Source organism: Mesoplodon mirus, assembly GCF_964341445.2.
Source record: "Mesoplodon mirus genome assembly, chromosome: 7".
Classification (NCBI taxonomy): Eukaryota; Metazoa; Chordata; class Mammalia; order Artiodactyla; family Ziphiidae; genus Mesoplodon; species Mesoplodon mirus.
Genome location: NC_138983.1, coordinates 123,788,516 through 124,365,231, shown reverse-complemented (window position 1 = coordinate 124,365,231; position 576,716 = coordinate 123,788,516). Strand labels below are relative to the sequence as shown.

Here is a 576,716-nt window from a genome sequence, read left to right as displayed (position 1 = left end):
ACAGAAGTGGAAAGCTGGACAGTGGCTCTCAAGATGAAAGAGGGGACAAAATTGAAAGTCCCACCAACAAGGCTTTATGTCTATTTTCCTCAAGCAGGAGGCAGGTAGGCAGCTCAGGTGGGAGTCCAGGGTAGGTGTCCTTAAGATGGCTCTTGTCTCTTCCTAAGACCCTCACATGAAGCGCCGAGTGAAGCTGGAACCCTCTTCCTCAACGCAAGCTCTCTCTCCAAGAAGGCATCTCAGGATTTGCTGACTTGGGGAGGGGGTGGGAGAATGATGATGAGGAGGTGCTTTGTGGTTTTGTTTCTGGATTTGGGAGGCTTGAGAGCTCTTTCTCCTGACTCATCTTCGAGGAAGGGCCACGGAGAACAAAAGCAAAGACCCAGAGAGGGTCAAATCTTTCTCACCGCCTTCCTTTCTCACCTTCCCATGCATCCCTCTGGATTGCGTCTCATGCACACCTGAGATCTGACTGAAAGAAAGAAAAGATTTGGGGAAAGGCAGAGAACTTAACAGTATTGTTGCCACTGTCTTTATAGAATTCATGGTCTAGCTAGCCTCTTGACTTTTCTCAGAATTCCCAAGCTGCCTCTGGGTGGGGGGGGAGGGGAGCGTGGAAGGGCAAAGAGCCGTGTACCATATGGGAGGGGCCTATTCAAAATGTAGCCCCAGCAATCAGAAGACTTGGGGTCAACTCCACTGTGTCACGTGTAAGTGACGTAGCTGTTGGCTGATACCTGTACTGAGGCTCAATTTTCTCATCTGTAAAGTGGGTGGTAATTACATCTGCCCTACTTACCTTATGGGGATCAAAGAAGGCATGTTACAAACGCTATAAATCCTCCTATGTGTATAAAGTATTCGTAATACAAAGAAGACACCGATGTATCTGATCTTTGGGACTGGCCTGAGCTATTCGCTATTTGGCCCAAAGTAGAGGAGAGAGAAGCAGCCACGTGACTGTTGCTGGGTAACTCAGTGGCAGAAAGGCTCTGAGAGGAGGCCTACTTAACTATTCTATTGTAGGTTCACTGGTTCAAATCCAGCCCTAGGCCAACAATTACAGTAATCATTGGGTTTGGAATTCAGAGAGTCTGACTTTCAGAAGACCTTTTGCTTATCTATTACCCACTGAGTTTTCACGGGACGCTTATGCATGAGGTCACGAAGGAGGCTGGAGAACCTGACTCATGGCCCTAAACATGCATCCGCCCACCCTCCCCTCCGCAGATCAAGCTTCTCCTTCTAGATTATCTTAAAAGGCGGTCCAGTGACAAGGGGCACGCGCGTGTCCTCTGGGTTTGGAAATCCACATCAGCATGCCAGCCGGACCTGCGGCCGCCCGAGGGTCCCCCTCCTACCTTGATCCTCCCTTCACGTCTGAAAAAGCAGGAAAATCTCCCTTTCCACACATCACTTAAGATAGATCCTCTCCAACTCTTTAAGTCACACCACATCTGATTAGGAAAAAGGAGAATCTATGCAGAAAGCAGCAGAGAGAAGGCCCACCCAGGCTAACGTAGCTAGTTACTCACAGGCCCGGAGGGCACCAGACCTCTGCAGGGGTTTTGCGGGCTTTCTGCCTGGGTGGCCCCGGGGTCTGCAGTTGCCCTGCCACCCCCAGGGTGACAGACAGTGTGATTGTGTGTGAGCTGCTCACTCCATGGCTTCTCCGATCCCCATGTTGTGCTGTTATTTTCATGCTCTGGGTTATATTTAACTCAAGTCATAATATTTGGGGTGGGGGGGGTGGGTTGGAAGCCTGCTGTTTCACCAAGAAAGGCATTTGAATATTCTCAGTTCCAGAGAATTCCAAGGGCTCCGGGAAGAGAGTGAGACGGTTGCCCCAGATTTGTCTGACACATTGCGGTCACGTGGACTCCATTAGCGGATGACTGAGGCAGTGAGCAGGCAGCCTAAAGGAATGTTGTAGACACGATGAAGAGGAGCTAGGGAGTGATGTCAGCAGCAGGCTGATGCCTCTGGGGGTCCCAGGGCACTCGCCCCACACATCCCCAAAGGGAGGGAATCTCTAATTGGCAATATGGCCCGCCTTGTTACCTCCCCACCTCTTACGGCTGGTGTCAGTCTGATGGGGAGGCAGAACTCGAGTCCCATGTGACGTGAGAGGCACGTGCAGCTCATCCCCCCCAGAAGTTCTCATTCCCGATGCCTCTGATAAGAAAAGAAAAGCATCCAAAGGGAGCCCATCCTCATCCCGGGAGTCAGTGTTTCCCCAAAAAAAGCCCTGGCAAGGCTAGCACGGGGCAAAATCCAGAGCTGTCCAAAAAAATGTGGAAACACAGATAATTCTATTTTGTTCCTTACAGGATAAAGATATCCTTGAGGACACAGATTCACCTGTTTCCAGATTGTATGGACACTCTGTATGTACTTTTAAATTCTGAATCTCTATTTTCCAAAAGTTCTTTCTATGTTACATTATACAACACATTTCTCTGGGAGACTCCAACTTTTTTCTTTTCTTTTCTTTTCTTTTTTTTTTTGGCATCACTTCCCTGAGCCCGGAAGGGCAGTTCAGGCAGAATCCCAAATGCACGGATGTGGCGTCTCTGAGTAGATGGAGAGTGAGGACAGGCAGGCTCGCCATGTGTTTCTCATTATTGTGTCTAGACACAGGCAGGTCTCAAAGCTGCAGGAGAGGAAAGGTGTCACGTCCCAGGGCACCAAACACTTTCCAGTCTGAGCAGATACCAATCCCCTCACCAGTGAGGGCAGCTGGCAGGAGACCCACAGCATATTCCAGGAGGACAGGTCCTACTCACGTCTGTGAGTCGAGGGGTCCAGGAGTCAGTGACTCAGAGGGCGGAAATTAAGGAGGCCCTTGCAGTCAGAGGCTATCCTGGTCCCCAGCCGTGGAGAACACCATCTCATCTCCAGTTGGAACTAAAGCACTAAAACCAGCATTTGCTTCACATTCATGGGAACTGACATATGGTATAATTTTTTTTTTACATCTTCCAAGTTCCCTAGGCAGCTTTGACGTGAATATTAATACTAGCATAATTTCATGATGATTAGAGAACACAATTAGGGGCTATTAATAATGACACAAATAATGACATTTAAGGCCTCATTTTTAATTTGAGTAATATTCTGTCTGGTGGTATTTAAACAGTCCTGTCTGGCGCAATTAGGGCAGTGTTAGGGTGCAGTCACTGCTCACAGAATCTGTCAGACCCACCTCCCCCACCCATCTGCATGGCAGAGGAGATAGATGGGGAACGTTGCCCCAGACCTGAGATGCTCTAGCCGAGGCCCCTTGGACAGAGGGCCTTGTGAGCGGATTGCAACAGAAGAGTCCAGCTCGAGGAAGATGGCTGGTGGCTGGATTGGAGTCCACTGAGAAGCTGGTTGTTTCCATCCTTAGGTATCACTCTCCTCCTCAGAGTTGGAGGGACGGTGCAGGTTTCAATGTTCCCATATCAATCATACTTGAGCTGCAGAATGTAGCTCCCATTCCACCCCAGAAAGAAGCCTCTCCAACCCTTTTTCCATCACATTATCCTACTCCTATCATAGCGTCTAGTACATTCGATTCTAATTATCTGTTTACTCATCCACCCCCCCCCCCAGCAGACTGCTCATTTGTTGAAGGGCTGGGCTGTCTATTTGCCTTTAAACCCTCAGTTCCCAGGCACATAGTAGGCTCTCCGTGAGTGTTTGTTGAATGACTTAATGACCAAATAACAATGTTCTACCTTCCATCCACGGGGTGCATGTTGGAAGCTGAAATCCCATCACAGCATTATACCCTCAGGAGCTCTAAACTGCATCTTTGGGGCATTTCTGACCAACAGCAAACGTGTGGAACATGACTGGGCTGGTCGAGGGGGTACAGAAAGAGGAAATGTCCGTGAAATACAAAACTTCAGGGGCTCAATGGGTAGAAGCCAGGGATGGTTAGGACTTAACCTAAAGACCTTGACTTTGGTTAAATGGCATTAACCCATTGGGGAAAGCATACTCTGGTTTCATAATATATTTTGGTGTTGTAGACTCAGTTCTGTCTGAAGAGAATTGATAGATAAGCCTGGACTAGAAACTAGGTTTTCTCTCGATCCAGGATTCCATAGCAGAAAGGAGGAACAAAACCAACAAACTTCCTGATAAGTGAGGATCTTAAATGAATAAGTAGGAAGAGGAGGAGGCCAAGAGGAGGAGGGGAAGGGGGGGGGAAGGAGGGGGGAGGAGAAAGAGGTGAGGGCGCAGGGAGGAAGGAAAGAATATTGGTGAGCATTTACCCTGGGCAGGCATCTCAGGCACTTCACACCATCTTCTCTGATCCTCACGATAATCCTATGAGATATATATTATTATTATTTTCACTTCACAGATGGTGGAACTGTAGTTTAAAGAAGTTAAATCAACGCGCCAGGTCCCACAGCGGTACGTGGCTGATCCCGGCTTCAAACCCATGTCTGTCCGACTGCAGAGCCCAGATCAGTCACCACCCACTGAACTCGGACAGGTGACCGAAGAGGAGGACATGTAGGATGCTGATGCCTCACAAGAGGGACAGGAGAGCCCCTTGATGCCCCTCCCACCTAAGGATCCTGCGGGGTCTGCAGGGGGACCAATGGAAATCCTCTGGCCAAGATCCAGAGCAGGCAGCCCAGGAGCCAATGAGGGCAGGAGGCTAGACTCCTGGATCCGGTGGCCCTGGAAATGTCCGAGGACACAGCTGGCAGGGAGCCGGCTCCAGTGCAGGCCGACGGTGCTTTGGCCGAGGCCAGCGAGGCTGCAGAGGCCGGGGCAGGGTCTGCAAACAGCAGGGGAAGTTAAGTGGAACCTTTCTGGGTAATTGACTTTGCCTGTCCACAGGACCCCTGCCAGGCCCAGGCAGGCCTGGGCCTGACACACTGCAACCTGTCTGGCGTCTGTTCTGTGGGGCAGGGCGCCTGGTTGACAGCAGCCTGGTAATTTCGTTATAAGACTCCCCCTTCCGTTGCAAGCCTCCTTTTGTTTGAATCCCTGATGCCCACAGGCATGATGGGATTGAATGGAGGATGGGGGACTGGGGATGGGGGGTCCAGGCCGAGCCCCCGTACTCACCAGAGGCCCTCCAGCCTCCCTCAGCATCCCTTCCAGCTGGTGAGCTGGCACCCACACCCCTCCCAATGCCACGTGCACACTACCAGACAGGCGTGGGGAATTCAGAAGGGCACTGGGTCCCCATCAAGGGATTCTTGTAGCAGCAGGAAGCCCCTGAAAGCCCCCAAAGCTGGTCACTCACCAATTTTCTCCTCCTAGGGCAGAATACTTATTTCCTGCTGCTACTCACCACCATCCCCCAAGTCCTTCCCTCTCCCTCCTGATCCGCACAGCCTGGCCATTCTGCTCACCCATCCCTCACAGCCAGGCTTCCCGAAGCAACAGCAGGAGATGTGATCTGCTTTGACAGGGACCCAGGGTCCCTGTGCCCTGACCATTTGGGGAAGCAGCTGCAGAGGGCATGTGGGGGACTCAGGAAGGGCTCAGAGGAGACGGGAGCACAGGAATGAAAGGTAGCGTGAGGACAGAGCTTCCCAGGACCCAGGTCGGGGGACGAAGAAGCAGAACGCCCCTAGCCAGGGGCAGGGCTAGACCACCTCCTCCCCGATCCCAGCTCCTCTTTTGGCTCTGGGGTTGCTTCTCACTCTAGTTTCACATGGGTTTAAACCAACCTTCTCGTCTTCCCCTACTCACCTGCAGCTTCTCCCAGTGCCGAGGTCTAGGACTGACACTGCCATTCTCACAGCTGCGAGTTACCTTGGGGGGCTCCTGAGTGCACCTCCACAGCCAATCAGAAGCAGAGTAACAATGATTCCCCCTCCCGGTTTTTCACTACATTCCATGGGTACCGGTCAAGGTGAAGCCATTAGACCCTCTTGCCCAGACTGTTACAACCGCCTCCTAGCTAACCTCTGGGCCTTCTATCTCTCCCCACGTCACCCCCTGCTATATATACCATTATCAGAATTAAATTCCTGAGGGGTAAAAGTTACATCCAACATTTACAAAGACCTTACGGTGTGTCAGGCATTATTCTAAGCACTCCACAGACATTACTCATTTGATCCTTACAACGGCTCCATGGGGTAAGTACTGTTTATCATTCCCATTTTACAGATGAAAGAACTGAGGCACAGAGAGATTAAATAATCTGCCCAAAGTTGCATAGCGAGGCAGCGACAGGGCCAGGAATCAAAATCTCCACTCTTTGTCCTATGAGTAGCAATGCTCACATCAGACTCCCTCTTTCTTCAAAAATGTTGAGTGTTTTCTCACTTTGTATCCCCACCCCAATCCACCTCAGTAGCTTCCTCGCCTTCAAAACCCTGTCCTAACCTAGCTTCCTAGTCTCATTCTCAACCCCCGCTTTCCAGCCTGAGCTGCTACGTTCTCTTCCCCCAGAGCTACTGAGCCTGGGAAACTTCGTTCTCGGTGTACCTTCTATCGCCCCATTTCTGCCTGCCCAAATCCCTTCCTTCTCATCCCCTAGCCCAGCCAAAAGTCAGTCTTTGCCCTATTTTTTTTTTTTTTTTTTTTGTGGTACGCGGGCCTCTCACTGTTGTGGCCTCTCCCGTTGCGGAGCACAAGCTCCGGACACGCAGGCTCAGCGGCCATGGCTCACGGGCCCAGCCGCTCCGCAGTACGTGGGATCTTCCCGGACGGGGCACGAACCCGTGTCCCCTGCATCGGCAGGCGGACTCTCAACCACTGCGCCACCAGGGAAGCCCAGTCTTTGCCCTTTTTGAACTCTTCTTAGGAAAGCAGATTGTTACAGTGGCAAGAGAATTGGCCTGGGACATACTGGGTTAAAATACTTATTCTTAAGTACCTATTCTAAAATACTTATTAATGGCTCTGTCGCCTTGAGAAAGCAAATTCACCTCTCTGAAAATCAGTTTCCTTGTCTATAAAAAGGAGGTGATGATAATAGTACTTATGTTCCAGAGTTGCTGTAACAATTAAGAGATGTGATTTGGGGAAATTACTACACGGCTCCTAATGGGTCCTCAGTCAAGGCTAACATCCCCACCCGGCCCCACCCCGCAGCTTCCTGCTCTCACAGCATTTACCACGTCTCCCTGGCATTTTAGCTGTTCAAGTCCTCAGGAAACTGTAAGTTACTTAAGGGCAGGGGTGACCTATCAGTCTCTGAATTCCCCTGCACAACTTGCCAAGTGTCAGACATTGCTGGTGCTCCATCAATGAATGAATAAATGTATGAATCCATCTAAATGCTTGACCAGGGCCAATTCAAATGTTAGAGAAGGGACCCACCTACCAAAGAAAGTAGATCCAGACGATCTCTGAGTCCCCTTCAACCTTGAGAGTCCATAACTGGAACAATCTCCTTCCTAGAGAGAACTTGCGCAAAACACAGAATTCTCTCCCTATCTCACTAACGACATCAGTGTGAGGTCACATTGACTCTTCAAATCCGTTTCCAGCCCACTCATTTTTCTCCTCCGAATTCTTTTTTCCGGGGGTCTGGCATTTCCAGTCCATACTAGGAGGCTGAGGTTCTCTGGCGGCCCCAAAGCACGGCGGCCCCTGGCGGAAAAGTCAAACCAGCAAATAGAAACGTCACTCAATCATCTCCCCGTGCTTTCCTCCCATTGGCCTTCTCCACCGCATATAATGAGAACTGCTTTTTGCCCAAATATTGTTTGAATTTCAAATACACAATTTCCCCGGGGGTGACCAGATGAAAAGAGAACTCGCGTTTGCAGCGTAAGACCTCTCTGAGGAAGTTGCCGTGAATGAACACCAAAACGAAATTTTTATTGAGTTCCTTGAAATGACAGAAGCACATCAAGGCAACCGGGCTCCGTTCCCACTGTGGTGTGCTAAAATTATTTAAAATGAACACCAAGGAAGCACCCCTCAAGGGGTGAGGGAAGAAGGAAAAGATTTTAAACGCGGTGGGCCAAATGATATATCCGTTCATTGTGTCTACCCCATCCCTACAAGCACCCCAGCAGGTGCCTTCCTACGTGCCTCTCTGTACAGGCATTGACTGTCCACAGCTGGGGTCCTTAATCAGAGTGGGGAGGAGAGTCTAAGGGGCCCTAGGGCAATGGTTCTCAATCTTGGCTGCATTAGAATCTCCTGGAGTGTTTCAGAAAAAATACTGATGCCCAGATGCCACCCTGGACTGTTTCAATCAGAGTCTATGTGTGTAAGGCCTAGACCTCAGAATTTTATCAGAGCTCCCAGCTGATTCAAATGTGCAGCCAGGGTGGGATGTATACATAGATTCAGAGGGTGTAACCCCCCAGAAATAGCAGCTAAACTTTTGTATGCATGAGAATATGTGTGTTTCTGGGGTGAGGGGTCATAACTTTCAGACAATTCTTTAAAATATCTGCAACTCCAAATGGGTTTTAAAAATAGACCTATTTCGGGGCTTCCCTGGTGGCGCAGTGGTTGAGAGTCCGCCTGCCGATTCAGGGGACACGGGTTCGTGCCCCGGTCCGGGAAGATCCCACATGCCGCGGAGCGGCTGGGCCCGTGAGCCACGGCCGCTGAGCCTTCGCATCCGGAGCCTGTGCTCCGCAACGGGAGAGGCCACAGCAGTGAGAGGCCCGCGTACCGCAAAAAAAAAAAAAAAAAAAGAGACCTATTTTTAGGTCTACAGCTTGTGTCTTGGGTTCCTTCCAGCTGGAAAATGATATGAACCTAAGATGTTGTTGAGGGTTAAGTGCTAATCAGCAAACAAAAGTTCTCTGGTTCCTCAAGGGGTGAGCTTGTTGATCAAGATCCCACAGGGCAAGAAGCTGTCAGTGAGGGGCCCAGGGACACTGACGGGTGGTGGGGGGAAGACCCACTGAAAAACAGAGGGAAGCATTCTTGCAGGCAAAAACTGGGCACTGGGCACTCGGTGTAATTTACTATTTCGGCAGCCCTGCCTGTGGCTCAGCTGACAGCTGTGCCCAGCTTGGCCTCCGAATCTGGACATCAGAAGCCAAAACCATAGAGAGGGTCGAATGCCCAGGATCTCTTATTTTGGGAGCTCCAATATCTCTGGCTGACCAGTGCATTCCGTAAAACTGTCCTGGGAGCCAGCTGGTAAGTGTGTGTTGGGGGCTGGAGAGAGGCAGATGTGGGTGGAGCCCCTGAACAGCATCCCCAAAACCAAAGAGGTCCCTTGGAGCCTACAGTACCATCAGAACATGATTTCAATAAATCCGGGAAGGGGGCAGGGGAAAAGCTGTGCAAGGAGGGAGGGTGCTGGGCTCATCAACAACCCAGGAGTCCTCCATCAAGCCCTGGAGGCCGTCCTGTTATCAACACCACTCACCCCCCCTCCTCCTGTCCCACCCCCACCCCCATCCCCCAGGGCCTGGTGGGGCCTCAGAATTTGGGCTCTGCCAGGGTACAGCCAGGCCTGCCTGCAGCTCTGCCACTGCCAAAAGACAAGAGGGCCAGGCTCAGGGGCTTCCCAGCTCCAAGTCAGCTGCCTCAGTGCTCAGCCCTGCTCATGAAAGGGCCCCCTCTTCCTCTCTTCTCAGCCCTGTGCTCTAATTTATCCTCCCCTTTGATAACCAACTCCAAACACATTCAGTCAAGGCCAGGCCATCAGCGCACAAAGGCCTGTGCTCTCCCAGCTGAATGCGACACTTCACTCTTGGGGGGATTTCTATAGAAGGCAAAATCCACCAAACAAGCTATTACACTTAAATCAGACAATGCCCGAGGTGAGGAGACCAGCGTTAATGACTCAGCTAGCAGCGGGCTCCTCTATTTGGAAGCTCTACCACAGCATGGGACAGCAACCCGCTGCCCTCCCAGCCTCACGGCCAGATGCCTCTCCTGCTCCCGGACTAGAAAGTTGACCCTCTGTGTCCGCTGGTTCTCTGAATCCTGAGGGTTGCTTTTCCCCAGGCCTGCACAGACTGACTCTTGATTCCCTTTTTGCCTAGGAAAAAGAACCGAGAAATGAAGTCTATCTGCCCCCTTCTCTCTCCTTCATTCTGAAGATGAGGAAACCATGGGAATTGTTGAAAGTCACACAGGCAGCCAGAGGCAGAGCCAGGATTAGAATCCCTTGTTCTCACCTCATTCAATTCATACAGGAACTAATATAAATTAGGTGATGCACAGAATGCACTTTGCATAGTTTCCGGGCAGAGGAAAACACTCAATAAATACCAGTTGTTTTTTTGTTGTAGTGGGTAGCAGCATTCTTATGTGTCATTCAACTACTCAGGCAGTGCTTGTCATGAGCCAGACAGTCTTCGGGGGGGTGAACATGACACAGCGCTGCCCTCCTGGAGCTCACATTCTAATGGAAGATTCGAATTGGTCAACAGACAATTGCAATACAGAGTGGTTAAGTGATAGCACAGGGGAAGTAAAGGATGCCTTAGGAGTCCACAGGAAGTGCACCATATCCAGACTGTGGGGCTTGGTGAAGAGAATCTGGTGTTTTAGCTGAGACTGAAGGAGGAGTTGGATCTAGCCAGGTGAAGGGGGGTAGGAAGGAGGGGACAGGTTGGGGAAGATAGAGATTTCTAGGAGGAGGGTATAATTGAATGTGCAAAGGCAAATGAGGTATGTAAAGGTGAATGAGCGTAAGATGCAACGGGATAACTGGGTCTGATGGGGTGAAGACAGGGCTGTGCAGGGTGGAAGGGCAATGGTTGTGAGATGTGTGGCTGGAGAAATAGGCACAAGTCATCTCATGAATCACATGATAAGCCATAGAAAGGAACCTGGGCTGTATGCAGAGGAGTGAGGGGATGACAGGATCCATGGGCGTGGTAGAGATCTCAGGATGTATTGGGGGAAATGGGCTGCGGGGGAGCAGGGCAGGGAGAACACTTAGCAGGTCAAGCCCCAGTTTAGCACTTGTTCCAAATTCCATTTCAACCCATTACGTGGTTCTAATCTTGAGTCACCAAATAAGGCCCACCATTAACATGACTCACGGAAGTGGGAGTAAGCTGAAAGTAGAGAGCTTTGGCCCCAGGAACAGAGAAATCGAACGACAGGTTTCACTGGCCACTTGGCCCATGATCCAAAGCCTGGAGCGCTGTATAGTGAGAGCAAGTTCTTCCCCACCAAACAGATATGTGACCTTGGGCCACCTCCATTTCCCCATCTGTACAATAAGAACATTTACTAAGTAAGTGGCATGCTGCCTTGCAGTTCTCCCATTCTGTTGTTCTATTACTTGAAATATATATCATATATTTTTATTCTAAGAAGCATTGCTTTGCATTTTAATGTTTATAAAAACAAGACAAAATGGTTTGCATATTATAATAGAGGAAACACAGCTCATCAAAATCAAGCACCCTGCATAACCATCCGACATTTCCTCTTCTGGGTCCAAGAGAGGCCCAGATTTGACACGGACCAGGAAAAGCTGGTTGGGAGCTATGGTCCTGAGTTGTCCCAGCTTCTCCTTGCAGCCTGTGAAACCCTCTTTCCCAGGCCCATTGCCCTGAGCACTGAGGTTCTACAGAAGGCCACAGCACTCTCTCGTCCAATAGCTCTGGCAGCTGCTAAGGTAGAGGCCAAAGCTCCAAGGATTCTGGGCAGGTAAACAAAACAACAAATTCAGGCTGGGGTGAGAAAAGAAAAAACCACATTAGAGCTGTTTTTGGCTGGAAAGTTGCTTTCCATCCCGTAGCTTTAGGACGCAAGCAGCATAGTGTCCAGAGGCACACAGCTATATAGAACAATTCAAAAATTGCCTTGTTGGACTACAACGTGCCAATTTTTCCAATCTAGAGCCATTTTCACTATTACAGTCTGTGCTGTCTAAGCCGGGAGAATTTTCTTCTGGGAGGGAAAATTGATTCTGAGGTTCCCATTAACCCCCATTAGCACAGCACGCCCCATTCCCAAACTATTCTTGGGAACCAAGGGGGCCAGAGGAAGCTCTAGAGGCCCCTGGCGAGGTTGGTGTCCAACATCCCGGGAGCTAACAGCGAAAGTCCATTAGCCCCATGTCTCAGGGGGGCAAGAGAGTGAGTGAGATGGAGAGAGGCGGGTGAGAGGAGTACAGAAGAATCTGGGAATGCGTTTTTCCAGGAATTCCTAGGCTTTGGAAGTTTGCTGGCACAGCTCCCTTCATCTGGGTGGATTGGGAACTTACATGAGCTAAATAGCAGGAACCAAAGCTAAACTGTGCAGAGACCCTCTTTATTTTGACCTGTAGCTCTCACCTGTGACTGCCCTCTCTAAAGGGGGCCAGAGCCCGGCAGGGGAGTGATCTCCAGGAGCTGGTTTGGAGGTGCCCATCCCATTCCCATGCCTTGTACCCAGCTGCTCAGGGCCCAGGTCTTTGCCAGATAACACAGCTATAAGGCAACTGGCTTTGTCTTCCCAGGTGCTCTATATGGAAAATCACTCCAAGCCATTCTAAGCACAGTCAAGAGCCAGCAGCCTTGATCATGGGGTGTCCTGTGACCTCCATCTTCCCAAACATAGAGCAAACACCCACCAGCCCAGCAGAGAAGGCAGTGGTGACAGCGGCTGTTACAAAACAAGTAGAGAAAGACGACTGTGGGAACAAAAGGAAACAGCAGGCAACCGAGGAAAGCAGCACATCCACTGACCTCTCAAGCGTTATTTTTTGCGTGCCTATGACAGAGCAGTCGGCACTGGTCTTGGATCCAGCAAGCCGGACTCTGAATTCTGGCTCTGCCACGTGACTTTGAATAAGTTACTTAATCTTTCCCAGCCTCTGTTTCTTCTCCCCTAGCCTGGAAGTAAAAATAACCACCTGGCAAAGTTGAAGTCAACATTACATAAGATAATATAGCAAAGGAGTGATTATATACTAGTTTGCTCAGCAAATCTATATGTATGTGTGTATACAAACAACTAAGGAAGCCCACCATCCACTCTAACATGTCTCTTTATTGTTTATAGAACGACATAGTTTCATTCTTCTTGCCAGAGTTTGCTTCAGTGTCTGAGATTGTGGCCATGTGGATGACCCGCTCTGAACTGGTCAGAGAGCTTAGAAAGGAGGCCTCCTTAGTGCTGGGGGTTCTGGAGAGAGGAAAGCGCTCCAACACAGCATGTCTTCCTTCCGTAAACATTTAGAGCATCTGCTACATGCTGGGTCCTGTACTAGGCACTGGGGCTCCCCAGTGAGCCGTATTTGGTCTAGTTCCAGCACCCTAGGTGTTGGGGAAGCCAAGGCACCAGACCCATAAATACAGCTCATTACAACCCTACACGGTGAGAGCAGGGCAGGCTCACTGATGGGGGGCGGGTCATGGGACGGGATGGAAGGCGCGAGGAGGGCCTCCCAGGGGTGGGTCTTGGTATAGCGGTTGCTTCCGTCCCTGCAGAAACTGGGAAGTTGACCTCTCTTAGTCATCGGGTGATTTGTGTGGGAGGGGAGGGGAGCGCGCAGGGCTAAGTGCTGACGGGACGTCCCTGTCAACACAATGTTCCGCCTGGCCGGGCCTTCATATATAAAGATATTTAATGAATTAGTTAATTAATGAGAGGAGTTTGATTGATAGATCATATGGCGTTCGCAGCAGGGTGAGTCTGACCCTCGATATCGCCGCCTCGGCTGCAATCCGTCCCCCTCACTGGTCGGGAGAGCGCGGTAGCTACGGCAATTTGCATGCATTTAATGTAGCTCTTTAATAGGATGTAATGTTAGCGAAAGCCAAAAGCGCAGCAGCTGTAACTTAAAAGACAGCCCCATTACTGCAAGCCTTATAATTAGGGTAAGAGGGAGACTCGGTCTGCCATATGTTAAACTCCTTTGAGGTTAATAGCTCTGTAAGATTTTTGCAATTTAAAAAAATTGCACTTGAAGGATGATGACAAGGCCCATCAATGAGGAGCTTCTCCACCGGAGGGAAGGGACAGAAGGAGTCCATGTCCCCCGAGGCCCGCTTTCCCGGGGACGTGGCCAGGTGGCCCCTCTCCCTCCACAAGTCACTCCTGTCCCCACCTGCTTCCCGCACCCCGGCCCCATTAGCGCCTGGCCGCGGCTCAGCTTCGCGGAATCAGAGCTCGCCCACCTGGCTCGGCGCAGTCCCCGCAGTCCCCGCAGTCCCCGCATCCTCCAGTCCCCGCATCCTCCAGTCCCCGCATCCTCCGAGGGCGGGAGGGAGGGCACCAGGCGATCAGTGCGCACCGTGCCGGGAGCAGCGCGGCGCGTGCTTACCTTGCAAAGTCCCGGGCAACTCCAGAGCAATTACGGGTCCCCGCAGGTTCCCGGGCGCTGTTTGCACATTCCCGGCCTGAATCAGAGAACACGCAGCAGGCGCTGCCCCGGGGTGGGGAGAGGAATTCGCTGGGAATTTGCTTGGTAATTACCGGGCACAAGGCCCTGGGGGTGTTTGCCACCTCTGTGCCACAGCCCACGCGGCAGGGTTGGGGATGGGGTGAGGGGCGAGTGTGATGCGGAGCCCTAGCTTGGGCCCGATGGACCGTGGAGCGCTGGCCCCTGCACCCCGACCGCGACGTGGAACAGGAGGGCCTCCCTCCACTCACCAAGCCCTTGTGAGCCCGGCTGCACCCTCCCAGGCTCTGGTGTCTTTCCCGAGGGCCCCTTCCCAGCGACCCAGGGGCCCCGGGTGGCGGTAGGGGGCAGTCAGTGGGAGTCCGTCTCTGGAGACTGGAGTATCCTCCTCCCGCGGTCCCTTCCCACAGCCTGAGCCCGGCGGGGAGCCCGGGAGGGACAGCCCGCCAGGCACATCCTCTTCCTCAGGAGTTCTGCCGCCGGCATCTTTCCCCTCCCCCTAGCTGCCACGCCGAGTACGTGGGAGTCGGACCAAATTCCTGATGACAGACACTCCAGACAAAACAAGGGGGGGAAAAAAGAAAACCCTCTTATTTTATTATTATTTTTTTAAGGGGGCTCTTGTTAAAAGGAAATTACGGGAGCGATCAAATTACTGCTAATTGCACAATCACCTGATTATCTCAGGTACCAAAAATACACGCGATCCTTTTCCCCTCCCAGACACTTAAAGAATTCTCAGGGACATCTCTTGGGGAAGGACACAGCTCTCTCTGGCCAAAACACCAAAGAATATGAGGAAAGGGGGCTTGTGGGTGAGGGCAGCAAAGGGAAGATTCGGAGAGGCCAGGGTAGATCCCCAGAGAGGAGAAGGAAAGGTTTAGGACAGGATTAGGGAAGAGATAGAGGAGAGAGGTGGCCGAAGAGAACAAGAATGCATCTTCCGGTGAATTATATGTCAGAGCTCACAGGGCTTCAAAGAGCTGAGACCCATGGAGGTTAGGTCACTTGCCCAAGGTCTTTGGAGCTGGCTGCCTGAATGTGGGCTGCCTGAGTGTGGGCTGGTGTTAGGTGGGGCCTTGGGGAAGCTGTTGAAACCCTCTAAACCCTCATTGCATTTGGGGGCAGAGGTTATGGTGGGCTTCTGCAACCCAGGTACAAAAACCTTTGTTCATATTACAAATCTTGATTTGAAATGCTGCTTATTGGGAGCTACTAAAAATGAACACAACAGTAATAGCTAAATTTTGTTAGTGCTGGTTTATAAAGCATTTTCCCATCTGCTTTCTCACATAATTCTCTCACCTACCCTGTTCCATCGGAATCCCCATTTTCTAACAAGCTAACAGAGACTCGGATGATGTGAAGAACTCCTCAGAGGTCATTGGAACACCTAAGGCTCCAGGCCCGGCATCTTTGCCCTGTGTCTCAGAGCCTGTCTTGGAGAGACGAGCCAAGGCTTAAGGGATTTCTCTGTGTGGGTCTGAGGCCGTGTAAATAAGGTGCTGAAGTTAGGTTTTATTATCTTCTTTACATTAATTATTTTTTTAAGTCAATGGCCCAGGCAGTCTCTCCGCTTGGATGTGGCCCAATCATCTGGAGCTATTTTTTTTCCCACGGGAAGGGACTTCAGTTGACACAGCAGCCTGAAACGTCACTTTCGGGTCACCAACGATGCCTCAGCTCCTTGACGGGAAAAGGCACGGATAGGTCCTGGTTGAAGAGTCCACTTCCTGTTCTCCCCCACCCATTTTGCCAGCCAATCAGGATGAAGAGAGAGACCTTTCCCCCAGTTCCCCATCCTCTCTGTTGCCACAAACTGGGGAGCAGGAGGCTTAGAGGATGCAGCCCCAAGAACCCTGTCAGTGCCATGTAGACATGAGGGCCACTGCAGCTTCCCGGAGACTCTTTGGCAGTCAAGACCCCTCCTCCATAAGCACCACGTCCCCACCCTCGTTTCCCCATGGAGCAGCCATGGCAGATTCAGAATTACCATCTACAGATCAGTAACAGGCCAATGACGGGCACCTTGCCTGCAGCCAGCAGGACCTCCCTCTGGAGGAGCATGGGGGTGCATGCAGGAGCATAGGTTCCCTTCATTAGGGCAGTTGGCCTCCAAGTGAGACCAGAGCAAGGCTGAAGACTCCCAGGACTGGGGGCTGGGAGGCATCTTCCCAGGAAGGGCTTTGAACTCTGGAGAAGTGAGGAAGATGTGGCAGTGAATTGGCCTAAGAGGGTCTCTCAGAGGAAGAGGCTGACCCCAGGCCTGTGCACCCGTCCAACCAGCTCCCTACATCCTCTCCCCCTACACACAGCCCACTTGAGAGAAGTTAATGAAAAGTAAACAAGCCGATTCTTCCCATCAACTACCTCTGGGCAGAAGGTCCTGCGGCCGAAGGGGTCAGTGGGCGGTCAGGCAGGCTATCTGAGGCCAGAGCAGGCAAAGGGCTTGAGCTTAGGGCTATTTCCCAATAAGGCCCTGCTTGACAAAGTCCCCAGGCTCTAGAGAGGCCCCTTCCCCTAAAACCAAGCCCTCCATCTATTTAGGAAACGTGGTCCCTGTGATATAGATGCTGAGGATTAAAGATGAATCAGGCTTGCTCTGCTAGGAGTCTAGAGTCCAGTGGGAAAGACAGACACGTGGCCGCTTGACTTGGAGAAATCACATATCTCCGAGTTCAGCACCCTCAAGTCATAGAGAAGAGGAAACAGAGGTTGGGAGTGAAATTCCTTGAGCCAGGTTTCCCAGTTAGCAGCTGGATCTCGGTGGGAAGCAGGTATCCCAAGCAGGTATCCCGACTCTCGGTCCAGTGCTCCTCCCATCACTAGGCGGAGCTAAGTGGGAGCTGGTACTGCACTCAGCCCCACGGAAGAGCCGCAGCCACCGTCCTCACCTGCCAGGTGAAGATGCTTGATTGACGGCCACTTCTCAATCCTTCCTGCTCAGCCAAAGGTCTGGTGTTTCATTTCTACCCAGCAGAGGAACTGATAACATTTAAATTATTTCATTTAAAAGGAGATTTCCCCATCTATTCTCAGGCAGGATACCTTGGCCAGGACAGGATATAGGGAGATTGGGGACACGGGGCCGCAAGAGGGGTGGTGGACCACAGCTGGAGTCCTCTCCTGGTCAACCGAGGGGAATGCATTGTGTATTGTGCTCTCTTGTTCAGTGAGAACAAGGTTGGGTACTTACTCCCTGCTGTTCTGCCATGCCAGACCACCTCCAGCCTCAGGGCCTTTGCTCTGCCTGTTCCCTTTACCTAGACTTTCCCAGCTATCAGCACGACTCACTCCTTCACCTCTTTTAAGTCTTTGCCCCAAGGGGACATGGTGAAGGACACCTCCCCTGACCTCACTAAGTAAAAGCGAAATACCCTCCTCCCCGCGTTCAGCATCCCCACCCTGCTTTCCAGTTCTCCAGAGCACTTCACGACTTCTAGCTTATTATATAATGTATTCACTCGTCATATCTTGTGTATGTCCCACTGCTGCCACCACTAGAAATCAAATGTCAAGAGGGCAAGGGCCTCCTGTGTTTTGTTCACAGTAGCTAGAACACTACTTAGCACGTATTAGATGCTCAGTAAATAATGAGTAAAGGAATGAATCAAGAGTCTTCAAATAGGAGAGCTGGGAGAAGCCTTGAAAATGAACTAATCTCAAACCCTCAAATTGTGGGTGAGGAAAACGGGAGCTGGAGAGAGTAAGAGAAGGAGGAGGTGGGGACATTTGAGGTAGACCTTCTTTCCCTTCTTCCTCTTTTTCTTCTTCTTCAACTAGTTCATTCCATGCATTTGTTTATTCATTTATCCATTCAGAAAATATTCATTGGACATTTACTACTTTCTAAACACCGTGCAAAAAAGAATCATAATGTTAGACACATATTGATCACTTTGTTCCATTTATCTCATTTGAACAACCCTGTAAGCTTAGTTCTATCATTATCCCCATTTCACAGATGATAAATTAAGGCTCAGAGAGGTTAAGCAACCTGCCTAGTCACACAGCTAGAAAACGGCTTAGGTGAGACGCATACCAAGGTCTGTTTGACTCCAAACTTGTGTGTTGCACCACGACATCTTTTTTCCCTCTTTTCCTTTACCTTCCTCTCTCTTGGGCCAGACAAAATGGCCCAACCAAGGTGGCAGCCAAGGTCACCCAGAGCTGGAGCCCTTTTGAGGTGGCACAATCCTGCTGCTCCAAAGACCCCCACGAAGCCACCTCTCTCCACCCCATCTGCCCTCCTCCTCCTGGCCACATGCTCTGAGCCCCACATACAGGCACTGGTATGATTCACAGCACCAAGATCGGTCCCTGGGAGGGAAAGAGGGCCCATAAAATCTTACAGCAGTTTTATGACGTATTCTTAGCTTTTACAGGCAGACTGGGCGGCTGAGGCTGGCGAACAGCAAATGTCTTGGGCAGATGGGCAGGCTCCATGGACCAAGAACTAGTGAGAACAGCTGCAAGTTTTTTGTGAAGACAGTACCATCTTTTAGCCACCCGAACGGGGAAGGGCAATACAAGAAGCAAACAATTCTTCAGACCTCTATAGTTTAAAGAACACTTTGACATTTAATGCCGACCAGGCAAAGCAGGTATTATTTCAGATTCACAGATGAGGAACCCTGCAGAGAGGCTGTGGAGACTCCAGCTTTCTTTCCTGAATTCAGATCTGATGCTATGCTCCTGGGACCGCCTGGCACAGCACTACCTCTCAATGACCCCTGCTACTTCTGCCCACAGAGACAGGCAGTCCCAGGCAGTCGCCCCTTATATGGTCTCAGTCAAGACTCCATCACCAGGACATCCCAGAGCAGCTCCTGAGTAAATTTCTGCTACCAACATCCAAGTATTGGGGAACATTTTACCCATGTCTGTGCCCCCTGAGCCCTAGCTCGACTCTTCCACCTCCCTTCATACTTCTCCTCTTCTATTCTGCAGGCCACCCCCATCTTGTCATTTCCAATGCACAGCTTATATCAGCACCAGATGCAGGGTGTTCGGAGAGATGGCAATGCCTCATAGATGTAATCACCTGCACTCTCTGATTTATTCGGATCATTCCTGAATTTCTAATGAAAAATAAATAATGTGGGTCTGGTCATGCCTTTTTGACAGATGAGGAAACAGGTTCAGAGAGGTCAAGCAATTTCCCCCGAGTCACACAGCTGGTGACCGAGAGAACCAGGATCTGAACCAGGTGTCCTGACTCAAGTCCTGGTCCCCTTCCCTTCTCTTCAGTAAGTTTCAGAGAGTCCCTGGTTGCTCCTAGTTGTTCAGTGTGGCACTGTTTCAGATTCAATGGGAGTCTTGTTTCCTCCCTAGTTGAAAGCTAGGACTGACTTTCTTAGCTACTTTGACCCAGTGTTTCTGGGCATATTTTAGCTTGTGGTTTTTCTAGTAGGTGGGTGGTCTTCCTTAGTTATCAAATGCCAACACCAGCCCCCTGCTGAACAAAACTGGCACCTCTAACATCCCCTCACGTGGCCCGAGCTAGGGACCCAGTTAATCATCCTTAGGCCAGGGATCCTGCATCTTTGGATTACTAAGTTCAAGAGGTGTCATAACTTTGAAAATCATTTGTCCAATCATCTAGCATGGTTTAAACTCCTCTTCCATGGAATCTTCTTAGTGAGGCTTTTCCGGGCTTGGCTTCTTGACAACACCCTGAAGTATGGTGAACAGGACCCCATACTAAACTGAGCCCCTCCTGTCCCTGAAGCCTCATCTCTCTCTGCGCCTTCTTCCCCTCTCTCCCCTGCTCCAACCCCCCCCCCCCACCATGTTCCAGTCACTGGAAGTGCCTGCAGCCTATCAGGGGCTGTCCCACCCCTCCAGTCCATGCTGCTCCCCCACAGCTGTGCAGCCCCCCTGTCTGGATGCCCTCCCAGTCTCCTTTGCCTGCCAATCACCTACTCATCTGTCAAGAGACAGCACAAAGGTTGCCTCCCCTGTGAAGCCTTTCCTGATACACATGCCTGTCTCTCCTGCCAGAGAAATCAACCACCCCTCCTCTGTGCAGCCCTCGCTGTACCCTAATGAAGGAACTAGCTCCCTGCTGGGTCTGTGAGCATTTGGAGAGCAGGGACGCCGTTCAATCTCTCTCGTAATCTTATCGGAGATCCTGGTACCCTGAAGATGCACCACGTGTGTTCACTGAATGCAGAAAGATGTTAGTGGATGACCATTGGCTGCATGCATGGCAAGAGAAGAAACTACGCTGTCACAGCGTTTAAAACTTCACCTGTGTGTCCATCGATGGATGCACTGAACAACAAAATATCATCTATACACACAATGGAATATTGCTCAGTCTTAAGAATGATAGGAATTCGGACTTGTGTTATGACATGGATGAGCCTTGAGGGCATTATGCTGAGTGAAATGAGCCAGACACAAAAGGACAAACACTGTACGATCCCACTTATATGAGGTACTCAGAGTAGTCCAATTCAGAGACAGAAGGCAGATGGCGGTTGCCAGGGCTGGCAGTGGTGGTAGGGGGATCTCGTGAAGTCTTCCCATGTCCCCTCAAAGCCCTCCCTGGTAGTGGAGCAGCCTGCCTCTCCGCCACAGCTACAGAACATTTCATAGCAGTGAGTCTGCCCCGGCAGGATTAAGCTCTACCCTAGCTCTCCCCTTCCTCAGTGTAACCGGTGAAAAGTTGCATCTGGATTCTGCCTCAAAAACCAGTGTTTGGTCGTGTATATATGTCCACGCCTCTCTCTTGCTTTGTCACAGCTTACCCTTCCCCCTCCCCATATCCTCAAGTCCATTCTCAAGTACTTCTGTGTCTTTATTCCTGTCTTACCCTTAGGTTCTTCATGATATTTTTTTTCTTAAATTCCACATATATATATGTATAACTGATTCACTTTGTTATAAAGCAGAAACTAACACACCATTGTAAAGCAATTATACTCCAATAAAGATGTAAAAAAAAAAAAAACAGTGTTTGGGAGATATATACCTATACACACACACTTTTGTTCCTTGATTTACACAAAGGTACCACTGGCAGGCTTTGCATTTCTGGGCTGTCTTGCTTTGCTCGCCTCACACCCTTTGGCTCCTGAGAATTCTGGGAAATTCAAATGACGGCAGTGTCCCTGGCCTGAACCCTTCAGCTCTTACCAGACCCTCCTCACGTGTAGCTCTGCAACCCTCTGCAGTGGATGGCCGGGTGCTGACAGCAACATGGTGGGAAGCAGGCGAGCATCTATCCAGGAACAGTAGGGGAGAGCTGGCGTGAAGCCTCCCTTCCCTGCACAGGCCATGGGGAGGAAAGATAGTTAAGGCTGGAACCTCAAATGCAAACTGCTTTCGAAGACTCTGTCACACATGGAGCCCCTCCTAGGAAAGTCGGACCCTGAGAACTCAAGTTGGTGTGGTACCGGAGGACTCGTTTATTGAGCACCTATTATTTGCAACACGCTGGACTGCATACTTTGGGCTGTGCCTGCTGCAGTACCTCCAGTCTAGAAGGGCAGATGCCAAGGACCCAGGCAGATGATAGGTTGTAATACAGGGCCGATGCACAGTGTCAAGACATGCATTTCAAATGCCGTAAGGGTTCAGAGTGGGAGTGAGATGCTCAAACCCTGGCAAGGTCTCCAGCCAAGCCAGCCTATAAACACAAATAGCCTGGGGCCCTGCATTTCCAGGAGAGTAGGGAGCACATTGAAAGGCTGGTAGGATCCATTATTCTTCTGGAATAGAAGAGGCTAGGGCCATATACTGACCACTCCTCCCCAAGCAGGCACCTGGTGTTTTCCCAAGCCTTGGAATAGGAAGGAGAGAGATACTGAAGTCCCAACCAGTCCGGAAAACAAGATATAGGTTGAGCAGAAACAAAGCCAGTCTTCAGGATCAGATAGACCTGCATTCAGTCTTGGCTCTTTCACTTACTGTGTGGCCTTGGGAAAGTTACTGAACCTCTCTGAGCCTTAGGTTCTCCATCTGTAATATGAGGATGACAACCCTTTCACGTTATGAAATAAAGAGGTGTATGGAAAGCCTCTAGCATAGACCTGGGAAGGAGTTAGCACTCAGTCAGTGAGAGTTGGTATTATTGTTAGTATTTGTAAAATTTGCCTGCGTGTTCCTTTGGGGCCTTTGATTGATTTATCTGGTATCCAGGTAGGCCACATAGCCCTAGAAGTTTCCCAGTGCTGTTGGGAGATTCCTTATTTCTGAGCTTGAGACATTGGTGAAGATGTTGCATGGTCCAATGTTAATTAGCATTGATATAGGGTTTTGGTGAGTATGAAATGAGCTACCACCATACATGAAAGAGCATCTAGCAGCATCCGGCACAGACTAAGTGGCAGTGTGGTGTAGACGTGCAGAATGGACTCTGGAGGCAAACTCTGGGGTTTGTTGCTTGGGGTGTGAGCCTGAGCACATTCTTTTTAAGTTCTCTGTGACTTGTTTTCCTCTTCTGTGAATCGAGGATGGTAATCATGGTGCTCATCTCAGAGTCGTGGGATTTTAATGATATAATAGGTACAGAGAACACGGAGAAGTCCCTCACCCCCAGTAAGGGCTCTGTGAGTGTTTGCTCTCATGATTATGATGTTCCGTGTCCGTCTTTGCCACTGCTGTTGTTTGGAGCAAGAGCACTGGACTTGAATCCAGAAAACCCATGTTCAAGTTCTGGCTCCGACAAGCGAAGGCTGCCTAACAGTGGACAGGCGACTTTGCTTCTCTGAATCCGTTTCCGTGTCTGAAAACTGGAGACAGTAATGCTCATCCCACTTACCTTGATGGGTTAATGTGAGAACGAAAGCACTTTGTAAACTGTAAAGAGTAATAAAATTATAACAGGCAAATGAAAAAATAAAGTTTTAATACAATGTTAAAGTACCTTTTTAATCTGTGGAAAGGAGAAAAATATATAGAGATAAACATGCACGTTTATTCAGAAATGGGAAATTTCTCAAAGGATAACTAGTGGGACCTAGGAGATGAGAGTGGGCTTGGGACATTTACATTTTACTTGAAACCCTTCAGTACTATTCAAATACAGTTTTTGAAACAAGCATGTTTTCCTCACCTAACTTAAAACCAGAGCAATATTTTTCCGGACATTATGGATTTTTAGTAGATTTCCTAGAACTTCAGACAATTTGGATGCTTGTCCTGGTTCTGAAGTAGAAATGAACAGGCACTCGTGGCCTCAGTTTTTCCATCGGTGAAATGGAATAGCCATTTCCTTGTCACGGCCCAGCTTTACAAAGCTATGGGGAAGATAAAATTATGATCCCGGGTAAAAATAAAAATGAAGACAGGGCTTCCCTGGTGGCGCAGTGGTTGAGAGTCCGCCTGCCGATGCAGGGGACACGGGCTCGTGCCCTGGTCTGGGAGGATCCCACATGCCGCGGAGCGGCTGGGCCCGTGAGCCATGGCCGCTGAGCCTGCGCGCCCGGAGCCTGCGCGTCCGGAGCCTGTGCTCCGCAATGGGAGAGGCCACAACAGTGAGAGGCCCGCGTACCGCAAAAAAAAAAAAATGAAGACAAACACAAAACCTTTTTTGAAACTAACTTAATTACCTCTAACCGAAAATCCATGAGCTTCTAGGTCTGTCCAGACATAGGCATGGCTCCCACCCAGAGCCTGAGGGAAAGGAGATGCACTATCGTTTCTGCCCTGCGGGGCTCGGCATTGGTGTTCACAGTGCCTTTGACCCTGCACACAGCCTCAGCAGGCCAGGGCCCCTACCCTGCCGTCCGGACTGCCCGAAGAACCCACCCCATACACACGGACCCAGTTCAAGGATCCGGAGAGGAGGACTCTTCAAGGAGCAAGCCCCAGAAGACAGACTGCGTTACCTCCCACCTAAGCGAAACATCTCTGCTGCTCCAGAGGAGAGGAGAGCGGAAGCCAGGCTGGGGAAGTGGCTTGAGCCCCCAGACCTCAGGCCCCACCCCACCAGCCCCATGTCTCCGCCCTCCTCTCTCAGAGCCTCCCAGAAGCCTCTCTCCTCTTCCTTTCCCCGGGGCAGCAGCTGCTTGGTATTCACGCCATGTCACGGTTGCCTGTCTCCATTTGGAAAAGTCTCTCTGTGACCTCTCTGTATCTCTCAGTTGCCTTTGTGGGGGGAGGGAGTGAAGGGGAAGGGAGAGAGAGATCATCTCAGCATTTACCCAATTAGTGGTAATTAGAAGGCAAGGCCCAGTGCTCTCCTCGCAGCTGCTCCAAAGGGCAGAGACGGCTCCAGAGTAGCTGCTAAACGGGCATTGGACACACTCTGCGGGAGCTCTGAGCAGCCGGCTCCTGGCCCTCAGAGCTCCACCTTGCTCCCCGCCCAGCGGACACCCTCATCTTTCTCCCCACAGCTGCTTCTCCCAGGTCATTTCTGCGGTTTGCCCTGGATTCTCAGCCCCCAAAACAGCAACCATGGACTGTGTCAACCAGGGCCCCCTCTGGGTCTATACCTGGGTTTAGGCCTGGTTCCCATGGTAACCCAAGCCCCACCCCCTGCAGAGTGCAGCTCCCAGGAATGGGCATCTACCTTCCCAGGATACCCACTGCTTTGGTTCCTAGTTACCTTGAAGTACTCTGGTCTGGTACAGAGAGCCCTACAAGGCAGGGCAGCTGGTCTGAAATCCATACTCTTGGGTCACAGTTGGGTTGCAATTCCTCTTCCACTCACTTGGGTCCAGACCGCAGGTCTACAACTGCAGTGGAACCTTAAATCTGATGGCATCTCAAGAGGTCAGCGTGCCTACCCCTCCTCAGCAGGTGATCTCAGTAGGTGGAATGGAATTGAGAAGCTATTTTTACTCGGAGCACGGCCTGCCCTGACCCCGGCATAAGCAGCCAGCTGTTTGGGACTGTCCATTCTTATTAATGGCTCTGATGAGCCTCTATGGAGATCCATTATCTCCATGCCAGGGAATATACTATTAATTCCCACCTGTGCCAGATTACCTACAGTTAGTGGTTGGTACTTTTCCACGGTCTCACAACACATCTTAATCAGATGGTGAGTGAGTTTAATTAGCCGAAGTATAGGTTTTATTTTTTTATTCATATAACTACTTAATCTAATGGAAGCCTATTATCTGTGGCTTCTTTCCCATGCATAGTTATTGCTGTTTTTAATTGATGGTGCATCAGGGGTTGCAGCTACAATATGGCAGCTGGAACACAAAGTCGTCTTTCCCAGAATGAAGGTTGAGAAAATGCGTTGTCAGTGAGGCATCAGATTTCGTTTTCACTGAGATGTGAGCTCCCATGTAGAAACTGCTGGCTCCTGCCAAAAGGAAGAAAATGTGGATCTCAGCTGGGCAACCCCTGGGCTTCACTGCTGCAAAATGCCCTTCAGGAGCCCTGGGGCTGAAGCCAAATCAGGAACAGCTGGGGAAGGTAGCTATTTGTCAATCCAACCAGATCATAAGCAACCCCAGGGCAGGAACCAAGTCTTTTTCTTGTTCTGCTTCCTCCATCCCACAGGCCCTGGGACAGGCTCAGGGACAGGCTCAAGTACCTGTGTGCTCTCCATAGACAAGTGGTGAATTAAACTCAGGGCTGAGATGGTGCAGGAAACCCAGACTCTTGCAGAGAGTCACCACCTTGAATGTGAAGATGATCCTGAAGTTCTCCACGCAGAGAGAGGGATCCACATTCAGATGTGAACTGGGGCTCTCAGCTAATCCACAGATCCAAGCTGTTCCCATTTAGAAATCAGACACTGGTCTTCAACTGGGATGGATTACCAATGTTCCAGTGACCATCTGGGTCAGAGTGCGATTTCTAGGAACCAAAAAGTGTCCCATTCACCCAGATTGTAAGGGAAATGAGCGGAAGGGTGGAATGATATCTGGTCAAAAGTAGGAATCCATCCATTTTCTTTGTGTGTGTGTGTGTGTGTGTGTGTGTGTGTTTATTGAAATATAGTTGATTTACAATGTTGTGTTAATTTCTGCTGTACCACAAATTGATTCAGTTATAGATATAGATATAGATACATTCTTTTTTTTATATTCTTTTCCATTATGGTTTATCACAGGATATTGAATATAGTTCCGGGTGCTATACAGTAAGACCTTGCTGTTTATCCACTCCATATATAACAGCTTACATCTGCTAACCCCATCTTCCCACTCCATCCCTCCCCCAACCCCCTGCCCTTTGGCAACCACAAGTCTGTTCTCTATGTCTGTGAGTCTGTTTCTGTTTCATAGATAGGTTCGTTTGTGTAAATCCATCCATTTTCTAATAACTCTAAAAGGCTTGGGCTTCCTAGAGGTAAGCTATCTTGAAGGCTTGGTAGGAGAACCTGGCAGCCGGTTAGCAAAGCCCCAAGCTGACCCAGAATGGAAGGACTCGGGTCTTTGATCAATTTCCCGAGTACCTTGGGCTGAGCAGGACAGGGAGCCCTATTCACCCCTGAGGGAAGCTGAGGCGCTGTGGACAGGAAGTGTCCCTCTTACCCACCCGCACACGCCCACCCTCACTTTACCTCTCGCCTCCAGCTCTCCCCAGACCCGTTAGCTCCAGTCAGAGGAAATCTGCACAGCTAGGTTCAAAGCCTTATTTCCCCTCCTGCTTGTCTCTTCCTGTTAAATAATGTGATACAGAAAGGAGGCCACGGGAAGGAAAGGTGCTGGGGCTTTCGGATTGAACCGTCTCTTCCAGGAGCCTCCAAGTTACCTGGGCAGGAGTCATGCACTTTCTCTCCTGGCCCCCGGCTGTAGTGGGGTATCGTTGTCGGTGGCATTGGGTTTATTCCTTCCTTCCCATTTTGCAAAAATCTGTGTACAGAGACTCCTGTGCCCGACCCACAGTCAGCAGCAGACAGGAGCCACAGATTCCTCTTGCAGCATTTTACAGGGTGACGGATCAGATAATGTACACTTAGCGAGTGCACAAATAATGTGAATCAGGGTTGGCATAGTGCAGTGAGGTGTAAAAAAAGCAATTTGAATTGTTCTAGGGAAACGCCAGAGCCGTTCTGACATGCTTGCTTGCCAGAACGCTGCCCTGTGCCCCTCCGGAGGGCTGAGCTCCAGGTTCTGGCTGGAATGGCAACGAGGCTGCCCAGCACGGCTGGCCTGAAGGGGAGCTCCCCCAGAGACGGGAGAGGTTCTGCATCCACACACAGAAAGGAGACGGCGTGAGTGAGCGGAGGAAACAGGGCTCCCATTCACACTGGAGGGGATAGTTTGACCCACTGAGCTGTTGAGACAGTCATAGTAAGGAGGGAGGGAAAGAGAACAAGAGAGACTAAACTCTGTGTCCCTGGGGATGGCCACCCCTGGGCAGCAAGTTGATGCTGGATGTGTATCGACTGGGGTAGATCTATCCTTAGCCTCCCTGACTGTCAGAAGTCATCTAGTCCATTCCCCTGCCTCCAGAGAGAACTGTGCCTCCTCTCCCACACAAAAAAATGGGTTCTGAACTTGTTTCAAAGGCTCTCCAAGAAAAGGAGATTTCACATCCTCTCTTAGTCACCTGTTCTTAGTGTCTCAGTATGCCCACCCTCCGCAAGTTCTTCACTTTCAGTCTAAGTCAAATCCTTCAGGCACCCTTCAGCTTACACATTTTCACGAGGGTCTGGCCACACTTGATCAGTGGATGGCATTCGAGATTACGTGTGCCCAAGCAAAGACCTGGCCGTAGTGCCACGTCCTCCGTCTCCTGGTGAGAGGGGCGTAGATGAGGAGGTAATCAGCTCATCCCTCGGGCCAGTCTTCCTCCCGCTGTCCTTTCCAACCCTGGCTGCACTGGGACTGCTTTGTCAAGTTCTCATTGCTCTCCGGCTCTGCGGAGCCAGACTACCCGTTGACACTCTGCAGGTTGACAAAGCCGATCCTCCTCTGGTGCTGTCCCCACCAGCCTCTGTCCTCACAGCCCCTCCTCCCACCATGCTGCTTCCATGAGGTTTCCTGTCCAGAGCGGGAGACAGGCTGTTTATCACTGTGACACCCGCTGGGCAGCCTTACCTCGCAAAGCCAAAGTGTCTCTGCAACCCTCCCAACGCTGACCTTCCCCAGCCCTAAACATCATCCCCCGGCCCCCTGGGGGAAACCAAGGCTCTGCGCACAGAAGATGGTCAATAAAATGGTTTGAATGTATTTTTCAATAAGAGCAAGCAGACATTGCCAACCGCTTCCATTAAGTACCTTAGTCAAACCAAGCTCTAAGCCTGAAACTCAGCATCTAGGTGGTCTACAGAGACCTGGTCAGAGGGGAAAGTGGTAGGAAATCTCTTGATTGTTTCAAATGAAAGCCGATTACAGGGAGAGTTTTTTGGTGGCTCGGGAAGCTGAGAGGTTTCGGGATAATGGATGGCCAGGCTGCCACCTGCCCACCTGCATTACTGACCTCAGAGTGGCCAGGCAGGGAGCCCAGCGCAGATTAAGAACCCAAACAAAAGGGAAGATAGGACAGGCCTGGGGACAGGCAGCCTGCTGAGGGACTGGCTAAGGCCTCCAGATTTTTTTCCCAGGAAATCTGGGGACACATTTCCATGTTGTCGTTGCATAAATGTGTGTGCTCATTTGCATACATTTGCATTTTTGCCTTCAAAACACCCAAACTCCCAGAATATAAAATAAAATGCAATTAATTAATTAATTAATTAGTATGATGGATGGCAAATGCAGCCAAACTAAAACTACAGTATCAGTGAGGGACCTTGATAAAGGGACAGATTTTTGAGCTTGTCCCCCTAACCCAGGATGGATCTCAGGGATATGGTACAACCTGTTCTGAAGTTGTCTGTCTCCCTGGCTAACAGTAAGCTCTGGGGAGCAGGAACAGACAGAATTCTTTGATCCCTGCATTTCTGGGCTCCAGCACAGGGCTTGTCACATACGAGATTATTAATAACTCTTTGTAGAATATGTGACTCAATGGCCAAGTGAATGAGTGACTCCCCTGCAAACTTATGATCAGATGATAGGATCAGAAAGAACTTGGGACTTCCCTGCTGGCGCAGTGGTTAAGAATCTGCCTACCAATTCAGGGGACACGGGTTCGAGCCCTGGTCCAGGAAGATCCCACATGCATCAGAGCAACTGAGCCCGTGCGCCACAACTACTGGGCCTGCGAGCCACAACTACTGAGCCCGCATGCCACAACTACTGAAGCCCACACGCCTAGGGCCCATGCTCCACAAGAGAAGCCACCACAACGAGAAGCCTGTGCACCGCAACAAACAGTAGCCCCCGCTCACCGCAACTAGAGAAAGCCCGTGCGCAGCAACGAAGACCCAACACAGCCAAAAATAAAATTAATTAATTAATTAAGAAAAAAGAAAGAACTGACGCTCCACCCTCCTAGGAACCAACTAGACGAGGTTCAGGGCTGCCCTCAGAGGGAGAAGTCTTCAAAGGCCAGCGAATCAGTGACACAGTTCCAGGCAAACCCTCTGGGGCAGAGTTCTGGGAGCAGGTTTAGAGGGATTCCAGAGCATGTGGGCTGTCCCAGCCCAGGGACAGGGGCTCTTGGTCCTGAGCAGGTGTGGACAGAGATCTTGACCACATGATGGCATAAACCAGAGGGCAGTGGAATCTGCCCTGTGTGCCCAAACAATGAGGCATTATGGTCTTCTGAACCCAGAAAGGACCCAATAAGTGACCCGGCGCAGCCATCCTCTGTGCCTAACATGGGGCTTTGCACAGAAGTGATTCTTAGTGAATTTTTACTTAAGTACCTTCTACTGAATACTCAACAAATATTGATTAATCCACTGATTGACTGACTGATTGATTCTCTGGTCACCTTTCAGCAGTCCTTAATCCTCTCCTCAACCTCAACATCTCACTCAATAGACACCACCCCTCCTCCATGCTTACAGACACAAGGTTTTCAGAGACTCCAAGAAAGCCACCATCTAGTACCACGTAGCCCACACATATGATGGTGTTGGCCCTACTGTTAACTCTTTGAAACAGGTACTTTTACCTGATGTCTTACCTAATCTCACTCACTACAACAGAAGTCTGCTCTTTCTGATTCCAAAAATTTGGAAAAAGTATCAAGAATTGCTTTTCGTTCTGCACACATCTCCCATATTGTTGATGGATTATAACAAACCGTCAAGAGAATGGACTTTGGAGCTGGCTGCCCAGATTAGCATCCTGGCTCCACCCTCTCTTGCAGAACCAGTTGTCATCGCATCTGTAAAATGGAGATAATAATGATAGTGACTCCATAGGGTTGTCATGGGGATTAAATGAGACAGTATCCACAGAACACTTAGAACAGTGTTGACACGTGGTAAATGCTACCCGAGTGTTAGTTCTTCTTCTTATTTTACAATAGAACCCCTTGTCCTCACCTTGGAGAGAAAGGTGAAACAGAACTGGCTGACTGAAAGTGATGAGGATTTGGAGGGAGTTTCACAGAAGTGACTCCTCAGGATGCAAAGGGGGGATTGAATCGTTCTCTCTTCACTATGCATCTCGCAAAATATACACTTGGAATCTAATGCCCGAAGAGAAGCCAGGATGCTGTCTGGATAAAGAGGCGAGAGGCTCTCAGGAGCTGACCCAGGCATCTTCATGTGGGACAGGTGGCCTGATTAGGGACACCGGTAGAGCCAGGGATTTGGGGATGTGCCCTCCGGCTTTGGGGATCAAGCTGATGTGAGGCTTGGAGAGCAGATGCAGAGGAAGCAAGCCCGCCCGGGGATTAGCAACCAGGGCATTCTCAGGCTTTGGGCTCTGGGGAAGACAAATGAGAAAGTCCTCACTTAGAGGATGCTGGAAAATCCCAGAAAGGGCACCGGTGCTGACATTGTTTCTCCTTCCGTTGCCCTGGCTCTAAATGCAGCTTGGACACATGACCAAGAAAGAAGAGATTTTGAAGAAACAGCTAACTTATCCATAAATTCCAAGGAAAACACCAAGTAGGGATCCCAGAGCCTTAAAATTTTCCTGACGTGATGTGAGGGGCATCAATAAAGAGTCAGGTTCCTACCGCAGGGCCAGGTGCTTTTTTGCTGACTTTATTTAATTCATTCTTTGCAACAACTCTGAGATGTAGGTGTTAACTGTTCCCATTTTACAGATGAGAGTAGGAGAGACTACAGATTTGCTGAAGCTCTAAAGATAGATAAACAGAGGATGCTGTGTTAGAGGGCAGGTCTACCCAGCTCCAAAGCTTGTGCTCTATTTACCAGTCTGAAGGAAGAAGAGTACAAATTGGGGAGAAAAAATGGGAACAGAGGTGTTGAGAAAGGAAGGAGATGCAGGAGCTTCGTGGTGGTTAGGGAGGGGAAGAAGCAAGAGCTGGGAAGGTGTGTGCATATGACATTAAGTGAATAGTATGCAAATGAGATGCAAACAACTTGCAAATGAGTACATGGCTTTTTTTTTTTTAGCCAACCACTCAACTCCATTTGGCACAATTGCACCACCAGGAGCACCTGTCCGAAGCTAGCAGTACCCGTGTTACAAGCAGAAACAGCTTCTGGGCTAGAGATGCCCCTTTCCCACTCTTTCTGGGGTCTCCTTCCTCCGTCCTCCTGCTCTTGTCTTTGTCCCCTCACCCCTGCCCTGATCCCGAGGCTGAGGCCAATCACACCAGCCTCCCCGCGTCCAGACACCCCAGCAGACAACGGGTCTCATCAGCCTCCTAATGCAGTGACCTCTCACCCCTTGATCTATCTCCATTTCTGTTTACCTTCAACTGGGAGGCTTTCTGGCCACCTGGGATCAACAACTGCCACTTTCCTGACCCCGCTTGTCAAGCGAATCTCCCAGCCCAGTGCCTTCCTTTACTGAATGGCAGCAGAGATGAAACGTACCCTTTTAAGGGACTGCCTCTGACACGGACCACACTCAGCAGCTTCTTAAGTTAAGTATGACAGCTGCTTCCCCGCTAGTCTCCAGGGAATCTGGAAGAAATCTTACAAGGTGATCTTCTGAGACGTTTTGTTTAGACAGTAGCTGGTAGCCTCTCCCATTCTTACAGGTGCCTGAAAAAGAACCTAGGGTCGGCCCCAGCTATGCATGCCAATTTTAATCCCTTCTTTTCTGTTTGGAAGTTCTTGCCAACGTCTACCTTATACCCTCACAATCACAGTGTCAGCCTGTTCTCTGCTATTTTGCCCTTAGTGGAGGTGGAGAATCTCTGCCCTCTCACCTTTTAATGTAAAAAAGGAATGGGGAAGTAGAAAGAATACACTTAGCAATACAGAGTTGAGACACTTATTGACAATATACTGGGCTTTTATGTTCTCCCGCCTGCTCAGAAACCATAGCTCATGTCCAGGGCCCAGTGCTAAGGGCCCAGGAGACCTCCTGGCTCTTGGCACAAGCAAATCGTGGAATCTGAGGAAGGCTCTGATCTCTTTGCACTATGTCTTTTATGTTTCCAAAAGGAGCTCAGGGTAATCATTATGTTTTCAAAGTCAATATCAGAAGAGCCATTTGCAAGATGGACTGTCCATGATGGGGGTCACTGAAAGGCAGCATCCTATTGGCCAAAATATTCTTAGGAGTTGACATAGTCCAGCTATGGGAGTTCATCTTCTTTGAGAAGTCTTCCTTCCTTCTCTAGGATTCAGATCCAGATTCAAGTAACAAATATTAGGTGTATATTATGTACCAACCACTGCGCTAAGTGCCTTCAGATACATTACCCTTTAAAAACTCATCATCATAAATACCTTCAAGATAGGTATTCTTATCCCAACTTAGCAAATGAAGAAACCAAAAGTCACGGCTAATTTAATAATTCCTCAGTCTCTTTGGGTACCTTAATAGGAAGTCCTACCAGGTAGCTACTTAAATACTTTCTTTTAATAAATGTACTTATTTATTATTTACTTTTGGCTGCTTTGGGTCTTCGTTGCTACGCACGGGTTACCTCTTGTTGCGGCAAGCGGGGGTTAATCTTCATTGCGGTGCGCAGGCTTCTCATTGCAGTGGCTTCTCTTGTTGCAGAGCACAGGCTTTAGGCACACAGGCTTCAGTAGCTGTGGCTCGTGGGCTTAGTTGCTCCGCGGCATGTGGGATCTTCCCAGACCAGTGTTCAAACCCGTGTCCCCTGCATTGACAGGCAGATTCCTAACCACTGTGCCACCAGGGAAGTCCCCCTCAAGGCTCTCTTAATGCTACTTTCTCCTCATCGCCTTCTGTTCCAGTTATGAAAATCCAATGGTAAGCTTGACCTACCTTTTGTGGCACAAGGTTGGAGGTGGTTGCAGGTTCCATTCCCCAAACCCTGCCCCGCCTCCCAACATTCAAATGCACACCTCCGTCCCTACTGGAAGGAAGGAAGCTCCCCAGAAAAGGTGAGTGAGTGGTGCTGGAAAGACCCTCTGGCAGGGTCACCAGCAGAGTGCCATTCCCTTATGACCCTCTGGCTTCATGCTACAATGACTCACGATTCCAACTTCAGGCAGTCTCTCTTTCTTTTGATCTTACCATTCCTGGCATCTTCAGCGGGGAGGCTGGGGAAGCAGGCTGGAATATTAAGGGGACACACGTAGGCTGGTGACTGCATTAAATGCTGTAAATTTGGCATCTCTGTGGGCTGCCGTTTTGGTAAATAGCATTTTCATTATCCAAATCTTTCCATCTTTGGGCTTCTGTTGATCCAATGCTGGTCTGACCTGTGTATGAAGTGAACAATACAGACCTTTTTCTGCCCTCTGAGAGCTGAGATCTGATCTCTCCTCAGGATGGAGACCTCCATCCGTTGAGACAAACACCCTAAATGCCATATGGCTAGAAAGCATGAAAGAAATCAAAGATATTAAATTGGGGTAAAAGGCAAAAATTATAAAGGTTCCTCTAGGCCATTAGAAAATTTCCAATTTCCCCTGAAAATTGTCCCATACTGATTCTTCTCCATACGTGGCAGTCTCAGGAACTAGAAGAGTGTGGGGCAGCGAGTAGGCAATGCGTATATGTTGGATGGCGAGATGAATGGATCTTAGATGAATGGATAAATACAGTTGGATCAAGAGGCAGCGTGGAGAAAGTCTTCTCTGACGCTCTAAAACTCACCATCCACATTTGGCCAAATGACCTTGTCTTATCATTTCACCCCTATTCACACTCTGCCTACACCAGCCCCCAGGGAGCTTGGCTGTGCCTTCGTCACATCTCTACAGAAAGGCACGTTAGACACCTCTTTCTGCCTGGGGAAGCTTGTCTCTAAGCACGGGGACATCTGGGATTATGCCTGGCCCCGAGTTCTTTATAAGGAAGCCTTAGACAATGGAGGCCCAGCTCCTTGGGAACCAAAAAGCTTTGTTAAAAAGACAGCTAGTTAGAGAGTGGACAGTATTTTTAAACACATGAGTGTGCTGAATAATTAAGCAAAAACTTTTGTTTTCATGGAAAAATTTCCTCCAAATGCTGCATCAAGCAGGGTACTGAATTTGCCACAGGCATTTGTTGGCAAAGATAATGAGACTGTGTTTCTTCCAGTCCAGGGGAATCCAGATCAGACCTCCAGGCTATGGTCCCCAGTTCAAACACAGCCCATTCTTTCTGATGCAGAACAGTCACTCTGGGAAAATCAGATAATGTCTTTCAAAGGTCATTAAGCCTTTCCCCTGTGTTACCGAAACTACTCATGCGCTTCCCCTGTCTAGATTTTCCTGGATCATAAAATTTTGAAGCAACCAGTCCAATCCCCCATTTTACAGAGGAAAACATCGAGGACCAGAGAGGTTAAGAGATTTGCCATAAGTCCCACAGCAAGTGAATGGCAGAGCTGATTATCTTAAATGCTGATTCTTACCCTTTGCTCTCTTCTCTGCCAACCCAAACACAATTCATCATTTAATACTCTGCCCAAGTCTCCCCTCCTCCTCAAATGCTTTTTGAACCCAGCACCCTACAAAGATCTTTCTCCCCTTCTCTGAATTCTTAAAACAGTTACTTCTTAGAATGTTTACACTCAGCATCATTCATGAAATCATTGACTCCCACCAGGTTGCATGGCTAGTGAACGATCATCTGTCAATATCTTTTTGACAAATGTATTCCAAGGCCCTGAAGGGCAGGAACTCTCTCTTACGTCTCTTTTGTATCTCCCCTCAGGGCAGAGCATGTAAGTGATACTTGATGAATATTTGTTGAAAATGTAGCTCAATGGATAGACGGATGGACTAAATGATGAATGATAGTGTTTAAAAGGTACTTAATGAATGAGAATAAATGAAATGATAAATTAATAAAATTATTCCAAGCAGTTTAGTACAAGTATTTGCTTAAAGATGCAGCACCTCCTTACTGTACATATGCATGTACATATGTACAGTATATATGTGTACATATATATCATACACACACACAGTCACAGTGATTAAGTGTAACAGTCCTCAGGCCATTTCACTTTGTATTCATTTTATAGGTGATGAAATTGAGTCACAGAGTAAAGGGAAGAAACCAACCACTCTCTCATGGCCAGGAAAAGGCACAGAAGGGATTAGAGACCCAGTTGGAAATACACAGTGCACAGTCAACCATGACGCATTTCTGTTTCTTTAGAACAAAGGATGAGTAATAACCTAGGGCACCTTCCAGTGGGTGCTCTCAGGCCCTGGGGGGCTGAGAGAAGATAATTCTACTCTTCAGAGAAAGAAAAAAAACACATAGTTAATGTTTCTTTTTTATACCCAAAATTACAGGTATGACTGGTGGGTCATTTAATTACAAAACCGCCTTAATAAGCTCCAATGAAGGCATTTTAAAAAAAATTCTCTAAGTACTTGTAGCAAATGTTAGCATTAAAAATTACTTGAGGGCTTCCCTGGTGGCGCAGTGGTTGGGAGTCCGCCTGCCGATGCAGGGGACGCGGGTTCGTGCCCTGGTCCGGGAAGATCCCACATGCCGCGGAGCGGCTGGGCCCGTGAGCCGTGGCCGCTGGGCCTGTGCGTCCGGAGCCTGTGCTCCGCAGCAGGAGAGGCCACGGCGGTGAGAGGCCCGCGTACCGCAAAAAAAAAAAAAAAATTACTCGAATCAAAACTATTTACCAGTATGGTAATTCTTTCCAAGACAACTCTAGACTTGAAGTTATTTTCCTTACTAGTACCACCCAATAGAATAATTGGCTGCAATTAGCAATGACTTTGTCATTCCTTCCAGAATTTGGCTTCAGCATCCGTGAAACATGCAGATTCTCTTCTCTTTCCCAACAGGGACTCAGAGCTTCTGCAAATCTTGTCCTCCATTTAGAAAGGGAAAGGAAAGTATTCCCCCATGTAATGCATCATGGCATCGCAGAGAGGGAGGGGGTCTGCCATCTCTCAGCCCAGAGTTCCTCGGAGGGTAGGACAAAAGGTAATTTAGGTGATACACAGATGAGCCTTAAAGAAAATTAATAGTTAAGTTTACTTTCATCTACAGTAGAAAAAAATATGACTTGCTCACCAAACCCGGGTATTTTGCATAGTATGTTTAGAGCGAGGAAAAATTTTTTAGTAAGCCAATTGAAAGAAACATATTTAAAGATCTGACAAAACTCCTCATAAAAATAGTACTTGAATAAATTGAAGTTTGGAAAATACTGATAGCCACACACCCTCATTTTATGGGACCAGAAACTGAAGGTCAGAGAGGCAGCTATGGGACCAGAACTCAGCTCTGGGAATTGCCAGACCAGGTTTTCACTCCTCTAGACTCTGCAAGGTCTCCCTTCACCCCAGAGCAGCTGTCCGGAACAACGTGAGATTGGCAAAGTTTCTTGTGTGTCTAGGAAGCCACGTTTCAGGATTGTGCTTCCCTTCCCCAGCCTTCTCCCACTCTTTCCCCCACCCTCCAAGGTCCTGATCCCCAGTGAGATAACCTATGTTCAGATCGTTTTAAAATCCACCATCTTCCCCATCACTAGCAACTCACACACCCACCAAACCATAGTTGTCCTGGAGCCCCTTTCCTTCATGGCCCCATTTCAAGCCAGTTATACTGATGGTTTTTTTTTTTTTTAATTGAAGTATAGTTGATTTACAATGTGTTCGTTTCAGGTGTACAATAAAGTGATTCAGTTACAAATTCCTAATTTATCCCTCTCCCCGCTTCCCTTCCCCTTTGGTAACCATAAGTTTGTTTTCTATGTCTGGGAGTCTCTTTCTGTTTTGTAAATAAGTTCATTTGTATCATTTTTTTAGAGTCCCCATGTAGGTGATGTCATACAGTTTTTCTCTTCCTCTGTCTGCCTTACCTCACTTAGTATGATAATCTCTAGGTCCATCCAAGTTGCTGCAAATGGCGTTATTCCGTTCTTTTTTATGGCTGAGTAGTATTCCATTGTATATATGTACCACATCCTCCTTATCCAGTCCTCTGTCAATGGACATTTAGGTTGCTTCCAAGTCTTGGTTATTGTATTTAAATAGTGCTGCTATGAACATTGGGGTGCATGTATCTTTTTGAATTAGAGTTTTCATCTTTTCTGGATATATTCCCAGGAATGGGACTGCTGAACCCTATGGTAACTCTAGTTTTAGTTTTTTAAAGAACCTCCATACTGTTTTCCATAGTGGCTGCACAAAATACCAGTGGTTTAATATGCTTCTCTTTGTTGGTTACATCAACTGGAAGATGCTATCTCAATTGGCGAGGTTTGGGATTTGGGTGACCCGTTCTATGAAACAGTTGTTTGATTAACAACACTGCTTTACAGAGAGTCTCCGGCTAAGGGACTCCCTTGCTGGCGTTATCCTTCCTGCCCTCTGGCCTGAGTTGCACAGACTGTATGGATGACATTTTATAAGGTTTGTATGCATCTCACCGAGTCCAAGTACATGGGCAACCTGGTCCCACAGGCCAGGACCTTCCAGGGAGCCAGAAGAAAGACAGCACTGGTTGGTTAGCCTAATCTAGTGACCAGAAAAGGATCCTCCAGTAGGAGCTGGGGCCTCAAAGATGCCTGCCTCTTTCAGAGTTTTGTTGTCTAGGGGAGTGTCAGCCTCATGACTGCTCCTTCTTTATCCAGAAGCTTCTGGCCAGTTCTGGCCTCCTTAAACCCCTTTGAATCCTAAGTCTGGGTCTTACAGGGGAAGATGCCCAATTCCCTGGCCTCCCTCAGCCGATCCCCCCGCAGCTTCCCAGAAGGTCAAGTAGAGCTGTCTGGGGGCCGCGGCCAGATCAGTGTGTTTCACTGCTGAGCCAAGTGAAGGGAAGGGTCAGACCCGCCCCTCCTAGGCCTCAGTCTCCTTGACGATAAAATGAAGGGGTTTGGTTTAGAGAATATCTCTGGTGCCCATCCAGCAGTCCTTGACCTCTCCCTACCACCAGGCTTTCAAACATTTTTCTCTTGAGGTTTCCTTTCTGTGTCTTGTAACCGCATTCCCCGAGAATGATAAAAGAGCTCCGGGTCCATCCACTAGATACCTTGACAAAGAGCTCTTCTGAGTTCCTTCTTGGCCTTGACAAAGACTTTAAAGCTGGAAGAGTGACAGCATTTTTTTTCTCTTGAAGGCCTGGGTGTTAGAGGACAGAGGGCATGAAGAAAGAAGATACCAGAGTTGGGAGGACAGGCCATGGAGTCGGGCAGACCTGTGTTCTGAGCCCGGCTGTACCGTTGCTGGCCGAGTGCCGGGAGCAGGTTCCTTAGTCTCTCTGAGCCTCAGTTTCGTCGTGGGTAAAATAGGGTAACAAAGGCACCTAGTTACAGCATGGCTGTGACAGTAAATGTGATCACTTTTGGAGCTAATATATGGAAGGCGCTCAGCCAGCGCCAGTGGTTGGGTTTGAACAACTCTGCCAAGAACACAACCAATCCCCGTAAAATCAGTCTGCTTCCATTAATGACTTTCTCCCAAACCCCAGACTTAAACTGTGTATTGAATTTTATCCCAAAATAAAAGAGAGGAGGGGGAAAGACTGGATCAAACACAGAATGGCCAAAAATAACAGTGTTGCCCCAACCCAAATGGCAGGGAACAGAGAGGGTTGCTGGAAGTCTGGGTCCCCAGCTTCAGAGTTGCTACTTAAATCTGGAATCCTTATGCCCGCCACTATCCACCCCCCACCCCATCCCTTTTCATCCCTTCTCCTTTCAATCAAAAACTTCAAAGAGACGCCCAGAGAAGAGAACCGTGAATTCTCTGCTCACTAGTTTTCATGAGAGGAAACCAAAGAATGTTTCTTTCTGAAACTGCGTCTGCTCATCCAAACCAATTTTACTAGCTGGGGGACTTGAGCTCACAGGCAGGCTCAGGGGCTGATGAAATTCAGATGTGAGGCTGCAGAGAGACTGCAACACTAACAGGAAAATGAGGGGAGCCGGGCGTGGCTGGGCGAGGGCCTGGGCAGCAGGAGAGGGGACTTGGAGAGGGAGAGAGAGGTACCTAGGGAGAGACAGAGAGGAAGAGAGGAAGGGGGCCCAGAAAGCCTGAAAGGGAAGAGATAGATGAGACAAAGCCCAATAAAGCATTTTATTTTTCTTCTTTAAAGAACAAAAAACAAACACACTGTTTCAACTGACGGGAAATGTTCGTCCGCCTAAGGCATTATTAGGACAAGAGATAAGGAAACCACAGAGATAGGAAATAATTATTTTGTATCTGTCTTTATAAATGAAAATGAAGGACATTAAATAGGATTTAGATTTTCAGGGACAGAAGGGAATGAATTAGGAAATATTCTGATAACACAGGAAATGTTTATTAAAAGGTCAGGGGGGACTCTTGAAACTGACAAGGACTCCTGGGCCAGATAAAAACCCACTAAGCTGAGAAGGAGACCGGGAGGACCACAGCTGCAGGCTCGGGGGGCACCCCTTGTGCGAGATAAGTCAAATCAGGCCGGAGGATGGATGGAAAAGGTGACTGACCCCTTGGCCGCAGTAGGCAGCTGGTGACCCAGTGTAACAGATGTGAGTCAGGCAACTGCACCCCGAGCCAAGCAGATGCAGGCAGAGGCATCCAGGGCTGGACCCAGCCTCAAGAGGACCTCTCAGTCTCACTTCAGCCCTCCCCCCAGCTCGTGGGATGGATGGAGCTTGGAGTAACTGCATGGGAAGGGCGGAGAGGGAGGGAGCCGCATCAGTGAGAAGGCCAGGCTCAGTCACGGAGAATCCCACACTCTTCTGAGACTCACAAGGCCACCAAGTCCACTCACCCACCTCTTGGTCTTCCAGGTGTGTATCCAACCTGGCCAGGAAAAACCATCTCCAACGTTTCCCTGCTCTGTCCAGGGAGGCAGCTGGAAGGCAGCCGTTAGGAGCCCAGGCTCTGGCATCAGATTGCCTGGGTCTAAATTCCGGCTCCGTCCCTTTCTAGCTGCTGGCCTTGGATAAAGTTATTTAACTTATCTGAACCTCAGCTTCCTCAGCTGTAAAATGGAAATCTAACAGGCATACCTCTTTTGTAGGGTCGTTGGAGGGATTAAATGAGATTGTAAAAGAAAGTTCTTAGAACAGTAAATATATTACATAATAAAATGTAGTTATTATAGCAATTATTAAAGGCATCCTGGCTTACTTTCAAAACCCATATTCCTCTTTACATCTAAGCTTCATCCCTCTTGCTGCCATTTGAGCCCCTCCTGTTTGGAATAAACAACCGCTCATGTCCACCTATACATCTTCTGGTCTTGGACCTTGAGCTCTGTCTGTCCCAGAAATGGCTTTTCCTCACCCACTCCTGTCCACCACCCCGACATCACCTTCAAAGCCCCAGCACGGCTGCGGGTGGAAAACTTTCTGACAGCTGAAACCAGTGTCTAACTGGCCATGTTACAGGTCCTCATAGGAGAGAAAGCGGTGGATCAGATTCAGGGGGGAAGGAAGAACAGAGACCCCATCCCCTAATCTCCCGGAGCCATGCAGCAGAAGAGTAGTCAGCTTCAGTAAGATCCAGATGCTCACTTCATCTTTGATTTTCCCTTCTGGCTCCCCCATTCCCTACAGCCACTGATCCCAGGGACTTTGCTGGAGCCATACGGCCGCCCGCTAAATTGGCTGTTCTTGATGGTGAATAGAAAGGGGAAGGGGGGCTGGGGGCAGAGAGAAAAAGAAAGATAAGTTGAGGGGAGGGGATTAGGGAAGATGAAAGAGGGAGATGAGAGAAGGAAGATCTTTCACTGGACTCCTCTTACACAGACCTCCACGGCCCCCGAGAACTTGGGGAGGTTTTGTTCAGGAGAACTTGCCTGGTCTTCTCACTGTGTGGTGGTTGTCACAGACTGAACTCTCATCTTCCCAAGAAGTGGGAGGGGTGGAGGGCCGGGCCCCTGCTGGAGAGAGAGACCAGAAGAGGATGGCTGCCACAGTTTGCAGGGGAAGCACAGGAGAAGGTAGACCCTCCCAAGCAGGACAGGACTCAGTGGGACCCAAAGCCCAGCCAAGGAGCTGCGTACAAATACAGGAGTGGCAGCATGAATTTGGGGATGGGATGCAAGCAACATCTATTCCAGCTGTAAATCTAGAAACAAACAAGGGCTACAACCCGGCTTGTTGGATCTAGTGAGAAGGCAGGCACCAAAGCAGCAAATGTCACCCTCACCACTGCCATGGCTGGCCATTAAGATTCCCACTAGGCCTGGGAATGCAATGAGGCCTCTGTGGGTCAGAGGGTCAGAAGATCAGAGCCTGCAGCAGCATCAAGGGGGGATGGGCGGGGGGAGGGGGGCACAGAAAGACCTGTGAATCGGCAAGTCATCTCTTTGTGGGGGACAGAGAGGGTCTTCTTTAAAGGATTGCTGCTGTAAATCCAAACCCGAGGCAGCTGGGTTTGACAATCGCAACTCAAGATATTTCCAGTTGTCCCGTTCTTAAAAATCATTCGGTAGGGCTTCCCTGGTGGCCCAGTGGTTGGGAGTCCGCCTGCCGATGCAGGGAGCACGGGTTCGTGCCCCGGTCTGGGAGGGTCCCACGTGCCATGGAGCGGCTGGGCCCGTGGGCTGTGGCCGCTGTGCCTGCGCTTCCGGAGTCTGTGCTCCGCAGCGGGAGGGGCCGCAACAGTGAGAGGCCCAAGTACCGCAAAAAAAGAAAAAAAAAAAAAAAAAATCATTAGGTAGCCTACTCCAGGATAAACTGTCCATCGCTTTGTTTTCCTGGGGCAGCCAGCTGAAGCAGCTGCAGCTGATTTTAATGAGATGTAATAATATTCTCTCAGTTCCTCAAGCTATAGACTGAGCCCACCAAGGGAACCTGCTCAACCCCCAAAATGATCAGACTTGTCAAAATAGGATCATTTTGTTCCTTATTATAAATGAAAAGAAGATATGATTTAAGTGTCATCCTCTGGCGTGTGAGCCGGATTCCTATAAATCAATCACCCAAAATAAACTCTTCGGAGTGATTTCACTACAAATATGCTGGAAACAATTTCTTTAAACAAAACATAAAAGTATTACTGTATCCCTCCAACATCAAAATGGCTTTAGACATGCATTATTGGGTTGCTGGGGTGTTCTTTGCTTAAAATGTGTTGTTTATGGTTTTGCGCCTGACAGGCAAAGTCAATGCCTGTCTGCTAGAAAACTCCTGCTTGTTTTCGCATCAGGTCCCCACAGTAAAATGGTGAGAAGAGGAGGGATGCCAGGGCTGGGGAGACATCTAAGGGCCAGGCTGGGGCCCCTAACCTCTGCAGATGTGACACTGCATTTTCAAAGTGGGTCCCATTGCATCAAAGAATGGTAAGCCGTTGGTGTCACGCTACATTCTGCTTGGAGCAGATTCCCAGGTGTATTACTTACTAGCCCTGAGATTTGGGCACATCTTTCTTTCAGTTTTGTATCTTCAAAATGGGGACCATGGGGGCTTCCCTGCTGGCACAGTGGTTGAGAGTCCCCCTGCCGATGCAGGGGACACGGGTTCGTACCCCGGTCCAGGACGATCCCACATGCCGTGGAGCAGCTGGGCCCGTGAGCCATGGCCACTGAGCCTGCGCATCCGGAGACTGCGCTCCGCAACGGGAGAGGCCACAACGGTGAGAGGCCCGTGTATCGCAAAAAATAAATAAATAAATAAATAAAAATGGGGACTATGGGGACAACAGTAGCAACTAACTCATGCAGTTTTCGTAAGGAGCCAAGAGGGGTTAATACGGCGAAGCGCTTAGAACGGAGCCAGCCATGTGTGGGCACCAGTAACAATAGCTATTCTTATTGTGCATTCTTTTTATTAGAAAGCCAGACACTTCCTGTCCCAAGGAAGTGCCATGGAGCGAAACTGTGCTTGGACTTCCACAGACTCTGTCATTTGTCTTGACTCTGTTGTTTTCACTTCATTCTATGCAGGGAAGTAGACTTGCAGAGGACAATGAGTGGCCCGATGCCATGGAGTTTTGAAGCCCCATCAGTGTTAGAAAAAGACAGTGCAGGGAAGGGAGTGGGGTCTTCAGAAGTCTTCCACAAGTAGGATCTGTCTCTTGAGCCCCACTTCTCACCCCTTCCCATCTCTCTACACTCACCTGCACAGGCATTGCTTCCACGCCACATTTTGTAATGCTCCAACCCGTCCACACTTTAACAACCTTGTACCTCAGTCGAGATAGAGTCTGAAAAGTTTAATATCATGTCAAATGAGAGAGCCAATAAAACTTGACATTCTTAATAGGATGTCAAGGGTTTTTTCCAACTGCTTAGGGAAAAAACATTGTGTCCCATTAAGTGTAGCTCCTTGCACTGAGAAATATTAAGTGACTTTTCAGTGACCACCAGCTGGAGCTATTAGTTTTCCTTCATAAGCATTGATGCCATCAATTCTGAGAGGCGAGTCGAGAACCTTTTAGGAAGATGCTGGATGAGCCCGTGCAATCAGAACAGCTTTGAGGTTTCCCTGAGATCTCTCCTTAAGTGGGCCTGTGTATGGAAATGGGGCTATGAATTATGAAAAGACTTAAATACATTGGGCTGAGTGAGCATGAGATTTCAGACTCCCTCTGTCCATTTATCCCCAAAGGACTGCAGTGACCTCTCAGGACAATTTGGTGTGGACTTAAAAACAAGGCGAGAGGGCTTCCCTGGTGGCACAGTGGTTGAGAATCTGCCTGCTAATGCAGGGGACACGGGTTCGAGCCCTGGTCTGGGAAGATCCCACATGCCACGGGGCAACTAGGGCCGTGAGCCACAACTACTGAGCCTGCGCGTCTGGAGCCTGTGCTCCGCAACAAGAGGCCGCGGCAGTGAGAGGCCCGCGCACCGCGATGAAGAGTGGCCCCCGCTTGCCACAACTAGAGAAAGCCCTTGCACAGAAACGAAGACCCAACACAGCCAAAAATAAAAAATTAATTAATTAATTAAAAGAAGGCTTAACATTAAAAAAAAAAAAAAAAAAAAAAGAAGGCGAGAGTCCCCAGGAAGGGAAAAACAGGGCTTCTTCTCCCTGCCCTGTTGCCCCACCCCCCAGCCTTCAGTGGGCTCTCGATGGGCCCGAGAGCTGCGGGCGCTGCAAGTCCCACTGTCACTGCCCCGGGGAGGGGGGGTGGTGAGTGCCACCAGCTGTTGCCGCCTCTGCTCGCACTGGGCTTCTGGGGAGGAGGCTGTCAGGGAGCTGTAGGGGCCTCTGTTTCGCTTGGCCTGGGGCCATGTTCGCCTTCCAGCACGTGGCTTTCCAGGCCGGTTTCCCTTCCCGGGAAGAGGTCAGACCTTAAAATAAGCTGGCGTGACTCAACATCTGAGTTGGGACATGCTTCACACAAGTGCCGGCTTTTCAGGAACGTGCAGCTGGAGCGGCTGAAAAGAAAACTCCAGAGGCTCCACCCTGCAATTCCAGAGTCTGTTGGCTGCTCAAGCCCAGCTAAGATTGTTTCTTCTGTTCCCACCTAGACTGCTTGGGAGCCAGCACTTCTAAGCCTCCCTGTCCCCAGAGAAGTAGATTCAGTAGTCTTTACCCCCTTTTCCATGCCGCCATTTGGCCCCGCTGTCTTGCCACCTTCTCTGTGGGATGTCCTTTATGGTTCCCATCCCAGCCGCAGCAGCTTCTTAGGGCATGTACCTGTGTTTTCATTCTTAGGAATCCAGGGAGCTGGCTAAACAGACGGTCAAAGGCTGGTGCTTATTTTTATAAGGGTGCAGTATTTACTGGAGAGTTGTATTGCTTTCAGAAGATCAAAAGAAAGACCTGGGCAGCCAACAGGACAGTGCTTATTTATCTTCTTCTGATGTTCCAATCGACAGGCTCCTCCTTGCCCTTTGTCCCCTGTCCTACACCATCTGGGGGCACCTGACCCCTGGAGCTGGCAGATGGAAGGCAGCTTGTGCTTCTTAAATTTCACCCAACACTTCGGAGACCCGGGGGAGAAAGCCCTTGGGATGACCCTCATGGCCCCCCGGAGCACTCACACCCCAGCCTCAGCTGCCAGGATCGGTGATGAGGAAAATCCCTGCCGGTGGATTCCTCTCTTCCCCACAGAAGCTCAGGATTGAGAGACTCAGCCAAGGGCAAAAGAGGCTGAGGGAGAAATTTGTCTCTTGTCAACATAAAGGACAGTAGCAGCCCCTCTCTGTTCCCAGTGAGCTCAGGACAAGAGGGAAGAAAATTATTACGATTGTGGAAGGGACTTAGGTCAGATGCTAAGAAAGAATCTCCTGACTCCTAAGACGGTGGCCTTGATGAAGCCGTGGAATCTTTTCAAGTGCATTGGTTCTTTTGCTCTGAGGTCCCATCTTCATCCCACCTCATATCTGACAGTGACTATCTAGCCCCTTTCCCTTTCTGGGACCTAATCTAAGAGATTCAAATAGCTGACTTGGGGCTCTGAGGCACTAACTCCAAGAAGATAGGAGAGAGGTGAGTGATCCTTGGGTAAGGAATGAAATACAACCAGGTATGCACACCTGGGTTAGCGTGGAGCCTGCATGGTATTGTGGAGAGGATGGAGACTGGAAAAAAGAGCCACCACGCAAGGGGTCAGCAGCAAATTCATCTCTACCCTCTTGGCGTTGATGTCACCCTCAGTAAAATGGGGAAAATAAGACCTGCCTGGACTTACCTTAGGCTTGTTGTTATGATCAAGTGAGATAATAGATATAAATATCTCAGGAAAAACGGTAAATTACTTTAAAAAATACTCTTATCAGCCCACCCTTCCACTCAGAGGTGGAAGTGCGGGTGTCCTCTAACACCAGGAGGTAGAGCCAGGTGCTATTTAAGACCCCTTCTGGCTCTAAGCAGCTTAACCAACTCTTCATCTGAGGCAGGGCAAGGAAGCAGAGTGTACGAGCTGGCGACTCTTGGCTTATTCAGAAGAAAAACTGACCTTAGGGACATATCCTACAACACGGATGAACCTTGAAGACACTGTGCTAAGAGAATTAAGCCAGTCACAGAAGAGAAATACAGTATTTCAGATTTCACTTCCATGGGGTTCGAAGGGTACTGAAATTCACAGAGCCAGAAAGGAGAATGGTGGTGGCTAGGGGCTGGGGGAGGGGGTGGAGGGGGAGTTATTTCTGTAAAGGTATAGAGTTTTAGTTCGGAAATATAAAAAGTTCTGGAGATGGATGGTGGTTATGGTAGCACAACAGGGTGAATGGACTTGATGCCCCTGAACTGTACACTTAAGATGGTAAATGTTATGGGAGGTATATTTTACCCTCATAAAACTCAAACCAAAAACTGACATCAGGTCAAACAGCTATCAAGTAATTAATTCTGATTGATTCAAATGAGGACTCGCTTCAGCCACTAAAATGTACTCCCATAACCAAGTGACCAGCCACAGTCACTCTGTGAGTTGGGAAGGCTGTCCTATTTGCTGTCCCGTTGGTGAGGGCAGCAAGGCAGGGTTCAACATTGGTATGGGGGTGTCATCAGTACCCCTAGGTACCCAGTGTTGTGCATTCCACAAAATCTGGGGTTCTGAGAAAGGACCAAGGCTGCACCATCACAGCTGGGATAGCCCAGTACCATCTTAGGCCCAGCAATTGGAGCCTTTCTCCAAGGCGAATGGAAGGCGATTGTTCCCACTCCCTCTTGCTGCAACTCAACCTTCCTTCACCTTCCCGCTTTAATGTCTTAATCAAGTGGCAGATGAGAGGAACTGATCCATGCAAAGGACAGAAGGTTCGACAAGATGTGTGGAACCCACCGCTGCTCTCCTCCCCTGCGTCAGAGTCGACGCCCCACCAAAGAGAAAGACAGGGGAGCTAGAAAATGAAAGAGAAAAAGGCGAGAGAGATTTTGTACCCTTAAGCCTCCACTGCCACAGTTCAAAAGACCAATCTTTACTGAAAATAAATTTAAAGGAGAATTTTTGATGTATATTATGGTCTCTGGTGGTAGACAAGAGCGCTGCTGGCGGTATATGGAGTTATGCAAAGCCAAACTGGGATTACTTAAAAGTGTCTGTAGTGCTTTGATTAACTGGTATGTGTTTTATTTTTTATACGACACAATCACAGGCCTACACTGATAATATCTTGCTATTACTGTTTGACACTTGAAGCTTCATTTTTCCTATGACTTGGAAGTGGGTCTTGTTCAGTCTGGGGCAAGGGTCGAAGAATCAAGATGACCCCAAAGGGGATAAGATGGAGACTTGCCCACCTCACATTTTTTTTTAAAATGCAATGTGTAAAAGCCCTAGGACCTATCGTAGAAAGTAAAGAAGTGGGGGATCAGACGTGGTGATTCAAGGAGCTGGCCAAGAGCATGAGCTATAAGAGAGTCCAACTACCTTCTGAAGTTTCTTATGTCCATCTGGAATATGCCCCCCCCCCCACTAATACATCTTCTAGAAATAAGGCTCCATGCCGATTATGAGGCTGCAAATCCCTCTTTCTGTGTTTTGCTTTGTGATGCTGGGCTGGGACTCTGCACATTGCATTTCTCCTCAGCCCCCTGGCTCCTGTTTGGTTCTGTCAATAGGGAGAGCTAGAGGGAGACTGGAAACCTTGAGGCCTGGAGACAAGATTTGCTCCTTCCTCTTCACTTGCTGCCTCTGCCCCAGCATAGGAGCCCTTTGCCCAGAGGCAGTAGTTATTTCCAGGCTCATCCAGTACCAGGCTCACTGCATCCCCTCGAGATCCCGGCACCAGCCAGGCAGTTCTCCTTTGGCAGACAGAGTCCCAGCTCTGAAGATCCCCTTCCCTGAACTCCAGAGTCACTGGCAGCAGTGGGTCACACTGAGCCCTGGGGCCCCTCCTTCAAGCTCCAGGTGCATCAGCAGCCCCCCACCCCTTTAAGGTCTAGTTCCCAGGGGTGCAGGGTCCCTCCTGGGAGCTTCTAAGTTCTGACAGCCCCAGGCTCTTCTCTTTGCTCACCCAGACCTAGGTAATAAGTGCCTGCTTCTGTTGAACCAATCCCCTGTGTCAAATCATTTCTGTTGAAATGCCTGGCATGGTTTCCATCTTCCTGACTGGACCCCAACAATACAAGTCCCTTGAAGTAAAGTCATCCTGAGCACAGAGGGTACCATTCTTCCTCATCCCTGAGGCAAAGACAGTGCAGACTAGAGCTTAGGAGTGACTGGGCTGCATCCCTGAGGCTCACAAAACCCAAGAGGAGAGGCCCATGGAGCCACATCAGAGAGTAATTCTGAGAGGGTAAGGGCACCAACTTGATGGCTGAGAGACTCAGAAGGAAATGAAAGAATGACTACACCTCTAAGAGTAGGCAGGGGCAAATCCATTCAGCCCTTTGCTGTTGGAGCCCTTTCTGACAATGAGATGGACCCTGGAACTTATCTGCTCTGTTTGTGGAATGGGGGCAGAGCCGTGGTCTTCCTGGCTGGCTTTCCCCAACTGAGTCTCCTGCCACCCCCGGCAGAGCTCACAGGACAAACTCAGAGACAATTTTCTTTCTACTTTTCACACCTTTCTCAAGGACCAGTCTACCTCTCCCCCAACTCTAATTCCTCATCTGTCCCTGCTTGTTACCCACATGAGCTCACACACCACACCACAGGGTCTTGTCTGAAGCTTGGGCAGAGAATTCCATGGTTGACCCTGACATCCTCGTCCACTAGTGTCTAAAAAAGGAGCAAGTCTCTGTCCTCACTGGGCTACGAGGCATGTGTTTGAAGGCATGAACACCACATTCCTATGTTCATGGCTATGGCCTTCCAGCCCACCCAGCTATCCTGGCATGAACTTGGGGCCATCATCAGGGGTCATTTCATTCCCCCCACCCCTGCCCCCATCCAGATTCTCTCTCTAAAATTCATCCATAGGAAGGAGACCTCTGTTCTTGAAACACAGCCATGAAATTCCTTTATCACTGAGCTGTGTCATCTTCTCTCCCACTCAGGTAGACCTTCTTTTAGCAGAGTGAAGTCAGGAGATGGAAAATCTGGGTGAAGACTGACTATTTCACAGGGCTGTTGTGAGGGTCAAATAGGATAATATATGTGAAAGCATTTTGTGCACAGTCAAGCTCTGTACAAACGGGAGGTGATTTTATCACAACAGTTGCTACCCAAACCACTCACTACATTATTATTATTTATGTCCTCCTTCTGGTGCTTTAAACTCATTTCTTTTTGCTCCGTATGGTTGGGTAATGGGTGTAGATTTCACCCTGGGGCTCCAGCTGCACAGACAGAGGAAGACCAAGGCAGCCATGTGTCTCCAGCTCCAATTCTCAGAAGCCCCTCCAGGTCCCTGGCTGGCCCAGTTCCCCAGAGCATGGCCCCGGCCATCCCTGGGGGGCCATATTTTCAGGCATGTCTAGTTCCAACTGTGGAGCCTCTTCAGGCCAGTCTGGCAGGAATCCAGCCAGCACCTGCATGAATCATCACTGCCCGTGGCCCATTATGCAGGTCAGTGTGGCTGCCTGAGGAGGCCAGGGCCCTGACCTCAGAGGTCGCTTTATTATTTATTACCTTTGGTGTCATGGGCAAATTTGGACCTTTGCCCAGACCTGGGGAAATGGCTTCATCCCCATTCCTTCCCATGGACTCAGGGAATTCCACTCTTCATTTTCTACCTCATAGGAATAAATAGGGGGAAAGAGAAAAAATTTACGTGCTCCCATATACTATATCAAATTCTGCAGTTAAAAAACAACAACAACAGATTGAAGAGGGGACTCCAGCCTTCTAAGAGCTTATAAGGGAAATGAAAATCATCACCTATGGGAACAATGCTAGACCCTTACAATCAACCCAATCCAGCACATGTGCTAAACAGTACCAGGCAGTGGGGGCCATCAGATTTGGGAAGGATTAAGGGAGGTAAGAGTAATCAGGGAATATTTCTTAGAGAACGTCCATTTATCTTTCTTTTTAAACATGTGCTTTGCAGAAAGTTAGAAAATGAATAAGTAAAAAAGAGGCAAAAAGTCACCTGTAATCCTTACCTGAAGATAACCATCATCTACACGTTGATATATGTTTTTCTAGACATTTTTGATGCATATATTTATATTCATACAATTTTAATAAAAATCAAATTATTCTGCTTGTACTATTTTATAACCTACTTTTTTCACTTAATTTCCTATGTCAATAGATATATATACCTTCATTATTTTTAATGACTACTAAGTATTCTACTGGATGAATATAAAAGAGAATGTGTAATTTTGTGTGTGTGTGTGTGTGTGTGTGTGTGTGGTACGCAGGCCTCTCACTGCTGTGGCCTCTCCCGCTGCGGAGCACAGGCTCCGGACGCGCAGGCTCAGTGGCCATGGCTCAAGGGCCCAGCCGCTCCGCGGCATGTGGGATCTTCCCGGACCGGGGCACGAACCCGTGTCCCCTGCATCGGCAGGTGGACTCTCAACCACTGCGCCACCAGGGAAGCCCTAGAATGTGTAATATTTTTTAACGAGTCCTCTATTATTGAACATTCCAGGGATTTCCAATTTTGTGCCATCTTAAACAATGCAGCAGTGAACATCCTGGCACTTACCTCTTCATGTAAATGTGTAATTTTTTTCCTTTAGGATAAATTCCTAGAAATAAAATTACTGAATCAAGGATTAACATATTTCTAAGGTGTTTATTATACTTTGTCAAATTTTGACATATACTATAATATACTCTTTAAATTTTGCACCAAGTTCCACTCATAACCAACAGAAAAATATCAAGTTTTAAATTAGGCTTTGGAGGTAGGGAGAGATGTTGACTGGACACTAGCCGTGGAGATGAATTTGGCAGCTACAAGGCACAGAGATGGGGTCTAAACAAGTCATTCATTTATTCAACAACGTTTATTTAACCCTGACTATGAGCCAGGCACTACGCTCAGCTCTGAGGTACAAAGACAACAAGACCTTTGAGAAACTCACAGGAATGGGGGTTGGAAGGAATATGAGTTTGGCTTAAGCAGAGCATCTGTGTTGGAAGAATGGAAAGTCATGGAGAAGTGCCCAACGATGGCCCTGAGGACCTGGCTGAGGGGTGGGATAAGAGCCCGGTTCTGATGGTCTGTGGAGTGATGCTGATGGGTTAAGAATGAGGCAGTGAGTTACACATACCTGGATTGCAATTCTCATTCAGCCACTGTCTAGCCCTATGGTCCAAACAATTAATTTAACGTTTAGAGTCTCATTTCTTCAACTATAATATGAGGAATAGAATGGCTACCACATCTGGCTGTTGTGAAGGTAAAATAAGGTGTGTTAAGGGCATACTATGGAATAAGTATTCAGTAACCATTAGCCATGGTTCTCATGTTGAAATGAGGTGGAGAGCAGGTTGCTGCAGATCTGAGAAGATGTAATGGTCCCACATCCTTGGCCCAGCGGCAGGCTGGGTTTTGTCCAACCTATACTCTGTACAGTTTAGGGGCCCCTTTCATGTAGACCTTATATAGGCTGATGTGGGGTGGTGAGCTCTCTGAAAAAAGAGAAAAAAGGAAAAAGAAATAACGCTGACAAAAAAAAAAGAATACCCCTGACCTAGTTGACCCGTGAGGTCCTTGGGACAGGGACCCACGTTGGGTCACTACTATTTCACCACAACACTCTTCCTGCCCACCGGTCACATTGCTGGCCAAGTTCTGTGGAGGCCCCTCCACAGCCTGGACTTGAGTCTCCTAAGCAACAGGCAGGGGCTGCCAGGCATCTCTATGAGCCTGTGATCTGCCTGTTTGTCCAGTGACTACCTGTCAATCTCCCACAGTGTCACTTCTGATAAACAACAGTGACACCTTGATACATCAATTCCATCTGAGATTTCCCTAACAGGCCTTCCAGCTCCTGAATCACCGGGGGTGATTCATGGCCAGACATAAGCACTGATGAACCCTTCCTTCCTGGCTGAGCTCTGTGTCAGCCTCATCCTGTCAAAGAAAACTCCAGCCTTCTCCTCAGGCTAGTTTTACCATCTTTTGCCTGCCTCCCAAAGAGAAGGAGGATTTGTTTATGCATGCATGCACCCATCCATCTATCCATCCATTTAACAAATGTGCCTAGGAAAATTCAATGTTAGCAGGAGGCTCAGAGGGGAGGGAAGAGAGTTGAAGTCAGTGTCACAAGATCTGGGTTGCAGAACTGGCTCTCCCTCAGTGTTCCCGTGGCTCTTAAAAAGTCTTTTAACCTCTTTTAGGTGGTATAACTGCAAAAATCTCTGCTCCACAGGTAAGAAGATACATTGCATGATTGCACAATGTTAACGTAAAAGGGGAGATCTTCAAGATTGTCACGTTTAACTGAATTTATATTCATCCATGGAACAAATATTTATTGAGTGTCTATTTTGCACCAGGCACTATTTTAGAGTTGGGAATATATCAGTGAACAAACAGAGGAAAAAATCCTACACTCATGGGGCTTACAGTCTAATGGAAAGAGACAGATAGTAAATGAAATAAATAAGTACAATACATAGTATATTAAGTAGTGATAAGTACTAGGGAGAAAAATAAAGCAGAAAAAAAAAGGAATGGAGAGCATTTGGATTTAATTTTAAAAAGAGTAGTCAGAGATGACCTCACGAAGAGGGAGATCTTTGAATGGAGGGAGGGAGAAAAGTCACCTAACTCTCGTGGAAAGAGTACTCCCCTTGGAGGCAACAGCAAGTGGAAAGATCCTGAGGTGGGAATGACCCAGTGTATGCCGGGAAATGTAGGCTCCAAGTGGCTGGAACAGAGTACCAACGGAAGAGGTACAGGCAATCAACGCTCACACAACCTTGGAGGAAAGGACTTTGGATTTTATCCTGAAGGAGGTACTGGAAGGTTTTGAACAGAAAAGCGATAGGGTCTGATTTATATTTTAACAGGATCATTTTGGTGCTGTGCTGAGAATAATATAAACAATAATAACCCTAACTCTAACCCTAATACTTACGTAGTACTTATTAGGCACCTGGCACTGTTTTAAGTTCATTTATGCATCTGAACTCAGTCAGTCCTCATAACAACCCTATGAGGTAGTCTATTATGGTTCCCATTTTACAGAGGAGAAAACAAAAGCATGGAGAGGTTATCAAGAACCTGGTCACACAGCTAGTCAATGACTGAGCCAGTTTGGAATCTAAACAGGTAGGCTGCGGATTCTGTGCTTTCCCTGCCCTACCCTGCTGTCGAATCAGGCCAAGGGTAGAAGCAGCTAGAAATGCCAGTGGTCTACAGCAAGGCATGTGGGGGCGATGGTGGAGAGAACGGATCTCATTCTGGCTGTATTTGAAGGTAGAACCAGCAGGTTTTGTTGTCAGATCAGATGTGGGAGCGGAGTCACATTGGTTTGTTTGTTTGCTTTCATTTTAGCTTGATCAACTGGACAGATAGAGTTGCTTTGAACCGAAGTGGAGAAAATAGAGGAAGGGAAAGAGCAGGAGTTTGGGACACACTGATTGGAATCCCTATCAAACATCTAAGTTGTAGGAGGTGAGCTTAAAAGAAACGAAGGACCTGAGAGTTTCAAGTATTTGCTCAACATCATAGAGCTGGTTAGTGAAGAGAGTTAAATCCTTCAAGAATGAGCTTTTCCCCCTCTTTGTGCTTCTGAGCACCTGTCCACTTTCAAGTCTACTGTGGTGCAACATTTGTTTATCAAAGTGGAAATCAGGTGCCGGAGGAAGCTTCTCTTTACCTCCTCTTCGCCGGCTGGGGTGACAGTTTGTGCATGCTGTGGTCCAGGGAGGGATGGGGAACTGGCGGGGACTGGTAACCCAGGTCACTCTCTCCCCAGGTGGTGAGGGAGAGCCGGCTTTAAATGTTTACAGAATTCTACCATTTCTCCCTCCTCAGAGGGAAGGACCCCTGAAACCCACTGAAGCTGAGGCGTTTGGCCTCCCCAGAAGTCCACCTTATGTTGACCAGGAGGTAGGTGATGACATGGGGGTACCACAGCAGCCCCTGACGTGCAGAGCTGGAGAGAGCTGCCGGTGTTTCTTTGGGTGGTGAGCTGCTATTTAAAATCAGGCTTTGTTTCTGAAAATGAGACAGATGGGGCTACATTCGGTGGATAAAGACATTTCGTTGAACTTTCAAAATGGGTATTATTTTCCATTTACACTTATTTCACGGAGAATTGTAAGAAGATGAGATTGTAGACATGTCTGTGATATGCAGTAATGAGTGATGGACCTTTGAAGGTAAAAATATCTCTAGGATACTTTTTTCTACCCCCCCCCCCCGCCTTTTTCCCTTCTCTCTCTCTCCCCTCTGGGCCTCAGGTTGGGAGAGTTTAGGTTTTGTTTTCTTTTGTTTTTAATATCAAAATGGAGAGTGTCTCTGGTGGGAGTATAGACTCTTCTCAGCTCAATGTTTGTCTTAATAAAGGTTAAAAGAAATGAAATAATATTAAAAAGGCTCTCAGGAGACAGGAGCGCCAGATGCTGCCTACTCCCTGGATTGTTGGAGGGGGAGGCAGGATAGCAGGGCTGGGGACCCCACAGGTACCCTGAGGGGCTGATCCCAACAAGGCCAAAAACCTCTGGGAACAAAGAAACAAGGGAAGACAAAGAGGACTGGAGAAGCAGAGGACAAAGGAAAGGAGAGGAAGTCGGAGTCCAAGGAGACGCTGCCATCTTTCTCCACATTCAAGGCTCTCTCCTTCTCTGGGGTCTGGCATTGCAAAGGGTAGGCATCCCAGAGGAGCCAAAGTCAACATCTCTCCCCCTGTTGCCCTCTACCTCCCCTTAATTGCTTTGGAAGGAAACCAAGAAAAGAGAAACTAGAAGGAAGAATAACTTTCAGCTTGATTTTCTTGGATAAGAACTTAGATAAGGAAATCCATGGGTGTTTATTGAATAAATAAATGAATGAATCAGTCATCTATCAGCCACTATAGCAAAGAACCAATACTTGAATCAGGGAATGAATTAGGGAATCAGTGAACTTGGCGTAAAGTCTCAGATTTCTTAACCTCCTGCTCCCATACACAGACTTCTTTATCTTTGTCTATTGACAAGGTTGACATTCTCAAAACAAAACAAAACAGAAACCCCATGGAATTTATCACCATCAAAGGCCGGTACCATGCAAGGCCTACATCCAGCTATGTCCTCATAAAAATACTGGAAAAAGCTCTACCCTTTGTGTGTGAGTACTCGGTAGTAGAAACAAAAGTTCTAAAGGAAGAGAAGGAAATATTTTACAATGTACTGTGTTCAAACCAAACATTGCACACTTGCAGCCTAATTCAGCCACTGAACAGGGTTAAATTTTAGAGGGTTTTCACTTTTGAAGGTCCTTCCAACTGTGCTTTCCTTCTCAGCGTGTTTCAGGTACAACCGTCTTCCAACTGACTAGTACTGATTGAAGAGATGGGCTTTCCCTTCTTCAACATGAGTTCTTCTGGGAAGAGGTCTACATCTTCTCCCTCTTGGTGTTGCCCAGCATCTCCAGTCCCCAATGATGGCTCCAAGGCCATCAGTAGCTGCCTCTTGAATTGAGCATAGTCGTGTCCAGAGTTCCAGCTTTTCTCCCAAAGACCATGCTTCATTAGGCTCCAGCAGATGTCAATTGTAAATAGCAACTTTGTTTTTCAAGGCCAAATACGCTGGAGTCATCCTTGACTTCTCCCTGGGATATAATCCATAAATTCCCCTGGCACTGGTGAACCAGCCTGAAAGACACAGGGACTTGCTAATTAACTCTTCCTAATAACTTGAGAGAGCTGAGAACTCAGATACATAAGATCCCGTTAAGAGAGTGTCCTGCATCTTTATCAGAGGGCAATAGATCATAAGGGGCAAGAAAGGAAGAACTATTTGTCTCTGAGAGCATAATTTATATTCAATAAATTGAGAAGGGCGACCTGGAGGTCAAATATGGGGGAGGATGCCAAAAGAAATTCTCCAGTCAGGGAAGGACTATGTGGAAGCAGAAAGTGAGGGGAAGGTCCTGAACAGCCCAGGGGAGATCACTTTCATGGGCTTTATTGGGCAGAGGGTAGGGTGACCTGCTTCAAGATTCCACCTCTGTCTAATGGGAAGAGAGACCAGGAGACCGAGTGGAAGACAAAGATGGGAGAGAGGCAACAGGCCATGTGGGAGTGACACTTAGGGTACCCCAACTCCTTTTCCTTACCTAGAAGCAAAAAGGACCTCCTTCCTTGATGTCAGGCCATGTGGGGGTGGAGACATTTGGCCTGAAGACTAGAGATGCCCAGAGTGTCAGAGAAAGAAGGGCCCTGAGCGGTCACCTCCCAACCCCCCTACCTTACAGATGCAGAGACTCCAGCTCAGAGAGGGGGCAGTGAACTGCTCTACCTAGAATCACCACCTCTTCCATAACCCTCTCCAATTTCCTCTGTCCCACACCCATCCTCACTCAGAGGAGGAGACTGATGTTCCCAGGAAGCGCACCACATCTTGGGTCATTTTTCTTTTTTTTTCTACTGCCTTTCAAAGGAGTCCTGGATTTTGAAAATACAGTCTCCAGCCCTGACAAGTTTGAAAACTGGTCCCTGTGAGTCCCTCCCTATTTAGAAAGTAAGAAGGACAGCAAGGGTGCAGGGTTCCCAAATGCTAGTCACTTGGGGAGCAGTTGGAGAGCCTGCTAAAAAATGCATATAACCTTGTTGCACCCCCTGAAAACCGACTCTGCATGTGCAGTGTGGGAATCTGTAGTTTTCATCAGCACCTCCGGTGATTTCCTACCACTGAGGATGGAAGACACAGGGACTTGCTAATTAGCTCTTCCAATAACTTGGAACCTGTGCTAGAGGAGAGCATGTGGATGAAACCAGTTGTATGTATGGATGGGGCTGATTGCCTTTGTCCATCCATACAGTGGGAAAGGAGTCCCCACTCACTGCTTCTGACCTGCCCAGTGAGTGGGTGAAGGCAAACACGATCAATGGATCAGAAAAGACACTGGGCTTCTCTGATGATGTTCTATGTGTCTAGGGTATTATTGATTCCAATTTCAATTATCATCAGTTTTATCACTCAGTCCTTGAGGGAAGGCTGATCTGAGACAGGGCCATGCCTGCCCCAAAGTGACCCTTCACTCCATGGTCCACCTTTTGCCAGCCCCGCCTAGGACATGTATTTTGGCAACTGACCCCCATTCTGGCCTAGCCTTTGATTTAAGACCATGGGGAAGTAATTAACGATAACTGAGGCTGCAACTTCTACATGAAGACATACTGCCACCTGGGCAGTAATTAATCACTTCCTCTACCCTCCCCTACCTCTCTCCCTGCAACCAGCATTTGGTTGAGACCAAACTGGACCTTGATATCCACCCACACAGGCTGACTTCCAATTCTCCCCCAAACCTCGACATGGTCAACATGCTTTAATTACCACCATGGCTCATCCTCCGTGCTCCCCACTTAACATTCACAGTGGTCCCCATTTAACATGTTTTGGATGTGCACCAAAGGCAGTGGAAGCCTCCACCCATGGCTTCTGACCATTTCACTTCCCCAGGTCTACTATGGAACATTCCAAAAACGATAAAGAGCAACGCTCCCCAGCTGGTAAATGTCACCACCTGGGTTTTCTGCACAAGTCCTGGGTTTTACGTGCCCCACACTATTCTAAGCTGACAACAGAGATAACCCATCTGGTTGTGGCCCGCCTTCCCTCCCAAGGTGGGCAAGGGATTATGACTGTTTTAACGCTGGGAGATTAGGAGCTTGTAAAGAGCGTTGTGCTCCGAACAGGGATACAGTTACATAAGTCCACCAAGCTTGGCACTGCAGGACGGCGGGCTCCAAGTGGCATCTAATTACAGGGAGGCTGATGGCCACAGTTGAAGATACTGTCACAGGACCCAGGTCTTGGCCCGCTGATGTCCCTCCAGCAGTTGCAGTAAAACGGAAATTAAGTGCAGTGTCATGGCCATTTAGGGCATTAGGAATGGAAGGCGCCCGGGAGCTGCTTCCCGGACCCTTGCCCACCTTATTAACAAGGTGCAAACAAGGACTTGTGCTGGGAGAGGGAAACAGCTGGAGAACAGAGACTTTCTCTGCAGGTAGGGACATGAGGAGAGGAAGGAGGTGAGGGAAGTCCGTGTCCCAAATCACCTTGGCTGAGAAGGAAATTGGCTTGATAAATGAGGAAAAGGCATCAAGCTCTGGATGAAACTCTTTAAGGGACATTTTCCAGGTTGCCGATTTTCTCTGGGTCCTGAATTTCCACTCTACCCCCCACCTTCCACCCCAACACACACACATTCACACAGCCAGTGTCTGGAGAAAGGCACAGGCAGAGGACCAAATCAGCATTCTTTGACACCCCCCTCGCAACATCTGTAACTTGCTTGAAGCCTTCAGGCTACTGGGTCCCTGCAAGTCTTCACCAGCTGGCGAAGTTCTCTAGCTCTGAATCTGGGGAAATCCTGCCCTTGGTCACCATCCAGCCCTGGATACTAGGGCTATTTGCTAAATAAAGTCCACAGGCCCCAGCACTGGAGGAGGGGCTGAGGGCTGGCTGCTTTGCTACTCACCTGCCACATCTCCCCACCGGTCTCCTCATCCCCATATAGCCCTATTTCCTCTCCTCACTCACCCTGACCTTTATTTCTGGCCATTGTCAGCTCCTCCTAGAAAATGCAGAGCCAGACAGATTTGGGGAACGCAGCAGAGGGAGGGAGCACCATGGTTCCCTCTGCCTCTTTCACTGCATTCCCACTGAAACGCACACGCGCTTCAGGGGTGCTTTTGTCACCTCCTGCCCAAGTCAGGCTGGCATTGGGAGGACCCCAGGAATCTCTAAACAGCCAGCCCGAACCTTCCATTCAGTGCGCTGCTTTCTTATTGCTTTGCCAACAGCTGTATCAGAGGTGAACTGGGACGTGGGAAACACCAGCTCACTTTGGATAGGGGAAAAAAATTAAAAAGCCCGTTTTTCTGTCCTGTCAGGTCTATTTAAGTATTTAATGAGGTGAGATAGTACCAATAAATTTAACATGGCACAATAACTCTGATGATGTGGGCCACAGACTAATAAGCTTCCATCCCAGGGACAGAAGAGTGATCTGGCCTTCGCTAGATCTTATCGGGTTTGATTGCTTTGTTCAGATATTAAAAAGGTTGAGCAAGGACTTTCGGGCACTGCCACAAATCTGTGCGTATACTCCCAGCCGAGATAGATTGAAGCCAGACCTCAGAATACAAGGCTGTTTATTTTAATTGACAATTGAGAGGAGTGGAATAGCTGGAGGGTGGAGGGTGGAGGGTGGTGGGAACCACAGGGGGGCCCTGTGATTAGGTGGCTGGATGGTGTGTTTTCTCCTTCTCTTCAAAGTTGTGGCACAGTTTCAAATCTGAAGGTCTATCCAATGGAGTGTCTGCTCCTGAGGCTTCAAAGAGTCTTTTCCCCACTTGTCTTGAGCAAGGAGACAGGCCATTGACCCATGTGTCACCAGTTATCTCTGTCCTCACCTCCCTCGGGTGAGGCTTGCTGCAGACGTATCCCAGGCACTCATGTACAATCCAGGCTGCTGCCCCCAGATGCACAGAGCCTCCCCTTGGCCCGCAGATTTAGAGGGCTGTCACTAAAGCTCTTTGAGGTCAGAGACCACATGTCCCACTTCTAACTCCCCACAGCATGCAGCAAAGACCAGAACTTCTAATGTGTGATATGCACACTTTGCGGGTAAGTACAACTTTAGACTTGGCCTATGACTGCCATCTTTAAGTTAACATTTAGATATTATATTAATGTACATTGTATACATAAGCCTAGTGCAACAAACTTGCCCTTGGTAATTTATTTGTCCGGTTCAAGATAACTTTGTAGTTTTCTTTCCTAGGACTTGTTAAGCACCAAAAGACATTTTGAACTGTACACTTGACCAGATGGTTAGCTGTTCCTGTTTTACTTCCTTTGACAATCTTTAAATCAAATTTTAAAAATATATATACATATATATTATATACATATATATTATATATATATATAAAACTAATATGTCACACAAAATATCACAGATATTATTACTCAGGATAAGGCAAAATTAGACCATAAGTTTTAAAGATGAGTCAAGTTCAAGTAAATTACTACAGGGAGAATCCAAAAGAGTCAAGTTTGGGAAACACTGTATTAGCTGATTTACTATTTGATTGATTAGTTGGTTGCTTGATTTGTTGGTGTCTTTTTGGTTGACAGATTTTTTTCCCCCAACATTTTATTATGAACATTTTCAAACATAACAGAAAAATTGAAAGAACTGTGTAGTGAGCATCCATACACCCACGACTTAGATTCTACAATTAACATGTTGCTTTATTTGTTTATCACATACGTGTCCATCTAGCCATCTCCCATCAATCTATCTTATGATTTTGGATGCATTTCAGAGTAAATTACAGACATCAGTACACTTCAACTTTAAATACTTTAGCATGCATATCATTAGAGTTCAATATTTGTTTGTGGTTCTTCTGTTTTTTTTTTTGGAAGTAAAATTTACATACCACAAAATGAGCAGAACTTAAAAATGAGTTTTGATAAATGCATACACCTGTGTAACCCAAAATCCTATAAAATTATAGAACATGACCATCATCCCAGAAAGTGATGGTCACGTCCCTCCTCATGCTCCTCCCAATTCAGCCCCACTCCCTTCCTACAGAGACAACCACTGTTGTGATTTTTTTCATTGTATATCAGTTTTGCCTTTTAGAGAACTTCATGTAAGTCAAATAATATACCGTGTACTCTTATGTAAGGCTTCTTTCACAATGTAAGGCAAAATGTTTTGCCTGTTGATGCATGTATCAGCAGCTTGTTCCTTTTTATTGCTGAGTGGTACTCCTCTGTATGTATCAGTGCTCCTATCAATGGACACCTGGGCTGTCTCCAGGTTGGGGACATATAATCAATTAAGTTACTATGACCATTTTCCTACAACTCTCTTTGTAGATATACGTTTTTATTTCTCTTGGATAAATCATTGAGTCTTATTAGTGATCATAAGATAGGACTATGTTTAGTTTTAGAAAAAACTCCCAGATCATTTTTCAAAATGGTTGTGTACTGCCACCCACAATGTCTGAGAATTCCTGCTCCAATAACTTTGCCAACATTTGATATTGTCAGCCTTTTTCATTTCAGTCACTCTAATGGATGTATAGTAGTTGAACACTTTTTAGTGTGCTTATTGGCCAGTTGTAAACTTTGCTTAGTGATGTATCTGTTCAAATCTTTTGCCCATTTTTTTGATTATGTTGTTTATCTTTTCATCCTTGAGATGTAGCCATTCTTGGTACATTCTGGATACCAGTTCTTTGTCAGATATGTTTTGCAAATATTTTCTCTCAGTCTGTGGCTCACTTATCTGTTTTCTTAATAGTGTCTTTGGTGAGCAAAAGTTTCCTATTTTTATAAAATCTAATTTATAATAATTATTATTGTTTTATTTTATGGCTATTGATGTCAGTGTCCTAAGATATCTTTACCTACTCCCAAGTCATGAAAATTTCCTAGGTTTTCCTGTAGAAGCTTTATGGTTTTAGCTTTTACATTCAGCTCTATAGTTTGTCTCAAATTAATTTTTGTATATGGTAATTTTTGTATATGGTAATTTTGTATAAAAACAGAGCTCAGGCTAGATCCCAGGGCCTTTCACTGTGCTATACCGTCCCTCTCAAAAATGAATGTCACATTCTCTGTTATCCAAGAGCTTACGTTTTAGTGAGGAAGTCCAACATATTCACAACCAGCCATAATAGAAGGCATTTTCAGTTAAGAACCAAACCAGAAGTATGTGCCACAGGAACATGGAGATTCTGAGTAATCAGGGAAAGCTCCATGGAAAAGAAGGCCTTTGAGTTGGACCAGAGATGTGGAGAAAGAATACACCAGTCCAAGATATTCCAAAATGAGCAAAAGCTCTGGGGTAGAAAAGACTAAACTCCTCAATGTTAAAATCTGGATCCCTGTAGGTATGAAGCAATAGATATTGCCATATTAATAAAAGTATTTTGATGGTCATAATAATACCCCTCACATTCCTTCTGATGGAAAAAGAGCCAATGGCTGGGGAAAAGTTCCTATGAGTTGATTTTTCTTTACACTCTGACCCTGAAGCTATCACAATTGTGAACTGAAAACCCTGTGTTTCGGAGTGTATTTAGGAAGGCAGGTTGAACAACCTCAAGGTAAGAAAAGTGTAGGAGGGGGAAGGGAAGCAGTAGAGCAGAAAGAATTCATGAGTTGGTGTCAGCAGACCTCAAATTGAAACCTGTCTCTTAAATTTACTAACTATGTGATCTTGCACAAGTCATGTAACCTTTCTGACCTCTCATTTCCCCATTTGTAAAATGGGACTAATCATAACACCAACCTCCCTAGGTGGTTGTGATGTGTCAAAGAAATAAAATATGTGAAAGCACATCACCCTGGGCAGAGCACTGTGCAAAGGGAAAGTAAGTCATCATTATTATAAAGAGTTGTCTTGGGGCTCAGCTCTAGGAACCCATACTGCTGGGCAATGACTCAGGGAGGCAGTAGGGTCAAGGGAAACAAAGGTACCCATACTTACAGCCAATCCTTGACCAACGTCTTCCCTCCTCAAAGACAAAGAGTTGGTGGATACACACATGGATAACCTTATTCTTTTATTTTTCCCATTCAAAGCTGTCCTTGAAGTTTACTTAACTCTATATCTACTGTGTCGTGGGGCGGGTGGGTGGTCTTAGGAGAGGAGAGAAGATAAACACAGGTTATTATTTCCCCAGACTGCATTTACTCCGTCAGATGGAATAGGCTAGGTTATGCTGCAGTGACAAACAAACACAAAGTCATACCAACCTGAAACAACAAAAGGTACTATTTTGTGAGCAATATAATAGACTGTAGAACAGAGCTGGGGACTTTGTTCTTTATCTCCTCACTCCAGGACTAGACTAACAGAGCAGCCACCATTTCAAATATTACCAGTCAGTGTGACAAAAGAAAAGCCAGTTTGGGAAGATCCTACATCAATAATACAATGCTCTGGCCTGGAGTGGAACTTGTGACTTCTGCTCACAACACATTGTCACCTGGTCAAACAGTCAAACCCAACTCTAAGGAGGCCAAGAAATGCAATCCCACCATGTGTTTAGAAGGTGGAGAACTGGAAATGTGATAATAACTCTTATGGCTGCCCTCTTCACTGGACCCATCATGCTGTTTCACATTTGGTGGCTTTGTACGTTCTGTTTCTTCTGTTTGGAATGACATTATCTCTTCCTAGAGGCCACCTATTCCTCTTCTAAGACTCATTCAAAGGTGCCGTCCTCTCGAAACCACTCCAGAACTCCTTATCACATTGCATTGAAATGTTGAATTTATCTGTATATTTCCCTGCTACACTGAGAACTCCTTTAGAGAACAAAATAAATGCCTGTAGGCTGAATAAATGAATTCTGATTCTCCTTGCCCAAGATGGCCTGATCTGAATCCCTTACCCCTCCCTCAGAAATGGCCCAGAATGTTATGGAAGGAGAAAAACAAGTTTTGCCACACCCTTTCCCAGGGTCTTCACCATAATAGTTCACATTTAGCAAGTGCTAGCTTGTATCAGGCACAATTAAGAGTGCTATTTGGCATCTACTTTAATCCTCACAACAGTATTATAAGGCCCCCCCTTTTTTTTTTTTTTTTTTGTTTTGCAGTACGCGGGCCTCTAACTCTTGTGGCCTCTCCCATTGCGGAGCACAGGTTCCAGACGTGCAGGCTCAGCGGCCATAGCTCACGGCCCCAGCTGCTCCACGGCATGTGGGATCTTCCCGGACCAGGGCACGAACCTGCGTCCCCTGCATCGGCAGGTGGACTCTCAACCATTGCACCACCAGGGAAGCCCTATAAGGCCCCTTGAGTTAGAGATTGCGATATTAAAGTTTAGAGAGGTTTTGTGACATGCCCAAGGTCACACAGATAGTAAGTTAAAAAAACAGGCCTGGAACCCAGGCCTAGTTCAGAGGCTAAAACCTGTGCTTTTAGCCACTCACTGTGTTGCCTCCATGGGTTGCAGAGATCGGCCGCTGATACAGGCCCATTCCCGTGGGCTCTGATTGTCCCACTTTTTATAAGTGTACCACTGGCAACAAAGACAGTGAAGTCCTTCGCCCATGGTCCCTAATCAGATGTGTGCAAAGATCAGAGAATGAGAATACACTAGAAGCCTTACCTCATAACAGTTCCATTTGGTCGGAGCCCAAAGGAAAAGCCATCATGGAAACTGGCCTGCTCTGACCACGACAAAGAGAAGACTGGTATGAATAGTTCATTGAATTGAGATTATTTAGCCTGAAAAAAGAAAACTAAAAGTGACTTAATAAATGTTGGTTGATGACCAGATGTTCACTAAATCCACTGAGGATAAAAAAGACAGCACTTAAAATTCAGCTTTTGGGGGATTTCAATTAGGCAGAAAGAAGCTGTTCTTAAATATCTGTGACTAATGAGGGATGATGGCGTCTTCTTTGAGTCTCGAGGCCTATTCAGTTATTTATTCGTTTATGTATTTAGCCACTTAATCATTCATTTTTTAGCAATCATTTATTAACCAGACACTGTGCTAGGTACTAGAAATAACAAATATGAGTAAAAATAATTCTCTGCCTTTGAGACTTTCTTCTTGGAATCTTTTTGCAAGATGTAAAATTTCTTTGAAAGATACACAACAATTCGTAACACTTTGAATACAAATACATTTTTACATTTCCCAGGGAGGCCCTGGTTACCAGACATGATGTATATTGCTTGAGATGGTAAAGGATGAAAAGAAAGGGAGGGAAATTTTTATGGATCCCATTGGCTTCCTATGGCTGCTGTAACAAATTACCACAAACTTAGGGGCTAAAAACAACATGTATTTAGTCTCTTACAGTTCTGGAGGTCAGAAATCAGTTTCACTGGGCTAAAGTTGAAATGTTAGTAGGGCTGATTCCTTCTGCAGCCTCCGAGGGGAGAATCCTTTCCTTGGCATTTTCCATTCCAGTGGCTGCTCGTATTCCTTGGCTTGTGGCCCCTTCCTCCATCCTCAAAGTTCATCAACCCAGTCCTTTCCTTCCGTCATCACACCTCCTATCTCTGACTCAGACTCCTCCTCTTTCTCATTCAGGACTGTTGTGATTACATCCTGCCCATGATGATAATCTCAAGGTCCTTAACTTAATTACATCTGCAAAGTCCCTTTTGCCATATAAGGTAACATTCACAGGTTCTAGGGATTAGGATATGGACGCATTTGGGGAGCCATCATTCAGACTGCCCCAAGGACAGAAAGAGTATTACAGCAACTGTGCCTATTTGGCCTTTGTATCAGGATTGGCCCTGACTTTCTACATTGCTGAGGTCGTTATGGACTATGGGAGAGTGTCTTGGCCAGTGACACGTAAATAGCTGATGTTGGCAGAGTCGCTGGATTTACCCTGTGATACGGTCAGCCCTGTGGGGGAGTTTAGGTATTGTACTGGCTAAAGGCAAGAGAATAGATGAAATAAACCTTTTACATCCATTCCAGTTCTGTAATGATGGCTAACACTTATTAAGCATTTATTATGTGGCAAGTACCAAGCTAAGCACCTTATATATTTTAAAGTTATTTATCAAAGTAATCTGTGTACATAGTTTTAAAAAAACTAATAGTGCTAAAAGACTCAAACAATAGCAGTCTTCTGATCTATGCTTCCTCACCTCTTCCGTCCCACAGGAATAACCTCTCTGAACTCAGTACTTTCTCCTGGCATTTACCTCCAATTTTAAAGAACCTGTTTACACTGCTATTTCTTGAGTTATCAGTTTTAGACAGTGTCTATTAAATTCCAGTTATTGCAGTTGAGGACTTCGCTCTCTTGTACACTGTCAACCTTCTTCCTACCGTCTCTCCTCTATCCTTCTGGTGTAATTATATAACAATTAGGGTTAAATTAGTAGTCTGTATTTATACTATTAAGACTGCATGAAGGGGGCTTCTCTGGTGGCGCAGTGGTTGAGAATCTGCCTGCCGATGAAGGGGACACGGGTTCAAGCCCTGGTCTGGGAGGATCCCACATGCCGCGGAGCAGCTAGTCCTGTGAGCCACAACTACTGAGCCTGCGCGTCTGGAGCCTGTGCTCCGCAACAAGAGTGGCCGTGATAGTGAGAGGCCCGCGCACCGCAATGAAGAGTGGCCCCCACTTGCCGCAACTAGAGAAAGCCCTCGCACAGAAACGAAGACCCAACACAGCCATAAATAAATAAATAAGTAGATAAAAAAAAAAAAAAAAAGACTGCATGAGTATTATTCACTGCCGAGACAGGTAGTTTACCATAATTATGTGTCATTTATCATAGATTGTTTTTCCTGGAGTTTATAATTGCCTGACTTTTTTAAGTTGCTGCTTTACATGAACCAATTACTCTTTTCTTTCTCACAAATGCTCCAACTGATCAATCACCTAGCAATAATTTTAAAAATATTTATATCCATCAGTTTCTTTCCTCCCCACGGTCCTCCATCCTCCCATTCCAACCTGGACCTTTCCCTTTGAGGTAGGTGCAGGACTCTTGTCCCAGGACTTGACTATTGCCATCTTCCTACACTGGATACCCACAGCAGATAAGTGCCCCACAGCAGGTAAGTGTTAGACCTCTGATTTGAATACAAGTTTGTCTACAACAAAACCCCACATGCTTAGCTACCATTGCTATATGGCTTCTGTAATTCAAGCATTTTAAAGAGCGGCTATAAAGCTTGACCAGGAGGTAGTTACCACGTGGAAGTAGTTACTGTTGGTGGTTGTGCTGCTTCTGAACTCTACACTTGCACAAACTTTCAAAACAGATGACTGTTCTCAAAGTGTTGGGATTTACTCATCACACCTGGAATAAACAGCATGCAAACAGGGAATTTTGGGTTTTAACCTCACAGACATTTCCGTGTGAGTTTGTTGCCACTTTGGGAATCCTTCTTTCCTACTGTAAGGCTTTGTTCAGAAGCAACATCTGGTGGCTGTGGGTTTTTTTTTTTTTTGCTCCCTGACTTATTTATGTTATCTACCTTTCCCCTGCGGTCTGGAAAGACTTCCAGTGGGCATATAGCCTGCCCAAGCAGAGGGGCAATACAGCTTCTGTCTGAAACACGTACCGCTCTCCCCATCCACCCCCTCTCCCCACGCACTCACACACACACAGACTCCTGGGCACTCAGCCCCAACTCTATTGAAGACAAAAGAAAGGTCTGGTCAGTGTCAAAAGATACGAGTCTTATCAACCTGTTTGGACTGGAATCATGAGGGTAACAGACGCAAGGAAGGGGGAAGAATGGAAGGGAGCTAAGAGGGGATTTAAAGCTGTTTCAAATATTCCTAAATGCCATTTTGCATCTTCTCTTTGATACTCCCAACTCTACCACAAACATAGACAGATACCATGGAAAAGCCAAAATTACAATCAGATTTTACTATCTATCTAGGTGACACCACGGAGTCCCCACAGGGTATAAATCCTTGCAGAAACAAATGCCCACTGATGCAAGTGCACTGTAGTGGTCTTACCCCATACCTCTCTCTCCTACTTTTTCCCTTTCTCTTTTGTTCTTTTTCTTCTCCCTCCATTTTTTCTTACTCTCTTTCCCTTGTTTTTCTCTGGTGCTCCTTCCTTTAAAAAAAACATCCAGCCACCCCTTATCTGTTTGTGCTCTGTGCGCAGAGCTCGGGGACCTCCCCAGAATAGTTTATATGGCTTTTCTGTTTAGCTCAACTGCAGTCTAGCAGAGGTAATACAATCATGTCTCAGCTCCATATGGTCTCAGAGGCTGACAAGCAGAACAACCTCTGCTTTGTTTGTGTTTTACTTATGGTATTATGGGAGCCACGTGGGGCTGCTGGGCTAGGTTCCTCCCGCAAGACAGATCAGAGAAGGAGCCAGCCTCCACGTCATCCCTGCCCACCTCCTTACACACACACACACACACACACACACACTCTGCAACAACTCAGGGCATGGTAAAGACAAGAGGATAAGGATCAAACCCAGAGAACATCAGGGGGCCCACAGGGAAGGCAGTGTTTCGGGGATGATGGAGGTGAGAGGGGGAAGGGAAGTCACATTTATGGAGGGTGCACATATTCTGCTAGACTCTTAGGTAATAATCCTCATACACCTCTTTGGAATATATATTGTGCCTCATTTTCTCTCAGAGGAAACTGAGGTCAGGAATCTACTTGGCTTTTTAAATTTTTTAAATTTTTATTTTTTTAATAGCTCTTTATTGGAGTATAATTGCTTCACAATACTGTGTCAGTTTCTGTTGTACACCAAAGTGAATTAGCCATATGTATACATATGTCCCCATATCCCCTCCCTCTTGAGCCTCCCTCCCATCCTCCCTATCTCTTGGCTTTGGCTTTTTCCCTATAAGTGGGAGAACTGGCATTGAACCTTTGTCTGTTTGATCCCCAAAGTCATTCACAGTTCATTTCAGTGTTTCTGTCTACAGTGGGTGGTGGGGTGGGTGCGATTCTTAACAGCTCTTCTCAGCAAAGAGCCCGGATACTATAGGCAGTGACATAGGATAGATCACCACCCTCCCAAACTTGTAACAGAACATGGTTATGCAAGGTCACAGGGGGTACCATCATCTCTAGGCTCTAGCAGGCATATGCCCCCAATACCGGCCATTGGAACAAATGAGGTTCAGTGTCTCAAAAGCATTTCGAAAAAGGTGAGATTTCAGTACAGCATGCTTACAAGATGGCATCATCATTGCTGCAATTACAATAATGAGGTTTTACCTAAAAATGCAGAGGATGACTCAGTGGGGAGGAGTTAGGAATATGTTCGAGATACAACAATGGAAGGCCCAAGCCATGAATAATTATTGGGTATCTTTAAGGTTCTAAAGACTAAAAAAAATTTTTTTTAATTTTAAAGCATGTGGTAGACAGATCCATGGACCACATAGCTTAGATTTTTCTGGACAATTCCAATTCTAAATATTCTCTTTAATGGGAGAGAACCAATGACAAGTACTGTAAGGTCTACAATTGGCCACCTGAACCATATGATATAATAACAACAGCTAATATCTGTTCTACGCTCTCTGTCAGCAGATTCTGTGCAATTCATTCGCTATCTCATCTAATCACTGCAACCACCCGTGATGCAGATGCTATTAGTAAGAGTACCTGGCTCACAGAGGCGATCAATAAATATTTGTTAAATGAACATCACCTCTGTTTTCACCCAAGAGAGACTTCATAACATGTCCAGCATCACACAGTGGGTGAGGGTTGAGTGGGATGTGAACCCAGGCAAACCAACGGCCACCTGCCCGCTTGACCCCTGCCCAGCACAGCCTGCATTTTTAACCCGCTCATTCTGCTGCTTCTCCATAAGGCTCTTAGATGGACTTTTCCACCTGAAAAATCACGTGATCCAATATCTAATTTGCAATATCTGACCACCCTGTATGCAAAACGTGGCCAAGGAATCCTGTGTGGCTCCAGGTGTTATGGGGATCTTACAAAGGTTGAAGAAGTATTAAAGGGATAAGAGCTGGTTTCCAAGGAGAAGCAAACTGTTTCCCTGGAGAATACTGACAGCCCAGGCTATGGGCACCACCATCTGGGGAGACCCATGGGTGGCTCCTATTGATTCTGGGCTTGAAGGAGGGATTGGAGGGGAACCTCTCTGTTACCAGGAGGGTGCCAGCCCAATGCCCTGGTCCCAGCCGTGAGCAATGACTATCCTCTCCTTCCCTCTTCCCCATTCCGGCCTCAGGCCTGAATCACAAGGAATGATCCTAGTCTCTCATTTGTATCTAGACGCTTTCATCGATTTTACTCGCAGTAGCTGTCGCAATGGTAGTAGTGAGAGTTTGCATTCGCAGGGCACTTCTCACTAGTCACTTACTGGTGACAATTTACATTTGCTCATTTATTCTCCTCACCCACTTTGTGAGATCAATTTTATGAATCCCGTTTTGCAAATGAGGAAACTGATATATTACAGATTAAAATGAAGGTTACACAAAAAGTCAGCATCCAAATAGGAATAAATAAATGTTACAGGTAGCCTTGAAGAAGAAAAGGAATTTTTAAAAAATCATGCTTAGGAGCTTAACCATGGGAGAAAGTAAGGAGAGAAGGTTCCTTCTTTCCCTTGGAAACAGGAGAGGGTTACGGGGAAGGTGACATGTATATGACTGTAGTTTTTAGTACAAGCTAATTGAACCCCCTGATTCTCCTCCACCATCTGTGTCCCAGACTCACTATCTTCCTCCCACCTACCGCCCAACAGCCAGTCACTATAGTAGCCTGGAGCCCACAATAACTCCTAATTTCACCAGCGCCAAGAAGAAAGCTTTGTACTCTCTGCACCCACAACTGGGTGCCTCTGAAAAAGAGGGTTCCCAGCATTCATTCATGCTACAAATACTTGTTTAGTCCCTACCATGTGCCAGGCACACTTCTAGACATCAGAACAGACCAGTGAACAAAGCAAACCAAAAAAAAAAAAAAAGAGGTGGGATCATCACTGTTGGGGATCATCACCTTCCTCCAAGAAAACTCAATCCACCAAGGAGCCCAGAAATAGTGACGGAGCTTCGAGGTGCTAAGCTTCGCATATGAGGCCTGTTGTCACATCCTCCCAGCACCAGCCCTTCCCTCACGGGCCTTTTGTTCCAACAGAGTAAGGCAATTCCAATTCCCCCTAAGTCAAACCCTGCCCCACCAGTGCCTCTGACTAGGCGCCTCTCAGCCCCTGCACTCCAAGCCCTGGCATCTTCATTGGTTTGCATCATAAATGTATAATGCCAGTCGAAGAAAGGCACCCAGCCCAACCCGCTCTGCCTTGCATCCATAACAACCTTATCAAAGGGTTTTTTTCGAGCACGGAGAACAGAGAGCCCTCCAGGTTTTGATTCATAGCAGGTGAAGGCTGGATGGGCTGAAAGCTGATTGAAATCATCCAGGTCAACAAAATACAGCTGAGAGTGCACAATAATTGGGAGAGAAGCATCACTTCCTTGTTTTTTTTTGTGATCCCCTGCACTTTCGAGCTCCTGCTTAAAGGGAAGTCTTTGTCTTACACATTTTATGGCATCGGTGTGTGCCTTATTTGTATAAACTTCGGGTTTTGTTGACCCAAAATTTCCTCTCCCTTTGTCCTGCAGTCGACTAGGTATTTTGGTAGGGGTGAGGAGATGGAGACTGAAGGGGCAGGGGGCTTTAGACTCTCTGGATTTTCATGTTGGGAGGACACACACACACACACACACACACACACACACACATGCACGCACAAGCACACACGCACGCACACACACACTCCCTTTAAAGCGGTTCTCTCTGGACTGAGCGTCCTCTGAAAGCAGGAGCTCTGTCTTGCTCAGGGCCTCCTGAATATGAATCACAGAGCTCAGCACAGGGTTGTTGGGTGAATGAATGACTGCCCAGCTGAGACTTAGCGACGCTTCTAAGCATCTCCTGAGCCTTTGCTATGCCAGGAGATATGGATCTGTAGATGAGCTTTAGTCCTTATAGGAAAAGAGAAAACCATCATGTGGCCACGGCACTGAGAGGGGATACTGGCGAGGGAGTGACTAAACCAGAGCCTCAGGGGACATTGGCGAGGCATCAAGGACTTAAATGGAAAGCGACATTCTTCAAACTCTGGGGTTAGCACCTTTGTTAGCTGTGAATTTGAAGGTGGTGCTGATTTGGACTCTTGTTGAGACTGGCTCAGGGAATTTTATCCACTGGATTCCACCCCACCAGAAGGAACTCAGCATCCTGCTCCCCAGAGGGTTGATGATTTATTCCATCTCACTCTCCACCCAAAGAAGTTTGCTGTCTATTTGAGCCCCTCCCTGTGAAGACAAGTCCTGACGTCTTGATCCCTGGTCACAGAGCTGAACTAGGGAAGTTCTCACGACTACCTTCTAACCTGGGAGTCTGTTAGCAGTAAACCCAGAAAGATGTTTCTTCTTGGATTGAAAGCCCTTCCTGCTGGCTGAAAAGGGACTCTGAAAGCACATGCTGCCATCTACATAAGGGAAGTAGAGACTTCGTGGTCATGGTATCATGCTCACCTCCCCATTTGTAGAATTAGAAGAAGTTGAGTCAGGTTCCTTCAGTCAGTAAAAACATGAGCCAGATAAGCAGCCAATTCTGCCATCATCACTCATATTGGCCATGGCAAAGGCCTCCTAATGAGTCTCTCCCTATGCCTATCTATGTTTCAAACCGCTGCCCCAGTAACACTCCTGAGAAATAAATCTGACAGATAATAATAAGTGTTGGCAAGGATGTGGAGAAACTGGAACACTTGTACATTGCAAGTGGGAATGTAAAATGGTGCAGCTGTTCTGGAAAAGGTTCAAAAGGTTAAACAGAGAGTTACCATATGACCCAGCAATCCCACTCCTTTGTACCCAAGAAAACATATGAAAACATATGTTTACACTAAAACTTGTACATGAATGTTCATAGCAGCATTGTTTATAATAGCCAGAAAGCGGAAACAACCCAAACGTCTATCAACTGATGAATGGATAAATAAGATGTGGTATATCCATACAATAGAATATTATTCAGCATTATGGAGGAATCTAGAAAGCATTATGTTAATGAAAGAAGTCAGTCACAAAAAGTCACATATTACATGAATCCATTTATATGAAATGTCCAGAGAAGGCAAAGCTATAAAGACAAAAAATAGGTTAGTGGTTGAATACACACACACACACAAATTGCATTGTACACGTTTAATAGTGAATTGCATGGTGTGTGAATTGCTTCTCAGCATAACTGTTACCAAAAAAATAGAGGGGAAAAATAGTTAAATCTGCTCATTTTCCTGCTAAAGAATTCAGCTTCCCATCACCCAAAAATAAAACCCAGCCTCCTTGGCCTGCCACCAAAAAAGGCCCTTGACAATTTGATTCTACCCTATTTTTCAGCTTCATCTTCCACGCCCCTTGATAAACTCCTAAACCCCAAGCCTCTTCTGTTCTGGAACAGAAAGTGCTGTTGCTGTCACAGGAACCCAGGCCTTTGCATTGTGCAATTGCCACGTGGAACACCTTTCCCTGATCTGCACCTGACAGATGCTGGTTTATTCTTCAGGATTCAAGATGAACATCACCTCTTCTGGGAAGCCTTTCCCAGCTTTCCCAGGGATGGCTTCTTTCACTTCTGGGCTGCCACAATATGCTGTTTATAGTCTATTCTGGTGCTTATCACATTTTATTTTAATTACCTGTCTACATAGTGCCTTCCCCACTAGCCTGGACTGTGGACACTTCAAGGACAGAATTTTTGCCTTGTTTATCTTCATATCCTCTTCTCCACCTGAGTCCCACCACATGTCACTAAACAAGTGCAGAGAGACAGAGAGAAAGAGAAGGAGAAAGATACCTGCACAGTTACGACCTTGCACAGCTACCGTCCAACCCACAGGTAGTTAACAAATGTAGAAGGAAATATTTTTTTCTTTTTCTATAATTGAAGTACATTGACTTACAATATTATATTAGCTTCAAGTTTGTAGCATAGTGATTCAATATTTTTATAGATGATACCCCATACAAAGTTATTATAAAGTATTGGCTTTATTCCCTGTGCTGTACATTACATCCTTGTACATTACTTACTTACTTAATACCTAGTAGTTTTACCTCTTGATCCCCTTCACCTGTACAAGAGGGAACATTAAATATTCCCAAACGTTAAAGGGAGGGGAGAAGGGAAAGCAAGTGAAGGAGACAGACTCTGGCACAGGAGGAATGAGATTTGCATCTCGTCCACTTGTTCCAACTGAGCTACCTTGGTTGGCAACCAGTTTTCTCCATCACAGAAGATAATACATAGCTGGGTGGTCTGATGATCCTATACAATAACAGTAGCTGAGTGGTGACCCTGTGTTGGTCACACGTGTTAAAGGAGTTTACATACATGATCTTATTAATCCCTGCAACAACCCTTTGAAAGTCTTATTGTGCACGTTTCTCAGGTGGGAGAGCTCAAGGCATTCAGAGGTCTAGTTCTGGACCCCAAAGCCTGAGCTTTCAATCACCTCAACAATTTGCATGTGTAAACTGCTAGTTGCTACTGATTATTTCACTTTCAGAGGATCCTGGGGGTAAAGGGTGCTGGGTACCATTCAAAGAACAGCTTCCTGACTTGGACTGGATTCAGTTCCAAGTGCTCTGCCTTGCACATCAGTTGACTAACCTGGGCCTCTCAGATTTTACCACGGGGCAAATGTACACATGTTAACCTCCCTGCACTGCTCTCTGCCCAGCCAGGCCTTACTCATTTTGAGGACCCAACTCAAATACAGTCTCCTTTAAGACATCTTCTTAAACAACATTTCCTGTGTTCTTCAAGGCCTTACACTTTGAATCACTTATTTTAACCACAGCCTCTAAATTTCACCTTCCATTCAGAGACAAAATTGTCGATTTATACCCCTGCTTCCATCTCCTTACCGCCCACTGATTGGGTGGCATCCTGCAATGCAGCTTCTATCCTCGCCACCCCATTAGAGCTACGTTCTCTGACATTAGCTGCAGCCCCGCCTCAGGGCCAGTTCGAACACGTCTTCCAGGGCACTGCTCCTTGGTCCTCTCAGCACTTGACACATGACAGCCCTGACTCTGCCCTACTGGACCCTCCCGCCTCCCTCCTCAGCGTGCATCACTCCTACCCTGGCCCTCCCTCTCCCCACCCCCCACACTCCTTTCCCTCCCTGGGCCTGCCCGAGGCTCAGGTATGTGGCCCTAGACCCTCCAGCCTTCACACTCTGTACCTTGAAGTTCGATGTCTTCTGTATCTCAAGCTCCAGCCCTATCTTCCTTCCTGAGCTCCAGTGGAGCATCTCCAACTTCCTTCTGGACATCTCGACTTGTATACCTCACTGTCACTCAGCATTCAATCTGTCTGGACCCTGTGAGTGCTACTTTTGTATGATAAGAGCTGTAAATATCTTGAGAAACTATAAGATACCTCTCCCATTTTTCCTTACCCCACACTAAACTGATCTCTATCAAACCGTCACATAAACTTGTTTATGCCACCAAATGAGTCAGCTGAGACGGGAATGTTCATTTTTTCAAGAAGATACCTAGATCTATTTACACCTATCCTAATATCTATCTAGTTATCTATTTATCTATCTATCTATCATCTAGCTAGCTAGCTAGCTAGCTATCTAGATCCATCTTCATATATATCCACATCTATCTATATCTATATCTATATATTGCCTGAGATATCAGGGCCTGTATTTCATACCAAGACCCTGTCAATGAATCGTCAAGAAATCATCATTTGGTACCTACTCCATGCCTGGCACTGTGCTAGATACATCTTTGGTGATTGCTACATAAAACCTATCATCAGGCTTCCCTGGTGGCGTAGTGGTTGAGAGTCCGCCTGCCGATGCAGGGGACACAGGTTCGTGCCCCGGTCCAGGAAGATCCCACATGCCTCGGAGTGGCTGGGCCCGTGAGCCATGGCCGCTGAGCCTGCACGTCTGGAGCCTGTTGCTCCGCAACGGGAGAGGCCACAACAGTGAGAGGTCCACGTACCGCAAAACAAAAAAAAACAAAAAAAAACAAAAAAACCAAAAAAACAAAACTATCATCAAGCAAATTACAGCATGTACCATCTCAAAAATAGCATCACATAAAACCAGACTCATCATTTTCCCCCATGGCTGACCATCATTTCAGTCATCCATGTTTATAACATGGAGTTTTTTAAAAAGACAAAAACGAAAAAAACAGAGTGTTTTTTTTTTCTTTTTTGGGCTATTGTTTCTTCATTTTCTCCACCCTTGCCCCAAATCTGATCAGTCCCCTAATCCTGCTTGTTCCCCTTCCTTAGCATCCCCTGTGCCCATTCTTTCCTACTCTTCACCTCAGCATATACATTTAGGCCCTCGTTACTTTATGATGAGGTCTCTGCAATGAGATCTTTTCTCTGCAAGTATTTCCACAACCTCTTTCTCTTCTAAAGGACAGCTCAGACCTTTCAAATTAATCCTCTTAATACACCATTTCCAGGGACTCACTCCCTCTCATTACATTATGGAATCTTAAAGTTAGGAAGAACCATGTAGGTCTTTGAGTCAAAACTCCTACCCATTGTTGCCGTCCTTCTCTCTACAATACAGCCTCCTCTTGATTCATCCAGAAATGGGGAACTCACTCCATCCCAAGTGGTCCATTCCATTGTTGCCCTGACTGTTAGAACATCCTTCTCAAGGTGATTTGACTATCTTATCATTTCCACCCATTGGTTGAAGTCCTCTATTTTCACTTCCTACTATCTATTCCATCCCTTTATTCTAGTTCCCTGACCCCCTAAAGACATCCTCTGTCCTCAAACTCCACTCCACCCAGTCTCTCCCTGACTCCAATCAGCTCTTATCCTCTTTGTCCCCATCTACTGGGCAAAGAAAGGAAAAAGGCAGAAGGTTGATTGTAAAAAGGACATGGTATCTGTAATGCCAAAAAGAGAAGCGCTCTCTCCCTCCCTCTCTTTCTCTGTCTCTTTCTCTCCCTCTCTTTGTCAGTGTTTGATGCACTTGCATGTATGTGGCTTGTGGATTCCTATGTGTGTGGCTCAGTTTAGCTGAGTTCCATTTTCTGTATTCACCCAGAGTTCCAGAGGATGAGATCACGCATAAGCAATGTAAATGTTGCATGATGCTGAAATTGTTCGCTAATATACCAATCACATTGAAACAAGTCCACCTTTAATCAGAGAAAACTCTTCCAGGCATTTACTATCACGCATGCACACACACACACACACACACACACACACACAGAATAGCTTAAGAGCCAAGTTTAAAACTAGAGCCATAGGTTAACACTAAAAAATTAAACAAGTTGAGCTGATGTTTACTTCACTGTTTATTACAGTTGAATCTGTAATACTATAGACCAATGGATCTAGGACAATTACCTCCACTGCCAGGGTCATGTGGCAACGTCTGGGGACACAACTGTGGGAAGTGCTATTGGCATCCAGTGGTCAGGGATATTGCTAAACATCCTACAGTGCCTGGGACAACCTCATCTCCAAAACAAAGAATTATCTGGCCCAAATTAGAGTAAGATCAGGAACCCTGCTGTAAACCTACTCCTCTATTTTTATTTTCTCCTCCTGGCCTGCCTAGATTTGAAATCCTGTGTCGGTGGGACGGGTTAGAGCACTGGGAAGCTGCCAAGGCAATGCCCACTCCCAGCAGACCTGGAGGTTTGTTGTGTGACCTCTTGTCCATGCCCTAACCTCCTGGACCCCAGGCAAGCCCATTCAGATAATTAGGTTAGAAAAGCAGACACTTGGCTAACTACCAGCTGCTGTGTCCAGGCTGAGTTTCCCCGGGGAGTGAGGGCAGAAGGGGGAAAAGAAAACAGAGGCAGGGTAGCAGGATGGGGAGAAGTCCAGGCAAGGAAGTGTGGATGAGGTTGCAACATTATGGGAAGCCTGAACATTTCTTACTTTCCATCAGCTAATGATAAAAACATGTCTCCTTACAGCTTAGTAAAGCCTTACAGGTTACAAAGTGTTCTGCATGCGTTATCTCATTTAATTCTCACGACCGCCCAGTGACAGAGGGAAGGCAATGATGACTGGCCTGTTGATAGAAGGGGAACGAAGTATCGGGGAGACTCCAGACCTCAGGATGAGCTCAGCACTTAGTACGTTCGGGAGAAATACTTAAAAGACAGAGAAAGGGAGGAACAGAGGGAAGAGAAAAAAGGAAATAAATGAGATAGTGAATGTCAGGACAAATAGAAAGTCTTTGAATATAGTCGATGCTCCATGAATGTTTGTGCGTTCACTCATTATTTGTCTCTAAGAAGATGAACTCTTTGTTAGGAAAATGAGATCATTACCTCAACCCAGTGCAATGGAAAGTACTGTGGACTGGGAACCCGAATCCTGGGGGGCCCCCACTTTTGCCCTCCCTGACCCGCTGCCTCACCTGGCTGGACTGGGCTTCTCTGAAGATGGGGAAGTTGGGGTCTACCGTTTCGCGGGTGCCTTCCAATTCTCGAATCTCCTATCTCCTCCTTTTTCAACCTCCCCGGCTGCTCAGCCCCAGCTTCACCTGGCCACAAGCTCTGGCCAGAGCCCACAGCAGTTGGGTAAGGACCAGAGGGCTATAGCTGATACAAGTATTTATAAACAGCTCTGGCAACCATCCAAAGCACCATCACAGGCATTGCCTTTCCATCTTCACCACAACTGTCTGACGGTCCAAGGGAGACAGGGTAGGGATTACAAGCCCCTCCCTTTCTGGATGGAGTCAGCACAAAATAGCAAGAAGAACATCAGATGAAGCATCAAGAGATGTGCTCTCTCCCAGGTTGTTACCTTGCTCTGGCTCCTTCCCCACTTACAGCACTCCAGAGGCTACTCTTTGCCATTAGAATGACACCTGGTCTCTTCACCTGAACCCACCAAGGGCCCCCGTGACCCAGACCCTGCTTATCTTTCTGACTCTCCTTTCTATCACTCCCTGCTTTGTCACTCTAGTAACACTGGCTTTCTTTCTGTTCCTTGAGCCCACCAAGCTTACTCACTCTGTAGAGCCTGGCTGTCCCCTGTCTTGAGAGCTCTTTCCCCAAATATTCACAGGTGGCTCTTCCACATCATTTGGGTCTCTGATCAAAAGTCACCTTCTCAGAGAGCCTTTCCTAACCACTCTAGCTAAAGTAACCCTGATGTTCCCACGCCACACCCATTATTTTCTAGCCTCTGATTTTATATTATTTCTTCCCAGATTTAGGAGGGAACACTGCTGATGTTTCCTTCCATGTGGGGGATACTTCCATTAGACAGAGTAACACTACTGGTCTCTCTCCCCAGCTTTTACTCACTTCTCTGCAGGGTAGGTATGTCTTACCTGATTGGCAAGTTTGGAGAAGGTGCTAGGACCACCTGGCTCAGTCTCTCCCTCTCTTTCTGGGATCTGCTTCATGCAGAGAGCATAAGTGCTGCTCTGCCCTGGACCAAGAAGTAGGCTTCGTGGAAAAGGTTCTGCTCCTCAGGGGAAGGCTTGTGACTGACCATTCTGCCTGGGACTGGATGGTAAGTCTCTCTAATTCCAGGGTCAGCATCGTGAAGCCCATCACTGCTGCACTCCTGAGCCTCATCCTCCAAACTAGCTATGATGAGCCATAAAGCTGGTGCTTGTGTCTCCACCGTCTAACTCATGTGTCTGTCTCTCCGGCAGTTCAGAGCTCAGGCTGGAAACAGCTGTCATTAATGGGCTCCACTAAACCACAACATTTCCCTCTTCCTGAAATCATCATATTTATTGGTTGATGCATTTATTCATACATCTATTGTCTGCACACACACCCCACCCCACCACCACCACACACACACACACCACACACACACACACACACACACACACACACACACCTCCCTCCCCCTACCATCCCCTACAGAATATAAATTCCTTGAGAGCAGGAATTCTGTCTCTTTCTCTCATACATCTTGTGCCTGGAAAAGTGCATGGTTCAAGTAAGAGCCAGAAAGTATCTGTTGAATGAATAAAAGAGACGTCCAAATGCCTTGGCCCTGCATGAGACTCCAGGACTTTTGCATCACTGTAGGATGGGGAGTCCCATTAATGACTAAGACTAAATTTCCAACTTGCTCAGAAGAATGGGAACTCAGAATTAGATTCAAGTTGATTTAAAGAATTTTTTAGAGTATTTCTTATAATCCTCAACTACAGATGAGATTCATATCTGTGAAATATGATTTCCCTGAGATTAGAAAGCTGAGGCACGCTGAGGTCCACTTACTGAGGATCCACGACCAGCCAGTGGCAGAGTCTGGATGGCTGCTAATTTCCTCCATACCCTTCTCCACCTGCAGAGGCAAACTGGGCTCCGGCCACTGCCTCATCCAGAGAACCACTGAGGGCTGATTTTCCCAGTCCTTGTCTTTGCCTGGGTCTATCAGTCTCTGCCAGGTCTCCGTTCCATTCCGTTCTAGAACCTGAGGACCTTTAATCTGCTGACTGCACCATGAGGCATGTGAGAGCTCCACCCATACCAGGAGGCATGGCCTGGATTTTGCTGTCCTAAACCCAGTATCTGGGGGGGCTTGGGTCCGCCTCGTGTTCCCCGAGCTTCATCTGGGCCCACTTGTACTGGCCTGGGCAGTGTGATGGGCTCCTGCCCTGGTTTCCTGCTCGAGTCTGGGGCTGGAGAATGACCCTGAACCCTTGCCCACTTGGCTTCCATCAGCTTAGCCAGCTCTGCCAGCTTTCTCAGCTCCCGCTCAAGGACCATGCCCACCCCATTATCTGAGCCACTGCAGAGGGCTCTATGGCAAACTCTAGAAGCCTGAAAAGGCAAAGCTCTGCCTCCTGACTCATGTCTAGAACCTCCATTGTCTACAACATCCTGCTTTGGATGTCAGGCTTGACTTGACCCTAATCTGACGTTGCCCCTGGGGACGTGAACCTAGAATTCCTACACCCACCATTTCTCTTCAGGAAACCCTTCAGGCCCACCCAGTCCACCTGCCAGCCTCCCCCTCAGCAGCCCTTCCTGCGCATCGAGTCCTACCCCAGTCTTGGCCTGGCCCTCCATGGAGCCACTCTGGGTTAGGGTGTGCTGTCTGGGCAGCCAGAGGAGCAGCCCTGCCCTCTGGGGTAACTTCCTTCCTCTGCTGGCTGGCCATCCTCCAAGAAGGTCCTCTTCCGGAGCATTCCAGCTCTCTGCCTCAACTTCTCTCTCCTCCCCCAGGCCCTTCCTGTAAACGTCACATTTGAAACAAATATTGATTTCCTCACGAGTGCCCCTTGCCAGGGTTGTAAGACACACACACGTACACACACACACAGAGCCTCGGCAAACAATAAGCATGAGTCTGCTACCACTTCTGGAAATGAATGAGGTGAAAATAAGGAAAACACAAAGAAAAAACAGTGTGGCTTCTAGGCAAAACACAGCAGCTGCTATTATTTTCAGAGTCTCTCCCTGACCCTGGCACTGAGTTAAGAGCTCAGCTGGTGTGGTGAGTGTTGACTGGGAGTAAGAGACCCAAGAGGGCTGTTTTTCCATTAAAATTTTTTAAGAAACAAAAAAAAAGTGTTTTAACTTTTCCCTCTTGTTACCAGAAATGAGCATGAAAGCCCAGGATCAGCTTGGATTCCGTGACTGCAGGACTCCCAGCTTCGTCTCCCTCCCCCATCACCCTCCCCCAGCTCCCTGTTCCCTTGGCTAATAAGTAATCCTGAAAAGGTTTGTGCACTTTGCTTACTGTATTTGGCTCAGAAATACATTCCCTTTACCACCCCCAACCTCAGGCAAATGCTTTCTGCTCTCCATTTGTATGCCTGAACACACAGAGCAACTGGGTTTAATGTCATTTTCTGGGTAGCAGCAGGAAGCGGAAGGTCACTGGTCACAGTGAGAACTTGGCCCCTCTGGGAAATTAGATGCCCAAGGCCTGGCCAGTTCCTATTTTAGGCTTAGCCACCTCCTCCCAGCCCCAGGGACAGGCCTCCGGGGCACCTAACTAGTTCCACATCTCTATCCTACTCCCCTTCCGGGTAATTCCTGAATCCACCAAAGACCACACTTACTGCCATAGAATTTGCATAGAGCAGGGCAATTTATTGAGACTTTAATGAAGCAGAATAACTGACTCCAAAATTACCTATGTCTTGTTCTTCTCTGCAGTGAGCTCAACACAAAGGCACGAAAGGTATTTCCTTCTCTCCTCCCCAACCCTTCTTCCAGCCCCTCCCCAGGCTTTTGTGTCCTTGAGGTCTAAGTTTCTTCACTTGGTTAATAATATTTACCTCTGTTTTGTAGCACAAAGGAGGACTTGCCAGGGGCCATTATTTTTGTTAAAACTCAGGGACAATCAAGTGATTAAATGGGATTTGTCATCTAGGGAGGGAGCTTGGTGGCTTTGCCATGGCTGGGTTTGAAAGAGAAGGGCTGGTCAAGGAGAAGGACCTGTCTCTGACCCCAGAGAGGATGACTGATGCTCAGGAAGTGGAAGCAGAAGAAGGAAGAGGCTGACAGCTTCCAGAGAGGCAGACACCTGAGAACCAGGGAACCCAGACCTCCGAGGAGGGAGGACTCAGAGGGGGAGAGCTGCGTGGATGCCTGTGAGGACCAAGCACCCTGGCCGTGGTCTTGGGAGCCTCCACGAAGGCCTCCCATGGCTGAGCTAGCACTGCAGCATCAGCTCACTGTGTGGGTCTACACAAGGAGCATAGCCATGTGACCCCACAGACTGAGGACCAGACTAAGGACACCTCACTGCCACCTTCTGAGATCTGAGAAGCCCAACCGTGTTTTTACTAAATGGGAGAATGCCCTGAAAACATGCAGACAGTGGCAACCTTGGAGTTTGTTCTGGGTGTGTTTTCACCACGGTGGGGAGGGGCTGCTTGTCTCCAGAGGCTTAGCAGCAGTGGCTACCCTTTGGGATCAGGTGTAAGATGGGCTTTCAACAGCTCATGCAGGCTCCCAGGAGCTGCTTCAGGATGTCTGCAGCCGCAGCCAGCAGGCATTTAAGTGGATCTCTTATTAGTCCGATGGGCCTCATCCAATTACAGGACCTCGCCATATTTATTTCCTCTCTGTGTTCTGTTGCTTTCACTGCTGTGCTGTTCCCTGATCTTTGTGTTTATGATCCTATTACCTCCCAATTAGATCTTGGTGTTTCCCCCATTAGTCTCTGGCTTCAACCTACTTGCCTTTAGGATAGAATATATGATTTGGGTCCTTGCTATATTAAATTTTAGCTACTCTTGTTTTTCAGACTTTGGAGCCTGGCCTCATGTTGGAACAAATAGCTGCGTTCAGCTCTCCTCCTCTCTTGACCCTTTCAGCACATCCAACTGAGCTACCATCTCCCCAGTCCCACTTAGCCATCCACTGACCTCAGTCACTTTCACAGATTTCTATAGATCTTTGACCCCTGGCTTCTTCCCACCTGGACCTCTGTCATCATTCCCATGGCTTCAGTCTTCAAGTAGATGACTTATCTAATAACTTTGAAATTTCTTAATTTCCTTTACTTCGACAAATTTAACCTCCATTTAAATGACCCACTTCCATGGCAGCACCCTAGAACTTGTCATCACTTAATACTGTTCCATTGCCCAACTCTTAAGTTCAAAAACCCAACTTCTTTTTTTTCACATTTTATTTATTTATTTATTTGCTGTACCACACAACATGGGGGATCTTAGGTCCCTGACAAGGGATTGAACCCGCACCCCCTGCATTGGAAGTGCGAAGTTTTAACCACTGGACAACCAGGAAGTTTTAACCACTGGACAACCCACAACTTCTTATCTTTTTATCTATGACTCCTTTAGAAATGCTCATCATTTTTAAATTTTATTTATTCACTGTGTGTGTTTGTGATAATATTTTTTTCCAGGAATCTGATAGATTCACAGGATTTCCAAAAACATTCTTTAACCAACTGAGATAATGGAATTAGTGATTGGTTGTTGGAAAAGACCTTGCCTACATTCCCCCAGATGGTTACCTAGAGCCCAGAATAAATGTCTGACCAAATCTTTGGCCAAGGGCATTACTCCAGGGAACCTTGACCCCATGTTTCTGTGTCAACATGACACTTGAGAAAAAGAGCATCAGAAATCTACTGATGGGGGCAGGAACAAGGGGGGACCAGCCTGCCAGGAGAAAGCAAGACAGCGAGTTCAGGAAAGATATTTTAACAATGTTAATAAAATTAGGATTCAAAATATTTAAAAGCACAAGGTTATAGATCAACAAAGCCAATAAGAGCAGGCTCTCTTTTTGATCAGTTTGGTTTATGCCAAGACCTCAAGAACTCCAATCTCTTAAATTCTTCCCATCTTCTCTTGATTAGTCTTTCCGACCTCCCTGCCTTTACATCCAATTCAGCCACGTAGCCATTTGTCTAATAAGAGTGGCAAACACATGGATTATTCGTGCCACAGCCTATTGACAGCCCTTTCTGTACATTAACTTTCTTCATCTTTTTCATCAATTTACAAATGAAGAAAATGAATTTGAGTAATTGTCCAAGGCTTCCCAGCCAGTGTCAGCTACATAATTTGTAACACCCAGTGAAAAATGAAAATGCACTCCCTCTTTCAAAATTCAGGGGGAGAAAATGCCCTTAAAATACTAATATATAAAGTTTTTACCACCTCTACAACAAATGCTAAAGGAACTTCTCTAAGTTGCAAACACAAGAAAAGAAAAGGACCTAAAAAACAAACCCAAAACAATTAAAAAATGGTAATAGGAACATACATACTGATAATTACCTTAAATGTAAATGTATTAAATGCTCCAACCAAAAGACACAGGCTCACTGATTGGATACAAAAACAAGACCCATATATATATCATCTACAAAAGACCAACTTCAGACCTAGGGACACATACAGATTGAAAGTGAGGGGGATGGGAAAAGATATTCCATGCAAATGGAAATCAAAAGAAAGCTGGAGTGGCAATTCTCATATCAGACAAAATAGACTTTAAAATAAAGACTATTACAAGAGACAAAGAAGGACACTACATAATTATCAAGGGATCAATCCAAGAAGAAGATGTACCAATTGTAAATATTTATGCACCCGACATAGGGGCACCTCAATACAAAAGGCAAATGCTAACAGCCATAAAAGGGGAAATCGGGGCTTCCCTGGTGGCACAGTAGTTGAGAATCCTCCTGCCGATGCAGGGGACGTGGGTTCGTGCCCCGCTATGGGAGGATCCCACATGCCGCAGAGCAGCTGGGCCCGTGAGCCATGGCTGCTGAGCCTGCGCGTCCGGAGCCTGTGCTCCACAATGGGAGAGGCCACAACAGTGAGAGACTCACGTACCGCAAAAAAAAAAGGGGGGGGGGGAATCGGCAGTAACACAATAATAGTAGGGGACTTTAATACCCCACTTTCACCAATGGACTGATCATTCAAAATGAAAATAAATAAGGAAACACAAGCCATAAATGACACATTAAACAAGATGGATTTAATTGATATTTATAAGACATTTCATCCAAAAACAACAGAATACACTTTCTTCTCAAGTGCTCATGGAATATTCTCCAGGATAAATCATAGATCATATCTTGGGTCACAAATCAAGCCTTGGTAAATTTAAGAAAATTGAAATCGTATCAAGTATCTTTTCTGACCACAACTCTATGAGACTAGATATAAATTACAGGAAAAAACACTGTAAAAAATACAAACACATGGAGGCTAAATAATACACTACTAAATAACCAAGAGACCACTGAAGAAATCAAAGAGGAAATCAAAAAATACCTTGAAACAAATGACAATGAAAACATGACAACCCAAAACCTATGGGATGCAGCAAATTAGTTCTAAGAGGGAAGTTTATGGCAATACAATCCTACCTCAGGAAACAAGAAACATCTCAAATAAACCACCTAAATTTATACCTAAAGCAATTAGAGAAAGAAGAACAAAAGAACCCCAAAGTTAGCAGAAGGAAAGAAATTATAAAGATCAGATCAGAAGTAAATGAAAAAGAAATGCAGGAAACAATAGCAAAGATCAATGAAACTAAAAGCTGGTTCTTTTAGAAGATAAACAAAATTGATAAACCACTAGCCAGACTCATCAAGAAAAAAAGGGAGAAGACTCAAATCAACAGAATTAGAAATGTAAAAGGACAAGTAACAACTGACACTGCAGAAATACAAAGAATCATGAGGGATTACTACAAGCAACTATATGCCAATAAAATGGACAACCTGGAAGAAATGGACAAATTCTTAGAAAAGCACAACTTTCCGAGACTGAACAAGGAAGAAATAGAAAATATGAACAGACCAATCACAAGCACTGAAATTGAGACTGTGATAAAAATCTTCCAACAAACAAAAGCCCAGGACCAGATGGCTTCACAAGCAAACTCTATCAAACATTTAGAGAAGAGTTAATAGCTATCCTTCTCAAACTCTTCCAAAATATAACAGAGGGAGGAACACTCCCAAAATCATTCTACGAGGTCACCATCACCCTGATACCAAAACCAGACAAAGATGTCACAAGAAAAGAAAACTACAGACCAATATCCCTGATGAACATAGATGCAAAAATTCTCAACAAAATACTAGCACACAGAATCTAACAGCACATTAAAAGGATCATACACCATGATCAAGGGGAATTTATCCCAGGAATGCAATGATTCCTCAATATACTCAAATCAATCAATGTGATACACCATATTAACAAACTGAAGGATAAAAACCATATGATAATCTCAGTAGTTGCAGAAAAATCTTTTGACAAAATTCAACACCCATTTATGATAAAAACTCTCCAGAAAGTAGGAATAGAGGGAATTTACCTCAACATAATAAAGGCCATATATGACAAACCCACAGCCAACACTGTACTCAATGGTGAAAAACTTAAACCATTTCCTCTAAAATCAGGAACAAGACAAGGATGCCCACTCCCACAACTATTATTCAACATAATTTTGGAAGTTTTAGCCACAGCAATCAGAGACAAAAAAGAAATAAAAGGAATCCAAACTGGAAAAGAAGAAGTAAAATTGTCACTGTTTGCAGATGACATGATACTATACATAGAGAATCCTAAAGATGCTACCAGAAAACTACTAGAGCTAATCAATGAATTTGGCAAAGTTGCAGGATACAAAATTAATGCACAGAAATCTCTTGCATTCTTATAGACTAATGATGAAAAATCTGGAAGAGAAATTAAGGAAACACTCCCATTTAGCACTGCAGCAAAAAGAATAAAATACCTAGGAATAAACCTACCTAAGGAGACAAAAGAACTGTATGCAGAAAACTATAAGACACTAATGAAAGAAATTAAAGATGATACAAACAGATGGAGAGATATACCATGTTCTTGGATTGCAAGAATCAATATTGTGAAAATGACTAGACTACCCAAAGCAATCTACAGATTCAATGCAATCCCTATCAAATTACCAATGGCAGTTTTTACAGAACTAGAACAAAAAAATCTTAAAATTTTTATGGAAACACAAAAGACCCCGAATAGCCTAAGCAACCTTTGGGGGAAAAAAATGGAGCTGGAGGAATCAGACTCCCTGACTTCAGACTATACTACAAAGCTACAGTAATCAAGACAATATGGTTCTGATACAAAAAACAGAAATATAGATCAATGGAACGGGATAGAAAGCCCAGAGATAAACATACACACATGTGGTCAACTAATCTATGACAAAGGAGGCAAGGATATACAATGGAGAAAAGACAGTCTCTTCAATAAGTGGTGCTGGGAAAACTGGACAGCTACATGTAAAAGAATGAAATTACAACACTCCCTAACACCATACACACACACACACACAAAAAATGGATTAGAGACCTAAATGTAAGACCAGACACTATAATACTCTTAGAGGAAAACATAGAAAGAACACTCTTTGACATAAATCACAGCAAGATCTGTTTTGACCCACCTCCTAGAGTAATGGAAATAAAAATAAACAAATGGGACCTAATGAAACTTAAAAGCTTTTGCACAGCAAAGGAAACTATAAACAAGATGAAAAGACAGCCCTCAGGATGGGAGAAAATATTTGCAAACAAATCAATGGACAAAGGATTAATCTCCAAAATATATAAACAGCTCATGCAGCTCAATATTAAAGAAAGAAATAACCCAATCAAAAAATGGGCAGAAGACCTAAATAGACATCTCTCCAAAGAAGACATACAGATGGCCAAGAGGCACATGAAAAGCTGTTCAACATCACTAATTATTAAAAAAATGCAAGTCAACACCACAATGAGTTATCACCTCAGACTGGTTAGAATAGGCATCATCAGAAAATCTACAAACAACAAATGCTGGAGAGGGTGTGGAGAAAAGGGAACCCTCTTTCACTGTTGGTGGGGATGTAAATTGATACAGCCACCATGGAGAACAGTATGGAGGTTCCTTAAAAGACTAAAAATAATATTACCATATGACCCAGCAATCCCACTATTGGGCATATACGCAGAGAAAACCATAAATCAAAAAGACACATGTACCCCAATGTTCATTGCAGCACTATTTACAATAACCAGGTCATGGAAGCAACCTAAATGCCCATCAACAGATGAATGGATAAAGAAGATGTGGTACATATATACAATGGAATATTGCTCAGCCATATAAAGGAACGAAACTGGGTCATTTGTAGAGACGTGGATGGACCTAGAGACTGTCCTACAGAGTGAAGTAAGTCAGAAAGAGAAAAACAAATATCGTATATTAACAGTATATGTGGAATCTAGAAAAATGGTACAAATGGACCAGTTTGCAAGGTAGAAACAGAGACACAGATGTAGAGAACAAATGTATGGACACCAAGGGGGAAAGCGGGGGCAGGGGGAGTGGGGGGCAGGGTGGCGGTGGGGTGAATTGGGAGATTGGGATTGACATGTATACACTAATATGTATAAAATAGATAACTAATAAGGACTTGCTGTATAAAAAATTAATTAATTAAATTAAATTTTAAAAAAATACATCAACAACATGGACACACCTGGAAGGAGCCATGACCTTGTCCAGAGCAGGTTCTATGGCTCTTAAAAAATAAATAAGCAAATAAAGTTTTTCCCTTTAAAATATTTTATTACTTATAAAACATAATACAAGAAATCATCATTCTAAATAAAGTAAGAATTTTAAATTATTAGCATAAGTTTTACTGTTTATATCATGCAGTGCCAGTTCTAAACATAAATATGAGTGTTTAACTCATATGCAGAATCACCAGTACTTCATAGCTTGTACATGTATTTGTATTTTACTCTTACCAGAACAGTGGAAACACTGCAGAAAACTAGCAGTTTTTATTTCACTTCTTGATATGCACACATCCTATCAACACTTCTTATCTTCAAATGGAAAGACTTGAAGGAAAGGGAACTATGGGCGGTCCTATCTTTCCCTTTCCTGGTATGTCATGATTTCCTGCATAAGTGATTGGCTAATGCAGGAAAGTAATGCAAGTAAGAAAGGATGTGCTTGGGTTCCTTGGTTGTTTGGAGAATGCCATTGCCTTTGTTTTTCCAACAAGTTCTGGTTGACAGGGAAGCATGGCCTGGTCAGGGCTGTCGGTGCCCCATTTGCTAGTTGTAGATTCGTTCTAGCATGAGCACAGAATTCAGTGGACCCACAATGCATGTGAGCTCAGCAAGATGCAAAGTGAGTAGAAATTTAAGTATGTTATGGAAGCTGTAGGGCTTCTGGAGCACTACGTGTAATCAAGGCAGCAAGTAATAATGGTCGTGCATGTGTGCCGATTCCTCTGCTCATATACACGTTCCATGGGTCCATCCGCCTTAACAAAACACAAGTTCAAAGACAAAATTATTAAGAATTTGAAGCACAGGACCATTCTGAGAGCAGGAGTCTTTCAGTGGCACTTTTTGCACCCAAGAAGCCAGCCCTGTCCTTAATTAAGTGGTGGTGTCAGGATTTGAACCCAAGACCCTGATTCCAGAGCCTAGGCTCTGAACCACTATAAACAACTACATACTCTCTCGACCATATCGCTTTTCTTACTGTATTAATTTAGCTTTGTCGTGCTCATCACTGCTTCTGTGTCAAAATTATTGGCAATAATCACATCACTAGCTGTTTGGGATCATCAGGTTACTAGGCATTCCTTTTTTTAGACTCCAGTAAGCTCCCTTTCCTGTCTCCATGGTGGCTGTTCTAAACTATTTTTCAAAACTCTTCTCTAGATTTAAGTTCCCTCTTTCCCACTAAACCACAATTGTTCTATGTCAATACATTGTTTTCTTAATTACCATGTATTTTGTCCAAATGATACACCAGAATTTACTCAGCCATTTACCTATTGCTGTCAATTTAAGTTATCTTTAATGTTTCTTCTAACAAACACTACAACATTGCAATGAATTTATTTTTAATTTTTCTTCTAACACTACAACATTGCAATGAATGGCATGCATCTCCTATGGGATGAACTTGCCTCCAATTTTACAGGAGAAAATAGAACATAACAAATATGAAATCCTTCTTTCCCAAATGTATATATATCTCTATCGAAGTTCATATATTCTGTCACTGGTTGGGTTCCCTGGGAAGCAGACTCTGGAGAAGGAACTTAATATTCAAGAAGTTTATTAGAGGAAGTTGCTCTCAGGGGCAACACCTGTGTTGAAGATCAAGAAATCAAGATTGGGCAGAGGGAGAAACTGGGCTGTGGTGCCATCACTATGCAGTCTGAGCCAACCCTACAGAGAGCTCTGGAGCTGGGATGGTCCTTAGAATTGTCTGGGTTAGAAGGATGGAGCTGTTAACCAGTCATTGCCTGTAGGATGCCCCAAAACAGGGTGTGGGCTTGCTTGAGGCAACTCTTTTCAACGGAGGCAATTCTCAAAGAAGTTGAGAATGCCCAGCAGTGGGGAAGATAACTCCTGCAGTCCCGAAGGGCAGATGTGGTCGGTGCAGCCCAGCATCCAGAACACCCTCCCTCTACCCACTGGAGAGAGATCTCTTCCTCCTCCACTTCCCTCATATCTTGTCCAATTAATTATCCCACTTTTCTTATCTCTTCAATTTCTTTTCCAATAACAGCTCCCTTCACTCGGCCTAAAAACCTAGAGCATCCCTCAGTACCCACAGGGGGTTGGTTCCAGGACCCCCGTGGATACTGAAATCCACAAACGTTCAAGTCCAGTATATAAAATGACGCAGTATTTGCATATCAACTACACACATCCTCCAAGCTTCCCATCCTTTCATATACTTTAAGCCATCTCTAGATTACTCATAATACCTTATACAATGTAAATACTATGTAAATAGTTGTACATAGCACCACGTAAATGCTCTGTAGATAGTTGCCAGGTGAGTGGCGAGTTCAAGTTTTGCTTTTTGGAATTTTCTGGAATTAAAAAAAAACATTTTTGAAATAACTGAATGATTCTGAGTTGGTTGAATTTGCAGATGTGGTGGGTGGGGGACCCTACTGTACTTAAGTCTCCTCCCATTAAAAACATCCCCTTATTCACCTCTGCTTCCCCCAGCTCTACTGTCCTCTCATCCTGTTACCCACCAACATCCCTCAGAGTAGTCTCTACTTGTGATCTCCAATCCCTCACGGTGCGTTTACCATCCAGCCCAGGGTCATCTGGCTTCTGCCTCTTAAACTCTCCTGAAACTTCACCCACGGAGGCCATCTGCTTATCTTTATGTCCAGTAACTGTCCTTCAGCCTTCAAGTTCCCTGACTTCTTTGTTGTACGCAAAACAACTGACGGCTTCTTTCTTTAAGATGCCTCTCCTACTCTGATCTTGGTCACAGGACACTTTTAGTCTTGTTCTACCATCATTTCTTCACCATTCCTTCTCAGACCCCTTCATTGATTCCCCTTCATTAAGTCCGCAAAGGCTGTTATTCTCCAGGACTCAGTTTTTGCTCCTACCTGTTCTTCCTGGTTGATTTCATCCACCTTCACCTATAAGTCAATGACTCTGAACTCTTTATTCTCAGTACCTACTTCTTCCTAAGATTCAGATCTATTCATTTTGTAAAAATAAACTTGATCATCCAATACTTTAGATTTTAAGTCACTTTCAAAAATAACACAAATAATACCTGGTTTCTACAGAAGATTGGGAAGTCTAGGAAAGCCAAAAGAGTATGAAAAGCAAAAACCTGAAATTCAAACTTCCAGAGATAATCACTGTTGGTATTCTGATGTATACCTAACTCTATGAACATTTTCTGTGCAAAGTATTGAATTTTTGGTCTAAAAATTTCTTGTTTTCCAAAATTTTGGTCATACTTTACATAGGACTTGGCAGTCTTTTTTATTTTTGTCTTTCAGATCACTAAGCATAATTCTGCAACCTCATTTCGATGGCTGCACAGCATTCCATGGTATGACTGTGCCAAAATTCATTTAAACTTTTCTTCCAGTTTTTGTACATTAGCCTTGTTTCAACATTTTCCACTACTATAAACAACACCACAATGAGCATCTTTGTGGCTAAATTTCTGGGAGCAAGCATGCAAACATTTTTAACGTCAAACAAGATACTGTCAAATTACCTTCAAACAAGATTGTACCAATGTATGTTCCCACCAGCAGTGAATAAGAGTACCAGTTTCCCCAAACCCTCACCAGGAATATATAACAGCATTGGTTTTAATCTTGTTTCTGTATTTCCTCATTATTTCAATAGTACTTCTTATTTTTTTTCTATTTGTTTATTGTCCATTTGTATATCTTTCTTTGAAAAATGCTTTTTTGTTTTCTTTGTCCATTTTATTCTATACACATTTTTTGTTTACGGATTTGTAAAAAAAAAAAAAAAAAATCTTCTATTTCTAAGTACCTACAAGGTGGCAACAACTAGGTTTCCCCAGACCACTTTCAGACCAAAATTTCCACAGCCAAATTGATTATCTCTTCCTTAAAGACCAGTTACCCCATTTCCCCTCTCTCAGCTAACAGTACCAACACCTCCCAAGTTAGCCAAAACAGAAACTTCAGAAATAAGCATATCTCCTCTTCTGCCTCTTCTAATCCACTTACAAAGTCTTGTCCATTTACTCTCAAATAGCCCTCAGGTCTGTCCCATCTTTCCTATTCTCCCTGCCACTGTCTTAGCCTGGTGGCAATCACAACCTCACATCATATATATATATATATATATATATATATATATATATATATATATATATATTTTAATTGAAGTAGAGTTGATTTACAATGCTGTGTTAGTTTCAGGTGTGCAGCAAAATGATTCAGTTTATATATTTTTTTTTCATTTTTAGATTCTTTTCCCATACAGGTTATTACAAAATATTGAATATAGTTCCCTGTGCTATACAGTAGGTCCTTGTTTTTTATCTATTTTATATAGAGTAGTGTGTATCTATTGATCCCAAATCCCTAATTTATCCCTCTCCCACCCAACCTTTCCCCTTTGTTTGTTTTCTATGTCTGTGAGTCTATTTCTGCTTTGTAAGTTCATTTGTATCATTTTTTTTAGATTCCACATATAAGTAATATCATATATTTGTCTTTCTCTGTCTGACTTACTTCACTTAGTATGATAATCTCTAGGTACATCCATGTTGCTGCAAATGACATCATTTCATTCTTTTTTATGGTTGAGTAATACTCCATTACACACACACACACACACACACACACACACCCCACATCTTCTTTATCCATTCATTTGTCGATGGACATTTAGGTTGCTTCCGTGTCTTAGATATTGTAAATAGTGCTGCAATGAACATTGGGGTGCATGTATGTTTTTGAATTATGGTTTTCTCCAGATATATGCCCAGGAGTTGGATTGCAGGATCATATGGTAGCTTTATTTTTAGTTTTTTAAGGAACCTCCATACTGTTCTCCATAGTGGCTGCACCAGTTTACATTCCCACCAACAGTGTAGGAGGGTTCCCTTTTCTCCACACCCTCTCCAGAATTTATTATTTGTAGATTTTTTCTGATGATGGCCATTCTGACTCATGTGAGGCGGTACCTCACAACCTCACATGTTAATCTCACCATTTCTTGTTTGAACCATTGCAAAAGCCTCCTCATGATAGCCAGCTGTCTCCTCCTGTATTTTACCCTCTATTCTGACACAAGAATACTTTTTCTATCCTGATACCGAATAGGAAAGAACAAATCTAGTAGTGCCAATCCCCTTCTTAAAATCCTGCAGTGGTTCCCCATCACTTCCAGTGTAACATGATCTTTCCTTAGCAGTATGTATGAGGCACTGTACAACGTGTTTCCCAGTTCCTTTCATATTCATCTACACTATTCTAGCCTTTGCACCCACAGCCAGTCTTACTGACTACTGTTCCCCCCAAATGTAATGCTCTTATACAACTTTATGTCTAAGCTTTTTTACCTAAAGCCACCTGGTCACAATTCAAGACTTATAGCACATCTTGCCCCTGGAAACCCCCGAAGAAATAAGTCAAACATACAAGCTTTGGCTCTTTAGCCAGCTGGGAACTGGGATAAAACCTGACCCCTTACAGCTGGAAACTTGATACAAAACAGCTGAAGGCGTTATCCTCAGTACGGCCATGGTATCTAAGTGAAAAACTGAGCTCAAATCCTAGCTCTGCATTTACTGGCTCTATGGTCCAGGGCAAGCTGCTTAACCCTTCTGTGTCTTAGTTTCCTCATCTTTGAAATGGTAATCACAATTATGACTCCCTATAGGGTCTCATAAGTTAATATATGTAAAGCACTTAGAAGAGTACCTGTCATGAATTAGAGTGGGCTATTATTCAGTGTCACTCGAATAGATGATGTATTTAGGGCAACTAATGTTTGTGTCATCTGACTGTACATGTAAGTGGTTAATTGGATGAAATGGTAAAATGTGAATGCAAGCTCTTTGGAAACATTAAGACACTATGGAATTTTGTGGTATTATTATCACTCAATTTTAAACATGGTAAGTCTCTATACTTCCAAGAAAGTATATATCATGATCAAAGTCATAAGATCACTATAAAACTTAGAGATTTAAAATTACGTATACCCCTATATATAATGGAATATTACTCAGCCATAAAAATGAATGAAATAATGACATTTGCAGCAACACGGATGGATCTAGAGATAATCATACTAAGTGAAGTAAGTCAGAGAAAGACAAATATCATGATTATATGTGGAATCTAAAAAATTGATACAAATGAATTTATTTACAAAACAAAAATGGACTCACAGACATAGAAAACAAACTTAGGGGGTAGTGGAGGTGGGACGGATAAGTTAGGAATTTGGGATTAACAGGTACACATTACTATATATAAAATAGATAAACAACAAGGACCTACTGGACAGCACAGGGAACTGTATTTAATATCTTGTAGTAACCCATAATGGAAAAGAACCTGAAAAAAGAATATATATTTGAATCACTTTGCTGTATACCTGAAACACTGTAAATCAACTATACTTCAGTAAATAAATAAATAAATAAATAAATAAACATAAAATTACATATATTCCATCTCATTCCAAAACAGTTTTGAGTGTTAAATTCAACCCTAAAACTTACACAAAAGCAAAGTGATACAGTACTAAGAGCTCTTAAGAATTTAACATACTGGGTATAAATCCAGGTTCTCCAACTTAATACAATGACTTCTCCAAGGCCTAAAGATATTTGTGAGGCACCAGGCATTCAGAAATGGTCATCACTGTCATTCGGTTGAAAGACCACATCAAGGCAATCTTGGCAGAAGGAATAAGGCAGACACTCAAGCAGACACTCAGAGGAAGGAATTAAATGCTGAGGGATATTGAGGGGGTTCATAAGAACTGGAGGAAAATGGCCACGCTTCCCAGGTAGTCAGCAGCTCAGCCCAGACTCAGCAGCAGACTGAACCTCCAGGCAGAAGTCATTTCAAATGCTGCTATTAAACCCTTATTCCATGCAGCCTTCTATCATAATTAATTATTTCTAGGTCTGTCTCCTCCATTAAACTGTATCTTCCTTGAAGTCAGTGACCTCATCTTTGTAAACCCAATACCTGCAGAGCACGTGACATTCAGAATCAGGCACCATTGCTTGCTGAATGCTAGAAAAAATTACCATCTGCCCGGTGAACTCTAGACATCTGTTCAGGCCAGTTCTTTCTAAATGAACTGAATTAAGAAAAGAATACAGAATTCTTCTTGAAGAGAGAAGTAATGACAGACCTGGATGGAGAATACCAATTCTTACAGAAATGTTTCCAGAATCATGAGAGTCAGAAAAATTCTGCCAAACTGGACTCTGCATTACACCTAGAGCATGGCTGGAACAGCAGTTGGTGTCCTGAGACCTTGCACAAAGGCAGAGACAAGCAAAGCCACAGCTACACCGTGGGGCTGACTGTGTCACCCAGGAGAGCTTGGTGGGTGCTAAAAGAGGACTCTACCACTGCCCACCAGCCCACCCCCAGCATCCATACCAGCTCTGCAATACACTCATCGTGATGATCATCACAGTCTCAAGTCCACCAGACGAGTTGCGCGTTCCTAGAGTTTCCAAGGGACGTTGGGTTTCTGCATCTGTGCTCTTTCTTCACTTACTCCCTTTCTTTTCTTTTCCTTTTTTTGTTTTTTGCGATACGCGGGCCTCTCACTGTTGTGGTCTCTCCTGTTGCGGAGCACAGGCTCCGGACGCGCAGGCTCAGTGGCCATGGCTCACGGGCCCAGCCGCACTGTGGCATGTGGGATCTTCCCAGACTGGGGCACGAACCCGTGTCCCCTGCATCGGCAGGCGGACTCTCAACCACTGCGCCACCAGGGAAGCCCCACTCCCTTTGTTTTCTACTGACCCTGTTCAGCCTAACAGTCGACCTTACAAAAATTGGTCAATGATCAGAGGCAAAGTTGCCTAAAAAAGTAACAAAACGTACTGGCTGAAGGTTTCAAAGTATTTGGACCTCCAGGGATGATAAGGAACTCCTTTCTTACCCCACAGTTGCTGGAGCATTTCTCCCTGTCAGGGGGATGCTTGATCCATGTTTGATCTGGACTCGGGAGCGGGTAAATCTAATCTCACAGATCTAGAACATTCAGGATCCCCTGGGGCTTCCCCAGTGATTTCTAGAGTTTGCATCTGACCAGGAAGCCGGTGGAGGTAAGACTGGGGTGTAAGCATGTGATCCTACAGCTTGCGACACAGATGGTCTGGGCAAAATGGGGTCCAAACCCACACATATCTGTGTGTTTTTCTTCCCCTTTTCTTCTTTGTTGCTTTTCTCCCTGTGAATGTTTTCTTTCCCAGACCTGGGGAGTCAGAGAAACCCAACGAATTGTTACTTTCTTCAGTATTGTAGCAACTTGAGCTCAGATTAGCCCTGCTGGTTTTCATCGGAGACATTTGCAATTCCTGAAGCAGTGGGTCCTTGGAATGCCAGCCCCAGATCGCATCTCTGTGGTCTGCTGGGAGTGTGTCAGGGCCACTTGGGGGCAGGGAGCGGCCACGAAGTGGGGGCAGAAGTGGGGAGTCGCACACAGGGGCCTTTTGTCCCCTGGACTCTGTGTTAAAGCGAGTACAATGTGAAAGCAAAGAAGAGATAGAAGGGGAAGCTGTGCTGTGTCCCAGCGTGAAGAAAACAGCCTGCTCTGAAGTTATCGCGGCTCCAAAGACAATGTAATTTCTTCTCAGGCTGAGCTCTGATAGCGTGACCAGCAGGAAGGGCTGGATGCCAGGCAAACTGACAGAGGGAGAGGGCACAGGGGGCCCAATGTCACCATCCCCGGCCCTGGGCTTTCTCCTGGATCCCACTTGGGGCACAGAGAGTCCTGGTGCCTTCACGCTGGGCTTGGACCCAACCTCCAGCCAACCTCCTCCAAGCCCAGCCTCGCCTGCCTCCCCCTCACCGGTTCTTGAATCCCAGCCGCGCTTTGCCCCTTTTGTCGGAACTATAAAGACTCCACGAGGCACAGAGGTGACGTGGGCATCTGAAGTTAAAAGAAAATTTCTGACAAGAATTCCAAAAGACCCAGGGACCAGAGCGCACAGGAAGTATCCGGGCAATTCTCTGGTCCTTGGGGAAGCTTCCTCTTAAACCCTCTGGGATATGACTCCCCCTTAGTTAAAGTCTTCAGGTGAAGATTCATCCACCTCCCTCTGCAGCCCATTCTACCACCTACTGACACTCACATGACCCTTCCCACCTCACCCGGAGCCCCCTTCCTACCATCCTGGCTCCAGAGACCATCTCATGAGCAAGACCTTCTCCACCCAAACACACAAAACTTTCCACCACCTTTCACAGGGCCCAGAAATCTGGGAAATCCAGAAGAAACTAGTGGCCTATGGGTAGGGCCAGCAGCATCCTTTGTTCTGAGCAGCTCTGACTAGGCTGACTGAGGTAATGCAAGCACGAGCCAGGTGTCACTTCAGTTATCTGGGTCATTGTGTCCAAGCGGCCCTGGCCACAGAAGCTGCCTTTCCTGCCCTGCCAAGTCATGAGGGAGAAAACACTCCGCTGGCTGTGTCTCCACGTTTCTCCGGGGGGGGGACAGAAGGGAAGGACTTGATTGACCCCCGCAGAGGCCTGAAACTTAGAAGAGATGTCCAGCTTGGGCCCATGACTCCCCATGTCCATCAGCAGGAAGACCGGTATGGGACTCCTTTTAGGGATAGAGGGAGGGGGTGATGCTCATACCCTTCATCCCCTGACCCCACAAGCTCTGGGGGGCGGGGAGGGAATGGCTCCAACATGGGGTGAAGGACTGTGGGGCTGAAGTGACACAAAGCTATGGCATGGCTGTGGGCGGCTCACAATTTCTCTTAATTAGCTACGGCATCTTGCCCATCATTGAAATAAATAACAGGTGTCCCCTAAGGACACAACATGAGAGGCGCCATTTATCGCCGTTCTGAGAGGAAACTGACAATGTGACGGGTGACATAGCAGAAATAATGAAGAAAAATGGTAGCGGGCAAGGAGGGACCCCATTGAGGAGCCTTGCAATCCGTCCCCAAGGGGAAGCCCCTGCCCAGCTCCCCCCCTCAGAGGTGCAGAGCCTCCCAGGGTGACCCTCGTCTCCAGGCAAGATTGACAGCTTCCATTAGCACCAGACAGGTGCCACACAGGAGCACTTCAAGGTCACCTGCCATCCCTCCTGTTCCATCGTGGGTCACTGTAAACGTGGGTCAGAGCCCCTGACATGCCTCGCGGAGAGTTTCATTAGTTTAGAGATTTCAAGTTCAGGCCACTCGAATTTGTCTGCGTGGATTCTCTCCGCCAAACGTTAGACGGTAGGCCACCGATCGGCCAGCTGACCTCCTCTGGTCCCTCGCCTCATCTAAGGGTTGCTAGATGGAGTCCAAAGGCGAGGAGGTGGCCTTCTGCTGGCAAAGGTGTATCTCACCACCTGTGCTCAGCATCCCCAGCTTGCTGCCTCACCAGCCATTTCTCTCCACCGGTCATGCCCTCTCTGTTACTGACCAGGGTTCTTGGCCTTCCTTAATCAATAGAAACTGATAAGAGGCCAGACAAGAAATTCAGGCAAGGCTTTACTGGGGCTCCTGCTGCAGCAGGGGGTGGTGAAAAGAAGTAACGGTTTCCCTTGCTTGCTCCCTGAGAAGGGGGGCTAGCGAGCTGTTCCTTATGTGGAGTGAGGGTAGGGGTGTGTCCAGGGGTCGGGCCAGAAAGGTGGCTTAGGTGGTCTGCCCTCCCCTTTGGTGGTGCTGTGTGCAGGCGGCAGGCACGGTACCCTGCTTTTGCATCTGGCTCTTCAGAGGTGGCAAGCTGGGTTTTGGGTCTTTTTGTATCTTGCTGTCCATAATTTGCCCCACCTGAACATGAGTGCAGTTATTTTTAGTCCCTTATAGTTTCTTTGTATTCTGTTGCTTGAGGAGACATTTGTCCAGGGGCAAGCACTGCAGCAAAGGACCCCAGGTCCCAGATCCCAGCCTGTCTCATAACCATTATATTTAACTCTCTCTACTTCCCTCAGGGCTCAAAAATACACAAGTCTCTTGTATTAAAAACAAAACAATCAAACCAGCCCTCCCCATAGTTTAAACTCCTCTTCAGCTACTCCCCCCCTCAACATCTCTTCCCTTCTCAGCCAGGTTTCCCCAAAGCATCCACACTTCTTGTATTGACTCCACAGCCAACTTCAGGTTGACTTTTGCCCCAAGACCCCTGAAACAGTTCCAATATAACCAATGACATCATATGACTAAATCCAACAGCCACTCTTCAGCCCTTATCTTACTTACCATTCCTCTTTCTGGAAATTCTTTCCCCCCAGGGACTTGGGGAGGCCATTCTTCCTAAATTCTATTTCAACTTCTCCAATTCCTTCTTCTCAGACCCCGAGGCAGCTCCTTTCCCACCACCCATCCCATAAACACTGGGAAGCTTCAAGGGTCAGGCCTCAGATCCCAGCTCTTCTCATTCACTTCTTAAGCAGACACCTGGATTCAACGCTCTTCCATGTCTTGTTGATTCCCAAGTCTGAGCCTGCAGCCCAGACTTCTCCTTTGAGTTCTGCCCTCATATATCAACTCATCTACTGGAAACCTCTGTGATGTTCTAGAAGCCCCTCGGTTTGAATATATCTCAAACTGAATTCCTATTTTTCTCTCTTTCACACTCATGTGCATGCACACACACGCATATCAGCCAAACCTCCTGCTTTGGAATGACACCATCAGCCACCCTTACAGGGGAAGGGTAGAGACAGAAAGCCAGCAGCCACGCAGCTTTTACACCACTTCACGTAATCCCCGGAGTTCTGAGGGCAACTGGCCAAACCTTGCTGGCTGGAACCTTGAGATAGACCCAAAAGTCTAGTGTGTATATGTTTGCCCACACAAAACTGGGCTAAAGACAAACACGAGACTGAGGGCTTCGAAAGATCAGAGATCAGTGAGACCAAAGGGAAGGGATACAGCACTGATAATCTAGCCACATGTAGCAAGACTCTTGTAATGGTCAGAGGGATGAAAAGAGATGGAATCCACGCAGCAAGGAACACAAAAAAGAACTTTTAGAGACCCTAACGTGGGTGAGTTTCAGGGCAGCGGTCCCAGTTGGAAAGGGCTTGGTCTTTCCAGAGACGGAGTCCAGAAAAGAAAATGCCAGAGTGGGGCATTAGAGCAGAAGTCCTACATAATGAGCTGAGTAACAGCAGATGCATAAAGAAATGTTCTGACTAGCAGGCTTCTGGGTACTTCCCAGGACTCATCCAAGGGAACAAGAATCAGTACCAACCTCACCAGATGGTTGGACGGATGCCATTGCCTCAGTGAAGACTTCCTTAAAAATGAGGGAGGCTTAGCTGCAGATCTCTTTGGAAGATGGAGGGATGGGAGAGAACTAAAGCAGGAAAACAAGTGAGGGAGACTGACAGCCTGTGTGCTCTACAATGGTTGACTTGTATGTATTTTGCACTGTGGCATGTGGGGGTCAGTTCTCTGTGGTCAGCTGGCCTTCTCCCCCCCGTGTGCAGTTTGGTTGGGTGTTGCATGTTTGGGGAATGAGTAGCCCAGGGTGGCTGAGGGCAATTTCTATGAGCAGCAACAGAAGGATGTTGTCCCACCAGAAGTTTTGGCCTCGGACTCATTGATGGGCCAGGAAGGGGTTTCTTGTGTTTCAATTGAGTCTATTGAAGACAACATCAGGGAAAAAATGGCCTTGGTGATGTAATAAATGTGGGAGCCGAATGCCTGCTAAGTATAGATATAGCGGGGACCTTTATGTGTTGACTGAGGATGCCCTTTGTATGGGGATGAGGCTGCACTCCAGTCCCCACTCTGCTTTCTGATGGCAGCATGAAGGAAAGGGGCCTCAGTTGGGAAAAATGAGAAATAGGATAAAACTCTTAGAGGAAAACTTAGGAAGAACACTCTTTGACATAAATCACAGCAAGATCTTTTTTGATCCACCTCCTAGAGTAATGGATATAAAAACAAAAATAAATAATTGGGACCTAATGAAACTTAAAATCTTTTGCACAGCAAAGGAAACCATAAACAAGACCAAAAGACAACCCTCAGAATGGGAGAAAATATTTGCAAATGAATCAACAGACAAAGGATTAATCTCTAAAATATATAAACAGCTCATGCAGCTCAATATTAAAGAAACAACCCAATCCAAAAATGGGCAGAAGACCTAAATAGACATTTCTCCAAAGAAGACATACACATGGCTAAAAAGCACATGAAAAGCTGCTCAACATCACTAATCATTAGAGAAATGCAAATCCAAACTACAATGAGGCATCACCTCACACTGGTTAGAATGGGCATCATCAGAAAATCTACAAACAACAAATGCTGGAGAGGGTGTGGAGAAAAGGGAGCCCTCTTGCACTGTTGGTGGGAATGTAAATTGATACAGCCACTATGGAAAACAGTATGGAGGCTCCTTAAAAACTAAAAATAGAATTACCATATGATCCAGCAATCCCACTACTGGGCATATACCCAGAGAAAACCATAATTCAAACAGACACATGCACCCCAATGTTCATTGCAGCACTATTCACAATAGCCAGGTCATGGAAGCAACCTAAATGCCCATCGACAGATGAATGGGTAAAGAAGATGTGGTACATATATACAATGGAATATTACTCAGCCATAAAAAGGAATGAAATTGAGTCATTTGTTGAGACGTGGATGGATCTAGAGACTGTCCTACAGAGTGAAGTAAGTCAGAAAGAGAAAAACAAATATCATATATTAACACATGTATGTGGAGCCTAGAAAAATGGTACAGATGAACCGGTTTGCAGGGCAGAAATTGAGGCACAGATGTAGAGAACAAACGTATGGACACCAGGGAGGGAAAGTCATGGGGGGATGGGGATGGTGGTGTGATGAATTGGGCAATTGGGATTGACATGTATACATTGATGTGTACAAAATTGATGACTAATAAGAACCTGTTGTATAAAAAAATAAAAATAAAATTCAAAAATTCAAAATAAAAAAGAGAAAGGGACTAGAAGAGATAAGTAATACTTTCCTTTTCTTTCCATTTCCTTTCCATTACTCCTGGATGTCAGGCTACTGGGTAGGTGCTAGAGGAAAAATCTCTACTCTCATAGAGTTCACAGATTTGGGGAAATAAATATGTAAATGAAACATTCTAATAGTACAATATGATGTGACAATACAATAGTAGAGTAATGATGATACCTGACACGGACTGAGCACTTATTATGTACCAGGTACTGTAGAAAATGCTGTAAATGTATTAGATTCTTTAACCCTCCTACCAACCTCATGAGGAAGACAACTTTATTATTTCCACGTTGCAGATAAAGAAGTTGAGGCTTCCAGAGTTCCAGGCCACGGAATCATCTGTGAGCACTTAGCTACAAGTTGAAGCACTGAAATTCAAACCCATGATTTGTGCTCCTAGAGCCCATACTCTTAACCCCTCCACCTGCTGCTACTTCCCTAGTTTAAGGCAGAGGGAAACAGAAGAAGAAAGAATGAGCATCTCTTCCCAAAAAGTTCAGGGATGGCTGCAAAAGGCGATGGTCTGAGTTGAATCTTGATAAATTAGTAGGCATTTATGGAATGCGGGGAAGACCAGGGCATTCCAGGTAGAGGAAGAAGCGTGTACAAAGGCAAGGTCCATTTGGAGAACTAGAAAGTATGTCTGCCCCAACACACATGCAGACACACTCACATGCTCACACACAGCCACATATGTGTACACACACTCACACATACACATGCATGCATTCTTACACATTCTTTCACACACATATACACTCACTCTCACACACACTTATACACACAGCCAGACCCATACACATGCACAGACGTGCACACACACTTTACTCAGTCTGTGATATGTCTGCCTGAAGGGACCTTCCTTCCCGTTATTCCTTTCTCCTTCCCGGTTTCAACTCCAGTGGTCCAATAATAGTAATAGTAACTGTTCATTGGGTGCCTCCATGTTCCAGGAACTATACTAGGTGCTGTCTATACATTAACCCTAACACTCACAAGAAACCAATAAGGCAGGTATTGTGATCCTCTTTTACAGATGTGGTTACAGGGCCTCAGGCATGCTTAGGGCCTCCCCAGGGGCCACATAATTCATGGGTGATCTTTAAACACAAGTCCATCTCTTTCCAGAGCCTGAGCTCTTTAAACCACCAAGCTGCCTCTCAAAAGATAACAGCCCCTAGAGCAGACTTTGTCCCAGGAGTGAGTGGTCCAGCCCATGTAGCCTGGAGAGCAGTGGACTTGACTGGGAGAGTGATGGACCCCATCAAGGTAACCCCTTCTCCCATCCAGCTGTGGCTTCTGTCAGTGATGGCCAAGATGCTGGAGAGTCACTGAGAGAGATGTGAGTGCTTCGTATCACTGTGGAGACAACGACTGCCATCATCGCAGAAGTCTGAAGTTCAAACTGATCTTAAAGGATGAGGAAACTGAGGTGTTGACCAAGGGTTAATGGATTGGTATCCGGAGATTCAGAGAAAGCCAGTAACAGGCCTGATTCCAGACCCATCCCACTGGCCACACTGCCTCTCAGCAGTCACAGTACTCCTTAGAAATCTTTACCATGGGTACTTTTGATTAATTAACTTGCAGGAGCAAATATATAGGGGTGGAATCATTTGCATGTATGAATTTGTTTTGTTTCTCTGCACTTGCTCTAGTTCCCAAGAAAGCACAAGACTGAGCGAGGGCCTGGAGAGAGCCCACCTGAACAGATGGCCTAGTTGTAGCCCAGAGAGATTAGCTGAAGCAAGAAGCTTAGAATAACATCTTGAAGACCAGAGTCTAGATCTCCTTTGTCCCCAGTCTGGCCCTCCTGGGTTGGTACAATTTTTTCTCTTCGTGTTATTTCCTCAAAAGATTGCTCTCCTTTCTTCCCCCGATTTTCCAGGTCTCACACCTCAGGTCTGTATCCTTCCTGAGTGCCTATTTTCCTTCTTACTGGATCCCTTCCTTGAGTTTCCCACTCCATACTGAGCTGATTTATAGACTAGAGTTGTCCCCTGGGCTGGACAGAAAATAGCAAGGAGACAGATTAATGATCCCCTCAGCATCCCCAGGAAAATGTCAGCCCAGGAGTGAGACCCTGGTCCAGTGGAAGCTGAAACAGCCTGCATCCCTGACCTGCGTGTTTCTCACCGAGCCTGACATACTCAGCTCAGGCCAACACGTGGTCTTGGGGGGAGGGAGGAAAGATTTGGAATGGCTCTGATCATCAATTCCAACCACTGCTTTCCTTCTATTGTTAAGGTAGAAGGGAGAATCTGGGGGAGCAAAGGGAGAGCGGAAGGAGGGGATAGTACACAGGGATTCCCTAGAGAATCTGAACTCCCAAAGTTGACATGGATTAAAGCTTCCAGATGAAAACAACCTTTGCTACATGGCTCCCCCCTCTGAAGCACGGCACATCATAACTCCACACCTACAGTCATGACACATCTTCACACATGCTCTCTCACACACACACACACTCACACTTTTCTAGACACATATCTACATGCAGAGCCTCCTTGACTTGAGGACAGGGCCTGCCCGTGTTGGGAGGTACCGTGGTTGGAAAAGAAGAAAGACACAGAAAACTTTGCAGCCCCACGTCTCCAGCACGCAGCCCCAGCTACCTCTAAAGCCCCGGTGGGCTAGGATGGCTCCCCTCCTTCCTCCTTTTCTAATTATGACAGGCCCCAGGGGGCCAGAGCAAAGAGAGGGGAAGGCTGAACGAGGACTGCAAGTGAGAAAGGAGGGCACAGGAAGCAGGTGGGGGGAGAGAGAGTGGGAGGTGGCTGAAGCAGATGTTTTGTTCCGGGGAGAAGAAACAAGGATGTGGCCAGACACAAAACGTGGTCACCCCTCACCTTCCCCACATCCTTGGGGAGGTAAATCCACAAGAATCCCATGGCCAGGCTTGCTGTAGGACCAGCGCAATGGAAAAGGGGAAAAGCCTTTAGGTCTGAGTTTCGATGGATGATTTGTCTTGGAACCATAATCAAGTTGGATGTCATTTATTCCGCTGGTCTCTCTGTGAAGCTGAGAGATATGAAGGGTTTTGTCATTACTTATATGAAGGGAGCCTGAGCTGCCAGAACCACTTGACTGAAACCATAGGATACAGGCTCTTTGCTCCTAGCCCAGGGGATACATCACCGTTCTACCTTCTTGGAGAAGGACCGGCTTCCTCTTCCATCCTTACAAGTGAACAAACAGAGATGTACAACATCATCTGTCACCATTATGAATGAATTCACGGTCATTTGTTCTAAATGAGCACATTTTTAGTGAACGTTCGCTATTTGCTAGGCGCTTCGCTGAGTGATGGGATGAAGGTCTGGATGACCCCAATCCTGGCCTCATGGAGCTTGTGATCTAGTGGAGGACAGGTGGAGGGTGACACGAACTGTTATTTCATGCACGGTCCTAAGAGCCCTGCTAGGGCAGGGACCACGGGAAGGCACTCACACCTTCTCAGCTGAAAAAAGAAGAATGACCCTGGGGAGGAGGAATTCGCCGTGACACCTACTTCTGTCTTTCTCAGCAGCTATTGGTTAACCCAGTTCCCCAGGCCCCTTCTCTTGCCCAAGACAGAATTAAATCAGAATGTCAGCTCCTCTCCAGATGATGGAATTTCTTTTCCGCCCAGATCTGTTTTGTTGTGGTCATAAAGACTGCCCAGCCAAAGATTCGGAAAGAGCAACTATCACAATTACATAAAATGTGATTAAAGCAAGTGTCATGGCCCTTCCAGGCGCCTTTCACTTAATTCCTGCCTTGCCACCCTTGCTTGGTCTGACAAGCATAATAGATTTGCTTGATATATCTTGTGCTAAAATAAAATGTCTGGTCAAAAGTGCTTAGAATCCGTCAGGCTGGGGTTGGCTAATGATGTCATTACTCCACAGGGCCTGGCGTTATTTTTAGGATGGCCATTTCCTCCCCCATTAAGGCCCATTAGGATTTTATTTTTCCTCTGTAGTACTCTACCCACACAATAGAGGTCACACACAGGGCTGAGGCCTGGTCTGAGCCCGAGGTGGGTCACTTACCCTTTCTGGACAGCTGAGTTCCGAGGAAGGCCACTTGAAGCTGAAGAAAGCTTTTCTTTAAGGGCAGGAGATCAGATCAAGGTCAAAGGCTGTCTGGAATGGGCTTGCATCAACATAGCTGGCTTGCCAATATTGAAATGGCCAGGTTTAGGTAATGTATGCCCCACTTACCTCCTTTTTTTTTTTTTTTTTAACACCTCTTGTCCCTTTGTTCCTCTTAGCTACTAGCCTCTTTAAGACACTTCCAGCCTGGCTTAAATCACAGGGCTAAAATAGCCTTGCAAATATTCCATCATCCACGAGATAAATTCTCTGCACTCCATGAGGCAACCTTCACCATGCAGGGAAAAACATGAATCTAGTTTTACCAGCATAGGCTTTGCAATCAGGTTGGTTCTAGGTTCAAATCCTAGAGCTGCCATTGACTGCCCATGTGACCCAGGGCAAGTTTCTTAATATCTCTGAGCCCGATCCTCTTCCTCACTAAAAGGAAGATAATAATACCAACTGCCAGGACTGTTGTTGGAGAACAAATAAGAAAATATATGAAAGGCACTTAGAGTTCCTGGCAAAAGGAAAACACTTATTACATGCAACTGTTTTTATTCTTCGTCATCATCTCTAGTATTCTTATAAATCACCAATCTGCAATTTTGAAATCCAAAAAGCTCTGAATACTGGAAGATTCTTCATAACTCATTTGGCAATAAAACCTGACCTGAACTGACCTGGGTTTCTTTGTAGACCTCATTTATCCCACTTAAGATGAATATTTGCTGCAGAAATCAGCATGGTTTTTCCTTCCAGGTTGCTGCTCCAGACTCTGCTGGGGGTTTTATGTAATATCTAGTATCTGTAGCACATGACTTTTCAAAAATCTAAAAAATTCTGAATTCTGAAATACATCTGGCCCCAGGGGGGATAGATAAGGGACTGTGGCCAATATTCTTTTTCAAGTCAGACAAATCTCACATTGCAGGACCCATGCCACAACTACTCCTTCCTACCTAGAAAAATACCAAAAGTGTGGATTTCCTTAGTGGCTGCATCTCCCTGACAAATCACAGGGAGCCCCCAGGCAGAAAAATCTGCCCATTTTGCCACTCATAGACCAAATCTATTACTAAACCTAGATTGTTAATTCTTGCAAGTCTGCACCAAAAAAAGGCAACAAAATCATCTTGGAGTCCTATGTCCTCACTGTGCTCTCATATAAGTAGCATTTCCATTTACCTACTATGTGCTAGGCTCTTTACATACACTTTAGCTTCAAAACAAGAGCAAAGAAGGTATTACTACCCCACTTTCCAGATTTGTAAATAGGGACACAGAGATGGTGGGAACTCAGAAAAATTCCACTCTGATTTCAAAACCACTGTGTTTTTCTCTATAGCATTGCTTGCTGATTCTCAAAAACTACAGAAAAAGAACAAAAAGGGAAGTCTTATTTCAAATTGATTTTAGTCCCATTGTTATTATATTTGAAGTATGTAGCATTATTTAAAACCCAGGCCCTAAATAGGAGGTCTGTTTGCAAGTTTGGGAAATAGTGACTTTTTCTACTGCCAATGGTCTCTAAGTACCCGTGTTCTCAGAAAATGGCATTGACCTGTATTACTCAGCCTTAATCCTTCTTCCGTCTCCTGCAACTTGTGGGAAGAGTTTCAACATTGCGTTGGTGGCAGAGGTGGTTGTTTTGGGGGGGTGGATTTGTAGCTATGCTCTTTTATCTGATGAGATCATTTGAGCACGAAGGCCAAGGAAGGCGATCTGGTAACCTTGTCCCTGAACCCACTGGTGAGGGTTCAGAGAGATGCTCTTCAAGCACACAGCATGCTACGCCAGGCATGAGGCTCTATCCATGACAACCTGCCTTCCCTGGAGCCAAATGTAAAAATCAAAGGCAGCAAAAAAGATTAAAAAGCAAGTGTCCAAAGCCAGAGAGAGTAACTCACCCTCCCTCATGACACCCGATGAGACAAAGACCATGAAGTAAAGGTGTCGGGCAGCCCGCAGATTAATCTACACTATGCAGAAGTGGTCAGAGTCCTGCTTTGCCCCATAATAAGATGCCCAGGAAGCCTCACAATGAATGCTTCAGTCAACAACATAGCAAGAACTCTGGCTGGCTGGCAGTGCATTGTTTATCTGCTACCTGGGGCTTTGCATTATGAAAAGATGTCAGAAAGAGACTTTGTTATCTCATTGTACTTCTGCAAGTCACCACTCAGTTCGTGAGCAGCACTGCTCCTCTTAGAATTCCTGACTTTTGATTTGAGGATGCGATTGTTCCTTAGACTGACAATGGTAGGCTTGAAACCCAAGGGTGGCCGCCGGACCTGGGGTCGCCTGCCAAATGGAGATACAGCTGGGGCTTCTGACAGGTCCTGGTGAATTTCAGGCAGCCTTCCAGGTGGCAAGGCTGTCAGTGATCCATGAGGTCACCAAGGTATGAATCAACGTTGGCAGCATCCATGGTCGCATCCATAATATAGATGGTTCATGTAGCATGTCACAGGCCAGTGAGAAAGTGACTTGTCTTGGAGGATTTTTTCTTTTTTTTTAATCCCAGTAGCAGAGAAAGCAATCATCCAAGAACTGGAGAGTGTGAAACAGAGAGCCCTGTCCAGGTGGGATACTCCTGCAGCTCTGCTATGTGGCCATGGAAGTGGCATAAATTCTGGTCACTGTGCCCCACATTATAAAGAAACTCTGATCCTCTTCTTGCTCCACCTCAGATAATGAAGGCCATTCCTCTGCTCTACTTTCTCAGTAGCTGCTCAAAGACTCACCAAAAATCTCATCCAATAACCACAATTTATAGATGGGGAAGCTGAGGACCAGAGAAGGGAAGTGACTTTTCCCGGGTCACAGAGTACATGGTAACAAAGCAAGATGAAAGTCATCTTTCCTGATTCTCAGTGCTTTCTTACCACCACTCACTCAGAAACAAAGACAGTGAGATTTTCTAGGCCTGAAAATCATATATGCAGGAGAATGCTGTAATTTAAAATGAAAATCTGCTCTAGAACTCTGATGACAACTGGTGACTACTGCCGCGTCTAGAGATAGCTTGACACTGACGAAACCAAGTGTTGCAGTGTGAATAAGTGTGATGCTAACAGATGATTCTCCATAGTATACTTTTCATGAGCAAATGAGACGATAGGAAATATATATTGTGGAAGATTGTGTTAATGTCATGTTTATTTATGCTGTAGTAACCTGATATTCGTTGCATTGTGCTTTCTCTGTGCCTGAAGATGGTATGATGCTGTGAAACCGGAATTTGGCTCCAAACTTTTCACAAATACAACCAAGAGTCTGTCCCCGCCACACAACACACCCCAACTGAAGGATGGCTTCAAAAGACGGGTCTATAGTCTAACAAGCTGGTGAAGGGTAAAGAATTCCTCCCATCGTGGGTCATCATCTAAGAGTCGTCCCTCTTCTCCCTCTCTGCCATGACATTATTCACACATTGTAGTCACTCAACATAGCCCTCCTCAGGGGTCCCATATACCTCTTGACTCAGGTAGGAGGAGGGGTCAGTCTCCATTCCTTAGGTGAAGCCCTGCCTGTCCCCACTGAGGCCCTTGGCAGTGGTGGCAGTGGCTCCCTTCTAGGACATCCCTCTCCACGTCTGGCACCGAGGAAGGCAAAGTTAGACTGACAACAACACTAACAAAGATTAATTCCTGTGTCTGATGAGAGTTAATTTCTCTGATTAGAGGACTCTCAAAGATGTGCAGTGACTAAATCCTGACTGGAAATATTCAAATGGCAGAACAACAGGGCAAAGAGCCCCAGTCACACACAGTGGCTGACACAAGACCTTCTGGGGATCAGGCACTTTATGAGTCAAACAAAGAACCAGGATAAACACACAAGGGCAAGCAGGTAGGTGTTTATGTATTTATCTATTTCAGTCCATTTATTTGTTTATTATTTATTTTCCTTTCCAGAGCTTCTTGGAAAGTCTTGTTTGGAACAGCATGTATTCAGAAAGAACAGATGAGGGGTACGGAGGACATATCCACCTGGAGAAACATTGGCCCATGGAAACTGATGGCTAACAGGGCTGCTGGACTGGTCCACCTGTCAACCCCTTCCCCAGGAATTTCCTTTGGATTATGGAAGAGGAAGAAGTTGATGGACAGTTGGGATGATCCACCTCTCTCTAGATTGTTACCAAACTAAGGGCAAGTGCACATGGGTCAAGCAGGTGGAGGAGGGCGTCTGTTTAGAAACAGTTGATGTTCAGAGTGACAGCCTCAGGGGTACCTGTGGTCAGAGGGAAAGTGGGAGGTGATTGGAGAGATGTGAGCTTGCAAGGCAGACTGACTTGGATTTGAATTCTGGCGCCATCATTGACATTTGTGTTAATCTGGACAAGGCACATAACTTCTGAGAGCCTTAGTTAACTCACCCAGAAGGAAGATCATCCCATCTATTTTAATTCCTCAGCACACCCAACTTGTAAAGAACCTGACAACAAGGGCCCCTCTGTCCCCATGCCACTCCCCACCTTTGGGACCTAACAAGAGAAAAGTCCTCTGGTTCATTCCAGGGAAACATGGATGCTGTGGGGACTGCTGCTTGTAGAGAGCTTAGCTACTTCTGGCTGAGGGAGAAATATAGTCTTCCTACTGGCAGGTGCGGGATGGAGGGAAGAGCTACTTTTCCTTATCTCTCCCCCTTCCCTCCCCTTCCCTTCCCCTCCCCTCCCCTCCCCTCCCCTCCCCTCCCCTCCCCTCCCCTCCCCTCCCTTCCCTTCCCCTTTAACCCTACCTGTCATTCATTAATCCCATAAGCATACACTGAGGGCTCACCAAGGGCCAACACCACGCTGGGAACTGTCCACATTGTGACTCCCTTTAGCAGAAGACTCCCCACCCCATCAAAGACATTTACCAATTCCATTAGTATTTATTGAGAGTCTGTTTTGTGCTGGGCACCAGACTAGCATACCCCCAGACAGGAAGACAAGGTCTCTCTCCTAAGAAGCTCACAGCCTACTGATGGAAAAAGAAGCTGACTTTTGTCTGCAGGTAGTTCGTTCCTTGGGGTTTGGGACATGAGCACCCAGCGCTCCGCTCTTGAACTGGGCTAGTACAGATGTAAAGCTGCAGTCAGCACACCACTAATGGGGCTTTGAAAATCTCTGCTTTATTAGGGCATGCAGGAAAGCCGATTTCAGCTGCAAATGCCCTCATTGCCTCCCCAGCAGAAATGGCTAATACCTGCTTTCTGGGACGCGCTCATCAAAAGGAGACTCTCAAAGCCCCATTAGCAGTGTGCTGACGCTGGCTGTACATCCTGAAAGGGCAAAGTCCAGCGGCGTTAAAGGAATCCAGCCTATTTGTCAACACTAGCATGAGTCAGAGCTCCCACATGGTCCCAGCCCGCCACCCCCATTCTTTACAATTTCTCAGCAGGGGACTCTGCAGTCCTATAACCCACACACTTCCCCCACCTTCTTTCAGCTCTCCAGCATCCCTCCCTTCCTGTCTCAATTAATCCTACAATCCCGAGGAAGCCTAAATATCCAGCACAGAACTGTACACCCAGAACTTCCGGCCACCACATGAATCCACCTAGAGAAGCTCTTGGGATCTGCTCCATCATCATCTTCAGGGGTCACCCAGGCTTCTAGAATCTTGTGGTTGGACAGGACCTTAAAGGTCAGCTGGCCCAACCTGACCCTGTAGAGGAATTTTTCCCTCAGCGCCACCAACATGTGGTTATTCGGTCTCCTAGGGGCAAAGATGGTGGTCACCAGCGAGCCACAGGAGGCAGACAGACTTGTGGGTCCAGACCACACACAAGCTATGAGACTATGCTAGTGCACATGGGGCCAACAGGGAGAGCTGCCATCACTGCCTGGTGATGCTGGGAATGCCAAGAAGATGGTCTCACCTGAGATTTTCACCAGCCCGCTCTCCCCGACCCAGACCTCATAGGACCTCCTCTCAGCTTCTGCAATGGCCCAAGCTCACATGAAAGGGATGCCCGGTACCGAGAAAAACTGTTCTTGCCCTTTTCTTGGGGACCTCAAGAAGAAAGAATTGAAATTCTCTCCACCTTGTTTATTGTCCCGTTATTCAGTAGACAAGCAGGGTCATGTGGACCACTAAGGAACTGGAGTCATTAGACAGTCTAGCTACACCGTGCTGCAGGCGTGTGCTCACCCCTGGGTGTACGAGGTTGAATAATAAAGTCGGCCCCTTATGTTGAGGACTCACGGCTTAGTGGGTGAAGACAGGCAGAAAGAGGAATTATATGTAGCCTGAAACACGCTTTAACAGCCGTATGAACAAATGGCTTTGTTTTGTTCCTTATCTTATTGGATGTTGCCATGACGTTTGTCACTGTTGACCACGGCCCATTTCTTGAAATTCTCTACTTACTTAGCTTCTGATTTCACTTTCTCCTGGGTCATCTTTACTTCTGAGACCACTCCTAAGTCTCCTTTATTGAATCCTCTCCCTCTGCTGACCCCCTAAATATTGGTATTCACTAAAGAACCCATTTTTCCCTTTTCATCACTCCTTCTGCAGCTGACATTCTCCCTGGAAAATATCTTTGCTCCTAAGCCCTGACAAAACTTACATACTGACAGCCCCCAAATCCACATCTCCTACCCTCACTTTTATTGAGTGACACCTCCAGAACATATATTTTTTGGTTTTGTTTGTTTGTTTGTTTTCATTGCATCTTAACCACTACATTGTACTTATTTTTATTTCCTGCTGTTTTTTGAATTATGTACAGTCAAGCATATTATTTTTTAAATTTTTTATTTATTTTTGATTGCTTTGGGTCTTCTTTGCTGCGTGCGGGCTTTCTTTAGTTGTGGTGAGCAGGGGTTACTCTTCGTTGTGGTGCACGGGCTTCTCGTTGCGGTGGCTTCTCTTGTTGTGGGGCACGGGCTCTAGGTGCATGGGCTTCAGTAGTTGCAGCACGTGGGCTCAGTAGCTCTGCAGCCTGTGGGATCTTCCCGGACCAGGAATAGAACCCACGTCCCCTGCATTGGAAGGCGGATTCTTAACCACTGTGCCACCAGGAAAGTCCCCAGAACATATATTTTTTCAACAAAGATTTCTTTAAAATACTATCAATAATATTCTAAATGCTTTAGAAATATCAACGCCTAACAATATAACAACCCTATGAGGTGGGTGCTATTATTATCCTCATCTTAAAGACAAAGAAATTAAGGTACAGAGGGGTTAGGTAAGTTGTCCAAGATCACACAGCTAGGGAGCATTGAGGCTGAGTTCCAAACACACGTGGTCTGGCCCTAGAGGGTGCCATGCCATGCTGCCTCTCCATCTCTACATATTACAGGCATATGACACATAGCAGGGCAAATATTAACTTGGTTATCAAGAAAATTCATGGAGTGAAATAACATGAATATGTGTGGGGAAAAAAAAGAAACTTGGTTATCTTCTCCCCAAGTCTCCTCTTCCATTTGTATAACCAAATCTTCCACTTTTGTTAATGGCATCATCATCTCTTCAGGCTCAAAGAAAGAAACTTACAGCCTGACATGTTCAGTGAAGCTTTCTGAGTTATATTGAATTGAACTGTTCTAAACTGAATTGAATTGAAGCATAAAGGGAGCTCAGAGTGAGAACTTCCACTGGAGAATCGGGGAAGATTTTAGACAAGAGGTGACATGTGAGCTGACCAGAATATAACACATTACATCAAACATTCCATATTCACACTGCAAGGGACTAAGAGGCCAGGCAGTTCTATACTCTCATTTTACAAATGGTGAACTTCAGGCAGATAAGAGAAACCAACAATGGCAACACGTTGAAAACCCAATGAGGTAGGAGCCTTAGCCCCTTACTATTCAAAGTCTGGCCCACGGGCTGGCTGGACCTGTGATATTGTCATCACATCGAGGCTTCTTCCCACAGACCTGCTCAGTCAGAGTCTGCATGTTAACCAGATCTCGAGGTGATTTATCTGCGCATGAAAGTTGGAGAAGCATTGGTCTAGGATTGTTTCTACAACTGGCCAAGGGAGTCAGATCATTTAGCCAAACCTCAGGATCCTCATGGTTTCATTCCCTCTGGAACCCCTCTAAGTTCTGGTAAACACATCTGTTCTCTGGTCTGTTCCTGACAACCTCATGGAAATTAAGAGTAATACGATTGTATACATATCTCTACTGTGTAGAGAAGGCAGCCCAAAGGAGGCACGGCTGTGAATGATGTTGGTAAACACTCAACAGTGGGTTTTGACCAAGGAGGGGGGACAGAAGGAAAGAGGATGGTTTTGTTCGTGGTGTTAACCCAGTCCCAGGCATTTGTAGTTCACGGGGATACTGGGCCGCCTGCAGTTTAGAATTAAGTGCTAGGAAGGGAGTGAAGAGATCTTGCGAGAACCAACTGCTTGATTAATGTGGTTGGGGGTGGGGTGTTGGTTAAAGTCCTGGAACCTGAAAATATTGGGATGACCCCAGCTTCAGAGTATTAACAGGAGCTGGATGGAGACTTGAGGCTTCCAGTGGAAAAGAAACCAAAGTCTTGAGGCCTGGGTTCCCATGAAAAGTGGATGCCATCGGGATGGAAGGGATGGAATGCCTGACAGAACCAACAATGAAGAGTGGAAAACAAGATCAGGAATCAGGGGAAAGTATAAAAGCATAGGCTACATATAATGGGAAGGAAATAGTTAATGAAAACAGAACAACCTTCAACCACAGGGGCTGTGTCTGCAGGCCACTTAATGATTGGACACAGGATCCAACCATCTTAGGGATGGAAACAGCTACTAATGGAAGAGGGAAGTCGTCCAGGAAGCTCTTCACCCCAAAGTTACTCCTTTCCCGTCTAACCCCACAGAAGATGATAAAACCCCTTTTTCAACAGCTGGGGAAGACATTCACAATTTCATAGAGGTATTTTGTTGCAGAAGGCATTCATGGAACAGGTTTACATTGGAAGAGAATTGCACCTCCTGAAATTCCTACATTTTCATGAATACGTGTGGTAGCAAATAGGAGCAGAAAGAGCTAAAGGAGAAGAAATTCAAACATCTGTACACTCTGGAGTGAACAGTTGGAGGCCGACTACAATTCCACAGTTGACCTATCAGCTCTGCTGCAAGAAAGGGATGGGTCCAAATTCCACTGGCTGGGGATGCAGAAGCAGACTTGCAGCCAGTGCTGATCCAGCAGAATAATGCTTAGAGAGCATCAGGACAAGGAGTCTAGGTGTACCTGGCACACGGCCGAAGCAGAGTTCTATTGGAATCCTAGGTAGAGCTGTTAACTATCAAGAAACCATATTGTTCATTCCACAGAGTAAGGCCCAAACTGATGCTCCTTGTTTCTGTCTCTATAGAGTTTAGAGTTTGGGAGCGGGGGAACCCTTCAAGTATTTAACAGCAGATGGATATGATCTCTGAGACAGAAGATTAACACAGCGTCCCCGTTCCTTCCCTCCTCTCTTGCACGGTCTCCAGCCTCCTTCCTTTTCTTCCCCTACCCCCATCTTTTCTCCTTTTTTTGGCCTTCTTCTGACTCTTCTGGCTATAAAATGAAACTAACATTTATCTCATTATTTATTACAGAGAATTTTATGTTTCCTGGTCTTGGTTTAGAAAATGCACAAGTGAAATAGCTTTATTTATTTATACATTTAAATAGACTAAATTAACTCAATTTTTATGTTTTATGTGTATGTACCCCTCCCATCCTTTGCCCTAAACGATGGCACTTTCGATGCCAAGATGGCATCTACCCAGGTCTGGTACTAACACAGCATTTGCAAAGGATGTCTACAGAGACTGGTGTTGTAGATGCCTCCTGAGCTTGCCTGGTAATTCCAGCCCCTCAGAGCATAACAGGAAACCTCTTATCTAATACAATGAACTGAGGATAGAGCCAGGACATAAAGACAGGCAGGTCAGGTAGCGATTCAACTGTGTCCACTGATTCTGGGGCTTTCTGTTTGAAGGTCACAGAATTCCTACTCCCTCACCTCTTAAATCATCTGCTTCTGTCTGCAGGTGGTGACAGAGTCTCCAAAAAAACGAAAATAGTCATCTTTCAAGGTTAAAAAGGAGCTGCTTAGAAGCCCCAGCATGACTGTCAATAGCCAATCAAAGGGAGTTGTCAGTGGCTCCCCTGAGGAAGGGTTTCAGTTAATGCAGAGAGTAAGGCTGGGGAACCCACATATGGAGAAGAACCAGCTGTTTGGCTTCCTATGTGGGAGCCCAATGTTGAAGGCAAAGGGGTTGGGCTTTGCCATTTCCCCAAGCAGAACGAACCAGAATGGTCCCGGTGGGACGTCTGCAACCAGGGAAAACTTGCAGCAATCTGGGGCTCATTCAGTGAAATCCACTGTTCTCTCCCCATGAGAGGGGTTCTCAATTAACTTTCTCCTGAGGTCCTTTCTCTCCCCTAGTGATCTGTTTTCTTTCTTTCTTTCTTTCTTTTTTTTTTTTCTCAGCTACTGTAAGGTTGACTCAAGTGAATACTATAGTTCCAGTCTGGGATCAGATTTACGCCATGCCCTTTACTGAATGTAAGCCTCAGTTTCCTTCTTTGTAAAATGAGAGAGTGGGCAAATACAAACGGGAAACACAATCACTCAGCCCGACAAGAACATTATCAGGAATTCTTTTGGAAAGAGAGTCATCTGAGCTTAATGAAAATTAAAAGGGCTTTCCTCGGGGCTCCTCCATAATCTTCCCTCTGAGTTCAGTGCAAGAAGAAGGGGAGAAGGCAGCTGCTTGGAGCAAATGACTTCATGCTGATTGACAGCAGAGAGAGAACAGACCCTCTCAGCTCTTTGTATTTTATTTATTTATTTGTTTATTTTAATTGGAGTAGAGTTGCTTTACAATGTTGTGTTAGTTTCTGCTGTACAGCAAAGTGAATCAGTTATACATATACATATATCCACTCTTTTTTAGATCTCCTTCCAATTTAGGTCACCACAGAGCATTAAGTAGAGCTCCCTGTGCTATACAGTAGGTTCTCATTAGTTATCTATTTTATACATAGTAGTGTATATATGTCAGTCCCAATCTCCTAATTCCTCCCACCCACCCCCTTTCCCCCTTGGTAACCATACGTTTGTTCTCTACATCTGTGACTCTATTTCTGCTTTGTAAATAAGTTCATCTGTACCATTTTTCTAGATTCCATATATAAGCCATATTATAGGATATTTGTTTTTCTCTTTCTGACTTACTTTCCTCTGTATGAGCCACGTCTCTGTCAGCTCCTCTTAACCTCCGCCTTCTCTACCACAGAGACCAGTCTGGCTCTGGGAAGGGTAGGATGAACTCAAGTGGGAACAGCCTGAAGCCCATTATGGGCGGAGAGAGAGTAAAAGAGTTCAAGTCTTCAAGCCTAGACAAATTGCCTCCCAGGCAGGCGGGACTGGGGAACTACAAGCTATAATCTTGGAGAAACAGTCAAGAGGAAGAGGTGCCAAGTGACTGGCAATAGCACGTTTGTCCCGATTTTCAAAGAGAGGGAAAAGCTGCGCTCTGGAAATCACAAGCTGCTGAGCTTCATACCAACCCCTCACAAAATTCTCGATGACAGGATTAAAGAGGAGATTGGGAACAGTTTGTAAGGCAAACAGGAAGCATCAGAAGCTGGCCTGGGTCCATTAACACAAAGTCATTCCAGGGAGGGTTGCTCTGATATAATGTCAAGTTGGGAGAGATAAGCAGGATGCTTTTTAAAGTATCTTTTACTAAAGACTGAGTTTAAAAAAGTATTCATTCATTCATTCATTCATAAACATCTACTAGAATATAAGCTTCATGTGGGCAGGGATTTTTTGTGGGGGAGGGAGGTTGCTTTTAGTTCACTGCTGCACCTAGAACAATGTTTAGCACATAGAAGGTGCTTAATAAATATTTTTGAATAAATCAAGTTATGTGCATAATAAAAGACTGGAAAGAGACATAGCAACAGTTAATTGAGATTATCCCTGGGTAATTAGATGCTGGGTGGTTTTAAATTTTTTCTTAATGCTAGGTTTTTTTCCTCTATTTTCCATATTTTCTATAATAAGCCTAGGTGACATTTTTTGGGGGGGTGGAGGCGGTGGGTACGCGGGCCTCTCACTGCTGTGGCCTCTCCCATTGCGGAGCACAGGCTCTGGACGTGCAGGCTCAGGGGCCATGGCTCACAGGCCCAGCCACTCCGCGGCATGTGGGATCTTCCCGGACCGGGGCACAAATCTGCATCAGCAGGCAGACTCTCAACCACTGCGCCATCAGGGAAGCCCCCTAGGTCACTTTTATAATCACAAAAATCAAAACACTATCCTGTTTGAAAGATTTATAACAGACTGGCCTTATTTTATTCTCTTTGTAAGTATTACAGTACTGGTAAACCAGGGGAATGTGGATTTACACAAAGTGTTTCCGAAACCCCCCCATGTTACCCTTTGACCCAGAAGGACAGTTGGCGGCTCAGCAAAGGCTGTCCTGGGTGGATTTGTAGAATGACTAAACCCAAGTATTGTTGATTAAAAGATAAATGCCAATGCCAAGGAAAATCTCCAGTGGTTTGATACAGGGATCTGTCTCACTCAGCATGCTCTTCAGAGGCTTGGATGAAGGCCTTCCTTGAAGAAAGGCTTACTTACTTAAGCTGTAGATAACAGATAGCTGGGGTACCTAGCTGATACGTGGGAGGGCAGGATTCAGATCAAAAAGATCTCAACAGATTTTATGGACCAAAACCAATAAAGTTAAATTTGATAGGTCCTATGCTCAGTTTCCAAAAATATCTATAGCCCAGATTCTCAAAGGAAAAAACCTGCTTAAGGAGGTTTGTGTGGAAAAAGACCCAAGCAATTTAGCCAGCCTCAAGCTCATAATGAGTCAACAGAACTATGTAGCTGCTCAAAAATCTAGTGCAATCTTAGGTCCCATTAATAGAGTTCTCCTGTCTAGATTTAATGTTGATTCCAGATTTAGCATTCTATGATCTATGACAGCATTTTCCAGAGTGTCTTCTGGAATATTCCATGTTACATAGGAGTTTGGTGGTCACATATATTTGGGAATCACTTTATACTGGGTTCCCCTTTTGGAGGTGCATAGGGCCTATTAGCATATTAAAGGTGGTGAGAAGTGTTGTATTAAGAGCCTGCCTAGATTATTTTACCAGGAAATTTTTCTTGTTTTGTGTGTGTGTGTGTGTGTTTTGTGTAACATCTGTTAACAACCAGAGCAGGCTTTGGGAAAGGCTGATCTACCATAACCTATACTAGGCATGAACTATATCCTATATATCTTTGACCTCCTCATCAAATAGCACAGGGTGAGGCACACAGCAGGTCTTCAGTACCTGCTTGTTGAATGAATGAAAAAGAAAATACCAGAGTCCTACAGGATCACAAACTCTCCAGATCACATTACAGAAAAGGTGCACAGACACCTGGCACATTTCCAAAGGAGAGCTAACAGGATGGTAGATTTGGAACCTTGGTTATCTAAGGGAGGCTTTGCCTGGAGAAGAGAAGATTGGTCAGAACAAAGCCCTCACAGGAGGAGGATAGGCTAAACTGGGCCTGGCTGGGGTCTGGAAATGAGAGAGACCCACCAAAAGAGAGTAGGGCATCACAAGTGATTAGTAAAGTCCCAGGGTCAAGCATGGGTAAAGAAGCATGGTTCAGAGCCCCAGGGTCCTGGAGTGCACTTCAGGGGAAGAGACCCCGGAGAAGTCATTTAGTCCAGTGATTCTCAACCCTGGTTGCACATATTAACCTCTGGCATCATTTTTTAAGAATACCAATTTCTGGGCCTCTTCCTGAACCAAATGGATCAGAATCTCTGGGTGTTGGCCTTCTACTGGCAGGTCTGGGACTAGCATGAGGCAAGCCAGACTCCTGGGGCACAAAATGTAAGGAAATATCACTCACAGGGTCATATAAGTGCCCCTGAGGGTGAGTCCCTCTTACCCTAGGAGCCTGGCTTGCTTCATCTTAGTCCTTGTCGTGGGCATTAATATTCTGTAAAGTTTCCCTCAGGTGTTTCTAAGTGGTGGCCGTTTTCAGAACCACTGATACACTCAAACTCATTCAACTTATAGACCAGGAAACAGGGAATCAGAGGTCATGCAGGAAGTTAATGTCAAAGGCAGGGCCAGAAAAGACCAGCAGAGTCTGACAGCAGGCAATGGGCCAAGGAGAAGCACTTGGCATCAAATACTGAAGACTCATCCATAGGGATGGGGTTTGGCTTCAGTCCTAGGAAGGCCTTGTGAGGGAAGATCTAATCCAAGATAGTGGATCCCAGACAGGGAGCTGAAGCAGGAATGAGGCACTAGAGAATAAACATGGCCTCAGGCACAGGAGCTGGACCTCATCGTGAGCAGAGGCGACCTAGTGACGGGGCTGTGAGGACAGTGCAGGAGCTGCTGCCCATAGTCCAGAGGCCCTCCAAGTTCCTTCCTGCAGTCCAGCCCCTGAGCAGAGCTGAGCTGGCATGACAGGGCTCCGCAGTACAGTGGGAAATACAAACATTTGAATGGAAATCATATGGAAAAAGAAGCAGATTTACTCCAAGGGGTTTTGAAAGGCCGGACTCAGACCAGCAAGAGAAATTACAACTTTGCCTCAAGATGAGGCATTTCTACCAATTAGAGATTTCCAGAAATGGAGTCAAGCAGTATGTGTGATCCGAGTGGAAAGATTAGAGGATGTTTGAAGAGGGCAGACTCCATGGAGGGAGGAGCTGCTTTGTATTAAATGCCTGCTGCTGTCTTTCAATTCAAAGATTCCAAATCCCTGTCTTTATTTTTTCTTACCTCAAGGAGCTCCGCTTGGATTCTCCAAAATGCTCTATCCACGTACACAAGCTGGTAAGGAAGACCACATGGGGTGTTTGCATATAATTAGATTATGAAAGACTGAAATTTTAAATTTTATTTATTTTTGCTGTGTTGGGTCTTCGTTTCTGTGCGAGGGCTTTCTCCAGTTGCGGCAAGTGGGGGCCACTCCTCATCGCGGTGCGCGGGCCTCTCACTATCGCGGCCTCTCCCGTTGCGGAGCACAGGCTCCAGACGCGCAGGCTCAGTAGTTGCGGCTCACGGGGCCAGTTGCTCTGCGGCATGTGGGATCTTCCCAGACCAGGTCTTGAACCCGTGTTCCCTGCACTGGCAGGCAGATTCTCAACCACTGCGCCACCAGGGAAGCCCCAAGACTGAAATTTGAATACACTATATAGTCTATTCACAGATAATTTTCAGGCTAAAATTACATCACTGCTCCCCTTATAGCCATCATCCTTTGACTCTCCTCTGTTTCTCCGCCTGTACCTATTTACATGGACCCAGATCAAATCTAATCAAATCGGTCAGCATTCGTGGAGTGTTTTCTGTGAGCCAGGCACTGCGCTAGATGCAGAGAAGAGTGAGCCCCTGCAGTCAGGTTGAGGGGGAAAAAGAAATCCAGGGCCTTGGGAGAACTTCCTGAGGCCACAAACCTTCACTTCCATCACTGAGGCCCAGTGTGGAGAATAAAGCTGTGGACTCCCACACGTGCACTCCCTACAGCTCTCACTTCAACCGCCCAGAGCCAAAATCAAGACCAGGATACATCGTGGGAATTCCAGAATGTATCCACAGGGCTTCTGCAACATAGTACAAGAAAGAAGGTTCTAGCACCATCCCTTCCTCTGGAAAGCATTCTTTATTTTTTATTTTTTTTTTTGCGGTACGCGGGCCTCTCAGTGTTGTGGCCTCTCCCGTTGCGGAGCACAGGCTCCGGACGCGCAGGCTCAGCGGCCATGGCTCACAGGCCCAGCTGCTTCGCGGCCTGTGGGATCTTCCCGGACCGGGGCATGAACCCATGTCCCCTGCATCGGCAGGTGGACCCTCAACCACTGCGCCACCAGGGAAGCCCCGGAAAGCATTCTTGATCCGCCAGATAAAGCTGGTCATCTCTCCATAACATCTTCACGTTTTCCTGTGTAACATTTTTTGCAATTGTACCCAGTAACCATTTGTGCCATTTTCTTCTCTCTAGACTATAAGCTCCTTGGGGGTAAGGATCTTGAATGAATAAATGAATGGATGTCATAAGTCAGGGAGCAAAAAGCAGCAGCAGCAGCTAGCTGGAAGCAAGAGAAGCAGGCAAATTGAGGCACCAAACCTGGAGGCTTGGCTGGAGCAAATAGGAAACCAGAAGGGCAAAGCCTGGGGTCAGGCACACATCAGGTAAAGAGGGAACAAGGGCTATTGGACCAGGACTGTTAGGCAAAGCTTGCAAATGCTGGATTGCTATAGTATTCCTTGAAGGGAAGGTTTGGTGCTCCCTTCTTGGCACAGGGAAAGCTTTAGAGAGGAGAGCTTTGTTTCCAGCCCAGGCAAGATAACCTTCCCATGGCAGAACTAACCATCCAATGTAAATTAGGCTGCACATGGGTTTATGGGACATCTGTCTTCACACCACAGGGATTTGAGATCCCTACTTAGCAAGGCTGCCATGTCTCACTTACAGCTGCCCTGGCCTTCTGTTGAATTTTTTTTTTCAGCTAGAGCTAAAGGGACTCTATCAGCCTCTCTCTCTGTACCGTGGATATCTGATGCCCTGAGTGTCTCTTGATTACCCAACTGAGACCTCTGCGGGAACTTAAAAGATGGAAGAAGGATGGTTCGTCCCAAGAGGAAGGCAGAGTCATATCTGAGAACACAGTTGAGCATGGACTGATTAACTGCATTAGGACAGGAAAGACAGCAGGAGTCCTGAGATCTGGAATTAGACTCATCTACTCAGGTGGGGCAAACACCGAGGGGAGAGCAGAATGACCAACCCCGTGGTGGGGACACAGAATTTGGTAGATATAGTAACAGGCCACATGAGAGTGGGAGCAAGAAGTTAGCTTTGGGGCTTCCCTGGGAAATATTGGGGGTCACCTCCTGGGTGGGTGGGCACAGCGATACACATAAGAAATAAGTCAAATAAGGCCAGCACTCAGGAGTCCCAGGAGGCAGAAAGCCACCTCCGTGGATGTCTGTTTGCAGGTAGCAAGATCAAAAAGCAAGACACCGAGGGGACTGGAGGCCAGGGAAGGACACTTAAGCAAGGAATGAATGTCCTCAACCTCTGAGGCCCTGAGAACGGAGAAAATAACCAAGGCAGTGACTTGGGGACAGAGGTATATGTCAGACTATCCACTTGTCAGAATGAGCCACAAGATGAGGGACAACAAGCAAGTAGTCAGGCTGACAAGAGCAAATCAACGCTGTTGGACGGCAGCAGTCTGAATTCTTCCAGCCTGAAGTCAGAATTGCTCCCGGAGCCTGGGCAAAGCTAAGCCTGCAGACCTGGCAGCCAAAGAGAATCAGCATAGGGAGAAGAGGGGCAAAAAGTCTGGGTACAAGGGCAGCAAAGCCCACATCAGAATCAGGCTCCATGTGCACGTGTCCGCGGGCTGCCTCCTCCCTCTCAGGTTTGAGCTGTCCAGGTATGTTTGTGAGAATGTGGAGCGGCTGCAGAGAGAGAAGCCCTGACCAGCTGGGAAGGACCGGCTTTTCATGGGTCTGCAGCCGACGTGTGACATGTGCCAGCATGCGAATCCTGAGCGAGGGATCTAGGAACAATTCACCATTCATCCTTCCAGGTAACTCTGGGCTGGAGGGGAGGAGGGTCACCACTTGAAGTGAAATGTTTCAAGGAAGACAAAAATAAAAACAAAAAAGCAACAACAATGACAAAACAGACCATCAGGGTTAGTGATGGAAATTCGTTGATCTCCCTTGTGGGTGTAAATTACAAACGGGGTGGAAAACAATCCGTACTAGGGCTGCTCCTGTGAGAGTGTGGCCCTTGCTGCGCTTCACCCACTCACTGAGTACCTACCTCTTGTGGTCCAGGTGCAGTACCAGGTGCTAAACAAATAATAATGAAGGAGGTGGGCCTGGCACGTGGAGACGCAGACAGTAAGAAGGCAGACACTAGGATCTATAGCAGAGAAAATAGTGCCGGGCAAGCATGAAGAAGGAACACCCATATCAAACTTGAGGGGTGAAGTGAGGCCAGGGCAGGCTTCCTAGAAGAAATGACATCCCATTTCCTAAATAGGAGAAGGATCCAGCAAGCCGAGAGAGGGAAGAGGATTCCAAGAGGAAGCCTCCCCATGCAGGATGCACTGAGTGAGAAGAAAGCAAGGTGAATTTAGGGAATGACCCAGACTCGGCCTCATTGGAGTGCAGGAGGGAGTGGTGAGGGAGGAGAGGAAGCAGAGGCCCGAGTCCTGAAGGATCTTATAAATTAGCTCCAGAAATTTAGATTTATCATGTTGTCGATGGTGGGGTGGGAAAGCGTGATGGTGGGAGTGCCAGTAGAAGGGTTTTAAGGAAGGGGGTGTGTCCTGGAATAATCTCTCTTTCCCTACTGGTTCTTCTAAGAAAACCTCCCTGGTAACGTTTTAGAAGGAAGTGTCTTTCCATTTTCACCAAGTAGCTCCTAAATCCTTCTATGTGGTGACACTGGTTCCCACGGGCTGCATCCCCTGGCACAGAGCCAGGCACACAATACATAGTCAACACATGGATGCTGTTCCTTTCACGAAGAGCACGGTAAGATTTAAATGGCAGAGAGGACACATTCCTTGCTGTCCTGTCCTTACCTCAGAGAGCTTGGAGGAGGAAACCATGCCTACGGGCAGGAAAAGTGGAAATGCTGTCCCAGCCTGCAGCCGAGACTGCTATATACTCTTCAAATCCCATTTCCTTTTCCTTCTGGGCAGACTTTCCTCAGCTCCCTAGAGAGAGGTGTCACCGTATGACTGAATTGCCAGCACTGAAATGTTGGCAGAAGAGATGTTTTCCACTTACAGGTCTGACCCATAGATCTTCTCTCCTATGATCTGCCATCTCCTTTCCCTTCTTCCCATTGAGTGAAGAGGATTTTGAAGATCTACAGAAGGCTAGACCACAAGATGTAAGGAGCCTTAGTCCCTGAATAACCACATAGATTAGAAGCAGCCTCACTGAAGTATAGTGTGAGTTAGGAATGAGCTTCTGTGTTTGAACCACTGAGGTGTGGGAGCTTATCTGTTATAGCAGCCAGCCCTACTTATCCCAACTAATATGTAGCTTACTCAGCCCCACCTTCACCAGACTCACTCCAAAAAGCCCCAAGAGGAGGCTTAATCTATGCCAAGCCGTCTCATTTTGGATGAGAAGAAACACCACAGTGCAGAAAATGCCCTTTTCTTTCCCCAAACAGAGTTCTCCTACTGGAAGAACACAGATCTCCCCACTTAAGAGAGTCTCGATACCTCTTCTGGAACATTTTGGATTGCTCGTTTTGATGCCTGGTTGATGGAATTCAAAATAAAATCTCTAAACTGAAATAAGCAACCGAGTCAGTCATTTAATTCTGTGTTTTTGCTGCACATAAATGTTCACATGGATATGAACTAACATGAGAAATGATATAGAGTCAATGAGTTCTATATGGTGGGGAGACGTCTGGCTACTATTAAAATGAGCAGTGATTCGCTTCTAACCAACCCCCCACCCACCCAAAATAAGTCAGGGACCACAAAACTCCCCCCATTGCTCCTCACATTAGCTCAGAGAGCACACAAAGCAGAGTTCAGCTATGGTCTGTAAAAAGATAATATTCTTGGGGTTTTGGGTAATTTCATAGAAAATTTGTAGAATGAATACAGAAACGGTTCAGTATTGAATGGATCAACACAGTAGCTATTATAAACAGCAGTAGCTAGACCTACAGAAATACAGTGAATGCAGATTCTGTACTTAGGGAGAAAACTAAGAAGTTGCTACCAGAGAGACTGAGAGTTTTTTACAATTAGTATAAAAGGGAGCAACCATTCAAACTTAGGTGGAAGGTCTATAGTAGCAGGGGATATAGTCAAAGATTCAGAATAAAGGAAATGAAAAAAGAAATTAAACCGAAGCAGGACTTGCTTGGCTAAAGATTTTTAAAAATTTCCTTCTGATTCCTTAAAAAACTAAAAATAGAACTACCATATGACCCAGCAATCCCACTACAGGGTTTATACCCTGAGAAAACCATCATTTAAAAAAGAGTCATGTACCACAATGTTCATTGCAGCTCTATTTACAATAGCCAGGACATGGAAGCAACCTGTGTCAATAGACAGATGAATGGATAAAGAAGATGTGGCACATATATACAATGGAATATTACTCAGCCATAAAAAGAAACGAAATTGAATTATTTACAGTGAAGTGGAAGGACCTAGAGTCTGTCGTACAGAGTGAAGTAAGTCAGAAAGAGAAAAACAAATACCGTATGCTAACACATATATATGGAATCTGAAAAAAAAAAAGGTTCTAATGAACGTAGGGGTAGGATAGGAATAAAGACACAGACGTAGAGAATGGATTTGAGGATACGGGGCAGCGGGGAAGGGTAAGCTGGAACTAAGTGAGAGAGTGGCATGGACATATATACACCACCAAATGTTAGTGGGAAGCAGCTGCATAGCACAGGGAGATCAGCTCGGTGCTTTGTGTCCACCTAGAGGGGTGGGATAGGGAGGGTGGGAGGGAGATGCAAGAGGGAGGGGATATGGGGATGTATGTATACGTATAGCTGACTCACTTTGTTATACAGCAGAAACTAACACATCATTGTAAAGCAATTATACTCCAATAAAGATGTTAAAATATATATATATTATTGAATGTCTGTTACATATAAGGTACTAGGAGGTAAAAACTAACAAGTTTGAGAAAAAGTTTTAAACCAATTGAGGGGAATAAGTTTTAGTTTCTAAGAGCCAATCTATTACATACATTTTTTAAGAAAAAGAGGAAATAAAGCTTATTTAAAAACCTAAAAAAAAAAAAATTTCCTCCTAAGAAGGGAGCTAGAGTAAGAACCACATTAAATGTGATATCCTGCTTGAGGTGTGTCTACAGTTAATTCCATCAGACATCAGTCAAGATGGGTGCCTGAACCCATAGACCTGGCTGAAAATTGCAATCAGGTTTCTTGTGTCCTGCAGTGGGGAGTTCAACCCCACAGAACCCTAGAAGAATAAGAACCCTACCAGGTTTTATTCTGCGAGTATGTTACACATATTATATTATTTCTTAGAAAGCGTGTCCAGATTATCAAAGCTCTTGCCCCACAAACAGCCCTTGTGGAATGCCAGTTAAATGTCTGAGCCACAAACATGATTTAGATAGTAAGATTAGGGGGTGTTACCTAGATTCCGGCAAAGCCATCTCTCAATTCTCACTTTTCTTCTCACCTTGTTCTCCTTTCTCTCCCCAACCAGCCCCATCTTTCAGACTCCCTCTCACTTCGCCATCTTCTTCTCCAGCCCAAGCCCTTGGCTCTCCTTGTCTAGAGATTCTAAAAAGAATGAATCTGGGCTCCGAGTCTGTATCACATTGAATATGTTCTTGCCTATCTGACCTGATTGAGTGGCCCCTCCTGCACGTTAAGCCCTGAGCAACTGTTGTGAGAACAACTCTGCATCAAAGGGGCCAGGGTGAATACCAGCAGCTCAGCTGGGCCCCCAGCAGCACTAAGGGAATTTGGCTACTATCCTAAGAGATAGAAAGAGCTGAAGGGGCAGGAGAAAACAGCAGGCAGAAGGCCGGGAGGTAGAGCTGAGGGCAGGGGTCCTTGTGATAGAACCTTTCAGAAGAAGCAGGCTGAGATGAGCTGAGAGTCACACTCCCTCTGGGTTGATCATGCGGAGGAAGCCCTATCCCTTCCTTCAGAAAGAGAACGGTGTCAACACTCTATCCCAGGACTTCAAAGGGTTCCTTCAACTAATTATTATGGAGATGTGTATTAATTGGGAGGCTGCAACAGCTTCTTAATACTTGCCCTATTACTAGCTTGAAAAGGAACTCTGAGGAGAAAATCCAGTCCAGGGTGATTGGGTGGTGGGTAGGGGAGGTTGAAAGGGGCTGACACTAGTCCTCAAAGCATTAGCGAACCAAACCAAAACAAGATCTTAGGAGCAGAAGCAGCAGTGAGATTACTACTACCGCTGTATGAAAAATGGACTTGCCAGTTTCAAAGCCCTGCCATACCTCCATCCTTCCCAGCGCCTCACAGCAAGGTGTCCTGAGCAAAATAAACCAGACACAAAAGGACAAATAGTGTAGGATTCCGCTCACTCTTTGTGAGCAGAATAGGCAAATTCCGCTCACAAATAGTCTAGAATAGGCAAATTCATAGAGACAGAATGTAGATGAGAGGTTCCCACGGGCTGTGTGTTGGGGGACAACTTAACGTTACAGAGCTTCTATTCAGCTTGATGAAAACGTTCTGGAAATGCATAGTGGTGATGGCTGACCCGTGAGCATAATTAATGATATACTGAATTGTATACATAAAAATAGCTTAAATGAACATCTTATGTTATCTATATTTTACTACAATTTTAAAAATTGATAATGTAAAATACCAAAGCGTACCCATTGAATGGGTACCCATCATTTAAATGGATGAATTCTATGGTATAGTGAATTATATATGAATAAAGCTATTAAAAAAAAAACGAGGTCTACTAATGACCCTCACCTGCAGACAGATTCAAGCCTCTTCCAGCTTCTTCTTTCCTCATTCACTGAGAACTTTTTATCTGCCACATACTCTGCTACGCATTGATGAACAGAATAGACATGGCAGGAATTGTTTAAGTAGCTTACATCTCCTCTTTCTAGTCATCTGAAGGCTTTAGTATTGAGTATCCCTTTATGTTAATACTCAGTTTTACTTTCCTAATACCAACCACATAATTATTTGGCTCCAGCTTTATTTCTGAGTCTCAGCTCACTGGCAGCCCCTTATTCTGGTACGGAGGTCTCTGTTTTCTTCTCCACCCTGGGTTCCTATTCCACCAGCCTGACCAATCTCCAGTTGACCTAGAAGACTCTGCTTTGTAAGTCCATTTCTAACCACCCAAGGACAGTGGTTCTGACTTAAACTCCATCCACTGTCTGGTGCCCTGCTACCCTGTAGAGAGACCTCATTGATGACCATGGCCCATCTGTCTGAACTTCTAACCCCTCACCACAATTCACCATATTGTTTTTACCATATTCTTTTCCTTCCTGGCAAGTAACTTTTCAACTTTCCCATGGACTCCCTGTTATTGACTTCATATCTGCAGTGCAATTATAAAGACCATTCTTCAGTCTTTCTTGCAAATGCATCGGCTCCCACATGTCCCAAAGAGTAGGTCTTGGTACCACTTCATCTCCCTTGACCCACTCTGAGTAATGAGTCATGATCACAGGATATGACAGTTGTGCCCAGTGCTACATCTGAAACATGGTCCCACCTAGGCCAGGAGGTAGCTTACAAACACACACTGATGGATCTAGAGTGGTAGCGCCTAATCTTGCTCACATTAGAATCACCTGAGGCTTTTAAAAAATACTGATTCCAAGGATCAGACTGCCTTCAGACTTCATCTGCACCATCGGCTCTCTTGGGTTTCCAGCCTCCTGGCCCACACTACAGATTTTGGACTTGTCAGATTCCGTAATCACATGAGCCAATTATATATGTATATACACTGATTCCTAGACCATATCCTCAAAGATGCTGACCTAAATGGTCTGGGATGGCGTCCAGGAATGGGAATATTTTAAAAGCCTCAGGCGACTCTATTATATACCTAGAGTTAAGAGCTAAGGGGACCATATAATATAAGAATATATTTATTCATTAATTCAACAAGTATTTATTGAACACCTACTATACACCAGCCATAGAGTCTAAGGCGCAGTGAACTAATCAGTAAAGTTTCCTGTTCTTCTGGAGTTTCCAGTGTTGGTGGGGAATGAGGAAAAAAAAAGTATAATTGTATAGCTAGAGATAGAGCAACTATAAAATATATAAAGTGGATTTTAAAAATATGTACACAAGTCTCAGGAACCCTAGATTTAGGTTTTCAGAACATATGAGTAGATGACTGGTGTCAGGAGATGGAGTTCTCCCAGTGGAGACCAAGCAGGATCCTACTAGCTTTTGGCATTAAGTGTGAAATAGGAAAATATTCCTTTAGAGAAAGTCAGAAACTGTTTCCCTATGTCTTACTGAGTTTTAAACCATTCATAAAACTAGGGTGGTCCTTGAAAGTCACAGCAGCTGTGTTTTCATGGGGAAAGAGCCAATGACAGAGCTCTCCTTGGTACTGGGCTTTAAAAGAAAACGAAACAGGTTCAACAGGTTTGATGGCAGCCTGTGGGAGGTAGAGGGGGACTGAGCCTTCCACTTCTTTCTTTCCACAATTGACAACTTTCTTTCTCTTTCATTTCAAGCTGTTAAGAAAGAAACAATATGGAGGAGGCAGGTTTTCTCAGCTCATTCTCCCTCCCCTGAACTCAGCAGGGCTTTGATTGGAGATCCCAGGAGAACCAGGCTGACTCAGACCTTGCCAGCCCATGCGGGGAACCAGATCCTGTGAGTCTGTACTGGGTTCTGTGTACCTCATACTTCCAGAGGAAAAAGTACAAAAACAGGATAGCAGTTAGTTGGTCCACAGTCAAATATGGAGCTAGCGCCTGACACTGCCTTTGTTGCTTTGAGGAAACCCCTGCCCTCAGGGAGCTTATGTTCTGGTGGGGAATTGAATAATAAAGTGACAAACAAATAAAACATGGGCTATTTGGAGGGAAGTGGACAGAGAGCTAAGTAGGGTACCATTTTAGATGACGTTTTCAAGGAAGTTCTCTCAAAGGAAGTGACACTGGAGAAAAGGCCTGATTGAAATAAAAGAATAAACTCAAAATTCCCAATAAATAGGAAGCCTCTCACCAACTTATGGCTCTTCCTTTCTCCCATTCAGATAAAAAATCTGCCCTCCTCCAACCAGCCCCAAGCCCAACTCTCCTCCCCAGAAACTGCCTTCCAATGGTTTAGGGCTATAGGCCTCCTGAATCTGGGATCTTGATCCATGCTTTCTTCAGTGAATGTCTTCATCTATCCCTTGTCTATGGTCCATAATTCCTGCTGTTGAGTTAAAGGTTCCTTAGAAGGTTGTGACCTCCCAAACCAAGGTTCTTTAAGGCCTCAGCCAGCTCTAACTCATCTTCGTAGATGGAGCCGGAAACCCCTTTCCAGGTGCTCAGATTTGTTATATGTCATATATTATCAGGGGAGGATGGTTTCCCCAGATCACCAAGGGTGATCACAGCCCCCAAGCCATCAACCCTGATGCTCACTGTCAGCCCTGTTAGCTAGAAATGAGGGGACAGTGGGACCTGTGACAGCCTCCTTCTCCCAGAGTCCAGGCTGATGAGGTCACAGTCTCTTCTGTTCCCCAAGGAAAGACCTTGGGAAATTCTTCCATGTACTTAACTTCAGTCTCTTTTCTTCTGACCTCCCCTCTCCTATTGCCTTTGCCTGTATTTCAGCAACGAGCTAGAGAGGGAAGGGGCAGGTCTTTCCCAGCCCAAATTCACCCCCAAACTTCTCCTGATTCTTCTGTTGGTGAGGAATAGACCTGAGTCAAGGCTGGAGGAGAAGCGAAGGGTGAACCAAGGCCCTACCAGCCGCTCTTCCTGCAGTGATGGAGTTCAGGGCCAATGGGCATGTCACAGCCAGAAGGATGATGTAGACAAATTAGATAAAACTCAAGAAAGAGCAACACATCAAAAGAAAAAAAAAGATGATGAAGAGACTGGAGGGATTGAATGATGAGGAGAGATTAAAAGAACTAAATATGGACAGACTGGCTAAACGCCGATTAAAAGCAGTGATCGGAGCTGTCTGCGGGTATCTGAACGCCAGCAGGGAAGAGGGGCCGCACTGGCAGGTGTGGGGTCAGGCAGGCGGGGAGGTGAGGTGGACTGAGAATAAATGAAGGGAAAGTGTTAGTGGCAAACTGCTGGGTGATGAGAGCCTCTATGAAGGGGAAAAGTGGGGGCGGGGAGGATAGAGGGGCAGTGGGTGTAGAAGGGGGGAACTGTAACATCTGGATCTCCCACGGAGACTTCTAAATATACCCAATGATATTAAGCAGTCCCTGATGGAATAGCGCGCATACCCCAGGAGACCCTAGAGGTGTCACGTGGGCTATGTCCTTATGTAACATCTAAAGCCATAACGGCAAATTCCTGCCGGCCTGGATCCAGGATGGTCAGAAGCCAGGAAGGACAGGATTATTAGCTGGAGCACTGGGACACCACGAAGATCAGACTGTGGGACTGTCCAGTTGACCCTGACCTCTTATGTCCCTTTTTGTCTTAAAAGTAAAATCCTGAACCAGAAATATTCCCCCTTCTGCAGAGAAAGAGGCAGCTGGTCAGCTTGACAGGCGGAAACTGCAGCTTTCTCGTTAATGTGCAATCCTGAAATGGTGATGTATGGCTGGTGATAGATCATGTTGGGTTTCCGGAGAGCAGGGAAGGCTAAAGCCGGAGTCTAATTCATGATGCATGAACGCATTGATCTTCCTGGCTCTGAAAATACAGTGTAATGAACCCCCGCTAACACATCATTTTTATTCCACTGCACCTCGCTAATATCTAATGATTTCACCTTCTACTGCGATCAAATATAATTGTATGGGAGTTCCAACTTTGTTCTTTGATATGGGAACACCACTGCCCGGCACTGTTTTGCTCTTTACGAGTGGTAGAGCCAGTCTGAAACTCACACATGCAATGATTAAGATCCTACCAATGAGCTGCCCTGTGGGCGTTTGAGGGGTCCTATGTATTCACGTGTGCATACGTGTGTGTGTGGTTGTGTGAGTGTAGGTAAGCACAAGAATGTGTTCTATGTGTATGTTGAACCAAAAGCTAATTGAAGGAGGGAAGATATTCAGAAGCAGGTGCATCTTCCCTGGGATGGCTATACCCTTTCCCACCAACTGGCTCTTGGGAAATGGCAATTACTTAGAATGGAGATTACCTTGTAAATATTATTGTTTGTGGAATCCCATCTGCTGATTGAAATCACTATAATAATTTGGTTTGAAGTCCATGAAGCTTCCTGAGGGCCCCTTACCAGCCTGTCCTTGACAGTAGCCCATCCTGTGTGCATCTCATGTTTCTTGGACAGTGCTTTCAATTGCACGGCTCCATTCTTCATTCTAAAAAGAGCTTTTTGGAAAAATTAATATTAGTTTTATCACTCTAGCCATCTGGCCTGAAGGTAGTTGGTTTCTGATGAAGGAACAGATATTTACAACCCATCTGTGGATGAGCGGAGCTCTCCTTTGCCAGCACTGTACTAGGAGGCAGGGGCAGGAGGCCACTTCTGACACTAGCTGGGTGCCCTTGGGTAAATCACTTAACCAGTTACCTTTTCCGGATCCCAGTTCCCCCCAGACAAAAGGAAATTTTGATGTCTTTCCTTGCCCGAATGCAGGTGGCTAAACCAGATGATTTTTTAATGTATCTTGCAGATCAAGGATTTATGGTTCTGTGATATGGCACCCCTCCATGCTGAAAGCTCCTTTCTTCCTTCTGTCTGCAGAGTCAGCATTCCTTGGAGATCCCCACCCTTCCCACAACAAGAGTTGGATGTGAGTAAATCATAACGTCACAACTTAATAAAGAGAGAGATCTGTACTTCTGTTGTCTTTTTTTCCGTAGATTTGTTTTTAAAAAGAAGAATGACAAAACAAGAGTGAATTAAGGAGAATGGTTGCCCAATTATTTAGATTCTTTAAAGAATCTGTAGCAATATTATGTTAATGCAAAACTGAGTTCTCAAGGTCAAGCTCCAGCACAGCTTCATAGGTAAAACTTTGACTCTTGTCCAGGCCTTTAATTTTGGCCTCTGCTCTGTTCCATGAGGAGCTGGTAGAAGGTTAATACATAAAAACTAGTGTCCCAGAGAAATACAGTCCAGAGCTTGAGAGGCGGGTCAGAGTACAATATCTGACTGCAATCAATATGCACTTAAATGTTTGGATCATCTAAACCTCCACTTGGCACAAAGAATCTCCAGAGACCTTTCTCAGGAGCAGACAAATGACTATTCCAGAGGTGACTGTGGGTCTTCTTGGCCCATTTGTGTTTCAAGGGAGATGCTGGTGAAAGGGGCAAGGGAGGTCCATTTGGGATGAATTGGCTGGAAAGTAAACAGTCTGGGGAGTAGGTAGCCTTGACTCTAATTCTGACCACCACTGCTGAGAACAGTTTGGCCCAATTCACTCTCTGCCTCTGCAACGGGGTAATTACTGAGACGTGTTAACAAGGTGTGTTGAGACCATTAGATAGAAGACAAATAGTATTGTTTATACTCACAGACTTGACAGAGCTCGAAGAGGAAAACTTTCAGCCACCCATTGTTCTAACTGCAGGAGAATGGAAAATGTCATCTATTCATTTTCATCTTTGCACTCCCAAACCCTATTCATTCTGTGACCAGAATTGAGTTCAAATTCTTTATTTTAGTTTTCAATGAGTCACAGACCAGGGCTGGATTAGAACTAGTTTTTTCCTCTTACTTTGCCAATTTCTTGAGAGACATAAGAAATGGAAAGTGGAAAAGAAGTAGATAGACCCCAAGAAGCTTGGAATCATGGCCAAGAATGGGGGCAGGGGTGCAGAGCTAGACTTGGGGTAGAAGGAGGGGGGCTGTACTGGCTCCCATTTTGGTGAGAAACAGAAAGAACAGCTCTATAGCAAGATGGATACATGTTGCATTTATCACATGTAGATGTCAATTCATACATTTCCTTAAAAGCTCAATGGTATTATGGGGAGGATCTTTGGTTAGGAGCGAAGCTGAATTACGGACAATAGCCCAGATCAGAACAATGTGGGTGGTAGGTGTTTTTGAAGGACTAGGGGTAAATGAAAAGGACAGATTAGAGGCAAAGTCTTAAACTGTAAGGCAAGAGTTCAAATAGACTCTCTCGGTCTTGCTTAGAGATGGAATATCAGAACCAGCAAGTGAAAAAGCTAGAAAATCTCCTTCCATGGAAAAATTGAACATGTGCCACCCTTTCCTCAATGGCTTGGGTGTGCTCCTACCTAGACACCTGGTACTTGACCAGACAATCTGGTGAGGTGCCTTTCAGGTCTAGAAGTCAATGAAGACAAGCCCTGGTTCAGCACATGGATCAGTTGTTCTCCTTTTCCCATCCATTCATTATTTGGCTTTTTTATTTCACTCCCTAAATATGTTTTAAAAAAATTTAAATGTTAATGCAAAACCTGGAGGAGGGGAAAAGATGTCAAATATACAAGCGTCACTCAGAAGACATGATGTCTCTGCTGAAGAGTTTGACCCCAGTAATCTAATTTGCTTTAAATGTGAAATGATCCTTCATTCTCTTATTATTAGGCTCCATGTCGTTGGCTCATAAAGATTACAATTTCTTTTCTTCCAATAGTAATAAATCCAATGCACGTACCCTCTTGACTTGGAAGTCGGAACAACAACGCACAGAGGGCCAGGCTTCCCTGAGGTGGCTCTTGGGGAGAGCATGCTAGTTTCTTCTGCTGGAGAAAGATGATGTCAGACTATAAAGTGAGTCTCTCTCCCCTCCCCTTTCTCTCCCCCACCCCCCAAACTTCAATATAATCTGTGAAAAGTATACTGTGTCTAAATTATAGCTGATTTCTCATTATCTGGCAGTAAAAAGGTTAGGAAAGCCAGAAAGCCAGACTGACTGCAGCTTCACATTTTATCTTTCCGCCTGGGAATAGTTCAGTTTCTCAAATCCATTTGAAAACACTTCAGCTCATTCTATCAATCTAGGGATTTTAACCTTTTTCTTCCTTTCTTTTCCTTTTTTTTTTTTTTTTTAAACTGGCTGTTTAGAATTATAACTGACCAGGCTATAGCCTGCATATCTGTCTATCTGTCTATTGATCAGTCATGGGTCTAGTGTCTTACAACAGAACTTGACTTTTGGATAACATTTGGTATTGATTCAGAGCTAAATTGGATGGATCTCTGAAGGACTTGGTTGTACTATCAAGGGTTTTTTGAGTGATAAATCGTCACAATAATTATAGCACTTGGTATGAACTTAGTAATCATAAGGCCTCTGGCACCCAAAGATAGTATTTTGCCAACCAGTAACTATCTTGATATAGATGGGGAACTTGACCTCCAAACTGCCACAATTTGTTACATTAATTAACATGAACTGAAGGAAGCCAGCCACTGTGATCAGACCTGAAGCTGGGGAGCAAAGGGTCAGGAAGGAATACTTGTGCTCTAGAAAAACAGTAGCTCTAACCCGGACAACACAGTTAAATCTACAGGCTCAACCATTATTAACAGTGAAGACGCACCCCAATGACAAACCTCTCTATCATAAACGTTATTACCAGATATAGAAGTATACAGGCAGTGGAGGAACGTATGCCAAGATAGTAGACAACAAAGATTATGGGCAAAACAATATTAAACACTAACTAAAATATAAAATAGTAACTAAAATAACAAAGAATGGATCAGAATACCTAAACTATGCCATCTCCCTGGGGCAGAAGGAAGGATGGAGGAAGAACCAGATCTAATGCTGTGGGAGAAGCAGCGGAAGGGAGGAGGAAAGAGTGAACCCCCCAGGGTGGTTCTCAATGTTGGCTACACACCAGAAAGATCAGAGGAGCTTTTAATACAACCGTTTCCTTCCTAGAGACTCCAAGTCAGGAGGTTTGGGGTGTAATCCAGGAAGAGCCCCCTCCACCAGAGGCTGTGATGCATATATATCCAGGCTTGAAACCATTGCAGTAGACTATACGTGTCATGGGGAGAAGACCAGTGTCCTGCTCATCGTTGTCTTTCCAGCGGCCAGCTTAACACCTGGCTCATAGCAGATGCACACAGTATTTATTTCAATGGCTAAGCAAATGGCAGACTGACAAACGGAATGAATGAATAAGCACTTATTGAGTGCCCACCACATGCAGGCTCTGTTCTGCCTTATCTACGGTATCTCCTATTGTTCTGCTGTTCCCAATGAAGGAGATGTTATTTGTATTTCAAAATTGAGGCACCTAAGACTCAGGAAGGCTAAGGAATTTGTCCAAGTTCACATACTAAACTGGAGAAAGGAATCTGATGTAAGGGAGGGGGGAGGGCAGAGTAAGGGTCTGGAACAGTGACCATTTCAGAATTTCTATAAAGAAGGGGTGTACGGATGGCAATCTTGTTGAGTGGAGGTCTGCAGACTTGTCCTGAAATTCTGTTGACTGTGCAGCACACTGATTTTTACATCTCTGTTTACTTGGAACTTGACAGGGGGATGGGTTATGGAGATTCTGGGAGTCCCCTCCTCCTACCCTGTCTTATCCCACTCCCCAGCAAGTCACTGGTCTGGAGGAAAAGAGTTTGACAGTTCCCAGTTCATCCTTCCAATATCTCAGGGAGACAGAGAAGATAGCCCAGCATTTTCTTAACCTCCCGCATTTCTCTCTGTCTGCCAGCTAATGCCTGAAATTTATGTTAATGAATAAAAAGTTTTGGTTCTCATAATTAAATATGGAAGCCTTAAAATACAAATGTGATTATATATTGTGGCTCATTCACACTAAAGTCAATCTACCGATAAGAGTAAATGACTGATAGCAGACACTTTCTTATTTTGAAAGGCAAAGGGAGGAAAGAGCACGCCTGACATTTGCTACCGAGGTGGAATAAAGGAATCTTCTTCATCTTCAACAGATTTGCCTAGGATGAGCCTGATTTACATTCAACTGAGAAGGGACAAATAGAAGCTGTGCTCAGAGGTATTTTTGTCATGGGCAGCTGTGAATACGTGCAGCTTTTCTTCAAATGACATATGAAGGGTTTTTTTGTTTGTTTTTAAAATGTGAAATAAAAGAGCTCCATTCCCTGAGGCTTCATTAACCGAGGTACCATCATCCCCAAAGCTGCCTATAGAATCTGGCACGTGCTGAAATCACCCAAAAGGGAATCAGGATTCCCTTCTTGCAATTCAAGAAGCTCAGCTCTACCTCCAGCAAGTTGGGGTCCTTGAGCAAGTTCCTTATTCTTTTAGGACTAGAACAATGGTACCTATGTTCATGGAATATTTATCAAATGTCAGACAGTGTGGGAAGCACTTTTCCTGCTTTATCTCAGTTAATCCTCACAACACCACAAAGTACACATTCATATTTTTCAATTTTAGAGTGAGGAAATGAATCTTAGAGAGCTTAAACTGGGCTGTCCAAAGGAGCTAGAAATGGGAAAATTGGGTATGGAAACTAAAGCCTCTGACCTTAGAGTCCACTGCCTTAGATACACGATGTTACAATGCTACTTCAGGGGGAAGCTATGAGGATAAAAAGAAGTGATCTGAGCAAACATGCTTTAGACAGTTATACATACATGTTCACATATCGTGATATACATATATACATAATATATATTATGTATATGTGTGTGTGTGTGTATATATATATATATATATCCATTTAACACTGTCCCATGCAGCCCAGGTTTGTTATGTTATCTAGTTCTAAAATAGGTATATAAATCCATTTCTTTTTTTTTTTTTTTTTTTATAAATCCATGTCTTGACACCAGTGCTTTTCAAAATGTGGCACCCAGATCAGCAGTATCTGGGAACTTGTTAGAAATGCAAATCCTAGAGCCCCACCCCAGGCTACTCAATCAGAAACTCTGGAGATGGGGTCCAGCGATCCGTGTTTTAACAAGCCGTCCAGGTAATTCTGATACCTGTTTTAGACTGAGAGAAACTGAGTACTATTGAGCTAACATGGCAGAGGGTCTGTTCTCAGCCAACGACTGTAAAGGCACCAGACTGCAATATACTCATCCACTGAGCCCTCCATTGTACTATGGATAAACTTATGGCTTGTGTGGGTTTTTTTAATAAATTTATTTATTTTATTTATTTATTTTTGGCTGTGTTGGGTCTTGGTTGCTGCGCATGGGCTTTCTCTAGTTGAGGCGAGTGGGGGCTACTCTTCATTGCGGTGTGCAGGCTTCTCATTGCGGTGGCTTCTCTTGTTGCAGAATGTGGGTTCTAGGCACGCGGGCTTCAGTAGTTGTGGCTCTCGGGGTCTAGAGTGCAGGCTGAGTAGTTGTGGCACACGGGCTTAGTTGCTCTGCAGCATATGGGATCTTCCAGGGCCAGGGCTCGAACCCGCGTCCCCTGCATTGGCAAGCAGATTCTCAACCACTGCGCCACGAGGGAAACCCTGGCTTGTCTTCTTGTCATTTATTCTGTATTCTGGTTTTGAACCTTAATGACCAAGAAAAAACTGTGCATGTAATAGTACTGAATTTACCTTGGGAAAACAGAGGATGACTATTATCTTGAGTGTTAAAGGCTTCATGGAGGATCAAGTTGCATTAAAATAAATGGTTCAGAAAACAGAGAATTATAGATGGGTAGATATTTTTTATGTTATGGAGGCCATGATAAGTATCACTGTATCCTGGGACAATTGACCAACATTTCTAGAAAGAGTAACCGAAAGAAATTGGTTGAAGGCAGGTCATGACATCAGAGGATCTGAAGAGAAGCAAAGAACTATTGTCAAGAACCATCTCCATAAGGATGATGCTAAAGAGAGTACAAATGTGTATGCGTGTGCATGTGTGTGAATGTGTGTCGTACATCCATACTATTTACCATATATTTGGCGATATAACATGAACTTCAGAATTAGACATACAAGTTCCTAACTGGTTCCACCACTTATTAATGGTTATCTTGGGTAAACTACTTAGTATTTTCAACCCACACTTTATCTGCAGTTAAGGAAATGTGGATAAGAATAGTGTTTCACTATTATACATAATATTAGAAATGATAGAGCTCTCAGCATACACCCTGGTGGGCATATAGTAAGTGTTCAGTACATTTTCATTATTACCTTTATTCTTTATAGACATAGTAGCAACAGGAATATTGTTTCCTTAAGTTAGAAAGGCTTCTTGGAAAAAGATGAGGTTTTAGTTGAGTCCCCAAGGCAAGAAGGATGGCATCGAGTAGAATCCAGTGACAGGGACCCAGAGGTTTCTACCTGAGCCTGTTCATGGCGGATGCCTGTCTCCTTTGTAAGAAAACTTGGTTTCCAATCATCTTTTTCTCTTAAGCTGTGGATTGCTAAGCATGGGCTGTTCTCCTCAGCCTTTCACAGAGTCTTTACTTGACTCGCGCCAGGATCCATCTCTTTCTTCCTTTCAAAAGTTTTCCCTCTTGCATTTGATTCTGCTTTCCTTCCACTGTTTGATCTCCAGCTTTGGTTGTTTCCAATCATCTTGTCAGTACAGTCCATCTGTCTCTTGTGGGGTTTTTTTTCATTGAAATCTTTGGGATCTAGGTGTGTCTGCTTTAATAGGAAGCAGTCCTCTGAAAGGTTTTTTCTTTTTCCTGCAAGAAAAGCTAGGTTGGATTCTATTTCCAGCCCTTTGCTCCTTCTCATTGCCCCTTCCATGAAGCCGCTGTGGCTCACTTCTTTGGCACCAAGCTAAGCCTTAGGACAGTACAAACCCTAACACATGGCATTATATACTGTAGGTGCTTGATGGGTGCTTGTGGCATGAATAGGCCATGCAGCAGTTTACAGTTTATTAGAAAAGAAAGAAGAAGACATAGAGAGCTCAGCCCCAGAAATTTCAAAAGTATTGGGAAAGAGGGTGGTGGGGAGAAGTGGGGGTAAAGAAGCAAAAGGAAAGAGACAGGGGTTGGGGTGGGAGGTTTTCCTCTTTTTCCTGACATCACAGATGATGACTTCAAGGGGGGAATATCATCTGAGAAGACATTTCTGGAGTCAGAAAACCCTTTTCCAAAGCTGATCCTATTTAAGGCCTCACGACCAACGTACAAGTTGGGACTTGTCATTTGAGAGCTCCCCATGTGAATTACCCCAGGGAAGAAATGTTGCCACAAGGCACACCTCCCAGGCTGGGGAGAGAAGGCAACAGCCCTTCAGACTCTTGCCAGTGGTGTCTGGGCAGCTGGCATCCCCTCCCACCATGCTGTGTATTTACCCAACTTCAAAAGCCAGGGCAGCCATCAAAGGGAGGAAGAGGAAGCAGAGACGAAATTAACTCCCCTCCACGCCCCCCCACCTCAGCCCTCTCCTCTATTAGAAAATCTCCTTTGCCCAAATGTTAAGTAGCAATGCACACCGTCAGCATCAGATAGGTGAGTTTTGCAGCAGTAGCCAGGAGGAACTTTGCAATTTGGGGCAGAGACACAACTCTTCCGGCCAGGTAAGGGTTAAACCATAAGGACCTGTTCCAAAGGGGGACTCTCAGCCCCAAATTATTGTCAGTTTCCACAGCAAGAAGGCAATGGTGTTTTTGTTTTGTCAGGATCTGAGTGTATGTGTTGGATTAGAATGGAACCTGTGAGGCAGACAAAAGGAAAGAAATCTACACACGTACATGTTGAAGCAGGTTACATTTCACATCAGGCTGGGTTATCCTACCCTGACACAAGCATGACTGCCAATCAAGGGAAAAGAAAGGTGCTGAGAAAATATGGTATCATATAAAGAGCGTGAGGCTTTTGAAGTCAGATAGATCTGTGCCAGCTGCTTAACCTTTCTGAGCTGCAATTTTCTCATCCACATAATAATACTACTACTCAGTTGTTGCAAAAATTAAATGAGATGTTTTATATAGAGTAACTGACTCATAGAGAACACTCAATAAACATCAGTGTCTGTATTTGTTTCTTGAGGCTGCTGTATCAAATCACCACAAACTTGGAGGCTTAAAGAAAGAGAAATTTAGGGCTTCCCTAGTGGTGCAGTGGTTGAGAGTCCACCTGCCGATGCAGGGGACGCGGGTTCGTGCCCCGGTCCGGGAAGATCTCACGTGCCGCTGAGCAGCTGGGCCCATGAGCCATGAGCCATGGCCGCTGAGCCTGCGTGTCCGGAGCATGTGTTCCGCAACGGGAGAGGCCACAACAGTGAGAGGCCCGCGTACCACAAAGAAAAGAATAAATAAAGAGAAATTTATTTTCTCACAGTTCTGGGGGCCAAAAGTCCAAAGTGAATATCACTGTCAAAATCAAGGTGTTGGCAGGGCTGCACAGCCTCCAGAAGCTCCAGGGGAGAAACTGTGCCTTGCCTCTTCCAGCATCTGGGCACTGCTGTTATTTCTTGGTTTGTGGCCGCATCCCTCCAATCTTCAAGGCCAACATCTTTAAATCTCTCTCTGCTCCAGCTTTGCATCACCTCCTCTGTGTGTATGTCACATCTCTTTCTGCCTCCCTTTTATAAAGGTAACTGTGATTGTATTTAGGACCCACCTGGATAATCTCCCCATCTCAAGATCCTTACCTTATTCACATCTGCAAAGACCACTTTTCCATATAAGGTAAAAGTTCCTTGTGAAGGAACATTCAGAAGTTCCAGGAATTAGGACCTGGATATTTTGGGGGGCCATTCATCAGCCTACTACAATGTCCTTCAGGTTTTTGATTGGCAGGAAAGAAGGAGAAAAGAGTAGGAAGGGAGAGGGTACCTTTTTCTATGAAATGAAATCATATGCAAATTTAGCATCCAGTTCTAATTTTTTTTCTCAAGTTGGCAACTCAGAATAATAAGGCATCAATATCAGTAGGTATATCATTTGAATGTACAAGTATAGTAATGTTTTTTGAAGTTTGATTGCATTTATGGTCAATTATGTAAGGTCTTTTCGTTTTATTCGCATAAGGAGTATAAGCAGGTTCTTGAAGTAACTATATCTGTACGATAAGAAATCATTTAACAGGATTCTAATATATTTGCCTAGCTTTTCCCCCTCTACATATCAGATGCTTTTCATATACTGCCTTGAGCTATTAGTTAACTTTCCACAGATCTTGCCTCTTTAATTCAATTATAAATTCTTCGAGATAAGATACCATGTCTTGTACACTTCATATCTTTCTTAGTGCCAAACATAGTATATTCATCAATAAATATTTGCTTGACTGATTAATTTTAAAATACCAGGAAAGCAATTGTAAAGGAAGATGAAGGTAGAACCATTTAACTTTTGAGCTGCATGGAAAGAGGTATTAGGAAAAAATATCTTAACCCTTGAGGGAAATATTTACGTTTCTCTCTTTTATTCCATGTTTCTCAGCTTTGATTAAAATTTGTACACGTTTGTCAAAATGCATTTCAAACTAACCAAAGAAAAATAAAACATTCGAATACAGATTTTCTCCTATATCCATATTTCCAGTGATATATCCGGTGATGTAGTTTGACAATCTGAATCCCCTGAGCAAAAATTCAAATAAAGTCCCCTTCACCTTTTTCTTAGGACCAAAATAAACCTATTTCAAATTTTTCTGCCAAAAAGGGCTTTTGTATGATATTCTAATCAGTGTAGGAGAAAAAAGGAGAGCCTCCAAAAGAGACTACATGACATATGTAAGTCAAACAAGCACACAGCCTGGCATATAGTGTTCTAAAATATCAATTTCCTCCATCTGTCCATTTCACTTTTTCACCCTAATAAACTTAATAGTCAATAGAATGAGCAACTAACCTTCAGAAAAATGATAATTCCTTCCAGAGTTGAGGGTTTAACCAAAATGCAAAGTGTCTAAAATGTTGCATTTTATGGGGGATTGGAAACCTAAAAAGATATCCTATAAATACTCTGAAATAAAGATTATTTAGTAGCGAGTAGGGGGCTACAGTAATGATCTTCCTAATGTGACTTCTAGGTTGTTCTCCTGGTGTCCTTTCAGTGATTTGGAATTAGGGAGCTTTGTGGGAATAGTAGGGATCAAGAGTACTAAGCTCTCTTTGATAAAGAAGATGCAGTACAAATATACAATGGAATATTACTCAGTCATATAAAAGAATGGAATTGTGCCATTTGCAGAGACGTGGATGGACCTAGAGAGTGTCATACAGAGTGAAGTAAGTCAGAAGGAGAAAAAGAAAAATAAATATCATATAATATCGCTTATATGTGGAATCTAGAAAAATGGCGCAAATGAACTTATTGAATATTTGCAAAGCAGAAATAGAGACACAGATGTAGAGAACAAATGTATGGATACCAAGAGGGGGAAGGAGGGGTGGGATGAATTGGGAGATTGGGTTTGACATATATACACTACTATGTATAAAATAGGTAACTAATGAAACCTACTGTATAGCACAGGGAGCTCTACTCAATGCTCTTGGTGACCTATATGGGAAGGAAATCCAAAAAAGAGGATATATATATATATACATGTATATATATGTGTGTGTGTATATATATATATATATATATACACATATGGCTGATTCACTTTGCTGTACAGCAGAAACTAACACAACATTGTAAAGCAACTATACTCCAATAAAAAAAAAATAAGAATACTAAGTTCTCTTTAGCTGAGTCTTTCCAGAGAAAAGATGAGTTTTTTCTTTTCTTCATCATGTTTATTTGCAATGCCTCTCAAAAGTAGAGCAGCAATCTTTTGAAAACAATGAGAACATAGAACTGGCCACTGTAACCCGATTCTGCAAACCAGTTCCATTTGGGTGGTTTTAAACCTGCCTCGGATAGACAGAAATGGGCAGGCTGGAGTCTCACCAGACCCCAGGTAATTGAGTTGAGCTAGAGTTGTGTACTAGATGTTTGTGCTTTAGCTGCAGCCCTCTTACCCTCTGCAAAAACAGATTTCTTTTCTCAATTATTCAAAATAAATCAATGATCCAGTTTTTTTAAAAAAGGGGGAAGAAGGAGAAGCAGAAGAAACACTAGAAATACTATCCCCTCTGTTTCCATATGGAAAGCACAGTCTAAACTTCAGTGACTTTAAAGACGATTTTAGTGAGGGGAGAGAGCCCACCTGTATGGCTTGGCAAATTAATTTTGAATATTCGAAGATAAACAGCCTGAGTTCCTAGGAACTGGTTTTAAAAGTCACCATCCCTAGCAATCTGAGGGATTCATTGACAGGGGCTTTTCTGTTTATCCCAAATACCTCTTTATCATTGGTTTCAAAAGGATATGGCTCACTGTAAAGCACTGCCAATTCGGAAAAGAAGCAGATAATGAAAAAGTGATGCTTCCATGATGACACGCCTTTAGGTCCTCAACAGGATTTCCTCTAAATTCAAAAGATGTGTTTTATTAGCGCTTACAATGGAGGAGGGGGAAAAGGAAGGAGAGGGCTTTTTCTTTATTATCTTCATAACAAAACACATATTGAGTAAAAGCCCCTGGATGAGTCACAATGCAAACCCAGAGGGTGGAAGAGATCATTTTGTAAATTGTAAATCAGAAATTCTATTTGCAGTAGACGTTGAACATATGTAATTTACCAGCGTAACATTGTTATGCTGAATACAAGTGTGATGGTTGCCTTGTAAGTTTGAGAAGAGAGGACAGAGTAATTTAAATATCGAGTATGATGTTTCTAGGTTCTCTGGAATTTTCGCCTCCTTGGGAGATCCTTTAGGAGAAGAACATAGACTCACTGGCATTGCCTGGAAATGGAGGGCTGGACAAATGACTGAGAACCTCCCCTTTGGGCTTGTTTCATGCTCAAACAGGAATGGAGTCAGATGAGGTGAATTGGTGGTGTCTGATATTAAGATGATCTTGCTTTACAAAGTGCATCTTTAGGAGGCTAATATGCCAGAGACCTTACCAACTTGGAATTGCTAACCTTTCCAAGTTTGAATTGATTTCATAGGATTTTCCCTTCCTTTGCATTAGCAAGCAAAACATACTCCTCATGTTGGCAGTACGAACTGAGAAGCCTGCTAATTGACTTTCCAGTGGAGTATCTCTCCAAAAAAAGTACACTCATCCCTCGATATCCATGGGGGACTTGTTCCAGGACCCACTTAGGTACAAAGATCCCTTATATGAAATGGTGTAGTATTTGTGTATAACTTCCTGTATACTTTAAATCATCTCTAGATTACTTATAACACCTAATACAATGTGAATGTTATGTAAATTTTTGCTGGTATGGCAAATTCAAGCTTTGCTTTTTGGAACTCTCTGGAATTTTTTTTCCTGAATATTTTTGATCAGTGATTGGTTGAATCCGCAGGTTCAGAATCTGCAGATACTGAAGGCAGACTTTAGGAGGTTCTAGGGTCCTGATCCTTAATTTATCTTCCTCATGCTAGTGCGGTAAGCAGCAGCTGTATACTTTCCCCAGTGGCAATCCTATTTCTGGGCCAAAGCTGACACAGACAAGAGGAACAATTTAGATGAAAGATAAAAAACAATTATTAGAAATCATCAGGACTTTTTTTTTTAATAAGTGAAGTCATGAACTATACTAATTGCCTCTGAAACTATATACTTTTTACTGCATTTTATTAACTGCAGTGTATGAGAGTATGCCTCTTCTATGTATTGGTGCCTTGTAGATATATTGAGATTTTTGCATAAATGTGTTATTCATCACAGACTGAGCCACATAAATAAAATATATAGAGAGATATTAGTACTGTAACGAAGGTCTTAGAGAAATAGCTTAGGAAGTGACAGTGCTGTCAACAAACATGAAAGATTGAAATTAAGCCTTGCTTTTCTTCAAAACATGATCTTTAAACAAACTGAACTTCAGTTCTTCACTCTGTGGACAGGTAAAAGAAGATATTCAAAGTACCACGTAGGGCTCCTGCTAGCTGATAGAAGGGTATCCTTGGAGAGCTGAAATAACTTTTAAAGAAGGAAAAAAAAAAAAAAAAGCTCTACCTAAATCTGCAAAAGAGTAAGATGATTGTTCTTCTTCTGGAACCCTTTTGACAAACCCCTACATTTTCAGAGAGTTACATGGGATTTAGGCAGGCACTGGCTTTAATGTGATCTGTGTGGCTATACTACATGTAGTCCTTTGAAAATTTAGGATTTGGTTGTTTGCTATAAGTTAGACGATGATTTGATTTAAGTTGACAGAGTTTGAAGAATGAATAAACATGGGCACTTTGGTGCAAAAATACAAAATCTCGAAGTAGCCCATTAATCAGGCAGGAATAACCAGGAAGAAGAAGAAACAAAAGTATAATATCAATTCAAAATGCAGCTGAAGGATTTGTGTGTCATTTGAGATCAGAAGGTCAAACATGAAAACTTGGACAGGGCCATCAAAAGACTCCAAGGATGGGCTTGTGAGACCATCCTCCTAAAAACTTTTCCTGTTTGGGACTGCAGGATAGATGATCAAGACAATTTCTATTCAGAACTTGTCCTGTTTACAACTCATATTACAAAAGTATATTACCATTGTCATCTTTTAGCAGCATGAGTGATACAATATCATATACATTATATGGCTATTTTATATTTGCAGCTTTATGAAAATCTATAGATATCAATATCTGTCTTTAATGGATCTTGCTGAAATCCTGCTGCCAGGGAAGTTATGCTGTACTGCTATGGAATTATCACAAAGCTAGATCTGACAATTATGATATCATACCAGGATAATGTGACTTTTAAAATTGTTGGGAAAAACTTTTACAGCATCATCATCAATCATATTTTAGTTTGGAAATAAAAACTAAAGTCTACATGTGAAAATTAGTTGAGTTACCTCAGTTGCAAGGATCCCTCTATCCTACCCAAGGCTGTCTGTCAGTGTCAATGAAATTGAATGTCAAATTGAAAAACTCTAAAGCTATTTCTTCCATATCAGAAAATCACTAACAAATCACATCTTCCTGCCCTACTGGCAAGATAAGTAAAGTGAGCACATATCTGTCTCCTTGTATTGTCAAACTTGAATCAAGCTGTTTACATGGGATGTCAGACTGGTCACATACTGGACCTCAGCGTTTCATCTCTGTTGTCAACTTTTGATAATTCTTGTGAAATGTACTTTTTTACTTCTTTGTAGCAAGAAATTGACATGGTTAATCACTGCCTCTTCCTTATTTAGCTCTCTTTTTATTCTTTCCCCATTCCCACATCTCTCCTTCCTAAGCTCCGTCCACTCCTTAAATAATTGGTGTTCATCAGAGTGGTACACCTGGCTTATTTTTCAAAAGTCCTTCAATATATTGTCTCTAGGTAACCACTGCTTCCCCCTTGCCCCACCCCTGCTCAAGTCCCTGGCTTCAACTTCTACCTGCATGCTCTTGACTCCCAGCTCAGTCACTTTTCTGAGTTCTAGACCAGCTTTTCAGACTTATATCCAGGCTAAGTATTTCAAAGACACCTCAAAGCCAAGTTATCCCAAAGTGAAATCATTTTCTTCCACTGCCCATCCCCCAAACAAACAATAAGCAATCAGATGGACCTATTCCATATCCTTGTACTTGTCTTGGGTGAATCGTACCAACATTTACTCAAATGCTGAAAATACGAATCTAAAGTTCATTTTAAGGCCTTTTTTTAAAACCATGATACCACTAAAATAATCTTTCCAGAATGTAAATCTGACCATGAAATTCTCCTAATTCAGTGGGTTCCCATTACCTATCATCACCAGTGAAAACTTCTTAGCATGTCAGTCAAGACATTTCCCGGATCCCTGTATATTTCCCCCAGCTTCTTCTCTTGCCACCTGTTCTCTGGCGACCTGTGATCCTAAACTTTCCTAAGAGATCCATGCTTTCCCAAGCTTTGGAGCCTTGTAAATGACCTCCCTAGTCACATCTTCCCCCTCTGTCCTTGTCCACCCCGTGGAGTCTTTTTCAACTTCCAGCACTCAGCTCATGAACATTCTCCTGTGTGAATTTTCCCTTGATATATAGACATTCACACTTGCCTCTTGGGTATAATAGGTGCCTCCCTTCTCTGTTCATATAGAGCTGTGTGCACATACTATAAAAACACTTACCATATATAGCTGGGCTCGTGGGCCATGGCCGTTGAGCCTGCGCCTCTGGAGCCTGTGCTCCGCAACGGGAGAGAACACAACAGTGAGAGGCCCGCGTACTGCAAAAAAAACAAAACAAAACAAAAAACCACTTACCATATATAATAATTGTACTGTTCATACTATACGCTGAGTTCCTTGACAGTAGATAGTTTCTCATTCATCTTTGTATTCCCACAACTTAACAGTGATTGTTCCATTGGGGTGTGCTATACATTTCTTTCCTTTTAATGAATATATATTTGGATCAGCCATGTATACCTGGATATATTCCCAGATATGATGGAAAAAACTATGACTTGGGTCCCTATGACAAATTTCCCTTCATGGCCATTGGGGCTGCTTCTTGACCTAGTGTATGTGTAGTAGTTTTCTGCAACCTACTTCGGTACTTCCCTTTTCTTCACACTGATATTCACCTCTTGATATTCAAGGGTTTGCTGTCAACTCTATGATTCTAGAAGAATAAACCTGTGGGTAAAGTGTTTAACTACTCATTTAAAAATATAGATCTAGCTGGCTTTATGTTTCACAAAGAGTCATAAACTGATAGTTGCTTGGTCTTAATAATCTAACAATAGGTGAGATGTCTACTAGGTAGACCAAGAGTCTCTCCAGTCCAATATCTAACATACTGCTAACTTACTTCAATTTATGGAAGACTTTCCATTAAAAGCCGTCATTTATTATAATTTTAGTAAACTTTTTGACAATGGAAGTTGAGGTCTAGGGATTATTTTAGTCTGCTCAGGCGGCTATAACAAAATGCCATAGGCTGGGAGGCTTAAATAACAGACATTTATTTTTTCACAGTTCTGGAGGTTGGAAGTCTGAGACCAGGGTGCCAGTATGGTTGGGCTCTGGTGAGAGCCCTCTTCCTGGCTTGGGATGGCTGCCATCAAGTTGTGCCCACATGGCCTTTCCTCCGTGCCTGCATGTTGGAGAGAGAAAACTCTGTTGTCTCTTCCTAGGGCATTAATTCCATCACAGGGGGCCCACCATCATGACCTCATCTATACATAATTACCTTCCAAAGGCCCCACCTCCAAATATCATCACATTAGGGAGTGGGGGTAGAGCTTCAACATATGAATTTGGGGGTGGGGGGGACAAAAACATTCAGTCTGTAAACTGATTAAACCACTTTCCTATGGGTACTCAAATAATCCAGTAGCAAGGAAAATGCTGACTCCAAAATATTGTTTTCTTTTCCCTAATAATTTGTCTTTTTATACCTGGGTACTCAAGTAATTCGCGTTTTTCAAAAGCAGGATGGCACTAGTTCTATTTCCCAAAACATGAATCTTCCTTTAATGCTTATTTTTCATATATGTTTATCCATATTTCTCAACTGTTTTAGGGAAGGCAAACAATCTAGGGTCTCTTTCTCTTTTGCTCTTTCAAGTTTTCTTAGGGAAAAGAAAAGAACCGGGCTCTTGGTGTTTCTGGCAATTTTATTTTAACACAAGTAGCACCCAGATTGTAATTCTGATGACTATTCAGCTCTTTCTTGAAAAATTAAATTCACAAAACAATTGATTATCAGTTATAAATGGCAAAAACACCATCTGGTTTTCAAAATTGGTTAAATTCATGTAGCAAGGGGAAAAAATGTTGGAACTCATACTTGGGGAGGAGTTCTAGTCCACGAAGCAGAAAATGACGAGCTTTACTATGAGAAAGCCAGAGTAGTCATAACTTGTATCTAGCAGATGCAGGAATTTGATACGTTCTTCACATGTTCCATATGTTAAATCATTTGGCAAGATCTTCAGTGTGAAAGAGCTGAGGGTGGCAGAGGAGTGTGGCTAGTGGATAGGGTAGCAACAGCTTCATCCTAAATTTTCAGCTCTGGTTGTTTCCATGAAGACCTAGTGCTAAAGATGTCCCATAACCTGGGAAATTGGATGTGCAAGTTCCTTAAATGTCTGGCAGGGGTGGCATTTTCTGGTGGAAATCTCTAAAGCTATCTGCATTCTTCTGGGGAGGCAAGTCATACAGCATTAGCATTTCCTACAGAAATGTCCCATGTTGTTCTTTGCCAACTGGAAATCTGCGTAGGTGTTCATTTGATGTGCCAAGAGAATGAAGGGAGATGAAAACACTCCACATCTTCCAATGTCCCCATACTGTGTTCCTAGTGTGGGAGGACTGGGGCCTGACTAGATTCTCTTGGAGCTACAGCCTCATGAGAAACGCTTTTCCTTAGGAGTATAATGCAATCCTGTTATTTAAAAAAATGTTTCTGAGTTGCTGGCATATTTTCACCTTATGTTAAAATGTAGCTTATGCTTATTATTCATGCATTATAATGTGAAATTTATTCATTCACTTAACAAATATTTATTGAGGCCCAGTATAGCATAGTGGTTAATTGCATAAGCTTTGCACCTTACAAACTTTGACCTTAGGGCAATTGCTTAATCTTTCTGTGTTTAAAAAATACAAGATGGGAGAGAATACTGTGTGCCATGAGGATTGTTCCAAGGATTAAATGAGATTACACATGTAAAATACTTAATAAGAACTCAATAAATGCAAAAGTAATAGTAATAATAATAATAATAGCAAGTATAAATTTACGCTAGGGTGCAAGATTGACTGGGATATAGGACCTTACTTTATAGTTTATACATCTTTCAGCATACATATGGCCTCAATTTTTTTTTTTTTTTTTTTTGCCGTACGCGGGCCTCTCACTGTTGTGGCCTCTCCCGTTGCGGAGCACAGGCTCCGGACGCGCAGGCTCAGCGACCATGGCTCACGGGCCCAGCCGCTCCGCGGCATGTGGGAACCTCCCGGACCGGGGCACGAACCCGCGTCCCCTGAATCAGCAGGTGGACTCTCAACCACTGCGCCACCAGGGAAACCCTGGCCTCAGTTTTTTTAATCCTGACTGTGGTGGGACCCTGCTTTGCATTTGGTCTGATCAAGGTAGCTTTACTTCTGGAGGTGATAAGAAAAGGTAGGACTTTGAGGACTGGACATTATCCCGGTGACCATGTGGTGATGGCTTCCTGCCTCATGTAGTGCTGTTTGCCTGCTGGAGTTTTCCAGACTTCTGGAGGACTGCCTGCAGTTCATGTATTAGGGCCTGTAATTACAGTGCAGAATATCCAGGCCTGTGAAGACAGGGCAGTCTTGAAATTAGTTTATGCATAATGGATAATAGGAGGCTGTTTTTAAGTGTAACTCATTTGGTGGGTTGGCAGATCGTGACTTCCTTTTTGATATGTAACATTTATTTATTTATTTTTTTAGCAAGATGAGGACAGAGGGCTTCTCTAGACTATAGCTCAGACTTAGCAATTTACATTCAGTAATCTCTTGGTCATTTAGCCACAGATAATTTGTCATGGTTTGTTTTAGCTGCTGTGATATTGATATTTATTATGCAAATTGTATTTCCTACATCTTATTGTTCTGCATTCTATGAATACTTAAATTATTATAAACCTTTACACTTAATATGGCTCGTCCTTCAATTTGATGCTTGAGCAACAGAGGGTCAGAGCGCACACGATCTTCTAGAGGGGAAGAAAATAAGTAATTAAAAAGCAGACAAACAAGAGAGCCGGCTGCCTGGCTCAGAAGAAAGCAAAGGCAATTTCGGGGAGGGAGAGCGAATCCGAGAAGCGAGTCGCTGCAGCCTGGAAAGCCTCTCCCAGAGACGCGGGAAGCTCAGAGCACCTGTTGGTCCCCAGCTGCCTTAGGCGGGACGAGGGGCAAAGGGGCGGCAGGGGGAGTGGGTTTGAGCCCTGAAGGAGGAAGATGGCAGACCTTCTCTTCACACCCCGTCTCCGCCCTCCACCCCGAAGCCTTCACAGAAAAGATTTTTTGTTGAGTGCGTGTAATCGTAATTATCTAATAATACATGTGTATCATGTATATTAAATACACATATATCACATATACATTAAAACCAGGAAGGAGACCTTCAGCAAGCTGGGGAGCCTGAGCCAACCCTCCTCGATCTACCTTTCCCGAGAATCTACCGCAAACACACAGACTCGAAAATCCCAGATCCCTATTCCGGCTCCTTTCTCCCAACTATGCCCAAGTCTACCGCTAGGTTGTTGAGCGGGCTCTCCCGCTCCGCCGGACCTGCAAAGCACGCATGCACTTCTCCCAGATTGTTTTGTCAATCCGGGGACCTGCCTTCTCACTCTCTACTCCCGAACAGCCCCCGTTTCCCAAAGATCTATTCCTTCGGTGCAAGGTGAGTGACGGAAATTTGCAACGTTTTGTTTCCAGGCCAGTTGCACTCGGCGTACCGGGCAGGCGAGCCTCCTAGGGAGATTCTCGTCGTCTGGTTGATGTAGCGATTGCTATAAACATTCCTAATAAAGGTGTACGGGAAGCTAGACCCGCCCCCGAAGCCGGAGCCCCTGTGCGCCAGGGGCCCAGGAGAACACTTTTTCCTTGATCCCGGGGAACCAAGAACGAATTTTAACATAAACATATTTGCATACGCCCCTCCCCCTGGCCCCGCCCCTAGGTGGCGCGGGCGCGCCGCCGAAGCCAGCGCCAGGGGGCGGGGTGGGGGAGGGGGTGAGTCCTCCGAGAGCCGGATTCGGCTCGCGGCGATGTGATTGGTCGATCCGGACTCCGCCTCCAGCGCATGTCATTAGCATCTCATTAGTTGTCCGCTCGGGCTCGGGAGGAAGCCACCGCCGCCAGTCTGAGACAGGTGCCCGACATGGCGAGTGCTGTGCTGCCGAGCGGACCCCAGTGTGCGGCGGCGGCGGTGGCGGCGGCGGCGGCGGCGCCTCCCGGTCTCCGACTCCGGCTTCTGCTGTTGCTCCTCTCTGCCGCGGCACTGATCCCCACAGGTAGGTGTGGGCACCGGCCGGTTGGCCCCCGAAATCTCCTAAGGCACCCCAGTGGCCGTAGCCATGGAGGGGGGAAACGTTTCCATGACAACCTTCCCCCACTTCCTAAATCCAAATCGGAGGGAGTGTGGAGAGGAAACTCAGGGCTGAGAATGGAAGGGGTTGAGGGGATCGGTAAATCTCCTCTTCCTTGCCCAGCTCGGTGTGAATTAGAGCTCGTAGGGATGGCTGCACCCACACCTTTTCTCCCCGGCTTGGCGCGGGGCGCGGAGTGGAGTGAGAATGTGGGGCCCGGGGGCTAGAGAATATAGGGGAAGGGGGTGGATCGCAAGCACCCCCCAAACCTTCCGGACCCTCCCTAACTCGCTGTTGTCCCCGTAACTTGCAGGTGCTCCCGCCTCCCCGGGCTGCCCATTCGCCCCCACCTCTCCAGCAGGCCCCCCGTTCCCCATCCCCGAAACCTCCCCATGGCTGACTAGCGGCCCCCTCCAGCGCGATTCCTCACTGGTCCACAGGACATCTCCAGATTTGTCTTATCGCTCCTGCTTTCCCCGCGCTCTGCCTTTCTCCCCTGTCCACGAACAGCTCGCCCCTCGTGTCTCCTTCCAGCCGGATCGCGGCCCCTCCGCCCCCTCCGCCCCCTCCGCCCGGCTGCGGGTCTCGTTGGCCGGGCTCCAGGCAGGCAAAGTTCCCCGGGCCCGGCCCCACGGGGGGGCGGTTGCTGTCGCCGCCTCTGCGGGAAGAAGCCGGGAACCCGCAGCCCGCCTGCCCCACAGCGTCCTCCGCCGCGAGTGGGGACCCCGGATTTCCAGCCTGCCTGTTATTTTCGGTAGCTCGGGGGTGGTGGAGGGAGCGTTCGCGGCCTCTGCGGCCAGGAGGGCACCCTCCGGGCCTCCGGGCGTCCCCTGCGTGCAGAGCTGTTTTGGGAATTTGCCCAGGGGCGGCTCTGCGCGCCCCGCTCCTTCTCTGGAGATGCGGAGCACTCGGCTGGAGCACGCTGTTTGGCTGACCGTGTGCCGGGCGCGTTGGCGCGGTCGGGAAAGAAGAGGGCAGTGTTTGCTTTTGCTAACAAAAGGGAGCTGGAGCTCTTCCCCAGCGGAGAGCCCGGCCGTGCTGCACCCTGCCTCCTCTTCCCACCACCGCCGCGCTTGGCGGCCGCGCAGCGTCCCAGCGCCCCTGGCCGCCTGCTGCGGGCTGGGAGCAGGGAGCCGGGACTCCAAGGCGCAGGGCCGCGGGGGGCAGGGAGGTGCAGGAGGGGATGCAGCAGGGCTCGGCGCCTGCAAAGCCCCTCCTCGCAGCTCGGAAGCCGCAGGACCCGCGAGCAACAAGTGGCGGAGGACATCGAGAGCTCAGCCCCCACCTGCGGAGCCCCCGACCCGGGCGGGTGCAGCGCCGGGGCCACCGTGCCGCTCCCGGGGTGCCTCTCCGCTTGGGCTGTGCCTTTTGTTTACACGCTAGAGGACACACAGTTACGTAAACACCGCAGGAGACACGCTGTAGGAAATGGGGAGATCTGGGGGTGCTAGCTTTGGATTTGGGGGGATGCCGGGGTGGTTGCTTCTCCCCCACTCCCCAAGACAGGCTTGCAAGGGAGTTCGACTTGAGGAACCTATCGGGGATCCATAGAGATGGGAATCTGGCGGCAGCTTCAGTTCCAGAGCTGAGGATTTTTTCTTCCATGCCACTGTCTCCGGATGTTGTTTATGTGTTTTTGCACTGTGAATTCTTAATTTATGAGTTACGAGATAATTGGGTTCAGCCGATGCCGGTGTGGTTACAACTTCATTTCGGGTGATGTCTCTGACTCGATGGGTTCAATGAAATGTTCCTGAAAGAGATCCCTCGTTCTGCTGCATTGTAAAAGGCGCAGTGTCGGTTAAACGTGAGCGTTACAGGCTCGGTAACTGGCGCATAATAGGGGCAACAATAGACTTGTATTGGCTGCAAAAAAAAAAAGGCGGGGAGAGGGGAAGCGCTGGTCGGGATATTGTCTTTGGACTAAAAATGGGAGCCGTGCAATACCGCTTGCCAGCAGAGCAGCATCAGATTATATCTCCTCTGTCCAGCCTGCTCATTGAAGGCTCCGGGTAGTAGCAACAGTACTGTATTTGTAACTATCTCGCGGTAAGAAGTTGCCTTCCCAGCGAGGGCTATATGCTGACTTAGAAAGGAGCGGTCTGGAACTCAACCGTGCATGTCAAAGCTACAAGAAATTTCTGTTGCCAGTTGCCATGGAAGCAGCTTCTTGCTCCTGTGTACATCCCTGTTTGTACGCTGTTATCAGATTGTGTTCAAATTAGAAAGTAATTGGGTTTGATTTGTAGGGAGGGGGTGAGGCGCCTTTCTTTAAATCTTTTTGTTTTTTCTCTTTTAATGCGTTTTTTTGGTGCTGAGTTTGAGAAGGGGTCTTGGCCTAGCCCCAGGTCCTAGACCCGGAGAGTAGATTTCAGGTGGGGACCAGGGGACTACTCTTCCTTACTCCTCTTAGTTTAAGCTTTCTCAGAGACCTCCAGTTCCTACTCCCAGGATTAGAGAAACCTGTTGGCATTGCCTTTTAACTTCATAAGGCTTGTTTCATTTACAGCCTTGCTGGGATAGCCATCAAGGGCCATTGTGCAGTGGGTCCAGGTTCTGTCTTCCCCTGTAACTGAATCCATCTATCCTCTGGAGAAAATCTCCCATCCCTCCTGTGGTGTTTGGATGAAATGGATGTTAATGAAGTGCAGCTAAAATGGGCTTGTCACAGCTCACTCCTCAGTGTAAATCACGCCCATTTAGTTTGGGATGCTTGCATGATGTTATTTCTGACCCCAGTGAACCCGTGGTTGATCACCCTCCTCTTACATTTTCAGCAGTAGAGAGGATGGATGATGGGTGGGGATGTGTGGTGGTGCTGGGAAGCCCAGGAACTGAGTTTTTGCTTGTCGTGGCCTGTTGGGGCTTGTGTACCGGGGATAGGGACTTTACAAAAGTGCCGCCCTGCTACTGTCGCCTTTCCCTGCATCAAATCCAATAGCTGCGGGAGGGACTTGCACTTGTCTTTGATAGCTTTGATAAAATATCCCTCATTAATGCCACTTTATATTTACAGTGTGTCACTGGAGACGCACAAGGCTTCATTTAGTGACTTGTGTGACGAGACAAGCTTGCATTATTTGCCTGGGACATTTTGGAGGAACAAGAGACCCATTGAGCAATCTTTTGAAATGAACAAATACGGGAAAAGGGGGGAATAAAAGAGCAGGCAGTTCTCCAGAACAAAGAGCTTTATTCATATGGATGTTGTACATGCTTTATCCAGTTTTCCCAATGGCCCTCCTGGTAAAGGGGAGTGGGACAGGGAAGAAGCCAAGGCAGAACACTGGCGCTTCCTCTCTTTTTTCCTGACTTCATATGCTTATCTGACTTTGCACTCGACTCCCTGGACTCCCTGCCTGCTCTGCTCAGCTTGCTCCGCTCCCTCTACAACCCCAGAAGGTAACGGGTTCCTGGGTCTAAAAAGGAGATTTTGAAATCCTTTCTCCCAGCTCTGAATTACAGCGGAAGAAAGTGCTAGTAGCTACCTGTTGAGATGGATGGTCTTCGGCGGTTTTATGGGTTGGATGGAAAGAGATGTCACTTTTCTGTGACGTGTGTCAGGAAGTGGTTGATAGTGAATGTCAGAGGGGTAAGAGGTCTTGCAATTATAATATTAGCCTTACTATTTATTTTTAAAGAAATGCTGTGAAAACTAAAATCCAAAATTTTCATTATCATGAATGGTGCTCTTGGAGTTTTCAGTGACTTTTGCCCACACCTGGTACGTTTTGACCTTATGATACATAAGTGAATTTTTATTATTCCTTGGCCTATATTGCTAAGTGATTTTCAGGCTTTAAAAACTTGATAATATTGCTGTGGATATAAACTCAATCTCTCAGTTTCTGTATGTGACATATTAATGCTTAATTGGCCACTTAGAATTTACATTTAAAAAATGGTTTTGTGTGTGCCTGTGTGTTTAACAGAAGACCCATTTTTATGCAGGGGGATCTCTTAAATTGCACCAAACTAATCAATGTTATGATTTGAATGGAGATATGCCAGCATATAAAGAAGTTTTATAAGAAATAAATCTGAAGGATTCAAATGTTGTATCTCTTTCTTTGGAAGAATAGTACTGACCATCATGCTGGGCATTTTCAACTGAAAATCCAGCACAGAAAGCAGAAATCACACAGCGACATCTGTTGCAGAATTGAAAATTTGCTGCTTCTAGTTGCAAGCAATTAGTCCCATATACACACCTAATGGTATCAGCCTGTGTGTGTGTGTGTGTGTGTGTGTACTCACACAAATATGTTTGTATCCACATGCATATATGTATATATATGTACGTATACAGAAGCTCAGCCAGTGTTCATAGTCACATTTAAAATTATTTAATAGAAAATGTAACATTTTAATGCAAAGTTCTTTTTCTTAATATCACCTGTTGAGGAACTAGAGATTCTTATAATCATGGAATTTTTGAAAGGGGAAGGATATTAGAAATCATCTGGCAAAGTCTCATTATTTTGCAGTGAGGCAGCCAAAGCCCAGAGAGGGAGGGACCGTGCTTACCGCTGAACTGAGGTTGAGTTAGCTGTGCTTCCAGGATGGGGAGCTGGTCTCCGGATAGCCAGCCAGTGAAGCTTCTCTTCCACCTCCCAGCAGGGATGCCCCGTAAGGGATATGCATCGTCGGTAGATGGTATCTTGGGTAGGAAGAGTTTGTATTCTGAAGGCAGCAAGAGTAATTATTGCTCTACGGTAATAAACCGATGGATCAGAGGTGTGACCTCTGGGAAGAAAGGACCGGTTTTTGTTAAGGTTGTCTTTAGTGTTGACAAATCATTCTGAAACCTCTGGACTTCATGTGGCAGCCACACATGAATGTTGTCCAAAGCACCTGAGTAGAGGAGGGCTCTGGATTTGTGTCCCGGTCGTTTAAGTCAGATGCGTGAAAACTAGGCTTCACAGAAGCACAGAAGCCTCAGCTTTAGACTTTTAAGCTTTCATTTTGTCATTTCAAGGGGTCGTATTAACAGGAGAACTGGTTCCACATAACTAAAGAAAAAAGGAAGGGTCCTTAAGTCAAGAACAAAAACACATCTTGATTTTCTTACCAGGTACTTGTCCCTTTCTGTTAAGGCTGGGAAAAGCTCAGAATAATTTTTTTTCTTAAAGAAAAAATTATTTTATTGTTGCAAGATGACCCTTTTTTTTACATCGATCTTATTTTCTTTATTTTTTCACTTTATTATAGAAAATTTCAATTATACACAAATGTAGAGAGAATGCCATAATTAACCCTCTTTGCAGATCATCAGGTTTGGTACTTATCCACCCATGGTCCATTTACCTTCTGTACACCTTCTCCCCTTCCCAGATTATTTTAAACAAATCCTGGACATCCTATCATTTCTTCCATAAATTACTTTAGAATGAATTTCTGTAAGATACAGCTCTTCCTCTGCGCCCATAATCACAGTATCATTAGCTGCATGTACATTTTATCCACTGGTATACAGATTTTCATCCTACTCTTGCTTTACCCAGGAAGGTAGAGTGAGGGCTTGTTACAGTGGGTAGAAGCTGAGGCGGGAGCTAGAAAAGCCAGAGCATGATTACTGCCTGCACTGAGGAGACCTTTTCCTGTGGTTTGGTTTATTTTGAGCAAGGTTTTGTCTGGATCGGATAAGATGAGTTTTATTGTGTAAATATGGTTGTGTAAATATGCAGTAATTGTAGCTAATTCCTCAGGGGCAAGCTGTGGAAAACACCCTTGGTGAGCTTGGCCATTTCTAGATGTGTTCATAATGCATACTCTCCATAGGAGGACTTCTGTAGGAAAGGCTAGTTTAGTTTGATGGCTGTGAGGTACCTTCATTCGGAATATTTTCCTTTAAATGTCCCCGTGGTATAAGTGCCTTTGCGTTTTGTAAATATATGGCTTCAAAGAAAAATAGGAGCTGTAAATTTTTGGGCCTTATTTTTGTAGGATGGGGGTGTGGGGTGGTAGGAAGAGAAACTGTTACTCTTTTTTACTTTTCAGTATTTGCCCCATTAATTTAAAATGTGAATTTTTAATTTCAGCTAGAAATGTTAGAATGCTTCAGTGTTAATTTCGGAACTTCTTTGGTTTCTCGGAAAATAGGTTGGTTCCATTTTCCAGGGTTCGTGAAATGTGAGGTTGTGTGTGTGTGTGTGTGTGTGTGTGTGTGTGTGTGTCTGTCTGTCTGTCTTTTAAGAAGTTCTTTCTCAAATGTATTCAACGTGGACTATAAATCTGAAGCATTTGGGTTTTTGGTTTCTAGCCAAACAAGTAATTACACATGAGATGGTTTTGAGAGATCCAAGCAGCCCTGGCCAGGGAAAAATCCGCCTCCTGTGCCCCTCTTCTGAGCTGGCCATGGCACCAGAAAAGCATAAAGGAATGTCTACATTTAGGGTTTGGGGAGCGCCACCAAAATCGAATAAAAAGCCTTTGTTTGGAAGCCATCAATGAAGGAAGGAACCCACTGGAATGTTTGTAATTACAAGTGGCACCTCCTTGTTTAAATTTCAGAAGCCACAGTTTCTTTTTCAGAGATTTAAATTGCAGGCTGTAGCCAGCAGCTGCTGTTGTGGTTAATGGGCACTTTCTCTTTGAAGATCTTCCAGTGCTGGTTCTCAAAAGCTTTGGAGCAGTTGGCCTTGAACTAGGGTTAGAAGAAAGGGAGATGGAGGTATTTATATACATGCACAGCAAAAGTGATGTGTGGCCTTTATTATTACTCAAAAGAGGAGCTTGGCGGTAAGGTTTCGAGAAAACTGAGCACTAAGAAAAATCTATTATGACTGACAGGTGTCTTGAATGGGGTGATTATCTTATGAGAGATGTGGGGTGGGGAAAAGTTTTTCTTTTAGTAGATGCTTTACTGGAACATAGTCATTTGACCCAACATTTTGATCTAGATATTTCAGAAATGTTAAATAGCCTTGAAATGAAAGTGTCCTGTTTCATATTTAAATGCTACTCAGTGTTTGATGTTGATATTCTAGTGGCATGGACTTTTAAAAATGCCTAGAATAAGTGGCTTGCTCTTGGCGGTGTTCCTTGGTAAGGTAGGCACTCTAAATCCTCTTGAGCCATCCAGCACTAGACGGCATTGTCCAGTTGGAATTAAGTTATGAGGTCCCTGGAGGGGGTGGGGAGGAATCTCCCTAAAAACAAAGCGCTCCCGGGCCCCATCTCTCCCATTGTCTGTACCATATCTCCACTTGGCTAGGAATAATCTAGAAGTTAACATGTCAGAAATTGAACCTTTCATCTAAGATCTCAACTTTTCACAAAGTCTCCATTATTGCACGTGACACCATTGTCATCCTGGTCTTCAAGGCCCTGAAATTTGGAGTCTTTTTTTCCCTTCCTTAGCTTTCACCCTTGGACTGAAATAAAATGGGATAAAATGGGGCTGATGATTTGTCCACAACATTCTCTGGAAGCCTCAACGTCCTTTCCAAACCATGGTTTACTAGCAGAAGCTCCCTAGCCAATTCCCCTGATCCCAGGCTCTCTGAGTCAGAATATAAGTCCTCCTACCACAGCTGTAATTCTTTCCTGGACAGGATCAGGACACGGCCCTTGCAGAAAACCTAATCTCAAATTCTTGCTCCTTGCACTAGATTCAAAATCCACACTGTTTTGTCTTAAGGTTGTTCCTTCCTCAATTGCTTTCTCACTCCTTCTCTAACTGCCCTCATTTCTTATTACTTTTCAGCCCAATCCCGATGAGACTGGAAGACTGATGATTCTCCAGTGAAACCGAGGAAGAAAGTGGTTTTCCCTCATCAACCTTCAGCTGGTTGCCTTTGCATAAAACTGCTCTCTGATCGGTTTTCCTCTTAACTGTTTTGGTTTATAATTGTAGGACGGCTGAATCTCCTTGCCCACCTTGAGAATAAACATCTTTCCTTTGCATCTTTCAGTTTAACTAACACGTGCTTATCTAAAATATATGCCCACACAGACATTTCCTTCTTCTGCTTTACAGGTGTATACATGTCTTTCTTTCCAGTAAGCCACAATGTGTAGATATTATTGCCATTATTATTATTATTATTTTTTTTTTTTTTTTTTTGCGGTATGCGGGCCTCTCACTGTTGTGGCCTCCCCCGTCGCGGAGCACAGGCTCCGGATGCGCAGGCCCAGCGGCCATGGCTCACGGGCCCAGCCGCTCCGCGGCATATGGGATCCTCCCAGACCGGGGCACGAACCCGTATCCCCTGCATCGGCAGGCGGACTCTCAACCACTGCGCCACCAGGGAGGCCCTATTGCCATTATTTTAATGAAATTTTAAACCTTAGAATGCTGAAAGTGTATTGTGCCTATTTGGTAGTATGTGTTGGAATACAGGCATTTACTATAGCATGAAAATAGTGTAACCTAATTCACAAATTACAAGCTGGCAAAGTGAGACTTTGGGGCAAAACGTTAAGCCTTGAGGAGTTGGAGACTTTGGAAGGGTCAGAGTCAGAGAGCCTCGTCTGGAGCTGCTGACTTGGCATACATGAGATCAGCCCCTCTGAAGATGCTCCAAAAGATGCAACCTTAGAGGAGCATTTGGTGCTCATGATTTCGGTGCATCAGTTACTAAGAAGTACCACCCGGGAAGCCAGAAGGAAGTGCACTAAAACCCAGGTCTTTATTAGCTAACACTTTATATAGCGTTGACTTTGGGACCAGTGCTGTCTCACTAAACACAGGCATCTCTCCCGTTGTGGCAGATCGCATTTTAGTTGATTACATAGAGGATGAATTGTTACTGGCTTAAGGAAACAGATGAAGTCTTTGTTTCTCAGTCTGACTGCTAAACTTGTTATCTGAAGGCTCTTTTCAAAGCCTTTATCTGGTACTAATATCTGCCATGGTTCTTCCCTTATTTTTTTCCTCCTCTGGCATCCTTCCCCTGCAGAGTTCAGTTTTTGCTACTGGAAGGTTATGCAGCACAATAATTCAGTGGTGTGAACACTTGATTATCATGGAGTATTTGGGGACGGTCTTGGGGGAAAAGGTTGTATGTCAAATGTGGTGTGTATTTGGCTCTTTGCTGATTATCAGCCTGGGATAAGCCAAGCCATGCAGACGTTACTGCACATCATCAGCTTCTGAATAGACGAGGAACCCTGCTTCGTTTCTCTTGCAGAAACCCTTACTTAAACAATGAAAACTTCAAAGATAGGGCGGAAAAAAAAAGTTAATTCAGTACTAAATTACTGCTCAAATGGTTTTATCTCTTCAAAGGTTCAAATAGAGATTAGCTTAAATGACACCGAACTTCACTTTTCCTTGTGTGTATCTTGTGCGCACACATCATTGTGAAGAGACCTCTGTCTCCTTTCTTTTAGTTTTGTTAGTAATCACATGAATGTTAGTTGCCGTTTGTTTCCCTTTCCTGAAGCAAATCTCTCCATCTCTGGGCCAGGTTGGCAAGCAGAATACCCGGTCTAGATTACAGAACAGCATAAAGCTAGTGCTTTGCTTAAGAGCTAAAAACAACAAAAAAAACGTACCTTACAGGGTGTTAAAAATAAAATAAGATCATATGTATGAGTGTCCTTGAGAAGGAAGTATTTTATATATATGGCTTTCATTAAAACAGCCACGGTTTAGTGGTGGGGGTTATGTTTCTGACCACTACTACTGCTAATCACATTTGTAAATCCCTCACACGTTTGAGAATATTGAAAAATTCTGTGCTGAAAGGATTAATTCAGGATGTACTCAACTGTCTCTAAGGTGAAACTGAAGAATAAAGTGGCAGTAAGATTAAGATCCCACCCAGAGTTGAATGTTTTTTGGAAGTAAATGGAATTATCCAGTCACCTTGGAGAAATAGACAGCGATTATAATCTCAAGTTTCTGGGCCTTTGAACACAGACAGGACTTTATGATTTTACTTACCCCTTATATTTTATATACTATATTTAAATCAAGTACTTGTATTTCTGTAGCTAACTCATAAGGCACTTGGAAGAAAAATGAGAATTTAAAAATTATTGTTAAATCAGGTGTCTGCTTTTATAGCAGACATTGTGTTTGGTGCAGTTATAGGTGGGTGGGTTGATTCCGGAGGGATACAGTTGGTTTTCTCAACTTTTACTTTGAAAACTCTCAAAACGGCAGGAAAGTTGAAAGTATAACAAATGCTTGTACACCCCTTACTTAGATTCATCAACTGTCAGCATTTTGCCCATTTGTTTTATCTCTAGCTCTCTAAATAATGTATCCACACATGTCTTTTTTGTTTTTTTCTGATCCATGTGAAAGCAAGTTGCAGGCATAGTGACACGTCACCCTTGAATACTTCAGCACCAGACTCCTGAGAATAGGGACATCTTCCACAACCTCATTACATTCAAGAAATTTAATATTCACCAGTATTATTTAACGTCTAGTCCATATTCAAAGTTCCCCAATTGTCCCAGTAATATTCTTTATCTATCTGTGTTTCTTTGTCTTCCCTGATCTAGACTCCACTGGAGATCACACATTGGATATGGTTTTCATGTCTTTTTCTTTTAATCTAGAACCATTCCCTTGCCCTCCACTTGTTTGTTTGTTTGTTTGTTTGTTTGTTAAGGTTCTTTTAAGGAGTGTGTGTGTGGGATGTCTTTCACGGTGTTGACATTTTGTTGAGTCCAGATCTGCAGCTCTGTAGAATGTCCCACAGTTCTACAGATTGTTTGCTTGTTTTCTCCTAGTTGGATTCAGACTATAGTCACAGGCAGGAACATCAAACAGCTGATGTTGCCACCTTTTAACATCACATCAAGAGCAACATAATAGCAGTTTGTCCTAATTTTAGCAGTGGCAAGTTTGATCCCTTTGCTAACTGTATGTTTAGTACTTGGTTGATGTGGATTTACAGATTTCTCCACTTTTGTCCCTTTGTCATTAATAAGTAATTTGTGGGATATTTTGAGATTGAAGATCCTGTTCTCAAACACTTCATCTAGTGGTTTTAGCAGCATTGATAAACCTTGTCTAAATCAAATATTACACCAGTGTTTATAAATTGTGCTTTTTCTAATTGTCATTCCCCTGTATTGGGCAGAGGCCTTCTTGAATAAAGAAGAGCTCGCCTTTCCCCCATCCTCTCCTTTTTATTTGAAAATCACAATGGACTCGTAAATTTAAAAAAGTTTCAGTGTGATAATATTTCTTTACCGTCAAATTTGGCTAAAGGGAACCCCTTCAGTCTGGCTCTTGTATCCTTTTGACATATCTCTGTTAATTTTTAAGTTCTTTCTTATTTTATGTCACAAGAAGATGTCTAAGCTCACCTTGTATTTTCCCTGCTCCAGATCTGGAATCAGCTATTTCTGCAAGAAGCTGTGGTTCCTTTCAGTGGGCAACTGGTATTTAGATACCAAAGAGTTGTGCTCATTGGGGTTGACTTGTTTCAGTGGACAGAACTAGGAGATTACATGTATATTTATTATTATATAAATAAATTTATTTATGTTTATATATATATGAATACATTTAAAATTTATACTTATTTATTTAAATCATGAGTTCATACTGATGTCTTCAATTCTATTGTAAAACTAAGGTTCTTTCTTCCCCTTTCTCATTCCTTATTTGTACTTTTTTCCCCCACGGTGAGAACCTTGATTCCCAGCCATATCCGTGTCTTATAATTAATGCAAAAAATAGATTTGGAATTACTCCACAGAGAATACTGTAGACAACAAAACTGCCGAGTGAAGCTCAAGATTTTTGCCATTCTTTTTGCCTTTAAAATAGGTCCAGTGAAGGTTAACGGTCAGAGTACTGTGTTCACAAATTAGTGCCTTGTGTGTGTGTGTGTGTGTGTGTGTGTGTGTGTGTTATCAATGAGATGTATACTAAGGATCATTAATTTCTGTTTCTATTCAATTTTAGTGTTTTATCTATCCTTGTTGATTTAAGTTTATATGTTGAACGTGTAAATCATTACCATGGCTCAAAAATCAAAACTATGTAAAGAAGTGTCACTCCCTTCCCTGTACTTCCTGGCCCATTCCCACCCATCTTCCTGTAGTAGCCAATTTCATTCCTTTCTCATGTATCTTTCCTATTTTTCCTTTGAAAAACTAATAGGTTGTGTTGTTCTTTGTTGTCATACTTTTCCATAAACCATGTTAACATCTGCCTATAATGTCTTATTTGACAAATCCTGGGTTCTCATATTAATTTGATGATTTACCCCCATTTGGCTTTATTTCACTTTAGAAACCTTTTTTTTTTTTTTTTTTTTTTTTTTTTTACTATATTCATATCTCTTCCATTTCTTCCTTCTAGGGTAATAGTTCTCTTTGGGTAGTTAGAAGAATGCTTTATTTTTTTCATTTAACTCACCAAATTACTTGCAAGAAAATAGGGACTGTCCTTTTTCATATAATGCAATGTGTGTCTCTGATGTTTATTAACTGTGCCTTACTTTGCTTCTCAGCAGTCATCGTTTACCCTTCTCCTCATCCAGCAAATTGGCATATCTATGTCTCAAGTCCCAATGCCCCAATTCTTCCTACCCCTTTAAAAAAATTGTGTTATACTTACTGTAAAGTGCACAGCCTTTTGCATCTAAACCTCAGACCATGTTCCAAAGGTGCCTATAGAACATCTCAATCTGGATATTCCACAGTTATCTCAAATAATATTAACGAGAAAACAGCAACTGTTATTTTGTATCTTCATTCAGGATCTCATTTAATCCGTACTGTCACCCTGTAATTAGTTGTCTCTCTTGCTTCATTTTACAGGTAAGGAAGTTGAGAGGATGATAGGACCCTTGTCCAAGAGGCACAAATAATAAGTGGTAGAACCAGGTCTATCTTCAAAACCCATCATTTTAACACTTAAGTACATTTTCCTAAAGTTCAAGATGTCTAAAACTGAACTTAGCACTTTTGCTCTCCAAACCTCCCACTATCCTATATTTTCTGTGCTGAGGAAGGGTATCACCAAGCTGCCCAATGAGTTAAGTGAATCTGGGAGACATCTTAGAGTACTTCCTCCTTCGCTACCCTTTCCCCCTCTGTTAGTAACTAAGTCCTGCTTGTCTCTTGCATTCACTCCTGTCAATTTCACCACCACTGTCTTAGTTACACTTATGCTCATTTTACAGATGAGGAAAATAGATTTAAACTGATCTAACAGTCCCTTAATTGGTCTGTTTACCTCTAGTCTCATCCATTCTAATGCATCCTTAACACTGCTTTTAGGCAGATCTTTCTGAAACACATATTAGATTGTCACTTTCTTGCTTAAAATCTGGAAATGTTTTCTTGGCACCTTAAAGATGGCACTTACACTCCTCCAGTGTGGCCTACGGTGCCCTTTATCACCTGACTTATGTCTTCCTCTCAAACTCACCTCTTGCCAGCTGTGCACACCATGTTCTTGCTTTAGGAGCTGCACACCGTGTTCTTTACTTAACCAAAGTAAATGTGTCCTAGATACGCCACTCTCTCTCAGCCTTTTTGTATGTCACCTCCTCCTCCTGAAGCATGCTTATCTAGATGGCTGATTCCTACATATCTTTCGAGATCCAGCTCCCAATTTCTCAAGGAAACTTACATGATCTCTCAGGTGGGTTAGGTGCCTTTTCTTTGTGCCCTTCTTCTGTACTTCCTTAGGGGCTTTCCCAGACTTATCTTCTTTCTTCCTGTCAAACATCTTTCTCCAAATTGCCCCAGGTTCCCTCTCTATACCTGTGCATTTCGTACTTGTCAAACTTGTTTTCACCAACAGAAATGCCCCATCCTCTGGCCTTCCATATCAGCATGTTTCAATCCTGTGCGTATGTAAGACCCAAGTCCAGTGCTTCTTTTTCAAATCTTAATGTACTTTCCAGCCTGAATGTAATATTTTCCTTTCAACTTCTTTTTTTTTTTTTTTTTTTTTTTTTTTTTTTTTTTTTTTTTTTTTTTTGCGGTACGCGGGCTTCGCACTGTTGTGGCCTCTCCCGTTGCGGCGCACAGGCTCCGGACGCGCAGGCTCAGCGGCCATGGCTCACGGGCGCAGCCGCTCCGCGGCATGTGGGATCCTCCCAGACTGGGGCACGAACCCGTGTCCCCTGCATCGGCAGGCGGACTCTCAACCACTTGCGCCACCAGGGAATCCCTCCTTTCAACTTCTTTTATAATTTATCTAGCCATCCCATGATATTTAACACTTCTTCAAGATGTCTAAAACTGAACTTAGCTTTTCTTACATTATCATATGTTGACAGGTGTCCGTAGGTAGGTGTCTCCTAGCCGTTCTACAGGAGGGACTACTGCTTATTCATCTTTGTATCCTTAACAGCATAAAGTTAATGCCCTACACATAGTATGTGTTCAGTAAACATTTGTTAAAGCAATCAATGAATTGGAAATTAGGTCTCCATTGCCCATGAAATCATCAGCATAAATGTGAACAGAGAACATGGTGATAATAATTCAGTCTTGAAGAGCAGTATAAAGATGCATCACTCCAAAGGTTGTTTATTCACTCACCATTTTCCTGTTACACAATCTGATTTCCAATACGTATATAGCCTATCTTTTCTCGTTTGTCATGAATACTGGTAGTTGGGGTTTAGAATTCGCATGAGGCCTTTGTGTATGAATTTAATTTAGTGGTTGTCTAGTTATCAGCTTTTAGAACTATAATTCTTAGTAGACGTTGTTTGTTCTCTCTTAATGGACGAAGGGCTGTCACTATCTGATGTTTTCATAGCCTGAAGGACTGACTTCTAGCGTGTTTGTTCATACTTGGTTGTTGGGCAGTCGTTGGAGAGATTTAGATAACAGCCCAAGTAAGAGAACCTCTTTCCATTTACTTAATCACTGTACAGTCCTGGTATGGCTGGACTTTGTGTCATTGCTAGGGCCATACTGGCACGTTAGAGTTGAAGCAACAAACCAAGAAACTTCTCTCTGAGGCCATCTGCCCCTCTTCCCCTCAGCTTTCATGAGAGCCTTGTCTTAAAACGGATATATTCTCAGGAGAGGCATGGTACACATAGGAAAATTTAAACCTCAGGGTAACAGTTTTCCTTGTACAGTAATAAAGATATATGTGGAGTCTGTGGCTTCAGGATCAAAAAATAGATCACAGTTGTTGGATCAAACATGAGAAATGGCTTGTGCTGTGTTTGAAAACAATGAGATGGGTAGGGCAGTCTGTTTTGTGGAGATAATTCCACTATTTGTGTGACTGGATAGTTGGTGCTAAATAAGACTGTGGCAAAACTAAGCTTATAAAGTTAATTGCCTACAACGGATCTAGTTTTAAACAGAAAGAAGATTTCCTGTTGTTCTTCCATGGAAGGTGGGAGAGATTTCATACGCAGGCAGAGGGAGAGAGAGTTTGCTAATGTTACCTTTTAATTTAGGAGAAGTTTGGAGTTTGTTCTTTCCTGTGAACATAGAGGTGGAACCCACTCTAACCAGAGTTTATTGCTGTAATACTTTTTAAATGCATTTGTGACACTGATAAATTGGTGACCTTGTCAAGGCGTTTTTGAAGGGGAGGGGTGGCTAGCCTTTTTCTCACTGTCGTAAGTGATCTCTGCTCAATAACTCTAAATACCTGACAGTACTGGGAGGGGAGGAGGACCTATCATAACTTGTTTTTATGGCCTATTTCTAAAGTGTTTCCTTCATATTCACATCCATCCATTTAGACTTCTCTTCTCCCTGCCTAAGGCATGCATCCAGCCTAGGCTGTGTTTGGTGCTTTAAATGCTTTGAATTATGGGGAATCGTAGCATTTTATCGATGTTTCCCTTGTAGCTATATAGCTCTCTATTGTCTTAGGTTACACAGCTTGCATTTCTTAGGCATCGTGTGTGGATTATTGCAATTAGTTGAGGTTTTGAGTAGAATGACATATCTTGATTTTGTGCCATTTGCCATCTTCTCTTTCTCGGTAGACGCTTTTTCAGAGATTGCCTTCTTAAGAAATCCTTCAAGGCAGAGGAATTAAACCCTTCCTTTCCACTATAAATCTTGGTAAATATATCTTTATCAGTATGACCTACTGTCAAGTAAATAATGATGTGATAGCGATGTTCACGAAGAATTATATCTTTGAAATACACATTTTGTCAGTGTGTTAATATATAATATATGATTGGTATCATTCAAGGAAAAGAAGAGATTAGTAAGTCAGTTTCTTCTAGAATTAGGTGGCTAATGCTTCAAGCATCCTATTTAAAAACAATTGCTTCTAGGTCCTGTTGGCAGCATTGCTTATTTCATTATTCTGGTCATTTGCATGCAAACAAGTTGATGATTCTTTAAAAAACCATCGTGTTCAGTCTTCTTTTCCTCTTGAAATGTTATTCCTCCAGCATTGTATTCCATTCATGCAATAGCATGAATCTGGTGCAGAAAGAATTTCAGGCTAAAGAAGTAGCAGAACTTTTCTTCACCTTTATTTTTTTAACCAAAAATGATGTTTCATTTTTATATTAACTTAGCCATGATGACATCCCTTTATCCTTGTTTCATAAGGTGAGTGCATACAGAGTTATGCTTTAATAGAATATTTTTCAAGGTCTTAGGATATTTTTAAATGAGGTCATCACCTTCAAGATTTTGGCCTGAACTTTCCATGACCTAAAGGAGGAAGAAAAGGATAGACTAAAAAAAAAAAAAGATGAATATATAATCTACTTATAATGGAATAACTGATGAGAGTTAAATTCATTTTATAACATTTATCTGGTGCTAGTTCCCAGAGCACTGTACCATTTCAGCAAGATAAGTTCCACATTTATACGTTGGATCTCTATAGGAGGCCCTTAGAAAAAGTGTTATACTCTTTTAAAAAAGGTGTGAAAACCACAGATCTAAACAGAATGAGTCCTTCAGGTTCAAAACAGCAAGGCTGGAGAGAATGAGCCCTGGTTCCTGAGATCACATCCGGACTGAGGCCAAAGTCATAGGCAGTAACAAGGAATGCTCATTTGCCTCATCTTTCCTTTCCTCATATTCTCTTTGGGGTCCCCGAGGTGTGACTGTGGCCACAGCAGAGGACTGGATAAGGAGCTGAGATGTCAGATCACTGTCATCTCTGTCTTTCTATCAGAGGGATATAAAGAAGGGCGCTAACATGGAGTTGGAGTGTGTGTAGAAGGCTTTTCATTTAAATGAAGTCTCGAAAACACAGGAAAGATTTCCACCCAGAAAGAGGTTAGGAGAGAGGACATTCCAGGTTGAAGGAGAACCACATGAGTAAAGGCTTACAGGTAGGAAAGCTAAAATGGCATGTGAGAGATGGGATTAACAAAAGATAACTGGGGGCCAGATTGTGGAAAAACTTTGAAAGCCAAATTTAGATTTAATTCTGGATGTCATTGGGAACTATTGAAGGGATTTTGAACAGGGAAGTAATGTCAGATTGGTGCTCTAGGACTATGAATCTGGCAATGGTTTGTGATCAGATTAGAAATGAGAGATTGGTTAGGGGTACACTAGTTCAGGTATGACTTTATGAAAACTTGAATTAGGGCAGTGGAGGAAGAATGGAGGTGGAATTGACTGGAGAATGGGGATTGTGGGAAAATAAAGACTAGAAACGAAGGCAGGCTTTGACTTGGAACTTGAGTGGCTTAGGAGAGTGGCTCTTCCAATGAACAGAAATCAGAATGTCATGGTGGGCTTAGTAAGGGAAGACAGTGAGCTTGGTTTTGGACATGTTAAACTTGAGCTACCATTAGAACATAGTAGAAATGTTCAGAAGGTCATTTGAAATGTGATACTCGAGTTTAGGAGGGAGGCTGAGAGTAGAGCTAGAGATACAGATTTGAAAGTCATCTGTAAAGAGTTGATAGCTGATTCTACATGGTGCATTGATTCAGTTACTTATTTGATACACATGTACTGAGATGCCCGATGTGTACCATTGTGTTAAGTGCTGGAGAGGAGTGTATGAGGTATCCTGAAGAGGGTCATAGAGGTAGAACCTTAAGGGAGGTGTGTTTTTAGCGGACAGGATACGGAACTGTGCTGAACTAGTCAGGACTAATCAGAGGACTGGAGATTAATGCTGTGGAAGGGGGAGGGAGTTGTAGGCGGGGTTGATGTGGGTTGGAAGTCTGTTAACTTAAGTTGCTGAAGAGTCTTGAAGCAGTAAGGATTGTCTTGAAACTGAATGAACTCTGGAGAGGAGGTTGTATAAGAATGAAATTAGGTAACTTAGCCAGTCACACAGCTAGGATGTTGGAACACTTATTTGATTCCCGATTCCAGGTTTTTGGACTGGAAGTACTCCAGTGAGTCCAGTTCTCCTTGTGGTACACTGGTACACCACACTGTGCCTTACCATTCATTGTATAGGGGACTGTGAGAGCCTGTTCAGTCTGTCCATAGGACTTCAAAGGTTTAATTATGATTCTAGAGGTTGATGTTGAATAAAAAGCACATTAACGAACCTCGCAGTTGCCCTTGCATTTCACGTAATGAATGACAGCTTTGGCAGGCTTAAGCATGGAGGCAGCACAGACGGAAGCTGTTTTTCTGGAAGTGTGCTTCTTTAACAGCCACCACCAGAGAACAAAAACAAATGCTAGTGTAGCGCGGGGAGCCCTTTCAGGATGGCAGGAAGAATCTAGGTCAGCTTAACGGCAACTCCTGTTTTTTAGGTAGATGAATGTTTGCTACCCTGGCTTTCAGCAAGCTGCGTGAAGTCCAGAAAGACTGGGCATGGTTGCTTAGTGCATATTAGTCAGCAGGGGGTCACGAATTAAATTGATGTGTGGGAGCATTTTGATTTACATTTGACTAGTGAGAGGGTCGCTCAGGCCAGTAGGGCAGTCTGCTGAGTTGTAGTCTGTATTTCCTTAACTCTTCCATGTAAAAGGTAAATCCTTGTGGAATTTTTGCACATTACCTTTAGGACCTGACAAGTCTCCTCCTATAGGTAGAATGATCAGAAAGGAACTCAGCTGAGCAGTGGAGTGCTGAAACTTTCCAGCCATGTGTCTCCAGCGCTTTTCAGTAGACCTTTCTGTGATGATGGAAGGATTCTGTATCTGTGCCATCCAGTAGTGTAGCCACTAGCCATATGTGACTATTGAGAGTGCTTGAAATGTGGTTCGTGTAACTGAGGAGCTGAATTTTTAATTCTCTTTAATTTTAATTAACTTAAATTTAAAAAGCCCCATATGGCGAGTGGCTACCATATTGGACAGCATAGCACTAGACTAAAAAGTAAGAAGCCATATTTTCATGCTTATCATTATTGGAAGAGGGGTTGGGTGAGGGTGTTGACTTCATGCCAAGTTCAGTAGATTTGTATTGAATCTTGGACTCAGCTACTATGGGTCTCCAAATTGTGCATTTTTCTCTACTCTCTCTTGCTCTTCATACCTAAAAGCTTCTAGAATATCTTAATTGTTCTTTCTTCATTTGAAGAATTATCCCTTTTGGCCCTAGAGGGGTATACCTCATCTAGTGCACAGATTAATAGCTCTAGCTTTGTCCTTAGAAAGCTAAATCTTGGAGGTTACCGTTACATGACTGTACTGCCGTATGCCAATTCCATTGTTATCTTTTCTTTTTTTTTCTTTTTTTGGTTGATGCCGAAAGTGAGTGAAATGTGAAAAAAACATTCTTCATTTTAAATAGTTTTGACTGCCAGATTAATGCGACTCTTAAGTGGAGCTTCATGAGGTCTGGCCATAGTAACTGCTTTTAACTTGATTTAAAGTTCTTAAACATTCTGAAGTGCTTCACCTAATCTTTTTATACTGACGTACAATTTTCAGGCTCTTTTTTATTTTCAACTCCATAACTGACAGCTGCTCAACACCTCATTCAAATAGTTTTAAGAGTTTTAGAGAAAAGTTGGGACAGGCTGGATTTACTGACATCAGTTGGATTGAGATATTGTGGATTTAAAGATGATAGAGAAGGAGAAAGAAAAATATGAAATAATTATTGCATGTTCACTGCTTGCCCAATGACAGTGATTTGAAGCCTAATAACCAGCAAAACTGAGAGACAGCAGAAGGACATTGGCATTCACTTTCAAAACTTAACATAAGGAATGAATATTCCATTTGGAAACAAAATTTTCATGTGTGGTCCCATTCGTTTTATGACATTTTAAAGAATACTGATGCACAGAAATGCATGTATACCAAAAACTTACTACAAACTTTTTCTTGAAATGTATTCTACAGATTCTGAGACTGTAAACTCCCAGAAGGAGTGAACTCTTTTAGGGGAATCTGTGATGTCTAGTGCACAGCCAGTATTTTTCAAGTGAAGTTGACCATTTTATAGAAGAAACAAGATCGTGAGATCTCCCACCTTTACTTCCCGTGACAAATGGAAGCTACTCCATGACTCAACTCAGGAAGGCTCTGTGCTATAGTGAATATAAAGAAGCTATAGGGTGTAGGGTTTGTCCAAGAGTTAAAATTAATGTGACTATAAATTTTGTCCTCAGCCTTTTAATGCCTTTTGAGTAAACGCTGCATGCCTATCTGTGTGGGTGTGGGTGTGGGTATGTGTATCCCCTACTATGTGCTGGACACCGTGATAAGTACTAGATTTACAAAGATGAATTATATCGGTTTTCTTTCCTTCAGAGATTTATATTTTAGGTTCTTGTGCAGGAGATAGTGAAAATAACAATGCTACGTGCTTAGACCCACAATAGACATAGTTTGGGAGTGCTACAGAAGGAGGAGGAGTACCTACACTCAGTATGGAGACTTAGCATCAGGAAAGACTTTCAGGGGGCCCTTGAGTTGGGACTTGAAAGATTGGTAGGAGGGAGTCGTACAGATGGTATTAGGAGTTTTTCTGGGTAGAGAGAGAGCATGTGGACAGATGTGGAAGCCTAAAAAGTATGGGGGATTCTGGGAATTGCAAATTGTTTGGCGTGGCAGGGGAAAAAGCCTTTGAGGCTGCAGCAGAAGGTGAAGCTGGGGAAGGTACATGGGAGTCAGATCATGAAGGATCAACTTAGTGATGAGGAAGAGCTAAAGCTTTATCCCGTGGAGGGTGTCAGTAGCAGGTGGGGAGAATCCAACTGGCTGTGTGTGGAATGGATTGGGGAGATTAGAAACTAGAGATCAGAGAGCATTTAAGGAGAAGCTGAGGGAGAGCAGCTGGGGTTATGAGGGCCTTAGGTAAGGTATCTGATGTGTAGTTTGGGAGGAGTTGCTTTCAGGATATATTGAAGAGGGTAGAATTTCATGACTGAATGAGGAGTGAGAAGAGGGCGAGCCTAGATCAAGTTCTGGCTTGGCCACCTAGGTGAGTGATAGGTACACTAGTCAAGACAGTTTAGAAGGTGGACAAGGTTGGGGATTGAAGATGACGTGCTTAGCTTCAGAGACGGCTATGGCATGTCCAGGTGGAGGTATCTAGCAGCCCTCTCCAGTACTCAGTGGAGCCATGGCCACGATGAGCTCTCCTGAGAAGAATGTATACACTGGGTAAGGAGAGAAGAGGCGTTCCAGGATAGAACTTGAGGGAACATTAACAGTTAAAGATAGACAGAAGATGATGAACCAGGGGCAGGAATGAAGAAGGAGCTGTCGAATTTTGAGGAAAACCAGCAAAGACTTTTGTCTTGGGATTCAAGAGAGAAGAGAGTTCTAAGAAGAAGGGAAAAACACTGTCAAATGCTACAGCCAGGTCAGATTAGATAAAGGAGGCTGTTCGTGGACACGGCACTTAGGCATATAAAGGGGAGCTCGGCCTAACAATTTCAGTGCTGGGTGAGTGTGGAAACCAGATGGCAGTGGCTGGGGCAAATGGGGAGTGCAGATAGGAGGTGGGAGAATAGACACGTTTTTTTGTTTGTTTGTTTTAATTTATTTAATTTTTTTTTTTTGGCTGCATTGGGTCTTCGTTGCTGTGCGCGGGCTTTCTCTAGTTGTGGTGAGCGGGTGCTACTCTTCTTTGCGGTGTGCGGGCTTCTCATGGCGGTGGCTTCTCTTGTTGCGGAGCATGGGCTCTAGGCGCATGGACTTCAGTAGTTGTGGCACGCGGGCTCAGGAGTTGTGGCTCGTGGGCTCTAGGGCGCAGACTCAGTAGTTGTGGCTCACAGGTTTAGTTGCTCCGCGGTATGTGGGATCTTCCCAGACCAGGGCTTGAACCCGTGTCCCCTGCATTGGCAGGCAGACTCTTAACCACTGCGCCACCAGGGAAGCCCTGACATGTGTTATAAGAGAGGTAGCTGATGAAGCTAGGGTGAGGGAGGAGGAAGTGGAAATAAAGAGATGTAGGAATGAGGGAAATTTACTTTAATTTAGGGAGATTTAATAAGGTTTATATAAAAACCAGAGGGAGATTGAAGATGAAGTGAGAGTTGATCACTGAAGGAGTGAGGGCTGTGATGAAGGCCAGGTGGGGGGCACTGGCTTGGAGAGGAGGAGGGAGAGAGACAATTTTTCTTCTGAGATGGAGGTAATGGGAAAGGCCTTGAGAAGAAGGATGGATGTAAGCTGGACTGTATGTGGGAGGGCTGAGGACCCAAGAGACGAGGATTCTCCTTGGGAAAGTTGGAGCCCATGTTGTACCTGCTGACATTGGATGTGATACCGACCAGGGTTCTTGGCCTTCCCCAATCAATAGAAATTGACTAGAGGCCAGACAGGAAGTTCACGCAGGGCTCTACTGGGGCTCCTGCAGCTGCAGGAGGGAGCAAAAACAAGTAACAGGTTCCCGTACTCGCTCCCAAGGCAGGGCGAGCTGGTTTCTTGTATGGGGTGAGGGGAGGGGTGTGCCCAGGGGTCGGGCCAGAGGGGTAGCTTGGGTGGTTCGCAGACCCTTTGGTGGTGTTGAGTGCAGGGGGCATGTGCAGTGCCCTGCTTTTGCTACTGACATCGTTTTTGCTCTAGTTCTTCAGAAGTAGCAATTGGGGTTTTTGGCCTTTTTGTATCTCATCCAGAATTTGCCCCAACTGCGCATGCAAGCAGTTATTTTTAGTCCTTTATAGTTTCTTTGTATTTTCTTGCTCGAGGAGACATTTGTCCAGGTGCGAGCACTGCAGCCAAGGGTCTCAGGTCCTAGGTCCCAGCCTGTCTCAGATGGAGCTGGAGGGAGAAAGGGGAAGGTTTGAAAATACCTGCCCGCTGTGGGAACTCAGAAGATTGTGGAGAGCACCTGGCTGAGGTTGGAAACCTCAGTGACCTGACCATAATCCCCCTGGCCTTGCCTCGGCAACAGACGGAATGCTCCTCTTTCCCAGATGGACACTTTATTACCGAGGGGTCCTTGATCCTTTCTTCCCTTTTAGAGGGGCGGCAGGTCAGTACGTCACGGACATTTAGAGCCAAAGCAACTTCAGAGATCTACAGACTAGCCTCCCCATCTTATAAATCAGGAAACTAAGGCTCAGAAAAGTGAAGTGATTTACTCAAGTAAATCGAAGGCCAAGACTGAGCCCCAGACTCTGACTGGCAGCCCGGGGCTCATTTCTGTACCCTTGCTGCCTCCTCGATAAGGATTATGAATAAATTCCACGCATTGTAAATGCTCTTAATATCCAATTTTGGACACTGGGAATCCAATGCCATTTTCTTCCTCCCTGCCAGGTTCAAGCAGATATAACTATACTCTCAGCTACTAAAAATAAGTAGGCTTATCTATTTTTTTCCTAAGTGGAGGTGATGTTTGATTAGATGAGCATATTATTTGGGGCTTGTAAAAAGGTAGAGCTTAATTGGTGAAATGTTTGAAATTTCTAGTCTTAGAAACTGTCTCATTTGAAAGGTAGGTGGATTTATTCCTTCATGCATATATTCATTTAAGTTTCAATTATTCCATATTTCTAGAGTAAGTACCTGCTAGGCGCCAGGCATTGTGATGATGGAGTAGCACGAATTCCGATATCTGTCCGAACGTCTGTTGGGAGTTAGCTTTCATATTATACCTTCCTCATCTAAGTTATCAAGTTTAATATCGGTAACTTGTGAATGCCTCTTTGGGATATGCCATCTCCAACCTTAGCCTAGAGGAGAACTAAGAAGCAGAGAATCGCATGTCTGTTGGATAAACACAGATTTGGCGGGAATGATTTAGTGAGGAGCAGGGGACCCTTAATTAATTACATTGTTTATAATACATTTTCTCCTTTGTTTCTAAGAATAAGAATTATTCAGCAATATGATTGATAAATAAAACATAAAAGGTCAGTTATGGTTGCCCTGGTAACTATATTTCTCAGTAAGTATTTTGTTTACCATGAAATGTGTCCTGGGTGATTTACTGTAAGTCAGACTCTGAATGTCATGACTTTTTGCATTTGCGTTTCTTATGAACTCATTTAGGAGTGACAATTTTGTAGGGGGTTTTTTGGGTTGTATTTTAAAGCTCTATGTGTGATGGGGATCCCTGTGTTCTTTTCCTTTTTCTGGAAGACAAACAGGAAACTGATTACAGTGAATCTCTATCTGAGTCAAAGAAGAACTTCCAAGTCTAATGTGGGACTTTAGAGGATTTGAATGATTTGGGGGATACATGAAATCTCTTAAAACTAGAATATTTTCTGTAGAATGTAGACAAAGCATATTTTCTAATAAGTGATCAGGAATGTGTTAAAACTTACCTTTTGATTTAATCCCCATGCAATTAATTTTGAGTAGAATAAATTATTCTCAAAAAAGTATTAAAGATGAAAATCAAAATAATTAAGCAATTAAAGCAATTGCTACCTTGAAGATTTTTGGTAGTATGAATTAAAGTTAAGTGGATAATTAAAAGAAAAAAAGTTTAGCATGTTCTGTGACCCCAAACAAAAACCTACTTCAAGGAATTCAGCTTACAGAAATAGTTTAAATATATACACAGAAGGATGTAACTGCTGCATTGTTTTTAATGGCAAAAAAATTGGAAACAACCCAAATGTCCATCCGTAAGAGATTGGTTAAATAAATTGTGGTCTGTCCATATAATAGAATACTTTTTAGCCATTAAAAAGAGTGATGTCCATCTATGTCTACTGACAGGAAAAGATTTTCAAGATGTATGTCAGTAGGTTGCAAAAAAACACCTTGCAGAACCCGGTGTATGTGGAATGATCCTATTTCTCTTAAAAACTTATGTTTTATGTATAATTCATCTATAATGCATACTAGCTAATTAGAAGATTCATTTAAAATTTGGAGAATAAACATAAAGCTGTTAACAAAGGTTATGTCTGGAGAGTGGGATTATGAAGGACTTTTACTTTCTAAGTTATATTTGCAGGTTGTTTGAAATTTCTATAATGAATATGCGTTACCTTTGTAATTAGAAAAAAAGAAAAGATACAAAGCCTACTGTTTAAAAGGTCTAAAAAAGAGTCTGTTGAAATGGATGCTGCATGTAAATATATTAGGCTTTGAAGAAACCTTATATTTACAGTTTATTTTTGGCTAGATACCTGGGACTCTGAAGAAGTGTTACTTTTATGTCTCTATACCCTTTATACTGACTGATATTTAGCTCTTTCCTAGGTATCTACCAGCTGTTTTGTTTTCTCACGTTTCATTTGCTTTCCAGCGTATCTTTCTCCTTAGATTATCACTTTGCAAGGCAACCTGTTTTATTTCTCTTATTTAGTTGCTATCGATTATGCTTTGATGGACTTTTGCTTTTTGTTAAAAGAATTTTTGGTGACCCAAATACTGGATTTCTTTTAAAGTTATATAAACTCTGTATACCATGGAATTTAGGAATGGAATTTGTGGTCTTCAGGATTTCATCTGCTTGTGATTTGCTAGCTCCTGACTTTATTGTGTTGCACCAAATGTGTAGGTTTCTGTGTGTGTGTGTGTGTGTGTGTGTGTGTGTGATCCCAGTCTCTGCCTGGACCCCAATTGTATCAGCAGTCTGGAGAAGAGGCTTCTGTAGTAGTACAATCAGTTTTTTTTTTTTTTTTTTTTTTGGAGAGGAGTCATCAATGCAAATAGGATTAGGAAGAGAACGCACATGGGCCAGCCCTTGATTGCCTTTTTCAGTGTATAAGCTTAGTTTGTTAGCACACAGAGTGGAGCAGAAAAGGGTCACTATTTCAGACCCTTGCTGTGAGTGAGGCTGTTTCAGTAAAGTGATGATGTCTGTGAGGATAAAGCTACACACTGAGGTAGATCTTAGATCATAGTGCTGAAATTGTGGGTATATTTTATGGATCTGGTGACATAATACAAATTTAGAAAACAGCTTAACATTTTTTATTTTCTCCCCTTCTGCCTTGGTTACATAGAGCTGGATAGGTAATTCCTTTTCTTGGAAATAACCATTGGATTCTTGTCTTTGGGAAGAGTATGAAAACATGCTTTTAAAGAAGTTTTAGACAAGACGTTATTATACCATGGGTTAAGATTTAAGGCAGTGGTTTTCAAAAAAATTTTAGACCATGACCCATGCAACCATATACACAATAAATTACTATGTTTAGTGTCCCTTGCTTTTTTTAGGTATACTTTGATGTTTTTCTTCCTTTCCCTTTTCTGTCAATCCTAACCTATCCACTGTATGCTTTCCACTGTAATCTATCCATTCCTTTTAGTGTTCTATCTTACCCTACTGTACCTTGCTCTATTCTGCCGTATCCATTTCTAGTCTATTTCACTTAAGCAAATGCTGGGTGGGACCCATTAAATTTATTTTAAGATCCACCGTTTGAAAATCATTGATGGGAAGGATGACAAATTGTGGTAAATAAAATTGCCAAAGGGCTTGGATATTACATTTATTTCTTGAGTGCTGTCTGCCTTTTTCCATGGAAGTCAGTGTGTTAGCTCTCAGTTATGGTGTGTCCCCATGGCTTGTTTGCTAGTGTGACGGGATGTCAAAATTAAGCTACCTCATTTTGTGATATACATAATTGTTGATTTCTAAGCCATCATTCTTCCAGGAGAGTTTTAACCAGGGAATCTTTATCATCCTGATTCTCTTATCCTGTAAGTGTTGAGCAGTCCAAGTATGTAATGATGCTAATAAAGTCTGCATTTTCTCAGTGTGGATTATGCACGGCAGTGTTTAATTCTAGGACTGCTTTCTCCTACCGCCCAGCATGCTTCTGGCCCCCTCCTGCTGCCATCTACTGATTTGCATAGAGAATACAAATCCATTGTAATATTGGACTAAGCCTCTGGGCCTAAGCCTCAAAGGTGAGGTAAATATGCCTCTGAGGGAAAAGCAAACAAACAAATCACCAATCCCCCCAGTATACTTAAAAACCGCATGGAAATGACCTTGCATTATCTGGCCTTGGTCCTGTTTTATTATTGATAATTTAGTGTTGACTTTGCTCCTGAACAATTTTATAGCTGAATTTTAACCTTAGTTTTTAGATTATGTAACCAGAACATGTGTTATATTCTTGAAACTCTTGAGGGAGTTCAGACACTCTATATGTCTTATATTTACTGTAGAAACCAGCTCTGTGCTGGAACATAATTGATCCTTGATAAATATATTGATTTGATTTGAATGTGGATTGCATATTAAATACTGAGACCGGTAATACTATAAGAATTTTAAAATTTACCGAGTGCTTACTCTGAGCACATATTCATCTCATTGAGTTCTCACAACTGCTCTATGATTTGTCTAGTGATAATTTTGTTTGTTACTTGTAGGAATTTTTAAAAAAATTTACATGAAGACTAAAAGTTATTTGTCTGAGGGTGCGGTTCTCTAAATTTTGGCAAATGCACAGAATTGTGTCACTACGGTGTGACTACCGCGGTCAGGATACTGCTGCCTTATTTACCCAAACCCCTTCATGCTGTCCCTTTGTAGTCAAGCCTCTCCCCCACCCTTTTAAAGTAATTTATAGTTTAATTTGATTTTAAGAAGAGATGTGTAGTATTTTAATTAAATAATTTGTAAAATAAAACTTTCATTTTGAATGTGTCTCAAATTTTGCAATGACACAAAGTGAAAATTTAAAGGAATCATTAAAAATTCACATTTTTACATTCGGAAGACTTGTCTGTTAAAAAATGTTCATATGCCTTGCTTTTATTTTGTTCTTTATACAAAGAGTTTAGTAAATTTGCCAAGAATACAATGAAGAAAAAATTTAAAAAAAAAACATTCTTTGATATCTTCTGAGTGGATACTTGGAGTTCTGTGATTCATTATGATGTATGTGTATCTGCATCTCTTCTCAAGAGGATAGAAAGTCTACTTCCTTAGTGTTAAATTTACTAATCTAAACCCTTTAGTATAAATTAGTATAAAATTAAAGAATGCAGATTATTCCACATAGCTTTCGTAGCTACCAGTTTGTTCTCCATTTCTATGGTGTCTTCTCCAACACGTCATGTAAGTGGAATCATACTGGATGCAGTCTTTTGAATCTGTCTTCTTTCACTTAACATGTTGCATCTGAAATTCATCAGTGTTGTTGCATATATCAGTTGTTCATTCCTTTATATTGCTAAGCTGTATTCCACTGAATGGATGTACCACAGTTTATCCATTCATCTATTGACGGACATTTAGGCTGTTTTCAGTTTTTGGCAGTCTCAGTAATGTGACTAGAAATATTTGTGTACAGATTTTTTTGTGGATATAAGCTTTCATTTCTCTTGAGTATATGCCTAGAGGTGGGATTACCAGGCCATGTAATAAGTATAACTTTTAATAAGTTTACCTTTTAAAGGAACTGCCAAACTAATTTCCAGAGTGGCTGTACCATTTTTCATTCCTGCCAAAAGGCAAAAGGATTTCATTTGCTCTGCATCCTTGTCAGCACTTAACAATGGCAATGAGTGTGTGTGTTTTAATTTTAGTCACTGTAATAGATACATAGTGGTATCCCATTATGGTTTTATTTTATGTTTCTCTAATGACTACTGTTGAGCATCTTTTCATGTGCTTATTTACTATCTGTATTTCTTCTTTGGTGAAGTGGTGTCTATTCAGATATTTTGTCCATTAAAAAATTTTTTTTATTTATTTTTTTACTCTTGAATATTGAGAGTACTGGATATAAGCCCTTTGTCAGATGTGTGATTTGCATTTATTTTCTCACAGTCTGTAGCTTGTCTTTTTATTCTCTTAAGAGTGTCTTTCACTGAGTTTTTAATTTTTATGAAGTCTAGTTTATCAATTTTGTCTCTTATGAATTGTACCTTTGATGAGGTAACTAAGAACTTACTGCCTAATCCAAGGTCATGAAGATTCTGTCCAGTTTTCTTCTAAAAGTTTTATAGTTTTACATTTTACATTTAGGTCTGTGATTCGTTTTGAGTTATTTTTTATATAGGGTAGTAAGTATGGATTGAAGTTTATCTTTTTTGCATACGGATGTTCAGTTGTTTCAGAACCCTTTGTTGAAAAGACTATCCTTTCCTTTAAATTGCCTTTGTACCTTTGTCAAAAATCAGTTGGCCATATTTGTGTGGTTCTACTTTTGGACTTTCAGTTTAATTGATTAATATGAATATCTTTTTGCCAGTTGTGGTAGATGATTTTTAAATCTCGGATTACTGATGAGGAAACTGAGTCTCAGTCAAATTAAGTTCCTTGTCTAAGGTAATTCAGCTAGCAAATGGTTGAACCAGTGCTCAGACTGGGCTCTCTGACCCCAGAACCCATGCTATGCTGGGAAATTATGTAGGCATCTTAGTTATATTGCTCCTGGTTGACATTTTTGGTTTTAAGGAAATGTTTGTGCAGTACGTTTCTGAAAGGGTAAATGTGACAAGTAGATTGCATTGAATTACCTAAAATGTGAAATCAAAGTATTTTCTGCTTACTAGGCTATTAATTACCAGACAATAATTAGTTACTAATACCTTTAACAAGGTATAACCTGCTTTCCTAAGTCCAGGATAGCTGTATGTCATTTTCCTTTTATTTTAAAGAGAGCAATAGAAATATATGTTCCTTGTATGGCAAGAAAAGAATGGTTAGGATTTGTGAATGTGAGAACACAGATGGGTGAGACTGACTTGAATCCAGATGGCTTATGCAAGGAACTTAGTAAGAGGTGAGAGTGTTGCTAATGTGGTGGTGAATATAAATTAACATTTCAATATTGGCAAACTGGGGAATTTTGAAGAATGTCATATTTAATTAACTTCTGATTTTTAAAAACCAAGCTTGTACATCGATAGGTTAATGCCCAGTGTGCACACACTCCCACACATACCCGCTCCCCCCCCCACACCTATATATATATAGTTTTTGAGAGTCATCTTTAATGACTTCAGCCTAGGTACTCTGTTCTTTTTCTTGTTTTTAAAAATTGAGGCATAACTGACATATAATATTATATTAATTTCAGGTGTACAACATAATGATTTGATATTTGCATACACTGCAAAATGGCCACCACAATAAGTCTAGTTAATATCCATCATCATTTAAAATATCAGTCTGGAGATTCGCTTCCTTGAAAAAGGCTCAGCTTTCTCTCTGAGTAACAGGTGTTCAGTTTATACTGTACTCATTTCTCCTTGACTGTGCTCCCCTGTAAGGGCTTTGGTTGATTGCTGTATGTATTCTCCATCTTTTCAACAGGTAGGACGGTGTAATGTGTTCCCTTAAACTGGGGTAGGATGTATTTGGTACATATTTTTGGTGTGTCATTTCACTAGAATATTTGAGAAAAAATAAATTAAAAAATATCAAAATGGTAAATGTATATTACCATGTAGAATACAGAACATGCGTGAATTTTCGATGTTAGTGATGTCTGTATTCAGGCAACTTTTGGCTATGTCTTATGCCCCCTAGAATCATTCATTCCCTCTCCTATGATGCTTGAGGCATCTTGGTTAAAAAGGCCGGGACACTTTAGATGACGTGAGGAAAGGGGACGTGCACTGTGGACAGTGGAGCCGGTTTTGACTTCTGGGTTCTTCACTTCTTATAGTGATTGATGCACATGTTTAGCCTTAGTTTCCTCATTTGAAAAATTAAGATAATACTGCCTACTTCATGTGATGGTTGTATTGCAAGGATTAAGTGAGATTTCATAGGTAATGTCCTCCTACAATCCCTGTCCTACATTAGGGGATTTATAAATAGTACCTTTTATTATTAATTCAACTAGGACAGGGTATTTTTAAAGAAAATGTCAAACCACAGAAGCAGTTCTGTTCTCTGCATAGTAGGCACTTAGTAAATGTATTGCCTGGTATATATGGCATTTCATGGTCCTGCTCTACGCAGCCATCCTAATTTGCACAGGGCTTTCAAGTTTTAGTGCTTTATAATTGTTAATGAATAGTAAGAAATACTACTTGACTCTTTGACAAATCCATTGCATTTCTTAAAATTTTTCCATTCAACTTTAGTTTTAATGGATGATAGCTTACTTTCTAATAGTATCTTAAAGATTTTTATGGTTTTTTCTAGTAAAATAAATTAGGCTAGCTAAATGGGCTTTTTGACCTAATGCTCTACCATGAATGTTGTTTCATTGTCAATGGCTAGTTTAATCAGTCTTACTTGAAGACAGTTTCAAACTACGCGGGGTACTTTGTTCTTTATTTAGTTTTTATTCATTTCCTAATGCATCTAATTAATGGAACTGTCCAGTGTCTAACACGGAGAAGGAGAGAAGGTGGCATTATGAGAAGTTTAATCATTAAAATGGCACCTAACATTTCAGACAAATGGTATAGTTTACAAAGTACTTAACATGTACTGTATCATATCTCACATTATTATTTGATGTGGGCATTGTTTTTTCTTATTGGGCTGATTAGAGAACTGACTTTCAGATTAATGACTCATCCAAGATCTCAGAACCAGAAATTAAGGGTAATATGGTTATGATTAACAGTACCACTTCCTCATGGGGTAAGACATAGAGACAACTTACAGTTTCATGCCATCCAAAAAGCACTGTCTCCCACAATTTACTGATGTGACACAGGAGTCAGATCACATCGGGTTCAAATCCTGGCCCTGCTACCTTAGGCAAGTCATTGAACCTCTCTGAGCCTCAGTTTCCTCATTTGTCAAATAGGAAGGATAGTAGAATTGTTGTATTAAAATTAGGTTAATAAGTATAAAGCTATTAGAACAATCCCTGGGACATAGTATGCACTATATGAGTGTTAGCTAATATTTTTTAAATTATAGTGGAGAGGTTGAAGTGCCTTACATGAAAGGTAAGTGATTGTACTTAGACATAACTAAAATTATAGAAGTGGAAATCAGGGCTTCCATAGAGTTTGTTTTGACAGAACTGTGTAATTCTTAAACCAGCCTCTATTAGGGTAGAATACATGTATTGTACATTTTAGGTAGGTATCACTCCCCATCTGAATTTTCATGTAGACTTAGTTCATTTGCTGCCCTGGGATAAATGAAAATTTGGAGCACCTGATTTTTGTTTCTAAAGACTCAACCTACATAAGAAATACAATAAGGTGTACCCCTGCCCTATACCAGCAGACTCTTTTTGCCTTCTGAAAGAAGCACACTCACACCACCCACATGAATAACATACACACACACACACACACACACACACACACCCCCCTAAGACATAAGGTACATTAGCCATTTCCATGATAACTAAGTTGTTAATTGCTTTCTTTAGAAATTGTAGTCTTACTTTTAGGATTTTCACAAGTGAAACAGATATCCTATTCATGAAGTTTTGTCTGTTCTTTTCTTCTGGATTAGGCAAATCACCGGTTCCAGGAGAGCCTTTATTACTGTAGAAAAAGCTCCAGATCTGGCTGTCTTCAAGCTTTTTTCTTCCCAGTTCTCTGTCTCATCTCACATAATGTAGTGCCAGGAGTACAAGACTGATATTATGGTGCTTACAGCCTTTCTTTTTTTGTAATTTTCTGTGTGGCTTGAATTTTTTTTTTTTCAGTGAACATGTAAAACTTAAAATTCTGGTAAATGTCGGAAGTAGGGAATTAACATTTGCAAAATTGCAAATTATTCTTAAAGTTTACGCTTATCTTTCTTATGGATACCATATACAGGCTGCTTTTGCATGAATTAAGTCTCTTTGTATATCAAAGCCACAGGCTGAGTGTTGCACCTGCTTATGAAATGAAATACTTATAGAAATATATTCACTTTTAATTTATTAATGGCTATAATCAAGATGAAAAGCTTTTCTTAATAATTAATGTCAAGAAGAGAAGTGTAAACTTAAGGCAAGTTTATGACTTCTCTCCAGAGGATGTATAGATGTGACTGGGTTTGTGATTTTTTTTCAGTTCCTTTGATTTCTTTTCTTTTGTTTGAAGGTCCTTATGTTTCAGCCTTGGCTTGCTGTAGAGTTAGGAGCAACCCCTAGTGTGCCTATAAACTGATTCACTCTTAAAAGGATGAGAATGTTTTAGATTTCTTTCTTCCTTTAAAGAAATTGTTCAGTTGCAATGGTATTGGTCCAGGTGGTCCCTGCTATGTATGGCTCCTCTCTTTTCCATGCTTAACTCAGTGTGTTTATTTCTTAATATCTTGAAATACCCAGCAAAACTCAAAATGGAAATGTCCTAGAAATCAAGCTTCTTGTATGGCCCCACAAGCATTTAGGAAACACTTTGTGAAACTGTTTGTGGGCACCTTTTGTTCTGGTTCCGTTGCTTCTGTCCATCATTTGGGGGTCATGGCTCTTCTAAGGAAAGAGCAGGCCTGGCCACTCAAGCCTTTCTACCTTCAATCAGTTAGGTTCTCGTATTTGAGCATATCGCGTCCCACGATTCGCAGCCTTTGTGTTAGGTACCCACTCCGAAGTGTTCCTTATCGTTTAGAAGGTCGAAGTAGTCATCAGTGACTGAAGCCCAATTTCGATTCTTAAATCGAAATCACTATTGAAGGATACCGCTGCTCCACTACAAACGTCTTCTGCATACCATGAGTGTGTTCATCAGAGAACAAGCTCTCACCCGGTCTCTCATAAGATAAAAGCTTTTTTTAATCCCTCTTAACAGGTGCTGCTGCAGTTTATTTATAACCAATGCATTAATATGAAAAATACTGAAAGGGTCCTAAGTGGAAGGCGGCTATTGAAATATTGCCGTATTTAAATTATAGAATTTTGTCAGGCTGATTTGTGGAAAGGACGAGTCAATGTTGCCTGGTAAGTGGTGTACTCACTGGTTTCCTGTAAGTTTCTGTGGTGTGTTTGAGTCATGCAAAATCTGGGGCTTGCAATTGAATTGATTGCTCCCTTGCATATTTATAATCAGATTCATATTTGGCCAGCTTTCATGCTCCTTGACATTTCTGATCTTTCTCAAGCATGGCATATGTTAGAACTCTCTTGGTCTTCTAGACTTACTACAGCACAAAGACTGGAGATCCTTCATTGAAAGAATTGCCGAGGAGTTTCATTTAACCCCTTTCTTCCCAGTCCAAGTTTGAGCTCACACAGAGGGAAGGTAAATGGACCCTTTAATATTGTGTAGTATGTTGGCATTCTTGTTGATTTATATCTCTACCACATTTTCTCCTTCCTGAAAAACCTCCCCAGAGACTGTAGTAGTTGGGCTGTATTAATGGATGTTTATGTTGTCCTGTGACAGCTGGTTTTGCTAATTTGTTTTTACAGGGCAGTTTATAGTAAATGAATGGCATGCTGAATATTTTACTGAGATTTCAGATTATCTAAAGAATATTTTCCGGTTTACTAATTGGTAGATAATGCTGAGTACATTGATGTTGACATGAGCAAATGGATTTAAAATGATTTGAAGTGAGCTTCATTAAAAGATGCTCTAATCACAGTCAGCAGGAAATGTCAAACTAGTTCTGCCTTCATTCACTCTGGTGGACCAGAACTCTTGTAGACTCAGAGTGTTACACGTCATCATGGTTCTGGTTTTAGGGTAGTCCAGGGTAGGGGAAGTGATAGAGGCTTTTTCATAGCTTTTTTGTCTCTTAAAGTAAAGTAAATAACATATCAATTATTAATTACCTGTATGGTTAAATGAACATTCTCTGAAAATCGTGGTTTTACTGCTGGAGCCCCATAATGCATTATGGATTGGATACATGGAAATCATATTTGCTGCCCACTCTGACCTGGAAGGCAGTAAATTACTTGGTACCCATTCCAGCAGAAACCTGTTCTAGAATTAATGCTAATGTGCTCATCAAAACATCAAGAAACACCTAGGCAAATGCATTCTAAATTCCCAGGTTAAAACTTAAAACACTGGTTCTACTTGTCATTCTTTTTTTGTTTTGTTTTGTTTTTTGTTTTTTGTGGTACGCAGGCCTCCCACCGCTGTGGCCTCTCCCGTTGCGGAGCACAGGCTCCGGACGTGCAGGCTCAGCGGCCATGGCTCACGGGCCCAGCCGCTCCGCAGCATGTGGGATCCTCCCAGACCGGGGCACGAACCCGTGTCCCCTTCATCGGCAGGCGGACTCTCAACCACTGCGCCACCAGGGAAGCCCTACTTGTCATTCTTGTAAATGCTGTAGAGGCTTTTTGATCAAAATAGACCGTTTAGGGGGGGAAAAATCTATAGATATCAAATACAGGGAGTAAATTTAACAGTGAAGAAGACAGACTCTGGAATAAGACTTTTCAGGATTCAAATCTTACTTTTTTCCATTCCAACTGTGTGTGTTTGTGCAAGTAACTTAACCTGTCTGAGCCTTACTTTTCTTATCTGTAAAATGGGGATAATAATACCTCCCTTGTGAGGTTGCGGGAATATCTGTGTATCTATGTCAGTGTTTATATTTCTACCTATAAAATGCTTATCAAAGTATAAGACACTTGGTAAGGGTTCCATCAGTGTTAGCTCTTGTAACCAAAGTAAATCTATTTCGTCTTTCGGATACCTGTGCTTCATACGTGAAGGCATTAACCAGGCATCTTATTTGTATTGATTTTAAGTTTTAGAAACACCTCTCCTGTCATTCAGAACACAGCTGTCTAGAACCATTGAAAAGTTCCTGATGAGGATATGATATTGGCTGTGATGAGACCACCCCCAGATTCATGCAGTCGGTTGTGGGGGAATCTTGCTGCAGAAATCTTATTTTTCTCTTTGAATCCCATCAAAATGCCTTTTTCCTTCCATCCCTGACACAGTGTGCTGAGGGAGTAGTACTCCCAGGCAGAGATCCAGGGCTCTAATTATTTTCCAGTAAAAATAATATGATGCAGGAACTTGTCTGATGCTAATGAAATCTAGCCTCGTGGCAAGCAACCTGTTCTTTTCAGTTTTCTCATTAGCATCAGATTTGCACTGCTAAACAGCTATACAGTTGGGGTATCCTTTGGAGAGCATTCGTGGGGGTCAGCCCGACATGTAACATTGAAAGCTCCATGCTCTGTAGTCAGGAGGGCCTCCTGGCAGTCACTTTACCAGATTAGGAGATTGATAAAGTATGCTGATACCGGCATAGAATGTTCTGAACTACACAAACAACATCCCTAAGTGACCCGACGTTGTTGGTTCTAAGCTTCTGGCTGTACTACATGTGAATCTGGGCTGTGTGCTTGAGGAAAAATCATCCAGCTCATCCATTCATGGTTCTGCAGGGCAGCTGGAGCTGGTTTTTCCCTGTTTCTCAATGGCACCATGTGTTTTAAAGCGGGGAGAGGGAAAAGCAAAACAAAACTTCTCCCTCGAATGACCCCGATCAGTTTTTCACTGTCCCCTGTAAACTATGCTGGAAATGTAATAATCTGTGATGGCTTGAGTGCAGGACACAGCCTCTGGTGACAACACCAAATGTGAAAAATGGCCCACGAGACTGCAGATGTGGTTTGTGGGTTAGTACAGACTTCCCTCATCAATGGGGAAATGGGGCCTAAGTCAGGCTTAGAAAATGAGAAAAATGCTTAAGGGATGTGACTAATGTCTGCCATGTGCACTATGCTACGTAAACCCATTATGCACTTTAATTTAATGTTCTCTATAAAGATTCAGGACCTGTCAGGAGAAGGAAAGAAACAGGCGATCCATCTTCAGTGAATTGTGTGAATAGATTTTTATATTTTAAAAAATACACAGTCACCTAAAACCTGCTTTTCCCTTCATTCAGTTTTCTCCACGTCTGGTCCTTTCCCTATCTCACATGACCACTCCCGAGGCTGCTTGTGAATTGTTTTGTTCAGTGAAATAACACTAATGTGTTAAGTATTTAACATTGCTAATTGATTCAATGTAAAGGAAAAGGGAAGAGATGCGGAGTGCCCCACATCTGTCAGCAGACTTGAGCAAACAAGACTGCATAAAGTCTGAATTGAAGATGATTCATCTCTGAGGCTGTTGGCCTCTGGATAATATAGCATTTCTTGCAGGTGGTGATGGGGCTGAAATGGGGAAAAGATTAACTTCCACCTGGGAGCTGGAAAACCGAGTAACTATTTTCAATAGAGAATTTGGCTCTAATTCTTCTTCTTTTCCCCTCAAAGCTTTTTGTTTTCAGGCTTCAGGTGTAGACTGGGAGATGACCAAACGATGTTGGACTTCCGGTGGTGTCATCTTTTTTGCGGGTTGGGAACATTGAAACACTTACCTGTACTTCACTAAAGCAAGCTGAAATTTGCTGAAGATTTTAATTGATGAGTGAGGAAGTAGAAACCCCAGTGGGTCAGAGAGAATTTCTCCATTATAAAAACATAACCTTTCAGAGAGTACCCAATGGCAGTGAAATGTCAGGAACCTGGATTTTTACAACGGAAAGGGAGGCAGACTTGCCTTAAGTTTCCTATAATATGATTCTGAAATATGAATGTACATGTATACCTCATGTTTTCTTGAAGTTGTTTTGTTGGCCGCTGTGTGTAGGTGAAAAGTAATTGTGATAGGGATATTATTTTTGGCTTTGAATTGATTTTTTCTTTAAGATTAGAGAAGGCTAATGGCATGATGAGAAATTACTTAAAACCAGGAAATATAAATATTGAAACAAAGGTTGATCTTAGGAGTTAGTCTCAGCTCTTCTTTTTTTCTGAAGGAGAGATGTTAGTAAACTGAGGGCAGGGTAGACTCGTTTCATTGGTTGTGGTCAGAAGTGTAGGCGCTGCAGTAAATCTCAGTTTGGTGACATCAAGCAGTGGGCTCCCATGTGGGGTCCATGAGATGCCTCAGGAGATCCATGCATGGCTTTCAGCAGCTCTGTGAGTTTCCTGAATTACATGCCATGTTCTGTGTGCATTTTTCTGCAAGGATCCGTGTTTTAATAAATAAACATACTGAAATAAAGCCACTTCTGCCAGCTATCTTAAGTGCCTGTTTTACAGGTTGACATGAGCCTTGTGTGTCTTGTTCTTTCCCTTCCCTGTCACCGTCCCCTTCTGCAGAGCACACCGATGTCCCCTCCCTCATCCCCTGCCCTTCTTTCTCCCCCTTTTATCTTTTACACCACTGCCTCTCTTATCTGTGCACCCTTTAAAAAAAGATGATCCGGGTGCTTGCCAGATTGACTAACACACAAACTTCAAGGGCCTTCCTTAAACCATCCTTGCCTTCAAGTCAAGGAAATTGACTCCCATGCTCTGCTGCTGGGATAGAGCAGTTAAGTCTTGTTTGATTATATCCCTTCCCTCGTGGCTGCTCGGATACTTGCCAACAAAACGATGGTTTTCTAACTTCCCTTTCTTCTCTCCCTCCCCCTCCTCCACATCAAAAAGAAATTACTTGTGGATTATTTAATAGGTTCATGGGGCTCTGCTCTGGTGTAAGCTGTTTTCATTCTGTATGAGATGAGATGAGGCACTTGTCAGCAGAGGCCTCGGATGGTGTCGGCCCCCGTAGCGGAGCATGGGTCACCGTGGCCCGCAGACCTAAATCGGGTGGATCAGCAGAGGAGCTTCATGCTGTGGAGTGGGAGGACTTCCGGGTAACCCGAGGTGCCCCTGGCTGTTCTGCAGGTGAGATGCCCGGGTTCTTCCTTTCCGGTTTAACCCTTGCCTTCTCTGCTGCTCTCCGTCCATCCTTGTGGCCAGCTGAAGCAGTCAGCCTTCTGAGCTGGGTCTTGGAGTTTAACTTCTTCCCCTTCCGCTGTCCTGAAACCATACCTGAAGGTCACCAAGCACCCGTAGTCCTTCGTTAAGCCTTATCTTCCTTGCCTGCCCTACAGTATTTGGCGCCATTAACTCCTGTCTCCTTGGAAAAATGCCACTGCTGCTTCTGCCTTTTAGGTTGGCTTTTTTGGGTGGCACGTGTGCTGGCTCTTTTTCCTTCTTCTCCCAGCCACATGTCTTCCCCAGTGTTTTGTCCTCAGATGTTTTCTTCTCTTTTCCATAGGCCCTCCTTAGCGTTCTAGATCTCATTCACTCCCACAGCTTCGAGTCTGGCTTTTCTCTCCAGAGTGACCTTCTTTTTTGGAAATCCCTGCACCGCATTGTCAACTGTCCACTGTTCCCGCCACCCCTTGGAGTCCCACTGCCCCATCAAACTACTTTGGTTTCCAACAGAATTTATCTCTACCTGTTTCCCCTCTCAGATCGCCAACAAATATACAAATACACCCACCAAAGGCAAAATCCCTTATTGGAAAGTCTGCTCCTGCCACCACCCTACACCTGCTAACCCAGATCCTTGTGCATCTCCTTTTCTTTTTCATCGCTCACCACCCTTCTCCCAGGCAGCCCCAGGCCTGCGTCTCCGCAGGCATCTCTGTTTCCTTCCGTGCTTCATGTGCACGCAGGCACCGGGTTCTCTTGACCTTTCTAATAAAACCTTTCTTACCTCACGCTTCCCATTGCCATGGCTCACGGTCCGCTATTTATTCCCTTATGGCTTTTTTCTGTACAGACCCTGCCCATCCCATGGACTGTGGACGGATTTAACTTCCTTACACCCTGTTCTGATCACTCCCTGGTTCCAAAGCCTCCTTGTTTTAAAAGCAGAATTCTCTGGCCTGCTGAGCTCACCACATGCTCCCCTGTGCCAGTCTGTTGACCCAACTTGCCATCAACCATGGTTTGCAATTTCTGACCCCTACGAAGTTTTTAAAAACATTTATTGTCTCTCATATTCTTATATTGAGATATTAACTCATCCTTTTTCATCTGTTACATTTCTATATGAAGATGAAGCCTTCCCTTATCACCTTGGCTTTATCTGAACTACTATTCTTACTCTCTATGAGATTTATGATATTCAAGTTGGTTTAGAGTTATTTGTGTTTTCATTTTATCACCGTACGGGACTGTAAATAGTGACAGAGTAGAAGCTTTATCTATCGTGTATATATGCAGCCTGATACAATACCATCTACATGTTAGGGGGTCCAATAAATATTTATTGAAAGAATTAATGAACTCCTACACTGAAATTCTACTTCATGTTAGCCGTCTAACCCAAAGTTGCTAAAGATCTCTTCCTGCTAAAGATCTTTTGACTGATTTTTTTTTTTGGAGGCTTTCTACTGAGTCATGCAAATTAGCATGGGTTCACAGACTCAGAACCTGAAAGAAATTAATCTATATTTGAAAGAAACCAGGGTGTGACTGTATAAGGATCTTAGTAAAAGTACGATGGGGAATAGAGAGCCAGTGACCAGTAGTTGATATAAGTGATGTGGTTTTCTTTTTCTGTTTTCTAGCACATGGGCAGAATAAGTGGCTTTTACCTCCAGTAACCCAGGCCAGGACCACATAAGGTTAAAAGAGCTGAGACATGGGAGAATGAGATCCATGAAAGAAAGAAAGTACAGTGCCTGACCGTGTTAATTACTCAGTAACTAACTCCATCACTATTACTACTGTCACCATTGTATTTTCACCATTTATGGTCATTTAAAAAAATACTGGGTACAGTGCCTTTAAAGATCATCAGAGGGAATAATGAAAACCCAGTTGTAAAAGGTTAATTAGGCCCTTGGACATGTTTCCACAGCACTTCGTTACTGGTGGGGGAGCATTTTGTCAAACTTATCCGTAACGCCGTGTGTAGCTGAGTTGTATTGTTTCAGGCTATTTGTAAATATTATTTTGTGTGACACACTTCCAGGATCTGGAAAGCCTGGCCTTTGGGACTGATCCGAAGAGCTGTTTACAACTGTGGCAAACCAATACCCGTGGCCAAAGGGAAAGGTTTGCACTGGGAGTTAACTTAAATGAAAAGGGAGGGTGTGTGGCTTCCTTAACCCTGTGTGGACTGGCTGCGCCGCAACATTTGCTGCCAGGAGATAAGATTGCGAGGCTTAAGAAAGCCTCAGCGTTGGTGAGAGCTCCGCTAGAAACAGAAACCTCCTTTGTGAGCCTATCTGCCAACTGGAGAAAAAAGGTGTCAGGTGTTCAGGGGCTGCTTTACAGGTACCAAAGCCCCTTAGTACATGTCCAGCTCCAAAATTTAAATCCTATTTGTGGGAAATCAGTAGAGGGTTTAATAGAAGGTTAACCAAATCATACATATACACACAGAAAGTCTGGCCTGAGTATGGAAAGGCCGGGGAATCTGAATGTTCTGGTGAAGTACCAGGAGGTAATTTATTTTTAAAATTTATTAAACCCACTGAAGCATAAGCGTGAGGATAAGAGAAACCATATGCACATATGGTCCAGAATGAAATTCTTCAGATTTCTGAGATGGTTGCAACCAGTGACTAAGCCATTTTGAATTAACGTGGTGTGTGAAAGTTTTTCCAGTTTAGCCTCTTCAGGTTCACGAGTGATGGAGAGACAGCTAACTAGTCAGTGATCTCATTAGATGGGTTTTCAGGAGGGAAGTGGGACCCTTCTCATCCTGGCTCCGGGCTGACTCTGTCTTTCAGGGGAAGAAACGGGATTGGGGGGGCCACGCGGAAAGGAGATCTCTGCATTTCTTTTCTGGAGAGTAAGAGGTCTGAATGAAATTTTATCCTAAGCTTTTGGTTTCTCAGGGGAAAATTGTGACACTGTTGTTAGAAATTTTGTGTTTTAAAAATATACAGCTCTAACAAGAGACTAGACATTCTTTTGGTTTTCAAGTTATTTGTTAAATTTAGGCCTTTGGTTGCGTGGGGGGAGTAAAGGCAGTAAGTATGTTTGGGTTAGAGAGGAATCTGCAGGACGATCTAATCAGAGGAAGAATTTAGAGGAATCAGACCAGAGACAAATCACTGAGCGGGATACAGAAGGGCATTGTGTGGCAATAACACTTCTTCCCATTCATTATTGCAGTTATAATTATGGAACCCAACATATTTAATTGGCACGGTGTACTCTTCTCTACTGAATAGATTGCATTGTCCCTGTTGAAAAAATACCCTTCTGCATTGGGAATCTCCACATGCGGCTCTTCGGCTCTGGAGAGGTTTCTTTGTTTACGTGATGAGTGATTAACTGAATTGTGGAGCCTTGCTAGGCGTCATCCCCGAAGATGAAGAGAAAAGGGGGGTATCTGCTCTGCTCTAACTTTGAAGGGCTTTGATTAATTAGAAAAAAATCGATTAGATCTTTGTGAGTATGTATGCCTTAACTTAGAAACACGTACATGGAAGGATCAGTTGAGTTTGATATCTGCGCTAGTCTTGTATCTGATTCCAGAGGCCCCGTTCAGGGAAATTTTGTCTCCTGAGATGTTACTGGCATGTGCAATGAGATGTCGAGTGGCAGAAGTGGTATGTGATTTCAAGTATTCCTCGGGATGTGTGGCGACTGAACCCCTATAAATCAGAGCAGTGCTAAATGTGGATGGAGAGAAAAGGGATCTTATATAGGACTTGTTGGTGGATACCGGAGACTTTTTCTTTTCTAACTTGCAAGATGAAATGCAGGTATGGACTGGGGCAGGGTGTAACATAATAATAATTATTATAATAATTATTCTTATAGTTATTACAACTAGCATTTATGAGCACAGATGGCCTGCCAAGCACTGTGCTAAAGCATCTTGCCTTCATTGTCTCCCTGAATTCTCACAACGATTCTAGTGTCTACTATAGTCCCCATTTTACTGATGAGGAAACTGAGCCTTGGATAGATTACTTCATTTTCTTGTGTGAAGATCGCACAGTTGATGAAGCGAGGGTGGAGCTTGATCCCGCATGCCTCTCAAAGGCCAGGTCAGTTTTTGCTCTCTGCTGTAGAACAGGCTGGAAAGGCATAGCTCATTGTTTTAAAGCGTTATTATTTTAGCCATGTTGTTCCTCACTACATATAAGCATTTCTACATCTGAAAATGAATCAGAGCTTAATGTGGTTGGAGGATCTCTGTGGAGATTTGGGGGTGGGGTACCTTAGCACCCCTGGAACATCAGGTTGTTGCTTTACCCAGAACTGTTTTCTGTGGGCGCCACAGGTAGTCCTGCTGTTCTGGATACAAAAGGTCTCTAGTTCAATTTCTTGCTGGAATGAATGCTTCACAAATAAGGATAATCTTTCATTTGATGTTTACTCACGTGAATTCCTTCTGTATTCTGTACTGTCCACATTGGGCTTCGCAATTTTTATATATTCTTGCCAGAATGCACTTATTCATTAGCTGTTTTTATTAGTGTTATGGTTGAGATGACATTTTCCATTCGAAACTCCGGTTTTCTGTGGCTTTTAATTTTACAAAACAATTACCTATCAGACTGAAACTCCTTAGGCTGGTTTTCCTCTCAGAGAAGAGGTTTGGGGGGGAGGTTTTAAAGTCTGTTCCACTTCTTGGCAGCCTAGGCATTGAGATTCGTGTAAGTGCTCTTTAAATAAAGTTGCAATCACTTAATTATTTAAATAAACGGGAGCTGAATTATTTAAGGGTTTTCTGGAAAGACAGAAGGTTCCAGATTTTCTCTTCTACCCCTCACTCAGAATTTTCCATCCCTTTTTGTGTTGGCCAATGAAGAATGAATTTTTCAGTTGTGTTTTGCTATGTCTGCGAATCTAGGTGCATTTTGGGGAGGTCTTACCCAGGCTTAGGCTCATGGATTTTAAAAGTCAAGTTTGCAATTTTAGTTGATAGTCAAATGCATACTTTTAAGTTATGTCTTTTTATGCAATGTGGTTAAAATGAAGCCTTTGATCAAATTCAACTCATTGGGCACCTACAATGTGAAAGGGAGAGTATCCGAGTGGAAAGAGTACAGTCTTGGAATTGGAAGGACCTGGGTTTGGATCCTGACCCTGGCACTGATGTGGCTTTATCACCTTTGCAAAGTTATTTAAGCTTTCTGCGCATCTGCTTCCTCTTGTGTTACCCATCTAATAGGCTTGGGGCCTGGGGGTGGGGGGCGGTGGATTAAGGAAATGTATATGAAAGCCCGATGGTACCTAGCGTTTAGTAGACTCTCAATATATAGTAACGATGAAGTCTGTGCCAGGCACTATGCCAACTTCTGGGAATTCTGAGGTGGATAATACAGAGAGGTTCCTGTCCGTACTGAGCTGTTAATCTGTCAATGGCGAAGCAGAAGAAATTTCAAGCAGAAGGGTTAGCCTGAGCAGAGGTAGGTTTGGAACCATGAAAGTCAGTTATTTGGCAAACTGTTAATGTTCCAGGGTGTTTAACCTTAACATGAATATAATTGGAAATATTAAATTGAAGTGGTGTTTTTGAGGTTTATAATACACATGACATACATTATTTCATTTGATCCTTGCAAAAACCCTGTGTGGCAGAAAGGGATTACTGTCTTTACTTTATAAGGGATTTGAGTGATTTACCCATATTCATATAGGTAGTGGAAGAGACAGGATCAAAGTCCAGGTTTTTGCATTTCCTTTCCAGTGCCCTTTCTACTGTATCATTCAACTAGTCGTATATCTCATCTGTATACACAAGTGCTAAGCCTTTAATGATAATTTAATGAGACTTTAAGAATGTTCTTTTCGCTTTTTTTTAACTCAAATTTGTTTTTACTCAAGTTCATCTGACTGAAGATAAAATTACACACAATCAAGTTGAGGTTATGCTTTAGCCTCTCTATGTATGTCACTTGTGACCTTGTCATTAAAAACAATTAAAGTTTAGTTGTTTCCTCCCTCACACCCGAGTATTGTAGAGTCAAATTTCACCTTCGAAGTTTACTTAGAGTGCAGGTTCCTTTTTGTATCAATATGTTTTATGTTGTCATACTGAATTGACAGATCACTACGTAGACGTTCAGATTTGCCGAGGGTACAAATCCACCCAGTTCTCATTCTTCTTCTCCATGCATGACAGCAGTGCATCTTTTGGGGGAGGTATCCTCTTTAAAGGGCCACTTTTGTTTCACTATACTTTATTCAAACCCATTGGTTTTTTGCTGAAACTGTTAAGGTTATAGATCTTCGGCCGTCATTGAGTTTTTTGTTTTTTGTTTTTTTTTGCGGTACGCGGGCCTCTCACTGTTGTGGCCTCTCCCATTGCGGAGCACAGGCTCCGGACGCGCAGGCTCAGCGGCCATGGCTCACGGGCCCAGCCGCTCCGCGGCATGTGGGATCTTCCCGGACCGGGGCATGAACCCGTCTCCCCTGCATCGGCAGGCGGACTCTCAACCACTGCGCCACCAGGGAAGCCCCATCATCGAGTTTTAAAAACAAACTCACAGACTAGAAACGAATCCCCCCCCCCCACCACCACACAGCCACTTGTGTTCTCTTTGCTCTCCAGGAAGAGTGCCACTGGGCCAACTGTGGCATATTCAACACACAAGGCAGAAGCATGGCCCCGCTTCTCAGAGAGGACTTCCTTGCACCCCAGAGTTGCTTTTGGATCCTGTCAGTTATTGGCATTTCCCAATAAGAATGCAGAACATGTGCGTGGTGTCAACTTGATCTTTGAACACGAAGTTGCTGTGAATGGATGGCAATGCTAATGTGCCAGCGATCTGTGAAATGCTTCACCGTGTTGGGCACACAGCAGATTAACAGGTTCTTTCCTCTCCCAAGGAGGAGTGTTTACAAGGACTGGCTGCTTCTGGGTTTGCAGGGAAGATATTGTACAGTTAGGGAACAAGTCACAGAACTTGTGTGGAACTTGCCTTCCTGGAATACGGAAAGATTTTCTTCAGGGAGTGGACTCTGTTGGAACCTTTTCCACAGTTGAGAGAGTCAGTGAACATTCCATGGGCTTTGTTCACATTTTGAGTTCTGTTTTTTTTAGAAGAGAGAAACAAACATTTATTTAACATTCGCTGGTATTAAACACTGGCCTTAGTACTTAATCAGATCTGAGCCTCATAATAAACATGATTCCTATTTTAGAGTTGAGTAAAGCATAACTCAAGAGAATTTGTAACTTGCTTAAAGCCACATAACTATTAAATTATAAAAGTGAGAGTTAAAAAATTTATTGCGCTATATAGAAAAGGTACATATTATTCATTCATGTTTCAAAGTGTTACAAAGTGAATTACTAGTGAAACTACTACCCAGGAATTCTCAGACAATGGATGAGTTGTCTACTTCTGAAATTTATATAATTTTTAAAATTGAAGTATAGTTGATTTACAATATTGTATTAGTTTCAGGTATACAGCAAAGTGATTCAGTTATATATATGTGTGTGTGTGTGTGTGTGTGTGTGTGTATATGTATTTTTTTCAGATTATTTTCTTTTTTTTTTTTTTTTTTTTTTTTGCTGTACGCGGGCCTCTCACTGTTGTGGCCTCTCCCGTTGCGGAGCACAGGCTCCGGACGCACAGGCCCAGCGGCCATGGCTCACGGGCCCAGCCGCTCCGCGGCATATGGGATCCTCCCAGACCGGGGCACGAACCCGTATCCCCTGCATCGGCAGGCGGACTCTCGACCACTGCGCCACCAGGGAGGCCCGATTATTTTCTACTATAGGTTATTACAAGATATTGAATATAGTTCCCTACACATTTTGAGCTCTTAGTACATTTTTATTTAGAGTACATATGGGGATTTTTCCACCAGACACTTCCTCACTGTCTTTATCTGTATTTTTCCCCATTTTTTTCCTTTAAAGTACTTCTGTTCTTAGAGATATCCTGCTCCCTTGCCATACAGACCTTTTTTTTTTTTCTCAAAATACATTGAAGATTTGGAAAGAAATGATTATTGAATTTTTCAGTGAGGGTTGCTCATGAGTTTTGGGGGTTTATTTTGATTTTTCAATTGTGAAAAAAAACGGAAGGACCTGAAGCTACTAGCTGGTGCGATCCCAGAAGGAGTTGCCATACTGATAAAAAGAATCTGAAAAAGAGCCCCCAGAAAGAGCTGACCTCCCCTCCTTTGAGGCCTTTTCCAGTTTCACCTGAGAGAAGTCACCCCGCCATCTCTGGATGGAAGGAAGATCTGAAACTTCCTCTGCAGTCCTTCCAAGAGGTCAAAAGCTTTTATTTTATAAGCCTTTTTATTTTATGAACCGGCAGGAAAACTGGGTGGGGTGGCACAAGGAAATGGTTTCTTCCTAAAATATCAGAAGACAGGGTGTAAGACTTGTCCCTTAGGATAGAAGGTGGACAGACTTACAACCTAAGCAACAGTAAAAGGCACATCCTTTAGGATGAAATTTGCCTAAAGGAATGGTCTTTGACCCTCTCTCGTGGTGTCTGACCTGAAATAAACTCTTGCAAAGACCTAGAGTCTTCTCAGCTTCACAGAGAGGAGGGGGGGCCTTGGCAGTGGGCAAGTGGATCCCAGCGTCCATCAGGAAGGACAGGCGTACGTCCCATCTCCTGCTGGGATTTAATGGGCTTTTTGATTTGTCATTTTGCCAGGAGCTTTCAATGAATTTGAAAGGTGATATGATCTAGTGTCATTGCATTTTATGAGGTTACATTGAAACCCTTTTCTTTGATCCCATGGCAAACCCAGCTTCTTGGGGTTTGAAGATATTTTTAAAACATAGCACAAAAGTGAACATGAAACACTCAAAGAGAAATGCCTGCCTGGCAGATTGTGATCCTGCTCCGAGAGGAGCAGTTTACTTCCACCTTGATTTACCTGGCAGGAAAGTATCTTTTGCAGACACTGCTGAAGTTTTTCTTAAATTCCTCTGCTTTGAATTGTGTCTCTGGGAGCCATTCATCTTTGTCACCTGCTTTTCTTCTGCTATTTTTAGCCAGGTGCCAAAGACCTTACAGCTTCCTCAAGTGAACGATAAAGAAATAAGATCAGTTGTAAACAAAGGCTCATCACAGCATTGTTTTTCTGCTGCAAGAGCTTGCTTCAAGTTTTCCTTGGAGTCAACTTTAATTGCCTAGAACCTAGAGGACTTAGACTTTCTAGGAGAGAGGGCTTTGTCAATTTTGCTTCCAAATCTTTGGAGAGGTAAGGCCTTTTTTTTTTTTTAAAAAAAGAACATTCTAGAAGTAGTGATAAATACAATTCTACAATAAAGGACTACTCCTCCATCCCTATTCTCATGTTATAATGGTAGGTTATATGTAGTCATTAAAAAAAAAAAATAAAAGTGAGTGGAGTGCCTTCCAGATCTAGGAGGCTATATCTTATAAGTTGATTGATTTTGGAATACGCCAGTATTTTTTTTAGCTCAATTGGTTAATCTTGGGACTAAGGAATTATAGTGTTTAAATTTTCCTTTTTAGGCTGCTGTGTTTGGGGGGGAATACTTATTTTAATGTTCATGATTTGTGGTCAGAAAGTATGTTTTTGGTGTAATTCACAACTACCTCTGGGAAGAAAGTTCAGGACACATGCCCCGTGATGACTGCCTCTCTTTCCATGTGACCAGTGTATTTACATGACAACTAGACTAACTAGGCAACTAATGTAATTTTATCTAAGAAATTAGATTAGATGAAATTGATCCAACTAGTTAAACTAATATAATTTTCCATGCAAATGTTAGATGTTTACAGGTTTGGTTTTTCCCTTTAAGGAAGTGAGTCTACCTCTGAATCATTTCTTCCATCTAAATGTTAAGCACTGCCAACCTCCCCCCTTAAAAATTATTTTGGAGACTGAAGTAGAGTAGATATTTCCCGGTAGTGATATTTCTTTCCCATATAGTTTGTACTTAATTTTTTAAAAGATAAAGAAAAAACATATAATGAAATGTTGCATGTGCACAGAGCCCAGAAATTGCATTTTATTCTACTGTTCTTCCAAGTTGAGTTTTGTTCTGCTCTTATTTTTATCTCTCCATCTATGTTTGCAGGGCTGTCTGTTTCCCCCAAGTGTTAATGTAAATACGTTTTATTTTGAGACAGATCAGTTCACTTCCCTCTGGAAATCCATTCCTATAATGTGGTAAACCTCAATATAACTCTCTGGTCCGCATGACATTTCATAACTGTGTACAAATCAAACACACTGTTGATATTAAATGACAACATTTAATGCTAATGTCAACAATTCACTTAAGTCTCATTTCATTAAAATACTCCTGATCTGGAGAGAAGCCGCTTGTCTGAGCAGATAAAGCACTTGACTTTCACCTCTAGTTTCCAGGTGAAAGTGCAGTTGGTGAGCTGTAATTCAGGTGGATTTCATAGCTTTTGGCCAAGGGGATTGGAACTGAAATCTAGTTCACATAATCAGAGTAAACCTTGGGTCACCTGGACAAGAGAGCATCAAAACCAGAGGTTTTGGCTTTTTTCCCTGTGTAAATCAGCTGGTCTCTGGGGGGCGATTTTCCCCCCAAATCTTTGATATAAGGAAGTTAAATAAACAGCTCTGGAAAATCAGGAAGATACTGTGCTGAAGACAGAACTGCTGCTGGCGTTTTGCCATGAAAGAGAGGCTGCTGGCAGATAAGAGAGCAAGCAGGGGCAAACACTGCAGGGGGTGGGACTGGACAGGTGGGAGGATGGGAATTTGATTATAAGCTACATTATTGGACTTTTTAAATGATATGCAAAAGTTAAAAAAAAAAGCAGGTTAAATAAGAAATTAACATAGTTAAGAAAGTTAACACATTTCACTCCTCATTCCCCCTCCATTTCTTATCCTTCACAGCCAGCTTCACGCCCTTCATTCTTAACTTGAGGCTATTTTGAGAACCTTTCTGTTCCCTTCTAGCACTGGATGCGCTCCTGTCTCTACCCAGGACCATCTTGAGGGGACTGGCTTTTCATGTCTTCCAGGGTATAATCCTAATTTGTGTACTGGTCTTTTCTCCACATTTACTCCTCTGCTTGTCTCCCTGCAGTTAGGAAAGAAGTCCAACCCAAATAGGAACCCCCTCTAATGCCTAAATTAGCAAGGACAAGTGTTTCCCACATTTCCAAGATCATGGTATCTCCATTTGGAGAACAGGTTTGTTGGAATGGCTCGTGTCTTAAGCTGAAGCCTATGAATAGTCTATAACTCCAAGTGGTCTGTAAGGGACATTTGCATAAATAATAGTCGCTGCTGTTCTGTAAATAATCCCATCATGTTTTTGTTTCATATAACCCATTGAAGTCTGGGGCTTGGCTGCCAGTCGCTATCTAAATGCCTTTTATTGTGTTGCATCTCCGGAGAGCCCTCAGCCAGTGCAGGATAATGGTGGTGGGGAGGCGGGAACTGGACCTGAGCCTTGTGGCTGGGAGTAACTGACATCCTCAAAAGCCTGCAAGTGGTAAAATTCGGGGGTTGTGCTGAAAGGACACATACCTGTGTAAATGCAGAAAGACCTTGAGATCAACTACAGCACTTTCCAATGTGGAACAATGGCCATGTAAAATGAATGGCTGTTAGGCTTCTCCCAGGTCTTGATAACTTAGGGAAGGCAGATGGTAACTAATACAACCATGATGACAGTGGGTCATAACTGGCTGCGTATTATGGAGTTTAGACATATGCCCTCCCTTCTCTCTCTGGGAGAAAGAAATTGCTCTAGCATATGTGTGTAGAAGACATAAAACTTGCTACAGCAGTATTTTTATTTCCAAATTACTCTGAAAGCTATTTAAAAGTCACCACAGAATGTGCTTTACAGAAGCAATTTCATGGCTCCTTTAGGTTTTTGTGTAAATCCAGGTAACTGAAGTGTTAGCCCTGATTCATCATTGAATAGGAAGGAAGTGCACCAAAGCAGATGGTGAAGCCTGGGTACAGTATAAAGGAATTGGGGGTGGGGGGAAGGATCTCATCAGAGCCTCTTTAGTTCTTTCAAAGAAATTCTGTGGTGATTGGTAATGTAAGGGACATTTAAAGGATGATCCTTATTTGAGAAATGTTTCTGAACTAGAAACTTGCCCGCTTTGAGTCCTGTTAATACTCGCTGGTGATGATAGCCATTTTCCATTCTTTGAGATCAATTTGGAACTTGAGCATACTTTTATTTCTGCTTCACAGTTCTTAAAATCCTGTTTGGAAATGTCATTAGGAGGATAAGGGATGTAATGAAAAATATGTTTTCTCATGTACCAAATCAAAGTGTATAGTTCGCAGAGCTGGCTATCTATACAGAACAACATTAACAAAATGAATCGGCCGCTTTCTGCATTTGAAGTTGTATAGTGTAAAATTCAGTGAAACATTCAATAACTGGAAAGATCACATCAGCATCAAGGGTGCATTTAACCAGTTTCCTCCTCCCGTATTACTAGAGAAGAGGCATAGTTTAGAACCAGGAGTAAAGGCTGTGAATGAAGTTGAGAATTGCGGGGCTTCCCTGCTGGCGCAGTGGTTGAGAATCTGCCTGCCAATGCAGGGGACACGGGTTCGAGCCCTGGTCTGGGAAGATCCCACCTGCCGCGGAGCAGCTAGGCCCGTGAGCCACAACTACTGAGCCTGCGCGTCTGGAGCCTGTGCCTCGCAACAAGAGAGGCCGCGATAGTGAGAGGCCCGCGCACGGCGATGAAGAGTGGCCCCCGCTTGCCGCAACTAGAGAAAGCCCTTGCATGAAACGAAGACCCAACACAGCCAAAAATAAAATAAATAAAAAAAAAAAGAAGTTGAGAATTGTGGGAGGCCTGGATGTAAAAGTAAGTAGGAGTGATGGTGCCTGGAAACCCAGACTTGGACGCAGGTGGAAAGAAACTCACAGAAAGATGGGCCTTTGGGGACCAGTATTTCATAAGAGTGGTGCTCTTGTCAGCATCTTCTATTGAAGCCTTAAAGTTATATTTTGAAACTGGCATCTGTTAGACCCCTCCTTAGGGCAAAGGACCTTGTTTTTAGTGGTTGAACTTGCCAGGTCAAATAGAGCGACCATGTTCGATTCTCATGCAGTTTGGAAAAACATAGTGTGGGTGAAAGGAGCTCTCTTTCTAGCCAAAAGTCTTAACAGATTTTTAGTGTGGGAAGTTTTTCCGTAAATAAATGAATTGAATGAATGAATGAAAAAAATACATGGCAAGATTCGTTTCTCCTAAACAGGGTTTGTTTGCTGTCAAGAGATCTGGCATAATCTTGTTTTCTCTGCTATAAAATGAAAAATAAAATCCAACAAAATGCACACCTAAGGGGTGTGTTTGTGTTTGTATGAGTTCGTTTCACTATATTATATGAGATTGTTGAACTCACTAGAATGTTTGGAACTATAAAGTTAAACCGTTTTGAAATCTTGCTCTGTTACACACTGGCTTAGAGAAATATACGTTTTCATATAAAACACCAAGAGCATGAAGTGATGACATTGCTGGGAAACACACCTTGCCATCTCAAGCAGTAGAGGCAACTTTTAAGAATGCAGATGTGCAAAACTGACAGTGGAAAATTACAAGAAGCTCGCGTGTTCTCGAATTTTCTCCATCTCAGTTTTAAGTAGGGGCTGTTACTGCTTCTGGCTCTTCCAGGGGATAAAACAGTTTTACAGGACTGACCTTAGTGCAGAATGGACAGTAATTCGAAGCCCTGAGGGGGCTTAAGAAATGAAGGTAGCTTATTGTTTTTGTCAGGGAAAGACCATTGAGCCCCTTAACTGGAAATGCTGACAAGCTGAGCAGAAAGCATGTGTGCTGTACCGAGCACGATCATTATTTTCATTGGCAAAATGTATTACTCACAGTTTTGGGTAGTCTGTCCATTTTGTCAGTAATTTAATCTAGGTCGGAAAAGGCATGGGGTATTGTTGAGCATCCCTGCAGGCATCCCTGGCAGGGTCCCTTCCAACTTTTAATGAGGAGCCTTGCTTTATGTTGGGGTCCTGCGGTGGCTCACAATATCTATTTTGGGGTGTTTTAACCTGGGGGTTAGCTCTTGAAATCGGACAAGGTGCCTTCCTAAAAGATGATGAGATTTTTCCCCCCCTTGGTCTCTGCTCCTTGTTAAATTGATAATTAGGTGAGACTTTTAGACACAAGTAAAAATACAGATGACATGGGATTGTGTCGAAGGTGAGATAGCTTTCCTTTCCGAGGAAGAGTAATTCTGAGGATTAGAAATAAAGAATTTGAAGACAGAAACTTAATACATTTGAGATCTTCTATATTTTTACAGTAATTTCATTTCACAATGTGTGCCAACATACATGACATCTTGAATAATGTATTTTTACACTCCTTTACTCAAGAATGTACCCAAGCTGGTACATTTGCAAGATGAGGAAATACATGGTGACTTTGTAATATTGCTGCTAAATCCACTCTGTTTCTTGCTTTCCCTGGGAGTGGTGCTCTCATCCCCATCCCCTAACACAAATTCATCTCTTATTCTGGGATAGGTAATGTTATATATTTTCTGTGAGTTTTCAAAATATTGTAATTTATTAACATGAGTTGAGACAAGAGTAAATAAAATGGCAGCTCCTTAAATTTTAAAAAATGCTAGTGAATTTGGTTCTTTAGATCATTTTGGGAATATCCTTGGCAGGAAGAAGAAGGCATTTTCACATTTTGTCACATTTAGGTCAGCCAAGGAAGTTGCAGAAAGAATTTTCTAAGCTACATGCTGAATAAGGGGACAGTTAGTTGTGAGGCAGCCTTCTTTTTTATTCGATTCATATATTTGGCAGAAACAGTTTGGGCGTTCTTATTAACTCATTGCTCCACTTACATCATGGAGGGATTTTTGTAGTAGAAATAGGTTCATGTTCTGGTCAAACTAGAATGAAAAAGGGAAAGGATTGCCTCTTACGAATAGGGATGAGAGGAAAACAATCATTTATGGTTGTTATATGTGCTGTTTATTGAACATTAACTATAAATGAGGCACTGGTCTAGGAAACTGTATTAATCTGGGTCCAATTAAGAGAGAGAAAGCACACAGTAATTTGAAGAGGGAATGTTCAGTATAGACTCATTCACTCTAACAGGGGATTCGGATAACAAGGGATTTGCTAGTGAGATTTAAAGAGAATTCTGAAGAGTGTAGGATTAGCAGATACGACCAGCAGCCACGACACTGAGGTTGAGATAGAAAACCCTAGGAAGAGCCCCCTTCATCCTACCCCAGGCTGAGATGCTCAGAGTGTATTGCCGTGGGCACAGTGACTCACTGTCAGGGAAGTTCCTGTGGTGCTGTGGAACTTGCTGGAAATCTGCCCTCTAGGATGCTGGGGAAAACTTCATGAGATGGTGACTCTTTGGAGGCACTTTGATACAGAATTGCCTGAGGAGGGTGCTGGGGAAGCTACGAGCCTCTGGATGTTCTTGGTCGCTCTGCTCTGTAGGACCTGGGGAATTGGAGTACCTCAGGAGCTGCATACTGGAGAAGCCTTATTCCTTCTACAGTGTCCCTCCAGCGCCCTCTACTGACAAAGCTTAACATTGTGCCTATGGGTAAAGGAAAAACATTCAAAGGGCTCAAATCCATTTCCTCAGGGCAGGCAAAAAGGGTGAATTTGAAGTTAAGAGGCAATAAACCAATACCCAGCAAGGAAATCTATGCTTCTTATTTAATCCTAAGGAGAGTAGGACTAACTATTGTTTATCCCTTTTCAACAGGAGATTAAATGACTTTTTCAGGGCCATATGGCTAATAAATGGCAGATCCACATTTCAAACCCAGATTTGTAACTTTTAAGGCCCATGTGCTTTCCACTGGCCTCTTTGAAATACAGATGTTTACAGTCCAATCTAGAACCTGATAATGGCACCAAATACCCTTATCTAGATAGTATACCAGAGATCACTGTTTAGTTCATCATATAGTTCACTTCCCACTGGTCCTACGGACAAGGGGGGCTATGTGGATAACCACCTGTTCTGTTTTTACCAGAGTTGATCAGATTTTAACTTTTTTTTTTTTTTTTTTGGTGGTACGCAGGCCTCTTACTGTTGTGGCCTCTCCCCTTGTGGAGCACAGGCTCCGGACGCGCAGGCTCAGCGGCCATGGCTCACGGGCCCAGCTGCTCCACGGCATGTAGGATCTTCCCGGACCGGGGCACGAACCCGTGTCCCCTGCATCAGCAGGCGGACTCTCAACCACTGCACCACCAGGGAAGCCCAGATTTTAAGTTTTAAAGGGGTAGGTTGTGTCTATTTCAGTGGAGTCCTGAAGCTTCTTTTTAACCATATCTTAGTCGACTTCAGGCTCCATATCTCTTTGGCCATTTGACAGCTCCCAGGGGTCTCAATGTGGGCTCTCTGGAGAGCAGAGACAGATGATGAGGGTGGCTCTTGGCTTTTTATTTGAAATGTTACTTTTTCTTACCCCAGCCTCTCTCCCCAAGACTGCCTTTCCAGGACACCCTGCTCTTGTTTGTTTCCTGGTTGAGACTGAATTTGCAACCCTGTTCTTTTGGGACCTTTGTGGTCCTATTAGGCTTCTTAGGTTCACCTCATTTGGGATAATAGATTTATTTATACATCAGATTTTTCTAAAAAGAAGTGTCATTTTCATACTGATTTACACTGTAATTTTTAGAACTACTTTATCTCTTGACTTTAAGCGAATTACTTAACTCCTCTGGGGCTTAGTTCCTTAGTCTGTAAAGGGGGATGGCCCTTCTAAAGCTCCTCTCATCTTAGAAACACTCAGTGCCTATTTGTAGTTTAACATCTTTTGGCAGCAGTTCCAAACACGTGAGCTTTTGGTTGCCTGATCCCGTCCCTGGCAAGTAGCTGATGAATTACAAATAAGTGGAAAACAGTATGATGTACTGATGAGAATGGGGCTTTGAAGTCAGATCCACAAGGGTTGAAATCTTAGCACTAAAACTTTGTTGTTATGAGACCTTGGCCAGTAATTTATTTTTCTGTGTCCTAGCCTTTTATTTTGTGTAATGGCCACAGCAGTGCCTGTCCCACTGTATTCATGTAGAGTTAGAGAAATCATACATGTAAAGCACTTTATATAGCTAATGACACATAGTAGGTGTCTGTAAGTGATAGATACTATTATTACTGTAAAACTGTAAGCTCCTTAAAGCCAGGTCCCCGTCTTGGTCATCCTTGAATTGACTGTAGTTAGTTTTTGGTATTTAACAGGCACTCAGTAACATCATCGTTTTGAACTGAAATGCTTACCTCCACTAGGGGAGTCCTATGCAAGCTGAGTCTCTTTATAAAGTAAACACTTTTCGTATGAATCATCACCCTGGAGTTTATCTATTTTATAAGCTTTATTGCCCATATTCTTCTGTTGTAAAGCAGTACATCTTTATAATTTTATTAAATTTCTTTTCAGTAATTTTCTGACTACATGATTTTTTTTAAACCACTCTTACATGGCAAAGTAGTAAGAGTAGTAACATTGTTAAGGTTTGACTGTGTGCTGGTCATTATTCCAGGCAGTTTACACATACTCATCCTTTAATGCTTATAACCCTCTTATAATCTCCATCGTCTAGACGGAAAACTGAGGCCCCCCGCAGGTTAAATAACTTGCCTCAGGTCACGCAGCTGGAGCCGTCTGGCTCTTCACTCCAGTACTGAATTACTTGGTTCAACTCTAGTTTTGAAACACTTCATCAGAGGTCACTGATGAACATCCAATCCAACTCAAATCAGCTCAAGTCTAGAAGGAAAGGGAAGGTGTGAACTTCAAAGCAGCTTGACATAAATCTGTTTTTAAGCCTTTAAATATATTTATGGGGGATTACCTTCCCCTCTCCAAGTAACTTCTGAAATCAAGATGAGCAAAAGCCAAACACATGTAACTTTTATGTTTTAATACTAGAACTGTCTTTGATACCAGGGTCTCTGGCAGTCATTATTTGTCTTCGTGCATGCCTCACCCCTCCCCTCTGCACCCCTGTCCCCCAAAACAGAACGACAGCCATAACAACCTCAAGCTCTATGGATGTCCATCTTCCCTACACGGAATCTAGGGTTCGTTTCTCTCTCTAGTGTCCTAATTTGCTTACCGAGGTTGTCTTTGCTATGTGAGTAGTCTTTTAAATATGAGAAAGATAAAGAGGATTTGATTTTCTACTGATAATGTGAAATATTAGTAATTTAATGCCACAATATTGATAAATAAGAAAATGGGACCAATGGCTTATTCTCCGTTGAGAATATGTTAATGAGGCCCCAAAAGTTATCATCTGGCCCCTGCCTCTTGACAATTTGGAGATAGAGACCCGAGAACTCAGGAAACTGAATGAAGGGTGTGTTCAGATGCCAACAGCTTATTCCATTTCTCCCTTATTCTAGTAACAGCATGACTTTCACTGTTAGGGAAAAGATTGGCTTGGTAGACTTCAGGAACCACTTTAGTCAGCGTGGATAAATGAAAAAACACAAGTGATCAGCTTTCATCATGACAAATAGAAACTGTCATTTAATTTTTATCCCCAATTATACAGCTCCGGGACCAATTTTTCAGGTGGAATGTTGGAGCCATTAAAAAGAAATAAGTAAACTATACCATATTCCATCATTTTTCTGGCAGCTAACCAATGATCTGTAGCCATATTACATGTACGTTTTTATAGAGATATTTTTCTCTTAAGTTTGTAGAAGGCTTTATTAACTCTTTACTGATTTCTTCTGGAATGCATTTTTCCAAATGAATTTTCTCTTTATCACTGAGTGTTGGTTGGGATTTAGTTCTTATTTTTGGCTGGCAGCTATTTTCATCTTTTATGTTCTTCGATTACTAGAATTGCATGGAGTGGTTTTTTTAAAATTCCAACTAGAGTTATGTTAATGGTCCTAATGTTGGCTACAGACTGTGTTCATTTGGATTTCAGAATATGATTTATTGGAAATATAATACATATATAAAACCCAACCAACCATCTCTTGTCTCCTACTTTAACAAGATACTGAAAAACACGGGTACTCCCTTCTCTGCTCCTGTAGCGTTTTGTCCTTTGTTCTCTTGTAGCACTTCATATGTCATGTTATAATATTACATCTGATTTCATGTTCTCCAGTAATCTAAAATGTAGGGACTATGGGCACCTTACAATTTGGCTGTTTTATCTTTGCATCCACCAGCACAGCCGAATGCCTGGTACATACTAGATATGCCAAAACTATTTTTTGGAAGACTGATTCAATGCTTTCTTTTTTCCCTGGGGGGATATTTATAATTAAAAATTCTTCAACAATATTGAGATCCAGCATCTTCTGAGGACACTAAAATCCTTCATAACCATGTGTTTAATCATTTTTATTCCATCTAGAAAAATTTTGCATGTGGCAGGTAGTCTTTGAACTTTATAGGTGAGAGAAATTGAGAGCAAAGGTTACTAACGATTTGCCAGATATTAAGAACTCTGATGGTATCACTTATATGTGAAAAGAAAATATGACACAAATGAACCTGTCTATGAAACAGAAACAGAAACAGGGACATAGAGAATAGACTGGAGGTTGCCAAGGGAGAGGAGGGAGGGATGGATTGGGAGTTTGGAATTAGCAGATGCAAACTGGTATATGTGGAATGGATAAACAACAAGGCCCTACTGTATAGCACAAGAAACTATATTCAATAGCCTGTGATAAACCATAATGGAAAAGAATATGAATAAGAATGTATATATATATATGTATAACTGACTCACTTTGCTGTACAGCAGTAATTAACTAACACACATTGTAATTCAACTATACTTCAATTTAAAAAAAAGAAAGAAAGAAAGAAAGAAAGAACTTTGGAGAGAGGCATTGCTGGGATTGGAACCATTGACTTCTGGCTTCCAAACCAAAAGAAGTTTGGAAAAAACTCCAAATTACACTGTTTGGGGGCTTTGTGCTCAGATTGTACAATCTGCCACTACATGTATTATCAAAAATGCCCATGATTATTTTTGATGCATGATTAATGTATAAAGTGGTGGTAGGAGTGATGTTTAGAAAACCAGGTGGTTTGGCTTTTGGAGAAGCTGGTTAGTGGACGAGGCCTATTAGCTGCGTCTATCTACATGTGTTCTTTTTTTTTTTTTTCTTGGTTCATTCACCTAATTAGTAAATCATGGGAGCCTTTGGCTCAGAGCTGGAGAATGTTTGTATCTACTAGACGTTAGCCTCAGAATAGTTAAACTTAGTTTTCAACAAAAGAGGTCCTGGAGTGTATTGTGAATAATCGGCAGCATTTTCTTCAGATGTATGCCTTGGCATATGCTTGGAGGAGAAAAGATACCCTCTCGTATCTACTTATAAGTCTGTCATCTGGTACTGTTACCATTAGAACATGCGAGTAAGCTTATAAACATGCTGATGAGAGGACTCTTTTGGCATGGAAACTTGTTAAGTAAAAGGTGTTAGATCATCTATCTTGTCCTGGGGGTTCTGGGCTAAATAGCTGCACTTATCCTTATTAATGCCTGTAGACTTCTGCTTCTGAAGACACAAATAGCCTTTTGTAAGAGTTGCTATAGTTTGAAGTTTCTTTTAGACAAGCTGTTTACTGGGAATATGAATATCCTAATATTAGCTTTGCAAAGAGCAAAAAACTTAGCAGTTGGGGAATGTTTTTCCTAGTTTCTTTTCCATACTTATAGGAGGAGTGAATTCAATGAAATAAATATACATGATTGCTGATCTGTCATAAATCATCACTTGTGGCAGGTGTCTATTTTTAAGGCTACATTAGGTCTTCTGATGGGAGGAAGAAATTTTGGATTTGGTTAATGTACCTGCACTGATGGAGAGATGGTAATATTCTGTCTATTTTCTCGTGTTACAAATGACGACTTTTCTCGTGGCTTTTTTTGGGGGTGTGGGGATTTGGAATTGGTGAGTCACAGAATTGCAGAGTCGGAAGAGACCTCAGCATAAAGCTGAGAAGTGGGCCTTTTCATGTTTAGATAGCCATACTAGAATGGTCTTACATATATTATGATGATATTAATTATTCTCTGTAACATCCACTCATCGGTCCCTTGCCTTGCATTCCAGAGTCTAATCCTTGCTTGTCACTGTCCATTTAGTGTGACATCCTTGACTGTGCACATTCTTGTTTTGTTTCCTTATATATCAGATTTTTTGTTTTGTTTTGAGATTTTCTTTTCGTTTTAAATTGAAGTATAGTTGATTTACAATGTTGTGTTAGTTTCTGTGGTACAGCAAAGTGATTCAGACCTCTCTCTATATACATATATATATTCTTTTTTATATTCTTTTCCATCATGGTTTATTACAGGATATCGAATATAGTTCCCTGTGCTATACAGTAGGACCTTGTTGTTTGTCCATTCTATATATAATAGTTTGCATCTGCTAATCCCAAACTCCCAGTCCAACTCTCCCCCACCCACCCTTCCCATTGGCAACCACAAGTGTGCTCTCTTTGTGAGTCTGTTTCTGTTTTGTAGATAAGTTCATTTGTGTCAAATTTTTATTCAACATATAAACGATATCATATGATATTTGTCTCTCTCTGTCTGACTGCCTTCACTTAGTATGGTAATCTCTAGGTCCATCCATGTAGCTGCAAATGGCATTATTTCATTCTTTTTTATGGCTGAGTAATATTCCATTGTGCATATATCAGCTGTTTTAACATCTCTATGCCTTTGTCATATGCTGCACCCTCAACCTTCCTTGTCATCCTAATCATTAAGTCATTCAATTCAGAAGGCAGTTCCTCTCTACATCTATTCCTGTCATTGTTTCTCCATCCCCTAATCCCCAGGTAGAGTTAGATGATCTCACCGTGTTGTGCCCAACTCCCCTCTCCCCTTCAGCCTGCCTCAAGCCTCCCTTCCCACTTAGCACATGCCTTTTATCTGCCTGTATTTTCTGTATACTTTATTATACTTTCCTATTTGTTCATCAGGCTCCGTGCTGGACTGACTTCTGTGAAGGCAGGGATCAGATCTCAATGCATCATAGAATTTGGGGTTCCTACTACAGTGCCCAGGTCTTAGTAATTTATGTTACGGAATGTGTATCGTTCCTATCAGCTTAAAGTGGAAGTAACTATCGCTTTTCTTATTTTTTCCTATAGGTGCAGCTTTTAAGACACCTGATTATATGTTGCTCATTGAACTTAAGATCAACCGAAACTCTTAGGACTGTCAGAGTTGCCTGATCTAGGGTTTTACATAATACTGGGGATTGTAAAATAACAAGAGGGGTGCTGAAGGGGCCCCAGAACAGCTTTTCATAGATTTCAGAGTCCATATTGTTTTCTGAAAATATTAACCTGCAGTATCCAGGTGGCTGGTGTGCATGAGGGTCAGTATTTTGCTCACTTTTTATAAAGTTTGATCATTTTCACAAATTGACTAGCACCGTGAGCAATTTTCTCGCTAGAAGAAATCCCTTACTGGGTCTTTCGTGTCATGAGAAAAACTCACCTGTTATTCCCAAGCAGTGAGCCTAATCTTTTTTCTGGTGTTTTTATAGTTCCGTGTAGGAGTTATAATTATTATTAAATGTCTTGGTAGAAATCAGAGTATTCTAGTTTTCTTTCAATCTTGTTTTTGTCTTATGGCATATTCAGTATCTCTGTAAGCTTTATCCATTTTTATGGCATACTTGAGTGCTTAGGCCTTCAAGGCATTCTCTTCATTGTCGAGTTCCACCCTTTGTGGTGCATATGCCCCTCTTTTCATGTAAGGGGAGAGGCCCTCAGCCAGCAAGACCATGATATCTACACCTACAGGGACAGGCCTGAGAAGACAAGGACTTCACTCTCTCGGGGCCTAGTCATTTGTTTTACTTTTTTTTTTTTTCCAGTAAAAAAAGACATATCTCTATTCCATATTTCTAAGAGTGATTGCTAAAATCTTGAACTAAACTTAACTTAGGTTATTGTCCTTGAAGAATGAAAGCCAGAGGGCCACTGAATATCCACAGTTTTTTCAGAAGCTCCAAAGGAAAACTTCAAGAAGCAGAGTCAATTCAATCATTTTTCAAATGGTGGGCTCCTGATCGCATTGAACCTAGCGACTCACTCTGTGGAATAAATGGTGTTTCCCCCAAATTCACCTTTGCTGTCTGCATGGAGTTAGTTAATACACGGATACTTGCATATGATGAGGAACAGTTCAAGGCTCTGGAGCAGTAAAGCACCCTATTGCGTTTAGTTAATTACTTTGAGATTTTCCTGGGTGGAGTGCATAATTTCTTTCTTTATATTTGATTTATTTTTCACTCAAGAATTTAGCAAGTATTTACTGTGCGCCCATCGTTTACCAGGCACCATGCTGGATATTGGGAAATATTGGTTAACAAGACAGAATCCCTGCCCTCCAAGAGCTTAGGGTCTAGTGAGAATACAGGCAGTGAAACAATTATAGCATATTATGTATGGTAAGTATAGGGAAAACCTCTGTCAGGAGATGAAATGTTTGCTGTTTAGCATATTGATACAGTGATGATATATTCTGAACTAAAATCCCACAAAAGATTATGGGAAATGAAGATTATGCCAAATAATTTTTTTCCCCAAGATCAAGTAGGTGTGGAAATGTTGCAAATACAGTTTGGACATTTCGGTGATTTATGAGTACCAAGGAGTAGAATATTTGAAATCAGACCTGCCTTGGCAAATCCAGGATAAATGTTTGCTATACTTTCTGGTTTCTGCCACTTGCAGAGCTGCTAATATAGGGAACAGATTTTAAAAATTTACGAGCATAAAATAAATTCTGTTATTAGGAGCATAACAGAATTTATTAAAAATTTGATTCACTTTAGAAATTCTGAGCCCAACTCCAGTGTTTTGATGGGAAAAAATAAACTAGAAAAAAGTGAGCAATTGTTCATGCTCTCCGTGCAGATATTACGAAAAGACCTTCTGTTCTACTGGAGTGTAATGGTTTCCCTCTCTCAAAACACCACTTAGCTGTGCTTTGTCACTAGAGTTGATCTGACAATTTCCCATAGATAACTCTGAAACGAGTATACATTCATGACTTTGCATAATAATTGTATGCCTTTAATTTTGCTGAGGTCAGCATGTGGACATCTCTGCGAAACATTAATTAAAGAATTGGTTCTCTTAAGCTGCTATCTGTCAACAGAACACATCCTTTGAGGCCACGAATAGAAATGTGTACTGCTTCAGTGTATTAATTCACACCAGTCAGTGATCCACAGGCCACCAAGGGTAGTATGGAAGAACTAGACGGCAAACATGTTTGAAGTAATGAATGGTTTCTAGAAGAGAGCAGCTATCTAGTCTACCTCTTCCCTGCAGTCAAGTCACCTAAATCATCCAAGATGGGTACCTATCTAGGCTCTTTTTAAGATGCCATGGCACCAAATCTTTGGGAATATGGTCTTCCTTGTGCCCATAATATTATCTTTCCCTCCACTCCATTCCTTTACATTTTGGCCAGTTTTTTCTTTGGGAGGTAATGGTTAGCCTTTCCTTATAAAATCATTTCACAAGAGCCCCATGCTGAAGTAGTGCTGGGGGCTTAATAGATTTCATGTTTGAAAAGTCCTTTGATTTGGAATAAGTTTTGTTAACTGCTTTGCATGGCAGGTAGAAGCCCCACTGATGACTCACTGAGCCACTCTCAGAGTGGCTCTGTTGATAATGTGTCACCTTTAATACTGCTTGACAGGATTTAACCACACATGCAACAAATCAATGCAGTCTAGAGCACAGATGCACTTGATCTATATGTTTGTCTTCCTTTAACTGATGCAGGCAAAAAAAACCATCAGATAGTTTCTTGGTTAATACAGCTTTGTTCTGAAAAGCTGGCAGTGATATATTTGGGGGTACATATGGCCAAGGCCTGAAACAAGGGAGGTATTTACCCGTCTGGACAATCAATAGTCAATATCCAGCTAAACCATGCTACAAAATGAACCTGGTTCTTTGGAACAAACAATATTATGTCAAAGTTCTCTAATAGTTTATTAGTATCATTGAAAAATACAGCCCACTAAAAGTCATAAATGATCATTTTAATGAAAGCTGCATCATTTGTGAGTGGCACATACCTATACATTTTTGTAGTAAATTAGACATAAGGCTGATGGTTCTTCTTTCTTCTTCTTCTTTTATTTTTTTACCCCTTCCAAAACCTCCATGAACAGTTCTGACTGTCTGATTTGTTTCATCGTTTTCCTTCCACTGCCTGTAGAACATCTCCTGGAAAATAATGCTTGTCCTGTCAGTTTCCAGAATCAGCAGCAAACCAAAGTGTGTGCTCAAGGTAGATGTCAGCATTATACTGCTGCTGCCGCCGGGCTACTGAAAGACAGAATTAATCCTGTACTGGTAAAATTCACTTTTAAAAAGGATCTGGACACCTCGATTCAGGAATAGGAAGTTCATCCCAAAATGGACCAAGCAGAACACCAGCAAAGTGTGATTTTTGGACCGAGGGTGCAAATAGAGCATGATGATTGCTTGTTATTTAGTGAATGATTCTTTGTTCTGAGACTAGGTTATACTGTTTTGCTGGAAGCTCACAACAGATCAATAGTAATTTTGTTATGGGCCAGATGTCAAAACAGAAATATGCTCTCAAATCCCACTGACTTGCTATGACAACTAGTATGCTAAAATACATTCACTCAGCAATCAGGCATTTCACAATACTCCCCTGGTTCTGTTTTCTTTCATGTGGAGCCTTAAAGCTAGGCATTGTTAGCAGAGATTCTCCTGTTTTTGTTTTCCTTTCTCTAGTACCTACTTCTTTTGATTGAGAGTAGAAAAAACCTCCCCAAACTCTCCCTTTTTTTCCACCCTGATAATCAGTTAGGTGATGTCTACACTGTAACTTCTGGTGACAGGTATCATTTTCATGGTAATAAATAAAATCTGCAGTAGGAAAGTGGCTCTGAAGGAAAGCCAGCCAGCAAGAAGTGTGTTCTTTGTTTAGTTCCTCTGTCATCCAACTTTGAAGTTGTAATTTTGGTCTGATTAGGATTTGGGAGTTAAACATTTTCTGATGAAAGGGAACTTCAGGGATATTGACTTGCTTCTTGCTTTGGTACATTCCCATTTCTCTGTTCTGCTTCTGTCTTTTGTGAAACTGCTGACTATCCACCAGCTTTTGGGTAGGATTAGGACAGCATTCTGTAGTCATGAACACTTCTTGTGCTGATTTGTTTTTATAGAAATATTCAGAATAAAGCCGGTGGCAACCACTGGCAGATTTGCGCAGATGTGGCTTGGCGGTGTAATTTAAGAGGGTGTTAGTTTCTTAAGTCTATTTGATCTTGTCCTTGTGTCTTGTCTATCTGGGCCTAGCCTTCTTCCTCCCCTTGTCCCCAAAAGAGGAAAAGGAAAAAGGGAAAGGCTTTCTTTTTCAGGCCATGAAAGGATTGAACAAGCTCAGAATTTATGTGTTCAATAATGATAGAACTTTCCATTCTACCTTTGGGCAAGTCTTGCATTTCTTACCATTACCATATCTTTTTGGAGTAGAAATATCTCCAAGTGGGAAGAAACATTACATCCAAGGATGTAAGTCCTCTTAGAACTTAATACTCTTCCAGATTTTGTTGTGTATTAGTATATATAATCCTTGGTGCTGCCCTGCAGATTTCGCCAACAGACATTTTACCCACAAGAAGGATTACTCTCATTCTGTTGTTCTTTCATATCTTTATTGTCAGTACTATTCAGAGCACTGAGGCTGCTAGGAGTAAAGTAAAGGGAACAAAGTTCAAATCAGACTCAGGTACCTCTTTTATAGTAGCTCTTCAGTTTATTGACTGACCACTGAAAGAGGGCCTTTTTAAAGCAAAAATTAAATGCACTGTTACTGCATTCCAGGCTCTGTCAGAAACAGAGGGAACTGCATGATTAGTCAGTCCCTCTATTTCAGAAACTTATAAGCGACTCATCATACGTGAGGCACTGCGCTCATTCTACTGGGGTGCAGGGGTGGGTGGGTTTGCTTTCATTTATCCTCATTCTCCTAGTTGACTCTTCTAAAAACTAAGTGCATAAATTACCAATCATGGGACAGAAAAGCTAAATGGTCCACTGAGAGTTAAGGTCAAGTCTTGGACTCGTGGGCCAGAGCTCACCGATTACACTTATTGTCGTTGCTGTTACCTCAGCTGTATTTAAGTCCCAAAGAGTCAAAGTACATAGCAAAGGAACTTGAGACGTAGAGCAGAGTCGAAAACAGAGTACCAGGTGGGTTCCCCCGCCCCAAATAAAATTCAGTAAATAGGTAGGGGTTGAATTTGAGAGTGCAATTATTATCTGAGAGCAAAGCAGAAAAGACACTCAGGTGGGGGACATGTTTTCAGGACAACTTTTGGAAAAAGCTCTAACAATATTTACCAAAATTAAAAGATATAAAAGATTTCAGAATTAGAAAAAAAAGAAGAAAAACGTGTGACCATCTTGACCCTTTGTGTCATATGATGGACATAAAGTAAGCATTTCTTTTTTTTTTTAATTGAAGTCTAGTTGATTTACAATATTGTGTTAGTTTCAAGTATATAGCAAAGTGATTCAGCTTTATATATATATATATATGTATACATATATATACTTTTTCAGATTCTTTTCCATTGTAATAGGTTATTACAAGATATTGAGTACAGTTCCCTGTGCTCTACAGTAGGACCTTGTTGTTTATTTTATGTATAGTGGTGTGTATCTGTTAATCCCAAACTCCTAATTTATCCCTCTCCCATCCTTACCCTCTGGTAACCATAAATTTGTTTTCTATGTCTGTGAGTCTGTTTCTGTTTTATAAATAAGTTCATTTGTATCATTAGGTAAGCACTGCTTTATGTGAGGAATGTATATATATGTAAGATCTATATATGTGTATGTATACGTATACAGTATATAAATAAATTTTTTTCCTAATTTATTTTATTGGGCTGACTGGGTCAGTGAATAAGATGAAGAGCAGAAGATAGTTACCTTTTTCAAGTTCAGAGCCCCCATCACCATGATATGTATTAACCTAAACCCTGTTGCCTAGTGTCTTTGTAGAGATATTCAAGTAGTACCATGTATGGTTTTCCAGAGGGTTTTGTAGGTTTCTTAAATGTTCACCATCATGTACTAAGCTTTGTCGAAACCAGAAAATATTGGTCTATGTCAGGAATTGGAAAACTTTTTCTGTAAATATTTGAGGCCTTTTGGGCCATAGGTTTCTGTCACACTGAGTCCACCCTGCTGTTGTAATGTGAAAACAGCCATCGGAAATGCATATGAGTGTGGCTGTGTTCCCATAAAACTCTATTATGCATACTGGAAATCTGAATTTCATGTGTCATGAAATATTCTTCTTTTGACTTTCATCAACCATTTAATGATGTAAAAATCACTCTTAGCTCTCTGGCTGGGTTTGGCCCACAAGTGGTAGTTTCCCAAGCCCTGTTCCAGACCCTCTACTGTTCATGTTTCCCAACCCATGTTATTAGTTAATCTGAAGCTTTACCATGTTATAATGAAATGTGGTATCAACTGTGTAAGAAAGTGAATCATTCATGATAATCCTCAGAGAACTGATACTCTAATCAGAACTCAACTTTTCTGAAAATCTCTTGTAAAGAGTGTAGTTCATTCCATTTGAATTGGGGCTGGGTAGGAATTCGGTGGCTTGCAGAGTAGGAAGGGAGAGGTGAAAACCAGCAAGAGTGACCAGGTCCTTGCCTCCCACCGACGGTGTGTTAGTGCTGCAGACAGATTACCTCACTTAATCCTCACAAGATTTGCCTGAGGGGAGAACGGTTTTCACCCCATTGTACAGATGAAGAAACCAGGCTTGTAGAGTTCAGAAACTCGAAGGTAAAATAGTAAAGGGCAGAGCCTGGATTCTAACCTAGCTGAGGCCAGGTGTGTAGTCAGAGTAGGAAATGAAAATCACTTGGCTGATTTAGAGCACTATAGCTGGGGGCCTTGCATATGGTAGGTCCTGGGTACCTATTATCCATGTGTCTGTTTTAAAAGAGAAGGGAGAGGTGATGAGGGAAGTTATAATAAGACCTTAGGGACTAAAGAATTCGATGCCTTTGTCAGAGATTCAGTTGAACCTTGTAGTCAGCCTATATTTTGTCAAGCCAGAATATGCTTTTGGAGGCCAAAGAGGAGTCATAAAAAAATAAAAGTTCAGAGAAACTCATGTATTTAAAAATGTGGCAAATCATAGACACGGAGAACCCAGTGTGAAGGTCCTTACTCCTGAGTTCATGAATTCCCATTTGATGGCCAGAGCATTGTGTTTTATAAGCCAGAGGAAATTTTTTGACTCATTGCCAGTCATTTACTTAAACTTAAAAGATCTTAGCATTAAAGTTACTTACTTGAAGTGCTGGCAGGCTAATAAATTCCAGGGGCTATTTTAAACATGGTCAATCTAAGATGTAATCCTGTTAACATAATGGAATATTTTCTGAGTGGAGAATTCGCTCGTCTTCCTGTCCACAGCTCGCAAGGGAACAACATAAAAGGAATCCCAGAATGTCCTCTGAGCATCATTGAACCAACTGACGTGGTTGCACAGTGTGATTCTCATTAGCAAAGAACTTCCTTGGCTGTACCCCTTTGAAAGGCAAAACCCCACCATAGTGACAGGCTTATTCTAATAATGGGAAAGGGGGTTTCTATTTGGAATGATCCCTTATAGGTCCTGGGAACTTTCCTGGTTTATTAATTTATGCTCATTTCTCTGTGTGATTGAAGATCCTGTGTAACTTGAAACGTTTGCATTTTCTTGCTCCTGTTTGCTTCTGGGGCTCCTCTTCACCCAGCAGTGTGGGTTACCCTGAATTAAATTGGTTTATGGCATGCCATTTTCGGTAAAACTCTGCAAAAGAAATGGCCACATAACTCAGAAAGGTTTGCCCTTGGAGTGATTTAGTCATGCTAGATGATAGCTGAGGAGGCTTATTGACTTTGAGCTCCCTTTGGAACAAGATTCAGAAAGCTTTGCACTTCTGTGGCACCTGGGAGACACTCAGTTGAATAGAGCTACGGAGAAAGCGTTTCAGTTATTGGCATTTTTCCTAATGCATTTTGTATGTGTCTATACCGTAGGGAGAAATGTGTGGTTATTGTTGAAATATTATCTACATGGCTTTGCAGAAGAAAAGGCACCGTACAACAGTCAACACATTACGTTTCATGGAGCTGTAATGGTTTGGGGACTGTGCATCTGGGGGTATTATTTGGATACCCTTATTGGACTTACAAAAGCTCTTAAAGGGACCTTGAACTTGACAAGTTGGACCTTGAACATGCCGTGACTTGGAACATTGTTTAAATACTAGTATTCTTTTTGTTCACTTGGTTTTAACTAGGAAGCTAGGCCTTGATCATCTAAGTGTGCTGTGCAGATCTAGAGTAGGAAATCAAACTCTCAGAAGTGCACAGAAGTTAATTTCTTTCTCCTTCTGCACAGATAGACTCCTGTTTAAATAAAAATGTGTGTGGACAGATTTTTGTTTGCCATGTGTGAGCTGGGCATGTTGTGTTAGTCTAAAGGGAGCAGTTTTAAGTGGGTGGATGTGTCAGACCCTCAGGCTATCAGAGCCACCTTATTCATTTCCACAAATCTCTTCTCATAGAACAGCCTTGCAGGAAGTTTGGATAATTGATTCTCCTGAGCAATACAAATATTGGGATTCTTAATCATTCCAAGAGATGGTCAGAGCTCCTGCTTTTATATTTTAAAAACATTTGTTTACTCTTCTCAGGCATTCATTAAGCACTTATTGATCAACAGTCTACCATGGGCCAAGCTCTAGGCTAGATGCCGAGCATGCCAAGAGGGAAAAAGGCAGAATCTCTGACCTCACAGCCCACTAAGGAAGGCAGATCCCAAATGGACAATTGCAATGCATGCAACAATTAATTTGTTTTTATTTAATGAGTAGGTGCTAGGTGCTGGGTGGAAGAGGCCAGTGGTAAGCAAAAGCAGACTTGGCCTCTGCCCTAATGCTCCTTGTGGGCAAGGAGCAATTATTAAATATTTTTTAATATAATTATTTATTAAGCAAACATCACACAAATGTACAATTATAAAGTGGTCCAAGTGTCTTGGAGGAGAAATCGTAAACTAAGAGAACTTGATCTGGTCTAGACGGCCAGAGTGGGCATCACCGAGGAGTGATGATTGAACTGTGGTCTGAAGAAGGGCCGGTGTGAGTTAACCAGGCTATGAAGGGTTAGAAGAGCTTTTCACAGGGAACCAGGTGCATTGAAGGAACTGAAAGAAGGCCATTGTGCCTGGAGTCAGAGGGGCTGGGACAGAGAGGCAAGTGGAGAGGCGGGTAGTAGACAGATTGCTCAGGGACCTGCAGGCTGTGGGGAAAGATTGGGGGCTTTATTCTAAGAGGCCTGGGAAGGCTTAGAGGGGTTTTAAGCAGGTGGGAAGAGGTAACATGATCCCAGTCGTTTTCTGGAAAAGATCACTTTGGCTAAAATGTGGAGGGGTATGAGTGGATGCAGATAGGTACCCACAGTTTAAGAGGCTACTGCTTGGACAGGAGCGGGCAGTGGTTTGTATTAGGGTAGTGGTGGGGGGCAAGGAGAGAAGTGGGTGAACTTGAGCCGCATTTAGGGGCCATATCTACAAGCTTGGTGATGGATTGGATATGGGCTGTGAGGAAGAACGATTGTCCAAGGACGACAGAGTCAGAGGTCATTTAATGACATTTTGTACTGATGCATTAAATAATCTGAAGTAAGTCTTATTTTACTTCTCCAAGATTAAACTTTGTGTATTTTTTTTATAGTAGTTGTCTATCTATCTTCCAGTTTTCTGAGACTTTTTTGTATCTTTAAGAAAGAAGGGCTTCCCTGGTGGTGCAGTGGTTGAGAGTCCGCCTGCCTATGCAGGGGACACGGGTTCGTGCCCCGGTCCGGGAAGATCCCACATGCCGCGGAGCGGCTGGGCCCGTGAGCCATGGCCGCTGAGCCTGCGCGTCCGGAGCCTGTGCTCCGCAACGGGAGAGGCCACAACAGTGAGAGGCCCACGTACCGCCATAAAAAAAAAAAAAAAGAAAAGAAATTGCAATTCTTACCCCTCCTGCTCCTTTTAATATAATTAGGGCAGTGGAAGTGCTCAGTTATGAGTCCAGAAAGAAGTGCAAAAAGACGCAGACCCGGGCCTCCCTGGTGGCGCAGTGGTTGAGAGTCCGCCTGCCGATGCAGGGGATACGGGTTCGTGCCCCGGTCTGGGAGGATCCCATATGCCGCGGAGCGGCTGGGCCCGTGAGCCATGGCCGCTGGGCCTGCGCATCCGGAGCCTGTGCTCCGCAACGGGGGAGGCCACAACAGTGAGAGGCCCGCATACCGCAAAAAAAAAAAAAAAAAAAAAAAAAGACGCAGACCCAAGCCAGAAGATAGCAGAGTAAAATATTTTCAGCAATATCAGCAAAATGTAAAGATCCCATCAGAAACAAACACGAGCTCCTTCCCACCTTCCCTGCCGATTTTAATTCAGAAAATTTAAATAATTTTTCTCATGTCAAAGATGAGTGAAAATACTGGGGAGTCTTTTTATTCTTTATAAACTGAAGTTGGAGTAATTTATTTTATCTGGAGGAGAGTATTAAATTAGCTGTCAACTGTGCTACACAGGTGGATGGTAACTTTGGAATGAAATGGCCAAATCTCTGGTCCTGAGGCATTCATTTTAATCTCTGCTTTCCATTGAAATAGGCAAAACATGACATGTTAAGATAATAGCACTAAAATTCCAGGGAATTGCTTTTGTTAGCTCAACTCGTGTTTACTCATATTAATTACTGAAATGTGATAACCTCTTTGTTCTCTACTTAGCATGACTCTGAATGCAGGGGCAGAGCCATCAATCAGGTAGGCGGTTCTCACCAAAGGCAGGACTCCTTTGCTTTGATGTTGGCAGCTTAAGGCTAATTCCCTCTGCTTGATAGGTTTATAATTCAAGAAGATGTGATTTAATGTTGATGGAATTTATTTTTGAAACACATAGGAGGACGAAAGCCTTTCAAAGTAAAAAATGAAGTTTTGAGGTAAATCTTAAGTAAACAAAGGCTGTCAGGCTCTCTCAACACCCAATTTTAGAGATCTCTGTAGAATCATGGACCTGTGCCATGCATGTCCGCCCTTTAGCTGGAGGCGATGAGGAAGTGAAGAGAGAAAATGCAGGCGCTCTGGAGTTTTATGAAGAAGCTAGGCAATTAAAGGCATCAACTTTTTCTTTCCTCTCCTCTTTCTAAATTTGTTTCACATTACCTTCTTTTCCTTGTAACATTTTATTCATGGTATTCCTTAAACAACAAAAAGTTGTTTTTCCAAAATATAAATATAAAATTTTTTATATTTCATTTGAACTATAAGTTTGTAGAGTTTGGAGAAACCCTGAGCCATTTTTTTCCAACCTGCTGATTCATACATTTCTTCAGCCTCTCATTCATCTCATTTATACATTCATCCCCTCAGGAAGTCTTGAGTTCCAGGCACTGCTCTATGCCTGGGGATGAAGTACGTAACAAACCACACTAAGGCTTTGCCCTCAAGGACATCTTTGTTTTGGACACTACTCTTATTAGTACCACCTAAAATCACCTTATTTTTATTTTTATTTTTTTGGTAACCTCATGGCACTGGCAACTCAGTAGAGCTCACCAGACAAACTTAGTGCCTGCTGTTTGATGAAAATTGTACCAAAATAAAATACACAATTCTCTTCCTTTTAAAAAACATAGGGGACTGAATTCCATTTTGTGTAAATGACCTGAGATCTTGTAGAATACTAATTAACATGTTTTGCTTAGAGACCATTCATATGGATTGGTTGTTTTGTCTCTTCTACACTCAGAGAGATTGCTATGCTTTTCTGAGTTCTCAATAATTTTTAAAAATAGTTTTTCTTGTCTCTTCTTTTGCCCTCAGCTTTTTCTTTCCCCTTAAAATTTTTATTTTTGTTTTGATTTGTTGTAGGCTGGAAAACTAGATAACTAAGACTACTAGATGTGTATGAAAAGTATGTTAATGTAGTACACGGTGACAGCCCATCGTCTTGCACTTAATAGAGTTAAGTGTTGTCCATGACCTACGCAGGACTTAAGTAGGCTGGTGACATTTGAGTGACTTAGATGCTCCCCTGTGGACCTCTGACACTCCCTCTGATGCTCTGGAAAGCTGGGCTTGCTGGATACGTGGCCTCATAGATGAGATATTACTCAAACAATCTTGCCTAAGGCATGTTCCAATCCTTTGAGGATTGTAACCTCTTAACTATAATGAAGTATAATGTTTTATAATTTTATCCTTTTTGTTTTCCATGCATGCGTGCGGACATACACACACACACACACACACACACACACACACACACACACAATGCTAGCTTTTTTTTTCTCCACAGTCAAGCTTTGGTGAGTGAAGTCTTTAAAATGATATCTTTAAAATGATATCTCTACATTCTGTCAGTTGTATATTAAGAATTATAACAAAGCAAGGAATTGTGAAAATAAGAATTGAGGAGCTTGTAGACAATTGCAAAACTTCTAGACTGAATACTGGATTACACGAACACATAACATATTGATTTGGGGAATAAGAGCTATATATAGTTCAGATGCAAGCTATGACAGATGGGGGTTCACTAGCAACAAATCTGATGACTTCTAGGCACAATTCCAAACTCAAAAAATTTCACCAGATGCAAAGACTCTTGCCATTCTTAATGGATTCACTTTTATATAAATGAGTCCAATTTATATATTTTCTCCCATGGCCAATTATCCTGAAGGTGTTATAAGAATTACATTTTATTATTATTTTTCCATTTAATGGATGTATTGCCATGTGGTAGTAAGGTAGTTATATCGGTAAAGTTGGCTTTTCTGAAGGAACCCATAAATATTTAGATATTTTAAATAAATGTCTAGATATTTAAAACTTAAAGTGACAATCCACTAAAACTATTTTTTTTCTAAATATTTGTACGCTTGTCTTGGAACGCTTTTCAAAATTAACACTTTCAGAGGAGGTAGAATAAGTTCATCTACTAGTCCTTCGATAGAACTTAGAAGACTCAGATTTATTTCCTTTAGTTCTTGACATGGTCCCCTTTAATTACCTTCCAGTTTATTATAAATATATTTTCATTTTCTTTAATCTCTAATTAGTCAAGAAATACATGAACATATTTCCCTTTCAACATATTTTAGAAAAGGCTGAAGTCCTCATTGATGAATTCTCCAGTTGTCTCAGTTTAGCTAGCTTCTGTTTTCTTCCATACTTTTTCATCTGTCTGTCTACTTATCTATCTGCCTGCCTCTCTATCTATCTTGATGTAGATGTAAACATAAAATCCATGGAAACACTATGGGGTAGCATATGTGGTATCATACCGTACTCCCCATTCTGCAGCTTGCTTTCTTCCCCAGCAGTGTCCTAGAAGCCTGGCCATGTTGTTACATGCAGGTTTTGCTTGTTCCATTTATGTGCTACCTTGTATTCCACAGCACACATACGCCTGTTTATTTAGCCATCCCCCTCCTGATAGGCATATGGGTTGTTTGCAGATTTTTCCTACTGTAAACCGTTCTCCAATGTAGATTCTTGTACATGTCTCCATGTGCACATGTGCAAGAGTTCGTTGAGAATACACACCAAGAAATAGCATTGCTGGACCAGACAGGATGCACATTAAAATTTTTCATTGTTATCTTCTACATCTGGCTGCTGTCCATTTTTAACTTTCTGTCAGTAACTAGGTGATTTTTTGTTTTAAGTTAATAGAGTGGACCAAGTGATGTTCTCATAGGAACAGAAAGAAAGGTGGATTTATTAATCCCTCCTGTGTTCCTGCACCCTCCCAATTCGTACGGTTCCTGGAGTTTTAGAATAGATTAAGTGAAGTTTGTTAAATACGCGCCTTGGGAAACATAGCAATGTTTTCCCAGCTCTTGCCTTGTCCGTCAGATCTCTCTTCCTGTTTCATCTTAGTCTGTCCTTATCCGTGAATGGTGGTGATCCAGCCCTGCCATTCTAACTTAAATTATCCAGATTTTAAAAAGAACCAAAATAGGTCAAACCATCTAAGCTGTGGAGAGACCCAGAGGGAGCAAAGGGAAGGAGCGGGTGGTGAGTGAAGAAAGAGCTTCATGGGTGACACCAAACATGGTGCAGCGGACCCCACGAGGACCTTGCCCTACCTGACAGAGTGTAGGTGCTTCTCTGGCCAGGTGCCTCTGCACCAGGTGTATCTAGGGAGGGCCTGGAAGCAAAACCTTTTGAACTCCTACTTCTCAGACCACAAGGGTGCACATAAGAGGGGAAGGATTGCTCAGTAAGCTAAGGCTTAAGGTAGGGAGTGAAGCTGTGGACTCCCACCCCCCTCTGCCTCTAAAGAGATTGGGCAGCCGTACCTTGAGTGGCACTGAAATTATAGGAGACAAAGCTCTGGGTCCACAAGAGGCTGAGGGTCGGAATCTGGTTCCCTGTCTGGGTCCTACTCCTGAGCATGATTAATTTCCTTCAACTTTGTATCCTATGTGAGAGAGACCATTCAGCCCCATTGATTAGTTTCCTTCAATTTTATATCACATGTGAGAGAGACATTCAGCCCCATTGACAAGTTGAGGTGATAAAACATTTTTTCTGGCATCCACTAATCATGTAGGATAAAATATTCCTGAAGCTCAAAAGAAAATTCATGTTTGGTAGATGCCTTGTGCCGCTTGCTAAGATTTATTTTCTTTATAAAATGTCAGTGTCGCCTTTCCTGCAGGTAGCCCTCCTGCTTCCTTGTCGCCTGAGTCCTTCAGTATCTTAGGTCGGGCTGCATCTGTTCCCGCAGAGCTTTCCCTTTCTCCAGCAGAAAGCTGGTTTGTTTGGCTGACAGATGGGGTTCCCGCTTTGGCCTAGATGCACCTAGTTAAAGGGTTTCTGTCTGAAGCCCGCAGGTGAGGCCCAACTCCACACAGACCCCTGCTTACAAAGTTCCCTTCATGGCCACGTAAAGCAGTAAGGAAGTTTTTAATTGACATTGTCTACTGTTAAGAGGGCAGAGTGTGGACATCTTTCGAGAGGGTTTACTTTCTCTGTGAAGTGTCAGGCTATCAATTTATTGGATGACGCAGTGGGTTTGCTTTGGGGAAGAGACAAAGATGTTATTGTGGTGTATCTTTTAGAATCTCGGCACATCAAAAAATCCCCTCAGAAGCAACCATCCCCCAAACCTATGTTGCAATTGAAACCAAAGCTTAAACTGTTTGACTGATAGGTATGGTTGAAATAACAGTATTTAATGCCCAGAGCACGTCAAATTTGGGTGAAGAGGATGCATTCTGCATAATGCCGAGAGATGTCTCGTTATGGTGTGGTTACCTAGCAACAAGTGGAAACTGTATGAAAATGAGGTGCTTATCTGTTGTTGAAGTGGGTGCAATGAAACTTATTACGCTAGCCTGTTTTGCTTGGCATGTTATTAAAATCACAGCTAATGTGGAAAGAGCTGGAGCCTGTTCCCATTTGATACAGAAGCAGTGTTAAATGCAGCTACTGTAAAATGCCAGTACTTTGGTCAGGAAAGTAGAAATGTGCAGCCTCCTCAAACACCCAGCGTTGAGATGTTAGAATTTGATTTATATCGTCAAAGATGTATTAATAATAAAAGCAGACAGAATCTGTAGGGTGACTTAAGAAGCGACTGGTTGTTTAGATTTCTAAAATAATTTCCGAGAGCCATTTATAGATTCGTCTGTAATGGTAGCTTGGTACAGCTCCACTTCTCGCCAAATTGTATTTAACTGTCTGCCGAGCTTATCGATGCATCCTAACCACAGCCTTCTTAAGTTTGTTTAATTTATAGAACTGGGATGCACTGTCCCCATTTTTAAAGGTTCTATTTTTATTTAATCACTTTAAAACAAATCTTTCACAATATATACCAGTATATATTGGGGGAAATGGAAAAGCTTCGTGTCTTTGGTTTATCGCGGAGCTTTGTTGTCATTTGTGTTTCAGGGAAGTGTGTTTTACCACAGGCCTGTCCTACCTCTTCTTTCTGTATACTTCAGGTGGCTTCATATTGAAGCCTTACTTCACGTTTATTTCTAAAAAAGTCAAACTGAGAACACCTACTAAAATATCTCCTTCTGGGGAGCCCGTGAGCCTAAGATGATAGAGCACCGGTTACCCCACGGAGGAAGAAAAGTTCAAGTACTTTCTGTGCTCATCAAACACCTGTGATGATACACAGAAATCTGGCATACAGGATCCAACTCTGTTAGCTGTATTCTGACATTACTTCTGGGGCTCTGGAAGGTGTTTATGTGTAGCAGATGGAGCTATTAGTTAGCTGTGCTATCTTGAAGAATTGCTTTCCCAGGTAATCAGCTCTGCTCATTTAGGATGTCGTTTCCCCACCTTGCTGTGTCAGCTCAAGAAGCAGGAATGATTAATCGCAGTGACCAGGCAGTGTGCTAGAATAACTCTGTAAGGGGACCCATCCCCTGATGCTCCCGTGCAGCAGGGAGTTTGGAGTGCTCTGATGCCAAGCAAACAGTATGGGAACGGTGACCAGGATGCTTCCTGAAGCTTACCTGTCAGTGTATAGAGTTGCTGTGGCAACCTGAAGATTTGCAATTCATAGGAAGAGTAGAGCGAGACAAAACCTTAAGGCATGGCTGTCATTACAGTGGAATTGGTGCCACCAACACCTGGCAACCTCTATTACTTCAACTTGTTTCTTTTCACGCTTGGAGGAATAAAATGCATAAAAGATTAATATGCATAGTAAACCTTTTGGTAAAATATGTATGTGTTCTGCATTTCAGATGAGTAAAAAACTTCAAGACTTCCCGCTCCACTTAAATCAATATTAGTTAATGATGTTCAAAGTGAGCTTGTCGTCATGCTCTTAGAGAGAAGAAGGACCATGATGCAAGGGTAGAGAACATACCACATTCTCTTTCTACTTAAAAAGAAGGGATAGGTCACTATGTATTTAAAAATCTGTTGTCCCTCCGGGAAGTGCTCATAATGTATTAATCTAAATTTTGTGCCTCCCCACCTTTATCCCCCGCTTCCATAGTGATGGGTATTTTAAGTTTATCCAGGTGCTAGTACAATCCATAAAGATGAGTGAAAAAGCATACCACTGAAGATTTTCTTTCCGGGAAAGAAACCTCAAACCACAGATGTTTCTAAATACGGTCACATCATTTATGCATATTCTGTCATTTCATCATTTAATGGAATTATAGGATTCCCAGCATCAAACTAATGTTACAGTGGTCCTTCTCAAGGATTCCCTTGAATGTTGGTGGTCAATGGCTACATAAATTAGAACATATTTAAGTTTTACCCTGTTGTCACTAAGGCTCAGCTTTTGTCTTTGCTGTCTTAAAAATGCACAAATATTTAAAAAAGCAATGTCTGCAGCATTTTCTAGGTTTATATTTTGTGCACTTACTAACCTGTTATCATTTTTTTGCTGAAGGAGAAAATGTTTTCTTGTAGAAGAAAATGGTTTTTTTCCAAGTGTGTTTTAAAAACAGTTAAATTGAACCTTGCTTGGAATTTTCTGGGGTACAGAATCTTTTGAAAATCTGTTTCTGAATGTCAGAAAAATGTATAGTTGCAATAAAACCATCGCTGTCAGTATCCTGACAGGTGCATTAAGTCTGGAATTAAATCTAAAGGGCTGATGTGTTAAAAACACATTAAATATTTAATATTAAAGATCAGCCCATAGTTTTTCTCTCCTCTTCTCCAAGGGCAAAGTCAACCATCAGTGCCCTTTTAAGGAGTTACACTTGTAAAAGGGTCTATTCAGTTTAAACCAGGATCCAGAAATCTAGTTTATGGCTAAGAGGATGAGAAAACAAATAGAGGTGTTCAGCTTCTACAACGGACTTGATAGCTTAGCTGCCATGTTGTCCCTGTTGAGATGGGAAAGCTTTTTGGTTGGTATATTTCTGCTCACCGCTGCACTGGACATTTCTTCAAACCAGCATTGTGTTGTAATTGGAAATCATCTTCTTGAAGATGGAGCCTTTTATTTTTGTGGCTTTCTGGGGAGTTGTAATGCTTGCCTGCTTTTCCTTTTAATTAGATATTTGCGAGCTGCAGCTTCGGGTCAAATGAGCATATTCACACCTGATTTTTACAGGATTTTCAGTAACTTGAGAATTATGTTTAAATGGGAAACTATCCTTTTAGGAAATTGTCTGCCAGGGAGCAGCATTTTCCAGCATTTGGTGGATTTGAGAGAAGGCACTGACATCTATAATTTGTAACCCAGTTAAAATTGTTTACCTTGTCTGGACACACCTGTGGACAAGGGGAAAGCTGCTTATTTTAAGTTTAGCTGTGTAATTTGACTTGTATGCCCAGATGTCCTTTAATTTATTTTCTAGGGAACTGTTAACAGTAGCAAGATGTTAAAGTTAATTGCCAGATTCCAGTAAGGATTCCTATGAATGGGCTGGAAGAATACCCTTAGGGCATAAGCCTGTGTGCAGTAATGTGACAAAGTGCTAATTCTGAGTTCACATAATCATCGTACAGAAATATTTAAGATGAGGATCTATCAAGTCTTATCTGTTGAGACGTGATCTCTTTAGTATCTGGCAGGCCTCATGCAACAAATTTTCTTTCTTTTAACTGATCTCTGAAGCTGTCAAGTTCATTTGAGTGAACTGTGCTTGAGGGAAACATGTACCATTTTCTCTGGCAATGGCAAGCTGCTGATGACATATTTTTAAAATTAGCTTTTTCTCTCCCCCACCCTTCTAGAAACTGAACTTTTATTTAAGCTCCCTGCTGTTACCATTGGAAAGAAAGTTTCCCGTGCCAATGTTTGCCCAAATGGAAGGAAATGTTTGCATTTTGTATGCAGTGTTCATAAACTTGATGAGTCTAACAGTTTGGCACCGCTGGTGAGCACGTCTGCTTCGAGTTCTGAAGGGCAGGAAGAAAGAGTGTGGAGAAGCAGTGTAGCTATGGTAAAAAGGGGTGGCTGAGGGTGACTGAGACGCTCTTCTTAGAGGCTGGAGGACAGGAATTCAGCATTCACTTTTCCTAGTGTTTTGTACTTAGGTCAGTACTTAGGACAGAGATCTCCAGTTGTGTCAAGTAGATGTGAGCACGAGGATCCTTTCTTCCCTCATTCACTTGGTCAAAGTTAGCTGAAACCCCAGGTTGATTGGATTTCTCCAGGCAGTGTGTTTTAGCAAAGCCATTTGACTCTTCTTGTCTAGGCGTTTGGTTTTAGTTGTGAAGATCTTGCCAGACTCTGCCAGGGTGCAATTATGGTCTTTAAACCTTTGTTCTGGAAACTCCTGCCATCATATTAAGTATCTGTAACATGTTATAGGAACACTGTAAAAAAAATCCCTGTGGTTTGATTTCACATAAAGTTAGATTTTGTGTGTGTGAGATGCAGAGTTCAAGGAACAAGGGATTTTTTAAAAATAAAAACCCTACACAAATGAGTCATTTGCATGGAAATGCACAATCGGATGATAAGGAGTGTGGATGCCGTAGGGAATTAACTGATAAGTGTACGGCAAATGGCCTAGCCAAGGATCCAAGCAAGAATGATTTGTTCCAAGAACCTCTGTAAGACAATTTAGGAAGGTGTATTTTTCTTTGGCTCCCATCCTACAGCAGTGTTGAATCAGGTAAACAAAACTGCTTTGGCTTTGCTTACCATTGGTAAGCCAAGAAGAACATGGCATGGGTCATTAAGATTTACAGCTGAGATGTAAATAATTCAGGACCCACAAACAATAATTAAAAAACCAACTGTGGCACTGCTTGGAGTCAGGTCCTCTGGGCCTCCTTTGAGGGGGAACCTCTCCCGTTTTGGCTGGAGACCTGTCCATCTGGGTACAGATGGTTGTAAGAGCTTTTTAATGACCTTGGCTAATGCCGGTGAATGTGTCTTTGGACACCATTGTAACCAATGGATGAGGAGGGTGGAAACAGCAGGACGGTGGCAGCTGAGGAATTAAATGTCCTGAATTTGTTAGACATCTGCAGAAACATGCAATTTGTTGGGCAGGAAATTGTAAACAAAACAGACTGAGTCAATTATCAATACACCTGTGACACTCCAGGATGCCAGCTCTAGTGGTATAATGGCAACTTTCAAAGTCCATACCCCCTGGAGCAACCTGTTGAATATTCCAGAGGAGTGCCAGGGCTATTGGATGCTTCCTTTGCCCAGGGGGCCAGAGCCTGGCTGACGCTTTCAACCAGCAGAGGAGGAGAGGGAGTTCACCAACAGGAGGAAGTCAACTCCAGAGTCTCTGCTCTTGCCTCTCTCCTTCCTTATGCACTGATGCTGTGTGGCTTTCTGTGTTACATTGTACCCATTGTTCTCAATTCTAAATCACTGGTGCTCAACCAATGGTGTCCTTCAGAGGGGCTTAAGGAGCTTGAAAAGTGTACCTGCTTAGGGGCTTCTCTCTGGAGTGTCTAATTCAGTAGTTGTGATAGGAGACCCTGGGCATGTGCATTTCTTTTTTAAAACATCCCTAGGTAATTCTGATATTCACACCAGTTGAGAAATATTCTCCAGAGTGTCTCCAAGAAAACATGGAGAGTATGAGAGGTTTTGGACCAGGTCATGGGAAGCCTCAAACGGAATCCATTGATCAAGAAATCAACTCACTATGCAGAGAAATATCATTTGGAGCTTGAGCACAATTGAGATGAAAGTGGGTAAGAACAGAAATGTGTTCCCTTGACTAATCTCTATAGAAGAGCCAAGGGACTGACTTTGGGCTTGGATGGAAGCCACTTCTTGATCCTAGCATCTGTTCCCAGCTCTGGATCTCCCCATCTAAGGTCCATTCTGTTGTCGTGTTCACCCAGTTTAATCAGATTACTGACTCTCGGGGGCTCATTTTCAGGTTCATGGTCAGAGATTTCTTAATTCTCTAGAGGATTCAGTTAATTTCCTACTTTAAAAGACCAGATGGGGTATTGGCTTTATGAACCTGAAAGCATAGCTTTCATTAACTGGGAGATTTTTGCAAACTGGACATCTCTGATGATTGTAATTTTTAATAATTATTAGGAAGAGTTGGAGTTTAAAAAATTTTAAAGTAATATATCTGTTTATGGTGTATTTCTTTTTATTTGTTTATTTATTTATTTATTTATGGCTGTGTTGGGTCTTCGTTTCTGTGCTAGGGCTTTCTCTAGTTGTGGCAAGCGGCAAGCGGGGGCCACTCTTCATCACGGTGCGTGGGCCTCTCACTGTCGTGGCCTCTCTTGTTGTGGAGCACAAGCTCCAGACACGCAGGCTCAGTAGTTGTGGCTCATGGGCCTAGTTGCTCCGCGGCATGTGGGATCTTCCCAGACCAGGGCTTGAACCCTTGTCTCCTGCATTGGCAGGCAGATTCTCAAACACTGTGCCACCAGGGAAGTCCCATGGTGTATTTCTTAAAGGCAGGGAATGGGCGTCAGAGGGAGCCCCCAGCATTCTTTTACCTTATCCTGGGATTGGGGAAAGAGGGCAAAGGGTAGAAATGTTGTTTCAAATTACTGGAGTGTTTCAGAGTGTTTATGAGGGATTAAACATGATTGTGAGAAAGGAGAGTGGTTAGGGGATCAAAACTAAGGGGCAGCCTATGTAGGAAGAGGCAAATGGTTGGAAATTCTTTAGGAACTGGAGAAAAGTGAGAGGTATGTGATCATGACAGTACAAGGATGGAAAGAAATGAGAAGGGGATTCTTTTTTTTTTTTAATTTTTAAAAAAAATTTTAAAATTTTATTTATTTATTTTTGGCTGCGTTGGGTCTTCCTTGCTGCGCGTGGGCTAGTTGTGGTGAGCGGGGGCTACTCTTCGTTACGGTGCGCAGGCTTATTGCAGTGGTTTTTCTGGTTGTGGAGCATTCATGGGCTCTAGGCGCACGGGCTTCAGTAGTTGTGACTCGTGGGCTATAGAGCGCAGGCTCAGTAGTTGTGGCGCACGGGCTTAGCTGCTCCGCGGTATGTGGGATCTTACCGGACCGGGGCTTGAACTCGTGTCCCCTGCATTAGCAGGAGGATTCTTAACCACTGCACCACCAGGGAAGTCCCGGGAAGGGGATTCTTAAGGATAAAAACGTCCAAGGGGACTGGCCAGTACGATATGCTGTAAGTAGCAGGCCGTAGCAAAATAAGAATCCCATTTTGCTTTGTGTTAATACATTTATATTTTCACCCCTTATTGATCTTGCCTCTTGCCTTCAAAAGAACTTTCACTGCACATTCATTTATAGGACCCAGTTAGCAGGGCAGTCTCCTTTCCTTCCCTCCTGTAAAATTTGTATTCTAAATTATGATTTAATGGGTTCCTGAATTTTTTATATTTAGTAGATTATGATGTTGTATAGTTTATGTAAGTATTTGTCTTGAGGTGCTTTAAGTACTTGCTCCTGTAAAGTCTCACATTTGAATTGTTTTATCACAGTCACTCTGTTTAAAGTAAGCCCTAATCTCTTCAGTCCTATTGTCAAGGCCTCACTCTTGGCTTGGGTTTAATGGAGATCAAATTTGGTTGGTTGCTTAACGTGGTATGTTTAATTTTCAGGTAGTGATAAACAGTGGGGTTTGGACTATAGGCTCTTGGACATTAATATGTATAAACTCTGATCTCAAATATGGAACAGGTTAAAATGTTGTACTGAATGCAATTTGCAGCAGGTTTTTTTTTTTTTTTTTTTTTTTTTTTGCTGTACGCGGGCCTCTCACTGCTGTGGCCTCTCCCGTTGCGGAGCACAGGCTCCGGACACACAGGCTCCGCGGCCATGGCTCGCGGGCCCAGCCGCTCCGCGGCATGTGGGATCTTCCGGGATCGGGGCACGAACCCGTGTCCCCTGCATCGGCAGGCGGACTCTCAACCACTGCGCCACCAGGGAAGCCCCTGCAGCAGGTTTTTAAAGTATAATATAGAATAGTATTTCTGGTGCAGATTCTGCTGAAGCAAACCCCCAATGGCTTATGCTTTCCTGAGGCTAACAATTTTTTGGGGAAGTCTGAAAGGGTAGTAGTTTGATACTTATCTCTCAGCTCTTATGTACTGTAGGAATTTTCTAAATATAGCTACCTTGACTGTAAAGAGATCACATGAAGCAGTAGAAGAATGGATGTCCCTTCTTGTTAAGCTAATCCTATAAACCACTTGAGTGGTCCGCTTATACCCCCGGGCTATGTTATTAAGGAAGGTTCATTTTCTTTCTTTCTTTCTTTTTTTTTTTTTTTTGCGGTAGGCGGGCCTCTCACTGTTGTGGCCTCTCCCGTTGCGGAGCGCAGGCTCAGCGGCCATGGCTCACGGGCCCAGCCGCTCGGCGGCATGTGGGATTTTCCCGGACCCGGGCACGAACCCGTATCCCCTGCATCGGCAGGCGGACTCTCAACCACTGTGCCACCAGGGAAGCCCGGAAGGTTCATTTTCTTTTGTGCATTTTCAAAATATACAAAGCATCCCATTGAGCCACAGGTGACCTTTGCGTTCCAGAATGGGTGAGGCAAAGGTTTTTCTCTTAGTGTCTTCATTAAATCTTACTTTGTTGAAGAAAGACTTGTTTTTATATGTGAAGGCTGGGAGAGGAGGGGGAGCCAGTTTTTCTTCATGTCAAGTTGAAGTCCCTTACTACTCACCAATATTGCTTCTTAGCTACTTCTGAATAAGGTGTCAAAGAGTCAGAGCCATAGAACTTGAGGTAGATAAGTATAAACACAGCATCTTTTCACTGCACGTGTCCCCGGCTTTTAAGCAGACTTGATATGTTAAAATCTGAGTTATTTCTATCAGGGGGGATGTAGTTACTTTAGCACAGTAATGAATTACTTCACAAATTTCCTCTAAACAGTGAGCTGCCTTAGTCATGTATTGCATGATTCAATTAAAAATGTTTTGATTTGCATTTAACTTTGCAGGAAGTGACTGTCAAGGTGATATAACAGTTTAATGAGCTACGGGGGGAAATTGTGTAGTCTCCAGCCAGCCAGTTCTCAAGTGAGTTGAAATCTGTTTTCCTCTGGATGGTGAAAGAAAGACATGTATTGGACCACATTTTCCCCTAAACGTTTTCCCCTCTTTTGTGTTTCTATAAACACACCTACACTTACATATAGAATTATTTTAAAATCTGTTTATAGTTAATAAATGTCCATCTCAAAAGCCACTCAATTCACTGAAACTCCTTTTGCTATATTGTTTTACAAACTTTTCCCCTTTCTCATTTCTACGTTAAATTGAACGCCCTGTGGCTGATAAGATTCAGTCTAAACAATAATTATTTGAATAGTTTGAAAAAGCCAGAAGAGTGTATAGAACATTTTCTAATCTTATTTCTTGACTAGCTGATCACATCTTGCTTGCCTGAGTTTTTAGACTGTGAGTACAAAATCGACCAGGTTGTGGGTGTGTGTGTCTATAATCCTTGCAATTAACCAGCATGAAGGGGCTCAGTGGCTGCAGTCTCTGATAGTAGAGCCAACAAGTTAGCATGGTGGTTATGTGTAGAATCTGAGAATAAGCCATCTAGGTTTGTATAGGACAGAATACTAGGACACCAGAACACCAGATGAATTTAAATAGTGTGGTGTGCTTTATCTGTGGTTGTTGGTTCTGTCTCTGCTGCTTAAATACTGATAAGGAGAGTCTACAAGAATACTAGATGTGATTTGTGCTACTTGAGTTTACTGTTACCCAGCAGATTTATTCCTTCCATGTTTACAATCTGAGCAGTTTGCTTCCTATCAGGGTTTAGTGATTCTGATGGGCAAAAATAGAAATACATTGTTTAGTATTTTTTCACTCCGGAGATTTAATATAGGAAAGCAGCAGACAATTGGCCAAAGATGCACAGCTTTTGAATGTGATTCCTGCTTTTCACAAAAATGTGTCTTTGATTATCTCTTCATAAATGCATGACCTGGAGCTAAAATTTCCTGTCACTGTCTTCACTGGAGTTGTATATTAATGGTTTGACTTGGTATTATCAGCAGATGAGCTATGCCACTATAGTATATTTAAACTGTATGCCAGACAAGGCAGGTGGCACAGTAGATAATAATGAATTGAACGTCTTCACAAGCCCCATATTACCTTGTCACCATTGTTTGTGTTTTGAGGACTCCTTTTACAGGGACACAAAAGGAGTAGGATGAACCCAGTGAAGTTGAATGTAGGGTCTTTCAACTCTAAGATCACCCTGACTTAATCTTTCTTTCATGCAGCTTCTTTCAGGAGGCCTACCCTGATTATCCTAGTTGGAATCAAACTATTTCTTAGGAGTTCCAGTGTTCCTTGTTTTTACACCTTTAATGTCATATTACTTATTTGCCTTGTATGCTAATTTTTTAAAGGAAAACCTTCTCTTATAAGCTTTGAAAACTCACAACTCAAGCAGACTTTTAAAAGCAGATATATTGTTTTAGTTTTTGGTTACTTCCCTCAGCATCTAAGGTACACAACCAAAAGTCAGTCAATATGTAATCTATGAATGATGAATAGTTGGTGAAATTGACTATCAACTCATGGAATGGCAGTTGAGTGTAAGAATAACCAACATTTGGTTAGCCATTTACAGCTGAAAAATCGCTCTCAGATGTGCTATCTCATTTTCTACTCATAAGAGGACCATAAGGTAGGGAATATTCCATTTTTCCAAGTGTGCAAACTGTCTGAGACAGGTTAAGAGATTTTTTCCCAAACTCACTGCAGCTGTTGTGCAGTTCAATAGGTATTAGAAACCATTTTTTCAGACTCAAAACTCTTCCCCCATTAGATAGCTCTGCTAGAAGATATGCTAGCTCTCCCTCTTCCAAGTCTGAAGTTGTGAGTTCCTTTTAAAATGCAGATTGGGTACAGGAGATCCTCCTTATTAGATAATTGATGCCTGGAAAAGGTCACTGAAGTGAATTCCCTTAAAGCAGGTACCAGAATTTCATGTAAATAGAGGTAAAGAGATTTGACCGAACTTTATCGTGGAGAGTGAAAGTAAAAATGAGGAGTATTATTTTATCTTATATTTAACAACATTTAAAATATAGGGCTTCCCTGGTGGCGCAGTGGTTGAGAGTCCGCCTGCCGATGCAGGGGACATGGGTTCGTGCCCTGGTCTGGGAGGGTCCCACATGCTGTGGAGCGGCTGGGCCCGTGAGCCATGGCCGCTGAGCCTGCGCGTCCGGAGACTGTGCTCCGCAATGGGAGAGGCCACAACAGTGAGAGGCCCAAGTACAGCAAAAAAAAAAAAAAAAAAAAAAAAAAAAATATATATATATATATATATATATATATATAATTGCAACTCTGTAATTCTTAGAATGAGCAAAGGATCAAGTAGTGACTGTACTTGCCATGCAGTTTTTCTGATAAAGTTGAATGACTGAATGTCCCTCCCGTCTCCGAGTGTTTAGCCTCTTTTTGTCCTTTCTGACTTTCCCTCCTGGTTTTTTATTTGGTTTAACTTTGCCAGATGCTCTTTGATTGGTTAGTGATCTTGCTTGGGATTCGAGCAGTCTTTATCATCACTTTCACTGGTTTCATGAAATTCTGAATCTTTGATAAGAGCTACAATTTTATATTGAGGGCTGTTGCCTTTGTACATGCAGTGTAGAATCTTCCAGAGACCTATAGAGAATATAATTCTATGGATAGAGATAGATACATTGCAGTGTTATTAGAGTTATAGGCAGTTGGTACGTTTTTTATGTTATGATGACTTTTGCCTTCTTGCTAACTATGGGGGCTCAAATGGTTAATATTAAGGTAACTAGGATTCCCTGAACTAACAAAAATATTACATGAAAAAATATCATGAAGATGTCCTTTTTTACATAGTAGAAGTGTTGGGTGTTTTCTTTTCCTATTTCCTAGTAATATACTTTCATGAAAATAAAAGTCCATTAGGTTAAAAATAATTGAGGTCACAAAAAATAAATGATTCTAGAAGAGGATGTTATTTTAATGCAGCATTACTTAATGAATTAACAGTTATATGCTGTGTGTGTATTTACATAAAAAATTAATCCATTTGAGTGTGATGTGATGAGAGTGATGGTAGATATTGGCTTGAAATTAATTTTAGCTTAGTGGTTAAGAGCTGAATTCTGGAGCCAGACTCCCTGGGATCCTATCTACCTCTGCCATTTATTAACTGTGATCACATTCAAGTTATGTAGTCACACTGTGCCACAGTTTCCCTGTCTGGATAATGGAAATACTTACAGAATCTTTCTCCTAGAGCTGTTTTGAGAATTAAATGAATTAATATTTGCCAGGTGTCTAGAACAGAGCCTGGCACATAGTAAGCACTCAATAAATGTTAGCAGTTGTGATTTGATCATTATTTTAGATTACTGTTAATAATGTTGAATTTTTGCAGAAAGAGGAACCCTGAAGAAAACTGGTTTAAGCTGGGCCGAGAATGTTGGTCTATCTTTTGTTTTGTTGTCCACAAAGTAATAATCTCATAAACATTTGTTGCAAGAAAAAAGTATGATTAATGAATCATTATTGATTTGCTGTATATTGAATGACATATGAGAGCTCATAATACTTCCGAGCAAACATTTTGAGGTCTTCTAAACATTTAAATGTATAAATGTTACCTATTCTCAACTCCCCTCCCATGGGGTAAATAAACCAGGGATTTCTTTAGGTTTTTACCAAGAAACCTTAAAGTGACTAACTTAATGGCTGAAGGAAATGGTAGTTTTAAAATTTCTTTTCTTATGTGTAAACACAGTGGAAGTTCAGTGAGAATTTATCTTTCAGGTGATTCCTTGCTTTGGGTTTTAGGAGTGATGGTGACAGATGAACAGTAATTGAGGTGTGAATAAAATTTTGGAAAAGATAAATGATATCATTTCTTGTGGAAAATATTGCATTCTTGCATCACAGTGCATGGCTATTTATTAGCTATTTTTAATGGGTAAGGGCTCTGGGTGCTTGTAAAATACCTGTAGTTTTGAACTGGCTGAGGATATGTTAATGGTAAATGATGTCGTGGAAGTAGCGACCTCATTCACTGGTTGTCTTAAACAACAGAGCGGTTACAAGACAAATTTCAGCAACAAGGCTTTGCTTCTGTTTTTCCCAGAGAGGTAATGACTCACAGGAGGGCTGTGTCACTGCCTTGCTCACTGCTTCGCTGGCCCTCTACTTTAGCATCACTTGGGAGTCTCTATCGTTCTCCCTCGTATAGACATGAAATCGTGACTCACTTTTGAAAAGCAGATTCAGTAGAATTTTTTTAAATACTGAAGTTTGCTTCATAAAGCTGTTTATAAGAGCAGACCCAGTATTCATTTTTAAAATTTCTTCAGTCCTCTTCATATAGCTGTTTTATCCTTTTGCACATCAACTTGATTTAGTCCTGAGCCAAAAAAAAAAAAAAGAAAAAAAGGCATATATTACTAAAAGTGAACCTAGAATATTTCCCAGCTTTACATGAAAAAAATCTAGAAGTCTGTCATTTAGGGTTTTGTAAAAATTTTTGTTTTTAGTCTGGTAGGGAAGTGGTTCATAAAAATCAAACAGCAATTAGAATGAAGGAAATTATAGTCTTAAGTTATTATTTGAGTTAATGTTTTAATTGACTTTGTTTTTGTTTTTATTAAACTCTGGTTCTCTTTGGAGAAATGAAACTTCAGAAACTTAGGAAGTGACAATTTCACAGTGAGGGTATATAAAATGACATGCAACAAATGACTGATGATTGACTTTGGTTTTGTGAAATTCTTCTAAATAGGATTTCCACTGTCTTCCACTTTCTTTGACCACACTTTTTAAAATTGTTTAAGGATGAAATTAAGTCAGAGACTGCATGAAGTCTACCTGTTTCATGAGGTAGACTTGTTTTGCTGTTTAAATACCACATAACAGATTAGAATCAGGCTCTCCTAATTCTTAACCTGTCCCACTTTTTATTAAGTTTAAAAATGTAAGCACTTCCTATCATTCCATAACTAAATATGGTAATGCCATTTTATCTGAAGTCAGGAACACTATCCAAATCTGATTTGATGTGTGTAAGACACTGCACATTCATTGAGTGGTACAGATTGTGTTAAATGGTCCTGAAATAATGTTCAGGAAAGAGAATCACTTTCTATTCTTCTTGACACAAAGAGTTTGTCACAGATATGCATTCCTATCCCTATCTTGTTAGTGTAGTCGTTATATTTTTCATTACAAGTTTTATGCAACTAATTCTAGTTTTCCTTGATTAGGTTTACATGAATACATTGCAATTATAGACTAGGTGTTATTAATATGTGCGATTAAACTTGTAATTAACGTGTAATTACATAGTGAGAGGTACACCGTACTGGGCTTTGTGCTGATTTATTGTATAGATGCTGCATGCACAAAGACACGGTTGGGATTTTATGCTCAACATTTACTCCCGCTGTAAATCTGCAGTGGTTTGTTGTTGTATATGCTTTTTCATTTGAGTGCAGGAGAAGCATGTTTATGGTCTTGGGGGCAACTGGATCATGATTGTCTTTTACTGTGGTTATGACAAATATTCTACCCAGGGAACCCACAGAAGAAAGGTTTAGCGTGATGTCATGGTCCTTCCTGAGTGTGTGACTCCTGTGCTATGCATAGCCAAACTTGGGAAAGTACAGATTTTATATTTTCTGAAATTTTATTTTATTGAAGTAGGGTTGATTTATGATGTTGGGTTAATTTCTGCTGTACAGCCAAGTGATTCAGTTATGTATAAATAGTACATTCTTTCTCATCTTCTTTTCCATTATGGTTTACTACAGGATATTGACTGTAGTTCCCTGTGCTATACAGTAGGACCTTGTTGTTTATCCATTCTGTGTATAAGAGTTTGCATCTGCTAATCCCAAACTCCCAGTCCATCCCTCCCCCACCCATCCTCCCCCTTGGCAACCACAAGTCTGTTCTCTGTTTTATGTTTTGTAGGTAAGTTCACTTGTGTCATATTTTAGATTCCACATCTAAGTGCTATCATATAATATTTGTCTTTCTCTGTCTGACCTCATTTAGTATGACAATCTCTAGGTCCATCCATGTTGCTGCAAATGGCATTATTTCATTCTTTTTTTATGGCTGAGTAGTACTCCATTGTATATATGTACCACATCTTCTTTATCCATTCATCTGTCGATGGACATGTAGCTTGCTTCCATGTCTTGGCTATCATACATAGCGCTGCTATGAACATAGGGGTACATGTATGTTTCTGAATTATAGTCTGTCCTCCAGGAGTGGGATTGCTGGATCATATGGTAGCTCTATTTTTAGTTTTTTAAGGAACCTCCATACTGTTCTCGATAGTGGCTGCACCAATTTACATTCCCACCAACAGTGTAGGAGGGTTCCCTTTTCTCCACACCCTCTCCAGCATTCTTAAATTTTATTTTAATTAATTGATTAAATATTTTAAGCTCCAAGTTAAACTTATCTGTAATTAATTTATTTTTTTACAGTCAGATGCATTAGCAGATAGAAAACCTTTTCATCTATTTTTTTCATCCATTTTTTATTGTGCTAAGCCATTAAGGTACAGAAACTTTTAAGATCCAGACTCGTAGAGGGCTTGAGATGTACTTGTTTTTTCTTAAAAAAGGTTAAGTATCTGGCAGAGTCCATATAGTAGGCTGGATGTATGCCTCGCCTTACAGGAAAAAAAATCACTTGGAATGGGTAGAAACTACTGCCCACTGTCTGAGAGATGGGACGGACAGATAACATGAATTTCAAATCCTGTGAATTTCAAATAGTGATTGTCATCCATATACAATTAAGCCTATCTTTTAAAAGTCTCCCGTTTCTTATATCTTTGGTTACTTTTCAGCTAAGAGAGCTGAACTACCCCCTTTTAAGCATCTTAAGAGCGCCTTTCTGCTTTAATTATGCCCATCTGTGCCCATCATATTCTCACCCATGTCATCATCATGGCACATTTTTTGAAGCTCTGTAAACAGGCAGAAGGTACTCTCTGTTTCCTTTTCAGCATTTATTCTATTGCTCTTTCCCTATCTGCCATCCCCCCCCCTTCTTGACTGTGTATTTCTTTTTCTTAGAGAGGAATTCTGAATTAAACTGTGCCAAGAAAAGAAAAATGGCAAAGAGACAGCAGCAGAGAGGACTAAGGGGGAATAGAATCCAGTGAGATTAGTGAACTCTTCTGGGTGTGAGGAAGTAACAAGGGGAACCGACGTTGATTCTGGGACATACCTTTCCTCACATAGTTCTGCTGGACAGACACACGATCAGATGGAAGCTAAGGAGCATAGTTGATAAGAGGTGGAAAATGGCAGTTGAAGGCATCCTTACGCTTGGCGTCCTAAGCGAGCAAAGTAGTCCAGGTCATAGATTGGAGTCTGCTCAAAACCTTGTGTGGAATGTTGTTCTCAGAGTTTTGGTTAGAATGTGGGGGTGGCCCAAGGGTCCAATAACTGCCAGCAAATAATTTTGATTTGAGTGCTTCAGTGGATATGCTTTCCTGAAAAAACATGAGCATTTAAGGTTGACTTGGATTTGTAGTCGGCATGTCTCCAAGGGGGACCTGGGAACAGATGTGTTGTCTGCTCTGAATGCATTGGGATCCATCCATGTTTTGCTGACAGAACCCCTTCTGTCTGGTGCACTCTGCCCTCTAAAAGCTTCCTGAAGTGCTTTGTAAACAAGGCAGCTAGTACAGCTCCAACTGTTGGATTTGGACTTGTGCCACAGCTTGAAATGTATCCCCGCCCTGATGCTACATATCTGGGAGCAGGCAAAGTGGATTTTTTTTTTAAGCATATGGAAGCATTCCCTGAATAAGATTGTATTGAGGGTAAAGGAGCTCAGATTCCTTCAAACTGCACGCTTTCTCCATGGGTTTATGTAGACTTTGCCTCTTTGCCACAGCGTCAGATTTCAGCACCTTTCCTTTCCCTTTCCCTAGTTACTTAGTCGGTCTATTGCTTCATTAAAAACTCATCATTCCAATGCCCTTTATCTTGGTGGGCCCTGTGGGTTCAAGAGGACTTGATTTAGCCCCTTGAGTGACTGAAGATTGTTTCTTCAAGAGTCCTTTCTCTAATATGCTAATATTTAACAATGAAAGAAGAGAAAAAAAAGCAAAATGAAAAACCAAAAAACAAAAAAGGGATAAAGTGGAGAATTCGATTTCTTAAGAAATCTTGTTTAGGGATTAACCCTACCTGGCAGTTGCTTCAGTGACTACATGCTACGGGATTTCAGGATTTCACGTTTCCTTTGTATACAGAGAGGTGTAGCGACAGCGTCTCCTTTGAGTGCCCAAACGCCTGTATTCTTGCAAAAATTGAAGTTTAGTTTTGCTTTATTATATTCTTAGCTTGTTGATGAGTTTTCCATTTATGCCTCTTTCTTTGTCTTCCCTTATCTAGCTTTTGAAGTCTTCTGCTCAGGTGGACTCCTTTATGCCTTCTCACTAGATCAGGATTAAAAAAAAAAAGTGCACTGTTCATCTCTTCGTATACTCTATGACTGCCTGGGCTGCTTTTTTGACCTCTTTGAACTGATGGTGTGTGACACTGGGCAACTAGAGTTAGTATTTGCCAGTCTGTCTGCTTTTGGTTTGTTTCATGTTACCGGATTAGAACTCAAAGCTATTTCATGTTAGTAACAGCAGAAAGCACAAAATCTTGGCAGTTCCTGCCAATATTCTCTTTTTGGAACAATTTCAAAATGTAACATTTCTGTTTAGAATAAGTATTCTTCTGGCCAACATCTCTCCCTGCCCCCACCTTCTGTGCAATGAAATAATGCTGACTTCAGGTTTTGATTATTTAGAAGGCCTTCCACATAAAAGTGATGTCTTAACTAATTTTCTTGGAGTAGGGTTGATTCTGAGTAAGTGCTAGAAGGAGGAGCTACATAGAACCCTTGTGACTGCAACATGGCAGAGGAACCAGGAGGATTAAGTGAGATTTCCTAGGATTAGGATGGGAGCACCCCTTTCCCATGTCACGTAATTTTAGCTCACTGACCAGCGCAGTTGTGAACTTCCCCACTGCTTTTGGCCGCTCCTCATCTTAGAAGAGTCTAGCCTGCTTGGTGGGATAGAAATCCAGGCCTTCATTGATTTATTCCTTTTGGTTTCAGTCCCAGATCTTGAGCTGTGCAGTGATTTCAGCTGATCAGGGACAGCCAACTAGCAGTAGTATAAAGAAATGAGCTATTGTGCTGGGGAAAATTTTGTTGTTTGAGGACCTAAAATTGACACATTATCTTTAGGTAGAGGAAAGGTAGTACACTGGACTGTTATTATTATTATTTTTTTAAGGAGAACATCACTGCTTCCTTCTTATTCCCAGTATTCACATGTAAAACTAAGAAACAGTGTGGCTTTTGTTTAAGCTGTTGCCAATACCAACATTTACCACCTCCTTCGAGTCTTTTAAAGGACTCTAGTTTGAACGAAAATTTGCTTAGGGCAGAAACTTGTCATTCAGTTTCTGAGCCCACGGGCAAATTATTCTCTCTCCTGCCTTTAGAGCAAAGAGAACACATTTTAGAAATTTGATACTTAAGGGGCTTATTTGCTTTTTAAAATTGCTTATCCTTATTCAGTATACAAGAACTAAAACTCTGGCTTTAGAAAACAGCTCATTATTTCAAAGTGAATCTTGAAATAAAAGTCATCCTCTTGGCATGGGTTTTGGAAACATTCTTGATGTCGACCATCAGATTGTTGGGTGCATATCTAGTTGTTTTAGCAGCACTTAAAAAGCATGCTCCAGCCTTTCTACACCAAGATGCTGCTGGCCCACCCTCCATACCTGTGCTTTGGTTCTTTTTCCTTATGGTGGTGGCAGATTTGCATTGAACTGTCTAGTGGTTCAACCTGAAAGACAGTAAGCCAGGGTTAGGAAACCATGGCACTAAATTTTTTTCCTGTGTGAAATTAATATGTGGGAGGTTCCCGGTCTCATTGTTAGTAAACATTATTAACCCGTAGAGCTCTTAGTCTTGGACAAGTGCAGTGAATAGGTGAATGGGATCTTTTTAGCCTTCACCCAAACCTTTGTAGCACTTCTAAGGCTAGAATGTGTTGACCTTCTAGGTGGTGAATCAGTATAGTTACTTGTGAAAGTCAGTAGCAATAGCGCATAACACTTAGTGTGATACGGAAAACTGCCTTTCTTGTATATATACTCTATACTAGATTATTAAATTTTTATCATGCTTCCTCAACCGTGGGATATTTCACAATTACATATTACTTTTCAACATACAAATTGCAAAGTAATGTATAGCCTGACATTCATTATGGAAAATGCAATTTTATTTGGTTATTTAATCTTCTCTAAAGGCATCGTAAGTGATCTGATTTTTTTTAAATCAAATTTCTTTAAAACATCTTAACATTCTGATTATATTATGGGGGTCTAACATACTCCAGAGGGATCTGTTTAAAATTTTTCTGAATAGAAATCCTTTAGGAAGCAACTGAATAATATGAATAATGAGGGAAGAAGTATTTGGGTACTTTCAAGGAAACAAAAAGCAGCCTTAGTCTTAGAATATGGGGTCTGAAGATAACCAGTATGTTTTTATACCAATATAAAAATCAAGAAAAAGGAAATACCTTAAAGAAAAAACTGCAAAAACCCATCAAAGTTAAGCAAAATCCAATTGAATAATAAAGGCCCCTACTTTATTATGCATATTCTTTTTGAAATGATATATTTTGCATTTATAGAAAATAATATAGGAGATACATGCACACACCTGGCTTTGTCACATCTTAATACTTCACTGTGTGTGCAAACTCTGTTTTGCATTTGCCTTTCCCTCACCTCTTTCCAAGGGTTAAACTATAATCCTGCATTTAGTGTTTATTACTCCCTTATCTGTGTTAGTCATTTTCCTACAAACATGTGTCCATATATAGTATGCAGTAATTTTGCATGTTTTTAGGAAAGTATTAAAAATAATGATATAAATACTATCATGTTGCCATATTCTGAAATTTGGTTTTTACCTTCACCCTTTATGTATGAAATGTATTCATTTTGATGCATGTAGCTCTAGTTTGTTTATTCTCACAGCCGTATGTTATTCCACTTAGTGAATATACCACCATTTATTTCTTTATTTGCCTTTTGATGACCTTCTAGGTTGTTTCCAGTTTTTGACTCTTATCCCCACTGATAGGATGAACGTTCTTATATGGAGTGCCCAGTACAGGTCTTCTACTTTTGAACACCTGTGGGAATTTCTCTAGGCTACTATCCGGGAGTGGAGTTACTTTGGACACCACCCATTTTTCTAGATAAAACAATCTATCTCTTTCCATTGTGATCATGCTCTCACAGGTGCAGTGTGAGAGCTTCTGTTGCTTCCCATCTTCTCCAACCCTGGTAGCACCAGATAATAAAGTTTTTTGTCAATTTGATGGCTGTGAAAAGATATCTCCTTGGTTTAATTTGCATTTTCCTGGCTTGTGAGGTTGAGTATCATTTCATATTTATTGGCCGTTTGGGTTTTCTCTTCTGTCAGTTGCCTGATCAGATCTTTTCTGTTTTTCTTTTGGATTGTTTTGTCTTTCTGTTTGATATGTAGACATTCCATATGTTCGGAATACTAATCCTTTGTTGCTTATGTGCATTTCAAGTGTATGGCTTGCCTTTTTACTTTCTTTATGCTATCTTTTGTTGTACAAAGTTTAATTTTAATGTAGGCAAACTCAAGGTCATGAAAATGCCCTCTCTTTTTTCTAAGAGTTTCAGAGTTCTGTTTTTTACTTTCAGTTAACAGATCAGAAATTTTTGTGTATGGCATGAAGTAAGGATCTAATTTTAATTTTTTCCATGTGGATATCTGATTGTCTCAGTGCTGTTTTTGTTTTTCAAAAAAAAGCATTTCTCTTTTTTTTTTAAAGAAAATTAAAAAAAAATTTAATATAAAAAAATAACTTCAGACTTGCAAAAAGTTGCAAAAATCATACAAAAAAATACCCATAGACCTTTCATCCAGGTTCCCCAATTATTAACGTCTTATATAACCAAAGTGGGCTAAGGGCTATTGGCCACATTTCCCCACAGAGTTACTGTCTTAAACGTTGCCATTTTAGCATCCATTCTTGCTTGTGGTGTTTGCCACATGTTTTTCTATTTCCATAATTCTTCTACATTTACTTACTGGAGTTATATTGGCACCATTTATTGAAGAGTCCATTTTTTCTTCACTGTCTTATCCTTTTACCTCTATAGTGATTTAGAAATCTACATTTCTGCTGGAAGCTGCCAAGTCCCCTTCTTTATGAGTTTGTACCATTTTGCCTTCTCACCAGCAGTATACAAAGGTGCTGCTTCCCCTTAGTTTCACAAAGTATGTTGTCAAACTTTTGGATTTTTGCCAATCTAATCAGTGAAAAATGAATGCATGTCTCTTATTATGAGTAACATTGAGCATCTGTTCATATGTTTTGGGCCATTTTCACTTATTCTTCTGTATATTTCCTGTTCATATCTTTTGACTATTTTGGGGTGAGGGGCGATGTTGGTATTTTTCTTTTAGATTTTTTAAGGAGCTCTTTGTATGTAGGGATATTACCCCTTTGTCCATGATAAGTTGCAAATATTATTTTTTTCAAGTATGTGATTTGTCTTTTGTCTTTTGCTGAGTGTATTTTTATTTTTAAATACACTTTTATGTAGACAAATTTGTTAATCTTTTATTATTTTTGTTTTATTTTTAGTTATTTATTTTTTTATTGCGGTTTAGTTGATTTACAGTATTATATTGGTATCAGGTGTACAACATAGTGATTCAATATTTTAAAAATCTTTTGTTATTTTTGGAGCTGCCTTTTCTCATTCTCAGTTTATAATGGAGTTCACGCAAGTTTTCTTTCTCTCGATCATTGTGTGATTTTATTTTTAAATTTAAATATGTGGTTCATTTGGAATGTATTCTGGTATATAATGTGAGATATAAATGTAATTAATTTTTTTCCCAGTAGCTATCCAGTTGTCCAAACACCATTTATTAAAAAGTCCATGGGCTTCCCTGGTGGTGCAGTGGTTGAGAGTCCGCCTGCCGATGCAGGGGACACGGGTTTGTGTCCCGGTGCGGGAAGACCCCACATGCCGTGGAGCGGCTGGGCCCGTGAGCCATGGCCGCTGAGCCTGAGCATCCGGAGCCTGTGCTCCACAACGGGAGAGGCCACAACAGTGAGAGGCCCGCATACCGCAAAAAAAAAAAAAAAAGTCCATTTTTTTTCCTTCGTTGATTTGAGGTGGTACTTTATATACTAATTTTCCATGTATACTTGGGTCAGTTTCTGAGCTTTTTGTTTTGTTCCATTGGTCTGTTTACTTATATAATAAACCACACTATTTTACTTACAGAAGCTTTCTAATATGTTACACTATTTAAAGGTTTAGCCCTAACCCCATACCAACACACAACATAGACACACACACACACACACACACACACACACACACACACCCCTTTTCTGTCTCAGATTTTCCTGATAGCTCTTTGTTGAGTTTGTTTGTTTTTAACTTATTTAATTTTTGAATTTTATTACCAACAGATCTAGTTGGCATCCAAATAGTTGTAATTTTTTTTTGCTATTTCCAGAGACTTTCTTTGCCATTTAGTACTGACCAATTTTTTATGTGTCATTTATGCTTAAAAAGAATGTGTCTTTTCTATATGCTGGGTGCAAACTTTTGTACGTATATTGCACACATTTTTAAGAATTTAAAGTTTTTGTGGGTTCTGAAGCAATTTGAAGTATATTTAAGCTTCAGGGATATCCTGCAGCCCAATCTTGCATCAGATACTAGTCATAGGGTCAGTGGGTGGATTGCAGGAGGGCTGTGAACCCACCGAAGCTATGTGAAAGAGATGTCTATAGTTTTCTGGAGAGAGGATTCATTAGTCTTTTAAAGTCTTCTGTCATCTCAAAAAAAATAAAGACTGTGATGGTAAATGGGATCGTTTCCTTAATTTCTCTTTCTGATCTTTTGCTGTTCGTGTATAGAAATGCAACAGATTTCTGTGTATTAATTTTATATCCTGCAACTTTACCAAATTCACTGATGAGCTCTAGTAGCTTTCTGGTAGCATCTTTAGGATTTTCTATGTATAGTATCATGTCACTGCAAACAGTGGCAGTTTTACTTCTTCTTTTCCAACTTGGATTCCTTTTATTTCTTTTTCGTCTCTGATTGCTGTGGCTAGGACTTCCAAAAGGAGTTTGGGATTAACATATACACACTACTATATATAAAATAGCTAACCAACAAGGACCTACTGTGTAGCACAGAGAACTATACCCAATATTTTGTAATAACCTATAAGGGAAAATTATCTGAAAAAGAAAAAAAAATATATACATATATAAAAATATATATATGTATATATATATATAAAACTGAATTACTTTGGTATACACATGAAACTAACACAACATTGTAAATCAACTATACTTCAATAAAAATAATACTGCTCTAAGTTAAGGTGAATGGAATTTAAATATTCAGTAATGAAGAATGAGAGTTGGCCTTGAAAATTGAGAGATATGAAGAACTAGCTCTTCTTATACTGTCATGCTCAGGATCTATTGATTGTAAAATGAAAGTATATTTTAATATTTTGTTGATAAAGTTTCTAGGAAGTCAATGTCCACATTTACAATAATGATGTTTTCTCTCATCTTTCTTTTAGGTAAGTGGCTGTCTTATGCTTGAACGCATCAACTTCAGAATACGTGGAGGTTTGAGGTCTCCCTCTGTCGTCTCGATGCTGTGGTAGTAAGTTATGGCTGACATGTGTGCTCTGGTCTGGTGTGGGCAGGGGTGTTGCCTTGACAAACTAGATAGTTTCCTATAAATCCTTTGCCTCTTACTTGTACATGTTAATTAAGAACTCTTTGCATATGTAGTCTCTGAGATTACAGGGAAGAATTAAAAGCCAGGGTTCCTGCTTTCAAGAAGACTGAATTTCAGTAAGGGTATAGCAGAAAGAATTTGAGTTTTGGAATTGAATTGGGTTTGGATTTCACACAGCTGCTTCATCAGACTGCTGGGAAGGTTAAATCAGGGAATAACTGTGTTTATCACACTGTTCCAACATGTAGATTTGTCCCTCATTTCTTCTTCTCAACTCCAGCTCTTTATCCAGAGTCTCAGAAAGAAACAGCAAGGTTTGGAAAGCAAGAAAAAGAGATCGGCTGTCCTCCTCTTATCTGAAGTGTCTTTGGCTGAGAGTCAGGGAATCTTGGAGACCAGGCGCCAAAGGATTTTGTGAAGGAATCTGTAGTGGGTCTAAGTAGGCACTTTCCAAAGCAGCAAACATCGCCTTGAACTTCATGTCACACTAGAAAAACCTAGTTAAGTGTGGCTTAGGTGTTGGTTCACAAGTGGGCCTTAGTGGAATCCCTGAGAATATGCTAGAACATTATGTTGGGAAAATATTCCTTTGTTTAATCTAAGATGGAATTCAAACAAATGACTAAAGAATGTAAGCTGAGGTCTTTTGATCTCATGTGATGTTTTTAAATAATTGTCACATTGTTGTGTTCAGAATTATCTAGCTATCTGCCTTAGTAAACAGAAGAGCGATATTCACTGAGAAGGGGAAGTGTCCACAGTCTGGTTTGGAAAGTGGAAGGGAACTGTGCCTCAGCTGGAAAGACACAAATCAGAAAAGGCAGAGGGAACTGCACAGGCAAAATGCAGCTTAGTTGGTGCGGCTCAGATACCTCTTACTAATGGCAAAAGTCCTAACTAGAAATGTCCCTCTCTAAGGAGAGGCTGGGGCCAAGGGAGACTATAGTTCATTGCACATTCAGAGATTAAAATATCTCCAAATTAGTTGCAGTGAATCATTTTAAATTATTTTAAAAGCTCTTTATATTTTAATCAGAGCCTATTCATGACCAGTTAATTTGGATGGTATGTTCTAAAATTACTTTCCTCCAATGATGTGTTGTGCCATTGCCTTAGAATGCAGAAACCTCATGGAAGATGGGAGTAGGGAAGTTAGAAAGTACCAAGGGGCTGTCCATCTTTGTTAAATGTTAACCTTAGGAGAGGATTAAAATTTGGTTCTTGCCACCTGATTTAGAACGGATCGTGTTAAAATCGCTACTTTTGTAGAGTAAGGCTAGATGATTCCACCAGGTGCCAGAAGTCTAGCAATGTGCCCACTTTCCCAAACGCTCAGGGAAGACTGGATGCTATGACATTGCTCTAGTACATGCGTTTTTAGACATGGGTGTAGACTTTGGTTTAGTGACGTACTGCTTTAGCAGCCTTTGATAATCTCAAAATGTTTATCCACCATTTTGCTAACCTTTCCTACAGTTAGTACAACTGCAGGCCTTGTTAAGGGAAGTTTTAAATGCATGGAACACTTCCTTAGTCATTAAGGTAAACATCATGGAGTACAATGTTCTTTATTGTCACTTTAGAAGAAATAGAGGCCTATATGGATTGCACGTTGATCCCAGTTGGACTTTTATGTCTCATGCTTAGCAATCCCTTTCTGCATCCACCATCCCATATCTTTTTTTTTTAAGCTTGATAAATTAATAGATTTTAATGTTAATTACAGTATTTTTAAATTGTTTCTTACAGTTTTATATATACCACCTGCCCGTGTCAGATCATATGTGTGTTGTGAGGGCACATCCCATGCCTTGTACATGCCTTGTGTCTTTAGCAATATCCAGTTAATTGATACATTATGAACATGATGAGACTATGGATTAATTTAGCTCAAAACTCTCTCTTTTCCCGTTGCCTTATATTCTTTTTTTTTTCTTTAACATCTTTATTGGAGTATAATTGCTTTACAAGGTTGTGTTAGTTTCTGCTGTATAACAAAGTGAATCAGCTATACGTATACATATATCCCCATATCTCTTCCCTCTTGTGTCTCCCTCCCACCCTCCCTATCCCACCCCTCTAGGTGGTCACAAAGCACCGAGCTGATCTCCCTGTGCTATGCGGCTGCTTCCCACTAGCTATCTATTTTACATTTGATAGTACATATAAGTCCATGCCACTCTCTCACTTCGTCTCAGCTTACCCTTCCCCCTCCCCGTGTCCTCAAGTCCATTCTCTGTGCCTGCGTCTTTATTTCTGTCCTGCCCCTAGGTTCTTCAGAATCTTCTTTTTTTTTTTTTTTAGATTTCATATATATGTGTTAACATATGGTATTTGTTTTTCTCTTTCTGACTTACTTCACTCTGTATGACAGATTCTAGGTCCATCCACCTTACTACAAATAACTCAATTTCATTTCTTTTTATGGCTGAGTAATATTCCATTGTATATATGTGCCATATCTTCTTTATCCATTCATCTGTTGATGGACGCTTAGGTTTGCTTCCATGTCCTGGCTATTGTAAACAGAGCTGCAGTGACCATTGTGGTACATGGCTCTTTGAATTACATCATCCCATATCTTGATACATAGACATTTCATTGTGGGGAGAGGGCAACGTCATTTTCCTGGAGGCTGTTCCTTTTGTGGTTAACTAAGGTAGAGGAGCCGTTCTAGTCAATATTTCCATGCTTCTACCCCCAAAGTGTTCGTTCAAATGATCAGAATCCATCTTGGGATGTTGCATATTACCCATTAGTTACCAGTCTTCTGCAGGGGAAGAATTAAAACAGAAGAGAGCAAAACAGGATGAGTTTTTAAATTCTAGCACTGAGTAGCAACTGCTAGTCAAGATTTTTTTTGGCGGTTTGTTAGAATCTCATTTTAAAGCAATAACACACTCAGAGTTGTATTCAAACACTGAGATAAATGCATCACCCTAAATTCATGGTTTTGTTTTTTTCCATGTAGCTGCTAATTATTGAACATAACGAGGCTTATTCATAATTCCTTTTCTCCTGCTTGATAGCCATAATCTTGTATTTGTGTGCTGTCATTCCCATGGTAACAGACTGATGTCGGAAGCATCAGATTGTTAAATACAGAACAGTACATTAAAATACTGCTAAGGTTCTGACTTAACAGAGAGACTTTCACGCTGGGGCAAACTTCAAAAAAGAGAACACTTATACAAAAAGATATTTACTCGACCAGTAATGTTTAGTATTCCCATAGCTATTATGGAAGAGATTTGTTTGAATTATAGCCTCTTCCTTCCTGGCCCATCATCTCCTTTGGCTTTGCAGCCAAGTCTTAATCTAGTGTTTATGATGTCAGTCTGTTGCCATGGGACGAATTCTGTCGCAGATGCATCGTGACTTCACTGCAGGATAGAGGCAGAAGAAAATTTAGGGCAAGAGAACAACTCTAAAGTTAATTTCTAGCATATCTGTTCTGCCAAGAAGTAGTCCCTTCACCTTTATGTGCTATTAAAAAAATAAGTTAGTTAAGCAGTGCTTTGTCGAAGGTTGGTCTGTCATAAACGTCATTGAAATCACCAGAATGCCAAAAGCCAGCCCAGAGGAGAAATGTTATGCAGCTTGACCTTAGGTCTTTGAAGAGTGATCCAGATTTATTTGTTTAATCCTATGCTACAGTAAGGAAGCAAACCATGTTTGTAGCACATAAATTGATGCACCGATTTTCCTGATTTTCTCTAAGAGAATTTCTTTCTATTTTTTTTTTTTTTTTTTTTTTTTTTGCGGTACACGGGCCTCTCACTTCTGTGGCCTCTCCCGTTGCGGAGCACAGGATCCGGACGTGCAGGCTCAGCGGCCATGGCTCACTGGCCCAGCCGCTCTGTGGCATGTGGGATCTTCCCGGACCGGAGCACGAACCCGTGTCCCCTGCATCGGCAGGCGGACTCTCAACCACTGCGCCACCAGGGAAGCCCTAAGAGAATTTCTTGTATCTTAATGTGCTGTGATCGCACGCACAGGATGTGCTTCTTGCCTCATGTCCTTTGCTTCCACCACCATTAGCAACTATGTCTTTACTATTCACGGAGATCTGTGGAAGCTCTGCCAAACTCAGAGTGTCTTTGAAGCCAAATCTTATAGTGCTCATAAGCATGTTAACATTATAGTTCCTCTGGGGCCCCTTCATCATCTGGTATCTGGGACGTTCTCCCATTTGGATGGCGTAAAACTAATCCATACTCTTTCCTAGGGATGACAGATTTCCACAGATTGAAGCTAAGTACATAGGTGGTGCTTTGTACATGATGAGCTCTATGAATGTCCTGAACCAATAGTACAAACAGAACACATGCACCTTTAACCATGTTTTTTGTTTAGAGATATAGGACATAGAAACAGCCAGAGGGGAAGAAAATGATACGTAATGAGTAAGATCTTTTGGACATCTTTAAGTTATATGTGCAATCAGAAAATTAGCTTTAGGGCTTCCCTGATGACGCAGTGGTTGGGAGTCCGCCTGCCGATGCAGGGGACACGGGTTCGTGCCCCAGTCCGGGAGGAGCCCACATGCCGCAGAACAGCTGGGCACGTGAGCCATGGCCGCTGGGCCTGCGCGTCCGGAGCCTGTGGTCCGCAATGGGAGAGGCCACAACAGCGAGAGGCCCACATACTGCAAAAAAAAAAAAAAAGAAAAGAAAATTAGCTTTAGTAAGTCCTTTTTTTTTTTTTTTTTTGCTGTACGCGGGCCTCTCACTGTTGTGGCCTCTCCCATTGTGGAGCACAGGCTCCGGACGCGCAGGCCCAGCGGCCATGGCTCACGGGCCCAGCCTCTCTGCGGCATGTGGGATCTTCCCGGACCGGGGCACGAACCCGTGTCCCCTGCATCGGCAGGCGGACTCTCAACCATTGCGCCACCAGGGAAGCCCAATAAGTCCTTTATTAAATGGAATTAAGGGTTTAGGATATTCTTCTTTCCCTCCTTCTCCATGTTTATACTTAATAGATAGGGTTTTAATGTTCTTTCCCTTATTAGAAGAAAAACTAAGGTAGGTGAGGCTAAGCAAATTCATGTTCTTCAAACATCTTTCTAATTGCTGCCAGTTTGTCACTAGAAAGCTGTGATAGTCACCTTGGAATCTGCATCACCTCATTTTGAGTTTATAATAAGACTCTATCCCTTCTGCTTCTTCACCCAAATCAGCATCCTTCTCAAAGGAATGATGCTGTGCAGTATAAACTCATGTCAGCATAACGTGCCATGTACCTTGATAATGATTTTTTCCAGCATTTTGTTGAGCCAGCTTCAGTAATGGCTGTGAGTATATGTGTAAATGATTTTCTTTAAAAAAACAGAGATTAATGCATTGGTTGAGTGGTATTTCTTTGTTTTTTTCTCTTTTTCCCTTTCTTTTCTTTTTTAATTCCCTGGGATGACATCTATGGTAGATCTCAAAGGAGACAGAAGAATTTACTTGGTTTTCTATACTTTGTGTCAGTGGTTGCCGAACCTGTGAGCTTCAAAAACTCTGATGCCAAATTTCATTCCTCAAAGATTGTGGTCTATACTACTATATGTAAAATAGATAACCAACAAGGACCTACTGTATAGCATGGGGAATATACTCAATATCTTATAATAATCTATAAGGGAAAATAATCTGAAAAAGAATATATATATATATATATATATATATATATATATACACACACACACACACACACACATGAAACTGAATCATTTTGCTGAACACCTGAAATTAACACAACATTGTAAATCAACTGTACTTCAATTTAAAAAAAGAGGAAAAAAAGAGCTAAAAGCAAGTGGGACAAAATGTTAGTAATTGTCAATTCTGGATGTGTTGATACATGTTAAAAAAAAGATTGTGGTCTAATTGTTTTGGGGTGGGACCTGGGCTTTGGAATTTTTAAGAGATCTCCAGATGATTCTAATATCCAGACAAATTTGGCAACCCTCTGCTTTATATGTAGTAATAGCTGAAAATTAAAATGTCAAGGACAAGTCGAAGTATCACAGATATGTTTGATTTTTATAAATCTGCTTTGTTTCTCCTTACTTTATGCTGAATCTCCCTGGTATTCTCTCACTTTCTCTTTCATAAACACACCAATAAAATAACCCAAAAGTTCTGACCCACTATTTTGTCTTTTTCTTCTGGAATGAGAACAGTGGGTGGGCAGTAATTACCTCTGATGTTTTCTTTGACATGCTACATTTGTCTGTTAAAAAAAATTGACTCCAAAATTTTAGAACATTTTGAATTAAGACTACGAAAGAAAAACAAAGCACACAGCTAGTAGGGAAAAGAACAGAGTTCCTGTTTCAGAATCTTGATTAGCAGTGGAAATTGAACTTGAGTTTTTGACATTGGATTCCACATGATGCACCATCGTGCTCAGCCTGTATGCAAATTGTTTTCCTTAAGTTCTTTATAAATGATGAGATGACATTAAAAGAATTGTTTAATCATGTTTTCATTTTTCAATATGTAATGCTAGAGGAGAAGAGGAAAAGTAGATTTCTTCATCTCATAAAACAAAGTACCTTTGCAATAAAGTTCTGACTAAAACTTAACCCGGCGTTTTTTCATTTACCTTGGTTATTGCTTTTCACGTGTCTTGTGGTTCTTGTAAACATGATTTTCCCTCTGGAGCTAGATTCAAAGCAAAGGTTATAAAGGAAAGTCTTGGTATCCAAGCATCATGCTTCTGTTGTTTAACCTTAAGAAATAGATTTGAGCTTAAAAAAAAAGTAATAGGTTTGCTTGAATTTTCTTACCTTTTCTTCACAGTTGCTTTTACTGCCTCTATGGATAGCCCTAAAACTTGGTTTAGATAGAGATCTGATGTAATTTCATGAAGCAGTGCTGTCAGATGACTGCAAAGGATGTTCATATTTGTTGACACAGTCCTGTAGATTTCCAAAGAGCATGAGCAGATGTTAGTCTGTAGGTCTCTATCTGTAAGCACAACCATCTTCTTTGCTTTTAATGTTTAAATTTGTTTTAGAATGGTTTAAATGATTACTCTGCCTGTACAGATTAAGAAAAAGGGCTTTCCTAAGAGCTTGGGTAGTTTTTCTTCTGACCATCTATTAAAGATAGAGTTATTTTTATAAATTCAGCCTTTTCCTAGCAGGTGATTTATAGCTGTGATCAGTGACTCTATATTTGGCTGATTTATTGAAAAGTCCATTTATTATGAATAATTTTAGTTTATATTCATGGAGAAGGACAGTGCTAATGCTGTAAATGTTTTGTATTTTCTCTCTCTTTTTTTAAGACTTGTTTCTCTTTTATAGCTATGTGAGTTAGGAAATAAAACTTACAACATTCCCTGTCTAAAGATTCCCTGTCTAATTTCATATTGAATTTTAAAAGAAAAATTCTAAGAATATACTTTTGGAATGAAAGGACCCTATAGAGGTTATTCAGGGCTGTGGTTTCTTAATTTCTGTTTTTAATTTAAGGGGATTAAGGATGTTCTATTTCTTAAGAATGCTACTTTTGTGTTTTTGCAGATGTTACTAACATTTGCTTGTTTTTTTCAAGACTTTTCTTTACAAGATTTTCTTCTTCTTCCTGATAATATTGACAACTCTTAAAAGCATATTTTGTCTCAACTCTTCTATGAAATCTTTCTTTCATTAAAATAGTTTTTCTTTTATATAGGTAGAACATGTTTAAAATAAATAAGAAAATTCATAAAAGTATAGTGTAGAGAATAAAATTCATCTATAATCCTACCTTGGAGATAAATACTCTAGATAATAGTATTTTCTGCCTTCCTTGAATATTGCCCTCCATGGTTCAGAACAGATTGCCTTGCTTTCATTTATTTGACATCATGTTATTCTCATTCTTGTCTTTATAAAAGTTCTTCAAGCATACATTTTAAAGACTGTATAATAATTAATTTAGTGGCTGGACCATAATTGACTGAACCACTTGTCCATTGTTAATCCCCTAGATTGTTTCTAGAATTTTGCTGTTATAAATAATGCTTTGATGAACATCTTTGTATTTGATCTTTGTCTATATTTCAAAGTATTTCTTTGGAATAAGGTTTCACAAAATGAAATTCCTAGGTTAGAGATATGGACCTATTTAGCTCTAAATTCTGATTTCCAAATTATTCTCTAGAATGGTTGTTTTTAATTTCACTCTTACTGGCTGGGAATGACCATTTTACTGCACTGTCATTGTGCTGTGAAGTTTTAGTTTTAAAAATCTTTGCTAATTACCCAGTGGAAAAAAATCTCAGTTTGTTTTATTGTTTATCTGATATTAGTGAGTTTATTTTTCTTAACCATTTGCTGGGTTTTTTTTTTTAGCAGCTGTTGTTTAGTTTCTTTACTCATTTCTGAGTCAGTGTTTGAGCGGTGGAGGGGGGGAAGAGAGAGAGTGTTTGTGTGTGTGGTCTTTAATCAATGTAAATAGGCTTTTTATAGTAAAGATAATAACCCTTTATCTGACCCATTACAACTGTTTAAAGATTCCCTGCCTAATTTTTGCCTTTTCTGTTTGAATAAGAAGAGCTTTAAGAAATCATTTAGCTTAATGAATGATTCATTCATTTAACTGACATTTATTGAGTGTCTATTATGTACTGGACACCGAGGTATATTAGTGAACTAAACAGACAAATATCCCACCCTCTGTAGAACCTACAATCAGGGAGGGCAGAGGAAGGGGTGAGTGAGAAATAAGCAATTAACATAATAAGTGAGCAAATTATATAGTGTTTTGAGTGTGAGAACAACTATGGAAAAAGTAGAGTAGGGTGAGGGGGACTGGGAGTGCTTGCGTGGGGTTACAGTTTTAGATGGGATGATCAGCATTGGGCATTATGAGAATATGACAACTGAACAAGATTTGGATTTATTGTTTTTACTTTTGTAGAACTCTTTATTCTTAGTGGTGGTATTGTTCCTGTAGCCCTATTATTCTGTTTTCTTTCTTTCTTTCTTTTTTTAAATAATCAGGTTTAATTCTGTGCCATGCAGGTTATCTCTTTTCTGGGATGGCCAACAGAAATCATCACCTTGGTCCAGAACCTTCCATACACATTGCTGGAGGGTTTTTTGAAGCAGGTCTTTCTGTCTGAATGCCTCTGTTGGTAGGTACTCTGCTTTTCATCGGGGCCCCACCAGCTGCAGCACCAGAGCGGTGGCTTTGTGGCCTCTGTTCGTCAGAATATGTAGAGCTTTAAAGAAGCTTTATAAATGTGGAGAGTGGGGAGGCAAGTGGTAAAACTGGAGTGAGATTTCTTCACCACTCGGTAGGAAATAGTCTAATCTATCCCACAGTAAGTCCCAGTGTTACATCCTGTTTCAGGGGAAAACAAGGAAGGACAGTGATGGGAGTGAATTTTCACTTTTCATTATTTATGTGTTGAAATTGCAGGGGTTCCCCCTTCCCCCTCCTCCTCTTCTTTTTTGCCTTTTCCTTCTTTTATTTCTACCCCCTTTTCATGCTTAATTTTAGAATTTGATAATGTTGCTGGGTGTTACTTATTCTCTGGCATAACCATTGCAGTTGCTTCTTGGAGCTGTGTTCCTAGTCTATTCATATTTGAGAATGGTACTATGTTGTTTTGTCATGCATCACTCAAGTCTGAAAGGCCATTGTAACCATTTTGCTGATAAAGAACATGAATGCCAAGAAGAAGTAGTGGTACACTAGACAGCCCTGAGAGTTGTGCTGCCTTAAAAGGGAACGTGGGATCACAGAGACATTCTTTATTTCTGTTCATTCAAATTGATGAATTCTTTAAATTGTATGTCTAATTCTCATTTTTTGTAGTTAAGTGCAGGTAGGTTATAAGATTCTAGAAATTAATGCACATTGATTTCTTTCACAAGTTTGGAGACAATTGTTGATTCATAAAACATGACAGGAACTTTGGGTGATTGTCAATTGTCTTCTTTTTTGCATTCCTATTGCTTTGCTATTGCAGTCATTAAATTGGTTCAATTTGAAACTGAATGAGAAATTAGTGTATTCTTATGAATGTACCTCACATAAACTTTAAATGAAGTGCTTGAGTTTTTCATCCAAATCAGGTTGGCAAAAGAATGTTAATTATTTCATTGACTGAGTTATGAGGTTCAGTCAAAGTTCAAGATTACTCACACCAGAGTATATTGAGAAATAAATATAATTAAATGTTTCCAAACGTGTGTATCTTAAACAGGAACTGAGCTCTAATAATTGTTTCATAGAGAAGCTTCCTCTTTTGTTTACCCTCCTCACTTCTCTTAAAAACCCCATTTAAAAAAATAGCCTGACCTTTTGGCAGTGACTGTGGGAGCCTCACGTGCTATTACAAAATGAATGGTGGTGTGTTTCCCTTTTCCGTTCAGCCTTTCAGTTAACCAAATGTTTACATCTCATCATTTTCGCCTACTTTTTAAAAGCTCTGAAGTTTTCTCCCTCCTCCCCCTCCCTCCCTCCCTCTCTCCCAACACACACACACACACACACACACACACACACACACACACACACACACACACACACACACACACACACACACACACACACACACACACACACACACACACACACACACCCCTCCTCTCTCTACCTTCCCCCACGCCGCCGATGAATACCACAATGAACCCTATATGCAGAGGCAAATTCTCTGCCAGAATAATTGGGCTGGTCCATTTCCACCTGTGGAACCCCAGAGCTGCTGACCAGGACTGAATTGAAGGATTTCAGCTAGAATGTGTGCTCTCTGGCATCTGAGCAAGAGTAGTGAGAAGTGTACGGTGCAGTAGACTGAGGCCACCATCATGTGCTAGTCCCTGTTGGTGCCCTGCTTCTCTTTTTCCCCTCCTTGGAGGTTGGGTGTGTGTGTGGGGGGGTGGGGATGGGATGGTGTAAAGTGATCTCACCATCTTCCTGTGGCTCAGAATAAGGAGAAAGGAGGCATCTGTGGCTCATGAATGTATGGTTCATCAGCTTAAGTAAGTTCTACTAGAGACCACCATCTCCTAGTATGACTCCCAATTTCTCTATTTTATTTCCCATCTTTGGGACCAGAAGTAGCTCAACTTAAATTTGGATCATTGAGGGAACTATATTCAAAGTCCTGTGATAAACCATAATGGAAAAGAATATGAAAAGGAATGTATTCATCTATATATATGTGTGTGTAACTGAATCACTTTGCTGTACAGCAGAAATTAACACAACATTGTAAATCAGCTATACTTCAATAAAATAAAATTTTAAAAATAACTAAATAAATTTGGATGGTCGGACATCCACAGTAAGTATTTCCTTTTTACAGCAGGTGTCCCTGAAGAACTAGTTTAATAAGTAAATTAAACATTTCTTTTTACTTATATTATTATTCTAAGAATAAACCTTATTTTTATTATAACATTGTAATACAAGCATTACATATCTGAAACCTACAGAAAGCAGAAGGGAAAAAAGTCCTCAATAAGCCATCTCTGGGAGGGATGACCAGTGTTGGCATTTTCTTGTGTTTCTCTGTAACCGTTTTTCTATGATTTTTTTTTTCTCTTTGTCTGCTTTACCTACATGTGATCATGCTATATATCATCTTTAATCCTGTTATTTTCACTTAATATTATATAACATATTTCCGATTGTTATTATAAACTTTTGTACACACGTTTAAAGACTGCATAGTGTCCTTTTTAAAAAAAATTAATTTATTTTATTTATTTATTTTTGGCTGCATTGGGTCCTCGTTGCTGCTCCTGGGCTTTCTCTAGTTGCGGCGAGCAGGGGCTGCTTGTCATTGCGGTGCGTGGGCTTCTTATTGTGGTGGCTTCTCTTGTTGTGGAGCACGGGCTCTAGGTGCGCGGGCTTCATAGTTGTGGCATGTGGGCTTCAGCAGTTGTGGCTCGCGGGCTCTAGAGCGCAGTCTCAGTAGTTGCAGTGCATGGGCTTAGTTGCTCCGCGGAATGTGAGATCTTCCTGGACCAGAGATTGAAGCAGTGTCCCCTGCATTGGCAGGCAGATTCTTAACCACTGTGCCACCAGGGCAGTCCCTGCATAGTGTTCTTTTGAATTTACACAGCATAATTTAATTAACCATTACCCCAGTTTTTTAAAAATACATATGGTATTTTTTTAGCTTTTATAAACAATACTGTAACAAACATCTTTGTGCATAACACTTTCTCCACATTCAGGTGATCTTAACAGAGACAAAGTATGAGATAAGTGTGAGATTAGGAACACTGCATCTGTCATTTTTAATTCACTGGGTTGTATGCAAGAGGAGGTTGACCTTTTTTTTTTTTTTACTTTTTTGGGAAATAGTTTCAAACTTACTGAAAAGTTGCAGGAATAGTACAAAAAACACCCATATTCCCTTTATACAGACTGACCTCTTGCTGACCTTGGGCTGTGTATGCTTTATGGTTTGTGTGTATGAACATTCCTTCCCTCTGTTCTCTTTCCCCATCTTTCGCTATGCATTTTTTCCCTAAATCATTTGAGAGTAAGCTGCATACATCATGTCTCTTTGCTTCCAAATACTTGAGTGTATTTCCAAACAATAAGAACATTTTCTTATATAACTACAGTACACTTATTAACTCTAGGAAAGTCAACATTGATATAATGCTATAATCTTGTGTTCATATTTCAGATTGGTCCGTTGATCTAATGATTTCCTTTTTGCCATTAATCCTCCTGCAGTACTAGGTCCATTCCAGGATCACACATTGCATTTAGTTGTTATATCTCCTCTAATGGGGCTGTCTTTGTCTTTTATGACACTGACATTAAAAAATGTATAGGACCCCCCCCTTTTATTTTTAATAAAAATGTGCTCATTTGGGTTCATCTGGTGTTTCCTCCTGGTGAAATTAAGGCTGTGTATTCCCAGGTGGAATAATAATTAAGTGACATGTCCTCCTTGGAGTATTACAACCAGAGGTTCAGTGTCCTTCTGCCCTTCGTTGGTAATATTAAATTTGATTATCTGGTCAAGGTGTTAGCTGATTTTTCCACTGTATAGTTACTCTACTTCCCCTTGCAACTAATAAGCAATCTGTGGAGAAATGCAAAGATCTTATTCCTCTTCAAAAATTTCCCCTTAGGTTTAACTTCTCCTGATGATTCTTGCATGAACTAGTCTTTCCTATGATGAGTTGGAATTAGAGCATCAACAATTACCAGTCAGCAGTCAGCATTCTCCTTTAAAGAAGAATCCTTCATCCCACCCACCACCCACCCATCTGTCCATCCATCCATCCGTCCATCCATCCATCCGTCCATCCATTATCTGTCTCTTCTATCATTGGTATTGACTCTTAGACTCCCCCTTTTTATGGTTTATTACTTATTACTTTTCTTAAATATCTTTGTGCTCAAATTCTAGATTTAATCAATGAGAGCCCCTTCCGGTGGTTTCCTGTGTTCGTTTGACGTGCCCCCACCACTTTTTTTCTTCGAGTGCTAACTTTCTTTCTGACATAAGATGTTCTAGTCTCATCTTGTACCTTCTCTGCCATAGCCCTGGAATCAGCCAGTTCTGTGGCGATTTCTCGTTCCTTTTGGAGGAGAATGGGCTTAGAAACTGATGTTGCAGTGCCAGGTGTGCTACTTACTAACAGAGCAGATTCGCTTCTAGGCCATCTTAGAAGTCAGAGTTAGGAAAAAGACCAGGTGCATGTGTGCTTGCGCACATGTCCGTAGTTTAGAAATCGTGAGTTTGCCCTAGTGCTTCCAAGTCCAAACATTTGATTTTCCTTCTTCCACATTGAAAACCCTGGCTCCTAATACAGTTACTGATTTACTCAGTCTTATAGTACATCTAAATATAGTTCCAGAATTGCTCCACTCATACCACTACGGAAAACAAACTACTAAAAAAACGTTCCGGACGTGTTTGCTGTTTTCCCTTCATGCCTTCTTTTTTTTTTTTTTTTTTTTCTTTTTGCGGTATGCGGGCCTCTCATTGTTGTGGCCTCTCCCGTTGCGGAGCACAGGCTCCGGATGCGCAAGCCCAGCGGCCATGGCTCACGGGCCCAGCCGCTCCGCGGCATATGGGATCCTCCCAGACCGGGGCACGAACCCGTATCCCCTGCATCGGCAGGCGGACTCTCAACCACTGCGCCACCAGGGAGGCCCCCGGGGAGGCCCCCTTCATGCCTTCTTAGCATGGAGAATATAGTAAAACACTGAGGTCAAACCTGTATCTTTTTCTCCTCTCCTTCATAGTGGTTATGTCATTAATTTCAGGGACATTTGTGTTCATTTGCTTCAGTTTGCTTTCCATTTTAGGTTTTTTCCCCACCCTTGTTTATTTTAATATTAATTTTTGAATATGTAAAACATTAACATGCTTCCCAAGTTCCAGACTCTATATAAAGGTATACTGAGACATGTATCACTGTAGAAGGTTGATCATTTATTTAAAGGAAATGTGGTCCATTCTCTTAAACTTTAAAATCATCCCCTTATTTTATTCTTCGAAAAATTTTTTCCTAATCAAGCATATTTCTCAGGAATTCAAAGGGAACAAAAGCCTCTCTTGATTCTTGCATCCACCCTAAGTTTTTGGTACAGTAGATAATCAGAAGCACTTGGTTCACAGATGGGGAAAGTGCCAGGTAATTTGTGACATGCCCTTTCTTAGCCCCTTTGTCTGTGTATCTTGGGGACTAAGTTCCCGGATTCCGTACACCATTGTTACCTGTTTGGCTTTTTTCTCTCTTTGACTCCTTTATAAACTTCCCAGTGATACATTTCACTAGTTTCCACCATTCTAGTTTCAAAAAAAACATCTTTCAGTGGTGGGCATATCAAATGAATGCATTTTTTAAATAGTTAAGCTCCTTATTTAAATATCTTTTGTTTTTTTTTCAACAAGAAGGCTTACAATGTATTTAATATAAAAAGGCTGGCATATACTCTAGCTCCACATGGGATATGAGTCTGCTCCCACTTTGGGTCATGGTGAAATGTATAGTCTTTCTTGATTAGCTATTTGGAAATTATGGACTTGCCCATGAGATCTTCTTATATCTTCTTCTTGTTCAGAATTACACTTGGGGTTTATGGAATGATGGACTAACAACAGTTAATCCTGAATGACTAAATAAACTGCCGGATAGCTTCAGGTGAAATGGTGTTCCAGGACAGGCTTGATTTGTAGAAATACAGGCACAATGAACTTTGCAGTTGCGCCTTTCAGTCCGGCAGGTAATTTTGTTACAGGTATCCCATGTAATCCTAATATCAGAATGTGTCCAATTTTGTCCTGTTCTTATATAGGAAAAACCCCAGTGAACAGAAAGAAATAAAGCAGCTTGTACACCAAACACACTTAAGAATTAGTGTCTGAGAGGCTGTCAGCAAGCTTTATTTGTATTTTTGATACTGGCCAGTTGTGACTCTTGTAAGGCGAAGAATTAGAAATGGATATGAAAGGAGGCTGCCTTTGTGCAGCCCATTAGCTGTTCCGGAGGAGCCTATTTGAATGTTGAAGTCAAGGTTTTATCTACTTGTATTTGTGAGGATTTTCTGACAAACAGATCGTGAAATTTTCTTGATCAAGTTAGCCACTAGTCTAAATAATATGTACCTAACTGAGGTGGATGGCTTGTTTGTGTTTTTTTTTCCTTCGGTCCTTCAGATTTTCCTAGCTATAGCAAAAATTTGGCTTCATATTAGATAGACCTCATATACATTCCAAGACAAACTTAAAACCCATTATTTTGAATGCATGTCTAATAGAATAATTGAGATGATCATCAAAAGTCTGTCCCCTAGTAGTGTCATATTAATGACACTGGACAGCTAGATGGAGGCATTTCTTTATAGCCTGTTTCAACTATAAGAGAAATGAATAGATGGAGACCTGCATTAAAAAGTACTCACATATAGGAAGAGCTTTGGAGTTTCTTTAGCATTTTACTCAGGAGCAGCAAATCTTATTTCTACAGTTTTTTATTTTTTAACATGTCATGTTGTTGAGCCTTTTTTTCCCACCTGCATTTAATGTTTGTTGTTCATTGAAAACTTATGTTTCTTTAAAAACCCATTAAAAATAAATATATGCTGTTCAGCTGGGTGATAAAAACTAAAATGAGTATGAATGTATGTTTTCTGTAAGAATTCTGAAAGCAATAATGGAATCTCTTTAAGGTCTACTGTATAGGAAGGCGAGCAATCCATCAAAAGCACAGTCTTGGATTTGGGTCTTCTATTTAGATTAGGAATGTTAGGAAAGATGGATGGTAAATGTCTTTTAGCTGTATTGTCCCCCAAACATGAAATGAAATCTAAAGACTCTCAAAGAAGGTTTCAATTACACTAGCAAATGACTTGAACAAGGATTGGGTAAGTGGAGGTCGCGGGCCAATGGAATGCCAGTTGTGGATTTATACTGTTTAAAATGAAAACATTATTTCCATTAACCCCTTTCCACTAACACCTCCACCAGAGTTATTTTCAGATTGTACGTTTGTAGGTGTTAGTCATATATTTATTTTTCGGTACGCAGGCCTCTCACTGTTGTGGCCTCTCCCGTTGTGGAGCACAGGCTCCGGACGCGCAGGCTCAGCGGCCATAGCTCACGGGCCCAGCCGCTCTGCTGCATGTGGGATCCTCCCGGACTGGGGCACGGACCCGTGTCCCCTGCATCGGCAGGCGGACTCTCAACCACTGTGCCACCAGGGAAGCCCTGTTAGTCATACTTGATAGAAATACCTTATCACTATTGTGAATTGCACAGCCTGTCCATGGGTGCATTTTTTCCCCTGTTCAATCCACAATCCAGGGTTTCATTTGGCTAATCCTCTAGAGAGATACTGGCATCCTTATGTTCTCCAAACTTGATTTTATAATGTAGCAGTAAGATATCCAGTTGCAAAGAAGCGTTTATAAATGTTTTAATTAAAAACAGAAGAAATGGATTCTCTGTTGTGATTTTCCATGATAACGGCTAATCAACTGCCAAATCACACCACCTACTTGAGTTGAGGGGGGGAAAATTCTAGTTTTCAGGGTGACTCTCAATAAATTTGCCCTTAACTGTACATGTGGGTTTGAGTGTGGTTTTTGCCCTCTTATTACAAATGGAGAAAAGAGTTGGTAAGCAGAAGAAGAAGCATCCTTTTAATGGGTCGGCTATAGTGTGTGCTCAGGACAGACACTTTTTAAAAGAGCACCATTAATTTGAATAAAACAGGAGAAAGTAGGTACTTTGTACATCCATAAAGCACTGAAGGGGATAAATCCAATTATCTGTTCAATATTTAATGGCCATAAAGTTAAAAATTTTAAAGGCAGTACCTCGGAGACTGCTTAGTCAATTCTGTCCATATTATTTTTGACATTCAAAAGTCAAGGTAGACTAGCCGTATTGACAGCAGCACTCATCACATTGGTCTGCCGATTTAGTGGCAGTGATCCCGGGATTTGTATTTCTCTACTCTGATGAAGATCAGTGGCTTTTTGTTTTTTTTTTTTTTTGAGGAACTCTTATGGGCTCTTTGGGATCTACTGAGCTTCTTCCTTTTTTTTTTTTTTTTTTTCCCAGTTCCTTGCTGTTGGTTCTTGGTATGAAAGGTGTTTAAGGATGACTCATGAAAAAAGCAGAAAACAGAAGAACCAGAATAAAGATCAGCTGTTTGGACTAAATTATTGCGTTTAAAGAAAACAGAGGATTTTAAAAAATATATTTCAAAACTTTCTGTCTAAGAAACTCTTTTAGAAATGCCAAGCCTATTTTTACAGATTTTTTTTTGCTCCATGCATATTTCCTAAGCAAGTTGTGAAGAAAAATGATAATTTATTAATTTTGCCACTTCTATCCATTTCTCTTCTAAAGCTGTATTTAGCTAGTGATGCAGGTGGGCATTGCTCTAACTGTGGTTCAGAGGCAGCTGAATCATGAAGCTTCTAAGAAAATCAATGCACTAGCGACATTTGGAATGAATGTCAATATGACAGAGTGATTTTGTGATATGGTGAAGCTTTATTCTTCTTGCCTATTAGCTAACACAGGATCCTAATAAGCTATTAGCATGCTCTCACCTTGTATGGTCCAAAGTATAGAAGCATATCTTGTATTTCAGAGAAGGTCACTGCTAGTTATCTTTTTACTTATTCTGTTTTATATGTTTCCTTTTGCACATAATGTTCCCCTTTTGTGTATCTCCGCTATAGAACTATATGCTCCCTGGTCATTAAACCCCTGTCAGTATGGCTTTGGTTGCCTGTATGTGGCTTTTTATTTTTTTATCAAAAAAATTTTTTTAAACTAATACTGTGTAGATAAATTTTGACATGATGGAGGTTTACTATTAAAATGTTGTAAAGGAATCATGAAGAAAGACAACTTCAAGAGAGATTAAAGAGCACAAGTTAATATATTGCATGAATGATGAGATGATAAGGGGACATTTGTTTTTGTTTTAAGATACGTAAGCATTTCAAGAAGGTCCTACCTGTTGTGAGTGCTTTTAAGGAGTCTGGTTTTCCTTGGGGATACATACAAAGTGCTTTTCTTTTTCTTTCTTATTTTGCTAGTCATTTTCCTTGACAAGGACACTTTGTTTGTTTTACTCAATTTTCAAATGCAAATTCAGCTTATTCTTGTGGCTTGTAGGGTCTCTAAGGATGAGACTTGCTGAAATCTAAAACCGTTTCGCATTCTTGGATCTTACAGTTTTTAGTAGATTGTTCCTTGTTTTGCTCCAAGTGTCTTGAGTGATTTGGCTGTTGAACCAGCAGAACCCTTTGTTTTCTTAGTTTCCCATAAAGAAAATAAAGGTGAGGCAAGAATGATTTCCTGGATAATTCAAAGAGAAGATTTAACATACAAATCCCTAACATACAAGGACTTCCAAATCAGCTTATGTTACAACTCAGCATGATGATTGTTAAACTCATTTATTTTTAAAGAGCTTTTATATGTGATACATGTTAGAAGAGCCAAGAAGAGGGGGACTTCTAACACCATTCTTCTTGAATATGACTCTGAACTTGGAATATATGTGGTATTTCATTTGTTTGCTCACTTGTGATCCACACAGTCCTTAGATTGTAAACTCCTTGATGACAGAAACACTCTAATGTATGTGTGTGTGTATACATATATATGTATGTATGTGTATATATATATAACATAATGTTTCTTTCCTGTGTGATTTTTGCCTCATCTTTATATTGCCAATATTATTCTTTACATAATATTTCCCTTTAGGGTGATTAATCTTTTTTACTCAACCTCATCCAAATCAGTATTTGGCATGAAATTACAGGTTTTTGGGGGGCTCTATTTTCTTTTAATACATGTTTAAATTAAAATCTCAAATAATAAACTTTTAAGGTTTTAGGTACCATTTAAAATTATTTCATGTATCATACTTGAGAAACAGTGTCTTAGCCTGACACATTCGCACATTTAGTGAGCATTTATTTATTGGGGGTGGCAATTGATTTATGATGTACTTACTGTGTCAAGTACTGTTTTCAATAGTTTGTATATGTTTTCTCATTTAATCCTGTCAACAACCCCAATAAAGAAGGTGTTCCCATTTTACAGATAAGAAACCTGAGGCTCCAAAAGGTTAAGTGACATTCCTAAGGTTAAATAGCTTAATAAAAATTAGAACTGAGATGTGAACCCAAGGCCTTTGGACCAAAGTCTGTGCTGTTTTTGCTACATGTTGCTGACTCCCTGTTGGCTAATAAGGTTAATGAATTAACCTTATGTATTCATATAATGGTTGGCTTTACCCACTGTTACTCCTCTGTGGTCGAAAGATACTTTCCTCTGAGTGGTATTTATAGATTGTGATTTTCCCCTGGAATAGCATTTTGCATGATCTTGAAAGTTGTTATCACATTCCTTTTAGGTTTTGTGTGAAAGGGAGCCTCTCAGCACTTCTGAGAGGAATCTGCTCATTTTTTATTTTTTAAAAGTATCACTAATTAAGAGTTGAAAACAAATATTAAGATCCTTATTTAAGTTAATGCTATCTCTGTAGTTGTTTTTCATTTTATGTGGCTTCAGTCATGTTATACTTTGGAGATAAAGCTTGGAGATGATCTGATCCAATTCACCATCCTTATTCAAAATGAATGTTTGAATCCCCTTTTCAGCACACACACATGATCATCTAACCTTTGCTTGGCTACCTCCAGTTATGGAGTCTCACTCTCTGTTCTGTAACTGTCAGTGAAAAATGAAAGAGGGCTTAGGCAACCATAGTCTTTTAAGACTAATTTCCTAGGACTTACAACTTGCAAGTTAGCTTAATGCTTGCTTATTCAATTTATTAATTTTGGTGGTAGAGAATAGAAAAAAGAGTTTTAAAATTACTATTTGCCTTTTGATAAATTCAGAAAATGTTGTATATTTATTTCCCTTTAAATAATTTGGTTCCCATTTCAGATCATCGTTAGGGTTTCCTTTTCATTCAGCTGGATGGCATACCTAGAGATTGTTTAATGGGATCATTTACATTGATGGTCCGTTTAATATTTTGAAGGTAGCACACAGTAGTGCTTTTAAGAGAATAATCACGACTGGGACATGAGGGATGTGAATTGCTTGAGTTGGACATCACAGCTTGTGTAAGTGCAGTTTTGTGGAACTTTTCTTCAGCAGCTAACAGAGTATTTTATACTCCTTTTTTTCCCCCGGATTGTACCCTTTTTGACTTCCTGTCTAGCTTATTTACCATATTCATTTTATGTCTTCTAAATTTGGGGAAATAGAGGAACTGCATATCTTCCTTTCTGACTATAGATTCTGGCTGCTCTGGTTTTGAGTGGGATGGAGCTGCTGGGTCCTAGGAGTCAATTGTCTTTTGAGAGTTGGAATTAGTGCATCTTCATAGCCAACTTCAAATAGGTTGTTTTCACTCCATTGATTTGGCCTTATATCTGTTGATTTTATTATACAGTCTATAGTGTAGGCAGAGGAAGAGGTTGCTGTTTTATTATTCCCTCATAAAATTAATTGGGGCCTAAAACAAATATTATTAAAGATACTATATTTTATAACATACCAAGATGATTGATGTAGTTTCAGTATGGAGTTTATGTTCTGTGTGTTTATGTCAATAAATGCATAAAATCTGGAAAATGAAATAAGCCATAATTTCATTTTAGTCTCAAAAGGTAAAGTGAATCAGAGGTGGTGACCATGTAGTTCCCCCAATGACTCAAACAAGCAAATAATTTAACATGCCCATGTAGTATTTTGCTCATTTCAAGAAACTGGATCACCGTTCCTTCCTTATTTCATGTCGAGAATTTTAGCTTTATTGAAGCCAAAAATCTAGTGCAGCGTTTTGTCAGTTAGAGAATATTTTGAGCTTCTGTGTTTTGCCTGTTGTTTTTTTTCCCCCCGCAAACCTGTGAAATGTTGGTATCACAAGAAAACTAGGCTATTTTTGATGTTCTAAAATGTAATTCGATGGTCCCCATGCTGGACTGAATTCTTTATAATGTGCTGTTTTCTTCAACCTAACCTTTCTGTAGGGAGGAGTAATAAGTTTATTGTCATATAGTGGATATTTTAATTGAAGATAAACGAGTTTTCTTTTTAAATGTCTACCATATTACACGTCTTCGGTTTTATTATCCTAATTTCAGTAGACTGGCAAAGCCAGACAAGCTTAACAACCCTGACCTGATTCAGCATTCATTACTGTTGCTAAATCAAATAAGACCTGGCTAATAGAAACAGAGCTTGTGCAGCCATTTTTCAATTTAATTAAAATATTGTACATTGTATTCTACTTATATGTATATACTAGAGATAGAACTTGATCAGCAGTTTGGAAACACTCATGCTGCACCCTCCAGCTAGAGATATTTATCATTTATTGTAAAATCTCCTCTTTGAGGGGGAAGTCTTTAAATTATTAAATATCAGGATTGCTTGAAGGAATGGAGACGGGGCCAGCTCACTTGATATGCCATCCAAGGTGAGGATTTTAGGTCCCACTTCATTATAGCAGAGGTTGGCAAACTTTCTCTGTCAAGGGCAAGGTAGTATATGTTAGGCTTCTGGGGCCATGTGCTGTCTTTCACAACCACTCAGCCCTCTGGCTCTAGTGTGAAAGCTGCCGCAGACAATATGTAAACCAATGAGCATGTATATGTTCCAATAAATCTTTATTTATGGACATTGAAATACGAATTTCATATAATTTTCATGAGTTGTGATTTTAGTATTATTCCTAAAATTTTTTTTTCAACCAATTAAAAATGTAACAACTATTCTTAGGTTATAGGCTCTGCAAAAACAGACAGCATGGCCTTCCCTGGTGGCGCAGTGGTTGAGAGTCCGCCTGCCGATGCAGGGGACACGGGTTCGTGCCCCGGTCCGGGAAGATCCCACATGCCGCGGAGCGGCTAGGCCCGTGAGCTATGGCCACTGAGCCTGTGTGTCCGGAGCCTGTGCTTCAAAATGGGAGAGGCCACAACAGTGACAGGCCCACGTACCGCAAAAAAACCCCCCAAAAAACAGACAGCGGGCTGGATTTGGTTCCTGAGCCTTAGTATGCTGGCCCCCTGTACTGTGCAGTCCTGCTTCTTACCCTATCTATCTATATATCTATCTATCATACATATACATGTGTCTATTATTTTTCAAATTCTTACCCGTTTAGGTTATTACAGAATACCGAGCAGGGTTCCCTGTGCTATACAGTAGGTCGTTGTTGGTTATCTATTTTAAATATAGGAGTGTGTGCATGTCAGTCCCAAACTCCCAATCTATCCCTCCCTACCACCCTTCCCCCTGGTAACCATAAATTTGTTCTCTAAGTCTGTAAGTCTGTTTCTGTTTTGTAAATAAGTTCATTTGTATCATTTTTTTTTAGATTCCACCTATAAGCGACATCATATGATATTTGTCTTTCTCTGTCTGACTTACTTCACTTAGTATGATAATCTCCAGGCCCATTCATGTTGCTGCAAATGGCATTATTTTATTTTTATTTTATTATTTATATATTTATTGACTTACTTCTCTTAGGTGATTTGCTGTGTGTCTCTGCTTGTTCACTTTTCCACAATGCAGGAAATGTGGGTGGACTGACTTTTTCCTGTCATTCTGTTATCTGCCCGTCTCCGCCTGATGGGGCAAAGGAGAATCAGGTGTTGAGCCTCCAATGAGAGTAATTTCTGTTATCAGTTGGTGGTTGTTATTTAATTCTCAAGGTGCAGCCCATACAGCAGAATTGACTTATCTCGTTTTCACATTCTGGGAGATGATATGTTAGTCCTGAGGATGTTGTCATTTTTCTGGTGTTCCTTGCCCTGCGTGGTCATTAACAATAGTGGAGCTCATAAATTGATCCCAGGTTTGAGTTGTACGTTGTTGGCACTGCAAACTTGGTGGACAAACTTGCTGTCAGTGTTTGTGTTGATGGACATAGTCTGATCTTGGCTGCATGACTGTACCTTGTCTAATACCCATGACAGTAGGTTTTTAGGCTGTGTTGGAAGAGAGTTCTTGTTCTGGAAACTTGCTACCAGACATATTCACCTCAGATTTTTACGAGACAACGAATCGTTCAAACTTAAGGTTGACATTGTCTTTTTAAAATGGTATTCAAGAAGGAGTGGATTAATTTATAAGATCCAGATTTTGAGAAATTTTTTTCTTTTATAGTGAAAGTTCAGTTTGCTAATAAATCAGTGAGAACTCTGTCATTTGACATGATGGATGCTTGTCTCTTTATAAATATAGAATTAGCCATTTAAGCTTGCCACTGGCATCTTTTGCAAGAGTGGACATACTCTTGTCTTTCTGTAAGATACCTTCTAGTTTCACTGAGACATAAAAAAGTGAGTCTACTAGTTCTCTCTCTTGGTTAGTGGAACTTAAAGATAGCTTTAAGTATATAAATTATGACGATTGACATTTGTAAATGATGACTGTTCAGCTTTGGTAATTGTAACCAGCCTATTTCTAGAATTATTTATTAAGTAAAACATTTAACTAGCTCTCTCCTTTGTAAGTTTAGCTAAGCCCTTCCTGATCAGATAGCCCTGTGGTTTCCGGCAAAAACTTTTAGTCCTTGTTTCACATCATCATGGAAGAAAATTTAACAAAAAGATGAATGCTTGCTCCAACTCCTGGCATTTTAAAAATTTATTTCTCTTTTCTGTTCCGTGGTATCTATAAGGTGATTAGAACACAGCTGACTTCTTCAAAAAGGTTCTGCCATTTCCTTCCCCGCAATAAGCAAATTATTTGCAAATGACTTGAAAGTAACTCCAAGTACTGGAGAGCTTTCTTGGTAACCACTGTTGGCAGTTTTTTAGGTGGTACACAAAGTTCTGTAGGTCAGCTTGAAATCATAATGCTTGCAAGGAAAAAGAAAATTAAAATTGACTTCAAAGGACAACTCTGACACGGTCAATTAATAATTAAAACAGTTTTTTAATGAGCTATGCAATTACCTGTATGTCCCTGGAGATGATGGTTTATGGTATTATTGCAGTGCCCTTTCTTTAGTCGTGGCGCATGACATTTGTAATTTAAAGCCAGCTAGACATTAAAGTGACAGAACTTTCATTAACCTTGTCTAAAGTTTGCTGATGACAAATGACTTATAAAACACGCTGTTGTCAAAACATACCACATATTTAAGTACCTTAAAAGTCCTTTGGGCTCTGAGAGGCTGTGGAGCCTGAGAGAGAGACCAGGACCACCAGTGTCCTCGGGAATTACCTGACGGATCCCCAGTGACGGGCATTATGTCTCCATACGCAGGTAAGTGGTACCTGCTTCAAACAAGAGCTAATGTACTTTTCATGGCTCTCAGGTTTAGGTGGGGTTCCCATGGGTTTTATACCGCAAGACCTGATTCTCTCGACCCGTGGGTTATGACTATGGAATAATTTCTTCTAAATCTGCTTTGCATTTTTATTTTTTCAGCTTGACACCAGTGATTATGTTTTGATTTTAGCTTTTCTGGTATCTTGCTTTTAAATTTTTAACCATTTACTTGTGCTTTGTCATTTCCCCCTTTATTTTTTTTTTGTGTGTTTTCTCCATCTTATTTAAAATAAAACGTTCTTTTTTTCTGGCAGAGCCTATATTTGTAATTTTCTTCATCATATTTCTTTGAAATGAATATTTTGAAACTACCAAGGGGGAGATATTGCAGAGGGATATCCTTTTATAATTACAACAGTAATAAATATATGATAATTACCGTTTAATGATCAGATGCTGTATGCCAGGCACTGAGCTAAGAGTTCTATCACATTTAATCCTATAGTAACTAGAAGTGATAATACCACTCCATTTACAAATGTGGAAACGAAGGTACAAAAAGATTAAGTACTTGCTTGATGTCACACAACTTGTAGGTGAGTGAGGATTCCTGTCTAAGACTGATTGACACCAAAGACCTTGCTTGTAACCATTTAGCAACATGACCTTCAACTCACTCTGGCTTTTTCAAAATAAGTTACATGTTTATTTGCTATACTTTCGTCTTTGTACAGTACAGTAATTTCATCTTTGTACAATATACCAGTAAGTAAATGTAGACTGGCTAGTATATCAGCAAAAATGAATTTAGCATTAGAAGTGAAAGTTGAGTATTTATACCTTATCTGAAAGAATAGTTAAGAGAATTTATAACCATCTTTTAACTCAACTAACACATGGTAGGTACTTTATAGGTATTTGCTATTATTATTATTAGTGTATTCCTTGTATTTAATATGTCCTGATTCTGTTGGGTCTGTGTCTTATGATTAGTTCTCATGAGATTAAAGGCTATAATACAACATTCACAACACGTTGTCTTTTCCTTTTGATCAATGTCCATAAACTTCTTAAACACTATGGAAGTATTATGCATTACAAAGTATTAAATACTTCCATCTTATCGAATGCATTTCCTGTGATTATATTGATGAATAATAGTCTAGATTTCTGCAAACTAATTTTTTTAAATTAATTAATAAATTAATTTTTGGCTGCGTCGGGTCTTAGTTGCAGCACCAGTATCTTTCACTGTGGCGTGCATGCTTAGTTGCCCCACGGCACGTGGATCTTAGTTCCCCGACCAGGGATCGAACCCTCATCCCCTGCATCGGAAGGTGCATTCTTTTTTTTTTTTTTTTTTTTTTTTTTACGGTATGCGGGCCTCTCACTGTTGTGGCCTCTCCCGTTGCGGAGCACAGGCTCCGGATGCGCAGGCCCAGCGGCCATGGCTCACGGGCCCAGCCGCTCCACGGCATATGGGATCCTCCCAGACCGGGGCACGAACCCGTATCCCCTGCATCGGCAGGCGGACTCTCAACCACTGCGCCACCAGGGAGGCCCCGGAAGGTGCATTCTTAACCACTGGACCACCAGGGAAGTCCCTTCTGCATACTGATGTTAACTAATTTTGGTTGAAGTATAACACCAGAAAGTTGCACAAAATATAAATGTTCAGTAATAGCACAAAATATAAATGTTCAGTAATACTACAAAATAAGCACCTGAGTTTACTCAGCTCAAGAATTAGACTTTATCCAGTACTCCAGAAGTCTCCCTTCATGCCCTCTCAGAATTACTGCTCTTTTCTCATGCTCAAAGATAACCCAGATTTGAACTTTAATGCCATAGTTTTGTATCTTTTGTTTGTTTTTTTGCTTTTGACATTTTTAAACTCCTTACTGTGAAAAATGTCAAACGTACAAAAGCAGAGGGAATAGTGTATTGGACCCCCATGTTCCCATCATTTCAACAGTTATTAACTCACGGCCAACATTATTTCATTTATAATCTCACCCATTAATGCCCTTTCACCCCCCTGAATCATTTAATGTCAAGTATCTTTTAACCTATAGCTTCTCCCTCATCTTTCTTTTTTCCCCCTTGAAGTTTATTTGTTGAAGAAACTAGACTGTTTGATCTGTAGTTTCCCCCAATCAGATTTTGCTTATTATATCCTCATGATTTGTTTAGCATATTTATTTCTTAATTTCCCATAAATCAAAGTAGAAGTATATCTGATTTGGGTTTGATATTCTTTTTCTTTTTTTGAGGGGGTGGGTATATGAAGTGCAAGAATAATCCGTAGGCAGGCACATAATATATGTACCTTTTGGGGTATGTGTGACGTTAGTAACCATTCGAAGATCATTGCTTAGATTCTTTCAATAGGGGCTGCAAGATGGTGATAATCTTATTCTATTATTCCTTCTTCACAAAGAGAAACTTCCCCATATCATTTACCTTAAGGTACAGTACATGTAGGAAGGACAAGATAAATGATTGATTCTTTACCTTTATTTAGTAATTTTCCAAATAATTAGTTGGTTCTTCAGTATCCTTTAAAGATAATCGTGGGGGGCTTCCCTGGGCTTCCCTGGGCTTCCCTGGTGGCGCAGTGGTTGAGAGTCCGCCTGCTGATGCAGGGGACACGGGTTCGTGCCCCGGTCCGGGAAGATCCCACATACCGCGGAGCGGCTGGGCCCGTGAGCCATGGCCGCTGAGCCTGCGTGTCCGGAGCCTGTGCTCTGCAACGGGAGAGGCCACAGCAGTGAGAGGCCCGCGTACCGCAAAAAAAAAAAAAAAAAAAAGATAATTGTGGGGGCTTTGTTTTGTTTTTAATATTATTTTGAACTAATAGCTTGAAACATACTTTAATCTATTACAATAATTATTCTATTGATGCTCAACTTATCCTGTTTTTGCCATGGGAACCTCTTCATGTTGGTTCCTGAGACCTTTTAACATGACTCCATGGTAATCTTTGTTAACATCATTTTTCCTGATATGATGAGATATTCCAGGTTTATCTTATAAGGTTTGTTGGTTCCCCCCACCCCTTACACCTGGAATCAGCTATTTCTCCTAGGAGCTTGTTCCTTTTAGTGGGAAACGTTATTTAGAAACCATAATCTGGTCACTAGGGGACACTTATTGCTTTCTAGTAAATCATTGTTTTTAGATCTTTTTAGTGTACAGAGCTAGGAAATGCATCGTTGTTGTTGTCTTAAAGATAAAATGCATAATGACTACATCTTGACTCTTCCAATTCAGGACTACACAGTTTTTACTTAAAATCACACACTTACTTAAATCACACATTTTTTTTCACCTGCCAGCCTTGTGGCCATTTCCAGTTTCTCCCTGGACAGTGCCACAGGGCTTGAAGTGGCTTATGCATGCTGCCCTCTAAATCACACATTTGTATTTTCATTTACTTGTTTATGCCTCAAATCCTGGTTCCTAATGAAATTAATTAACATTAGAGGTTCTCAACATCAGACACACACTGGTATTGCCTCTGGTAGATAAAGTTTGGCATCTGCATTTTTAATTTCCATAAGTGATTCTGATACTCACCAGCATATAAGAACTGCAGATCTATTTTATGAAATATGTTTGTGGTATAGCTATTTAGCTGTGCCTCCAATTTTCTTCTGAGAATTCCCCTTTTCTTTCTTGACTCACCATATTTTTTTTTTTTTTTTTTTTGTGGTACGCGGGCCTCTCACTGTTGTGGCCTCTCCCGCTGTGGAGCACAGGCTCCGGACGCGCAGGCCCAGCGGCCACGGCCCACGGGCCCAGCCACTCCGCGGCATGTGGGATCTTCCCAGACCGGGGCACGAACCCGTGTCCCCCGCATCGGCAGGCGGACTCCCAACCACTGCGCCACCAGGGAAGCCCTTGACTCACCATATTTTTGATGAGCCACCTGTGTACCATCTGAATCCTTTTTTCTTGTTTAACTCATTGCTCTACACATCTACTAGAAAAGACTTGTAGTTATTTCAGTCCTATAAAAGCTAGGCTGCAGTTATCTTTGACCACCTGGAATGCTAAAATACAGGTGAACCTCACAACTAAGGCTCTGCCTGAGGCCAGAGGGAGAATTCTCACTGCTTAGAGCAGAATGCCTAGTACTGGAGTAGGTTTGCTTAAGGGCAATTCTGCATTTGATAAAATATCAGAACAATTTATGTCCTGTACCCTTGTTCCCTTTCTTTCCTCTTATGCAGAAATGTTAATTGACAATCAAAGGAGTAACAAGTGCATACCTGAATTCACAAGTCTTTGGGGGGCCCATCTTTAGTACTTCTGCAGATCCAGTCCTGGTTTGGGTTATGCCTTCTTTCCTCCATGCTCACCTGAGAGTGCCACTGTTTTCCTTGTTCTTGTTTCTGGATTCAGAGTTCTGAAATATGACTGTGGCTGGTCATTTTATTGCTTCTCAGAACATACTCTAGGCTGCTGTGGGTTCATCTAGCCTTGAATTGATTTAATATTGATAACAGGGGAAAAAGAGTTAACCTGGAAATGACTACATCATAAGATGAGAATTCAGTTTTAAAAATATAACCACATCAATTTTGTTAATCCTTAGCTTCATTTAGTATTAACTTAGCTTTGTGTTTTTAAATTTGTAGACTTTCACATATTATTAAAATTCTTTAATTTAATTTTTTTTATATAGCAGGTTCTCATTAGTTATCTGTTTTATACACATCAGTGTATACATGTCAATTACAATCTCCCAATTCATCCCACCAACACCCCCACACCCCTGCTTTCCTCCCTTGGTGTCCATACGTTTGTTCTCTACATCTGTGTCTCTATTTCTGCCTTGCAAACTGGTTCATCTGTACCATTTTTCTAGATTCCACATATATGTGTTAATATACAATATTTTTCTCTTTCTGACTCACTTCACTCTGTATGACACTCTCTAGGTCCATCCATGTCTCTACAAATGACCCGATTTCATTCCTTTTTTTATGGCTGAGTAATATTCCATTGTATATATGTACCATATCTTCTTTATCCATTTGTCTGGTGATGGGCATTTAGGTTGCTTCCATGACCTGGCTATTATAAATAGTGCTGCAATGAACATTGGGGTGCATGTGTCTTTTTGAATTATGTTTTTCTCTAGGTATATGCCCAGTAGTGGGATTGCTGGGTCATATGGTAATTCTATTTTTAGTTTTTTAAGGAACCTCCATAGTGGAGGTTCTCCATAGTGGCTGTATCAATTTATATTCCCACCAACAGTGCAGTTATTAAAATTCTTAAGAGAGAGGCAAAGTGGCCACTGTTATTCTCACTTTATGGAGCAAAATGAAACTTCAGAGCTGTTATTCAACCTCTTTGTGATTTACGTCACACATGTTATAAGTGGTGGAGCAAATACTCATGTCTCATTCCTGATATTCTTTCTGTTATAAAACATGACTCTTAAAAAAAAGAATTCAAAGTAATTTCTAGTATTACAGTGAAAGTAAAGTGATTTTAGGAGAGGTCAACAACCAGTTAGAAGGAGAGAGTGAGTATCCTCCTAAGTGCCTGGGGTGGATTTATTTTTAGACTTTGGCACTAAATTGAGCTTTGGCTTTCTGATTGTTAGCCAAGACATAAAGGGAAAACTGGCTCCTGTAGTACTTACATGATTTAAGAAAGCATATGAATTCACATGGAATGCAGACATTTTCCTGGCACTGAATTATGTGGAGAGAATATATTATATGATTCTTTAAAGGATATTTGTTACAATGAATTTTACCTTCCCAGATGATTTTGTAAATGATATGAAAATAAATTCAAAAGAGCCATTTTCATACTTCTCTTAACCAATATTATGTGAATTATTTGATAGAGTATTACACTTGAGGTATATCACACTCTAGAAGTACAGTGCTTAAGTGAAGCATTTATACTAGCTTTTGGTGTTGATACGAGAAGTCTTTTTTCATCTTTTTACTTTTAACCTATTTGTGTCTTTGTATTTAAAGTGTTTTTCTTGTAGTAAGTATATAGTTGAGGCTTGCTTTTTAAAAAACATGCAGTCTGACAATCTCTGCCTTTTAATTAGGCATATTTAGACCATTTACTTTTAATGTGATTATTGACATAGGTTAATTCATCTTGCTGTTTGTTTTTTATTTGTCGCATCTGTATTTTCTTCTTTTTTTGGCCTTCTTTTGTGTTAAGTGAGTACTTTTCATGATGCCAATTTATCTCCTTTGTTGGTTTATTAACTGTAATTGCTTTTAAAAACATTTGTTGTTGTTTTAGGGTTTATAGTATATATCTTTAACTTGTTAAATTCTATCTGCAAGTGATATAATACCACTTCACGTGTAGTATAAGAACCTTAAATCCTATACTTCTAATTTTCTTTCCCAGCTTATGTGCTACTTTTGTCATACATTTTACTTTTACATATACTATAAACTTCACATTATTATTATAACAGCACATTATTATTTTTGTTTAAACAGTCTGTTAATTGGCTTTAAAAATAAATGAATATTTAAAGATATCTTTTAAATACTAATAGAACATTCTTATACATTTATCCATGGAGTTATCATTTTTGGTATACTTTCTTTCCTCTTTGCATAGAAATATTATACTCATATTTCCACCTGATATCATCTTCCTTTTGCCTTATCAAGTTTCCTTAACATTTCTTGTAATGCGGATCTATTGATGATTAATTCTTTCAACTTTTGTATAACTTAAGCCTTTTTTTGTTTATGGAAGAGAATGTCACTGGATATTTAATTCTAGGTTGACAGATTTTTTTCTTTAAATGCTTTAAAGATGTTGTTCTACTCTATTTTTGATTGCATAATCCTAATGATAAATTTGATGTTATCTTTATCTTCCTTTTTATATAAATAGCATGTCATTTTCTTTGGGCCCTATTAAGGTTTTCTTTTTATCACTGGTTTTGAGCAATTTTATAGTGGCACGATTGGGTGTAATTTTCATCATGTTTCTGTGCTTGAAGTTCATTGAACTTCTTACATCTGTGGTTGTCCCACAGCTTAATGATTATTTTTGTTTTGTTTTATTTTGTTTGATTTCTTTTTTTAAATTTTGTCTCAGTGTTTCATTTTGGGTAGGTTCTACTGTTATATCTTCAAAACTAATTTTTTTTTCTTCTGAAATGTCTAATTAGCTGTTAATTCCAGTGTATTTTTCATTTCATGTGTTGAAGACTATCTCTAGAAGTTCTATTTGAGATTTTATTTTATTTATTTATTTTGGCTGTGCTATGCAGCTTGTGGGATCTTAGTTCCCCGACCAGGGATTGGACCTGGGCCTTGGCATTGGAAGTGTGGAGTCCTAGTTACTGGACTGCCAGGGAATTCCCTATTTGAGCTTTAAAAAAAAATCATCTATGTCTCTATTTTAAACACACCTTGTGCAGTTATATTAAGTCTTTTAATGTCTTTGCCTGCTAATACTATCATTTGTGTCAGTCTGGGTCAGTTTTGATTGATTGATTGATTTTTCTTCTCAATATGGGTCTTATTTTCCTGCTTCTTTGCATGCCTGCTAATCTTTGATTAGATGCTAGACATTGTGATTTTTCTTGTTTGGTGCTGGATATTTTTGTGCGTACTCTTGAGTTTTGTTTTGGTATGCAGTTAGTTATGTTACTTGGAAATAGTTTGATCCTATTGGTTCTGCCTTTAAGATTTGTTTGGTGGAACTGGAGCAGTGTTTAGTCTAGGACCAGTTATTCCCACTACTGAGGCAATACCTTTCTAAGTACTCTATATAGCCTGGGAACTATGAGGTTTTTCTTGTGTCCAGTGGGAACAGGCACTATTCCCAGCCTGATGTGTGTTGCTTACCATTTTCTCTAACATTTCAGATAGTTTTTCCCCCAACCCAGGTAGTTCATCACACTCAAGCCCTGATGAGCGCTCTGCTGAGTACTTGAGAGGTAACCTCTACAGTTCTCTGGGGTTCTGTGTCTGTGTGGCTTCTCCTCAGTACTTTGTCCTGCACACTCTGGCTGCCTTGGTCTCTCTGGGCTTCACCTCAGTTTCCTCTCCCTAGGCTGCATCCTGGAAAGTAAGCTTGAGCCAGTAGTAAGGCTCACCTCATTTGTTTCCTGTCTCTCAGGAACCACTGTGCTTTGTTGTCTCATGTCCAATGTCTTGAAAAACATTGTTTTTTTAACTCATTTTGTTGTTGTTGTTTCAGATGAGAGGGTAGATCTGGTTCCCATGACTCCGTATTGGCAGAAAGCAGAAGTCTTAATTAGTTTTAAATATAGGTTAAATAGTCAGTAATTAATGCTAACTTCTTTAATAGCTGTGTTGTGGTGGCGTTAGGTATTCACTGTGGACGCTCCTGACTCTTCCTTCAGATGTGGGGATATAGGGATCAGGGAGACCAACTTTAAATCCAAGTTGAGGGTGCAGCTGCGTTAGTCCCCTTGGGCTGCTGAAACAAAATACCATAGGCTGGGTGGCTTTAACAACAGGAATTTATTTCTCACAGTTCTGGAGTCTGAGAAGTCCAAGAGCAAGGTTCCAGCAAGGTAGATTTCACTCTGAGACCTTTTCTCTTGGCTGCCTGGTGGGAACAGGCACTATTCCCAGCTTGGTGTATGTTGCTCAACATTACCTCTAACATTTCAGGTAGTTTTTTCCCCAGCCCCAGGTAGTTCATCACACTCATGCCCTGCTTAGTGCTGTGGGTGGGTGCCATCTTGCTGTGTGCTCACATGACCTCTTTGTGCACAGAGAGGAAAAGCAAGCTCTCTGGTGACTCTTCTTATAAAGGCACAAATTCCATCATGAGAGCCCCAACCTATGACCTCATCTAACCCTAGTTACCTCCCACAGGTCTCATTTCTAAATATCATCCTATGGGGGGATTAGGGCTTCAACATATGAATTTTATGGGGATACATTCAGTTCACAACAGCAACCGTAAGTGTAATGTTCTGTGACCTGAATCTGTCTCTATATAACTCGCACAGATTATCATTAAGGCCCCCTGAACCATACATCTGCTCTGATCTCTCTCTTACTGCTCTAGCACGCTCTGTGGCAAAATAAGGACCACTTACCCATCAATAGAGTAGAGCCTTACCTGTACTTTTCTGGCAAGAGAATTTTTGTTCCCATGATTCTTTTTGAAGTGCCAAGAACTTATTCAGTTCCAGTGGATTAGAGAGAGCAAAATTATCTGCTTGAATCAGGAACAACGTATAGGAAGAGATCAGGGCTATGAAGCCTGTTGGGAGATCTGCATTTATAAGAAGGTGGCTTCAGCAAGGATAAGTCATATCTTAACATCTTAGTCTTAAATGACAGATTTGTTGCAAAGAAAATGGAAGTGGATGGAATCAGTGCTGTGTCTTTTTTCCTGTGGCAGCATTTCAGAATAATGTATTGTAGCTCGATTTTTGCTTGTGCTTCTCCCTTCAGTTAATATTAGAATCAGAAGCCTGATCAGACACAGTGCTGTTTTTTTTTTCCTCTAATCAATGCTTATGGACAGGTGAAATCTGTAAGGATATTAATAAAATCAAAAATCTTCTGTGAGTGAGATGGTTGAATTTTATTTCAGTTGTTAATGTTGTGTGAATACAAATATACTTCTTTTGTTACAGAGATTCTGGGATGCCAGTATGCCCTTAGATTTGTTCGGAATTTTATGTGGCATCAGAATTTTGTATTTTAATTTACTGTATAGCTTGTTAGCTGTCTTTCCTCTGCAAGTCTGAGAGAGAATTTTCTTCCCAGTTTTAACAAATAATTGAAAAATAAAATGGTGACTGTGTTTTGTTAATTAATGCATCTTCTGCCAGGCTTCTTGTAGCAAATGGGATTATAAAATCTTACATGTCCAGTTTATATTTCTTCCTCTGAATGAATGATTAACCGTTCCCATAGAATCTTAGACAGTTTAAAAATAAAATAATTGCCTCTCTAATGTTTTGTAGGTTTGCCCAAGGGTTGCAAAGAAGGTGCCATAGGAAATATTAAGTTTGGATTGTGGAATTTGTCTTTCTTTTAGTGGCTGCTTTGCAGTGAGACTGGGTTGTTCTGCTCCTCTCAGGGATTCCATGATGTCCTTATTAAGGAAAAGAGGCCTTTCTTCTTAGGATTCATCTAACAAATTATTATTACTTACATAAAAATGCAAAACAAAACAAAACAAAAAACAATGTTCCACTCACTCTGCTGAACACTGGGAAGCGGGGAGCTGTCAGAAGGACTGACACATCCCTTCCCCTCTAGAGCTGCACTGTCAAACGGGATATATAGCTCACTGTGGCTATTTAAATTTAAAACTAAAGTTCATTTCCTCAGTCGCATTAGCCACGTGACAAGTGCTCAATAGCCACATGTGGTTATTGGCTACCACGTTGGACAGTACAGATAAGAAAATTTCCATCATTGCAGAAAGTTCTCTTGGACAGCCCTGTACAAGAGGTTAGTGTACAAATTCATTTACCCCCAAATGTGGTTGTGGTAGTGCTCTTTTCAGTCTTAGAATCACAGTAACCAGGGAAACAAAACACAAACAAAAACATGCTGCAAGAAAAATTACTGTTGGCTATTGATGTGTTCTTGTCACTATGTCTGCCCCTAAATATTAGGGTTTTTCCCCCAAAATATTATTCCCCAAAAGAGAAGTCATTATATATATTCAAGTTTATTAAAAGGCTCTCCTATTATAGATCAGTGTCCCAATTACTTTGAACATCAAAACGGCTTTCATGAATGCTTGCTGAAGATGCAGTCAGATTAAAAAAAGAGAGAGAGAAATTTAACACAAATTTAATCATTTAGGTATGACCTCTCAGTTACAAGTGGTGGATATTATTGTAAACAAGCCTTTTTTTTACCCCTTTTAAAAATTATTTTTTTAAGTATAGTTGATTTACAATGTTGCATTAATTTCTGCTGTACAGAGAAGTGATTCAGTTATACACATATATACTTTTTTTTCATATTCTTTTACGTTATGGTTTATCACAGGACATTAAATATAGTTCCCTGTACTACACAGTAGGACCTTGTTGTTTATCCATTTTATATATAATAGTTTGCATCTGCTAATCCCAAACTCCCAATCCATCCTTCCCCACTGCCTGCCTTGGCAACCACAAGTCTGTTCTCTATGTCTGTGAGTCTGTCTCTGTTTTGTAGATAAGTTCATATGTGTTATATTTTAGATTCCACATGTAAGTGATATCATATGGTATTTGTCTTTCTCCTTCTGACTTACTTCACTTAGTATGATCATCTAAGTCCATCCATGTTGCTGCAAATGGCATTATTTCATTCTTTTTTTATGTCTGAGTAGTATTCCATTGTGTATATATATATATATATATATATATATATATATATATATATCACATTTTCTTTATCCATTCATCAGTCAGTGGACATTAGGTTGTTTCCATGTCTTGGCTATTGTGAATAGTGCTGCTATGGACATAGGGATGCATGTATCTTTTCGAATTATAGTTTTGTCTGGATATATGCCCGGGTGTAGGTTTGCTGGATCATACAGCAACTCTATTAAACAAGACTTTTAAAGGACAGATGAAACAGTATTGCAAGTGTCTTTGCCATGGAAATCACAACTGTGTGCCTGCAAGACGTGTGAAAACCTGTCCTTCTACTCAGTGACTTGGAGCTTGTGGCAACTGTGTCATACATGATTTTTAAAAAGTGCTGTGTCTCAAACAACCTCCAAGGGGAGATGATTTGCTCAGGAAGGTGTCCCTAAAAAAGTAGCTTTAGTAATAGTAGAGATACTTTTGTGCCTGGGGAGTTCTTCATGAAATGTGAGAGGAGAAAAAAACAAAGCACTTTTCTAAATTAAACATACTCTGATATTCCATATGATTTTGAACATATACATAAAACTAAATGAAGGAAATATACCTAGACATTTAGCCGTCTCAATCTCAGTCCTAAAAGTTAATATAGTCAAGTTTCTTTTTAAAGCTTCATTTTTTGAGGGGATCATCCCATATGGAAAAAGGGAGATTTTCTTATATTTAGGATTTACTTAAATTTGGACTTATAAAATGTCTACTAGAGATGACCTTACTGTTTTTTTTTTTTTTATGAGAAACTCATGTTCACAGGGGAGGATTGACTTAAATTTATTAAACCAATGAAAGTAAAATCAGAAGATGACTGAATAATCCTCTTAAAATACTGTTAAAATTTATAAAATTGATGCATATATTAATGTGCTAAAAGTGCACAGGAAAATAAAAACTTAGAGTAAAACAAAATGTTAACGGTGGTTGACTGAGCGGTGGGATTCCTGTGAACTCTGTTTGCTCCTTTATTTTTTTCTGTTTCATTTTCTATGATGAATATGCATTTGTTTTATAATTAGAATAAAAAGAAAACTTAAATTATCACTTAAAAAAAGAACGTATTAAAGAGAACTTTTTTTTTTTTTTTTTTTTTTGCGGTACGCGGGCCTCTCACTGCTGTGGCCTCTCCCGTTGCGGAGCACAGGCTCTGGACGCGCAGGCTCAGCGGCCATGGCTCACGGGCCCAGCCGCTCCACGGCATGTGGGATCCTCCCGGACCGGGGCACGAACCCGTGTCCCCCGCATCGGTAGGCGGACTCTCAACCACTGCGCCACCAGGGAAGGGAAGCCCCTAAAGAAAACTCTTGATTTGATTTATTGGCCTGTACTTCGTTTGTTAACTTAAGTAAATGGAAAGGATCTTTTCTGCACAAAGACTAGTTATGTGGGCACTGGATGGTTTTCTAAGAGAAAACGTACTGTCTGGCCAGCACCTGTTGTTTGTTTTCATCTTTAATAGTACTCAGAATGTCATGCAAAAAATAAGTCTTAGCAATTTTTAATGTAAATTATTGAGACTTCTGTTTTCCTCAGTATACATGAGGGCATGACCCAGCCAAGGTCTGAAATATCCCAAATTCCAACTGCCAGGATGCTAGGATACTAGGAGGAAGGACTGACTACATGTAGAATAGTTTAAAAAGCGCTCAGCTGTTTTCAGACCATTTCACGCTAATTCCTGGTGAAAAATTGTAGAAAGATTACTTTGGAGGTGAAGGTAATTTAGGTCTGCTTTATTTGTGTGTGTCATTTTCTTGCTATAACCTTGAGTAAGCCAAATTGTATATTTCTCATTTCCTCTGTATTATTCTTCATTTGATACCTTAAGGGAGCTTGTTTTTTTTTTTTTTTTTTTTTTTTGTAAATTATTTTGACCTATTTGGAAGAAATGCATGTTCTAAGAAATGTGAACATAAATCTCTTCTTGGTATGAGATTTCTCTTCTTTTCTACTCCAGTGCCCCTTGTTACACAGACTCAGTAACCAAAAGACATTTCTTTACATGTTGTTGTGAGGGGCGGAAGAAAGAAAAAGTTTAGGAACTTGCTGCATTTCGAAAGGGACTTTTTTTCAAGGTATCCCAGGGGATGTGGACTCTAGGTTCTAGAAGACTAACCCTCTTAACTGCCTTACAAAAATACAGTACAGGTGACCTGCATGTAAAACATGCTGCCTGTTGCTTTGGACATCACTTGACACAAAAAGCTATGCATTTTGGATTTTTGCATGTCAGAATCTTAGCCAGAGGAATTAAAAATAAATATTTAAGTAGGTTCCTGACTTTTCCTATCAAGGAGGCACGGAGACAGGCAATTTGCTTATCAAGTCCTTTTGTTCGCCTGTTTTTGTGCTGTAGAGAAATGTGATGTTTGCTTCTGATGATTCCAAATGCGCATGCATTATATGATCAGAGCAGAGTCAGAGTATGTCAGCGCTATCTGTGGAGGGCTGTATGATAACATGTGACCCTAGTGACAGGAATCACTGAGCCCTGGCAAAAAAAGGAGCCATAAATCTAGATGAAAATATTACCACACAGTGTGTAGATTAATCCTGGCCCTTTCATGGAAGCAGCCCACGTGTAGAAAACCTACTCTGTGCTCTCACAAGTGGGTAAAATCCTCCCATATTATCAAGACTGAATTTCTAAATGCTCTGGTTCTGAATATTGATTCTTGGTTTAAGCAAGATTAGCAATGTGAGCATTTTGGATTTGATATTTTGAAAATATTCAAAATTTGGGTCCCCCCCATTTTTTTTTTGCTGCATTTAGGACACCCGAGCTATTATATGAGGTGATTAAAAAGTTATAGTAGGTCTTCTTGTCCAGTTTGGTTGATTCTAGTAGTTGGCTAATCAAAAAACTTTTAACAAATTATAAGTACATACTTTCAGCTTTTTAACATTTATAGCTATTTTTATCATATACATATATTTTTTCTTTTTTTATTTGCCAATCTTTTTTTTTTTTTTTTTTTGCGGTACGCGGGCCTCTCACTGTTGTGGCCTTTCCCATTGCGGAGCACAGGCTCTGGACTCATAGGCTCAGCGGCCATGGCTCACTGGCCTAGCCGCTCCGCGGCATGTGGGATCTTCCAGGACCGGGGCACAAACCTGTGTCCCCTGCATCAGCAGGCGGACTCTCAAGCACTGCGCCACCAGGGAAGCCCTATCTGCCAATCTTTGATGTTAGTTCAAAACATTTTCTTTTCTAGTTGGACTTCCCTGTCATCTTTCTTGCATAAACCACACCCACAATGAAATCCCTCTGATTTCCAATCCATGTCTGTCTAAATTGGAGTAGTTATTTAAAGACATTGTGTAATAATCTCTGCGCAGAATCCTGCTAGACTTTTACTAAATTTCCCCTGAAACTGTTCAGTTATTTAACCTATATGTATTCAGTGATTATTGTTATATGACTCATCTTTATGAAGTTCTTTCAAACATTCTGCTTAATTTTGATAGAAACAACAAATCACTTTCTTTTCCACTTAGATTTCATTGATTTACATGGTATCATCTGTTCACATACTATTTAGTTACATTTTGTAATTACATTAGCAAACAGAACTGGAATAAACAGGTTTGGGAACAAGCCCAGTGAACTGATGGTAAAGTGCCACTCACCTGGTGGGACTAGTCGTGCGTGGGCATAGCAGAGAATCCCACGTGTATGACTCTTCAGAATACCCTGAGCATCAGTTAGCATGTTTTACAGGGGAATGGAGAGCATTGTTTAATCAAGCCTATCAAGTTTTTCTGTAAACATCTACAAAGAGCTACAGCTGAAAAAGCAATGAAGAATTTAATTTTCACCATTGTTTTTCTTTCTCTTTTCCAAATTAAAATATTAAGTAAATATTAATGAAACTGTTAAGTGAGGTACATGTCAACATTGATATTATAAGTATATAAGTTCTGAATTGGCTATTTTACTACTTTGAGCATTTATTATGTAGGTAGCATGTTAATTGATTGGTTTGTGATGCTATTTAAGATTTTCAAGGCTACAGAGTGATATTGTGCCAAATGTGTAATAGTAACTGACTGTGACAGGATTCTAGAAGTGTCATGGATATGTATATACTGTGTCAGAAATACGACATTGCCAGAGTGGATCTGGTCCCTACCAAACAAGTTAAATAAAAGGCTTCTCCTCCTCCCTTTCTTCCTCCTCCTCCCCGTCCCCCTCCTCCTCCCCCTCCCCTCCTCCTCCCCCTCCCCTCCTCCTCCCCTCCCCCTCCTCCCCTCCCCCTCCTCCCCCCTCCTTCTTCTTCTCCTCCTCCTCCCTTTCCTCCTCCTCCTCCTCCCTATCCTCCTCCTCCTCCTCCCTTTCCTCCTCCTCCGCTCCTCCTCCCCCTCCCCCTCCTCCCCACCCCCTCCTCCTCCTCCTTCTTCTTCTTCTCCTCCTCCTCCTTCTCGCTTTATAATTTACTCCACTATAGAAAATGCATGGGGGACTTTGTAAATGGTGACATTTCTGGCCATGATAGATGTGTGCTTCTACCAGACCAAGTCCAGGTGCTTCCGTTAGGAATCCGAAGAAGAGGTTGATTTAAAAAGGAGTTTACTTAAAAAAGAAAAGAAGGAGTGAAAGAAAGTTATAAGAGAATGTTAATTGGAAGGGTTTCATGTATAAAAGAGACTTAATGATTGGTGTAAATGTAAATGTTAGGAACACTTTTGAAAGGAAAACCTGACCTTAGAAAAGAGTTTATAGAAGCAAACACTTCAGGAACTGTAGGTTTGAAAATGAGACACACTCGATGCTAGAACAAGAATGAAAATATCTTAGATTTCACTGAGAGGGATCACACATGTATTCAAAATTACCAGAAGAAGCAGTCCCAAGATCATTTGACTCAGGCCCCAGTGAACGCACTAGAATAGTCCAAGAAACTTAGCCTTTCCTATTAGAGAACGAAGTACATTCTTCAGCCTTTCCTAGCTGAACTGATGAACTGATCAGTGGACCTTGAATCGAAGGAAACAAATTTCTGTTTATCTTAAACCTCCTCTATTGTGCTTTTGCATGCATTCATCTTACTCTTTCCATTATTCTTAACTTAGTCATCCAGATTGCTGCTTAAAAAGGAAAATTACCCTAAAACGGACTTGGCAAATAAACAAATCTGTCACTGTCTGGGGTTTTTGAATCCTTCTTAACACATTTCTTATAAGAAGAGAAGGAACTGTTAAAGTCTTTAATATTGAAAAGCCATTACCTGGAACACCCCTCCTCAACCTTGGTCCAAATGTTCAGTGATTCAGTAGAAGTTAGAGGGTTCTGACATTCAGAGAACAGCGGCCAACTGTCACAAAACAGTAGGAGATGGTAACAGTGACCTCCATTTAAGGCCACTGGTGCTGGAACGCGTGTGGTACTTTGGCGCTAGTTATGCCACGTCCTGCTGATCGTGCAAGCGGCGCCAGGTTTAATCTGTGGCATCAAAGGAACTTGGTAGCGACAAGAGGCCAAAGAGCCTGAGCTCTTGGCTTGTACCGTTGATCCTTAAGGAAAGATTTATCTGGACTGGGCACGTCTGTCTGATTTTCCTGTTGGTAGAGACTGGAAGAAATCAGTGAATGAGATAAACATTAAGTTCAGATCCTTTAACAGATAATGGCAGCTTTCCTCTGTGTTCCTGTCCCCTAGCACCTAGTAGGTGCTTGATTACTGAATGAAAGATCAGCTGCACTACATTTTCTGGATAAGAAACATTGTGTAGACGTCTAATAAATTGAATTCCTGCATTGGATTTGTAAAAGTGATGATGTTACTGGTACACAAATAAACAATGAGAGGAGTACTTCTTTGGGGGTTATATAAGCATACAAATGCTCAACGACCTCACAGCTTTATTGATGTTTATTTGTGAGAAGGATTAAATAGTATCTTGCGTCTTTTACCCTGCTTTTAATAATTCATTGTTAAATACAGGCTTAGGCCCTCTGTCTCCGCCCAGATCTGCCTAGATATGGAAGACTGTATTATAGAGCTACTAAACAAAACAAAACAAAACAAAACACTCTCATAATCTGTTTATACTATTATTCTCCAGGCATTTCCCTAAAACAGTTTTAAGTAAATTTCCTACCAACTAAACCACACATCTATCTGTTAATTAAAACTATTTTTGTTGACTAGGTCTCAGTGCTCTTGAGGCCTGTGGGGATTGTACTTTGCTCCTTTTTCTCTTGAAGGTAAGATAGAAAACAGAAAACCTTGTCAGGTTTAAAAGGTAAAATACAAAACTGCAGTCTTCTGATATCAAGGTACATTCTTTTGAGAATCAACATTCCAAATGGCTAATTTAGTTAATTTTCAGTGGTACAAGATAGGGCAGAGGGGATTGACCGTGTTTTGGCACTTGATTTCATTTTATTTTATACCAAGTGCTTCTTAGGCAAATTCTGCCTCATTAATATTCCATAGGTGTAGGCATTGTTAACCTCAGTGAAGAGTTTATTACAAGCCATTGTTAGACCTTGTTTTTGAATAATATTACTCCATTATTTAAATGAGACAAACTACCTGTACTCAAACAGAATCAACAGAGTTTAAAATGGAAGGACCAGGTTTGGGTGTGTGATTTGGGGCAGGGTTGCTCGCTTGTGTGTGTGTGCAGGCACGTGTGGGGATGGGTGCACATGTGCCCCCAGACATGCACAATCTGAAGATACAATATGAATTTTCTGTGGCATACATTTGGTTCTTAGAATTACTTCCCTCTCAGTCAGATGCAAAATATGGTGGAGAACCATAAGCAATCATAAATAATGGCTGTATACACCATTCAGGGTCAACTTCAACAAGACACAGGTCACTCAATATATTCAGAGGCTACAGTGCTGAATCTACTCTGGGACTCTTAAAATGTTTCCAGTGAGTCCTGGGTAGTCGTAGGCAGAATCTGAGTTATACAGTCTGATTTCCTTTATGAGCTGTAGATTAACTACAGCACTGACTACTACTTCATTATAATCCTCCTGGCTTCTCTCTGGTAAGAGAATTTCCAGCATACCCAGCTTCGAGTGTCTGGAAAACTGTCAGTAACACCAGTTTAAAAAGGATTATTTGTTAGTGATATTGCAGAGACAAACACTAGGTATTGATGGCGATTCAGTGTTTTATGTTGTATGAATGGTGTTTTACTTGCTTTGATGCTTTTTCGTTTTCCGTTTTTGTAATATAGTTCCCGCCCCCCCCCCACCCTCTATTCTCTTTTTAGCGGAATTTGAGATCCAAGAAGTAGGGCATTCTCAGTTACATCTAAAAGTTACATCTTTTAGGGATTCTTAGTCAAAATGTAAATTATAGGTTAAAACATAGCTTGAGTGCTTTGAAGCCCAAGTACATTTGTACCTGGTATATATTAGTGATCGCCAGGAAGACCACAAATGTATCCAGGCAACTTCATCTTACTGTCAAATTAAAATCTCAAAAAAATAAATTCTTGTTGGATCTTGTGAGTAGGCTACAGGGGCCCGGTAAGACTTTAAAGAAAGCACACCTTTTAGAAGGGGCTCAAGGTCACAGTCATCAGTCTTTCTTTGAAGTGCCTCCCAGACACTTTTATTTCTCCTTCAGACTGCAACAGTGTTCCGTCTAGGGGCTCTGCTGACAGCACGCCCACACAAGTACAGTTCCCTTTCTGTGCATCAGCACAATCGGAGATTGCAAGGCTGCTCGTGGCCTTTAGGATTTAGTCATGGAATGTAAGGAATTTGCAACAGGAAATATATCTGGCTTTGAAATATTTTCATCTGCTGCAGTCGCTGAACCTACATGCCTTTAGGGTGTCAGCATTTCATTCTAGGATTTCATCTGGAATGTGTGCGTGTATGGTTTTCTCTCTCAAGTTACTCATTGGATGCTGTTCATGCACGGTCCCGGTTACCATTCATAATCACGTAAGCAGTGTTAGCAGGTTTTGGCAAATGCTCCGTTTCGTCTATGCCTAAGAACGGAAAACTTTGATCAGCAAGATAAATTAATTTCACCGTATATTTTTGGTTAGGATGCGGCCACAAAGTCAGCAAAATGTTCAAGTTGTTTTCAGGGGGCTCATTTGTATTGTAGTTGTACTTCGATGATTTGGCAGCTTTTTGAGTTTTCAGTAACAAGTACAATATCAATGTCAGCTTTTCTATGGAACTTAAGCAAAAGTCAAAATAACAGGTATATTATTTTGTTGCCAAAGAAAGGCTTACGTATGCCCTCTTCTATGTGATTAACCTTCTTACCCACTTGCCTGCAGAATTTGGCATAGCAGTGTCCGCAGGTAGTAGGTACACAATAAACGGATGCAGCCATTAGTGTGGTTGTTATTCAAGGCTCTCAAAATAAGTTTGAGTGACAGAGACCCAGAAATTGAAATATCCTGGTTCACATTTTAGTGTAGCCCTTCTTATTTTCAAGGGTCTCAAACTTAACCCTACTAGAAGAATTGTATTTGGAACAGTACAAAGCCAGTGTGTGTGTGCATGTTTGCACGTGCCATTCTCTTATACGTAAACTAAAGAAATCCGGAACATTCAACAGAGATTGAGTTGGGAACATTTTATCTTAGTCATACTTAAAAAAGCCTTGTTCAGGGCTTCCCTGGTGGCGCAGTGGTTGAGAGTCCACCTGCCGATGCAGGGGCCATGGGTTCGTGCCCCGGTCCGGGAAGATCCTACATGCCGCGGAGTGGCTGGGCCTGTGAGCCATGGCCGCTGAGCCTGCGTGTCCGGAGCCTGTGCTCCTCAACAGTAGAGGCCACAACAGCGAGAGGCCCGCGTACAGCAAAAAAAAAAAAAAGAAAAAAAAAGCCTTGTTCAGTGCTAGGCGCAGGAGACACTTGGTAAATATTTATTGGCCAACTAGCCCAGGACTGAGTACATAGGAGATGTGCAATTTTGTGGAATGACTGATTGAAAAGGTAGGAGTCACTGTAATCAAGGAAGGGACCCATTTCTCTAAGGAGGTTTGTAGTATGGCTATGTCTTATCTTTACCTCGGGCTGGTTTTCTACCAAGGATGTTACTCTAATGGCTGTGCTATATTGAGGTACCTACTATGTACCAACCATTGTACTTGGTACTTGATATCATCTCATCTTGATGTATGGCACTAGTTAGAAATATAAGAAATTTCATGTCGAAATGAAAGAGAATTTTTAGTGCAATTTTTATATCCTAACATTACCTAATAATCTGGTAAAGGGAATCACTTGCCTTACCTTCTGCACTGGTTCTCGACTAGAAGCCCATGCCTTTGAGCAGTGTACTTGACCGCTCAGCTAGAAAATAGTCAGTCTTCAAAGGAACAATATTTTAGATCCTAGAACATCTGTAAAACAGTTTCTCAAAAATCCCCACCATCTTATGACAAGCCACACAGATGTGCCTCTCATTTTGTAGTGTTTTTTTTAAATGGTAATGCATGTATGTATACAAAGCTGTACTGAGAGTCCGCTTTGATGATTGTTTCAAGATTACTCATCTTGGTTTTGCCTGCTTGATGTGAGAGGTGCAAAACATTTCTCTTTCTGTTCTGACAATAAAAATAGTGGTTAGTGTGAAATACTCAGTGGGCATGTAAAACACTGAATAATGGGGGGAAAGTATTCAACACGTTGCAGTTGGGAGGCAAACCCTTAGAAAAGCAGTCACTTCTAGATTGATTTGTACTCCTCGGGGTTTAAAGGGGTGAGTTTAGTGGGAGAGATGGTGTTTGAATCAAAAGGTAGAGGTTTATGTGTGGTGGGGTAGATGAGATGGTCCTGTTTTCCATTGCGTTTTAAAATTACTGACGTAACATGGACGAATCTCAAAATAATTGCTCTGAGTGAAATAAGCCAGGTAAAAAGAATACATACTGTATGATTCCTTTTATGTAGAATTTTAGAAAAATGCAAAAGAAACTGTAGTGAGACAAAAAAGGATTAATGACTGCATGAGAGGTAGTGGGAGGTTGTGGTACCTGAAGGAGGGATTCCAGGTATGTACAAGGACATTTGGGGGGTGGTACATCTGTTCACTATCTTGATTGTGGTGATGGTTTTGCAGCTGTATACATATGTCAGCTCTATATACATTACACATGTGGAGTTTACTGTGTCAATTTTACCTCAATGAAGCTGTTTGGAAAAAAAAATATATTTTTATGGCACTTACCACATTATAATCAACTAATTGTTTAGTATCTGTCTCTTATACTAGACTGTAAGCTCCAGGAAGGCAGGCTCTTTCTGTTTTGTTTCTGTCTGTGTCCTCAGTACTTACCATGTGAGTGGTACCTACTAAGTACTCATCTGAGTATGATGAGTGACTCAACAGCCGTCGTCCTCATGTTGCCTGACCCACACAGACAGCTCTCATTCACTGAGCACTTGCTATGTGCCAGGTACTGTGCTAAAAATATATTATTTTATTAATCTTCTCAACATATTTTTTGGGAGAGACAATCTCATTATCCCCATTTGACAGAAAAGGAAACAGGACTCAGAACAGTTACATAACATGATGGAGACGACTGGCTTGGGGGTGGAGGGAAAGTTAAGAGCAGGCTGTCTGAGTTAGTCTGTGATAACCTTTGCCCTTGGGCCCTTTGGCATTTCATTATGGCTTATGTGGATATTTATGAAGCTGGGACAGGGAAATTTGCAAGAATATAAGACTCAGTTCCTGGCACTTTATCTTCAACATAATAGGAACTCAGTAAACATTTAAAAATGAATGAGTGAACCCAGTGCTGAAAGGTCTTCTTACAGGAAAATTCTTTTCCTTTTGTTTATTTTCCCAGTATTAATAGAGCAAAGTTGACATATTACATGTGGCTCTTCTGTCTGTACTGCGTGAAACCTGAATGTGGTGTGGGGCCAGGCAAGCAGAAGAAAGCCCTCTGGGGTGGGTTTCTGCCCTCACCTCCAGCACGGGCTCCTGAGCACTTCCTCTCCATTGTCACATTGGGAGTTTGTGCCAGGAGGGGAGGAGAGAGCATATATTTAAATTTCCTTCACAGTTGTATTATTTGTTAGGTTCTTCTAAAAGCCAGTTGAATTTTGTAAGCTAACATTAGAATTCCAAAAAGAGATTACAAAAATGTTTGCATTGTGCTATTATAACATGGTTGGAATACATTCTTTCCCCTTTTGGTTATAAAACCCATCTTGTTTGAATTGTAGAATACAAAGAACGGATACATTGCTAAAATACATACTTTTTTTTTTTAGGTAATTGAGTTTTCTTTTAAAGCCTATTATAACATCTGTTTATCTACAGTTTGTGTGTGTGTGTCTTTTAATGGTAGTGCATTAAACTTACAAACACTGCCAACATTTTCTGAGTTTAAAGGTAGTAGTTCCCAAACAGTGGTGTTATTTCTCATATACTACTAGGTAGAAGTCATTTTGGGATTTTATGTGGACTGCTATTTTCCCCGTAAGTGCTACTTAAAAAACACAAAACAAAACAAAAAAAACTTGAAATGCTTTAGAGCTCCATTCAAAAAATATAATATACCACCAATTTCATTAGACTCATCATTCATTGACATTCTCTTATTTGTCCATCTGTTCATTCAGAAACTATTTATCAAAGCCACATTTTGTGCCAGGGTCTGTGTTAAGTGTTGACGATAAATGGAACGTTCATAAATGCCTTCTGTTTTCGTGGAGAGAATTTGTCCTTTCTGCCTATAGTTTTGCTTCTGGAGATATTAGAAGTTTCAGAATTGTAAATCCTTTTATATTGACTTGTCAGCTCTACCAAAATCACAGGTTATTTAGGTCAAGTTCCTTGGCCTTACTGCCCTAGTTTCTTATGTTATAAAATGGGCATAGTAACTGCTTCTCCCATGTGAGTTATGTAACAAATAATGTACTTCAGGAAGAGAGTTATAAAAATGCATAAGGTATAAGAGAATAATTTAGTGATTAACCCACTTTCTGAGTTTGTGCACATGACTCTATGTGTGTGTGTTGTGTGTGCGCGCATGAAGTTTGAAGTTGAACTAAATCTATTTAGTTTTCAATTTCTAGGTAGTTTGCCCATAACTTGATTTCTCTTGAGATGACCTTTGAATTAATTATTTCCTTATCTTTGTGTTCTGGATTGAAAATCCTGAAAATTTGGGGTTTGGAGTTTGACAATTTCCATTAGTGTCATTTCATCAAATTAAACTTCTGCAAGATGTATAGGAGTGTTTTTGTTCAAGTAGAAGGGAAATTAGCACGGACAGGATTCCTTTTAACTGACATAGGTGGATACATTAGAGATGTTTAGGGAAATCCTCTCTACAGTGTGTTGGTGGTGAATAAAATGAATGCATAATATCTTATAATTAAGTTAATGATCATAATTTGTAGAGAGTCCTTCTTTTTAATGATATCGAGGAACACTCTGGAGACTCTGAGGTGGTTATCCTTAATTTCAGTATTATTTGAAAAATTCTAGTTACTGTAGTTCTATAGTTCCCAGGGAAATTTCTTATGCACATAAACTTGCTTTTTCTCATGACCTGCCTATTGCTATTTAGGGTTTAATTTATCTTAGTTTGTAATTATCTGGCCACTTGCAAATCTCTTAAAGGCAAAGACTATGTCACATTGAAGTTTGTGTCTCCAGTACTTTGATCAGGGCCTGTTACACCGTCAGCTTTAGAAATTGTTGGCTCACTTAACAGAAAGGTACATAAAGCTCAGAAACCTCCTAGTATTTCTTGACCCTCCCCCTTGCCCTTCTTTGTGCAGTTGATTTCCAAGTCTTGAGAATCAGGGGTGTGTGGGTGGAAAGGGTGCTTGGTACCTGACTGCAGACAGATCTAAGCCTGCGTGCCTATCTCGCACCAGCTGTGTGACCTTGGGTAAGTTACACATTCTTGGTGCCTTAGTTTTTTCATTTGAGAGCCTGAATCATCATGCTTAGTTTATAGGTTTGTGAAGACTAATTAAAATAATGACCAGCATAATGGTTGGCACATGGTAGATCCTCAGTAAGTGATACTTTCCCTTTATCAAAGTTAAGCCTCTTCAATAATTTTAAAACATCTTTCTTTGCCCTAGATTATTGTAATAGCCTCTTAACTGTTTTCCCGATGTTCTCAGTCTCTCCTGCTTTCGGATCAGGTTAGATGTAGCTGCCAGATTAAATATGTATTATGTACTGTATGCTAAGGTACTAGGCTTTTTCTGTCCTGTTCGTGATTTAAAATAAACCAACGAGGAACCCATCACTGCTTTGAACCTAGAGACTAAAATTTACTTCGGTTGGTAATCAATCTGACCAAAACCTAGTTTTCTAGCCTTATTTTCTACCCCTTCCCTTCACTTTACAATCCTCACAAATTAAACACTCTTTTCTTCCTATTTGTTAGTGATTGGGATGAGATATGCAAGGACGGCTCAGACCCTGTCCTGTCAGTCACCTCTCCCACTTACTACCCTCTCTTCCCAGAGCAAGAAGGTACAGAATGGGACTCTAAGTACCAGCACTTGGGACTCCAGTGCAGGGCTCTGATAGAAGCTGGATCGGATCATGAGTTTAGGCTTGAACCCAAGCGATGCCTTCAACTCCTCTGTCTGTTCCAAGTCTTAATCTTGGAATCTTACTGCCTTTTGGCAACCACACTAAAGACAAACTGAGAAGAGAGAAGGAACAGATAGAGCTCCTAAGGGAAAGTGAATGCAAATAGGACAGCCATTCTGCCTCAAGAGACTAGGCCTTGCTTGGCTCTGTTTACTGCATGAAGCCAAGAAGCAAGAAGTTAAAGAGAGTATTAAAAATAGGTGCTGAACCTTCAACACCCAGGGCCTGTCCAGTTGGAACCCTCAGTGTCATAGACTCTGTGCTCTCAGGATAGGCGGAAAAGTCCTTCTTTCTTGGAGATGAGTTGGACGGTATCTAGGAAGGCAGTGGGCCAAAGTGGATGGCCTGGAGAAAATGGGATAAATGTTTTATTCTCTCCACTCCTATTATATGACATGAGCTGATAATTGATAATGTTTGTGGTATTCCCTCTACTTAAAATTTACAGTAGCTCATATTCCCCTTAGAATGTCTTCCCAATTCATTCTTTGTTGCTTTTCCTATCAGCCCAGAGCAGTCTATAAGTTGTTCGTACCCATTATGGCAAATATAACTTCCATCTTTCATTAACAATTTTCTCATATTTTATTTAGTTCAATAAGTGTCTCCTCAGTGCCTACTGCCTGAGAAGTATTGTACTCAATCCTGGAGATATACAATGTAAGGCTTAATTTACAGTCCTTGAAAAAATTAAGGTCTACAAATATATAAACAGAACACTACGAGGTGTTCGTTAGTTCCCAAAAACATGCGAGTGAGTGATGAGGCCAGAAGGATTGTCACTGACCCAGTTACCATGTCCAGGAGGTACCAAACTAAGGAGCTTGGATTTTATCTTACAAGAGTGAGAACCCACTGAAGGATTTTAACTGGAGGTGTGCCCATGTCAGATCTACATTTTGGGAAAGTCACTCTAGGAGTTTTGTGAAAGATGCGTTTGAAGGGAGCAATATTGGAGGAAGGAAGCCCAGGACAGAGACCATTACAAAGATCCAAATGAAATGATGCACCTATTGAGTATATACTATGTGGCAAATTCTGGACAAAAAATGTGTATATAGTGTGTGAGTATGTGCTTTTGTAGTATTATATGTTTATCCTTATCATAGCCTTTAGTGGTTGCCTGGTGATATTTGTTGAATGAATTAGATGAAAGATTCCTTGAAGATTGTTTGAGAAATATGACTTAGAACGAGAATACCTGCTATTGACTCCATCCCCACCCCCAACACACACACATATACTTGCAGGGAAATATGGACAATGTGACATTTACAAGTTAAAGAACTCTCTGTGTCAGACTACTTTTATCACTCATATGACAAAATGAGTAGTTATCGAACTTTGACTTGTGAACTCCTAGGCAGAAGATTGCTAAGAGTTGACTTCACAAAGGGTGACATCTACAGTATCTTGCATTTCATTAGCTGAACAAATTGTCTATGTTATAGAATTAAACTGAAGTGTAAGTAGCAGCATGTGGCTATTCACATTTAAACTTAATTAAGTGAAATGAGAACTTCAGTTCTCCAGTTGCTGTAGTGACATTGCAAAGGCCCAGTAGCTACACGTGGCTCGTGGTTTCTGTATTGGACAGTGCAGATGTAGACGTGCCCATCATCACAGAAAGTTCTATTGAATAGTGTTGTTATAAATAGTGTAGTGTAGGTTAAAGCATAGATTCAGGATCTAACTGCCTGGCCTTGCAGTCTGGCTGTGCCAGGCACTAGCTGAATGAAACTTACCTCTGTCTTAACTCAGCTGTAGGATGGGCATAGTAGTACCAATATGATAGGCAGTTGTGAGGGTGAAACTAGTTAATTCGTGTAAGATACTTTGAACAGTGCCCAGCACTGAACAAATGCTGTGTGTTTGCCATCATCATCATCTTCTCTCTTCTTATTAGGAAACACATGTTCCTTGAATATGGAAGAGAAAGGAATTTACTTTGCCCACTCTACTATTTTATTTTTTTCCTGCAGATGAGCTCTTATCTGGCTCCTGGAAGAAAAAAAAAAATCCGTCTATTTCAGCCAGCACTCTACATTGCCTGTGTCGGTTTAGATGTGTTAGAGGCTGCTTTGGAAGACTATTCCGTATAAATTGTTCATTTGTTCCTTCATTCAACAAGTGTGCAGGGATTGCTTCTTGCGTGCAGGGCGCTGTATTTGCATGAGCTGGGGACGAAGCGGCATCACGCAGTGTCGAAAAGCCCTGTGCCGAAGGGATGCCTACTCATTGTACGAAGCCGAGACAGGCTTTCCTTTACAGGTCTGTTGTGAGACTCTCGGCTGAGATGCGGCACTGAATTCCCTTTTGTAGATTTATACTGTTTGGGATTTTTGTCATGGTAACTTGGGGACCTTTCATTTTTTTTTATGATTTTTTTTCTGGATTCTTAAGGCAGCATCCTTTTCATCACTGCACATGTACAAGTTGTTCTTGGTGTTGCTGGAAATTGCCGATGTTAAACATTCTGTGACTTTTGGGAATATTAATAAGACTATTAAAGTACATGTTCAATTAGATTCCCTGACCTGCTGTCCAGAGGTTGAGGCATCATTAACCTAGGAAGCTTTCTATGGTTTAAGCAGTAGTGGGGAAAACCATTGTCTTCCTCCTCACCTTTGTCTTGCCTGTTTCATTGGCTGTCTTCCTGGGAGCAGTGGAAGAGCAGGGCACCCCATTCTAGAGCTCCAGAGGGGCTTTCATGCCCTAGAGGTGGAGAAAGGGAGAGCCAGTTAGGTTTTAGATTACTGTTGTGCCTGTTTTTTAATTTAAAAATGTTTGCTATATCCAGAAGTTTGACAGATTAATAATTTGTTTTCCTTATGTGGAGAATTGCGTCTTTCTGCCTCATGCATCAGAGTCAGGGTGCCATATTTTATTTGCATAAAATTTGAAGTATTTTTTTTAGGTCTTATAGGAGTGAATTTGGAGACTTAAATTGTTCACAGGCTTCAGTCTTACTAATGCTGGGCCTTCAGATCAACTTGCCTAGGATAGAAAAACCATTCTTTCTTTAAGGACACTAAATACTGTCCTTCGGGACTCCAAGTGGCCATAGAAATACTTGGGTTTGATGTTGGTACCTCAGGCTCTCAGCAACTTATCTGTTGTGAAATTCTTTTGTTGTCAGATTTGTAGTTTCCTTTTCAGATAATAGCTCATCTGGTTTAGAGCATGAAGGTACACCTTCCTAAGTTTCTACGACAGAAAGGTATTGAGGAAGAGGGAGAAAAGCCAAATACCAGAGACCAGACAAGCCGGCAGGAAATTGCAAACATGGTGGAATTTCCAGTGCTTCCCATTTTTTGAAGTCATGGGTAATTTAAAAAGTACTCGCTTTTACTTTTGTTTGTTTCTTTGCTTGGAACCACGTCTATCTGCCAACCTTTCTAAAATGTCATGATGTAATTATTTTAACAGGCACTGTATGCTCCTTTATTTGGGGGATATTAACCTTTCTAAACAAAAGGAATGTTAATATACACTGGAGACCCAACTAATGGGATTTCATTTTTCTTGTTAGGCAGGAAGCTTGATTTTTTTTTAACTTCTCGTAAAAGAATGCAGCCAGTGAAATAATTGCCTTAAGCTAATCCATGATAGTGATTTTAAACGTGACTTTCCAGATCACTTTTGTATGGCTTAGAAAGAATAATGTGATTTTCTTGTTTTTGTTTGCTTTAGCTAAACAGTGTTGAAGGATGATATAAATTCAATGAATCCAAAACAAAGAAAATGCTAATTGCTAATGCGCTGAGTTCTTTTGAGGCATGAAATATAGTGTTTAATTCATAAGCGTTGTTTAATTTTATATAGATTCAGTTAATTTTTTGAAAGTTAGCGTAGGACAAACTCAGAATAAATTAGCTAGCTCGCCATTTGCTTTATCACTATGTATTCCTATCTGTAGTGGTCACAGGCTCTGAGACAGTAAGACAGAGCAGTTTTAAGATTTTGCAGGGAACAAAAAATCTTCCTCTCTCCCTGGTTCTTTCCCTCCTCCCTTCCTTTTTCCTTCCCTTCCTTTCATGACTGGGATCCACTGAACCCTGTTCATGCACTTCCTGAATCACCCTTTGACCAGTAGCCTACGTTTGCAGTGGGATGGCTGGTGCTAAAGATGGTAAGGCAGTGAAACAGATGAAAACAGATTGGTCCACGTGGGTGTCAAGCCCATGATTTTGGCCTTGTTATTAAGGACTCTGTCACTGAACTGCCCAGGCTCACAGTTCTATAGACACGTACCACCTGAGTGAAATATGCATCATTAATCCCTTTGCTGATGGGATGGACCTAGAACAGTGGGGTGGGGAGGAGAAGGGTGGAGAAGGCTGTTGAATTGAACTGTGATCTCTGCCAAGCCCTGGAACAGCTTTGCCTTTAAGCAACAAAGATGACAAGTTTTTGCTATTTTGGATTAGTGAGATGGTATGAAATGGTTTCCCTTTCCTTCCAGGCAAAAATACCAACAGACTCTGCCTTTGGAATGAAAGTGCTAATTTCATTTGGTGACTTTCAGACTTGAAATATGGGCTTGAGCAGGAATTGTGCATTAGTCAGCTGAGGCAGTGGAGGTTATTTTTACAATGCTAATTATTATTTCATGACAGTGATTTACTTTAGGATGTCAGCCGTTTACACCCCCCAAACTAGCCATTGTTTTGGGAACAGAATTGGTTGGGCTGTCAGGCTCTTTTTCAAAGACAAATCTTACTGTTTGATGTTTCCTACAATAAAGAAGAGAGCTTTCTTGAAGAGAGTCTTGCATATGAAATGTAATCTGGATAAATATTCAAAACTAATAGGTTTATATTTTAGTCTTGATTTTTAAAGTATATTTTTCTGACACCTTAGTCACCTACCTTTATCTGCATTAAACTTCATCTTTAGTGGGATGTTTTACTAGGGATGCAGCTAAATTTTTGTTGCTTACATTGAACTTAGAAAGAAGCGACACACACAGTTAACAAATAAATACAAAATGAAATTTAATATAACTCCTTGATGCGTAAAGGAAAATGAGTGGAAGACAGAGTTGATTGCATGTCTGGAAGCATATCTGCCTGATTTATGCTCTAATTTTAGTACTGAGTTTCCTTTGTAATAGTAAAATGTCACATTAGCATGTCCCTTTTAATAATCTAATATGCTCCCAGTGACAATGAATACACGCACTGATTCTAGCTAACTGAGGCTTTCTCAAACTCATAGGCCTGTGACCCTTGCCGATGTATTAAATTGCCCAGATGACCCTCCTGTCATATATTTTTAATTGTAAAGCACTTGAAATTAATCATGTTTTATATCTTTTTAAATAAGCACCTCGAGAGCAGTGGTGAGACGTTTTGCTCACGACACTTATCCACTCTTCAAGAAAATTAAAGATTGGAAAGGGCCTTGAGTCTCAGTGGCAGCAAAGCCATCCATCCACACTGGGGGACAAACAGCAGACAAGAACTGTGGCGAATACTTCTCTCCACAGTCCCTTGCCTGTGCACTTAGTGAAAATTGGCATCGGTGAATAGAGCAAAGTAAAAGCATTTTGAATTATTACTGCAAACCTTCAAGTGGTCATAATCCAAGATTTTCAAGTACCTCAGTGAAGACTCAGGTTTTCAACAATTTGTATGGTAACTGAGTGCCATACAAACCTAAACTACGCTGAGCTAATCTTCAGGAGAATTGGAATCTGCCTCTGAACTACTTATGATTTACATAAATTGATAATTTGTCTTCTTCATGTGTCTGCAGGAAGGAATTACTATTCAATTTGATTAACAAACGACAGAATTCAGCCTGGTAATTTGCCATCTTTATTAGCAAACTTAGAAAACTTCTAATAGTAATCTCTCCTCTTATATCAACTCTATTCTGGTCAAGTTTATCTAGAAATAACAGAGGTAGTATGACCCACCTCACCTTTAACAAAGAATTCTGGGTGTGGTTTATCTTTTCAATCCTTGAGCACAACCCAAGCGCTCAAACTGAATTCCCATGAAACTTGAAACTTAATAATGTGTAATTAACTTCCAAAAATGAGTGCTCCCTTCTTTTGAATACATTCTTGAAGAACTCCCTCACAATATATAACATTGTATAAAAAAAAGCAGAGCATTGTATTAATTTTATTTTTCATGCCCCACTTTGTCAAATGTCTTTCTTTCTCTTTAAACAGGTTGTAGTTGTGTGTAATGGACAAAACTTTTGGTGGAAGCTGAGCCGTAACACACAATTGACATTGTGAATAATTCAGAAACCTATTTCGGAGGTACATAACCGAGATGTAAAACTACTGCAGCACGGCATTAAAGTGAGGGCATTCAGCTTTCTTTACATGGGTAACGTGGAGCGTTTTAAAAAATATATTAGTGTACATATGTTTATACAGTTGAAAAAAATAATCTACTGGACTGAGCAGCCTAGTAGAATTGTCACAGTGCTTACAGATGCCCTTTCCTATTTTAGTGTCAGGAGAATCTTATCTTCTTGCATGTCAAAAAGGGAAGTTGAACTATTAGCCTTTTCAAGACCCAGAGTAAAGTTTAATTTTATAATGACATGAAATAAATGTTCTGTTATCTAAGTAACAGTTCACCAGAAAAGTCTGAAACGGCCTCCTTTCTCAAGGATGCAGCTTGTGTGTGATGCTAATATTAAAACGGACCTGCCAGATTGAGTGATGGGAGGTGCTAATAACTCCAAGCGGGGAGATGCAAACAACATATTGCACACACCTGCTCTCTGCTTTACGTCAGTCTCACTAAGTTATTGAATGGGTGAGTGTAATGGTGAAGGAGGGGACTAAGACGTATGCCAGGAAGGAGCTATGTGTGGGGCTGGTGCCCTGCAACACTGAGTAAGCTGGGTGTCTTTTGCTTAGAAGTCCACCTCTGATGTTAATCCTTGATGTTAGACTTGAGAATGCAGAAGAAGTTTAGATCGTTAATAGCAGTCTATCCTGGGCAGTTGTATTGGCAGTGAGGATGGTTTTATTCACCTGTACCCCCAGCTCAGTTTATTGGTGTTGCATTGAAAATGGGTATTTATATACCCATTTTGTTTAGGTACCCTCAATTTTGTCCTGTCTCTTTGACTTTTGAAATAAGTCAATAGGTATTTTACCCTGACAATGTAGGGTGTTAATATTCTTTTTAAATAGGGTTGTATGTCATCTGATCAGGTAGAAGGAATTACTTCAGACAGTTTGCTAGCGGTTGTTCCTAGTGATGGTCACTAATTTCAACCAGAACAATTTAACAACAAGCAAAATATAAACCCAGGAACTGAATTGTGGGGCAAGTCCTCATAAGGCATGATGGGTTCTAAGGGGCCCCAGAGGGGAATCCATCTCCATTTGGTCCAATCTAGGCCTCTCCCTGGCAGCTTCTATTCGTCCCAAAGAAGCCAGGGCAAAGTTGAGTTCCAAAAAGAATGCTGGTCAGCTCTTTATTATTCGCCCCAACAGAAAAGCAGCTTCATGGAATGTCTTTCAACCGTGGGTCCCTAACGTTATTTAGAGTTGATTTTGCGACGTATTATAAAATTTACCCCTGTTTTGCTTATTCTCACACTGACATTCATTTATGTCCCTAAGCACATAACTTCTGAAGACAAGCCACGCCATGTAGTGGGTGGCAAAGGTATCAACGTGGGATTAAAAGGGCTGGGATAATGCTAAACCACATGTGGATATTTGAGAGGGGACTGCTTCTGCTCTGCCATTGTCCAGCCTGCAAACTGAGGATCTCTGGGAAGAGGAACTTTTTTAAGATAATAGGATTCACGTGAGCAAAAGGGCCCATCAGAGGTTGTCTGGTTTCAGTGGTATGGTCAACAGTTAATGTACTGAACGTGGGCTAAGAAGAAAGGACATCTGGAAAACCTAATGAAGAAGATGATTTCAGCTCATGTTTTCAGAGAACCAGTTAGATGCATGTACATTTTCTCTTTTGATTTAGAATTTTAAAAAAAAATTGAAGTGCAAAAAAAAAGAATCGAGTAAAGAAATGCTTGAACATCTGGGAGGTGAAGCAAGAGGGTTCCTGGTTTCTGGTAGGGTAAGAAGCACTGTGGTTAAGCTCTGACAAATGGCACCCCTGCCTCTGGCCTCTATCAACAAAAAGTGCCTCTTGGAAAGAACAATAAAACAAGCAGGATGTAAACATCAGCAACTTAAGTACTTGCCAGCTCAGTTGTTAGGGATGGAGGTGAAAGTAAAGATTAAAGGCAGCTTGACAAAATCCCACACACTCTCCAGCTGGGCTTTACACGTTATGAGATGTGGTAGGACAGAATGAGGGTGTTTAAAAAAATTATTGCTGTTATGCAGCTGGAGGGCATTGGGCTGAGGTGGGAATACGCCAGGAGAACTTGTGCTGCCTGTGTAGATAAACTTGCAGGACTTCAGCTCTCAACTCCGTCCAATTCTTTCTGTCAGATTCTCTTAACCTTGTCCTGTCCCTTGCTGAGCACTGACATTTTCAGAGCAGAAGAAAATCATGTTAAATTTATGTATGAGGAGGGGGGACGTCTGTGTGATTTGCGGGACTCTGGTTTTACGTGTTTGGGCTCTTTTGATTAGTTCTGTCCTGGGTTTGTTTTGTAGTCTCAGAAGTGCTGGTTCGGAGTCTAATTTGGATTCTCGTCTTCTCTGGCCAGCCTGGTGGCGGTTGGTTCTTTGTAGTGGTTCTGCAGCAGAGCTTCAGCCCCTTCTGAGGAGCCAAAGGGCCCCTGAGTAGCGTGCTGTCGCTGGACCGTTAGGTCTGTTTCAACCCAGGCGGTGTTGTTTTGTCAGTTTAATTTATTGGGATTTGGCCCAAGATTTTGTTTGATGAATGAGTTTAAAAACTGAGAAATATTTGAAAAACTCTGATGTTGGATTGTGAGAGACAGTCTAGAGAGGAAGATTTGGACCAAATTGTAGAGGATCTTGAACATCTGACAGAGGTGAACATGTTTTTATTCTCCCTGTAGACAGGTAGATAATGGGGCGCCATTGAGGACGACTAGGCTGGAGAGAGACAATGTAAGGGTGACGGAGAGAGACAATGTAAGGGTGACTTAGAGAGAGACTCGTATCAGAGAGTGGTTAGAGGGCGATTGCCGTAGTGCAGTCGTGATGTGATAAATGGTTTGTAGAAGAGAGGCAGGAGTAGTCATGGTTAACAGTATGGAGCCCAGTGATGAGAGCTGGGCTTCATCTGACATCCCAGCTCCAGTCAATGGCTGTGGCTCCCTGACGTGCTATGATAGTAAAGGATTGTAAAGCTATGTCTGGACTCAGGCGAGGGAGTTCAGTGGTCAGTTAGTGAGGTCTATCATGGGTGAAAGAACAGGGGATGGTGCACCTCTCCTGTGCATATGTTGTCCCTGGTAAATATAAGCCACAATCCAGTAGGAGGAGTATTGGGAATTAGTGACAAACTGAAGGGGAGGATCAGGATGCTGGAGGAGTAAATTGATGTTTAAGCCTACCTGACCTCATTTAGAAAAGTGCCAATTAAAGGAGAAACATCCAGTAAATAGAGATATGATATTCAAGTTCTGGACTGAGATCAGTGCCAGAGAATTAGACTGGAGGTGGTTTGCAGAGATGTGAAATTAATTTTGCTCTTGCGATTTGGTTGGGGGCGGGGAGCAGGAGAAGGCTCGGGACAAGTTAGTAGAGATCAACTCGAGTTGCCATGTCCGTATGGCTGCTGAACTCTGAATATGGACATTTTTACATCTTGAGTCGTATTGCAAGGAGATCAAGAATAATCTTGTAATTAATGCTGGTGTAGTGTAATAAGCATTTGGAAGTAGGTAAGTGTTTAGGGTGCTCTATCTGGACAACATGTAAATTTTGTTAAAACTCCATGGAAGTTTTTTATTTTTATTTATCTATCTGTTATTTATTTATGGCTGCGTTGGATCTTCGTTGCTGTGCACGGGCTTTCTCTAGCTGTGGTGATCGGGGGCTACTCTTTGTTGTGGTGCACGGGCTTCTCATTGCAGTGGCTTCTCTTGTTGCGGAGCACGGGCTCTAGACACGCGGGCTTCGGTAGTTGCAGCACGCGGGCCTCATTAGTTGCGACACACGGACCCTAGAGCATGTGGGCTTCAGTAGTTGTGGCTCGCGGGCTCTAGAGCGCAGGCTCAGTAGTTGTGGCGCATGGGCTTAGTTGCTCCACGGCATGTGGGATCTTCCTGGACCAGAGATCGCACCCTTGTCCCCTGCGTTGGCAGGTGGATTCTTAACCACTGCGCCACCAGGGAAGTCCCTTTTTGTATATTTTAAACTCTTATCTGAACTCTACCTTGTTTATTAATTGGCACATTTTAGTGTTGACTTGAGCAAAAGGTCTCTTCTCTGCTATCTTGAGATTATATAGAATATTGATGCTAAGAAGAAACTCCATCTGAACTCTTACTATAGAAGGAAAAACAAGGGCTCAGAGAGGTTAAGGTTTTGACTAACATCACAAAGATAATAAGTGGTATGGTTGGATCTGAGACTCAGGTCTTATGATTCTCCTTCAACATCCTTTTTCTGTTATTCCATGCTATCTTTTCTAGACTGTATATGATATGGAAGTGAACTTTATGTATAAAAATAAAGGATAAATGATGTGCATATTCTGACGGAATAATTTGGAGAAATGGAGATACTGGCAATCCACAGCTTTTTGCCCTTTATGGGTTTTTTTGTTTGTTTTTTTTAGAGAGGGCCATTCACAATGCTGAATAGGCAGGTGACTTGGAGAAATATAGAAGATATTTGAGCAGTTTGGAAACAGTACTGCATTTGTTCACCCACAATTAGCATAATACTCAAAGCTCAGACATTAGATTTTAAAAGGGGCTTGCACTGCAGGGCAAGACTGTACAGAACTAGGGAAAATGTTATGTTGCGTACTTTATCATAGTTATTTAGTTTCATCTCTTAATCCTCACATTAGATTATAAGGTCATTACAATAAGGAAATGTTCATTCTTGAATAACCAACCATGCCTAGATTGGTAAATTTGCACTGTTACGTGCACAATAAAAGTTGGCCTTTTTAAAAAATATACAAAGGTTTATTGAAGACATTTTAGAAAGTCAAAAGGAGCAAAGCAGTTCTACTTCTAAGAATTTACCCTAAGGAAACATTCACAGAGACGTACAAAGGTTTATGTGTACGGAGGTTCATTACAGCATTATTCATAACTATAATGATTATGATGGTAATAATAAAAACAATTACCATGTATTGTGTCCTTATTTTAAGTCAAGCACTGTGGAAGCACTTTATCTATATTACCTCACTTAATTCTCATAGCTGCCTATAAGAAAGATAGTATTATATAAGCTCAGAAAAGTTAAGGTAATTGTCCAAGGTCAAACAACTAGTAAAGGATGGAGCTAGAATTTGAACCCACAAGGTCTGACTCCAAAGTCTTATGTTCTTACTCTATAGAGCTTGCCAAGTACCAAAGATTGTCCTAAATACTTTACACATCCACCCTCATTTAACCCTCATAGGAGCCCTCTGAGGTCAGCAGGATCATCATCCCCATTCTACAGATAAGGAAACTGGGGCACAAAGGTTAAGACACTGATCAGAGATCACACAGGCAAGAAATGGTAAACCTTGGATTTAAACCTAGGCAGTGTAGCTGTCTTTTCCTATTTAACAGAGCAAATGACTAGAAATGACCTAAATATTCAAAGACTGGTTTAAATATATTTTGGAATATGTGAACAAAGCAGCAAACAAACAAAGCAGCAACACATCACTGAAAAGGAAGAAAGTTCTATGGAAGAACATCAGTTGGAGAGATTAGCTTTGGCTTGGGGAAATCAAGAAAGGCTTCATGAAAGAGATGACAGAATTGGATGTTGATGGTGCATAGTCTTTTGATAGATGGAGATCAGGAAGGTTATTCTTGGCAGAGCAAGGCCTGCCGTATGGCTGTTTCTGTCATTGGGGTCTTAGAGTTTAAGCACATATACTAACCATTGGCTTTGGAGACTTAAAAACTGGTAAGGAGCTTATCTTCTCCACTCACTGTTCCTCCAGCTAGATTTAGATTCTCTTTATCTTCCCTCTGTCACAGGCAGTTTTTGGATTTCCTAATTTCTCTTAGAAACATGGTTACCACGTCATGTGTTACTTAAGTCTGATTCAGGCCAGAGTACACATGCAACTCTTTAATTCCTCAAATTGGAGTTCACTTTCTAGGTTCTCTATGATTTTTTTTAATTTGATTTCTCTGAAGAAAAGTTAATCTCTTGTTATATATAGTGTGATGGCAAGGCTTTGCAAGTAGAGGTATTTTAATGTAGTCAAAATTCTTAAGGTAAGTTAAAGCCTTTTCAGTTGTTACTTATTTTTCAGTGACAGTTATGACAAATGGCTGGAATAATTTATTTTTGCTGTGTAGATGGCTCTTAACTGGGGATCTTATATATCGGGTATGCACTTTTTTATGAATTCATAAAATTTCAGCCTAAAGCACTGGATTAGACGTTAAAGCATTTATGTTGACAAGCAAGAAGTAAATTGTATTCCAATCCAGTCTGTATAACAAGGTGCAACTCAATTCACTGTTTGTATTGGTAATTTTGCATTGCTGTGAGACTTAAGTTACATGTATAAGAGTTGACAGTCATTTCAGCATGTGTTAGACTTGAACTCCAGAAGGTAAAGGAGAAGTTCTGCTACTTAATTTCTGTTCAAACAGTGAAAAAAGGATCCCCATATAATTTTCTGCCACACACTGGTAAATACACAGTCTAACTGAATCCACCAATAACCAATGCTGTGAGAGGCTTGTTTCCTTAAAGCTTTCATGTGACAAATTTATAATTTTGTATGTTATTTCTAGGTCAACAGTTAGATTAATGTTTTATCTACTGAGCAAAACACAGTGCTTCTTTGTAAGCTTTCTTATCTTCCTCAAACTGAAATTACAAAACAAAGAATTTTCTGGTTCTCACATTCCTCCATGGAGAGCTTTGTTTATATAGAGGTTATCTTGTGGTTTATTTTATATTCTATTTAAGTCTAAATTTTCTGCAGGTGGAATAAATATCCTACTTAAGGCTTTCAAATCTTATTAATTAAAGCTAGTTAGTAGTCATTACCAATCATTTACTTACTTCATTTTTGCTTTGTTATAGCCCAGCAGGAGGCTACTTAAATTGATCAGAATATAAGCCTGTTTGCTCACTAAAATATACCTAGTGCCTGGCCACAGAAAAATACTCAAGAACTATCTGTTGAATGAGTAAACTGATTATGTCTCTGACTTAGGAGGATATAAATCTAGAAAAGGAGTTTAGAATATGCAGACCTCTGCATCAGTCTGAGAGCTGGTAACTTTGGACATTTTCTTTTTCTGTTTGAGCTAGTATAAACTTAATGTTTTTCAAGTAGGATATGTCACCAGTTCTTAAGTACACACGGGAACTCCTCTTAATGTTATTTTTGAAATGTATTACATTTTAGGACTTTCTACCAATATTTCCTTCCACTTGCGTGGATTGAAAGTTTATTTTGTTCTGTGACTCTCACACAGCGGGAAATTTGGTTTTAAATGCATCCAATTATATACCACGTGTATTATGATGTGACTTTTTTTCTTTCTGCAGCTCCACCCTAAAATTCTAGTACATTTCAGCCACTGCATAAACCTCATTATTAAAAACTCTGTTTTCAGTACAGTCAATTCTAGCTGTTTGTCAGGGAGTTCCTAGAAAGACACATCATAAAAGGGATTGTCATAAAGGGTTTTGAATCTCCTCACAGGAACAGTGGAGCTTGCATTTACGACCAAAGATGCAACTAAGATAATGGTAGATGTGACCCAAATGCCATAAAAGCAAAAATTCAGCCATAAACCTACACATTACTGTATCTTTCTTTTTATTTAATAAACATTTTAGGTATGTCAGATAGGAATCTTAAGTAGTCACTCTGCTCAAAACAATTTTTCAGTCATTGAGGGAGAAAGACACTATCAGAGTGGACTCGGGAATAACCATGTATGAAGTCAGCCAGTGTTCAGCATGCACGCTGGATGATTCGGAATCTCGTCCTTATAACTCAGATGCCCTGACTGGGGTAGGGAAGCAGACCTTGTTAAATAAACTGATTTAAAATTTGATCCTAGGTAGTTTGGTGATCTTATTGGAAATACAGATAAAATTTAGAATACCTAGAGAGATCAATACTTTTATCCTCTACCTCTTTTCATGTAAAATATTGTGAATCTCAGTTGGGCTTATGAAATGGCAGATTGAAGAGGGTTCATGCCTGAGCTCTCTGGTAAATGCTTTGATGCACTTATTCTGTGTTGTAGACTGGAAGGAAATTCGCTTTCTTATTTGACGGTTAAGAGACTTGCCAAAACTAAAGTTGCTCAACTGGTAATTCAACTTTGGAGCTAATACTCTTTTCTGTGTTTCCTATATTCTGATATTAGATATCTGCTTGTATGGTCATAAATCACTGAATAATTGGAGAATTTAAAAATTAAAATAATTCTGAATTAAGTAAAATTAGTGACAAGGCAAAAGATAAAGACAGCTTCTGTGGAGCAGGTGTGACCAAAGCTCCATGAAACTATGATGAGATGTGTTTGCTTTTTAAATTACAGCATCTTTAAATGGTAAAAAAAGATGGAACAAGCCTCTTTAACATGAAGGTACAGGATCTTATAAAATGTACAGCACTTGCAGTCTTCTTCTCCTTCCTTAACAGTTTTATGCCAAGAAAAATTGAGAAACCTGGATATTTGGAGAGATAGCAGAGGGTGATGTAATTGCCCAGTATTTAAGGAGACTTGAGCCATGGCAAGACCAGAGGAGGGATGCTGTGACCAATTATGGCAGCAGGCAGAGACACTGATTCCTGCACAGCATGGCTCCTGTGTGTAGGCATCTGCTGTTGGTCACTAGGAGCCTTCAGAAGGCTTAAGTCATCATGATACTTGAAAGTGTATTGGGTTCACGGATTTCTAATATTCTTCAAAAAGACAGTAACTTCAAGGTTATGGAGAGAGAGTGCATTAGTGTGTGCCTAGATATTAGTAGTTCTTTAAATCTTTCTCCAAATGGTAATTTAGTGTTGGGCAAGTATTTCAAACATTTAAGTGAATTTACTGCATCCCAGCTCTACTACTTGCTAGCTGTGTAACCTTAGGCAATTACTTATTTTTTGTGTGTGACAATTTTCTCATCTATAAAATCCAGTTACAAACTCTTAGGGTTTTGTGAGTATTAAATGAGTTAACACGTCAGGGCTTAGAACAGTGTGTAGCTACTAGTAACACTGTACATGTGTCAGCTCTCATGGTAATGATGATGGTGATGATGATGGTGATGATGATGGTGATGATGGTGATGTTGTTGTTTTCCTCCTCTTCCTCCTTCTTCCTCTAGTATTTATACAAGTGTGAGCTTTCTCCCAATTCAGTCTTTCACTACTTCAGGAGAACCAAGCTTCCAGACTAGTATTTTATATCCCAAGATAATTACAGTCCACTCAGGGCCAATCAGTATGTCACACGCTTTGTCCTTAAGTTATTCCCAACTAATCTCTTGGAGGCAGGACTTACAAATTCAGTGTCAGTTCAGTAATGGTAGTTGTTTTTCTCTGGAGGTGATTTATTACTAGAAGCACCAGTGTGACCCTCTTAAAACATGTTTATCTAATATAAATTCCTTAAGAAATGGATTTTTAATAAATCCTTATCACAACTCCATAGAGTACTAATTCAACAACGTTTGCGGGCCTCTAGTTTATATATAGTATTGTGATAGAAGTTGTGGGGAATACAAAGAGGGGAAAAAAACAATTACAACTTAGTTGAGAACGTACAACAAATGCAAATGAAAGGTTAAGTAGCATTAAGAAAGATATAGAGCCAAGGGGTAGAGGGTAAGGAGACAGAACACCCGCCTCCTGTCTTAGGGAAGACCTCACAGAAGTATAAAAGGCAGGATTTCAATAGGCAGAATGGAGGGGTACAGGCTGAATGGTAGAGGAAGACGGTGGTGTAATCAAAGAAATCACGAGTCACCTAGTTTTACTGGAAAAGAGAGTTTGTGTTGAGGAATAACTGAATAGCAAGTTGGTGAAGTAAAAAGATATACAGTTAGGCGGAAAGAATGAAATTTGTGTTAACTATGAGACAGTGTCTACAGCACATCAAATTAATACATGTATTTAGCATTGACTCCACCAACTGCATCTCAATAGGAGGCTAACTAACTGGGGAAAATCAGGGATCTAGTTGCAGGTGCCCATCCGAGCTGCCGACCCGGGAACCCCCGAAAAGAGGCAGGAACGAATAGATTCATCTTTGGAGTCAGTCAAGCTTAGACAGACTGTTTTTTTAAATTCAGCTCAGCTACTAACGACTTGTATTAGTAGACAGTTAATTCTCTGAACGTCAATTGCCTCATCTGTAAAATGGTGGTCGTATTAATAAGAAGGTGGCGACTTTAAAATGTTGTGAAGATTAAATGAGGTGGATAATATATGTAAAACTCTCACAAATTCAAACATATTGTGAGTACTTAATTAAGGGTAACTACTCATAACAGCAACACAGTATGTTTCAACCAGAGAGAATAACTTCGATTTATTTTTTTCCCATATTGAGATGCCACATAAAGTGTTAACTATTTATTCAGTGTTCTACTTCTTGAAGAAAAAGTTGGAACAACACTCCTGGTGTACAATTATTTTTAGCCTTACTACTGTGAAATGATAGTGCTTCCAATTATGGCTCTGAGATCTGGTAATGCTTTTAAAAGAACTAAATTATGAATATACACATCAGGAAAGGACTTAAATTTGGTATTTTACTGAATTCATGTTTTGGTCCCAATTAATATATTGTAAATTTTTAAGAAGAGTAGGCATCTAAAGAGCAGGTATATGGAAGAGTTAATGATAAAATTAAATAAGGGTTTCCCTTTACCAACTGTTTTAGGAATAGAGGCTTTTCTGTACTATGAATCCCTACTTCTCATTTCCCCCCAAATTTGTCACTCAGTTTATTTATTTTTTAATTATTTAAAAAATATTTATTTTATTTATTTTTTTTGGCCGCGTTGGGTCTTCGTTGTGGCGTGCGGGCTTCTCATTGCGGTGGCTTCTCGTTGTGGAGCACAGGCTCTAGACGCGCGGGCTTCGGTAGTTGTGGCACACGGACTCAGCAGTTGCAGCTCACAGGCTCCAGAGCACAGGCTCAGTAGTCGTGGCTCACGGGCCCAGTTGCTCTGCGGCATGTGGGATCTTCCCGGACCAGGGCTCAAACCCGTGTCCCCTGCATTGGCAGGCGGATTCTTAACCACTGCTCCACCAGGGAAGCCCTCAGTTTATTTTTAAATGCTGTCATAAGTCCATTTTAGTTTTCTGTGCAGTGTAATAAAGTGGAAAGAATACAGACTGAACAAGACCCTAAGTTAAATTCCCTCCGTGTCATTTTCTAGCTTTTGTGATCTTGCATAAAATAATTTCATAATCTTGAGCCTCACCTTCTACAAAATGGGGATAGTCAGGATACTTAACCTACATATTTCACAAAGTATTTAGGATTGAATAAAATAATATATTTGAATATACATTATATATATATATATATTGAATATACGTATTATATCTTTTATAAACTCAAGTGTGGTTCTCAAAGTGTGGTCCAGGGATCCCTGGGGATCTCTGAGATCCTTTCAGGGGATCCATAAGATCAAAATTATTCTTATAATACTAAGATGTCATTTGTCTTTTTTGATATCTTGACGTTTGTACTCATGGCACAAAAGCAGTGGTGGGTAAAACTGCTGGCACCTTAACCTGAATCAAGTCAGCGGCACCAAACTGTCCTAGAAATCATTATCTTCTTCACCCCCGCACACTCTCAGTGAAAAAGAATGTCCTGATGAAGCAGTAGAACTTATTAATCTTGTCAAATCTACGCCTTGAGTACACATCTTTTTGTAGTCTGTGTGATGAAAGGGGAGGTACACATGAAGTACTTCTGCTTCATACCAGTATGATGATTGTCTTAAGGAAGAGTACTCGTGAGACTGACTTACAAGCTGAGCTAGCTGAATGTTTCATGGAACGCCATTTGACTCGAAAGGGTGATTAAACTGTGGGTATGCAGACTTGGGTATTTTCTTGAAAGTAAAGTGAGCCTGTCCTTTTGAGGGAAACAGAGGACAGTGTTTGTTGTTAGTCATACAATTCAAGCTTTCGAATGAAAACAGGAATTTTAGAAAACTTGAATCTCACTGAGAACTTGACAGCTTCCACATACTTAAAAGACTTTTCTGATGAGCTTGGTGGTGATAAATGAATATGTTTTTTTTTAAAAAAAATAATGAAATGTGTCAACATTTGGAAGATCTGCATAACTTAGTGAACTCATATTTTCCAAAGGACCAATGCATGATGCTACAAAAAAAAAAAAAAAAAAAATCAGGCCTGGGTAAAAGATCCATTCAAAATGCAAGATAGACCAATGGATTCTAATGTAGAGTCAGAAAGTTCTTTAATACGGTTTCTGATTCCACATTCTAACGTAGCATTAAGAAACTACCACTTGTTGAGTTTTGGTATAGTATCAAAGAAGGATATTCATAATTACCTGAAAAGACTGTTAAAAGATTTTCCCTTTTCAAGTACATATCTGCCTGAGGCTGAGCTTTCTTCATTTACCTCAATCAAAGCAACATATCACAGCAGATTAAATGAAGAAACAGATAGAAGAATCCTGGTCTCTTCTTTTATGCTAGGCATACATTAAAGAGATTTGTAAAAATCTCTCACTACTCTTTTTGCTTTGGACAGTGTAGTTATTTCACAAAAAATATATTATTTAGGTTAACAAGTAATGCATTTATTAGTATTTTAAGTGCATTAATGGAAATGTGTAAACTTTTTTCGATTTAAACTACTAATAAGGTAAAAATCGATAGATATAACCTACATAAACAGAAGCTCTCTGAGGTCCTCAATAATTTTGAAGAGTTTTAAAGGGTTCTGACATCCTCAAGTTTGAGAACCGCACTTCTAGAGAGATAAATTAATACTTAACGGTTTTTATGGTTTACTAATGCATGATATCGCCATCTCGTGACAAAATAGGAAAATGCAGGCATTTCTTAAGCAGTCAGCTGTAAGGCCCTTTAATGATTTCGAATGACTGCTTCTTGGAAATTTATCAAGAGAAAAAAGACATAAGTTCATATTTCCAGAGGATATATCTGAGATATATGTGCCGAAAATATTAATTTTCAGAAGGCAAGCAAAGAACGGTTAATTAGATTTTTTTTTTTTTTTGCGGTATGCGGGCCTCTCACTGCTGTGGTCCCTCCCGCCGCGGAGCACAGGCCCCGGACGCGCAGGCCCAGCAGCCACGGCTCACGGGCCCAGCCGCTCCGCGGCACACGGGATCCTTCCGGACCGGGGCAGGAACCCGTATCCCCCGCATCAGCAGGCGGACTCTCAACCACTGCGCCACCAGGGAAGCCCCTAAATGGTTATTTTTAAAGGCTAACATTGGTTTTAGGCCAATCTTATAATAAGAACACATTTAGTTTTTGTATTCAATATGTATATTTCATAGTACATAGAGCCCCCTCATACGTGGTATTGTATGCTCTGGAACGTGTATCTCCTGTTTGATATGTAGGCTATGGAAGATGTATCTACTGTTTGATACATACTGATCAATGTTTTTCGTGGTATTTCACTTTGATGGCATAGCATCATCATCTGTGAATGACTTAAGATTTAGTCATTGGTCAGTAACACAAACTTTGATGATCACATTTTTCTGAAGGGGGATGGGATCAATTTTTTCCGATGAGGATTTTAGGCCCACGCTTGGTACGGAATTTGGGTCTGCTGCCGTTGGATACATCCCGGCAGTCCCGGGTGATGGGTCCTGTACAGACATGCAGAGTAAGCATTGTTCCTTGCCTTTTAGCTTCTGAGAACTAAAATATACGGTGTAAATATGTACAAACATGTTGCAGGACATATGGACAAACAGAGCCAAAGCCAAATCGTGGAAGATACAGCTGCAAGAAACAGGCTCGTGAATAACGAACACGTACGCTGTAGATTCCGTGTGCCTATGTTTGCATCGATGAGCTGTGGGAAAAAGAAGGAACCTTACTTCATTTTCATTCAGTTAGATGAAGGCCAACTGGCTAGTTTTTTTGACTCAGTTCAGCTGATCGTTTTCAAAATAACCTGTTCTTTTCAAACAGTTGCGTGTGTAGGGACAGCTGCGCTCCAGTGAAATGACTGTGCGCCCTGCCCTCTAACTACTGTACTAATTTTCTGCCTATATTCACTGTGCACCCACTGACCCTGCTGATGAATATTTTAGACATCTGCATGAATAATCAGACTGCCCACAGGAGAGCCACTTGCTTGTTTACGAAGCTGGAAATGCCATCGAGATGCTGCTGGCTGTAATTCTGTATACCAATGTGAAAATAATAAATACCTAAGTAAGGTCTTAATCTGGATTGTCTTTGAGCATCCACAGATGCCCTGAAACTGGATGCCGAGGTGTACCTGCAGGTAGATGCTGATGTTTGTGTTTTTGAGAAAACTCCAGAGCTTATATCAGACTCGTCCAAGGGACTGTGATCCCCATAAAGGCTAAGAACCACGGGATGATCCTTTATAGCTTTGAAAGTGCATCTACATACATTTTTTTTTTTTTTTTTGCGGTACACGGGCCTCTCACTGTTGTGGCCTCTCCCGTTGGGGAGCACAGGCTCCGGACGCGCAGGTTCAGCGGCCATGGCTCACGGGCCCAGCCACTCCGCGGCATGTGGGATCTTCCCAGACCGGGGCACGAACCCGTGCCCCCTGCATCGGCAGGCGGACTCCCAACCACTGCGCCACCAGGGAAGCCCCTGCATACATTTTTATTTGATCCTCCCAACAGTTCTGAGGGAGATGTGGCAGGAATTTGCTCTCTCTTTCTCTCTCTCTCTCTCCTTAAAGAAGAACGTGACTGGGAGCTCAGGTAGTTTTGAGTTTCATCCTATAGGCACAGGGAGCCATTGAAAGTTTGAAGCGTGCAAGTGATCTGATCAGATCATTGTTTAGAGAGAATGCCCTGGTGATAGTGTAGAGGATGTTTCTGAAGAGTGAGAAGCTAGTTAGGAGGCCATTTGGAAGATCAGGTGAGAAAAGATGGTTGACCCTAAGTTTGTAGTAGTCAGATTTGAAAATAGATGATGGATTTGCAAAATCATTGAAATCCTTGGGAACTGTTTACCAATTGGTTTTGGAGGGAGGGGGAGGGGGAGGGGGAGGGGGGGCAAACGTTTTTGAAGATGACTTTCTCAGTTGATGAAGTGAATAGAAGCAGGGTGGGTGGGGGGCAGGAATATTATAAACTTAATTTTAACCATGTTGATTTGAAGAACTGATGAGACCGCCAGTGAGAAAGGCGAGCGTTCAGTTTAGAGTGCTGGGCTGGAACTGGTGAGGTGAGCTTGACATTGCTTAGAGTGTGTAGGCAGAGCAGAGAAGAGTGCCAGGGATGGAACTGTGAGAAAATATCAGCCAGTGATATTTCAGGGAAGCCCCAGGGAAATCCAAGAGGGACATCGCTTCATTTTTTCCCTCTATTCCAGAGTAGAGTAGTAAGAATTAGAGATATTTCTTGACTCTTTATTTACCATCAGATTACTCCATCATTCCATAAATCAGATATCCCTGTAATCTACCTTCAAGTCAGTGGAGGCATCAAACCAAAGATGGTTGAGGGGACTCCTTTATGATCTCTTTAATCTTCCCCATTCTTAGATATGGAAACTGTATCAAGCATATGTAAGTATCATACCAATCCAACTTTATTTTTTTTTTTTATTTTTTTTTTAGAGTTTATTAATTAATTTATTTATTTATTTTTGCTGTATTGGGTCTTCATTTCTGTGCGAGGGCTTTCTATAGTTGCGGCGAGTGGGGGCCACTCTTCATTGTGGTGCACGGGCCTCTCACTATCGCGGCCTCTCTTGTTGCAGAGCACAGGCTCCAGACGCGCAGGCTCAGTAGTTGTGGCTCACGGGCCTAGTTGCTCCGCGGCATGTGGGATCCTCCCAGACCAGGGCTCGAACCCGTGTCCCCTGCACTAGCAGGCAGATTCTCAACCACTAGGCCACCAGGGAAGCCCCCAATCCAACTTTAAATACCTCCCCACTCCCCCTACCCCACCTCACCTCCCCAGTAACAATTCTGGAGCCACAACTACTTTGAGACTGTCTCAGTTTCCCCAGTGATTTCTAAGTCAGGATCCTCAGTAAGTATGTGAAGCATTCCTTCTGATGACTCTGCTACTACCCAGATCTCATAGTTCTTCTCCTTCAACTGAAGTGACCTTCATCTTCAGTTCACTTCAGCTGTGCACACACATGCCACACCTAATAGACCTGCCCCACTTTCAGTGTTTCAAACTCCATTAGGCTCCCCTTTGAAAGAGCCTTTTCACTTCTATCTGCCCATCCCTCTTTTGCTTCTGAGCTTGCTGTTTTCTCTCCTCCTCCTTCCCTTCCCTTGTTCGCATCCTTTCTTGTGTCCTTGCTTTTCAGTGGGGGAGGGGAGGAGGGGGCAAAAGGAGGCTGGTTACTCCCTTCAAATATCCTCCTTCTGTGCCCAGCTCAGAAATAATCAGATGGTTGAGTAATGATTGTGCTGGCCTATAGATTTCCTCACACCGTGTGCTTTGATAATTTCCAGTCCAAGTTCCTTCCCTGTCATCTGTTTACTTTTTTTGTTTTTCCCCTCCAACTTTCTGGCAGTGGGGCATTGTTAGAAAACCTCACAAAAACTGGGGCAACTGGATCGATAAGTGTAGCGGTGAATAAAGAAATCTATCAACGCCCCCCCTTCCTGCAACACACACACGCACACACACACACACACAGCGAGAAGGGAACGATAGAACTGTGCTGAAGAAAAATAGATCCGTATTTCATTTTAGTTTTGTTTGATCATTGTGTGTGTGTGTGTGTGTAAATATTTTGTATGTGTCAACTGATAGCTCAGAAATTTGGGATCTTAACTTTGTATGTTTTTGTTAGAAAATCAGCCTTGGTACCCCCATGTTTTTCATTTACAGGTATAGATTTGATAAAAAAAATCTCCCCCAGATATATACCCTTTTCCAGTTAGGAATGGGACTGTGCAGGAGCTTCTTCTTACTTCTAAACTGTGAACGATATTTGTTTATTTGGTTTTTGTCAGTTGGTGCCATGGTTCATGAAATCTTTATTATAGTAGGAGTCATCAACTGGATGGAGAATCATTGAAATTGTAAGTTTAAAACGTTAGTTGGGATAACCTGAACAATGTGCTTACTTTTGGGGCCCTTAATTTAACTTAAAATTAAAGGAGTCTTATGATGGCAAACTTCACAAATATGCCTGCAGGGCTTTCGGGATGGAAATGTGTGTCTGGAGGGGGGCTCTTTTGTTTAGCTGGATAGGCTAGGAAGTCTTTGTCCCACAACATTCATTGTTTTCAGTGCATCAATAACTGAACGTACTGTTAGCAAGAAGTTTCCTTTGAGATTGAACCACTGACTTCCAAGAATGTAGCAAACTGAGTGGAAGTGCTGTGAACAATGTCTTCCTTATTTTCTTTAAAAGACCCATGAAATTGTCTGAAGAGGAAACAAATCCCCAGAAGTCACCACGCTGAGTATCAGGCATTGAGCCCATTCTAGTTTCTGGAAGGAATTTTTATTCTTCCTTGCGGTTGAAACCAGATGGAGAGGTGCCCCTTCTTCAGCGACCCCCATTCTGACCCCCTCTGCCCCTGCATCCCCCCCGCCCCAGCCCTTTGCTGCCTCTGGTTCTGGAATCCTGCTCTCTCTCTCCTCGTACTGACCTGTTTTCCCTTTTGTTCATCTCCAGTGCTGCTCATTGCTTTAGCTGATTTGGTAAATAGCGCTACCTGCTCCTTCTCTGGCTTAGCTTTTTTGTAGGGTTCAGGGGAGGGAGTGGAGACTGATCTCATTCCAAATAGACTCTACCTCCCCCCCTCCCCTCCCCCCCCCCCCCAGCTTCTGGCTTGGTCTGCGACCCTTGGTACTCCAGCATTTGCACCTGCCACACCTACCACCAGTCATCCTCTGTCGCCCCACCCCTTCATCACAGTGTATGTTTTGTTTGTCTCCTGGGTTGGTTAAGCTCCATAAGGGCTGGGAAGGGAAGTTGGAGGGGTGGTGGATTCCTTCTTATCGAACCCCCGGCACCTTGCTCAGTTCCTAGCACGTGGTGATCATTGAAGAGACTGTCAAATTCATTAATGAAACTCAATTATTGGTAAGGGCTTTAAAGCGGTCCTCATGTAGGTAAGCATTGAAGACCAAGGTCAACAAACCAAGCTCAAGAATGTAAAAAAGGAAGCAAGGCAAATATTATAGATGAATAATTAAAGCAAAAAACAACAGCTCTAAAGCAAAGGAGTTGTGGGAACCTGCAGTAAAATCTCTCTGAAAAAGATCTGCTTTATGAAACAAACTGTCAGAAAAGCTCTGCTTTGTAAATTCAGTGAGATACATAAAGAGGTTGCATCATGTAAATGAGAATTTTAGAAAGGGTATAATGAAATGAAAACTATAATAGGTAAAATAAATCTTCGTTGTAAATATTAGAAGGAGACTTAGAAAACTCAGCCAGTGATAGAGAATAAAGTTCACGAAAATGCCCAGAATGCAGTGGAGAAGCCTAGAAAGATACAGCACCAACCTAGAAATGAGAGAGCGTATTGAGGAAGACAGTGCAAAACTAATGCATCAACTGTGATAATTAGTGGAGGGACATTTTTCGGATATAAAAGAGACTCAACCTTAGGTATTGATACCACATTCCAGGTGGAGTTTCTAATTCCAAATCAACACTGAACAATATTCTGATGACTTTTTCTTTTTTAACTGGAAAACTGGTAGGTAGTGCAAGGGAAATAAAAGTGCTAAATTATGAGTCTTTCATTAAAAGAAGACTAACGTGATCTTTTGGGGTTATGTTAAGAGTAGATACATAGTGTTTTCAGATTTATTAAAAGTTTTTATAACTAATTAAGTAAAGAAACAGGATGCCTATAAAACTCAATACAGAAAACAGAATCAAACACCATAATCCCATCTAGCTATAGAAAAACAGAAGAGTTTCATATTCCTTTCCTTTTTTTCACTTGCAGACTCACTTTTATATCTCATTTCAAAGAGAGATTGAATTTGGAAATATAAATATAATATACGTATATACTTCTAAATAATACATCTATAATTAATTTGACTCTTAAAAGTTTTAACTACTCTTTTCAAACAACCTGTGTGATCTAGGCAGACAACAGAATTTAGCACCTAAGCTTTCATCTTTTCATTGCACAAGCGTATTATCCACCCACTATGGCACATAGTAGGCACAAAGAAATATTTGTTGAAGAAATGAATGAAGACATATATAAATTAACTAACACTATATATTTGGAAAATGTAATTTCATCTACAAACAACAACTTTGTAAGTAATGGCACTGTTTCTCCCTCATTATAAGAGAGAGAGAAAAGTCTTTACTCTGAAATGTGATGAAACGTCTGTCCTGAGGTAAGACATGGAGGAAAGGTGGAGATTAACATGCAGTAAGGAACATGTTGCTAAGTGCTGGGGAAAGCGGAAATCATAATTCAAATAAGTCCTGATTTTTAGGCTCTCAAAAGGTTAATTCAGATTGTTCTGGATGTCATCATATCAGAAAGATTTGGCCAATCTGGTAGAAAATCAGAGGTCAACAGAAGTGATTAAGCATCTAGAAAAATCAGGTTCAAAAAGAAGATCTTAGTCTATAATTTAGAAAAAGAATTTGAGTCTCTCTAAGCCCAGGGAAACAGAAGAATAATTTAGAATGATTTGGAGAGCTGTAGAGCTGATCGCATAAAATTGAGTAGAAAAACTACTTATTGAGTGTAAGACAGTTCTTAATAGACAAATTAAAGAACCATATAGCATCCAAGGGAAGTAGTAAAGATGTTTCGATAAAATCTGACACCCCAAAGAAAGCCAACAGCCAACATTTATTGAGTACTCACTAGGTATGCCCTGTATGCATCATTTCATTTAACCTCCTCAGTAATCTATGAGCTAGGTACTATCGGCTTCATTGTCAAATGAGGCTTTTGAGGCTTGGTCACATGACTGGTAGGAAGTAGCACTGTATTTTCAACTCCAGCTGCAGAGCCCAATCCCAATCACTTCCACCTTCCAGGCTAGGCAGTTGGGTATATTGTTGATACATCAAACAGGTATATTTTGCAGAGATTTGACAGAGTTGTTGGGTTGTTTTTTAATTTTATTGAAGTATAGTTGATTTACAGCATCGTGTTAATTTCTGCTGTACAGGTGATTCAGTTATACATATATATACATTCTTTTTCATGTCCTTTCCCATTGTGGTTTATCACAGGATATTGAATCTAGTTCCCTGCGCTATACAGTCGGACCTTGTTGTTTACCCATCTTCTCTGTAATAGTTTGCATCTGCTAATCCCAAACTCCCAATCCAACTCTCCCCCGCCTGCCCTCCCCATCGGCAACCACAAGTGTGTTCTCTTTGTGAGTCTGTTTCGTAGATAAGTTCATATGTGTCAAATTTTGATTCAACATATAAGTGATATCATGTGATATTTGCCTTCACTTAGTATGATAATCTCTAGGTCCATCCATGTTGCTGCAAATGGCATTATTTCATTCTTTTTGATAGCTGAGTAATATTCCATTGTATATAGGTACCACATCTTCTTTATCCATTCATCTGTTGATGGACATTTAGGTTGTTTCCATGTCTTGGCTATTATAAACAGTGCTGCTGTGAAAAGAGGGGTGCATATATCTTTTCAAATAATAGTTTTATCTGGGTATATGCCCAGGAGTGGGATTGCTGGGTCATATGGCACAGAGTTGGGTAAGAACAGGTGTATTGTACAGAGATTTGACAGAGTAAACCAGCTGCTCTTCCACATACTAAAGAGGTGATCCCAATAAGCCATTTTTAATTAAGTAAAAAATAATAGTAATAATAATCTTTTCTATAGTCCCATCAAAGGTGCACTTCTGTTCAGTCTTCTGGATGAATGAATCCTTGCAGAAATAAGAGTTGTATATGAGAAGGTTTTCTTAATGCAAATGTAAAATAAATAGGTATTAAGCTCTGGACCCAACAGAGTAAGCAGTATCCAGCAAATGTCAGCCCTTCAGGAGGTTGTTTTCTTTTTTTAAATTTATTTATTTATTTATTTATTTTTGGCTGCATTGGGCCTTGGTTGCTGCGTGCAGGCTTTCTCTAGTTGTGGCGAGTGGGGGCTACTCTTCCTTGTGGTGTGCGGGCTTCTCATTGTGGTGGCTTCTCTTGTTGCGGAGCACGGGCTCTAGGCGCGTGGGCTTCAGTAGTTGTGGCGTGCCAGCTCAGTAGTTGTGGCTCGTGGGTTCTAGAGCACAGGCTCAGTAATTATGGTGCATGGGCTTAGCTGCTCCACAGCACGTGGGATCTTCCCGGACCAGGGCTCAAACCCGTGTCCCCTGCATTGGCAGGTGTATTCTTAACCACTGTGCCACCAGGGAAGTCCCCAGGAGGTTTTATATGACAGAAAATTGGCTGCATAGTAGTGTGTAGGGGATTGGAGACATAAACCTGGGTTGGAATTCTGGCTCTACCTTTCCTTTGCTCATGACCTCAAGTAAGTCGTCTAACCTCTCCAAGGAAAACAATAGCTTACCTTACAGGGTAGGAAATTTCATATCGTGTTGTGTATGTAAAGGTAGCATGCATGTATGCAAATAAGGTAGCATGTATGTGAAGATGGCATGTCAGTAGATTGCATGTATATTTCAAAAGCATGCATGTATGTATATATGTAAAATGCTCAGTGCCTGGCACATGATGACTGTTCAGTTCATAGCAGCTGGCATAGTTCAAATGTAGTCCCCAGGGAAATACTTTAGAGAGTACAGCCAAGTGTTACTGTGAGGCGGTAAGTTTTTAAAAAGATTTAAATTTCATGCAATCCTCTCAGCTGATGTATTTAACAGTAAAATTTCACCCTCTGTGTACCTTTTTCACAATTTGGGAATTTACGGAATGCTTTGGTGCTTTAAAGGCAGTCGTTTGTTTACCGAAAATGTAGCTTATGACAAATTCAGTGGTTGTCAGGCTCTAATATGTTAGCAGGCAGAAGCATGCTTTTAATATTCATCATCTTTAAGTGCTACCGATTGACATTCAGTAGTAAACGTGCAGATATGGTTGTGGAGCAAAACAGAGCAAGGAAGAGGACGTGCTAATTTGTATTCTAGATGGAAATCTTAAATTAGTTTCCAAGATTTTTAAATGGATTTTTAAATGCTGGGCACATAGGAGATTGAGGTCATATTAATATTTATAAGGTTTGAGAAGATATTTAGTGAAATATTTGTATAATTTAATTTTGGTCATAATCAAGTAGGAAACCATAACCAGAAGGACACTGTACTTTAGTTTGGTGACTGTTTTGTGCCTTGTAGTTTGGAATAGCTGGAAAAACCTTGGACAACAGATTCATGCTTAAAGAGCCCTTCTTTCTTAGAACCCAGAAGTCAGCGGTTACTTGTGTATAAATTCCTTGGCTTGGACTGTTTTGTGTTAATTTCATTTACGTTAATGAATTTAGAAATCAGTCTTGGTAATGATGTTTGAAAAGCATTTATTGACAATTCTGCAGAACCCTGTAATCTCGCTGCTTTTATATTCTTTATTATACAGAACAGCTCCTCCATTGGTTCACAGAAAACCTGCTTCCTATAGTTTTGCTTAGGTCTAATTGGGTTTAATGTAGTTTTGTGTGCAGAAGGTATTGACTTTTTGCATCGTATTTAATTTGTGTAAATATGTGTGTGTGTAATGTTTTGCCCCTCCGAGTTTTATTTTAAATGTAACCCTTGAAACTGGGATAATAGAAATTCTTAGCTTAGGCCTGCTAGCAATTGCAGGTGCCAATGGTTTAAACTGCTGTAGAAACACAATTATGAGCAGCCAAGAGCAAATCTTGTTTTAAGGTCCGTGTGTAATGAATGCCTGTTAGTATCATAGAATACAATTAAAAAGAGGTTTACGTCTCCTGAGCTGTGATTGGTTCTTTCTGATGGAAGTGTAGACTCCCACGAGTAGCGTGTGTATTCAGCTCCTGGTGATTTAGACACCAGTGAGCCTGGCATGCTGCAGGCTTGGATAAATTCAGGGCAGTTGTAGTCAGGCAGAGATGGGAGAAGACTGAAAGATTAATGAGGGAGCTTAAAACAAAGCTCCCAAAATGAGAGCAGTGCACTGCTTGGTCTTATGTAATTGTGCCGAATGGAAGTCAGTCTTGGCTGCTGTTGTTTAAAAATTTTAGGAGGTTGGCAGGAAATGTTTGTTTGTTAGAAACATTGGATCCAGAGGAGGAGAGGGAAAACCTGGGACAAGATAGCTAATTCTCACCTGCCGGTGTTTGCCCGCAGAGACACACCCTTCTCTTCATCCTCCTTTTATCCCAGCTTGACCAACCCTTCCTTCCCAGCCCTACGCCAGCTCCTCAACACTGCTTCTTTGGGGGCGAGGACCCTTGTTGAGGATGCACTGAGATCTGACCCATGGCTGCCTTCAGAACAGGGCTACCAGGAGATGCATGTCTGAGGCGTGTTTCTGACACTCTTCCACCCCAAGGCTTGAAAGATTGGGAGCATATATGGGTGTCAGAGCCCCCTGAGAAGGTAATCCCAGTTATTGTTGCCTCCCTGTGGCTATTGTGGGGACCAGAAACAGGGTTTCATTCTGGTTGATGGTTGTAAATAGCAGTTTTGTAACATTTCTTCCTAGAGATTTTAACTTCCGGCATCCTAATGGCTCTAAAATGCTATTTTCCCTTTGAAAATGCTTTTAATCGGTGCTGTAATGAGCCTTCCCTTTATGTGATGGACACAGTTGAGTTGTGCAATGAAGGTGGTCATACTGTTAACATGAAGCTGGGCACTTAGAGGGGAAAAAAGAAGCGCTTAAATAACGTGACGTAGGTGAATCACTTCTGAACTGTAAAGCTTGCCAATACCAGTGAAGAAAAGCTGCCTTGAAAGAAAAATTGCCAACTCACAAGCAAATTCTTTAGCCCTTCAATCTAGACACACACCAGCCCTTTAACTTGACTTTCTGTTTCCTCTTCAAGGAGTTTGGCGCCACCTACCGGGAGCAGGAAGCACAGAAATCCGTGCAGCCACTCTCCGTAGCACCTGGGGTTCTCCCATTGGTCATTCCTCATCTTTAGTTTTTATAAATTTGATCATTTTTTCATCATGTAGTATTTATCAAGCTGCTTCTTGTCCATGGAATGAAGCTAAGCTCTGTGAAAAAAAAGGTTACATCTGTACTAGCGGTTTGGCAGGAGATTCCTCACCCTTAATTGCTTTTTAAGGTCTCTTTCTGCTGTCGTGCACCTTTTCCACGGACATACCAACAAGAGAGAACAGAGTTATCGATTGGGGGCCTGGAGTATATCGCCGGTAAAGGTACTGCTGACTCCTTTACAGTTTTGCCTTCTTTTGTTTCTTGTAGAGAACGTGGCATCCAAATCATCATGCTTATTGTTGCTGTCGTTTATTTGTTTTGTTTTTATTTGTCTTTTCTGGAGAGAAATGTTACGAAGTTTTAAAAACCTGCACAGAAGAAAGTCGAAGGTGCGTGATTCAGTTCAGAGAAGTCTAAAGGGAGACACGTGATTACTTTTACGGGCGCAGTAGGGAGGATCAATTAGTTTCATTCATCAGTATCTCATAACTATATCACTGAATTAAGTTCCCCATTGTTTCCAACTAGAATGATTTGGCTTGAAAGGAGTTAAGAATAATGTCAGGCTTTTCTCTGTTGTGTGAACAGACTGCAGCTCTTTTGTTTCCCTCAAGCATCTCTAACCCACACCCTCTCCTGAGCGCCATCCTGCTTGGGTTCTTTGCATGTTCTTCCCCTCTGCTGCCCTGGAAAAACAACTCCCATATCCAAGACCAAATCCACTGTGGCCCAGATTGGATTAATCCCATTATTTTTTCCTTTTTCAAATCCCTTTCCTTAAAAGAGCAACAAAATCCACTAGTCCTCCTTCAGTGGGTCTGCATTTTATTTTGCTCCCCTCCTTCCCATTCCCATCCTTGCTCTTCTTCTGGGCTAGTGACACCATGATTCATCCACTTTCCTAGGAAATAACTCTTAGTTATCTACAAAATCTCTCTACTACTGTCTAAATCAATCAAGCTCTCCTGAGGTTGCGTTATCTCTCTAACATTTCTTGAATTTGCTTGTTGTGAAGCTGAATTTGTCCTTCATTCTTCTCACCATCATTTCCTCCTCTTGAATTTCCTATAATTCATCTACTTCCAAGTTACTTATCTTCTTCAGAAATTCTTATTAGTTGACTTTCAGTAGACTTGGAAAATGGGCTATTGGCTAGAAAGAATGAACTAGTCGAGTGAAATTTCACCCACCTATTCTTACCCCCCACCCTTTAAATTATGCTATAGAATTTCAAGACTTCTTTGTATTTGGACATATATATTAGTGTGTGCATTTAAACATCAAAAGGAACTTTAGGGTGAGAAGATTAATTAGAGTTTTGATGGAAAACGTCACACATTGGCGCTGGGAGATCACAAATATAATACTTCATATATTTCTACCAAGTGGTTGATTAAAAGTTGCTCAAAATATATAACACATCTCTCCAAAGAAGTTATATAATTGGTCAATAAGCACATAAGCTCAACATTATTAGTCACTAGAGAAATGCAAATCAAAACCAAAGTGAGATACCACTTCACATCCACAAGGATGACTAAACTAAAAAAGACAGACAATAATAAGTGTTGACAAGGATGTGGGAAATTGGAATCTTCATACATTGCCAGTGGTAATGTAAAATGGTGCAGCTAATTTGGAGAACAGCTTGGCAGTCCCTCAAAAAGTTAAACATAGAGTTACCATATGACCCAACAATTGCACTCCTAATACCCTAGAGAATTAAAACATGTGTCCACACAAAAACATGTACAGGAATGTTTATAGCAGCATTATTCATAATAACCAAAAAATGGAAAGAACCCAAATGTCCAACAGCTGATGAATGAATAAACAGAATATATACACACAGACACACACGCACACACAAACACAGGCACACACAGGAATATTATTCAGCAACAAAAAAGAATGAGGTTCTGACACATGCTGTAGTATGGTTGAACCTTGAAAACATTATGCTAAGTGAAAAAAGCCCAAAGGCCACATATTATGTGAGTCCATTTATATGAAATGTCCAGAATAGGTAGATCTATAGAGACAGAAAGTAGGTCAGTGGTCTGCTAGGGACTGGGAGAAGATAATAAGAGTGGCTGCTTGTGGGTATAAAATTATTTTGGAATGAAGATGATGTTCTGAAATTGGATAAGGGGTGATAGTTGCACAGCTCTGTGTGAATATACTATACTAAATTATACTAAAAACCACTGAATATGCTAAAATATACTATGAATGAATATACTAAAAACCACTGAACTGTACACTGAGTAATGGTATGCTATATGAATTGTATTGCAATAAAGCTATTATATATATACACACACATATACCCATATATGTATATCATTAGCAGCTGTGCATGCTTAGAGTCTGCATCTGATGCATCTTTGTATCTTCTAAAGTACCAAACCGAATGCCGTGCATAAATAAGCCTTTGATAAATGGTTGAAGAATGAACGAATGAATGATATAACAAACAAATTTATGAGTGGTCTTATAATGTGAGGAAGAATTTTTTTTGGCAAGTGCTATAGGAGAGAGGTAAAGACAACAGCCAAGAATTGAACCTTCTGTTCACTCAGGCTGACAATTCAGCTGTCCTGTCATTGATCTGTGATCATGACTGATAGAATCACTCAATGCCTTGACATCAGCTAGATGGTGTGTTTCTTTTTTCTTTTGAGTGATAGGTTGACAAAATATACTTTAGCAACTGTATGTTATGTGGATGATGCATGATGCTCATACTCTGTTGTGACCTTTATTTTTATGAGCTGTGAGAATTAAGAACCTACCAGTTTTAGTTTAATTAAGCAGTAAGACAGAACAGATGGTGCATTTGTGGGTGATGATTGCATTCCTCTGGTTCCCTCAAGCAGGGCTCTAACCCTATGGAATGCTTTGCCTAGAGTGTCGCACCACTGTTGCAAAATGACCAGGAAGACAAACAAGTTGTACTAATGTAGTCAGAAAATCTTAGAGGACAATTTACAACAGGACCTGACTACCGTAGGAAGTTCTGGTAGTTAGCAGCTATTGGAACTAGGGTGTTAGGAAGAGGAGTCCATGACATTATATGGTTGTAGTAGTTTCTGCCTATCTTATTTCTCCAACATTTGTGAGTAAAGCATAGGAAGATTGTTATTACCCTGGTATTCTTTTGTGTAATCTGGGTCAAACATTAAGAATGCACTGGAATATGATTTGCATGTTTTAAAGTGCTCGGACAAGAATAGGTAAATGAGGAAGCACTGAATTTATGGGAGGTTGTTTTATTATGTTTGCTTTTAGCCACTGGGAGAGCCTAGACAATGTCCTACAACATGCATTTTTCCCGAGTAGTATATGCTTACTGCTAGCACATTTACTCCAGAGGATGTTTAAAAACATACATAAGCAGAGAGAATATGGAATTAATCCATTGCTTCTCACTGATCACGCAGCTCTTCAGGGAGAAAACTGAACTGTTAAGTTGAATTACTTTCTCTTATTGTTAAGAGAGAGAATATCTGTCTAGCTCAGATTCTTTTCCCTTTACTGTCTTTGAAAAACGGAATTACTTGAAAGCTGGCATAAAACTTGTAATTACACAATATTTTAGATCCTCAGATAATATACTTCAATTTTTCTCATTAATGCAATATATGAAATCATCAAGATGAAATACATTCACTGACTGGCTATAATGTTGTTAAAAGTATGAACTATGTGGATATTTTAAAATATAGCTATCATTGCTTTAGATGGAAGAAACCATTTGTCTTGTCTCTCTGCTACAGAGACTGGAATTCTAGTTAAATCATGAACTTCAAAAATAATATTTTAACAAAGAGGATATAATTTCTCTTTGGGAAAACCCACGTTTTATATTGAATTTAAAAAAAAAATTATAAAGAAAGGATTTCCTTTGCTTTTTAAGGGTGTTGTCACCGCAAAACCTGAAACTACATCATCCTTCCAGATATTCTTCTAGGAGACCTTTTCTTTTTATTTTTTTATTTTTTTATTTTTTTATTTTTGCTTTATAACAAATTTAATCAGTTATACATATACATATGTTTCCATATTAGGAGACCTTTTCTAATTAATTAAATGAAGCATTTCTTTTCTGAATTCCCACCAACTCCAGCACACCCAGGCATTGACAATATAAAAGTGAAGGCTAAATACTAATTTTGCAATTCTTCTTGTAGGAATAAAAGGTTATTAACCTTTAGTTAAAACTCACCATTGGGGCTTCCCTGGTGGTGCTAGTGGTTGAGAGTCCGCCTGCCAATGCAGGGGACGCGGGTTCGTGCCCCGGTCCGGGAAGATCCCACATGCCGCGGAGCGGCTGGGCCCGTGAGCCATGGCCGCTGAGCCTGCGCGTCCGGAGCCTGTGCTCCACAACGGGAGAGGCCACAACAGTGAGAGGCCCGCGTACAGCAAAAACAAAAAAAACAAAAAAAACAAAAAAACCAAAAAACCTCACCAGTGTGTAATACAGGGAAGATATCTATAAACACCTAACTGCATAGGGAAATCCAAATCCAATCATAATAACTGATCTTAGCCTATAAATTATTAATGCTTTTGATAGGAGCAATTGTACATTATTTTTATATGGAAACATACTTCATTGCAAAATCATTAGTATTTCATTTCTTTACAGAACTGGATTTTTATCCAATTAAAATTTAGGAAAGAAGGAACTAGATTATTTCCCATTTACTCAGTATATAAGTAACTTGCCAATTTCTTTTGTAGCTCTGTTTAATAAAAATATTCTACAGGACTCCAAAATGAGACCTCAACAGGAAGATAAAATTATGCCTGATAATTTTAGGAATGTTAGAATTATTTATTTTAGTTCTCTAAAATCAGTAATATGTTAATTCTCTATCATCCAGATTGTTTATCTAATGGTAATACTTCCCTTTTATGATGATGCTGAATAGTTTGCATTATTTTTGTATTAGAGGAAGTAATGAAATCTGTCAGGATGTGCATACACCAGTAATTGACGGTCTGCACCTCTAGCCTCAGTCTCTCCTGAGTAGTCTAGCGCTTTTGTTACGAGCACAGGATTTGGAATCAGAACGACTTGAGTTTTAAATCCTGCCTGTGCTACTTGCCACTGTGTGACTGTATCATTTCGGAGTTCCTTTTGGCTCTAAAAGAGATCCCCAAGGTGATGGTTTAAACACTAGTTGACTCTGTCACCTGAAAAAAGTCTGGAGGTACGCAATTCAGAGCCTCCACCGGATCTTCAGGAATTCAGCCTCCTTCTTTCTGCTTCACAATCCCCAGTTGGTGCCTTCTAATCCAGGATGACTGCTGGGGGCTTAGGTAGAGCAGCTGCCTCTTAGGAAGCAGGAAAGACAATGAAGAGTCCTCCAGGCAGAACCGGTTTCTTTTCCAACCCACCCAGCCCTTCTACTTACAGTGCATGCTCTAGATGTGAGGGAGGTAGGAAATGTTATCTTTACCATGGCCGGCTAAAAAAGAAGGGTTCTGTTAACCAAGGACTAAGGGAAGAATGGATATTTGCTAAGCAACTAACCTCCTCTGCCATAGTGACCTTGGGTCATTGAGCCTCAGCTTTCTTGTCCTTAAAAATGATTGTAAAAATAGAATCTAATTCATAGATCCTACTGTTTTGAGTATCAAGTGAGTTGATACATCTAATGCATTTAGCACAGCACTTGACATATAATTAATAAGCCATAAATGTTAGTTATTATTCTTTCTAGCTATTTCCTTAATATCGCTAGGTTACTATCCTATAGATATTGAAAACTTGAAGTGTTCAAATGTATTACAGGTCCTTATTGCATTCCCTAGCTCATCATCTGTCTATTCTTACAAGCTAGAAACCATAGAGCAGTCTCTGAATAGCTCTTTATTCCCATCTGTACTCAACAGTTTCCAAGTATAGTTCTGCCTGCAAAATTGTTCATGGATTTCTCCACCCTGTCCCTCCATGTCCATTACCACTATCTGATTTCAAACTGTCTTCATCCCTTGCTTTCAACAGGTCTTCGCTGTCTACCAGGTAACATCCAAACTCCTTAGAATAGTATTCAAGTCTTCATATAATCTGACTGCGGTATTAGCTTTATCTTGATTCAACCACACTCTCCTAGTTTCTCCAGATCACACCTTTCTTGTTCTCTAACTCCATTGAAAACTCACTATTCTCCAAATAGGACATTGTGACTCTTAATTTCATCCTCAGGATAAATGTTGAACAATTCTCAAATTGAAACACGAGGAAACTAAGCATAAATGTGTTTCAGTCTGTAATTTTGAATATCTAGATGTGATTTCTGGAAACTACTTTGTGATTTCATGTATGAGGCCAGCAGATAGATAGGTATACCAGCACTCCTTATCATAGCTGGGTATCTAAGTGTATAAGTATAAAAGAACAAAGGGCTCTTGAGTGAAAGGAATGGGTTTGGCGGGGAGGGGAGTTGATGTCTCTCTAATGGATGGGTTAGGGTGTTCAGCAATTCTCAAAGTATAGGTTTAGATCTAGAAACTCATTATTTTTACTTTGCTAGACAATAGCATTAGTTTAGGTGCTTAATGTGAATGTTATGGATACATTTTGCTTTCAAATTGAAATAAAGAAGTAGAGAAAGGTTAGCTTTATTGGGGTGTGTGTGTCTGTGTGTGTGGAGTGCCTAACAGGGTGTATAATATAATTTCAAAGCTCTCTGATGCAATATTTGGAAAACTAAGTTTGTAGTACAATTAAAACATATCTTTGGTCATAGATTACTTGGCCTTTTGCCATTTTTGTAGGCACTGTCCTACTTAAATAGCCTGGATTGGCTGAGAAAAATAATTGCTGCTATGAAATAATTTCGCCATTACCGCTGTAATTAAGGGCAGTTTGTTAATGAAAGTGCTTGGTGAATAATGACTGCAGGGCACTCCATCTTGCAGCTTCATGCCAGATGATTGGTTCATGTGGTGAAGACAGTTAGGGAATTAGTGACACAGCTGTCATGGTTACGGGATGGATGTAAATATCCTTTGCAGTTGATGATGAAGAACCATCATTAGCCTCCTGCCCCTTGGGAACTGGTCAGAAGAACAAAAATAAACTTAACACACGATGGTAAAAGCCATTCCTTCTGTCTCCTTTTCTTCAGTTTGAACAATTAACATTCTAATGGAAGCTGCAGAGTGTGCAGATGAGCCCTCTCCACTTTTTCAGGCATGTTAGTGTGATAAATGTTTCTCCTGGTAGGGCACTGGTTGTTCACAGTTTATAACCGCTCTTATTAGCTTATGGGCCAGTTAAAAACTGCTCGTTAGGGACCCACTGGCCCCATTTAAGTTCTTCTTGTTCATCTCCAGGTGTTGTGGATTCAGTCTGACCCTTTGAAGAGTGCCCACGGATGGATTTTTGCATGCTGTCTGCATGGCTGCAGGGGCAATGGAAGATCAATTTTCTGTCGTTGGGCTTTTTTGCTTGTGTAAAATTTACGTTGTTATAAAGATGACCTGGATGCTTATCTGATCTTGCTTTGTAGTTTGAAAAAGTCCTTGTGGAAGATTGAGGATCTTTTTTTTTTTTCTTCTTAAAATAAGACACCCTTGGTGTCTAAGTGTGCTTCCTATTTATATTCATTCCACTTCCTTGGTGTTTTGATGTTGTTTTTCATTGTAAATTTGCTTAAGCAATCTTTTGTAGAGTAATTTCATAACATGCACACACCGTGGTTTTACATGGAGATGCTCGTGATCTGCAACTCATTAACTTTTGCTGACTGGGAAGTCAGTATTGCACTTTGCATTTTCTCTTGCTTTATCTTGCTATCTAGTCAGTTTTGTTCCTTGTAAAAGATGTTAGTCAAACAATTCCAAGGAACTTAAGCACAGCTTCTCTCGATATCCAGTATGCTACATCTTCTCTTTGGGACCCTAAGGATAGATCACTGGAGTTTGTGTCATTACATGTGAGTCATTACATACCCTCACGGAAGGGATCTAACAGTTTTCTGGGTTTCAGTTCACAATGACTATTCATGGCAACACTATACATTTGAAGGATGAGTTTCTTGCTCCCTGTGTTTGGGTAAGTGTTTCCTGCACTTGCCTAATGCCGCTTTTGATGCCTGGATCTCCTCTTGGCTTTAGCAACAGGTGCCAGATGTAAAGGATCAGAATTCTCACACTCAGAACTATCACACACTGTGGCCCAAACCTCTCCCTCTTCATTTTACCTTCACTGGCTATCACAGAGAATGAAAAATGTCGATAAGCTTAGGTATGAACAGAGCCTTGTTCTGATGTTGAAATGCTCCCTTGGCTACTGAGTCCTCTGACTCCCCCTAGATGAACTCCTTACTCCTTTTCTCATTATTCATAGATAAGCCACTCTAGAGATTTTTCTAGCTAACTTCATTGTGATCAGATATTCTAAGATAGACGTTACCTTGCCGGTCCCAAATGGTGAGTCCTTAAAAGCCAAATAGCTTGAAAAACCTCACATGTTAAGCATTAAAAAAAGTTACATATATGTGTGTGTGTATACACACACACACACACACACATATATATAAAATATATGTATGTCTCAGTCCAATAAATGACAACTTCGTTTGGAAGATGAAGGGTATTCTCAGGCATGGCCATGGCTGGCAAAATTATTTGGTTTCTGATGGAATGTGACTTTCCAGGCATTCGTCTTCACAGAGGGCCTGCGTGCAAGAGGCGCTGGCACCAGGCTTTGCATTAAAGCAACAGGGGAAAGGAGGCAGAGAGATGTGTGCTAGAAAACACCTTCTGAGCCTAACGAAAATCGTGGTGTATTATTACTTAGTCTGTTTTTAGCCAGAGTATGGGCTTTTGTGGTAGGTCAAGATAACTAAACTAGGAAAAGAAAAAACAATTGTGTCTTTAATTGGTGTGGCTTGAGGTAGAGGGCCTGGGGAACTCTTTCCTCCCTCAGGGGAGATGTGACACACTGCAGTATGTAGATATTCAGTGTGTGTTTCCATTTTTGTTTGGTTTGGTGGCGTTTTGATTTTTTTTCTTTTTTTGTGGCTAAACATATGAGACATGAGTTTAATTGAATTTCTAAGCCAACTCTGCAGGCACCCTCGTAGAGTATATTTAAAGATGCTCTACAAATTCTTAGGAGAGGTGGCCATGTGAATTTAAGAATCTGTTGGGGGTAGAGGCGCAGTTTCTGAGTTTGGATAAGTAGTTGAAATTCCCAGGTAAAACAGAATCTGTTCTCCTGCAGTTTTCTGGGATAGTTTGGACAAGAATTGGAGTCTCCCTTTTTCAGGTAACAGCTTTTATCAGGTTTCCCTCATTTCCCCAGGACACGTAAAAAACTTCCATAGTTCTCCACAATGAAAATGGATCGTGTCCCATCCTGTCCTCTTGCCATCCTTTCTATGAAAGCAACGCTAATTATAAAAATTGAACATAAATTTGTACTGTTTAATAGGTTTGGGTTTAATTTTGCCTCAGTGGGAAGACATTCGATTAAAATAACCTTTTTTTCTCCTCCTCCCCGCTTTTTCTTTTGGTAGAACAGTTAGTAAAGGCGTAGGAAATTGATTTTAGTGTCACAGAGGACATTTCTGACAGGAATGTACTTTGAAATGATTCAAGGCATCTGTTTCTCTTGCATATGCCCAGTGCAGCTGAGAGCTGTACCTAAATTAAACTGTTCAACGTGTCAGCTCTGAATCTGATCACAATTTACATCCAGTTGCTTGGTTGGAATTTTTAACATTTCATGAACTTCCTCCCCTAATTTATGAAACGAGTACTCACTCAAAGTGACCATTTGTTCTAGGTGCCAATATGTCATGGTAAAATTGATTGAGCTTTAGAGTTACTTGTTTTCGTATGGTCACTTTGCCTCTGAAACGAAATCCTCTCTGCAGTCTGCATTTCTCCTGGCAGGACTGGTGATGATGGCTTGGTGGGTGTTTTTGTTACTGTTCACCTTTCCCCTGGTGCTGTGTCTGTCATACAGTCTGGATCCAGGAATTCCACTGGTAATAGTTCCTGAGTACAGGAATTACGTGTACTCTGTTTACTACCATATCTGGGGCCTCCAGCATAATACCTGGAAGGCGCTAAATGAATGGGGAATGAACACTTTCTACATGATCACACTGTCGTCTTAGACCCTCGACGCCGAGGGCTCGCTTGTCTACCCTGCTCATGTTTCTTAGAAATTAGTAAGGCTCACTTGTATCAATTATAGTCAGGCATGTCCTTTGAAGCTGAAGGGCAGGGGCAATTATTCTCTGTGTGTGAACTTTTTACATTCACAGAAGAAATAGTTTGCTGGGAATGAGAAGGGAAAGTGACTCTGTTGGTGCATAATAGGGACTGGAGCTCATTAACTTAATTACTTGGTGGTTCCTGACAATGCTTTTCTCCCCCAGTGTTCACCCACTTACCCTTACACATAGTTATCAGTGGCCTTGGGTTACAGAATCCTGAGGTGAGTGGCTTCCACCCTTGCCCTGCGCTTGCAAGTCCACAAGAGACCGAGGTCACGGTGATGTTTGTACAGGGGTGTCCTGGGGTACTACTGCTGCAGTTAACTCACTTGGTTGACCTTGAAGATTAACTGGTCACTCCTGGTGAGTCTGTTGAGAACATTATCCATGATATTGTCATGGATACACTTGCATCTCTCATCACAGTTCTCTGAGAATCTATTAGTGAGGATAGAAAAGCTGCAAATTTTGCAGTGAGTTAGATATTTAGAAATTACATGTTTTTTTTTAACTTCGTAGTCTAGGGTAGGTGTTCCGGTTCTATGGATAGCCTAACTCCACCCAGCCATTTAATGACCTAGGCGAACGATGCTTCTGTCACCTTCAACACGGAGCTTCTGGAGCCACTCCAGTCATACCATTTTGTCCTCTCAGAAGGGAGAGAGAAAGGGGGGCAGCCTACTTTTTAGGCAACAGGTTGGAACTGGCACAAGTCCCTTCTGCTCACGTTGGAAGGACTTAGTCACCTGACCAACCTAGCTGCAGGGAAGGCTGGGAAATGCAGAGTGGCAGCCAGCCTTGTGCCAGGCTGCCTGGAAGAAGGTGAGAGTGGGTGAGTGACAGTTAGCAGTCTCTCGGACCACAGGCTTGCTTTGTCTTGCAAAGTCCCACAGTTGACCACAGACTTTAAACTATCTACAATGATCATTTCCCTTTTAGTTTCTTGGGGCCAAAGCTATTTATAAAGATTAGTGTAATCACTGGCCGAGCATCTAGCTCACCTCCTGCTTAATATCAAGGGCTCGGCACTTTTCACACACATGTTTTTTTCACTTTGAAAACAGAACATAAGTCGTCTGACAGATACTTGCCATTTTACCACATTTGAATGCTTGCTTAATTTTCTTCCACTTTTTTGTCTTTGGGAAGCATGGTAGGATAGAGAGATTTTGGTAGACTTGTAATTCCTTTTTCTTCATTTGGGAAGATACTGTACATACCCTTGGTATGTTAATCATTATTCAGAAAAACCCAGAAGGCATAATCACTATTGTCTGCAAATATTATTGTCTAGTATATACAGATGGTCACTGCCTAATGTAAAATTAGGTTTCCGTTTGGGATCTTTGTTCAGAAACTGTTCTTGAGTTGACATGAGAAACTGTTGCCAATATGATTGCTTTTGGCTTTTCTAGTATATTTCCTCCAAGGATCTACAACAGACCTTGATTAGATTTTAGAGACAATGTCTGATTTCCTGCTCACATTGTTTAGAGAAATGATACTCCCAACCATCTCCTGATGGTTTAGTATGGAATATGTCAAGATCTTTGAGACATTTAAACCTGTGTTGAGATTGGCTTAGTCTCGTCTGCTACTTTACCACAAACAAGGGATTGTCAGAGTTCTTGCTGTGCAATAGATGTTATTTTTCAAGAGAGGATTTAGATGATAGTCATCTGACTTTTTTTTTTCACATCTTTATTGGAGTATAAGTGCTTTACAATGTTGTGTTAGTTTCTACTGTACAACAAAGTGAATCAGCTATATGTATACATATATCCCCGTATCTCCTCCACCTTGCGTCTCCCTCCCTTCCACCCTCCCTATCCCATCCCTCTAGGTCGTCACAAAGCACCGAGCTGATCTCCCTGTGCCATGCGGCTGCTTCCCACTAGCTATCTATTTTACATTTGGTAGTGTACATATGTCAATGCTACTCTCTCACTTCATCCCAGCTTCCCCTTCCCCCTCCCCCTGTGCCCTCAAGTCCTTTCTCTACATCTGTGTCTTTATTCCTGCCCTGCCACTAGGTTCATCAGTACCACTTTTCTAAATTCCATATATATGCTAGCATACGGTATTTGTTTTCCTCTTTCTGACTTACTTCACTCTGTATGACAGATTCTAGGTCCATCCACCTCACTACAAATAACTCAGTTTCATTCCTTTTTATGGCTGAGTAATTAATATTCCATTGTATATACGTGCCATATCTTCTTTATCCATTCATCTGTTGATGGACATTTAGGTTGCTTCCATGTCCTGGCTATTGTAAATAGTGCTGCAATGAACATTGAGTCATCTGACTTTTTAAGTCTGAGCGCAACCAGACAATTTTGGTTTTGTGCAGACAAAATCACCTTGAGTTTTGATTCATTTTTGGTGAGGGAGGGCCAAGAAATAAGTTAGGTATATTCTAAGCCAGGGTCAATAGATGTTGTTTATTTTATGTAGAAGATAGTTTCATTTTAAATATACAATTTTTCGATATATCTTATTGCTCTAGTATTGAAACTGCATAAAATAGGAGTTGATATTTTTTGAAGTGTTTTGAGTATGATTCATTATAAGGTCACAGTCCTGTGATTTCAGCTATATTGAGGCTACTATTAATGAATTAGTACACTTCCACAGTGTATTTATATAGCATCCTACCCTCCAGTGATCAAAACATGAGATGCTTCAGTGTAGAAGTGCTTGCTAAAGGTGAAAGGGAGAAAACACACCTAACCAGCAGTGATATTAATGTGTTTTCAATGTCTTGTGAATGTGCTTAATGTCTAGGGCATGTTAAATTGGAGTTATCAAAAAATAGAGTCCCTGGGCTTCCCTGGTGGCGCAGTGGTTGAGAGTCCGCCTGCCAATGCAGGGGACATGGGTTCGTGCCCCGGTCCGGGAAGATGCCACATGCCGCGGAGCGGCTGGGCCCGTGAGCCATGGCCGCTGAGCCTGCGCGTCCGGAGCCTGTGCTCCGCAACGGGAGAGGCCACAACAGTGAGAGGCCCGCGTACTGCAAAAAAAAAAAAGAAAAGCCCCTGAAATTTAAATAAAGTAGCATTGGAGCAAGAAGCAAATCATTTTCTTTTTCCTGATAGTTAACCAACTGCCACCTTGTCTTGCTCACTTATTATAGCATGTTTTATGACTGTCACTACACTGTCACATCATTCTGTAATTCTGTGTTTGTATTTCTGTCTTCCGTACTAGACTGTGAGCTTCTTGGAGGAAGGGGACATGTTAATTTCAAGTTTTCATGGCATATCTAACAATAAATGGGTGATGAATGAACAAAAGGAGGAATAAATATCTTAAAGTAGGAAAATTTTATCCCTATGTCAGTTGGTGGAAACTAATCTAAAGACACTTCCTCGGAGTTTGGAAAAACTGGTATTTATATTTTCTGGATATAGGGAATCTTTTGCCGTACTTCTCTGCTCATCTGCCCATCTGATTATTTAGCCTTTTCTTAAAAATCAAGAAAAAAATACACGCCAGGTACATTGGTCTAAAATGATGAAATTGTTGTTTTATTCTCCTCGTTGTAAAAACAGGAGCTTTTTGTGGGGGGAGGGATTTTCTCCCGTGACATGTGTCTGACCTCCCCCCACCCCGGCAAGCTCGTTGCCCACCCTAAGCCTGTTTCCTCCTCTGTGATCCTGACGACCTCACCAGCTCTGTGTGGACTGAAGGAGGTGCTTTAGCCCAGAGGCTCACACGTACTAAGCTTCCAACAAGCATTAGTTATAAAGATAACGATGGTTATTACGGTTTGTTCCTTTCCTCGGAAGTCTTCCTTGATTAAATATTTACAATTTCTATTACTTATTTGTGGTTGTTGTTTTCCTTTATTATGCTCTTAAACAGAACTGTTTCCATAGAAATCAAGTGGCGTCCTCCATCACTATGGACAGGGCTTAGGGAAAGTTAGATGTAGTTAGTTCTACTCAGTCACGGATAGCAGGATGCAATAAGATTGTCTTTCTCCCTTCTTCATAGAGGTGTCAGATCATGCATTGGTTGAACTATGTAAAGTGGCACTTGTTTGTTTTTCAAGCGTATAATGCACGTAACTAATAGAATCCCTTACTATCAGATGGTTCTGAAAGCTTGCTCAAAGCACAGTGAAATGATAAGATGCCACAGACTTTTGTGTTACCTATAAATATTACTCTTTTTTCCTTCAATTTAAAGACTAGATTTCTAGGTCAGCAGTCGTATTAAGGAATTTTCTGTTCTTTCTAGGATCTAGTGATGTGGTACAGTGCCTCCTCATTTATCTGGAGGTCTTGTATCAGATGACCTCAGCTACCTGGAACACAGCTGAGGGGCCCAGAGTAAACCAGAAAAGCCTCTTGAACTTTCTGCCTTGAAAGATGTCACAAAGTCTTTGCGTTAAAACATATGCAAATTACTCAAAGAAAACTCCCCAGGGTTTCACCAAGACCAAATTATTTCTGAATTTTACAATCCTATAGAACTTGTACAAAATCTTATCTATTTTGTAATCTTTTCTCCGGTGTCCACACATTGCAGTCAGAAGATTGGAGGTTTGAGAAGTACAGAGTAGAGGGATGCTGCTAGATTCTAGAAGCCTCAAGTGGAAGGAGAAGTTCACTGGTAACACCGGGCAGGATGACGATGTGAAAGTGCTCAGTAATCCTTGTGGCAACAATCGTTTGAGATAGAAACTGTTTTTATCCCCATTTACAGATGAGGATTTGGAAGTTCAGAGAGACTGAGTGGTTTGCCTCACGTTACTGCCAGAGCAGGTAGAGCCAGATGGAGCATGGGCTGTAGTCCCTGTTGCCAAAGGTGTATTAGCTGCCTGGCTTACTGCTCAACTTAAAGAGAAGCTTGGTATTCCTGGACTTGCCATTTCAATTCTACATAACTTACAAGAACTGAGTTCCTGTTTCTTAATTGACAAAAAGTGAAAAGAAAAAAAGGACTGATTGAAATCCATTATTAAACTTCTCTGGTTGATTGAATTGGCATAGCTGCCTAGCTCAGAAAAGGAACTATTTTAAGAGCACTGAGATTTCATGCTCACCCCCTACCCCATTCACCTACTCTTTTATTTTCTTTTTTACTTTGACAGAATTCTTGGGCTGTATACTGAAAAGCCCATGAGTTACAGCTACTCTCTACGTTTCAAATTATGCATTGACACTCCTTTTGGTTTTACTTTTTTTAACTTTTTTTAGAGGGTTGACAACTTTAAAAGAAATAGCATGTTCCTTTAACCTCAAGAACATTTTATTTAAATTTAGTCACTGGTTTGGAGAAAGAATAAACAGAACCTTCACTTAACTGTTCCCATGTCTTAGAAGAATGAATGGGTAGTGATATGATTTATAGCTGGAATAAGAATAAAGAAGATAAAAGAAAAATGAAACCCCAAATTATTGGTTTCAGCAGAGCATTTCTGATTTAATTCAAAACCGTGAATACAGTTTACGCCTTGCTTAAATGTTTCTTGCCAGGTTGTGGAAGCAAATCTCTACCCTTTGTGTAACATGTAGCTTAATTCAATGCTCATTGTCTATATAGATAATTTAAAGTGAAAAGAGGTAAATCATCATCCATATTTATATCCAGCACAGTGCCTCAATAAATATTTGTTGATTGAATAAATAGAAGAATGAATGAATGAATTTCATTCAAAAGGTACAAATTGATGAATTAGCATTTAGGCTATGTGTAACAGTTATGTTTTACAAAAGTTAGTGATTAAAAACTAGAAAGGAAGTTTCTGCTGTCATTGATACCTGTACCTTGCTAGAAGAAAACCCAAGTATGGCAAATGGAGTAGGTTGCTTTGTTAAAGAATTCACTCTAAGATTCTAATATTTTCCTTAGGAACCCCAAAGGTCAGCTTTGTACTAAATGGAAGTTATCTTTCATGGTCTTTTAAATGCTTTCTAATATATTTAGTGAGTGAAAGCACAGATTTAGAATAAATAGTGGTTACAGGTTCTATATATATGAGCACATTTACTGCTGTCTATGACTTACCCTTCTTATGTCTGAACTTCAACCATGGGTTTCCCAAAAATTACTTTTAGAAAACAGCGTTGGATTTACTCAGCTGAGAGTATCATGTTTTGCTCCACAGTACTGAAATTTTCTGTTGTGATGTTTAAAACTTTCACCAGTTAAGGACAAAAATCTTGTTGCAGGTAAAAAAAAAAAAAAAAAATGTATATACTTTGTGTCTTTTATAGTAGTCATTTTAGAAAGTCATATAGAGGTATTTCATTGAGGCTACCATTAAGCAAAACCTTTTTTCTACGTCTCTTTATGCATTTTATTTGGATTATTTGAATAGTCTCAGCAGTAGCAGATCTTTACCCTTTGGGGTAATTTAATATATTTGGAACCAGCCCAAAGTCACTTGGAATCGCTCTTTGAGGTGGGTGTTGTAGTTGTGGCTTTTTAAAAAAGGAACGCCAAGCGTAGCTATGAAACACTAGGATATAAGTGTGTCACACTGACTGTCATGGAAGGGGAGGTAAAAGGAGTAGTTCAGACTGTGTGAGGGCAATGGCAGCATTACTTGGATAAGCAGATGGCCTTTCAGGGCATAATATAAATTTGATAATAATAATAATAATGATAATAATATAATATTAAGGATAATATGCATTAAAATTTTTTAATCTGTAAACTCCAGTGATTTTTCTTGAATGTTTTAACTTCATTCATTAAAGCCTCACCCTATAAAGACCTAAACACTGGTGTGCAACACTAGTATGGGAAGAACCCAGGCACTTAGGACCTAGTTGGTCTTAAAGACCTGAAGGAGAACGCAAGGATCAAGATCAACCTTGGCATTAGATGACGCTAGTAATTGGGCCACAGCATATTTTTGTCTCTGGCTTAAATAGTTGAAAATCCATTTTAAAATCTTCCTCTGACCTTATTCTTTGGTGTTTATATTTTTTGCCTTCTTTTCTCATTGGAAACAGAGTAAGTGTTTTGGGGGCCTTTCTACTGATGGAAGGTAGTAGGGCCCTTTGCGGAACATTTTCTGACTTGCAGAATCTGGCCACCCGGGGCATTTTACCTTTTCACGTTGCTTTTTGCAAAGGAAAATTACATTGACAAAAAATTATTTAGGCTCTAGTTATCACACATGCTTACTTCTGCTGAAGTTTTTACCAAACAAGCAAGACCAACAAATACTTTTAATGGGTTGTAGAAGAATCTGTAACAAATACCTCTGCAATGTGGGAAATTAAATTTGCACTCAAGTATGGAAATTCAGATCAACAGAAATGAAAGCATTTAAAATCTATGTTATACATATCTTGTAATGAGCATCAGATGGGCCTGAAATACAACATGCATTTTTACTGCAACAGCATGATGCCAGCTCTGACATTCTGACTCTGCATCACCCATTCACCCGATCGATTATTCATGGACAACTTAAATATTTCTCATTTTGAAAAGTGAAGCCTGAGTAATTGATGCATCCATAAGTTGGAAATCAGGTTTTTACTGAAGCCCAATAATGAATAAAAAGTGCATTAGCCAAATTAAAACTCTTGCGTGTCTATGTATTGGCTATTGATGTGACTTTGTGAATTTCATTACTGTAGAGTGGAATCATGTTAATCAAAGAGCTTCTCAGAATTTCCCTTGTATTAAAGCTCTGGTTTACTTCTAAATTGGTTAGGGGAGATAACCCTGTAACAGTTCATCTTCCTCACTAATTTATGTAAGATCATTCTAATTCTCAATGACTCGGAATTCTAGAAAACATATTACAGGCCTTTTCTCTCGAGCTGTATTCAGTACACAAATAAATGTTTTCTCAGATTCTGTTGTATATCAATGTTCTATATATGGAAATCATTAAAATGGTGCACTGCTAAAGTGACTAGTAGGTGATGTATGTGGGTATGTCTGTGTGTGTGTGTATTTCCCCCACAAATATATCTTAAAGTTTTGAGGTTAAATCATACTTATTTTTGAAAGTGATTTGATGCCTAGAAAGACGTGTTGGAATTGAATATAATAGAAATTAGATATTACACTGCCTGAAAGTTTACATTGCATATTCTTTTGTTTCATTTGAAACAGAATTTTTGCAGAACTAAACATCCTAAAATGAATGACCAGTCTGTTTCTACCTCTAACATGAGTCACGGATAAAACATTGAGGGCACCCTTGGTGCTTCACCTTTTTGAATGCTGTTGTCCATCCTCCAAAAATCTGAAGTCAAGATGCCAGTTACCTATTAGCTGCAGAAAATACAAAAGGGAGGGAGCTAGTGGTGGTGGAAGGAACTAGGTTTTAATAGAACTTTAAAGAATCCCTCTTCTATTGTGGCCAGCCAATGCTCTATTTATTCTTTATCTCATTGTGCTGTGACTCTCCAAGCTAGAGAGGAGAGAAAAGATTGACAATCAAAGTGCGGATAAGAAGCAGAGACCAAAAGGACAAAAAAGCAAAAACTGACTAGAGGAAGCAGAGGACTGCCAACACAGAAAAGGAGAGGAATTTCAAAGACAGAATTGGATGGATACGTGTTGAAACTAGTAAGAGAAAAAGACCTTTCAGAGAATGCAAACTGGGTTGAGGTCTGTGTACGTAATCAGAGACTTGTCTGAGCTGGAAGAAGCCCATGACCGGGAGTCTAGATAAATCCTCTGGCCTTCTGAGGGTTGGATGGCAGGTGAGGCTAGAATCTAATTTTTTTCTGTCTTTGACATCATCTCCACTAAGCACTGTCAAGCAGTGATTTGAGGGCTCCAAGGGATTTGGATTCTAGTGTAACCCTCAGAAGTTGGTTTCACCCTTAGTTGAATGAGTCTTCATTTCACTGTCTGAGCTTCTGTGTCTTCCCCCTAAGTTTCTGTTTCTTGCATGGGGAGATGGTCTACGCCATCTTGGATTGCTGTACCTACTAACAGGAGTAATCATTCCTTCACTCTCCATCTCTCATCAGAGATGGTAGGTTGATGGGTTTTTTCCATTGTTTGCATAATTATTGTGCCCAGCTATAAACACAGAGGCAGTAATCAGGTATTACCAGGTAACTTGACTACTCCAAAAACAAGGACAAAAATTGACTCTATAAACATAGGGACTTAATAAAGTGAAGCTTGTCATTTGTTTTGTTTTCCTTATTTGAGTTGTGAATTGAAATATATTTGTTTGTTATCCATTTTATTAATATTTATGTGTACATGTAATAGGGCTTTTTCTTAGGCAGTTTTAATTCTTTGTATGTCTGTATACCTGTTTGAAGTATGATATCCGATCAGATTATTTCTTTGATAATTCTAAGATGAAATGCATAGGTAGTGGATGTGTCATTTTTAGCACAATGTCTCTATTTAAGTTTCCTTTGAAGCCAGGAAGTTTGGACATAAACTGTTTATTATGCCACAGTTATATATCTTCCTAAAGAAAACCACCATTGAATTAACTTTTGCATTCTGTATTTCTATCAGAGGGTTTGATCCTTGTTTCTGCAAGATAATCCTAAGAACTTTTTATTTTGAGAATAGAAAACCATGATGGATTTAATTCATAAAGGGAAGCTGCTGCAAGGAATGTAAATGTAAGCGCTTGATAAGGTAGGATTTCCTAGTTGCTATGGCAACCTTTGGGTCATGAGCCTGAGAAAATATAAAGTAAGTCCTGGAGCTGTGAAGATGATTATAAAATTTAACTGTCATTCTTCATTTAGAGTTGATGGCAAACATTATTTACTTAAGTTTATCTCAAGGCAAGTGAGGATCCGTTTTTAAAAATCTGAGGCTCAGATCACAAATGAATCCATGTTTCACATGTCTAACATTATAAAGCACATGCAGCATTTATTATTCTAACCAGACTATTTGTACATAATATCCCTGTAGGTTTGGTCACCTTCCTATGGAAGCCAACAGTTTTGGTCTCTTGAATTCTTAATGAAAACTGTAGAATGCAGCCATATACATTGAGTAATTTTGCAAAAATGTGTGTGCTTTCCATGCCAAAAAAGAAGGCCTAGGGGATTGTGTAGGAAGGAGGCCTTTGTGCCTTCTTTTCAGGTTCAGATATAAATAAACTGTTTAGGGTGGACAAGTGCCAGGAAGGGATGTTAATACAGTTGTATATTTTCAAAATATATCACAACCTGGAGATTAAAGACGTGGGTTAGAATCTCTTTATTAATGCTTCCCTGCTCCCTGCCAGGAGGTGGTGGTGGTGAAATCCACCTTTTTCTACTGTGGAAGAATGAATACAAGGTGTCAGATCCCTAAATTGAAATAATGATGCTTAACCGTGCACTATGGCAAAGTACCCGCTGTTCTTGCTTCATCGTTTACAGAGTGCTGTTAATTTGCCCTAATGACCTATGAGACCCACTGCAAATTACCCAGTCTTGCAAATTAGTGAGTATGTGAACAAATACTATAAAACTATCAGATACAGCATCAAACAACTGTAGTTTATTGCAGGAAGAAAAATAGACCTGCATATTGAGAGGGAACATATTTTTACAACCAGATAAGTGCTTTCCTGTCGCCTGCTTGCCCTTCGGGAGCGTCAACACATTATATGGTCTGTGGCAGCCAATGGCTTACTGGCTCTTGAGCAAAAACATCATTTTTTAAAAATGCAGGCATAGAAAATCTCAGTGATTACATGCATCCTGGAATCTGGTATTGAATTTTTTCCCATATCCTTTGCCTCCTTTAAAAAAAAAAATTCCTCTTTCCAACTTTGTATGCTGAACCTTTACACCAAAAAGGAGAACAGAATTTAAGGGTATTAAGAACAGAATGTATACTTGGCTGGCTTTTCTGCACTGCACCCATTCGCGTCTGAACCTGAAGGATTATTCATCCCCTCCCTTTTGGAGGATGAGGTAGAATCCAGCCCACACACACAGCAGCATACACTCTGCTCATCAAAGCACTTTTCTCCGTTGGTTTGTTTTCATGTCTAGCAGCAGAAATAGCTGCTCTTTTTCCTCCTATTTTTTATTCTGGCATCTTGTAATTGCAACTGGTAATGTGTCTTCTTCCTAACCTGGGAGCAGCACAGAGATGGCAGCATTCTCCCACTCATACACAGCCTGGCTCCCAGCTGGATCCCAGTGGCAGTTGGTGCAGCTCCACTTCCCTTTCCGACGTTCCATCCCCCTTCATCGGTGAACCTTACCTGGGTCTACCAGTTGCCTCCTCGTTACTCATATTCTACATGGCTTGCTAATCACAACCACAGCAGCAGCCTCAGCAGCAAAAGCCACATCGATAATGGACACTTTAAAATGCTTATTATGTGCTCTAAACTGTGATCAGTTCTGTGTTGTTTGTATTTATTGAATGCTTTACGCAGTGTTATACACACACACGCACATATATGTATATATATAATACATATATGTTTAAAATTTCATTTTAAATTATCATACAGTAAGATTTCCATTTTTTTCCTTTTTGTGTACAGTTCTATAAATTTTAACAAATGTGTATGCATTTTCAAGCTATAGAACATTTCCATCACCCCAAATGAACTCCCTCATGTTACGTGATAAGCATTTTGAATGCATTTGCTGTTTAATCCTCATGATGTTATGGGGTGTGTAGTATTATCTCTCTTTTTAAGTTTTTAATTGTTATTTTTTTGACGAGGAAAGTCAAGTCAGAGAAATGAAGTAACTGAGTCAAGGTTGTACACCTAATAAACAGTGAAGCCAAGATTGGAACTCAGATCTGTCTCAGTCTAGAACTCCAGCTTTCATTCACTGTTCCATACTACCAATCATGAAAAGCGGCTTGGGGGTTGTATTCTCAGTAAAGTACAAAGGTCTACACATAAGTTTCAAATGATGTTGCAGCTTGTAAAGGATCACAGATATTTTTATGTGATGCACTTCCCAAAGACCCTAGTAGACTAGGGCTTTGTTTGTTTGTTTTATCTCGCTTTGACCTCAGGTGAGACTGGTAAGGGGACTGAATTGAACATCTTCTTGGTTCAGCTAGAAACCATGAATGCTTTTTGGACTAAACTGTCCAACACCCATGTCTCATTACCATCATGCTGTACCACCACCCACCCCAGGCAGTGTCATCCAGCTACACATAGAAACCGAAGCTAGGCTTTTCCATTAGCCATGGTCAGCTCACACTGTCCTATCTCTCTTTTCAAAAATAAAACCCGTTTCAGTAGCTGTGGGCTCTTCTGTGAGGGTGAGTCAGCTTTTGGAATAATAACCAGAATCTTTCACCCACGCTTTCACTCTAATGTGCTGATGCTCAAATCATCCTAAATATCAATACAGAATTTTGCTTTAGACTAAGGATTCTTCTGCCATCACTCAGTGTAAATCCCCTGAAGTGCAAAAGAAACTATGAGCAATAAAGGAAGTACTAAATTTCTACTGGGAGAAAAAAAAAAGGGGAGGGGGCAATATGCTTTGTTCAGGGAAAGGCAACTGCTTCCTAAATGGTCCGAGAAGCTCCTCTCTCAAAACTTTCCCAATGTAGAGCACCATCTTCAATTGAGCTTGACGAGGATAAATGGGATTATGAACAGAGCCTACACGGATGTTTAACAGTTTTAAATAACGTATTTACCTCTTTAGGATGACCGTAATCAATGATGATCATGGAGGAACTACATGTTCTCATTTTATTCTTTCCTTCTCCTGGTTTTGCTTCTAATATAATCATAAAAGATCTAGGCTAAGATTGTGAATAAAAAATATGAGCATTCCCTTTGTACAAGTTCAGGAATAGTCCTCCTGAAATTTTGTTTCAAGAGTTCTTCTCCGGAACAGAATTTGGATAGTACTTGCTTTGTGTAATATACTTATATGTGCTTAAGAAATAAGATCCACCTTGTATTGGTAAGAAAAAAAAGGAAAGACACCAGATATTAACACAAAATCGTATTTTGGATTCTTTGATCCCTTAATTTGATCCTTCTCAAAGAAGCATCTTAGACCTTCCCTCCTTGTTGGAAAAGACATTCCTGTCTGAAGACAGATGATAAGGTCTGTTTTTTGTTTTAAATTAATGTATTATTTATCTATTTATTTTTGGCTGCATTGGGTCTTTATTGCTGCACACGGGCTTTCTCTAGTTGCGGTGAGCGGGGGCTACTCTTCATTGTGGTGCGCAGGCTTCTCATTGTGGTGGCTTCTTTTGTTGCAGAGCACGGGCTCCAGGCACGTGGGCTTCAGTAGTTGTGGCACACAGGCTCAGTAGTTGTGGCTCACGGGCTTAGTTACTCTGCGGCATGTGGGGTCTTCCCGGACCAGGGCTCAAACCCATGTCCCCTGCATTGGCAGGTGGATTCTTAACCACTGCGCCACCAGGGAAGCCCCATAAGGTCTGTTTTTAAAGTGAGGTTGTGAGTATCAGAAGCCTAAACCCAGGGAAAGAGTTTCTTTCTTCTATTTGTAAAACTATTCATGATGAAGAGGGTAGGAATTATTGCCATAATTTAGCTGAGGGAGCCCCCTGAAAATTCTTATCTTGCAATAACTTCTCTCTAGTAATGTTATTCACGATTATCACTGAGCAGCTAATAGCACTGTGAGTTTTACATATCTATTTAAGCAGGTGTGGGATTTTTTTTTATTATTTTACTTCCCTACTTGTAGCCTCATTTAGGCTGGATCAACCGAAAAGTCTGTTGCATTTGCCTTTTATAATACATTTAGAGCAGCTAATCTGAAATCACACTTTTCAATCAGAAAGGACTATTGGATGCCTTTCTGGAAAGATTACTACAAACTAAGTTTTCTTTCCTTTTTTTCTGAGTTAGATTCCTTGAGTGCACTTTGCTAATGGTTGAACATTGAATCAAACAGTATATTTCTCCCATTTTTACACATTGCAAATTCAAGGCAGAGGTTTCTGCTTCTGTCTTCAGATGAATGAGAATACCATTTTAAGGGAAAATGGCGGCTAAAGTGTCAGCGCTCTGTATCACCTCTATCAAAGAGACCGATTACCATGTTGATGGTGATTTTCAAGGCCATCTCCGTCTTGCTTCTGCTTCTTAAGAATGTATAATGCAGTCCAACCTTAAGACAAATAGGTCAAACTGCAAAACTCTGCAGGAATAGAAGAATGAATTTCAAAATAATAAAGCAGTCCAGCTTTGAGATTCTATATACTGTATAAATATCTCCCAACTTAGAGGAAATACCTGTTAAACGGCTTTTCCGTGATGATGCATACTGTTGTCTAGGCTTGCCATTCTCACTCATTTTTAGCTCTTGCTTCTAGAGTTTATTAAGAGTTACTGATGTTTAATCTTTAATGATGGTTGAAGGGAAAAAAAAAAGTCCATATGCAGTGTTCACCAATTTTTACCGTTAATGAACTCTGGAAAGAAAAACTAGTCTCCTGTGGGGCAAGAAGACATATTTCTGAGAATACCTCAGCTGCAGATAACGTAAGTGGCCATTTCTGGACCTGTCAAAGATAAAAATAAATGCAGTGTTCAACTGTATTAAGTACCATGCTTGAGCATAAGGGAGAGTGCATTTGTCTTATTTCATTTGTCTTCCCAGCCTGTGCCCGTTTAGCACTGCCGTAGCGGTGGGCTTCACGGGCAGTCAAGCCTACTCTTTCGTGTTTCCTTCCAGTTCTAAATTGAAAATATTTTTTTTTTGAAAAGAACTATGACAAAAGCAATTTGACGTATTGATATCTCGAAAGGGAACCTAATTTAAGATTACCTTTGTGGTTGGTCATTGTTACCTACAGTAGGCAGATGTCATGGTGATCTTCTTAACATTAGTATTCTGAGAGAATCTGACCTGACAGTGTTCAGGTAACACCACAGATTGGGCTATCATATTGAGATTTCAAGTGGTTGTGCAAAGGGCTGCTCACAGAAATCTATAGTCACAGAGAGAAGCACAGTAACCGAGAAGGAGTGGGCCATGCTCTTTCCTTGGCTTGAGCTCTGTGACATACTTTTATATTTGGCAAAAGCCATGTGATATTGAGTAGCTGATTTAAAGTGGGTTGGGAATGGGCTTTGTAACTGTAAAATATAGAGAAGGAAAGGGGAAAACAGCGATGTGTCTTACCTGATTTTCCAACCTATACATGAAAATGTTGTCTCTCTCTCTCTCCTCATCAAAGACCACCCCCCACCCCACCCCATGCCGGTGTAGTGCGATCAGATATTTCAGAGGCGTGCCCTTACAATTGTCACAAGATCAGTGATTCCTGAACATACGGAACTAAAGTCTTTCACAAGGTAAAATGATGACTCTAGAAGGGGACTTTGTTGTTAAAGAAGGCCGTCTGTCTTTGGAAGTATGATTTACAGGGACATGCCCCTCTTCCCCAAGCCGTAAAAAATAGTTCTCGTGACTGGATCTCTTCCTCCTTCTCTCTCTGTCTACTTCCCTTTCTCCTCGCCCTCCTCAACCTAACCCTAGAGCCAGAATCAGTCAACAGATTTTGTGAGAAATGATGCTGCCGTTGAGCTTCTTCTGAAAAGAGGCATGCCGTATACCGGCATCTTAGTTATCCTCCTAAAATCCCCCCCCCAGACAGAAAACAAGTGTTCCAGTTGTCTCCGTGTGTCAGAGGAGGAACCCAAGGCAAGGAGATGAATTGGAATGCCTAACACAGAAGGGTGTCGAGAACAGTGCTGAGACTCAGGCTCAAGTCTCTCCCATGTGGATTATTCACAGCAACTATTATTCCCCCAGAGAATCCCTAATTACCACCTACAGCCCTGTCAGCTGGTGTACGATCAGGAAACCTACTCTCATTTCAAACTATGCGGAAACGAAATGAGAAGCCGTCACTTCTCTGGGACCATGCAGTGCGTTCCAGAGGCAAATATGAATGACAGGTAGCGCTGCCATCTTGGCTGATCGCCATTAGCGCAGCTTTCCATTTTCTCTCCTAAATAACGAAGAGTTAGTTATTCTTTAAGCCCCTGTGTCCTGCCTCCTGATTCACGATTTACCTTCATTTTCCAAATTTACAATCCCGTAGTTTGCTTGGCTTTTAAATCCACTTTGGTGCTTACAGTTTGTGTCGTGTTCTCGGCCCTCGGGGATGTTTCAGATCACATAGAATACTCTATTGAGTATATATTAGTTTCTTGATCTCAGCAGAGTAATGGATGCTGAAATATTTCAGATAGATGTATTCTGTAAAGATTCACGAACTGCATACTCTGCCTGTGTCAGAAGCACAACATGTATGATTTTATTTGTGGCTTAATCAAAAGGAAAAAATGCCAAGCAGCTTTGACTAGCTGGCAGTGGATCTGTTTGTGTTTGCCTTGTTTTCTCTATAAGACACCTGCTGGAGATGAGAGCCGGCAGAAACACCGAGTAGATATCCAGAGCTTCATTATAGCAGTGTCTCTAATGATCAAAGAAGCCTTTTTATACCATCTTGTTCCTGATCATGCAGCTGAGCATCTGTCTACCTGTCTGTCCACCTTTTAATTGCATCATCGCCATCTCTCTGATCCTCGATGGTTCTGTCAATGCAGTTCTGCTTTCTACCATTTCTGATCATAGTTAACACAAAATTTTCTGCAAAGCTAACCAGTAAAACTGAGAGCTTTCTAATAAACTTGAACCAAACCATTTTAGGAGAAGTTAATTTTCTATTGCATATCCAGTTAAGCCCTTGTGCTAATTTATTCTTCGAAGCCAAATACTGTATAGCAAGGAGGGGAGTGTGGTTTAGGAGTACTTGAAGCATTATGTTTATTGGATACAAAAGGAGCTTGTTCTCAGATGCTGCAATCTACTAAATACTGATTCGTTAAAAAAAAATTGGCAGTAGGAAGTCAGGAATTTAATTCACTTGATTTGTTCATTTGTCAAATACTTATTCAGACAAGCCCATTATGTGTAGGACTATGTGTTTGATTCAAAAGTGAGATACTGCCTGAATTCTAAAATGAGATGAGGTATGTACGGATTAATTATAAGAGAAATATTATATGTTGATTTCGATAGAAAAATACTCAGAAGGTGGTCTGATACACAGTGGAGGAAGAACTCACTTCTAGTTGAGCGGATCAAAAATAACTTTATGAAAGGAGCAAGCCTGAAGTTGGGCATTGACAAATGGGGAAGATTTGTGACATGTAAGATTATAATAGTTGAAGGTATTCTAAATAGAGGGACCAGCATGAGATAAAGCATGGAAGCAGGAAACCCCAATTCATGTTGGGAGGTTGGTATGTTGTAGGCTAGCTTGTCTGAAACCTGGGGAGGCTAATCATGAGAAATAATGCTGAAAAGGGAGATTATAGAGGATCCTTGAGAGATTTCATTATCATGTTAGCAACTCTGGATTTTCTTCAGAAGAAACCAAGAAGGGGAAATACGGGTAGTACGTATGGATTGCAGAAGGGAGCGACTGAAGGCTGGAGGATCACAGTGGCCCAGCCAAGGGGTACTGAGAGCTTTAACCAGGGCCAGCACAGTGAAGAATAGATATGAAGACCAGGGCAATGAGAGGGGTCAGATGACTAGAGAGGATGCCCTTAACAGTGATGGAGGGGCCAGGAGGAGGGCCAGCTGGGTGGATGGGTGTGATAGGCTTTGTTGTGGACTTACTGAGTGCTCATTGATCCAGGTGAAAATGCCCCAGACTCTGTTGTCATTATGGACATGGGAGTGGATGAAGTGGGTTAGGGTGCTGGGGAGAGATTTGAGAGTCTTCTATATATAATTAATAGTTGAACTGATAGGACATTTTTGATAAAATTGTCTATGGAAACCATATTTATTAAGTCATAAACATTGTGTCTCATTGAGCTGATAAATGCAAACACATTTTGAAAGTTTGGCAGTTGTCTGAGATACCTCTCTTTATTACTTACAAGGACCCTGAGGAATAACTACATTTAGTGGGCAGGAATAAGAGGTGGAATGGGGAAGGAGGTACAAAACCCAGAAAAGTTGGCCAGGAAAATGGGGACTCTCAAAGTTGAAGGGGGGAAAGTTTTGAACTGGGAGTGGGTCAGTGCAGTGTTAAACACTGGAAGAGATTGAGGTAGATGAGAACAAGCTAGTGGATGTAGCGCCCTAGGAAGAAGTTGTGTTAAGAGCGTAGCGTCTGTGATTTGCTTGCAGTTAAACTGTAAAAACTGGCAGCCACTTTGGAGAATAGTATGGAGGTTCCTTCAAAAACTAAAAATAGAGTTACTGTATGGTCCGGCAATCCCACTCCTGAGCATATATCCAGAAAAGATGAAAACTCTTAATTTGAAAAGTTATGTGTACCCCAGTGTTCATAGCAGCACTGTTTACAACAGCCAAGACAGGGAGGCAACCTAAGTGTCCATCAACACGTGAATGGATAAAGAAGATGTGGTACATATGTACAATGGAATATTACTCAGCCATCAAAAAGAATGAGATAATGTCATTTGCAGCAACATGGACGGACCTAGAGATTATCATACTAAGTGAAGTAAGTTAGACAGAGAAAGACAACTATCATATGATATCACTTACAAGTGGAATCTAAAATATGACACAAATGAACCTATCTATGAAACAGAAACAGACTCACAGACGTAGAAAACAAACACATGGTTACCAAAGGGGAAAGGGGTGGAGGGATAAATTAGGAGTTTGGGATTAATAGATACACACTACTGTATATAAAATAGATAAACAAGGACTACTGTACTGTATAGCATAGGGAACTATACTCAATATCTTGTAATAACCAATAATGGAAAAGAATCTGAAAAAGAATATATATGTGTGTGTGTGTGTGTGTGTTTTATAATATATATATTTATATACATATAAAACTGAATCACTTTGCTATATACCCTGAAACTAACACAACGTTGTAAATCAACTGTACTTCAATTTAAAAAAAAATTGTAAGAACTGAGGGAAGGAGTGTTTGGTGAGGAAGTGGAAGCGCTGAGTATAGACACTCATGGAGAGAAGGCTGGATTTCCCTGGGGTACAAGCCTTGGCCTCCTCTCCTTGCAAATGTGTGACTCGAGTGTCCCTGTGAGGAGCCTTCAGGGGCAGGTGGTAGGGGCCTCCTGGAGGCTGCATCTGAAGGGGCAGGCTGGCTCTGATCATGTGTCCTTGCCAAGAGCCATATGAGCACTGTCCTAGTTAGTACCTGTACTGCCAAGATACATCTCTCCACCTGGTGCTCTAAACTGTACTGTGGTGGTCATTGGGAAGCCATATCTCAAAACTTGGATCTCTCATTTGTGCTTGTGAAATAACTTAAGATGTGTTGTCTTGATTATCTTATTTACTTCTCTTAATTATAGAGTCTGATCCAAAAGATTATTTATGAAGTATAACCAGCCTAATGGTTTAGAAGAAAGAAGATTTGCTTTTTGTTCTGTTCCTAGGCCTGAAATATTAGGATTTAAATTAGAGTATGTTGATTACTAATCAAAATCTGCTAAATCCTGTGTTGTTTTTTCGCTTAAGCAGCATAATAATAACAGAACTAATAATAGCCAATAATAATAAATATTATTAAGCGATGATGATACGAAAACTACTATGTTTATCTCATCAGCAATACTGACTGCAGAGCAGTACAGTGTAACATTTATTTGTTTGCTTCAAATTAATGGTTTTGGATTAGATGACACTGTCAGGTAGAAACTTTAAGCACAAGTTAGCTTATGTTGTTCATGTTGTAGAATAAAGGATAAGAACCTCTGAGACCTTTCATGGATTTTGTGGGATCTCTGTAGGACAGAAGAGTTCTATTTAATCTTTTAGCTGTAAAGAAGTCATTGAAAATTCTGGTTTTCTGCTTATTTCCCTTTTTTAATGTGATTCCTTCACAGTAGTTTAAATCACAACTAATTGTGCTACAGCATTTGGTAAATGTCATGTACCCTACTTTTCTAAAAGCAGTGAAGTAGTGTAAACATGTGGCTTCCTTTTTCAAAAGATCTATCCAATAATTATCCTGAAGGCTATTACAATATGCAAATAGCAAGGGGCGGCCTTGTCTCCTAAATTAGAATATCAATATTGATTCAACATGTGCAAAAAGAAAACAATATTTCTGACCAAATGTTAATCCTGTTTCAGGATAGTGAAAATACCACGGGATGTCAAGTTTCCATCAGGGTTTGGGTTCTAGCTGCCCCAGTGAGCGATCTTCTGTGAGTTATTAGCTGCACGGCCGCCCCTAGTGTCATTTTCTCATCCACAGATTGGATGTCCACTGTCTGTCCTGCCTGATACAGGTTCCTGGGAGCATCAAATGTGATGGTGTACTCAGCACACCATAATGTCCTAGACAAGCGTAGCTTATTATTATTTCAGAAGAAACGTTTGTCTCCTCTGAATTCTTAATTATCACTAACTTAAAATGTGTTAAGCATCTGATTTGTCCTGGCTTCCACATAGAATTTAAATTGGCCTTGGATAGGGATGTGATGGATTTCCACTCTCTCATGTTAGGGAAACTGAGGCATGTAGAAATAAAATAGACTGCTTTTCGTGTTCCATTTAAATCATTTTCTCTTGCATATTATTAAGGAACTTAAAACACATAGCAGAAATTAAGTTCAGATTGCCTGAAATTACTGCATGAAGCTACAACAAAGAATTTCTTCTGAAAATTAAATGATAGTCTTACAGTCGGCTGCCATTTTAATGTAAACAGGACAGCTTGCATTCTGTTCAGTTCTCCCATCTGGCTGTGCATATATGTATTTAGAATCCTTGGACTTCAGACTTGAACAAGGTTGGCAGTGACTGTTCAGAAATGAGTGTTTTTGCCATCACACCAGGTCACTGACCCGTCCAGCTGTCATTTCAGTGGGTGGTGAGAAACCAGGACAAGCCCTCAGTCATCATTCCTCTTAGGCTTGAAATTCTCCCAGTGTGTTTACCATAGGTTCCCAACATACAGATTACTTCCTAATGTCACTCAGACGCCTGTATTCTCAGAAATGCCAAAGAAGGACTCCTTTGTAATCTCTTAGAATTATTTTCCCAGCTGAATGTGTCAGGCCAAATTTAAAAGAGCAATGTGCAGTTAGATACTCATTTCTCCTTTTTTTTAATTCGATTACTGCTCCAGATCACAGGTGTTATAAGATTTCTCTGACTCTGTAGTATTCTATTCTGTATCATTATTATTATTATTATTATTATTATTATTATTCCTTTTCAGGGCCAAGTGATTGTGAGAGAGATTTAGCTGGCCATTTTGGCAAAGTAATGCTAATTCATAGGTCCTTTCCATGGAATATTATGGAAGGGTGTGATGATAATATCAAAACTGCATTGAATTCGTGAAGAGGAAGGAAAGGTAGCACGTGAGAGACAGAAATCTGCTGTTCTCTTTGTAAGTGAAAGGTCACGCTACTGAGCGCTGCAGGGTGGATTGGTGAGAAATGAGCTCCCGTTTGCTAGGAATTAGAATGAGTCTATCTGATTTTCCTTCACTTGTGACCTTTAAAGATGCAGCATTTAGATTGATAAGCAGGTGGATGCTTTTAGTAACCCAGTGCAGAATTTGTTTCATATAAAAAGACTATCTTTCAGACACCGAAGATATTGCTTCCACAAAGGGTTTTTTTTTCCTCCAAAGCCTCTGGAGAAAGAAATTCAATGATCATATCTTATCTGTCACACAAAAAGAAAATTCAGAATTACTGTATGTTCAATTAGAACACGTTTTTTCCCTCAAAGCATTAATCATTTTCTGGAATACACATCCTCATGTTAAGAATCTCTAGGATGGTTTGACAGTGGGCAGTCTTCAGAGCTCTCCCCTCCGGATCTTCCATCCGGCTCCACTCTAGGAAACCTCCTCCAGGCCGATAAAAGAGCTTCCCGGGTTGCTATAGTGATCCTTTCATGTTGGGCCCTGTGCTATCTTGAAGGCAATCAGAGGAGAACAAGGAGTGGGGAGCAATATAGAGTTAATGTCAGGCAGCCGAAGGGGATCTGCACTATTATATTTGGAGATGTTTTGGTTTGCTGAAGACGGGATGGTGGTCAATGCAAACCCTCAACCCACCGTGGACCCAATTTGATGCTTGGATATTTAAACATAGAATTATTTTGTGATATATGTAGACTCTAAACCTGCCCTCCTTTGTATTTAAAAAGGTTGAAATAGCTTACTTCCCATGGCCAACAAGCTCAAATGTCTCTTCCTCTCTACTGGTTTTCAGTTCTTTTTTTGTTTGTTTGTTTGTTTTTTGCTGTATGCGGGCCTCTCACTGTTGTGGCCTCTCCCGTTGCGGAGCACAGGCTCCGGACGCGCAGGCTCAGTGGCCATGGCTCACGGGCCCAACCGCTCCGCGTCATGTGGCATCTTCCCGGACCGGGGCACGAACTCGTGTCCCCTGCATCGGCAGGTGGACGGACTCTCAACCAGTGCGCCGCCAGGGAAGCCCCTGGTTTTCAGTTCTTAATTACATCATCCATCTTATTTGTTCTAATTTCCTCCTTTTCTTTTCCTTATCCCCTCAGCCATCAACAGCTCCAGCCCATCAGCATGTTTTATTTTGTCAAATGCTGGTGTTTTATTGGGCTTCTGTGCTGTTCGTGCTTCTCATTTGATATTCCTCCCTGATAATAAATTCTTCATAAAGCGCCCCTGATCAGATACATCCGGTCTTCTTTCTTTTCCTGTGTACAGGTTTTACTTTCCTACTCAAAATCACAAATGAGGTTTAAAAAATGCATGCCTCCTGTACAGTGTATCCAACTTTTGAAATGTTTAGGGAGAGAAGAGGAACTAGCTGGTGCCTTCTGTCCTGCAGCCCCTCTGTGGCAGTCAATAATAGCAAGAATGGTTGGCGCTTAGAGTCAGCTTTCATATAATCAGTTCTTCTTTCATTTAAAAATACTGTTTACGAAAACACAGTTGTGTGTTGTAGCGTCCACATAGAAAAACAGTCCCATCGGAAGTGTCTCAGAACTTCAGAGCTACGGGGAATAGAAGATGCCAGCGTATCCACAGTCAGTACAGCCGGTCCTCTGCAAATGCCAAGGCTACCCTCTCATCCCTTCCTTCAGCCATTCGTGGGTGCATGTGTGATTCCTCAGACACTCACTGAGAACCTCCCAGATACCATCACAGGCTGTGAGTGTGAAGAACAAGGCTCTGGTCCTCATGGAACTTGCATTCAAATCAATTTGGACCTGTCTGAAGGAGAGCCCATCATGATAGAAAATTCCAGAACTGTGCTGTGCCTCACAGAAGCCACTCAGCCCCATATGGGTATTTGAATTTAAGTCAATCAAAATTGAATACAAGGGCTTCCCTGGTGGCGCAGTGGTGGAGAGTCCGCCTGCCGATGCAGGGGACGTGGGTTCGTGCCCCGGTCCGGGAGGATCCCACGTGCCGCGGAGCGGCTGGGCCCGTGAGCCATGGCCGCTGAGCCTGCACGTCCGGAGCCTGTGCTCCGCAACGGGAGAGGCCACAACAGTGAGAGAGGCCTGCGTACCGCAAAAAAAAAAAAAAAAAAAAAAATACAATTAAAATTCCGTTCGTCAAGTGCTCTAGCCACACTGCAAGTGCCTCAGACATCCAGTGGTTACCCTATTGGACGGTGCAGATGGAGAACACTTCCATTATCACAGAAATTTTTACCATCCAGTGCTGCTCTGGAACATCCCCCCTTCTTAAAGCTAAATAATGATTAAAGAGGCAAATATGTAAGTAAATAACACTCTTATCTTTGACCTCCAGAAATGTTTAAGCTTCTTTGGATTTCTCAATTCTTCTTGAGAAGAGTCATCCTGAAAAGCCATTTGTAAGCAAAATCAGCATGGTGCTTATCCTAATCCGGGGGCAGTGTGAGGTGGGCAGGCACAGGACAGGGAGAGAGGAGGCCCAGGGGAAATGAGGCTGCCTCTAGGCTGTCTGAGTCATGCCCATCCCGGTGGAGTGAGCAAGGTTAAGACGGGGTGGCTGAGCCCTGCCCAGCTTTTCATTCAGCTCTTCCACAAACTCTTCTTAGGCATTGAGAGGCCATTGCAGTGAAGTAAGTAAAACCTTTTCATCTCTAGTGGAAGGAGACGCGTGTCAAACAGTGACAGGGCAGCATGGTGAGTACCATGGCACAGGAGTTCATGAAAGTCTCTGGGAAGACCCAGGGCATTGACCCTGACTTCTGAGGGCGTGGGAGGAGGGAGAGAAGTGGAGGGAGGTCCTCAGGGAGGGTCTGAGTGGATTTTTTGTTCAATGTAGCCTTCTTTAGCATAAACTAGTTTAAAAATCTAGGCTGTGTAGAGACCGGTCTCTACACAGCCTAGATTGTCGATTATATAAAATAAGCCATCAGAAAATTCTTCAAGTAGCAAAGCTTGGTGGTTCATTTGAAATGTTTGCTGTAAAATGTAACTTTTCTTCTGGTATTCTGGAAGGGGAGTATTATTTTATTTTGTTCTAGGTGTGAATTCCTAGAAGATGAGCCATTCTCTCTCTGTCGCCGTCTCTTACTCTTGGCCATGCTGGCTTCCGTGTGTTTCTGGAACACACTAAGCCCATTCTCCCTGGAGGGCCCTTGCTTTATTGTTCCATTTGCCTGGAACTAAAACATGCTTCCTCTCAGATATCCATTTTGCTCTCCCACATGTCCTCCAGATTCTGCTCAAATGTCCCTCCATCACACAGGCCTTGCCTCTATAAAGGCCTATATAAAATATGAGGCCTACATAAATATTAGCCTCCCACACATGGTACTTCCCAACCACCCCCTCCCTTAACCTGCTGTATTTTTCAAAGCACTGATCATCACCTGGCATATTATGTGTTACCGTCTCTATGGTCTGACTCCCATCTTTAGAATGTAAGCTCCATGAAAACAGGATCTCAGATTTGTTCAGTGTCATATGCCCAGCACCTACAAGAGTACCTGTCATAGAGTAGGTCTCAATAAATATATAGTGAGTGAATAAATTCTATCTTGATATATATTATAGACCCCCAAAGGAATGGTTAGATTAACCATTTTTTTTGGTTTTTATTGTTTGTGTAAAGATAACGGATATTTACACTTTGTAATTCAGTAATTCTCTGTGACCAAGTATTAGAGTCGACTCTTAACATTTCGCCGCACCAGATAACCATTTGGCAAAGCTGATGCCCTGTGCTGTCCATCAGACGCCCAGGTAGACTCTAGGATGGCATCGTTCAAGTACAGCTCGCTGTGTTTGAACACTCCTCCCTGGCACGTGACTGGAATGCTGGCAGTGTGTGGCCAGATCATGGAAATGTCAAAGGACCACCCTATTGCTCTGTTTTTTTTTTTTTTTTTTGCGGTACGCGGGCCTCTCACTGCTGTGGCCTCTCCCGTTGTGGAGCACAGGCTCCGGACGCGCAGGCTCAGCGGCCATGGCTCACGGGCCCAGCCGCTCCGCGGCATGTGGGATCTTCCCACACCGGGGCCCGAACCCGTGTCCCCTGCATCGGCAGGCGGACTCTCAACCACTGCGCCACCAGGGAAGCCCTATTGCTCTGACTTAAATCAAGCACCTGGGCTTGCCTTTTCCCCCTCCCTTCCTTCCTTCCATCATACCTTTCAATAGAATAACAGCGCTAATAATAAAACAGTCTTCAAGTTACATCCCCAGGAACCTTGTTGTCAGTGCTGTAGATTATCAGTGTAGAAACCTTAGAAGAAAAACTTTGGTGCAAGTTGTACGAGGCCCTTTTCTTCTGAAGCGTGTCCTTCTTAATTGGGAGACCGCAATACGTTCTTGTCTCTCTTTGGATACTTGGCCCTAAATATAAACAAGAGAGAAAAGGAAAGGCAGTATTTCAGACAGGCAATGGTTAGGATAAGGGGTCAGGAGGGACCTACTTCTCCTTTATTGATTTTGTGAAGTTGTTTGAAGAATGATTCAGCATTTTGGGGTATAAAAATAACAGCTTCGAGTTGCTTTTCAATTAGGCGAAGGTACTTTTGCTGAAAGGTTCTGTTGTTCTTGAAACGCATTTTCCTTCTGTTCTTTCAGAGCCTCTTTAATCAGTAGTGATGTGACAGGAGGTACAGCCACCTTCCTGACACCCCCTGCTTTTTCCCTTCCCTCTCTCTTTTGTGAGGCTGAGTCGCCAGGAAAACTGATTGGCAAAATTGTTCCTTAATTGGGAAGAAAGGTAGTTCTCTAAAGACAGACGCTATCTGGAGCATAACAAATTGAACTACCAGAATGTATGTTTTACCCTGGTTAGGTTTTGTTTCAACTAGGAATCCTAAGCAGCCAGGGATTGGGTTTAAAGCAGGCATTTATCTGAACATTAAAGTATTACTGAAGTTTAATTTTTTTATATTATTATTTAGAGCATGGTAATGAGATTCTTGTTTCATTATTGTGTCCATGGTCAGGTCAGTGCATTTAAATTCCTTTTTAAAATGCAGGCAGTAATGAATTTTGTATATAAGCTGAATTCCCTGGGCTTTAACAAAATGGCTAATAGGTGTTTCTGTGGGCTAAGCAAAAGAAAACCCCCTTTGATGTCCTTTTTTGTTTATTTGTTTGTGTGTCTGTGCGAGTGAAAAGATTATGATGTGTCATTATATTACCCCTTGTTGAATATTTATTACAGTGGGTGATACGTGTCTGCCCTACATGCAGAATAAACTTCAGTGGGCATAGGGCTAGTAACAATTTTAAGTTCTCTAATTTTTTTAAAAACAATAATTATTCACATCTAATAAAATACCACTCCCTTTAGAAGATAAATAGAAGAACTAAGAAGTGATTGTGCTTATTCTTGTCTATACTTCTACAGTTTCCCCATGTCTTTGACTTTAGAGTGTCTGTGATGCTTTCTGCGAAATTATTTCAGTAACTAAGAGAGGTGGTAGGTGTGTTACTTAACTTGATTGTGGTAATCATTGCCCAGTGTATGAGTATATTGAACCATCATGTTGTGCACTTTTCAAGAAAATCACGTTGTACAACACACAACATGTATTCATCATTTATACCCCAACATAGCTGGAAAAAAATTATTTCATCTTCTCACAAGAGCCACATCTATGATAATTTTATAGATGAAAAATGCTGAGGCTCAGAGGAGTTAATGTCACCAGGTAAAAAGCAAATATTGAGTGTTAAAGTTTCAGGCTCCAACTAGGCTCAGGGGACTTGTGGTCCCCAAGAGCCAAGCTCTGTCCTCCAGGAAGGGACCTGCAGTGGGGCTTCACCTAGAGGTCACGAGTTTTGGGCTCAGCCATAACCACCTGTGTGCTCTTGGATAAGTGACTTAATTTCTCTGCTTCCTCATCGAGCAAAATGAGGCTACTGATACCCACTTTGTCTTTGTTCTAGGATTAAATGAAATAGTTGAAAACACTTAATAGTCATTCAGTGAATGTTAATTTTTCTTATATTTCTAGTCCAAGTCTAATGTTTCCCCTTATAACCCCAGTTTGCATCACAGACATGACACCTATAAACCTCTATCCAAGTTTCCGGACTTCAACACTTACTAGCTGGGTGGCCTTGAACAGGTAAGTAAACGCTCCCTGCCTCAGTTTCCTCATCTGTAAAATGGGGAAAGAGCACCACTTCATTGGGTTTTTGCTGAGGATATACGAGTTAATGCATCTGAAGTACTTTGAACGGTTCCTATCAGAGTAAGTGCTCAACACATATTGGATATGATGAGCTACAATATTAGCCTTTCTCCTTTAAATTGTATTCACAAGTATTTTCACTATGCATCTATTAAAACATTTTAGTCAGTTCTAATGTATTTGATCTGATTTTAAACCTGAGTCTTTGGACTGTATAAATCAAGGGGTTGGCAATTTGGTTTCTGATTCCTTGGCATTGACTGATCAACATTTGGTTCATTGGTGAGCATTTAAGAACCACCAGTGAGAGCGTTAGAAATTAGCAATCCTTCATACTGTCAGGAAGCCTTGAGATTGAGCTGTCAGAGGGCGAGGGTGAATGCTTCATTGGATTGAGCCACTGAACCAGTTGGAGTCTTTGTCTTCCATGGCATTCTTGGATAGAGTCCATTTAACTAGGGAGTAAAGACTTTGGTCAGTTCATTTAATAGGAAAGAGCTTAGAGAATCCTGTGTTAACCATTTAGATGTGTTGGAAATAGGAGACTGTTAGTTATTGAGATAAACGCCTTTAAAAAGAAATCAGGAAAATACTATGGCATGAAGGAATACGTAACCTTTGACTTTAATATACAGCCTAAACCATACCTTTAAAGCATTAGAAAAATTTTTTCCTTGTCTTTCTTTTTTAATTCATCAGAGTGACCCTGTTTATTGGATGCTGGGCTGGAGTAGTGGTGAGGAGAAAATGAGAAAGGAGAAACTGAGCCCTTGGCATTGTGGCTGGTGACAGATTCTAAACTTATGTGAATGTGCATTATTCTTTTTTGATAACTATCTTCCCCTGTGTTTTTCCTTTTTGTTTTTTTTAAACAAACCTTGTCTGACTGACTATAACCTTTAAATAATTGGTAAACTGAAGCAGTGAAACTGACATTAAAATCTAACGAACACGGCTTCCCTGGTGGCGCAGTGGTTGACAGTCTGCCTGCCGATGCAGGGGACATGGGTTCGTGCCCTGGTCCGGGAAGATCCCACATGCCGCGGAGCGGCTGGGCCCGTGAGCCATGGCCACTGAGCCTGTGCGTCCAGAGCCTGTGCTCCGCAACAGGAGAGGCCACAACAGTGAGAGGCCCGCGTACCTAAAAAAAAAAAAAAAAAAACTCTAATGAACAGAAATGGAAGGAGGGAACGTCATTCTAGTAAAGCACTGGCCAGCCCATTGTCCCCCTATTTTGCGCTGAATGATTTCTTCTTGCAACGGGCAACATCGGCAGTGGTCGTGTTAAAATATTTCACATCTATTTCTGTTAGTAATAGTACAATAATGCATCATCTATAGGCCATGAAATGAGTGACCCATTTCTAGGAACAGAAAGTCTTCAAACAGAAAGCGCTTCTCTGTCCAGCCCTGGTCTGTCTGTCTTACCTTCTCTCCCTAGGAGCACGCGCGCGCACACACACACACACACACACACAGCCCATGGTCTTAAGCCTCTGCCCTGGTTCCTGCAGGTCCCCCTGCCTGGAATGGCTCCTTCAGCCTCAGTAATTCTGTCATCTTTAGGCGCTAGTCCAAGGCCCAACCCCCTCAAGAGCTTCTCCCTACTCTTCCTCCCTGGATTGGATTCAGTCCAACTCTAGATGTATTTCTTCAGTGTGAGAGGCCCTGGAGTTCCCACACAGAGCAAGATGGGCATGGCCTCTGCTCTCAAAGACCTTACAGGGCGGGGGGGGATGTGGGTGAGGAAAGGCTTTGCAGCAGCGTGGTAGGTGCTAAGACACGAGGTACAGGGTGCTCGGGGAGCTCGGACAGGGTGCCTTGTCTAGACCTTGCCCAGTCTTCTCACAGATCTCACCTTGCCCTGAGCATCTAGAGTAGCTCTAGAAGGTTCCAGGGAAATTGGCATTTCATTTTATGCTGCCTTGCATTGTTTTCTTCTGTGTCTCCCCAGCTGGATGGTAACTCCCTTGAGAGAAATAGCCTTTATTTTATTTTATTTTTTTATGCTGCCTTTTAAAACTCGGTAGGGGTCTTACACAACACGCAGTGGATGGAGAATACTCAGTCAACACCAGTTTACTTAGCATCTCTTCCCTTTCCTCCTCTTCTTTTGGCTTTGCACAGAAATGGTTCCCCCCACTGCATTCCTGCATGAGGCTCTATAATTTGAAAATGGCTGTTCTCTGAACCTTGTTTGCTTCTGGCTAGTGAACTCCAGCTGATTGGTTCCCAGGCAGCCATGTGTGTTCTTTCTGCCACCACATCCTTCCTTCCTCGGAGCCCATCAATTTAATTATACTCCAGGCTCTCCAGACCTACCATCCCCTCTTTTGCATAACCTCTAAAATATTTTCCTCTTTCTGGGACTGTTTTCCTAATGAGGGTGGAGTATAATTTAAGGGCTTAATTTTAGAAAACTGTAAGAAGCAGCAGACCCATAAAATGTTACGATGCACGACCACTTGTTTTGTTCTCATAATGCAACCTAAACTAAAAAGCCACTCCTCAAAGCTATAAAAACTGTTCATGGCTGTCTTTAGTATATCGTGTGGAGTATAATTCAGCCCACAGAGAGGCAAAAGATGGATTCATGGGGCCATTTGCCTTGGTATATGTTAAAGGCCAGTAATTTCTAAGCTCTGTGGAAGACCCTATTTTACTATAAACCCTGGGCTCTTTCTTAATCCCGCTTAGTTTTCCTTTCCATTTTAATATCAATGTGTCCTCATTTATAGACCCTTTCTTGTCCCTATAAAGTATTTCCAAGACCCTGACTGTGCCCTCATCCATGGCCCTTCTAGTCTCTGCTACCTTCGCCCGTTGAGATTCGTATATGAAGATGCATTGGCTAGAAAGCCAAAATGCAGCCTCCATGGAGAGTTACCCTGGTCATTTATCAGCTCTGACAACCCCTGGGAGAACCCTTGGTCCTCCCCCACACCTCCTTAGAGGGCAAATAACCAACATTTTCCTGGAAATGAATGAAAGAACGAAGCCCATGGGCATTCTAGGCTCTGTTTTTCTAGTAGTATGATGGAACCTCAGTGTTGATCGTTAACCCAGATTGCTAACTGTAGTTTCCTCAGTAAGATACCTCAACTTAAGATACCTCTTGCTTGGATTCATATTTGAACACTGAGGATATAGATACCGTGTCTTACCTTTTACTTTTCTTCATGATGACGTTATCTAGGTCATTGCACTTTAGAAAGTACACATGTGATAATATCCTGGAAATTAAATATTTAGGCCATAGAGTAGATGAACCTGGTTTGGAATCCTAGCTTAGGCACTTGTTCAGCTGTGCTCCTTACACAGATTACTTAGCCTCTCTGTTTTCTCATGTGCAAAATGAGGTTAATCACCGAACCTATCCCATGAGATTACTGTGAAGCTAGCATGAGATAATCTATATAAAAACCAGCATAGGGCTTTCCTGGTGGCGCAGTGGTTGAGAGTCCGCCTGCCGACGCAGGGGACGCAGGTTCGTGCCCCGGTCCGGGAAGATCCCATGTGCCGCGGAGCGGCTAGGCCCGTGAGCCATGGCCACTGAGCCTGCGCGTCCGGAGCCTGTGCTCCTCAACGGGAGAGGCCACAACGGTGAGAGGCCCGTGTAACAAAACCACCATAGTACTTGGCACGCATTAATCAGCAATACTCACTTACCAACACTTATTTTTATTAAAGGCCTACCAAAAATAGTCATTAGAAGGAGAGGGACCAGGAGCAACTTACCAAATTCAGATAAACTCGACGGTTTCAGTAAAACTCCAAGATGGACGACTTGTATGTCATTGATCCCTGCTGCACTTGGTGAAGCCAGTTGAGATTGTGTTGTAAATAGAAGTACACCTGAAAAATGAACCACTTATTAAACTATGATTAAATGTCAATGACAAGGTGTTTTGTTTCTTTCTTCATTAAATACAGTATTATGACTTTTAACTTACTTCTTGCACATCAGTTGTTTAGCTGAAAAGGAAATTCTTTTTTTGTCATAGGAGCTAAGCTTTTTTTCATTGAAAACCACTGTAGTTATAGACAGCTCATGTATTTCCATTTAAGGTGTACGTTGTACTGCATATTTGCCCTGGATCTGAAGATCCGTCTTTTTTAGCTGACTCATTTTAAACTCTCATAGAACTAAATGATTTCCTTGAAGAACAAGTTTCATTATTTGGCAGATGAAACTGGCAGTGGTCATTCAGAATCTTAAGCTAGAGAGCAATGATTTACAAAAACTCAGCAACTTTGAAATAAGTTTATGCATAATTAATAATAGGATATTGGCTAAAAAATATTGGATAATTGTTTTGAAAATATCTTTGTCCCCCTTTTTAAAAATCCATTTCCCCCCAAGAGGTAAAAATAACATTTATCTTGGTATTCTCTTTAAGCTCAAGTCTTGAGGGGGGAAAAATTCTCCAGAGCCAAACCCTTGATTTGGTGGAATTAATACTCCCATTATTTATTATTTATTTTCATTGGGAGTTCTGGGCCCTTCCCTGTACTTCAAAAGAGCTCACCCTCTATGCTCTGGAGAAGTTTGGTAGCTCAGAATGGCTTGGCATTACTGTGGTCAAGGGTCTTCCATGACCCATGCCTTTAGGAAGGCTCAGGCAAAAAGACACAGCCTGGTTCTCTTTCAGCCCTTTTCCCTAATGAGAGAAATAGATTCTGCCTTGAACTTGGGTGGGTTTCCTGATCTACTGGGAGTCCAATCCATTAATAGGTAACATTAGGTCACTACCAGAGGGTCCATGGTCCCCGCAGTTGTCATTAGTGAGCTCTTACTTCTGTTCCATTGAGAAGCTGAAATTGACAAACTGTCTAGGGAGCTGTGTGGCTCTTTGCTGCCTACTTTTGAGCAGGACACATTAAGGATAAGTTACTTGTCATGGTGGAATTCCTCATCATTAATCAGTGAGAGACCACATTCCTAGGTAAATCAGTAAACTTGTTGATAAAGCCACATCTTGATAGAAGATGTACCTTTTGGGCATACTCTTGCCTGCTGGCCTCGTCGCAGTGTGGCCGCACACCCAGAGCAAACTGCCTTATTCCGTTCTGACGATGGCAATGCACCGTGGATCTGTGAGGATCTGAGCCATCGCTGCTGCATGAGACCTGCTTTGATTTGTACACAATATGAATAACTGTCTGTGTATTAGGCATGCTATAATTTTTTCATCTTCTCTGCCTACAGGGATTATATTACCTTATCAGGGTAAAGTTCATTCTGTAGGACTGATAATTAATCCCCTATTCCTTTTCTTTTCCTCCTTTCTTATCTGGTGGTTACATTATATACAAATTCCAGCATTTTTCATCACTATGCCAAATAAAGCAATTTGGAGATGCAAGCAATAAAAAGCTTATTTTTATAAGCCCTCTAGAAAAAAAACTGCACAGATTCCATTTTAGTGAAAAAAAGGCATTCCATTATGTGGTCACATGTACATCTACTACTAAATCCAAGTGCTGGACGAGTAGGACAGCCAGCTGCAACTGATGAGTTTCTGGTCTTCTGAGAGTATCCCAGAAAAGGTGCTGTATTTGTTTGATATTTCCACTACCGATGCATTTCCTGCACATACCACATTGTCTGTGCTCCTTCTCTTATAATTTTAAAAACAGAAATAAGATAGTCTGTAGAGGTTATTAACTCAAGATTCACATCCTTAACTGGATAGCAAATGTCTTACTAATTGAAGCTTGTATTTCACTGGATTAAAATCCAGTGGCTTGATGTTAGCATACAGTGCAGCCGAGTCCATTGTCCTTTGATGAGAGGGGCTCAGCTTTCTACCGCCCTACAGTATTCAAGTCTCACACTCCTCCTAGGGTGCTGGCTTGCTGTAATTTCATTTGGGGACCAGGGAACATTGCAGCACGGTGAGCTGGGTAGGAGCTAAATATTTCAGATGTAGGAAGGAATGCTGTTCTAATTAAACTGAATCTGGTGCCTGTGGCAAAATATGTGCTTAATATATTGGGGTATGTGTGAAAAATTACATGTATTTTCATAAACTATTTTTCCCCCCTCTCATCCTTGCTGAATGGCTTTTGTTTTGGATATTGTCTACTGCAGAGGAATTATTTCATTACTGATACAGGATAGCACAATAAAATCTAGAGAGTCGCAACAGTTACCCTGGCCCTTAAATATTTCTCTAGACTTCTCCTATAAGGTGGAAAACAAAAGAGCATCATTTTTCTGCATTATCTAATACAGAATCCCAGGTACAGATCCCGGGGCTCTTACCTGTTTTTCATTTAGAAAAGAAAAGCAATTTTAGCATAAAGTAGATCTTGAATATTCAAGCGAAGGTCAAGGCTGAGCACAGGAGTTTCGTAGCCTGACACTTTTATGTTAGGTGCTCTTTGTGGAATATTTGATTTGAGGGGTCAAAACTGTTAAATGTGGCCGATTTCACTTGATAGCCCATTAATAGGCATCGACTGTCCTCAAACTCCATTTTTGTAACCTAGGAACATTCATCTCATAATACTGTAATTAGAAATAAGTGCTACTGCGTCTAACTTTCTGATTTGTGTGCTGTTATAGGGTCTGTGGACAAAGGGCCCGGTAGGAGGTGGACTTGGGAGGGATGACCTTCTTAGAGACTCTCTTGCCTACTTTCCAGTGACCTCTGAGGGCCTGATTCACTGTCATCTTGATTTACATGACTCCCAAATCCGCATCTTCCTTTTTTTTTTTAATTAATTTATTTATTTTTATTTTTATTTTTGGCTGTGTTGGGTCTTCGTTTCTGCGCGAGGGCTTTCTCTAGTTGTGGCAAGCGGGGACCACTCTTCATCGCGGTGCGTGGGCCTCTCACTATCGCGGCCTCTCTTGTTGTGGAGCACAGGCTCCAGACGCGCAGGCTCAGTAGTTGTGGCTCACAGGCCTAGTTGCTCCGCGGCATGTGGGATCTTCCCAGACCGGGGCTCGAACCCGTGTCCCCTGCATCGTCAGGCAGATTCTTAACCACTGCACCACCAGGGAAGCCCCGCATCTTTCTTTATGCTTTGAAAATGTAGAGCTACACATCACTCAGCTATTGAATACACCATCTGTCTTCCCTGCCCGTATCTTCCAGGCCTTGCATCTTCATTGATGAGTCTTAGCCCTCCAGACTCACTCTTGGCATTTACATGCATTCTCTCCACGCTTCTCCCACACCACCATTCAGAGCAGGCTGTGTAACTTCTCCTTTGTGATTCTAGGATCTGGTCTTTCCTCTTTATGACTGCTGCTCCTCCCACCCTCATTCAGGCCAGCCTCAGCTTGCCTGGCAATGATCCAGTAACCTCTCGGGTAGTATCTGCACGTCTGTGGTCCCCCCACTTCCCACCCTCATCACACAGACAGCATTCAATCCATCTCTAACCTCTGTAGAATTCCTCTTCCTGAAGGATGGTGTGGTACATGATACCTCTTCACTCCGTTCCATCCACACTCATAGGCTTAACCACCTTCTCTCACTTTGCAGCATCCAAAGGTTAAAGGCTGTTTTTTCTTCCCCGACGTTCAGAGCCCTCAATCGTCATCTCCAAGTAAGGCCCTGCTTCACCCATTCCTCTGGAACATTCACAGGATCTTTATCATATCCTGTCTTCTATAAGACATATCCTGTCTTATTCAATGAAGACCTGTCTTATCTATCCTACTAAATCCTGAATTGCTGGAGAACAAGTGCTTTTTCTTTAACTTACTTATATCTACCACATGCCATTATAATCACCTGACCAATAATACATACAGCTGACATTTACTGAGCATTTACTATGTGCTGATTACTCTTCTGAGTGCTTTACATACACATTTTTTCTCATTTTAGCTCATGAAAAGGTATTATTATTATTATTTCCATTTATAACAGTGCACATGGAATTCAAAGAGGCAGGAAAGATCACTTTTCTGCAACAAAGTCAGGCAAGGCTTCATGACAATCCACAGGACATGGTAAGGAGGGAATTTATTGTACAGATGGGCAGCTGTGAAACAGGGGCATGAGGACATGACTGGGGAGGGGACAAGAATTGCAGGGTAGGTAGAGTGATACATGAGACTGTAAGTATGATATCAGGGGTGAAAGAAACTGATGATGGGAATGAATACTGCACCTCGGCAAGCAGCAGGAAAAGGAGTTCCACAGAGCTTAGTGTCCACACCCCTCACTCAGTGCTCAGCACAACGGGCTTTGTATTCTTCTGCTCCTTTTTACTTGTCTGTCCTGTCTCTACCGCTAAACCCTGAGGTCCTTGAGAAAGAGAAATGTAGCTGATTCATTTCTGTAGTTTCAACATTGTCTGTAGTACATGAACAATCAGTGTCATTTGATGATGAACATGGAGCAAAAAGTTAAATTATTATCACAGGCAGCCTTCCCTCCCTCAATAGAAGGCCTCTTTCCTGTGAAGCAGGCAGGAGAATAGCATGGAAACCCTATTTGGAGGAGAGACTTTACAGAGTACAGAAGGGCTTCTCAGTCCCCCCACCCCCGGCTTTTTTTTTCTTTTTTTACCTATTTGACCACATACATTGTATTGCCGTAACCTCTGTCATGAGAAAGGATGGATCGGGGTGATTGTAACTAGCACTCCTACTAGTTAAGTTCTGGTTTGATCTTGACAGTCAGTGGAACGGTCGCCAGGATGTCAGTAACTAGCGCTCCTACTGGTTAAGTTCTGGTTTGATCTTGACAGTCAGTGGAACGGTCGCCAGGATGTCAGTAACTAGCGCTCCTACTGGTTAAGTTCTGGTTTGATCTTGACAGTCAGTGGAACGGTCGCCAGGATTTCAGTAACTAGCACTCCTACTAGTTAAAAGTTCTGGTTTGATCTTGACAGTCAGTGGAACGGTCGCCAGGATTTCAGTAACTAGCACTCCTACTAGTTAAGTTCTGGTTTGATCTTGACAGTCAGTGGAACGGTCGCCAGGATGTCAGTAACTAGCACTCCTACTGGTTAAGTTCTGGTTTGATCTTGACAGTCAGTGGAACGGTCGCCAGGATGTCAGTAACTAGCGCTCCTACTGGTTAAGTTCTGGTTTGATCTTGACAGTCAGTGGAACGGTCGCCAGGATTTCAGTAACTAGCGCTCCTACTAGTTAAGTTCTGGTTTGATCTTGACAGTCAGTGGAACGGTCGCCAGGATTTCAGTAACTAGCGCTCCTACTAGTTAAGTTCTGGTTTGATCTTGACAGTCAGTGGAACGGTCGCCAGGATGTCAGTAAATAGCACTCCTACTAGTTAAGTTCTGGTTTGATCTTGACAGTCAGTGGAACGGTCGCCAGGATGTCAGTAACTAGCACTCCTACTATTTAAGTTCTGGTTTGATCTTGACAGTCAGTGGAACGGTCGCCAGGATTTCATTAACTAGCACTCCTACTAGTTAAGTTCTGGTTTGATCTTGACATTCAGTGGAATGGTCGCCAGGATGTCAGTAACTAGCACTCCTACTAGTTAAGTTCTGGTTTGATCTTGACAGTCAGTGGAACGGTCGCCAGGATTTCAGTAACTAGCACTCCTACTAGTTAAGTTCTGGTTTGACCTTGACAGTCAGTGGAACGGTCGCCAGGATTTCAGTAACTAGCACTCCTACTAGTTAAGTTCTGGTTTGATCTTGACAGTCAGTGGAACGGTCGCCAGGATTTCAGTAACTAGCACTCCTACTAGTTAAAAGTTCTGGTTTGATCTTGACAGTCAGTGGAATGGTCGCCAGGATTTCAGTAACTAGCACTCCTACTAGTTAAGTTCTGGTTTGATCTTGACAGTCAGTGGAACGGTCGCCAGGATTTCAGTAACTAGCACTCCTACTAGTTAAGTTCTGGTTTGATCTTGACAGTCAGTGGAATGGTCGCCAGGATTTCAGTAACTAGCACTCCTACTAGTTAAAAGTTCTGGTTTGATCTTGACAGTCAGTGGAACGGTCGCCAGGATTTCAGTAACTAGCGCTCCTACTAGTTAAGTTCTGGTTTGATCTTGACAGTCAGTGGAACGGTCGCCAGGATTTCAGTAACTAGCGCTCCTACTGGTTAAGTTCTGGTTTGATCTTGACAGTCAGTGGAACGGTCGCCAGGATTTCAGTAACTAGCACTCCTACTAGTTAAGTTCTGGTTTGATCTTGACAGTCAGTGGAACGGTCGCCAAGATTTCAGTAACTAGCACTCCTACTAGTTAAGTTCTGGTTTGATCTTGACAGTCAGTGGAACGGTCGCCAGGATTTCAGTAACTAGCGCTCCTACTGGTTAAGTTCTGGTTTGATCTTGACAGTCAATGGAACGGTCGCCAGGATTTCAGTAACTAGCGCTCCTACTGGTTAAGTTCTGGTTTGATCTTGACAGTCAGTGGAACAGTCGCCAGGATTTCAGTAACTAGCGCTCCTACTGGTTAAGTTCTGGTTTGATCTTGACAGTCAGTGGAACGGTCGCCAGGATTTCAGTAACTAGCACTCCTACTAGTTAAGTTCTGGTTTGATCTTGACAGTCAGTGGAACGGTCGCCAGGATTTCAGTAACTAGCACTCCTACTAGTTAAAAGTTCTGGTTTGATCTTGACAGTCAGTGGAACGGTCGCCAGGATTTCAGTAACTAGCGCTCCTACTAGTTAAGTTCTGGTTTGATCTTGACAGTCAGTGGAACGGTCGCCAGGATGTCAGTAACTAGCGCTCCTACTGGTTAAGTTCTGGTTTGATCTTGACAGTCAGTGGAACGGTCGCCAGGATTTCAGTAACTAGCGCTCCTACTGGTTAAGTTCTGGTTTGATCTTGACAGTCAGTGGAACGGTCGCCAGGATTTCAGTAACTAGCGCTCCTACTGGTTAAGTTCTGGTTTGATCTTGACAGTCAGTGGAACGGTCGCCAGGATTTCAGTAACTAGCACTCCTACTAGTTAAGTTCTGGTTTGATCTTGACAGTCAGTGGAACGGTCGCCAGGATTTCAGTGGACTGTTGTTGTCATTGCTAATGATGCTGTTCTGCGATTCTGGGCTACTCAATTGAAAAAAAGCGTACCTTACTCTTTTAGCCTGCATTTCAGGGAGCTGTGAGCCCTGTGTATTTTGTCAGGCTGTGCTTTCATCAAGCCTCTGTAGCAACATTAGAGCACGGTGGCTGATCGTCAGCTTCCAGGGTGTCAGTACTGTACAATAATAATAGGTAAGGGCTTCCCTGGTGGCGCAGTGGTTGAGAGTCCGCCTGCCGATGCAGGGGACGCAGGTTCATGCCCCGGTCCGGGAAGATCCCACATGCCACGGAGCGGCTGGGCCCGTGAGCCATGGCCGCTGAGCCTGCGCATCCGGAGCCTGTGCTCCACAACGGGAGAGGCCACAACAGTGAGAGGCCTGCGTACCGCAAGAAAAATAATAGGTAAGACAAAACAAAAACTTATCACAGCAGAAGAGATGTCTATGGCCACCTTTGTGGTGGGCCTGGTGTTGCTGGCCAGCACTATGTTCTTGTCTACTCAGGCTGGCTGTTGGCTACCAACTGTGAGATTCTCCTTTGCTGACAAGCCTGCCCCACTCTGTACTTTACCCTCAGACTCGCAATTTGCTGGAGGCAACCTTGTTGAGAAAATGTGGTCTTTATTAGTGTTCGGCACAGATCGAATTTTCTTTGTCCGCTTTTGCAGAGCTGGTAGGATGCTTAGTGTGGGGAAGAAACAGGGGACAGGTGACAGTATGAGGACGGGAGAATGGGAGTTTTCAGGTGCTCAGAACCAGACTGCTGGCTTAGTAGAGAGATGATTTGAGCACACGGGGTAGAAATAGCTCATTGGCACCCATGGAACTTTTTGCAGCATTTCAATCGACAACTGATGATCAAAGAGGGCATACTTGTCAATAAAAATGGAGTAAGTTAGTTTCTAGATACATGAAAAATAAATGTATATGTCAAAAACCGCTTTTGCCATCCAGATGTTTATGATGTGATGAGAACACAAAACTAATATATATGTTGATAACCCTCCAAGTGATATGGCGGAATGTACGACTTTATATATAATATTCTGTTTTTCATTGTGAGGATGTACTGCGTATTCTCATGTATATTTCTCTGTTGGTCTCCACCTAGCTTTGTCTGTTGCCTTGGCTCTGTTACGTTGGTCTAATCTCTTCTACAGAGAGATTTGTGAGTGGCGTGCTGCCCCTACGCTTTCTTCTCCCATATGCTGTCTCTTTAACAAAGGCCCAAACGTGTGACTTTTTTCCCTCCTAATCTTGATGGTGCCTGTTGTTTTAAACAGTTCCTCGATTTATAGGTATTACTGGGTAGCGTCTTAAGCACAGATACAAATGCTTTGTAAGTAGAAATGAAATGCCAGAGAATCTGTAAGAAATAGAAATCATAGTCATTTAAAATAGTCATTCGATAAAGAACTGTAGAAAGGCGAAATTAATAAATACTAGCATGAGCATTAAATATTCACTGCCTACTACTTCTGAAATGGTACAACAGCATCATTTTTTAATGATGGGTAATGATAAAACACATCAATTTTAAATAACCTGTTTTCTCCTTCCCTCTTTCCAAAGCTATGAGTTGGCAAGCTTGAAATTAAACACAGGTAATGGTAATAACTAAGCCTCTGCTAAACGATCATGGAATAGACAGTTTGTTTTCTGGATGTTCTGTGGCTATTTGAAAAGACTGGGAAATTGAAAATTGGTGCTAATGGGATCAGCTTGAATTTAAAGAAAAAATACATCTCTGTTAGTGGCAAGCAAGAAATGTAGAACCTTAAATAGCAAGTGCACCATTATCCTCTAATGCGTTCTTGTCTCCTTATTAAGGTTCACCAAGTCCTTTTAGAATAGTTAAAATGAACCTTTAACTATAACACATTTCTACTCCTTTCCCTCCAACCCCCTCTAAAATCCCTTTAAAAATACTTCTATTTTTAGTTGTGCTTCACTTGTTATTTAATAAGTGATTTGCAAAATACAAGAGGAGCAAATAATGATAATATCTTGAATTCATATGTTTCTTTTCTATCAAAGAACTCTATATACCTTTTATCTTCAATCTTATATGCCACGCACATTTAATTGACAGAATTTTCTCCCTATCTTATAGATGGGAAACACTAAAGCATCTGTTTCCTAAGCTTATGTTGTAAAGTGATTTAAGAGCTTGTAAGTCCTGAGATGGGGAAACACAGGGTGCTGTGAGACTGACCCTATAGGAATCCTGAGCCTATCTGGAAAGGGTGGAGTCCGGTCAGGTCTCATGAAGGAAATGGTATCTGAGCAGAGATCTGAAAAATGAATTGGAATTAATCAGGCAGCAAAGGGGTGTGAAGGAAGTAGGGGAGAGCAGGTTGCTTTGGGAACACATAGAATTAGCTGTATCCCTGCAACCATGGCAAAGCTGAAGGGGCAACATGATGCTGAGCAATGATGTAACATGAGAAAGGGTTTTGTGTGTGTGTGTGTGTGTGTGTGTGTGCGTGTGTGTGTGTGTGGAATTGAAAGAACTGGGTCTCCCCCAAGTGTTTTTTAATAATTCTGAATCTCAAGAGAATGGTGGCTGACCCTTTAGAGTGATTGAAATGCGTAATCTTGATTGATGGGAAAAAATACCTCATGTACCTTTGCTGAAAGGGACCATGGTGGGGATGGAGGGTGTCCTGTATCCAGTTGATGGGAAGGGGTTTGTAGAGGAACTAGCACATGTGGGAAAAGTCAAGACAGGGACAAAAAGAGGAACGCTTGTGGGGAAACAAGTCCAGGCTGGGGAGAAGACACAAGCTCTGCACTCCTATTGCAGCTGCTGGGTCACTGGGAAGCGACCCCACCCAGGAAATCCTGGGACTTAGAGATGCTTGAAGCATGTAGCTGGTAAGGAAAGGTAAAATGAAGTTAATAACAGCATGAGGACTATATACATCAACTCTTCCAGGATCTACTTCCTTTTTACGCCAGTTCGAGAGCTGGCTGTTGTTTCAGCTTTTGTTGCTGTTGTTGTGTTCCACCCCGGTAGGTTTTAGGCACCGAGCTACAAAGGACAGAAACGTTGCCAACGGCATTGCTACCCTGGCCCATTGTCAAGATTTTATATTAACAAGTTGTGTGAAACTGAAATGGGGACAAGGGGAGAAGCAGACTCTTTTAAGCCCAGCCATTTTGTTTTTCAAAGGACAAATCTCCCTGGATGATAACTACCAGATTGACGGGGATAGTGAAATGGCACTCAGAAAGGAGAACTGTTAACACAGCGTGCTCGCAGAGCCAGTGCTCGTGCTTAAGCACCTGGGCCGTTCCGTGATTCAGAACAAGAAATGAGAAACAAGTCCTGGTTGTCTAAAGAGAACCTGGCAGGCATAGTCCCTGGGTTTCCATCTGAACACAACCCCATTAAGAGATTACTAACTAAGAAGCACTAAGGTTTGTGGTTGAATAAGCAATTGAAAGCAAACCCGCAAGCTCATCTGGATGAACTCACACGTTCCTCTACCCGCAGAAGTTGGCTGGGATTATACACATCTGATGGCAATATTTAGGAGTGTGGGGAAGGGGGTATGATTTTCCAGGGAGGAAAATAGATCTTGAAACCCCACTGAAGTGTGCTGTGATTGGGAGACTTCTCTGGAGAGAACAGAATTTCTATTAAATGGGTATGCAGATCACCACTGTAGCATGTCAGTTGTATGTTTTTTGGTGACACTTCTTTGTCATGTACTTTCAAAGATGGCATTAAATTTGTCACTCGCTCTAGGCGTCTTCTTTCTCCAGGCGATGTTTTGATAAATGTTGATGAGTTTATAACTGTAAAACCAAATGACATTTACAGCGTGATACACGCTTTGCCCATTGCATAATTATATCTAATGGCTTCGCATGTAGAAAGGCATTTACCATTTACTTTTGTGTAAAATGACAATCTAAACCTCCAGGCCTAATTTTTTTTTTTACACAAAGACTTAATTAAAAACCAAACACAATTTATTTTTGTATCTGGCATTTGAGGTACCTAATTCTTTGGTTAAATTTGTGAGAATCATGACGTTTCCAGTAACAAAGATCAGTGGGTTTCTTTTTTCCCCCCCTCTGTCTTTGAAACATCGGTGAACTCATTTAATTATCAAGCTGATATCTGGTATGACTTCTTGTTTCTCGTTTCTAGTTAAAAGAGCTATTTTGAAATTTAGCACAGAATTGAATTATGTGTTCAGTGAATGAGGAACGTTTAAGAGGCGTTTCTAAAATTAATGTGATAGCAAAATGATAAACCACCGTGGAGGTATAGACGTACTTAGACAGTGATGATGTGTCAAGCCTGTTGATTGTGGTTGGGCAAAGTTTTGTGGGTTTTTACTTTTTGGTTTGATATTTTTTTTGTATTCTGGCATCTAGCATGGAGATAGCCATTTAGACCTTTTAGAGCACTTATGGTCATAAAGGCGGTGACTTAATACAGCAAAACAGTTTCGTTCTCTAGCCTTCATGTCAGACCAGAAATACAGCTTCTAGTATCTTGCTAGGATATCTACTGTGTGTTCATGGGTAGACAACTGAGTAGCTCTTGAGGAAACAGGCCTGTATAGTAGCAGTTTATCTTTCTAGCCCTGTCTTGACCCTACCACCCTGATATGAAGTTCTCTGACCTGCTTACCAATGAGCAGAAGTTAAAGTTGTTCTCTACGTCTGCCTTTCCATTGTGTAAACTTTGTGATGTTGCTTTCTTTCTTCCAGACATAAATAAAGCTCCATCAAAATAGGTCTCTTCTCAAGCGTTTGGTCATAGGAATATTCTTGCTTTGAGTGTCTTCTGATAAACAATTACTGAGTTATTCCTGAATATCATGGAATTTGTCCCCCTGAAATGACTCATGTTGGAGCCTATTGGAAACAAGCTTCGTGGAATGCTGGAGAGTTAAAAGATGTTTTCTTTCTTTTTTTTTTTTTTTTGAGGTTAAACTCATCACGATCTGGTTGTTGTGTAAGTTTCATTTAGTTCTAAGTGACTTTTAAATTAATTTGTGGGGGTTTTTTGCATATTAAAATATGAGCACCAGTTATTTATATGCACTTGACTAAACCTGAAACCCAAGGGAACTAGTTGATAATAAGAAAAAAAAAATCTGTTCAGAGTGAGTGAGCTCAAAAAACCGATTTCTGAGCTGGGATACAACAGCTGAAGACATGTTGCAGCTGAATATAATCCCTTGGCTAGGAGGCTTAATAGAAATGAGAAATGCAATGACTACAATTAAAATGCAGGTGTGAGACTGTGGCTGGTGTCTCAGGTCAGGATTTTAATAACGCATCTTTGAACTGCTTTCTTTTGCCTTTAACAAACTCATAGAGCAATAGTCTTTGCAAGTTTGTAAAAAAAATCTATAATAGAAGAAGTGTTGTTAAACCAACATTTAAGACCTTCCAGAGAGCCTTCAGAATTTACTGGAAGAAGGGACAGAATAAATTTCTGGGGAAGAGTGGTTAAGAAGAACCATTTTCATGCTTTTAGTCTGGGACGGGTGGTATAGATTAATGTTGAATACATATAAAATCTATTGAGACTAATTAAAGATGCATATCCACATGGAATACCACATCTCAGTGGGTCTTTGGCAGCCAATCCAACCAGCACATACAGTGTTTATGCCAAGCATTTTTCTAATTTAGCCAAGAATGGTATTAGTGGAACTTCTGAAAACTGCCTTGAAAATCCTTAGTCTCTTTGTATTGTAGAGTCTCTCTTAAGCGTCTCCATCCCCAAGAAGGACTTCTTTGAATAGAGAAGATTATAACCTATGTTCACCTATAATGGGTACAAATATACAGCAATACAGAGTAAGTAGTTGACTGTACCTAGCCCAAAATCTTATATGTAGAAGAACTTCAATTTAATTATTTGGCAATGGCTATAATTATACATCTTGGCCCTTTCCCTCTTGGGAAGACATCCATTTGTAACCCGGTGCTTAGCCCAGTGACGATGAAACTCTACTAAGGACCTGTCGTCTCTGGTGTTTAATCCAGGACAGTGAATTAACACATCGGTCCACAAGCCTCTATCCCTCATCTAGGTTGGCTTAATACCCTTTGGTGACTTGGTCACTTCTCACAAATGCTAATGAACGGCTCACTTGGACACTGTCGACAAACACAGGCTGGTGGTTGTATTCAGATGTTTTTTTCATACCTGCTAATGAATAAACTCCCAACGGTTCACAGGTAGCTGAAGGAAGCAGCAACTTGAGGTGTATCCCCAAAATGATTTATGAACTGTGTCTTAAACCAAGAAAACGGGATTTTAGAGAAAGTGGGAGTGTTTTTTTGAATTCAAGGGTCAAAGTAAGGAGGATTCTATTTTAAATAAAGGAACTTAATCGTTTTAGATTGTACTCCATATTGAAGTTTTTATTGGGAGTAGAGGTAAGAGTAGGGAGTACATACAGGCAGATAAGAGTGCCTGTTTATCAGTTAATAAAAGAGGTATCGACATTTGTCCATAGAGCTTTCTTTTAAATAAACATTGAACTGGAGCTTTATTGGACCATCACCTACCCAGTCAGTAATGGGCTTCAAAGAGGCTACCCTTTCCAGTCCTTTTAAGGTTTAAGCCAATAAAGCAAATCCTGTAGGTGCAGCAAGAATAAGGGGGAAATGTTCTGGAAGAAAAGGGGAAGGGGCCACCCAGAACTTAGGACAAATAGATGAATATTTATAGACATCAGCACTGGTCTCTTACCAACATTTATAACTCCAACAGTGGCAGATTGAGGGCTGAATCAACATTTTTCCCCCTCTGTAAAATAATAAATATGGTATAAAGTAGCTCTCAGAACTGCCTTTATCATAGGGATAAATCAGGACAGTTTGTGTTGCAGGAGAGACTTAAAACTTATAAATATGTTGCCCTTTAGGCTACTATTCATCAAAGTGTCTGATATGAAATCTAGACTAAAGCCTTTTGTTATTGTGTCTGCTTATTCTCTTTTAGAAGTATAAATTGCAAAGCACACTGTCATTTTGGTCACACTGGCCTGCTGTGCTACTTAAATGCATGTCCCTTTTGAGATGTATTTGAGAAGGAAATCATGGGAGCTCACTACTGCACACTTCTACACAAATCCTCTTCATCACCTAAACCTTCCTTGAAGAAGGCATAATTTCCAGCAGGAAAAATACAGCACATAACTGCCTGACAAATGGCCTATTTCGGTGCAGTCAACTTTCTTTCTAAGATACTAGAGCAGAGAAGTTGTTCCTTAAAAGCCTCATAAAATGCAGAGGGACCTAACTTTCCTTCTGGGGGCTCCTGTCAAGCTGTGCACCAGTGGGCACGGGTTCTTCCACTGTGCAGAGTGTAAGCAGGCCTGGCTGGTGACAGATGCTTTAAGTCACGTGACCTGGTAGGTATTATTGCTGGTGAAACCTCATGCTGCTTTGCAGTTCCGAATCTGAATTTCTTGGCTTCTGTGGTTTGGAGTCAGAGTGGAGGCCCCAGCTCTGCCCTCTCCTCCCCACCGCCCACCCCAGTGCCTTTCGATTTTGGATCACAGATGGTGTGTGGCATCACCTGCCATTTGGAGAACCCCACAGAGGATGTACTGAGCAGTTTTCTTTTTTGGATGTGTAGTACGGCTCCTGGTTTTCAAGAATAACTAACTGGGAGCACCAACCTCACTTTGCCCTTGAATGGTTTACAATTTAGGAGACCTGAATGACGGAAATGGAGGGCCTACAAAGGAGACATTGAAGCCGGCTGCAGTTTGATGATGTGCCCACTTGGCTGGGGGAAGCTGCTGGTATAGAGTTGCCCTGGGAAGAAACGCCAGGCTCTCTCAGGACTGCGGGTTGTTTCTGACGGTAGTTAGGGGGAATTTAGAGAGTTGGGGAGCTCTCACTGACCACTTGGGGTCCTTTCCTGCCATATCAGCATTTCACAGAAGCACAGTGTGGACCACTGGGTTAGTTTGGATTTGCTTGAATGCCAGCACATCGGACTGACGTCACACCACGATGCTAGATCATGTGTGGGGATAGTTATTTTCTTTCTTTCTTTCTTTCTTTCTTTCTTTCTTTCTTTCTTTCTTTCTTTTGGCCGCACTGCACAGCTTGTGGGATCTTAGTTCCCCGACCAGGGATTGAACCCAGGCCACGACAGTGAAAACACCAAGTCCTCACCACCGGACCACCGGGGAAGTCCCATGGCGGGGGTGGATAGTTATTCTTGGAACGCCAGTCTAGGAGCCATGTGAAGGGAGAGAAATACTTCGAGCCAGGGCATCCAAAAATACCAGTCCCTATGTGATACCCAAGCATTTTCACCCCCTGCTGGTCAGTGCAGCCAACTAGAATGGGGCAGTGATGTGATGTCAAGATCTACCCACGTGAGGGACTGAAAGTAGGGCAGCTTGGGGGTCCCACGTGTCCTGTCGAGTTGGTGGCAGTTTGACTTGCCAAGTCAAATTTCTCGTCCTCTGTACGAGTCAGAATGCCAACCTTATTACCGGTAACCGACTCTAAAGAGGGGCTCAGGACCAGGAGGGCACAGGTTTTCTCTTTATCAGATGCCTTTAAAGCTGCTTCGCAGCACATCCCTATGATTGCCAACACCATTATGAAGATTGACAGTTTCATCAAGAAAGCAAAGAAGAAAATGCGCAGACAATAAATGAACGCAGTGCTGGGCCTGGCTCCGGGTCCTCTCAATAGTGCTTCCAGAGCACTGAGCCGGGGGCCGGGGGTCCTTTGCTCCTCCCAGACCTGGGGCTTTTTTACTGAGCACAGAGCCCGAGGTCTTTGGTGGCCCCTTTCCTGGCACTAATAGGTACTCTAAGACTGACTGAGGAGAGAGCTGAGAGAGAGAGAGACTGGCTTTGTTGTGATGGTGAGGATTTTTTTTTCTTTGCATGAAGAGGATATTCTGAGAATAAGCCTCCAGTGTTTTCTAGCAACTTTCCCACCTCCCAAGCTGAAATACATATCCCTAGGTCTGCAAATATTTTAGTACAGTGGCCAGACTAACTGGACCCAAAGCTCAAATGTAAAAATCAAGAATGTCTTCACAGGACATAGAGCATCTCTGAATTGTGAGCATGTATCCACAGCTGAGAATTCCAGTCACCAGCCTCTTACCCCCAGGCAGGTGCCCCCCAAGTGTGTGGGCTGTCACCTGAAAGGCCAGCGGTGTGATGATTCCGTGCAAACCCATCAACACCACTGGCAAAACAATTCTTAGTAAAGACTTACTGAAAGATGATTCCGTGAAACCGTCGCAGAAGGGAGCCGCTATGTGACATCACCACTTCTCTGAGTTTGCTATGTGTTAGCAATATATTCTCAGAGGTAAATAACCCTCTGCTTACAAGACCAACCTTAGTTACTGAGTTTTGTTCCCTTGAGGTTTGAATTCAGCCCCATGACCATGTCATAAACACAGTTCTGACCTCCAAGGGGGCTATTCCTAATCTTACTTCTTTTTTTTTTTTTTTTTTTTTTTTTTTGCGGTACGCGGGCCTCTCACTGTCGTGGCCTCTCCCGTTGCAGAGTACAGGCTCCGGACGCGCAGGCTCAGCGGCCATGGCTCACGGGCCTAGCCGCTCCACGGCATGTGGGATCTTCCCGGACCGGGGCACGAACCCGCGTCCCCTGCATCAGCAGGCGGACTCTCAACCACTGCACCACCAGGGAAGCCCTCTTACTTCTTTTGCAAGTGTTATTCTCAAAGGTTAAACTTTCCACCCAGCTCGGTTGCCTTCTAGTCATCATATTCTTTAAAGGAATCAAAGGGGTTAATTGGTTTCTTCAGTAAGGAGACTTGTGTGGAAGAAAGCAATTTTAGGTTCGTTTGAGTAGTAGCCAGGGAAAGGTACTGAAAGGGGTGGCACGTGTTTCTGTTGGGCAGATAACCTACATACAGCTTTCACAGTGTGTGATTTCCAGCGTATGCTAAAATAAGAAGTGCTTATTTGATTTATTTCCCACAATGGTATGGCATTCTCTTCTTAAGTGGCATTTCATTCGCAAGCCAGGTACTGTAAATTTGAACTGAATATGTAAGTAAATATCCCTCAAGGAGATAGCGGACTGGCTGGCCTCGGCTGAGACTACACTGCTCAAAATGCAACTCTTGGCTTTTGGAAAAGGCTCCACACCTGAAATGTATAAGCTTCCAAAAGGGGGCACGGTGGACCAGCCAGCCCAACCAGCTAAAGGTTAGTCTGAGCTATAATTTTGGAGGGTTACCTACAAACAAAGTCATATTTGGGTGATGTCGCCTACATTAGCCCTCCAGCACTTCAAATTATATTCAATCCATTGGAACTCTGCTTTGAACTTTCTTGATGGGCACATCGCCTTAGTGCAGGCAGCTTGGAACATTATAGCTTTTACTGTAGCATCTTTGCATGGCAGGGACAAAGACAGTGACAGTGTTTTATCAAGTCCTAACAAGATTGCCTCTGTGCATAATTGTTAAACTAAAGGGCTGTCGATCCACTGATGTGGAACAGGCAAGAAGCTTAAAGAATGGAGAAAACCCATAATTACAGAGTAACTTGTATTCTGATTTATTATTTATCACATCATGGTTAAAAGAATTTCCATGGTTAAAACAGTTTTGTGTATTCTTAATATTATTTTGACATTGAATTTTCAATGTAAGATGCAAAGGCAGGTTTCAGAAACTTTTTAAACATTCATATATTCGGGTAGTTATGGGGGAAAATCCCTTTTTTATTAAGATACAAAATGCATGTTTATCAAAATTCATCTCAGATTCCATTTAGAAATGAAGATATCTCGGCTTTGAAAGAGCTTACCGAACTACAAAGGATGACAGATATTACTGACAGAACAAAGTTATGAATGATAAAAGAACCCAGGAAATGTTTATACTCATGTGGCTTATAAATTAGCAAGTAGTAGAAGAAAGAGTGCTGTTCTTTGGTTTGCATAGAGCAGGCACTGAGTTGGTAAATATGGAAGATTACACACAGTGTACCTTGTGGTGTGCTTCATGGAGAGGTATCCAACCTCCTCTGTGGTCCAGTCCTGCATGGCTGGGGGTGTGAGCCCACCACCCCCACTGGGTTTCACTGGCTGATGGATGCAGACATAGCGGTCAAGATGACTGGCTGCTTCTCTCATCTCCCGTAGAAATGATTAACAGGAAGCCAGAGGCAGAGTAGGGTAACACAGTAAGCCTTGAGCAGCGATCCCAGCTGAAAACCAGAAAAACTGGGAGTTGTGAATGTTAGTTATGGTTCAGAGATGTTACGTTTCGCAGCTGTGAACAGCATCCGTGGAAGCCACTCTGAAGGACAGTTGCCTGATACTAAGGCACAGCTGACTATAACGCTGTGTTTAAGTACAGTAACCGGTTCACTGGAGTAGTAACCAGTGGACCCAGGCACTCTGCACATCCTATTGGCCGATGCTCACGACACACTGGACGTTGGCAGGTGGATGCTACTCATCTACGCGAGTAGGTCTCATCTCTCACCACAGTGCTGCTCAAACTTCAGGAGACATCAGGCTCACCTGGAAGCTTATTGAAACAGATTGATGGGCCCCACCCAGAGAGTTACTGATTCAGTAGGTCTGGATGTGGGAGCCTGAGAATTTGATTTCTAACAAGTTTTCCTTGTGATGTGAGACTGGTCCAGGGACCACGATTTAAGGACACCATCCTGCTAGTTGAGTTATATGCTCACCAATAAGCAACTTCACTGATTCTCAAACCATTTGAAAGAAAAGGCTTGGATTTTACACCAAGAGGTTGGTCAGTGAAAGTACAGCTATATGTTTTAAATTAAAATAAAATATTTACAGCATGTAAAAAAAAAAAAAAGTAAATGCAACCCTAGAAAGAATCAAGATAGTAAGAACAGCTTTATTCAAAAAAAAAATTTTTTTCTGTGCTTCCCCACAATGTCATGTTTTTGACCAATGAACTGCTGGCCCCAAAGACATCTGATAAGACAATCTATACTGTAGGAGGAGCGTTGGTGCTATGGCACAGGGAGGTGTGGCCAACGGCGTAGAGGAGGAAATCTTTTTCACAGTTTTATGAGGGCTCAGTGCTGGGGCATGTACGATCATAAGAAATAGGTTCAGAAAAGCATTTCCATATGGATAGAAACAGCACTCAGTGACTGCTGTGAGCAGTGATGAAACTGTAGGAGCTTAAAAAAATACAACAATAGGAATGGACCAGCCACGGTGCCCAGATAAGACACAGAGGCCCAGGAAGATTAAGAGCCAGGCATTATTCTCATTTGCAGCAACATGGATGGACCTAGAGATAATCATACTCAGTGAAGTAAGTCAGACAGAGAAAGACAAATACCATATGATATCACTTATATGTGGAATCTAAAATATGACACAAATGAACTTATCCACAAAACAGGAACAGACTCACGGACATAGAGAACAGACTTGTGGTGGCCAAGGGGGAGGGGGAGTGGGGGAGGGATGGATTGAGAGTTTGGGATTAGCAGATACAAACTAGTATATATAGCATGGATAAACAACAAGGTCCTACTGTATAGTACAGGGAACTATATTTAATGTCCTGTGATAAACCATATGGAAAAGAATATGAAAAAGAATGCATGTATATGTATAACTGAATCACTTTGCTGTACAGCAGAAATTAACACAACACTGTAAGTCAACTATACTTCAATAGAATAAATTTTTTAAGAAAAGAGCCAGGCACTATTCTAGGCACTGGAGAAGGAGCCAAGAACACACAAGTTCTTTCCCTCAAAGAGATCAGACTCAGTTTTTTTCTTATGAGAAAAGAGGAAGATTTCAATATTGGTATTGAATTCCTAAAAACAAGAAGATGTTAGGATTCCTCGGTTTTAAAAATTATCAGACCATTATTCTCCAGATAAAGCCGAGGCTGTCTAGTCTACTTCGTTTCAAGTGCAAACACAGTCTACTGAATGCCGTTAATTTTCCTTAATGCTGACTGGCTTTGCATTACTAAGGTAATGGTTTGCATGTATCCATTTCCTTCCTAAGAGATGGAGAAGTGCAACCATTTGCTTACCTCCATGGCATTCCTATTTGCTAAGGTCACCCCACTTGCAGCTTATCCTCGTTTTTCAGGAAATGAGGATAGTAAGAGAAATCATCATTATCTTACAATCTCCAGTGTTTATTGAACCCTTATATCGTCAGGCCCTGGGCACAGTCATCCCCTCATTTAATCTTCACAGTAGTCTTCTGCAATGGTTCCTTTTTTTTTTAATTTTTAATTGAAGTATAGTTGATTTACAATGTTGTGTTAGTTTCAGGTGTACAGCAAAGCGATTCAGATAGATAGATAGATAGATATACAGATATATTCTTTTCCAGATTCTTTTCCCTTATAGGTTATTACAAAATATTGCATATGGGTCCCTGTACTATACAGTAGGTTCTTGCTGGTTATCTATTTTATACATAGCAGTGTGTATATGTTTATCCCAAACTCCTAATTTATCCCTCCCCCTCTTTCCCCCTTGGTAACCACAAGTTTGTTTTGTATGTCTGTGGGTCTATTTCTGTTTTGTATATACGTTCATTTATATCATTCATTTAAAAAAATTCCACATATAAGCAATACCATACAATATTTGTCTTAATAGTTCCATTTCTGTAGATGACAAAATGGAGGCTCAGGTGAAATTACTTACTCAAGGTCACAAAGCTTCACAAGTGGAAAGAGGATTTGAGCCTAGATCCATCTGACTTCACCATTCCTACACACACATCCTTGTACAGGAGCTTTCATTGTGTTTGTGGAAACACTAGGTCTCTTAAACCAGCGTTTTGCACAGAATGTTTTTCTGTGGTCTTGAGATAGGGTACACCTGTCCTTGGTCACTGCAATAGGTGACAGAGATGGAAGTGACTATTTTAGAAGTGAATGTGCCATATATTAACCCATAGAAGGGAGCCATTTTTGAATGTTTGTTTTTTCTAATTGGGTATGTTAAGTAAAGTGATTGCACAAACAGTCCTCTCCCGCCTGCTGATCTGCTATAAATCAACCTTCAGATGTTAATAAAACAAGTCAAGACAGATGAAGTTCCATTTGTATTTTAAACTCCCAATTCATCAGGGTCTCCTCCTTTATATCTTCTGTTCGAGTGTCCTTGGTCTTAATGTAGCTGGAAGATAAAACGCAGATAAAAGAGCCATTGTCTCAGAAGAGCATTAATAAAAAATGAATGTTGATCCTAATTGAGTGGTATTTAAACATACAGGGTGGAGGCTGCAGTCTGCAGTGAGCATCTGAGTCTCTTAGAATTTGACTCTCTGTCTCATCTTCCTCCTCTTATTAGTGTGCCCTTACCTCCCAGCTGCCTTATAAGAATGTAAATGGTCCTTCGCACTGGAATTAGAAAAGGTTTATATAAACATAGTATTACAGCAGACTCCCAGACCTTTTGCTATTGTTGTTCTTATTTTGAAGCGATGTACTTTTTCTCTCCTTATCTTTTTCTAAGATCTGGTTCAAAAATGTTGCTCAGTTGACTCTTTTTCTGTTCTATCTTTTTCATTGTTTGCCTATTTCTACTGGTTCCTGGTAACTTTTAAAGTTCTCCCTAATTGTGTTGCGCTGAATGTAATAGAAAGAGCTCCCAGTGGCCAAGGTGGAACAATTTGCACACTAATATTAATCATGCTAGTTATCAGATTAAAGCCAAAGAATAAAATAAACATCCATTTGAGTCCATACTAATATAAATAAATGACTGAATAAAAAAATAAATAGATAGATAGGAAAAAAGGGAAAGCTCTTCTACACACAAGAACTTCAGTTAAAGGAGTGGGAGAAATAAAAAATTACCACTTGAACACCATAGTAGTGATTGCTACAGGCAAGATCCATCCATGAATGCTAAAATTAATGAGCGAAAGCTGAAGGAGAAAACAGGATAGTTGCATAGCCTCAAAATATCTCCCCCCAAATATGTATTAATTGCTCTAGTGATTTGAACATGTACATATACCCACAAATTCTTTAGATTTCTCCCTCTAGGAGGTAGAGCTGAATTCCTCTCCCCAGGAGCATGGGCTGGACTTCAGCGACTCCAATTCTAACAAATGGAAAGGAAAGGATAATTATTTTCCAGTGGTGAAACCTTCCATATGTCACCATAGCCAAGTGGCCAAGGTTAACATCACCAGTAGAAACTGATATCGTGTCTATTCTCATGTGATATGAGAAGGGTACATGACCTCTGTGGTATTCTTCCCCCAAATCCATGACATCAAACCATTTATGGGAAAACGTTAATCAAACCTAAATGGATGGACATACAAAATAGCTGACCAGTACTCTTCAAACTGTCCAGGTGATGTGGTGGTGTTTACAGTGTCAATTTTATAGTTTTGATAATTGTGCCGTGTTCACATTAGGGGAAAGGAGTTTATGAGAACTCTCTGTACTATTTTTGCAAATTTTCTGTAAGTCTCAAAGCATTTCCAAATAAAGTGTTAAGAAAATGACACCTCAAGGGCATAGAAAGCTTAAGGTAAAGAAATGGTCAATTGAATTCTCTTTTATTCACTCATTTATTCGTTCATTCATTCAGCAAATATTTGCTGCCAGACACTGTATGGAATCCTGAGGATATGGTGGCGGTGTAAAAGATACGTACATGCTCTTCCTTTGCGGAGCTTGGTACAGTGCCTTGGTCAGAGGAAATATTTTGTCATCACTTGCTTCTGTTAGTACCACAGCTTAGTGGGGCATGTGAAGGTTTAACAGGTGCTGAAATAGGACAAGTGGTGTACTTATGGGAGCACGTAGGAGTGGTACTTAACCCAGTTGTGAAAGACTATAAGGGTTCCCTGGTCATTCTTTGTAATATGAGTACAAATGAGTACATTGTTCAGTCTTTCGTTTAAAGTGTGTTCAGTGTTCTCTGTAGGAATGACGTACTCATGACTTAAATTTTGAAGTTGATTTCATCTTCTTAGTTTCTGAATGCCTTAAAAGTAAGAATAGTGTCATAAGTGTTTTTGCGTGCCTCAGATCCTGAGAGATGCAAAGAGTTTTTGTATGAGGTCAAAGGGGCCTCAAATTCCTTTGGGTCATAATCACTATTACTTTGAGTTATATTTAGCAACAAAAAATATGTATCGTAGAGTATATAGATGCTCCTGTGATTTTTAAAAAATTGAATAGTAAAACTATACTGGAGTGCATGAAATTTATGATGTTAAAAAGATGTTCTCGGTATATGTGGAAATCAGAATATATTTGCAGAAGGATTTTCATTGCAGCATTTGTTAGAATCATAAAACTTAGAAACAATCTAAATATATAACAAAAGCAGGATGTCTAAATTACTTTTTTGGTATACTTATATGATAGGCCATAATACAGTAATTAAGAATTTTATACACACACATGCGCAAGCACACACACACACACACGCATGTCCCATATATGGAAAGGAATATACTAAAATATTAATAATAATTATCTCAGAGTTGTGGTATTTTTTTGTTGATACTTTATTTTACTTTTTCTTCCATGAATATGCATAATTTTTATAATTAGAACACAAGTTAAATTTTTGAGAAGGGTATTAATTCTTAAAAGTGGTCAGGTAGAGGTCCCAGGACTCCTAATGCAGTGGTTGAATAACCAGTGCTTCCAGTAAGATGAGAATCCTTCCAGAGGATTCTCAGGAAAGCTGGCCTCATTCTTCTTGTGTGGCATAAATAATAAGTTTATATTAGCTTCATTTTTGTGCATGATTTCTCAGTACACTTTTAAATAATGTCTTTGATGGTTTTGTGTAGGAAAAAAACATTGCGTCCATAATAGGTCACCCTCAGGACACTTAGCCCACCTCATGGCTCCTCTCTCAAGGCTTGTCAATCTCAAGCAGTGAAAAGTATTTGGGCTGTGTAACAAGTGAGTGAATTCTACATTGCAAATTCCTAAAAGGTATGGATAGTCTCATTAAAAGCATTTGGAAATCTTTTTCTTAAAATCAGTTACAACCTGGTAAATAAGCATGGTCCCTCATTTATCAGTGTTGGTCCTTCTCATGTGACTATCTCACCTATTGTGAGCAACTGTGCCCATTGTTATTCTGAAAACTTAGGTCTGACCTAGGCCACTCAGGCCATCAGGCACAAAGGTAGAAGCCCACTGGCCACACTGGGAGCTTCTTGATACAATATGCTTGGGTTTCAATGCAAGGAAGGGAACAGTTCTTAAAATGCTAAGCCCAGCCTGCCCCTGACTCATTCTATGTCCCTAGATCATTAGAGGCTGTCCTAAGACCAAGCCAGAGAGGTCAATCTAAGCACATGCAAACAAGAGGGTGAAGAAGAGCTGCCATCTTGAAAATGGAGCAAATGATGGAGAAGCAAGTCAGTTGATAAAGGCACCAGAGCTCAAGACAGAACTGAGCAAATGGGAGGCTAGAACCAAGCTGGAATGAGGAGGGGAGAGGCATGGATCCAGGAGTGGGAGAGGGAGGCAGTGATGCAGAAGAGCCCAGGAGATCTTTGGATGGCATGATTTCTGCTTGTCGTCTTTTGAGGAACCCTTCCTTTAGCTCCACTTGGGCTGTACTACGACTTAAAGGGGCAGACTTCTAACAGGCAGGTGGGGACCCTAGACCTGCTTTTTTCTGTAGATAAAGCAACTTTCCCTTGGAGAAGAAAAATCAAGTTAGAAAATTAACTTACCTCCTCTTTAAAAAAAAAAAAAGGTTTCTAGGACATCTATAACTAGATGTTTCCTTAATGTGTTGAGCAGCAAGCATTTAAAATATATATATGTGTGTATGTGTATATATATGTATATAGTGCTTTTTAATCTTCATTTCACCCAAACTAAGACTCTTCCTATTGAAAGATGGATGGAGAAAACAAAAAACATGTGAGCCTACCATATCTCCTTAGATTTATTTAGCCTTTGTCTCCAAAGAGCTCAAATATCTTATCGATCTTGGTCGCGTGTTATAATAAAAGTAGATTTTTAGCCTTTTGGCCTCACCTCGCAGTATCCATGTCAAGGGTCACCAGAGGTGGTGTTGGACCCAGGGCCTAGTTCTGAGCCCCACTATATTATATGGTCCAAACCTTAAATGGATAGATGAGAGCCAAAGCCAGGTTCTGGACTAGGTAGGGAAACAAAAACTGGTGACACCAAGCAGCTGGGATTCTCTCTTTGACCTGTTCACAGGCCTTTCATTGAGCCTTGTTTACCATGCTTTTCTTGTGGTTTGTGACAGATAAGAACTGTATTGATTCCTAGCATCTGCTGGCAGTAACCTTTGAAAGGGCAGGTGATGCATCACCACAGAATTTTATCTATCAATATCGGAGTAATAGAAAGACAGGGATGACATCTAATCACAACACGGCTGGCAGATCATAAATCTGAGCTGATATGGTACTAGTAATGGGCAGTAGAAAAGGGACACGGATTAACATTCGGATAAAGTCAGGGGGACATTTAGATAGAAAGGACGAGATTTGGCCATGGGAAAAGTCCTAATGGGAATGGTTACCCTCACAGAGACATGAGGAAGTTAAGTGTCTTGCCCAAATGTATACAGCTATTAAGTGGCAGAGCTCCTCTCTGAGCCTCAGTTTCCTCACCTATAAAACGGACACAGTGAAGGATTCAATAAGATGATGTGTGCCAGTTCTCAAAGTGTGGTCCCTAGGGTAGCAGCATCACATCGCCTGGGAATTTACTAGGAATGCAAATCCTTGGGCCCCACCCCAGACCTGCCAAATTAAAAACCCCAGGGTAGGGCCCAGGATTCTGATGCATGCCAAAACAAGTTGAGAACCACGGGTGTGGCAAAACACCCAACAGAGTGCCTGGCACAGAGCTAGGGTTCAAAGAAGCAGCATTTAATTGGTGGTTTTTTAAGTTATTAATAGTATTTAGCCTTACCATTTATATTAATAATGTATTCTGCTTACAAACTCTACAATCCTCATACTTTTTTTGACTCTCAGGTGAATTAGTAGGAAAAGGAAACATTTTTTGACAGATAGACATTTGTGACATGTAAGCAATGTCATAGGACTGGATATCTAATTCCTACACTCTGAATTACAAGGCTAGAGGATACCAGCATTCTAAAGGTTAATGTTCTAATGTGTGCTTTGGACATATCGATATTAGTGCCTTTGACATGTCGGGAAGCTTCCAGCCTGGACAGTGAATAGTGGTACAATTGAATAACATAAATGGAGTCTGTCTGATTGTGCAAAGAAACGGCCTTCCTTAGGGCCCAGAATATATAGTCTCTTCTGCAGTTACACTCACAGTATTTTTAATCATTTCATGTTTTTATTATATCCCAAGTACAAGGTGTTACAAAGAGTCCCTGGTGCTGGCAGTCACTCAAAAATTGACAAATCTAAAAAGTGAATAGAACAGCAAGTAACCCATTAGAGGTTTTCTTTTTTCTTTTTCTTTATTTAAGAAAAAAAAACTTTTTTAAAAAGAAAAACTACCTTATAATGTTAGGAGGGTTGATTTTGGCTTCTTAAAAATGAAAACTAGTAGTAATAAAGTTCCCCAATTGTTGGTCTTTTCTCTGTAGAAATTATGGCTGTGCACAACTGTGGCAGTTTAACTGTGTTTCCACGAAGTACGTAATTCACACGCTAAATGTGACAAGCGTGACTGCCCGTAAACCCAATGACTTTTTTAAGAGACTGAAATTCAGAACATTATTCTCTCTGAAACTGCACTTTAGTAACCCAGCAGAAAACCCTTCAGAGATATTCTTCTACTGCAGGAAAGGCATCTGGGTACACCAGGAGTAAAAATCCTGAAAGCTTTCATATAAGAACACATTGGTTAGGGGAATGAAGTGTGAACCAGTTGCAATCGCCATATATTAAGGAACAGGAAGAACAGAAACTAGGTCGTGGCAATGACCATTGTGCTGCTCCACCCTCTCTTCCCCCCACCAAAAAAATAAAATAAAATTAGAAAAGTTTATTAGGAAACTTACACAATGGTTGAAATTCTAAACTTTATATACTTAAGTTTCAGCGTGATAGGAGAGAACCTCTCCAAGCTGAGGTTCTTACACTTAGGTGAAACCTTTGCTTCTTTGCTTTCAAGGTAAGTGTCATTTCCTCCTGTGAGCTGCTGCTAAGGATGCTGTTAACCTGCATCCGGAAGGCAAGGCACATTCACTCTAGCATCCGCTCCAGGCTGATGCATGGATGTTCATTAAGAGGCCATGTAAAAGTGAAACTCTTGTTTACCTTTACTTTCCCTGAGCATTCTACGAGGCTCTTTCTGTCTGCTTCTTTCTGCTTACAGCTTATGACTCTGATTATTTCCCTTAAACCTCTGTTTATGTCATTACCTACAGTTTTGCAGCAAATTTTTTTTTTCACAATTCCGGTTTCTGGGTGTTCCCAGAGTACCCAGAATTTTATTTTATTTTATTTTAACATCTTTACTGGAGTATAATTTTATTTTAACATCTTTATTGGAGTATAATTGTTTTACAATGGTGTGTTAGTTTGTGCTTTATAACAAAGTGAATCAGTTATACATATACATATATCTCCATATCTCCTCCCTCTTGCGTCTCCCTCCCACCCTCCCTATCCCACCCCTCTAGGTGGTCACAAAGCACCAAGCTGATCTCCCTGTGCTATGCGGCTGCTTCCCACTAGCTATCTATTTTACATTTGGTAGTGTATATATGTCCATGCCACTCTCTCACTTCGTCCCAGCTTACCCTTCCCCCTCCCCATGTCCTCAAGTCCCTTCTCTACGTCTGCATCTTTATTCTGGTCCTGCCCCTAGGTTCTTCAGAACCATTTTTTTTAGATTCCATATATATGTGTTAGCATACGGTATTTGTTTTTCTCTTTTTGACTTACTTCACTCTGTATGACAGACTCTAGGTCCATCCACCTCACTACAAATAACTCAGTTTCGTTTCTTTTTATGGCTGAGTAATACTCCATTGTGCCACATACTCCATATGTGCCACATCTTTATCCATTCATCTGTCGATGGACACTTAGTTTGCTTCAATGTCCTGGCTATTGTAAATAGTGCTTTTGCAGCAAATTTTATGTCCTGGACACAGAGTGAAAAAGTCTGCTGTAATGGGGTAGTATAGATTTTTTTTCCCCTCCCTTCTGATTGTATAGTTGAATCTCATCACTTTCGTAACAAACCTGGGCTGCCTCTTTCAGTTTTCATTTTGGACTGCTTGCTTTATTTCCCTATTTGTTGTTTTGTCTTCACTGGCTCAACACACACGAGCACAAAACATACAGTAACAGTGAAACCAAAGAAGCAAAAATTAACCAGAGTGCAGCATGCAAACTTACAAACACACCGAGTGTGGGAGCACCAGCTGGAAGAAGTCGGTTTTTTTTTTTTGCAACTGAATGCAGAATAATCTATTTGCTTTGGTTGCAGTCAGCTAGCTGCTTTGGGAGAGGATTTTTCATTTGTGTAGTGGCGGTTCTGTGAAACTTGAAAAAGAACCCAAGGTTCTAGTTCCTATTGACTTCATGAACAATTCACATCAATTTATCGTCATCGTGCAAACTTGAAGTCGGTTTTTACAGAAGGAGAAGTTGCAGAAGCCATGTTACTCCCTGGAGATGGGCCTCACTTGGTGGTGCGGATTCACGTTCTTCTTCACCCCATGACTCACTGATTCACTAGTTTCCTTGAAACCTGTTGTCTAGGAACAACACACTTCTTTCTGTGATCTTCCTTGGTTAAGCCATCAGTCTCAATGTTTATGATCATGAGAGAATTACTGTACTCTAGGCCAGAGCTCCTCAAATGGTAATGCACATATGAATGATTAGAGTCTCTTGTTAAAATGCAGATTCTGACTCAGTCAGTCTGGTGTGATTTGAGATTCTTCATTGTTAATCATCGCTCAGGGATTTTCAAAACTACTGGTCGACCACACTGAACTAGCAGGGCTCTTTTGGGGGTGAGGGTTGCAGGGGTGGAGGGACACCCAGGTACCCTAATTCTATTTTTGGTACAAGTGAGGCTGCAAAAACCCATCTCCATGGTGAACAACAGTGGTGATGAGAATGGGTGTGTGAACTGCCGTCCAGCTCCTTTTGATAGTTAGCTCTTTGCTGGTCCTTCCTTAGAAGGCCACTAGACACTAACTGGAGTTGAGCAGAGGTGACTGAGGAACACCCAGGGCCCCCTTAACGGAGCTGAAAGCCCACTAATGTGCCCCACCTGGAAGGGCTCCCCACTCCTCCTCACTCTCCCTCCTCCCACCCTGAGCTCTGCCTTCCCCGCTCCGGATTCCCTTACCTGGCTCTTATCAGCTTCGAGTACTCTGTGGCTGAAGTCTCTTAACTGATCTTCTTGGCTCCAGCCTTTTCCCACCTTCCGTCTTCCCTCCCTCTCTGCACAAACGTTATCTTTCAGAACACAGGTGTGATCATATCACTCCCTGGATTAAAATCACTTAATGGCTCCCTATTAATTACAAGATAAAGTGCAAATTCCCTAGCCTGGCATACAGTGTCCTTCAATATCTGGACCTAATGACCTTTCTAGAAAGCGCCCCTTCCTGGCACGCTTTAGAGCATATCACACTCTTCCCTTTGTTCTAAACACACCATGATCCTTCTTTCTAGTGTCTCTTCTTCATCCTCTCTGGAATTTGCACCCCCATCCTGACAGGGTCATTCCTGGCTTCTCCAGGTTCCCATAGTGCATTAGCATCCTTGTGGCTTATGAGTCTCACCACACCGTGCTGTCCTTGTACGTACACATGTCTGTCTCCCTCGCAACATCGGGAACTTTTTTTTTTGAATTTTATTTTACTTATTTTTTTATACAGCAGGTTCTTATTAGTTATCTATTTTATACATATTAGTGTATACATGTCAATCCCAATCTCCCAATTCATCCCACCACCACCACCACCACCACCCGCCCCCCACTTTCCCCTGCTTGGTGTCCATATGTTTGTTCGCTACATCTGTGTCTCTATTTCTGCCCTGCAAACAGGTTCATCTGAACCATTTTTCTCGGTTCCCCATACATGCGTTAATATACGATATTTGTTTTTCTCTTCCTGACTCACTTCACTCTGTGTGACAGTCTCTAGGTCCATCCACATCTCTACAAATGACCCCATTTCATTCCTTTTTATGGCTGAGTAGTATTCCATTGTATATATGCCCATCGACAGATGAATGGATAAAGAAGATGCAATACATATATACATCAGGAACTTCTTAAAGCTGGGCTGTTTACTCTGTTGACCACTGGAGACACAGCACTAGGGCTGTTTCTTTTCGACATTGTGAAAATGTCTGAGCCATGGAAAAGCAAATGGTTAGCTTCAGAATACAATAGACAATTGGAATGAATCATTTCAAAAGCAAAATTAAGGAAATTCTTAATTAAGTTCATTTGAAGTTCACAATTATATTTAATGAGGGATATGGGTACAACTTAATGTTTTGATGTTAAGAGACTTGTCTCCAAAAATGAGACTGCCTCAGTGCGAAGGTCTTAGTAACTCCCCTAACAAGCATTGATTAAACACTTGCTCTATAAACTGACCCTCTCTTATGCTTTGGGAATACAAAGATGAGGAAGATAGTATGACTGTTCTCAAGGAGATATAATAATTGAAATGTTTAGACCCATTTTACATGTGTAAAACCTGAGGCTTCAAGGGCTTAAGGAACTTTTGCAAGGTTTAGCTAATAACTGGCGGTGCTAGCAGGTGAACCTAGATCAGTTTTTTTTTAAAAAAGGAAACCACCCTGTAAATAAATGACCATAGAACAACCAATGTAGTAAGTGCCGAGACTGACAATTACAACACACCATGAGCCAGAAGTCCAGGAACGTGGGGCGGTATCAGAGCTTCATGGGGAAAGCCAATGACTTCCAGCTGGATCCTGCAGCATCCCCCATGGTCAGTTTACCTGCCTTTATACATAGCTTAGTAATAGATGGGTTTGAACTAATAACATTAAAAAACAAACTACAGTCAGTCACCAATTTTTTTTATTGGTTTGCTTCCTACGTTCAAAGGTGTATTTTTACCTAAGAATATCTATTAGTGTCAAAGTATTATTGTCAAATATTATTGTTAATTAAATTTTGCCTGTGCACTTTTCTTTCCTCCAGTGTCAAATGAAGGGGGAAATTACACCCGCCTCATGCCACAGTGACATACCACTTAGTGAAGGTTAGGTTTCTAGAGACCTCAAACATCCTGGATTAGTAAACAGGAAAGGTCTTAGCACCAGTAGCTTTCTCAAAGCTCTTGCACTTAGTAATAAAGGAAGGAATTATCTTCAAGAAGTGACAGCCAGCACTGGCGGGAAGCAGCAAGGACATATACAAGCCTGACAGCTGAGATTGTTTAGAGAAGGGCCACATAGTCCTACGTATGTCATTGACTCATGTCATCCTCCTTAAATAGGAGCATAGGACAAAGAAAGTGGCAAGTCAGCAAGCTTTGTGGAAATTGTTTTGTTTCATTTCATTTCGTTTTAATTTTGGCCTTCAGAGAGAGATTCAATGATATGGAAAGCTCACTTTTGTGAAACAGCAGTATTCAGTCACTTGATATCTGAGGTGTTGATGGTTGAGGTTTTACAGCAAGGGTGTTGTGTGTTACATGACTAACCTAACACAACCTGAGAACACGGAAATTGTTCACTGAACTAATTATGGCCATATAATTAAAGGAGGGAAAACAGAAAATAAATCATGTTTGTAGTGCTACAGATTGAACCTAATTTTAAATGTTCACTCCTCTGCCTACATCTGCTATTCACCTTATACTTTTCATACTGAGGATGGTTTTAGTTTGCAGTTTAACATTAGTGATGAAGATGTTTTAATTGACTCTGTGCTTTTTTAGTTAGCCTTAGAATGAAAAGAATGCTAGCTAAAGCTCTGAAATTGAAAAAAAATTCCAGCAGATCATGGAAGCTCATAAGAGGGTCCTAGCACTATAGACAGAGGCTGCATGGAGATAGCCATGATGCTCATGAAGAAGCTGGAGAAGGAAAAGATTATATCCTTTATTTAGCATTTTTGGAGCTTGAAAAATACTGTTACGCACATTTCCTCTCTCGATTCTCATGATAACCTCGGAGGAGAGATGCCATTTACCCTTTTTAAAATGTGAAAACAGATTCGGAGTTTTTCCCGGTTTCACCACCAGTAAGCTCAGAACTGCGGCACAAATTCCTTTTTTCTGAGTTTTATGGTCCCATGTTCCTTAGATGCCCTCTTAAGTGAAAATAAGGTACAAGTTTTGTCCTTATCACGTATCTCTAACTTCAGTGATGATTAATCAGCAGCCCACATTCAGATGATAACTAATCAAGTTATTTTCATAATGGCACCACTTTGGATAGTTGCAGTGCCCCTCTGACTGACATAGGCTTTCCGCCAGGGACTCGGCAGTCAGGAAAGTAGAATCTGGAATCTCCTTTGGCCACTCTCCATATGCAATCCCTTCATCAAACCCTGGCTTAAGAAGAGCTTTCTAACTCATATGTTTCTTCTCAGACTCAGCTGGGACCAACAACTCAAGAGCCCAGAGGTTAAAAAACCACCACTTGCTTTGTGACTGACGGATAATAGAGGGAATAACTCACCGTAAGGGCCTTAGTCACAGAACCCAATTTTCCAGCTAAGAAACTGTCATTTCATAAAATAGTCCAAAGCTGCTTGGATTCCTGGTAGGAGATGTGAATAAGTTGAATGTTGCCACATTATTCAGCATGATGCATATCATGGATTTACAGCTGTTTCTTGAACAAACCATATTACACACGCTCGGAATACCCTCTAGAATAAGAATATGAAACATCTATCCCCTCCCTTTTCCCCGGTTTCTGTTTCTGTAGTCATGTCAGTTGAGGTTGACATTCACTCTGAGTCCATATCTGATGTGTTCCAACTGATATCCTTACTTGCTTGTCCTGTCGGCTCGAAGCTTTAAATTTGGAAGGTGTTCAATGGCTCTTGTTGGCAGGAAAAATGAACGAGGAGATGTAGAGAGACTGCTATTACAGCCAAATTTCAGTCACATAGATTGTCAATACTAATAAATGCCCTTGAAGCAGACACTCTAAATGCCTGAATTTGGAGTTGAACTGCATTTTGAGTCAGGATCATTCGGCAGAACAGACATCCTCTCTCTAAATACTAAAGGACCAGTATTTGGACTCTGGTTATAGAGCTAATTATATCGCTGTCACATATTGGAACATGCTGATTGCTGATGGATAGGCTTCAAATTCCTTCTAAGCTGTATTATTTTAGTTTTAGTCCTAACTCATAGAAATCAGATACAGTAGATTCTTCTATTAGTTCCCCACCGTTCTTTTAGCATCATAAAACAAAGCCTTATTAACATTCTGTAATTGTGACTAGTGCCAGAGTTAAATAGACGGAGGTTTGCATATTGGTTCCAGCCACTTATTGAACCTCTCTAAATCTCAGTTTCCTCATCTGTATAATGGGGATGATGATAAGATATTGAACCACATAGGATTGTTGTGAGGATTAAATGAAATTACACAAAAAACAACGCATAGCGCCCGGCACACAGAAAACATTTTAAAAGTATTTAGCTATTGTTATCATACAGATAATTAAAATAATGCTCCCTCCAGAAATAATGGGAGTCTTCTTGATATTAAAAAAATTAAAATAACAATGAATGCTTTAGAAATGTGTTTCTCTTGCCTCCAGACATGGAGAAAAGCAGTCACTTCCCTTTTCTTTTCTGTGTGTAGTAATCATTGTTACATGTGATAGCCTTGTGATTTTAAGTATCTTACACTAATTGTTAGTCTTTTAACACCCTGGAGGCAAACGTAAAGAAAAAAAAAATCAGCTTTTAGTAAGTTGAAGCAAGTGACCCGGGTTTAATAATGGTATCTCTCATCAAAGGGAAAGATGATATTAAATTGGGTGCTTAAAAGCAGGGTATAAAAAATAAGGGAACTGCACATGCCATCTCCATTGAGACTTGAGCTTAATGGTTGTAAGGAAATTCAATTTAAAGCACTTTGTAGAGGGGCAGTTATTGTACACAGTCTGCATCTCTAAATATGCTTAGAATGTAGGGAAATTGAGAAGCATCAGTTAAGAAGAGACCACAGTAGAGTCTGCTGTCTCCATAGCTTTGAGACAGAGATTCGTGAATTTCTTTTCAATTGGTTAGAAAAACAGGCAACATTGTATTTTCTTACAGAGTAAGGGCTCACCAGAGGCTGCTGCAGTGTGTATAGTAAATGGCTTGGCTACCAAGATCTCTTCTCGGGTAAGGAAGAAGTCCAAGTTCCCTTAAGTCTTTATAGGAATAATAGAACGTAATATGTGTGTCGGCCTTTGTGGTTTTCAAATATTTTAATGCGTATTTTGAGTTTTAATCATTTAAACCTTTTGTTTTCGTTATGAATAGCTCATGGTTTGAGAAATGTGGATAGTTCTCTCTATGAATTAAAATCGTCCATTCCCGGGCTTCCCTGGTGGCGCAGTGGTTGAGGGTCCACCTGCCGATGCAGGGGACACGGGTTCGTGCCCCGGTCCGGGAAGATCCCACATGCCGCGGAGCGGCTGGGCCTGTGAGCCATGGCCGCTGAGCCTGCGCGGCTGGAGCCTGTGCTCCGCAACGGGAGAGGCCACAACAGTGAGAGGCCCGCATACCACAAAAAACAAACAAACAAACAAAAATCGTCCATTCCTATTATCCCAGGCTTCAGCTAACTTTGGGACCGGTGACTACCCCACTGGATGGTGTGAGGGTCTGTGCTTCATCAGTTACTGGCTTCCACCTGCACAATGCATCCATTTTAGAATGTGATTTTCTTTCCCAAGAGTCCATGCTCATGAACAGCAGAATTGTCCAACTAGTTTTCACTCTGCAAAGTAGCCATTTAATGTATCCCAGGGAATGGAATAGCATATTATCAGTTCATTAGCCAAGTGGTTGGTGCAGAAGAGCAACAGTTGGCCTTCAGCACGCTCTGTCTGAAGGAGACAATGTATTTGGAAATGCTGGAACACTCCCCCTCTTTGAATTGCTACTGCAGCAGAGCAATATAAAACTGTTCTTTTATTCTTCTTTTGCCATAAACGAGCATCACATAATCAAATCCATTGAGAAGAAACTCCTTGCTTTGCCAACACAATTAGTTTTGTAAGAAGCCTCTGTATTCAGATTGTTCTCCTCCAAGGTCCAAGTTGGATGGCTGTGGTTATTTTTTAATTAATATTTTTTTAAGAGCCTCTTTTCTCCCAAGAGCCTCTAAGCAGATTTAGCAGGCTTAAAATGACTGTTCCACAAGGTGATTTCAGTGCCATCTCACAAGCAAATAAAACAGTGACTTTCCTACTTTGGGGGCTCTGTTTTTTCCTCTCTCTTTTAATTCTCAGAAAACATGTCCACTGGAGGAAGTTTTTCTTCAGGGTGAGGCTATCTTCTCTCCAGAAAAGATGCTATCTTTTTGATGAACGAAAATGCCATGAAACCTGTCCAGCTGTGAAAAGGAGTGAGAGGAGAAGAAAGTCTGAGATTTTCACATTTCAGTGTGAAGAGCAAAAGGATTCAGTGATTATTATTATCTTTTATTATGGTTTATTCTTATATTCCTCTTTCTTTGATTGCCTTCGCTTCTTGGATAAGTGGATTTTAATGGAAAAGCTAATTCAGATCTTCATGTTTAGTGGACGGGTATCACTCCCCACAAACATTCTATAGAGGGCATTGAACCTCTGCACTTTATGGGATCAGGCAGCTCAGATCATAAGCATCATAATTGCTTGGCCCTCTTAGTGCTGTGGGCTCTGATTAAAAAGTCCTATTGAGCTCAGTCTTTTAAGAGGAAGGCTTCTAATGTGATGGTTAAAACTGAAATAACATAGGCGAAGCTGCTGTAACTACTTTCTTTTGTCACAGTATTCCTGGAAAAGAGTTTTCACACATCTAATCAATGTTTCCTTTCACAAAAGAAATTCTCATCCTTTATGTAAATACCAATTGGACTGTATTGACCAACCGTCAATACAGTTGAACTGCTTGACCGCAGTTCTTCAGCCTTAATGCTGAAAACCAATAGACCCAAAGGTAAAAACAGCTTGATGCTTATTAGTCTTTAAAGTTAAGGCTCGGGTCACCTTTGGTTTGGCATGGTGTAAGAGCTCATTCTCTTGGAAGAGAAGAGCAGAAACAGCTCTTCTTACAAATGAAATAGCACAAGATTAAAGGATTTCATGGGGACAAGAGAATCTTGACATCCTTCTTTGCAATAACTTTTGTCCTGTTTTAAATCCTGAACTTTCCAATTTGTAAGGTGATGGTGGAATTATCAAAATCTATTCACTAGGTCGATTTTGTTAGCCTTTAGATCCATCAAAACCTGGGTTTGGGAACTCTGAAGGCAAAATCTGGCCGAGCTCTTTCAGAGCTACCCCTTCTAAAAGGGATATTGCAAGACATGAGATTTGCAGAACTGGACCTTTGTGTAAGTTGGTGTGGCTGAACGCATTGTGGCAAGTCACCACTATGAGCATCAGTATTCTTGGCTGTCCCTCCCTCGTGTGCATTTTCGAGTTAAAGGTGAAATTCCATCTTTAACCCCCTTGTGGTTGTCTGAACAGTGATTAATGAACTAGATGTGATTCCTTGCAGACCTTTCAAAGGGTGGATGAAGGATGGAATTTCAGCCTTTTTTTTTTGAAACCAGGCCTTTTGCATCATACAGCTTTTAAAATCAATGTCCTTTTTTGAATGCTGAGAAAACAAAGGGAACTTCTCAAAAGTGTATGCAGCTTGACACAATAGGCCTTAATTGGTGTCAGGGAGATGTTGGGATGAATGGGGAAATGCCCATTTATCTGATAAGACTAAAAAGTGGAGCCTGGTTATGAGCTCTCATCTCAACATATTTAAACTATGGCAAAACTGAAACATATTTGCAATATAGATCATAATGACTCCAAAGGAGCCATTATACTCTATTATGTAATTACATAATCAAAGTATGCATAGTAATCAGCTTTTGGAATTCAATGCTAATCAAACATACCTATAGTATGTGTTTAAGCTAAAATAGAGAACGTTAATTTGCCATTAGTCAACTAAACAAGAATGTGTATACAGAATATTCATGAATTGCTTAATGTTGTGTCAGATGATATTTTTTTGTTTTGTATTCAGGGGAAATCAACAGTTTTAATTGAAGAAAAAACCAGCACTGAGGGAAGATTACTCTTTAACTTGCCGTTCAAAAATTTGCCTCACCTTTTACTGATTATAAAAGGAGATTAGATTAAATTCAATATTTTTTTTTCCTTCCATAAGCTCAAGTGATACAGCCGTAATTATATTACAGGAGATTCTTAGGAGATCCTGACCATCTCCATGCCATAGGATAAAGTGTTATGAATATGACACTTGAAACAAAGCTTTTAATAAATAAATAAATAAACAAACCTTGAGCATATATTGCTTTTGTAATTAGAAGCAAGTCAATAAATGTTATTTAGAAATAACCGAGAATAGAAATACCTTGATGAGCCATCAGGAGATGGGGCCTCATACTTGCCATGTGATCTTACTTACATATCTCCTCCCTGGGCCTCACTGTCTTTATCTATAAAATGAGAGAGTTGATCTGGAGGTTCCTTTTAGTTCTGTTGACCTTTGTTTCCACAAGGGTTCTATGAAAAAGAAGGGGACACAAAGGAAATGCTTTGGTCCATGCCACATACTCTTGCCCACTCAGTTATCTACTGAGTTGGTTTAGCTTATTTTAACTCTGAGTTTGTGAACTGTATGGTTCGCATTCATAATTATTTTGACCATTGAGTAGACAGTCCTTGGAGCAGACAGTCAACAAATTCGACTTTACTGTTTGGAATAGCAAAACATGGATGAGGATCAAAAAGGTTAAGAGTAGCTTTGTAAACAGCAGACAGATTGAATGCTTTTGATTTTAAATAAATATTCTAGTATTCACAAAGGTTGAAGTATTGTCTCTCTTTGAAATAAAGAATTGTATTTATGTTGAAGAGGGCTCACCCTTAACCTTAATCCACGGTTGATAGACCCATCCTTTTCCTGTTTCGTTTTTTTTTTTTTTTTTTGGCCGCGCCTCGCGGCACGTGGGACCTCAGTTCCCCGACCAGGGATGGAATCTGTGTCCCCTGCAGTGGAAGCGTGGAGTCTTAACCACTGGACTGCCAGGGAAGACCTGGACCCATCGTTTTCGACACACGTTCTCACTGTCTTTTATTTGCACATTGGATGACTGAAAATGTTACTGTAATATTTAAAGGGGACTAAATTCTTTCATCAAAAGCTTTTGTGGCTTGAACTTCAAATAATTTATTTTCAAATTACTTTTACTGTAATTCTTATTAATTCAAATAGGTTTCTGATTTGATATAAAACTCTGTAAATGCAAGGAACAGTTTAATGAATTGAAAGATAGGATTGAGTCTTTTAAAGGAGGTGTACGAAATATGCTGACAATAATTGCTTAGATAGAAATCAAATCTTAATGGCTTTGTTAGTGATTTATAGTGAACACTGTGTTTACGTTGACTTGGAGGAACATGTACAGTTAGAAAGATTTCTCCCTCTGGGTTTCAACAGAATCTTAATTTTTTTTTTCTTTTCCTGAAATGTACTCAGTTCTAAGGCTAGCTCTCAGAAATGTTAGCAGGAATTGCAGTGCCTCTGTTGGTGATGGTTGTATTTGGGTTGAGGTAAGGGGTTTTTCTTTCAAGTTGGGCACGTAACTGATATGGTTGTAAAAATGGGATCCAACAGAAATGAGAATGGGGGAAAAAACATTTGAAGCTTTAAGACACAGGGCTCACATACCAATAAGAAATAAGTGTTTCAAAAACATGCAAGTTTTTTGCCTCTTTAGAAAGTCTCAACTTAGATACCATTTGGAGGGGAAGAATTAATAACCCCAAAGCTTTAATTAGTGTAAAATTTCGATAACTCTGGTGGCTTTTTTAATGGCTACGTTGATCATTGGCAGGATGATTTTTTTGTTGGTTTGGTTGGGTTTTTTTGGACAGCCTGTATGGTTGGTTGGACTTTTGCCTATTTAGACAAGCTGACTATGCTGATTTCATGTTAGGTTCAGTCTTCCACACAGCAGAGGATTAAAAAAAAGGTTCCCCTAATACGATTTTGCAACTGAAGGAGTAGAACAGGGGACCTTATTTGCTCTTTCTCTGGGCAACCTGTCTTCCCAGTAAAGAGTCATTGGTGCTCCTTGAGTCAGGAAGAGTTTACATAGTTGCCATAGTATAAACCGAATTCTGTTCCAACTGTGACTTGCCCTTTTATTATAGACTTGACTGGGGAGACTTCCCCGGTGTAAATGAAGTGCTTTATTTATTAACAGCCAGGCAGTGGGGGCCAGAGCTCTCGGTGCTGGCAAACTGGCCATGCACTGGTAATAAAGGCATTCTCCAGGGGCAGTGTGCTGAGTGCTAAAAGAAGGAAGCAGTAGTAAACAAGGTGTTTTACATTCAGGACAGTTTCTCTCTCATCTTGAAGTGTGTAATTGTGTTCTGGATAAATTATGGAAATAAAAAAAATCAGAAGTTGCTCATAGGGAAATCACCCTCTTTAAAAACAAGTAAATTTTCCAAGGCAGAGCCAGTAGAACCTTGGCAACAAATCTTGAGGTTGGCCGGTTAAAAAGTACAAACTGTATGGGCTGGAGAAGCTGATGTAACTGGGTTCAAACACCAGCCTGGCCACTTAGCTGAATTCCATTAGGCAGCTTATTTCAATTTCTCCGTGTCTCAGGTTCTTAATCTTTGAAGTGGGGACATTGAAAACTCCAGGGGTTTGAGAAGGAAAAGCATGCAAAGCCACTAACACAACGCCTAGCGTCAGCACAACATACGTTCCCTTCTCCAAGTCCCGGTGCTTGAGAATGCTATTTCTCACTTCAGCTTCTTGCTCGAAGATTTGCCCCATCACCCCTTCAGGCAGTTCTCTTGTTGGTCAAATAGATTCCAACCCAGGCTTAGTGTTCTGTGTAATGCATTTACACAGTGTTTATAACAAAATGAGGTTTCAGGAAAGAATCCATGAGTTAAGTCAACTGATGATTGAATTAATGGGGGATTTCTGAGTCCACTGTATTCCCAACCCCACTCCAGCCCTAACCAGCTCAGCTGAAATGGTCTTTACGGATCATCAAAATAAATTTTATCTTTTTTTTTTTTTTTTTTGCTTTAGGTAATATGCTTTTTCTTCCTTGTAATGAATGTCCTGGCAACTTCTAGAGTACTTTGGGAGGCCTGCTTGCGAGTGAATGGGCCTCTCTAATGCCAGAGTCTTATTTTTAGAATTTGTGGGGCAGATAGGGAAGTTATAGGGAATACAGTTGCTGGTATAAATTAAAAGCCAGTTTGATTCCGTCCCTTAAACCTCACCCACATATACCAACTAGTAGTCAAAAATGTCTATACGTGTCAGACGTTGTTCCACCCTTAAAATAAATTACCTTGCTGATAACAGCCTTATTTAATGGCTACAGTATATTGTACCTACTTGATTTCTTTTGCCCAGAATGTGTGCTATTTCTGCCCTGACAGTATATCTGCTAACTGAATTTTAGAAAATCGGAAGGGTTTTTTAAATGGACTATTTAAGAAAGGCACCATAGTTACCTGTTTGTAGCCTTCTGCTACACATCAAATTGTGTTTTGTAACAACCTAATTGTCGTGATATCTGTTTCAAGGGGAAATTTATCAAGTCACAGTGCACCCTTCTGTTTGGAAGAAATAGTTGAGGACGTGAGCAGAAATTATTTTTACATAAAGGCTTCAGGCAGTTAGGAGTACTGACATACATATCATATTTTCATCACTGTCATTCGCTTCCTTTGCCTCCACTAAATAGGTCATTATTATTCCATTGCAGCCATCTTATGACGCTCCAAGCATGGAGCTCTGTGTAATATAACTACTGTCCAGCTGACCCATATAATTTATTGGTGACTTTTACAGAGTGACATCCTTGGGCCACCACCATCAGTCAAGGCACTTTGATATCTTTCAGCACTTAGAATTTTTTAGCATTTGTATTGTAACCATGTTAACATAGCTAGGAATTGTCATTTTCTGAGACAGCGGATTTTAGGTTGGCCTTAGCAATTTCCAAAAATAATACAGTAGTGATGATGATACCACCGTGGATTTGCAGAGCCTGTTATGTGCCAGAGCACAGCAAGGGCAAACATTTGCAGATAGCAAACGTTTTACCTGAATGATTTATTCAGTAATAACACATTAAAGGGATCTGGTCTTATGTTATTTCATTATAAGTAATAAATAAGAATGTTTAGACTTTTTAAGAAATGTACAAACAAAACATCCCTCTGGCTCTGTTTCATTACTTTCCTTGCTTTAAATACAAATCACAGTCAACTCCTCCGCTCCTGTCTCCTTTGCAAATGTTTTATAGCCTTAATATGAATATACACAGAATATACTAGGGTTCTGAGTAAAGACTAAAATTAGAGCGGATGGTTATTTCCACAGAAACTATTCTATCAGAGCTTAATTGAATCGCACTTGGCTTTAAGTCCCAGCATCTGCAAGATGGTAGTCAGGATCTATAAGGCCATAGGGATTAAGGCCTTTCACTGGGTAGCCTTTCCATGTGTTCCTCTTATACGCTGAAGATTCTTATTTGTGTTGCTAATAAACTTCCTTTAGGTAGAAGAAATCTCCTCCACAATCCGGTAGACTGGTTTGATAGTCTAAGCTCCTCAAGGCAAGTCCCATGTTTCGAGACAGAATAGCATTTGAATCATGCAGTTTAATGTTTCCTTACTAGATTGGGTTACCCTGAGGAAATAGGGTATTATCCTGTCTGTACAGACCTCCGCCAGGGCCAGCAAAACCACCTTGAGAAGCTTGCTCCATTGGCAGGAATTCCCTTTCCCTTGTTTTAGTCTCAGATCTGGGAACAAACTGCTCCCCCCAGCTGGGTTCTGAATTCTGTGTTTGTCACGGTGACCCACTGAGGAAACACTAAGCATGACTTTGTCTCCTCTGATCACGCTTCCTCTTGGTTATTATTCTCTAACACTCTTCAGCCCACTAAGCTTTCACTGCTGGATCAAGCTGGGGAAGATTGACCTTTTCACTTGCTACAAGCCCTGTGGGCCTCGTTTGCACACCCAGGTCACTTCCCTGGGTCAGAGGTCTCGAGGTTGGGTTTCCTTTGGCTCTGCTTCTCCAGCATCAAGAATGTTTGTTTATCTGTGGCTCTAATAATTTTTTCCTTATCCCTCTAGTTGCCTTTTTTCTAATCCTCTTCCGTAGGCTGGTCTATTTCTAGGTGGATTTGGCTTAAAGCCATCTTAGACGTCCCTTCTCACACTTCCCCACTGTGTCCTGCCAAAAAAGGATCCTTCAGCGGAAATATGAGAGCAGGTGGAAATCCTCCATTTACTCAAATTGCGTCTCTATTTATGCGGTCTCATTTTTTATTTTAGAATAGTACTTATCTTTGACCTTTGTTTCTTAATGTGACAGGTTATTTTTAGAGAGTGAATAAGCCACCCTGAGTTGATATATAATTACATAGAGAGCTCCTTGAGAGCAGGGACCGTGAGCTTTCATTCTTGTATCCACACTACTGGCAACATGTACAGTTGCTTAGTTGGGATTTGACATCTAGAGAACTGATGATGGTGATGATGATAGCAGCTACCATTTATTCAGTTTTACTATAGGTAGCCACAGTGCTAAATGCTTTACATTGATTATCTTTCTTTTTTTTTTCTTTAAATTTGTTTTATTTTTGGCTGCGTTGGGTCTTCGTTGCTGCGTGCGAGCTTTCTCCAGTTGTGGTGAGCGGGGGCTGCTCTTCGTTGCCGAGCACGGGCTCTAGAGTGCGGGCTCAGTAGTTGTGGCGCACGGGCTTAGTTGCTCCGCGGCACGTGGGATCTTTCCAGATCAGGGTTGGAACTCGTGTCCCCTTCATTGGCAGGTGGATTCTTAACCACTGTGCCACCAGGGAAGTCCCTGATTATCTTTCTTAATCCTCCCAACAGCTCTGTGAGATAACTTTTAATTACTATCCCCACTTTACAGATGAGACATTGTCTCAGGGACTTTAAATAGTTTGCCTAAAATCTTACAGCTAAAAAGCAATCTCTCCTGTCCCCTCCCTGATTGGCCATTGTACCTATTACCTATATTATACTTTTTGTTCTGTAAGTGGGAATTAGGGATCAGTTTTCACCAACATTGCAGCTTCTTAGAGGCTAGGACAATGTCTTATACTGCTAAATCCCCTGCTATGCCTGGTGCGGAATTGGACATTCAACAATTATTTCATCTTTTGCTTTTGAAGTCTCCTCTCCTCCTACCTGTGCTGTGGATCATTTAGGACATTTATGAGGGGCCCTGGCTACTGTCACTCATCCTAGAAGCAACAGACTAGAGCAGATCTGGAGATAATCCAGATATCGGGGATCTGAAAGCCTAGACTTTTTGACATGTTCTGTAAGAGATTTTCTAAATGGCTAGAAGTGGATAGTCTGTAGAAGGGGCGTGGTTCAGGACTGCCCGGAGCTTTGGGTGAGTCATGAAGATGTCGTTTCTGAGAACAGAGTAATAAAGTGAACTGTAAGGCTTCCCAGGATTTTACTGAGTTTCCAAAGGGTCATAGTCAGGTCCCCACCCCTACGCAATAAATAACAAAACTGCCTATGCTTTGGGAATCTTGACATCCACTAACAAGGTGAGATTGTTTACTGAGCCCTCCCACCTACTTCTATTAAGTGACCCCTTGAGTTTTCTGTGAGGTGACCAAATAGCTCAAGGGCATGTGAGCTGAGGCTGAGTACAGTCATTCCTTGGTATCCATGGGGGATTGGTTCCAGGACCCCCACGGACACCATAAACCTCAGGATGCTCAAGTCCTTTCTATAAAATGTGTACTTTGGGGCTTCCCTGGTGGCGCAGTGGTTGAGAGTCCGCCTGCCGATGCAGGGGGCATGGGTTCATGCCCTGGTCTGGGAAGATCCCACATGCCGCGGAGCGGCTGGGCCCGTGAGCCATGGCCACTGAGCCTGCGCGTCCGGAGCCTGTGCTCCGCAACGGGAGAGGCCACAGCAGTGAGAGGCTTGCATACCGCACAAAAAAAAAAAAAAAAAAAAAAAAAGTATACTTTAAGTCATCTCTAGATTACTTATAATACCCAATACAATGTAAATGTTATGTAAATAGTGGTAAAAACAATGTAAGCACTATGTAAATAGTTGCTGTCATGCAAATTCAAGTTTTGCTTTGGGGAACATTCTGGAATTTTTTTTTTAGTATTTTCTATCTGTAGTTGGTTGAATCTGCTGATGCCGAACCCGCAGATAAGGAAGGCTGATGTATACGTATTTCCCCTACTCCGTTTGTGGGAGCTGCTGTTACTCATGACGGCCAATACTCTTACCTTTCCATACCTCTCCAGCATACTACTTGGCTAGTAAAAACACTGGAGGCTGGAGCGTGGACATCACAACTTCTGACAGCACGTTGATTCCAGGCTTAGTTGTATTTTGCCCCTAGATCTAGCTCAGCTTAATAGACTCGTTTTGTGGACTATTGGAGAAAGGTATGTGAGCCTTACCAAATGTGGCTGCTCCTGTCCATTTTCTTTTTTGGCCGCACAGCTTGTGGGATGTTAGTTCCCCGACCAGGGCGTGAACCCACTCCCTTGGCAGTGAAAGCTCGGAGTCCTAACCACTGGACCTTCAGGGAATTCCCATTGTGTCTATTTTCTAATTCACTTCTTGTTTCTCATTTTAATTGATCCTATTAACCAAATTTTAATTGATGAGATTTTTTTCTCCTTTTTTTGAAGGTGATGGACAGAATTTGTTTACGAAAGATGTGACAGTGATCGAGGGAGAAGTTGCAACCATCAGCTGCCAGGTCAATAAGAGTGACGACTCTGTTATCCAACTACTGAATCCCAACAGACAGACCATTTATTTCAGGGACTTCCGGCGTAAGTTTACATCTCTATAGCATTAGATGGCAACATGTTTTCCTACACATTGTCTTGATAAAGAGATTGCCAAGGCCTCCTTTTTTTTTTTTAAATTTAATGTTAGATGCTTAAAGTTTAATCAGTTCTTCAGAGGAAAGAAGAGACATGCAATCATAATCTTCCTACTTAAGAGAAACCTTGAATGGTCCTTTTTTAAAAGTAAGACAGTCTTCCTTTGCAATAGGAATTGATTGTAGTAATTCAAGGTGAATTGCCGTTGGGTCCCAAATACTTAGCTGACACAAACAACTCAAATAGGGTAAAGCAAGGAAAATATAGCATTCTCAAAGGTAATCTGTTTGATTTGAAGACTGAAGTTTCCTAGGCAATCTGTGCCTATAAAGACAAAACCAAATCTCCTGTCATCATAGCCTGTGGTAGATGGAGGTGCCTACGTGCTGAAATCCTTCCAAATGTAAGATCACAAAAGCCAGTGATCAAAACTTAATTGTATATCATAGCAATGGTTCAAATGGGTGTTAGGATTTGGTAAGAGCAAGAATCAGGTCTTTTGAAAAATTGCGATTTGAAAGCGTTGGTGCCTGACCAAAGTGGGTGTCAAGCATGTCGCCTCCTGCCCACTTGTCCCCATTCTCTCCAACACCTCAGAACATTCATGACCTGTGGAAAGAGTTATGAACCTAAGGAACATTTAGAGAACTATGGAGGGTAAAAGGAGAGAAGCCAGCTTCTCATTGTTAGAATGAACTTTTGTCATTAGTATATACTGATCTAGCCTTTGCCAAATTAATATAAGGATTTTAAAAGTGAATATTAGAAATCAATAAAAAGCCCTCATACATTACTTTTGGGATGACTCTGACTTCCTACTTTATGCCTAATCAGTTTCATCTCCATGGAGCTGAATGCAGTTAGAAAATGGGGTCAGGTCTAAGGCCCCTGTAGGCCCCAGGCCATGGACTTTTGGCAGTGCCACCTCAAACCACATGAAACACGAAGATGCATCAGAGTTAAATTGGATTGTTTTGCTATAAAGTTTTTTTTTTTAATGATTTTCATTTTGCTTTTGAAATGACTAATAATGCTTTTTAAAAATTTTCTCTCATCATATTAGAACCTCTATTTCTTTTAAGCCCTCAGATTTTTAGAGACAATTTAAAAGCGTGTAGGTTCTACTCCCTGAAATTTCAGTGCCAAAGGGGGCTCATCGCCTGCCCTTTCCTCCTGTTCTCATTCTGCCTGTCTCCGATAGAAGATCCAAAACAACTTATGAACAAGTGCTCAAAACAGATAGCAAGGGATATGTGTGTGTACACAGACACACACACCCATGTGTGTGAGTTTCCTTTTGGGGCAGGGATATATATGTGTCTACAAGCAGTTATTGCAGAAGCCCTAACTAGGAACTCAAGAAGCACAAAGAAGTACCCACCAGGTGCAGAAAGACTTAACCCGTGTGTCTGCTCTGTAGCTGCCTTTCTAGTCACCTGCCTTTTGCCTCCCCTCGGGAAGGCAAATAGTCTGTTGTCTTTCTCACAACACTAACTCTGTGTTTTGTTTTCCAGCTTTGAAGGACAGCAGGTTCCAGCTGCTGAATTTTTCAAGCAGTGAACTCAAAGTGTCGTTGACAAATGTCTCAATTTCTGATGAAGGAAGATACTTTTGCCAGCTCTACACTGACCCCCCTCAGGAAAGTTACACCACGATCACAGTCCTGGGTAAGCAGTGCACCAGGGCTTGTCCTGGGAAGCGAGGGGATGGCACTTACTGCCAGATCGCTCCCAGCAGCTAGGAAAAGGTTAACGGTAAATTTTACTGTTGGAAGACTCACCGCCCATCTTGCTGAATTTTAAAAATAGCCTATTTTACGAAACACTCTAAGGAATGGCAATCAGCAGGCTCTCTAGATTTCACCTGCTCTTGGGTTTCAACCCTCAAGCTTCAGAAGCAAAGATCAAGAGAATTTAGAGCCCTCAAATGAATCACTCACCACATGCAATGTCATTGCTTCTACCTACCAGGACTTTTTTTTCCCCTTCTGTGCAGTAGAGGGGGAAACAGGCTACCACATCTGCACCCTGTGGCAGAGCTCTGATATGAAATCCACTTAATGATTTTTCCTTCTGAGTTACATCTCGTTTAATATTGTTGATCTCCTTTTCTTCGGCTTGACTTATTGCCTCATTTATTGCTCCCACTCAAGATTATGCTGTAAAAATCATACCCCATGAACACATACTTTGCCACAAATTGCAACCATTAGATGTAAAAGAATGAAGAGCTTCTAGGGAGAGAAGGCTCATAATAAGCAAGGACTGTGGATTGGCTGCTGAGTACACCTCTACCTCTAGCGGGTTAAGTATCTTCACGTACGATGGCTAGATTGCGACTTTCAGCAGAATCCCGGTAGCCAGGTTTCCATGTGTATGTTTTGATAGAGTCAGCAGATATTCCTGTGGTGAGGGTGGTCTGAACTAGTCACCTTTTAGACAAACATATACTCCAGTGCCTAACACCAGCCAAGTTGGATTTTTGAAACTGAGTTTTCAAGGACCTACACTATAGCGTGAGGCAAGATCTCTGATTTTCTCCTTTGGAAAGATGATGAATCAAAGCCTATCTGAGGCGGCAGACTGCAGCTTTTCAGTGTAATGATATGAAGATTAAAGAGGAAAGATAAATATGAAGGATGCTTTTGCTTAGTGTGTGTGAACATATATGTATTTATGGGTGTATGTATTGATCTGCTGCTTCATTACTTTATTTAAACACAGCTGTAATAAGGAACATTTTTTTAGTTCATTAAACTAAAACATATCCCTAATGCTTACATATATGTTATTGATAAGAGGAACACTGATTTTAGACAGTCAGGTTTCATGTCTGGCCATGTTGCTTCTGCTGTGGTCTGTGTTTGGTGATGTGTACGTGTTTGTCTCTAATTGTGCCTTTGATCCCTATTAGATTTGCAGAAATAGTAAGTGTGGAAGGTTTGGCTGGGATGACCGTTTTGGAATTTGGCAGATGTACCGAAAGTTTTCTGGAGAAGTCTTTGAAACACTGTTTGCTTGTTGGAGTAAATCATCAGCTGCATAAACTTCAAATAGGCCCTCTTCCCATTGACCCACCATTGTTTATGGTGTGTCCACGAAAGTGACGGCAATTAGATGGAACATACCTAATGGCATTTTGCATTTTCAGAATGTTTCACTACATATCCCTTTAAGTATGAATGTCTTTATTTCAAAGAAAGAGATGATAATAATAGAGGTTAGTCGTCTTGCCCAGGTTACAAAGCACATGGTGAGAATCAAGAATCTTAGACTTCGAAACAGACCTTACTCTTCTGCCTCAGAACCTCTGGGTCTTCTAGTCTAGGTTGTTTTCAACAAAACCCTGAAGGCTGATGTTTCAAGATTTTCTCCCTGAAGGTGCACATCTTTTGTTTGCAGGAGTGTATCTGGTCTTTGACAAGCAGTTACTGCCTGTCAGTTTTCAGTGTTTGGTACATTTCTTCTCAGACCCACTAGACTGGGCCAGTAGGACTGAATACACCCAGCACTAGGCTTTTGAGAAACATTATGCCTGTAATCCTTTTGGAGGTCTGATTATTCTAGAAATAATAGGTTCCTTGCTTGTATTGTATAGAAACATTAACTTAAATATACTTGAAAGTAATACTGGTAGATGCTCTTTTTGCAGATAGTATGCATTCATTTAATATTCCTTCCACTGAATTTATTCTAGGATTCCTTGACAGAGTCAAATTGTTGTCATCAGTGCTTGAGTCTTTCATATTCCCAAATCTGACAGTTTCCACTGATACTCCTATATTCAAAGCTTCCTCCTAAGGTTTAGAGTTTTCAGGTATTATAATGAATGAAGAATGATCTATCAGCATCGTCTTCGTTTCTATCTGTGGTTCTCTGAAAAGGACCCCCTATGTATTTACACAGCTGTCAAACTTCTTGATCGGATGAAGATGCTCATTTTAGTGCATGCATCTTCATTAGCTGTTTGAAGCATTCAGCAAAAATTTCAGCATAATTATAAGACACAGAGATGGGTATCTGTTAGTTACTATTATGTTTATTATCTTATCCATGTAAAAACTGAAAACTCCCCTATGATATTTTGCATGCATTTGGGTGCCTTTTAGGATATTCATTCACTTCTTCCACTTGTGATGAGTTTGTTTCTTTCTCCAGATCAAACTACTGTTCATGAGAGGAGATGAGTGAGAGAGAGAATATGCTGCTTTAACATTAGCATAGTTACTGATAATAATAGCTAATATTACTACAGTCCTGTCCTTCTAAGATTAGCGTTCACTCTTAAGATTCCAGGAGCAGGAGAACCTAATTATTTTAAAGGGTCTTAGAGTGAGATTCCACATACTGATCAGCTTTAAGTCTCCTCTTTTGTTGTAATTAACGTGACTCATCTTGATATTGCTGATTTTTTTTAATGTTGTAGGCGTAATGTTTATAATTAGCACTCTTATAGATGTGAAGTTAGCTAAGAAGAACGTCAACATTTCTTTGCTATTTTCTAGTATTTCCCTCTACGTGACTTTTATTCAGGTTTCCATCTCTATGCACCTCCTTAGATAGATCTTTGGTTATTTTCATGAATGGCTGCAGGCAGTTTTCACTAAATGTGTCTGTTTAGTGGACCATGTATAAGTGTATTCTCTGGTTAGTAGCAGTTCTAATTCATTTTTTTCTTATACCTGGATTTTGATACCTTACTAACCGCTTTCGTATTTGAGTAGACGTTATGAAGTTAAAAGGAAAAACGGGACAATGAATAGACCAAAATAAACTTTAAGATTTTCTTGTCCTACCCCCTTTTTTTTTCAGAAGGATAGACTTAAATCACTTCATTTATATTTTCGAAAGCTTTCTTGCTTTAAAAAAAATCTGAGAGAAGTTAACTTTATAACTGATATCAGTGAACCATTATGACTCACATTTTATTTTATATTTGTAAACCAAACAACTCCTGCTACGTTTGACTCTTTCTTCTTCTAAACTTCATAAAGATCAGTAAGACTGGTCACAGTCTTGAGAAAACTGTTTATGGACTTGGAAAAAGTCATTCAGCCATTTCTCAGGATGTTCTTCTCAACATTAAACAAGTCCTTTATTTTTCTACACTGGTCATATTTTCCACCACTTTTGAAGTTTTCCACATGTCTACCGTGGCTGTCAAGTTACAGGTGATGTCAGCTCTCCAGGAGGAGCTAGCACTGGTACAGGAATCACTGGGAAGGATGAGGGAAGTGTAGATGATATCTGCTGCAGTAGAGGAGGTATTAACATGGATAAAACCAAGCAACAGGTAATCTAGGTAAGGACCTCTTTGCTGCCATTCACACTCTCAACCCCCAAACAAAATCTAAGAGACATTGGTAAATTTTCCTCTGGCCTAATTTATACGTACCGCTTGCCATTTCCTTACTTTGAACTAGCAGACATTATTGATAATGTGAAAAGAATACGCCATCCTCCTTATGACCTTCTCCATCTGATGGAGAGAATTAAGTACTTCCTCTACTAAGAAATACCACTGAAGGTGAATTGCTAGTGGAGCTTAGAAGAAGCCTGTGAGGAGGAGAGAGAGCTCTCCAGTATCTTCAGACTCTACACGAAAAAGGAGAGGATGAAGGAAAGATACCCAGGAACACGCAGAAAACTAATATCTGACAAAGACTATGTTTGGGCCTTAATGTCGTCAAGACCTGACAATTGATATTTGCTGGAACCTTTTAACAACTCCTGGATCTGTTCCCATCAGGAACATTCCCAGGTTACCACAGAATGACCATCAAAGTGTTTCTCCCAAAGTCATCCATGCATACTGAAATCTGCTCTATCCCATCCTGTAGTATTTTCCAAGGAAGAGAGCTTTGTGTATTACACAGTACCTTTAGCTCTTTGCCCTCTTTGTCTCATCCGAAGAGAACCCTTCTGTGAGTATCCCATACTCAATTTGAGTTTCCTTAAATTGAGTAGTATCCCATCAGTTACATTACTCAATTACACTTCTCATTGAAAATGATTGCACATGTCAATATCAGAAATTATTTTCATCACTCCACCTTTATTTCTGCCTGGACCTTGAAAAGAATTAATACTGTTTGACTTTCAGCCCTACATTTGTTGGGAGGACATTCCTAGCTCTTTTACTCCTTAGTTATTCCTTTTTTATCTAAGCCTCTTCTTCTGTTCCCCATAGCTCACCAAGATCTTATTTTCTTTAGGCTTGGACAATCTTTTCCTCTGACATTTGCTCTAACAAAAGCGTTTTTTTCAATATTCCTATTATACAGCATGCAGAATTTAGTAGTATCTGTTGGACGTAAACATCTAGTCTCTCTGTGTACCCCATATCAGCTATCTAGGTACGTGTAATGAAAATCTTTAACCTACCTGATTGTCATCTAGGGAGAATAAACTGCGTTGAGGAAATAGCTATAGCCAAAGTCATCCCATTTACTTTTATACCTGCCTTTCTGTCTCTTAAAATGTTGGCAGATGTGCAACTCCAAATTGGATGTTAGACTATCTCTCTTTATGCTTATTTTTTCTTAAAATGTAAACTAGGGTAGTTCTTTGCCATGTTTAACTACTTATTGGGGCCACATCACTTTAGCAACACGTCCAGTTGAGCAACTGTGTTAGTTTCCTGTTATACAGGGAACAAAGAAGAGGCCTGCTTTTGCTCTAATAGTTACACTCCCCCTACCAATTATCTTGCTGAGAAACATATACAACAAATCATTTTCCTTTTCCTTTTCCATAATTCTCTATAGAAATTTTCAACTGCTTCAATTCAGTGTAAAAGTCTTCCTGTGGGTAGGATTTTCACATTGGACTAGAACAGTTGGAGATCTCAAATACATGGTTTAATCCCATAATTTATTGAAGCAGTATCAGAGATTTATTATTCAACTTGATCATCAGGATGGCATGTTTATACATATTTAATTTCTTGTTTCTCTTCTGAGTTGAGAAACTTATTAATCATAAGTCTTAGAACCGTCTTTGCTTATTCATGGTGGTCAGGACATATATTCTTAGATTCAGTCTGCTGAATTCAGTATTCTTACTGATTTTTATTTCAAGAAGCTCAGTCTTGACATAAAGTTGCACTTTTATGAAGTTTCATTGTCAACTCAGTTTCCGAGAAGATAACATGCTTTCTTTATCAACCACCATCATTACTCTTTATTTGATATTCAGCATTTTAGCCCCCAAATATTTTATTCTAATCATTTTATTACATATATGTTTAATATGCTTAGAGAAGAGTGGTTTTAATTCTGAGGTAGAAATCTAACCTAAACACTCAATAGTCTTTTTCACCTTTGGTTTCCAAAATTTGCAGCTTTAGATTTCAGAATACAGAAAATCATTACAAATTAACTGGCATTTCCTATATTACTACATCTTCATAGCTAAAGGATTTTATTACTACGCCATCCATCAGAGGTCAAGGTCATATTCTAGATCTCTGTAAATAATTTGAATTGAATGGAAGTGGCTCTGAGGCACAGTTTTTCTGTGAATGTTTATGAGGAGTGATTCTTTTATGGGACTCCATGTTTCTGATCTTTGATCTGGTTGACTTTGGAATCTTTCATATGAAGATTGAAATCCAAGGGTTGAGTTTAAGGACAAATATTCCTTTCAGAGACTTCCAGGTAAGGAGGATAATGTCAGTAGTGTGTACTCCTCTTGCTTTTATATCTGATTTCTGGTCAATTTTCTAATGACCAATGGGTAACAAATCTAGTATCTATATTTTTATAACTTGGTCACTGATAACTTAAGAGCGGAAGACTGGTCATTTTATCAGATAACTTTAGGACAAATTCTACAGTAAGGGATTTTATGTAACTCACTTTTTTTTTTTTTTTTTTTTTTGTGGTACATGGGCCTCTCACTGTTGTGGCCTCTCCCGCTGCGGAGCACAGGCTCCAGACGTGCAGGCTCAGCGGCCACGGCTCACGGGCCCAGCCGCTCCGCGGCACGTGGGATCTTCCCAGACCTGGGGCACGAACCCGTGTCCCCCACATCGGCAGGTGGACTCTCAACCACTGTGCCACCAGGGAAGCCCGTAACTCACTTTTTTTGATAATGACTTTGTCTTTCTTCTGTTTCCTCCAGTGGCAGTTTGTTTTAAATTCCCATCAGGAATGTCTGTTGTTTATCTCCTTTTTTTGAGAGCAATGGTCCTAGTTTCTAATGAATAGAAGAATAAGCCCAGAAATAGCTTCTGTGTTTAAAATCACACGTGTTTAATTTGTAGTCCCACCACGAAATCTGATGATTGATATCCAGAAAGACACTGCAGTGGAAGGTGAGGAGATTGAAGTCAACTGCACTGCCATGGCCAGCAAACCAGCCACGACCATCAGGTGGTTCAAAGGGAACAAGGAGCTCAAAGGTAAGATGCGAATTGCCTGGTACTGAGGTAGCCAGTCTGCCCTCGATCCCAGGAGGAGTACACCTTTGTGGACGTGAAAGACAAATGCAAAACACACCCCTGAACAAAAATGCTCGTTTATATTGGGCTGGCCAAAAAGTCTGTTCTGTTATAAGCAAAAATGAGACACATTTTTCATTTTCGCCAAGCACTTTATCAAACAACGTATTTCTTAACCAAACGAACTTTTTGGCCAACCTAACATATGGTTTGCGATCAGTTACTAAGTCTGTCTGAGCCCAAAGCATAACAGCATTTTACTGTTCTAATTCATATCCTCATTCTGTTGTTTGAGGGTTCATGGTGATATGTGCTGCTAGATGTTTACTCAGAGGCTCAGAGAGAACCAGACCTGTAAACTAGAACTCGCTAGACCAGTTAGAATCACTGAGGTATCCCCTGAGCTCAGGCTGCCCATGTCTGTACCCTTAGTTCTCCTTGCTTTTACCCTGTGACCCAGGGTGGGTCAGGACCCCAGATTCTTGTGTTACACCTTGAAAAAAATGTATAGCAGTCTTGGCCATGGTGAATACCAAGTCATTCTAATATCTATTGGACTATCAGTTGTTTTGACAACATGCTTTCCTGCAAGGGTGCTTGTGCTAAGCAGCTGAGAATCTGTCTTCATAGCAAACTTGCAGGCACCACCCTTCTTGAGAAATCTGTGATTCAGTTGCCCGTGTCAGCAGCCTATTCTTCTGCAATGTTTCTGACTTTGTGCTGGCAGCACAGGCAACTTTTTTAACCCTGCTCCTATTGTCTCTCCCTCAGTACCAGGCCATCCAGATTTGATTCCTGGATCCTCGGACACCTGCCCTCTTAGCCACTGTGTTGGCTGAAGGATACAGCCTAGCCCCTATTTTTGACTCTCTTTTTGCCAGTTATCCTAAGTTCCTCATTCATGTCTGCATTCCGATTCCTTTCTTTGCAAAAGGTTGCCTTGCAAGTAGTACCCAGGACAGAGGACTCAGGGCCTGAACTCCTCTGATCATTTGACAGAAATGCTTGCTGTGTGCCTTAATTTCCTCTAAAATGGGGATATTAATATTTACATACCTTGTGTGATTCTTATGAAGATGAAATGAGTGAATATTTGTAAAGCATGGGGCTAGTGTCTGGGCCAAGGTAAGTGCTCTGTATGTGCTTGTTAAATAAATAAATAGTTCCAGGAAGAAAAGAAAGTCCTTTTAGAAAGAGGATATAAAAATCTATATCTAGAAACAGAAAAATCTATATATAATGGCTTAAGTTTCAAAAAGCTTGCTCTGTTTTAATCTCCTATTTCCTAGGTATGGCTTTGGAAGGAAGGAATTTCTCATTTCCCCTCTGCTTTTCTGTCTAAGTGAATTGAGCCATTAAATGTGTACCAATAAGTACAAAACATTAAAAGAAAGTTAATGGTGCGCCATGTCCCAGGGAGTGCTGAGTTCAGGAAAGGGGCCTCCTTGGCCTATTCATCCCATCCGGAAGCCTCCTCCCCCCTTTTCTGGGTGTTCTTGGACGTGGCTCCCTTCTGGCCTGAAGCCTATATCTTACTTTGCTCTACCCACTGCCACTGCATTTTTTTGTGTTCTTCCAAAAGTCTCCGAGTTTAAACATTTCAATTACAATTTCATTTAATTGTAGTTGCTTTCCCTGTTAATTGCTGATGGGGGTGGGCACAGGGGGTTGTTTATATCTTTATTCCTGATTGAATTACTTAAGGGATTTGGATGAAGTCCTGGAATTTTTAAACCGCATGACAGCCTAGTAGATGTGTTAAGTTCAGATGGTTGTAGGGGGAAAAGGCACTTCTCTTTTCTTCCTCCCTAATGCCTTGAGCAGTCAAATGTCAAAATGGGTCAACTTTCAGCTGCTTTTTTGTGGGAAAATTTAAGACAGAAGAAACATATATTTAAATAAAAATAGTAAATAGTATGTGGAGTTGATTTTATCTTAAATACTATCCTGCAAGACTGAAAAGTAGGAAATTATCATTTTATCAGTTATCTACCCCCAGATTACCCTTATCTGGAGTGACTTCCATTATGTTTATTAAAATAGTAATGTTGGGGCAGAGGGAGGGAGGGGGAGGACATTTAAGAAAAGAGTGAGATTCACTCAGCTCTGGTTTCTTGGTATGTCCCCCCAGGCAAATCGGAGGTGGAGGAGTGGTCAGACATGTACACTGTGACTAGTCAGCTGATGCTGAAGGTGAACAAGGAGGATGACGGGGTCCCGGTGATCTGTCAGGTGGAGCACCCTGCCGTCACTGGAAACTTGCAGACCCAGCGGTATCTAGAAGTACAGTGTGAGTACCTGTCTTAGTCCTTTCTGGCTGCTGTACAAACTACCACAGGCTGGTGGCTTATAAACAACAGAAATCTACTGCTCACGGTTCTGGAGGCTGCGAAGTCCAAGGTCAGGGTACCGGCATGGTCAAGTTCCAGTGAGATCCCTCTTCCTGGTTCATGGCTGGCACCTTCTCACTGTGTCTTTACATGGTGGAAGGGGCTAGAGATCTCTTTGCAGCCTCTTTTATAAGGGCACTGATCCCAGTCATGAGGGTTTCACCCTCCTGACCTAATCACCTCCCAAAGGCCCCACCTCCTAACGCCATCACATTGAGGATCAGCATTTCAACATATAAGTTTTGAGGGGGGGGGCACACAAACACTCAACCCATAGCATTACCCAAGTATTTTATCCTGAGGGTATAGAGTAGCAGTTTTTAAAAAACACTTCAGAAGCCACTTATTGAATACATATGTTTTTATATAGTTTAGGTAGAATTTTCATCTTGTTGTCTTGGTAGAAAAATAATCAAAGGATTATTTTACTGAAACACTGCCATATTATAGAGTGCCAATAAGGATTTTGAAAATACTACATTTAACCCAAATGTAAAACTTGAAAATGATTCCATCTGCTCTAGTGCATGACTTAATTAATTAAATTTTGTGAATATTGACTGTAATCATTTCTATGCCAACTTCAAAATCTAGGGTAATTCCAGCCGCCCCCCGCCCCCAGCTTTATTAACCCCATCATAAGTGCTGAATTTTTTTATAGAAGGGATTTTATTCCCACTGAACATCAGCATCTTGTTTTAGATTGCAAGTTCTCTTCTATTTTAGCTTAAATTATAGCGATGAATTTAAAAGTGGAACTCTTTGGGATGAGTGCCACGGTCTTGATGGCTTCATCAGTAAAAGCTGGATCATGATGAGTGAGGTTTCTCCTCACTGTGCCCTGTGGACTAAAGATGCTCTCCTCATCTTCTCCTCTGAGCTCTCCTACTTGTGGAAAAAGTATCTGTTTTCTGCACAAAGTTATCCTTGCACCAAAGTTGTGGCTGAGTAGCCAGCTTCTCACTTTTTATCAAAAGACTTCTGTAACTTGACCTCTGCAAAATTCCAGGTGGCATTTGAGTGTGCCTAGTGAAAATGTTACAAGAGTTTGATTGGATGTCAATGATTGGCCATCAGATAAAGGAAAAGCATTACTCTCTATGAATTATTCTATTAATTTTCTAGGGCTGCCATAGCAGATTGCCACAAATTTAATGGCTTAATAAACAACAGACATTTATTTTCTCACAGTTCTAGGGGACAGAAGTCTGAAATCAAGGTGTCGGCAGGGCCAAATTCCCTCCAAAGGCTCTAGGGAGAGGATCCTTCCTTGCCTTTTCTGGCTTCTGGTGGCTCCAGGTGTTGCTTGGCTTGTGGCCACATCACTCCACTCTCTGTCTCCATCTTGACCTGGCCTTCTTCTCTTCTCTGTGTGTCTCTTATAAGGACACTTGTTATTGGACTTAGGGCCCACCCGGGTAACCCAGAATGGTCTCAATTCAATATCCTTAACTTAATTACATCTGCAAAGAATCCTTTTCCAAATAAGGCCACAGTCACAGGTTCCAGAGGTTAGGAATTAGGTATGTATTTGGTGGTGGCAGGGGTGGGCACCATTAATCCCCCTATGATTTGTATCACCTGCTTAGGTTGCCTGAGCAAAACAGGGGATGGAGAAAGTTATAAAAAGTTGCTTCTGCGAAGCCATCCCATTCCACTTTGTGAGCTTGGCTCAATTTAACATTACATAATGCCAGTTTTTCTTGTTAATTCATTTCATCTACTTCATTATGTAGCTTCATTATGGGCATCATGCTTATAATTTTCATATCACTAAAACTATTGTGGTGTAATGTCCCTATAATGGGAAAACAGAAAAGATCAGATATTATCTAAATTGGCAGATAGTAGATTTCTTGTGACTTTGTTAATATGTAATTCATTTAAGCAAACTTAATATCCATTAACTTTCCTTGTAGGGGCCCATTAGCTTTAATAATACATTAGCTCCTTTGTGAGACCTGAGTAGCTGTTCACCCAGTTCCCACTCCTAAACTCTTAGTTTCCCAGAGCATCTTCTAAATAGAATATAGCCCCACCCACCTACAAAATTACACTCATTCCCAAATGCAAAATATTTCAAGCACTACACCTCCTACCCCTTGGAAGACTTGCCAATGATCTTTATAAAGCCTTTTCTTTTGAAGATTCAAGTGAGATTTGTCCTTCTAAGAAAAGGAATAAAGCTGCATATCTGAATCCATTTGACTTCAATCTTACAAAGTACTGTGAGCCCTTAACTGCAGGAAAGTGACTTTAATGCCTTCCCCAAATTGAAGACACATCCCTGGGTCATTTTTAACTTTAACATAACCTTGTTATGGCAGGCTCTGTTCTTTTACCCAGCATAAGCCACACAAACATTTTATCCTTTGATATTCCATTTCTTGGAATGTATATAAGGAAAAATGTCTTTTTGCATAAAAGAAGATTAAGAATTACAAAGCAATGTGTTAATTTGAATGGAGTTTAGAGTCTGATCTGGCATCTTAATACGATGCTTCATGCTCAAGAAAGTCACCTGACGTTCACTACCCTCCCTCTCTAGAGCACTACTGAAAAATTTGCGGAGTCAGCCAGGAATTCCTTACGTAGCATCTTCAGACACATTGGAATTCTCTACTTCATTACCTACCAGCTTTACTCTCCTTGAACACCAGCAGCTATGGACAACGAAAAGCCTCATGTCTCAGGTGCTCAAGGCAATCAGTCATTGGGCACTAGAACTTTCTCAGACCTTGGCCAGTGGTGTTGGGGGTTCAGCTCCATTCATCCTATAGGAGGCCCCTCTATGTGGACAAGCCACACCATGTCTCTCTCTCTTTTTTTTTGAAGTGTAGTTGATTTACAGTGTTGTGCCAGTCTCTGCTGTCCAGCAAAGTGACTCAGTTAAACACATATGTACATTCTTGATGGCCATGAAAAAAGAAGAGATACTTGAATGCATGAGATTCAGTAGCCAGTGTGCATGAATTATTTTGGATACTCTGTGAGGAGTAACATTAGACCATTATTTTTTAATTGGCCCAAACTCTGGACTCAGCAGTTCTTAAACTTTCGGGGATCATTGACCCCTTTAAAATCCTTTGACAGCTATAGAGCTGGAAATGATGACATTCACCACATTTTACTTCCAGTATAAGGAATGTATTTACAGTTTTCCTAATTTTAGGTATTCAAGGGCCACTTTCACAAGTTTTACCAAATTCACAGGTCATCAGTGTTCGTATCACATTTAGAATTTTTAAGTCATTTTATTGCTTTAACCTAACCAAGACCTGTGTAAAAACACCTGTAAAATTATGAGTTTCATTTGCTATGTATATTCTATCTAGTAAACTTTAAAATAAATATACAACTATTATTTTTTAATGTCCTTTCCTTTGCCACCTAAAAAGATTTCTTATACTATCAGTGATAAACATTAGTTTATCACCAGGACATCCTGAGCTGGTCCATGGACCTCAGATTAAGAATTACTCTACTCTGGGGAAATGAGACTACCTTCAAGGCAAATCTAACCTGATAGGATTGGTGTTAAGTATACTCAGTTCAACCTTGGCCCATTTTGCTACATGAAGTTTTTTGGAAACCTCTCTCTACCTCATCTAAGATGGATGGATATTAATCAGGATAAGAACAGAGTAAAATGACAGATAATGGATTTGAATGCTGTATAAATTATGTCCTTTTAGAAAATACTATTTTTTAAAAAGGAAATGAAAACCTACATTGTATGCCACTAAATATCTTACTTTAAAAATGACAGGAGCAAGGAGGAGGGATAAAATGAAGGGAAGCGTTGCACACTCCCCTTGACACGGAGAGCCACCATATTGTCTAGAAGACAAGGCTTGAGCTCCAACTTGGAATCCCTTTTGTCGTGTGGATTTAAGTCCTAATTAATCGAACACAGAATTTTGCAGCGTTTGTTTGTTAAGACACTTGTATGTGGTACCAGGAGAAATTGTGGTGCCCAAGTATGTGAAAAATCAGCCAGATGTGTATGCTGTCGTACTTTAAATAATCTTTAAGTGTTTGGTGAGTACAGATATTAATTGTGTAGCATGCATTGAAGTGATTAACGTCAATATAATTTATCATCGGGAGACTTCTGAACATAAATAAGTGAGTTGTTTTGTTCAGCAAGGTGTTGACCTCTCAGAATTAGTGAATTAAAGTCGCCCTTCCCTTTTTTTTTATTATAAATATGAAAGGCACCACAATCAGCCAAGTGTTCCGTTATTTGATTTTCCGGGGCATTAGCTGCTCTTGTTTGTGGCAGTTCCCTGTTGGGTGCTCGTTTGCAAGCTCATTAATAAGGTTTTCTCATAGGACCGTTGCTGGGAAGGAAGAACATACAGTAGGGCTCTTAGTTTTCTAGCTTTCATTCTGAGACTCAGCAAGGATACGGCAGCACGCAGTTAAATGTTTAAAAAAGAAAGTAATTGTGCGCGCGAGCTGGAATTCAAAGCTCTCTTTCCTTAGATGTTAGGCAGAGAACGGTTTTGCTTTTTAATGTTCTGAGCTATATGACCCTAAACTCTTTCTGTGCAGTTTTTTCTTTCCAATGTCTGTGTATATAGCGTTGCTCAAATTTACAATAGGGTTGATTATAGCAGAATGTGGTAGAATTGTAGCACGGTTAGTGGAGCTTCAAATCTGAGTGAACATACACTTGTCAAATAAAAGCCTGTTTAAAGGAGAACAGTTCACTGTCTGCGCGTTAAAAGAAAACTGTCTAAATAGCATCAAGGTGGAAACACATAGCGACATAAGCTGGGAATTCAAAGAAAAGGTGTGACCCTCAGTATGGAATTCAGATTGCTGTGCAAGGGGGGAAGCCTTACTCTGGACCGAGGTGAATCCAAAGCTCTGGAATTACTGCTGTGTGTCTTTTGCTTTCCCCCATCGTAGCCTTGCTCTTTAAAATGTTTTGCAAAAATCCTCATCTAGTGAGGGTTTTGTGTGTGTGCATATCTGAAAAAAAAAATTTAAGAGATATGTTTTGAAAGGGAGAATGAAACCAAAGACTCAAAAAATGGGTGTTTGAACGCCTTCCCTGCTCTGATTATCATCTGCCAGTTAATTGTGTTCGTGGACATCATTTTCCAAATGAGTTTTATTGACTCAATGTAGCCAGGTATTTTGTAAATCCATATTCCTGTTCATCGAGGGTCCACAGAAGGCTAGAATCTTTTTTCTTTCATTCCCTCAATTGGGGGAAAATTGGGCATTGAGGGAGATGATCAAAACCTGTTCTTTGTGCCAAAATAAATGTTTCTCTGGTATCGATAGTGTCCTGCAGTGAAGGAGGGAGAAAAACCTGGAAATGGGAAAATCTTTCCTGTTTGGAGCGGAGGATAAGACACAGTTTACCACGGCAGCTCCCATAGCCCATCCTCTTCCCCAGCAATTCTGTTCCCAGGTTATATTCTTCAAAGCGTAATAGCTGGCGTTTTCATATTTGGCCTGTTGCTCTCTGATCTCCGGTCTCTCTTTTTTTTTGCGGTACACGGGCCTCTCACTGCTGTGGTCTCTCCCGTTGCGGAGCACAGGCTCCGGACACGCAGGCTCAGCGGCCATGGCTCATGGGCCCAGCCGCTCTGCGACTCGTGGGATCTTCCCGGACCGGGGCACGAACCCGTGTCCCCTGCATCGGGAGGCGGACTCTCAACCACTGCGCCACCAGGGAAGCCCCTCCGGTCTCTTTTTTTTTTAACAGAGTATGCTCTTCCTCCCACTCTCCCTTTCTTTTATTTTTTTAGAGCAATGAATTGAGTTCCAGGGAAGTTATTTCAGTATTTATTATTCCTCCTGAAAAATAATCAAGGCATGGAGACCCCCCTGATTCAAACTAATGTTTTAACCTCTCATTTTTTGTGTTAACACACAGTAGAAGCGGGTCCAAGTTCCTGATGCCACTAACTCTATAGAGTGTTAGTGAGGCATTCTGCAGTGCCAAAGGGGGTGGGAGGCTGAGTCACTAATACTCAAAAAACAAAGAGTAAATATTGGGCCAACTCCACTGTGAGCAAGACTTGAATGACATGACTCTTAGGGAAGGGAGACTTTGCCATCCTCCCTGCCTTCTGAAGGCACACCCTGTAGAAAGAGGCCTCTTCCCACATCTGTCTTCCCACATCTCGCTGTCTGACCTAATGTATTTGGAAAAGATGTGTCTCTGTGCCTGTGGACATTGAATACTATGTAGTGAAACTAGTCTTCTAATGTGTGCTCTTAATGGTTTTTAACTCAAGGTCAGATTTTGATTCTGTGGAAGGTTAAATGGTTGTAAAGCTAACATCTCAAAATCTAAAAAGAATGTTCCAAAGGGGATCACTGGGGGGAGTGGGGGATGAATCAGGAGTTTGGGATTAACATATACACACTACTATATGTAAAATAGGTAAACAACAAGGACCTACTGTATAGCACAGGGAACTATACTCAATATTTTGTATTGATAATAACCTATAATGGAAAAGAATATGGAAAAGAATATATATATATATGTAAACCTGAATCCCTTTGCTGTACACTTGAAACCAACACAACATTGTAAATTATACTTCAATTTAAAAAAACGTATGTTTTAAAAAATGTTGAACAAACAAATAAAACTTCCTATACTTAAGGTGGTTAACAAAAAATAAATAAAAAGAATGGTTCAACAACATTCTTTATGATTTCATTTGAAATATACCCAAAATTTCAAATGTACATTTGAATTATATTTCAAATTATATTTCACCTTGAAATATACCCAAAATGCTAAATAAATGTGTAGTGAAGTGGAAGTATGTAAATCAGACATGCGTGTTGAACATCAAATTTTGGGAGCTGGATTAACCTTTAAAAGAAAAATAGAATTGTATTTTGCAATGAGGGCTGTTAAAGTGATTAAACAAGGAGGACATTAGACCAATCTAATAAGGTGACTCTGATACCTTGGTAGCTTATGTAGGCAAACCAAAACCTAAACCAAAGCCAGTGCACTACAAGGCAATGAAACTTAAGCCCAGCCAATCACAAACGGCTAACCAGGCTTCCCCAAAAAAGGCAACTGCTCAAGCTCTAGCCAGTCAAATAATTCACTTGCTTTACTTCCGTGTCTTTTCTATTAAAACCTTTCCCCCAGCTCCTATTGGAGCATTTTCAGTTTGGGCTGCCCTGTTCAAATGGATGCTCAAATAAACACTTGAAAATTTTAATGTGCCTTGTCTGTCTTATAACAGGGCTTAGAGGGATTCATGGTCTGCTTGGTTTTGTTTTGTTTTTGTTTAACCGGTAGCAGAGCTAGAAGTCCATGCCCCAATGTTTCCCCACTTTCTCATTCATTCATTCACTTGGTAAATATGTATTGAATGCCTACTATGTGCCAGGCACCAACACTGTTCTAGGCACCAGGGATACAAAAAACAAAAACTTTTCTTGTTACAGAGCTAACGTTCTTGTGCAGAAAATCTTGCTATGAGAATTTTCTCACCCAGTGTTCACTTTCTAATTCTGAAGATTTCTCAAAGATATGGAAGAGTGCTGTGTGGGTGAGTGTGCACCCCACTTCAAAGGCACTGGAAACTACTCTCTGCCACAACATCACAGAATAAAATTTGATTCTGTTGGGTAAACAGTAATTTCAATATCCACAAAACTACTTACAAGTTGCAACAAGAGGAAACTGCATCTTACTGTGTAATGTGGCACATGCTCTTCGGTCCCACATCCGTCCCCCCAGGTTTGACTCATCCCACTCATCATAGCTCAGCCCTCCTCAAGAAGAGCAGTTTAGGGCTTCCCTGGTGGCGCAAGTGGTTGAGAGTCCGCCTGCCGATGCAGGGGACACGGGTTCGTGCCCCGGTCCGGGAGGATACCACATGCCGCGGAGCGGCTGGGCCCGTGAGCCATGGCCGCTGAGCCTGAGCGTCCGGAGCCTGTGCTCCGCAATGGGAGAGGCCACAACAGTGAGAAGCCCGCGTACCGCAAAAAAAAAAAAAAAAAAAAAAAAAAAAGAAGAGCAGTTTAAGTGCTCCGATTCATACAACAGATGTAACAGCAGGAGGTCCTTCACCTTGCAAACAAACAAAATAAATGGCAGTGAAAATTATTCGTGAATGTATTATGACAATGGGAAGCAAACCTTTTGCAAGATGTTCTCTTTAAGTCCTCTGAGAGCTCGCTGTGACTGTGTTCTCTCACCAGCCCCGATGACCTCGTGATACATCAGCCCCAATGACCTTGTGGTACATTGCCCTCCCTCAGAGCAAAGCTGGGCTCTCCCATCAGCTTAGGCAGCCATGTTATAGCGGTGGATTCTGCTTTGAGCTCAAGCAGCCCCTAATACTCACCAAATCTCAGGTGCATCTGGGCATTGTCGTGCTCCTCCAAACTGCAGTAATCCCCCATGATTGACAAAGACCCTTCTGTCAGTGCCTCCCCACCTGAATGCACAGGCACTGACCCAAACCATCCTCCCAGCCATCCTGATTCCATCTGGGCCCACACTGCCCTTGAGTTCTCCCTGGTAGGCCCAAAACAATGAACACTTGGTCGACAGGCATCCAGTCTCCCTCTAACAGGTGTTTCAGAATGTTGGATGAAATCTAAGCAAGGGATGCAAAGAGCCTGCAGTAACAGATTTGCACTGGGGTTCCTGGGCCTGCTTGCAGTCAGCGCATCAATGAACATTTGAGGCCCACGTCCCCCGATTTAGAAAATCTCAGGCAGGGAAAGCGTCAGGAGCCCCTGGGCTAACAGGTCTCCTCCTGCCGCGGTGTCAGGGCGCCTTCCCTCTTATCTCAGCAATGCTCCTCTCTGGTACATGGGGAGGATAATATCCCAGGCAAAAGGAAACCGCAGTGTACTTTTTTTAACCAAGAAATTTTAAAGACCTGATATGTTAGTGCGGTAATCTAGAGAGAAGGAGACTGTGACTTTTCATTTACATAGGAAAGTGAAATACAGGTTCCAGAGTCTTGAGTTTCATCTTCTGAAAAGATCATAGAATATGGTACAAGGTCAGACTGGCATGAAATCAATTGTAATCTGCCAGCAAGCCATTCTAACCTCTTTAAGAGTTTCCTTTTATATATATATATATTTTTTTCCCTTTATAGAGAGAGCAAAGTCCATTTAAAGAAAGTCTCATCAAATCAGAATGTCTTTCTAATATGATTTTTTTAATTGGCTGCTACTGTAGTGTGACCTAAAGCCTCCTGGTATTTAACCCTCTGTGCGACTTTGACCAATGGACGAATTTTGTCTGCTGTAATAGTCTTGCTAAATGTCTTTTACGGGGTTTTTTAAAAAATTACAGTGTATTATGAAAACCTCAGATCCCTTGACCTAATTTATTAGCTGTTGGTGGTACCATCTCTGTAACTGTAATGGTCCATGAGTGCACAGACCAAACTATTTTTCTTATTTTTATATAGCAGTTCCATTTTATAGTGACATTAAGCCATTCTGCAGTACATTTCTAGACAGTTATTGCACTTGGGCAGAAAGTGTCATCTGGCTTTTAGCCTTGTGCTTTCCAGCACCAACCAAGGCGTAAAATGATCACCCAGAAAATGTTCTGGGCCTTACCTCATTACTTAAAAATAAATCTTGGAGTCTGGTTCTGTTTCAGAAAAGATTCGGTGGGTTATAACCCACCGCTTGATTTATGAACATAATTAAAATATAAATGATGAACTTCTGGGCTATTCAATCAGCCATCTGGATTGTTCAGTCTTTTGACATACTCGGATTGTGGTCAGGATCATCCTGGGAAAATTGAGCAGCCCTGGGTTCTAGAGGTGCCAGTGGAGTCCCAGGGTTTCTATCCCGCCTGTTGGGAAGGCTCAAGTTCCTCTTTCAGGGCAGAGGAGGGGGAATTGAATTTGTTTTTTAAGTTTCCTTCGCCCAGAGATGGATCTTGGCACACAGACCCTCTGTTTGGCTCCTAGGCTGGGCGTGAAGATAGCTCAGCTGCCCACAGTCGCATAATATGCCTATAAATACTGCATGTGCCAACAGAGGAGGACATTTTTCTGTATAATACAAGCAAGATGAATGTTTACCTTTCCAGCGACCTATTAAGGGAACTGTGGCAGCTGTACCCATGAGTAGATGGTAGATGTTTCTCTAGAAACCTAGAGAGTAAATTGGGAAAGTCAGTTATCAAAATTGAAGGTGTACTTCCTATGGCTTAGTATATGATTTTTTTTAAACGTAAAATCCAGGTATAGTCAGGCCTTAGCTTGTTATTCCTAATTTATGTGGGTAATTGACAACTGGCAAACAGCCATTAGGAACATAAAAAGCATTTAACTAAAACAAACTCAGTGGTACTGAAAAGGCAGGGTGGATAGATTTTCAGCACCGTCTTTATTATGAATGGAAGTTGAGCGTGTAAAAACCCTTAGTGCACTGTGCTGAAAAATATACTCTCTGTTTGCTTGTAAATTATACAAAGGAGAAAAAAGGACAAAAGAGCCTTCCACATCGGCCAGCAAGCATTCTGCTTCTCCTTAATTAATGGGCCGAAGTCGGCAGTGCATGGAAAATGTAGACCTTCTGTGGATCAGAGATTAACCTATAAGAAAATGTTACATTTCAGCCCAAATTGGGGGCTTTAAATTTAGCTTTCCTCAGAATGGTTCCTGGATAAGGATGACAGAGGTTCCCTAACCAGGAACTCCAGAAGTGCTGCTGTTTCTGAGCATGAACTATAAGGGAGCTGGTATTTTGTTGTCTGTGTTTTCAGTGGCATAACCTTCTACCAAAAAGATCTTGTGGTCTTTTTTTTTTTTTTTTTTTTTTGCTGTACGCGGGCCTCTCACTGTTGTGGCCTCTCCCGTCGTGGAGCACAGGCTCCGGACGTGCAGGCTCAGTGGCCATGGCTCACAGGCCCAGCCGCTCCGCGGCATGTGGGATCTTCCCAGACTGGGGCACGAACCCGCGTCCCCTGCATCAGCAGGCGGACTCTCAACCACTGCACCACCAGGGAAGCCCTGTGGGTTGTTTTTTTAATAAACTTTACCAACTAGCTCTGTGTGCAAGTGTATTATACCACCAAAAATAATAGACCCACATGTGTCACCCAATGGTTGTATTTAGCCTACAGTATTGTCTGTAGCTCTCAAAGGTGGGTGCCCAGGACACTTGCCCATCAGCCAGTGCTCATTTAAGGTCATCTTGTTTATCCTTTTTGAGTATTTTTGCCTTTCTTTAATGATTAGCTTCCCCACCCAGCTATCAGTATCTGGAGACCTCTAGGCCATTTTCCTCTTAAACATTGCCTTTGCCAACAAGTCTAAGAATAGAGTCGTGTTATTTTCAGGGGTCAGCTGGAGCTTTCAGTCCCAGTTAACTTATGTTCTCTGGCAAGTGACTTAGCTCCTCAGAAAGCATTACCAATTCAGTGTACAGTGCCCACCGATGTACAAGAAGCCTCCCTTAAAAGGTTTTGAATGCCATGTGGTTTTCAGAGACAGAAAGATCCAGTGCTAGTAACACGACTGTAAAAATACATCCAGAAAACAGCCATCCCTAGAGAGGACCTCGTGCAGCTTGTTTGGCTGTGTACAGGTAGAGATGGTTGAGCCCCGCCATATTTCTCTTTGCCCCCTGATACCACAGGGTGAATGATAATGAGCGAACCACTGCTTGTAAAAGGCCAAGGGGCTATCGTTTGGGTGGTGTGATTGTCCGAGAAAGTAAAGTTATGGCAGTTGTTTTGACTTTTCAGCCAACTGATGTCTTGCCCTCTCACATTTTTTACCTCTTGGGTACATTTCCAAAAATATACATTTACAAAGTCATGAAATTAAATGAGAAAAATGATTTAGGGATTAATAGCTTATTAGTTCAGCAAAGGGAAAAAAAAAACCCTCCCAATTCCATTCAGGTTTTATTTGTAAATGTATTTGTGTGTGTATCTAAGTTAATTCCAACCCCTCCCCCTTCCCTCCCCATTCCCTGTACCTCCTAGCGTTCCTCTCTCATACCCACAGCCCCACAAACTCACAAACACAGTTTTTAAATAGCTAGTGGAAATAAGGATACCTACATCACTAAAGTATTCACTTACGCCTAGGAATACATCACTTAGGAATACCTAAATACTTGACTGCATTAGGAAGCTATACTCAGTATACTTGGCTTTAATTATGGATTGCCATTAGGAAATGTGGGTTTGAATCAATAATCCCTCCAAAATACATTTCATGGGGCTGTCTCTCATTATGTTATCTCTATGACCTTGGACAACCTACATCATTCTCTAGGTACTAATGTTCTCGTCCCTAAAACTGGGCTTTCTCCACCATCAAGGACGGTTCCTACCATAGTAGACTCAGTAACCGTCAGTTTCCTTCCTTCTGATATGTTTACGTTGAGCCATCATAGAGTTTCGTTAGGGGCCACCAAAACCTCCCAGTTCTTTATTCTTAGACATTTGAGTAGAATTCAGAAGTTTTGCCTTTCCCATTTGAAAACAAGAGCATAGAAGTGGCACACTTATTAATATGCAGTGTCACAACATATTGTCGCATAGTAATATATGATCTATGATAAAATGTATCCATTCTGAGCACAGATAGTAATATATGATCTATGATAAAATGTATCCATTCTGAGCACCGCAGATATCTGTGGCTTCACCTCAGCATGAAGGCAAATGAGTTTCCTTTAGCTTGAGTGAGTCTGGAGATAAACTTAAATGTAACAAAATGTATTTTGCAGGAAATGTTTGATGTGGCATGGTTGGCTTATGAATCTCTTATCTATTCGTGGTTCACTTCTTAGAGTTATTAGTCAGTTTAATTTGAGCAAATGCCAGGATCACTTACTAATTAGAAGGATTTTACTGAAGGCATGAGGATGGGAAGTGTGTGAGTGCTGGTCGTATGGGGTTTGTGGCAGCGTGCAAGTCTGGTTCTGACTGATGATACCATTTGCTAAACATTATACTTTGTGTTGTTATCACACAGATAAGCCTCAAGTGCATATTCAGATGACTTATCCTCTACAAGGCCTAACCCGGGAAGGGGACGCGCTTGAGTTAACATGTGAAGCCATCGGGAAGCCCCAGTAAGTTCTGAAGGCCAAGGTTGGCAGAGGGTCATGAGCAGTAAATGCCACAACACACAGATGTGCATTCACAACTCATTGGCCTGTCACCTGTCTCCTGCTGTAAAGGATGGAAGATTTTTCAGGAACTAAAAGAATATTCAGTGAAAAGGGGGATAAATATCTGTGGTTCTTAAGGGTGAGAATTAGGAGAAAAATGAAATGCCATCTAAGATTGAAATCTCAGCTCATTCTCTTTTATTATCATCAACATGATCGTCAGAACTATCTTCTCTCACCCACATAAAATAATCCTAATAAATTTTTAGTGGGCCCACAATCTAATGATATCTCTGCTACCTTCTGTGTTAATGTCTAACTAAGCTGTTGGAAAGATGGTTTTCAGTCCTAAATTAAGCTGCTGTGTTTAGGGCTAGCTGTAGGCAAATGAATTTGCCTTACTTTTCATTTTGCTTCTTCCCTCAAGGAAAAGTGACTACTAGAAATATTTTTGTTAGTGAGGAATGGTTTGGGAATTTTTCTCAAGGAATATGTATACATACTGCATAAGGGAAAAGACTTACACTCTTATTTTATTGAAAAGCGTAAAAAAAGCTACGTCACTTGCCCCTGCTAAATTAATGAAAGTGAATTCGAGAAACTACATGTATTATCACTAATAAAGCGAAAGCCATGTGGTGGTACCACTTTAGCTATTTATTCCCTTTCGTTTGGGGAGGAGGAAGAACCCTTTCATCTTTCTAATAGAGTGAAGATTGTTTTTAACTGTTTCTGAGGGAAAAAACAATCCATTTCACATGGAACAACAGGTCAACGTAGTGTGGGGGAGCACTCAGATTTTTATTGGTCCCCAACAAAAAACAGCATTGAGCTCCCTCTGCTGTCCCCATGCTATGATTTTTCCCCCTCTCAGAGTTTTGCTAACTAGCATATTCATATAAGGATCTCAGAGCATTTTCACAAAGCTTCCCCCAAGTCTTTGGAAAGAATTCTCCCCATGACAGCTAAGTGCTGATCTCTGAGAGAACAGAGAGCCAGAGGGAGCCTGGCTGCAGTGGGCTCTCTTCCCACGTGAGCCCTCCCTATTTTGTGTGTCCTTCTCCAGGGGCGAGGATTTGCTTCTCTCTCTACTCACCGTTTGGAGTTGTAAAGATGGCCTTTAGGAAGGAGGAGATGGTCTTGCTTCTGCTTTGCTTTTCCTTGGGTGGTTCGAGGTTATTTGGTTTTAAGTACTTCCAGCTTTACCAAAGCAGTCTTCTTCTGCTTTGAACACTGCAAAAGATTCAGCTCTTTCTTTGTGTAAACTGTTGGAATTAGGCCCCAGGTAGCAAATTGCCTTCCTTCCAAAACAATCCAGTGGCAAAAAAATTAAATTCTCTCAGGCCTCTTGCCACTTACAGTACCAGCCACATTAACTACATTTACAGACTACGGCTTGCTAACCTCTATTTTGTCTCTATATTTTTTTCCCCTGAAGAAGGTACTGTGTTCAGTCGAATGTGCCACGGGGACAGTAAATTGTATGTTTCCTTCGGGACATGGATGCCAGAGAGGGTATTTGCTTGTTCCTCTCAAATCGGCCCGTGTCCACGGTTGTCTGAGCAAAGCACGGGTTACTTGACTGCTAGCCCTTCTAGCATATCACCTATTTATTTTCTCAAGAAATTGCATACAATAAAAATGGTAATTTAACTTGCTGTTAAATGTTGTGAATGTTCTCAGCATTTACCCCCATTGATGGTTTCAGCTGTCAAGCAGCGGGACAGTAGGTCTGATTGCCAGGCAGAGCCGTTCGCCATTGCCTGCGAGGAGGACGGATGCAGGGCTCATTTTTAAATAATTTACTGCGTTGTGATAACAAACTCATGTGTCACTAAAGAAAAACTGTGACTTCACATCCCATTGGAAAACCGGAATGCTACTTGACAGGGCTGTCTTGAGTGCCCATTCATATGAAGCACAGGTCTTTGGTTCTGATGCTGCTCCTAGAGGTAGTTCAGGAAATGAAAGGAAGCTGCTTCTGTGCCCGAATCTCTGTGGCCTTGCCTTGGAAATGGCAGCTTTCAGGCCCAGCCCTAGATGTGGCCTCCATTTCATAGGGGCTGCCTTGAACGATTATAAATTCAGTGAGTTTGAAAAAGACTCTGTGTGTGTGCAATTTGGGCCCTGGAGCATCTTGTGAAATTTGCTTTTTCCTGGTGGATACAAATGTGGTCTTTAAATCACGAAAATAAACTCCCCTGTGATGAGCAAGTGCCATAGGACCCCAAGAGTTCACATGGAGGTACTGTCACTCCACAGCCATTGATCTGGGAGCCTGTCCCTCGAGCTGCGGGCCTGCAGGTGCACACACAGGGGAAGGGGAGCAGTGTGAGGGCCTTGGAGAGCCAGGGAAGACAGGCATTTTGCCAAGGAACACATAGATAAGGTGGCCTGGGGCCTCGGAAGGTGCGGTGGGGTCTTGGGTTGGCGGAGGGTGTGTTATGGGTAGGGGGTAAGGGGACAGGAAGTGATTACCTCTTTCCAGAATGAGAAGAGGTAATTTTTTTTCAAACAGCAGAGGCCAAAGAAAGCACTATTCAGCTGTAAAAGTCCATTCCTTTCTGCGAAACTCGAAATCCACTTAAATATCACAACTTTCTATGCCACTATCTCGGCGTGTTAGTAACCATGAGATTAATGCATGTATCACTAGCCCAGGATTTGATATTTTTTTACCCTTATTAATGAGATGATTAACAATGGGTGAGCTCTGTCCTGTCTGAATTGGTGTGAAAGCACACAGCAGGGCATAAAAATAGGGCATGTTGGTTTATTTGCTGATTTGTTGAAGATGAATTGGAAATAATGAGACTCCTGCTTCTGGTCTGTTGAAAGTTTTTCAACACCCGATAATATTTTTTAAAAAATTATATTCCAAACAGATTTGTGAAGCCTTCACAGCTATAATTCTCTGAACTTAAAATAGGTCCTCTTTAATTGTGTCATCCTGCATGGGATTCATTTACTGTGTGGGTGAGAGGTTTGATGCAGACATCTTGGTGGGAAATCATAATGCAACCTGTCTCTCTCCCATTCCCTCTGCAGGCCTGTGATGGTAACTTGGGTGAGAGTCGATGATGAAATGCCTCAACACGCCGTACTGTCGGGGCCCAACCTGTTCATCAATAACCTAAACAAAACAGATAATGGTACATACCGCTGTGAGGCTTCAAACATAGTGGGGAAAGCTCATTCGGATTATATGCTGTATGTATACGGTACGTGAGAAGATGAAGCCCTCTTCCATTTGACTCATTTATTATGTAGCTGCTGCTTATGATTCACTCCTAGAGCTTTTGGTCAAGTTGAAAACCAAAAAAACCAGTTTGTTTCCTTCAAGAATTAAAGAAGCCTGGCCCAAGGTGGACCCCAGTGCTACCACTAGGTGGACAGTGACTTTTCTTCTCCCCTTCTAATCCTGGGGGCTTCCCTCTAGATCACAGGCTCTGGTCATGCTGAGTAGGAAAACTTTGTCCTCAGGCGCACACTATGGAGATTATGTTAGAAATAATGACTGCGAAATTCAACCTCACCAATTAATGGCTTTTCAGCTCAGAAAGTCTATTCCCAGTGGTATTTTCTGATGATACCTGGGCTAGCCTTTCTCCTGCTTTGATGAGCAGAACTATCCTATTTTCAGCATGAAGCTATTACTTTCCATATGTCGCAAGCCAGTAAATACGTGGAAAAAAAATAGAAGGTCCTTGGTAGCTCTGTTAACCACCTATAGCTGCTGCTTTAGACAGAAGTGCTTTTTTTTTAAAATTTGTCTGTTTTCTTAATATCTTTTTGCAGGATTATTAAAGCATATGATCATGATTTTCACTTTCTAGTCAACAAATATTTATTGTGCACCTACTTGTACTAGCCATTTTAAACTTATTTCCCATTTATAGCTCATGGTCAATTTTATTTCCCATTTATAGCTCAAGGTCAATTTTGTGTCTGGTGAATATTCTCTGTTTAGTTGAGGAGTGCACTGCCTGTCTCGTCTTATGATGACGAATTGAGTCTCTTCTGTCCAGCTGACTCTCTCGGTTACTTTTACACCAGGAAAAATAGTCATGAGCTGACATGACACAGAATGAGTAACCATAGGCATGACAATTTCAGTATCTTGTAAATATATTAACGTGTGTGCATTTCTCTCTTCATGTGAGCCATGTAAATAATCCAAGTGTAAGTGTATGTGAATATACACATATACACATGTAAATCTACATATGGGATATTTACACCATAACGTCTTAGAACCTGGCCACTTTCCTTATGAAGAAAATAGGAGTAGCAGTCTCTTTGATGAAATAGAAGCATGCTTTCCCTCATATCTACATGGAGATTAAAATATAATCTTTAGCCTGTACCTGAGTTTTGTTTTCCTTAGCATAATGCAAAGTTAAAGGCTCACATCTAATCACTTTATGTATAGACTTCTGAGGTGTGATTTCTTTGCACACTACCCATGTTGTCTGTGGTCTACACATAATAGCATTAATTCTCCCCGGTAGTTAAGGAGATCAGAGTGAAGGGCATGGCTCTCCGTGTAGGTGCAAGGCGGTGCCGAGTACCCCGTTTCCAGCCATCCCCCTTTTGCTTCTACATCACTCCCATGATCAACATCAGGGTTTGAGCCTCATGCGAGGCCCCAGGCTTGCTGTTATCCAGGTTTACAGACGACTTTCATTCAGCTCTTTTTAAAAACGGCAGATTATGAAAAGCAGAGACAGATTTCCACCAGTCTATTATGTGTTCCTTGATTCAGAAGACTCAGTTATCTGGAAAAACAATTTTGATTTATTGTACCCACTGTTCCGACATCTCAGGATGAGAAGCGTTTTGTGGATTTGATAGACAGATAGATTCGAATAATTTTGGATCCTAGCTCTGGCTAGCATTCATGGAGGGCTTGCTCACTTCGCTCCATGCGCTAGGGTGACAGTTTTACATGCACGATCACCTCTGATCTCCACGATAACATGAGGAGGTAAGCGCCATCATCATCCCATTTTACAGATGATAAAAGGAAGCTTAGAAAGGTGACATAAGTTGCCCAAGTTCACACGGTTACTAAATATGTTTCAGAGCCACGATAACTTTGACTCCAAAGTCTACAGTAAAATGTGTGTCTTTCTTTGTAGTTTCTCTTACTCTCTCTGCTTCCCGGTAGAACAGTTCCCTCCAATGCAAGATTGTCGTTTGGGAATGAACTCGCTGGGCCAGAATGCATTATTTGAAAGCCGGGAAACAGAGACCTGCCCATGTAGGCAAGCACATCTACATCCACCTATCTCCCCGACCCAAGATGGTGCACTTCGCCTGGTCTAGGAATTTGCTAGATACACAATATGCTACCTCCCTTCCGTAACCTGTACTAGCAGTAATGCCTGGGGTGACAGGCTAGAATACTCACCTGAGGTGTTGCTTGTCTAGTAATAAAATATTCTAGCAGTTTGAGAAGATGGTGAGTAGGTTTTCTTTTCAAAGCCAATTTATTGTCCTACTACAGTAGCTTTCAAAGTTCTTTATGAACTCAGAGTTAACATGCTTTTAAAATGTTTAATTCTCCAGAAGTAACTTCTATACTTGGCGAATCTATCTGGTTAGCGCCTGAGCCCCAGTTGGTTTCGTTCTTTTAGCGTCTATGTGTCAAACACAGCTTATTAGCTCCAACTCTGTATTTTCTTAAATAGTGACCTCACATTGCTCTTCTCACTAGAAAAGATCTAGGCATTACACCTGGTAACGGAATCTAATTCATTTAGGTCACTTGAGCCACATGTGAAGGACAAGTTACCCCAGTAGTGATGAAAATAATTGAAAGTGTGTGATTTTCACAAAATGAAAGGAACTAGTGACCTTTTTTCTGAAGTCTCTGCCCTCGTTAGTCTCTGTTCCACTCCTGTTGGTAATCGTAATTTCAAATCACCTTCAGGTGCACTTTGATTGTATTGTGGACATCGCACATTGTGCGATGTGTGTGTTTCACTTTTTGAAATAGAGACAGAAATAGCATTGTAGCATACCAGCTACAGATGTTCCTTTTCAGTGATAAATAGTCATTGAATCAGAACAGAGAAGGCACATCTCTGGGTACAGCTGAATTGGGGCGTGGAGAGAGCAGGTTGTCTTCAGGGACCGGTGCCCGTCGCTCACCTGAGTCCCTACCTGCACCTGTACCTGCACCTGCCGCAGGATGTAGGTGCATCCAGTGGTCTCCCAGGTCACAAAATGCTTCCCCACCTGTGGCCTCCATAAGAAAGTACTCCAAAAAGCAAGACTGAACGTGTACTGCCCGTTCTTCTAACAAGGTGGTTTGAAATTATGAATCATTTCTACTTCTTGGAAGAGAATGAGAATATTTTTTAATGGATTCTTTTTTTGCACTCATGTGTGAGGCTGCTTTCAATAGTCGTTTAAACTGCTGGCATCCCCAACTTCAATGAACAGAGTCTCCCCTAAAACAGACAGGTTTGCTCTTGATTCTTCCCTGTCAAACTCATACATTTGTGTACGTGTGAGAGAAGTTTGTGAGGAAATTTAAAACTGATTATTGATCAACGGTAGGAATCTTTTAAGCAGACCTCATAACCAAACGCCAAGATAATGTTTTCGTAAACTTCCAGGAAGTTCCGCCAAACCCAATAAAGACACAGTATATAATTAAAGTTTGGATGTATTAATTAGACAGTCTGAGAGCTCACTTGGAGATAAAAGGACACCAGATGTGTCAGGGAGAAAAAGTTGATGGGCGTTAGATAAAATTTAAAATCAAAAGCCTTCAAATCGTCTTATGCTCTATTATAGCAGAATGATTGCTTAGGTCAAAGTCTTGCTGACAATTTAACACATTCAGTTTGATCAGTTGGGCTGAGAATTTCTTTTTCTCTTTCATATTTGCCTTCTTTTTTCCCCCAAATAATTTTGAAGATGATAGAAGAATATACAGTATATCAGACACCTGACAGAGGATTCCCTATCGGATTCCTGGCTTGGAGGGTTAAGCCTTGTTTATATTTCATTCTCTTGTTTACAAGATGGAAACGTTCTTCAGTTTTATCATTGTCGCCCACGTAGGTCAGGCTTGAGCAAAGGCGATGAACTGATTAATATTTATAAGTTGTAAAATTTATTGACTTTTAGAAAATAAAATCTCAGTAAAATCTCACATGCCTGGAACTTGATATTTAGTGGTGACATTCTCTCTTCTGTGTATTTATTACAAGTATAAAAGTAGTTTTACTTCCTGCTGGGATGTATTGATGGAGAATAATGAAGTTAACAGTCAGAGAGCAAGAGGCAGGCACACACTTTCCCTTGGCCGATAGGAGCCCTTTAGATAGATCAGCGCCATCTCCTCCTTTCTCCCACCGGTGAAAGCATAAAACGAAATGACAACCGTCAGACCCTCTCAGGGGCTGAGTTGGTGTAACCTCACCCTTTGAAATTGGATGGGGGTGGGGAGGGTGTGTCATATGTTGTGATTTTTCCTCCCTTCTCTACTTCTCATCTCCTCATCCCTAGTTCACTTCACTGATACAAATCTCTTTTCTTTTTTTTTTAATTTTTGAAATTTTATTTATTTATTTATTTATTTATTTATGGCTATTTTGGGTCTTCGTTGCTATGCGTGGGCTTTCTCTAGTTGCGGCGAGCGGGGACTACTCTTCGTCGTGGTGCGCGGGCTTCTCATTGCGGTGGCTTCTCGTTGCAGAGCACAGGCTGTAGGTGTGCGGGCTCAGTAGTTGCAGCGCGTGGGCTCAGTAGTTGTGGCTCGCGGGCTCTAGAGCGCAGGCTCAGTAGTTGGGGCACACGGGCTTAGTTGCTTCACGGCATGTGGGATCTTCCCGGACCGGGGCTCGAACCCGTGTCCCCTGCATTGGCAGGCAGACTCTTAACCACTGCGCCACCAGGGAAGCCCCCAAATCTCTTTTCTTCTTTTCTTAGCTCTTCCGAATAAGGCCTTGGGATATGATTATAAGACATAAATCTTTGCAGGGCTGGGGCCGGCGGCGGGGGGGAGTCTTTGGATTTTAAAGGGAGAGGTCATCAAACAACATGTCAGTGTCTTCACGCCTTTGTTGTGTCGTTACTGATCACCGCTGTGTTCAGCATTGTGGGTTTGATTCTCCTTTTTTTCTTTATCCAGATCCCCCCACAACTACCCCTCCTCTCACAACAACCACCACCACCACCACCACCACCATCCTTACCATCATCGCAGGTATGGTACCTTCATTGCCATTGCAGATGTCCTGAATGTACACTGTCTTTCTGGTATGTATAACAAGAAGCCTAAAAGGTCCCTTTAACTCCTTAGAATGGAATTATTCCTTTATTTGGGAACTTGAAAGACATTAGATACTGTGTTCTCAAGTCGACTCTTAAGGACATCAGAAAAGTCTTTAACATCCAAGCATTTAACAGTAGATCAGATATTTTGCAGAATTCTTTTTTAAGCATCACCATGCAAAGCAAAATGCTAGGGGGGAAAAGGGCAGCCTGGCTCTTAGAAAACACGCGGATAGCTTGTGCTGAGCCACGGTTGACGAAACGGTAAGTATCCCGGCTTTGGATCTTCTTCTTGCCTTAATTTCATTTTAATCCACGTGAAGGAAAATACACACCCTTTAACATGTCCACGTGGGCCATGTTCCTAAGTGCATCATCCTTCCTGCCCCAGAGAGTACCCACTGACCGTGTGTCACCTGGGGAGTCACCGTCTGTTCCACTCTGGGCACTCGAGTACCCCTTCCTGCCCTCCGCTAAACACTGGAGGAGCCACTGCGGTTGTCACTCTGTGGTTTAGCTCTTTGGACTGTCTGAAACTCCTATTCAAAGTGAGTTTCGCGGTCTCCTTTTTCTGACCGTCACTGAGGGAGGAGGTTGTGTCCTCTAGCCCCTTCCTGGTCGGTCCCCAGCGGCTCTCAGCGCTTGATGTCGCTTGTCCGGGAGACTTGTTGGAGTTTACTCTGCCGACCAGGGTGGGAAAGGTTATGGCCGCACCATGTCGACTAGACGTGCAAGATTTCCTTAGGTAAGGCCATCCTTTACATTGACTTTCTGGAGACATTTTCAGTTTTCACAGGAGTTGGTGTGATAGACATGATGAAAATTCTAAGTGTTCAGTGAAAGAAGAGGCCTCATCGGTTTATGAAATATAACAATAGATTGTCTAACTTCAGTTTTCTTCACCTTTCTAACCATTACAGTGGAACAAAGAACTTTTAAATAAGCCCCTAGTGAGCATGGTTCTGAATGATGTTTGCGAAAACATCCGTGCCTGCACTTAATTGAAAAGCTTCTGAAAATCCATCAGTTGGTTTTTGTGTCTCACCCTAAACTCAGCTCCATCCAGGCTGCTTCCTAAATTCTTGTCTGTGTGTATTTCCCTTTTAGCTTTTTGTTAGTTTCTTCTGCTTCTTAAGTAAACTCGGTTTGTTAGCAGGGCAGAGAGATTCCTCCCACTTTCTGCATCCTTAATAAGCGCAACAAAGATGCCCCACCCTGACTGATTTCCAGAGCAACCATGCTAACAACTTTCCTTGCTGTGAACCATGTGTTTACCTTTCATGATTTCTTACCTCTCTTATCCGGGTAGTAAACCAATTAAGCTTGAGCTGCTGTTACCAGGTTTTCATAGTTTCCTATGAACGGCCCTTTGGATGTCAGTGTAAATGACATTGCCCCTTTCGCCACTGCCCTGCATGTGTGAACCCATTAAGAAAGCCCTTCCTGGTCTGTTTTGTCTTTGCAGAAGTTGTCCGGGTGTGAGCCAGCCTTGATGACCTCTCCTTGTAGAAGTTTCCATCTAGGTAGCAAGTCAGGTTTACGTTTTAAGGCGGTCAAGGCCTTCATTCATTCGGCATAAATACCACATTCCTCTTTAATGTGGAACAGCACTTTTCACTTGTGGCTGGCCTCTCACTAGTTTAGGTTTTTTTTTAAAAAGACCTTTCTTAACACTCCCTGAACTCCTCCCCCCTCACCATCAATCTCAGCGACTCAGCAGAGGCACTTCAGTTCACAGCTCCTAAGCCTTGACTCCAGACTAAAGCTAATCTCACATCTTCAAACAGCTACAACTCACTGTTATCACAGTTACAACCACAGAGACTCCATTTAAGAGGAAATTTTAAAAACAAACAATGCTATATTTCTGTCCACATCACAGGTACCTTTATAGGGACTTGTCTTCTCCTCTTCCTCTCCTCCTCACCTCTTTGCTCAAGGTAATATAAGATGATCTCATAGGTGCACTTTGGCCTCTTGATGTTAGCAGCTGAACCCGCTCTACACACAAAATGTATTTGTGGTGATGAATGCCCTGATTCTCACTGGCACACCCAAGAGTCGTTACACTAAAATTGCCACTAAAACATTGTAGAATCCACTGCCTTAACGGATGTGATCTTACAGGCTTGCTGTGTCTTAACAAGCAGTCTTATATATATTTATCTTGCCCAGAAAGTGTACTTGTGAAATTTAACATTTGCTCCTTTCTTCAAACAGATTAAAGGTTATGGAGCTGAATGATTCCGTGTCCCATTTTAAAGGTCCAGGCTATCCCCTAGATTTAGATTGGTTCCTAAGAAATCTTCCAGACTGAATCCTGACAAATGGAAAGCTAAATTAATCTCCACTCGTCTTCTCTCTTGTACTGTTTGGTACATTACAGCCACCATTAGCCTTAAAAACATCAACAGCTAAATCTAGTGATACTAACATAAAGCCTCAGCTTTAAAAAAAAAAAAAAAAGAGGAAGAGGAAGCCCACGAGCATCTATTTCTTTTCTCCCAGGCAAATGCAGTGACTGAAACCCATTCCCTAGGTCAGCGTTTCATTACAAGAAAAACGTACAAATTGTCTTTAAATGCCATCGAAAAATGTTTTTAAACTCGAAAGGTCATAGTTGATTTCTGATGTCTCTGAAAGGAAGTGTTCCAGTGTTATCTTTTATCTTCCATAACCAGAAAAATTGAATTGTTCTCCCTGTTAGGGAGGCAGGCCTTCGTGAGTTCCCAGTCGCCTGACTCCCTCAAAATATGTTAAATCTTCATCGTGGAGGCCCTTGAAAAAGAGGAATTGTAAGCCCAACCTGACCCGATGCTGCCCACCCAGAATCACAGGTGGGTGGGAGGAGCAGGGCGCCTCTGCCTCCCATCCGTCCTGCGTGGGGAAGCTCTCCTGACTTACCTGTGAAGGCCACGTCTAAAGGTAGATTCACCTGGGGAAGATTTTTGCAGGCTCTAGAGTACTGAAAGGAGTATTTGATGTCAATTTGCCATATCAACATTGTTATGGTTTTATAACTATTCAGCCACTAATGTCATTAGAATCGCTTTCCAAATAAGAAACCATCTGAGGGATAAAATTGGGATGGGAGCCACGCAGAGCCTCCTGTGATTTCCCATAAGATTCTTTGGTGTCTCTGTTCTCTTTCATGTACATTAATCTTCTGACCATATATTTCTGTTTTGACTATTGCTACTGGCAGACCCCCACTCCCTTTTTTTTTTCAATATCAAGTTGTCCATGTGGTTTCACTCATGAAGATATATGCTATATTATGGGAGAGCAAAATGCCTAATTTAAATTGCACTTTAAATCCATCCCCAGCATCCTCTGTGAAAATACAGAGACAGCCAACCATTACCCGGGGTAAGAGGCCTCCATGCAAATTCCTTTCAAAACCCAGAATCAAAGGAAAATCTACTGCCGTGGGAGGGTGGGGAGGGGGGAGGGCGTTGTTTGTTTTGTTTTGAACTTTCTTTCAAATTAGTTGACTTTGTATATTAGATGTACATAAAAATACCTGTTCTTGTGTTTGGTGATAGCTTTTGCCCTGGTCTGCCAGTTGGATCAATCATCTTAGGAAAATATTCTGTGTTTCCCTCCCTAGTTAACGTGGATATTGTTTTATTTCTGCCTGGTTTTGCCCTGAGTTACATGCTTGATGAGAAGTACCATAGAAAACACTCAGCACTCAGTTTTAAACACCCTTAGCAGCTTAAATATAAAATTCAGGCCAGGAGGAGCTCAATCTGTAGGTCTCATTTATACATGTGACTGTCATAAATTAAAAAATTAAAATCACCTTAGAATAAGAAATGAATAGCTACAGGGCCAAATTCTGAAACACATTTAAGAATCCTTTCATAAGAATGAAGTAGGTCATTTCTAAATGAGTTTTTCTCTTTTTGAAAGTACATATCCGGTTAAATATTTTGTGTTTCTTGGAAAAGAAAACAGTAAGGTTTTTCTTGTTGGTATCTAATCACTCAGTACCCAATATACCTTGGAGAAAGTGAGTCCCACCCCCAGGCTCACATTATTATTTTGGCATTCATAGCCTCCTATCCTAAGCTTTTTTGTGTGTGTAACGTGGGTCAGGTCACATAAATAAAGAAGGTGAGAACAGCCCTTATCCTTCAGGCGGATGCCAAATTGGGGAGACTCAACAACCAAGCACATGTTTTCAGTTTCCTAAATACAAAGGAAAGAAGTACACCTATCTTAAGACTGACTCTGTAGCATGACCAGCTATATTACAATAGAGAGCTTTGCTCCACATAGAGCTGTCTGTTCTCCAGGGTCTTAGCGTCATGATTCCTACTCTGTGCTATTGATATCTGCATGACGTAAGGGGTAATAATGCTTTTAGGCATTCATTCAACGCGTATCAAGGACCCATAATATGTACAGCACTGTGCTAGGGCCCACGGAGACAGAAAATTCTTGGAACCCCTTAAAATATAGCTGAGGAAATAGGTTATACCCACTGGAACTCCTTAGCAGGAGATACCGTGCACTGAGGGCTGATTCAGAAGATTGAAGAGACTGCCACAGGAGATGTAGAATTTGGTCTGTGCCATCAAAGAATGGATAGAATGTGGATAAGAAAGGATGGCATTTTGGAAATTAAGCCTGAAGGCCTAACTTTACTTCAAGCCTCCATCGTCAGTGTTTGTGTCTGTTGTGTGTATTTATGTTCGGGATATATATTAAGACATTGTTGCTAGGAAATACACATCTCTCATCCTAGAATGTTTACTAAATTGCCTTTTTTCTAGAGTTGGCATCTACTCCATTAAGGCTGTTTCTCATTTATCATTTCTTGAATACTTATCGAATGTTAGTGATATACATACCAGTATGCCTGGTGACAGGAATATTACTAGGGTATAGTAGACACTCAGGAGCCACCTGTTTTGTAATGAGCTCCCTTTCCAAGTTTTTGCCCCAAAAGTGCGTGGACCATGTTTTTCCATACTGTCTTAAGTGTGTACATTTTTATTTTTTTGATGATGATAAACTTATTACAAACAGCATCATAGCCAACCAGTTTTTGACCCATATTGACTTATGAGGGAATGGAAGAAATTACTGATGAAGGTCACCTGATTCTGCATTTTTTTTAAAAAAGGAATGAGAGATGGGAAGTCAGTGAGATTTTTTTTCTTCCTAACGCTTCTATCATCATTTCCATACTCTTATGTTCCTTGTTGAAAAATAATCCAAGAGAGAGGGAATTGACATGTTTTCATACTAAAGATTCACGCACAACCGTGCAAAAGAATAATCTCATAAATACAGGTTTCTTAGGATTAGAAACTTGGAGCTATCTCAGTGGTGGGAAATAAAGGACTTGGCCGGAAGGACCCAGCCCTCCAGGAGGTGAATATAAACTACTACTTCTAGAGCTGCTCCCCTCTCCCCACCATCACCCTCCTGCATCCCTCTCTTTTCCTCCCGTCACCGTCACCGGTGCCTCACCCCTCTCTGTCCCTCCTCCCGCCCAGCACTGACACACAACATAGGATAGGAATTGTTTTCCTTGTTAAATGAAACCACGGTACAGGTGGTTATTATTATTATTATTTTGAGAACATCTGGTTTGCAAATGAAAAGATCTCAGGGGCACAGTAGCACTTGTGAACAATTCTGAAGAAGCTTTTAACAAAACTTGAAATTAACCGAAAAGAAAAAAAAACAACCTAGTCCCCTTCCTGCTGTTCCGTGGCACACAATCTCTTCACTCAAAGGGGAGATGACAGGGAGACAGAAGAAAGCTTTCTTATGGGTCTCCTATTCGGGCCTTTCAGCTTCAGTTTCGTTCCTATCCATTTCTCCCATCCCTGAGCAATGGGAGTTTAATTAAAGCTGAACATAGATGGAAAGAAAATTAACCAGGAAACCAGTAGAAAATAAATTTCAAAGTTTAATTTTCCAGCAGGTATGTTTGCTTTCAATAGATTTCAAATATGTCAAAAAGAAAGAAAAAGAGGGAACTATACTTAATATATATTGGCCAGCACCATCGTGAGAATAAAACCGTCAGGGGAATTCCTTGCCAAGCCTAGCATCTAGCTTTAAAGCAGCTCCATAACACAAACTGAAGGGGAATTCAATTAAGAAAACCCATTGGCTCCTTATTGACTTTAGTTAAGAAAATAAACCGAGGGAAAGTGTATTAAAATATGTCTGGACTGCTTAGTATGCTTTCATTTAAGCTTATGACAATCAAAATGGCAGAATTTAAATTCTTTACAATTAAGCTCTGCTTTTGAGCAGATTGGGTTCTCCAGGTTATTACCGTATGCATTTTTTAATGTACACCCTACTCACACCTTCCCCCCTTCCCCCCAAATGCAACCTTGCAGTGAATCTGGGCATTATAAAGCAAGAGTACCATAGAGCAGTTGGAGAAGAAGAGGTATTTAAGGTTGTGAATTTAATTTCGTTCCTGGATTTTCATATTCATTTATGGCACCCGTTGTGTTTGAGACCACGGACTAATTTATGGATTAGTTTTAAACCCCCAGTCTGTCACACTCAATGAACAATTCTAAGTTGGAGAGAATCCATATGAAAGGATTAGAATGTGCCACAGTGGAGCTTACACATGACTGTTTCAGCTAAACATTGCCCAGCTGCCTTGCATGCGGTTTTTTTGTTGTTGTTTTTGGTTTCGGGTTTTTTTTTTTTTGCTACTTGGTTAAATGGATGGTGTCTCTAATCTGACACATTGTCTGAGCCTTTTGATTTTGAAAATATCTGATACTGCCACTGTGAACTATAGGTGATGTTTAATTTATTCAAGGTAGGGTCCCATAAACGGTTTGTATGGCTGGGAGACTGAAAGTCGATATTCAGTGAAATGTTCATCTTTCAAATAGCAGTGCAGGCCCTGCCCTTGGATACCTTGTTTAATTATACTCATAAAACAGCTAGAGAGTGACTATGAAGACCATACACACTTACTGGGTTTGCAGGAACGTGGGATTGTTTTTTCTTGACCATATAAAATAAATGTACAATAAATTTCTCCCTCATTGTCATTAAAATTAAAATAGACAGTAGCTCAAAGAGGCTTTTTTAATTTCATAACCCTACACCACCGTAAGTCCAGCTCAACTTTCTGTGACCTATTTTTCTCCTAGGCCTAGCGCAAAGATTATTTTTTAAAGGCAGCCGCAGAATGAAGTTTGAAACAGCCTCTGTTAGGGCAATTAGGCACTCTCATTTTTCAAGTTAATTAGAGCCTACGTTATCTTCTATTGGAAAGTTACTGTTTGCATTTTGCCTGTACACTTAGAATGTTATCAAACAATATAGTGACCCCACAAGTTGATTCACAGGGGTGGGCTAGCACATCTCTCCAGTCTCCTGATTAAGATACCTTAATAAATCCTACTTCACAGAGCCGCACTCACTTCAGAGCCAGGGTGTCTGTGGTTTCTGCATGACGTCGTAATGCAATTATGAAGGAGAATTAGATTCTGTCACAGTGCTCTCCTGCGGGGAGCACAAAGTCACTTCTAAAGATTTTTTTTTTTATCATTCTTTACTTGAAATAGCCTCTGTTCACATACCACACCAGATGCTCTTAGAGAAATGGAATCAGCGACTCCCCCGATCCACCCTCAATCTCGGTCTCAACTTTGTAGCCAAGCCTGTGCGTCTGCTGCCGTCTGCCACTCCATTGCTGATCCCTGGTTTTGCCATTCCCAGCTGCAGTAACTGTGTTGTTTGACTTGAACATGTGTTTGCTTTTCACTGTTTTAGAACCGTGTGTTTTCCTTCTCAACATCCCTTTCTCTTCCCTGTTGGGTGCAGTTGATGGATTTCCCATCCCCAGAATGGGGAGGCAAGCTGCACTGTGAACCTCCCTTCATTTATTCTCTGGTACCCACAGGGCAGTGTACACCCAGCTTCTCTCAGTTTGATTTTGTCATAAAGCTGACAGGATGTTGTGATGTAGGCAGCCAGTAAATTGGGGAGTCGTCGGCTAATGCTAAGACATTATTTTTGAGGACCCTTAGATTTTACTCCAACCACTTTCTTTCATTTTATACTAATGATTTACCTGGTGAAAATAAAGCATATTAGAAGTGCTGCTACAAAACTAATGAGCCAAAATGTTTATTGTGATTTTTTAAATTAATTTTGGAAAGAAGCCATTGTCTAGCCATAAAATATATTAACTTTCATATAAGTGTTTCTGTACAAATGTGCATTTGATTTTGCCCCTGCAATTGAAAGCACCTCAAACTAACACTTGACTTGAATGTTTCAAGTAAGGAGATGTGTCAGATGTGTCACGAGCATCTGACGTAGAGATATTTCATCTGAACAATTTTCGGTATTGTTTTTTAACTGCTTTTTTATGCATACAGACTTGTAAGTAAGTATCGCGTTCTGGTGTGGTTTATTTTATGTTTTTCTTAACTTCATCTGTTCTTCAGAAACTCAGCTATACGTTATATTAAGCTGTAGTGGCCTCTCGGACTTCTGGTTAATTCTGGCTCCTTAGAAGGGCTCTGATTTTTTGATGGTCTAGGGTTCTGAGGAAAGGGGAATTGAAGGGGAACACTGGTGTGAATTCATGTGTCATATTTATAAATCAGAAGCACCAGGCTCGTTGGACCAAAAAAAAAAAAAAAAAGTTACATTTGGCATTCCGGTGCATTTAAACATTGCCTGTGTCAAGTCCAAAAGAGTCTTTTGGTGTCTCCAGAACTCATGAAAATAATTACCAGCTAAATAGCTGCATGATAAAAAAAGGACAGATAACTACTTGCAGTGTCAACCCAGAATCCCACTACAGCTCGACATGACCAGCTCAGGTGTGAGTGTCTCCACTCCTTTCTGGCCAGAAAGGATCGTGGAGGGAGACACCTTGAGAAGGTAGAACTGAAAATTAAAACCCGGCGAGATGGGTTGACATTGGAATGAAGTTGGCTAGAAGAGGGGTATTAAAACGACTCTGGGAAAGGAATGTTGCCGTGCATTTTGTTAGATATTTATCCCACTTCCCCTCTAGCCAAAAAGAAAAAGAAAATTTCTGGAGCCCCCTGAGGAATTTCCTGTGAAGAGGAGCCAATATAGCAGGCCTGTTTTTGAAGCCTGGTAGAAGGAGAAAACTTGAACGGCATTAGAAATAGAAGAAGAGACAAACCACGGTTTCTTCCATAACAAGTGCATCTGGCAGTGAAAAAACCTCACGTGCCATCTCCTGATTCACCCTGAAGGCAGGACTCCTGGCAGCTCACAACAGTGAATGTGGTTCTGGATCGTGAGCAAAGGGACGGCTGGATGCTTTAATTTTTGGAGTGTCGCATGATGAGAAGTGGCATTTGGCAAATTATGTGGACTTGGGTGTTTTCCATGCAAGACTTCTTGCCCTTAGATTGTAACATAGTAAGATCCGCAGAGTGGAGGATGGCTGAGTGGTGAGTATGAGAGTGTGTGTGTGTGTGTGTGTGTGTGTGTGTATAGAAACTAATCTGAAAAGCTTTAACATGTTCATTCCCCTGGCCTCCCAGTTAATTGAACTTTCCAGCTGAACCCTGCTGAAATAACACACTGGATGGAAAACTTGAACCCATATATTCATCTACAGGCATCTGCGCATGAGCCATAAAAGGATCCTAAATGTGCAATTGATTCAGCGACGCCTGATTGGCAGTCATAAAGCCTGAGTGCCTGGGTGGGTTGGGTTAAAACAAAGGCAATGTTTGAATGTATGAATCTGTTGTTCAGCCAGCCTTCTGACTGAGCTTTTCTGTCACAGTCCTGAGCCTTGATGCGTTCAGAGCCATCTACCAGTCACTGAGTTTGCACTGGTGTTTCTCATCACTTTGCATGTTCCCCTGACTATTGACTAGCAAGTAGATGTATCCTGGCAAGACCCCCAGAACCAAAGAATCTACTGTTTTCCTCACTGGCTCGCAGCTTTGAGCTGAAGGCATGTCTTAAAACAGTGCAACTCACTTCAAATGCTTTTGGCTTTTCATTTATTATTGCTTGTCACGCGATGTTCTTTGAAAGCTTGCTCATATATTATCTGTTCCATTTTTTTCCATTTTCCCTTTTTTTGCATGCCGTTCCTCCTGTTTCTTCCCTTCCTCCAATCCTCTGTTCCCGTCTGTAGACACCACGGCGACGACAGAACCAGCAGTCCACGGTTGGTACCACATTACTGTTTATCTACCTTCTCAGCACTGCTGAGCGGCAAGGCAAGCCTGGGAAAAAGAGAAATGTAGTCTTCAAGGGAAACTGTGTTCCTAGTAGACTGACCTCATAAATATACTCTAATTTGTGAGGCTTGAAAGGATGTTGAGTCTTGTCATTTCTGTTGTGAGTTCAGTGTTCAATGGTTGCAATCTGAGGCGAGGCCTCCCTGTCGGCTGGCTGGGCTGCAGGAGTTTTAGCTGCATGTAGCCCTTAATTCTATAATGCCGCCAGACATTGAAATATAAGGGACTCCAAAAAAACCTAATATTTGCCTAAAAATCATAGAATCTGAATTAAAGGCCCAGTTGCTTTCTTCGTTCATAGGCTAGAATCGTAGGTACATTTTGAAGAAGAGTCATTTATGTCACTTAGTAGTCGAGACTGAAGGACAGGTCGGGGCGGAAGATTCCTGTTTAAGCTCATGACATAGGGATGAGGAAGAACATTGTTCTTCTTTAATTATCATATTTACCTCCACGGCCTCTTGCAGGTTCACCCTTAATCTCCATGTGTGCATAAAAGTTTATGCTACCATTTGGCAGGAAACATCTCCAAACAAGAATGATACCATATGTACATTTCAACAGCATTAACTGGGACTTAAAAAAAATCATTTGTGTGTGGGTACCTTGTAGGCAAAATATTAAAAAAAAAAAAAAAACTCCTCACGATGTTAGCCAAAAGCTGATAAAAACCGAGTAAATAAAGCTCAGCAGGGGGCATCAGGAAATCCTTTTCCGAATTTCTCCACTGAATTCCTAGGTTGGAATAGGTCCATTCACTTTTCTATATGTCTCCAATCAGAAAATGAGAATCATGTTTCATCTGTATATTACTTTATTACTTAGCTCACATCTCGCCCTGGCGATATTGTGCTTTGGAGAAAGATATGTTAGTTAAAAATGGGCTGAAGTTTAATAACTGAATTCAAGGGAATTATTTGGTAAAGGGCCTACTTATATCGCTTTGCACATTGTGCAGGATTGAAATCTATCAGTTAAATGACAAGAGGTGATCAGCCAACCCTATGGTGTTCATTCAACTTTTAGCACGATTGACCTTAAACAGACCTGCATTTGAGGACTTAACCAGTTAGGAATCTCTGATCAAAACCTATGCTGTGTGAGCTGTCCTTGAAGGTCAGGCCTTTACGCTTGGCTGACCACCCCCATATTTGGACTTTCTGTTGAGAAATTCTGAGAAAGCAAAACAAACTTGGGTATGGGGCAGTATCCCTCCCCACATTAACCCACCTCCCCCTGCCCTCCCTGACACTGGCACAAAGGGAAAAGTTCATAAAATTAGTTAAAGGGCCGGATACACCAACAATCATGAGAAATCAATTAGGTGAAAGACTTGCACTTTCCAAGGTAATGCCCCATGGTGCTAACTACATCTCAGACACTGCACTCCATTAAGCTCAGTTACTTGTAGGTTTCATCATTAATTGAGCACTTCCTGACTTTTATCGATTATTCTCAGAGTTTTAAGGCTATTTTAATGTAGTTCAAGAGATTTTTGTTCTATTCTTTTTAAGATGCTTTAAGTTCTGAGCTTTCTATAATTAACTCCAGGGTCAAATGTAATCATAAGATTCCTGAATTCTGTGAGATCTTTGAAGAGATACTGATCATTTATCTCAAGACTCCAGATTTCTGTTTTCTAGGTCCCTTCAGTAACATTTGTGTAGTTATATGACTCTAATAGTTGTAGGTCTTGGAGTTGGGTGGGGTATTCAAGGTAAAAAATATGTCCCCTGAGCTGAAAAATGAGACATTAATTTAGGGACCAGTCCTGATCTTAGGATACTGGCATTTGAACATGTATTTCTCTATGGAGAAAGAAAGTGAAGGTGATCTCTTTTTCTGGTATAATAAAGAGACACTTGGAATAAGACTCTAGTATTTGTGTGACAGGAAACAGAGATGCCTGTGTACTGTGAGAAACAACCACTGTCTTACTAGTTCAGGGATAGTGTTCAAGCCAGCAATGATGTCTCATTAGGATGTTATTGACCAGCAGTGAATGAGAAGTATACCTACAGCCAAGAAATTTGGGGAGAAAAAAGGGAAGTAAGAATAGTATAATATATGTGTGTGTGTGTGTGTGTGTGTGTGTGTGTGTGTGTGTATAATATATATGATCATCATATATAATATATGATTCCTTAGCAGGTAGAGAGAAGTGATAACCCAGGTTGATTCCTATAAAATGCACTTATAAATACATGCTCCAACTTGTCTAAAGCCCTCACAGCATCCTCCCAAAGGGATTTGACCCCTCTTTTCAACAGCATACTCTCCAGCCCACAGCAAAAAGCTTTAATGAAAGCCAAAGTAGATCTAGAATTTTACTTAACAGGGGGAGAAAGTCTTCCAGCTCAGTTGTCAGGATAGAAAAGGCAATAGAATATGATTGAAGTTACAAAGCAGGGGACCACATTTCCAAGGAGATGAGGATATAGGACTGACTTTATTCAAGTGACTTATGGGTAAAACCCAGCTTCTTCCATATAACAACCACATGACTTAGATTCATTTGAGAATAATCTTGAGATGCTCATGTTGGAGATCTGGGCCTAGAAAGATGTTGTGGTTTGATAACTTGGCAACTTAAATGACAAGACGTACTGGGTCAGCCAGTTGTGACCATTGTACTGGTCTTAAAAGTTTTCATACTGGATTTCTTTCCATACTTCTCTTTTCTTTTCTAAAAAGGAAAAAAAAAAATAATTTTACAAAATGTTTTCCCTTTGAAGACTCATTAAAATATTTTATTCAAGCTTGTGTTGCTAGAGTATGTATGAAGTATATCAGTTGTTTATTTATGTATGTTGACCTTTTGTCCTTACCAATATCTGATTAGAATAAGCATGTATTGGAAGGTTAGAAGTGCATGGGCATGATTCAAAAGCAAACGGATTTTCTCCAAAAAGAAACCAGACAACAGTCAGCCACAATGTGTCTTTAAGGATATAATAGATAGTACAGTAAAGATAAATGTGAGTGTAAGAGTGGGATTCCTAGACTAGGGTGACGGAAGGGATCTTTGAAGAAAGATCTTGAGCATTTGTGTTTTGGGAGCTCATCCTTAAGGGATCTTTGAAGAAAGATCTTGAGCATTTGTGTTTTTGGAGCTCATCCTTAAGGCCTGGACAGGAAGAATCCTGGTTTATGTGTGCATGTTGAGCAATGCAAAAAACACTCTGCCAAATCCTGGTACCACATGGTCTGAAATTTATGGCAGAAATGCATGAGTGACGTTAAGCACGGATGGTGTATTCGTTCCTATGATTATTGATGTGTGGGTGCGTGTGATGGTTTTTATTTGTTCCAATGTGGGGCGCTTCTCTGTAAGTGTCTTGTGCCTTGTTCTTTTTCTGCCCTGTGTGTCCCCTCTCCCTTCCCCCACCCACCTCCCTCCTGTGAGGTTTTGGGTGACAGCATGCCCATGGTCTGGAATAGTGCTTGTGCTTTTGCTGCACTGTAGTCAGCTGGCTTCCTCTGGGTTTGGGGTTCTCTCTCTTTCTCTTTCTCTCTCTCTCTCTCTCTCTCTCTCTCTGTGTCTTTCTCTTTCTCTGTCTCTCCCCCGCTCCGCCCCACCGCTATTTCATTATTTTCAAGTCTACCTGTCCTTTTGCTTTCTACCTCTTGGTACATTAGAAGCTGATGATCTCATGAATTTATAATCCCAAATGAGTTATTAACTAGTTTTTAATTTAGTATGCAATTGTAGTGAGACTCAAACTGGGAACCCCTCTGACATAATTTTTCACTTTCAGTTTTGGTTTCAAAATGTTTGGCCTGTGCTAGATACATGCTTATCCCCTAGACCTCTGCCCTTAGGCAACTACCCCATGGGTAGTTACTTACTTTATAAGTCGTGCAAGCCGTGATGGAATTCTAAAAGCACGTGAAATTTCTTATCTTTCTATTCAATTGTGGGGAAATTCTGAAGCCCATTTTAAAGAAAAATAGCCAGCAGTGCGCATTATTACAACCTCTATGTCCACCATCTGTGTATGCACCCCTCTGCACATCTCTCTGTATGAGTACACAACAATGGCATTCGAAGGCTGTCATTCAGTCAAGGGACTCTGCAGACATTGTATGTTCTACTCAAGAACAAAGCTAAAGAGGTTTACGAATGGCTGCAGGACCTGAAGATTGTGTTTCAGCCTTGATATGCAGTTTGGAAACAATGTGCTACTGTTTAACGGCGTGAACCAAATTTCTGCTAATGGGACGAAGGGAAAAACTCTCCACAAAAGCTGACAAAGCAGGAAGAACAGGATGACTGACTGAGCATTTAGATTAAAACTGCCGGGGCATCTGAACTCTTATGGCTGGTGATGGAAGTAACAGATTCCATAATATGGCCAAGTGATCAGACATATGCTGCTTAGGTAAGAGAGTGACCATCGCCTATTTTTTCGTAATGGGAATGATACTAGGGCCAGTGGGAAGTTTTTGTTTCCTAGAGGTTTTATTTGATCATTCTGTTTTAAAATTTTCAGGAAAAAAAAAATGGAAACCCTGATGAATTGAGCCCCAAGCATTTAGATTTTACTTGACCTTGACCTTGAATTTAACTAACTCTAGGATTTCTGGCTGTTTCTAATTTTTGAGGTTTTCCTTAACCTGGTTTAAAATTGCTACGCCATACATACCATTTTTAGAAGCCAGCGATTTCTGCTGGAAAGGAGAAGTAATAATACCAATGGCAGAAGCACTGTCTGAGGAGGCTTAGGGCGCACGCAGCACGTGATGGATAGCATGACGAAGGAGGAAAAATCACGTCTGCGGAAGAGACAATTCTCGTGCGTGTATCAAATTATCACGTTTGCACCTTAGGATTTTATTAATTGCTCAAAAGAAAATCCCATATGGACCAAAAGTAAACTTTCATTTGCTTAACAAAGTTTAAAGAAACGTGTTGAATACATTTTAATTGAAGTGACCAGGAAGGGCTTGAGCGGATGATATGAAAAGTTCAAGAGAAAAACCCAGAAGTAATTTCCCACTTATTGTTAAATGGTGGAGTTTCCTTCTGAAGACTATTCTCTGCCTCACAAGATGCATCCTTGTCTTTTTCTTTGAGAAAAATGAGAGCTGTATAGTTTTTATCACGAAAGAAAACTACCTAAGTCAAAGCAATTTGGGGAGGTAAATTTTGCTTGTACACTCAGTGCTTCAGTAAACTCTTCCTAATTATATTTATTTTGAAATTATCCAACCATGGCGGAGCCCTACAGTTTCATAAAATACAATAGCAGGTGCAAAAACAAATTTAGTGCCACTAACCTAGGTGGCTTCCCACTTTCAGATATAATCTGAGCTGTAGATTCCAGATGATTTGGTATATTTTAAAGTTTATGCCATCAACAATGACAGTTTCATCTTTAATGAGGTGTGTATAAACTGTCTGTCGCTTTTTAATGGGAAACTTTGCATATCAATGATAGTTCATAAACATATTTGTCTTTATTTTGTAAAATTAGCTTTCTAATGCCCTCCCCAGGGAAACAAGCCTTCAGCAGTAAAGCTGCCTACTTGAAACATCCTCGTTTATTATGGTTCAGTGGGTGCCAAGCATGTATGTAGCATGCTTTGATATTCATTGGGCCACGTAGAAGTGAGGGATTAGCCTCCTGAGAACTGCAAATTCATAATTAACTACAGAGGAGAACTTTATGTTGCCCATTTATAACAATTATTCAAATAATTGTATTCATCAGTCTTTATACAATGAATAAAGCCAATTAGAAATAGGAACACTTTCAACCAATCAGATTTCAGAGCCAATGGATAACATCCCTGCTCAGTTGCCTCTATAATTTATTGCATTACTCATTGCTTTCCCATAGTTGCCTAAATCCATAGTTTGGGAACATCCATGGACTTCAAATCATCCCATTTTTAATTGGCACGTGCCATTGAATATTGGCAAGGGTCATGATGGAAATTCTTCAAGAGCTGGTATGACGCTTTCTTTCACAGCACCAACCTAGCTATCAATATTCATTTGGCTTCTTTATAAAACAACTTAACAAAATCCAAGCTTTTACTGTCCATTTCTACATGAAGTGTTTCTGTTGATTTGGGAGCTTCTGAATAGTGCGGTCAGTTGGACATTGCTTGTTTCCAGAGCGTTTGTTTTAGTTGGTAGTTCACTAAGCATTACTCCCAAATCATTAATTCAGCAAATACTTACTGAGCTTATATTTTGCGCTTGGCTATAAGAGAAGGAAAAGATGAACAGAGAAACAAGGCATGCCCCTCATTCCTGTTTAATAGGTCCGCAAGCGTCTTCAAAAGTGACAAATCTCATCAGAGAAGGATTAACCAACTGTTGTGCAAATGAGAAGACCTGGAGGTCTGCACAAACCAGACACGACTTTTTGGTGTTTTTAACTTCATTAAAGGAGCAGCCTGCAAATAAATACAGGAGGAGGAAAGGGAGGCCATCTCCTAACTGAGCCCCCCATGGTTTATCTGCTTTCCCCTTCACCTCTTTTCCTTCCAGGCAGAGCTAGCGGAGAGCCATCCCAGCTGGCCAACATTGGTGCTAACTCGGATACAGGCATTTCAAGCTCCACTTGATTATCTCCTGACCTAACTGCTTTTTCAGCTTTGAGGGTTTCATTTTTTCAGGAATACCACTGATTTTTGAAAAAAAAAATCATTTTGCAAATCAGATTTTCTGATTAAGGCAAACTGCAGTTAGCAGATGCCATACCATTTTGAAATAGATGATCCAAGATCATCATCAGTTGATAATGAACTGTGTTTGTCACTCTTGCCCAAGGATTTCAATTTACAGTAAGATGTGACCTAAAACTTACATACATCAGTATGTAACACCTAAATATATTTGTATTTAAGAGATCTATCAGAACATCAATAGCTAACAATCAGGCTTTATTTTTTTTCTTGCTGCATGCTGTTATGAATGAGTGATTTGAAACATTCACCTTCATGTTTCATGTGCTTTGAAAGTGGAGACTGAGGAATCTTTCTGCCTCAACTGTGTATCTATAACAAAATGAAATGATTGGAGAAATGTACTTATGGATTAATACATTCAAGCTATCCATAAAAGAGAGAGAGATGGCAAGAGATTTGGCTCATGTTTTTTTTTAAGAAATTCATCCTCAGTTCTTAAGTGTTTTGTTTATGTCCCTTGAGGAATGAAAAGAAAAACCATTTGTTTTTACTTGTAAGGCCTTACTCAGTTGCCCAATTCCGCAGAAGAACTGGACAGTGAGGACCTCTCAGGTAAGGGCTAGTCATTAGGTAAAAGGCTCTGCAGTGTCCAACCTGTGGGCCCTCCATCCACTTCCACAACACGGCCATTTGAGCAGTCAATTCGCAATTGTGGATTTTAAGACTAAAGAAAAAAACAGATTTTTATTAACATATTAACACTTTCTTCCTCCCCCCACCTCTCTTCCCTGTGTATTTTCAGATTGTATATTGTGTGTATATTTCAGATTGGGGCTGGCTGCTGTAAAGACCTCCAGGTCAATAATGACCTCCAGGTCCAATCGTCTTTGGGATTGCACCAAAGCCACTCTGTTCAGTGGCTTAAAATAATTTTTATATTCTAGGCATATAATGGTTCATGAGAAATTTGTTTTATTTCAAAGCTATTTAAGGATGTTGGATTATGAGACAAGATCTTTATTTAAAACAAAAAACCCCTCATATTGACCATTTCCTTCTGTGGAATAGACTAGAAAAGCCAGGTCATAGTTAATCTTAGAAGGAGGGGGAGGGGAAGGGAAGGAAGGAAGTGGGGGGGCAATTGTTTTGTCACACACCATGATGCAAACTAATTATCCACCTCAGACCTTTTTCACAGCACACTGAGCTCTTGCAAAAGTAGGTTTCATGCTTGATTCCAGGATTTAGGTGTTACTAATCCAAAATAAGAAGCATATCCTAAAAAGGAGGGGAAGGAGATTTAAAATGGTCAGAGCTAAACAATTATATGAGCTCCCATGATGTTGTGGGACTTCAGTGCCAACTAGCTGCAGCTTTTGAAACATTTTGATCAGTTGCTTCTTAATAAGTCAATAAGGAAGGGCCCTTCCTCATCAGGAGAAACCAAGGCAGAGGACTGTAGATGCTGACTCCAGCCTTTTGGAAACAAGGGTTCCATGTTGCCCTTCTTGAAGAGATTTCACTGTAGCTCCCTTGAATAGCTGGTTGCTAAGGTGCAGCTGTAACTACAGGTCTTACTTACCCAGTGAGAGAATAAGATGGTACCACTATCTTTCACAAGCGATAGATTTATTGCCTCCTCTGTGCTTCTGTCAAACCTCAGGGACGCCTTTATTTTTCTGCTATGTAGCATGTCCCAGCTTGAACTTGGCTGATGGGATTTTCCCACAGAGTGGAAGCTCCAGGAGGCCATATTGGTTTTGTTCACTGCTGTACACCTGTCGTATCATAAGCACGCAATTGATACTTGTTGGACGAATAAATGAATTCCAAATCCCAAGGAGTTTAGATAGATAAATAAATAGAAGATTAGAAACATAGCCGGCCATCAAAGGAGTGTTTTATTTTTGCCTCTTGTTTGTGGTATATTTAGAGAAGTTTCAAAAACGTTAGCTTGATTTTTTTTAGAAATAAGAGCAAATGAGTCCTTCTCCCTGCTTAGAATATCATGCTGAGTGTAAGAAGACTGACTCCTCAGTTCCGATCCTGACCCTAAATAAAACAGCCTTCTGACACAGTGGCAATTGTATCTTCTCAGGATCCTAACAAGGGACCAAGTTCTCCTTGGCCCTGATCCCTCTCAGCATATCAGCCAGACAAGGATCGCTCAGATATGCAGCAGTCATTGTTCTCCTCTTTAGGAAAATGGGACTAAATCAGCCCTTATCCCTTCCCCGAGCATCATCAATTAAGGAATACTCCAGGTCCCTCGGCTATGCACCAAGTCAGAGGCAGCCTTGCTGCAGCTCTATCAATCACCCCTGAGTCTGGAGTGATAAACCGACAACTGTTTGTGTTCATAATAATTTGGTTAAATTAATAATTACGTTGTCCCCCTCCCCTCCCCCATCCAGGAACGCTGCAGTTGTATATTGCGAGGGAGGCATAAGTCAAGTAGAACCCTGATGATCTGTCAGGCTGGGGCCGGGCTGCCGTTGCATCTGGTTTGATGAACTAATCAAAAACAGATTAGCACCTTTGTTCAAAGGGGATGCTGATTAATCAATTACTATTGATTGTGAGCATGGCTTCACTCGGCAGCAGAGAGACATCTGAAGGGAAAAAAAAAAAAAACACCCGATAAAAATTGAGCAGCTGTCATAGTGTTTAAATTTATTAAAACAAAATACATTATTTTTTATGAAGCTGTCTTGAAATGGGTCACTGAAGGAGAGCATATTGATTGAGAAAGGATGAACTTCTTAAATTTCTGTAGCCTAGAGACTGAATTCAATTATAATACAAGACAAACAGGTTAACACCCGTCTTAAGCAGTCCATCAATAAATTAGAGGAGGTGTTGTCCATTTAATGCTAAACTGTGGTAATGAATAATATTACCGTTCATTCCCTGCTCCATCTGGGTAGAAATTTCATTCTTTCCTTATTACGGATAAATGTTATATCCTGCGTTTCCTTCACAATAATGATGGTCTGTCCTCTGCTGGCCCCTTGCCCCCCTTCCTCCCCCATACACCACTGCCACCTCAGCTAATGACGGCTTCCTAAGCACCATATGGTGCCCCAGCCTCACCCAGCAAAGCAAGTTGCCCAGCTGATCCTCCTCTTTAATCTGCATTAAAGAATTATGCTTGTGTGTAGTTCAGTGATTTAATTATTGGAGGACCTGGGGAGCTTCTCCAGTTATACTTTGAACCCTTTCATTGACTTCTTGGGTGTGAACTTTATTGATGAAAATCCACAAGAGTTTTGCGTTGCTTTATCAATTATATCTCCTATTTCCCGGTGACAGCTGGTGGTTATTGCCACCCATGTGGAATAGAATAGCTTCAAGCCTATTTATCCTTTTATTTTACTTTAAAACTTTAAACAAATGCCTCCCTCCCTTCAGCAATGGAAGGTCCTTCGGGGACTGTTTAGTGGAGTGTGGTGGTAAATATGCCGCGTGCCAGGGAATGGCCCTCCGGCACAATCAGAGCAATCCATCAGGCTTCTGCTTTTGAAGCAAAGGCACCAACAAGAAATTTCAGAGCTCTCGTGCTTCTCAGAGAGAGACACGTTTTCAACTCTGGCCCTACATACAAGAAAGTGATCTGGAAAAATCAACATCTCCCTTACAGTCCATGGAAAAGTACGGATGGAAGGCAGATTCTAAGTGGCTTTGATAATCCATGCCAGGTGTTAAGGAAGAATCTAGGTGAGCCGGCTATAGTCCCTTAAATGGATTACAGAGGAAACATGGCCTCAAAATATGGTCTAGATATAGTTCATGGAAGCACTTAAAGGTCATCAGATCCAGATGATCAGTTCTGGGGTGGAATATAAGACCATCTGGCTGTTGTGAGTGTCCGCAAAGTCTGGCTGAACTTGCTTGAAATGTGTGTAAGAAACTGTCAATAGACGTAGCATTTGGGGAGACTCTTTCCTTACTGGCTCCCACGTAAAGTATGGCCCAGACTTGGCAAAGAGGCAATTGCATTTTTTTGTTAGGCTAGTAATAATAATGATGATGATAAAGGAAAACATCAAAAACCAGCTGGACTATGTAGACAAATTCAAGATCTGGCCCCTAAATCGCAGGTGAGTTCTTATTTAGCTTGTATTTGTATAGTATTTGACCGCTCAGGAAGCTTATGCACACATATGATCTCATTTGATCTGCATTCATTCAACAATTGTTTGAGCTCCTCCTGTGTGCTAGTCTCTGGCCTGGGCACCAGGGTTGCAGCAGTGAACAAGACCAACCAGGGGCTGGAGCTGCCCCAGATTTCACATGCCAGGATCCTGCCCTCATACAGTTACATTCTAGTCAGGGAGACAAGCTCAAAACACAAGATAATGTCAGACTAATGCTGTGGGAGAAAATAAACCTGGGTAAAGTGAAAGTGAGTGACTGGGGCTGGGGAGAGGTGGAGGATAGCTTAGAAATGCTCACCAGGGGAGGCCACTGGGACAGGAAGACCAAGAGATGAGCATGAGCCAGCCATGGGAGGATTGTCATGAAAATCCTGGGAGATGGTTAAGGAAGGGGTTGTTTACAAATGAGGAAACTGTGGCTCCAGAGGTTAAATAATTTACTCAAGAGACAGAATCAGAATTTAAACATATGGGTCTTCCTGGCTCTTCAGGAAACAGAGACTTAGGGTTTTTTTTGTTTTCGTTTTGGTTTTTTGGGTTTTTTTGTTTGTTTGTTTGTTTTTGGTACGCGGGCCTCTCACTGTTGTGGCCTCTCCCGTTGCGGAGCACAGGCTCCGGACGCGCAGGCTCAGCAGCCATGGCTCACGGGCCCAGCCGCTCCGCGGCATGTGGGATCTTCCCAGACCGGGGCACGAACCCGTGTCCCTTGGATCGGCAGGCGGACTCTCAACCACTGCGCCACCAGGGAAGCCCGAGACTTAGGTTTAAAGTGGTTATCCTTCCTCTGTGAAATCCACACTTCCTTTGCTCTGGTATCTTCTTGGGAATTCTTTCCCTCTTGGACCCTTTTCGATTCAGACGGTGCATCCAAGGAATGAAGCAGGGAAAGTTGGGCTCTCCAGAGCCCATCAGGTATAGAGCCACGTGCTGACGACCGGGAAAGATCTCTTCCAGCATTGAATCACGCTCTTTCCCATTCAAAGGGGACCTTAAACTCTGCTCAGATGTTTTCAGTGCCATTGTGCCATTGTGCCATTGATCTCCTACATTATGGGATGGATTTCCCACTGAGACGGTCCTAAATGCCATGGGAATGTGTTGAGTTGCAGAAGGTTGAATCATGTAGATTACCTTATTTTAAAATTCCTCTTAGTACAAGGCAATAGACTGACAAATCATATTGGGTCCGTGCCAGCTTGGCCATGGCTTTGCCACCACGATGTAAGTTTGAATTTCATGGTATCGCTGATCTTCCCATAATCCAACATGCTGTTGTTTCCCCCATGGGGAGGAAGGAGACCATCAAATAGGAAATGTTCCTCCAAATTAAAGAGTTGGCAGGCTACAACACAAAATATGAATTCCAGTTCTACAGGTTGGACACTGCTTTGGGGTGACTTCACCATATTCATTAATCCATCCTCACACCCCCAAATGCCTGAGGTCCACTGAAGCATCTTTCTCCAGAGAGAGATTCTAGTGGGAAATGTATGTTTAGAAATACTTTTACAACCCTGTTCTCTTTAGCAGATGTATACTCCTTTAAGGAAAACTCCAGTCTCATCCTCAGTTGCTTAAAATGGAAAAGGCAATCACACTTCTAAGTCCTTATTGTTAGATGAATAGAGAGGACTCAGGAGTGTGCCTTGTGGTCTCTTGGGTGATGCTTAATGTCTTTGGGAGGATTTGCATCCTGTTGCATCAAGTCATTTCCACTGTTGGTTACATTAACAAAATCAAGTTACTTGAGAAGAGAGAAAAATCAACATAAAAAAAATATATTGTTCTCATGTTTAGCTGACAACAAGAACTTAATATCCTGGTACTTAAATGGTACACTTGAGTGATAACTTGGACTGGGTAGCCTTCAGCTGCCAGGCCCACAGCCTTGACCACCACCCAGGACCACCAGTCACACTGTGTGCCATTCTACATAAATGAAAAGAAGGGGTTTGGTGACTGCAACTCAGCTAGTGTCTATGGGGCATCTTACCCTCTGAGAACAATGCTGAGTGTGCAGCACGACCCTTACCCCAAAGAACTAATAAGTATTTGCCTGGAATCAGTGATTAGAACTGGAATAAAGCCCTCTGTAGGCTTTATTACAGCAGATTTCAATTTGGCAAACGCTTACTGAGTGCCTATGATATGCCAGGCCCTGGCCCAGAGAGGGCCCTTCATATTCAGCGACACACTGGCCTCTCAGAACACCCCTGGGAATTGTATGATGGTGCTCCGTGGCTCAGAGTAGCTGATGGACCTGCCTGAAGTCTCACAGAAAAGCAGTGAGGCCCAGCTTCTAGGCCACATCTGTGGGCAAGTCCAGCGCACTTTCCAGCGGGCCGTACAGGATGTGAGGTCCTAACTCTTCCTGCATCTCCTGTTCGGGCCTGTTTCTGGAGGATAACATAGGCAGTAACCGCCTAAGAGCCCCAGGTCCTGATCAGCGTACAGCCAGAGCCCATGTGTGGTAAATCTGATTTCAGTGAATGCCTGCGGAGCTCTGGGTGGCAGGATGATGATGATGATGATGACTGCAGTTTTCCTTTAAGTAGCTTAACATAGTTCCTTTGAAACGATAGCATAGCTGCAGTTACGTTGCTAGAATGAGATGCAGCCAAGGGGTAGTCCTAGATGCCTGGGATGCTGTATGAGAACCTTCATGATTTTTCTTGCCTTACATTTATTCCTTCCCTTCCACTTTCTCAGAAGACAGAAAAGAAATGTTATGCTGCACGGAGGCTAGTGTGCTCCAATATATATTAACATCTTAATGGGAAAGCTGTGCATGTACTGTATACATTTACTACTCTCTGACAAGAGGGAATTAAATGTCAGAAGGATTTGTAGCATCTATAATTGAATTGCTGCTGAGAAAAGCAAATCTTAAAGAAGAATAACATATTAGGATTAGCAAATAATGTGGCGTTTTGTCAGCGCGTGCCATGCAGTTTGTTCCCCTTCAGTAATAAAGTTGTGCTTTTTAAAATGCACACTTATTTTTGTTGCCTTGGCGGGAGCTGCAATAGGTGATGAGAATGAGAAGCTGCGGTTTTCAGATGGTGCCAGGTTTGGGGCTTGGTTTTGTTTTGTCTTTGAGGTCAGATTTTGGTTTTGTCTCAGATGTGGAAAATCCACTGTCAGGCTTTTTCTTTCTTTCTAGTAAGAAGTAACAAATGGCATCATAGTCATTAAGCTTCCTATGCAATAGACTAATCCCTACAGCCCTAGGAAGCAGGGGGCAGCGATTCCACCATCAACACCGCTTCTCGAAGTTTCTAATTAAACTGACTTGTCTAGCCAGACCTCAGCCCAGGAAAAAGACTGAAACTAAAGCAAGTGACAGAACTGCTGTGAAAAGTCAACAGTTTCACTTTTTTCCCAGCTGTTCATCGATAGAGAAATTACGGAAGGTTGAACATATGAATTGTCCAATAAATAGAGGTAGGAAGACCCATCTCCTTAGAACCTCCCCTATGTTTTAGGTATTAATTTTAAAGATGAGACCTCAGGTAGTTTATAACCTTTGTTTAAAAATAGTATGTGCGTTTAAGGGGAGTGTCTAGCTCTCCCCAAGTTTTTAAGTGTGCTTTCTAGCCCAGGCCAAGGGTGGGTTGAAAGGTGAAGGAAGGCTAAGGCAGGGTGGTCCTCCCGCCCTCTGCCGTGTGCCTGAACCGTATTACTGTATCACACTTCAGCTTCTCCGAGGTGGCAACCTTAGTGTCCGCCTGGGCTGAAGGTAGGCCGGCTGCAGATGCAGCGGGCAGTCTGCTCAGCAGCCCCTCTGCCAACGTCGCTCTCTGCCAGGAGCTTGTCTAGGACATCCTGGCCATTCCCTGGCTATCCACGGATCTCTGCCTTGGGCAGCAGAGCCTCCCAGGCTTTTCACAGATCCATGATTAAGGCATTCACATGGCAGTTTATGTCAGGCACCCCGTGCCAAGTGGTAAAGTAGCCATAGCAACCGGGATCTGTTAGGCAGCATGACTGCGGAGCCCCTGCACTCAGTCATTTGAGGAGTAAGAACAAGTAGAGAAAAGGAAGCCCCTGCAGGGAGGGGAAGGAGGCTAAGTTCCACTAGCAGTCACTTTTCTTGTCAGGCCCTAAGGAACGAGTGTCTTTAGAGCTCCCGCTTGCATATGGCCCACGAGGAAAGGATCAAGCCAGGCCCCCTGGCCCAAAGTAAAGAAAACTGAGCAGATTGGGGCATCACTCTTGGGAGAGTCTTTGAATTTTTTTTGTCCTGGCAGTTTCTAAGATGCTAATGGGAACCCCATGTGGTTGAAGCTGTGACCCAAGCAGTGGTAGCCAACTTAGCATTCTGCAAGCAGCTCGTAAACCCTCACCTGGAGCCAAGTTGTTCCAGCTTTTTGCCCAAAGAAGAGCTAACTCACGAATACTAAACAGTTCATGACTGAGCTGTCCTTAAGGAGTCTCGTGTTACGCTTAGAGCCGTAGATGGGGCTGCAGCTCGGGACAGTGCAGGCAGGAAGGATTGTGCCCCAACTCCGAGCTGACACTTCCCAGCATCTACAAAGTGCCCCTGAAAGTCAGGCTCATGGGAGGACAATGCCTCAGTTACTTGAAGTCCCATGTGAAGTGATCCGGGATAGCATTCCACACTCCAGTCGGAATGTGTCACCCAAACTTGCTTGGTTCTTCAAGGCTGGAATAACCTGTGTGCCATAAACGTACACCAAGCCAAAACGTGGCTTTCCTCTTTGCGATGATGGGGAAAAGCTAAGTCCCAGCAGGACAAACACTGTTAACACCCGTTACTGAGGGGTGCAATCGTGTCTCTTAGAGACAGGAAAACACTCCCTCTAAACCAAAGAGCTGTCCGCTTGCCTGAGGATCGGGCATGTTGCTAGTGTTTATTTTTCAGTGTAGAAGCTGAGGACAGCTGTAGAATCTGTAGGTTTCCTTCTCTGCCTGATTCAGAAAAGCAGCCCGAAATCTGGAGAGGATATCCCCCGTCAAGTTCATGGGACCTGAGGGAAAGGGTCTGCACCCCAAGAGGAGCAGGATCTGTGGATGATGGTGAAAGGCATAGACTTTCCCAGGGTTTTGTCTTCGAGGTAATCGCTCACGGAACTGGCCAGAGCTTTTGCTCTGTGAGCAGGACAGGAAAGGCCACACGGCCGATGGACTTTGTCAGAGCTGTACTCCTGTTGGTGGCTCATGCTACCCTGGGTTCCAGTTTGCATCCTACTCCTTTAGCCCGGTGCCTCTCTGTGTAGAATCTTGCGTTACTGCTTCGTGCAGTGAGCAAGGCACCAGTCCACAGCATCTAGGGGTAGGTAATCAGCCTTCAACTGTGCCCCGCACCACCTTGGACCAATCAACGGCACTGTAAAAACTCCCCACCCAACCCACACGTGGACACACAAAAAGGAGTGAGACGAGTCTGGAAACAGCGCCAGTCTTCATAGCGGACGCCAGGCCATGCCAGGTGCTGGAGGATGGCCAGGACTGCATCAGTGCCCGCTGAAGTAAACCCCGGGGCGGGCCAGGGGTGGGAAGAGGCGGGGCAGAGCTGCAACCCACACTGTGCCCTGTAAATTCAGCATCACTTACCTTCTGGGTCCGTCTGCAGTAACTGAAGGCAGGAAAGATGTCTTGGGGATTAACTGGTGGTAGTAAACTTTCTGATCAAAGTGAGTATCAGAAGATAGCTGGAGAGATTACCCCTATAAACAAGCATCCGTAAAATATGTATGTCCTTGAGCATAGGGAAGATAACTAGAACCCAGGTATTTAATGTGGGCACAGGGCAGGGAGAAAAGAGCCTCACTGAGCCTCTTCAGCTCTGAGTTCATGGGGAGCAAAGGTCAAAAGAATGGTTTGGGCTGGAAAAATTAATCCCACAGATATGTATCCTGTGAGGTTGGTTGGTTGGTTCTTCTTTATCACAGAGCTTCCCCCTCCTTCCTCATCTCTCCTCCCTCTCTCCCTCCCTCCCCCCTTTTCTCTCTCTGGCTCTCTTTTTCTAGGCTTCTAGAATGTTTCTGTGCCTAGGCATGGAGAAGTCAGTCCTGTAACAGAGGACAGGGGAGTGCTTCCCCCGGTGGGTTAAGCCTGTGCTGGGGCAGCTTCCCTCCCCTCCGTCTACCTGGGACGGGACCTTTCTTCACCTCTCGCCTCTTGTACCTGACTTTCCCTGCTGCTCAGTAGCTGGCATCACTTTGCTTTTCTCACCCAAGTCTAAGACACAGGGAGTTAGCTGAGAGAGCCTTAGTTGAAAGAGCCTTATCTCTCAATAGGTCTGAAGCTCATGGCCACTGGAGATGAGTTAATTCTCATTCCCACAAGATCCCCTATTTTGACAGCTCCCTAAGGAAAGCATAACTTTCTGGCTTTTCCATGACTCTGGTCTCCCCGTGAGCAATTTTGAATGTGTGCAGTTGGGGTGAGAGTCTCCAGCGTGTAAAGCACCATCCTCCAGCAGATACCCCATGTTCAGGGGCACCCTCCAGGGCACGCGCCCCTTCAACAAGCTCTGTTGTCTTAAAAGAAAAAAGAAACACGTTTCCGTAGCTGAGTTCTGCCTCGTTGAAATGACTTTCAAGACACAGAGGCTGTTGCCTCTGCAGTAGGCAGCACGTTGGGCTGCGGAGGGAGATTCCACTCTGCCACATTTCAAGTGGAGCTTGTTAGACATGTGGCTGAAGGGGCCCACACATCACGGAGCGGGCTAATTGGCTGCAGTGCACTCCGCCTCCAACCCATCTCCATTCTCCAATTAAACTCCCTTCACCCTGTTGTCCTGGGCGACCCGCTGCTGCCTCTGATTTGGCACTTCTGTTTGGGTTTGGATTTGGGATTTTTTTTTTTTCTTTTTTGGTCGTCCTTTCAAAGGTAACTTAATGAAATACTTTAAATACTTCATTTTTTAATTTAAACTCTTAATTAAAGCACTTTTCATGGAACCCTCAGTCACGAGTTATTTCCCCACATCCTTCAGTACTTAATCTCAGAGCAGAATTGGAAATATCGATAGAAAGTGTAAATCATGCCCTCCTGCTGAGAGCGTTGTATCAGGTTTCGGCTCAAAAGAGCACCATTACCTTTAGCTGTCACGGATCTGTACACTTGATCGATAAACTTCAAATATTATTAGAGGTGGAGGCTTCAGAGATTTGCTCTGTTCTTTGGAGAGAGACAGAGATAAATCTTTCTTAAAAATTGACTCGAATTTGCACTCTCCGTCTTCCTGGTGAAATGCATTTCTCTCAGGCGTCCAGCAACTGCTACGGGGACAGATTTATAGGCCATGTGCTTCTTGTACTGAAAGATTTAAATGGTAAATCCTTCACATATGACTTCACAAATCATGTAAAGTTAAAAGTTTTTTACCATTTCTGTTGCTGCTGTGCTTAAATTGTAAGGTGCAGCTAGTAAATCATTTTAATGGAGGTGTCATACTTGACTCAATAAAAAAAAAAAAAGACAATGGTTTAGCTTCCACTCCAAAATGTTAATGTATTAATCAACAGGAGAATAATTGTTTTTTACTACATTATAAATCTCGGGTGCCATTAGGATTTCAGCAAGGGGTGATGTAGACACATTCCTAAATTAAAATTGTTTACACTGCCATACATCCATTCTGCATGGCCATAGCTCATTCGGGGTTCACTTTGGAGTTGTTCCCCAGCCAAACATGTCGTTCCCCAGTCGAAAGAAGACATCCGAGGGAGTGATGCTTATAAAGGAAAATTAATTGCATCGTGAAGTGTTAAATAAATAAAAGAAAAACCATCTGTGGCAATGGACAATTATTCCTTGCTGTCTTTTTTGAAATAGGTTTTTAGGTTTTTAGACTGAGGCTTACTCCCTCATACATCCCAAATGTAGCAGGTATGTCACTTGCCTCTAGTCCCCTAATCCTTGTTTTATCTCTAGGCAGCTGGGGCTTTTGAGCTCCTTACTTTTCCCATGCAAATGCCTGGCAGGGAATAAGTCCCTGGGCATCTCTAGAAAGATGCTCCAGCCACCCCTCCACAGCTCCCGTTACGGCCCGAAGGTGCCATTCTGAGCGCCCTTAAATAGTTAGGTCGGCCTCCTGAATAGGAATTGCAGCTGGATACAGAGAGAGGGAATGCCGAGACCAGGTCAGGACTGGACAGACTCTATTTCTTCTCTCCCTGCTCCCTAAGCTTGTTTACATGCGTTAGCATCCGAGGCCGCTTAGAATGAAATGCCTTGAGAGGAGAACAGATCCATGCAGCACCGAGCAGGTCCCCTCGGTGGAACTTGATCCATCTTGACTGTTCTCTCTGACTCTTCCATTAAGAAAGAAGGTGACCTCTGACCCTGGAGGCAGTGTCGCCAGGGCTACTGGTGTCTCGTAATACCCTCTACATCCCTATTCCTCTTCTGATTTCAACAGATTCTCGAGCAGGTGAAGAAGGCGCCATCAGGGCAGTGGATCACGCCGTGATTGGCGGCGTCGTGGCTGTGGTGGTGTTTGCCATGCTGTGTTTGCTCATCATCCTGGGGCGCTATTTTGCCAGACATAAAGGTAAGCCAGGCGCTTGGGCAGCCAGGAGGCCTCGTATCACCACGGCGCCTGCCTTTGGGGGACTTTGCAAGGTTGTCCTTGATAGGCAGTTTGGTTTCTATGGCCACACAGCCTCTTTGATTCCTGAAACTGGGAGAGAAAAAAATAGAAATCTTAGCAGCGGCTGATTAGGACTCTGAGAGTTGATGAGTAGCACTCCTTGATTTGGATTTTTCTCTAAATGAAAAGCTTTATAGGTGTGTTATTCTGCAGTTCATTATTGGGGATAGAGTAAAAATTATAAGGGGCTGGTGCGTGAGGTGTGGTTTATCAAACCCCAAAATGATAACCAGGGAAAAAGCAGCTGCATAACCTTCTGCTTTGCGGGATGCAGGTAGACTAGCCCTGCTCCCCGACCCCCAACTCTGGGTAAGCTGGTCACAGCAGCTAGAATACTTTCTTGGTTCGATGTGCCTTAAAAGCCACATAAATATGTATTTTTAAAATTATGAGTGCAATTGATTTAAATTGCCATTAATCATGACACTTATCAGCTGTGCCGTCTGGATGGGCAATCATCTCTGGGAAGGCTCCTCCTCTCTGCCCCATGCTGCTCTGAGCCTCTTCTCTCCTCTCCATAATTTATCCTTCCTTTTGTTTGTCGGCCCTTGTCTCTCTCGGGTATTTCTCTCAAGCGCTGTGCAGTATAAACTCCAGGCACTGGCAGTGTGCTTGATTGTAGAACTTGGGTTTGGGGAGGGTCCCCTGAGCACAGCAACGGAGGTCCAAGGTGTTTGACGATCACCTTTAGAATCCAAAGTGCCCGTCTCGAGCGGAACACGGCTTGGGGCCCTCAGTGCTGGGGGGTCCTTCAATGAGTGCTGCTCATGCCCAGCACTCTGTATACCCTCTGCCCATGCCCAGGAGGCTGTCTGTTTGGCCAGAGAGCAGGGCCAAAGTCTGCACAGCAGCTGAGGGGACCCAGGGAAGAGGGCATACTCTATAGCGGAAAGGGACATGGGGGAACCATCTGACCACCTGCCTTCTCAGACTTGTCACTTTGAAAACTTGAAAATACAACAAACAGATCAGCCTTTCTTACTTAAGAATCTTGGAGAATACAATACCTAATGGGAGGAGGGTGATTTGATTATGATGGGCAGTGGAAGCTCTACCTGTATTTCATACTGAGGCGCAGCCCTTGTCTTTCTCCGTGTAAACCATTGGGACTTGCTGATAAAGAGTGTCACCAACTCCGTAACGTTCTGTCTATTGTCATTATAAAGTGGCTATGCCAATTAGCAAATCCATGAATCTGGGTCCGGGCTAGAGTGACATCAGGAGCGAGAATCACTTGTTCCTTAAGGCAGATCCCAGGCCTTGATTCCAGCTGTTACAATATCAAATTACTTCTTGATCTGGAACCCTGCTCTCTGATGGAAGGCAGAAGAAAACCAAACCTACTTGTGCAAGTTGAAGCACATTCTCACTTACGGACAGGCAACAGTGCTTCCTGAAGACAGGAGACGAGGGTTCAGATAAATGATTTGGGATGACAGTAGAACATCAGCAGGGCCCTAATTCATTTATTGGCTAATTGCTCTTCCTTGCTTTGGTCTTCAACCATGTACGTGCACATATCTGGCCATTGGTCCTGGGCGTTTACTGTCAGCAGCTCTCCAGCTTTCTGCATTTTTAGCTCCCACTCACGTCTTCTTCTGCTGACATCCTCTGGTCATAATCACGGCTCTAATGTCTCATTTGCTGAATTATATCGCAGCGGTTCAGTTGGAGTTGTGCCTTTGGAACCCCCGGATCCCCCATTTGTCTCACCCACCTCGCTCTCTTCTTCCAATTGTTTTTTCCCCTCTGCTGCCTGCACACCACTTCGGCTGATGATGGCCATAAAGCAGGTTGCCATCTCTGTACCACTTTACACAGAGGCCATCAGACAGTCACGGTGCTTTACCCCTTCATCTTTCAGGTACATACTTCACTCATGAAGCCAAAGGAGCCGATGATGCAGCAGACGCAGACACAGCTATAATCAATGCAGAAGGAGGACAGAACAACTCCGAAGAAAAGAAAGAGTACTTCATCTAGATCAGCCTTTTTGTTTCAATGAGGTGTCCAACTGGCCCTATTTAGACGATAAAGAGACAGTGATATTGGAACTTGCGAGAAATTCGTGTGTTTTTACGAATGGGTGGAAAGGTGTGAGGCTGGGAAGGCTTGGGATTTGCTGTGTAAAAAAAAAAAAGAAGAAAGAAAGAAATGTTCTTTGAAAAGTACACTCTGCTGTTTGACACCTCTTTTTTTGTTTGTTTGGTTTTTCAATTTTTATTTCTTCCTACCAAGTCAAACTTGGACACTTGGATTTAGTTTGGATAGATGGCAGAAAATTCTGTGCCTTGTTTTTCGTTTGTTGGTTGTGTTCCTTTTTTTTTTTTTCTTCTCCTCCCTCCTTTGTGCGCATTTATTTTTCCCAAAAAACTTTGGATTTTTTTTTTTTCCAAAATCTCCCATTTTGGAATTTGCCTGCTGGGATTCCTTAGAATCTTTCCCCCTCGCCGCCCCCCCCCCCGCCTTATTTTCTTATTGTTTTTCCTTTCCTTTGTTTATTTTTTGAAGTAACTGCTTTCTGTTCAAAATTCAGTTTCATAAAAGGAGAACCAGCACAGTTTAGATTTCATAGTTCAGAATTTAGTGTATCCATAATGCATTTCTTCTCTGTTGTCGTAAAGATTTGGGTGAACAAACAATGAGAACTCTTTGCTGCTGCCCATGTTTCAAATACTTAGAGCAGTGAAGACTAGAAAACTTAGACTGTGATTCAGAAACTGTTCTGTTTGCTGTGGAACTACATTACTGTACAGGGTTATCTGCAAGTGAGGTGTGTCACAATGAGATTGAATCTGTCTTTAATTCTGTATCTGTAGACGGCTCAGTATAGATACCCCACGCTGTCCAGAAAAGTTTGGGGCGGAAAGGACTCCTCCTTTTTCAGTGCCCTAAACAGACCTGACAGGTGAGGTCTGTTCCTTTTATATAAGTGGACAAATTTGAGTTGCCACAGAAGGGGAAGTAGGGAGGGGGGAAAGATAGTTCTGCTCTGGTTTTTTCTGTTCCAAATGATTCCACCCACCTTTCCCAATCGGCCTTACTTCTCACTAATTTGTAGGAAAAAGCAAGTCCGTGTCGTGTGCGAATGACTGAATGGGACAGGGTTTTTTTTTGTTTTGTTTTTGTTTTGTTTTGTTTTTTCCTTTGTGCTTAGTTAGGAAGGCAGTAGGATGTGGCCTGCATGTACTGTATATTACAGATATTTGTCATGCTGGGATTTCCAACTCGAATCCGTGTGAAACTTTCATTCCTTCAGATTTGGCTTGACAAAGGCAGGAGGTACAAAAGAAGGGCCAGTATTGTTCTCAAACTGGTCTGCTGTCCATCTCAGTTCTCGAAAGGTCAGATCAGAGGTGGAAAAACAGCATGTAGGGATTTTTCAGTTACTTAATCAAAACTCAAATGTGAGTGTTTTTATCTTTTTACCTTTCATACACTAGCCTTGGCCTCTTTCCTCAGCCTTAAGAACCATCTGCCAAAAAATTACTGATCCTCGCATGATGGCAGCCATAGCGCATAGCTACTAAAATAAGTTACCTTGAACATATCTTAGATGGGGAGCCTTGGAAAAAGGTAGAGGAGTCAAGTTACCATTTACATTTTTTTAAAGAAATGTGGGGATTTTCACTGAAATGTCTAGGAAATCTAGAAGTAGTCCTGAAGGACGAAAACTAAACTCTTACCATATGTTTTGGTAAGGCTCCAGACTCCAGAATACAGTCCCTATGGAAAGATGGCATCAAAAAACAGATAGATCTATATATATATAAATATATATTATATAACATTTTCAGTGAGTAATTTTGGATTTTGCAAGATGCATTTTTACTATTGTTACATTATGTGGAAAACTTACGCTGATTTATTTAAGGGGAAAAAAGTGTCAACTCTTTGTTGTTTGAAAGCGTGTTTATTTTTCTTGTCTTTATTTTAACCTTTGATAGAACCATTGCAATATGGGGGCCTTTTGGGAACGGACTGGTATGTAAAAGAAAATCCATATTGAGCAGCATTTTGTTTTTCCCTCTCCTATCCCTAGGCACTTAACCAAGACAAAAAGCCACAACAAACATCCCTTTTTCAGTGAATTTTATAATGTGCAGCTCTATTCCGAGCCCTTAGCACCCATTCCGACCATAGTATAATCGTATCGAAGGGTGAGAACCATTTAGCATGTCGTTGAAAGGTTTTTTTCAGTTGCTCTTTTTAGGAAAAAAAAAAAAACGAAAAAAAACACAAAACCCTACCATTGCTCACTGAATTGGCATCTCATTTTGGGGACCTCCCATCTTTCCGTTTTGAAAAGTGTACAGTAGTGCAGTGCTCCTGATGTGACTCTATGGCTTACAATGTTGACATGTCTCAGGTTCATGTGTTTTGATTGGTGTTTTCCGTCTCAGGTAGATTGCAAAGTGTAGGCCCCATGCATTGGAAAAAGATAATAATAATAATAAAACAAAGCAAAAACAGGAAATTATGGATTTTAGTTGTATATTGGTTTATGTATTTTTTTCTTAAGTATACAGTGCACTGTTTGAAATGTATTGTTGAGTATTACTTTGTACAGGTTGATCACTTTTTTTAGAGTGAAGAAAGAACAAACTTGTTTTTTGTGTTTTTTAAAGGAATATAAAATAATGAAGGATGTATAATTGATGCCAAATAAGCTTGTTCTTTAGTCACACCAACGTCTGACTTTTCCCTTTAGGCAGTTCTGTTTTTGAGGTGTACATGAACGATGTTACGGTGTATGAAACTCCATATCCATATGTTCCATTCCCATTTTGTATTGGTTCATGTATACCATTTTTACAAAAAAAAAAGAAAAAAAAAGAAGTACTATAAAATATCTGTCTTCTTAATAAAAAAATTAATGTTACAAAGTGATCCTTTTTTCTCATTATGGACTTCTTACGGACGTCTCGGCCTGGGAGAAGATGGGCCCCTGGTCCGGCTTCCTCCTTAGCACCTCGCGCAGGGCCAGGAGCACGGGCAGTAGATGCTAGGAGGTGCTGCCGGCTGGGCTTCTCGGGACCTCCTTCTCTCCTCCTCTGCTCATCCTTCCTGTCCTTGATTTCTCCTCCCCTCTCAGCGGACAGGTGGGCCAGGTGCTCTGGCATCGCGGACTCAGCCATCTGTGCAGGTGCGCAGGCTGCAGTGCGGGCCAGCCCGGGACGGCCCCTCCCATGGATGCGTCTCCCGCCCTCACTCCCCTGTTTCCACCCAGCACCCCACACCCACTCCCCTGTGTTGGCTGCTCCACTTGTCTCTTCCTTTGGGATTTCGTGTCTTCACAATTCATCCTTCTTCATTTCAAGTTCTCTCTCCTTTAACAAAAAGACGTGATCTGCAGAGGACGAGCCTGGCTGCCAACGGAAGATTGTTCTCACTTACTGTTTAGGCTGCTGGGGCTTCCGGGCCAGGTGTACAGCAGGATTCAGTCTGTCACCGTCCCCCTTGCCTTGCAGGCTGAGGCGAGCAATGACTGCACTTCATGGTGACTGATCTTTCAAATGCTCAGATCACACGTGAGCCGCCCCAAATGGCCCTTTCCCACCGTTCACCCAGCTGTGGCTGAGTTCCCCTTTTCTCTCTCGGGCAGGTGGTGGGGAAGGTGCAGCAGTGGGAGAAAAGGTAAGCTCCAGAAAAACCAAAGGCTGCGTACTTCATTTCAGCCCTTCCATCCTGGCCTGGTCTCTCGCCTGTCTCTGTAAAAATCTACTAATTGGACATGCAGTTACTGGGCGCCTGCTGTATGTTCAGCATCGTGAGAAACACAGGGAAGTGTAAGATCGTCTCTGGAGACCAACCGGGGCATCGGTTACACCCACATAAACACATGAAATGGTCCCCAGCTGTGGGGGGCACCCCAAATATGGTTAAGGGACCCAGAGAGTGCCATGGAAATTTCTTGGAGAACGGAAATCAGTGAAGCCTGGAGAGTCCAGACAGCTTCCTGGAGGAGCTGAGATTCCAGCTAGACCTTAAAGGATGGCTGGTGGAGAGCGAAGTGAGTCGGAGGTATAGACGGCAGTAAGCCCAGCCAGCCCACTGATTGGCATGGGAAGAATAAAGCAAAATCAGGAGAGGTGTGGAGCGTGGGATCAGTCTTCTAGCTGTTCTCAAAGTCCAGACAGGAGTCAAGATTTCAGGGGCCTCTCCCAGCCTCTGCCCCAAGGGCAGGGAGCAGTGGGGAGCCCTGATTCATCATAGCTCTCTAAAAAGACCTATAGGTGATAGAGGCTAGAGATCAAGAGTACGTGCTAAGAGACAGCCTGGCTTCCGATCTCCACTCCACCACTTGTTAGCTGTGAAACCTCGGGCGAGTTCCCCAACCTGCCCGGCCTTGGTCTCCTGCTCTGTAAGGGAGGGGTCACCGTGTTAGGAGAGAGAAGTGAGATTGGCAGTAAGTGCTGAGTGAATAATATGCCAGATGCAGAGTAAGCATGTTACATGTTAATCATAATACAGGATAGAGGCAAATGGTGGTTAAAGAGACAGAGGTTACCCAAGGCTACCAAGAAGTGGTCACGACTCAAGTGAAGGGAGCCCTCTGGGTTCCTGTGGACACCTCGTGCCCTTGGGAAGCTTGCCTTAGCATGTTTAAGGACCCCTTTGTCCTCACCACTCACTAGGGTAGCTATTCCAGGCCACGTGGCCCGTGGTATGTTTAGTGTCCCCAGCCCTCTCCCCTTGTCTGTAGCGTGAGGCTCCAGATTCAGCTGCGACCTGCAGAGAAAGGGAACCCAGGGTGTTCAGTGAACGGAGGCAGATGTGAGGTGGCGGCTTGCTGCACTTCTGCCGCTTGAGTCCCACAGGGTATGCAAGGGGAAGTTGCCAGAAGCAGTCCACGTCAGCAGGAGCTTGATAAGTTGCCCAGTCCTTCCTTTGGTGCGCGAGTGCAAATGGTCCTCATTTCCTCCAGAGAGTTTTCATGAAGGTTTTGGCCTGCTTGCCTTCTCCAAATACATCAACTGGAACCCCGAGGTGCCATGCGGATGTTAATTGGTGCAATCTTTCACTGTCCTCCGTCTACTGGCGATGTAATCCTTGTACTGCTGTGGACTTAGTCCACAGAGAAATGTTCCTTTGAGTCTGTCATCCAGAGCTTTAAAGCAACCAGGCAGTAACCATGCTACAGGTGGAAGGACCCTGCTTAAGTGAAGGCCTTTTGTTTCATTATAAAATTATGCCCAAGACCCTTTTTATACTCACACCTTTTTGCCAGGATGCCAAGTACATGGCCCTTAGTCATGAAGAGCTGGCTGCCAAATGCCTTCAGAGTGAAATTTGTATCCACAGCTGCACATGTATGGTTTGGAAATATTTCCCGAATGAAGTACTTGGATGTCCTGACACACTGTGCAGGAGAAGGGGAGGGGACTCTTGGCCGTCATCCAAAAGACTCTGTGGGCAATACATTGAAGTCGGTCGTAGGCATGTAGCAGGCACGTAGCAAGTAGTAGATCATTCCAGGGAGACAGCCCAACCATCTGGTTGCCCGAATCTCACTGTATACTTAGTCTGAACAGGTCACCAATTCTGTATTTCAACCTTGACATTTAGAAGTCCACCCTCAATATAGGTAGCTTTCGAGTTGGCCTTGAACAAGTGAGCCAGCCAGCCCTGAGTTTATTGCTATTAGTCCCATCGTTCTCAAGGACCCTCTGGGACAGAATATCTGTTCTTCCCTACAGAGAATGACATTTTTGCTAATGGCTAAGCAAAGCCTCACCATTGCCCACATACATTGTGAGGGGCCTTCCGAATGAGGTATGGCATGTTGCAAAAATTCAAACCATATTCCTTGCCTTGTGTTCATCTCAAAATTGTGAAGGGTGCCTCCATAAGAGCCACATGTCATCCCCACACCACATCGTTACACGTGCCAGCAAGAGGGTGTTAGGCACGAGGATAATGTCAGCACCCCAAAACTGAGACTTGAAAGCCAGAATCTTCTGTTTTCAAGTCTTCTAATCCTCAGCTTCCAGGCTCTTCTGTACACAGGAGACGTGATCTGGTTTGTTTTTTGTGTTTTTATTTTTCCTCCCAAAGCGAACATAACATGTCTACTGCCCCTGGTGGTCAGTGCAGGAAATGCAACTCGGACCTTCCATATTTAAATACAGAATTAATTCTAGCAAAGAACGGGACTTAATGTCTACTGCTTTTTCTCTTCACACACACGCACACCCACCCTCAACTCCCACTTTACTCCCTCCTAATCCTTGGAGGTGTTCGGCTGTGGGTGGTGATTCTGGGGAAAATGAAGACTACCACTGAGGGTCAAACCGACGCAGGACTCCAGCTGCCCTCCAAACGTGCACGGCTCACAATCATATTTCAGACATGATCGCCTTAAATCTTCTGTAAGTGCTATTTTCTCAGGTTAATTAATCACCAGGCTTAAACTTGCTGTTACCAGCAGGAAGCCCATCCTAAAGTCAGCAATGTTACGATTGCATCTTCTAATACTGTTTATCCTGCATTAGTGTTTACTTAGGGGGAAAATTGATCCGTAATTGATATTTCAGTCTTCCAGAGCTGGTGTTGGAAGAGTGTAATGCAAGCCTTTAATAGCAAGCAAATATTTAAATCCCTTAATGGTTACGGAATATTGAAATGTGTGACTTTATTACTCTTTTTGGTTTGTTTTCTCTGTGGTTGTGTATTTCATCATTTAAACTTGCAACGGATGCTGGCAGGCTCGAGTCTAGCTAATCCACAAAAGCTGTTTGCCCAGACACAGCAGCCCTGATTAAAAAGTATTGCTATGGAAGGGAGCCTTCTGTACTAATCAGTCTCTGTTAGCTAGTGACGAAATTACTATCCATCTCTCTCTCTCTCTCTTTCTCTCTCTCTCTTTCTCTCCTTCTCTCTAGGCCTGTTTTCTCTAACCTCCTCTCCCAGAATAAAGTGATGGGGGCAGCTGTAGTGTTGCAATTAGGAGCATGAATCTTTTATCGTTTGGACAAGGAAGGGAAAATGCCATTACTGTCAACCGAAATGTCCTACTTGGGTTTTTTTGCTCCTACTTCCCTGCCAAAGCCCATTGCTGCTGCTGAAAGTGTATAACATTCACAGCTGTTCTTGATGGCTTGATTCTTAACACAGCCAGAAATGTAGCCCGGGAGATGCTTAAGACAGTTTATGGAAAGTAATAGATTTCCTTGCAGAGACACCAATGCATCAAGAAGGGTTTTCAGTCACGCTAGACCCAGCCAAGATCACCAATTTTCTCCCTCTCTGGCTTCAGTAACAGAGGCTATTGCTTAAAAAAAAACAAAAACAAAAAACAAAAAGCAGGCCCTCTTGAATCCTCTGTGTTTTCCCGGTTGGTTTCTATCAGCACCCACAAGTCTCTGGCTACGGCGGCCTCTGTCTCACCACTCATCTCCAGCAGCCGTGAGATCTGACCAGAAGCAGTGCCTACAGAAGTGGAAAGGAAGGAATGCTGCAGAGAGGAGAAGAAGAACTCCCGGAAGAGCCAGCCACTGAGAGCTGAGACTAGGTCCACCAGCCGGGCTCCAGAGACAGAGGTGGCCATGTTGAAGGTCACCGCTACCGTACTAGCACAAAGGTGGGGTCCTTCCCTGTGTGGCATCCCCACGTGGCCATCAGGAATGCCAAGAAGTGGTGTAGGTAGTTCCTCTGAGCTTCAGCCAGCCAGCCCCATCACCATGCTGCCTCCCAGACCCAGCCCTTAGTTAGGAACCTCTGGGAAGGAAACACCCTCCCCTTGGCGGGTCAAGAGGGAGTAGCTTCTCGGACACAAGTGTTTGGAAGGCTGCAAGGAGGAAACAGCAAGCAGTGCATCACGAGGTTGCAGCTTTCAGACTGTTCCTGCAAATGCATGTCAAAAGCCATGTGTTTCTTCGCCCCAGAGTGCCTCCCCAGTCATGCCAGAAGGAAAGGTAGAGGCCACCACCAGCCAGATCTCCCTCGCCCTTCTGCCCAAGGTGCAACCACAAACACCCCCAGCCGTGTTGCCACCACTCCCCCACTGTTTTCATTCTCAGCTTCTCCTAAATGGAAACCATTAATCATACTAAACTGTGCAATGATTCCGCGATAAGGAGAACGCTGACGGCAAAAATCATTCTCCTTTGTTGTGCCAGGCAGGCAAAAGGCAGAAGTATTAGCTTGTTGCCCTGCCTGGCTCCTTGCAAATGCTGACCGTGTGTTTGCCCACGCAGCTGCCTCTATGCACACAGCTTATTTTAGCACCAGTCTAAGGCATGCGACTGTTGACAGAATACGAGGCGCCCAGCCACCTCATCCTTATTCTGAGGACCACCAGTAAACTTGTAACTGTGGGCGCTCCCCGAAGTCTTTCCCATCTCAAGGGCCCCAGAGCTGGGGGAGAAATGCTGTGAGACCCGGGGGAGAGATGCTGTGGGACCTGGGGGAGACCCGAGGTGGCCTCAGACAGGGTGAGCTTGTGAGGTAAGCTACGCCACCAACCACGCATTTCTGCCAGCTGAATTTTGGGAAGAAGCCAGGTGTGGGTACCAAGGAGGTTTTTGGCCTTTCAGAATTTGATGTCTGCTTTGCTTTCAACAAGCCTCTTTGTAAGCCACCCCTTCTGAATTAGAATCATTTTCCAAAAGCTCTTAAGCTATGATTAATGCCAGGGCTGTTTTTAACAATCATCCTGCCAGTCTTAAGCTGTAGTCATTTTCAATAATTTGGAGTGCTCAAAGGCAAGCCAGGAGTTTGTTGACAACAAAACCCATAAGAGCACAGCCAGGCAGCCACAAAAGATGGAAAAGCCAAGGGACCATTTGGGCTTAGCTGGCTTTCTGCTCCCAGAGTTTCACCACTAAAAGTTTGATTGAGTGCTCACAATGCATTAAGGATCCAACTGTGAACATGGCTTCGTGAGAGGGCTGCCAGCCTAGCTTTTGTGTGAGCAAATGAGCGTGTTTGGATGGCTCCTGGTTTATCTATGGACGTGTGTGTTTCATTCACGCCATCCCCAAACCAGAGAACCCTCATTTGTCTTCCCTTTGCCAACATCAAAACCCGGGAAAGAAAAGTAGTTGCTTTGCTCTGGGGCTGTTTTCTTCCCATGAATGCTGAGCAAGTCCTGAGCCAGGATTTAGGAACCCAGCTCCATGGATGGCCCCGGCCATTTCCCCAGCCATGTGTATTAAACTAGTGTTTTCTTTTTAATCTTGGCAATTTCATGCTAGAGTATCCATCTGTTTGAAAGCCCAAACTGAAGCTATGGCTTGAAATGTCCATGATCACAGATTTACTTAGACTCGGCTTCAGATGGCACTTATTTCTAGCTCATTACATCCTCCAGTAGGAAAGGGTCAGCTCCGGGTGATGGAGTTTAACCCAATGAATTTGGTGTGATTGATAGATGTCTGTATCTCAATCCAGCACTAGCTGTTACATGGGTTCTGTTGCTAGCCAGGAAGAATACAGATTTCTGTGTATAGCTCGGAGCTTTCACGAGCTAACTTCCAATAAACTTCCTTCAACCATGAATCACAACTGGAGCCCCAGTCCAGCGTCCAACATGGACTTAGAGGCACCTGTCATGTTCCCTCTTGGTCCCTACTGATTTCAAGCCCCTTTCTTCTGAAGCCAAATGGACAGATTTCTAGGGTTTGGTCTCTGGGTCATGCTTCTGTTTTGGCCAAAGAGAAACACATAGTCTACCAGTGACTCTCCACATCCCTGCTCTCCCCACCTCTTAAAGAGTTTTGCTGGTTTTTCCTGGCCACTTTTCAAGGGCCCCGTTGGGACATGGCACCTACCTTAGGATCACGAGGCTTTGGGGAAATGAAAAGTGTCCCCCAAACCTTCTTCTTCTCTTATATCCCCTTTCTAAATGAATAATCATCATCATTCAGTTGAACCAGAAATCTGAGAGTCATTCTTGATTCCTCCCTCGCCCTCATCTCCCACTTCCATCTGGTTCCTGAACCCTGCCCACTGCCCCCTAAACACTTCTCCAAGGTGACCCAGCCTCATCATTTCCATGTCATGCACCTGGTCCAGGCCCTTTACGTTCAACGTAAAGGAATGCATTGTAGGAATGCAATGGCCTCTTCTCTGGTTCCCCGGTGCCTCGGCCCCTAGCTCCATCATCAGCCCTAACTGGAGTGAATGGGGTCCCTCCCCTGCTTGGAAACCATTCCTGGTTAACCTTAGACTGCAGAATACAGTAAGTCCCCTCCGTATGAACCTTCAAGTTGAGAACTTTCAAAGATGTGAACGTGCATTTGCATGTCCAGTCCCGTAAGTTAGTTCACGTGTCTGGCGTACATTGTCACATGTGTGCATCCTCTACAAGGGGTTGTGCTTTTGTGTACTTTACTGTACAGGACTGTATAGAGTGCAGTAGTGCAGTATCTTTATTTCAAGCCCAGAATGTCCGGGAGCAAGTGTAAAAGCAGCGGTGACATAGCTGGTACTACTGTACTGTAAGATTAAAAATGTTTTATGTATTATTTGTGTGAAAAGTATTATAAACCTATGACAGTACAGTACTATAGAGACGATTATGTTAGTTGGCTACCTAGGCTAACTTTGTTGGACTTACGAACAAATTGGACTTACAAATGCGCTCTCAGAACGTAACTGGTTCGTATATAGGGGACTTACTGTAAATCCAAATGCTCACCATCTGCTATCAATTTAGTCTGGCCTTTCAGTCCCACCCTGTGACCCTCCACCTCCACTCACACCCCCTGCCCCCCGACCCCTACCTGACTTCCCCTCAAGTTCCATTTCGTCACTGGTCACACCTCTGTGCCTTGGAACATTCCGGGAGCATCTCCTCCCTTAGGTTACTGCTCTGTGCTTTCCCAACCTCTCATGCTTACTGCAATTCATGTCCTTATCACATATCTGAACTGCTTGTTTACCTTTCTGTCTCCCTCAGTAAAACAGTAAATTCCTTGAGAATAGAGACTGTGTCTCATCCAGCTCTGTATCTGGAGCTGGAAGCCAAGCACAGTATCGGGCCCTGTGCTCAATAAATTATTGACTAATCAGAGAGAGTTTTTTTTCATCTGGTTGGACTGGTCTTTCATCTGTTCGTCTTTTTTCCTGGAAATATCCTGGTAATATCCTGGTAAGGCCTGCTTTCTTTCTTCTTTCTAACCAGCAATTCTATAGTTTTGAGAACTCCCTCTGTCTGCTTTGTAAATGTTTGTCTCAGTGTGGTTTTGATTTTGTTTCTTGCTGTCCTAGTCAACATTCTTTCTTTCCCATCTCTCCCTTCTTCTAGCCCTCTGGGCTGCTTTAAGGTCAATATGTATAGTGCCTATGTCTTATAAACATTTCAAGAGCCTGGAAAGAAAAAATATGAGCTCCAAAAGACAGAGAATGGAAGTGTAAAATCAAAATTATTAAATGTTTAAATATCTACAAAACCATACCCCTGTCAACCAGCAAACTGCAACCAAACTGAACTGGTAAATAATCAGGAATAAATTGTATTCAGTGTGGGACTGTAAGGTATTTGATACATTGTGGGCACAGCTTCCTTACAAAGAGGTCCTGGGGCCTGCAAAGGTTTAAAACAAGCCCACCTCCCTCTGCTTTCCTTTTTCCTTTCTTTCCTTTTCCTCTCTCTTCTTTTCTTTTTTCTTTTCCTCTCTCTCTTTCACCCTTTCTCCTCTCCTTCTCTGAATCTCTCACCCCAACCCTGGGTACCTAGACCAGGTTCTGGAGAGAACCAACCAGAGAAAGGCCCAGACCTGCCAGGTGGGCTGAGCACAACTGTGGTGTGAGCCATCAAGCCCTCCTGGAAGGCTGACACTTTGAAGAATCTGATGAGCATACTCAGAAGCTCAGGATGGAAAGCCAGGCTGACCCAAATAAGCATAGAACCTCACACGTTTTCACTAGCAACTACTTTTCCTGGTTTCAGCAACTGCAGTCTGTGAAGACATCTGACCTGCACACCCAGCTTCCATTCTGTAGAGCAAATTGTCAGCGTGGACATGTTGGGCTTTGGAGGGCAGGTGACTTCTCTGCCCTGCTGTTATCTCCTGACTTTGGGGGTTTGTTTTGGTGTGTGTGGGAGGGGGTAGGCTGGTGGTGGTGAGCTCCCACTCTAGGAACCAGTATTCATGAGTACTGTTTCCAGCTGTGCCTCTGATTCAGCCCGTGACCTTGGGCAAATCACTTCCTCTGTGGGCCTTGCTCTCCAGCTATAAAGAGCCTCCACCCCAAAATGTTTCCAGTTACTTGTTTGTGAAGTACTTTGACATCTAAGGTCCAAAGCACGGTAAAGTACTGCTGTAGTTATAGTGCATTTAAAACCCCAAATAAAATGTGTTGTTAGCTCTTGAGTTGAAAATTAAAAAGGTGTTATAATTGACAACTAATTCCGCTGTTGCTTTATGGTATCCTTGTCATGTTGAAATAGTCCCGTTTTTGCCATTCTTCTTTAAAAATAAATAAAGGTTCCTTTGTGAAGAATGGATTTCATTTAGTAAATAATTTTTTTATTTTTATTATTATTTTTTTGTGGTATGCGGGCCTCTCACTGTTGTGGCCTCTCCCGTTGCGGAGCACAGGCTCCGGACGCGCAGGCTCAGCGGCCATGGCTCACGGGCCCAGCCGCTCCGCGGCATGTGGGATCTTCCCGGACCGGGGCACGAACCCGTGTCCCCTGTATCCTGTATCGGCAGGCGGACTCTCAACCACTGCGCCACCAGGGAAGCCCCATTTAGTAAATAATTTTGACTTGTGTAATTACTTCTGTGACTTCTCTTAACAACTTAGCTTAGCCGAAGAAAGCCTCACCCCCCGCCACCGTCCTCTGTCCCTGGCGCTCCATAAAGTAATTGTGTAATTAAGAAGAAGTGGCTGGAGCATCACGTTTCTCTATATTTTAAGTTGGGAGTGTGACTTTGACTCCCCGCTTGCTGGAGTGGGTGAGCCAGCCGGTTATTAAAAAAACAATTATGCTGTTAAAAAATCAGGAGCTCCACAAGTGAAGAGCATCGATTGAAGAGAGCTGGTCAGTTATCACCAGAAGGTCCTGACAACACACTAATAGGTTTTTCTGAAGATCCAATCAAATTTTCTAGGCAGAGGCTTGAGGTGTTCCACATGGGATAATGCTTGTCCTGGCCGGTATTGATTTCAGTGTGGCTCTCCCCTCTTTCCCCTCTTGCTGGCACGCACTCTTCAGCTGCTACTACCTTTTTCTTTTCTTTTCTTGTTTCTAATAAAGACTTGAGCACTGTATTTCGTGTTAACAGTTTGATGGGGGAGGGGGCTCCTCGAAAGCCTTGTCTGCCCTTGACGGTGCCTCTCCACACTATCTCCTTTGTTACTCCAGCCTTAAAGTCAGATATAGCATTGCTGCTTTCTTCTCTGCTTCTCCCTGACCTTGTGGATTTTATTCTCATGGCAGCTCCCAGCCCAGCCAGCAGCCCCTCTTAGAAGAGATTCGGTTAGAAAGACTGCAGGAAAAGAGGGATGAAGCGCTTAATGTCACACATGTTTCCAGTCTCCTCCGGGGAAGTGAATTCCCTGGGCAAGGAGAGGGTGTCGGGTCCACGTGTGAGTGCGTGTGCGTATGTGTGTGTGCATGCGTGCATGTGTAGTGGGAGGGAAGCAAGTCTCCCAGATACAGTTGTATAGATCATTCATTTGACCACAGTATCAGATCAAGCGGGTGCGGGGGACAGAGATCCAGCCCAGCCTCTGCTAGTGAAACTTGGGAACTTGATGCCCAGTTGCATCTGCTTGGAGGAAGGCACGCCTTTTTTCCAATCCTCACAAAGATGCTGTATAAGAGAAGTGGCCTGGAGAGAAGCAGTGGAAAGCCAGAGCCTCCAGGCTCCTGAGTACCTCAGCTACTGCTCCATCTGGGCCCTGGCCTCTCCCCATGGACAAACCTGGACAGCAAAGTTAGCAACACAGAACACTTCTTGCAGCCATTCCATGATCCTGGGAGCATCCCATCATACTCAGGGACCCCAGGGAGGCTTTTGAGGTTTCTACCAAGTCAGAATGCACCTCACCCACCCAGCCCCTTTGGCCACTTTGTCCTACTGAGAACCCCCTCACTTGCACAATGGCCCTTGCTCCCCGGCCCAATGTTTCAAAGAACATGGGCTTTGTTATCAGTAGAGCTGGGTTCAGCTACCAACGTCTTCCCTTAATAAAAGTTGACTATGGACAAAGTCTTGACTATAGGCAAGACTCTGAGTCTCTTTCTTCATCCTTAAAATACCCACCTACCACCAGGCTGTGGGGACCACGAAGGTACATGCCATGCTGCCTCACAGATGGTAGTTATAGGTTATCGTCAACATTCTAGGCCCCTCCCTGGGGCTTCCCAAACCCTGCCTGTAGCCCCTCAACAGACTTGCGCCAATTAGCACCTGGTTAGACGCTGACACATTTTCCTCCCCTGGTTTCAAGCGTGTGTTTTGTTGCCACAGCAGGGTGTTGGTGCCTTGCACAGTGGGGTCACATCCCACACTCATCCTGGATTCCCCAGAGCCCTAGGGTACACCGAGCACACAATGACTCCCCCAAAACTCCTTGATTTCCCTGGGCCTTTATTGTTACACAATTTTTCGTCTGTAGCACTGCCCACCTAGGAAGAGACTTAAATGGACTCTGCAGCTCTGGCTGAGTTCATCCAATCACAGAATGCAGAGTGTCAGATCTGCAGAACACCTCAGAGCTCGCGGCGCACCCCTCTGGTTTTATACACGTGGATTGCAGGCAGCCTCACAGACAAGGACCAAATACCAGCCACCCAGGGGCTGTGATGCCGACCCCCACCTCCCCCAGCCAGGACTCCTGAGCCAAGTTTATGAGGGAAGGGCACTTGCCCCTCACCACCAGGCAGCACACTGCAGGCCAGAGGGTCTCCAATGGTGGGAATAGACCCTACAGCAGGGTGTCACCTGGAGCTCATGAAAAATGCTAATTCTCAGCCCCCGCCCATATCTATTGAATTGAAAACTGGGAATGGGGCCTAGCCCTCTGTATGTCAGGGAGTCCTCCAGGCAATTCTGATGCCTGCTCTAGTATGAGAGCCCCTGGCTGCTAACAAACCCGCATTTACATCCAGGTCCTACTTACTGTGGAGCATTAGTAGCTTCATTGGGAAAGTAGGAAGCAGGGCTCACCTTGCCAGGCTTTCCTGCACCCTAGCCGAGGTGACACGCCTGGTACATAGCAGGCACTTAGGAAACGTTCGCTGAATTTGAGCTGCCACTTGTGTTGGGTGAGTGGCTGAATGGCTAATTGCAAAGCTAATTGGAGGACATGCAACTTTCATCGGGAAAAACAAATTTATTAAGGCCTAAATGCATGATATTCTGTTCTCTGTATTCTGAGAAAAGAAGCACGCCATAAACCTGGGAAGATGCAGTAGAGTGCACAGGCCAAAGGTTTGGAACCTGGAAGGATCATGGTCCAAAGCCAGCACCTCCACAGTGCACTCACTGGGAGACTCTCGACCTACACCCAATGACACGCTCATTCATTCAGCAGATATTTGGGTGGGGGGCTGCTACTATGTGCCAAGCAATGTGCTAGGCATGGAAAACACACAAGCGAACCAGCTGGACCAGGTCCCCGTGGCAGAGCAAATATTTCACTCGTTCCCCTATACATCCCAGCCTCCTAGCAGCTGGGCAGACAATGTGAAATGGAGCAGGAGGGATGCCCATCATCTGGGGCTGAGCCCACGATTTCCCTGCTCACACCTGATTCTCCAGTCTTTCTCTTCCCCTCCTGCAGCCTCCAAGGAGCCTTGGTGTTCCAGATGGTGCAGCCACAAGGCGCTGAAGCCCCCAATGACCTGGATCCCTGAGTGACCAGGTGGAGGAGAGGATTTCGTGGTCCCACATGGGGCATATGTAGCAGGAGAGAGAAAATGTGCGATTTGGAATTTACGTTCCCACTGCTTAGCCCAGCGTCTCCTGACGAACACAGGCTCTGTCTATGAGTCTTGCACTCTAATAAGACAGAAAACACACACACAGTTGAGTGTTTAGTCACAGTTGTAAGAGATTTAATGAAAGAGACACAGGGGTTGTTATCAAAGCATACATTACTGGGGTCTTATCGAGTCTGGGGGACTCCAGGAAGGCTTCTCTTTAGAAGTGCAGGTTGAGACCTGAGGGATGAATAGAAATTATTTGGGCAAAAAGGGAAGGGGAGGTCAAGCCCAGGCAGAAGAAACAGCATGTGCAAAGGCCCTGAAGCAGGAGGATGCATGACATGGACAAAGAACAGGTTGGCGAGGTGATAGGACCAGGCGTGAGCAAAAGGTGAATGAGGAGGTGTGTGAGAACAAGACCATGGAGCATTTTATAAACCAGTCAAGAATTTGGGGATTTATTATAAAACAAAATGTGAACTGAAAGTTTTAAACAAGGCAGCAACAAGAAATCTGCTTTTTAAAATTCTTTGAGCCTCACCTCCTCATCTGTACAATGGGCATAATAATATATATGCTTCAAGATCTGTGAGGATAGAATGAAATAAGCTCTGTAAAACGTGCTGCCTGGTGCACTGTTAACCTAAAAGGATCCAGCCTTTTCTCTTTGTCTGGTTCCCTCCTGCCTGGAGTTTACTTCTAGCACAAGCACTCTGCATGTTCTTTGTGGGGGATGCTGAGATCTGAGGAAGAGACTCAAAATACCTTTGCAATAAAATAATAGCTAAAGTTTGTTGAGCACTTACTGTATGCCAGGTACTGTTCTAAATATTAACTCACCACCGTCCTCTAAGATAGGTTATTATTATTATACCCATTTTACAGATGGAGAAACCTGGACACAGACTGATTCAACTATGTACTCAGGATCACACCTGGTCAATAACGGAGCAGGATTTAAATCCAGACACTCCATTGTCAGATCCTCTCTCTTAATTACGACATTTCACTGCCTCTTTGAAAGACATAGGATTTTAGGGACACAAAGTGATCAGAAGGAACAGCTCTAGCCAGAACCAAAGGGGTGAGAGGAAGAGACAGACCCAGCCTTGGTGCTGAACAGACAGCCTGTGAGAACCGTGGGTGCGTCGCTCCCTGTTACAGACCATCTGCCCTGCAAGTCAGAGGCAGAATTTCAGACCACCAGGGCGTTGCCTGGACCCCACAGCACCCTGGGCTATTCTCTAAGTCAGCTCCATCTGCCTTGCCCACCCCTTCTAGAGATGATCCCCGCCAGCACAGCCCCACTGCACACGGGTCCCTGCTGGGTGAGAACCTGGGAGCCACAGGAGGCATTCGTGGGGGTGTGTCCCCTTAAGAGGAGGCCGGCGGGCTTGGCACGGCCTGGGGGAAGGTGCCCGAGGCACATGGCGTGGGCAGAGCCCTCTATGAAGGCCGGCCTAGCTGGGCTTTGAGGCCGGCTGGCATGATGGCCGCCTCACTCCTGCAACTCTCTGCAGTCAACCAGAAAGTCAGAAAATGTGCTCGGCGACCAGCGAAGCAGATGGTTGAGAATATCATGTGTCTACAATATTTATGAAATGTGAGCCGAGCAGAGCTGTGGCGGAGACTCCCGTCCCAGGCAGAGTAATTCAGCCCTGTGTGATGAACAAGATTGTAATTGGGGTAGTTCCAATTTACTAACCATTTGCAAAAGATTACATACCTCTCACATATTATCCTCTCCTAATCTTACTTTAATGAACACTACTCTATCTGGATGTATAATTTCAGGCCGGGGGAGGCTGGAAAACAATTTCTAGCCTAGAAGGCAAAGCTGTAGCTAATACATTAACAACCAAATTAGAGAGAAGGAGAGTAACTGTGAGATCTATAGCTGAAGTCATTTAAAGTCTCCCTCCCCTTCCTCGCATTAACAGACAGATGTACAGCTCCTGTGACAACCAACCATGTGGATATGGGGGTTGAGGACCTTCCCTCCACGATGGCAACCTCACCTGAAACCGTTCTCTTCACCTAAAGAGGGGCCCCCCATGAATGTGCTCCTCAGCTGGTCTTCACTGCTGGCAATGGGCCTCCTTGAATTAGGAGGGAAGCAAGTCAGATTAGCAGAAGAACTTCCAGGGAGTACTGAGTTGGTAAGCACGCCTTCCCTAAAAGCCCAAGGCTAGGAGGGATCTTGAGTTAATTAACCCAACTCTACCTCAGTTTCATCATCTATGAAATGGGAGCGGGGTGGAATGATAATGCTGCTAATTTATTCCTTCACCCAACAATTTTTATTGAGACCTACTATGTGCCTGGCACTCTTCTGGGTGTTGGGGAGACAGAAGTTAAGAAAAAAATGAAGTTCCTGCTCTCATGAAACTTACGTTTTCTTGGGGAAAGAAACACAACCATCCAGTATATTAGATGATAGGACAAGGACAGGCCCCTGCCTCTAGAGGACTCATGATGGGCTTGCACCCCTTCAAAACCGAGGGTGACACAGCTGACTTCACAGCCCTTGGACCTGGGAAAGGCCTTGGAGCCAGCATCCTGCCTGTGGCAGGAATGGGGGTGGTGCAGCCCTGAGGCGTCCCCACCCTTCCACCGGTTCCCTTTGTGAAGAGCAGTTTGCATTTGAACTTTTTTTGTTTGTTTGTTTGTTTTGTTTTTTTTAACATCTTTATTGGAGTATAATTGCTTTACAATGGTGTGTTAGTTTCTGCTTTATAACAAAGTGAATCAGTTATACATATACATACGTTCCCATATCTCTTGCATATCCCTCCCTCCCACCCTCCGTATCCCACCCCTCTAGGTGGTCACAAAGCACCGAGCTGATGTCCCTGTGCTATGCGGCTGCTTCCCACTAGCTGTCTATTTTACGTTCGGTAGTGTATATATGTCCATGCCACTCTCTCACTTTGTCACAGCTTACCCTTCCCCCTCCCCATATCCTCAAGTTCATGCTCTAGTAGGTCTGTGTCTTTATTCCCATCTTACCCCTAGGTTCTTCATGACCTTTTTTTTTCTTAGATTCCATATATATGTGTTAGCATATGGTATTTGTTTTTCTCTTTCTGACTTACTTCACTCTGTATGACAGACTCTAGATACATCCACCTCACTACAAATAACTCAATTTCGTTTCTTTTTATGGCTGAGTAATATTCCATTGTATATATGTGCCACATCTTCTTTATCCATTCATCGTCATGATGGACACTTAGGTTGCTTCCATATCCTGGCTATTGTAAATAGGGCTGCTATGAACATTTTGGTACATGTCTCTTTTTGAATTATGGTTTTCTCAGGGTATATGCCCAGTAGTGGGATTGCTGGGTCATATGGTAGTTCTATTTTTAGTTTTTTAAGGAACCTCCATACCGTTCTCCATAGCGGCTGTACCAATTCACATTCCCACCAGCAGTGCAAGAGTGTTCCCTTTTCTCCACACCCTCTCCAGCATTTATTGTTTCTAGAGTTTTTGATGATGGCCATTCTGACTGGTGTGAGATGATATCTCATTGTAGTTTGGATTTGCATTTCTCTAATGATTAGTGATGTTGAGCATCCTTTCATGTGTTTGTTGGCAACCTGTATCTCTTCTGTGACATCCCAGACTTTGGGGGAGGCAGCAGCTGCCCAGCTTCCGCTGCAGAGAGCAGAGGAGGCCGTGCCCAGCTCCCTCTCCTGCCCAGAGCTCTGTCCCTGGCCAATGGCAGTAAGAAGCCTCCTTCCACTGGCCCAGCCATTCACCGTGGCAGCTTGTAAAAGGGGCCAAGGACCCAGGAGGAGGTCAGGGAACACAGGCAGCAGAAGACAACACTTGCAATCCTGGAAACAACCCTCTGGAACACCTCTGGTTGTCAATGGCAAGGCAGGGCAAGACCGCAGGGGAGAGGTGCTCAGCCTTACGTTGCCTTCCATCTGAGGCTGCACAGAAATGCTCTCAGAGCCTTCGCTACCCACCTTCTCTGCTGCCTCTTTCTAGCAAGAGAGGACGCGGGCCTTGGGGGGAGAGAGACATTTGAAACCAGTCAGACTCGGGTTCAGATTCAACTCCCATGTCTGGCCAGTGGTGATCTTGGCAAGGCCACCAAACTTCTGTGTGCTTATTTTAGGATCAAACACCCACCTCCTAGGTCTGAATGGAGGGATACTGAAACAGTATTCCAAGAGTGTCCAGAGGTGGGCCCAGCCCGTAGAGGAACTTCACAGATAGATTCACCGCCACCTCAGAAGAGGCACATTCAGAGTCTAGCCCACTCTGCGATTCTAGAAAATTCTACCAAAAAGGAAGTTTTGAAACTTCCTGTAGTATCCAGTTTCATGTTTCAACAACTCCCCTCTATTGATAATTCTTTTTTCAGGTCTAGTCTGAGTCCCTCAAGCTGCAACTCAAGTTAATTTTCGTTAAGTCTCCTTTTCAGAAGAGACTGAGAACCACCCAGTCTCCTTCTGATATTTCTTCGGAAGTATAAAGACGTTTTCCCTCCAGCTGTGAAGTATAGAACAGTGATGCTCACTTGATCCTACACCTGCTTCTGAGGAGAAGACCATGGGTCCAGAGGGGCACGTGCCCCAGATTCATGAAGGTGCACCTGTGGCAGGTGCAGGGACCAGAACCCAGGCCCTCTGACTCCCTGAATCTGGCTCCCATGATCCGGCCTCCTGTAATCCCAAGCGCTCTGCCTTCTCTGAATTCTCTGCATTATAGAACATTCTTTGCTCCTTTTTTTTTTTGGATTAAAAGAAGGGTGGGTATGAACTGGAGGAAAAAAAGAACTTTCCAAGAAGCCTAAACATGTCACCATTCAAGGAAGAGACGAGACACCCGGCTGCAGTTCAGTCAGGGCAGGAGCGCTGGGACCCTCGAGCTCGCCAAGATACACGACTGGGCCGCCCAGCATCCCCGCCCCGAGCATCCCCCGCCCTGCGCATCCTCTGCCGGCCCGCGCCGCTCCTCATCTGTAAGCCACGGCTGCATTTCCAGCCACTTGCTGTCCCATAATCAGCACCATTATCTCTGGATAATTTTCCCTTCTCTCGGCAATTCGGCCTGTGAAAAGAGCCCGAGGAAGGACCGATGTTTCTGAAACTACGAGGAGGGGGGACGTGGCCTTGATTGCAAATGAAAAATTAAGCCCGCGCGTCTCGCATTCATGCCGGCGTGATTGCGCGCCCCCCGCCGGCCCACCCCGGCTGCCTGAAGGGTAGCAATGATCTGTCTACCTTTTCTTTCGCTCGCCTCGCGTTTAGCAAATCTATAATGCATTTAATCGCCGAAAGCCTCAGCGCTTGGCTCTAAATGCCTGATTTGCTGTCGAGAGCTCCTATAATTCTCTCTCCGCCTTCCCTGTCGTCGAACCCCAGGCTTTTGTTTGTCCCATGGGCGGGGCGCCCGTCAGGGTGGAGCGCACTGAATTGTGTGTTTGATCCTCCTCTAGAGGGGGAGGAAGAAAACAACGCTGGAGGGGCGCCAGCTCACCCCACAGGCAGGCTGCCGGGGGAGGCGGGAGCATCCCCTCCCTCACACAAAACCCGCCTGCGCTACCAAGATGACAAGGAACCAGCTCCTTCCTTAAGGGACTCGCAGGCTGTTGCGGGGAGACAAACTGATACACGAGTAACTACCGCACAATGGAGTCAATGTCTTAATAGAGGTGTGTGCCAGATGCCGGGAGAGCGCAGAGGAGGAAGTGGCTCAGGTTCTCTGGGAAAGCTGATGAAAGCTTCTGCAGCCTCTCGGGCTGAGCAGAAGTTCATCGGGTGGGCAGTCTGAGACCGGGCGCTTCCGGCTGGGGACAGTTGTGCCACGAGGGTGACCTGTCTGGGAGATGGCCACGAGTGGGATGACGGTGAAGCTGTGCAAGGAGAGTGCTGGAGTGGTGGAAACTGAGAAAGAAAGGAGAGCCCCCAATTCTGGGACTAAGATCTTGTGCTGTGACCATGGAGAAGCAATGGAGGTTTCATGCAAGAGTACACATACATATGCAGAGAGACATAAGGTCCTAGATGTATAGATACAGATACACACATATACACATGTATACGCATCTATATTTAAAAGTATATATCTATTTTCCTATTTATATAGCTATTATATGATTTACTTTATATATTGTATTAGTTTGCTAAGGCTGCTCTAACAAAGTATTTTAGACTGGGGGTGGAGGGCTGCCGAGGAGGAGGGGGCTTGGCTGGAAGTCCAAGATCAGGGTGTTTCTTCTGAGGCCTCTCTCCTTGGTTTGTAGATAGCTGCCTTCTTCTGTGTCTTCACATGGTTTTCGTGTGTGTGTGTGTGTGTGTGTGTGTGTGTGTGTGTGTGTGTGTGTCCTAATCCCCTTTTCTCCTAAGGACATCAGTCATATTGGACTAGGGCCCACCCATATTACCTCATTTTACCATAAAAACCTCTTTAAAGGCCCTAAATCCAAATGCAGTCAGATTCTGAGGTATTGGGTGTTAGGACTTCAATAAATGGAATGGTGGGGTGGGAGGGGCACAAAGAATTTACATTGATTTGTACATTGATTAATTTTAATTTTCCTTCCAGAAGTATTCCCCAGTGCTTAGACTTTCCCAGCAGAAGCTTGATGGGAGAGGAGGGCACTGCTGCAGATGCACTGCCACCCCCTTCCCCAGGGCAGCAATGACATGTCTCACCATCTGCTCTTACCACCAACTCTTGGGCTTTTGTACCATTTAGCCCAGTTGTTCCACTGGCCCCAGAAGCAGCCTTGATTATCAGGTAAAACCCAGGCACCCCTCAGTTCAGAGGATCAGAGATCCTCAGAAATGCCAGGCAGATTGTGGTCTTTTCTAGAATGGAAGTGCCTCACCTCCAACCAGGATGGGGGCTGAAGCCAGATAATTGGGCTTCTTGACTCCTGTAACTGCTTTTTCTTGGTCAATTAGGACTCTTCAGGTTGTAAGTAATAGACCACAAGTCTCCAATAGGCTTAAAATCAAGAGAGGATTTTATTGGTGTATGTAACTGCAAATTCCAGTGGATAGACCTAGATTTTCAGGAGAAGCTGGCTGTGGGGGTGTATGACATTTCCATCCACTAGCTCTGCTCTCTGTTTTTATGTCAGCTTCTTTCTCAGGCAGGGCTGAGGTTGTGGCAATATGACTGGCCTCAGTTCTAAACCCACGTCCTGCCAGGCCAAGTCCAATGTCACACACAGAGAGAAAAGAGTTCTCAACAGGCTCATTAAAAAAAAATTAACATTTGAATGTCTTGTGTCTCATTGGATCTGTCCAGGTCACAGGAACATCTCCAAAACCATCACTGTGGCCAGGGAAATGACTGACCATTCCAGGGTTACCTGACACACCCACCCCCATGGAGCCAACTACATCCAAGGCAGGGGTAGGAGTGATTCCCCAGAGAGAAGGTGGATTTCTTTTCCTCCAAAGAAAGCTGTCTGAATTGCCGCTGGTTAGTAAAGGCAAAAAGCATCCACTATAGAATCTGAGAGAAGAGCTTTTGAAACAAAATCTTAGCAAACAATCATGTATGAGACTGTTCTGATTGAATGGTAGCATTGAATGCAATTATATTACAAGTTTGCTGCTTCTTACCTAAACTAATTTCATTTCTGTGAAGTGGAATATTGTTTTGAAAAGAAAAAAATAATAAATACTTTTCGTAAGCACTTTGAAAAAGTACAGTACAGCGGTTAAGCAAGACCTAAAACTCTCAAGCCCCACTCGGCCATTTGACAGTCATTTGATGTTGTCAGTGACTTAACCTCTCTGCACCTGTTTTCTACTTACTCACTAGGGTTAATAAAAGCTGCTTCTCATTATGAGCCTTCAAAGAGAGGATGGGCACAAAGCACTTAGCACACAGAGCCGGTAAATGTGAGCTGTTATTTTTAAGAGATTTCAAGACGTCACGGACTCACTGCAGTGACCCTGAAAGGCTGTTTCATCTACATTTTCCAGTTGAGAAAGCTGAGCAGAAAGTGGGTAAGCAGCTACTGCAAGGTCACGCGGCTCACTAGGCACAGAGGTAGTTTGGAATCCAGGACCCCTAATTCCCAGGGGAGCCAGCTGCCCCATGTTTTCTCCTGCAGCAGTCCAGGATGATGACCCCATGCCGGGGACATGCAGTCCCCAACCCAAGTCTCTTTGAGCATCTGCTGGGAGGTGAGCTGCATCTTTGCCTTTGTAGAGTCTCCTGCATGGTGAGGGGTGAGCTCTTGTCCTTGAGCTCTAGAGGCCTGGTGTGTGTGTGTGTGCGTGTGTGTGTGTGCGCGCGCGTGCGTGCGTGCACGCTTGCACGTGTGCTCTGGCCCCATCTGGCCATAAGCATGGAGCAGGAGGCAGCCTCCAACCTGACCCTGAACCTGTGTCATCTCCACTACCTGAGAGGCATCACTTTGTCAGAGTGGCCCTATGCACCCCATGGTTTCAGGCCCCAAAAAGGTAAGCAGAGAATCTTGTTAAAGGCTACAGATCCTGACAAGAGTCCACTCTCCTCTGTACAAGGCAAGAGCTGGATGCTCCTGTGATTCGTGTCTTCTTGAGAGAAGGTGTAAGATCTTACTCTGGTTATTTAGGGGTAGAAGCCAACCTCCAACCCTGATAAACCCAGCGCCTTTGGCCTGCAGAGTGCTGGTGCCCTGAGCCCAGCTCCCTGAATGCCTGCAGACATCCTTGGAGAGGACACAGCGTTTACAGTGAGGCCTCCTTCTGCCTCATCCGTACCAGTCATGTGCCTGGGGCAAGTCCCTTGTCCTTTCTGAACCTGTTTCCTGCCCCGTGAAATGGAGATAAACCAGCTATCTCGGAGCGACTGTCTTAGTCTGGTTGGGCTGATATAACAAAATACCACGGACTGGGTGGCTTATAAACAACACAAATGTATTTCTCCCAATTCTGGAGGCTGGAAGTCTTCTAGATCAAGGTGCCAGCAGATTCCTTGTGGTGAGGGCCCACTTCCAGATTCATAGATGGAGTCCTCTGGCTGTGTCCTCACATGGCAGGAGGAGTCTGGGAGCTCCTGAGGTCTCTTTTTATAAAAGGGCACTAATCCCATTCCTGAGGGCTCGACCTTCATGACCTAGTCACTTCCCAAATCCCCCACCTCTAATACCATCACATTTGGGGTTGGGACCTCAAAAGATGAATTTGGAGGTGGGACACATTCAGTTTGTAGCAGATGCCATAAAGAGGAAATGAAATGATGCATGTGAAAACTACTTTTGCAAACCATAAAGTGCTCTATGATGCTATGACTGGGATTAAGTTGTTTTTTGGGGTTTTTTTTGCGGTATGCAGGCCTCTCACTGTTGTGGTGTCTCCCGTTGCGGAGCACAGGCTCCGGACATGCAGGCTCAGTGGCCATGGCTCACGGGCTCAGCCGCTCCATGGCATGCAGGATCTTCCCGGACCAGGGCTCGAACCCGTGTCCCCTGCATCGGCAGGCGGACTCTCAACCACTGCGCCACCAGGGAAGCCCAGAAATGAACCTTCTTTAAAGATTTATGTGGCTCCTGGTAAACGGGGCTGCCAGGTCCCTGGAAAGCCTGGTGTGGGAGGTGGCAGCTCCCACCCCTGCTGGACAGCTGGGTGGGCCGGGTTTCTGAAGCAGGCGTGCCCGCCGAGGCTGCGTCTCCTGCCTGCAGATGCCTGTGTTTACCCAGGGCGAGCTGGAGGGACCTGGATGCTGAGCCCAGTTCTTGGGAATTTGGACAGCTGTCCCTGGACAGCCACCAAGACTCTGCCTCCCAGACCAAGATGGAGAGCCGAGCATGTGGCAGCTACAGGTAAGTAGCTTGGTCTTCCTGGTGTTTTCTGCCAGACTGACATCTGTCACCTTACATTATTGTCATCTTCCATTTAGGTCCCTGTGTTGTGATTCTTTTTCAAAAAAAAAAAAAAAAAAAGGCAAGGGAAGCGGTCTGTGGCAAGGCTCCAAGCTTCTCTTAATTGCAAATTCCGTTAAGTACCACTTCCCTGGAGCTACAGGCCCTGTCTGCTAGTCAGGACTGCTTGAGCCTGGCTGATTTTTAATAGGCATGTAGTAATTTTCAGCCTCTTCTAACTTTCCCTTTTGTTCATCTGCAAATCCTGGCATGTCCTCATCCTGTGCAAGGGATCTCAAATTATTGGAAGGAATCCTCCAATTTCTTTCATCTTTATACTTATTTATTCTAAAATAATTTTTTTAATTAATTAATTTATTTATGGCTGCATTGGGTCTTCGTTGCTCTGTGCGGGCTTTCTCTAGTTGCGGCGAGAGGGGACTACTCTTCGTTGCGGTGCATGGGCTTCTCATTGCGGTGGCTTCTCTTGTTGCGCAGCACGGGCTCTAGGCACATGGGTTCAGTAGTTGTGGCACGTGGGCTCAGTAGTTGTGGCTCGTGGGCTCTAGAGCGCAGGCTCAGTATTTGTGGTGCACGGGCTTAGTTGCTCCGCGGCATGTGGGATCTTCCCGGACCAGGGCTCGAACCCATGTCCCCTGCATTGGCAGGTGGGTTCATAACCACTGCGCCACCAGGGAAGTCCCCTTTGTCTTTATATTTAAAGGAAAGAATGAGAAAGGGTGGATGAAAGAGGCGGAGAGAGAAGGAGAGGGAGAGAGGGTGGGGAAGGCGTGTTTGAAATTGAATGCTGGAGTATTAGCATTCACAGGTGAGGCTGATACTGCAGCAGTAGGACTGTGGGAGTTGATCAAATATTGAAATACATACGGACTCACTGCCCTGAGGTCCTCGCCCACTTTTCTTGCTCTGGTCTCTGCCTTAAAACCCATGGGCCTTGAAAGGGTACACGCTAAGGGTCTTTTTTTCCTTTTTAATTTTATCGTACTGAGGTATAGCCGATATACCATATGATATTAATTTCAGTTGTAGACACTAAAGGGTTAACCTGGCACAACAGAGGGCTTTCAAGACCATGCTTGGCCCTAAGGCATTTGTTCTGCTTGTTTGGTGCCCTAGCCTTAGAGAATGCTAAATATTTTGAATATCACCTTAGGCCAAAGCATGGAGAAAAATGGGGGTAGTTTTGTTTTTCACTTGGGGGACATGGAAAGAAGAATGGGGGAATGAAGACCAAAAGCAGATGTGGAGATCAGTAGGCAGCATCCCAATGGGGCCGGACAAGTATGCTTTGTGCGACTCAGCTTTTACCTTTGTAAAATGGGCCCGATCATATCTGCTGTCATAGTGCTTGGAAGTAATGCAAGCATATCATCAGAGGTCCCAGCCAGCCATAAGAGCCACGAGGCCTTGCTCTAAGAGAGTCCGGCTTGGAGTAGGTCTGTCTTCCAGGGAAGCAGGGCTGGCCCCAGGTGGCGCCCGCTGCTGACTCTTGCAGCCGAGAGAGGTGATGTCCATGTAGGAGAGGCAGCCCCAAGAAAGCCCTGTGAGAGTTAATATCAGAAATTGCTGGACTGATGCAAAATACACTTGCTAAATTGCCCTGGTGCCCAAGGAAACAGTTGCACAGTAATACGGAGGGTGTGAAGGCCAGGAAATGGGAATTGTTTTGGACACTTCATGCTTCCCTGACACAATAGGCCTTCTCTCCTGTGATTGCCAAGCCAGTAACCTGGCCTGCCTGAGACCTGAGCGGGCTCTTGGCTCTCTGAAGGCAGCAGGCAGCCGTCCAACCGAGGGGGGACAGGGGGAGGCATGGCCTGTGTTGTGGATGGACCCAAGGAGCCAAAAAACTGGGCTTACAGTCCCGCAACCTGATGACTACTCAGGACAGTAAGAGCCCTGGAAGCTGGCTGGACTGTTGCCATTGCTTGAAAAAGAGGATGAGGGGAGCTGATCCTCCACTTTTGCCCCCCCGCATACAAACCCATTTAAGGCTCAGTTTCTTTTCTTTTTTAAAAAATATTTATTTACTTATTTATTTATTTTTGGCTTTGTCAGGTCTTAGTTGCGGCACACGGGCTTCTCTCTAGTCACGGCGTGCAGGCTCTCTAGTTGTGGCGCGTGGGCTTAGTTGCCCTGCGGCATGTGGGATCTTAGTTCCCTGACCAGGGATCGAACCCGAGTCCCCTGTATTGAAACGCAGATTCTTAACCCCTGGACCACCAGGGAAGTCCCAAGGCTCAGTTTCTATAGCTCAAACCAAGTGGGAAACTCCCCCTAAAACTCAGTGACACTTAATGTATCTCCTTATTCCCTTAAGGCTGTCTACACATCATCCCTGTTAGAAAGAGAATGGAATTTGGAGCCAGACACAGTTGGGACTTCTGCTTTGAAACTGCACACTCTAGACTTCACTGAGTCCCAGTTGCCTAATCTGTAAAAATGGGGTCAGTGGTCCCCACAGCCAGATTGTAAGGAATCACCGAACTAGATGAAGAATCCACACAGTGCCCAGGCCTGAGTGAGAGCTCAGGCAGTGAGCTGCCCCCTTCTCCCTGTACCTCACTTCGTGGTCATCCATCCCCACGGCCTCGGCCCCCTTTCCGTAAGGTGTTGACGCAGATGCCCATCTCCCAGGGCTGTCAGGAGGAGGAAGTGGACGTGGGTGTAAAGGGCCTGGCACTGTAGGCACCAGGCAGATTGAGGCTGCCTCTCTCCGCTTATTCCATCTCCCTGCTTGTTCCCTTCCAGCTTTGATCTAGAGCATCACAACCTTTGATTCTAGAGATGGAATTCTGGTAACCTGGGATTTCTGGATGTGCAATCACTCTGCACGTGTTTCTGACCAGAAACCCCATTCTGCCCCGGGCTCGAGGAACACCGGCTCCATCTGCTGTCATCTGGCTTCTCTCCCGGCTCCCCGTTCTGTCTCGGCAATGCCTGACCTTGCTCTTCCCAAGTACCTCTCCCCTCTGGGGCCTCAGAGCCCCATCCCCGCCAGTAATCCTGGCTCTTGGCTGCCCCACGCCCAAGGCAGATGGTGTTGAGTAATGGGGCTTCTCCCTTCGTTGGATGGGCCAGCGTCAGCAGAGCTGACTTCAGCATCATGCTGGCAAGCAGCTTTTGGAGCTTAGCACTTTCTCTTCTTCACGATCTGGGTGAGGAAGGGGGAGGGAAGCGGGATGACTGTCTTGGCATCTTTCCTGCAGCTGGGGTATTTGTGGGCAGATTGCATTCTGAGCCTCCAACTTCCCTGCCACTGAACTTTCCTGAAGACATCTCTCTTTGTTTGCCTGTGTTTCACTCCGTCGGTGTCTAAAAGGCTTCTTCCATGTGCTTTTATATATTCATTTGAAATGACTCCTCCAATATTTAATCTTTATCAGAACCTGGAAGCCTGGTATTTATTTTGCAGGTCAGTTGCTCATCCATTTTCCTTGAGGCCTCTGGCAGGAGGCTGGAGAGCCCGACGCCCCCAGGGTGCTGCCATCAACATTAGTCCTGGTGACAGGAGGACAAATCAAAGCGCTGCAGGCTACCAGGAAGAAGATAAATCTGGCAAAAGGCTAATGAGTAAACTTGGCTGCGACAAGAGAGGGCCTTCAAGATTGTGGGGTGTGGGTCATCTTCCGGGGGGCTGGAGTGAGCAGGCATGTGGTTGACATGAGTTGGGCTTTTCCAGAGTGAGGCGCTGGGTGCCAGAGTTTAAACTCCTGGGCAGTGGCAAAGGGCAGTGAGCAAGGATATCATTTGTCAAACCATCTGACTTTTATCTCCCATGGGAGAGAAGCCCAGGAACATACTTATTCTGCAGCACGAAGGATTTGGGTTAGACATACGAAAGAATTTTTAGAGGGTTAAGCCTTGACCAAGTACTTACAGAAAGTTGTGGAATAGCTTTCTTTTGTAGGTCCAGGGGTGGTTTAGAGTGCACACTCATGTCTAGGCAGGGGAACAGTCATCTATTTCATCTTCAAATATGTATGGAACACCTATTTTATATGGGACATACTACCAGGTTCTTAGCATATAAAGGTAGTATCTGATTGCAAAGAACTTACAGGGGGATATCAGAGAACCAGCATGGCAACTTTTTTTTTTTTTAAACTCTCCTACGTAATTCCATTTGATTAGAAGTGGCTGCTTGGAGCCTCATGTTGAGAAAAGTTGGAACTCTTCATCTAGGTTTAGGAAGAAAGCACGTAGGAATCATTCGGCAATGCCCGCATTGGTACAGCACAGGTAATGGTATCTGCTGGCCAACCCTGCCAAGGGAAAGGAGCATATCTAATTCAGCAAAGATGTTTCAAACAGCTACTGTGTGCCCAGTGCTGTGCTAGGAACTTGGAGCGGGTGAGGGCAAGTGTAAGTCTTTACGCAGAATCCAGTCTAGTTGGGAAAATACAGGAAATAGTGATGAAACACTGTTATCAGCACTGTCTAAAGCCCTCAGAGATGGGAGCTGGGGGAACTCATGGAGAAGAGAGGTAGCGTGGACTGGAATTCTCGGGAAGTTTTCCTGGAGCCGTGAGGGAGAAGAGGAACCCAGCACAGGACCCAGCGAAGCCACCTGGAATATCAGTATTCCGCCATCAAAAGCTGTTCTTGAAAAGCAGGTGAGAAAGGAGGGACCAAGGAGGACAGGAAAACCCAAGTGAGCCAGTTTGTTCCTCCTTCCTTTTAACTTTCTCTGCCTCCTTCTCTCAGAAGCCCCTCCGGCTGCTCCCAGCCTGCCTGGGCTGGTGCATTTCAAAGCGCTGCCTGGGTGGAGGGAGCTGTCCCTGGGGAAGCAGTGCTGACCCTCCTCTTGCAGGCGTGTGATGAATATTTTATAGCCCAGATGTAATCCTGGCCACAATTTTCTCTCCTTCCCCTCGCCAGCCCCCCTCTCTTTACGGTGCTCCACTTCCACCCCAGCCCCAGTCCCCAACCGCTCCTAAGTCAGGAAAATCAGTCCAAACATTTATCAGGAATCGGTATGAACCAGCCAAGCGCTGTGAAGAGCTAATCTGTACAGAGCTAATAAGAATGAACAAAGTCACCACAGACTTCACCATGGGCATTGCTGATAAGGATTTGTCAGAAGAATTGCAGGTAAGATCAGAACAGCCCCGGGAAGTGGAATGCAAATGCCTCCCTTCCCATGGCTCTACTGACGTCCCCTCTGCACAGACTGGAGGCTTCAGAACAGTCAGAAACTCACCCAGGAGTGGGGCAGGCAGGGAAGATGGCCAGACACGGGTCTTGGAGAACTGTGGAGCAAAATCAGCTGAGCCACTGGGAGGGTGCACGTGGACAGGGGTGGGGAGCAGAGGGTGGGAAGGGGGAGGAGGGGACTGGAAGAGCTCCCTTTCTCTGTTCTTTAGCAGAGGGGACATGGTATGCAGGCTAATGATGCGGGATTAGATACAGATACATTAGATACAGAAAATAACATCCCAAACAACTGGAAGGTGCTGAAGACCCGAAGAGGGTTTCAGAATTGCCCACCTGGAAACCAGATGCTCTAGATTGGCGGCCAGGGCTAGAGCCACAGAGTCAGACAGACATGGCTATGAATCCCAATTCTAACGGTTTCTAGCTGTTGAAACCTTGAGAACGTTGCTTTACTTCCCTGAGCCTCAGTTTTCTCATCTCTCTGAACAACTAGTATTACCTACTTCACAGGACCAGTCGTGAGAATTTAAATAGGGTAACATTCCTATGGACATGGCACCATGCATGGTACAGAATAAAGCTCAAAAACTATTAGCTGTTGTCCTGTAATTAGCTTTATGGGCAGTTTTGCCTAAAGACAACCTATAACCTAATGGTGTCATCCAGGCGTCAGCAAACTTTTTCTGTAAAGGCCAAAAAATATGTATTTTAGATTTTCAGGCCATACGATCTCAGTTGCAATTACTGAACTCTCCTATTATAGCACCAAAGTAGTCATAGGTGAAACCAACGTGGCTGTGATCCAATAAAGCTTTATTAATAGAACAGGAAGCCAGCTAGATTGGGTCTGGGGGCTGTAGTTTCCCACCCCTAGTGTAATTGGTCTGCAAACTGTTTCAGCCTGAATATCTTATAGGGACCTCAAAGGGAGACCAAGGGCCAAGCTGCCTTTGAGCTAACAGGCTCCCTGCAGAGGCTGGAGGTTAGCTGGAAGGGTGAGACCCCATAGTGTTCAGAGGCTGTGCATAGGGCAGGGGTGGGAGGCAAATTTCCCTATAAATGAGGCATTACTGCCCTGACGACATCATGTCTCCCCTCTCTGGACCTTCACTGCAGAGTTTATTGTGGGGCTGACGCATTTTTACTGCGTCTCCTAAAAGTAGACACACTTTCATCTTTTTCTTGAAATACATATCGTTAAATCTCTCTACCAATTCCTTCTGGCTTATTGGACTCGGGAGCAAGCTGTGAGGAATGCTTTGTTTTCAGGCCACAAGGCCACTCCCAAGACAGGCCTCTGTCACACCCCTGGAGCCACAGGAGAGAGTCGGGGTAGGGAGGGTGGGAGGCTCTGGTGTGGGGAGTAAATGAGGTTTTGGAATAACATGGGTTTCCTATTCCCTCACAAGGTTTAAAATCTGATCGTTTCCTCAAGTGCTGAACTTGCCACTCTCCCCGTGCAATAATATTGTCTTGCATTTGTGTGGAGCTTCACAGCTCAGAAAATGCTTTCAATATATATATTACCTCTCAGTCCTCACCACCACTCTGTGAAGAAGCCAGCAGATCCATAAAATCATTCCTGTACCACAGAGGGATAAACAAGACTCAGAGAGTCTGATCTAGGACATTTGGACCCTCATTCAAGATCAGAAGAGATGGTGGTGGGCAGTGCAGGAGATGAAGAGTGACCCCCAAAGATATCAGGTCCTAATCGTGGAAGACTGTGAATGGGTCCTTATTTGAAAAAAGGGTCTTTGCAGATGTGATTAAGATAAGGACTTTTTTTTTTTTTTGCGGTACTCGGGCCTCTCACTGTTGTGGCCTCTCCCGTTGTGGAGCACAGGCTCCGGACGCGCAGGCTCAGCGGCCATGGCTCACGGGCCCAGCCACTCCGCAGCATGTGGGATCTTCCCAGACCGGGGCACGAACCTATGCCTGCATCGGCAGGCAGACTCTCAACCACTGCGCCACCAGGGGAGCCCTAAGATAAGGAAGGATTTTGAGATGGGGACATTATCCTGGATTTTCCCCCATGGAAAATGCCCTGGAGAAAGACCCCTGCCCCAGAAGGAGGGTCAGGTTAGTGGGCATGATGCTGAGCTCAGCCAATCAGCTGATATGAACTGAGCCCTCACTGTGATGCTCAGAACTTCACAGAGAATTGGAAGCTGTGGTCCATACTCTCAAGATGCTCACAAGCTGGCTAGGGAAGCAGGAGGCCCAGGCGTGAAACAATTGGCAAGGCCAACAGCACAGTGCTTGATGAAGTGCCTGCCTATGAAATATGCACCTTAATCCCTGATTAGTCAAGCTTCTAGCACAGGCTGGAAAATGCCCTGGCTCCTCTGAGGAGGGTCCAGGAAGAGGACCGAGCACTGCCCAGATCGTGTGTTCCCCCAGAGACTCTGAGACCCTTTGCTTTAAGAATACTATTGGGGCTTCCCTGGTGGCGCAGTGGTTGAGAGTCTGCGTGCCGATGCAGGGGACACGGGTTCGTGCCCCGGTCCGGGAAGATCCCACATGCCGCGGAGCGGCTGGGCCCGTGAGCCATGGCCGCTGAGCCTGCACGTCCGGAGCCTGTGTTCCGCAACGGGAGAGGCCACAGCAGTGAGAGGCCCGCGTACCGCAAAAAAAAAAAAAAAAAAAAAAAAAAAAAGAATACTATTGGTGTCAAGTTAAACACACTCTACCAGGCAGGCGCTTTCCTTCTGTTGTGAGAATGGAGGTGACCATGTCCAGGCAGGACCAGTGACCAAGACCAAGTGGCAGATGTCCAGGCTCTGCCCAGTGGAGGGGATGCTGAGGGTGACATTAGATGTGGTCTCGAGGAGGCGGTGGGGCCAATAAAGAGAAGAGTGAAAATAAATTAAAACAGAACTGATTTTTTTTGTGTCTAAGAGTTTTTCTTTCTCTGTGTCTTTTAAGTTTTTTTCTGAAGCAGCATTTGGCATATGTAATAAGACACTGTCTGAAGCCACTACAAGGAGATGGAACCAAACTGAAAAAAATGTGATGGGGGACTCAGCTTCATGTGAATTTCGCCCAGCCTTCCAGCGTCCCAGGGAGGAACTCATTCTCAGCTATCCTAGGACCACCCTACTGTCCAATCTCTTGACAGTGCAGTTAGGAGGGCTCTACCCTCTGACCCACCTCTGAGAAAGTGGGCCTACCTTTAGGTTGAACCCAAAATGTAAATATCCTAATTGGCATCTTATTAGTACAAGAGGAAAAGCCCATTGTTATGGAAGAGAAGTCTCCCAACCCCCCACCACTTAATCTTTGACTACAGGAGGTTTGTGCTCACCTATCAGTGGGGGCCCGGGGCTCTGGAGTGAGCGGGGAAGGGGGAACAGTGACAGCAGCTGATGTGGCTGCAGAATCTCTGAGCTGGAGAATCCCGTCCTCCAGGGGTCCAGGCTCTGGCCACCCTCCCCAGGGAGTGTCCCCACCATGACTGCAGGGAAGATGCCTGCCAGTGGGCCGTTCCATGGGCAGCACAACGGGAGACTGCTGTGGAGGAGAGGATGGGCGGTGGACGGTTGTGATGGACATCTGTCATTTCTTTTTCTTTTTTGGGGGGGAGGGATCAGAGGCATCTGAGTACTTTGCTGGTAGGACAGGGAGTCCCCACCATATGAGTCTTGGTGAGAGGCAGATCATGCTCTTCTGAAAAAAAAAAAAAAAAAAAGGGACAATTCCAGCTACTTGCTTTCCGAGCAGGGCAGGCACATGTCCCCGGCTGGGCCAATCTGGTCCTCCAAACAGGCTGATCCACCCAGCGGCAAAGGCACAGGACAAGGGAGATCCGGGCCACGGAGGCTGGTGGCGCTGGTGATGATGCTGGCGCCATCCGAGGAGGGCCAGGTGTCTCCTCAGCGTCATTTTGCTGGTGCCCTTGGCCACATACTCACCCATTTCCAAGGCTGGTTTTCCTGATGGACTTCCTGCTAACTGGGAACTATTGGACATCTTTTATTAAATAAATTCATTTTCTGCTAAATCTGCCAGAGTCCGTTCTAGTGTTTGGAACTAACATATCTGACTACAGCTATGCATTACACTGGACAGAACAGGAGGCAAGGAAGGAAATTCAGATTTCTGGAGAGTCTGGCATAGGCTAGGCTTGGGAATTGTTCCATTTGATCCTCACAAAACTTTTTGAAGTACCTAATGAATTACTTCCTTCACTTTCCAGTTGAGGAAGCTGTGGGCTTGGCCCTAAGTGGGAGAGCCAAGTTGGAAGCCGGGTTGCTGCCTTCGGCATCCCGGTTCTTACTCCATACCAAGCCCCTCCAAGTCCCCCGCCCCAAGGGGAGTAGGCGTCACGCTTTTGGACTGCCCGCTCTGTCTGGACCATCCCCACTCATCTCTTAAGGGTTGACGTACACTCTTCCTGGGAAGTTCCCCAAGATCCTGCACCCCAGGCCAGATTTTATGCCCCTCTTCTCTGCTCCCACAGAGTCTGAGGCAAAGTCCTGTCCTAGCACCTACCCTGCTCCTCCAAAATGCCGCCTGCTGATCTTTGCTAGAGACTGTAAGTTCCTTAAGCCCAAGAATGAGGCCTTTGACTCACCAGATCTAATGTTAACATCTAGCACAATGCCTCACACTTCTTTTGAGGCTCAATAAATGCTTATCAAATGAAATTAATAATGATCCAAGTCTGGACAATACAGATAAAACCAAATATCTAAATTTTTCGCTACAAAAGGCACATCTGACGCAATAGAGGGAAACCTCCTTTGTGTTTTCATGGTAGATCCCAGAGGCGGGAATGGTCTTGTTATGTAGAGACCTTTGTCCTAATGAGGACGATTCAAGGATGCATTCAAGGCTGGGAGGTCTTATATATATGCCCTTCCTTTGGCCTCAGGTCTGGGCATTAGTGAAGACTTGTCATGGGACTGAGGTAGTGGTGAGGGCTGCATCTGCCCCTGTCTGCATGCTGCCCAATCATTGGCCTCGTGGTGGGTTCAAATGTTTCCTCTGCGTGATGGTGGATGCCCAGTAGTACACTTCGCATCTCCAGTTTTCCGCTGGTACCTCCTGAGAATGGCCCAGCTCCAGGCACCTTTCTGGAAAAGGAATTTTAAGCTACTAGGGCAAAGGAAAGCAGCCTGAGGGATGGCAAAGGCGATTGGCGTTGTTCTCACTCAGCCTGGCTCCCGACTCCCTTGCTGGGCTGTACTAAAACTCTGGCTGCCACAGGCAAGAGACATCTTGCCTGTAGGCGGTGCTGCCGCCGCCAGTCGACTTCGAGAGGCCATGCTTGCATTCAGAACAACTTTGATCAGGGGGGCGCTCTATAAACATGACTCAAAAGACCATCTCGGCCACCTGTTCTGCATCCAGAGGTGGCCTTGGGAGGCGGCTCTTGTCTGAGAGAATTTCCCTCCATTTCATTATGAAACTCCACTTTTCGTGGCCCAATGTCCCCACCTGCCTGGAACTCAGCTGAATGAGGGGAGAGAAGACTGTCCTTGGCTTGTTCGCACCACAAAATAATCTCCAGGCAGCTACGCGGGAGCCTCAGAACCATGCGAAGTGTTGTCTGGAGAAATCTGGCCCAGATAGAACATTGAGACAACATTTAAAACCTCATTTAAGTGAACACAAAGAGAGGGCTCCTGGGTAAAGAGACTTAATTAATCTCATTTCTGTGTAGATACTTTTAATTAAATGTAAGTCCACATTCCTTCCAAATAGATTGGAAGGGCCGGGCAGTCTTGCTACTGGGTGAGGCTGAGTTGGGGGAGGCCGGCAGGTGGGCACAGGTAATCAGAGGTGCTGGGAAGTGTGCTGCCAGCCCAGGGCTAGAAACCTGGGATGTGGCCCTATTTCCTCCCTCTCTCCATCTCCGAAGCCAGATGCGCCTCCAAGCATAGGCTCAGCCTTCCCGGTCATCCCCTAAAGCTTCTCTTCATCCCCCAAGCTCAGCTCCAGCGCAAGCCCTTGACATCCCTCTCCTAGATGATAGCAGTCATCTCCTAATTTCTTCCTCTCCCCAATCTCAATCTCTTTCAATCCATTCTAATTCATCCAGCTAAATGACTCTTCTTTTTTTTTTTAAATTTTTATTGGAGTATAATTGATTTACAATGTTGTGTTAGTTTCAGGTGTACAGCAAAGTGATTCAGTTATACATATACATATATCCACTCTTTTTTCGAGTCTTTTCCCGTATAGGTCATTACAGAGTATTGAGTAGAGTTCCCTGTGCTATACAGTAGGCCCTTATTAGTTATCTATTGTATATACAGTAGTGTGTATATGTCAATCCCAATCTCCTAATTTATCCCTCCTTACCCCCTTACCCCCTGGTAACCATAAGTTTGTTTTCTACATCTGTAACTCTATTTCTGTTTTGTAGATAAGTTCATTTGTACCCTTTTTTAGATTCCACATATAAGTGATACCATATGATATTTGTCTTTCTCTGTCTGACTTACTTCACTCAGGGTGACAATCTCTAGGTCCATCCATGTCACTGCAAATGACATTATGTCCTTCTTTTTTATGGCTGAGTAATATTCCATTGGACATAAATGACTCTTCTTAAAGCCTTACTCTCATTGTAGTGTTACATCCCTGGTCAATCACTCAAGATAGCTTCCAATTTTCGGGTTAAATGCAAGCTTTTCCTCTCGGCGTGGCTGGAGTACGGTATCTCGGAAGACTGGTCAAGTTGAGAAGTGGTTGTAGTGTCTGGAGAAGGAAGTGAGATGGGGTGGATCCAAGAAGAAATCTCCTGGCAGGGACTAACCAGAGTCAGGCAGGCTGTACAGCGAGTCTAGGCGTGGCAGGGATTTGGATCTGAGGCAGCAGGGACAGGCATCTAGAAGAGGCAGAAATCCAGTAGCAGGTGAAAGCTAGAGACATTTTATGAGCCCGTGAGAAGTTAGCCACAGGGAATTCTTACGAGGTAATCTCCGCCTTGGATGGGGAGGAGAAACCAATCTGATATGGACAGAGAGTTACACTATAGCTGTGGCAAAGATTGGTTGCTTACTAACACCCATGTTTCTCCTTTTAGTCCTGGAATGGTGCAACAACCGTTTCTACCCTCCCTCGACTCACCTGCAGATGAATGGGGCCAATGAAATGTGGGTGGAAGTGATGTATGCCACTTCCAGACCCAGCCACTAAGATCTCCTCTGAGGTCTTCTACACTGTGTGCTTTGCTCAACATCTGGCTGGATGAAGTGGATCCAGAAGAGGACTCCAAGGCTCTAGAGAATGACAAAGGCTTTAAGATAGATGGATGGATCCTGAGTCTCTGAATGACTTTGTGAAGCAGAGCTTCTCCCAACCCTACCACCATATTGGATTGTGACATGATCGAGAAATAAACATGCACTGTGTCAAACCACTGAGATTTGGGGATAGTTTGAGAGAGCAGGTAACTGTCGTGACTAATAAATTCGGTATCCTGACATTAGGGAGACATAGGAGAAAAAGAAACAGATAGACCTGGACCACATTCAGCCTCTACAGTGAGGGCTTGGGAAGGTTGCTCTACAAGGGTAGGGTCACCTCTCAGCCTTATCAGTGTCTCTCAGCCCTTCGTCCCTGTTTGTAGACTAGGGTGGCAGCCCTGCTTCAGGCTGAGGACTGTTCAGATTTGCTCCACCTGTCTCTAATTCTGGGACCGCAGCCTCATGGCAGATGGTGGAGGCCCAAGCCACCAAGCTAAACCACTCAGGCACACTTCAGCTCCTTCTCATGGTGCATCCACTCATGTCTCACCCATCAAAGCAAGTCACGAGCCCAGAGTTGATAGGGTGGAGATGTTTACTCTGCAGACTGAGACATGGTGGAGTCTGAAAGGAGGAAGGATTGTAGACAAATCATATAATGTACCACGAGGACCATCGTTTTTCTTTTTATTTTTTTTTGCAGTACATGGGCCTCTCACTGTTGTGGCCTCTCCCGTTGCAGAGCACAGGCTCCAGACGTGCAGGCTCAGTGGCCATGGCTCACGGGCCCAGCCGCTCTGCAGCATGTGGGATCTTCCCGGACCGGGGCACGAACCCGTGTCCCCTGCATCGGCAGGCGGACTCTCAACCACTGCGCCACCAGGGAAGCCCACGAGGGCCATCTTTAATAAGGCATTAACCTGCCTAAAATCCAATGTCCCTGGGCCTGTAGGCCTGTGTTTGAGTGAGTGATGTCAGAGGCTTCAGAGAACTGCAAGGATTGGCCAGGCTGTTTTGGGTAATAGGGAAGGGAAATTGGAGTGAAAAGCCTTAGTTTCATAGAAAACAAACTTATTGTTACCAAAGGGGAAAGGGGGGGAAGAGCTAAATTAGGAGTTTGGGATTAGCAGATATACACTACTATATATAAAATAGATAAACGACAAGATCCTACTGTATAGCACAGGGAACTATATTCAATACCTTGTAATAAACTATAATGAAAAAGCATCTGAAAAAGAATATATCTATATCTATATATATCTGAATCACTTTGCTATACACCTGAAACTAACACAACATTGTCAATCAACTGTACTTCCATTAAAAAAACAGTCTTAGTTTCTTGTCCTGCTGCTGAGTGACCATGGACCTTTGGCAAGTCACTTCTCTCTGGGCCTCAGTGTAACTATCTGGGACATGAGAGAGGTGGGCAGGGTGATTTCTAGTGCGCTTTCAAGCTCGTATTGTTGAAGACTCTACGAAACCTAACTCTGTGAACCTAAGCCCTGACTTCTGAGATCCTATTGTCTTCAAGCCAGAAGTGTGTGCTGTGCCCCAGCAGAGAGTCTGGGAGGAGATGCTTTTTGCAGAGCCCTCCCCAGAGGGACAGTGGGGAGGAGAGAGGAGTTTGAAAGAGGACTCAGGTATATTTCACTGTGCACTTCTAAAAGCCCTTAGATCAGGCTGCTCAGGGCCTGATAATTCTTCCATTAAGAGGAAATAATTTCCTGGGTCTGTTTCAGTTGTATTTATCTGCAGTTGACAGCAACAGCCGCTGCAGCTGTGACACGCCGCCCGTCCCTCAGACCAGGCATGTATTTGTGGGGGAAAGAAGGGGACAGAGGTCTCCGCACCTCCCAGCCCGGATAAAGGGACCAGACAGCTACCCCATGACCCTGGTATCTGTCTCATCGGACCCAGTTGTGACCTCAGGTACCTCCCACTCCATTTTCTAGCCCAAAAAAAGAAATGTAAACAATAGCCCGACCAAGAACCCCCTCCCCTTCGCTGTGCTGTCTCCGACCCGCCCCCCGGCTCCTGCCTATCGCTTCTTCTAAGCTGGCTTGACAATAACCATTCATCATGAAAAAGAAAACAAAGTACAGAGAAACAAAAACCAATCTAAGGCCGCAAATTGACGTCAAACTTTGAAAAATGGACTGTGAGATGGTGGTGCGGTGAGCTCCTTCTGCTTTCCAGAACAGATGGGCCTGGGCAGCTCCTGTCACAAGCCGACATGGCCCCAAGTTCAGCTTGGAGGTGACTACAGTCCAGGGAGCAGATCTGACTTTCAGAGGTGACACTGGGCAGAGGAAGGGAGGAAGAGTCCTCCAGGCTTGTGGCAAAGGAAAGTCACCTCTGGTGCCGGAAGGAGGCTTGCCCTGGGCGAAGGTCTTGAATGGGCCTGGCCCGGAAGAGGGTGATTCTGGCTCCATGCCATCCTTCTGGATTCTGTTCCCTCTGGAGCTGGGGTATGGATGAGATCCTGGCAGATCTGGCTTTAGGAGAGGCTGGGAAGGGAAGAATTCACAGATTTTGATTCCTCACACATGTACGTGTAAAGGGCTTTACCAAGTTCAAAGCATTTTCACAGGCACAATCTCATTCCAGGCGAGCCTGGGGAATCAGCAGAGTAGCTTGTCCTGTTCCACTGATGAGAGTGAGGTGCGAAGATATTATATGACTCACCCAGAGTCACACAACTTATAAGCAACAGGATTGGACTTGAACCTAGGTCTTTCTGGCTCCAGAGCTGGTGATTGATCCTCTTTCTCTACAGTATGCTTTGAACTGGTGGAAGTCTGAGGCATCATCACAGTATCACTAGATGCCTATGTTTTTCAGAAGGGGAATCTCAAGACCAAAGAGAGGAGAGCTGAGTTAGCTGAGGTTCCAAATTCCTCAGGGTCCAGAGTGTGGGTCTCCTGAGCCCCGAACTAGTTGAAAGTGCCATGTCTGCAAAATCCCAGTGAAAGCTAGGAATCTTACAGTGAGATTCCCCTGGGAAGCACCTGGGACAGTGATTGGTGGGGGCCAGATGGAATGTTTTGCTCCTTGGCTTTGTCTAGGGATGTGGTAGCCTTTTGTCTCCTAGACCAGACCCAAGGCAACCAAAGGATGGCAGAAAGCTGGGAGGGTTGGCCATTGCCACCAGCTAACGATATGTGAAGAAGGCTTGTTCTGTCTCCTCGGGAAACCATTTTCTTCCCTCACTTCTCCTCCTCTTGGAATCACATACCTACTTTCTAGACTGGTCACCTGTGCCCTTGGCCTGTCCCCAGATGCTCAGGAATCCCTGAGGCCCTGGTCCAGATCGTATCTCCTCAAGGAGCACCAGAAACTGTGAGCGTCCCCCACCTGCTCTCTGTCCACGGACAGACTTCCCTCTCTCCTGATCCATTTCCTCGGGACCTGCACTCTAAGAGGATCCAGCTAATCTGACAGGCTTAGTGGAGGCGGACTCTCCAGGTTCAAATCCGGGTTCTACCACGTAGTAGCCCTGTATCCCTAGGCAAGTTAATTAACCTCGTTTAGCTGCAGTTTCCTTATCTGAGAAATGAGGGTAACCATACTTACTTCATAGGGTTGTTGGAGGTTTAAATAAATTTATGTAAGGAACTTAGCAGCATGCCTGAAGTATAATAAACATTCAATAAATGTTAGTTATTTTTAGTTTTTAAACCTATTCATGCTTCTATCTGGGTGGAGGCTAATGATTTACTCCAAAGTTAAAACAGACATGTTTTTCCAGAGATGTAATTGAGGAGAGGCCTTACCAGAAAGGGATGGAGATTTTAGTCCCAAGTCATTCCTCTGGGACAGATCCCCTTTGAGTGGTGGGGTCTTCCAGCTAACCTCAGAGCACATCACAGGTTCCACACGTGAATCACCAGGTGAAGTTTGGATCTGCCTACCAAGGTCCTGATTTGAACTAGAACTCACATTCCTCAGCTGAAGCATGGAGCAAGAGACTTTAGAACCACAGCTAGGTGACAAAGGGGGTGCAGGTGGAAGAGTGAAATGAGACAGGGTAACAGGTCCCCTATGGGCTGGGTACCATCTCAGCAGGGCAGGGCAGAACACATATGGGATTTGCAACCAAAGACCTAGATTCCAGGATTGCCTCGCACCCTCCATCTGTTAATGGTGCATTTTTGGAGAAGGTATTTCATTTCTTTGAACTTCTATTTCCTCTTTGGGACAGGCTGAAATAGATAATATGGCACTTTGTAAAATGACATGAAAGCACTTTGATAAAAGCACTTTGTAAATGACATACTAAGATATTATCTGTTTCTTTGCCTAGCTTTCACTTGAAGTCACGTAATTTTAGATTCGGTAAATACTCAACTATTCATGAACACTGGTGGCCTTGTTGTTCTTGATAGATCTGTTGGTTATAAGGGGCAGAGATCCCTAAAAGGACTCAAGTGGTATGGAGGGGAGGGGAGAGCTTATTGAGGAAACAGGCATCTCATAGGGGTCTGAGGGCAGGGGCTGCAGTACTGCAAGGCTGCATGGGGGACGAAGGTGAAGATGAGTCTGGGTTCACAGTGGCCCTTGGGAACTGCTTCTCTGCCTCCCTTGGCAGCCTGGTTTTTCCTTCTCAGCACTTTGGCCTTTCTCTGTGCCTCTGCTCCGTTCCTTCTCCATTCAGTCAGCTTACACCCCTTACTCATGATTTCTCCTCCCTTATCATTTCAACTGATTTGTGCCCATGGCCTCCCCAGCCCTGTCTTTGCACACACTTTCTGCTGTGCCACCCACTACCACCAACAGCAGTTTTCCTCTGAAAGTCTTTGCTCAAACCCCGGAAAGAACCTGATCTTCCTTATCCTCCTAGACCATAGATCACCAGCCACTGTAAGGATCAGTATTCCTTAGGTACCGTGCTCACCTCTTATGGAGTTATCTCAGGCTGGAAGAGCGTGGTCACGTGCTACTTAGGTGCTGGGGGTTTAAGGTGGGGCAGGTTCCCTTAGGATGAGCTATAGATGGGTTAGGAAGTGATCAGCAACCCTTGGACATGTAGGCAAGTCACGATGTCTCAATATCAAACTCTCTAAATTCTCATCTATAGATGATGTCGATTATTATGTAGATTAAATGAGTCAGTTCGTGAAAGTACCCCCCATAGATCAGGCCCCTCCTCCCCATCCCCACAGCCACTTTCTTTCTTTTCTTTTTTTTTTTTAATTTTATTGGAGTATAGTTGATTTACAACATTGTGTTAGTTTCAGGTGTACAGCAAAGTGATTCAGTTATACGTATACATATATTCATTCTTTTTCAGATTCTTTTCTCATATAAGTTATCACAGAATATTGAGTAGAGTTCCCTGTGCTATACAGGAGGTCCTTGTTGGTTATCTATCTTATGTATAGTAGTATGTGTATATTAATCCCAAGCTCCTGATTTATCCCTCTCCCTCACGTTTCCTCTTTGGTAACTATAAGTTCATTTGCAATATCTGTAAGTCTGTTTCTGTTTTGTAAATAAGTTAATTTGTGTCATTTTTTTAAAAAAAATTAGATTTCATGTATGAGTGATATCATATGATATTTGTCTGTCTTTGTCTGACTTACTTCACTTAGTATGATAATCTCTAGGGCCATCCATGTTGCTGCAAATGGCATTATTTCATTCTTTTTTTATGGCTGAGTAGTATTCCATTGTATATATGTACCACATCTTCTTTATCCATTCCTCTGTCAATGGACATTTAGGTTGTTTCCATGTCTTGGCTATTGTAAATAGTGCCCATGGTGACTTTCTTAATTCAGGCCTTTACCATCTCTCACCTGGACTAATTCAATAGTCCTCCAACTGGACTCTTGGCCTCCAGTTTTGCCCCTCTCCCCATTGAATCAGATCTATTTTGAACAGAATTGCCATAGTGAGTTTTCTAAAATGTTCATCTGAAAAACTATAAGATCAAGGGTTGATCAAGTATGTGATGACACAGGGATCCTTAATTTTACTGATAGGACTGTATATTGCTACAATTTTAGTAAAAGTAAGCTAGCAATATCTATTAAAATTAAAAATACTGGAACCTTTGATTCTGCATTCCCACTTGACAATTTATCCTACGGGAATAAAAGCACCCGTACATACTACTACATGGGTAAGGCTATTTATTGTAACATTATTGTAGTGTCAAAATAATTGTAAATGACCTGAATGTCCAACAGTAATTGGTTGAATAAATTTACTACATTCATGAACTGGAGAATTAAACAGATATTTAAAAAAATGAGTTATTTCTCTATCTGTCAACTAGAAGGTGTGTTGCCATATGAGATAGCAGGTTTCTTAATAAAGGGTATGATGCATTTTTGAAAAAAAATCAGTGCAAAAAAATGGCATTATATTGTGTACATGTTCATATTTGCTTGATGAACACAGAAACAGGTGTGGAAAATTGCTGGGTGTGGGGCAAGTGTTCTCAACCTTTGTAAGCATCAGAATCACCTGAAGGGCTGGTAACTCTTGCATTTATTCTGTGGGGGTTTTTTGGGTTTTTTTTCAATTTTTATGAGGTATAATTGGCAAATAATATTATATTAGTTTCAAGTACAACATAATGATTCGATATTTGTATATATTGTGAAATGATCACCACAATAGGTCTAGTTAACACCTGCCACCACACAGCTACAATTTTTTTCTTGTGATGAGAGCTTTTATGATTTACTTTCTTAGCAACTTTCCTGTGTACAAGACAGTATTATTAATTGCAGTCAGATTGCATTTCTAACAAGCTTCTGTGTGGAATACTATTCTTTTGGGGAATACACAATCACTGGTGTAGAGGGGTAATAGAAATGGAGTGAGAGAAATTGTGGAGGTTTTCTTCACATAGCGTTTCATTCTTTCACCAGTTTTAGTACACTTAGGTAACTGTTACCAATTTTGAAGAGGAATATAGTAAAAGAGAAAGAGAGGGGAAAGATACTTAAAAAAAAAAAAAAAAGAAAGGGAATCTGCTTAGTCCTGTCACTTCCTTTCCTAACATCCTTTTGTGGTTCCCATTGCACACAGGATGGAATCTAAACTCATCAGTGTGGCACGAAGGGCTCTTGGGATGGACCCCTGCCTCTGACCTCTTCATCCCCATTGGCTTGGCCCATCTACTCTGTCCAATCAGAGCAGATGACCATTCCTGAATGTGTTCACTGTATCAGACAGCCTGGTCCTGCTTCTGTAATTGCCCTTGTGAGCTCCTCAAAGGCAGGGATGACTTGCTTGTCTTTGGATTCCCAGCAGGAAGTGCATTTCTCTTGGGATATAGTAGGTGCTTGGTAAATGTTGTTGAATGGAAGGATGAATGAATGAAGAGTAGACACCCAAAGAAAGCTACTGCATCTGAGCCTCCTATCCAGAGTTAGCCATGCTCTGCCAAGCACTTTCTCCAACGGGGTAGACTGTTTCTTTGGTTTCCACATGCCTCTTAGTCAAGGAAATGCAAACAAATCCAAACACTGGGGCAGAACGTGCAGGTGTGGGTTGAGCAGTCTGTGCTCCAGACCCACCTGCTTCTCCTTGAAGCCCTTCAGCCCCTCCTCAATCTTCCTGGACCCACTCAGTCTAAGTGCGTAGTGGACCAGGGAGGACGGAGGGCACAGGGAGGTTCCAGCATGTGATTTCAGAAGGGGCCGTGGTGTAATGCTAATTTCTGTTTGGAGCAAGAGTGTGTGCATTTGAGTGAACGGCTGCCTGTGGATGTGGGTGTGTGGGCATGTGTGTGCTCATCTATAATTAATGAAAAAGCCTCACAGTTGTGTGGTATTTTACAGTTTATAAAGTGTTCGACATCCATTATGCCATTAAGTCCCCATGAAACCCTGTGACTTTTGCAGAGTGAGTCTTATCCCTTCCATTCTTCTGATGAAGAAAATAAGACTTAGAGCATTTAAGTGACTTTTTTAGAATTACGCTTTGAGGACACCCAATCAATGTAGAGAACAGGGGCATCTCCTGGTTCTGTTTCCAGGGACCCTGCCTTCCTCCTGGCAGTCTCAGCAGTGACTGAGATGAGGGGAGGGCTGAGCAGAACTCCCAACATCTCCCAGATCCAGAGGTCCTCCTTCCTGGGACCCAGTCACCACTTCTGCTGATGGTGCTGCTCCAGCATCCTCATGCCCTATTAGCTTGTCACTCCTCAGATGTTTGTTGAATATGGTGACATGATAAAGTATATCTTTAGTCTTTGATCCTGGTTCCTGACACAAAGCTCCTAAATCCCTCACACTTTCCTGGGTGATAAGAGGGTCTTTTGTATGCTAATGAATGACTGGTGAATGGGGACCCATGGAGAGCTTCAGGATGGGGACTGGTTGCCAGAAAGACCAAGGTGTGATTAGAAGGTTGGAACTGGGCTTCCCTGGTGGCGCAGTGGTTGAGAGTCCGCCTGCCGATGCAGGGGACATGGGTTTGTGCCCCGGTCTGGGAAGATCCCACATGCTGCAGAGCGGCTGGGCCCGTGAGCCATGGCCGCTGAGCCTGCACATCCGGAGCCTGTGCTCCACAACGGGAGAGGCCACAAGAGTGAGAGGCCCGCGTACCGCAAAAAAAAAAAAAAAAAAAAAAAAAAAAAAAAGAAGGTTGGAACTTTCAGCCCCACCCCCTGACCTCTGGGGATGGGGGAGGAGTTGGAGATTGATCATGTCTGTATGACGAAGCCTCCATAAACATTCCTAGAGCATGGGGTTTGGAGAGCTTCTGGATTGGTGAACACATCCACCTGTTGGGGTGATGGAGTACCTTCACTCCATGGGGACAGAAATTCCTGGGCTCAGAACTCTTCTGGACCTCACTCTCTATACCTGTTCATCTGTATTCTTTATTCTATCCTTTATAATAAAGGCAAATATAAGTGTTTCTCCAAGTTTTGTGAGCCATTACAGCAAATTACTGAACCTGAGGAGAGAGTCATGGGAATGCCTGATTTCTAGTCTGTTCGTCAGGTGACAACCTGGACTTGCAGCTGGCATCTGACTTCCCAGCTGGAAGGAAGGGCTTGGGGCTGAAGCCTTAACCTGTGGGGTGTGGACTAACTCAGATAGTTAGTGCCCTAACTGCATTGAGTGAATGGACACCCCGTTTCACTGAAGAGTTGGAAAATTGGTTGGTGTGGGGAAAACCTCCTCACATTGGTGTCCGAAGTATCCTGTGGGTAGAAAAGAACAGCATGTTTTTTAAAAAATACCTACTCTATGTCCAGTCACCATGGGGGGCACAGAGCTGCTTGTAGGAGGAAGGGTGTTGTAACGGACAAGAGTGAACTCTTTGGAGTCAGGCAGGCCTGGGTTCAGATGCTGTTTCTGACTCTCTTACTGGCGTGGGCTTTGGGGCAGATTATTTAACCTCTCTACCCCTCCATCGCTGTGTCCTCACAGGGTTGCTGTGAGTATTAAAGGAGGAAGTGTATGTAAGATGCTCTACAGAAAGTCTGGTACAGAGTAAGCCTTAAACAACAGCACAGTAACAGTAATAATTATTCCAGGTGATGCGGTCAAGGAAGGCTTCACCGAAGAGGTGCCTCTTTCACTGGGTCTCACTGGGTCCCACTGAGCTTCAGAGGCCCCAGGAGCTCCTTCAGATATTAGGAGATGGGCACCAGGGTGTCTGGGTGGACCAGTCCAGTCTGGTTTTCTTTGTGGACTGCTTCCAAGTCTGTGGGACCCCCTAGGGCCGTGAGCACGTGGAGGGTAGGAGGAGCCTCTGAGAAGAGGGTAGGCCTCCCAGCGCCACTGGGACAGCTAGTGGGAGGAGGTCGGGGGATGAGCTCAGAGCAGATACAGTGCAGAGTGACACAGCCAGGTAGACAGTGCAGGACTCAGCCTGCACCTGCACCTGCTGTAAAAGGAGAGGGTGGGTGGGCGTCAGCTGCCCCCATGAAGGCTGGAGGGAAGGACCCATCATACATGTACCGCCCTCACAGCTACTCTACAATCTTTCTTACTCTGACACTTTTTTTTTAGCATCTGTGTTACTATCTGCTATGATCTGAATGTTTGTGCCCCCCTCAAAGTTCGTATGCTGCATCCTAACCCCCAGGGGGATGGTATTAGGAGGTGGGTCCTTGGGAGGTGATTAGGTCAGGAATGGGATTAGTGCCCTTATAAAAGCAGCCCAAGAAAACTCCCCCACCCCTCCCATTCTCGTGTGAGAATGCAGCAAAAAATCACCATCTATGAACCAGGAAGAGGATCCACACTGATACTGAATCTGCCGGTGCATTGATCTTGAATTTCCCAGCCTCCAAGCACTGTGAGAAATTAATTTCGGTTGTTAATATGCCACCCAGCCTGTGGTATTTTATCAGAGCTGCCAACTGGACTAAAACACTATCATTTATCTTTTTCTCTTTCAGTCTCTGGCTCTTCAGAAGGGACAATGGAAAAACAAGGGTTCTGGAATCAGGTAATCAGGTTGGACCCTGCCTTCCCTACTTTCTAGCTGTGTGATCTTAGATTAGTCCCTTAACTTCTCTGAGCCTCATTTTCCTCTTCCGTGAAATGTGGTTGATGAAAATAGTACCAAACACATAAATTTATTGCGGGAATTAAGTGAAATACTTCCCGAGCCTGGCACATAGAGGCCGTGTGATGAACTAGAGTCCCCTTCCCCTGCTGATCATGGCTCTCCATTCTCTCCCCTTCACCAGATGTCAGAACAGCCATCCACCATGGAAAGCTGAAGTGAATATGCATTTTAATTTTCTTTTCTTTTTTTTTTTTAAATGTTTCTCCTGAGACTATGAGTCTTTATTGTTTCACCTTCCACCATTCATTTCTATTTCCTTAGTAGTTTACCTTTTCTCCTCCCCAAACTTGCTTTTTCCCAGTCACACCAGCTCCCTTCTGCAATGTTTTCTTTCTTTCTTTCTTTTTTTTTTTTAAAGAAGATGTTGGGGGTAGGAGTTTATTAATTAATTTATTTATTTTTGGCTGTGTTGGGTCTTCGTTTCTGTGTGACGGCTTTCTCTAGTTGTGGCAAGCGGGGGCCACTCTTCATTGCCGTGTGCGGGCCTCTCACTATCGCGGCCTCACAGCCTCTCGTTGCGCAGCACAGGCTCCAGATGCGCAGGCTCAGCGGCCATGGCTCACAGGCTTAGTTGCTCTGCGGCATGTGGGATCTTCCCAGACCAGGGCTCAAACCCGTGTCCCCTGCATTGGGAGGCAGATTCTCAACCACTGCGCCACCAGGGAAGCCCCCTTAATTTTCTTTTAAAAATGTGTAGGGAACTAAATATTGATAGGAGCAGAACATTCCCAAGGGCAAGAATCTGGCCGTGGTGGCAGGACAAGGCAGCCTTCGAGACGTGAGGAGAACGGTTGGTGGAAGTCAGGACGGCAGAAGGGGAGGCTCCCCCAGCAGCCGTATCAGCTCCCTCCTGTCTACCTTCAACTCCCAGCCAAGAGATCCTTCTAGAACCTTCAGAATCATCTTTGACTCCTTTCTCCCCCTTCATCCAGATTTAGTTTGTGATTCTGTCTACAAATATTTTTCGAGTGCCTACTGTCAGCTAGACACTCGTTTGCACCCTTCACTTTTACTTCAAACACATCCCTCCTATGATTTTGCCTGAAGGCGAACCGTCGTTTTTTTTTTTTTTTTTTTTTTTTTTTTTTTGCGGTATGCGGGCCTCTCACTGTTGCAGCCTCTCCCATTGTGGAGCACAGGCTCCGGACGCACAGGCTCAGCAGCCATGGCTCACAGGCCCAGCCGCTCCGCGGCATATGGGATCTTCCCGGACCGGGGCACGAACCCGTGTCCCCTGCATCGGCAGGCGGACTCTCAACCACTGCGCCACCAGGGAAGCCCTAACCGTCGTATTTTGAACGCCTAACGTGAGCCAGAACCACCCTGTTGGGTGGCTGATAATATTCTCTCAGAGAATCCTCACCACAACCACAAAGGTGGTATTATCTATATCCCCAGGGCTCCTGAGGGTCAGTGAGGCTCCCTCCCTGATGAGAGCGAGGGTGGGGGCCAGCATTAGCGTTTCTTGAGATCAGTTAAAGTCACGCTGTTAGAGTTATCTCCCTACACACTCCCTGCCTGGGTCTGCTTTCTGGGTCCTGTTCTCTGTGAGACCCATCCCCACCTATGCCCCCTCCGAACCTCCCCTAGCTCTCTTTCCTTCAGGAGCTGTTGACCGACATTCCAGTCTTGGCAGGACCATCACCTTACTCTGTGATGGTAGCGGGACTCTGGCCTCTCTGTGGCCCTGTCACCCCCATCCCTTCGAGCCCCTCATCATTCAGAGGAGGGCCTTGTGCCTCTGGGAGGGCTATGGGCCTTCCCTGGGACTCACTGGATCCTCCTGGACCGGGTGAGGATGGGGAGGTCACGTTCACTGAGCACTTCTCCTGGGCGTTATAAACACCATACAACTGACCCCACAAACCCCTAGGGGTCCCACTATCACCCTCACCTCCCTGAGAGGGAAACTGAGCTGGGAGGGGGTGTCGGGTCATCAGAGAGCAAAAGTCTAAAAAAATGATACAAAGTAACTTATATACAAAACAGAAATAGACTCCTAGACATAGAAAACAAATTTATGGTTACCGAAGGGGAAGGCAGGGGAGGGATAAATTAGAAATTTGGGATTAACAGATACACACTATTATATATAAAATAGATAAACAGCAAAGACCTACTGTATAGCACAGGGAACTCTACTCAATATCTTGTAATAACCTATTATGGAAACGAATCTGAAAAAGAATAGATGTACATATATATGTATAACTGTGTCACTTTGCTGTACACCTGAAACATTGTAAATCAACTATACTTCAAAAAATAATAACATATCAAAAAAAGAAAGAGAATATTCAACTTTTAATGAATACATTGTTTTTTTATGAAAAAGTCTTCAGGAAACATTGCAGGACAATATGTTCCAGTGTCATTTGTATAAAAAATTCAAAATTGAGACATATATTATTATTAAATTTTCCTTCTACATATATTTAAATGGAATTGCAGTTTCCCAATTTTGATATGTCAATAAAAATTAAAAAAGGAAGTGAGGGAATTCCCTGGCAGTCCAGTGGTTAGGACTCAGCGCTTTCACTGCCATGGGGCGGAGTTCAATCCCTGGTCTGGGAACTAACATCTGCAAGCCATGTGGCGTGGCCAAAAATATTGTTTTAAAAATAATAAATAAATAAAAGGAAGTGAAATTACTATTGTTGGAAATGAAAGAGATTCTAAAAAATAAAAAAAGTTGGAATCCCTTTCTGAGGGAAGGCCGAGGCCATCAAATCTCTTGGGTATCAGAAATGACTTGACTTATGATGGCGAAGGCTGCTAGGATCCCTGAGTCTGGCCTACAGCCAGTGCAGGAGGAAGCTCCCCGAGTTTCACGCAGCCCTCTCAGAGCTGCCCTGTTCAGTCCGCTCTTCCTAGCTGGCTGCCCATTGAGTGGTTTTGCCTCCCCATCCCGTTTCTCCTGCTCTCCCTCCCCCCAGCCGTCCCCAGCTCCTTTCCAGTGGTGGGTGATGAAGTCTCTCCTGACCAAAACTGAGTCAGGCTCCTCTGAGCCTGCTCCTCTTCTAGGTCTCACTCGGGCTTCCGAGTCCATCCCTTGCAGAGTCCAGTTTGAATAAGGATGCTGCTAAACCAGCTTCCAGAGAACGCGGGCCTCTCACTGTTGTGGCCTCTCCCATTGCAGAGCACAGGCTCCGGACGCACAGGCTCAGCAGCCATGGCTCACGGGCCCAGCCGCTGCGCAGCATGTGGGATCTTCCTGGACCAGGGCACGAACCCGTGTCCCCTGCATCGGCAGGCGGACTCTCAACCACTGTGCCACCAGGGAAGCCCCAAATCCCCCTATTCTTGATCTCTGATCTCACTGGCCTGCCTTCTGCAAGAATCCCCTACCCTGGGGAATTCCCTGGCTGTCCAGTGGTTAGGATTGGGTTCGATCCCTGGTAGGGGAACTAAGATCCCTCAAGCCACGCGTGGCAGCCCCTAGACTGGATGCCTCCTGTCTCGGTAACTTTCCATGCACTCTGTTCCTTGGCTCTAAAACCCCACTTGTCCTTGCTGCATTCCCGATTGAGCCCCATCTCTCTCGCCTATCGCAGCAGTCCTGAATAAAGTCTTCCTTGCTGTTTTAATGAATGTCAGATTAATTTTTTCCTGCCCCAACCTCCTGATCATGGGCAAAGACAAGCAAAAGCAGGTGAGTCATTCTCACACCTTCCCACCCCTGTCTGGCTTTGGTCCTGCCTGGCACAGTGAGTGGGAGCTGCTGCAGGCATCAGGGTGGGGCTGGGAGCCTCAGGTCCCCAGGAAGGAGCCGGGCAGGGCAAGCCCGCTGAAGAGCAGGGTGCCTGCGAGTGGTGTCTCCCTGGTTACCGGAGCTGCCAGCCTGCCTGTGTAGTGAGTCTGGATTTTACCACGCACTCCAGTGTACAAGGACTGTCACGCTTCTGCTCTATTGACTTTTTAAATTAAATAAGATTTGATGCTGGATCCCATCCACCAGGTTGGCAGAGACTCTCTCCGACCCTTTTCCTTGGGCCAGGGTCAGGCACTGAGGAAGCTGTGGGAAGGTCCTTCCTCCCTTGGTCCCCATTGGTCCTCACTGATGTAGCCGTTTCCAGGCCTGCATGAACCTGGAGGGTAGGTGATTTTGTTGCTTTCATACCAGATTTGGGACGCATGCCGAGGCTCTCGGCGACACCAACGAGCCCTTCCCTCGAAGACCCTCTCCCCTGCCTGGCCTTGGAAATTCCTCGACTCCCCCTGTACACACCCAGCCCTCTTTCTTCCCTCTCTGGGAAGGCCTGGCAAAATCCATCCAAGAAACCAAGGGTGGAAGTTGTCTTCCTGTATCTTCTGCTTTAGGAAATGCCTGCTGCCTTCTGAAGAGGGAGAGAAATGACCTTCCGGGTAAAGCACACATGAATATCTCACGGAGTCATGCTGCCCGGGCCTCTCTTCACCAGGATGAGGTGAACGTGTGTGACCTCTTACCAGGCTGGGTGGAGTGGCAGGGGGATGGCAAGGCACAGGCCCTGGAGTAGAACAGAGAGTTTTCAAAAAAGGAGAACCACCAGTATTTTCCCCTCCTAGTCTTGAACCACCAACTGGGAAGGCCTCCTGGAAGGGGGGCGGGCTGGTCTATTTTCCCCTGAGAGCTCGGCTGAGTCAAACGAGGCACTGTATTTATCAAATTTGAAATGGGGAAAGGGTTCAGAGGGAAGGGTGAAAAATAATAAAAGTACGACTGAAAACACCTTCTGGGGCCAAGCCAAGGTCTGGGTCCATCTGCTTGTCTTGGGATCTAGGTGTGCACTGGGAGTCTCCCTGCAGGGGAGTGAGTCTTGCAGTGACCTCCAGACCAAGTCCATTTCTTTCTGTGTGTGTGCTCATGCACGAGCTTGGGTGGTGCTGGGTGCTGAGGGACCAGAGGGAGTGGCTGTGTGCCCACCCACCTTGAACGCAGGATGCTAATGAATGAGGCGTTACAAGGCCAATCCCCAGGGTCCCAGCTCAGCTCACATCTCCATTAACACACTCCTGGTGTTCATTGTGATTGGCATCGCTACAGTAAACAGTAAATGAGTGAATAATAATTGGCTATCTATTTGAAAGTGTTACTGAGGTTGCCATGGCAATCACACCTTTTATTAAGCTTTATTAAGCTGCAGCTGCAGGGACGGAGGTGGTGGGAGACCAGGCTCCCTGGGCCCCCAAAGAGGGGCTGACCTGCTGAGTGACCTTTCCCAGGAGCTATGGAGACACAGGGGCCAGAAGGGGCACTGCTTTTTTTTTTTTTTTTTTTTTTTTTTTTAAACAATTCACCTGCTTTGGGGCCTTTGGGAGGAGTTATTGAATCCCCAACTAGAAAAAAAAAAAAAAAAAGATTTTCTTTCCTCAAATACTTGAGGGATGGGAACGGGGGACAATGTTGTTTTATTTTTGCCCTGAGCATTTTCCCCCCTGAACAATGGTAAACATGAAAATTAGAAACATTTTGGAAAATAAAATTCATTTCAGGGGCAAAAATTATATTCATTTTATTTTAGAATGATGACTACAATCTTTCAGATAAGGTGCTATTATCCTGTCTTTATTATTCCTCTGCCTCCCTACCCTCCACCAATGAATTCTAAATCCCTCGATGCAAGGGAAAGATTTTAATATGAAACTACCTAGAATATCAGATCATTGTAATTCTTGTCCACCAGGAACAAGCAGCGCAGTATCATTCTCACAGTCAAGAGTAAAAGACACATTTCTGCATCCAGGGGTGAGACCATTACACACACACACACACACACACACACAAACAGGAGATTCAGGAAATTCTTTCTCTGTTTGTGGGTCTGCTTTTGCTGTATTTTGATCCCAACGTCAATGGATGTGTTCCTAGGCATCCTAGGCATCAAGGATTGAAAGGAAGGACCATGGAGAGAGGCAGGAAAATTCCTTCATTTCTGTGGATTTTAAAACAAGTAGCAAACTGTTACACCTGCTCAGAACTGTCTGCCTTCTGCAGCAGGAGAAGAGCCAGGCTTGGAAATGTTCACAATCAAATCAGGGAAACATTAACTTATAACATTTTTTTCCTAACAAAGGTATATGTTACACTGTCTGTAGTTCATTTCAAAACATTTTGGGCACTGTACAGAGTATGAGCAGAGTTGCCAAATTTAGCCAATAAAAATACAGAATGCAGAGTTCAATGTGAATTTCAGATCAATACCAAATAATTTCATAGTGTAAGTATGTTATATAGTATATTATATATATTTTATCCGGCAAACCCTGACTGTGAGATATCCTTTTGATCCACATTCTAGGGGGCAATTAGTTAACATGGGAAGAATCCTAATCAGGAATACAGACTTCAGGGTTGGTTAGTTAACATTTGAAAGACTCCAAGCAGAAACCACACTCTCTGGGCAGCTACTTCAAGACTTTCAGCTATTTTTATCTCCTATCAACAATAGAGGGTTTGCTCATTAGCATAATGGATGTTAGAAATGGTTCTCTTGGAGAAACAAGTAGGCTTTGACATGTGCAAACTGGCCAGAAGTATCATACAGGAGCTCTCCCCACCGTGCGTGGGAAAGGTCTATAAATTGACCAAGGCCAATGGTAACGTGTGCTCTTTGGAATGGCGCCCTAAGATTTAAAACCAGTTCTATCTATTTATTTTATTTATTTACTTTCAGCTGCGTTGGGTCTTCGTTGCTGCGCGGGGGCTTTCTCCAGTTGCGGCGAGAGAGGGCTACTCTTCGTTGCGGCGCACGGGCTTCTCATTGCAGTGGCTTCTCATTGCGGAGCACGGGCTCTAGGCGCGCGGGCTTCAGTAGTTGTGGCACAGGGGCTTAGTTGCTCGGCGGCATGTGGGATCTTCCTGGAACACGGCTCAAACCCGTGTGCCCTGCATTGGCAGGCGGATTCTTAACCACTGCGCCACCAGGGAAGTCCCCAAACCAGTTCTATTTACAGCCACTAATCAGAGAATTTGAAAGCCTGACTCCTAACCCATCCCTAGAATTTTGCCACACCTTTGTGCAAGGTGTGCTCACATGGCCTCAAAGGTCAGAAGGCTGGGAGTTCACTGAGTTTGTTGGATAGGCTGTTTGTTTGAGGCCAGCTTGCCAATAAATCTGTGTCTGCATGGGAGAAGCCAGCCTGAAACTTGTTTTTATTGTAACATACCATCTGCAAATGAGAGCATGGCCCTCAACTATCTACAAAAAGGACCAAATTGGTTAGGTTGGTTTGTAATGGAAGAGAATCTTACAGTAAGCAAGGCAAAGCTTTTGTTCTCAAGAAGTGTGTAAATGGGAAGGAATGGGGTATTTGGAAGCAGCAGAAAGTGCTGAAAAGACTAGCTGAGCAAATAAAGTGGCTTCCTTGGGGGCAAAAATTATGTTCAGGGCATATTCTATTTTTTTTTTAATCGGAGTAAAATTGCTTTACAATGTTGTGTTAGTTTCTGCTGTACAGTGAAGTGAATCAGCTACATGCATACCTATATCCCCTCCCTCTTAGACCTATACCTCTCCTCCAATCCCCCCATCTAGGTCATCACACAGCACTGAGCTGAGCTCCCTGTGCTATACAGCAGGTTCCCTTAGCTAACTATTTTACACATGGTAGTGTATTTATGTCAAACCTAATCTCTCAATTTATCCCACCCTCCCCTTCCCCCACTGTGTCCACACGTCCATTCTCTACGTCTACGTCTCTATTCCTGCCCTACAATTAGGTTCATCTGTACCATTTTTGTAGATTCCACATATATGTGTTAATATTTGCAAATGAAGCAACGGTCAAAGGATTAGTCTCCAAAATATACAAACAGCTCATGAAGCTCAATATCAAAAAAACAAACAACCCAATTAAAAAATGGGCCGAAGACCTAAATAGACATTTCACCAAAGAAGACCTACAGGTGGCCAAGAGGCACATGAGAAGATGCTCAACATCACTAATTATTAGAGGGCATATCCTTTTAAGTTACCATTTTAACCATTTCAAAATGTACAGTTCAGTGGCATTAAGCACATTTACAAAGTGCCAACCATCACCACTGTCCATCTGCAGAATATTTTTATCACCCCAAACTGAAACCCTGCACCCATTCAACCAAAACTCCCCACTCCTCCCTCCCCCCAGCACATGGCAACCACCATTCTACTTTCAGTTTCTATGAATTTGCCTATTCTAGATAGCTGATGTAATTGGAAACCTGCAGTATTTGTCCTTTTCTGCTGGCTTATTTCACTGAGCATCATGCCTTCAGGTTTCATCCATGTTATAGCAAGTATTAGAATTTTTAAGGCTGTATGATATTTCATTGTATGTATATACCACATTTTGCCAATCCAGTTGTCTGTTGAGGACATTTTATTGGGGAATCTTTTCTAACAGTGAGTGAGCCTGGGCTCTGGGGTCAGAAGACAAATCTAAGCTCTGCCATTCCTGTGTGAACTTGGGCAAGTCACTCAGCTTCTCTGAGTTCCATTTTCCTTATCTTAAAATACACAGCCCTTTCTTTTTCTGCTTAGACTCCTGTTGTGAAAATCAAATAAGGTAATGTATATAAAGGAGCCTTATAAAGTAAAGCACTGTGTCATGTATTGTTTGGCTTCTTGCCCTTCTGGGCACTAGAAAAAGCCAGAAAACAAACCCTTTTTCTCATTTTACTCTAATGCTAGTGATTTCTTCTGTTCTCCAGGTTTTGCCTATTTCCCAAACACTATTGAATACAAATACCTTGAGGCTTAGTATCTTGTAGCTCAATTTATTAAAAAAACTTTGAAATATTTAAAGATAAATTCAATTAGTAAAAGTGTAATTACTGCCTGAATAAACTATACTTTAAATTTTAATATGCCAAAGAGGATCACTTTATGAGCAGAACCAGCTTTATGTTATACATTTTTAATGCTCCTAAACTAACAGTGACATGCCATCTATAAAAGACACTAAAAAAATTATCTCATTCATTTTCACATCCCCCCCCAAATCTCCACTCTGCCCTCAGCCAGAACAAACAAACCCATTTTATTCAATAGCTTCAACGGTTCCAGACATTTTGCATGTTTAATCACTCCCATTTTTTTCTGGGTTAACTAGTCCAACTTGGTTAACTAGAATAAAGGAGTTACAAGGGATTAGGCCTCAGAGTTCAAAACAGAAGAGAGAAAAAGACAGTTGCAAAGGAGCTGCACTTTTTTTTTAACATCTTTATTGGAGTATAATTGCTTTATAATGGCATGTTAGTTTCTGCTGTATAACAAAGTGAATCAGCTACACGTACACATACATCCCCATATCCCCTCCCTCTTGCATCTCCCTCCCACCCTCCCTATCCCACTCCTCTAGGTGGACACAAAGCACCAAGCTGATCTCCCTGTGCTCTGCGGCTGCTTCCCACTAGCTATCTATTTTACGTTTGGTAGTGTATATATGTCCATGCCACTCTCTCACTTCGTCCCAGCTTACCCTTCCCCCTCCCTGTGTCCTCAGTCCATTCTCTACGTCTGTGTCTTTATTCCTGTCCTGCCCCTAGGTTCCTCAGAACCATTTTTTTTTTAGATTCCATATATATGTGTTAGCACACAGTATGTGTTTTTCTCTTTCTGACTTACTTCACTCTGTATGACAGACTCTAGTTCCATCCACCTCACTACAAATAACTCAATTTCATTTCTTTCTATGGCTGAGTAATATTCCATTGTAGATATGTGCCACATCTTCTTTATCCAGTCATCCGTCGGTGGACAAGAAGCTGCACTTTGACACCAAGTTGCTAGCCTGCAGTGACATGATTGCATCAGCCTCTGCGGGCAGATGGGGCACAGCTGGGCCTGTCCCAGCCTTGGTCCTGGGGTGGGAGTCCTGTAAGCAGTTGCCTCCATCAGAGAGTACAGGAGCTCAACTTTGTGGGACGGAGCATGTAGGCTGGGGTTGAGTCTGGTCTTCAAAGATGCCAGGAAAATCTGCAGCAGCCTCAATCTCCCAGCCAACACCCAGGCCTCTGGCACTTGCTGACAGCCTTGAACCTGTGCCAGAAGGAGAGGGAAAGGAAAAAAGAGGCAAGAAAAGATGAAATGCGTGTTCACAAAGCAGCCTCACCCTCGCCCATCCATACTGTCTAATTTTCAGCTGGGCCTCCAGCTCACGAGAGGCCTCGAGTTGGCCAAGTTCTCTCACCTGCAGTTTCCAAGACACTTGGAGGGCCAGTAATTACCCTGTTGATTGCCTCATTATGGGTGACCACCTCTTGGCAGGCATTTCCCTGTGAAGGTCTCCTCCCAGCTCAGGCTTCTCAGCAGTGGAAAGGGAGCAGGCAGGCCTGCTGGGTTCTAGAGCTGCAGCCGAGCTGAACTGGGCTCCCCCCATCACCCTCAGGCCACCGCAGCTTGCCCCCCTCCTGACCCTGCACCAAGCCCTCCACCTCTGCTTTCACTAAGGATTAGCTGCGTCGGGTGGGACACACTAGGACTGCTTCCTCCCCTTTAACAGCAGCCCATCTCCTGATTCCCACCTCCGTCACAATGGCAAAGACCCCACCAGGAGTCTCTTTAGCATCTGATCCTCCCTGCTAGACCTTCCCTGATTCAGGGGCTTAGTTCAAAGGGGTCGTGTAGATTCCAGACATCTTGACACCTCCTGGTTGGGACAGCTTCTCACTCTCACCCTGACTCTGGAGCAGCTACTCTGAATACATCTCCCGCTCCGGTGAGTGGCACTGGCTGGTGGTGGTGCAGGCTGGGGAGTGGGCAGTGAGGATGGGGAACTGGATATGCCAATGCTTGTATCTTCCAAGCAAGTTACATGTAAAATCAAGTTGGAGCTGGAAAAAGGAACTTGGGATGATTAAAAAAAAAAAAAAAAAGAATACAAATGAGTAATCTTTGGTGGGGGGTTTGTGGAGCGGGTACTGGCATGGATTCATGGCCAATAGCTCTAGAGGGACCTAGATCTTGTCCATCCCCTTATTCTACAAAGGAAAGAACGATTCCTGGAACAAAGTGGTGACAAACCACAGCCGATCGTCACCAGAATCCCTGTCCCTTCACTCCCAGCCCAGAGCTATCCCTTCTGTGTGTGGGCAGCTTATTTGGCACATTCCAGTCTGTTGTCTTTTGATGCTGTTTCTGCCTTCCCTGCCATAACAAGTCTCAGCCACCTTCATCCTGAGATCATCGTGTCTGTTTAACTGTGGCTTGTGTAAGATCCTGGCTCCTCCTCTGACCGCCAGCCCGGACCTCTCATCATGGCTGAAATAGGGTTTTGTGGGGGGATGCTTCCATAATACCCCTGCCTTCAGCTTTTTCTCCCTGTTGAGTCCGGGGTACCAAAGGCCTCCCATCCTCTCACAGTTCCCCTGGGCTGGCGGGACATCCCATAGGGCATCCTGTCTCTTCACCTCCGCAAGCATATCACTGGGGCCAGGACTGCTCCTAGCAGCAGTGTCAAGGCTTGAAGGGGCCCAGGGGCAGAGGTGCAGGCTCCTGTTTGCACATACGCTGTTCTCAAGTGCACGGTGGGATGAGGCGCCTGATCTTATTGTCTGCAGCTTCATCTCTACAGAAGCCCTCGTTGCTAAGTTACCGCAGCCCCTTCCATGCAGCCGTTAGAACTGAGGAAAGGGAGATGCACAGATGGCATCAGGGACCTGTGTAAGCAGTACTCAAGGCCTCAGGCCAGGAGCCTTTGTTTAGGAGGAGGATTCTATCTCATCCATCCATCCATCCATCCACCCATCCATCCATCAAATAATTATTGAACACTTGCTACGTGCCAGGCTCCATGGCAAGTAGTGAGGATTCAGGAGTGAGTCTGCCTCTCCAGTCTTACCTGGCAGCTCACTCTACTTTTTGTTAATTAAGCTGCAGTACTTCCATCAACATGGAACACTTCACAGTGATTGCTGTGAGCCAGGCACTCTTCCAAGAACTTAACAGATATCTACTCCTTTGATCCTCACATCTATCCCATGATGTGATGGTCCCATGATTATCCCCGTTTTACTGAGGAAACCAAGGCACAGAGATGGTGCCAATAATTTACTAGCCAACAGCTAGTAAATGGCAGAGCCATGATTAAATCCAGTGCATCTGGTTCCTGAGTATGTCCTTCTAACCAAAAGATTCTACTGTTGAGATTTGTCTTTATCCAGAGCAACGGGAATGCAATAGAGGATTTTAAGCGGGATGTTAACATGATCAGAAGGTTTTTAAAAAATCAAGCTGACTATTGCCTGGAAAGGGAATTGGATCAGGGCAAGAGTGGATGAAGATGGATCTGTAGGGAGGCTTTGGCAGGAATCCCCCCTGAGAGATGATGGGGATTAAATCACAGTGGGGGGAGTGGGGTCACAAAGAATCGGACCAATTTAAAAAATCATGTAAATGTTAATGGACTTGGTTTAAATGTCTTATTTTGCAGTGTCTGTTTCCAGCTATGCTTCTTTTCTTCCCCTTGACACCTTGGAAAAAAAGTCTTTAGTTCTATGGTGACCTTTGGTTTTGGAAAAAAAAACACACTCCAGTCAAGTTTAAAATTCAAATCCCAAATCAGACTTAAACTTCATCTGTTCCACTTCCCTCATTTCTAACCAGGCTTTGGATTTGGAGCAGAAATGATATATGGCCTTGTCTTTTTTTTTTTTGCTGTACGCAGGCCTCTCACTGTTGTGGCCTCTCCCGTTGCGGAGCACAGGCTCAGCGGCCATGGCTCACGGGCCCAGCTGCTCCGCGGCATGTGGGATCCTCCCGGACTGGGGCACGAACCCGTGTCCCCTGCATCGGCAGGCGGACTCTCAACCACTGTGCCACCAGGGAAGCCCGGCCTTGTCTTTCTTACTCTTCCTGCTTCAGCACCTCTTTTGGAGTGGAGGTGGTAAGCTTGGTCTGGCGAAGGGTAGGCACTTCCTCCTCCCTCTTCTGCAGCTATTTCATCAGAGTTAAGACCAGGGGAGGAGACAGAGCCACTGTGAGACCAGAAGCTACCTTTCTGAGAATAGTCCTTTACCCAGAGGAAGCACTTGATAAATATGTGCAGTATGAATGAATGAAACATGAATTAAAAAATGAATGAATGAATTTATGATCCTGTTGGTAAGGCGGTGATGTCTGTTCTAAAATAGAAGCTCATGAAAGGCAGGTACTGTGTGTGTGTGTGTGTGTGTGTGTGTGTGTGTGTGTGTGTGTACTGAGAGAGAGGGAGAGAGAGAGAGAGAGAGAGAGCAGACAGACACATACGTTTATTTGTGCTTTGTTCCATTTGGTATCCAACACAATGGTGGACTTTGGTGGTGATTTTTGGCAGTGATGATTCTGGCATTCAGTGTTCCATGGTCCAACCCATCTCACCAAACTTAACTTCCCAGCACAATTTTTCTGCCTCAGTAAAACTCATTGCTTCCTAATATGTTTGGTGTCTTTGTTTTGGACGTTGCCTGTATGTGGGGGCTGAAATGAGGCCTCCCCAAGAATCTGTAGATAAGGGAACTAGGATTGTCTGCCGAGAATTAAACTTTAAGGTCTGTACAGAGCAGAGATATGCAAAGTCACCTTCAGGAGACAGGATAGTTCCCTGGGCGGTAAGACTTGACAGTAACCTGATTGAATGTATTAACACACCTACAGGAAGCATGTGTTAATCAGAAGTGACACTGCTCAGCCCTAATGCATAAAGAAAAGACAGTCACCAAGGCAATGACCATACAAAGAGGAGAGAGTTTGGGCCAAGAGCCCCATTATGGTGATGGAGGCAGGCATCACCATTATATTTCAAGTATTTTCTTTTTCTTTTTTTTTTTTTGCAGTACGCAGGCCTCTCACTGTTGCGGCCTCTCCCGTTGCAGAGCACAGGCTCCGGATGCGCAGGCTCAGCGGCCATGGCTCACGGGCCCAGCCACTCTGCGGAATGTGGGATCTTCCCGGACCGGGGCACGAACCCGTGTCCCCTGCATCGGCAGGCGGACTCTCAACCACTGTGCCACCAGGGGAGCCCCTCAAGTATTTTTGTCTCACTGGCCAGACCATCCACATTGGGGAGATGCACACATCAGTTCGTCTTAGTGTGATGCCATTATATATTAAATTTATCTAACTCCCTTTTGTTTTGTTCTTTACATAATGCTTCAAGCATGCACTACAGGGCAAGAACTCAACAAGTATGAGCTGTTATTATTATTCTGATTATGAGCTGGCTTTCTGCATATGGAGAGGATGTACTCATCAAATAAACAGAACTACTGTATTTCAAGGCAATATGATTTTAATATGCTAAGCGTTTGCATTAGATCACCTCTGAAATATGACTCTTTTCTTGGTGAGCTGAGAAAATCCAGTGCTACAGCCTGCAAGACTGACAATCAAACCCTGGATGGGGTAAATTCATGAAGAGCATGGATGCCACCTTGAGCAGCCTCTTGGAGACTGCCAATTTGGAGCAAGATCAGTCAGTGCCTTACCCCTGGCCACCCCAGCTTCTTTCGTCTATCTAAAACCTGTCCTTCTGGAAGGCTCAGCTTAGCCACGTGCAATGGTGAAGCCGGCAACGTGTATTTCCTCATGTAACCAAATGTAAAATAGATAGTTAGTGGGAAGCTGCTGCATAGCACAGGGAGGTCAGCTCGGGGCTTTGTGACCACCTAGAGGTATGGGATAGGGAGGGTGGGCGGGAAGGAGACGCAAGAGGGAAGAGATATGGGAACATACGTATATGTATAACTGATTCACTTTGTTATAAAGCAGAAACTAACACACCATTGTAAAGCAATTATACTCCAATAAAGATGTAAAAAAAAAAAAAGAAAATTCCCTAGTACCTGCTCTCTGCACCTGGAGCGTGGTGAGTGGGGACAAGTGAACTACGGAGTTACGCTTATGATCTTATGAGTCATGGGCTCTCGGCTTGGACTAGCTGTGGAATGTTGGGCAAGCTACTTGAGCTCTCTGTGCTTCGGTTTTCTTCTCTGGGAAATGAGTATAATAATAGCGTTGACTTTATAGGCGCATTGCAAAGCTTCATGAACTAATGCATGCGAAGCCCTTGGTGCTGTGCCTATTACATAGTAAATGCTCAATAAATGTTAGTCATTGTGAGTCGTTACATAGTAAGTGCTCAATAAATGTTAAGTATCAGTTGGGAGTGGCTGCTTATCTTTCTAAGCACATCCTGCCTCTGCAACTCATCTCTAAATCTCTTACAGTGGAGACTGTGTCCATGAATTCCTCCATTTATAAAACAAGAATAATAATAACTGTGCTCTAGGTTTATTGGGAGAATAAGTTAGAGAATGAGCATAAAGAACCCAGCTGGTACCTATACATATTAGGTGTTCAATAACTCCTTTCATTGTTATTATTCTTTAGTATTGTTATATGTATTTGCAGGTTCCATACTTGGCATGGGCCTTAAACATGGTTGGTTTTAGATGTATATGTGATGGTGTGGTGATGACAAGGGTCTTTCACACAGTGATAGAATGATGCGGTTACCCTTCTTGAGGTGATTAGAGCTCATGCACGTGGGAAAATTACTTGATCCCCATGAACGTTGACATTGGCTGTTGGGAAATGGTTCATGCTATCCAGTGACATGGGTCAAGAACTTGTACATCACTGTGCCTTTGCACAAGCTGCTCCTTCCTCTGAGATGTCCTCCCCTTCTCATCCTTTAAGACCCAATCCAATGTTATTTTCTTGTCTCTTTCTGACTTTCTCCCTGCATTGCACATCCCCTTACCTCTAACTGTTCCTTCCTCAAGCTATTTATGCATGTATCAAATGGCATGAATCATACTTTAGCATTCATTCATACTATATATATATATATATATATACACACACATAGATACATATACTCTATATGATATATCTAGATCTCTAGATCTGTAGTAGTGAGCAGAGACTATGCCTTATTCATCATTTAGTCGTCAGCATCTAGCAGCTGCTCTATTGATGTTATACACAAGGATAAAATGGCTTAAATGCTTGGTGGTACCTGTGCCTTGAGTTTCTTTTTCCAATGCTGGAAATCCACCTGGATTCTTGCTCTAGGTCCCTGCTGTGACCAGTTGACCACCTGGGAATTAGTGGGTAGATTTGGAGCCGAGAAAGATCAAAATAACCTAGACCCTTCATACAGAGCCTGGCACAGACACATGGCAGATCTTATGCACATGTGCAGAGTGGCGAGTGCCCACAGAGCCCAGGATAGCAGGAGCAGAGGTGGTCTGGGTCCATTTGTCACTGCAGATTGCCTCTGGGAGATGAAGGTTCCTGTCCTTATTTTCCGGAAACCCTAGAGAAGATGTGGGGCTGTTTTTGTTTTTCCCTTTGGTGCCGGCTGGGAGGGAGGGCTGCATGGCTTTGATATGCTGGACTCTCAGGACTGCAGACATTATGAGTGATCAGGGATGAGGTGGAGGTTTTAGAGACTATAGGGACAACCATGCGTTCAAGAATCTTAAGAAAAGGATCATTACCAATAAATAAACACAGGTACTGTTCTAAAGCAGAGTTTATGTTTTTCTCTCAAGGGCCCCAGGAAATCAGCAAGCAGCCCCTGTAGCTGGGAACAGTCAGGCAACCCCTCCTGACCTCAGATTACTGCTGATGATAAGAGCTGGAAGCCCAGTTCCATGCACTTGAGGGAGGGCCGCTCGACCCCCTGAGGTTAGAGATGCACTTCATCTTTTGGGATTTTCCACAATAGATTTATTTTTAGCAAGAAAAGCTTTAAAATCCCAGCAACTCAGTACAACCTGTTTGCATAAAGCAAGTTTCTCTTCAGGAGAGAGTTGGGCATAGGAGGTAATATCACTTTTGTAGAAGTCACCCAAGAGTCCTGGTGCCCAGCAGGGAAGCCTCTGGGGACCCCTCTGAAAGATGAGGAATGTTCTGCTCCTATGGATCCTTCAACCACTCATTATGTCTTTATTCCTTCCAGTTTTATTGAGATATATTTGACACACAGCACTGTATAAGTTTAAGGAGGAAAGTATACTGACTTGGCATACATATACTGCAAAATAATTACAGTAAGTTTAGTTGATGTCTATCACCTCACAGAGTTACAAATTTTCTTCCCTTCTGACGAGAACTTTGAGGACCTATTCTCTTAGCAACTTTCAAATATACCATTAAACAACAGTAACTATAGTCATCATGTTATACATTATATCCCCAGTACTTATTTATCTTATAACTGGAAGTTTATACTTTTTGAACACCTTCATCCAATTCCCCCTCCCCCTCTGGCAGCCACTAATCTGATCTCTTTTTCTATGAGTTTAGCTTCTTAGATTTCACATGTAAGTGAGTTCATACAGTATTTGTCTTTCTCTGACTTATTTCACTTAGCATAATGTCCTCAAGATCCATCCATATCATTGTCCCTTTTCTAAACTGAGATAGTCTAGGTCTTTGTTTCCCAAAGAGTTTCCATGGGTCAACAGTCCCAGAAGTTGTGGCTCCTGGAGAAAATACTACGTAGTCAGGGGGTCTGGCAAACACTGCCCACTCTGCTCCCTTTGGCTCATTCCAGCCAAACTGGCTCCTTTGTTGTTTGTCAGATACGCCAGGCACACACTGTCTCAGGACTTTTGCACTTGCTGTTACTTCTGGTTGGTGTGTTCTCCTTCCAGATATCTGCATGGCCAACTCCTTTGAGTCTTTACTCAAAATTACCTTTGCAGTGGGGTCTTCCCTGGACACTTTTATATCCCCCTTCTCTGCTTTTTTTCTTAGCACTCAGGGTGAACTTCAATAAATCAGGTCACTTTCTGCTCTATTTCAGTTAGGATTACTGAGTTCCATCTTGAGGGTCACCAAGGCTGTGGGAAATAGACATGCAAATTTTTCCTTGGCTTTTTTTTTTTTTTATAATTTTATCAGCATTTTATATGATGTCTTTGTTTATTTATTTATTTTTGGCTGTGTTGGGTCTTCGTTTCTGTGCGAGGGCTTTCTCTAGTTGTGGCGAGCGGGGGCCACTCTTCATCGCGGTGCGTGGTCTTCTCACTATCGCGGCCTCTCTTATTGCGGAGCACAGGCTCCAGACGCGCAGGCTCAGCAATTTTGGCTCACGGGCCCAGTCGCTCCGCGGCATGCGGGATCTTCCCAGACCGGGGCACGAACCCGTGTCCCCTGCATCGGCAGGCAGACTCTCAACTGCTGCGCCACCAGGGAAGCCCCCCTTCCTTGGCTTTTAAAGCTTCCACAGAAAGTAACATGCATCACTTGGGCTCTATTTCACGGCACCAAACAAGTTCATGTGGCTACATATAACTTCAAAAGGGAGAGGAAAATGCATTGCTAACCTGAGCCCAAAAGGAGAACTGTCAATAGTTCCAATGATTACCATGCCTGTTTAATAGTCTCCAGTGGTTCTCCATGGCTCATAGGATTAAGTCCAAATTCCTTTACAGAACTAAAAATCTCTGTATGATCTGGCTCCTCACATCTCAGCTTAGAGGTCATTTCTTCCAAGAAGCCCTCTCTGATCCTTCTGACTGGGTGAGGGGCTTCTCATCCCATGTGCTTCCATAAACCTGGAACTTCTTAGCACGTTACTACTTACTTGACTGTATCTCCTACGAGAAGTTTTTCTGGTGATCCATCAGTTAAAATCAATCCAACTGTTCATGATTAGTATTTTAAAAACTGAAACAGAATCTAATAGGACACAATATAGTATCATATGTAGTAAGGATTAGTAAAGGTCTGTGAAACTGGTTTTAGTATGTATGTGTGGATTGGTCCTGAGTATTAGGTTGACTTGTGAAATGTACCTCTTTTTTTTTGCGGTACGCGGGCCTCTCACTGTTGTGGCCTCTCCCGTTGCGGAGCACAGGCTCTGGTCGTGCAGGCTCAGTGGCCATGGCTCACGGGCCCAGCCGCTCCGCGGCATGTGGGGTCTTCCCGGACCGGGGCACGAACCTTTGTCCCCTGCATCGGCAGGTGGACTCTCAACCACTGCGCCACCAGGGAAGCCCCGTGAAATGTACCTCTTAATCTGGCTTGTGGTCTTTTGAAGAGATAGCCCTACCAGGTCCTTAAAATCCATGTGGCCTGCGGCTAGGTCAGTCTCATTTATTCTGAGCCACTGGTGCCTAGCACAGTGCCTTGCACAAAGGGCCTTCAAAAAATTAGTTCATGAATGAATTCTCAGTGCTCTGAGCTACAAACGACTTTAAGTAGAAGCAGTGTAGATGGCTTGGGCTGATTGTCAGTCACATCTCCCATGGTGAGTAGATGCCAGCTGAGATTTCCAACGCCAAGGCTGCCCTCACTTCCTGAGCCAGGTTGAATGGACCTGGACAGCACTCTACCATCTCAGCAGCCCTCTGGGCCTGGGCTTAGAAGCTGGAAGAGCCATTTCTTTTAATCAAGTCCCTCTTGGCCTCCTTAAACCCAGTATCATCCTTACGCATAGGGGTAGTAGGATACTATTATGCTACCAAAATTACTCTCAGCGTCAGAAAAAAGCGAGTTCAAATCCCATTTTATTACTTACCGGTTGCGTGACTCTCGGCAAGGTACCTCTCTGATCCTCAGTTTCTTTCTCTGTAAAATAGGGGTCATATTTTCTTCCTTCCAGAGTTGATGTAAGGATTAGAGATACTGTTTTTTTATCCATGTCTGGCAATACAGGCATTCAATAAACCATGACTATTTATTATCATTGTTATTATCCTGACTTTCTAAAGGACTTGAAGTCCTGCTAGTAGTAACTCACTTCTTTTTTTGCGGTACGCGGGTCTCTCACTGTTGTGGGCTCTCCCGTTGCAGAGCACAGGCTCCGGATGCGTAGGCTCAGCGGCCATGGCTCAGGGGCTCAGCCACTCCGCGGCATGTAGGATTTTCCAGGACTGGGGCACGAACCCCGTGTCCCCTGCACCAGCAGGTGGACTCTCAACCACTGCACCACCAGGGAAGCCCACAATGTGCCACTTCTGCAAGGGGCTGGTGGGATGGTGTTACATCTCTGTGTCTCAGTTTCCCCCTGAAACAAGGTCAGTGACATAATTTCCAGGGATGAGTGAGAAATGAAAACGTGGGGCTTCTTGTTCAAAAGCTTTTTCCTTGCTCTGGGCGGCTGGCTCATGGTGTTTTTATTTGCTGTTTAGTATGTGCTCATTCGGGCAGGTGATATCTGTGGGCAAATACAGACCTTCATAGGCATCTGGGGCCTGGGCATGTGACTGGCATGTGGGGCAGGCTCTCTGGACACTCCCACACTGGCATCCTCAGGGGACTTGGCTGCTGAGAACCAGTCCTGGGTAGGTGGGAGGTGGGAGAGTTGGAACCACACGCCAGCTGATGCTCCAAGCCCCAGCGCATGCTCCGTGGTCCAGTTGGACTTCCTTACAAAACCCAGATTCAAAGATAAAACCATTAAGAATTTCAAAATGACAGTTACAGAGCATGAACGCTCAGGCATGGACTCCCTTCAGAGCACGGGTCCCTGGGAAGCCACTGTGGAGCTAGCCCTGTTTTTAGCTCTGTTGGGCACTGCTTCAATGATCGCACTGTCCCTGGTCTGGCCTTTGTCTTCCTCCTCCGGACTTTTCATCTTCATCCCAGCCACTCCTGGGTCCTGGGCAGAATCCCTGGGGGCTGACCTACTGCTGCTCCCTGGCTCTTCCCGATTCTGCCTAAGGGGTCGCTAATGGGGTGACTGTCTGCCTCTACCTGTGCAGCCTTATCATGGGTGCAGCTGGGAACCGGCGCCAAAAGAGACCAGAATGTTCTCCTGCCCAGTGTGTCTGCATCTTCCATTCCCAGTGCTTGTCAAGAGGTCTCCCAGACTTCCGGGTAAGATGGCGGAAGAGTAAGACGCGGAGATCACCTTCCTCCCCACGGATACACCAGAAATACAGCTACACGTGGAACAACTCCTACAGAACACCTACTGAACGCTGGCAGAAGACCCCAGACCTCCCAAAAGGCAAGAAACCCCCCACGTGCCTGGGTAGGGCAAAGCAGAGAGATTCCCGCACAGAGGATCGGTGCCGAGCGGCACTCACCAGCCCGAGGGGCTTGTCTGCTCGCCCGCCGGGGCGCGCAGCGCTGGAAGCTGAGGCTCGGGCTTCGGTCGGAGCGCAGGGAGAGGACTGGGGCTGGCGGCGAGAACTCAGCCTGAGGGGGGCTAATGTGCCACAGCTAGCCGGGAGGGAGTCCGGGAAAACTCTGGAGCTGCCGAAGAGGCAAGAGACTTTTTCTTCCCTCTTGGTTTCCTGGTGCGCGAGGAGAGGGGATTAAGAGCGCTGCTTAAAGGGGCTCCACAGACGGGCGCGAGTCGCGACTGAAAGCACGGAGCCCAGAGACGGGCGTGGGACGCTGGGGCTGCTGCTGCCGATGCCAGGAAGCCTGTGTGCGAGCGCAGGTCACTGCCCACACCGCCCTTCCGGGAGCCTGTGCAGCCCGCCACTGCCGGGGTCCGGGGATCCAGGGGCGACTTCCCTGGGAGAACGCACGGCGCGCCTCGGGCTGGTGCAACGTCACGCCGACCTCTGCCGCTGCAGGCTCGCCCCGCACTCCGTGCCCCTCCCTCCCGCCCGGCCTGAGTGAGCCAGAGTCCCCGAAGAGGCTGCTCCTTTAACCCTGTCCTGCCTGAGCGAAGAACAGACGCCCTCCGGCGACCTACACGCAGAGGCGGGGCCAAATCCAAAGCTGAGACCCAGGAGCTGTGAGAACAAAGAAGAGAAAGGGAAACCTCTCCCAGCAGCCTCAGAAGCAGCGGATTAAAGCTCCACAATCAACTTGATGTACCCTGCATCTGTGGAATACATGAATAGACAACACATCATCCCAAATTGAGGAGCCCGGAGTCAGTGCTGTGCCTCTGAGGTGGGAGAGCCAACTTTAGGACACTGGTCCACAAGAGACCTCCCAGCTCCACATAATATCAAACGGCAAAAATCTTCCAGAGATCTCCATCTCAACACCAGCACCCAGCTTCACTCAACGACCAGCAAGCTACAGTGCTGGACACCCTAAGCCAAACAACTAGCAAGACAGGAACACAACACCACCCATTAGCAGAGAGGTGGCCTAAACTCATAAAAAGTCTGCAGACACCCCAAAACACACCACCAGACGTGGACCTGCCCACCAGAAAGACAAGATCCAGCCTCATCCACCAGAACACAGGCACTAGTCCCCTCCACCAGGAAGCCTACACAACCCACTAAACCAACCTTAGCCACTGGGGACAGACACCAAAAACAACGGGAACTACGAACCTGCAGCCTGCAAAAAGGAGACCCCAAACACAGTAACATAAGCAAAATGAGAAGACAGAAAAACACACAGCAGGAGAAGGAGCAAGATAAAAACCCACCAGATCTAACAAATGAAGAGGTAATAGGCAGTCTACCTGAAAAAGAATTCAGAATAATGATGGTAAAGATGATCCAAGATTCTATTTCCCAGATCCAAAATCTTGGAAATAGAATAGACAAAATGCAAGAAACAGTTAACAAGGACCTAGAAGAACTAAAGATGAATCAAGCATCGATTAAAAACAAAATACATGAAATAAAAAATACTCTAGATGGGATCAATAGCAGAATAACTGAGGCAGAAGAACGGATAAGTGAGGTGGAAGATAAAATAGTGGAAATAACTGCTGCAGAGCAGAATAAAGAAAAAAGAATGAAAAGAACAGAGGACAGTCTCAGAGACCTCTGGGACAACATTAAACGCACCAACATTCGAATTATAGGGGTTCCAGAAGAAGAAGAGAAAAAGAAAGGGACTGAGAAAATATTTGAAGAGATTATAGTTGAAAACTTCCCTAATATGGAAAAGGAAATAGTTAATCAAGTCCAGGAGGCACAGAGAGTCCCATACAGAATAAATCCAAGGAGAAATACGCCAAGACACATATTAATCAAACTGTCAAAAATTAAACACAAAGAAATCATATTAAAAGCAGCAAGGCAAAAACAACAAATAACACACAAGGGAATCCCCATCAGGATAACAGCTGATCTCTCAGCAGAAACTCTACAAGCCAGAAGGGAGTGGCAGGACATAATTAAAGTGATGAAGGAGAAAAACCTGCAACCAAGATTACTCTACCCAGCAAGGATCTCATTCAGATTTGATGGAGAAATTAAAACGTTTACAGACAAGCAAAAGCTGAGAGAGTTCAGCACCACCAAACCAGCTTTACAACAAATGCTAAAGGAACTTCTCTAGGCAAGAAACACAACAGAAGGAAAAGACCTACAATAACGAACCCAAAACAATTAAGAAAATGGGAACAGGAACATACATATCGATAATTACCTTAAATGTAAATGGACTAAATGCTCCCACCGAAAGACACAGATTGGCTGAATGGATACAAAAACAAGACCCATATATATGCTGTCTACAAGAGACCCACTTCAGACCTAGAGACACATACAGACTGAAAGTAAGGGGATGGAAAAAGATATTCCATGCAAATGGAAACCAAAAGAAAGGTGGAGTAGCAATTCTCATATCAGACAAAATAGACTTTAAAATAAAGACTACTAGAAGAGACAAAGAAGGACACTACATAATGATCAAGGGATCGATCCAAGAAGAAGATATAACAATTGTAAATATTTATGCACCCAACATAGGAGCACCTCAATACATAAGGCAAATACTAACAGCCATAAAAGGAGAAATCGACAGTAACACACTCATAGTAGGGGACTTTAACACCCCACTTTCACCAATGGACAGATCATCCAAAATGAAAATAAATAAGGAAACACAAGCTTTAAATGATACATTAAACAAGATGGACTTAATTGATATTTATAGGACATTCCATCCAAAAACAACAGAATACACATTTTTCTCAAGTGCTCATGGAACATTCTCCAGGATAGATCATATCTTGGGTCACAAATCAAGCCTTGGTAAATTTAAGAAAATTGAAATTGTATCAAGTATCTTTTCCGACCACAATGCTATGAGACTAGATATCAATTACAGGAAAAGATCTGTAAAAAATACAAACACATGGAGGCTAAACAATACACTACTTAATAACGAAGTGATCACTGAAGAAATCAAAGAGGAAATTAAAAAATACCTAGAAACAAATGACAATGGAGACACGATGACCCAAAACCTATGGGATGCAGCAAAAGCAGTTCTAAGAGGGAAGTTTATAGCAATACAATCCCACCTTAAGAAACAGGAAACATCTCGAATAAACAACCTAACCTTGCACCTAAAGCAATTAGAGAAAGAAGAACAAAAACATCCCAAAGTTAGCAGAAGGAAAGAAATCATAAAAATCAGATCAGAAATAAATGAAAAAGAAATGAAGGAAACGATAGCAAAGATCAATAAAACTAAAAGCTGGTTCCTTGAGAAGATAAACAAAATTGATAAACCATTAGCCAGACTCATCAAGAAAAAATGGGAGAAGACTCAAATCAATAGAATTAGAAATGAAAAAGGAGAAGTAACAACTGACACTGCAGAAATACAAAAGATCATGAGAGATTACTACAAGCAACTCTATGCCAATAAAATGGACAACCTGGAAGAAATGGACAAATTCTTAGAAATGCACAACCTGCCAAGACTGAATCAGGAAGAAATAGAAAATATGAACAGACCAATCACAAGCACTGAAATTGAAACTGTGATAAAAAATCTTCCAACAAACAAAAGCCCAGGACCAGATGGCTTCACAGGCGAATTCTATCAAGCATTTAGAGAAGAGCTAACACCTATCCTTCTGAAACTCTTCCAAAATATAGCAGAGGGAGGAACACTCCCAAACTCATTCTACGAGGCCACCATCACCTTGATACCAAAACCAGACAAGGATGTCACAAAGAAAGAAAACTACAGGCCAATATCACTGATGAACATAGATGCAAAAATCCTCAACAAAATACTAGCAAACAGAATCCAACAGCACATTAAAAGGATCATACACCATGATCAAGTGGGGTTTATTCCAGGAATGCAAGGATTCTTCAATATACGCAAATCAATCAACGTGATACACCATATTAACAAACTGAAGAAGAAAAACCATATGATCATCTCAATAGATGCAGAGAAAGCTTTCGACAAAATTCAACACCCATTTATGATAAAAAACCCTGCAGAAAGTAGGCATAGAGGGAACTTTCCTCAACATAATAAAGGCCATATATGACAAACCCACAGCCAGCATCGTCCTCAATGGTGAAAAACTGAAACCATTTCCACTAAGATCAGGAACAAGACAAGGTTGCCCACTCTCACCACTCTTATTCAACCTAGTTTTGGAAGTTTTAGCCACAGCAATCAGAGAAGAAAAGGAAATAAAAGGAATCCAAATTGGAAAAGAAGAAGTAAAGCTGTCACTGTTTGCAGATGACATGATACTATACATAGAGAATCCTAAAGATGCTACCAGAAAACTACTAGAGTTAATCAATGAATTTGGTCAAGTTGCAGGATACAAAATTAATGCACAGAAATCTCTGGCATTCCTATATACTAATGATGAAAAATCTGAAAGTGAAATCAAGGAAACACTCCCATTTACCATTGCAACAAAAAGAATAAAATATCTAGGAATAAACCTACCTAAGGAGACAAAAGACCTGTATGCAGAAAATTATAAGACACTGATGAAAGAAATTAAAGATGATACAAATAGATGGAGAGATGTACCATGTTCTTGGTTTGGAAGAATCAACATTGTGAAAATGACTCTACTACCCAAAGCAATCTACAGATTCAATGCAATCCCTATCAAACTACCACTGGCATTTTTCACAGAACTAGAACAAAAAATTTCACAATTTGTATGGAAACACAAAAGACCCCGAATAGCCAAAGCAATCTTGAGAACGAAAAATGGAGCTGGAGGAATCAGGCTCCCTGACTTCAGACTATACTACAAAGCTACAGTAATCAAGACAGTATGGTACTGGCACAAAAACAGAAAGATAGATCAATGGAACAGGATAGAAAGCCCAGAGTTAAACCCACGGACATATGGTCACCTTATCTTTGATAAAGGAGGCAGGAATGTACAGTGGAGAAAGGACAGTCTCTTCAATAAGTGGTGCTGGGAAAACTGGATAGGGACATGTAAAAGTATGAGATTAGATCACTCCCTAACACCATACACAAAAATAAGCTCAAAATGGATTAAAGACCTAAATGTAAGGCCAGACACTATGAAACTCTTAGAGGAAAACATAGGCAGAACACTCTATGACATAAATCACAGCAAGATCCTTTTTGACCCACCTCCTAGAGAAATGGAAATAAAGACAAAAATAAACACATGGGACCTAATGAAACTTAAAAGCTTTTGCACAGCAAAGGAAACCATAAACAAGACCAAAAGACAACCCTCGGAATGGGAGAAAATATTTGCAAATGAAGCAACTGACAAAGGATTAATCTCCAAAATTTATAAGCTGCTCATGCAGCTCAATAACAAAAAAACAAACAACCCAATCCAAAAATGGGCAGAAGACCTAAATAGACATTTCTCCACAGAAGATATACAGACTGCCAACAAACACATGAAAGGATGCTCAACATCTTTACTCATTAGAGAAATGCAAATCAAAACTACAATGAGATATCATCTCACACCAGTCAGAATGGCCATCATCAAAAAATCTAGAAACAATAAATGCTGGAGAGGGTGTGGAAAAAAGGGAACACTCTTGCACTGCTGGTGGGAATGTGAATTGGTACAGCCGCTATGGAGAACGGTATGGAGGTTCCTTAAAAAACTACAAATAGAACTACCATATGACCCAGCAATCCCACTACTGGGCATATACCCTGAGAAAACCATAATTCAAAAAGAGACATGTACCAAAATGTTCATAGCAGCCCTATTTACAATAGCCCGGAGATGGAAACAACCTAAGTGTCCATCATCGGATGAATGGATAAAGAAGATGTGGCACATATATACAATGGAATATTACTCAGCCATAAAAAGAAATGAAATTGAGCTATTTGTAATGAGGTGGATAGACCTAGAGTCTGTCATACAGAGTGAAGTAAGTCAGAAAGAGAAAGACAAATACTGTATGCTAACACATATATATGGAATTTAAGAAAAAAAAATGTCATGAAGAACATAGGGGTAAGACAGGAATAAAGACACAGACCTACTAGAGAATGGACTTGAGGATATGGGGAGGGGGAAGGGTAAGCTGTGACAAAGTGAAAGAGCGGCATGGACATATATACACTACCAAACGTGAGGTAGATAGCTAGTGGGAAGCAGCCGCATAGCACAGGGAGATCAGCTCGGTGCTTTGTGACCGCCTGGAGGGGTGGGATAGGGAGGGTGGGAGGGAGACGCAAAAGGGAGGGGATATGGAAACATATGTATATGTATAACTGATTAAATTTGTTATAAGGCAAAAAAAAAAAAAAAAAAAAGAGGTCTCCCAGCATGAAAACGTATCTATGCATGTTATCCATCACCCTACCCTTTTTTTTTTTTTTTTTTGCGGTACGTGGGCCTCTCACTGCTGTGGCCTCTCCTGTTGCAGAGCACAGGCTCCGGACGCACAGGCTCAGCGGCCATGGCTCACGGGTCCAGCCGCTCCGCGGCATGTGGGATCCTCCCAGACCGGGGCACGAACTCGTGTCCCCTGCATCCGCAGGTGGACTCTCAACCACTGCGCCACCAGGGAAGCCCCACCCTATCCTTCCATAGGAAAATGACTGTAACCTTTCTATCCTGGCAGCAGCAGAACCCTGCCTTCGCTGGAAGCGACTCGGAGGTTTCAGATGCCAGCCAGGGCCCAGGAATGTCTTCAAAGAGCGGGCCTGGCTGCCCCAGGTTCTTCTTGCTTTCTTTTTCCACCTGGAAAAGCTCTTTGACAGGGAACAGAGCAGGTTGGATAACAAGAGTCAGTGCATGGAGGTCTCAAACAGAGGCTCACCCACTGTTGGAAAAAAAGCATGGATGGAAGACACCAGAGGAAATAGGGTCAAAGTTTTGGATCTGGAATTTTCCAAGCTGGGTTCAAATCTTGGCTCAGACATTTTCAAACTGGGTGACACTGAGACTTTGCTTTGTTATCTGCAGAATGTGTATCAAACTCACTCCTGCTTCATACCTGCGATGTGGGGGGCAAATGAGCTAACGTGCAAAGTGCTTCTCCGGAAGCTATAACAGCATTTGCCAGCCTCACTGGAGGTAATGCAGAAAAAGAACATAATTCATGATGGCAATCCTGGTTTGGGGTATTCCAGCATTATGGGTACTATACTATTTGTAAGTACAAAAGTACTGGTATTTTTGTTGGTACAAAATACCGTTATTTTTATAATAGTAAAATCATAGGATTTAACTATTATAATTTATATAATCCTATACTATTATATACTAGTAAAATGTTTATATAATATAAATAAAATTTAAAGGCGATTATTGTTGTATTCTAATAAATACTGAATACTGTTATTTCAAAAGTTTGAAAAATATGAAATCGGAATGATTCACATCCTGAGACATCCTGGGAGGGATTTGCTGCGTTAAAACTCCTAATCAAAGAAGTATTATTTAGAGAGATTTTTTTTTTTTTTTTTTTTTTTTGCAATATGCGGGCCTCTCACTGTTGTGGCCTCTCCCGTTGCGGAGCACAGGCTCTGGATGCACAGGCTCAGCGGCCATGGCTCACGGGCCCAGCCGCTCCGTGGCATGTGGGATCTTCCCAGACCGGGGCACGAACCCGTGTCCCCTGCATCGGCAGGTGGACTCTCAACCACTGCGCCAGCAGGGAAGCCCTTAGAGAGCATTTTGACGATATCCTTCCTCCCTTTAAAACCTTCCAAGTCATCTTATTTTCATTTGCAGTTCCATTTCCTAGTATTACCAGTGGGCATTCCTGCTTATGGTTATTAATGTATTTTCTGCAGAGCCAGTTTGGATCTCCAGCTGCTGCCAGAGGTTCCTGAAGGAGTTTTCTTAGAATCAGGGAGTGACAGAGGATTCTAGGAAAAGCTGGAGTAGGAGGAAGGGTATTAGCAGGGTGGGGAAGAAGAGGGGGAGAGGGTCCCCTCCCTCCTTCTTAAACTTGACCGCCCCCCGTCCTCCATACTCCTGAGCTGGATTTCCTCTGCTCCCCTTCCCTTTAATCCACCAGGTCTAAAGTATCCTCTTAGGGACTAGGACAAAGGACTCTCAGTCCCGGAAGTGGTTTTCTTTCAGTTGGAACAGCCTCTGAGAATAAACCTCGGAAGAACTGCAATTCAATCTCTCATTGTCATAAAATTCAAGTATTCAATATTAAGAGAATTAAATGTGTTGTTTTGCCGTAATATTTCCATCATGTGGATAAAATATGGAAATTTGGCGTCTACCATATCTGTGACCTTAGCAAATCACGTCACCTTTCTGAGCCTCAGTTTCTTTATCTTTAAAATGGGAGTCAAATTAAATTGACTCGTTGCCAGAAGTAAATGTGATCATCCCCGAAGGGCTTTGCATGGTACCTAGTACATGGTAGGAGCTCAGTGAAGACGGGTCTTCTTCTTAACTATTATTAGACTTCCCTATCTCACCCTAGTCCAAGAATCATCTAATTAAATGAATCCCACTACTCTCCCCCCTTTCAACCCCAGATAACGTTTAGTCGCTCAGTCTAACATCTCAATTACACGTTTGTGGCAACGTCTGTGGCAGTGAATTCAATTCCCTGATTAACTGAGTGTTACTGAGAAATCCTCTTTTGTCTTCACCTGGGAAGCCACACATCTTTGTAAAACAGAGAATAATCAATTTCGCACCTTAGCAAGTAGGGCTGGAAACAAAATAGCCTATCTGTCTCTTTGATGACCTAGTGCCCCTCTCTAAACACTGCACAGTCCTGAATAGAAAGAGAAGAAGATTCTGAGCTGAGCATATCCTGACCAGGAAGATGGATTCCAGAATAAAACCTACACCCACTTGTTAGCTTGCCAGCCTCTTCTTCTTGAGAAAATTGAGACTCAAAGGTATATGAATGTATGTGGGGTGAATGGAAATAGCTGTAGTCAAGCTGGATTCATAAACGAATTAAGGGTTTCTGGTTCACAGTGGTTGATTTTGGGTTTTGCAGAATTTCTTTTAGTGTAGGGGAGACTTTGAGAAGTCCTACAGACAGGGCAACCTCTGGAAAGTGCATTTTGTTGGGGACAGAGGGGGCAGGAAAGGCTGGGAGCTTTTGGAAGTTCCCTTTGACACACACATTCCAACAACTAGAGAGTCACTCGGGGCGATGAACGAACATCTGTAGTTGTGCTGCCATTTCACGTGCATGATTGTCCTATTTCTTCTCCCCAAACAACCTCTATTTTATAGGAGAAGAATCTGAGGTTCAGAGAAGTCAAATGACTTGTCCAAGGTGACCCAGCTGGAGTTGGGCTGATTTGGGGGTGTGTAAACTCCAAGGCATTTTGGTCTTCAAGGCTGTATCTCATTTACATAGTAAATGTATCATGCTTAAATGAGTTTTATCCTAGCTTCTAGGTGATAGCCACTAAACAAACTGTGTGTCGATGGGAGTATGGGAGGAGATGCAGGGCAGTTCCCAGAGAGGGGAGAACAGCAGAAGAGAGGGGAACCCCAGCACCACCACGTGCCAGTTTATCCCATTTGATCCCTGCAACCTGTTAACTTGGATAATATCATCCCCATTTTACAGATGACAAAACTGAGGCTCAGGAAGATGAAGCAGTTTTCCTGAGGTCATAGAGCTGGGAAACAGTAAGGGCGGGCTAAACTTTTTGTCTCTCAAAGCTTAGACTTTTCCTCTCCACTTTGCTGCTTTCTAGGACATTGGACACCTGATGAATATATTAAAAGGATTGTTTAGAATCCCAGAGTGATTTGGGGTGGGGGGTGATCTAGATTCAAGTCTTTTTTTAGTTGTCCAAGTCCTTGGTGGCCATGGGAAAACCCACAGTTCGCAAGGATATTACTGCAACGTGTGTGGATGAGGAAGCTTGTTATGGAAATTTTGGGTGTGACAGAAACAATGAAAACAGCAGCCGGCAAAGCACAACAACCATGCCCAATCTTGAACCTTGGAAGGAGCCACCTTCAAGAAGCTCAGAGGCTGTGTTTGAAATCTGTAGCATTTCCTGAGCTGAGAGGCAGGGCTGGCACTTCCCAAGTGCAGGTGGCACAATTGTCCCAGCAGTGACGCAAAGGAACCCCTGCTGTTACTAATGTGCTCTGCACAGACAGTGGACAGGCTGTGGTTCTGGGTCAGGGCGGATGGCCTCCCAACACTCCTCATCCCAGAGCCTTTCAGTAGCAAACTTTGTGGGGTGCCTGCAGCACCAGTTACTGACTGTCCCCAGATGACTAATTTCAGTCCCACAAATGCCTGTGGGGTGTCTCGCCCCATGTCTATTCTTACACGTGTTATTTCACTTTTACAACCCCAGAGGTATTAGGAAGAGGTCTGTTTTACAGATGGGGAAACTGAGGCCTAGGGAAGGTAACTTCCCGAAGGGCACATAGCTAATGAGTGGTAGGTGCAAAATTTGAACCCAGGTCTTTGAGACTCCTCAATCTATCCTCTTACAAGAAATCCAAAGTCCCCCACCTTCTGACTTACACGACGGTCTTCGTTGTTTACATCAGAGTCACCTGAGAGCTATACAGTTCCTATTGCTGGGCCCACCTTGGCGATTCAGAGTAAGCGGTTTTGGAATGGGGTCCCCAGCTGCGTTTTTAACAAACTCCTCAACTCCACCCCCCCGGAAGAGCAAATAACCCTAAATTCCCATGTTCCTTCAGCTGTCTCCAGCTGCCCGTGGTGCCCTCTAGTTGGCAGCCCACCATCCCACCCAGACCCCTGGCCGAATCCCAAGATAAAGATTAATTTTTAACTTTGGGATTTGTTCCTTACCTCTGTGCCTCCGCCTACCAGTTTCTCATCTGGGAACAGAATCCAGGATAGTTTTTTTTGCGTCCACTTGGCGAGGCTACAGTTCCCAGTGCTTTAATCAAATGCTAATCTAGGTGTTGCTGTGAAGGTATTTTGTCGATGGGGGTCAACATCTGCAATCAGTTGGCTTTAAGGAGAAGAGATGACCTTTGATAATGTGGGTGGGCCTTATCCAGTCACTAGAAGGCATTACAAACAAAAACTGAGGTTTCTCCAAAAAGAGGAAATTCTTCATTAACTGCTGCCTGAGCTTCCAGTCTGCCAGCCTACCGTACGGATTTTGAAATTGCCAGCCCCTTCAATTGCTTAAACAAAGACTTAAAATAAATCCCTTACTGTATGTATACATGTATGTATGATGCTATTGGTTTTGGTTCTCTGGAGAGCCCTGACGGATACAGCACCCTTTCTGACCTCTTGGTTAGTTGTCCCCCTCCTTTCCCTCCTCGCTTCCCTTCCTTCCTTCTTCCCTCCCTCCCTCCCTCCCTCCCTCCTCCCTCCCTCCCTCCCTCCCTCCCTTCCTTCATTCCTTCTTTCCTTCCTTCCCCCCCCTTTCCTTCTTTCTATGATTCAACAATGCCTGTTGCATGTCAGACACTGTGCTGAGCAAAGATCATACAATTAATGAATAAGATGTTTCTTGTGCCCTCAAGGAGCTCACAATCTACTAGTTATACATAAAATCAATAAGGGATTTACAATTTATACATCACTTTTGCTTATACTCTCTCCTATAAATCTGGACACAACCCCTTGAGTTAAAAAGTACAGCCATTATTCTCCTGCTAGACATGGGAAGGTACAGAGACACCTTGTAATCTGTCCTGATGACAGACAGTGCAAGAGGAGACCTGGATCTCCTGGCTCCACCCACTATGTCCCCACCTCCACTCTTTCCCTGTGCTATGCTCCATCCCCCAGTCTCCTGGTTGGATCTCACCACTCCGTTCCCAGCATGTCTATTCGCCCATTTGTACTTGTTTATGTTTTTCTTCTGACACATATCATATCTGCATCTCCATTATTTGTTTACATACATGTTTCCTTTCTGTATTGTAAGCTTCTCTGGGGCAAGATACAACGCTTTATTCAACAAACATTTATTCAGCACTTGCAATGATATGGGCACATTGTTCCTCTGTAGTGAGTCAGAGTGCTGACTCTGGACCCAGGCTGTCAGTGCCATGGTTTCCTCAATGTGTGACCTTGGGCAAGTGACTTAACCTTGTGGTACCCTCCCTCCCTCATCTGTAAAATGGAGAGCAGAGCAGTATTTACCCCTGAGGGTTACTGTCCGGGGGAAATGATTTCATTTACATTAAGTACTTAGAAAGGTTGTCAGGCACTCAAGAATATTAGCTGTTGATAATGATGACTTTTGTCCTCAGCATCTCAGCAAAGACTAAATATTTGCTAACAGAATGACTGAATGAATAAATGTAGGATTCATATAACCTCGGAATCATCCCATGTAATGTCTGCTAAAAACTCAGAGTGCCCGAGATGGCAGTTAAGCAAAAATACACTTTGAACCGACTTGGGTTCAAATCCCAGTTCTGCTTCTAACTGGACATATGCATTTGGGCAAGTCATTAACCTCCTCATGCTTCCAGCTGCTAATTTGCAAAGAAAGTATATCGAAGTAGATGGTCTACAAGTCTGACCTCAATCCTCATGCCCACCTGCAGGTGTGGTCCAGAAGCTTGCAGGACAGAGCACGCCGACCCAGATCTGAAGGATGGATGTTCATAGCTCTGGACTTGCTGGCTTTGGTTATTAGCAGTGAGGATCCTGATACCAGATTTATAAAGTCAGCATCTGCTGAGTGTTCTATTGTGATCGGCTCAAAATAGCCTTCTGCCTCTGTGCGGGTATCAGGACTTCTAATACCTAGTAACTTCATACTCAAAACATCAGCCAGCTATTGTGTAACTCCAATGGCAGCAGGTTCTTGCTACAAATCCTGAGAGCTGTCTCTTGGATACCCTTAACGTATTCATAACATTGGTATTTATGTATTTATCTCTGAAAACCATAACCTTGGAAAAAAGCATTTAGGGGAAAGAAGGCTGTAGTGATTAAAGAAAGCTCTGTTCATTTGAACAACATTAAATACAACTGGCATAATGACAACTGTGAGATCTGATAGAATATAGAGAAGGCTGCAAATAAAGGGCTTGTATTTTTCCCTGATGTAACATAATGGTCACATTTTTCTTTCACAATGGTTTTGCCGAGATAAAGAACAAATTATACTGATTTGATTGCTACTTAGAAATACTTAAAATTGAAAAAGACAGCAGGTGGGCCTGGTTGGAAAGGATGGTTATTTTAGCATAACAGATGCATGCATAAAACATCGCCTAGCCAATTTTTTAATCATAAGACCCCCCAAACTTTTTCTCTACTACTTTTCCTTGGGATGTGAGCAAGTGGGGGAAATAAGGAGGTGCTGCTTGAAGGTACCCTCTGGGTCCAAAGAGCCAGCCAGCCCCAGAGCAGCCTCTGCGAGGAGGGCATTCTGGGGGGAAAGTAATCCCCAGGACTGGTAGATTACAGGAGGCGGGGCTGACCCCACGGCTAGCAGGAAGCCCCCGGCGTCAGGGGCTAAGCACACAGGTATCTAAGGTCACAGGAAACTAAGTCCTGCCCTTTTACGATTTCACTTTTTTTTTTTTTTCTTTTTTTTTTTCCCTTTGCGGCATGCGGGCCTCTCACTGTTGCGGCCTCTCCCGCTGCGGAGCACAGGCTCCGGACGCGCAGGCCCAGCGGCCATGGCTCACGGGCCCAGCCGCCCCGCGGCATATGGGATCCTCCCAGACCGGGGCACGAACCCGTATCCCCTGCATCGGCAGGCGGACTCTCAACCACCGCGCCACCAGGGAGGCCCACGATTTCACTTTTTGATTTCTGAGCAAGGGATGTGTTCAGCTTCCCAGCGTTTCATTCATTACTGGATCCCCTTTTCCTCGAATCTCTCCCGCCCGCAGTGTCACCCGAGTCCCAGGATGGCAGAAGCCAGGGACTCCCATCCATCCTCTTTGGCTTCTGGTTTTTCTGCTTCCAGGAAACATGAGTTGGCGACTGAAACGCAGATGTGCCCTGTGCCACTCCAAATGACGCCTTGTGGACCTTGCCCCCGCTCCTGGGCTATACCACCGTCTTCTCTGCTGGAAGGTGCCTGAGCCATCGACTTGCTCGCTATTTGTTAAAAATGAAAGAACCACTTCATTCCACGTGAGTGAGTCCTGGAGTTCAGACTATAGAACATAACACAGGTTTTCAAATGGCTGGTGTGCGACAGAGTTTCAGAGTGTGCCTATGTCTTGCTTAACACAGAGCCTCTGATCTTCGCGCCAGCTTTCCTCACAACCAGGCAGACAATCTCTTTCAGATCTGGAGGACAGAGTAAGCTGGAGCATTTCCGGCAGGAACCAGGCAAAACCCCAGGTTCAGGATGAAACTAGCTCTCCCAAAGCGCCCCGCTTCTCCTTGCCTATTGCTTTGTTCTTCTTGGTCTGCCAATGTTAGAAATCCATCCAATTTGTTTTTCTCTGAGCATTTGGCCTCAGTCAATTTCCACAAAGTGCTCACACAGGTCAAATCCTCTCCTGTTTCTTCTTTAGACTTCTTTTTTTAGATAGTTTTTATTGTAGAATAGTTTTAGGTTTACAGAAAAATTGGAAGAGAATTCAGAGAGTTCCCATATGCCCCATCCCAATTTCCCCTATTGTTAATATCTTACAGTAGGGTGATACGTTTGTCATAAGTAAGAAACCAGTGGAAGCCTTATTATTAAGTGAAGTTGGTATTTTATTCAGATTTCCTTATTTTTCACCCATGTCTTTTTTCTGTCCCAGGATCCCACCCAGGACACCACATGACATTTAGTTGTCATGTCTCCTTAGGCTCTTCTTGGCTGTTAACAAGCTTCTCAGACTTTCCTTAGTTTTGATGACTTTGATAGTTTTGAGGAGCACTGGCCAGGTCTTTTGTAGAGCGTGCCTCAGTTAGGATTTTTCTGATGTTTTTCTCCTGGTTAGATTGCGATTATGGGGTTTAGGAGGAAGAGTACAGAGGTAAAAGACGCTTCTCATCATGTTATATCAAGGGTACATACTATCACTGTGGATGATCACTGTTGATATTGACCTTAATCACCTGGCAGAGGTCTTGTTTGGCAGGTTTCTTCACTGTAAATTTCCTTTTATTTTTTTCCACACTACACTCTTTGCAACACACACTTAAGGAGGGAGGAGTTCTGCTCACCCCCTCACTGAGGGCAAAGTAGCTACATAAATTATTTGGAATTCTTTTGCCAAGGAGATTTGTCTCTCCTTCCCCATTTATTTATTTATTCAATCATTTATTTATATCAGTATGGACTCGGATATTTATTTTATATTTTGGATTAAAATAACATGCTACATTATTTATTCGGTTGCCCAATTTTTTTTTCAGTTTTGGCCAATGGGAGTTCATTTGGGTTGGCTCCTGTATCCCTTTGATCTGCTTATCCTTTTATTGTTTGAGCTTTTCCTTATTTTCTGGTACTATAAGATGCTCTGGGCTCATCTTGTGTATTTCCAGCTCCAGCCCTAGAATCAGCCATTTCTCCAAGGAGCCTTAATTCCTTTTACTAGAGAGTGGTATTAACAATCAAGGTCTGGGTGTTAGGTGCTCCTTAGACCTTTTGAAAGCTCAACTCTTCAGGCTCCTCTTTGTCTTACACAAATCTCCTCTCTTTAGCGTTTCCAAGGTAACTTTTCCATCCTTTCACAGGGGCCTGTCATCAACTTGAGGTTGCCTCATAAACCAGGATTTTCCAAAGTCCCTGTATAAACTACACATGCGCACAATAAGCCTGATGTACAGATAATGAAAGAGTGAGCTATACCATGGTGAAGCTATTTTTACAAAGGACAGTAGGCATCAAAGACTGCTCTGTCCTTCCAGCTCTGTATTGCAAGTCCCTTCAATAAGGACCATAACTCTCCATGCTGAAAAGATGAATATAGGCTCCAAGTGGACAAGGATGGGAGGATTGTGTCATGCAAAACAGGCCACTGAGGAAGAGAAAAGAATTTCTTTGGAAGGACCAAAGACTGACCCACATGGTCTGAGTGAGGGGCATCCATGCTTTCATAAAATATGGTCCAGGGAAGCCTCTAAGCTGGACCCATCTGCTATCACTTGGGAAACTTTATGGCTGATCAGACTTTCTATTTGACCTGCTCATGCCTTGATTCTCCATGCCTTCTCTGTTTAGTCTTCTTCAACACTGATCATGCTCAGATACATGGTTAGAATACAAAAGCTCTAACACAATCTTATAATATCAGAGGAAGAAGGACCCTTGAGAATTATCTGGGTCAGTCCCACATTCAGTGCCCAAGTCTGCTTTTCGATGTCCCTTTCTAGTGGTTGCCCAGCCATGGTTTGAATTCCTTCTATATGGGGGAGATCATTACTTACCCAGGAAATCTTTTACAACTTTGGACAACTATAGCCATTAGAAAAATTGTAATTGCTCCCAAAAATATTTCTAGGTAGCTTTCTCTTATTGGTGTTACTTCTATCTCTCCCCAAAGAGCCACTCAGAATAAGCTAACTCCCTCTTCACTTACATATTTGAAATGACTTTCTTTTAAGAAAATCTAATTCTATATTGTGTACATTTTCCCGTGTCTTTACATATTCTTAGAAAACATGATCTTTAAAGCTTCCTATTATTCCATTGTAGTTATGCACTGTAATTTATTTAATAATTTTCTTATTGTTGACATTGAGATGGTTCCCGGTTTTTGGTTGTTATATAAAATGTGCAGTGAACATCACATAAATCTTTGTCTGTATTTCAATTATTTCCTCAGGGTAGATTATTAGAAGTGATATTACTGAGTCAAAGGGTGACTTTTAGCTTGTATTTTTTTTTAACATCTTTATTGGAGTATAATTGCTTTACAATGGTGTGTTAGTTTCTGCTTTATAACAAAGTGAATCAGTTATACATACACATATGTTCCCATATCTCTTCACTCTTGCGTCTCCCTCCCTCCACCCTCCCTATCCCATCCCTCTAGGTGGTCACAGAGCACCGAGCTGATCTCCCTGTTTAGCTTGTATTTTGATGGAGAGTAGAGTCATTATTATATGAAGAGATCTGGTTATCACTCAGTGCTGTGAATCTAGAATGCTGAGATGAAAGTTTTGAGTGGTTGTGGAAGATGAGGATCCTCACTGAAATACAGTAGATTACTCTGTCTTTGAAGAAGTAGCTTAGGTGACCAGAAGTGCGTGTTGTCCTGTGTTGACATGAAAGTACATGGCTGATGTTTGAGCAAAAGTTTCAAGTCCCTTTTTGGATGAGGGCAAATAAATCTGCAGGTGAGACCCTTGGCAAGTTAAGAGTGGCATAGGCAGATGGAATCATGCCAGAGCCAGTTTGTGCAAAGGCACCCACATTTTGGAGACCAAAGTCAAACTGTCTACAGTGATACATGGAGCAGCTGTCCGATGGCCCGATGGAAATATTGAAAAGATCAGAGATTTCTCACATTCAGAAAGAAGGATGGCTGAAGGGTTAAAATTAGATAAAGGGACAGATTCTTTCTAGAAGGAAATCTGAACTGGAGCAAAGTTTTTATACAACTTCTACTATGTAGTTGGAAGGCTGAAAAGACACAAAGTCTTGGCATTTATTTCTGCTTTTTTTTTTTTTTAAAGAAGACAGATGAAACAATACCTGTGGAGATAAAATGTTCACTTGGGGTGCTGTGTGCTATTGAAGAAGAGTATCAACATTAGCACCAGAGGAAGCTAGGATTAACTCTGGTTTCTTCCGCAACCAGCCAGGTAACCATGGATAAGTTAATTTCCCTCTTGAGCCTTGGTTTCCTCCTCTAGAAAAGGGGGATTAGTATTCTTACTTCATAGGCCTGCTGGGAGGGTTACATAAGATTAGATGCAAATAACAGTTTAGTACCTGCCATAGAGTAGGTGCCTGGTTAGTGTTCACTGTTGCTGCCATTTCTACTGTGAGCTGGAAGCTACGAGCCCATGCACGCCATGGAGAATTTCAGTATCGCTCAGACCATAGAAAGTGGAACCAAGACCAAAAGTAAAGATAATGTTGATTTATTTTATTGACATCAATAACATTATTCACACAGAATTAATTCCAGAAGGTCAAGCACTCAAGCAGACTTGTAATGTAGAAATTCTGAAGCATTCGAGAGAGTTTGTGCTACACAAAAGGAGTCCAATCTGACCCCTCGCTCAGGCCAGTCTTTTAGCAAGAGGAAGAAGAAGTACCAGTGTTTTTGTAGTGCCTTCAATGTGGCCGATGTTGGACCAGACCCTTTCCATGCGCCATCTTGTTAGAGCCTTAGAACAATGCTGTGCGCTGGGTATTTGTATCATTATTTGATAGATATAGAAAATGACCGGACCATTGTCTGAACTTGAAGGCTGGGCCTGCCACTCAACCACACCAACTCTAAGAGCAGACTTGTGTGAGCTTGGACAAAAATTTACTCTTTCTGAACCTCAGAGTTTTTATTGTTAGAAATGGTAACAGTTACCCAAAAAAGTGGTTATTGACCAAAATGTGATATTACCCACCTTGGTCACCCACTTTATTCACTGTGATTGCCTCTAGCAGACTTTAGACTCTTTGCAAATCTCAAAGAATGCTCAAAGAATGGAGATTGGACTCCATGGCAAGCATATATGTAACCTTAAGTTCGCAGGGCACAGCAGCACCGAGTGGAAGGGCATAGGTAGCCATAAAGGATTACTGATCTTTCCTCTCAGCTCTCACAGCTTCTCAAAACCTTCCTTTCTGTTCCCTACTGTTCCTTGCTGTACCGAGTTGTGGTCTTCTCCTGGGGACCATGTAGGTCTTCTTTTAAAGGTAAAGGGGCCAGTCTCCCTTCTCTCCAGCCTCTTGGCATCTGCAGTTGCCATCTCAACTGTGGTTTTTGATCAGATGGCCCTACTCCATCTTATTTTGGGGTCTGGTGCCTCTCCACAAGAGAATGTTATTTCTGTTTTCTCTTCTGTTTCTTGAACAGTCCTCAACTCCAACAGTAGAGTATCACCCCCTTCCTCAGCACCCTACCCCATCCCCAGGGCTAAAGATTCAATGACAACTCTAATACCTCTTGTTCTAAAACTTTCAGAATCTGTGCATGGCTCCTTTAAGAAGGAGAGGAAGAAAGCAAAGTGGCAATGTGGTCAAAGGTCCATCGTCGGGACCATCTCATTCCACTGCATCTGGTCTGAGCTCCACTCTTCCTGTGGGCCCTGCCTCTCTCTCTCTCAGAGGAGTTCCTGACATCAGACCCACTTTTAGGTTCTAGTCTTTTCCCTGAGCTCATCCTTGGTCTCTGCTCTGTTGGCTTGCCTTCCTCTGATCACAAACACATGCAGGCCTCTAACCTGGTCCACCTTTTATCCAATCCTGATCTGGACAGTTATTGTCCCAAGACCCTCTCCTCCTCTCCTGCCCAAGCCTGGCTCCACTGTGTCCCCTGCTTCTCTCTGAACCAGGGCTTGTTCATAGGTCTTTCATGTGACTCCTTCTTTCATGTTTTATGGCCCCCCTTTCCTGAACTTGGCACCAAGTCCCTCTGGAACCGTGCTGGGAGATAACACAAATGTCACTGCTAAGGGCAGTAATTGGCTCTCTTCTTCAATGATCTAGCATTGATCCCTGAACTGAACTCCATCTGTCCACTGGGAGAAGTCAATGGAGGTCACTGCCCAAGACATTAAGGTTCAGTCTTTTTTTTTTTTTTTTTGCGTTACGTGGGCCTCTCACTGTTGTGGCCTCTCCCGTTGCGGAGCACAGGCTCCAGACGTGCAGGCTCAGCGGCCACGGCTCACGGGCCCAGCCGCTCTGCAGCATGTGGGATCTTCCCGGACTGGGACACGAACCTGTGTCCCCCGCATTGGCAGGTGGACTCTCAACCACTGCGCCACCAGGGAAGCCCTAAGGTTCAGTCTTTGTCTGCTTTCTGGACCGCTCCAAAGTCTCATATTTCTGATGAGATCTATTGAAGTCTTATGAGAAGAAAAACTCTAGTGGTTTAAACCAGCATGCCTGGATTCTTCTGGAATAGCAGAAAGCTGCTTTGGGGGCTGTTTGTTATTTATTAAATTGATGACAGTGCATTCCAGGAGAGACGTTCCCCCCAAATGCCGGAGCAATGGTAGCCCAGCAAGGACAAGAGAGAGAACACAGAAAATGGAACGAGCAGACCCAAGTTGGGACAGAACGAGCTCCTCACTTGCCAATTGCACGACCTGGCAAGTCATCAAACCTCTTGAGCCTTCGCTGCTTCATCCGTAAAGTGAGGATGAAAGGAAGACCTATCGGGTGGTGCTGGTTTGAAGATCAGGTAAAATAATAAATGTGAAAACGTGTTGTGAAATGTCAGGTACTTTTTAATGTTTGCTATTAATAGTAATTTGTATTACTATTAGATTATGATTCCACAGGACACTAGCAAACAAAGAACAGAAAAAAACAGACTCAGACTGGCTTAACAACAGGGAAATGTATTATCTCCTATAATAGGAGATTCAAAGGTAGATCAGGCTTCAGGGTAGGTGGGCCCAAGGTCTCAGCGGTGTCTTCAGCACCTGCGTTCGTTCTTTTTTTTTTTTTTTTTTCTGCCATCCTGGGTATCAGCTTTATCTGCAGCATGGTCTAAAATGGCTTAACTGATGTAGGCATCACCTGCAGACACAGTGCTATTCTGAGAAAGGAGAGAGATTGTCTCTCCCTGTGACTCTTTCTTGGGAGAGAGAGAGGAAGCTTCTCCTGGGCCCTCTAGCACCTTCCTCTCACATTTCTATAGAAATTGGTTCATAGACCCATTCCTAGGACAATCAAAGGCAGGGGACCCTTGGGCCAATCAGGCTCATGGGTTTGCAGGAGGGATGGTTCAGGACCACATGGGGGCTCTAGCAGGAAGAAAGATGGGATGATGGATGCTGAGTAGGGACCGTAGCATCTGGTACTGACTGTGATATTGCCATTATTATCATTAGACTGTATGCTCTGAAGGTAAGGACTATTTCTGTGTGGCTTCATATATCCCCAGTGCCTTTTACAGTACCTAGGACATTGCATATGCTCCAAAAATATTTGTTGAATGAAATAAATGACAGGCAAAGTGAGATATGACGGGCTACCACCACTTAGGTGAACATGCTTGGGTGTAACTCACCATGTAACAGACACCCCTGGCTGAGAATCGGGGCTGTGTTCTCACTTGCTCTCATGCTCCCATCTACATAATAAATGCTCCACAAAAATGTAAGTGAGGGCTTCCCTGGTGGCGCAGTGGTTGAGAGTCCGCCTGCCGATGCAGGGGACACAGGTTCGTGCCCCGGTCCAGGAAGATTCCACATGCCACGGAGCAGCTGGGCCCATGAGCCATGGCTGCTGAGCTTGCGCATCTGGAACCTGTGCTCCGCAACGGGAGAGGCCACAACAGTGAGAGGCCCGCGTACCGCAAAAAAAAAAAAAAAAAAAAAAATGTAAGTGAGTGGACTGCACTTATTTTATGGAAGACATTATTATTTAATAATAATAGTGCTGCTTCTATTCCACGTGTTGGGATAAGGAAACACTTTATATGTATTAATTCCTACAATTCGCATGACAACACTGTGAGTCAGGTACTATAATAATTCCCACTTTACAGCTGGGACAACTGAGGCACAGAGACCTTGGTCTGGATATGTAGGTGGTTCATATCTGGGGCTGGGATTTGGACCAGCTCAGGGGGTCTCAGAGTGCCCGTTCCTAACATGATGTGCAGCAAAGCTGCTCCTTCAGACAGGCCTTCTGGTAGACCTGGTCAGGACAGCGTCTCACTTGGTGGATGGAGGAGACCATGGCGGGAGAGGGAAAGTACAGGGTGGGTCAGGAGCCTCCTGTGACAACCCTTCTTCTGATCACAGACTCGGGTCACTCCCACATTCTCCTCCCTCCCCCCGGCAGCATTGTTTGGCTGGAGAAGCCTGCTGTA

The 576,716-nt window shown here is 42.7% G+C and overlaps 1 protein-coding gene and 1 long non-coding RNA gene across 6 annotated transcripts in view; one reads left to right on the top strand and one right to left on the bottom strand.

Annotated features, from left to right (window-relative positions):
• The window catches only part of LOC309809043, a 15,054-nt gene extending 363 nt beyond the window's left edge, over window positions 1–14,691 (bottom strand). The window contains exons 1-4 of the long non-coding RNA XR_014294798.1: window positions 14,162–14,691; window positions 7,295–7,563; window positions 4,266–4,320; window positions 1–472 (exon numbers count right to left, since the gene is read on the bottom strand). The exon at window positions 1–472 is cut by the window's left edge and continues 363 nt beyond it. This is a non-coding gene — a long non-coding RNA (uncharacterized lncRNA). The remainder of the gene's footprint in view (window positions 473–4,265; window positions 4,321–7,294; window positions 7,564–14,161) is intronic.
• Window positions 14,692–154,384: 139,693 nt separating this feature from the next.
• On the top strand, window positions 154,385–488,028 carry CADM1 (cell adhesion molecule 1). 5 transcript variants are annotated; one of them, XM_082626964.1, is made up of 12 exons: window positions 154,386–154,551; window positions 421,026–421,172; window positions 422,741–422,893; window positions 429,492–429,629; window positions 431,800–431,958; window positions 445,036–445,135; window positions 448,223–448,395; window positions 453,324–453,398; window positions 463,611–463,643; window positions 470,917–470,970; window positions 482,908–483,039; window positions 485,003–488,028. In XM_082626964.1, the coding sequence occupies exons 1-12, from the start codon at window positions 154,419–154,421 to the stop codon at window positions 485,119–485,121; spliced, it is 1,416 nt and encodes a 471-aa protein (XP_082483090.1). In that variant the 5' UTR covers window positions 154,386–154,418; the 3' UTR covers window positions 485,122–488,028. The 5 variants fall into 5 exon arrangements, with proteins under 5 accessions (XP_082483094.1, XP_082483090.1, XP_082483091.1 ...); XM_082626965.1 differs by lacking the exon at window positions 463,611–463,643; XM_082626966.1 differs by lacking the exon at window positions 470,917–470,970.
• The last annotated feature ends 88,688 nt before the right edge of the window (window positions 488,029–576,716 follow it).

Coding starts and splice junctions, on each gene's coding strand:
- CADM1 (XM_082626964.1), top strand. CDS start 154,419: ATGGCGAGTGCTGTGCTGCCGAGCGGACCCCAGTGTGCGGCGGCGGCG. Junction 422,894..429,491: donor CACCACGATCACAGTCCTGG/GTAAGCAGTGCA, acceptor TTTAATTTGTAG/TCCCACCACGAAATCTGATG. Junction 445,136..448,222: donor GAAGCCATCGGGAAGCCCCA/GTAAGTTCTGAA, acceptor TTCCCTCTGCAG/GCCTGTGATGGTAACTTGGG.